The sequence below is a fragment of the Homo sapiens genome, chromosome 10 (genome assembly GCF_000001405.40).
Source record: "Homo sapiens chromosome 10, GRCh38.p14 Primary Assembly".
NCBI lineage: Eukaryota > Metazoa > Chordata > Mammalia > Primates > Hominidae > Homo > Homo sapiens.
The window spans coordinates 14989050-15495774 of record NC_000010.11 but is presented as its reverse complement, the minus strand read 5'-3'; the positions used below and the strand labels follow the sequence as shown (position 1 = coordinate 15495774).

General features: G+C 44.1%; 5 protein-coding genes, 7 long non-coding RNA genes and 6 pseudogenes across 40 annotated transcripts, besides 32 other annotated features; 13 read left to right on the top strand and 5 right to left on the bottom strand.

The window, feature by feature from the left end:
* Positions 22125 to 22846: an enhancer, noted in NCBI's record as "OCT4-NANOG-H3K27ac hESC enhancer chr10:15514928-15515649 (GRCh37/hg19 assembly coordinates)". NCBI's record gives its function as "activates a minimal SCP1, AML or CMV promoter by ChIP-STARR-seq in naive H9 embryonic stem cells {active_cell/tissue: H9 hESC(naive)}" and the evidence as "EXISTENCE:reporter gene assay evidence [ECO:0000049][PMID:30033119]".
* Positions 61371 to 61665: an enhancer, noted in NCBI's record as "tiled region #6046; HepG2 Activating non-DNase unmatched - State 4:PromP, and K562 Activating DNase unmatched - State 5:Enh". NCBI's record gives its function as "activates a minimal TATA promoter and a strong SV40 promoter by Sharpr-MPRA in HepG2 and K562 cells {active_cell/tissue: HepG2 | K562}" and the evidence as "EXISTENCE:reporter gene assay evidence [ECO:0000049][PMID:27701403]".
* Positions 113999 to 114199: a silencer, noted in NCBI's record as "peak874 fragment used in MPRA reporter construct". NCBI's record gives its function as "represses an SCP1 promoter by STARR-seq MPRAs in K562 erythroleukemia cells {active_cell/tissue: K562}" and the evidence as "EXISTENCE:reporter gene assay evidence [ECO:0000049][PMID:32103011]".
* Positions 116911 to 117205: a silencer, noted in NCBI's record as "tiled region #1502; K562 Repressive non-DNase unmatched - State 13:Ctcf". NCBI's record gives its function as "represses a minimal TATA promoter and a strong SV40 promoter by Sharpr-MPRA in K562 cells {active_cell/tissue: K562}" and the evidence as "EXISTENCE:reporter gene assay evidence [ECO:0000049][PMID:27701403]".
* FAM171A1 (family with sequence similarity 171 member A1) lies at positions 121221 to 284132 on the top strand. 4 transcript variants are annotated; one of them, XM_017015904.2, is made up of 8 exons: positions 121221 to 121267; positions 211670 to 211897; positions 219828 to 219920; positions 240896 to 241054; positions 246960 to 247136; positions 274715 to 274831; positions 279665 to 279779; positions 281174 to 284132. In XM_017015904.2, exons 1-8 carry the CDS (start codon positions 121258 to 121260, stop codon positions 282858 to 282860), a joined length of 2586 nt encoding a protein of 861 aa, XP_016871393.1. In that variant the 5' UTR covers positions 121221 to 121257; the 3' UTR covers positions 282861 to 284132. The 4 variants fall into 4 exon arrangements, with proteins under 4 accessions (XP_016871393.1, NP_001010924.1, XP_011517680.1 ...); NM_001010924.2 differs by lacking the exon at positions 121221 to 121267 and adding an exon at positions 124486 to 124819; XM_011519378.3 differs by lacking the exon at positions 121221 to 121267 and adding an exon at positions 160752 to 161518.
* Positions 121360 to 121459: a silencer, noted in NCBI's record as "silent region_2173". NCBI's record gives its function as "represses an Ori minimal core promoter by ATAC-STARR-seq in GM12878 lymphoblastoid cells {active_cell/tissue: GM12878}" and the evidence as "EXISTENCE:reporter gene assay evidence [ECO:0000049][PMID:35858748]".
* Positions 124440 to 124489: a silencer, noted in NCBI's record as "silent region_2172". NCBI's record gives its function as "represses an Ori minimal core promoter by ATAC-STARR-seq in GM12878 lymphoblastoid cells {active_cell/tissue: GM12878}" and the evidence as "EXISTENCE:reporter gene assay evidence [ECO:0000049][PMID:35858748]".
* Positions 124500 to 124729: a silencer, noted in NCBI's record as "silent region_2171". NCBI's record gives its function as "represses an Ori minimal core promoter by ATAC-STARR-seq in GM12878 lymphoblastoid cells {active_cell/tissue: GM12878}" and the evidence as "EXISTENCE:reporter gene assay evidence [ECO:0000049][PMID:35858748]".
* Positions 169578 to 170777: an enhancer, noted in NCBI's record as "MED14-independent group 3 enhancer chr10:15366997-15368196 (GRCh37/hg19 assembly coordinates)". NCBI's record gives its function as "activates an origin of replication core promoter dependent on BRD2, BRD4, P300/CBP and CDK7 cofactors, and independent of MED14, by STARR-seq in HCT116 cells {active_cell/tissue: HCT116}" and the evidence as "EXISTENCE:reporter gene assay evidence [ECO:0000049][PMID:35650434]".
* Positions 214623 to 214702: an enhancer, noted in NCBI's record as "active region_3094". NCBI's record gives its function as "activates an Ori minimal core promoter by ATAC-STARR-seq in GM12878 lymphoblastoid cells {active_cell/tissue: GM12878}" and the evidence as "EXISTENCE:reporter gene assay evidence [ECO:0000049][PMID:35858748]".
* Positions 227195 to 227695: an enhancer, noted in NCBI's record as "H3K4me1 hESC enhancer chr10:15310079-15310579 (GRCh37/hg19 assembly coordinates)". NCBI's record gives its function as "activates a minimal SCP1, AML or CMV promoter by ChIP-STARR-seq in primed H9 embryonic stem cells {active_cell/tissue: H9 hESC(primed)}" and the evidence as "EXISTENCE:reporter gene assay evidence [ECO:0000049][PMID:30033119]".
* Positions 239418 to 240061: an enhancer, noted in NCBI's record as "NANOG-H3K27ac hESC enhancer chr10:15297713-15298356 (GRCh37/hg19 assembly coordinates)". NCBI's record gives its function as "activates a minimal SCP1, AML or CMV promoter by ChIP-STARR-seq in naive H9 embryonic stem cells {active_cell/tissue: H9 hESC(naive)}" and the evidence as "EXISTENCE:reporter gene assay evidence [ECO:0000049][PMID:30033119]".
* Positions 247044 to 247545: an enhancer, noted in NCBI's record as "H3K4me1 hESC enhancer chr10:15290229-15290730 (GRCh37/hg19 assembly coordinates)". NCBI's record gives its function as "activates a minimal SCP1, AML or CMV promoter by ChIP-STARR-seq in naive H9 embryonic stem cells {active_cell/tissue: H9 hESC(naive)}" and the evidence as "EXISTENCE:reporter gene assay evidence [ECO:0000049][PMID:30033119]".
* Positions 254536 to 287188, bottom strand: FAM171A1-AS1 (FAM171A1 antisense RNA 1). 2 transcript variants are annotated; one of them, XR_007062068.1, is made up of 3 exons: positions 287104 to 287188; positions 258111 to 258256; positions 254536 to 254628 (listed from the first exon to the last, which is right to left on the bottom strand). It is a non-coding gene; the product is annotated as an FAM171A1 antisense RNA 1 (long non-coding RNA). The 2 variants fall into 2 exon arrangements; XR_930696.3 differs by lacking the exon at positions 254536 to 254628 and adding an exon at positions 257953 to 258006.
* On the top strand, positions 284438 to 287518 carry LOC107984211 (uncharacterized). Its single transcript, XR_001747379.2, has 3 exons — positions 284438 to 285482; positions 285577 to 285759; positions 286576 to 287518. It is a non-coding gene; the product is annotated as an uncharacterized LOC107984211 (long non-coding RNA).
* Positions 285660 to 285709: a silencer, noted in NCBI's record as "silent region_2170". NCBI's record gives its function as "represses an Ori minimal core promoter by ATAC-STARR-seq in GM12878 lymphoblastoid cells {active_cell/tissue: GM12878}" and the evidence as "EXISTENCE:reporter gene assay evidence [ECO:0000049][PMID:35858748]".
* Positions 287519 to 288374: 856 nt separating the features above from the next.
* On the top strand, positions 288375 to 322931 carry LOC105376434 (uncharacterized). Of its 2 annotated transcripts, XR_930699.2 has the most exons (4): positions 288375 to 288399; positions 305821 to 306013; positions 308936 to 309049; positions 322180 to 322931. It is a non-coding gene; the product is annotated as an uncharacterized LOC105376434 (long non-coding RNA). The 2 variants fall into 2 exon arrangements; XR_001747378.2 differs by lacking the exon at positions 322180 to 322931 and having other exon boundaries at positions 308936 to 312236.
* Positions 294206 to 295405: an enhancer, noted in NCBI's record as "P300/CBP strongly-dependent group 1 enhancer chr10:15242369-15243568 (GRCh37/hg19 assembly coordinates)". NCBI's record gives its function as "activates an origin of replication core promoter dependent on BRD2, BRD4, P300/CBP, MED14 and CDK7 cofactors, with strong dependence on P300/CBP, by STARR-seq in HCT116 cells {active_cell/tissue: HCT116}" and the evidence as "EXISTENCE:reporter gene assay evidence [ECO:0000049][PMID:35650434]".
* A 389-nt stretch (positions 322932 to 323320) lies between the features above and the next one.
* LOC124902566 (cytochrome c oxidase subunit NDUFA4-like) lies at positions 323321 to 324911 on the top strand (annotated as a pseudogene).
* Positions 326883 to 327712: a silencer, noted in NCBI's record as "silent region_2169". NCBI's record gives its function as "represses an Ori minimal core promoter by ATAC-STARR-seq in GM12878 lymphoblastoid cells {active_cell/tissue: GM12878}" and the evidence as "EXISTENCE:reporter gene assay evidence [ECO:0000049][PMID:35858748]".
* Positions 327082 to 390075, top strand: NMT2 (N-myristoyltransferase 2). Of its 8 annotated transcripts, XM_024448262.2 has the most exons (14): positions 327082 to 327272; positions 335739 to 335942; positions 354218 to 354353; positions 354746 to 354788; positions 360357 to 360501; positions 362412 to 362530; positions 362631 to 362722; positions 362842 to 362958; positions 365463 to 365633; positions 367317 to 367425; positions 376262 to 376432; positions 382812 to 382979; positions 385936 to 386073; positions 386560 to 390005. In XM_024448262.2, the coding sequence occupies exons 5-14, from the start codon at positions 360372 to 360374 to the stop codon at positions 386578 to 386580; spliced, it is 1236 nt and encodes a 411-aa protein (XP_024304030.1). In that variant the 5' UTR covers positions 327082 to 327272; positions 335739 to 335942; positions 354218 to 354353; positions 354746 to 354788; positions 360357 to 360371; the 3' UTR covers positions 386581 to 390005. The 8 variants fall into 8 exon arrangements, with proteins under 8 accessions (XP_024304030.1, XP_016872438.1, NP_001295224.1 ...); XM_017016949.3 differs by lacking the exon at positions 335739 to 335942 and having other exon boundaries at positions 389077 to 390075; NM_001308295.2 differs by lacking the exon at positions 335739 to 335942.
* Positions 329239 to 329439: a silencer, noted in NCBI's record as "peak871 fragment used in MPRA reporter construct". NCBI's record gives its function as "represses an SCP1 promoter by STARR-seq MPRAs in K562 erythroleukemia cells {active_cell/tissue: K562}" and the evidence as "EXISTENCE:reporter gene assay evidence [ECO:0000049][PMID:32103011]".
* Positions 340428 to 341053, top strand: PPIAP30 (peptidylprolyl isomerase A pseudogene 30; annotated as a pseudogene). The gene has a single exon (NR_036506.1). The product of NR_036506.1 is annotated as a peptidylprolyl isomerase A pseudogene 30 (transcript).
* LOC107984210 (uncharacterized) lies at positions 354646 to 360357 on the bottom strand. Of its 2 annotated transcripts, XR_002957064.2 has the most exons (3): positions 360174 to 360357; positions 355923 to 359135; positions 355206 to 355236 (listed from the first exon to the last, which is right to left on the bottom strand). It is a non-coding gene; the product is annotated as an uncharacterized LOC107984210 (long non-coding RNA). The 2 variants fall into 2 exon arrangements; XR_007062067.1 differs by having other exon boundaries at positions 354646 to 355236; positions 355923 to 360357.
* Positions 371674 to 371813: an enhancer, noted in NCBI's record as "active region_3093". NCBI's record gives its function as "activates an Ori minimal core promoter by ATAC-STARR-seq in GM12878 lymphoblastoid cells {active_cell/tissue: GM12878}" and the evidence as "EXISTENCE:reporter gene assay evidence [ECO:0000049][PMID:35858748]".
* Positions 372720 to 372899: an enhancer, noted in NCBI's record as "active region_3092". NCBI's record gives its function as "activates an Ori minimal core promoter by ATAC-STARR-seq in GM12878 lymphoblastoid cells {active_cell/tissue: GM12878}" and the evidence as "EXISTENCE:reporter gene assay evidence [ECO:0000049][PMID:35858748]".
* On the bottom strand, positions 376206 to 384247 carry LOC105376431 (uncharacterized). Its single transcript, XR_930693.4, has 2 exons — positions 383989 to 384247; positions 376206 to 376552 (listed from the first exon to the last, which is right to left on the bottom strand). It is a non-coding gene; the product is annotated as an uncharacterized LOC105376431 (long non-coding RNA).
* Positions 390076 to 391517: 1442 nt separating the features above from the next.
* RPP38 (ribonuclease P/MRP subunit p38) lies at positions 391518 to 398420 on the bottom strand. 10 transcript variants are annotated; one of them, XM_017015479.3, is made up of 3 exons: positions 397642 to 398420; positions 393439 to 393557; positions 391518 to 392470 (listed from the first exon to the last, which is right to left on the bottom strand). In XM_017015479.3, the coding sequence occupies exon 3, from the start codon at positions 392458 to 392460 to the stop codon at positions 391609 to 391611; it is 852 nt and encodes a 283-aa protein (XP_016870968.1). In that variant the 5' UTR covers positions 392461 to 392470; positions 393439 to 393557; positions 397642 to 398420; the 3' UTR covers positions 391518 to 391608. The 10 variants fall into 10 exon arrangements, with proteins under 10 accessions (XP_016870968.1, XP_006717426.1, NP_892117.1 ...); XM_006717363.3 differs by having other exon boundaries at positions 397976 to 398420; NM_183005.5 differs by having other exon boundaries at positions 398009 to 398420.
* Positions 397713 to 397852: an enhancer, noted in NCBI's record as "active region_3091". NCBI's record gives its function as "activates an Ori minimal core promoter by ATAC-STARR-seq in GM12878 lymphoblastoid cells {active_cell/tissue: GM12878}" and the evidence as "EXISTENCE:reporter gene assay evidence [ECO:0000049][PMID:35858748]".
* Positions 397913 to 398002: an enhancer, noted in NCBI's record as "active region_3090". NCBI's record gives its function as "activates an Ori minimal core promoter by ATAC-STARR-seq in GM12878 lymphoblastoid cells {active_cell/tissue: GM12878}" and the evidence as "EXISTENCE:reporter gene assay evidence [ECO:0000049][PMID:35858748]".
* Positions 398143 to 398502: a silencer, noted in NCBI's record as "silent region_2168". NCBI's record gives its function as "represses an Ori minimal core promoter by ATAC-STARR-seq in GM12878 lymphoblastoid cells {active_cell/tissue: GM12878}" and the evidence as "EXISTENCE:reporter gene assay evidence [ECO:0000049][PMID:35858748]".
* Positions 398143 to 398875: a biological region, named in NCBI's record as "H3K27ac hESC enhancer GRCh37_chr10:15138899-15139470".
* Positions 398304 to 398875: an enhancer, noted in NCBI's record as "H3K27ac hESC enhancer chr10:15138899-15139470 (GRCh37/hg19 assembly coordinates)". NCBI's record gives its function as "activates a minimal SCP1, AML or CMV promoter by ChIP-STARR-seq in naive H9 embryonic stem cells {active_cell/tissue: H9 hESC(naive)}" and the evidence as "EXISTENCE:reporter gene assay evidence [ECO:0000049][PMID:30033119]".
* On the top strand, positions 398456 to 400390 carry RPP38-DT (RPP38 divergent transcript). The gene is made up of 2 exons (NR_160789.1): positions 398456 to 398688; positions 398910 to 400390. It is a non-coding gene; the product is annotated as an RPP38 divergent transcript (long non-coding RNA).
* Positions 402162 to 402717, top strand: GAPDHP45 (glyceraldehyde 3 phosphate dehydrogenase pseudogene 45; annotated as a pseudogene).
* Positions 406825 to 407214: a silencer, noted in NCBI's record as "silent region_2167". NCBI's record gives its function as "represses an Ori minimal core promoter by ATAC-STARR-seq in GM12878 lymphoblastoid cells {active_cell/tissue: GM12878}" and the evidence as "EXISTENCE:reporter gene assay evidence [ECO:0000049][PMID:35858748]".
* ACBD7 (acyl-CoA binding domain containing 7) lies at positions 406999 to 420300 on the top strand. Its single transcript, NM_001039844.3, has 4 exons — positions 406999 to 407058; positions 416735 to 416852; positions 417022 to 417084; positions 417172 to 420300. Exons 1-4 carry the CDS (start codon positions 407047 to 407049, stop codon positions 417243 to 417245), a joined length of 267 nt encoding a protein of 88 aa, NP_001034933.1. The 5' UTR covers positions 406999 to 407046; the 3' UTR covers positions 417246 to 420300.
* Positions 406999 to 480703, top strand: ACBD7-DCLRE1CP1 (ACBD7-DCLRE1CP1 readthrough). The gene is made up of 8 exons (NR_144471.1): positions 406999 to 407058; positions 416735 to 416852; positions 424192 to 424242; positions 473912 to 473971; positions 477623 to 477724; positions 478484 to 478548; positions 478731 to 478871; positions 480304 to 480703. It is a non-coding gene; the product is annotated as an ACBD7-DCLRE1CP1 readthrough (long non-coding RNA).
* Positions 411274 to 411796: an enhancer, noted in NCBI's record as "H3K27ac-H3K4me1 hESC enhancer chr10:15125978-15126500 (GRCh37/hg19 assembly coordinates)". NCBI's record gives its function as "activates a minimal SCP1, AML or CMV promoter by ChIP-STARR-seq in naive and primed H9 embryonic stem cells {active_cell/tissue: H9 hESC(naive and primed)}" and the evidence as "EXISTENCE:reporter gene assay evidence [ECO:0000049][PMID:30033119]".
* Positions 411797 to 412320: an enhancer, noted in NCBI's record as "H3K27ac-H3K4me1 hESC enhancer chr10:15125454-15125977 (GRCh37/hg19 assembly coordinates)". NCBI's record gives its function as "activates a minimal SCP1, AML or CMV promoter by ChIP-STARR-seq in naive H9 embryonic stem cells {active_cell/tissue: H9 hESC(naive)}" and the evidence as "EXISTENCE:reporter gene assay evidence [ECO:0000049][PMID:30033119]".
* On the bottom strand, positions 421922 to 463580 carry OLAH (oleoyl-ACP hydrolase). Of its 5 annotated transcripts, none has more exons than XM_047425423.1 (9): positions 463425 to 463580; positions 448455 to 448649; positions 446010 to 446140; positions 438793 to 438951; positions 433913 to 434051; positions 431273 to 431372; positions 430022 to 430191; positions 423898 to 423980; positions 421922 to 422688 (listed from the first exon to the last, which is right to left on the bottom strand). In XM_047425423.1, exons 2-9 carry the CDS (start codon positions 448484 to 448486, stop codon positions 422546 to 422548), a joined length of 957 nt encoding a protein of 318 aa, XP_047281379.1. In that variant the 5' UTR covers positions 448487 to 448649; positions 463425 to 463580; the 3' UTR covers positions 421922 to 422545. The 5 variants fall into 5 exon arrangements, with proteins under 5 accessions (XP_047281379.1, NP_060794.1, XP_016871865.1 ...); NM_018324.3 differs by lacking the exon at positions 463425 to 463580 and adding an exon at positions 451789 to 451832; XM_017016376.3 differs by lacking the exon at positions 463425 to 463580 and adding an exon at positions 448851 to 448907.
* Positions 423198 to 423398: a silencer, noted in NCBI's record as "peak869 fragment used in MPRA reporter construct". NCBI's record gives its function as "represses an SCP1 promoter by STARR-seq MPRAs in K562 erythroleukemia cells {active_cell/tissue: K562}" and the evidence as "EXISTENCE:reporter gene assay evidence [ECO:0000049][PMID:32103011]".
* Positions 447921 to 448729: an enhancer, noted in NCBI's record as "H3K27ac hESC enhancer chr10:15089045-15089853 (GRCh37/hg19 assembly coordinates)". NCBI's record gives its function as "activates a minimal SCP1, AML or CMV promoter by ChIP-STARR-seq in primed H9 embryonic stem cells {active_cell/tissue: H9 hESC(primed)}" and the evidence as "EXISTENCE:reporter gene assay evidence [ECO:0000049][PMID:30033119]".
* Positions 450001 to 450190: an enhancer, noted in NCBI's record as "active region_3089". NCBI's record gives its function as "activates an Ori minimal core promoter by ATAC-STARR-seq in GM12878 lymphoblastoid cells {active_cell/tissue: GM12878}" and the evidence as "EXISTENCE:reporter gene assay evidence [ECO:0000049][PMID:35858748]".
* On the top strand, positions 460350 to 480703 carry DCLRE1CP1 (DNA cross-link repair 1C pseudogene 1; annotated as a pseudogene). Its single transcript, NR_144469.1, has 6 exons — positions 460350 to 460423; positions 473912 to 473971; positions 477623 to 477724; positions 478484 to 478548; positions 478731 to 478871; positions 480304 to 480703. The product of NR_144469.1 is annotated as a DNA cross-link repair 1C pseudogene 1 (transcript).
* Positions 481807 to 481866: an enhancer, noted in NCBI's record as "active region_3088". NCBI's record gives its function as "activates an Ori minimal core promoter by ATAC-STARR-seq in GM12878 lymphoblastoid cells {active_cell/tissue: GM12878}" and the evidence as "EXISTENCE:reporter gene assay evidence [ECO:0000049][PMID:35858748]".
* Positions 487049 to 487987, top strand: OR7E115P (olfactory receptor family 7 subfamily E member 115 pseudogene; annotated as a pseudogene).
* On the top strand, positions 495923 to 496576 carry OR7E26P (olfactory receptor family 7 subfamily E member 26 pseudogene; annotated as a pseudogene).
* Positions 503057 to 503587: an enhancer, noted in NCBI's record as "NANOG-H3K27ac hESC enhancer chr10:15034187-15034717 (GRCh37/hg19 assembly coordinates)". NCBI's record gives its function as "activates a minimal SCP1, AML or CMV promoter by ChIP-STARR-seq in naive H9 embryonic stem cells {active_cell/tissue: H9 hESC(naive)}" and the evidence as "EXISTENCE:reporter gene assay evidence [ECO:0000049][PMID:30033119]".
* Positions 503588 to 504119: an enhancer, noted in NCBI's record as "H3K27ac hESC enhancer chr10:15033655-15034186 (GRCh37/hg19 assembly coordinates)". NCBI's record gives its function as "activates a minimal SCP1, AML or CMV promoter by ChIP-STARR-seq in naive H9 embryonic stem cells {active_cell/tissue: H9 hESC(naive)}" and the evidence as "EXISTENCE:reporter gene assay evidence [ECO:0000049][PMID:30033119]".

Here is a 506725-nt window from a genome sequence, read left to right as displayed (position 1 = left end):
GAAGAGAAAATTTAAATGACCAACAAACATACGAAACCTCACTAGTAATTAAGGATATGCAAATTTTTTTAATGAGACATCATTTTTTTACTCACTACATTAGCAAAAATTAAAAGAATGTTATCGCGCATTGGCAAAGAAATAGTCACTCTCATAGACTGTGGGTTGGAATACAAATTGGTAGAGCTTTCGTGGTAGTATATAATAAAATGTTAAATATCTATTAGCTGGTGACTTAGCAGAGCCCATTGCCTAATATCTAATCTACATAAATATGGGCGTGTGTATACCAAGATATCTCTGTCATCTTACTTGTAATAATAAGATTTTTGAGCCACCTAAAGTCAATTAGTATTGACAGTTTTTTTAAAACGTGGTACAGTTTTTAAAGAGGGGATTACTTAGCAAAGTTTCCACACCCACACATCCACAGCTTTGCTTGCTCAATACAGCCTTGAGATGTGTTTTGTTTGACCGTGGCATTTAACACAATTTTGAATTTGGAAGCCTTTACTGGGACACAATCTCCATTTTCTCATGGGTCCCATCCTTTCTAATTGTCTTTTATTTATGATGCCTCCCTAGCCTCTGAGTGCATTTGAGCTTGCAGTGCCCAATTAAACCCTAAGTACATAACCAAAAAGGAGCTTAAAACTCTTCAAGAGTCTTGGATTCAATATAAACACTCTGCAATAGTTCAGAAGCCTGAGAGGCAGTACCACATGGTACTCATAGACTCTTAACCTCATAGACGCTGAAACTCATAGACTCTTGAGCTCATAGACTCTGAAGTCAGACTGGCAGTCCTCAAATCCCAACTGCACCATTTACTATCTGTGTCACTGGAAACCCCTGAATCTCTCTGTGCCTCAGTGTCATCTGAAAGGCAGAATTAACAACACCCCCTTTGTTGTGAGAATTAAATAAGTAGTACACGTGAAGTTCTCAGAACAGTGCTGTACACATACAAAGTGTTCAATAAATGTTAGCTGTGGCTACTATGGCTGTTATAAGTAACAACATGGAAAGATCTCCGAAACACATATTTAAAAAAAAATGCATACAAACACTGTCGTGAGCATACACAATATGATTGCTATTATAAGTACACCTAGGCCAGGTGCGGTGGCTCACGCCTGTAATCCCAGCACTTTCAGAGGCCGAGGCGGGTGGATCGCCTGAGGTCAGAAGTTCAAGACCAGCCTAGCCAACATGGTGAAACTTCGTCTCTAGTAAAAAATACAAAAATTACAGGGGCATGGTGGCGCATGCCTGTAGTCCCAGCTACTCGGGAGGCTGAGGCAGGAGAATCGCTTGAACCCAGGAAGCAGAGGTTGCAGTGAGCTGAGACTGTGCCACTGCACTGCAGCCTGGGCGACAGAGCGAGACTTCATCTCAAAAAAAAAAAAAAAAAAAGATACACGTACATGTACGTATACACTTATGCATAAATATACGGGAACATAATGGATCACTTTGTCTTTAATAATAGTCTTTAATCCTTTTTGGAATGAGGTATAGTTAGAAAAATAAGTTATGGGCTAGGCACGGTGCCTCACACCTATAATCCCAGCACTTTGGGCAGCTAAGATGGGTAGATCACTCGAGCCCAGGAGTTCAAGACCAGCCTGTGCAACATGAGCAAGCCTCATCTCTAGTAAAAATACAAAATATTAGCTGGGCATGGCGGCACACACCTGTGGTTCCAGCTACTTGGGAGGCTGAGGTGGAAGGATCACCTGAACCTGGGAAGTCAAGGCTGCAGTGAACCATGATTGCACCATTGCATTCCAGCCTGGGTGATGGGATTGAGACCCTCTCTAAAAAAAACAAAATAAAAATAAATTATGTTCAAACTTTATATAGAAAAAAAGAACCGGAAAAAATACATCAAAACATTCACCAAAGGATGAGTTAATTTTGCTTATTTTTTTCTTTTTCTTTTCCAATTATTCTTTTAGACGTGTGTTAATATATTAGCTTCACAACAAAAAAATTAAATACCATTTTTTAAGCAAACACACTGATAACATATAGTAATAATGACATTTGAAAACAAAGAACTTTTCTCAGCCCTGATAGTTTTCATGCTATAAAATTAACTTTTGCAGACCTTCCTCCTTTACCTCTTTAAAAACGAGGCAGAAAGATCTAAAAACAATAACAAAAATGCCTGCTCATGAATAAAGATTAAAGAACTTAGAATCGTTTTGTTTGGAAGGAGGCAGAAATTACTTAGCAAAGGTCCTAAACCCACAGCTTTACTTGCTCATTACAGCTTTGAGACATATGTTTTGTTTGACCATGGTATGTAACATGATTTCAAATTTGGAAGCCTTTACTGGGGCACACAATCTCCATTTTCTCATGGGTCCCATCATTTCTAATTGTCTTTTATTTATGATGCCAGCCTAGCCTCTGAATACATTTGAGCTTGCAATATCCAATTAAACCCTAAGTACATAACCAAAAAGAAGCTTTGAGTTCTTCAAGAGTCTTGGATTCAATATAAAGAAATAGTATACAGTTCTAAAGCAATGAAAGCCTTCAAAGTCCCATTCTTGGCAACTTTTGTTTTTTTTTGAGACAAAGTCTCACTCTGTTGCCCAGGCTGGAGTACAGTGGTAAGATCTCAGCTCACTGAAATCTCCACCTCCCGAATTCGAGTGATTCTCCTGCCTCACCCTCCCAAGTAGCTGGGATTACAGGCACCTGCCACCAAGCCTGGCTAATTTTTGTATTTTTAGTAGAGAAGGGATTTCACGCTGTTGGCCAGGCTGGTCTTGAACTCCTAACCTCAAGTGATCCACCTGCCTCAGCCTCCCAAAGTGCTGGGATTACACACATGAGCCACCGTGCCCAGCCCTCTGGCAACTTTTAATAGTAGGATTTTTAACTTTCTGTCTCAGATGATTTTTTTGTTGTTTTTTTGACAGAGTCTTGCTCTGTCACCAGGCTGGAGTGCAGTGGCGCAATCTTGGCTCACTGGAACCTCTGCCTCCCGGGTTCAAGGGATTCCCAAGAAGCTGGCACTACAGGCATGTGCCACCATGCCCAGCTAATTTTTTGTATTTTAGTAGAGACGGGGTTTCACCATGTTGGCCAGGATGGTCTCAATCTCCTGACCTTGTGATCTGCCCACCTCGGCCTCCCAAAGTGCTGAGATTACAGGCATGAGCCACCACGCTCAGCCCTCAGATCATTTTTGTATAAACTTTCATAAACATCCGGCCAAATAGGGCTCTCAACAAATATTGAGAGCCCTATAAGATAGTTGTTCTCAATTTCCGTGTGGACAGAATGGGCAGTACCTGGAGTGCTTGTAAAAATGCAGAATTCTGCAGCCACACCCACCCCACTCCCAGGACCCTGGTTCCCTTAGGTGATGACAAATCACAGAAACCTTAGACCACATTGCAAGAAGCAATATTGTAGTAGAGACTTCCAGGGGTGCCCTTTAGGTCCCCAACTCTCCCACCATGGGATGGGCTCACAATTGAAAGCTAATGAAGTACTTGTTTTTACACCGCCCTGGCCTTGCTTCTACATGGGAGTAATTCTGTTTACATATCCAGAAAGAAATCTGGGTTTCATTTTGCAAACTCAGGGCAGAAATCAGCTGCCTGAAGATGTCCTTAAACACAATCACAGCATTTTAGGGAAATTCTATGTATTACATATTTTGATGACACCACCATGCAAAAATGTGTTGTTTCCCAACAAAGGAAGGAGAAACTGTACCCTGACCATAATTTGAGAAGTCACCTATGAAAGCTGAGTTTAGGGCCGATTTGGTCCTAATTCCTAGAAGAACAAAGTCATGCAAGTTCTATTTATAGGTTAAATCTGGTCACCACAAAAATGTACAATAATGAAAGATGGCTGCAGCCTAAAGAGAAAACCTACGTAAGGAAAACTATTGATCAGAAGGAAAACTATTGATCAGTAGGAAAATGCAGACCATTGTAGATTTTGCCCAAGTCTTGCCTCAGTGGAATTTGACCTGTGTAACCATTTCCCCCTCCTCAGAGGCTTAATCTAAACCTTGCTTCTTGTTGTTTTTCCTGATCTGTTTCTGGTGAGTGGTATTTAGAGGGACTGGATTGAGTTAAAATAGTTAGACGGTTTCAGTGGCTGGAAACACGAACGTATGAATGAAGGCATGGTGAACTCACGTGCACTCTCCTCCAAAAAGGGTAGGAACGAGACCCATATAAGGTACTAGGGTAAAGTCCCTTTTCTCTTGGCCCTAGAAATGTTCAAAGAATTTCATGGTGTGCACCAACAATGCCTCATTCCTTCTGAAAATGAACATTTCACACCGTGTCCTAGTCACCAGCATTCACATTTGCAATCAGTGATTTCTCACATTCTTATTTTTAAGAGTAATTGAACAGCTTAGGTATACCAATTTTATGAATGTAGTAATTTTCCTTTTCTAGGAAGCGGGCTGGTACTGAGTATAAATCAGAATGAAACAGAAGTCAAAAGCCCATCACTCTTTCTCTGGCCCTCTCTCACCACTATTTTTGCCCTCAGCAAGGCATGGCAATCAATCCTCAGAAAGGACATACCTAATCCCTAGAATATTCCCTGCTACAGAACAGTCCAGACCTGCACAGAGATCCCCAGAGGTTGGAACCAGCACTAGACCCAGGGTCTCTGCGAGTTTCCTCAAATCTGAGGCCATCCTCCAAAGCCTGAGGATTTCTAAAAGAACACATGAATCCAGGCCATTCGGTCTGTTCAGGTCACCAGCATCCCCAGAATCCCAAGCATCTCCTGGGCCTGCAGATGGATGAGTCTTTATCTCAATCCCAGTAACAAGGCAGGGGTATAAGAACATTTGAGAAAATGAGACTGTGGAGGACTAGCTTGCCACATATCAAAATATACTATCATGCCACATTTAACTAGGTTGGTGCAAAAGTAATTGAGGTTTTTGCCACTAAAACCACAATTACTCTTGCACCAACCTAATGGTATAAAACTCATGTAGGGCCGGGTGCGGTGGCTCACGCCTGTAATCCCAGCACTTTGGGAGGCCGAGGCGGGCGGATCACGAGGTCAGGAGATCGAGACCATCCCGGCTAAAACGGTGAAACCCCGTCTCTACTAAAAATACAAAAAATTAGCCGGGCGTAGTGGCGGGCACCTGTAGTCCCAGCTACTTGGGAGGCTGAGGCAGGAGAATGGCGTGAACCTGGGAGGCGGAGCTTGCAGTGAGCCGAGATCCCGCCACTGCACTCCAGCCTGGGTGACAAAGCGAGACTCCGTCTCAAAAAAAAAAAAAAAAAAAACTCATGTAGAAATAGAAAAATAGGCCAATAGGCCGGGCTCAGTGGCTCATACCTGTAATCCCAGCACTTTGGGAGGCCGAGGTGGGAGGATCACTTGATGCCAGGAGTTCGAGACCAGCCTGGCCAAAATGGCAAACCCCATCTCTACTAAAAATACAAAAATTAGCCAGGCGTAGTGGCGGGCACCTGTAATCCCAGCTACTCAGAGGCTGAGGCACGAGAATTACTTGAACCTGGGAGGTGGAGGTTGCAGTGAGCTGAGATCGCGCCACTGCACTCCAGCCTGGGTAACAGAGCGAGACTCTCTCTCAAAAAAGAAAAAAAAAGAAAGAAAAGAAAAGAGAGCAATGGAAAGAAATGAAGAGTCCAGGAACTAGAGGGAAACAGCACATGTGCACACACAAAAATTTATCGTATGATTCAAATATATTCATGGAAAAGAACTGCTCTTCAACACTATTGAAACAATGGACTACCAGTTTGGGGGAGAAATGAAGACTGATCCTTACCTTACATCCTATATCCAAATAAGTTCTAAATAGATTGAGGTTTAAATATTTTTAAAATAATATTTAGAAGGCTAAGACTGAAAGATTGCTTGAGGCCAAGAGCTCAACACCAGCCTGGGCAACATAGCCGGACCTCATCTCTACGAAACAATTAAAAAATTAGCCAGGTCTGGTGGCATGTGCTGGTAGTCCCAGCTACCTCAGAGGCTGAGATGGGAAGATTGTTTAAGCCCAGGAGTTCAAGGCTGCAGTGATCTATGGTGGTGCCACTGCACTCCAGCACTGCAGCCTGGGTGACAGAGCGAGCCTCCATTTCTAAAATATAATCATGCCATCATCATCATCATCATCATCATCATCATCATCATTATCATCATCATCTCTTAAAAGTATTTGAAGAAAAATGAGTAGAGTATTATAATTCTACTATTCTTATTAAGTAAGAAAAAATACTCTGATTTTGAAAAGAAAAAATATAAATAAGTTCAGCAACGTAAAAGTTTTAAACTTCCCTACCACAAAAATTAATAAAAGACCTATGATATACTGTAAGTTTAAAGGTAAATAATAAGATAGGAGAAATATTTGCAATGCACCTTTTTAAAGGCGAATATAGAAGAGCATCTTACAAATCAAACCGCACTAGAAAAATGGGCAAAACACAGAGGCAATTCACAAAGGTGGAAATAAACGTACCATGAAACGCTGTTAAAGATCAAAGAAAATCATCTAAAACAACAATGATGGATCATATTTCACCCATCAGATTGGCAAAGACTAAAAAATAGTGACCCTACCGAGCGTTAGCATGGTGTGAGAAAATGAGATCCTTTTATCCACTGCTTGTGGGAGTGGAAATTTACACTCCCTTTTAGAGGGTGATATGGCACTGGGTGTCCAAACTCAAAATACACCTATCCTTTGACCAGCAATTTCACTTCTGGGAATTTATCCTAGAGAAATAGTTAGCCAGGTATGGAAAGATGAAGGCATGCAACATTGCAAGGGAGGTACCAGGTGGGATGGGATCACCGATACTCAATAAGTCCTGGGGACAGGAGTGCAGAGAAGAGGATACCAGCAGATTTCCAAGAGGCAGGGATGCTGGAGGCCCGTTTCAGAGGCAGGTGGGAGGAGTAACAGAAAAAGATGAGAGGATAAAGGCCAAGAGAGAACGTTCTGCAGTTGCCAACAAAAACTGGGGCCGGGATCATATAAGAATGAGTGAGGGGAAATGCTGGAGAGAAAACAGTGATAAGAATATTAGTGGCCGGGCAAGGTGGCTCACGCCTGTAATCCCAACACTTTGGGAGGCCGAGGCGGGCCAATCACTTGAGGTCAGTTCAAGACCAGCCTGGTCAACATGGTGAAACCCCGTCTCTACTAAAAATACAAAAATTAGCCAGGCATGATGGCGGGCGCCTGTAATCCCAGCTACTTGGGAGGCTGAGGCAGGAGAATCGTTTGAACCCGGGAGGCAGAGGTTGCAGTGAGCTGAGTTTGGGCCACTGCACTCCAGCCTGGGTGACAGAGCTAGACTGTCTCAAAGAAAAAAAAGCAAAAGGAAAGTAAGTAAAAAGAAAAGTGATGGCTACTAATAATGATGCCCACCTTACAGATGACAAAACTGAGGTCTGCCCTCACAGGTTAACACAGCTGGTCACATAACTTATAGCAACAGAGATGGAATTTGAGCGCAGCCCCATCTAACTGCAGAACCCAGGCCACGGTAAGGAATCTGGACTCGCTCCTGGTGGCCATGGGCTGCCGTGTGACTACTTAGGTTTGCCTTAGGGGAGTTTTCTCTGGTGGTAGTGTAGCGAGTCTACCAGAGGCCGCGCAGGCAGAGAAAAGGAGAAATCAGTAGGAGTCAATCACAGCAAAGTGAGCTAGAAAAGATGAACTGGGGCCGAGTGTGGTGGCTCATGCCTGTAATCTCAAAAGTTTGGGAGGCTGAGGTGGGCGATCACGAGGTCAGGAGTTCAAGACCAGCCTGGCCAACATGGTGAAATCCTGTCTCCAATAAAAATACAAAAATTAGCCAGACATGGTGGTGCGCACCTGTAGTCCCAGCTACTCAGGACGCTGAGGCGGGAGAATGGCCTGAGCCTAGGAGGTGGAGGTTGCAGTCAGCCGAGATGGCACCACTGCACTCCAGCCTGGGTGACAGAGTGAGACTCCATCTCAAAAAAATAAAAAATAAAAGAAAACAAAAGATGAAATGGGAATGGATCTGCGATGGGTTTGAAAGCTACTAGGAGAGCAAATCCACTGGCCTGAGGGAGCTGTTGAGTAAAGGATGCTGGAGGTCGGGGAGGAATGAGAAAGACTCCTGATTCTAGCGTATGTCACAGGCTGGATGAATGCCAATATCTAAAAACCTGCTGCGTGCTTCTTGAATACACCTTCTCTTCACACTTTTGCTCCCATTCTTCCCTCCCCATGAAACAGCTTCCCCAATTGTCTTCAAGGTGAAATCTTATCCAACCTTCAAAGCCTATCTCAAGGGCCACCTCTCTCATGAAGTGTTTTTTTGTCTGTTTGTTTTTGTTTTTGTTTTGAGATGGAGTCAGGCTGGAGTGCAGTGGTGTGATCTTGGCTCACTGCAACCTCCACCTCCCAGGTTCAAGCAATTCTCCTGCCTCAGCCTCCCGAGAAGCTTTGGGACTACAGGCATGCGCCACCATGCCCAGCTAATATTTGTATTTTTAGTAGAGATGGAGTTTCACCATGTTGGCCAAGCCGGTCTTGCACTCCTGGTCTCAGATGATCCACCTGCCTCTGCCTCCCAAAGTGCTGGGATTACAGGCATGAGCCACCATGCCCGGCCTCTCATGAAGTCTTTACAGAAAATTCTCCCTCCTCCCAGAGTGTGAATCATGGGGCATTTTGATGTTATCTCGTATTTGCCTTTATCTGCCTGATAGTTAATCAATTATGCAGATATCTTGTTTTCCTCCCTTGTCATCCTCCTAATGGAGGCTGGACCTAATGGCAAGGACCACATGGCCACATCATACCCCTTTCCACATTTTTTGCAGTCCCCACCAGAGTCTCCTGTGCACAGTAGATATCTAAATAGTTGAAATAAAGAAAACAAATAGTTTTCCCCCTCTTTCCTCTCTTAGATTTTTGCCTTCCCATCTTTTATAAATATTTCTTGCTCCAGAAGAAACCAAAAGAGTTGGAAGGAATGCCTTCCAACTTCCAACAAAAGAGTTTTGGAATGCCTGCAGGAGATTTTCTTAATCTTCAAACTGGCTGATAACACCACAGGAAACTATCTTAAGGAAAACATAGTGATGAAACAGTAGGGTCCTATTACCACTTCCCTGCTATACTGGCAAAGCAGTACGAGAATAATTTCCAGTGGAATGTCTTCCAAGTGTATATAAATAGTCATGGTCAGCTTGGTGAAAGTGTGTTTCCAAGATGAACTGATAAACTAAGCGAGATAAACGAGGTCAAGTGGACAAGATGGATTGCCTGGTACTTTTATAGAAGGAGTTTGCACATTTGGCCAGAAAGCAATTGCATGAGAGCTCAGATTCTCTGCGGATCTACCTCATTTTAGGGAGCATAATGGAAAATCTTTAATCTTGAAATAATAATAAATCACAAAAAATAAATAAATTGGGGGGAGGATTGTTTACAGAACTAACATATTCTTAAATCCACACTAGGTTATGGAAGGGCATAAACATATATTCAAGCAAGAAATCAGGCTGATCTTGGGTACAAATGAGTCAACCCAACACTCTCCACCATGTAGTGCTTTGGCCATTGCAGTGACACAGTGGGGCCCTTCCAGGAGTTATTCATCCTCTCAACTACTCCATAGACCAAACCAAAATTGCACAACGTGTGTTGGCTGAAACACTAATTCCTTTCCAAAAAAAGAGAGATTCTGAGGTCAAATACATTTAGAAAATGATTAATGTTATAACATTTCTTGAAGAGTCACGTTGCACTTTGGCATAATGAAAGCTCCAAAAATGCCTACTATAAATAAACTTTCACTTCCTTTAAACATATGTTTTCCCAACTTATTTTAGCATGGGACCTTTTGAGGGGAGTAAATGTCAGACCTAGTAACACCAGGTTGAAATAGAGTTCCCGAAAACCACCGAGTAAACTCAGCACCTTACCATCTCTGTTTTTCCTTCCTTCCTCTGAACTTCACTTCTTCCTTTTGAAATTCATGGCTGGGGATGGTAGCTCATGCCTGCAATCCTAGCACTTTGGGATGCCGAGGTGGGAGGATCACCTGAGGTCCAGAGATCATGACCAGCCTGGCCAACTTGGTGAAATGCTGTCTCTACTAAAAATACAAAAATTAGCCAGGTATGGTGGCACATGCCTGTAATCCCAGCTACTTGGGAGGCTGAGGCAGGAGAATCACTTGCTACTATACTTTTACCTGGGAGGCAGACGTTGTAGTGAGCCAAGATCGCACCACTGCCCTCCAGCCTGGGCAACAAGAGTGACACTTTGTCTCAAAAGAAATAAGTAAATAAAATAAATCCAATAGCCACATTGCTCATTTCATCAGAACCCAGAGAAGTAACTAGAAAACGTCAAGGAATAATTTAAGTCATCTGAAATTGCTAATGGGTAATTTGTATTACCTCCCTGGGTAATTTCTGTTTTTACTGAAGCCTTCTGAAACAGAATGGCTTAATTCAAAGGAATGGTGCATATACCAAGAAACTTATGCCTAAAAGTAGCAGAAGAGTCACTTCCTCTTTCCACGCCTAGGGTCATGACTAGGAAAATGAAGGGAAATCACTCCTTTTCCCCCTCCCATCCAAACAACTGCAACGACAATGAAATGTCCTGCTCAACTTTTGTGTAAACTTTGTGCCAAGAGTCACCCCTCATCTTTACCCAGCTCATTTCTCATGGTTCAAGAATCAAAATAAATGTTGCTTCCTCCTCCCAACTCCTAAACTAATATTAAAAAATCAGCTCTCCCCTTTCAGAAAACCCAGGACTGGCGAGGCACGGTGGCTCACGCCTGTAATCCCAGCACTCTGGGAGGCCAAGGTGGGTGGATCACGAGGTCAGGAGATCGAGACCATCCTGGCTAACACGGTGAAACCCCATCTCTACTACAAATACAAAAAATTAGCCGGGCGTGGTAGCAGGTGCCTGTAGTCCCAGCTACTCGGGAGGCTGAGGCAGGAGAATGGCGTGAACCCAGGAGGCAGAGGTTGCAGTGAGCTGAGATCATACCACTGCACTGCAGCCTGGGCAACAGAGCGAGACTCTGTCTTAAAAAGAAAGAAAAGAAAAAAAGAAAACCCGGGACTTCTCCCTCCCTGATCCTATAATTTTATCCCTCTGTGAGTAACAGCTGTTTACTTCTCTGCCTCAACCACCAGACCTTAAAGTTTGTGGAGCCAAAAGTGCTGTCTGTCTTATCTCCTGTTCACCCACGATGGTGCACATAGTTGGAAACAAACAACCTAAAGAATATAGAAATGTGTTTGTTTATTTTTCACCCTGCAGAACTAAGAACCTCCTTTACAAGGAGAAGATGAATGTATGAAAATGGATAAGTTGGTGAGAGCCCAATGATCCAGTTAGGCCATGTATATTAATTGAACATTGCCATATATGACATCATAGGGGAAATCATAGGAAGATAAATGACATCTTACATTCAAGCCCTACCTTCAAGGAACTTAAAATAACGAAGTGACAATAATAGCTCTTCCATGGGTCCTCAGACATGGCTGACCCAGGAGAGCATTTCAGGGACCCGAATGTGTCCTAGACACTGGGTGGGTTGATCAATTTCCCCTCATTTCTCTAATTAAGGACACAAATGTTTTCTCGATTGAAAGTTTCACCCTGGACCTCAGTGCCAGTGGCTTCCAACAGGACAGTTTCCTGTTGCAAGTAGGGTGGCCCAGAGAGTCCTAACTGAATAAGTGCATTTCTGCTACTAAATACTGTCCAGGAACTAGCATAGCAAGCCCAAGTGCAAGGGACGAGGCATAAGGGAGACTGAGGAAGGTGGGGGTGGGAGTTCTGCAGCCGTTGCTGGTGTGTGTGATATCAGCCGAATGGAGAACATCTGGGGCCTGTCAGGGTTTCCCAGAGATCTTCCCTGTCTAATGACAGTGAGAGCAAATTAAGATTGATAAATTGTATAGCTCTTTCTGGCTTTAAAGATCCCAGATGCTCTGCTAAATTAATGGCCGCTCTATCTCCACTCAATCTGACACCAAAACAGAACCTTGAAAATGTACCAGACCCCCACTCCCCCAACCATCTGAGCGCATCCAGGACACTGCAACTTTTTTCAGCCTGGATTCCAATGTGCAAACTCATGTATTTAGTTGGTCGTCTGTGTGTGTGTGTGTGTGTTTGTATGTGTATGGTATGTGTGCGTGTGTGTACATATGCACACACATGCATTTCCAGACCACAGCGTATCTTTACCGCAGGGCATGTGCTTGCAAAGTCATCATCAACAAATGAATCTCTGGAAAGACACATTTCTTAATTCGCCCCAAGTTCGTTAAACACCAAACTGCCCGCTACGGGATAATTCCAAGAAAGATGAGATCATTTGTGTCATTTGGAAACTGTCGTTTTACACAAAGATAATACATTGCTAATAATATTACCTAAGATTGTTCTGTTCTTATTCTCTGGCACTCAGTTCAATAACCCAGTTCTCTATGTGAAGGGAATCATGTTTTGTTTATATCAGTAGAATATAATCAAATTTCTCTTGAGGAAAAGTATTTGGGGGCAATTAGCTAAAGTTATTCTGTTTCTAGGAGATTCTAGAGATTAAATACGATTGGAGAATGACCTCTTGTTGTTTGCCCAAGTGCCCCTAAGCATGGAACTCCTAATGAGGTGTCTCTTATAATGGTGGCTCCTTTAGAACGGAACTGACTAGAAGGAAATATCCTTAATGAAGGATAAGCATCCCGGGAAGACATCGAAGCCAAAAAAGAAACATTCTGTAAACTCCAACCACTGAGTCCAAATTGACACAGACCAAGGCCACACCCTCACAGTGTACATTCTAGTGGAAGAGGTAGACAATAAGTAAATAAGAAATGTGTGAAAAATAGAAAGAAAAATAGGCCAATAGGTCGGGCACGGTGGCTCATGCCTGTAATCCCAGCACTTCGGGAGGCTGAGGCGGGTAGATCACCTGAGTTCAGGAGTTCGAGACCAGCCTGGCCACCCTGGCCAACACGGCGAAACCCCACCTCCACTAAAAATACAAAAAATTAGCTGGGTGTGGTGGTGGGCGCCTGTAATCCCAGGTACTCAGGAGGCTGAGGCAGGAAAATTGCTTGAACCCGTGAGGTGGAAGTTGCAGTGAGCCGAGATCGTATCACTGCACTCCAGCCTGGGCGACAGAGCGAAACTCCATCTCTGAAAAAAACCCCCCCAAAAAACAAAAACAAAAACAAAAGTTGGGGGACAGGCATCAGGCTGTGTGGCTCAGCATCAGAGTACCTTGTGCTGTTTCCCTGCAGAGTTTCCAGATAAATATCAGACCACACTGGAGAGAAATCTCTCCTACCAGCCATTCCAGAATGCCCATGGGAACATGAATCCTGAAGAAAAGTCGAAATCTAACACACTCTGCAAACCACCCTGTTATGAAATCAGAAGAGACCAAAATAGCTGAGAGCTAAACGAGTTCCTTTACCATTTGAAATAGGCAGAAGAAAGAACTTCTTGACTGTAAAGATGATGAAAATTCAGAATAGGCTGCCAGGGAAGATGGGAGACTTTTTTCTTGAAGGAAAGATTACTCTGCAACACTCATGGTTCAAATGTGATTCAGGTGGGAGGCAACCCTGAGCAAGATCAGTTCATACTTGTCCCCAAGATCAGAAACATCTGCTATATCACTTTTTAAAATGTTTTTATGGAGATTCTCAAGCATATAGAAGAATAAAATGATAATAACACATAGACCCATCATCAAGAACCAAAATTTTTAACACTCCACCATATTGGAGTGTTCTGTTTTGTTTTTTGAGACAGAATCTCACTCTGCAAACTTGACCTCCTGGACTCAAGTGATATTCCTATCTCAGCCTCCCCGAGTAGTTGGGACTCCAGGTGCATGCCCCATGCCTGGCTAATTTTTGTATTTTTTGTAGAGACGAAATTTTGCTATGTTGCCCGGTCTGGTCTCGAACTCCTGGGCTCAAGCAATACACTTGTCTCAGCCTCCCAAAGTGCCGGGATTATAGGCGTGAGCCACTGTGCCCGACTGTATTTGTTTTATCTAGATAATGGGTAGACAGATAATAAATAGGTATTGCAAGTCACTTGAAAGACACCATGACACTCACTTCTAAATATTATAATTATCCATCTCCTTAAAATAAAGACATTCTCTACATAATCACAGTTATTACTACTAAGAAAATTATCGATAATTTTCTGATAGCTACTCCATTTCCAAGTCTCACCAATTGTTTCAAAAGTATCTGTCAATGACCTATTTAGATGATAGCTGCAATATGTTTGCCTTGTTTGGGTAGAGACTTTAAATTCCATTTAGTTTTAGATTTACATATAGATGCCAGCATTGAAAATATACCAAAATGTAATATAGTCATGATTACAAATGCAATAGTTAGGACTAATAAACTATTCATCAACTGAGAGAGACACATAGAAATGTAAGAAAATGAAATAGAAAAAAAAAAAAGACTGAGCCTGAAGACGTTGATTCATTTATTCAGCAAGTAGACTTGCCCTTGGGCATGTGGTGATGTGCAAGACAGACATGGTCCCTGGGTTCTGGGGTCAGCAGAGCCAGGAGAGGAGGAGTCAAAATGAAAGAGAAACAGCTACCAAGGAATGAGAATCTTCATTGTCTCTGAATGTATTTAGTTTGGTGCAGAAGTAACGCACAATTACTTTTGAACGAACCTAAATACATGCAGAGCCTAGGAAGATTCATAGTAAAGTGACTGTGGAATGCATTTAGGTAAAAGTATAGTAACTATTTACTACAGTAGTAAGGTAAGTATAGTTGTATTTAAGTAAGTATCTACGTTAGTATTTAGGTAAGTATAAACTAATTGCAGTATTTAGGTTGGTGCAAAAGTTATTGCGGTGTTTGCCATTACTTTTAATTCTCCCCTTCTTGAAAAAGTATTGAAAAAGACATTCTTGGAAAAGTCTTCTGGGCCGGGCGTGGTGACTCACGCCTGTAATCCCAGCACTTTGGGAGGCTGAGGCGGGCAGCGGATCACGAGGTCAGGAGATAGAGACCATCCTGGCTACCGCGGTGAAACCCCGTCTCTACTAAAAATACAAAAAATTAGCCGGGCATGGTGGTGGGTGCCTGTAGTCCCAGCTACTCAGGAGGCTGAGGCAGGAGAATGGCGTGAACCCGGGAGGCGGAGCTTGCAGTGAGCCGAGATCGCGCCACTGCACTCCAGCCTGGGCAGCACAGCGAGACTCCATCTCAAAAAAAAAAAAGAAAGAAAAAGTCTTCTGGATATAAGATTTTAAAGTTGACTTAGTCATTGTTTACAGGGACATTTGCAGGGAGGTAACCTGCATACTGGGATTAACAGCATCAAGGAGATGGCTGCTGGATGTCCCTAGTCAGTAGACAGATAAGAAGAGTTACTGGACGACCAGTGAAATTCATCTTGGATAGAAGCCCTGTGGCCCAAATAGAAGAGATAGGGGAATACCCGTTCAAAGAGTGAATGGCTTTTTTCATATGTGTGTGGAGCAGGGAAGGAAGGACATCTCTCCCGCATTCCTTTTCTGAGGGATTTATCTAAAACCTGGCATGTCAGAGATGGAGAGCTTGACTCTCCATGGCAAAAGTAATCTGCCATGGGGATTGAATAGGATGATAGAAATGTCAGAGAATATGAGGTCTGTTCATTCACCAAACATTTATTGAACATCTGTGAGGCATAGGAATCTGTTAGGCAATTTAGGGGACCTAGGCAAGTCAGATGCTGGCCCCGCCCTTTAGAAGATTTAGGGCAGTGGAGTGAAAACTACCAGGCACTTTCCTGAGAACACATAGCTCTTTCGGCGGCACCGCTTTGGTTTAAAGCCTAGGTTTCTTCATTTACCAACCAGGGCTGTCAATCACCAAGCCATATTGGCCATGGTGAAATTTCATATTACATAAGTTCTTTGTTAGTACCAGGAGGGAAGAACCTTGGATTCGTTCCCCCATTGTACCCCTATACAGTAATGAACACATGTCTTCAATGCCTGGCACATAATAGCTGCAGAATAAATTTTTTAGCTGAATGAACATGCACAACTGAGGCAAAGCAATATGTTATAATGTCTTCTCGCATTTTGTACTAAACACTTTTATTTTGCTTTTAGCTTCCTTGACCTTTCACGCTTTACAAGACAAAGACATCAAAGGGGTGAAGATGATGATTTCAATAGCTAAGAATACTTTGGTTTTGTCAGATCTAATCTTTCTTTTCAGAAGTGACTTTATTCTAATTTTAGCCTTAAATAATGAAAACCATATAGGCAGAAGCTATTTGATCCTACTGTTTGGCAGGGGAAAAAAATCTACACCATTGGAATTGCTGTAACTTCTATACTAATTCATTGACACTCTTCCCGCTTAAGAAAGCAGAAAGAGCCACTTTGTAAAGTCTCTGTGGCTTGACAAGAAACTGAAGCTATGTGTAGATAATTTAAATAGTTCATGTGTCACTTGGGCAGTTAGCCTTATTGGCATTTAAAACAAAGTAGTATTTTCAGTAGCAAATACAATTTAGAGACATAATTTCCATTGTTGCTGAAAGACTTAGGCAACTTCCTTGTCCCTCAACAGTGAGCTTAATTTTTAACTCTGATTGAATTTCCCAAGACACTGAATGGCTTTTCAGTCTTCTCTCAGTTAGAAATAAGCCAGCTATTTGGGATAAGCGGTCAATAATTATTGAGATTTTGGAGTTGCTCACGATCTGTGACATAAGTTTTAGACATCTAATCATCATGCAGACAGCTCCCATCAATGCTTTTAGCGCTTTGCAGAAATTGGAAACATTCTCCAAGGCCCACCATCTGCTTTTAAAAAAAATTCTATTTGCAAATACCAAACCCTCTTTTAGCTGAATGAACATGCACAAATGAGGCAAAGCAATATGTCATAATATCTTCTCGCATAAGAGGTTATGGCATCTTTCTGTAGAGGTGAAATATCTACCGACAATGGCCAAAATCCTATACCTGATGTTCCCAGGCTCAGTTAGACTCCAGCTGAGCTCCTGCCCCCGGCCAGGATCTGGAGAGCCGCCTCCCGTGGTGCCATTTTATTAACTCACTCCAGGAAACAGTGAGGGGAACAAGGAAACTGCCTGTGTGTCCCATGATCAGCTGTGGCGTGAAGGGAATGATTCCTTGCCTTTTGTTTCACTGGGTCTCATCCTTTCTCAACCTTTTGCCACAGGTTATCACAAACAACATTCCCTAGTTCTGAAGAGTGTGAATGGACTGGGAGGTGTTGCTGAGAGCCCAGACTCTCAATTGCTTGAGTGGGTCCACGAAGACCTCATTCTCTTTAACACTCTACTCCTAATCTGCCAACAGGAGCCACTGACTTTCCTGCCTCAGCATCAAAGTTCCCCAAATCAGCTACTTCTCAGTGTCACATGGTCTTTAAGAAGCAGTAAAGCAGGGGACAGGATTTAGAAAAAGACACATCTGAAAGGTGCAGGAGATTCTCACTTTCCATTCCTTTCCCAATCACACCAGGCTTGCCTCCAACTCAGCCCCTCCTGGCCTCTAAGGCATTTTTACCCAAATTCCAGACCCCAGCTTCTCCTTCTTCTGAAATAGCTCCAAAGGCTATTTCATGCCCAAGCAAGGCTAAGGGTCCCTCGTCAGGGGAAGAGTGGCCAGCTTGCCTTCCCATCCCTCTAAAGCCCTGCATTGAATGCCACTGATGCCCACAGCCTTCAGTTCATTCAAGAGGAAGCAGCAGATCTGCTCTCCCCTAGACATGCACAGACGGGACCAGGCACTGGGCTGGCTAGAGTTGCTGGAGCCAGTAAAGAGGGGAGTTACAGAGAAGAAAATTCTCTACTCTCAAGATAGTGCACCTTGCCATGTGCTCTATAGCAATGCCTCCAGTGGGCGTTCCTCTCTCTCTCACACACACGCACACGCACACACACACACACACACACACACACAGCTACCTCTCATTTTCACTCTATGACTACTTCATTCAAATTTCTCTGCAAACTGGCTTCTCTGCTTATTTACTTGTTTATACATGGTTGACAATGGCTGCACCCAAAGGAAACGTCACCACTTGAGCCTACACTATCTGAATTCAACTTCCTGCAGGTAGCACGCTCAGTCTAATTCCCCAGTTACAGATTCCTGGATAAGATGATTAATAGTCCAGCTCTGGACAGTTATCCATCTATGGCCCATTATCTGTGCCCAAAAGAGGAGGGTCATACAGTGATTAGAGCTGTCCCATAGGGCTGAGGATAAAGCAAGTTCTCCATGAAGGGTTAGGCAATAGGAAGAAATTATTAAAATCTCTAGCTCATAGGACTTTTTAACAATTCTTTAAGCACCCAGGCAAGAATAATATTTCTCAACAGTGGTATGAAAACTACAGTAGTGCTCAATGCTACTGCCATATTCAATACCTTAAGATGAAGAAGCATTGTCTATTGAAGGTTTTCTTTTTTTCTTTCTTTCTTTCTTTTTTTTTTTTTTTTTTTTTTTTTGAGACAGAGTTTCGCTCTTGTTGCCCAGGCTAGAGTGCAATGGTGCAATCTCAGCTCACTGCAACTTCTGCCTCCTGGGTTCAATCAATTCTTCTGCCTCAGCCTCCTGAGCAGCTGGGATTACAGGTGCCCACCACCACACCCAGCTAATTTTTTGTATTTTTAGTAGAGACAGGGTTTCACCATGTTGGCCAGGCTGGCTCAAACTTCTGACCTCAGATGATCCCGGCCTCGGCCTCCCAAAGTGCTGGGATTACAGGCATGAGTCACCGAGCCCAGCCTGTCTATTGACTTTTGAGCAGGGTAAGGTTGTAATCCAAGATTTTTAAATACAACCAAGTTGTTCTTTATACTCTTTGCAACTGAAAGATATTCTCATATCTGCATGATATTTTTAAAAATATCATAACAAGACACAGTCTAGCTAACCAAGTGGAGAGAAGGACCCTCACAACAGGGGTTTTGCTACTACAGCAGCCTCGTGCAATATGGAAAATCCTGAAGGAAGCAATGGAAGAGTTTCGTGGTGAAGTTCCGCCAGTTTGGATGGAAGTAATTTTCACCAGATATATTAATAAAGATTGCCACTCACCTCTGAAGAATCACTACAGCTGGGACAAGATGCCTCACTCACAGCCACTAGAGGTACTCAAGCAACTGGAATTTGTCCCAGCTACTACACGGGAGCGTAGGCCACAGCCAGCTTACACCTGTAGCCAGGGCCAACCTGACACCAAGCTAGGACAGCTTGGTGGGACAGGATACCAAGGGACAGGACAGCTCACTCCATCACTAGAATCTGGGGAACATATGGGATCCCTGTGTATGTCAGAAAGCTGTGGGTTAAGTCCTTGAATTAGGTTAAACCAGACTTTCTGCCATTACCTGTGCTAGGAGCTTAGGATTCAACCATTTAGACCAAGGAATATTATTTTGCACACAAATCTATAAATAGCTATTAGTGTCTACTTATAGAAGACACTAATCACAATTAATAGCTCAAGCGTAAATAAGGCGTAGACTGAATACTCAGTACGTTCCTCTAAAATTGTTGTATATTTGCAGTAATAACCTTCATCTGATTGATTGATAATGGGGATATCGAGTAGAGATAAATGTTAACAAAAGGACTTCGTCCCTGTCATTGACAAAGCAAGGAAACGTGTGGGTTTACACACAAGATATATCATTCAGGTTAAAACAGACTAAAAAATTAATAATAAACAAAATATTAACAGACTAAAGCTTGAGACAGTAATAATGATAATTTTATTTGGTACCCAACTGGATACCACATCCACGTGAAGTACTTTCTTTGCATTCTATCCTTTTGATCTTTACATAAGACAACTGAGATTTATGTTCCATTTCCTATGAAATGGGAATAAAATTAAAGTAAGAATAAAAATTTCAAAAAATTATAATTGTTTTGTTTTAATTTTTAGCTCTCACAAATAAGTGAGAACATGCAAAGTTTGTCTTTCTGTGCCTGGTTTATTTCACTTAACATAATGACCTCTGGTTCCATCCATGTTATTGCAAATGACAGGAGTTCATTCTTTTTTATGGCTGAATAGTACTCCACTGTGTGTATGTACCACATTTTCTTTATCCATTCATGTGTTGATGGACACAGGTTGCTTCCAAATCTTGGCTATTGTGAACAGAGCTGCAGTAAACATAGGAGTGCAGATATCTCTTCAGTACACTGATTTCCTTTCTTTGGAGGATACTCCTGGGATAAGTAATAAATGAAGCTCTCAGAGAATGAAGAACTGATCTGCTGTCATTCAAGGACCACTGAACAAGGACCAAGCTGAGGTTCACACTCACATCTCGCTGATTCCAAAGCTCATGCTTTTAACCACTTTTATCCCATCATTTCCTGAAATTCAGAGTTACTAGGAAAGTCTGACCTGGAAGAATTCTCTTTCACCAAGTCAATTAGTCTGAAAACTGCAAACCAGTTTTCAACTTCCAAAGAGCTAACAAAACAAAAACTCTAAACACAAACAGGTGGAAACAGAAAACAGGTATATTGAAACAGTTGAGAATGTATAAGTGTTCCGTCAAAAAGTACTATGAAGTTTAAAACGTCAGACTGAAGATTTTTCTTTAAAAGTTAGAGGAAGGATATTCCAAAGTACAAACTAGAAGCATTGTTACAAATTTTGCCCATGATAAATATCCCAAGTTGAAGCAATAAGTTTCAGAAACTTTTCCATAGAAGAGTATACTCAATTTAAATGACCTCAAATTTTCCTTTGTTTTCCCAGATATTTCACAGTGACTGAATCAAAAGATCAATAAGTTGTACAGTCATCCATATTAAGTTTCTGAAATTTTTACAACATGAGAAACGTTGAGGTCATGATGCCAAGTGAAAAAAATCAGGATTCAAGTTCTATGCTGTATAAACTTCGATGTGTAAAAAAGGTATGGGGAAAATAACTGTAAGAAAACATACCAAATGGCTAAGAACTTGAAGGGTTGGCTGGGTATGTTCTGAATAATATTTTCCCCTTCTTGTTACTTCTCTTTATTTCCCAAATTTTCTTGAATGTATACATTCTTATCATCAGAAATATAATCCGTATTTTAAAAATAAAAATTGTGACCAGCACACAACTTTGTTAGTATAGTTGGCGCAATGGAAGGAGTAGTTCTGGAGTTCTATAAAAACCTGGATGTTTAGAAAATATTAATTCCCCCACTCCAGGGTCTCCCAGTCCTGGAAATCATCTAGCCCCATCTACGCAAGTCTTTTCATTTACACAATGAGAGAGTTGGAACAATGGTCTTCAAGGTTGCTTCCAATTGCACAGAGGATAATCCTGCTACTGAGAATGCTCCGTGGAAGAACTGCAGTGACCATGAGAAGGGATCTTGCAAACCTCCAACTACACGAAGTGTAATTGACCAAGGGGGTCAGCAGCATCCCCTGAAATCCACAGTTACATTCACGTCAAGGTGGCCCTTCTTATGAGCTGAATCCAGCCAATGGCTGAGCACAGCGGGGCAACCCTGAGAAACATGGCACTTCTCTGACACGTGGGACCTGACTTTGGCTGAAGGCCTCCCCAGTGGCCTTACTGAACTTTCCTTCAACTGCACAGCGCTTTTGGATATTTGAACCCAGCCTTCTTCTTGGCGGCCTCCTTTGCTCTGGGTAGTATTCTTATGGGGGTCTCATGGCTCTCTTAGCCTTTCTTGGCTCCAGCTCCACCTTCTCTCACAAAGGTACCCCTCTGTACACATCTTCCCACACTGATCTCATCCTGGCGTTTTTTTCCCAGAGAACCCAGATTAGCCCAGCATGTCAGTGGCTCCACAAAGTACACCTTCGCTTAGAAAGATTGTGAGGGGGAGTCCCAGGGGTCACAGCTCCTCAGAGGGCCTGGATACCTGGTTTGTACTTCCTTTCTTGTTGTGGTTTTCTTTCTTTGTAAAACAAATGTCAATTACAGTCCAAATTGGGGAGGATTCAGTTGCTTTGAAACCAATTAAATAAAGAAAAATAAGCCTTCCCTGGGCTTCTTTTAAACTTGCTCTTTTTCCTTCCTCCCCACCAGCCATATGTATCGCCTCAGCAACTTCCGACTCCACTTCTGATCAGATAATAAAGTTCATTCTTCATTTCTGTCAACTACAGCATGAGAGGAATCTTCCTCTGAGATTTAAAGTGTAATTAACTCCAGTGTGACTCCCCCTGCCCCCACACTTTCGGATGGTTAGGGGACCGCTTCTTGTTAAAATTCTCTATTTTTAATGCAGTTGCTCGAGCCTTTCATGGTTATTTGTCCATCTTTGTCCACCTTAATCATTCCTTTGAAAGTGTCAGTAGTTTAGCCGTTCCCTGACTCTCCGTCACTACCCCTTCCTTGTTAAGGATATTAGAATCCAAGGTGCTTCCTGCTGGGCTGTTTAGAATCTAACTCTTCTGCAAGCTACAATGAAAGCAGCCTCACAAACATCAGTTCAGAACCTCTGAATCAACATTTCAGAAAAGATACCTTCATGCATTTTAATGAGAAAGAAAAACAAACAACTCTCCAGGGAAGTAGACTCCTTTCTTTGATGAGCTCTGAGTAGTTCAGGGACTCCTCGGGAGACATTTCCTCCTCTAGGTAAGGGGTAGAGGTCCTGGGGAGGGCCACCCCCTAGGATGCAGTCAGCATGCCTTTCTCTCCCCTGAGCAATGGACTCTGCGGCTGCAGGTCTTGCATGGGGAATGTTTCATCTTCCCCGTGATGTAAGATTTGGCTCTGGCTTGTGGATTCTTGTGGCAGTGGTTGTGCATGGGCCAAAACCCTTACAGAGCAACGCTCAAAGAGATTAGGGATGACAGAGCCCCCTGCATGTGGACAAACAAGAACATGCCATGGTGAGAGGGAGGTAATCGGATTTTCCCCCTTCCTCCCTCTTAGTCACGGCTGCAAAACTGTCTCCAAACTCTATACCAGGTATTTTCAGATGGTGGCAGATGAGACAAGCCAGAGACCTAATCAATGAAGGACGGCCTTGCCAAGTCCCTCAAAGAGCTGGCGCAGTTGTGGTGCGAGAGTGGGTCGCGCCCCACCGGATATAACCATCTAACTCCTGGGTGTTCAGCGGATCTGATGGTGCATCTCAGGGCACTGACTCAACTCAAGATCAAGTGTCCTTATTCCCTGGTTTAACCGAAATGACTAAAATAGAAGGCTTTACTAGGCAAACAAACAGATTTTTTTTATACTGCTTGTTCCTGTTTCTATTGTATTGTCCTCAGGGAATATAGAAAAAGCAAATATTATCTATAGTGATTTCCTCTTATCAGAGGCCACATGCATGAGGCTTTATGTCCCCAAAGAATTCGTAGCCTTTCCCAAGGAGGTCTCCTCTAATATCCTCTCTGCGGTTATTTATTGTTGCATTTCCAAAATAAACAACCATACAACCGAAACACAGTCTTGGACAGAGATTCCTAGGAACACAAGGCTATTGATTTTAGGCAGCAGCAGGACGTCTGCATGTGGAATGAAGGAGTTTATCTCTTTAGCCTGCTGAACTCTGTGCAGTTTATCCAGTCACCCATGAATGCTTCAATGATACACACTGTCCTCCTTCCCACACTACCAAGGGGAGGCCACTGTGCACCAGAGAAACTCCCATTTCGAAACCTAAATCTCTTGCTAATACCCACGTTCCTCACACACCATTCAAGCAAGATTTGGTAATTTAGTCTCACTAAGAAGTAAAGGATTCTATCCCCATTAAGATGGGTGCAATTTCTTCCTTCCAAAAGTATTATTTCTAAATCTAATCTCTATTACAAATCCTCTGAAATGGAAGAGTCAAGTGGTGGCTGTTGGGGAAGGGGAAATTCTAGAGTTGGTGATTAAAAAGAGAATGAAACCCACTTTGCGAGGCCGAGGCGGGCAGATCACTTGAGGTCAGGAGCTCAAGATCAGCCTGGCCAACATGGTGAAACCCCGTCTCCACTAAAAATACAAAAATTAGCCAGGCATGGTGGCAGGCGCCTGTAATCCCAGCTACTCAGGAGGCTGAGACAGGAGAATCACTTGAACCCGGGAGGTGGAGGCTGCAGTGAGCTGAGATCGCTTCACGGCATTCCAGCCTGGGCGACAGAGCAAGACTCCATCTCAAGAAAAAAAGAAGAAGAAGAAGAGAATGAAATAGAACAAGGCTTTTGGGACTATGAAATTTCCTGAATTTTACAAAGAAATGGTGAAGAAGAAACAGGACGCTCCTAACCAAGTTTGAAGATTTGAGGTGCATTACATATTCTATATTATGGATGATTTCCCCAAAAGGTAACCTCTTAAATCCTTTTATCACACTCATTTACATCTCCAGAAAATCTTCCAGAAATGGTTTGTTGCTTTGCAGGTGAACTAAAAGCAATAATCATCACTGAGGAATCAATGTTAAAGATAATTTCTTTAACTTGGATAGTACAATGAAATCCAGTAGCCCAATGGTATGAAATTAGTGTGAAATTACTGTCTCAATAGTTCAATCTTTTTAAAAATTGTTAACTGAAGATTAAATGAATGAGAAAATACATTATGTAGTTCTCTTGAGAAATTGGGTTGGTGGCAAATTAACAGTAAACTCCTGAGAAAGGTGTTAGAGGTGACCATTAGGCATCTTTGTTAATGACCTGGCAGATGAAAAGCAAAGAAAGGAAACAAAATTTAAAGAAACCCCAGAGAGAAACAAAATCGAATTAGAAGTGTGACGTTTTAACGCAACAAGAGTTCTACCTCTGATTGAAAATAACACAAAACACAGACCACTAAAAGCATGAGCAAGACTGGAACAGAGTCAAGAAACCTGAGCAGAGTGTGGGAAATTCATGAGTGAATTCTTGCTGTAAAATAGAGAAATCAAATATTGGGGATTCTTGGGGATTCATGAACTGCTTCTCCTAACAAAATGTGATTTTCTTACTCCCTACCAGTCAATTAATTTTCACCTCCTATTCAGTAGAACGAAAAAACTAAATTCCAGCGACCTGAGAACAATATAGGTTTGGGCTTTGTTTAGTAAAACAGGCACTGGGACATAAACCTTCACTTGACGATGGGATGATAACACCGTGAACCCCAAATGCTATCGTTATGTTTCAGAGTTTTTGGTGTTCGTGAATCGACATGGTGTACATGAATCTGTGCATAATGACATGGATTCAAGGGAAATTTATTTTTAAACTTAATGTACATGTTTTGACTGAAATAACCATGGGGAAGAAGGGAATGAAGGCAGCACCATACTTAGGTGGAAATTCCTGCCTGAGAGGCCTTAGCACTCAGTAGACAAGAGAGAAGGGGAGGGGTATTCAGAGGAAATGAGAGAACACTGGTCACAAGAGTCATTGTATCATGAAAAACAATTTCCAAATGAATAGCTCAAGCCGCTTTATCCTGCCCCTATCATGCCAAAATGCGCAATCCTCTATAGAAGTTAAAAGCGATGGCTCACGCCTGTAATCCCAGCACTTTGGGAGGCCGTGGCAGGTGGACCACAAGGTCAAGAGATCGAGATCATCCTGGCCAACATGGTGAAACGTTGTCTCTACTAAAAATACAAAAATTAGCTGGGTGTGGTGGTACGCACTTGTAGTCCCAGCTACTCGGGAGGCTGAAGCAGGAGAATCACTTGAACCCGGGAGGTGGAGGTTGCAGTGAGCCAAGATCCTGCCACTGCAGTCCAGCTTGGGCAACAGAGGGAGACTCCGTCTCAAAAGATAAATAAATAAATAAATAAAGTATCTTAGAGTAACCATGAAGAAGGAAACAAGTGATCTATTTGTGAAACTGACTACAATCTCCCTTAGTGCTGAAAGTACAGAGTTCATCAAGCAGCAAGCATTTGTTGAGAATTATTACGGGCCCAGGACCACTGGGGACACTTTTAACACACCAAGTGTGTACTAGAATCTTCGTCATTAACAACATTTTAAAATTGAAAAGCCAAGCTCCAAAAACTCATAGAGGGCAGTAGAAGTCAATGCAAAACTGCATGGAGTTGCTGGTATCGTCACAAAGCCCCAGAGAAATCTGCAGGTGAATGGAAGCAGGGATATCCACAGAGCTTCCTGGAAGATGGGATCTCGAAGGCCAAGGAAGATGTGACTATGCAGAAGGGAAGGAAAAAGACATCCCCCCCCAAAAAAAATAAGACACCAAGCAAGGCTTTGAGAGAAAGGCCTGGCAGTGAGTGAGGCCATCAGTCCAGTTAGAGCACAGGGCCTGTGATGAAGTGTTCTGGCACTAACATCCTTGGAGGGGTAGTGTGGGGTCAGACAAGGAAGGACATGAAAGCTAGGAAGGAAGAAATGATGAGAAAATAAGAAGCCACTTCTCATTTCTAAGCAGGGAGTCAGGCCAGCTAGCTGGTCAGATTAGTGCCAAAATCCAGGCGTGGATAATGAGAGTCAAGATGAAAAAGGGGTGGTTATGGCAACAGAGAGAGGGGAAGAGAAGAGAAACATTCCAAAGAAAAGATGAGCGAGTCCTTTGAAAGGCGCAGTACATAGGACGTGGTGAGTCACATTTTACCCGGATCTCCCAGGGGTCTGCCTGCCACCAGGAGTCCATGGGCCCAACTGAGCAGATGCCATGTGCAATTCATTTTCCCAAAATACTCTTTGCAGGAGGCAGATGGAGGGAAGAATCTGTACACTGGCAAGTCAAAAAGCAACGTCTGGATACATGGTCTTAAGACCACTGTATGTTTTCCATAGAAGAAAACAACCGTAGGTTAAACGTGAAGACCACATATTGAAAAGGAGATGGAATTAGGTGAAATGGGGCTTATTTGACAAGGCTGAAGCCCAGCAGTTCCCATCCTGAGGTCTCCCTGTCAGCAACATTGCTGGTTCCTAAGGAGAAAGCAGTGAGACAAATTAGTGCTCAGGGTTCCTTCCTGCAGGAAAAAGAAAAGAAAATTGCACAGGGAAGAAAAATGGCTGATACCATCCTATTTCCACCATTCCCCAATCCAGCTCCACATGGAGATTCACTAGAGTTGCAGTAGTCCCTGTCTGTACCACTCCTAAGCCTCTCTAGACAAGACCCTTTTCAGGCTCTAACTCTCTAGCTCATGCTGTAACTCCAATGGCACACTTCAGGGCAGGCATGAGGCAGCTTGATATGCTATCTCCTCTGCCTTTAACCAATTACAGCAAGTCAGGAGAATACTGGTTAGGACATTGTACTGATTTTAGAAGTACCATTGTCTCTGCTTTCATGGCTTCCTGATCATCTGTTCTAGAACATTAAGCAGAAAGCAATAAATGTTATTTTAACTGCAGTCAGATGACTAACAGAGATGGAGAAGAAGACATTACTGAAAGGCACAGTGCTGAACTTTCCTAACGCTCAACCTTTGCTTGAGGCCAGGCTGGTTTTGCAATGACTCGGGGGTCTCTTGGAGTAGCGTTCCTCATGTATTATTTATTTTTTTAGGAGACAGAGTCTTGCTCTGTCGCCCAGGCTGCCGGAGTGCAGTGACATGATCACAGCTCACTGCAGCCTTGAACTCCTGGCCTCAGACAATCTTCCCACCTTGGCTTCCAGAGTAGCTGGGACTTCAGGTGTGCACTACTACTCCCAGCTTAATTTCTCATTTAATCAAAGTTCACCAGACTGCTCTGAACACACTTCCTTATTTTTATTAATTATTTTAATGGTCAAGTGCCTCAGTAAAGTCTCATCTAAATGAATAGACAAAATACATAACAATTCATTGGGGCAAACAAAACAAAACAAAAACTTTGTATATGTCCTTCCTGTAGGAAATGGTAGAGTAATCATCTCCGCAAATGTGAGTGTAATACAGATTTCATAATAAAATGTCAATGCAAGCATCATTCAAATATCTCTGTGAACTGTCCTTTCAGAATATTACCTGTGGACATTTTAAACTTAGGCTGACTTCCTTCACCATGTAGCCTGTCTGGGGGCCTTGTTCTCTCATGTTCAGCAGCTGGGTGCTCAGAGCTAAGATACCAATCGCATTGAACTAAACAAACATAATTCTGAAGACCAATGTTGAAAAGCAATTATGTAGGGGATTGTTTCTTCCTTGCTGTTTGCTGCCTACTCATTCTGCCTGGAGTATCCTACCCCTTGCTCCCCATCAAACCTAGCTAACCCCCAGCCAATCCTCCAGAATTCACACCAGGCTCGACTTTCTTGGAAGCACCTGTCTTGCTCCTAGCCCACCTTCTTCCACCAAGAAGAACACATCAGGACCCCCTCCAGTGGGCCATTGACACGGTTTGTCTCTGTGTCCCCACCCAAATCTCATCTCAAATTGTAATTTCCATGTATCCAGGGAGGGACCTGTAATCCCCATGTGTTGCGGGAGGGAGGTGATTGGATCATGGGAACGGTTTCCCCCATGCTATTCTCATGATAGTGAGTGAGTTCTCACGATAGCTGATGATTTTATAAGTGTTTGGAAGTTCCTCCATCCCTCTTCTCTCCCCTGCCACACTGTAAAGAAAGTGCCTGCTTCCCCTTCGCCTTCCGCCGGGATTGTAAGTTTCCTGAAGCATCCCCAGCCATGTAGAACTGCAAGTCAATTAAATCGCTTTCCTTTGTAAATTGCCCGGTCTTGGGTATTTCTGTATAGCAGTGTGAAAACAGATTAAGCCAGCCACCACAGAATTTTCTGCCCACTGTCATAACAGCACCTTTCCCTGCATCCTCCTATTCCGACCTCGCCTTCCCCATTTAGAAAACAGGTAAATTCCTACCCTTTGCAAAGAATCTGGACCATCATCCAAGTGCCCTTTCTCTTAACTGTGCTTCTTCTACTTCTCTTTCCTCTCTCTGATTGTTCTATAAATCTTTCTATTAGTGTATCCACATCATTTTATCTGTCTTTATAGCATACCTCCATTGCAACCTAGATTGGTGAGATGTGGATTTGTTTATATGCCAGAGTTGGGGTGGGGAAGGAAAAGGAGAAGAAACAGAACAGTAAGTTCTGGAAGAAGGTGGGTTTTCTACCACTTTTGCAAAGAAACATCACACCTAAGGATGCTCAAGTGAATGGTCTCCTGCATCTTCCTATCAATCAATGCAGCACAAGTTTTCTGTTCCTTAGTGCATCCACTCTTGCCTTATACTTGAGAAAAAAACTCCCATTGTCTATGAAGACACTTGTGGTGTCCTGAAGGAGCTCCAATTTTAAGACTGGAGATAAGTGAACATTTTCAGAACAAGAAAAAGGAAAATGACTTTTGAGCATGCGTAGAACTTTGTCCTCTACGTATGAGTTTCTTCTCATACGTAGAGGACAAAGTTCAACTTCGTTGTCAACTCACTCTTTCAACAAATGCTTGTTGAGAGGTACTATATGCTGGGAACTGTTCTGGGTGCTGGGGATACAGCTGCAAATGTGACAAAATTCCTACTTTTTGAAGCTTGAGAGAAAAGATAACTAAAAAATAAATAATAACGTAATATTGATGCTTCCTATGAGGAAAATAAAGCAAGATAAAGAGATGGATCTGAAGAGAGAGCGAAGTGCTGTTTTAAAGAAGATGGTCAAGGAAGGCCTTTCTGAGAAGGTGACATTTGAACAGAAATCTGAATAATGAGAAAGAGAAAGAAATAATCAAGTAAGACATGGAGAAAGAACATTCCAAGAAATTTAGAATATAAAAGTTGTATTACTCAGGTTTCTCCAGAGAAAAAGAACCAGCAGGATAGACAGAGAGACCTAAGAGGAGGTTTCTTATTTTGGTTTTGGTTTTTGTTTTTGTTTGTTTGTTTGTTTGTTTTTTGAGATAGTGTCTGACTCTATCATCCAGGCTGGAGTGCAGTGTCATGATCATGGTTCACTGCAGCCTTTACTTCCTGGGCTCAGGTGATCCTCCCACTTCAGTCTCCCGAGTGGCTGGGACTACAGGTGCGTGCCACCATGCCCAGCTAATTTTTTGTAGAGATGGGATTTCGCCATGCTGCCTAGGCTGGTCTCAAATTCCTGGGCTCAGGCAATCTGCCTGCCTTGGCCTCTCAAAGTGCTGGGATTGCAGGCATGAGCCACAACACCCGGCCAAGAGGAGATTTATTATAGGAATTGGCTCATGAGGTTATGATGACCAAATCTCACAATATGCCACCTGCAAACTGGAGAACCAGGAATACCAGTTACATAGTTCAGTCCAAGTCTAAAGGTCTGAGAGCCAGGGGAGTCCCTGATGTAACTCTTAGTCTGAGGTCAAAGGCCTGAGAACTGGGAAGAAGCAGGGAGGCAGGGACGCCTGTCTAAGCCCCAGAATCTGAAGGTTCAGGATTGGATGCTTTGATATCCAAGGGCAGGAGAAGATGGGTGGCCCAACTTAACAAAGGAGAGGCAAAATGTGTCCTTTCTCTACTTTTTTGTTCTATTTGTTGCCCTCAACCAATTGGATGATCCTCCCAACCCCCCAGCTCCACCATGTTGGTGAGAGGGGATCTTCTGTACTCAGTCTACAGATACAAATGCTAATCTTTCCTGGAAACACTCTTACAGACACATCTAAAAATCATGTTTTACAAGCTCTTAGGTTGTAAGGGCAGCTCTTAGCTCAGACAAGCTGACACATAAAATTAACCATCACAAAGACATGCAGGAGAAATTGACTTAGTTTGTTCAACATATACAAGAACGTCAGTGGGACCAGAGAACAGTGAATGAGGGGAAAGTGGTAAACATGAAGCCAGAGACAGGCATCTGATGTCCATCATGACAGAGTGACAGGTCAACAAATCCTTACCCCCAAAAGCAACTATGAAACTGGGCAAAACTGGCAACACCCTCCAACCCCCACATTCTGAAATTTAATCAAAGATGTACAGGATATTGAAAAGCATTTATTTGTGAATACTACTAACTTTTGGATAAGAGCAGTGGCTTTCTTGGCCAGGGCTGCTCCCATCTCTCCCCACCCCCCAAACTCTTCAGGTGCCATGGAAACCAGCAGCTTTGCAGTTGCCTTCAGAGTGAGTTTCCTTGACCTGAAGCATTGCTGGTTAACGGGATCTTTGTTCACATTGACAAGTGAAAGGAAGAGCCAGTGATTCCAGTAGTCTGAGGTTGATTATGGCTTGGAAACAACAACAGATAGGCAGATTACTTGGGGATTTAACAGGGATTTCCAAGAGATGACACAGCCCTAGGAAACTTGGCAAGCATTCCATACATCCCAGGTTGACAAGAAGTGATTTGAACGTACAGCAGAGACCAGAACCTAAGCCATCCACACATCTCCAGCCAATATATAGACCCTGTTCCCGTGCACAGAGGAGACATAAAAGAGCATGCAGGAATGAAAGTCCAGGCAGATGTAATAGCCTGAAGTTTGAATTTGCTTTTTTATATTTATTTATTTATTTATTTATTTACTTATTTATTTATTTTGAGACAGACTCTCACTTTGTCGCTCAGGCTGGAGTGCAGTGGCACAATCTCAGCTCACTGCAACCTCTGCTGCCCAGGTTCAAATGATTCTCCTGCTTCAGCCTTCCAAGTAGCTGGGATTACAGGTGTGCACCACCACACCCTGCTAATCTTTGTATTTTTAGTAGAGACGGCATTTCACCATGTTGGCCAGGCTGGTCTCAATCTCCTGACCTCAAGTGATCTACCGGCCTCAGCCTCCCAAAGTGCTGGGACCATAGGCGTGAGCCACTGCACCCGGCCTGAATTTGCTTCTTATAGGCTTGAGGTGTTGGAGCACAACCACTGGTGAATCTTCAGCTGGACCGTAAGCTGTGCAAACAAAGGAGCAACTCCTCAAAAACCAGACTTGGAAATAAAAGCAAGAAAAGCAGTGTCTGCACAATGCTGGGGGAACAGAATTTACAGATTCCTTCAAGGCAAGTTACTAAAGAAAAACCAGAAACACCACCACCACAACAACCCTCAGAAAGAAGAAAAGTCAGAACTTCAATGAGACTTGCAAAGAAACAAGAAGACATGACTTACACTCAGGAAAAAAAAAGGGCTGTCAAGAGAAACTATCTCTGAGCACCCCAAGATATTGGAATTAGCAGGGAAAGATTTCAAAGTAGCTGTCATAAATATACTTAAAGAACTAAAGAAAATCATGTTTAAAATAATTAAAGGGAAGTATGATGACAATGACTCAGGGCATAGGAAATCTCAATGAAGAGATTTAAGCAATTATAAGACAGAACCAAATGGAAATTGTGAAGTTGAAAAGTGTAACTGAAACGAAAAATTTAATAAAGGGCTTTAGCAGAATATTTGAAATGTCAGAAGAATCAATAGTCTTAAAAATAGAATAACAGAAATTATTCTATCTGAAGAACAGTGAGAAATGAGGTCGAAAAAAAAATATTCAGCGGCCCAGAGACTTGGGTGACAATATCAAGTATCAGCATACATTTATTGGGGGTCCAAGAAGAAAAAAGGGAGAAAAAAGTCAGAGAGGAGGCTGGAAAAAATATTTGAAGAACTGATGGCAACCAACTTCATAAATTTGATTAAAAACATTAATCTACAGCTCCAAAAAGCTTAACAAATCCAAGTAGCATAAATACAAACACATCCACATGTATACCTATCATAGCCAAACTATTGAAAGACAAAATCAAAGAGAGAGTCTTAAAAATATGAAGAGAAAAACAACTTATATTCAGGTGGGCTGTTATGAAAACTCTTACACATTTGGGCAAGAAATAATGATTGCTTGAATGAAGCCAAGATGCCCCTAAGGAATTTAAGCTCAAAATAATGAAATCATTGCCATTGAGTTCAGATCAATGAACTGGGAGACAGAGGATGAACAATACCAAATTTTTCCACCTCTGGAAACACACATTAAATTAAAAAAAAAAAAAAAGGAAAAGAATCACATAAATGACTCCCAAAGAGAAGGCTAAAAGAGTAGATAACTTACTCTGCATCTCCACGTTCAGTGGTTTCTAAGCAATGAACTTGGAATAAACAAGAAAACAGAATGAGTTTTAATCATTGCAGCAGCCAGACTGGTATGCAAAATGTTATTTACATTCTAAGAACATTTTTTTCCACCAAGCATTTTATGTTTGTTTGTCCTACCTAAAGAAATCATCATCATCAAAAATCTGGGGATCTGTGTATAGTTAGCAGTTGCATGCCGGCCTGTTGGTTGTGCAGACGCGTGTAGCCATCGATGGAGTCAATAAAGCTGGGAAAACAGAACAGAGGCATTGCTGATGAGAAACGCCAACTTTATATTCCAGCACTGGCATTCAGAAGTCTTGATATTCCTGCATGTATTTGAATCTCCTGCTTGTTTTAATTATGTTCATCCAATTCTAAGTGATGCATCATCTCAAGCATGACCAAGAATGGAAATATTTCTTTGTGGAATTTTTTAAAATCTTGATTGCTGCAAGGAAAATACCTTAAAGAAAACACAGTATCTTTCCAAACACAAAAGATTCCTGTAACTTAGACCATTCCTGAAATGGAATAGTATTAGTGTTGTGGCCTATTTGCTCTATTCCTAGTAGTCATGATGATACACCCCAAAAGGACAGAAATCAGAGGGAATGTATGAACAGAGCACAGGAAACAGGACCAGGAAAGCAGCGAACTGGACCCCAAAAATATTTTTCATGTCTTCGTTTGTGAGAGGAAAGAGCTGTTTACTCAAAATGCTGCTTCAGGGGACAAGAAAACAGAAGAGAACAATGACCTGGTGACCTCCATGAATTGCTGGCTGTGGCTGAGCCTCTCAGCTCTGTCTGCAGGAAGCCAGCTATCCAGACTCCAAACTTCCAGCCCTGATCGGTACGGGTGATGGGGCAAGCCTCGAGCAAGAAAGTCATGAGAATGCTATTAGCCACATCCAAAGTTCAGGCTGACTGTTTCCTCCCTGAGCATTTGGAGAGCACACGCAGAAGCTCTGAGGCCAAGAGGCCAGACCTGCTGCTTGTAGGATTGGGAGACAGAGAACGTTGCTTCCCTTCCCAAGGGAGTTGATGACAGTGGGTGGTCAGCTTTGGCTCAGAGTCCTGGTTTCATGGGAAATCCTTGTTTTTTCTGGGTCACTGAGTTAGTGTGCCTTGGAATTACGAGACAGACAGGAACCTGACACAATCTCTGAGTGCATCCTTCTGCCCTCAGGTTAAGATCACCTTGACTGGTCTGTGATGTTCGGGTGACATTATAGCCTTCTTGAACTGTGCTGTATTGCCCCCTGCTGAGCAGCCTGGTGATCCACCCAGGAAAATGGCTTTTAACTACACCCAAGCTGTCCAGGACTTAGTGTGATGAGACGCTGAGTCACTATGAATAGGACATCTGTTTCTTTACTGTTTCTTTAGACTGTTCCTGTGATTGAGATGGCTTTGCCCTTATCCATTGACACTCTTTTTTAATACCCATGGTGACCTGCCCATGAGAACATGGCTTGGGACATATCTCATCCAAGCATGTCTCTGGCTATAGCAAAAATCACAGATCCTGGCTGGGTGCAGTGGCTCACACCTGTAATCCCAGCACTTTGGGAGGCCAAGGCAAGAGGATCACTTGAGCCCAGGAGTTCAAGACCAGGCTGAGCAAAATAGCAAGACCCTGTCTCTACAAAACAGTTTAAAAATTATCCAGGCATGGTGGTGCGCACCTGTAGTCCTGGCTGCTCAGGAGGCTGAAGCAGGAGAATTGCTTGAGCCCAGGTGTCCAAGGCTGCAGTGAAGCCAGCCTGGGCAACAGAGTAAGATCCCATGTCAAAAAAAAAAATCATATATCCTAAGGATTCCAAAAAAAAAGGTCATTGGATTCTAATATGTATCCAGTACTCACATCCCCTTTAAGCCTCCCTGAACAAGTATTAGTCAACCTGCATTTAATTATCTCCAAGGATAGCGGCGGTTTTTTTTTCCCCTCTGGGAGCAGTTGCTTCTGCACGAAGATTCTTGTTTGTTGTTGTTGATGTTGTTGTTGTTGTTTTTGAGACAGATTCTCACTCTGTCACTCAGGCTGGAGTGCAGTGGCACATTCTTGGCTCACTGCAACCTCTGCCTCCCAGGTTAAAGAGCTTCTCCTGCCTCAGCCTCCCAAGTAGCTGGGATTACAGCTGCCCACCACCGTGTCTGACTAATTTTTGTATTTTTTGGTAGAGATGGGGTTTCACCATGTTGGCCAGGCTGGTCTCCAACTCCTGACCTCAGATGATCCTCCCACCTCAGCCTCCCAAAGTGCTGGGATTACAGGCATGAGCCACCAAACCTGGCCTTGCACTAAGAGTCTTAATGTTAAGTGAAAACAGGTTTCCCTAAGACTTCTGCTCAAGTTTAAGTTCTAGAGTGTAAAAATCACATCCTTCTAATCCTTCTTATTAGGGTTGTATTTCACTATGTTCCTCCATTTCACCCATGAGTTTACCATGAGTAGTCTTGTCAAATCCCTTGTTTAAATCCAGAAACACTATACCATTCCCTACAAACTCTGCCACCAAAAGAAGTTAGTATGACCAACTTGTTCTTAGGGAACAGCTGCTGGTGAGCTCTGCTTTCTTTTTGACAACTCACAAGTCATTCCTTTAATAATCCACTTCTCCAATCTTACCCCGGGGTTTATGTGAAGTTCTGTGGCTACAGTCTCAGAATATTTGAGAATGATGACTACTCTCTAATATACACCTCAAACACATCATTCTATTGAGGATCCAAACGTTCCCACGATTTCCTTTGGTGTCATTTGGTGTAAAATCCCTGGAAAGCAATCTAGAAATACCAAGTAAGAATTTGTTGCATACCGTCCTTGGACCAGGACAGGCCACAATGACATTCCCTTGAGTCTTCCTTACTAGGACTGTAGCTCATCTCAGGGAAGATATCAGACTGAGGAAAGGCTTACATATAATGATGGTGATATTTATGATTGCATTTTTAGGACCAGGAAACTTTGGAAACAATCTAAAAACCCTCAACATTGAGTTTATGACTTAAATTAAGGAAATATTATGATCACCAAAAAAAATTCTGGAAAAAAAATTTTAACGACATGATTCAAATTGCACATATCTCAAATTGTGTATGTATCAAAGTATATATAATCTCAATTTTGTTAAAAAAGAAGAAAACACACCATTATATGTAGAAAAATTTATTCCTGGTTAATAGAATTACTGTTTGTTTTTACTTTTCTACATCTTTCATTTTGTCTGCTTTTAGTATCAAATATAAAATTATCTTTTAAGTCATTGCTTAGGGTTACAGTACTTTAGGATTACATACAGAAGGCAATATCAAAGGGGACTAAAGTCCAATAGCACCTCTTCTCAGAAACCACATGAAAGCGCTCAAAAGTTGAAAGTGATTGCTTCTGTGAAGCAGTATGGGGAGGGAAAAATGGAGGTGGGATCACCAGCCCACTGTTTTTGTTGTAAGTCTTTTAACACTATCCCAACTTTCAAACTATGTGCATGTATTACATCTATAAACAATAGATTTAATGTTAAATTTAAATTACTTGTAAAAATAAAATATTTTATAGAAATCATAAGAAAACAGAAAGAACATAGAAAGGAAGAAAGGATATTGTTATTTTAATAAAGTATAAAAATAGCAGGAAGAATTTCATTTAAGAAATCATTCATGAGAGCTTTTTGGGTGCCAGGCACTCTATCCGACTCTTCCTAGGATGGAAATAGGAGAAAAGCACTGATCATGTTCTTACAGACCTTACATATACAGACCAGGGGGCTGGCATGGCCAGGTTCTGGGGAGGGCCCCCTTCCTGGCTTACATATGGCTGCCTTCTCACTATATCCTCATGGAGTGGAGCGTGCAAGCTCCTTGTGTCCATTCCTCTTATAATAAGGAACTAATCCCATCATGGTGGCCCTACCCTTACAATCTCAACTAAACTAATTACCTCCCAAAGGTCCCACCTCCAAATAACCTCACATTGGCAGTTAGGATTTCAGCATGTGAATTTGGCTGAAGGAGAAACACAAACATTCAGTCCAGTTACCCAAAAAGCATGATTTGCAATTCTTCCTTGAGCTTTGAATGAAGGCTCACAGGCCCTTATGTTCTACCCAAATTACCTGATGGGCTCAGATATGCTGGGGCTGTGACAGGTGAAAGTCAATGCTTTCACTTATCATTTCTTAAAAGGATGGGTTATAGATATGATCTGAGCCATAAGGTAAAAAGCAGATTTTTTTTAAAGGAAATGCTAACCACAGTGCCAACACCTGCTACAATTAACAGGGCTCATTTCCTATTCATCTCCGTAGCCCCCACACCTGGCAGAAAACCTGGCATATAGTGGGTACTCAATAAAAGATATGTATAAAAGTAAGGAGCAGGATTTTAAGATCTTAGTTTTCTTTTTTCACTCAGAAAATTTAGAATTTATTACTAAATATTTTTATCATCCCAAATAGCACCCTCTTTTATTTATGTATTTTTTTCCATTAAGCCTTCTGTGCTCCTATAACACCCTCTTTTATTGTTTAAATAATAACCTCTGGTGTCTGCTTTTCTTGTATTAACCAAGAATAAAACAATTAGCCTTGAAAAAATTGTTTTATTATTATTATGAATAATATATTTACTACATAATAGATACATTTAATATCATTTCAAATGGAAAAAATGATGATTGAGGTGCTTTGAAACATAATCAAGCACTGTTCATTCTTCTATATCATAAAATTATTTCACTGTTTTTGTATTCCTCGACAGCTTACTGCATAACAAGTTCAGAGAGAAATATACTCTGGAAGATTTTCCACATCCTTCCCAGACCCAATCCATGTCTTTGTTTCCCTTCTATTTATTCTTGTGTAACAAACCACTCAAAAACCTAGTGGAGCAAAGCCACCATTTTATCATGCTCATAAATTCTAGGGGTCAGGAATTCACAAAGGGCACAGTGGCTGGTTTCTGTCCCAAGATGCCTGTGGCCTCAACTGTGAAGATTCAAGCACTGGGGATGACTGGATGGCTGGAGGTTAGAAACAAGTGGGGTGTCTGTCTTTGGTCACCCCAAGGGGGTTGAAGCGGGTGGTCTATTGGGCCGCAGCTGGGGATGTTGATCGGACCAACAGCCAAGGCCTCCCCGAGTGGCTTGGGCTTCCTTACAACATGGAGGCTACTGGGTGGTCACATTTTCCACATGGCAGCTCAGAACTCCAAAAGCAAATGTCCCAGTAGATAAGATAAAGCTGCACTTCCTCTTAAGACCAAACCTCAGAAGTTAAAAGTGCCACCTCCATTGCGTTCTATTGATTACAAGCAAGTCACAGAATCTGCCTGGATTCTAAGGGAAGGGGACAAAGACACTCCCCATCCAATGGAAGGGGTGTTAAAGAATTTATACACATATTTAATAACTACCACAACTTCTTTCTGTTTAGTTTCTCCTTTCTATTATTTCTTTCTTTCTTTGATTCTCTGTTCATTTATACCTTTTTTCCTTTCCTCCAGGGCAGAAGATGCCCTCACCTTCTGTAAGCCAAACAAGCTATTCAGTCATGCCATACACATTCCTTGAGCTCCTATGATAATAGAGGTATTAGACAGGGCCCTTCTTGAAAGAGCTTAAACAGGATCTTGGAGCCCTAGTAGAGGTCTTCCCTCAACCAGGAGACAATCTGGCTGGCAGGATTTTGGCCAGCCCATCTTGTGTGAACTTCAGACATCAATGAATTATTGCTTCAACCTCATTTCGAAAAGTATACTTTTCAAAACAGGAACAATGAATTCATATGACTTCAGTGGATGTCTTAAGAATTTCAAGTTCAAAGGTTATGTTAAGTGACTTTTAGGAAAAAAACAATAAAATCACGGAGAAGACACTGGATCGCCATATAACTATTATTTGATTAAGGAAATTACAGCAGCCGGGCACAGTGACTCATGTAATCCCAGCACTTTGGGAGGCTGAAGCAGGCAGATCACAAGGTCAAGAGATTGAGACCATCCTGGCCAACATGGTGAAACCCCGTCTCTACTAAAAATACAAAAATTAGCGAGGCTTGGTGGCGTGCACCTGTAGTCCCAGCTACTCGAGAGACTGAGGCAGGAGAATCGCTTGAACCTGGGAGGCAGAGGTTGCAGTGAGCCGAGATCGTGCCACTGCAGTCTAGCCTGGTGACAGAGCAAGACTCCATCTCAAAAAAAAAAAAAAATAAAAATAAAAAAAGGAAATTACAGTAAAGAAGGTTTCCTTCACAAAACACAGAATCACAAACTTTATTAACTTAAATATAAATTGAATGGCCTGAGAGACTCCAGATAATTTCCAAAAGTTTTCTTGGAAATTAAATGTTAATAATTTAAAAGCACTATAAGATTATTATGAAAGAATAGAACACAAAATTATATATAAAATATGGTCTAAATTTTGTAATTATTTATGTGTATATAAAAACACTGAAAGGAAGCATACCAAAATTTTAGTAGTGTTTACTTTTTAGAAATTCAGATTGCTGGTAGTATTTATTATTTTCTTTATGTTTTCTGAATTTCTTAAATGTTCTAGGGTAAGTACATGTCATTACAATAAGTACATGCCAGTAACATTATAAAAATAAAAAGTATTGTGAGTTCTTACTATTTAATTAAATCTCACAATTAATAAACTTAAAAAGCAAACAATCTTTTCTGCAAAGCATATCAAACTTTCTAGTGCTTTTGTGTACCAAGTTTAGACTTTGACATCATATCCAGTTTCTTCTACTTAGAGCACAGAAATTGTCTACAATGAAGACACAGTGAGTACCGGGATCGTAACATCTTTTCTTCATAGTGACTGTTGACAAAAAAAAAGTCAAACTCCATGAAATATTTGAAAAGATTTATTCTGAGCCAAAGGTAAGGACCCTGACCCATGGCACAGCCTCAGGAAGTCCTGAGAATGTGTCCAAAGTGGCTGAGTTAAGCTTGGTTTTATACATTTTAGGGAGATGTAAGACATCAATCAATACTAAAGTATACATTGGTTCAGTCTGGAAAGGTGGAACAACTCTAAGTAGTGGGGCAGGGGAGGAGATTACATGTCACAGATGGATTCAAAGATGTTCTGACTGGCAATTCATTGAAAGAATTAAGTTATTATCTAAAGACCTGGAGGAGTGTGTGGGTTAAGATAAGGGGTTGTGGAGACTGAAGTTCTTATTTTGTAGATGAAGTCTCACAGGTGGCCACTCTTAGAGGCAATACATGGCAAATGTTTTCTATTTGGACTTTTCAAAGGTGCTAGACTCTCAGCTAATTTCTTCAGGATCAGGAAAAGACCTAGAAAGGGGAAGCAATTCTTTACAGAATGTAAGTTTCCCTTACTTTGCAGGGCCATTTCAAAATATGTCAAATATATTTTGGGGTAAAAATACTTTGATTTCTTTCAGGGCCTGATATCTGTCATGTGATGCTACACTGGAGTCAGGTTTGAATTTGGTATCTTATTGCTACAAAAGTCTGTTCTGTCCATCTTAAAATCTGTTTTAATGTTAATGCTAGTCAGTTGTGCCTGAATACCAAAGGGAGGAGGGTAGAATGAAGCATGCCTGATCCTCCCTTCCCATCATGGCCAGAACTAGTATTTTCTGTAGAAAATGCTTGTTGAAAGAAGGGGTCTACTCAGTCAGATGAGGGGCTGAGGATTTTATTTTTGGTTTATATTACCAAGAATTGAGAAGGAGGAACACCTAAACAAAACACTTCACCCAAATATTACTCATTCATTAAACTCAAACGTATTGATGTAGAAATGTTTCTATATGTCTGTTGCTCAAAAGGCAATGTTAGAAGGATTAAAATAATAGGACCTATTTTTCAGTATTTAACAAAATGACAGAATTTCATCAATAGTCCTCCAGAATCTCTTGAAGGAATTTTACTTGTAGGAATTATTTGTTTAATAATTAAAGGGTCCTTTTAATTCCTCAAGCCCAGTTTACTCTAGGTTCGGCAATTCACATTTTCATCATTCAAGACAGAGAACCAAGGTGGGCATAGTGCCTCACACCTATAATCTCAGCTACTTGGAAGGCTGAGGAGGAAGGATCACTTGAGACCAGAAGTTCAAGGCCAGCCTGGGTAATATAGCAAGACCCTATCTCAAAAAAATAAAATAAAAAAGACAGAGAGCCATTTGGGAGGAAAATTATTTCCCTATATTTGCAGCAAGTCAACCTGTCCAGACACAGAAAATGGAACACCCAACCAAATAAAAAATCTCTGAAGGATCTCTAAATTCTAAATCAGAGGTGAGCGATGAGATGCATGCAAGCTACACAGCATCTTCCCATGATAGCAAATATTTTCTAAATAAAAAGTTCTTTAACCAGAGTCAGGCATGAGTTATTTGATTACAGTCATAGAGGAAACAAGCTTAGTGACCTGACCTGGCCTAAAAGCCAAATGCCCACCCATCTGTGTCTCCCTAAGCAAAGGCCATCTCATCCTCTAACGAACAGATGGCTCCCTGAGGGCCCACAGCAGGGTCCTACAGCGCACCTGCAATGACTTCAGTTCCACTTCATGGAAAGGAGGTTACAGGGCTACTCTTTGCTCCAGGAGACAGGCAGAGGGATTTTCCTATTGATTTACATAAGGTTATGCTTTCAAAACAAGACAAGAGACAGCTGTTTGGGAGAAAGCCTATCTATAGTATTTCCCTAATGCACAGTGTGTGTTAGTGTTGGCATTGCAAGGAATTAAACAAGAATCCAGTTATCATAATGCACAGGGAATTCAGGACTGGGAAACTGTGCTAGTGAGGGAAGTGAATCCTTTGATTTCTGGCCACCCTTACCCTGGCCGTCACAAAATCTCACAAAAACGTGTGCATCCGTCCTGGTGGTGTTTCTGGTCCTTATGAACGGTGACACTTTGGGATGATCGAGTCTTTCAATCCTGTCTTTCTGTTTTATGTTTTCCAGGCTTCTACCTCATTCTGCCCCATGACATATACACGTTCATCTGCTGAAGGTTCTCCCCACCCTTTTTGTTTCCTCTAAAATAAATATGACCTGCCCTAACTCTATCCTGTTTCTTCCTTCTGGGATGTGGCCAGCCGCCATCAAGTCAAGGGTTGCGATCAAAGTGAGGCTGCTCCCACACAAGAGAAAACACAGATTGTCAGCTGTACTCTCTCCCTCTACCAGACAAAGTAATTCAGGAGAAGGGGGGCAGAGAAAATTGGGGGATGCTTCCCACCTCTTAATGGTGTGAGTAAATGAGGCTGAGGGAAGGAGACTATTTTCTTCGGAGATCTGTGACCAGAATCTAGTGTTGCCTGCTGAAAAATGACTTAACACTGGATGTGAATCTCCAACTCAGAGATTTCTCTGCTCCCTTTGGATACAAAAAATTCAGAAATTCACCCACAGAGAATCCCCTCATCACACCTCTGTCAACAAAATAACAAGAAATAAAGTCATTCCAAAATAATCTTTACCAAAGCCACTGAGATTCCCAGTCCTGTGTTTGTGGATCTACAGCAGTTCTACGACTCCATAAAAATATCTTACCCCAAGGTCTCTTCTAAATCACAGCACCTTAATTTTATGAGCTGGCAGGGCAAGCCCATTACAGGCAAATTTGCATCAGAATAGTTTCCTCTGCCCCACATCTAAGGCACAACATTTTGTATCAGACCTCCACTTCCATCATACCTTCAAAGGTAGAAGTTTCTTTTCACTTGCTCCTCTGTCATCCTCAGCTTGCCGGAACCCGCCCCCCACCATGCCCCACCCTCCCCCAGCCCCATTCTTCTTCCTCCACCAATGGTAGCAAAAAGGCTACGGCAGCTTCCAAACTCACAGACTTGTCCAGAGGCAGAAACGGACCATTGTTCCTCCTATATCTATTTATTTTAGAGACAGAGTCTTGCTGTGTTGCCCAGGCTGGAGTGCAGTGGTGCAATCATAGATCACTGCAGCCTCCATCTCCTGGGCTCAAGCAATCTTCCCACCTCAGCCTCCCCGGTAGCTGGAACCACAGGTGTGCATCACTACATTCGGCCAACTTTTAAACTTTTTTTTTTTTTAGAGATGGGGTCTCACTGTATTGCCCAGGCTGCTTTTGTATCCGTTTTTATTAGGGCAGAAAGACATTCTCAAAATGTTTCCAGCAGATTCCCTCTCATGTCTCATTGACTACAGTTATGCACCAAGCCCATACCTCAACCTGGTGTAAGAAGGGACGCAAAATTGTCATGCCAGCTTTCACTCCTGGGATAGTGGAAGATCCACGAAGCACATTGCAACCACATGCCACAACATCTTGGAGTTCTGTTTGTAAAGGAGGCTAGAGAAATGATAAGTTAATAGGCTACCTACAGTGTCTGCCATGGCATTTGTGTTGGGTTTTAAGTCAATTACTCTTCCAACCTAATGGATCCTCAGGTTGGATAGTCTATGATATAAGGCCCAGTGAACATGGCTTACTAGGTACTCATTAAAAGGGGTTAGGACTAAGTTCTCAGATCTCATATTTAACTGTGTCTGAAAGCTGGTTCACAAAAAATAGTGGATAGTTACAAGCATATTTGACTTGGCAGAAAGAAGACTAGAATTGCTATGCCACAGGGGTGTATGAGAGGAAGGTACCCTGTTAAGGAGAGATTTTGAAAAGTTTCCAGATGTCCTTTCCATAACACTGCAGTAGCATGTTCCTTGGGTTATGTGCTCACAGTTCAGGGGCTACTCTGACAAATTCTATTCAATCAATCAACAATTGAATCAATGTTTTCTCCACCGAATTAATTACTTTTTTCAAGGACTAAACCAAATGCCCCAGTTGGTGTCATGTTGATAGAGTCTTCATTGAACCAATATATCTAGAAGCCCATCAATTATGGTGACAACTGAAGAGGAGGAAGAGCATAGATCACTCACAATTCAAAGAAAAAAGTAAACCACATCTCCGAATGGGAGTTGTCCTCTTCCTACTCATCCTGTTGGAAGAGAAAGACCTTAGGAAATTTGAGGAATCCTTTAGCAAGAGAGTAATAAGGCATAAATCTTGGTGACAGTGAAAAGGCTGGCTCAGGAAGTAACACCGTCCATGAAAAACTCCTCCAGTGTAAGGGAGAGTGATGAATGGTCTAAACATGACACTCCTATGTAGCTTGGAAGGGGTTTGCACAGTTGATTTTAGCTCTTAGAGAGAGTGATTTGCAGAAACTGGAGACGGTTTGTCATTGTTTTTGCCAGTTCCCCCTGCACAGCAGGGAGCTCAGGAAGAAAGAAGGGAGTGTGTTCATAACAATTTCTTTCCTTCTTGAAAACCTGTTATCTGTGCAATTGGTGTAAGCTGACTTCCCTCTAAAACTGGAGGATGGGTTGTTCATGTTATAATTTATGGGGTGCTTATCAACAGACTTCAGTTTGCAGATGGCTGCAGGCAGAGAAATGAACTCTTATCAGGGACCATTCTCTTCGGCTGTCCTGTTGGTCTTGGATATCAATATGGGTACAGCACCAATGTCACACACTTGGAATGAGAATAACATAAGTCTTGTACTCTGCCCTTTGGAAACTGAGTGTAACATGTCTTCTGATGTCTGTCATGTCTCTTTATCACTAGATTTTAAATCTCCCATATTTCCCAGAACATAGGAGAATTAAACAGGAAGACCAGTAACTCTTCAGGAGTCACAAAATGAAACATGCTGAATTTTTTTAAGTCTAAAATAGTGAAGTAGGGAAAGTGGAGGAGGACTTCTTCTGGCTATTCAAGGACCAATATAGAAGCAAATAGATAAGCAATTTGGTTACTGGAAGACTTTTAGCCAGAGAGGAAGCTGTCAGTTTCTACAATTACACTGTCTGTGAATTCATTTTCTGCATTTTGTTACTTTTTTAAGATAAGCAGCCCAAAAGTCCATTTATCCCAATGTTCCTTTAAAGTTGTTATCAGAAAACTACAATTATTTCAATATTACTCTCATGCTTAAAGTATTTCCAGAACTGTATCCTCAGAGACACTCACAACCTAAGAAAATGAGTCTCATTACTTTACACCGAGGTTTCATTTAAAGAATCAGATAGAATTCTCTAGCTTGTACCCTCACTTTATTCACTAGTCTTATTTCTAAATGACATTTTGCCAAAAAATGTCCCTTCAAAGGGCCAATACAGCATTTGATCCATAAAGAAAATTTGATTGGCATGAACTTTGTCTCTCATTTTTGTTTTTTTGAGACAGGGTCTTGCTCTGTTGCGCAGGCTGGAGCGTAGCAGCGCAATCACAATCACAGCTCACTGCAGCCTCCAACTCCTGGACTCAGGTGATTCTTCTGCCTCAGTCTCCCAAGTAGCTGGGACTATGTGCGTACACCACCACACCCGACTAATTTTTGTATTTTTTTGGTAGAGATTGGGTTTCGTCATCTTGCCCAGGCTGGTCTCGAATGCCTGGGCTCAAGGGATCTGCCCACCTCAGCCTCCCAAAGTGCTGGGAATACAGATGTGAGCCACTGTGCCAAGCCTGGCATGGACTTTGAAGACTTTATTTTTTTAGAGACAGAGTCTCACTCTAATGTCTAGGCTGAAGTGCAGTCGCTTGTTCACAGCTCCCTGCAGCCTCCAACTCCAAGCTCAAGCGATCATCCAGCCTCAGCGTCCCAAAGTACTAGCATTACAAGCATGAGCCACCATGCTCAGTCTGAAGGCTCTTTTAAAATGAGTCCTAAAGGTTTTCTGATCAATAGAAGGCCAACAGGAATAAAGATACAACATTCATTTGTGAATATATTTGTTTAGAAAAAAATGACATCATTGCTGTATTATGATGTCGTTTAGTTCTATTAAGAGGCTAATTGCTATTAAAATATTCCTATCACTACTACCAACTACCCTCCACTGTCAAAAACAAACCAAAGTCAAATATTTCTATGTGCTGACAATATTGATGTAATCCTTTTATTCTTTGCATTTTTTCCCAGCTTCTCGCCTGTGAATGTCTTTACATTAACACCAAGACACTTACAAGTGCTGGGTAAAAATAATGTAACGATAACTGGACCAGAGAAAGAAGCTATTAGGAACACCGCAGAAAAAGTTCATTGGTTTTAAGCATTTGCGTCAATATGCATTACAGCATTGGATTCAGAGTCTAGAAGTCAGGCTAAGATTCCAGTCATGACTGTGCCACTACTAGAGGTGTAAACTTTGCCAATCATGTCAATTTCCTCATGTGCAAAATGTAGATAATAGTGGTACTACCTCTCTTGTATGGTGAGGATTACATGACATAATGCATATGAAGTCCCTAGTGATATAGGAGTTAAGAAGAAATTACTGGCCAGGTGCGGTGGCTTACGCCTGTAATCCCAGCACTTTGGGAGGCAAAGGTGGGTGGATCACGAGGTCAGGAGATCGAGACCATCCTGGCTAACATGGCGAAACCACGTCTCTACTAAAAATACAAAAAAAAAAAAAAAAAAAAAAAAAAAAAATTAGCCGGGCATGGTGGTGGGCGCCTGTAGTCCCAGCTACTCGGGAGGCTGAGACAGGAGAACGGCGTGAACCCGGGAGGTGGAGCTTGCAGTGAGCCGAGATTGCGCCACTGCACTCCAGCCTGGGTGACTAAGCAAGACTCTGTCTAAAAAAAAAAATAAATAAATAAATAAATAAAAAAGAAGAAATTACTTAGGCAGATAGTGAAGGTAAGGGAGTCCTCGGTAAGGTTTTCCTTTTAATGAAAAGCAGCCCCAGAATCATTTTCTTTTCTAGCAAACCGCAGCCTGGAAAATCGAGCTGCAGACATAGACAAGCAAGCTGGAAGCTTGCGCGGGTGAATGCCGGCTGCTGTGCCAATAGAAGAAGGCTACCTGGGACTAGGCATGGTCAAAATGGTGGCTCCATCTTCCCTTCTCTTTGCCAGCTGCGTGTACAGTGAGGAGCAGGCAACATGGCACCAGCCAAGTGGAAAGCCCATTTGCATAATCAGATTAGGGTGGGGTGGCCAGCCTTTTCCGTGCACTATGTAAATGTCACTCCTGATCCAACAACCTGTGGGCCCTATGTAAATCAGACACTGCCTCCTCAATGCTGTCTGTAAAATCCGATGCACTCCCATTCTGGCCGGAATTCCCGGTTCAGGAGCCCCTCTCTCTCAAGAGAAAAAGCTGTTCTCTTTTCTCTTTCCTTAGCCTATTAAACCTCCGCTCCAAAATTCACTCCTTGTGTGTGTCCATGTCCTTAATCTTCTTGATTCAAGAGGACGATCCCTGGTTATTTACCCCAGACAATGACGCCCCTTCACTAGCATCACTCTGGGCAAATAAATTTCAGGGAATCTTAGCTCTTTGTCTAATGCTCACCTAAAGCTGAAATTCTGGGTGGAATATCCTTCAGATAAATGACTATTTTTCTACCTTGCCTATACTACAGTAAGCTGGGTTAGAAAATCAAAATTTAAGAAAATTGGAAAGTGATTTTTTAAAGTCTGACTTAAAACTCTATCTTTTCCTCCTAGAAATTCCCTTTCGACAAACTAAAGTAGTTGCCAGCACACAATAGCATGCTTTTTGCTCGTGATACATTTTGTTTTGTCATGTTCATTAAATACAAGAATCAGTCTAGTTTGGAACATGGACTTGTCAACTTCCAAAGATGAATCCACAGGGCTGTCTAATTCATCACAGAGGAATATAGACATCTCTTACTACTGGCGACTGGCTGCCTCGATACTACAGAAATCTAATTACACCAAAGGAGCGAAACATCAAAATCCACCATTTTTGTTTAAAATTGGTACAACCAGACCAATTGGTTTATAAATCAATTGCTTTTCCAACCAAATAGTCCCTCGGGTTGGATAGTCTATGATGTGTGTTGCAAAGGAAAAGCAAGAAAGTCCACTGTCTTCTCTTGAGCAAAAGGAATAGCCACAGTTTCCATCCACAAGAAATCTAACATGTGAGTGTATGGGTTGGGATATAGTTTGGCCTCTGAAAATGACAGATCCAAACTCACTGTGACTTTACAAAGCTGGTAGGTTATTTCTCACTCACATCAAAATCCAGGAAGGCAATCCAGGGCTGGAATAGAGGCTGCACAATCATCAAGAATCCAGATTTTTCTTTCTGGTGTTCTGCCAGCCTCAAAACACAGCTTCCATCCCCTGGTTTAAGTTGGCTGCCCCATCAGGTCTACACTCTAGCTTGCAGGAAAGGCAGTGAGGGCAAGAGAAGGTCATGCCTTTGCCCATTGGGTACCAAAAACAAATTAACCAGGCATGGTGATGCACATCTGCGGTCCCAGCTACTCAGGAGGCTGAGGCAGGAAGACTGCTTGAGCCCAGGCGTTCAAGGTTGCAGTGAGCCAAGATCATGCCACTGCACTCCAGCCTGGGTGACAGAGTAAGACCTTGTCTCTAAATACATAAATAAGAAAAGTATCAGGAATCTCTCTTTTTTCTTTTTTTTTTTTTTTTGAGACAGGGTTTTGCTTTGTCGCCCAGAGAGGATTGCAGTGGCATGATCTTAGCTCACTGCAACCTCGAACTCCCAGATTCAAGCAATTCTCTTGCCTCAGTAACCCCAGTACAGGCACACCCAGCTAATTTTCTTGTTGTTGTATTTTTAGTAGAGACGAGGTTTCACCATGTTAGACAGGCTGGTCTCGAACTCCTGGCCTCAAGCGATCCACCCATCTCAGCCTCCCAAAATGCTAGGATTATAGGCGTGAGCTACCGTGCCCGATCACATCACTGTTTGCATGCATCCCATAGTTTACTAAGTAGGCAGTAAAGCATAAGTCAACTCTTATTCTAGAATAGTCTGATTGCTGCATCTCTAGGTTGTCCCTATACTTTCAGATGCTCTCTCTGCAAGTACTTTAACTGCAGCTTAATTTCCTCTGTCTTCGAAGTACTGAATGTTTCCCAAAGGTCTTACAGGCAAGTTGGCCTTGCCTGGGACAGTCCTCTGCAGCTCCTCTTCATTTTGCAGAGCAATCACAGGGTTCTTAGTAAACGTGTTTTCATCACAACATCATCCAAACATGCAAACACAGTAGCCTTTGAAATCAATATTGAAAATTAAATCAATTTGGGTAAAAGGAAAAGAACTCATGGAGTTTAGCACTCATTTTAATATATATATATATATTCTTATTTCATTTTACATTAAAATCCCTTTATCTTTTAAAACTTTGACACCCACGTCCCCAAACCATACTGAAGCCTCAGGTGCCCTAGCAAAATTCTCCTGTGAGGCCTTCTATGGTCTTTACCCATTTTGCTGTCATGCATGTTATGGCTACAGGTCACCCTGTTTCTCATTTAATTTACCATGCCATCCGCAGTTCACCTCCAGAGCTTGGAAATCTGTGGTCCTGAATTTTGAAAGAAAGGAAAGTTATTTCTGCAAGCTGAGCATGGAGCCAGTTGCTACTCTCATGCCTGGAAGCGACCCCACCTTTGCTACAGGTTCTGAATGGTGTCAAGCCAGGAGTATGCATAGTGATGTCGAGCTGAAATGGGCCATGAGACAAAAGCACATTGGTCTTTTCTTCCTCAGGTGGAAAAAACTGAAATCATTCCAATAATCTTTATCTGTGCCAATCTCTTAAGAAAAAAAGATTCGGCCAGGCGCGGTGGCTCATGCCTGTAATCCCAGCACTTTGGGAGGCCGAGGCGGGCGGATCAGCAGGTCAGGAGATCCAGACGATCCTGGCCAACACGGTGAAACCCCGTCTCTACTAAAAATACAAAAAATTAGCCAGGCGCGGTGGCGGGTGCCTGTAGGCCCAGCTACTCAGGAGGCTGAGGCAGGAGAATGGCGTGAACCTGGGAAGTGGAGTTTGCAGTGAGCTGAGATTGCGCCACTGCACTCCAGCCTGGGCGATAGAGAGAGACTCCGTCTCAAAAAAAAAAAAAGAAAAGAAAAAAGAAAAAAAGATTCATAGGCGGAGTGCAGTGGCTCACACCTTAATCCCAGCACTTTGGGAGGCAGAGGCGGGCAGATCACCTGAGATTAGGGGTTCGAGACCAGCCTGACGAACACGGAGAAACCCCATCTCTACTAAAAATACAAAAAATTAGCTGGGCATGGTGGCATGCACCTGTAATTCCAGCTGCTTGGGAGGCAGAGGCAGGAGAATTGCTTGAACCCTGGACATGGAGGTTGTGGTGAGCCGAGATCATGCCTTTGCACTCCAGCCTGGGCAACAAAAGGGAAACTGTCTCAAAAAAAAAAAAAAAAGAAAAAGAAAGAAGAAAGAGAGAAAGAAAGAAAGAAAGAGAACGAAAGAGAGAAAGAAAGAAAAGAAAAGAAAAAAGAGAAAATATTTATAGCTAAATAGCAGAGGTAAGGAAGAGTCTAATGGCTTTGGGGGGTGGGGATGTGTAAGGATGGGGAGAGAGGCTAGACAGGTCATACAGCCTTGAGGGTGTGCAGCCTAGCATCCAACAATGACTGCCTTTTCTCATAGTTATTTAGTTAAGGTGGGTTTCAAATATAGAAACACATTTCCAGGGAGAATTGACCCCAAGTTGACCTCCATTTTTCACACCTTGTGTCTCCACTTTGATCACCCAAGGAGATCCAGAACTCTCATAACTGCAGTAGAGGGTCCCTCCTGCATTCACATTGAATCAAGGACAGTGGCAGTAATAACAACATGCCTGACACACTACCTCTCTGCAGTGCTGGAGAGAGGGGAACTGTGTTGCATGAGCCCAAATGCACACCCTCAAATAGTGCACAGGAAAATGCGTGAAGTGTGGTCCTCTAGCTTACATTTAAAGTGCATTTTAATCTATTACATGGTCCACATGGGGAGGGGAGAGATCTAGGAATAGCTTTTGGACTCTGTCACAAAAGTTGTCTCTCCCCCAGATTTTATCAGGGGTGTGTGGGAGTGTGTGTGTGTGTGGGGGGGGGGGGGGGGCGCGCACACACAGATGTAATCTTGCATGCTAACATGTGTGCCTGCATGCCAGCTATGTTGGGGGCAAACATGGCTAACCACCAAATGCAGGAAGAAAAACCTCTTTCTCCCTAGACTTCCAGGCTCTTCTGACCCTCCCCTTCCCTCCTCACCTCCAGATCCCACTTTTCCACGTGGGTCCTTCAGCTCTGTGATCTCCCTGCTAAACAGCTGTCAATCTCAGGCCAGTGACAGAGGAAGCACGGAGAGGAGACTTCACAGCAGTCTGCCCTCAGGAAATGCTATGTGCAAATACACACTCCCAGAGTAGCAATCCGGGGGGCAGCTCCTATAAGCTATTATGTTCAAAGAGTATCTGTACCACTATTTTTATTACTAATATTACTGCTGCTGCTACTACTGTAGTAGTACTACTACTGACTGCTGCCGTTATAATTTACCTTTAGATTCTGTTCTAGTCACATGTTAGTACTGTACTTATCTCTTTTAAATCTCACAAATCCCTATAAAGTTGGTTTTGTTGTTATTCCTGTTAATCATACCAGGATATTGATGTTTGCAGATCCTAACTAACTTGCATAAGGTCAACCCATTGGAAAAAGGGCAGAGCTGGGCTGTGACAAATCCAGATGAGTCTGAAAACTTGGAGGATTTTCCATACCTGGTGGGAAAAGAGGCTAATTAGCGTTGGAATCTACAGATGGGGTGTGCGTAATTGTTTTGTCATGGTTAGTTTTAAGGATGGCCAATTTCCCTCCCTGACAGCTCTTCCTTGTCTTCTCATTGTCCTGCAATGACATCAAACTCTTTCAAGTTGCTCACCATGGCCTCATAATTGGATCCTAGCTTACTTCTCATCTCACAACACTCTCTACACTGTCTTCTAGGGACTAGCTAAATTTGGGCAAGATCTTTACAGAAAATCACTCCCTGGAGGAACTCACTGAGCTACCTGCTTTACAGTTCTATTTGTTCTGTGTCATTTTAAGCTATTGCCTCAAACAGATTCTAAACTAATAGAAAGCAAAGAACATGCCTTCAGTCAAATTCATCGAGCTGCAGAGAAAAGGGAATGCTGATACACTGTTGGTGGGAATGAAAATTAGTACAACCTCTATGAAAAAGAGTGTGGAGATTTCTTAAAGAACTAAAAATAGAGCTAGCCTTTGATCCAGCAATCGCAGTACTGGATATCTACCCAAAGAAAAAGAAATCAATATATCAAAAAGAGACCTGCACTGGGCCAGGCGCAGTGGTTCACACCTGTAATCCCAGCATTTTGGGAGGCCAAGGTGGGCAGATCGCCTGAGGTCAGGAGTCCGAGACCAGCCTGGCCAACATGGTGAAACCCCGAAATTAGCCACGTGTGGTGGCAGGCGCCTATAATCCCAGCTACTCAGGAGTCTGAGGCAGAAGAATCCCTTTAACCTGGGAGGCGGAGGTTGCAGTGAGCCGAGATTGTGACATTGCACTCCAGCCTGGGCAACAAGAGTAAGACTTCAACTCAAAAAAAAAAAAGATTAAAAAAAAATACCTGCACTAGTCTGTTGATTGCAGCACAATTCACAGTAGCGAAGATAGGGAATACACTTAAGTGTCCATCACCAGATGACTGGATAAAGGAAATGTGTTATATATACACCATGGGATACTATTTAGCCATAAAAAAGAATGAAATTATCCCTTTTGCAACAACATGGATGGAACTGGAGGTCATCATGTTAACTGAAACAGGCTAGATACAGAAAAACAAATATTGCATGTTCTCACTCATAAGAAGATGCTAAAAAAATCATGTGTACCCATGGACACAGAGCATGGAATAACAGATAGTGGAGACTCAAAGGATGAGGGAGTGGGAGGGGTGAATGATGAGACATTACTCTAGGGGGTACAATCTATGTCATTTGGGTAATGGACACCCTAAAAGCCCTGACTTAACCACTATGCATGTAAAATAAATTGCACTTGTACCCCACAAATTTATATATATTTTTAAAACAGGTGGAGCATGGTGGCTCATGCCTGTAATCCTAGCACTTTGGGAGGCCAAGGTGGGCGGATCACCTGAGGTTGGGAGTTCAAGACCAGCCTGGCCAACATGGTGAAACCCCGTCTCTATTAAATATACAAATATTAGCCAGTGTGGTGGTGGGCACCTGTAATCCCAGCTACTTGGGAGGCTGAGGCAGGACAATTGCTTGAACCTGGGAGGCAGGGGTTGCAGTGAGCTGAGATCGCACCACTGCACTCCAGACGGGGCGACAGAACAAGACTCCATCTCAAAAAACTAAATAAATAATAAATAATAAATAAACTCACTGGTTGCTACTCTGGTTGCTTCTGAGGGTGGAGCGAGAAGGGACACATACAATGGGGTGCTCAGGCCTCCCCTAGGAACAGGGAGACACCCTCTGCAGTGGAGAAGGCGATGGTTGCTGAGACAGTCCTCGGAGGAGAACCCAGGACGGCTTCCCTGCAGAAGGAAGTGACTCAGCCGCGGAGGACTGCAGGATCAATCGGAGCAGATCAGGTAAAGGAGTGCAGGGGCTGGGGACAGAGCAAATCGCCAGGCTGGAGAAACAGCACACAGCAAAGCCGGAGGCCAGAAAGAGCGTGGCTGGCTGCAGAAGCTGAAAGTTCAGTAAGGCTGGGATTCCCAGATAAGGAAACGCAGTGTGGAGCCATGACGCTAGAAAGGTAAGTAGAGGCCGAGCTGGAAAGTTCCCAAGCCAGAATTTTGTTTTGTTTCGTTTTATTTTTGAGACGGGATCTTGCTCTGTCACCCAGGCTAGAGTGCAGCGGCACGATCATGGCTCTGTGCAGCCTTGACTTCCCCGGCTCAAGCGATCCTCCCACCCCAGCCTCCTGAGTAGCTGGGACCACAGTCAGGTACCACCATACCTGGCTGATGTTTGTGTTTTTTGTAGAGATGGGATTTCACTATGTTGCCCAGGCTGGTCTTGAACTTCTGGGCTCAACGATCCTCCCACCTCCGGCTCCCAAAGTGCTGGGATTACAGGCAGGACCCACTGCACCTGGCCTCAAGCCAGAGTTTGAACTTGATATAGTGGGCAATGGACCACTTGTGATGGTAAAATGCCTTATGCAGAGGAGTATCATGACCAGATCAATGTTTTTAAACAATCGCTATGTTCTCCATTTCTTTGGTTTTTATTTCTGATTTTTGAAATAAGTTTGTTTTTTATTTATACATAATAGATGTACATATTTGGGGGTACATGTAATCATTTAATTCATTCATATAATTTTTAGAGATCAAATAGGTATGATTGGATTATCCATCACCTTAAATATTGTTTTTTCCTCATAACACCTGAATTATTCTCTTTTAGCTGTTTTAAAATATAAAATAGATTATTATAAACTACAGCCACCCTACTGATCTTTCAAACACTAGGTCTTATTTCTATCAAACACTAGGTCTTATCCCTTAGATCAAGCTGTATCTTCACTTCTTTTGCATTTTCCTACGTGCTCTTGACTGCAGTTCTCCACGTAAGGATTTAAAGGCACAGGTTTTTAACGTTGCTAGATTTCCCAAGGAAATTTAAATTTGAATTTTTTTTTCTTTAGCTCTAGGTAGAAAGAGGCCAGAAAGGTGCATCCAACTCTAGAAAAGAAATTATCCCAAGAGTCAGGAAAGGCTGCCAGGAGGCACTGCAGGATCTACCCTTAGGATACTGTGTGGTCGGGTTGGTGAAAACCACGGCCCTTTGTGTTTAGGTTCAAAGCCACGGCCCTTTGTGCAGGACTCTGTGGAGGCCCTGAAGAAGTGGCTTCCAGGGGGGACAAGAATGGCTGTATTATAAGGAGACTAATCAGCCTATTGAGGAGTAGGTGTAGGGGTGTGGGAGAGTGGGGAGAGCTCAGGGTCCCTATAGTGTGGCACGTGTTAATAACAGCCAAAGCTTATGTAGAATTGATTCTATGCCGGGCAGTCTCCTGAGGACCCTCTACATGTATATCAGCTCAGTTAGTCCAATGACTCTGTGGCAGAGGGACCTTTATGAACCCCATTCTCCAAAGAAACTAACACCCAGAGTGGTTAAATAATGTGCCCAGGGCACCAAGCTGATGAGTAGCTGTGCTGGAGTCAAAACTGCACTTGCAGAGCCAACTACACCCGTTCCATCCCCAGCCAAGTCTGTATCCTGGGCGGCAGCCCTGTGACAATCAGAGGCTGTACCGTTCCCTCCACCCTCACGTCACTGCATCTCAGATCCAACCCTCCCAGTCCAGCCGCAGCTCTGATATTGGTCACCCAACTCTACTGCGGTGGAAGATGCCTCTCTCTAACTCCCCGGTCTCTCTATGATTCAAGAAGTGGGGCTGTGGTCCCATCCTGGGGAGAAATTGCACACAAGTGCACGCTGCTAAGGAAGAGGAAAGCACTCCTCAGTTGTACAGATAAATTGTTCACATGGCTTGTTCTCCGCCTCATTCCAGAGCCTCTGTTCAAAGGTCACCTCTTCCTAGAAGCCTTCCCTGACTGCTTGTCTGAAATTCACACACACACATACACACACAAACACACACTACTTATTCCCTAACCCTGCCTGGCTTTTCTTCAAGCACTTTTCATTAGCTAAAATTGCATGGACCATCTGTTTACTTGGATATTATCTTCCTTCCCGGGATATGACAGATATTCTATATAATATAACTGAAATTCCAGGATAGCAGGGCCTTGACCTTCCGCTGCTGTAACCCTAGCTCCTAGAACGTTGTCTGCCAATAAGAGGGCCGCTCAAGAAATTTTTTTTCAATTAATTAATTGAAAACATTGAAGAGCGAATGAAAGCGTTGTTGATTACCTCGCAGCCCCACCTCTGCCAGGGTTGCTTTAGCCCTGGAAGCATAGATCCTCTTCCTTCTCATCTCTTTCTCTCTTTTTTTCTTTTTCTCCTACCTCTGCTTCTACAAGCTCAATCGTGCAAAAAAAGGAAACAAAACAGTGCTTGGAGCTCTTCCTCACCCTCTGTTTCTGAGTCTACGCTGGCTGGCTGAGACTTGCTTCTTACTGTGTACGGGAGGAGAGCAGGGTGTGGATTCTGTCATGACCTGGTTCCCGCTGATATCCTGCCTGTCACCGTGAAACTGACTAAACACTTCCCAGATTTCCGTCCTGTGAAAAAGTGAGCTGCGTCATTCCCCAGCACGACGTGGGCCCGCGAACTCTTTCCTTTGGAGTTGTGTCCAGAGGGTTGTTGGGAGTCTGTCTAAAGATAAGTGGGGAGATTTGGAGAGCACACAAAATGAGTGTAAACCCCAAGGGATAGGAATTCCTCTGCCATCAGTGAGAAAAAAAACAAACCGGTGTGGGCTTTGCCTGCATTTCCCGTGGTGAAGGGAAGGGGAGCTCTCTCTCCCAGCTTGCCCTGCTGCTGGCCTCAAAGTCAGCTCTCTGTCAACTGTCTCCTCTGATCCTTCATCCCAAACAAAATCACAGAAGGCAGTGCAGGGTAAGAGAGGTTGGCCAGCTGGACTTTGGCCATAAAATGAAATCCAGGGCAAAGTTCTAAAATAAGGGAGGTCTGCTTTTGAAATTGTCATTGTTTTTCTCATTCTGGACTCCCCTACCACAAATTTTGCTCAACTAAAATGGAAAAACAGCAAGGCATCATCTTCATGTAAATATTGGAACACAAGGATGCTACCTAGAAGAAAAGAATACCCATGGAAGAAACCAACTTTGAGAGGCTTTTGTGTGTGTGTATGAGACAGGGTCTTGCTGTGTCACCCAGGCTAGAGTGCAGTGGTGCGATCATAGCTCACTGCACCCCCAAACTCCTGAGTTCATGCGATCCTCCCATCTCAGCCTCCTGCCTAGCTGATAGGCACATACCACCATGCCTGGCTAATTTTTAAATTCTTTTTATGGAGATCAGCTCTCGCTATTTTGCCCAGGTTGGTCTCAAATTCCTGGGCTCAAGTGATCCTCCTGCCTCAGCCTCCTGAGTATCTGGGACTGCAGGTGCACACCACCATACCTGGCTAATTTTTAAATTTCCTTCATAGAGATGGGGTCTTGCTAGTTTGCCCAAGCTGGTCTTGAACTCCTGGCTTCAAGTGATCCTCCCACTGTGGCCTCCCAAAGTGCTGGGATTACAGGTGTGAGCCTCCATGCCCAGCTGAAGTATTCTTCAAGAATACTCAACATGTGAGACATGTGAGCATTCAGAAGACATGGTAAATATTCAGTACCAAGTCTGAATAATAATAATTGTCATTAATATTATTTTAGAGACAGGGTTTTGTTCTATCACCCAGGCTTCAGTGCAGTCAGAATCATAGCTAACTGCAGCCTCAAACTCCTGGGCTCAGGTGATCCTCCTGCCTCAGCCTCCATGGTAGCTAGAACTACAGGTGCACACCACCATGTCCAGATGACTTTATTATTTTTATGTTGTAGAGACAGGGGTCTCTGTGTTGCCCAGGCAGGTCTCAAACTCCTGGGCTCAAGTGATCCTCCCACCTCAGCCCAAGTCTGAATGATAATAATTATTATTATTATTATTTTTCTTTTTTTGGATGGAGTCTCACTCTGTTTCCAGGCTGGAGTGCAGTGGCATCATCTCGGCTCACTGCAACCTCTGCTTCCTGAGGTCAAGTGATTCTCCTGCCTCAGCCTCCCGAGTAGCTGGGATGACAGGCACGCACCACCACGCCCAGCCAATTTTTGCATTTTTAGTAGAGACGGGGTTTTACCATGTTGGCCAAGATGGTCTCGATCTCTTGACCTCCTGATCCTCCTGCCTCGGCCTCCCAAAGTGCTGGGATTACAGGCGTGAGCAACCATATCCAGCCTGAATAATTATTAATAACACATATCTTTACCAGGTTTATGTGAATCACTGAACAGTTTATGTCAGTAAATTTTTAATTAGTATAAATTGTTATTTCTGTTTGGAATGTTTTAGGCAAAAGTTAACTAAATTGTTTGTCATTATATAATTATAATTATATATTACATATAATTATATAAATTATATATTACATATAATTATATAAATTATATAATATAAATTATTTTATATCACTCCAAATTCTTATTGTATACTTGGAGAAAATAGTTTACTCTTTATCTACATTTCAAAAATTTTTCGCAGCCCTTCAAGATCTCTGGACATGTTGCCTCACAATTTTCTTTGTCTTCATCCACAAAATTCCCTTTTTCTCCATAATAAACTTTTCATCACCAACAATAATATTTACTGAACAGTGTACTAAACACTTTCATCTTGGACCATAACTGTTCAGATTAACATGCTGTAGGAGCTTCAGATGGCCATAAAAATCCTCTTCTCCGTTAGGTTCTTTGGTTTTTGTCTCCAAATATTTCCTTCCCATTCATTTTATCACACGCCTTTGAACACTGGATTTTTCTCTAGATCTTCGACGTGTCTCCAGTCTGGACTCCTTTTTCCATTTCAACAGCTTTTTAAATAATGCAATTGAGACCACATTAAGAAATGTTTACATTGTCAACACCCTTTAAGAATGTATATCCTTAAAATGGAGTAAATATGAAGAGACCATACTCATTCAAATCCAAAATATAAAAGCCTCCTCACATTACATCTTTGAAGTATCAACATGCCATGAAAATTTTTTGTCTTGAGATCTTTCCCAACTGGGACTTATTTAGATCTAGCAATAACTTTCACCTTTTCTTCTAAACTCAAAGGAGTCTAGGGCAGAATTTCCACATCTAGACAAAACAGAATAATCATTTTTGTTCTCTCCCAGATCTTTTTCACCCTGAATAGCACTTGCCAGCAAGATGTGAAAAGGAAAAGTTTGCAAGCTCGGACCAACCATTCTGAGGGCTTTGATCTGTCTTTGATTTTGCAGCAATTGGTGCGAATGGTAGACATCTGATTCACCTGCCTTACTCATTCCTGACGCGCACCCTATACCAGCTGCTCTCCACTGACTTTGGTAAGTGCTCTGATGAGTTTTGTTTACCCAGACTTGAGAAGGAGATGTATAAATACAAATGACTGCATAACCACATTTTAGATAAGACATCCTTAAAACGCTCATCAGTAATGTTTTAGAAACTCTTATGGCTGTAGACCAATCTTTTGGAAACAAAATTGTTTCAAGCTTTGGGAAGGCATTTAAAATAAAGAAAAAGAAAAACTAAGCAAGATGAAATAGACAAATTAAAGCAAGAGATATTTTGCCTGCCCTTTTTATTTTTTAATTTGAGATGGAGTCTTACTCTGTTGCCCAGGCTGGAGTGCAGTGGTGAGATCTCGGCTCACTGCAACCTCCACCCCCTGGGTTTAAGTGATCCTCCCAAGCAGCTGTGCGTACACGTGTGTGCCACAACGCCGAGATAATTTTTGTATTTTTAGTAGAGACAAGGTTTCGCCATGTTGGCCAGACTGGTCTCGAACTCCTGACCTCAGGTGATCCACCTACCTCGGCCTCCCAAAGTGCTGGGATTATAGGCGTGCCACTGCACCCAGCCTCGCTTGCCATTTTTAAAACAACTTTTATTCTACCCCCTTTGTACTGTTTGGACTTCTGTTTACCATGTGCGTGTGTTGCCAGGTAAAAAAGAACTATGCCTTTTGGTTTTGTTTTTTTTTTTTTTTTTTTTTTTTTTTTTTTGTGTGTGTGTGTGTGTGTGTGTGTGTGTGTTTGAGACGGAGTCTCGCTTGGCCGCCCAGGTTGGAGTGCAATGGCATGATCTCTGCTCACTGCAACCTCCACCTCCCAGGTTCAAGCGATTCTCCCGCCTCAGCCTCCTGAGTAGCTGGGTGCCATCATGCCCCGCTAATTTTTGTATTTTTGTAGAGATGGAGTTTCACCGTGTTGGTCAGGCTGGTCTCGAACTTCTGACCTCGTGATCCACCCGCCTTGGCCTCCCAAAGTGCTGGGATTACAGGTGTGAGCCACCATGCCCAGCCCCAGAACTATGCCTTTTAAAGCCAAACCATATATCTTAATTTTCTTGCTCAAAGTAAAACAGAGCACATGTTACAAAAATGGAGAAGGAGAGGCTGCTAGTGGTGAAACCAAGTCCAGCACTGCCTTGTTGGTGAACGTTAAAGATTTCGCTGGAAACCTTGTTTGGGATACTTTGTCCTCCTGCCCCCAGCCCCAGCCTCTCCCAGGCACACCCCAACCTTCCCAGTCTCTAGCCCAGATCTCCTTCCTGCTCTCAGCTGTCAACTAATCTCTGCTAAGGTGGTCCATTTTTATTTATGTTTATATTTTATTAATTATATATTTTTATTTTTTATTCTTTTTTTTAAAGACAAAGTCTTGCTCTGTTGCTCAGGCTGGGATGCAGTGGCAAGATCTTAGCTCACTGCAGCCTTGATCTCCTGAGCTCAAGTGATCCTCCCACTTCAGCCTCCTGAGTAGCTGGGACTACAGGTATGCACCACCATGCTCAGCTAATTTTTAAGTTTTTATTAGAGATGGGGGTCTCACTATTTTGCTCAGGCTGGTCTCAAACTCCTGGCATCAAGTGATCCTCTCACCTTGGCCTCCCAAGGTGCTGGCATCACAGGTGTGAACCACCACATTTGGCCTAATTTTTAAAATCTATAAATGTATGTTTAAAGCAATGGTTAACCCTCGAGCCCTCTTTAAATGGATATAACAAGGGGAAGCCCCGGTTGATGCAAGGATTCAAACCCCTCCTTAGCTTCCTCTGGTGTGAATCGGAGGCTGGCAGAGAGGGCGAGTCAACGCATACATATTTGACAAAATGCAACAGTGTCAGTATATAGAGTTCCTCAGCTATGACTGGTTAATCACTGAGGCCACAGCGTGCTATGTGTCTGGCATCCTGCTAGGAATTGAGGCTACCAAAAACAATATCTGCTGCCAGGTCTCCATCCTAGAGGAGTTCCTATGCCAGTGTGGAAGATGGGCACATAAATCAATCATGACAGTTCCATGGGGTAAGTGGCTAAGACAGAGACGTGTCCAAATGTCCCTGAATCCCAGAGAGACGCTGTCCTTGAAGGATCTTAAACAGGAAAGATATGTGGTCAAAATACCACTCCTGGCAGCACCCTGGAAGATTAGAATCCAGGAGACCAGAGTGAATGCTCTGAGGACAGCCCGGACCAGAGCACATGGTGCAAGAAAGTGAGGGAGGGGCGCTGGGAGCAGGCAGAACTAGGTCAGTCCCCCATGGGATAAGTTATCTCCATGAAGTATGCAGTGTGTGTGTGTGTGTGTGTGTGTGTGTGTGTGTGTGTGTGAGAGAGAGAGAGACAGAGAGAGAGAGAGAGATGAGGAGTGAAAGCGATGTATGGAGGAGAGAAGGATGGGGGAGAGAGACAGGGAAAGAGGGAGAAATAGGTAGAGAGAGAAAGCGTGCGCGATAGAAAGGGAAATGGAGGAAGAGAAAGAAGAGAAAGAGACGCAGAGAGGGAGGGAAGAAAGGAGGGAAATGGAGAGAGAGAAGAGAGAGAGAGAGAGAGAAAGAGAAGGGGGGGAAGGAAGGAAATGGAGAGAAAAAGAAGAGAGACGGAGAGAAAGAAAGACGGGGGAGGGAGAGGGAGAAAGAGAAAGAGAGAAAATACTGCCCTCTGGTGGCTGACGGACAAAACTGAAGAATTATTAATAGTATTGTATGTGTTAAGTTGCTCATCTCCATTCTAAAAGGTGATCCCGCTGATAATGTCAGTCTTAAAGCATATAATTGAAAAACCTGGGGGAAAAATTGTTTTAACACATTCTTATATCTGAAGTCTGTGTGCTGATCAGCGGTGATAAACACACCACAGCCTTTACTCCTTATCTCCTCACATCTTCCAGCTGTGTGAAATATAGATTGCTTGCCTGCTAGTGAACTGTCTGTATTCAAGGATGGTTTCATAATTTCTATCAATGAAACCCTTCAATAATTTAGCTAACATAACTTTGGAAAGCTCAACAATGAGTCATAAAGAAAGTTAATATTGCCATCCATCCTGCAAAATACTTTCTTTATATGTTTGTGTATATGCTTATTGGTCTCAAAGTTAAAAACAATTTTAATAAATGTTATCCCATTATTTGCTATTAAATATTTAGATTCTGTTTTTTAAAAATATTTCACTGAACTGAATTTAAACAAGAAGAGCCTGGCTTGGTGCATGCCTGTATTCCCAGCTACTCGGGAGGCTGAGGCAGGAGGATCACTTGAGTCCAGGAGTTGGAGGCTGTGGTGAACTATGATTGCACCACTGGACTCTGGCCTGGGAGACAGAGGAAGGCCCTGTCTCTAAAAAATTAAAACAGATAAATAAAGATAATTGAAAATGATTATTTTTTTAAAAAACGATACCAAGCAACCACTCAAATAATGCTCACCAGCCCCCAAAACTGTATTTGCATGTGTGAAAATGCCCAGCTTTGTAAAGGGAGTCTGTAGTCTGTGTGTGTTAATATTCCCCAGAAACCAACCCAAGGCTTAGGAAAGAATAGAGAAATTTCCCCCTATTCTATGTATATTTGTAGCCATCATTTGAAATGTCTTAGGCACCTAAACCAAGCATGAAAAGCACAGTTTCATTCCAGCTTTATGAACTTTACGTCACATTAAACCAGAAGGCTCCCTTTTCTCCTTTATGTTTCTTCCATTTCTCAAATCAATTGTCAATTCTCAATCCAGAATTTAAGGGAGAAATTTAAAGAAAAAAGGGAGATAGATAAATTTAAAGAAAAAAATGAGATAAACTTCAACAATATTACAGACTTCAATTTTTTTTGTAACAAATTGTTCGCTGAGACTGAATTTTAACCAAGAATGGAGTGAGAAAATACTATATAACTTCTTTCTGGGTTTGAGTTTTGTTTCTTGTTTTTTTGAGCAACTAGCTTTCACTGTATTTATTCTGCCTTCTCTTAACCCAGCCAAATAGCCTGGAAACTTGGAAGGATGTCTGGTTTATTTTTTATTAATTAAAGAGAACGATAAAAGATAATACAAAAGATAATTTTTCAGTTTCCTGGACTCCAATCCCGTATATACTGGATGGAATCAAAGGTAAAATTAGATTACCATTGGAGAAGGAGCAGGATCCAGAGTGCACGGGAAGTTGGCTTTGGCTTAGAAATTATTATTTTGATGCTGTAAATGTTTCAATCTGACAACTCCCCCCACTTCCCAAGATTGTCATCAAATGTAGGAAAAGAAAGAAGTGAAAAATTACCTAGAACATGTATATGTATAACTGGGAATGTTGCCTCTCATTGTTTGAAAACATGACCTTTGTCCTTGCAGGGAATTCCAAATTCCTTGCCTGGAAACACGTTCTGAAAGGAGGTACAAGAGCACTTTGCAAACTATGGGATCAAAAAAAAACTGAACATAAATCTGATCGAACTCTGACACCAGTTTTCAGAACACACAGAGAGAGAGGAGCATGTTCCACACCATGTACTCACTAAGATCCATGCTGTGAGAACCTCTGCAGCAGCGGTCCCCAACCTTTTTGGCACCAGAGACCAGTTTCATGGAAGATAATTTTTCCACAGACCGGTGGGCGGTTGGAGCGGGGCTGGGAGGAATGGTTTTGGGACGAGTCAAGTGCATTACATTTATTGTGCCCTTTATTTCTATTATTACACTGTAATGTATAATAATTTTTTTTTTCTTTTTTTGAGACGGAGTCTCGCTCTGTCGCCCAGGCTGGAGGGCAGTGGTGTCATCTCGGTTCACTGCAACCTCCGCCTTCTGGTTCAAGCAATTCTCCTGCCTCAGCCTCCCGAGTAGCTGGGATTACAGGCCCGCACCAGAACGCCAGGCTAATTTTTGTATTTTTAGTAGAGATGGGGTTTCACTATATTGGCCAGGCTGGTCTTGAACTCCTGACCTCAGGTGATGGTGAAATAATTATAAAACTCACCATAATGTAGAATCAATGGGAGCCCTGAGCTTGTTTTCCTACAACTAGATGGTCCCATTTTGGGGTGACGGGAGACAGTGACAGATCATCAAGCATTAGATTCTCATAAGGAGCACGCAACGTAGATGCATCACACACACAGTTGACAACAGGGTTCCCGCTCCTATTAGATCTAATGCCACACTGATCTGACAGGAGGCAGAGTTCAGGCAGTAATGTGAGCAATGGGGAGCAGCTGTAAATACAGAGGAGGCTTTGCTCACTCCCCCGCCACTCACCTCCTGCTGTGCCAGCCCAGTTCTTAACAGGCCATGGACTAGTACCAGTCTGTGGCCTGGGGTTTGGGACCTCCGCTCTATAGAACAAACAATCCTGTTTTTATTTTTCAATAAATAAATACCAACCAAAAAAAAAGAGAGATGGGGAGGGAACCCACCAATTGAAATATATTGAAGAAACATATCAACAATTGTGATTTATGGATCTTATTTTGGATGTGAGTCAAGCCAACCATAAAATGTTATGAGACAGTTGTGAAATTTGAACCGTGGCTGGTTATTTTATTTCAACAAGGAAAGATTGATGATTATTTTTTCAGTGTAATCATGGTGTTTTGGTTATGTTTAAAATAAGGAGTCCTCGCTGGGTGCAGTAGCTCATGCCTATAATCCCACCACTTTTGGGAGGGTGAGGGAGGATCATTTGAGCTCAGGAGTTTCAGACCAACCTGAGCAACGTAGTGAGACCCTATCTCTACAAAAATTTTAAAAATTAGCTGGGTATGGTGGCACGTGCCTATAGCCCCAACTACTCAGGAGGCTGAAGTGGGAGGATCGCTGGAGCCTGAGAGGTTGAGGTTGCAGTGAGGTGTGATCACACCACTGCACAGCAGCCTGGGTGACAGAGTGAAACCTTGTCTCAAAAAATAAAAATAAAAAATGAAGAGTTCTTATCTTTCAGAGTGTTATCCTGGAACTGAAATTTGCTTCAAATAACCTGCAGGAGTGTGATCGGTATATATGATTCAAGACTGGCTGTGAATTAGTAACTATTAAAATCGAATGACAGGACCTTAAAGGTTCATTAATCTCCCTATTTTTGTATATATTCAAAATTTTCAATATCAAAGTGTTTAAAAGCAGGGGTTTGGGGAGGATGATGAACACCTGGAGCTCTCAAACACCACAGGTAGGAGTAGGAGTAGAGGTTGTTGCCACTACTTCAAAGAGCTATTTGGCATTTTGAAGTAGAATATGTGAATGCGTAATGCTGCCATTCCACTTCTAAGTCTTATTTATTTATTACTTATGTATTTACTGAAACAGAGTCTCACTGTGTCAGCCAGACTGGAGTGCAGTGGCACGATCTTGACTCACTGCAAACTCCACCTCCTGAGTTCAAGCAATTCTCCTGCTTCAGCCTCTCGAGTAGCTGGGATTACAGGTGTGCACCACCACCCCTGGCTAATTTTTGTATTTTTAGCAGAGAAGGGGTTTTACCATGTTGGCCAGGCTGATCTCAAACTCCTGACCTCAAGTGATCCACCTTCCTGGACCTCCCAAATTGTTGGAAGTACAGGCGTGAGCCACCGCGCCTGGCCCCGACTTACAGGGTTTTAGAAGACTGAAGCTCTAAGAGGCTGAATTACCATCAAATGGCTTTTTAAGCTTCCAGTCTATTGCCTTCTAATATTTTAAAATAATTGATTCCTATAAGAAATAACACAAGCGGCCGGGTGCGGTGGCTCACGCCTGTAATCCCAGCACTTTGGGAGGCCAAGGTGGGTGGATCACGAGGTCAGGAGATCGAGAACATCCTGGCTAACACAGTGAAACCCCGTCTCTAATAAAAATACAAAAAATTAGCCGGGTGTGGTGGCAGGTGCCTGTAGTCCCAGCTACTCGGGAGGCTGAGGCTGGAGAATGGCGCCAACCCGGGAGGCGGAGCTTGCAGTGAGCCGAGATGGCGCCACTGCACTCCAGCCTGGGCAACAGAGCGAGACTCTGCCTCAAAAAGAAAGAAAGAAAAGAAAGAAAGGAAAGAAAAGAAAGAAAGAAAGAAAGAAAGAGAGAGAGAGAGAGAGAGAGAGAAAGAAAGAAAGAAAGAAAGAAAGAAAGAAAGAAAGAAAGAAAGAAAGAAAGAAAGAAAGAAAGAAAGAAAACAAGCTACAGGCCAGGGGCGGTGGCTCACACCTGTAATCCCAGCACTTTGGGAGGCTGAGGCAGGTGGATCAACTGAGGTCAGGAGTTCGACACCAGCCTGGCCAATATGGTGAAACCCCATCTCTACTAAAAATACAAAAAATAGCCGGGCTGTGGGCATGGTAGCAGGCACCTGTAATCCCAGCTACTCAGGAGGCTGAGGTGGGAGAATCGCTTGAACTCGGGAGGCGGAGATTGCAGTTAGTCAACATTGCACCACTGCATTCCAGCCTGGGTGACAGAGGGAGACCCTATCTCAAAAACAAACAAACAAAAACAACAATAAAAATAACGCAAACTACATTTAATGAGGCAACGTGATGATAAACTGTCTGCAAGGACTATAAATGTTATTTTTTTTTTTTTTTTTTTTTTTTTTTTGAGACGGAGTCTCGCTCTGTCGCCCAGGCTGGAGTGCAGTGGCGGGATCTCGGCTCACTGCAAGCTCCGCCTCCCGGGTTCACGCCATTCTCCTGCCTCAGCCTCCCAAGTAGCTGGGACTACAGGCGCCCGCCACTACGCCCGGCTAATTTTTTGTATTTTTAGTAGAGACGGGGTTTCACCGTTTTAGCCGGGATGGTCTCGATCTCCTGACCTCGTGATCCGCCCGCCTCGGCCTCCCAAAGTGCTGGGATTACAGGCGTGAGCCACCGCGCCCGGCCTATAAATGTTATTTTTATGTTTTGTTATTATGAGATATTTAGGGTACATAAAGTATATAGGTTTACAGGAATATCTTACATAAACAAGAATGCATGTTGTATGTAATAATGGAAAATTGGATGCAATATAAATATATATCAATGGAAGAATAGCTTAAATGAAGTGCAAAACGCTCACTCAGTGGAATACTGTGCAAATATAAACATGAATAAAATAAATATTAACATGGGTAATTTCCCAAAACACAGTGTTGAATGAAGAAAAGTAGTTGCAAAAAAGACAAATTAAGTATGATAGATAACAAAGACACAAATGGAAAAAAGCAAACTCTACTAGGGAGGAAGGACAGGGAATGTACATGATACTAATCCACGGGGTGTTACAATATATGCACCATTTTTTCTTTCTTAAGCTCAATGGTAAGTGCATATATATTTGTTATGTTTTTTCTACCCTATTTTGTACTCCTCAAATATTTCATAACAAACAAAATAAGAGAAAAAAAAATGAACAAGATGATGACTACTAGCCAGCTTCAGTGACGGGCCAAGGAGTAGCAAGAAAGAGACAGCAGCCAGTCAGCTTGTCACATGCTCACTCATCAAAAAGAGTTTATCTTTCTTATAACATCAGTTGTTGTTGTTTTTCATCGAAAGGCAGCTTTCCGGGTGTAAAAACTCAATTTGCAGAGAAACAGGACCTCTCTGGACTTTATTACTTTGTGTGTAAAAAGAGCAGTGGAGGATTTGTGGGAGGATTCATCTACCCATCTAAACTACAAGACCTGGAGAGAATATATTGGCAGAGCACCTTCAGATGCTCAGATGACAGATGTCAAACGTAAATGTCCATCGACAGATGCTTTCACAATGTATCTCTATACTACAGGCACAGAATGTTAGAGTTGGAAAAAAACTGAGACTTAGAGTTCTAGTTGTAACCAGCCTAGAACTGTTAAGAGACTGGGTTTCCCTCCCCACTCCTGTTCTGTATCTGTTAAGTTTCCCATTAGTATCCCAGAGAGCAACAATTCTGAAATGACTAAAAACAGTGTAGTAGCGCCATCTACTGAACCTTAACTAATTCTACACAGAAACTTGGAAATGTCCTGAAGTCTGGAAAAAGTAGGCTGAAGTAAAGCATAAAACATAAGCACAATATAAGCCTCGAAAGAACTTTTATAATTAACTTATTTACTTTATTCCTTAACACTAATTAAAATATTAAAGTGGAACGTGTAACATAGCAATAATGTAAAAGCTGTATTTCAATTCATGAGTTTTTTTTTAACAAACTACTAAACTTTTACAAACTGCCACACTATTATAATTTGACTCAGAGAGGCACTCTTAAAATGTCTTTACTTCAAAATGGTGTGGATGCTTAGCAAGTCGCTTTCAGGGAGAGAGAACCCGAGTTTGTAGCATTTGTCTGTTTCTGTGGTGTGAATAGCCTAACCATTGTCAATTTCAACATGGCGTCACTACTCCCACAGATGCAGGAATGACATCTGTTGCCCACAGATGTCAATTTCCTCATGGAGTCACCGACCATGGCACTGATTGGCTCCAGAATATCTTTGCAAGTGCTTGGGCACACTGCTTGGTTCTAACTTAACAGTGGAATGCGTACTGAAACAGCAGATCACTTTGCATTTCCAAACGTTAATTTTTCCATCTGCGAAAAGGATGATATGTTTGGTGCAGAAGTGATTGCGGTTTTTGTCATTATTTTCAAAGGCAAAAACTGCAATTACTTTTGCACTAGCCTACTAAATAATCACTAAGATGTTTTCGAATTATACGATTCGAATTACGTAAACAAAAATGTTCCTTGGTAAATGAAGACTGGGAAAGCAGCACCAGACCTTCTTAAGGTCTGTCTGTGTTGAAGGACAAAGGATATTTTAAAAGTATCTTTCTCTGAGTAAAATTATAGTAGTTGGCAAAAGATTAGTAGTTTGTTTAAACAAACAAACAAAAAATCCCATTGGTCCCTCCCTTGCTGGGCCTAAACAGGGATTGGAAATACTTCCTCCCGCTCTGTTAGGGGAGGGTACAAAAAGACGCGGTGCTGCTGATTTTGTTACTAATATCTGTGAGGGAAGGAGCCAGCAGGGTTCAAAGTCGCAAAGAGAATTAATTGCACTCATTTGAGGAAAATTTAAGTTATTCCTTGCAAGTCTGCCCTAAACCTTCCTAAAGAATAAGGGCCTTAGAATGATAAAAGCTTATTCCCAGCCCTCAAAGAGCTGAGGCGCAATCTGACCTGGCCCGTGTGTCTCATTGCAAAACTGCACCGCTAGTAGCAGGATCCGAAAAGGACCAGCGAAGAGAAGGGAAACCACAGAAATGATTGACAGGGTAAGGCTGTGTCTGGCTTCACTCTGCGCGGTTTTGCTGAAGAGGATACTGAGGAGGAGAGGCGCGGGCTCCAGGGTTCTAGTAATGAGAGGTGACAGCATGCTGGCAGCCCTCACAGCCCTCGCTCGCTCTGGGCGCCTCCTCGGCCTTGGCGCCCACTCTGGCCGCGCTTGAGGAGCCCTTCAGCCCGCCGCTGCACTGTGGGAGCCCGTTTCTGGGCTGGCCAAGGGCAGAGCCGGCTCCCTCAGCTTGCGGGGAGGTGTGGAGGGAGAGGCGCCCGCGGGAACCGGGGCTGCACGTAGTGCTTGCAGGCCAGCACGAGTTCCGGGTGGGCGTGGGCTCGGTGGGCCCCGCACTTGGAGCGGCCGGCCCGCCCGCCAGCCCCGCCAACCCCGGGCAGTGAGGGTCTTAGCACCTGGGCCAGCAGCTGCTGTGCTCGACTTCTCGCCGGGCCTTAGCTGCCTCCCAGTAGGGCAGGGCTCGGGACATGCAGCCCGCCATGCCTGAGCTTCCCCCCTCTTCCCCCCGCCCCCACCATGGGCTCTTGCGCCACCCGAGCCTCCCTGATGAGCACGCCCCCTGCTCCACGGTGCCCCATCCCCTCGACCACCCAAGGGCTGAGGAGTGCGGGCGCAGGGTGGGGACTGGCAGGCAGCTCCACCTGCGCCCTCGGTGAGGGATCCACTGGGTGAAGCCAGCTGGGCTCCTGAGTCTGGTGGGGACTTGGAGAACCTTTATGTCTAGCTAAGGGATTATACATACACCAATTGGCACTCTGTATCTAGCTCAAGGTTTGTAAACACACCAATCAGCACCCTGTGTCTAGCTCAGGGTTTGTGAATGCACCAATCGGCACTCTGTATCTAACTACTCTGGTGGGGACTTGGAGAACCTTTGTGTCCACACTCTGTATCTAGCTAATCTAGTGGGGACGTGGAGAACCTTTGTGTCTAGCTCAGGGATTGTAAACGCACTAATCAGCACCCTGTCAAAACAGACCACTCGGCTGTCTGTAAAATGGACCAATCGGCTCTCTGTAAAATGGACCAATCAGCAGGATGTGAGTGGGGCCAGAAAAGAGAATAAAAGCAGGCTGCCCCAGACAGTAATGGCAACCCGCTCGGGTCCCCTTCCACACTGTGGTAGCTTTGTTCTTTCGCTCTTTGCAGTAAATCTTGCTGCTGCTCACTCTTTGGGTCCACACTGCCTTTATGAGCTGTCACGCTCACCGGGAAGGTCTGCAGCTTCACTCCTGAAGCCAGCGAGACCACGAACCCACCGGGAGGAACGAACAACTCCAGACGCGCCGCCTTAAGAGCTGTAACACTCACCGCGAAGGTCCGCAGCTTCACTCCTGAGCCAGCGAGACCATGAACCCCACCAGAAGGAAGAAACTCCGAACACATCCGAACATCAGAAGGAACAAACTCCGTACACGCCGCCTTTAAGAACTGTAACACTCACCGCGAGGGTCCGCGGCTTCATTCTTAAAGTCAGTGAGACCAAGAACCCACTAATGCCGGACACAGTAACTTCCGAAGTGTAGTGTTAGCAGTGTGTCTCCAAGGCTGAGGGAGGAAGCCTGCCAGCTGATTCTAATGTGCAGCCACAGGTGAGACCATAATCTCCTTACCCATTGTCTTTTTTGATGATTATTTGCTTGTTTTCAGTTTACAGCTATTAGAAATAATCTCCTATGAACATTCTTAGGCACGTCTTCTGTTGCTTGCGTGTGGTCATTTTAGCTGGGCCTATACCCAGCTAAAATAGAATTGCTGGGTCATAGTTAAAGTGAGCATATATTTAAGTCAGCCAAACTGGGACACTCTTGAAAGGGTGCTTTGGGAGGCCGAGGCGGGCAGATCACAAGGTCAGGAGTTCAAGACCATCCTGGCCAATATGGTGAAAGCCCATCTCTACTAAAACTACAAAAACTATCCGGCGGTGGTGGCGGGCGGCCTGTATGTAGTCCCAGCTACTCGGGAGGCTGAGGCAGGAGAATCGCTTGAACCGGGGTGGTGAAGGTTGCAGTGAGCCGAGATCACACCACTGCACTCCAGCCTGGGAGACAGAGCAAAACTCTGTCAAAAAGAAAAATAGAGAAAGAGATGATTTATAAAATAATTAACATTTATTTTTTGGCCATCAAATTGATTTAATACATCGGTAGACCTATGAAAAGATTTTGATTCAAAACTAGTTTTCAAAATTAAAATCCCTTCTAAAGTACTAAAACAGCCTAAATCCATGTAGATTAAAGAAAAATTTAAAAAACTATTTATGTTGAAAATCTGATTTAAAAAAAAAAGACTCTTTTTTTTTTTTTTTAAGACAGAGTCTTGCTCTGTCACCCATTCTGGAGTATAGTAGCGTGATCTTGGCTCACTGCCACCTCCATGATTCTTCTTAATACACATTCACATATATAAATTAGTTTTAGCCACATCTAGTATTTTTTTCTGAAGATATATATTTTTTAATATGGTTTTATTAATATTTTTTGTAAAATTACTCGCAAAATTTTATCAAAGTTGCATCTTATGCTTACTAATTTGGTTGTTGATGCCTTCAACTGACTTCTCCATCGAATGTATTTTTAATTCAGAAATTGCTCTCTCTGTGGGTGCTGCAGTATCTTGTAAACTGAGAACAACATCTATGAAATGATGGATAATCTCAATTTTAGTCTTTGTCATATTGAAACGTACAAATATTTATGCCCAGTATTTCCTACAGATTCTTTTTTCTCTGTTCAGAGTACTTTTCCTCAACAAATACTTTTATAAGCAAAACTCAGAAGATAAGTTGTCTCTATTTATAATTTTTATTTTGCCATATATATTTGCAACAAAATTATAGGCCTTCTCAATTCCCATTCCTTCCTTCCTTTTTTTCCTTCTGCCCTTCCCCTCTTCCCCCGCTTTTCTTGACAGGGTCTTACACTCTCATCCAGGCTGGAGTGTGCAGTCGTGATCTCAGCTTATTGCAACCTCTGCCTCCTGGGCTCAAGCGATCTTTCCACCTCAGTCTCCTGTGTAGTTGGAACCACAAGCGTGTGCCACCACACCCGACTAATTTTTGTATATTTAGTAGAGACGGGGTTTCACCATGTTGTTCAGGCTGATCTCAAACTCCCAGACTCAAGCGATCCACCCACCTTGGCCTCCCACAGTGCTGGGATTATAGGCATGAGCCAACACGCCTGGCCAATTCCATTTATTTCTGATATAAAATACAAACATATCCAGTTAAAATAGAAAATTCTGTCAAACATGTCAATGTATCCAAAGTAATATTTTAGAATTTCAAAATTAAGTCTTACTCAACATTTGAATTTGTTCAATTCCCCTCCCTCCCACTGTTTTTACAGGGATGAATTTCAGTGCCTTTCTGGGTACAAGCTTGATTTTGTTTTTCTTTTTTCAATAGCAGGGTCTCACTATGTTGCCCAGGCTGGACTCCTGGGATCAAGCCATCCTTCCACCTGAGCCTTCCAAGTAGCTGGGGCTACAGGAATGAGCCTGATTTTCAATAATTGCAATTTGCTAAGCTTTTAAAAGCTCCAGGTTTTGGTGACCAATTTTTGAACCTTTTCATTAAGATTTCCAACAGATTCTGAACAGAATGCAACAAAAATTCAGAGATTATCTTCCAAAATGTCTAATAGTATTGCAGGACAGTTTAGGTTCATTAACAATTATTCAAATGCACAAACATTTCTAAAACTTGAACATGATGGACAGCAAATAGAGAAAGATCATGCGTATGTCTGTAAAATTTTGACAAGTTTATCTTCCATTTAGATTGGTAGAAAACCATTTCTTTATTCTAGTAAAATATACATAGCAAAAAAAATACCATTTTAACCATACCAATTCAGTGGTGTTAAGTACATTCATAGTGTTGTTCAACCATCACTACTATCTACTTCCAGAACTTGTCACCCTCCCAAACAGAAATTCTGTACCCATTAAACACTAACTCTATTTCCCCCTCCAACCAGTGCCTGGTAACCTCTATTCTATTGGTTATAAATTTGCCTGTTGTAGATACCTCATAAACGTGGTCAAACAAGATTTGGTGGTTTTTGTATCCAGCTTTTTCACTTAACATAATGTTTTCAAGATTCATCCAATTTGTAGCATGTATCTGAATTTCATTCCTTTTGAAGACAATAATATTCCATCGTATGGATAGACCACATTGTGTTTACCAATTCATCTGTCGAAGGACATCATATGGTTTCCATGTTTTGGCAGTTGTAAATAAGCAACTATGAACATTTGTACACAAGTATCTGTTTAAGTTCCCGCTTTCAATTTTTGGGGGTATATACTTAGAAGTAGAATGGCTGGATCATAGGGTAATGTTTAACTTTTGTTTAAAGTTAAGCAAAAAGTTTAACTTTTTGAGGAACCCACATACTGGTTTCCACAGTGGCTGCACCATTTTACAGTCCCACCAGCAGCGTATGAGGGTTTTAATCTCTCCACATCCTTGCTAACACTTATTCTTTTCCATTTTAAAAGTAATAGCCATACTACTATTCACAAGAGCAAAGACTTGGAACCAACCCAAATGCCCATCAATGGTAGACTGGATAAAGAAAATGTGGCACATATATGCCGTGGAATACTATGCAGCCATAAAAAAGGAGGCGCTCATGTCCTTTGCAGGGACATGGATGAAGCTGGAAACCATCATCCTCAGCAAACTAATACAAGAACAGAAAACCAAACACCGCATGTTTTCACTCATAAGTGAGAGCTGAACAATGAGAACACATGGACACTGGGAGGGGAACATCACACACCAGGGCATGTTGGGGGGTGGGGGGCTAGTGGAGGGATAGCATTAGGAGAAATACCTAACGTAGATGATGGGTTGATGGATGCAGCAAACCACCATGGCACGTGTATACCTGTGTAACAAAACTGCACGTTCTGCACGTGTACCCCAGAACTTAAGGTATAATAATAAAAAAAAGCCATACTAATGAGTGTTAAATGGCACTTCACCGTGGCTGTTATTTAGATTTCCCTGATAACTACTGATATTTCATGTGCTTAATGGTCATTTGGATATCTTCTTTGAAGAAATGCCTACCCAAGTCCTTTGCACATTTTTGAATTGGGTTATTTAGTTGTTGTTCTTGAGTTGTAGGAGTTATTTATATCTTCTGGATATTAATCCTTTTTCAGATGTATGACTTAACAAATATTTTCACCCATTCTGTTGCTTGTCTTTTCACTCTCAATAGTTTCCTTTCATGCATAAAAGAATAGCACATTTTTGACACATTAACAAACCATGTGTACACTGCAAACAATTCCAGCTACATTTTTACTCTATAGGCTTTTTAATAGGAATATTGTTTTCACCCCAATGCAATCAAAATTTGTATCTGTCATCACTATGAAAATACTACCTTTGATGCTGAATATTTTGAAGGAATTTATAATAGCATTAATCATCATATCATATCATTTCCCTTTGATAGAATGAATTCTAAAAGCTTTACTTTGATTCTGTGAATTAGAGATAAAATTCAGCCATTATTAAAATCATTCTCTGTTTGAGATACTGATGACATTGCTATAAAACAAGCATCATTTAATTGTTTGCAAAGTTCCTGTTCTGCTAATGAAGCCAACTCCCTGACAGCTATCACTTCCCTTTTTGTGCTTGCATAAGAACATTTGAAGTTTAAAAATGGGTGAAGGCCAGGTACGGTGGCTCACGCCTGTAATCTCAGCATTTGGGGGGGCTAAAGTGGGCAGATGACTTGAGACCAGGAGTTTGAGAGCAGCCTGGACAACACCGTGAGACCCTGTCCCTACAAAAAATAGGAAAATTAGTCGGTAATATTAGCGCATGCCTGTAGTCTCAGCTACTGGGGAGGCTGAGGTGGGAGGATCACCTGAGCCCAAGGAGGTTGGGGAGGTTGAGGCTGCAGTGAACCATGATAGTGCCACTGCACTCCATCCAGGACAAAGGTAGTAAAACTAATTTGCAATGGACATTTCATCTTCATGAAAAGTCATGCTTTGTGAGTGCCATGTAAACTGCCCTTTTGTGACTTTTTGTGTCTGTCCTTCCTAAGATGGCTACCACTTCAATATATTAATATACAGAATAGTTCTTCAGACCATTTGTTTCTTCAGGTTGTTGTGTGATCAGTGATACCACTATGCCCTGTGATGGATAGTTGAAGTCAACAAATATGTTGTGAAAATACAGTAAATCATCACTTAACATCATCAATAAGTTCTTGGACACAGCAACTTTAAGCAAAACAACATGGAATGAAACCAGTTTGACCATAGGCTAATTGATATGAACAAGAGTTAAGTTCCTATGACATATTTCTGGTTACAAAAACATCACCAAACTTCTAAACAAAGACCCCAAAATGCTAATATTAAACATTGAAATAAGTGTGAGCTATACATACATTTGAGAAAGATTAATAAAACCAAGCAGGATGATTATTTACTCCAGTATTCCAGGTTAGGGTCACAGGTGGTACGAGCTTATCCCAGCAGCTCAGGATGCAAGGTGGAAACTACTGCTGGGCAAGATGGCAACCTGTCTCAGGACAGACTCAAACAAATACCTACACTCACTCGGACTGGGACCATATAGACAAGCCAATGACCCCATTGTGCACCTCTTTGGGATGTGGGAGGAAATCAGAATATCTAGAGAAGACCCACACAAACATAGGGATAACATGCAGACTCTACACAGACAATGGCCCCAGCTGGGAGTCCAGTTTGTTTCCTCATCAATGTTACGATGATGATGAACAAAATGGCCTTATTTCAGGACCCACTGTAATACATTCGTCGTCAACTTCCTTCAGAAACTGAAATATAGTACTTAATTTTTTATTAAATATGCATTTCCACTCATTTGAGCTCATTGCTTCCAAGAGAATTTATTGTGGAATAAAAAAGTATTACCAAATAATGACATAAATAAATGAACAGTTGTAGATTTACATCGTGTAATACATAACAAAGTCACCATAGCAAAATCATTTCGACTACTCTTCATTTATTCTTTAACAGGATGGCTCAGCCTCTACTTTCTGCTCATATTTCAAGTACATCTAACCTCTAGTTTCTCAGCTTTCCTACTGTCTATGCCAACTGGCAGTTTAATGATTTCCAGTTTCTTTCAGGCTAACACCTAAGGGCTATGGCACAGTTGACTGTTGTTACATCAAATGGCCAGCAGGGGCAGCATTTCAAGAACTTCTTTCACTATAATTCAAGGCTGGAAGAAGAAAGTTATTCCTACACTTCTGTGCCCCAGAATTTTTTTTTCTTTTTTTGTCAGTGAGCACTCTTCATGCTATTCATCAAAGAGAAATTTTAGTTATGCGGCATCAGCAGAGAGATAGGGAAAGAAAGACATGTTATCTCTGATTGCCTTTAAGAGAAAACAATGTGTTAAGTACCAACTCTATGTAAACTGCATGTGTGTTCCATGCTACTAAACAAGATCATGGTTAAAGTTAGAAGAATCAACTCAAAGTCCACCAAACCTATCCTGGATTATTTTAATGCAACCATTAATGACAAAATTTTATTTAAAAATGAAGAAGTCCAGGACAAATACTGAACTGAACAGCGTTTTGAGAAAGTATGCCTAAATCAAAACTGTTCAGGAAAAACCAGGTCACAGTCACCTAGTCACAGAGAATGCACATGTTCATCTTCAGAGAATACTGATGGTTTGCCTAAGGGATTGTCGGAATTTCCAATCCCACCAACAGCATACAAGGGATACAATTGCTTTATGCTTTTGCCAACATTTGATAAATGATATCATATTTGTCATTTTAATTTTGACCATTCCGGTAGCTATACAGTCAAACCACACTGTGGTTTTATTTTTTTAACCTGGTTAAAAATGAGATGGTTAATGAGATGAACACATATTGATATTTTCACTGACCTAGTAGACGTGCTCTTGTTTGAGGTGCCTACTCAAGCCCATTTTTTCTATCGGGTTGTGTGTATATATGCATATTTTTGTTATTGATTTGTAGGAGTTTTTTCTATATTTAATAAGTCACTCATTAGTTATGAGTTGTAAATTACATGTTAAATTTATATGTTAAATAATCGTTAGGGTCAGGTGCTGTAGTTCAGGCCTGTAATCCTAACACTTTGGGAGGCTGAGGTGGGAGGATAGCTTGAGCCCAGGAGTTCAAAACCAGCTTGACCAGCATAGCGGAACCCTGTCTCTACAAAAAAAAAAAAAAAAAAATTTAGCTGGGCATGGCATCGGGTGCCTGTAGTCCCAGCTACTCAAGAGGCTGAGGTGGGAGGATCGCTTGAGCTCGGGGGGGTCAAGGCTTCAGTGAGCTGTGATCACACCACTTGTATTAGTCCATTTTACAATGCGGATAAAGACACACCTGAGACTGGGTAATTTGTAAAGAAAAAGAGGTTTAATAGACTCACAGTTCCACATGGCTGGGGAGGCCTCACAAACATGGCAAAAGGTACATCTTACATGGTGGCAGACAAGAGAGAATGAGAGCCAAGCAAAAGGGGTTTCCCCTTATAGAACCGTGAGATCTCGTGAGACTTATTTACTACAATGAGAACAGTATGGGGGAAACTGCCCCCATTATTCAGTTATCTCCCACCAGGTCCCTCCCACAACACGTGGGAATTATGGGAGCTACAATTCAAGATGAGATTTGGGTGGGGACACAGCCAAACCATATCACCACTACACTCCAGCCTGGATGACAATGAAATCTCATCTCAAAAAAAAAATTGTTAAATTCACATATTATGTCCAATAATTTGTATAACAAATGAATTTTGTTATACAAAATGAATTTTTGATGAATTGCTCTATTCATCAAAGAGCAATTCATCAAAAATTCATTTATGCTCTTTGATGAATAGCATGAAGAGTGCTCAGTGACATTCTTTTAGATTGTTTTATACATATAACCATGTAATACGTGAAGATGATAATTTCTTTATGATCTTTATACTTTTCTTGTTTTATGCCTTATACATACCTTATTGCACTGACTATGACCTTATTGCATTGACTATGACCTCCAGTACAATGCTGGATAGAAACAATGTTAGTGGAGAAATCCCCCTACAAGGAGAAAACAGTCATGATTTCACCACTAAGTCTAATGTTACCTGTAGGGTTTTTTGTAGATGCCTGTAACCAGATTAAGAAAGTCCCATTCTACTCCTATTTTACTGAGATTTTCTTTAATCAGAAATTTTATCAAATGATTTTTCTGTATGTATTAAGATTATCATGTTTTCTTTATTAGTTAATTTAGTGGATTACATAGGCTGATTTTAAAATTTTCAGCTAATTTTGCATTCTAGGAATAAACCTCACTTGGTCAAGATTCATTATCCTTCTTTATATAATTGGACTAAATTTGCTGTAATATTGTTTTGGATTTTTGCTTCTCTGTTCATGAAAAGTATAGGCCTACAATTGTCTTTTCTTCTAATGTACTTGTCAGACTTTGTATTAAAGTTATACCAAACTCATTTAAAAACTTGAAAAACATTCCCTTTTTTGTCCTCTGGTAGAGTTTGTTTAAGATTGGTATTGCCTTTTTCTTAAATGTTTGGAATAATTTATTAGTAAAACCATATGGTATATATTTTTCTATGTTGGAAGTTTTTTTTTTTTTTTTATTTGAGATGGAGTCTCACTCTGTCACCCAGGCTGGAGTGCAGTGGCGTGATCTTGGCTCACTACAAGCTCCACCTCCCGGGTTCATGCCATTCTCCTGCCTCAGCCTCCCAAGTAGCTGGGACCGCAGGTGCTGCCACCACGCCCCGCTAATATTTTTGTATTTTTAGTAGAGATGGGGTTTCACCGTGTTAGCCAGGATGTTCTGGATCTCCCGACCTCGTGACCCGCCAATCTCGGCCTCCCAAAGTGCTGGGATTACTGGCGTGAGCCACCACGCCTGGCCTGTTGGAAGGTTTTAAATGATAGATTCTAAGTAGTTGATATACATAATACTATTTTTTTTCTACTACTTATTCTGTCAGTTTGGGTAAGCTATCTTTTTTGAGGTATTTACATACTTTTCCAATTTATTGCAAAAAAAGCTGTCCATAAGGTCTGTCAACATATTTTTTAATAACTGTAAGATCTACGGTGATGTTCCCTTTTTATTCTTGATCCTGGTTGTACCTTCTCCTTACCTCTTTTTCTCTCTTCCTTCCTTCCATCTTTTCCTTGATCTGTCCTGCCAGAGGTGTATTCATTTTATTAGTCTTTTTTCTTTTAGTACATATGTGCTGGTAATACATTCTCTCTAAAAATATCTTTATTTTATAATAATTTTAAAGGATATTTTTACTGACTGTAGAATTCTAGGTTTCCAGTTAATTTTTTTCGTCACTAGGAAAATAACATTGCATTGAATTCTGGCTTTCATTGTTTCTGTTTTGAGGTCAGCTGTCAATCTTATTGTTGTTTCTTTGGGGGTCATATGTTTTATTATCCTCAGGCTGCTTTTAGGGCTTTCTTACTGGCTTTCTGTTTTCTTTAGCAGTTTTATTATGTGTCCCTTTTATTATGTTGTTCCTTTGTGTTGACCTTAATAGGGGATTATAATGCCTCTTGAGTCTGATGTCTTTTTTCAATAGAAACATAGAAATTTATTTTGCTTCCTTTTACATTGTTCTGACTTTGAGTATATTTAATGAAACATTTCTTCCCACATATGAGTGCAGGGGGAAAATGAGAATGTAACTAAAGAAATAGAGATTAAAATAATAATTTCAATAATGTTAGCTGGCTCACACTGTTAAAACTGACTGATATTTTATCTTAGTCCCAGAAAAGTTCCCAGGAGTAGAAGCAAATACAGTATATGCTTTTCTTCAACTGACCATTAAAATCCAAAACATTTACTACAAACATGTTTGTAAATATGTATATGAAAATCAAATTTGGACATGTTTTGGTCTCATTTGAACTATGACCTCTGTGTATTATAAATCTTACTTTGAAAATTCATTGTTATGGTTACTTATTATTGGCTGCTTTGATTAACACAATTCTTCACTTCGATAAGATAAATTCCTGCCAGAATGTCAAGATTCACAAGTTACCCAAAATACTATAATTTCACTGAAATAAAGCAAAATGTTTCAGAGTAGAAATCTGGAAGAAATCCAGAATTTAAGAAGATATTACCTTCGATGAGCATAATTTCTATGCAATAAGGTTCTGTTCCATTGTATTCATAGATTTCACAGATGCCTTGAAATAGCTTCTTTTCCTCTAAGAGAACATGAAGAAAGCTAAATATCTGTAGAAATTCCTGAGAAAGTGTGTTTAAATGAAACTGTGTAAAAATAAAATGAACAGAAAAAATATAATAACTTCATTTCTGATAAGGCTGAGTTTGAGAAAAATATCTAATCCATTTCCCATTTGTCCTGAAAATACTCTCCGGCGGCTCTCGTTTATCCCAAGATAACTCTGCCATGAAATATCACACTTATTATTATTTTCACATAGCTCTAGTATATCAATCTTGGAAACAAAAGACATCATTCTATTTATAGCATTCTGGCTTTAGTAGTGGTATTTCCATTTACGAAACATAGTAATTCTCGATCGCTGAAAATGTCAAATCCTAGAAAGTGTAGCATTCCTATGCATGATGTTAACATTGTTCTAGAACAGTTGTTGGTCACGGATTCATTTAATGAATCCCATTTTTCTAAAATAGACAATCTGACGATTCAGAATTGAATTTTTTTTCGTTAGTTTTTATGTTAGTTCTGTTTAGAAATAATTCCAAGAACAGTTTTTTGTTTTGGGGTTGTTTTTTTTTGAGACAGAGTTTTGCTGTTGTTGCCCAGGCTAGAGTGCAGTGGTGCCATCTTGGCTCACTGCAACCTCCGCCTCCCGGGTTCAAGCGATTCTCCTGCCTCAGCCTCCTGAGTAGCTGGGATTATAGGTGCTCGCCACCACGCCTGGCTAATTTTTGTATTTTTAGTAGAGACGAGGTTTCACCATGTTGGCCAGGCTGGCCCCAAACTCCTGACCTCATGATCTGCCTGCCTCGGCCTCCCAAAGTGTTGGGATTACAGGCATGCGCCACTGTGCCCGGCCCAAGAACAGTTTTTATATTTTGTTTTCACATTGAAAATCAGTCAGATTGGCTTCAGCCTCAAAGAATGTGTTTATATAAAATCAAATGAGGCTGGGTGCAGTGACTCATGCCTGTAATCCCAGCACTTTGGTAGGACAAGGCAGACAGATCACTTGAGTTCAGGAGTTCGAGACCAGCCTGGCCAATATGGTGAAACCCTGTCTCTACTAAAAATACAAAATTAGCCAGGTGTGGTGGCAGGCATCTGTAGTCCTAGCTACTCAGGAGGCTGAGACAGGAGAATCGCTTGAATCCAGGAGATGGAGGTTGCACTGAGCCAAGATTGTGCCACTGCACTCCAGCTTGGGCGATAGAGTGAGATCCTGTCTTAAAAAAAAAAAAATTATATATATATATATATATAATAAAAATATAAAAATAAAATCAGTGCTGGCAGTGAGCTGCACTTTTTTCTAAATGGGAAAAGGGTTAAAAAGAGCTTTCTAATATTCCACCTGAAATCTAAACCTTGGGACAACTTTCCCGAGGGAGAATTTTCATCTGCAGAGCAGGCACTGTTCCTCCAAAGTGCTGCCTAACACATATTCGACCACAGGAGTGAGGAAAGAAGGAAACAATTCCATAATTTACAAGGTAGACTGTGTGTGCTTGCCTCATGGAAAACTGAGGCAGAAACCAATACACTTTTGGGCAGGTAAGCCAGAGGCAAAGGGAAAGAGTTAAGTTATTCCTACTTAGTTCCTTTTTCCAGTCTCACTGATTAAATAAGTCACTTCCTCCCTCAGATAAAAGAGCAGACAGTAGTTCCTCCTATATGAGATAAGCATTCTCCCTAAATAAGTAATATAGACACTAAGGAGCATTTTTTTCTACCTGATCCCCAAGTGGAAAGCTCAGTGAGGTTTTTTAGTGCATGCCTTAGGTTGTCTAGAAATTCCTGAAGACTTTATCCAAAATTCTTCAGGTTGTGAAAAACCTACACAAAAGCAAATATATTCAAATTTTGATTTAAAAAAAAAAAACATGTTTGGAGAGAGAGCACAAAGAAAAACTAAGCAAATTGGTCAGAAAAGGAATTATAGAAAGTAATAATGACTGAGCTGAATTATGAAGAATAAAATAAGTATTCAAAATCCCACTGGGGAAAACAGAAGTGTAGCTGGTAAACTTGGGCAATTCATGACTTTTTACTGCTTTATACTTCTTAGCGACACAGTGAGAGTGGATTAGATGTTCTCCAAGATTTCTTCTAACTCTAGTAATCCCTGTTCCTGAATTGGTTAGTAAATCCCCTAGATTTGTATGAACTATATGTTTCTTTTTTTTTTTTTTGGTGGGGGATGGAGTCCTGCTCTGTTGCCCAAGCTGGAGTGTAATGGTGCGATCTCAGCTTACTGCAACCTCCACCTCCCGGGTTCAAGTGATTCTCCTGCCTCAGCCTCCCAAGTAGCTGGGATTACAGGCATTTGCCACCATGCCCGGCTAATTTTTGTATTTTTAATAGAGATGGGGTTTCACCATGTTGGCCAGGCTGGTCTCGAACTCCTGACCTCAGGTGATCTGCCTGCCTCAGCCTCCCAAAGTGCTGGGATTACAGGCTTGAGCCACCACGCCCAGCCTGAGGACCACGTTATGGACTGAATTATGTTCCCCCACAATTCATATGTTGGAGCCCTAATCCCCATTACCTCAAAACATGACTTAGTTGGGGATAGGGCCTTGAAAGAGATAACTGAGTTGAAATGAGGCTGTTAGGCTGAGCCCTAGACTAATCTGACTGGTGTCCTTATAAGAAAAGGAGATAAGGACTCAGAGACACCAGGGGTGCATGTGTAACCTTGTGAAGAGGCAGAAAGAAGGTTGTCATTTGACATGCCAGAGAGAGGGGCCTCAAAGGACCCAAACCCTGTAGGCACCTTGATCTTGGACTTCCAGCCTCCAGAAATGTGAGAAAATCAATTTCTGCTGTTTAAGTCACCCAGTCTGCCACATTTTGTTTACACAACTCTAGCAAACTAATATGATGAGAAATCTGAAATTAAACCTAATTAAACCAGGCCACCTTGATGCTGGTCTTAGCAGAGTGGCACAAAGAAAAGGAACATATATAACTTCGAAGAGATTAGAAAAGTAAGATGAGTGTTTACTAAACATCCCAATAGGAGGCAGCAAAGGAGAAATTGCATTATACCACAAAAAGTCTTCCTCTAAAAATCTCTTAATTCATTTCTTACCCAAAAGTCCCACTTCTCATGGCACCTGCTTACAATTTCTCCTGGTCTTTTCCTTCTTCCCTCAAAATACAAAATGAAAAGCCCCTTGAAACTCTTCTTCTAAGAGATTTTTTATCCCTTCTGAATGTCTATGCACTTTCTTTTTTTTTTTTTTCTTCTTTTTTTTTTTTTTTTTTGTTTGAGATGGAGTCTTGCTTTGTCACCAGGCTGGAGTGCAGTGGCATGATCTTGGCTTGAGTGATTCTCGTGCCTCAGCCTCCAGAGTAGCTGGGACTACAGGCACATGCCACCACGCCCAACTAATTTTTTTGTATTTTTAGTAGAGACGGGGTTTCGCTGTGTTGGCCAGGGTGGTCTTGAACTCCTGACCTCAAGCGATCCTCCCGCCTTGGCTTCCCACAGTGCTGGGATTTCAGGCGTGAGCCACCACACGTGGGCTCTATGCACTTTCTTATACATCTAAATTCAAAATTCTCTAGACATCTTCCAATCCTCTATGCCCATCTTCCATCAGTACTGCAAAAACCCACTAGTAAACCCAAGTTGCCCTTAAGTCCTTTCTCCTTAAAAGCCAAGAAAGAGTGGAGAATTTCCAATACATTTTGACAAAATCAAAGCTATTATCTTAGCTTTAACTGTCTCATTTAGAACAATTCAATATTGTTTGGAAAGTGAAAAATTTAAGAAATCAGGTTTGGAGGGATGGTTGTGTAAATTGCCAAAACAACAATTTTATATTTTTGCTGTGTTATTTAATCTGCTTTTTTTAAAATTCACAAATTGCCACTTGTTTGAGTGAATCGAAATATCGAAATAGCTGTTTTTATTTCACATTGAGTTTAAAGTAAATATTGAATCATTCAACAGCAAAATTGAGGCAACATTATGTTTTGTAATTAAATGATTCAATGAAATAAGTAAGTTTATTGGTTTAAGAAGACAACCTATAAATTATTGGTTTAAGAAGAAAACTAATTTAGGGAATAACAGGAGATTCCTGTAATGAAAATGATGTTTTGAGGAGTGTGAAGCGTTCTCATGAGTCACTAGAGATGTTAAATGCTTTACAGTTTTCCAAACACGAAGTCCACAATTCTAGGTCAGGGCGTGTACACTTCCTTAGCACTTAGATGCCAAAAACAAGAGAATCAGCAGTTAGTTCTCTGCCAGCTGGAATAAGAAATTATTCTAATATTAACAGGTAATTGTACTTATAATAGACTCTCCAATGAAAATAAAGACGGTTTACATAAGGAGAGCTGGCAAAAGAAAAGGATCTATTCAAGAGTAATCAGCAAGAATTTGAGCAGCTATGGAAACTACCAGCCAATTCCAGTAGAAAGTATAAATGATACTTTCCATTTCAGGGAAATATATATATATCTCAATGATTATTCATCAAAACATGAAGCCAGGCAACTGTTAAATATTCTGTTTTATAGAGAATCACGTGAGCGGAATTCCAGTTAGAAACCTAGCCAAGAGACAAGTAATACCTGGTCTTAGCTGTTCAAGTGTTTTATGCCATCACAAGAGTAATAGGGGATAAAAGAAAGAGGAAGATTTTGCACCTATAAAAGGCAAAGTAAAACCTGGAGAGCTTAGTGATCCTGTGTATAGCATTCTAAACTCTTTAAACTTTGTTTAAGCAAGAATTCTGCCAATTACCAATGAAGTAGGGGTTTGGGTGGGCCTAAAGGGAAATCTAAATCCACATCACCAGTCCTCCAGACGACTTAAGAACAGGGATGTCATGTTATTTGTCCTCAAAGATTTACCCTAGTAGGCCTTCAAAATGTATTTGTTTAATTAAATTACATTAAATCCAATGGTATGTACCAAGCCTAAGATTTCGTATAGGAAAAGACAGAAGTTTTTTTGTTGTTGTTGTTTTTGAGATGAAGTCTCGCTCTGTCGCCCAGGCTGGAGTGCAGTGGCGTGATCTTGGCTCACTGCAACCTCCACCTCCCAGGTTCAAGTGATTCTCCTGCCTCAGCCTCCTGAGTAGCTGGAATTACAGGCGCCCACCACCATGCCCAGCTAATTTTTTTATTTTTTGTAGAGATGGGGTTTCACCATGTTGGTCAGGCTAGTCTCAAACTCCTGACCTCAGGTGATCTGCCCACCACAGCCTCCCAAAGTGCTGGGATTACAGGCATGAGCCACCACACCTGACAGAACTTAAATACATAAATAAATAAATAACAGACACTGGGGACTCCAAAATGGGAGAAGTCAGGAAGAGGGTGAGGGTTACAGAAATTACCGGTTGGGTACAAGATTCACTTTTTGGGTGATGGGTATGCTAGAAGCCCAAACCTCAGCATTATGCAGTATACCTATATGACAAACATACACATGTACACCCTGAATCTAAAATAAATAAATAAATAAATAAAACCCAATACCAGTGATGGAATAACAATAAGCACACAAAGTAAACTAAGTATATGCGCCATGTCTCTGCCCAACAGAAACTTTAAAACAGTTATTCTGGGATCAACAAAAATGTGAAGCACAAATAGAAGAATATCAAGAACCATGCTGATTTGTTTGAGTTTGTTGTAGATTCTGGATATCAGTCCTTTGTCAGATGTATAGATTGTGAAGATTTTCTCCCACTCCTTGGGTTGTCTGTTCATTCTGCTGACTATTCCTTTTGCCATGCAAAAGCTCTTTAGTTTAATTAGGCCCCAGCGATTTATCTTTGTTTTTATTGCATTTGTTTCTGGGTTTTTGGTCACGAAATCCTTGCATAAGCCAATGTCTAGAAGGGTTTTTCCAATGTTATCTTCTAGAGTTTTTATAGTTTCAGGTCTTAGGTTTAAGCCTTTAATCCATCTTGAGTTGATTTTTTATAAGGTGAGAGTTTCATTCTCCTATATGTGGCTTGCCAATTATCCCAGCATCATTTGTTGAAAAGAACTTCCTTTCCCCACTTTATGTTTTTGTTCACTTTGTCAAAGATCAGTTGGCTGTAAACTGATAACCCCAAATGGATTTATTTCTGGGTTATATATTCCGTTCCATTGGTCTGTGTGCCTAGTATATACATCAACATAGGATCCAAGCATTGCAAGTTTTAGCATTGTGGATAAATCATAGACCAGATCAGAGAAAGCAGTTTAACTTCTGAATGCAGAGCAAAGGGCAAGAATGCAAAATGACAAAGGGAACTTCTAATCAAAGTGATGATCATCTTGAATCCAGCTGCCACTCTACCCCCAGTGCTTCTCATTCTCATCATTGACTCCTGAATTTCCATCAAGATAGGAAAAATAATAGTAAGCCCTTTTGTTGAGTTGTTAACCATTTGGCAGTTGTAGTGCAAATCCTCACAATACCGTCGGAGGGGGACACCATTAACCGCACTTTGTAGATGAGGAGGTCAGCTCAGGAATTAACTTGAACCCAGATCTGTCTTGACTCCAAAACCTGTGCTCTTAATCGCCATCCTAGACTGCCCCATAGCCTAGGTTGCTTGTTGACATCTCAAGTTGAAGGTGGCCAATCTCATAAAACTCACACTGTCCAAAGAGTTAAGACATAGGTCCTTCATCTCATGCTAACCTGCCCCTTATCTCTGCCTCACGGCTGGAAGTAAAGACCGGGATGCTGACAGTTGTCCTTCTTCACCAAGTAGTTGTGAGATAAAAATGAAATCATGTATATATTTCCACCAGCCTGATTTTTTACAGTCACTAGTATCTTACACCACGGTCCACAGAACGTGATGGTCAGAAGTATAAACCATGGCCCCTAATTTTAAGATGCTTTCAGTCTAGCTAAGGAGGCCAGAGAGGGAGGACATCATGTGAATAATTGCTAAACAATTTGACATGGCCTGTGAAGGCTGTGCCCGCCACTAGAAACCAGGGCTTGTTTACGGTTCACCCTCAGCAGCTAGAATGGGGCGAGGCACGTAATCAAACCTCTGTGCATATTTATTGAGTAAATAATAATAATGAAGACCAGACGTAGAGGCTCACTTTGAGAGGCCAAGGTAGGAGGATTGTCTGAGGCCAGGAGTTTGAGACCAGCCTGGGTATCATAGTGATACTATGATACCCAGTGAGATTCTATCTCTACCAAAAAAAAAAAAAAATTAGGCAGACATGGTGGTGCACCCCTGTAGTCCCAGCTACTCAGGAGACTGAGGCAGGAGAATCACCTGAGCCCATGAGGTCGAGGCTATGGTGAGCCATGATCGCACCACTGCACTCCCACCTGGGCAACAGAGCAAGACCCTGTCTCAAATAATAATAATCATAATCATAAATTAGTCAATTCAGACGAGTTAATGCACTTCGGGAGCACAATACTATTAACAATTGATTTTTGGCTGGGCGTGGTGGCTCACGCCTGTAATCCCAGCACTTTGGGAGGCCGAGGTGGGTGGATCATGAGGTCAGGAGTTCAAGACCAGCCTGGCCAAGATGGTGAAACCCCGTCTCTACTAAAAATACAAAACAGTTAGCCAGGCGTGGTGGCAGGTGCCTGTAGCCCTAGCTACTTGGGAGGCTAAGGCAGGGGAATCGCTTGAACCCGGGAGACGGAGGTTGCAGTGAGCCGAGGTCACGTCACTGCACTCCAGCCTGGCAATACAGCAAGACTCCATCTCAAAAAAAAAAGATTTTTGAACCTAAAAAAGATTTTTTTTGTCATATTCTATGTCATTTCCCACATATACCCCCAAAGCCTACATGTATAAATAGTATAAGATGGAAATGGCATCCTCTCACACACTGAAAAAACAACTACCGCCACCTCTTCTTTGTCCTTTTCATATCTAATGACAGATTGGTAAAATTGAAGCTGGAAGGGACCCCACAGATATTTGATTAAACCTCCATTGGACAGATGAGGAAGTTGTCATCCTAAGAGATCAAGCAGCTTCCCAGAGGGCTCACTGGCCCCAGATCCAAGATTTGGAGCCATGCATTCTAATGTCCATGTCAGGACCATTTCCACTCCCTGGCCTCTCATTCCTAGCTTGCTGCCTTGTTCCTTCCCAAGCACTCTCCTACATCTCCTTCTAAGGTGGCTTCATCCTGGCCCTTGTCATCATCTGAGGTCATAGCAGATCCTACCTTTCTGCCTCCTAAGCACCGATGCCATTTCACTCAAGCAATTTCAACAAGCCTTGTTGCTGTTTGTATAGAACAGCAACAATTGCCAGGCTCTCTAGCACTGCCTGCCGTCCAGCATCCACTCTTCTGCTGTAGACATCAGTATTCACCTACATCACACACGTGCAGACACACACATGCACGCAGCCACTCTATCCATGGCTTCCACCCAGCCATCCTCACCACCTGGGGACTCCGGGTGAGTCTACCAGCTCTTCCTCACTTCCCCCTTTGCCTGACACTTTCTAACCCAGCTTCCTCCCTCATTTATTTCCCCATTTCTTAGGGCAGTATGCTAAAAAGTCCATGGTTCCCATAATTGTGCAAACATCAGAACTTTTAAAAACAATCCAAGAAATAGGACTTCAGTTTTTGGAAATACAGTGTAGATAAGATAGCCCGAAACCTTCACACTAAAAGTACCAGATAAAATATAAAAATCACCCCTTTTTACATGCATGCCTACATGAACTTAAAAAATAGTGAAGTTGTAAGTTTTCTGAGGCCAGAACACAAGTTCATTTAGGGTAAGTGGAACACAGAAGCCAAGTGTTACCTTGGGGCACCTACTGATGCCAGGTGACCCAGAGCAGAGAAGATGAGCAGCAAAACCAGGAGCTTGTGAGGGCAGAAGTCGGATTACAGGGCACACAGGGCTGCAGCTTCAGAGAAAGCATCAAGGAGAAAAATCCCTGTCCTCGTGGGAGAAATAGCAGGGAAATGACTGTGACTGCGAGCGGTGAGAGTCGCACCCATCATCATTGTGTCCCCAGGAAGCCCTGGGCCATAGATTCACTCTGGAAGACCACAAGCCAGGAATTTTCTGCTAAAAGGACATCAGCAGAAGCAGGTATAATTGCTCTCTGGAGGACCGAACCCTCAACCCATTTTGACACTCAGGAAACCACAATCTGAGATTTTATTTTAAAAACAGGTTACCTCACTAGAATGGATTGGGTCTTCCATGTGGCCTGAACTGTGGTAGGCCTCCTTTGGCCAAAATTGACCACCCTAGATATCCTGGGAAAACACAGAAACCAGAGACAACTAGGCTCCCAACTGGAGTGGATTTTCTTAATTCCTTGATTTCTAGACTTGCCGGTGGCAACTGTCATTTTACATGTAAGTGGCTGTCTATTGGAGACCCCACAATTCTGACATCCACACAGTGATCCATTTACAATCAGCATTTAAAAAATCACATTACATCATTAGCATGCCTTTCTTTTTTTTAATTTTTGTGGGTACATAGTAGGTGTATGTATCTATGGGGTGCATAAGATATTTTGGTACAAGCATATAAGTGTAATAATCACACCATGGAAAATGGGTTATCTAACCCCCCAAGCATTTATGCTTTGTGTTACAAACAACCCAGCACTCTTAGTTATTTTTAAATGTACAATTATCATTGACTATATCTCCCCCATTGTGCTATCAAATACCAGGTCTTATTCATTCTTTCTAACTAGATATTTTTTGTACCCATTAACCATCCCCACCTCATCCCCAACCCTGCATTACCCTTCCCAGCCTCTGGTAACCATCCCTCTATTCTCTATCTCCGTGAGTTCAACTGTTTTGCTTTTAGATCCCACAAGTAAGTGGGAACATGTCATGTTTGTCTTTCGGTACCTGGTTTATTTTACTTAACATGATCACCTCCAGTTCCACCCATGTTGTTGCAGATGACAAAAACTCAATCTTTTTTATGGCTGAATAGTACTCCGTTGTGTATATGCACCATGTTTTCTTTATCCATTCATCTGTTGATGGACACTAAGATTGCTTGCAAATCTTTGCTATTGTGTGCAGTGCTGTAACAAATATGGGAGTGCAGCTATCTCTTCAATACACTGATTTACTTTTTTTTCAGTATATACCCAGTAGGCAGTGGCATGGCTACATCATATGGTATCTGTATTTTCAGTTTTTTGAGGCACCTCCAAACTATTCTCCATAATGGTTGTACTAATTTATACTCCCACCAATAGTGTATGAGAGTTCCTTTTTCTCCATATCTTCACCAGCATTTGTTATTGCCTGACTTTTGGATAAAAGCCATTTTAACTGGGTTGAGATGATATCTCATTGTAGTTTTGACATGCATTTCTCTGATAATCAATGATGTTGAGCACCTTTTCATATGCCTGATTGCCATTTGGATCTCTTCTTTTGAGAAATATCTATTAAGATCTTTCACCCATTTTTAATGGCATTATTAGATTCTTTTCTATGTCATTGTTTGAGCTCTCCATATATTCTGGTTATTAATCCTTTGTCAGAGGGGTAGTCTGCAAATATTTTCTCCCATTCTGTGGGTTGTATCTTCACTTTGCTGATTGTTTCTTTCACTGTGTCGGAGCTTTTTAACTCGATGTGATCCCATTTGTTCATTTTTCACTTTGGTTGCCTGAACTTGTCGTGTATTACTCAAGAAATTTTTGCCCAAGCCAATGGCCTAGAGGGTTTTTCCAACGTTTTCTTATAGGTGTTTCATAGATTGAGGTCTTAGAGTTAAGTCTTTAATCCATTTTTTTTTATTTTTTTGTACAGTGAGAGGTAGGGGTCTAGTTTCATTCTTCTGCATGTGGATATTCAGTTTTCCCAGCACCGTTTATTGAAGAAACTGTCTTTTCCCCAATGTATGTTCTTGGCACCTTTGTCAAAAATGAATTCACTGTAGGTGTATGGATTTGTTTCTGGGTTCTCTATTCTGTTCCATTGGTCTGTGTGTCTGTTTTTATGTCAATACTATGCTGTTTTGGTTACTGTAGCTCTGTAGCATAATTCAAAGTCAGGTAATTGTGATTCTTTGAGTTTTGTTCTTTTTGCTCAGGATAGCTTTGGCTATTCTGGGTCTTTTGTGGTTCCAAATAAATTTTAGGATTGTTTTTCCTATTTCTATGAAGAATGTCATAGGTATATTGAGAGGAATCACATTGAATCTGTAGATTGCTTTGGGTAGTATGCACATTTTAACAATATTCATTCTTCCAATTCATGTACATGGAATATCTTTCCATTTTTTGTGTCCTTTTCAATTTTTTTCATTGGTGTTTTGTAGTTTTCATTGTAGAGATCTTTCACTTCATTTGTTAATTCCTAGATACTTAATTGTATTGTGGGTAGTGTAAATGGGATTACTTTTTAAATTTTTCACATTGTTCACTGTTGGCATATAGAAATGCTACTGGTTTTTCAATGTTGATTTTGTATACTGCAACTCTACTGAGTGTTTTTCAGTTCTAATAGTTTTCTGGTGGAGTCTTTAGTTTTTTCCAAGCATATAGTCATATCATCTACAAACAAGGATAATTTGACTTCTTCTTTTCCAGTTTGGATGCCCTTTGTTTCTTTTTCTTGTCTGATTGCTCTAGCTAGGACTTCCAGAGCTCTGTTGAGTAACAGTGGTGAATGTGGGCATCCTTATCTTGTTCCAGATATTAGAGGAAAGGCTTTCAGTTCTCCCCCATTCAGTATGATACTAGCTAAGGGTCTGTTGTATATGGCCTTTATTGCGTTGAGGCATGTTCCTTCTCTTCCCAGTGTTTTGAGGGGTTTTATCATCATGAGATGTTGAACTTTGTCAGATGTTTTTTTGGCATCAGTTGAAATGATCATATGGTTTTGGCCTTCATTCCACTGATATGATGTATCACATTGATTTGCGTATGTTGAACCATTCTTGCATCCCAGCGATATATCCCACTTGGTCTCAAGAACGATCTTTTCAATGTATTGTTGAATTCAGTTTGCTAGTATTTTGTGAAGGATTTTTGCATTAATATTCATCAGAGATATTTACCTGTATTTTTTTTATGTGTCTTTGTATGGTTTTGGTATTAGGGTAATACAGGCCTTGTAGAAAGAGTTTGGAAATATTCCCTCTTCCTGTATTTTTTTATAACAGTTTGAGTAGGATTGGTATTAGTTCTTTAAATGTTTGGTAAAATTCAGCAGTGAGGCTGGGCACGGTGGCTCACGCCTGTAATCCCAGCACTTTGGGAGGCCGAGGCAGGTGGATCACAAGGTCAGTAGATCGAGACCATCCTGGCTAACACGGTGAAACCCCATCTCTACTAAAAATACAAAAAATTAGCGGGGCATGGTATCAGGCACCTGTAGTCCCAGCTACTCGGGAGGCTGAGGCAGGAGTATGGCATGAACCTGGGAGGCGGAGCTTGCAGTGAGCCGAGATCGCGCCACTGCACTCCAGCCTGGGCGATAGAGCGAGACTGCGTCTCAAAAGAAAAACAAACAAAAAAAATTCAGCAGTGAAGCCATCAGGTTCTGGCCTTTTCTTTACTGGGATACTTTTTATTATGGCTTCAATCTCGTTACTTATCATTGGTCTGTTCAGGGTTTGGATTTCTTTATGGTTCAATCTTAATAGGTTGTATGTGACTAGGAATTTATCCATTTCTTCTAGATTGTTGAATTTATTGGCATATAGCTGTTCATATTAACCACTAATGATCCTTTGAATTTCTGTGGTGTTAGTTGTCGCATATCCTTTTTCATTTTTTATTTTATTTATTTGAGTCTTGTCTCTTTTTTCCTAGTCTGGCTAAAGGTTTGTCAGTTTTATTTATCTTTTCAAAAAACCAACTCATTTCATTGATGTTTTGTATTGTTTTCTTCATTTCAAATTCATTTGTTTCTGCTCTGATCTTTACTATTTCTTATCTTCTATTAGTTTTGAGTTTGGTTTCCTCTTGCTTTTCTAATTCTTTAAGATGCAGCATGAGGTTATTTATTTGAAGTTTTTCTTCTTTTTTGCTGTAGGCACTTCTAGCTACAAATTTCCCTCTCAGTACTGATTTTGCCCTATCCCATAGGTTTTGGTCTGTTGTGTTTCCATTATCATTTGTTTCAAGAAATTTTTCAATTTTCTTCTTAACCTCTTCATTGGCCCACTAGTCATTCATTGGCATATTGTTTAACTTCTATGCATTTTTATAGTTTCCAAAAACTCCTCTTGTTATTGATTTCTAGTTTTATCTCATTTTGGTCAGAGTAGATGCTTGATATTATTTCAATTTTTTTGAATGTTTTAAGACTTGTTTTGTAACCTAACGTATGGTCTATCCTTGAGAATGATCTATGTGCTAAGGAGAAAAATGTGTAATCTGACGCCATTGGATAAAACATTCTGTAAATATCTATTAGGTCCATTTGTTCTACAGTGCAGATTAAGCCCAATGTTTCTTTGTTGATTTTCTGTCTGGGAGATCTGTCGAATGCTGAAAGTGGGGTGTTGAAGTCTCCAGTTATTATTGTATCAGGGCCTATCTCTCTCTTTAGCTCTAATAATATGTGCTTTATACACCTGGGTGCTCCAGTGTTATGTATATATGTGTTTACATTTGTTATATCCTCTTGCTGAATTGACTCCTTTGTCATTACATGATGACCTTCTTTGTCTCTTCTTACAGTTTTTGCCTTGAAATCTGTTTTGTCTATCTTAGTATAGCCACTACTGAACTTTTTTGGTTTCCATTGGCATGGAATATCTTTTTCCATCCCTTTATTTTCAGTCTATGTGTATCTTCAAAGGTGAAATGTATTTCTCATAGGCAACAGATCATTGGATCTTACTTTTTTGTCCATTCAGCTACTCTGTGTCTTTTGATTGGAGAGGTTAGTCCATTTACATTCATTGTTATTATGATAAACAGGAACTTATTGCTGCCTTTTTTGTTGTTGTTTTCTGGTTGTTTTGCAATCTCCTTTTCCTTCTTTCCTTTCTTCATGTCTTCCTTTTAGTGAAGCTGATTTTCTCTGGTGGTATGCTTTAATATCTTCCTTTTTATTTTGTGTGTATCCATTGTACGTTTTTCAGTTTGAGGTTACCATGAGGCTTGCTAGTAGTTTCTTATAACCCAATATTTTGAATTGATAACAACTTAACACTGATTGCATAAACAAACGTGCAAAAAGAAATCTAAAAAAACTATACTTTGTCTCTTCACTTTTTAACTCTTTGTTGTTTCTCATCATATCTTATTGTACTGTCTGTGTCTTGAAAAGTTGTTGTAGTATTTTTTTTATTGGTTCATCATTTAGTCTTTCTACTTAAGTCATAAGTAGTTTACACACCACAATTACAATATTATACTATTCTGTGTTTTTCTGTGTGCTTACTATTACAGTGAGTTTTGTAGCTTCAGGTGATTTCTTTTTGCTCATTAACATCATTTTCTTTTTTTAACTTGTATTTTAGGTTCACAGTTACATGTGCAGGTTTGTTGTATAGGTAGACTGGTGTCATAGGGGTTTTTTTTACAGATTATTTCATCACCCAGGTACTAAGTGTAGTACCCAATAGTTACTTTTTCTGATCCTCTCTCTCCTCCCATCCTTTATTCTCAAGTGGACTCCAGTGTCTGTTGTTCTCCTCTTTGTGTCCATATGTTCTCATCATTTAGCTCCTACTTATAAGTGAGAACATGCAGTATTTGGTTTTCTATTCCTGCATTATCTTGCTAGGGATGAGGGCCTCCAGCTCCATCTATGTTCCTGCAAAAGACATGATCTTGTTCTTTTTTATGGCTGCATAGTATTCCATGCTGTCTATGTATGTCTGTGTACTTTTTCTTTATCCAGTCTAACTAATTTTCTTTCAGACTGAAGAAATCCCTTTAGCACTTCTGGTAGGAAAGGCCTGGTGTTGATGAAATCCTTCAGCTTTTGTTTGTCTGGGAAGGTCTTTATTTCTCCTTCAGGCTTAAAGGATATTTTCACCAGACATACTATTCTAGGGTAAAGGTTTATTCCTTCAGCGCTTTAAATATGTCATGCCACTGTGTCCTGACCTGTAAGATTTTCACCAAAAAGTCTGCTGCCAGACATATTGGAGCTCCATTGTATGTTATTTTTTCTTTTCTGGTGCTGCTTTTAGGATCCTTTCTTTATCCTTGACCTTTGGGAGTTTGATTATTAAATGCCTTAAGGTAGTCTTCTTTGGGTTAAATCTGCTTGGTGTTCTATAACCTTCTTGTACTTGAATCCTGATATCTTTTTCTAGGTTTGAGAAGTTCTCTGTTATTGTCCCTTTGAATAAAATTTCTGCCCCTATCTCTTTCTTTACCTCCTCTTTAAGGCCAATAACTCTTAGATTTGCCCTTTTGAGGCTATTTTCTAGATCCTGTAGGTGTGCCTCATAAGTTTTTGTTCTTTTTTCTTTTGTCTCCCCTGACTATGTATTTTCAAATAACCTGTCTTCAAGCTAACCAATTCTTTTGTCTGCTTGCTCCATTCTGCTATTAAGAGACTCTGATGCATTTTTGAACTCTAGAATAGCTACTTGATTCTTTATTTCAATCTCTTTTATCTGATAGAATTCTGAATTCCTTCTCTTTCTTATCTTGTTTTTCTTTGAGTTTTCTCAAAACAGCTATTTTGAATTCTCTGTCTGAAAGGTCATATATCTCTGCTTTTCCAGGTTTGGTCCCTGGTGCCTTGTTTAGTTCATTTGGTGAGGTCTTGTTTTCTTGTATGGTGTTGATGTTTTTAGATGTTCATCAGTGTCTGGGCATTGAAGACTTAGGTATTTATTGTAGTCTTCACAGTCTGAGCCTGTTTGTGCCTGTCCTTCTTGGGAAGGCTTTCCAGATATTTGAAGGGACTTCAATATCAGGGATTGCAGTCAGAAACCTTAGCAATTTACCTGATGTTCTATTCTGCTGTGGCTAAGCTGGCACTCAAGCCACAGTACAAAGTCCTTCCTGCACTTTCCTCTCCCTTCCACAGGCAGAGGAGCCTCTCCTGCAGCCACCACCACCACCAGTCCACAAGGGGTTCTTCCAGGCCACTGTTAATGCTCACTTAAAGCCAAGGGCTCTTCTATCAGCTTGTGGTGAATGCTGCCAGGCCTGGGACTCACTCTTCAGGGAAGGGGGCTCCCTTCTGGCCCAGGGGACGTGCAGAAATGCTGTCCAAGAGCCTAGGCCTGGTCTGGGCCTGAAGCCCTTGAAGGCCTGAAGCAAGCTTCAAGAGCCTGCTTCTTGCTCTACTCCACTGTGGCTGAGCTGGTACCTAGGATGCAAGACAAAGTCCCCTTTACTTTTGCCTCTGCTTTTCTCAAACAGAAGGAGTTTTTCAACATAGCCATCATGGCTAGTGATATGCTGGGTCTCACCTGAAGCCAGCAAGTCTCAGAGGCTCACCAAGGCCCTCGATGCAGTGCCTGGGTATCACTGCTGGCTATTAAGGGCCCAAGGTCTCATTCATCAGCAGATAATGAATGCTGCCAAGACTGAGTCCTTCCCTTCATGGCAACTGGTTCCTTTTTGGCCTAGGGTGTGTCTGGAAATGTTGTCTGGGAGCTAGGGCCCAGAATGGGGGCCTCACAACTCTGGCCAGTGCCCTGGTCCTACTGTGGCTGAGCTGGTATCCAAAATGCAAGGCAAAGTCCTCTTCACTCTTCACTCTCCTCTCCTTAAGCAGAAGAAAGGGGTCACTTTAGTTGCTGTGAGCTGTACTGCCTGGGGATCGGGGAGGGATAGCACAAGCACTCCCTTAGCTATGCCAACTGGTGTCTCCCTAGGACATGTACTACCCTAGTTCACTGGCTCTAGGCCTAGCCTAGCACTAGGGGTTGCCTAAGAATTGCAGTCCTTGCATCGTAGACTGCCATTCAAGTTTACCTAGGACCCCAGAGCACTTCAGCCCAGGGCAGCAAAGCTTGCGGAGAAACTCAAGTTCCAATCACTGGGATGGGCAATTCCCTTCTAGCTAGGGCTGGTCCAAATGCTCCTTCTGTGCGCAGGTGCTGGCTGAGCCTAGCATGGCTTTATTCTCCACTGTGTCAGGACAGCACTGGGTTCACTGTAAAGTCCTCCAATTGCTTCACTCTCCCTCCCCAAAGTACACAGATTCTCTGTGCAGTGTGGCCACTGCCAGGGGATGAGGGAGCGGGGGCACTGGTGATTCAAGACTGCCTCTCCTGCCCTCCTCAATGCCTCTTTTAGCAATATGAAGTTAAAACCAGGTACTGTGATTGCTCACCTGATTTTTTGTTCTTGAGATGGTGCTTTTCTGTGTGCAGATAATTGTCAAAATTTGGTGTTCCAGCGTGGTTGGTCTGCAGGGATGGACAGTGTAAGCTTCTATTCCTCCATCTTGATCCTCCCCTCAGTATGTTTCTCATTTTAAATGTGTACTCGTGTGTGTGTGTGTGTATGTGTGTGTGTGTGACAGAGAGAGAGAGAGAGAGAGAGACTCACTTTTGCTAAAAAGAGAGAAGCCAAGGAAAACAGGTGGCATACTCTGTCCCTATTTCTTTTATATTTTTCATGGAAACCTGAAGTGGGAAAAAAAATTATTTTTTACTACATGGTTATGATTTTGTTATTTTAGACTAGTGATTTTGTACTTTTCTTTCTATTTTTTTTTTTTTTGAGTTTGAGTCTTCCTCTGTCACCCAGGCTAGAGTGCAGTGGCAGGATCTTGGCTCACTGCAACCTCTGCCTCCCGGGTTTTCCTGCCTCCTCCTCCTGAGTAGCTGGGACTACAGGTGCATGCTACCACACCCAGCTAATTTTTTGTATTTTTAGTAGAGATGGGGTTTGACCATGTTAGCCAGGATGGTCTCAATCTCCTGACCCCGTGATCTGCCCACCTCAACTTCCCAAAGTGCTGGGATTACAGGTGTGAGCCACCACGCCGGGCCTCTTTCTATCTTTTTCTCCTCTCACTCTGTAAACTATTATAAGCAGATCTAGGATAGTGATTTGGAATTCAGTGGCATGTCTCCACAAAAGGCCTTGACAGGGACACTTATGATGAGTTTATTGGGCTCCATATGAGTTGATGACAATGATGGGTACTTGGTGACAGCCCATTTGTTGATGCTTGTGGGTTGGGGAGGGTCATTATGTTAGCGAAATGGAACAAGAGGACAAGAGAGACCGAGCTCAACTGCTCGTTCCACACTGGGTCAAGTTTCAACTGATCCAGTATCAAGTGTCAGCTGTACTTTCATGAACAAGAAAACAAAGTGCATAATCTCGAATACCAAATTATAGATAATTAGCTGATGAACATTCCCTATATAGCACAGGATTTTTAAAAGAACAACATATTACTGTGTCTTCTGACTACAAGAGATACATGCTCACTGTAGAAATTTTAGGAAATGTAGAAAAAATATAAAGGAAAAAATCAGTGACTTCAGTTGCATAGAATGGGCTTGATTAATCCTTGCTTCCTGACAGACATGCTCATCATTGGTCTAGCATGGCCTGCTTATATTTATTTTATTATTATTATTATTATTATTATTATTATTATTATTATTATTTTGAGATAGTCTCATTCTGTCACCCAGGCTAGAGTACAGGGGCACGATCTTGGCTCACTGCAATCTTTGCCTCCCAGGTTCAAGCGATTCTCCTGCCTCAGCCACCCAAGTAGCTGGGGTTACAGGCCCCTGCCACCACGCCTGGCTAATTATTTAGTGGAGACGGGGTTCCACCATGTTAGCCAGGATGGTTTCTATCTCCTGACCTCGTGATCTGCCCGCCTCGGCCTCCCAAAGTGCTGGGATTACAGGCCTGAGCCACCGCGCCTGGCTCTATTGTATAATTTTTAATAATGTAATAATCACTTGGGAACACACCACCCAAAGCAAGAGCCAGGACCCCAACCATAGCCTATGTGGTCCTCTCCCATCTCATTTTTCTGCCTCCTCTCAGCTGAGATGACTATCATCCTTAATTCAGGAACTATCATTACTTTGTTTTTCTTTGTATTTTTTGCCTTTACATATATATATATTTGGCTACACACACACACACACACACACACACACATATGTGTGTATATATACATCTGTACATATATATGTATTTATACACACACACTGTGATGGTTAGTTTTATGTGTCAACGTGGCTAGGCCACAGGGTGCCCAGATACTTGATGAAATGTTTTTCCAGGTGCTTTTGTGAAGGTGTTTTTCGATGAGATTAACATTTAAACTGATGGACTTTGAGTAAAGCGGATTGCCTCCATAATGTGGGTGGACCTCATCCAATTGGCTGAAGGCCTGAATAGAACAAAAAGATGGGCCTCCTCTGAGCTAGAGGGAATTCTCCAGCAGACAGCCTTTGGACTTCCTCTACAGCATGAGCTCTTCCTGGCTCTACAGCAGCCTGCTACTGAACTTGAACTACAGCATTGGCTGTCCTGAGTCTCCAACCCTGCAGATTTGGGACTTGCCAGCCTTCATGATCATCTTGCCAGCCTTCATGATCATGTGAGCTAATTCCTTGTAATAAATATCTTTCTATATTTATATAAAATATAAGTTATTTTATATTATTATATTTATACACACATTTTATTAGTTCTTTTTCTCTAGAGAACTCTAACACAAACATCTACTTGTTTTTTAATGTTCAATGTGAAAAACGAATTCATACTAAACACAATCTTTTTAAACTTAGTTTTTCTCTTAATATATTACTAAAATGTAGCCGTAGTGTTACATGTCATTATAGTAGTTCATTTTGACTACTTTGTGATATTCCACTGTGTGGATATTCATCCATTCTCCTGTCATTGGGCACTTGGGTTGATTCCAGTTTTTTGCTATGAAAATAATTTTTTAATTAAAAAGAATATTAAAATATCTTAACTGCTACCTCTCAGAGATGGTTTCTACTAGAATTTTGGAAGGTATTTTTAAAGACTTTGCTATATTAATTTTTTATACAGTTAGGATTCTATTTTGTAAATATTGATATGTAATATCAAATTGCTTACCCAAAAAGTTGACCTAAGTTTTATGCCTGAGGTCATGGAATAAAAGTGTGTATTTGCTGAGGCCCCACCCATAAAGGGCTGTCTTTATTTTAAATCTATGACAAGTTGATAAGTAAACAAAGGTAATCATTGTTTTTTAATCTGCATTACGTTGATTACCTGTTAAGTAAACATTGTTCCCAAGCAACTTTAATTTCTCCTAAACAACAGGAACTATAAAGAAAAAGCTGTCAATTTTCTTACATCATTATCAATGTTTGTGAGGTGTTTATATACCCTCCGATTACGTTTAAAATTGGGTTGGTTTGTTTGAATCAATTTCGTGAACATCTTAGGTCAGCTCAGCATTTTAATGTCAACGATCAGAAATAATTAGCCTAATTATGGAATCCCAAATCACCATCAAGTTTGTGAAAAGAATTAGCTGTGGAAACACTTTGGTTTTATTTATTTATTTATTTATTTATTTTTAATAGGTTTTTTCCAACAGGCTCTATCTCTTTCTTCCAGGCTGGAGTACAGTGGCACGATCACAACTCACTGCAGCCTCAACCTCCAGGGTTCACGTGATACTCCTGCCTCAGCCTCCCAAGTTGCTGGGACCACAGGCATGTGCCACCATACCCAGCTAATTTTTTTATGTTTTGTAGAGATGGGGTCTCACCATGTTGCCCAGGCTGGTCTTGAACTCCTGGCCTCTCGCCTCAGCCTCCCAAAATGCTAGGATCATAAGCACGGGCCACCATGTCTGGCCCGCTTTGTTTTTAAACATATGTCAACCAAACTTATCTAGAAACTCAAAATTTTATTTCGCCGTTAATGCAAACATTACAGAAATTTTGCTAAATAGAGGGTAAATATAAACTAACCAAAAATTACTTATCCTCACCATCAAGAGGTAGCCACATGAACTTATTTTCATATTTCCTTCTATTCTTTTCTAAGCATTTTTACATAGTCAAAATATTACATAGTCAAAATGTCTGGGACTTGAAGGCGACAAAGGCACAGAAACCAGCTCTCACAGTAGGAGATTGTAAAGTGGCCCTATTTTCATCACATTAAAATTATAACACGAGCATTTTCTCAAGTTATTAAAAGTTCCTAAGAAAGATTGTTTTAATAGGCACAAAATAATCCATGGTATGGATGTGCATCTTTCTTTTGGTCATTTCCATTTTGTTGACGTTCATTTTATTTCAAGTTGGTTGATTTGTTTGGACCATTAAATATGAAGAATGCTTGAGCTCACGAGTTTGAGACCAACCTGGCATGGTGGCACGTGTCTGTAGTCCCAGCTCCCTGGGAGGCTTAGGTAGGAGGGTGGTTTGAGCCCAGGAGGTAGAACTTGCAGTGAACCAAGATTGTGCTACTGCACTCAAGCCTGGGTGAAAGAGCGAGACTGTCTCAAAAAAATTTTTTTTAAAAAGAGAAAGTCTACCCACTAGCTCTTCTCTAAGTTTGATGCTATTTGCAAACATGCAAACATGTTTGGTGAGGCAATGACAGTCTAAAGCATTGTTCCATGTTTCTCTTCAGGACTGGTAAATTCACTAAAAGTTATGCTCGTCAGCAGCACATCTCTTTGGCTCTGTCTTAGGCACTGCTGCCCTTCAAGCTGCATGAAATAACTGACAATTATAAGAGCCAGAAAGCAATAGACTGTACTATGAATAGAAGAAAAGGCAGAGCATGGGGGAGGAGAGCCGGGCATGAATCCACCTTCTTCCCCTGCATTGTCCGTGCAGAATGCACATCCGAGTAGACCTGCCCTGTGGGAGCAGCCTGCAGTCATCCCAAACCCTGCCTGGGATCCAGCGAGTTTGCTCAATGTATGAAGTAAACAGTAAGAAGCCCACTCAGACCACAGGCCCAAACACAGAAGAAAAGCTTACAAATTTATCCCATTTGAGTCCTGTGTGTATTCTTAATTTCAGAACCAACAGGAGAGAATGAAGAGAATTGTATGATTAGTTGAGTTCTTCATCCTCATTCTTGGAAATAACTCAGAACTATAAGCACCAGAGAGCAATAGACTGTACTATGAACAGAAGAAAAGGCAGAGCATGAGGGAGGAGAGCCAGTGAGTTAGTTAGTCCTTCAGGAAGATTGTCTTTTGGCACATTCTTCTGGCTTTCCTGGACACAGCAAAAAGAAATTGCTTCATGGCAATTCTGTCCCTTTCCCCTTCTCTCCTCCTCCCCCAGATGCACAGAGAACTTCTCAAAATTCTGCCTTGATCATTTCTCCCTGGGAGAACAAATGTCAGTTTTCCCAATGTATTTATATATTATGATTTTTTTTTAATGAATAAAATTTAACCAAACTGTTCTGGCCATTGCTGACCTGCTGCAAAAGTGTTTTAGTTCTTGAAATCATTACAGTTTATCTCATAATCAAGATAAAGCAGTTTATTTTTATTATCAATATTGCTATTAGAAGAAGAGGATGTATACGCCATGTAATACTATGCGGCCATAAAAAAGAATGAGTTCATGTCCTTTGCAGGGACATGGATGAAGCTGGAAGCCATTATTCTCAGCAAATTGGAACAAAATTCTATGCTTTGGGTCTGTTAATAGAAAAGTTAGGAACCACACACACAAAAAAAGCAGAAGAAGAGGATGAAGAAAAAGAAGAAAGCAGAAATTAAGTGCGCCCTTGCTTCTAATACTGGAGACTAACTGGTGGCAAACAGACCCCTACTTTGTATGTCAGGGGTACAATGCACTTAGGAGTTTGAGCCTGTTCACAGGCAGGGGCCATAGTGGAGGACACATGGCAAATTCTGGGACCTTGGTTTTTCACTGCAGGACGAGGATGGCACTAGGCCACCCTGGCTGCTACTCTGTTCTTACCACTCATTAAGATGAGGTGCTGGCCAGGCACGGTGGCTCATGCCTGTAATCCCAACACTTTGGGAGGCCGAGGCAGACAGATTGCTTGAGGTCAGGAGTTCAAGACCAGCCTGTCCAACATGGCGAAACCCCATCTCTACTAAAAATACAAAAATTAGCAGGGCATGGTGGCGTGTGCCTGTAATCCCAGCTACTCAGGAGGCTGAGGCGGGAGAATCACTTGAACCTAGGAGGCGAGGTTGCAGTGAGCCAAGATCGTGCCACTGAACTCCAGCCTGGGGAACAGATCGAGACTCCGTCTCAAAAAGAAAAAAAAAGATGAGGTGCTTACCTGCGTCCCAATGGCTACGTGCTGCCACTTGACCTGTATAATCTCTATTGGAGAATCCCATTCTTCACCAGCGTCTCCTATCAGTGTGATCTTTAAGAAGACAGCCAACCACTGAGCTTCACAGAAATGCCAAGACCACCCTCAGCACTACGTTCCTTGCTGTTTTGTTGAGTAGGGTGTCCTTCAGGCTCTCTCATGCAACATAGTTCTCTGGTGCAGTTTCCATGAAGAAACACCAGCCTTTGCTAGAGAGGAGCAGGCCACTTCTGCGAAGTCGGAGGGTTCAGGGACATATGGGGACCCAAGATTTTCAGAGACATCAATCCAGATGCTCATATCCTATACTTCAGGGTTCCATTCTTCCACTAGGTGACACAACAACGATTCCACTCAACTAGAATTTGAGACTGCCACCAGGTCACTTTGGGTTTCTCATGTCTCTGAATCATCCAGAAGAGAAGGGGGTTACTATTCTGGCTGGGGTGATCCATTCTGATTTCCAAGGATAATAGGGTTGCTGTTACACAATAGAGGGAAGGAAGGGACTGTCTGGAACACAGGCGATCCCTTAGGGTGTGTCTCAGTGCCAACACATCCTGTGATCAAAGTCTATTGAAAATTTTAACGAGTCAATTCAGGTAGGACTGCTAATGGGTCAGACCTTTTAGAAATGAAGGCTTGGGTTATTCTACCAGGCAAAGAACCATGACCGGCTGAGGTGTTTGCTGAGAGTAAAGGGAACGTGGAATGGGTAGTGGGAGAAGGTAGCTATCAATATCAGCTATGACCAGTTGCAGAAATGATGTCTATAATTGTTATGAGCATTTATTCCTTATTTTGGCATGCATATTTTTTGTTTGTTTGTTTTTGGTTTTGTTTTTTGAGACAGTTTCACTCTTGTCGCCCGGGCTGCAGTACAATGGCGTGACCTCAGCTTGCTGCAACCTCCGCCTTCCAGGTTCAAGCGATTCTCCTGCCTCAGCTGGGATTACAGGCATGCGCCACCATGCCCAACTAATTTTGTAGTTTTAGTAGACACAGGGTTTCACCACATTGGCTAGGCTGGTCTCAAACTCCTGACCTCAGGTGATCAACCTGCATCAGCCTCACGATGTGCTGAGATTACAGGCATTAGCCACCATGCCCAGCCGCATATGGTTATATTCCAATATTTCATGTTCTGCCTTCTCTCTTCTCTTATCATCTAACATAAGGTGTATTAATAATAGTTAACTTTATATCATAGTGTTTAAGATGCAAGATATCAAAGCAGAAGAGTGAACATCACTCAAGAACTTGGCATTGTCTTCCGGGGAAAGGGTTCGTATGTTTTTGGTTCTATGCAGGATGGTTGTATCATGTGAGGCAGAAGTATGAGCTTGTCATTATTTTTGTTTAGAGATTAAGTATGGCTTAAGGAAATGTTTATGGGTGTCAAGCTGACAAAGGGTGGATAGTGAGTTTCAGGGGTCAGTTTGGCCAGGTTACAGTCCCGTTACTCAGTCAATCACTGAGCGAGGTATTGCTGTGAAGGTATTTTGCAGATGGGATTATAAGTCCATAATCAGTTAACTCTAACTTAGGGATATTATCCTTGATAATATGGGGGGCCTGATTCACTCGGTTAAAAGGCCATAAGAGCAGAACTGAGGTTTGCCTAAAGAACAAGAAAGTCTGGGCTGGGCGTGGTGGCTCACGCCTGTAATCCCAGCACTTTGGGAGGCCGAGGCGGGCAGATCATGAGGTCAGGGGATGGAGACCATCCTGGCTAACACGGTAAAACCCTGTCTCTACTAAAAATACAAAAAATTAGCCAGGCGTGGTGGCGGTGCCTGTAGTCCCAGCTACTCAGGAGGCTGAGGCAGGAGAATGGCATGAACCCAGGAGACGGAGCTTGCAGTGAGCCGAGATAGCACCACTGCACTCCAGCCTGGGCAACAGAGTGAGACTCTGTCTCAAAAAAAAAAAAAAAAAAAAAAAATTAAGTCTGCCTCTGGACAGGCTGCTCCACATGGTGGCCTGCATTGTGGATTCAGCACTCTCTGGATGGCAGACTGAGGTGGAGATAAGAATACAGACAATGCACTGGGGAGTGTTGTAGGGCTTAACAACTACTCAGAAGGGCAAGGCTGGGCAGGAAGTGTGAATCTACCAGACTCATGTTATACTCCTCAGCCTCTCAAAAGAAGTGAGTTGTTGAAGAGAATTTATCTATCTATCTATCTATCTATCTATCTATCTATCTATCTATCTATCTAATCTATCTATCTATCTATCTATCTATCTATCTATCTATCTATCTATCTATCTATAGAGACAGGGTCTTGCTGTGTCACCCAGGCTGGAGTGCAGTGGCACAATTGATCTTGACTCACTACAGCCTCGACCTCCCAGGCTCAAGCGATCCTCCCACTCCAGCCTCCCAAGTAGCTGGAACTACAGGCATGCATCACCACACCTGGCTAATTTTTGTTTGTTTAGTTTTTGTTGTTGTTGTTGTTGTATTATAGAAACGAGATCTAACCATGTTTCCCAGGCTTGTGCTGAACTCCTGAGCTCAAGCGATCCTCCCACCTAGGCCTCCCAAAGTGCTGGGATTACAGGCGTAAGCCGCCACACCTGGCACTGTTGCAGAGAATTTATTTTGAGGTTTTGGCAAGTAGGTGCTTGCAAAGAATCAAATAAATCAGGCAAAAGAAGAAATGAAATAGGATACCTAAATAAGTTTGAGATGATTTAGGATGACTACGTTTCTGTACACAGACTCCTATTCTCCCTTTAGAACATAATTCTTGGGGACAGTATTACCTCCAAGAGGGGTAAAGTGGTTCCTGAGGAGCAAAAAATCATACTGTTTTTATGCATAAAGCAGATGTACACATAGTACATAAGCAGATATACAGTACATCTGTGAGGCCAGGCGCTGTGGCTCACGCCTAAAATCCCAGCACTTTGGGAGACAGAGGCGGGTGGATCACCTGAGGTCCGGAGTTCAAGACCAGCCTGACCAACTCCGTTGGTGAAACCCTGTCTCTACTAAAAATACAAAAAATTAGCCAGGCGTAGTGGCACATGCCTATAATGCCAGCTACTCCAGAGGCTGAGGCATGAGAATCACTTGAACCCGGGAGGCAGAGGTTGCAGTGAGCTGAGGTGGCCCTACTGCACTCCAGCCTGAACAACAGAGCAAGACTCTGTCTCAAAAAATAAATAAATTTTTAAAGAAATGGGGTCTTGCTCTTTTGCCCAGGCTGGAGTGCAGTGGTTATTCACCGGTGCAATCATGGTGCACAGTAGACCTAAATTGCTAGGCTCAAACGATCCTCCTGTCTCAGCCTCCTGGGTAGCTGGGACTATAGCCATGTGCTATGGCACCTGGCTTCCCATTTTCCAGAAATGAGGAAACTGAGTCTGAAGGAGAAAGGAAGCTTGCAAAAGTCATACAAAGGAGGCAGGGCCTCTGGCTCCAGTTCTCCCAAAGAAGCTGGGAAGAGAGAACCTCTTGAAGTAGTAGAACAACCCAATTTGGTAGTGTCATCACCTCCTTGAAAAATAATTCTCCATAGGCCGGGTGCGGTGGCTCACGCCTATAATCCCAGCAGTTTGGGGAGGCCAAGGCAGGTGGATCACTTGAGGTCAGGAGTTTGAGACCAGCCTGGCCAACATGGTGAAACCCCATCTCTACTAAAAATATAAAAAAAAATTAGCCAGGCATGATGGTGGGCACCTGTCATCGCAGTTACTCCGAAGGCTGAGGTAGGAGAATTGCTTGAACCTGGGAGGCGGAGGTTGCAGTGAGCTGAGATTGTGCCACTGCACTCCAGCCTGGGCGACAAGAGAGAAACTCCATCTCAAAATAAATAAATAAATAAATAAATAAATAAATAAATAAGTAATTCACGTACAACCAGTTCCACTTTGGCTACTATGCTGCTTTGGATGGGGAGGGTTTAAACTTAATTTTCTCATTTCAATTTTATTTACGTAGTTATTTGAATTACTGCAACCGTAAAACTTTCTCAAATATTCTTATTTTTTCTTTTATTGTTTTCATTCTCTCTCTGTATCTGATACTGGGTAACCCAGGCTCAAGTGCAGTGGTGCCATCTCAGCTCGCTGCAGCCTCAACCTCCTGGACTCAAGTGATCCTCTGGCCTCAGCCTCCCGAGTAGCTGAGACTACAGGCACATGCCACCATGCCCAGCCAATGTTGTTTATTTTTTGTAGAGATGAGGTCTCATTATGTTTCTTAGGCTGGCCTCAAACCCCTGGGTTCAAATGATCCTCCCGCCTCAGCCTCCCAAATTGCTGGGATTACAGGAATGAGCCACTGTGCCTGGCCGTTCTCTTATCATAACTCAGTATCTATCTGCATCTTTACTTTTATGAATAAATGTAGCTGCTTCTTGGTCGACCATAGAACACTAGATTTCTTTTTCCTCCTAAATGGGTGCAGTTCCTGTCAGATTCTTACCAGCTAACACGCATCTTTCTACTCTTTTTTTTTAGAGATAGGATCTCATTCTGTTGCCCAGGCTGGAATACAGTGGTGCAATCATAGCTTGCTGCAGTCTCAAACTCTTGGGCTCAAGGGATCCTCCCCCTGAGCCTCCCATAGTGCTGGGATTACAGGCGTGAGCCACTGTGCCTTGTCTCTTTCCAAATTTCTGATGCAGCAATAGATAAATGCACCATGTGTTATGGTGGTAAAATCTCATTCTGCCCTTCTCTCTCTTCAGATTTTCCTTAAGCCTCCTTGTCTTTATAATTACCTGCCTTCCAGCTCTCAGGACCTCAGCACAAAGGGTTACTTTAGAGACAAGTTTGAAAATTACAGGAAAGATTTTGTTTTTATCCCTTTCCCTCGCTTAACATCGACCAACTTAGCATGAGGCATTTTCCCACGGTTTATTCCTCAGAAGCGGGACCCCATAGTCCCTTGTGGGGCTCTGTCTGTGGCTGTTCCTCTCTGCCTTCCTCTCTGGCTTCTCTTCTCCTGTCAAAGGGACAGATGGTGCACTCAGTGGGGGAGGAATGGAGCAGATGTGAGCAGCTATCTTCAGGTTGTGGAGGAGAGGCACAAGGCCTGTCCCCAGGGAAGGCAGGATGTGCCCTGCTCCTGCCTCCCAGCAGCTTCACTTTTAGCACAGGGCAGTCTTGGTCTTCCTGCAAATGTCATTCCACGTGTGGAATTTTCCAGACTTGTGGAAAGATGATTCCCTTCTTGTTTCACGCTCGTCTTGCCTGCCTTGACCTTCGTGAGATTCTGTGTCTGGGAGAAGGGCATTGGATCTTTGTAAAATCATGTCAAAATCTTCTGTCCACTTTTTCTATTTTGAGACAGTCTTGCTCTGGTCACCCAGGCTGGAGTGAAGTGGCACAATCACAGCTCACCTTGCTGCAGCCTCATCTTCCCAGGCTTAAGAGATCCTCCCACCTCACCCTCCCGAGTAGCTGGGACCACAGACATGTGCCACCACTCCCAGCTAATGTTAGTATTTTTTGTAGAGACGTGGTCTCGCTATGTTGCCCAGGTTGGTTTTGAACTCCTGGGCTCAAGCTATCCACCTGCCTCAGCCTCTCAAACTGCTGGGATTACAGGCCTGAGCCACTGCAGCTTCTGTCCACTCTTATACTGAGTCTTTTTAAGCAAATCCAAATCCCAGGACTATTTAAATCATTGGAGTGAAGCACATTTTCTTTTTGGTTTCTTAATGAGTTCTTTCACTCAACTTCAACACTAAGAAGACTTCACTTTCTAATCCTTCATCCATATTCCCCTCTCCTCCCTCCACCCATCTTCTTTCTCCATATAATATCCTTCCCTGCATTTATTTTTTTCAGTCTTCAAAGCTCTTTGAAATGTGTGATCTAGTCACCAAAAGCTATCTGGGGACACCTACCCACAAATCTCGGTGTCACGTTGTAACCATAAACTTTGTCGTTTCACATGATAAACTCTGTAGCTAACTGATCCGCACAAACATGATTTTCTATTCCCTTCCCCTCCCACCAGGTGGGGGGCTGAAACCCCCCACCACCACCACCACCTGCCACTGGGGATTAAATCTGTGACTCTGCTTTTTCTTCTCTGCCAAACACTCAGTCCTTGCTATCGAGCCTCCTATTCTTCTCAAGTTCCTAGTTCTTTACAGATTAGCCCTTCCTTCCTCCGTAATAGAAGCTTTGGAGACAGGAAAAATAGCAGCTTCCTGTTCTGCCTGTTTATTATGTTTAATTAACTCCTCTATGGCGATCTCTATTTTTATTGGCCAGGATTAACGTTCATAGTTGAAAACTTAGTTTTCAGCGAAGGCTGGATTCTAGAATATTTACCATATTAGGTCTGGCTTTTGTGATTTACCCCACAAAATAAAGACTCATTTCTGTAACTCACAAGGCAGCTCACAAGTGGCAGTGTATCGTGAAGTCGGGTGCAAAAAACATTAAGGTTCCCACTATGGGAGTGAAAGGGCAGATCGGTCACTGACGGGGTCTGTGACGGATGTGTGTATGTGTGAGAAGCAAAAAGAGAAAACTATGCTAGGCAGGTTAAGTTTTACACCATGTAAAAATGTAGACTCCAGGCTGGGCGTGGTGGTTCACGCCTGTAATTCTAGGCGAGAAGAATTTGGGAAGCCAAGGCCAGAGGATTACTTGAGCCCAGGAGTTCAAGACCAGCCTAGGCAACATGGTGAAAGCCTGTCTCTATTTTTTTTTAAATACAAAAATTAGCTGGACGTGGTGGTGCACACCTGTAGTCCCAGCTACTCGGGAGGCTGAGGCGGGAGGATCACTTGACAGCAGTGATCGTGGCACTGCACTCCAGCCTGGGTGACAGACTGAGACCCTGACTCAAAAAAAAAAAATGTAGAGTCTAATGCACAAGAATCTTTAGGCTTTTGGGACTTTCTTCACCTGGTGGGCGGTAAGAGTGAAAGAAGTGAGCGGCCACCACATTCGGAGTTGCTGGTTTTCCTGCTGTGTGTCTTTCATGAGCTTATTTACATGGGAAGTATGCTCAAAGTGCCTCACAGAAAGTCTAGTCTTCTGGAAAGTTCTTCTTTACTACATGATCTCAGCTAACTACAGCCTCAACTTCCTGGACTCGAGGGATCCTCTCACCTCAGCCTCCTGAGTAGCTGAGTCTACGGGCATGTACCATCATGCCCAGCTAATTTTGTTTATTTTCTGTAGAGACGAGGTCTCATTATGTTGCCCAGGCTGGTCTCAAACTCCTGGGTTCAAGCGATCCTCCCACCTCAGCCTCCCAGAGTGCTGGGAGTACAGGAATGAGCCAGGGCGCCTGGCTGTTCTCTTATCATAACTCAATATCTATCTGCATCTTCACTTTTATGCATGAATGCAGATGCTCCTTGCCTGTGGCAATGATAACAGCCACAGTGGGCAATGGGAAGTTCAGTAGATGCCACCTCATCCTGCAAGCCTCATCGAGAACTAGCAAGCTGTGGGCGCCCCCACCTCTGTTCTCCAACTGCATGACCACATTCTGTTGTAAATAGGAAAAGCCCAATTCCAAATTGCTTAAGGAAAAACAAAGTTGTTTATTGGCTCACAACATGAACATCCAAGGGAGAACTAGCTTCAGATCCTGGCTGGGTTCAGGGGCTCATCTCCCTTTCACCATCTCCTCCTCCTGCTTTCCTCTATTTGCAGTCCATTGCTTATATTCTTACCTCATGGTGGCAAGAGGGCTGCCAGCACCTGGCCAGCTTTTATCCTCTCCTCATCAATTCCAGTTGGAAAAGCCTGCCTCCCTCTTAAGAGTTTCCAAAAAAAAAAAAAGACTCTGGAATTGAGTCTGACTTTGACTGAGTCATACTCCCATGCCTAAAATGTGCCTGGAGACAGAGGTGTGCATGCTAATTGGCCAGACCTGGATCACATGCCCACCCTTAGAGCCAGCCCTAAGCCACCTGGGCTGGGAGGAAAGCGAAGGTGGATCCTTTAGGGAAATACGGGTTCCATTACCAAATCAAAAGGAATTGGATGCTGTGCAAGCAAAACAGTAAATGTACACCATACCCAAACCACAACTGCAGCTGCCCTATAGAGTAGAAGTTGAACAGTTTGTTCTGACGTATGCACATTTGTTTCAGAACTTCCAAGACAGATTTGAAATTCAATTCACCCAGTTAGTTTCTCCCATCCTCCCTCCTGGGTGGCTAGCCCCATTTCTGCCTGTTTGTGACTCATGTATAACTTCTCCTCTCCAAGTACTATTTCCATCTCTCCCAGATTTTAAAATATTTTATACTTATGCAAACTTTAGGGGAAAAAAGCTAGGCCATAAATGTATTTGTGGCATGGGTGTGAATGTTTCGAGAGCAAAGGTTAATGGTAATGCTTGGAAGTTCATAGTTAAGACACCCTGTAGTTGGGTCAGGTGCGGTGGCTCACGCCGTAATCCCAGCATTTTGGGAGGCCAGTGCGGGTGGATCACGAGGTCAGGAGATCGAGGCCATCCTGGCAAACACGGTGAAACCCCGTCTCTACTAAAAATACAAAAAATTAGCCGGGCGTGGTGGCAGGTGCCTGTAGTCCCAGCTACTCGGGAGGCTGAGGCAGGAGAATGGCGTGAACCCAGGAGGCGGAGCTTGCAGTGAGCCGGGATCATGCCACTGCACTCCAGCCTGGGCAACAGAGTGAGACTCTGTCTCAAAAAAATAAAAAAATAAAAAATAAAAAATAAAGCCTGGCTATTCTCTCAGCCCTGGTCTTACCTGGGGCTCCCCCTTCACAAGCCCAGGAAAAGAGCTCAGAGACTACTGATTTCCACCCTCCTGCAGTCAAGGAGGCATCAATTGCCTTCCTTCTTGGCACCCAGGAGTATCAGGAATAATAGCTTAGAAATCGTACTTTTTTTTTTTTTTTTTGAGACAGAGTCTCACTCTGTCACCCCGGCTGGAGTGCAGTGGTGCAATCTCTGCTCACTGCAAGCTCCGCCACCTGGGTTCAAACAATTCTCCTGCCTCAGCCTCTAGAGTAGCTGGGACTACAGGCACGAGCCACCACATCTGGATAAATTTTTTGTATTTTCAGTAGAGACAGGGTTTCATCATTTTGGTCAGGCTGGTCTCAAACTCCTGACCTCAACTGATCTGCCCACCTCAGCCTCCCAAAATGCTGGGATTACAGGTGTGAGCCACCATGCCCGGCCAGGAATGATACATTTTTATGCTCCTGTTTGATGCTCTCCCATCGAGTTCCTGAGAGTCAGCTGTTAGTTAGTGGAAAGTGAGAACCCGAGCTTTTCCATCTGACTTATACCCCATTCCCTTCTTTTTCAGGGACCTGTGTTCAGACTACATTCCCCTAGGTCCCTCTCTTCCATCATCCTTGCCAGGACAAACCATTGTCTTCAGGGAAATATACCCTGGACCACTTCCCATAGATCTGCCAACACCCTCAGCCCAGGGAAGGTCAGACTCTTGAGAGGAGGGGCTGGGTAGATGGAGTGAAGGAGGCATTGCCTATGACTTACAGAGTGGTGAATCAAAAATATTTATTTGAAAGAAAATACCTTTAATTGCACAAAATGTTGCTGTTATATAATACTTTTCTTTAAATAGAGTAGAATGAATAAGATCATATATGTACCAACATCTACTTTTCCACGTGACAATTAACATTTGGTCTGAATTGTTACTTATCAATGAAGTCTATTTATGCCAGCCAATAGGTATGTCAGTGGCATTACTGAAAGTCAACTTCGGACCAGGCACAGTGGCTCACACCTGTAATCCCAGTACTTTGGGAGGCCAAGCCGGGTGGATGACTTGAGTTCAGGAGTTTGAGATCAGCCTGGCCAACAGGGTGAAACCCTGTCTCTACTAAAAATACAAAAAATTAGCCAGGCCCCTGGTGGCACGTGCCTGTAATCCCAGCTACTTGGGAGGTCGAGGAGGGAGAATCGCTGGAACCCAGGAGGCAGAGGTTGCAGTGAGCCAAAATCGCACCAGTGCAATGCAGCCTGGGAGACAGAGCAAAACTCCATCAAGAAAAAAAAAAAAAAAAGAAAAAGACAGTAAACTTTGGGCAGGGCATTGTTGAGATGTTGAGGAAGCCATAGAGATGGAGTAAAAGATGGTCCCTTTATGAGGTTGGCAGTAGGGAAGAAAGGACCTTGATGTGTAAAAGATACCAAAGTCATATTTTCAGATACACTGTTTTGAGTTTATTATTATTTAAAATTGTGGTTTCACTCTGTCACCCAGGCTGGAGTGCAGTGGTACGATCATAGCTTACTGCAGCCTTGAACTCCTGGGCTCCAGCGATCCTCCTGCCTCAGCCTCCTGGGTAGCTGGGAATACAGGCACACACCACCACATCTGGCTAAGTTTTTAAATTTTTCATGGAGACACATCTCGCTATGTTGCCTAGGCTGGTCTCAAACTCTGATCTCAAGGGATCCTCCTGCCTTGGCCTCCCAAAGTGCCGGGATTACAGGAATGAACACGTGGTTCTTTTGAGTTTATTTTAAATGACTGAGGGATGCCCACTTTTAAGGAGAAGGTTCTAGAGAGTTACTGCATACACAAACCTTTACACTAAATACTGATGTCAGAACCCAAGAATAGTGTACTTTCAGAGGTCAAAAGTTTATGCAAACATTCCTAGATAGCAGTGCTGGACGTTATGGTTTTTGAGCATTAGAGACAGACCGCCTGCATTTTAGGCAATGTGGACCCCACCTCAGTTTAGAATCTGGCTAGATATCTTTTCTATACATGGTCTAACCTGAATGTATAAAGCAGTTATTTCCAACAAGTGGCAACCTGTCATGACACTAACTGTACAAGCAGTTAATGCACAGAATGAGCCTTACCTGCCAGAGATCACAGAGATCTATGGAGGTCACAGCACAGGTGTGACTTGAAGGACGAGAAGGAATGGGGAAGGCAGACCAGGAAGAAGGGGGACATCGGCAAAGACCCCAAAGTGGGAAAACTCAAGGTCAATTCAGGGCTCAAGATGTGCTGCCTGCTTATCTGAAGTAGCGTCTCTGCGATGAGCTCAGACTAAAGAGGGTCTTTGGTTACCTTTTTAAACTTTGGGCCCATAATGAGGACTCAAGAAATACTTGCTGGGTTGTTAATTAATCCAGTGTAGCAGAGATTTGTTTTTTAGAAGAGTCTCACTCTCTCACCCAGGCTCGAGTGCAGTGGCACAATCTCCACTCAGTGAAACCTCGATCTCCGAGGCTCAAGTGATCCTCCCGCCTCAGCCTCCTGAGTGGCTGGGACCACAGACATGCACCACCATGCCCAGGTAATTTTTGTAATTTTTGTAGAGATGGGGTCTGTCTGTGTTGCCCAGGCTGGTCTTGAGCTCAGAGGCATGTGCAGATTAACTGGAAGGAAATATTTCTTCAAGGTTAGGCATAATTTTCCACTTTGGCTGAAGCTATTGAGCATCTACTCTGTGCCAAACGTTTTTTCTGGGTGTTGGGAATATGGCAGAGAGTGAGGCAAAAGCCCTGCCCTCATGGAGCTGATGTTTTAGTACAGGTCAGGGAAGCAGACTGCAAGAAGCTGAATAAACAAGTGAACAATGAAGAGCATCTTAGACAGTGAGATTGTTAGGAAGACCATAGAGTGATATCACATAACCGGGAGGAGGAGGGTTACTTTAGATAGGGTGGCCAGGAGGATTTCTTTTTTTTTTTTTTTTTTTTTTGAGACAGAATCACACTCTGTCATCCATGCTAGAGTGCAGTGGTGCAATCATAGCTTACTGCAGCGTTAAACTCCTGGGCTCAAGGGATCCTCCCACCTTAGCCTCCCAAGTAACTGGGACCACAGGTGCAAGATACTGTGTCTGGCTAATTAAAACAATTTTTTTTTTTTTTTTTTTTTTTTTTTTTTTTGGAGAGAGGAGGTCTCACTTTGTTTCCTAGGCTGTTCTTGAACTCCTGGGATCAAGTGATCCTCCTTCCTCTGTCTCCCAAATTTTACAAAAGTGACATCATCAAACTAAAGGTCTGAAGGAATATTGGACTCATAAGTACCCCTACCACACTACACACAAGGGCCCAAGAGGACCTTTAGTGCCAGAGCACACCTTTGTTGTCAGGTCTGGAGGTACCTCCTTTAGGGCAGATGCTAAAAGAGCCTGTTCCTCCCTTCTGCAAAGGTAGCCAGTATCACCCAGACTAGCTGAGCGATCTTTGGCGCTCCATCATCCTGCTCTAATTTTCCACTTTCTTACCTGAGAAATGGTGGGAATGGGCCAGTTCCTTCAAATTCTTTTGAGTTCTAGCATCCTGGGATTCCATGATCCCTATCATTGCTTATCATGTTCAGAAATGCGGGAAAGGCCAGGCTCGGTGGCTCACACCTGTAATCCCAGCACTTTTGGAGGCTGAGGTGGGCGGATCACCTGAGGTCAGAAGTTTGGGACAAGCCTGGCCAGCATTGTGAAACCCTGTCTCTACTAAAAATACAAAAATTAGCTGGGCGTGGTGGCGCATGCCTGTTGTAATCCCACATGCTCAGGAGGCTGAGGCAGGAAAATTGCTTAAACCCAGGAGGTAGAGGTTTCAGTGAGCCGAGATCGTGCCATTGCACTCCAGCCTGGGTGACAAGCGTAAGACTCTGTTTCAAAAAAAAAAAAAAAAAAAAAAAACAGGAAGAAAAGAAAAGAAAAGCAAGAAAGATACTAGAGCCATCATAAAGGGACCACGGGGTATTTGCAGTTGTCTTGGTACCTAGAACTGGGGTGATAGACAAGATGCAGTATGCAACCACTAGACTCGGAGGCTCTGGGGAGATAGGAGCTGGCGTTCAGAATCGGTGCCTGCTTCTTCCCTGTGCCATCTTGTGCTCCAGACGTTGGATTTTTTCCCCCTTCTTAATGACATTTCCAGACTTCCTCACAGCTAGGCTTCTGGGTGGGAGTCAGGTTCTGCCAAGTGGATGCTCTTGGTAGAGATTTGGAAAGCAAAGAGAGACAAGACTGTCTCCCTGCTGCAGGATGTGCTGGGCTTTTCTGCAGGGTTAGCTTCCCTGTGTCTAATCACTAGCAGGGAGGGTGGCAGGAGCCTGGCTTCCTGATCCCTGGCCTCAGCAAGAGTGCAGGCTCCTAAGTGAAACCTCTGCAGGCCAGGTGCCCTGGCTCACGCCTGTAATACCAGCACTTTGGGAGGCCAAGGCGGGTGGATCGCTTGAGGCCAGGAGTTCGAGACCAGTTGGGAAACATAGTGAAACCCCATCTCTACTAAAAATGCCAAAAAATTAGCCAGCCATTGTGGCATTCGCCTGTAGTCCCAGCTACTCAGGAAGCTGAAGAAGGAGAATCGCTTGAATCGGGGAGGCAGAGGCTGCAGTGAGCCAAGATCACACCACTGGACTCCAGCTTGGGTAACAGAGTGAGACTCCGTCTCGAAAAAAAAAAAGTAAAACCTCTGAAGCACAACCCAGCTTCCCAGCCTTCCTGACTGGGGCACAGGAGCAGCACCCCAGGATCCCAGGAGAGGGGGCTGTTCTGGAAGATTTTCCTAGAGCCCCTCCTCTGTCCCCTTCGCAGATTTTTGTAAGCACCTAATTCCCTGTAGAATGTGTAAGAAGCTAGAGAGGTTTCTCTTTCCATCACATGAGCCCTTACTGATGGAGGTGCTAACCTATGTTCAGAAAAAGCAAAATCTCTTTCAGACTGTGGTGATTAAGTTTTAAATGTACTACCCAGGCATGGTAGCTCACATCTGTAATCCAAGAACTTTTGAAGGCTGAGGCAGGAGGATCACTTGAGCCCAGAAGTTTGAGACCAGCCCGGGCTACATAGTAAGACCCCGCTCTACGAAAAATTTAAAAAATTTAGCCAGGCATGGTGGAGTAGTCCCAGCAACTGCAGAGGCTAAGGTGGGAGGATTGCTTAAGCCCAGGAGTTCAAGGCTGCGGCGAGCTATGATTGCACCACCGCACCCCAACGTGGGCAACAAAACAAGACCCCATCTCGAAAAAAAAAAAAAGAGGTACTACTTACATCTTTATTTCCAAATCAGTAGAAGACTCACAGTTCCCAGGAATGCAGCTCCATACATAAAGGACCTCTGCTTACCCCAAGACTCTCAGGAATACAATTGTCCTTCAGCAAAAGTATAAATAGGCTTCAGGTATATTTAGATTGGTACTATTTGCCCTACATTCAAACACATTACTGGGCAGAGGAGTTAACAACCAGTATTTATAACATTAAATGAGAAATGCCACTGACTTACAAATAAACATTCGAGACAGAAAATCCATTTGTAAAACCAAGGACTCAAATTTGTGCATAAGGCCAGATGTTTCAAGGATTATGAGGGACTGATTATTTTTTTCTCCTCTTTCTTTTTTGAGGAAAACCATTGGTTTTCACCTCGTGCTTCCCAACAGGAAAGCAGGAAATCTGGGCCAATTTTTATTATTTTTTTTTTTTGTTGTCGTTTTGTCTCCTTTTTGGCTTACTTTCTGAAGATTTTATTAATAGAAGAATACAGTTATAAAATACTAACTGACATTTTTATGAAACTTTAAAATATGTACCAATGAAGTTCCTCTTGTCCACTAAAGTCTCAGGCTAAAGAAAAGATAGTAGGCCAGGTCTGGCAGTTCACATCTCTAATCCCAGCATTTTGGGAGGCCAAGGAAGGAGGATTGCTTGAGGCCACTAGTTCAAGTCCAGCCTAGGCAAAATAGCAAGACTCTCATGTCTACAAATTTTGTTTTCAGTTAGCTGGGTGTGGTGGTGCACACCTGTAGTCCCAGTTACTTGGGAGGCTGAAGTGGGAGGATCACTTGAGCCCAGGAGTTTGAGGTTATAGTGAGCTATGATTATACCACTGTACTCCAGCCTGGGTGACAGAGTGAGACCCTGTCTCAAAAAACAGGCAAGGGGGAAGCTAGTAGAAAATGACACCAGCAGCCAAAGCACTCCTGGTTAAGACTCATTTTTACACAAATGGCTCTCCTAGGGCCGTATGTATTCAAAGTAAATGCATCTAAACGTATTGTATAATATGCCCAGAAAAATCATCTGTTCACCCCCATTTCCATTTTTATGGGGACTCCAATGAAGGATTCTCTTTGTTTAGTAATTAAACAGGACTAGGATATTAAGAGAAAGGTTCTGACAGTAGGCAGCTTTGAGTCAAAAGTATTATAATTAAACAGAAGAAATGAAAGGAAAAGAAAATAAAGTACCATGCAAAGATCGAACTTGAAAATTAATCGGAGATCAGCGGAATTTCTGAAACTTTCCCCCTGGTTGAGGTATAGTCAGCCACACAACAAAAGTTCAACTGATGCTAATTACCTTCTCCATTTTCTCCATTGTCTTCCTCTCTTTTCCCTAACTCTTTTAAGTTTTCTATGAAAAAAAAAAAAAAAAACAGAAACAAAAACAAAAAAAAACCCTGTCTTTTCTCTACCTTGCTTCATGTCCCTTTGTGCATTTCTGAAGGTAGACGCAGTAGTCACAGATAGACATTTTCCAGCAAGAACATGGACGCTTACGTCTTGCCTTGCACTTTTTGTCTATATGACAGTAAATTCAGTGGGTTAACTGGCTGGGCATGGTGGCTCACACCTGTAATCCCAGCACTTTGGGAGGCCGAAGTGGGTGGATCACTTGAGGTCAGGAGTTCAAGACCAGCCTGACCAACATGGTGAAACCCTAGCTCTACTAAAATTACAAAAAATTAGCCAGGCATGGTGGCACGTGCCTGTAATCCCAGTTACTTAGGAGACTGAGGCAGGAGAATCGCTTGAGCCCAGGAAACAGAGGTTGCGATGAGCCGAGATTGCGCCACTGTACTCCAGCCTGGGCGACAGAACAAGACGTTGTCTCAAAAAATAAAATAAAAAATAAATAAAAAATTCAATGGATCAGCAAAGAATAGAGCTGGAAACTTCTGCTTGCTCTAATGGAATGGGCTTGCCAAAAGAGCATATTGGCTTAAAATGAATTGCTGAGCAACTCAATTCTCCATTAGCCACTAGCCTCTGAATACTCTTTCCAAAAGCCAAACCTATTGATCAAGTGCCTGGGATGTGTCCCAGACTCCTTGAGTTACCAGAGGATGCACAAAGTAGAACTCTAAGACAGGGGATCTGAAATCACAGGACCAAATGGCGTAATCTGAAATTCAATCCTGCAGGCCGATGTACACTCTCAGCATCTCCCAAATAATTCAGAATTATTTCCTGAATAAGATGCCTCTCCTGGGACGGGCAAGGTGGCTCACGCCTGTAATCCTAGCACTTTGGGAGGCTGAGGCGGGTGGATCACTTGAAGTCAGGAGTTCGAGACCAGCCTGGCCAATATGGGGAAATCCCGTCTCTACTAAAAATACATAAAAATTAGCTGGGTGTGGTGGTACACGCCTGTAATCCCAGCTACTAGAAAGGCTGAGGCAGGAGAATCTCTTGAACCTGGGAGGTGGAGGTTGCAGTGAGCCGAAATCACGACACTGCACTTCAGCCTGGGTGACAGCGAGACTCCGCCTCAAAAAAAAAAAAAAAAAAAAAAAAAAAAGAAAAGCCTCTCCTGGCTGAAAACCTGTACGCGAGAAGTGAGGTTGTAGGAAAAAAACCGAAAGATGCTGTTGAAAGAAAGAGCTTGTTGGAAAGTCACAGAGATTGAAATATGAGGGCTGAACCACACAGAGGAAAAAGAGGAGGGTTGGGGATCACTTAAACACATCAGTCCCTTGACAGTAATTTTGTTACCTTATGTTTTGGTTTGTTTTTTCTTTTTTATATAGATGCGGATAGCTTCAAAAAAAATGCTGGGCTGTTAACAATTTCTATCTGTGGCTACATTCTATCTAACTTAAATAAAAGTGCCAGCAAACAGAAGTAGCAATGACCATGACATACTTCCTGACCTGTACAATCTCATAAAATTCTGTTGTTTACTGGAAGCTTCTTACTCAGGGGCAGACTGGGGGGCAGGGGCTAGGGGAAGAAAGGGAAGAAGGAAGAACAATACCTCTCCAAGCAAACCCAGACCATTAAAATTCCACCACGGGGTCGGACGCAGTGGCTTACGTCTGTAATCCCAGCACTTTGGGAGGCCAAGGCGGGCAGATCACCTGAGGTTGGGAGTTCAAGACCAGCCTGACTAACATGAAGAAACCTCATCTCTACTAAAAATACAAAATTAGCTGGGCGTGGTGGGGCATGCCTGTAATCCCAGCTACTCAGGAGGCTGATGCAGGAGAATCGCTTGAACCCAGGAGGCGAAGGTTGCAGTGAGCTGAGATTGCGCCATTGTACTCCAGCCTGGGCAAAAAGAGTGAAACTCTGTCTCAAAAAAAAAAAAAAAAAAATCCACCACGTGGGACCAACATCAGGAAATATTTCAATAGAATAAGTAATCTTGGGCTAAGAAACCTTGACACAGAGCCCCTGAAATCAAGGTCTCTGGAAAATTCAGACAGGAAAAGTTCTGTATGTGGCATGACTTTTTTTCTTTTTTTCTTTCTTTTTTTTTGGCACAGGCCTGGAAAATTGAAATCAAATGCTGCACAGTCAAGCAACTTCTAAGCAATTTCAAATAAGTACAGTCATAATTCATCTCTAGTCAAACAATGTGAGATTTTAGTAAGAGCAACAGGAAAAGTTCTACAGGGAAAGAACACTTCTAACTTCCATTGTTCTGCAAATACTCCTCCACAAGTAATTTTCTTCCCTTAGTTACTGAGTGGGTGTCTGATGATCATGATCGGAACATGAGAAAAGGTAAATCATATTTTTTATTCCTGTAAAGGATAAGTGTGATTATTTAATTCTTACATAATTCTGGCTACATGATATGCAAGTATGTTAATTTGAGTGATGTAGCAGAATCTGTGTTCCTTACAGCCTCCCACCCAGGTAACTGGAAAATACCCGGGTGATGAGATAATACTCTTTGGGGCCCCAGCCCTGTTTTTGGCTTTGAGACTGGCCTGCAGAATGTACTATGCAAATTGTTTAACCTCTTTCTCTTTCACAAGGGCATCTGCAAAATGGGATGGCAGCGGTGTTTCTGAAACTATTTAGACAAGACTCAGTGTTGCTATGAGGGTACATAAACTTCTCCTAAAGTTCCAATTCGTCCTGGAAAGTATTGTTATACACGATAATAACAACCACCTCCATCAGACCTGAGCGTCTCGCAGGGGTGTCCAAGGGAGAGAATACAGTCATGGGTTCTTCATTTCTATTTTTGGTTGAGCCAGTAAAGCCCCTTCCTCATCCCTCTTTTCCACTTATCACTAGAGATGGAAACTGAAAACGATGGCTTTAGGCTGCTAAAAGTCTAAAAACACAACAGCAACAACAACAACAAAATAAGGCAGGTTGGACAAGCTTGATACAGTTAAGATTGTGAACCCAACTTGATTCAGTTTATTAAGATTTCTTCCACCCTGAAACATTCTGGAACTCTATACTAAGATCACAAACACCAGTGTTTTGAGTGAACAATAAGACTTAGAAAAATGGCATAGAATGGGATTTTTTTTCTATTTTAAATATTTCCATCTGAAATAATTATAGACTCATAAAAAGTTACAAAAATAGTACAGAGAGGTCACATCTATCCTTCTCCCAGCTTCCCCCAATTGTAACATCTTATATAACTGTAGTACACTGTCAATGCCAGGAAATGAACATTGGCACCATAGTATTCACTAGATTTGCACTTCACTGGGATTAGAGCAGGTTCAAACAATTTGGACACTCCTGGAGGTAATTTGAATCATTTGCATAAAATTTATTCTCAGAAGTAACATGGTATAGGGAATTTACACTTATCAGATCTTTGTATTGTGGGCAAGTTGTTTAATGGCACCAAGCCTCGGTTTGTTCATCTGTGAAATGGAAACAATGATACCTACCAAATAAGTTGTTATGAGGAAATAGCTCCAGTTCAGTGAGTGCCATATATTAGGAACTTTGATGCCATATATTAGGCTTAGATGCAGGAATCAGAAGAAGGAGGGAATCCAGCAGTCCCTATTTCTTTCTGCCTTCCTGACTACCTGCCACCCTGTGCAGGTGCGTGATTTGCGCAAATTGCAGCATTGGTCCTAAGGGTGACTATAAAACCCATATGGGCTTCTGTACGTCCTAGTTTTTCTCATGTCTCACAGTCATTTGTCTTTTATAAGCCAACTGGGCAAGTGCCATCCTTCATTCTTTTTTTGGTACGGTGCCTGCCATGTCTAAATGCTCAATTAATGAAATTACAGTAATAACCCTCCTTCTGGCCTGGTGTTCTGGAAGCAGTGTGGGGTGGATGATGGGTCTGGAGTGGATTTTCCTAGGTCCCCAGTGGAAGTCGGAAGGTCACCGCAGTGCTAGTTGGAAGAGAAGGTGGAGAGGGACAAGTGGAGGTGAAGGTTGTGTGGAAGGCATACCGACAGGAGTGGGTTGAGAGAAAGAAAAGTTGAGGTTGGAATGGAGGGGGTCCCTAGGCTCAAGGAAAGTCTAGAGGTTTGGTTTTGTTTTGTGTGTGGTTTTTTTGGTGGTTTTATTTTTTGATTTTTTTTTTTTTTTTTTTTTGAGACGGGGTCTCAGTCTGTCATCCAGGCTGGAGTGCAGTGGCACGATCTTGGCTCACTGCAACCTCCCCACTCCCAGGTTCAAGCGATCCTCCCACCTCAGCCTCCTGAGTAGTTGGGACCACAGGCATGGGCCACTATGCCTGGTTAATTTTTTTGTATTTTTGGTAGAGACAGGGTTTCACCATGTTGGCCCAGCTGGTCTCTTAACTCCTGAACTCAGGCCATCCACCTACCTCAGCCTCCCAAAGTGTTGGGATTATAGGCATGAACCATCACACCCAGCCAAGTCTGGAGGTTTTTGTGAAGAGTTTCAATTTTGGGGTCAGACTGACTGTTTTATTAGAATTTTGGCTCTGCCACTGACCAGGTATGCACTTTTGGACAAATTCCTTAACCCTCTTTAGCCTCTTTTCTCATCTGTGAATGGGGGGGATAATGCTAACTACCTCTTAGATCATGTATTGTGAAGATGGACAAAGAGTCTCTGCTTGACCGAACTACAGTCAGGCTCCGGAACCTTCTTCTAGGCTCAGTTGTGCCCTTCCTTGTAAAATCTGCTTTCAGGAAGAACCCTGCTAAGTCAGTTTACCAAGAACCCTCCACCCTGGATATCTGATCAGCTTCCCCATCCGCCCTGTCCTGCCCAGCCCTGCCAGGGGATGTCTGACTTTCAAGAATCCCCCTTCCCCCTGATGTTTCCTCTTATAATTTTTCATTCCCTGCATCCCACCCTGGTCCTCGGTTATAAATCCCCACTTGTTCCTGCTGTATTCAGAGTTGAACCCAACCTTTCTCCCCGACTGCAGAATCCCATGGTAGGGCTTATACCTATTGCGATGGTTCCAAAGAGGGTCTTCTTTGCTGTGCTTTCACACGTGTCATGGAATAGTCTTTTTTCTTTAATAGGACAGAAAGTTTTAAAGCACCTAGGGCCTCAAAAGATGTGGATTTCCTCCCCACCCTAACCCCTAGAACCATCCAAGTACCATTCCTCCTGAAGCTGTCCACCCGCCAACACGTAGGTACTGCAGGCCTACTGCAGTCTATACTGGCTTGGGGAGTGTTTTTGCGGATCTTTAACACTGGGTGTGAAATCTACGTTGGGGGACACAACTACATTAGGATGGCACCTGGTGGGGGGGTCACACCCAGATACAATGTCTCCTGCGGCCCCTTGGGTGACCTGGTGTGATGAAAAGGGCTCCGCCCTGAAAGGCAGGTCTGGCTCTTCTGCGGGGCTGCGGGGATGGGGCGCGCCGGGGCAGTGTCGCCGGGGGTCGGGCTGGGGGCGCGACGCAGCGGCGCCGGGCGGGGGCGCCCTCGGCGCCGCAGCCGCCAGGTGGCACCACGGGCCCGGGGCCTGGGCGCGGGCAGCGGCGGCGGCGGCGGGCGAGGCAGGAAGGGGTTAAGGAGCTGGCGGAGCAGCAGCAGCCGCCGCCGCCGCCGCCGCCGCGGCTCTTCGGGGAAACCCGGCGCGGGGCGCGGGAGGGAGCGGCCGGGGCGGCGGGGCCGGGCCAATCGGGCGGCGGGCCCGGCGCGCGGAGCCAGCGACATGGAGGGGGGCGCGGCGCCCGGCCGCCCGTGACGCGCCGCCGCCCGGCCCGCTCTCGGCGAGCCCGAGCCGCCGCCGGCCCCGCGGCGGAGATGAGCAGGTCCGCGACGCTGCTGCTGTGCCTGCTGGGCTGCCACGTCTGGAAGGCGGTGACCAAGACGCTGCGGGAGCCCGGCGCCGGAGCCCAAGGTCAGTGGGCGGCGGCGGGGCCGGGGGCTTTGTGTCGCGCCGGGCCTGGCGCGGAGGCGGCGGCGGCGGCGGCGGCGGCGGGAGGGTCCCGGGCCGCGTGGTGGCGACGCAGCCCGAGCCGCATCGGGAGCCTCCGGGCCTGCAGCACCCGCAACGCGCTCCCGAGGGGGCGGCGCGGGCCGGCGACGCGGGGTGACCCGGGCGGAGGCTTCGGGGGCCGGGGATCGGGGGCTGGGTCGGGCGGGGGCGCGGGCAGCTCCAGCTGCTGTCGCCGCTGCGGCGGGGGCTCGTCTGGATGCGCCCGGGGGTCCCCTTTATGCCGCGCCTCGGACACGCGGCTCTGTCTCCCATGTCGCCGCGGACAGAGGGGCCGCCCAGGGCGCGCCGCCCGATCGCGCTCCCGGCTCCCCACGCCGGGCTCGGGTCTGGGAAGTCCCAGCTCCTGGGCTGCGCTGGGGCCTTTTGTTGTGGCGGGAGGGGGTGGCTGACGCCCCGGGGTGCCCCCTGTGTCCCGGGGCCCCGAGGTCCGCTGCCGCCACTAGCCACTAGCCTGCCGCAGTTTGGGAAAGTTTGGGGGGTTCTCTCCCCCTGCCTATCTGACGTCTCTTCCAGACCATAAGGGATTTGCTCAGCGGCCCATGAGTCTTCTCTGTAAGGGAAGAAAGAATTGAACTGGGAGGCCCTCATCGCTCACCAAAAAAAAAAAAAAAAAAAAGAAAAATCCTTTCCAGATCAGTTTGTCGCCAGCTCGTGCCTTTTGTCTCGTCTTTGGCCTCCACAAATCTGCTTTCCAGCCCTGGGAGTAACGTGGTCGCCTCTGAGAATGGCCACGAGCCTGTCTTTTGTTTTTAAAATCAGCGTTTTTTGAGGGGAGTCCCCCACACCCACCCTGAGGCTTGCTTGGCACATTTTTGTGGGGACAGCGTCGAGGACTCCTCTGTTGCTGGCGTTTTCAAAAGGGCCACTGAGGCCCGCAGATGAGCCTCTGCATTCACCCAGGGCACCGCTGCCTGGACTCTTGCCGGGGGCTCAGGTCTCTGCGAGGGAGCTCCCTGCAGCCCTGCAGAACCCCGGGATTCCGAGCCCGAGGCCTGTCCCCTCAGAAGGGTGTGTGTCCTGCAAAGTTGGCCCTGCAGGCCAAAGAAACGAGGAGTGCTGCATCCGAGGGTCTCCTTGCTGGAACCCCCTTTCCTCGGCTAACATGCTCAGGGTGCCTGGGAGCAGAGACGCCCGGGCTTCCACCACGATGTTGCTACGGGGAGGAAAGGCTCTGCCAACACTCTGTTGGGTTGAGTTTGTTGCCTACATGTTGAGTTGAAGGTTTTCATATTCTGGCACTTGCAGTATCATTTCCTGGTATATCTTAAATGCATTGCTGCTTCTATGGCCATGGTAGAATATGACCGTTATGAATTGTGTATAATTTTAGTAATGCATATCATGGAAGAGCGGACAGCTACAAAATACAAAAAGACCTATATGTCTCTTCGTGTAGGAAACGAATGTTTAGGACATTAGATCATCAGTGTTGCATTGCAGCTTCTTTTATTAATACCCTACTGCTTTTTTGAATCAGCTATTTTAGAGAATGATATTTGCACTTCAGCGAGGCCGTTAATTTTAAAGAGCAAGTTGAATTTTTCCTTTTGCACTTGAAATACCAATATATGGAAATATTAAATTCATGCACTTCTGAATTAGAGAAAGGAAGGCATGTCTTCAATATATATATATATATATATTCAATATATATATAACAGGTTTAGGTCTAAGACCACGTTTTACCCAGCTCTTGCTGCTAAAAATCCGCCTCTCAGGAATGGAATATTATGCGAAATGGGAGGGAAATGGTCAACATGAGAAGAGGTTTCTGCCATGGCTAGCAGTGGCTTAGTTTAGGGTATGGTTGGAGTGGGAGATCAAGTATCTTGGCATAGTTTACCCCTTGGATTACTTCCTTTGTTGTTATCTACTGTAAGGATGGCTTTTTAAAGCCTTGAGCCCAGGAACTCTTTCAGAAATCAGGTCTCACTACCTGGCATTTGGATTTTGAGCTAGCAGCATTTTTAAGGGAATGGACAATTTCTCCTTTGACATTAGAAGGTCAGTCCCAACTCACTGAGTTCTTCAAAGCATCTTAATGTTCACTTGCTGTAGTATGACGTAGTTTTAAAATTCATGTGTTCTCTGCTTTCCTGGATCATGTACACGATGAAGACAAATGCTGCATCTGATTTCACTTTGCATTTCCCACAGTGGGTTGTAGGTTGTTATGCATACAGTTGGTGCTCAGATGGTGCTGAGTAGGTAAGCATCAACCATAGCTAATACCTACACCATAACGCAACCTTTAGTGATCATCATTGGCTTGCATTTTAAGAAGAAAAGTTCAATGTTTACCTTCCCCAAAAGCTAATTTGTAAGAATCTTGCTTTTATGTAGAATCTGTTGTTTGAATCATTCTTTGAACAAGCATTGCACATACATATTATGCACCAACAGGATTTGGCAATTACTTTGGTAAAACTGCTTAGAGACCTCAAACAGACGGAAATCATATACTGTAGTAGTCCAACTAGATTGCTAGAACTAAATGACACCTTTTTGATTAAATGAGTCTTTATGTCATCTGATGAAACTAGCATCTGCAGAATTTCTTGGCATTACTTTGCTTTTTATATATTCAAGATAAAATTGGAGGCTTGGCTTCAGACTCTCTTCCCGTAGCTGCTTCGAATTGGCAAAGTGATTTCCAATGCCACAGTCAGTTGTCACGGTAAGGGTTGGCTTTGTTTATCATGAATTTGAACTAGCTCTAGACTATGACTATTTTTATTAAGTGTTTCCTCTCAGTTGCTCTGGAGCATTTATAGTATCGAATCTATTTTCTGGGAATTTTTCAAAATTGTTGTTCAAAAGTATTGACCCATTTTGATTTTCTTCACCTCTTTTGCAAAACTGTAATGAGGCTGGGTTCAATAGAGAGAGCTGTCCTGGAGGAGCAGTAAGCTGTGCAGATGTACTCTTTAGGGATGTGTTTTTGAAGCCCAGCACTCTTATTTATGTGCCAAAAGGAAGGTCAGAGCTAGGTTAAGAACTTCATGCTCAGACATCTTATTGGATGATGTTTATTTTGTCGCTGGATATCTAGCAGGTGTTTGAGGCAAACCCAGTGCTGAAAAGTGCAAGGTGTTTTGCGATGATGCGCTAGCTTTTTGCTCATCTCAGAAAAGCTGCAATCTGTTATAACATTTGAAGACAATGATTGGCTTTGTCTCTTCTCTAAGAGGTCTATTCTTTGCCAAACTCAAACTTCAGTTATTAGAACACTGGGATCTGTTGAAAGACCACGAAGCCATGTAAGGTATCAGGAGGATCATCCAACAAGCCTAACTTACGGTGACATTGTATTAAGAGCATGACTTCTAAATAAAACTCATGGGCTCACATCCTGGGAAACCGCAGGAGCTGGACTCACAGAGGCCGCTGGGCTTCCTTGCAAGCCAGGTGTGAGGGCTTTATGCAGGAGCAACAGTAACATCTAGGGAATTTCTGGAAAAGTCTTTGAAATGACTTCATGAATTATTTTTATATCTTATTTGTACTTGTCTATAATACTTTGTAACTTATAGGTTGTTACCTTAACATCCAAACCAAAAGAAGGAAAATAGTGCATGCATTTCTAAACAAATAGCTTTCAAGTATTAATACTTTCTCAGTTTTTGTGTGTGTGTTTGTTTGTTTGTTTGTTTGTTTTGAGATGGAGTCTCGCTCTGTCGCCCAGGCTGGAGTGCAGTGGCGTGATCTCAACTCACTGCAAGCTCCGCCTCCCAGGTTCACGCCATTCTCCTGCCTCAGTCTCCTGAGTAGCTGGGACTACAGGTGCCCGCCACCACGCCTGGCTATTTTTTTTGTATTTTTAGTAGATAAGGGGTTTCATCGTGTTAGCCAGAATGATCTCGATCTCCTGACCTTGTGATCCGCCTGCCTCAGCCTCCCAAAGTGCTGGGATTACAGGCATGAGCCACTGCACCCAGCCACTTTCTCAGTTTTAATCAATTCTTTATTTTAACCAAATTACTGACATCTCAGTAAATCTAACTGTGCATCTTTATTATTGCTGGGAAATACTAATTTGGAATTTTTAATAAATATTAATTTCCTACTTTTAGTAAACACTGCTTACCAAGAAAACATATGGAAATAAACTGGATAGACAGCAGGTATGTATAATGCTGTATCATGAAGAAAAAATTGAATAAAGCATATTTCAGAGATCTAGAGAGAGGAGTTTGTCCTGTGATGACAAATACCTTGTGTACTTTTTGTGAAACATGTTTAGTGGAAATTATACATACCAGTAATGCTGTTATAGTTTGATCAAGTTATAGAGAAGATTTTACACAAATCATTTTCACTTAATATCACCAAATATGACTTTAGGACTCATAAAGACGGCAGTTTTAGCTAAATTATTCAACTCCAGGAAACACAGAACTGAATATATTTTAAATGTATTTTAGAAATTAAGTTTCAGGCCAGGCACAGTGGCTTATGCCTGTAATCCCAGCACTTTGGGAAGCTGAGGTGGGTGGATCGCTTGAGGTCAGAAGTTCAAGACCAGCCTGGCCAACGTGGTGAAACCTCATCTCTATTAAAAATACAAAACGTAGCCAAGCATGGTGGCGGGCGCCTGTAATCCCAGCTACTCGGGAGGCTAAGGCAGGACAATTGCTTGAACTCGGGAGGCAGAGGTTGTAGTGAGTAGAGATCGCACCACTGCACTCCAGCCTGGGCAACAGAATGAAACTCCATCTCAAATAAATAAATACATGAAACTACATTTCAGTACTCGACCAAAGAATTGTATGAAATAACTGTTTCTTAAAAAAGAAATTCTACAGTGTAACCCAATAGCATACCCTGAATTAAGAAAACCATTATTTAAAAAATAAATCTAACTTGTAAATAGGCAAAATTTGAGGCAACTAACCATTTTAGAAAGGGCTTCAGGTTAAGTTCCCCTAAACAGCTGAGTCAGCATATGTAAGATGACTCCACCTTCTCTGATCAAGCCTCTGTTTCATTCGCCAGCTCCTCTTACTTTTAGATTCAAGTCTGTCTGCAAACATTTGCTCATCTTTCTTTCTTTCTGTCTGTCTGCATTTCTCTCTCTTTTTTTTTTTTTAACAGAGTCTCACTGTGTCCCCCAGGCTGGAGTGCAGTGGTGCAATCTCAGCTCACTGCAACCTCTGCCTCCCAGGTTGAAAAGATTCTCCTGCCTCGGCCTCCCTAGTAGCTGGGATTACAGGTGCATGCTACCACACCTGGCTAATTTTTGTGTTTTAGTAGAGATGGGGTTTCACCATGTTGGCCAAGCTGGTCTTGAACTTCTGACCTCAGACAGTCCTCCCACCTAGGCCTCCCAAAGTACTGGGATTACAGGTGGGAGCCACCATGCCCAGTCCTTTTCTTCCTTTCATTTACCATTTTCAGAACTTATTAATCTTTGCAAATTCTGGGAATTAAGCCCCTCTGGATGGACGACTCAGGCTCTCGCATCTTTAGTTGATGTCATAGCTCCATCTCTTTATGTCCAGCAAACTGGTAGACATCTCCGTTTCAGCACTCCAGGTTTACCTCAAACTCTTTGTCCTTCCTTCTGCAGCCCGGCATTCCTGCTTCTCTGTTAACCAGACTCAAAATCTAAGTGTCTGCTTACGTCCCTTCCCTCCCTTAAAATCCATGCAGTAGGAATCTCATAGATAAATTTACGTAGCAAATGTTAGTGCCCGAAGAGTCTTGGGGATAAAGTTGATGTTCCTTGTTCTGGAGATGAGGAAACCCAGGCCAGGTGACCTAAGGTAATTGTGCTCTCTGGCCATGCAGACGTTGTGGTAGTAGAATAATGGCCCCCAGAATGTCCATATTCTGATCCCTGGAACCGTATGTGACTTTACATGGCTAAAGACTGTGGCCAAGTGATTCTGTTAAGGATCTTGAGATGGGAAGATTAGTCTGAATTATCATCCAGCTGGGCCCATTGTAATCAATCACAAGAGGGAAGCAGGAAGGTCAAAGTCAGAGGAGATGTGCTAATAGAAGCAAGGGGTCCAAGTCAGGGAGAGAATGAAGACGCTACACAGATACCTTTGCAGATAGAGAAAGGGGCCAGGAGCCAAGGAATGCAGGTGGCTTCTAGAAGCCAGAAAAGGCAAGGAAACCAATTTTACCCTAGAGCCTCCAGAAGGAATGCAGGCTTGCTGACATCTTGGCTTTAGCCCAGTGAAACTGATTTTGGACTTCCGACCTCCAGAACTGTAAGATTATAAGTGTGTGTTGTTTCCAACCACTGAGTTGTTTGATAATTTGTTATGGCAGCAATAGGGAACTAACACAGACCCTAACCCCTAAGAACTGTGAATAGAGATTCGCCCACACAGGATGGTGGTGCAGCATGGACTGCTTTTTGGAACTGAGCTACTGAAGTTACATTTGGAAAAACGCATGGAGTTTTTGCATCGGTTTACCAGAATTCCACCAAACTGGAGCCATGACAGGGATCCTTGGGGACCACCTCAAGGACACCCACCATCACCAGAATAACTGTTTTCCTTCCAGATGAGGAAGGAAAAGTGGGCTGTGGCTTTTCTTATGTTCGGGTCCATTGAGTGTGCTGTGTTCCTTCCAGAGCTGGGATTCACACCTGCAGGGAGAACATGTAGCCTCTGAAACCCCTGCCAAAAGCCACTTTCAGAAGTCTTGCTGGCTTTTTGACTGTGCTCTAATTTTTGTTGAAACATATCTGTTAGTAACCAAATGAAGTAAAAGAAAGCTGGGATGGGATGTCGCCATAGTCCCTTCTGCCTTTATGTAATGAAATGTTAGGGACCGCCCCCCCACCCTCCACCCACCCGACTTGAATGGCCTCCCAGTTGTCCTCCCCAGGGCTCAGCATGGCCCCTCTGAGATTTCTCTGCCTCTCTCAGGCAAATGCACCCCACCAGCTCCAGGGCCCAGGGCCATTTGAACAATCCAAGAAGCCCCCATGCTGATGAGGGAGGAGCGCTGTGGAAACACCTCGACAAGCCTTGCCACTGCATCTGTTGGGGAATAGAGGGAGGGAGGAGTTGCTTGCTTTCCTGCAATTTCCATCTCATTTGGGAGCAAAAGAATCCAGTTCAGTGGGCCCCAAAGAGGGGAGACAGGTGACATTTGGGCAGGGTCTCAAACAGAAGCTGAAGGGGTCACTGATGGCTTGGTGGAGTCATATGGGACTCCATCCAACCTCATGTCTAGGGGAAGGAGAAGGGTGATGAAGTGTCCTGCCATCAGTCTCCTGCCAAGGAACTGAACTTAAAGCTGCAGAGAAGCTTGAACCTTCTCGATTTCTGGGCTTTGGCCAAAAGGTAGATAAATAATGGAGGAAGGGAGTGAATCATTCAGTTATTTTAAGGCCGATGACCTTGCCACAGGTTAAGGTAGCATCTTTGTCTCTCTCTCATAGCTTAGACATAGTATTCATTCATTTCTGCTGATTTCCACTCCATGTCTACCTTAGCCCTCTTGGGTCCTTGCTAAAGACAGCATCGTCTTCATCTCAGTTTTAATTTGTCCTTTCAACTCAAAACCCTCTTCCATGTTGTCTGTCTTCAAGCACCATTTAATTCACATTCCTGTCCTGCAGAATAATGCGAAGTATGTCCCTTTTGCCCGAAGTGTGAAGCCTGGATGACTAAGCCCGGCCTTTACGACCTCCATGCCTGTCTTTGAATGCCTTTCCCACTGTCTCCTGCTCTTCCCAGTTCAAATCGTCTCCTCTAAAGCGTTTCCTTTATCCTCCTTTCCATAGTTGCTCTACACCCTCACTTCCTTCATCTGTAGCTGACCTGTTTTCTGCTCTTGAAATCAAGTTCCTAAATCTTAGCATCTGCTGTATGAAGACAGTGTGCTAAATACTTATTGGACAAAAAGAGGTGGTCTGTCGGGGAGGGGCATTATATTTTTTGCATAAGCTTGATTATTTTGCAATTCTCACCTCGGAAAGTTTACAATCCTATTGGAAAATAAGTGGAAAAATAAATGCCTAAAGTGAGAAGGACATCTAGATGGTAGTTTTTATGTAATTAGGCATGAGTCTCTTGATTCAGATGAAACCCACTAACTCTCGTATGACTAAAAACAAGTTCAGCTACTGGTTGTTGGTAATGTTTTGTTTTTGTTTTTGTTTTTGAGACAGAGTCTCGCTCTGTCGCCTAGGCTGGAGTGCAGTGGCACCCTCTCAGCTCACTGCAACCTCTGCCTCCTGGGTTCAAGAGATTCCCCTGCCTCAGCCTCCCCAGTAGCTGGGATTATAGGCACATGCCACCACTCCTGGCTAATTTTTGTATTTTTAGTAGAGATGGGGTTTCACCCCATCTCAGATTTAGTAGAGACGGGCCAGCCTGGTCTCAAACTCCTGACCTCAGGTGACCCACCCACCTCAGCCTCCCAAAGTGCTGGGATTATAGGTGTGAGCCACCATGGCGGCCAGTAATGTTGATTTCTAGATATTTCAAGGAGTTATGCACGGTGGGACACAGAAGTCTTATTTCAAGGAGCATAAGTGTGTATTCCATCACTCAGGATTCCTAAAAGTTGCAAATTAAGTAGAAGAGGCCCTAGTTGATCAAATATTTAAAGTAGCTACAGCACAGCCTGGACAATACTGGTGCTTTAGTGATTTTCATCGTCACTGGGAATCTCTGAATAATAACGATGGAAGAATTAGGTCAAGCTGTCTTATATTCCTTAAACTGGATGGGTAGATAAGATGATCAAATGTGGATTTCATCTGTTCATCCATATTTTGAACTCCTACTTTTATATGAAATATATAAGGACACTCAAATGTGAGAACTAGCAAGATCTTTTGGAATTTTGGGAAGTAGCAGTTAGCTTAGGAAAAGATACCTTGGAAGTGAAAATTGAGTTTACCAGAGATTGTTTTATAATTTTGTTTGCCTTGTTTTAATCTGTACTCCCACAAGGATAGAGAGGCATACACTTAATGAGAAAAGGCCCAGGTAGTTCCAAGTCAGATGAACATTTTTATTTTCTTAGATGTACTATCTTGAGCTCAGAATTTGAATAGGAAAATGATTGAATTTGTATTGGGAGAAAGAGTTTTAATGTCATTTTGGCAGAGCTGAATGAAGAGCACTGAACACTTTTATTAAAGTTGTCCCCAATCCATAAAGTGAGTCCTATCAGTAAGATTTATGATTTTTTTTTGAGACAGAGTCTTGCTCTGTCACCCAGGCTGGAGTGCCATGGCATAATCTCGGCTCACTGCAGCCTCTGCCTCCTGAGTTCAAGCGATTCTCTTGCCTCACCCTCCCGAGTAGCTGGGACTACAGGTGCACACCACCTCACCTGGCTAGTTTTTGTATTTTTTGTAGAGACAGGGTTTTACCATGTTGGCCAGGCTGGTCTCGAACTTCTGACCTCAGGTGATCCACCCACCTCAGCCTCCCAAAATGCTGGGATTACAGGCATGAGTTGCTACCCTTGGCAAGACTTCTGATTTCAAGAACAGCCATTAGTAGCCCAGTCTCAATGAATGACGTTCACTCTCTTCCTCTTTATTCTGACATTATTTGAGTGTGGTTGTGGTGTGGTTTCCTTGCACCACAATTATGGCTTAAATCTCTTCCCTCACAGAGGAGTCAATAAGAAGTGTATTCTAAGGGAAATGTATATTAACAGAGAGAATTAAAGCACGTGTACTTTGTATCTTAACATTTTATTATAAGTAACATTTGCTATTATCTTAGTTGTTTAATTATTAATAATTTATCCTTTATAATTAATCATATTTTATTAATGATTAGGTGACGACATTGATTATAGTTTCTTATAAAGGTAAGACGAGGGCTTGCAAAAGTTAGGTCCAAATTTAGATCGAAAAAATAATAACCCTCTGTAGCCAGTAACTATGGCAGTTACAAAGTTGCAGCATAGAATGGGTTAATTTTATTTTAATCCATGGGAAAAATACTTAGATCTTTTAGGTGACTGTAACATTAATCAAGTAAAAAGTCGAAAGTGTGGCTTGGCTACCAGAACCGCCAGGGTGATGTTGGGCTGCCTTGATGAAGGCGTGGTTTCTAGAAAGCAGATTGGGGCATAATCTTACTGTATCATGAGCTGATCTGACTATACTCAGATGATTGTGGTTGACCCTAGATGCCAGACACATTCAAAGGACAGCTTGAAATCAGGTCTCCTGGCATTGTATGCTCTGCTTATCCGTGTGATAACTGTTACCCATTCATGATGTTTGCTGGTGTTGGGCTGGACTGGCACTCCTCTGTGCCCACCCATCCCTGTGACAGAAACCTCATTGTCCCTGGTCATGACAAGCTCAGCCCTAGAATAGCTAAACTGAACTAATCAGAAGGAGGAAATCCTAAAGGGGTAGCCTCAAAGTCTTGTTTGTGAAAGATGGTTCAATTCCAGAGAGTATTTGATCTAGAGGGAAAAAAGGGAAGCATGTTAAGGAACTTCTGATATTTTCATTGCATTAGTTTTCCATTTCTACCTTAACGAACTGCCACAAATGGAGCAATTTAGCCACCCATTATTGTCTCACCATTTACATGGGTCAGAAGCTTGGGTATAGACAGCATGGTTCAGTCAAGTCTCTGGTTGGGGTCTCACAAGGTCAAAAGCAAAGCATCGGGCCCAGGTGTGGTGGCTCACACCTACAATCTCAAAACTTTGGGAAGCCAAGGTGGGGAGATTGCTTGAGCCCAGGCATTTAAGACTACCCTGTGCAACATAGCAGGACTTCATCTCTACAAATAATAAAAAAAATTAGCCAGGCATGGTGGTACACTGTGGTCCCAGCTGCTTAAGAGGCTGAGGTGGAAGGATCGCTTGAGCCTGGGAGGTTGAAGCTGCAGTGAGCCGTGATCACATAACCGCACTCCAACCGGAGCAACAGAACAAGACCCTGTCTCAAAACAAACAAACAAACAAACAAACAGCTGGGCCATGTTCCTTTTTGGAATTCAGTTCCTTGCCAATTCAGGATGGAGTCCCTGTTGTTTTGTTGTCCTGGCCAGAAGCCTTTCTGACCTCCGTGAGGCCACCTGCATTCCTTGTCACCTTGCCCCTTCCATTGCCAAGTCAGCAAGAGTGCATCCAGGCCTCCTGCATGTCCAGTTGCTCTGACTTACCCTTCTGCGACGTCTCTCTGGCTACAGCTGGAGAAAGTTCCCTGCTTCTAGGGGCTCATTCAGGATAATCTCTTTATCTTGAAATCCATAGCCCTAATGACCTCTGCAGTCCCTTTTTAACACAATGTATTGACAGGTTCCGGGGATGAGGGCTTGGATGTCTTTGGAGGACTCATTCCGCCTGCCCAGCTAAAATGTCGAGGATGGATCATGACCCTCTGTCCAATGGCCAGAGGGTACCGGGAGGCCCATTTCTCTGCCCTTGAGGATGTTGAGAAGGAGGAAAAAGACTGCTGAGGGTGTCCTCTCAGGTTCTGGACAAGTGACTTCCCTGTCCCTTCCCTCCCTGAGACTTTAGAACCCACCATGGACACACATTGCAAGGAAAAAAGGCAGCTTCTGCAATCCTGAAAGCTGTATCTAAAGTGGTGCTGTTTTTGTATGCTGACTTTAGGACCCCAGGAGTGAAGTTTGTTTAGATAACTGTGATTTATTAAATTCTTGGAATTGTCAATATTGATTTGTCTGCTCTACTTAATGTTAAATTGATGTAATAGAGACAGGCACTCTCAGCTTCATTCACCTGGACACGTAAAACTAACAATGACGATTAGGAAACATGTGCTCGGTGCTTCTTACATGCCAGACAGTATGCAAAGGAGCTTGACAGATCATCTTATTTAATCTTCACATCAATCGCATGCAGCGTAAATATCATTCTCCCTCTATAGAAGAGGACTGTGAGGTGCAAAGAAGTTAAACGACTTTCCCAAATTTGCACATTAATTGGAAGACTCTACTGTTATGTAGGAGACAGCCTGGACTTCACCCCCCAACTGTGCTGCTTTATGACTTAGAGGATTATATTATAATTTCACACAATGTTGATCCTCATAGCATTTTACCAATGTAAATAAGGGGCTTTTCATGGGCCTGGTAATTTTCATGAACAAAGATGAAAACACCCCATGTGTGGTTCCTGTTTGCCCTTGAACCATGAAAAGCAACCTTGAGCATCTTTTATGAGGGAGGCTTGGTACTTGATACTGCATGGGATCCAGATGTGTGGAAGAGATAAGAAGCTCCCACAAATAACTCTCATGAGCTCTTAGGGAGGTCCAATAGAACAGAGTGGGATTTGGGTTTACACCTAGCTGGGATTGAGGGAATCTTCTGGCTTCTGTGTTCAGAGCTCATTAATATTTGGCAAACTGTTTATATAAAAAGAGAAACATGTTTGAACCCAGCGACTGGTGAGTTGGGGAAAGGAAAGATGAGGTTACGTGTAAAACATTCAGGTATGATTGGATTCATATAGCATAATGAGATGCCTTTTTTCTCCTTTTGGCATAGAGTGAGGGCTTTCTTTGCTCTGAAATAAGTGTGAAATACCAGTATTTATTTGGTATTTGAACTTGTAAAAGTTTAATATTTTTCTTTCTTTTTAAAAAAGCTTCTAGACAGGCACAGTGGCTCACAGCTGTAATCCCAACACTTTGGGAGGCTGAGGCAGGAGGATCGCTTGAGCCCAGGAGTTCAAGACCAGCCTGGAAAACATAGGGAGACCTCGTCTCTACACAAAATTTAAAAATTAGCTGGGCATGGTGGCAGGCACCTGTGGTCCCAGCTTCTTGGGAGGCTGAGGCGACAATATCACTCAAGCCCAGGTGTTGGAGACTGCAGTGAGCCATGATCCTGTCAGTGCACTCCAGCCTGGGTGACAGAGCAAGACCTTGTCTCAAAAAATAAAAAGCTTTCTACTTCCAATCTTTGCTTATACAAAGACTCAGAAAACTAATTTTGAACTGATAGATGGTATTATGGGACCGTAATAGGTTTTTATTTTTCCAGTTTATCTCATGAAAATGTCAGTCATACAAAGAAACGGAAAAAATTTTGCAGTGAATACCCATACACATCACTTAGGCTCTGTAATTAACATTTTATTATGCTTGCCTTATTACTTACCTGCTCATTTATTCATCCTTCTATCCATCCATTAATCATATTCTGTGCCTTTTAAAGTGTGTCTCAGGCATCAGTGCCCTTTCCCCTAAATAAATACTTCAGCATGTATCTCATTAATTAGTGTTCCATATTTACTTAATGCTTATTTTTCCTCTTAGGGAAATTTACATACCAGGAAATTCACAAATATTAAGTGCTAACCTAGGCATACACATGTGCAGCTCAAAACCCTATCAAGGTGCCAAATATTTCCATCATTCCAGAAAGGTCCCTCATTCCCTTCCTAGTAAATCCCTGCCTCTACTCTTCAGGGCAACCACTGTTCTGATTATTTTCTACTACAGATTAGTTTTCTGTCTTTTTTAGAACTTCATATAAATCGACATTATGTACTCTGGTACTCTGGTTTATTTTATTCACCATGGATTTTTTGAGATACATCCATTTATTTTTGGTTTGTTTATTTATTTATTTATTTATTTTGAGACGGAGTCTCGCTCTGTCACCCAGGCTGGAGTGCAATGGTGTGGTCTCGGCCCACTGCAAGCTCCACCTCCCGGGTTCACGCCATTCTCCTGCCTCAGCCTCCCGAGTAGCTGGGATTACAGGCGCCCGCCACCATGCCTGGCTAATATGTTTTGTATTTTTTAGTAGAGACAGGGTTTCCCCACGCTGGCCAGACTGGCCTCGAACTCCTGACTTCAGGTGATCCACCCGCCTCAGCTTCCCAAAGTGCTGGGATTACAGGCATGAGCCACTGTGCCCGGCCTTTTTTTGTTTGTTTGTTTTTGTTTTTTGAGACAGCCTCACTCTGTTGCCCAGGCTGGAGGGCAGTGGCATGATCTCTGCTCACTGCAATCTCTGCCTCCCAGGTTCAAGCGATTCTCCTGCCTCAGCCTCCCGAGTAGTTGGGATTACAGGTACCCACCACCACACCTGGCCAATTTTTGTATTTTCAGTAGAGACAGGGTTTCACCATGTTTGCCAGGCTGGTCTCGAGCTCCTGATCTCAGGGGATCCACCCGCCTCGGCCCCCCAGAGTGCTGGGATTACATACGTGAGCCACCACGAAAGGCCCAGATTCATCCATTTATCCCATATCATTCAGTACTGATACTACTGTATCAGTAGTAGTTTGTTTCTTTTTATTGCTGCATAACGTTCTTCTGTATTAATATTTCACAGTTTACCCTTTCTTCCATTGCTGGGCGCTCAAGTTATTTCTAGTGTTTGGCTGTTCTATCTGTAGTTGCTGTAAACAGTTTCGACAATTCTTCCATGGACAATATTTTTCATTTCTCTCCAGAACATACCTAGGAGTGCCATTGCTAGATCATAGGGTAGGTGAGTGTTCCCTTTCATAAGAAACTGCTAGACTTTTTCCCAAATTGGTTGTATCTTTCTATACTCCCCTTGAAAATATATGAGAAATTTTCTCTTGCTTCTCTTTCTCATAAACATAAGGTATTGTTAGTTCTTTAAATTTTAGCCATTTTGAGGGCAGATTTATATATATATATGTATGTATGTATTTATATATATATATGTATGTATGTATTTATATATATGAATTGATTTTTAAAATATAGCACATTCATTTTACTTTCCAGCTATAAATGGCTTGACTTTTTTAATGTGGAAGCATTGTTAGAAACCAAAGTTGAGGTTTCACTACGATGTTTATGTTTATTTTCAATAATGTCTTAATCCAAACTTATATTTTTCTTTATTCTATTAGCCCATCAAATGATCAAATGATCTCAATGAATATCCTATCTGATTATGTAGAACCACTTTATCACACACCTACCAGATAAGGTATGGTGTGGATAGGTGTGTGTGCATGTGTATTTATATATGGATGCATGTGTATACATGCATGTGTGTGTGTGTGTCTGGGTAAAGAAGGAATGGGAGAGAGAGGAAGTAAAAACGCTTTTGGAGTTTAATATTTGCATGCCACAGGTATGGAACTGGAGGTGATATGGGACTGTTTTGATGCCTGTTCCCTCTTTACTTATTTATTTATTTTATTATTATTATTATTTTTTGAGATGGAGTCTTGCTCTGTCGCCCAGGCTGAAGTGCAGTGGCACAATCTTGGCTCACTGCAACCTCCACTTCCTGGATTCAAGCGATTCAGGAATCCAGTCTCAAGTAGCTGGGACTACAGGTGCACACCACCATGCCTAGCTAATTTTTGTATTTTTAGTAGAGAGAGGGTTTCACCAAGTTGGCCAGGCTGGTATCAAACTCCTGACCTCAGGTGATCTACCTGCCTCGGCCTCCCAAAGTGCTGGGATTACAGGCGTGAACCACCATGCCTGGAAGGAAACCCAAGTACATTTGCCGTTTGGAAGGTGCAACTGTTGATATACAAACAAGAGCCAGGGCTGGCCTTGGTGGCTGATGCCTGTAGTCCCAATACCTTGGGAGGCTGAAGTGGGCGAATCACTTGAGCCCAGGAGTTCAAGACCAGCCTGGGCAACATATTGAGACCCCGTCTCTACAAAAAATACAAAAATTAGCTGGGCGTGGTGGCACGCACCTGTACTCAGGAGGCTGAGGCAGGAGAATTGCTTGAGCCTGGAAGGTCTAGGCTGCAGTGAACCATGATTCTGCCACTGCACTTGCCTGGATGTCAGAGCAAGACCCTGTTGCAAACAAACAAACAAAACTAGCATATCTTAATCCCTAAGCAGCTTCTAGATGTTACTTGAGACGCTTCATTAACTCTTTTGAGTCATTAATGTATTGACTCATTTCTTCAAAGTATTCTCATAACTTTTAAAGGTTAAGTTCTAAGCATATCTATTCCAGAAGTCAGATAATTTGAATCAGCATTGAGCATAACAGGAGATGGTCTACTGGAAAAACTGAAATGCCTCCAGATTGAACAAGCTGCTCCTACAGGTCTCTCATTTATAAAGTTAGACAGGATAGGATTATTTCCTTATTTCCTCTGCTTGTACCATTCACCTATCGTCTGTTGACAAGTCTTAGTGAAAGTATCGTTATTCCAGGAGCAGTACCTGTTGTAGAATGGAAGTTCATGATGTCAAAGCAATTCTGAGGCCCACGGTGCTGGGTCAGCGGGAGCTGCAGCCCAGCCTGTTTCTTCTCTTTATGTGAAGTGCTGTTGGAGAAAGGACTTACAGATCGGACTCGGTGCTTCCCCGGGCCTGGCTCCCCAGGCGTCTTCCTGAGACTTGAAGGGAGACATTGCCAAGTTCATTGCCTTGAAAGTTCCACCGTCCACCACTTTTTTTTGAGACAGGGTCTCGCTCTGTCACCCAGGCTGGAGTGTAGTGGCGTGATCTCGGTGCGCTGCAACCTCTGCTTCCCGGGTTCAAGCAGTTCTCCTGGCTCAGCCTTCTGAATAGCTGAGACTACAGGCAAGTGCCACAACACTTGGCTAATTTTTATATTTTTAGTGGAGGCGGGGTTTCACCATGTTGGCCAGGCTGGTTTCAAACTCCCAACCTCAGGTGATCCGCCCACCTCAGCCTCCCTAACTGCTGGGATTACAAGTGTGAGCCACCATGCCCAGCCTGCCCACCACTTTTTATGCAGAGCTCCAGGAGCCACTTCAGAGGTGGGGAGGGATCTGGAGTGCAAGCATGGCGAGAGTTTTGGGCCACCAGATGTGACTTGGTTGCACTCTAATCACTAGCTCAGCAGGCACACACCTGGGCTGTCCATGTCCCAGAAGGGACTTTGGAAGGACAATGCCTGGCGTTGATGACATTCATTCTGAGTTGCCGTGTGATTGTGTTAAAGCTTACTTTGCATTTGGCATTTCAGATGAGCGTGCATGCCCACGGCCTGATTGAATGGAGCTGAGCTGTTTTCAGGGTCCATGTTTGGGATTAGGGCAGAATGGAGTGTTGGAGTCAGGTCCCTCCCTTTACTTCAGGTTCCTCCCTTTCTTCCCTCTTGTTTTTTCTCCCCTGGGGCCTTTCCTGACTTTTACTGTGTTTCTGAGCCGCCTGCATTGTAGGAGCTGTACCATGTAGAGAACAGTGGCACCTGGTACTCTTCCCCTGCTGTCTACACTGCTGCCTTTTTCCTGGAGGTATTTTCCCATGCCCTTTGTCCGGCTTCTTTGGACTCTGCATGGAGACAGAATTAGTGGTGTAAATAGCCCTTCTGTTGTTTATCTTCAAATACAGATTTTATAAAAAGAGACGATGTTTTCTGAACTTAGGACGTTTTCTTGCTTCAATGCTCATGAGATAATGTTCCTTTGGTCTGATTCCTCAGTGTAGAGCCATACGTCTATTTAGGGTTTCATGTGACAGGAAGTCATATTCTGGGAATTGCCAATCTATCATTATGTCAATATTTATGGTATTATGAAAATCTGTGATTATTCTGAGTTAGGAAAACACAACAGTGTTAGAAAAATGTATGCGTGTTATTCCAAGTATTGTGATACAAAAAGTCAATATCTGCTTCCAAAGGGCGGCGTCAAACTATTGGTGTTTAATGGCATTTGATGATTCACAATATTCCCTTCTCATCAGAGGTTGGAGGTGATTGGTTTTTAGATGCCTCCTTTAGAACAGGGTTTTTCACTTCTCACCCTCTTCTCTTTGTTACCTACCATCTGCTGGACATGTTTTTGAATGTGCGATAAGGCATATGGCTAAGGAATAGAAAAGTTAATGCATGCAACTGGTGTAAGTGGAAGACACAGTGGCTGCAGTCTGGTCAAGTTTGTAGCCCATCTGCCGGAGCACAGAGCGCCCTTTTAAAATGCGGCTTTGCTATCCAGGCCCTGCATCTACCGATTGTCCAAATGTTGCTGGTAGCAAAATTAAGTGTCTCCTCCCTCAGTGACTTCATGTGCACACAGCGCATATGCTCAGTGCATAGTTTTATGGATACGTTTGCTTCCCTTTACTCTAAACCTAAAGATTACATGGTGAAAGTAAACTCCAAGAGTGAGCCTTTTAGCCCATTCACCTCTTGGCAGAGCGAACCATTCAAGTGGCTTTTAACACACACTTTGTATTCTCTTTAGAATTGATTCTTGTGCTGTAACTTGTGTTTTTAGTTGGATTTGAAATAGACAAAAGACTTTCGTTGTGTACTTTCCCCACAACTTTTTGAAACAATTTTCTTCACCTACTTGAACCTCATTTGCCTTTATTTAAAACTTAAAATCACTGCCTGTACTGTTAGAATGTTTCTTTCTGCGTCTTGATGGAAATCTGTTAGATGCCGCATTAAATATTAAACTTAGGCATTCTAAATCAATACATGTTAAAGTGCTTCATAAATGCCAAGTAAACATGAGGGAGGAGCTACTAGCTTTTGGACCCTTGGTATTTTTTATGTGCACTCATTAGACAACGTTTTATTAATTGGGTGAGGCCCATTCCTGTTTCACATTCTTATTTCTGAACTTTGACTTCTTAGAGTCCATGAGAGAATGGACTAACAATACTTGAAGTTAGATACTTGTCAACCCTTTCCTTCTGTTTTTTAATTTTTATTTTAATTTAATTAGTATATTTATTTTGAGTCAGGGTCCTGTTCTGTTGCCCAGGCTGGAGTGCAGTGGCGTGATTTCGGCTCATTGCAACCTCCACCTCCCAGGTTCAAACAATTCTCCTGCCTCAGCCTCCCAAGTAGATGGGACTACAGGTGTGCACACCACACCCAGCTAATTTTTTTTTTTTGTATTTTTACAAAAAAAAATTGTATTTTTTTTGTATTTTGTATTTTTGTATTTAATAGAGACAGGGTTTCACCATGTTGCCCATTATGGTCTTGAACTCCTAAGCTCAGGTGGTCCATCCAGCTTGGCCTCCCAAAGTGCTGGGATTACAGGCATGAGCCACCGCACCTGGCCAATTTTTGTATTTTTTGTAGAGACGAAGTTTTGCCGTGTTGTTCAGGCTGGTCTTGAACTCCCAGGCTCAAGGGATCCACCTGCCTTGGCCCTAGAAGTGTTGAGATTACAAGCATCAGCCACCACACCTGGCCTTAAATTTATTTTTAGTTTTTGTGGGAACATAGCTGTTTTGTGGCTGATGAGCCACTCTCCATCCATCCATCCATCCACCCATCCATCCGTCCATGCATCCATGCATCCGTGCATGCATCCATCCATCCATGCATCCATCTATCCATGCATCCATCCATGCATCCATCCATCCATGCATCCATCCATCCATCCATCCATCCATCGTCCCTACTTTCCTTACCTTTCACCACCAAAATGCTGTCATTATATATTTGCATGGTCGTTTATAGATTTTCAAGTGCTTTCAGATCCATTCTCTATTTTGTTCCTCATCATCCTGAGAGGTATTCAGGAGAGATATGATTCCTTTTTTAGACCAAGAAAAGGTGCTCAAAGTCATTTGGCTGCTGCAGCGTGGAGGTGTTCATCCCACACGCGACCTCTTCCTCTCTCCTCTCAGCTCATCTCTCTTGGGGGCTTACGCACCCACACTCGGGTTCAGTCATGATTCCTGCGCAGGGACTCTTCAGTCCGGGGCCACCCAGTTCCTGGGCTCACAAAGCATAGTTCACATACTCATAATGAACTGAGCACAGACAGTCATTCTTCTGATCTGAGCAAAGATAAAAAGAATTAAGACTCAGTCCTTGCTTTTCAGGGCCTCGAGTTCCTATGGAGGAAGCAAAGATAAATAAAGAAAAAGAGAACGAGTGAAGCAGTCTAGGTGTGAGAAAAGCATGTTAGGGAACAGAGGAGGCAATGAGAAAGGGGCATTCAAGGGGGGCTTCCCAGGGCAGTGACTTTTGAGCTGGAGTCTGAGGGCTAAGAATTAATCATGTAGAGAAGGGTGGCCAGGCATGGTGGCTCACACCTGTAATCTCAGCACTTTAGGAGGCTGAAGCAGGCAGATCACTCGAGGTCAGGAGTTTGAGACCAGCCTGCTTAACATGGCGAAACCCTGTCTCTATTAAAAATACAAAAATCAGCCAGGCGTGGTGGTACACACCTGTAATTCCAGCTACTGGGGAGGCTGAGGCAGGAGTATCGATCGCTCGAACCTGGGAGGCAGATGTTGCAGTGAGCCAAGATGGCACCACTGCACTCCAGCCTGGGCGACAGAGACTGTCTCAAAAAAAAAAAAAGAGAGAATTGGCTGGGCGCAGTGGCTCACGCCTGTAATCCCAGCACTTTGGGAAGCTGAGGCAGGCGGATCATGAGGTCAAGAGATCGAGACCATCCTGGCTAACACAGTGAAACCCCGTCTCTACTAAAAATACAAAAAATTAGCTGGGCGTGGTGGCACGTGCCTATAGTCCCAGCTACTGGGGAGGCTGAGGCAGGAGAATTGCATGAACCAAGGAGGCAGGCGCAGGTTGCAGTGAGCCGAGATCACGCCACTGCACTCCAGCCTGGGCAACACAGTGAGATTCCATCTCAAAAAAAAAGTAAAAATAAAAATAAAATTAATGATATAGAGCAGGAGATGAGGTGCTTTCAAGACCACATGGCCATCCCTGTGGATTGTAGCTTTTGGATGGGACAAGGGAGTAAAGACATCAGCCACAACTAAGATGTCTAAGTTTATGAAGTATTCGAAAAAGAGCATCCTCTTTTTTTATTTGTTTGTTTGTTTTCAAAATTATCAGTGGGTTGCTGAGCTTTTGCTAGTGAACTCAGGTCTCATACCACGGGGGCATCACGTGTAGGGGTGTTACTCTAATTCTGTGAACCGGGTGCCGTGTCTGATCTATCTCCCTCTCACAGATTATTATCATTCGTCTTCACCCATTTATTCTGCTTGGTTGGTTCATCTTCAACCAGATATTCCAACATCAAAGCGCCTGGCTTTTCCAGCATGAATTTTCCTCCAGCCCACCTGTTCTGCTAATCTCATGTGATTTGTTTAGAACACCCTTAGTTGTCTTTGTGGCTGATCTCTTTTACTTTCTTTCCTCGTTCTTGTTGTTGCCTTTTCAGTTAACTAAAGAGTGTCCACATCACAGCAACCAAAAGGGTACAGAAAGTTCCACCTCTTTCAAGAGAATTTTAGCAGGGGCAGAAAGAGATTATGAACATTGTTGAGTGAAGCCATTTACACCCAGATCGGTGCCACGTTTACCTTTCCAAGTCCTAAAAGTGTTCAGGATAGGGAAGCTGATGCCGAACATCCTTCTGATGGCATAGGAGTGATTTACTTCCTGGTGGGAAAAGCCCTTTAGTGGTCCTCATGAGGGCCACCCTGGAGGAGCCATCTCAGTGTGGCTAGTGGCCTCTTAGCAATCAAGAATGACTTGGAGGTTCCTTTAATATTCTGGCCTTTACAGGAATTGAAAGGGAAGGAGCAGAGTGTTGTGGGAAGAGCCTGTTTTAAGTGATATTCATCGATTCACTGATTCATGGATATTTATTGAACCCCTCCTACTCGAGTTACATGCATGGCCCTCGCCCTTCCTGAGTTCACAGTTTATTGCATGCAGTTAACTACTCAGTAAGCAAGATTGCTGTTCCAGGTGGACAGATGTGCACTTAGCCTTGTTGTAGAACACCTGTCTGCAGGTGTGTACCTCTAGCCCTGTTCTGTATTTTCTAGGGCGCCTTTCTGTGTAGTCCTAATTACATGCCGTTTTTCTGGATAATGATCTAAGGGACTTCCTAGCTTGCTGTGAAAACACAGGTTTGCTAACAACTTAACAACTGTTGTGAAAAAAGAAAAAACTCTGATTGGATATAAATCGAATGTGAAAAATGGTTTCCATTTCCTCCCTCCCGATTCATGTAAATAATTTAAAGTTGATACAATTTGAGATGGTAGCATGAAGTCAGACTACTTTTAAAAATTAAGAGTTATGAATAAAACAAAGGAAAACAGCTCCGTTGCTTTAGAGAAAAGGTCAATAAAATGAAAGTGTGATAAAATGAAATGGAGTACAGTGAAAGTCACTTCCTGCAGCTGCTGCCCGTTCTCCCGATGGCTTTTTGGAATGGGGCAGCAATTCACTCAGCCAGCTTTTCTCACTGCTCAACTGCGTCACGAAGCATGGATGGGAATCAGCTGGGGATCTTGTTAAATGCAGATTCAAATTCAGGGTCCCGTGTGGCCCCTGAGAGGCTGTACTGTTAACAAGCTCTTCCGTGAGGCTGATGCTGCTGGTTGGAGGACCACACTCGAAGTAGCAGGGCTGCACATCCAGGCTTGATGGTTAGGAACAGAGAGGGGCAGAGCCAGGACGCCGTCATAGACCCTGGTGACTGCAAGGGGTCCTAGTTACACTGCAGTCAGTTCTGCCTACAGGTAAACAAGCCACTCCTTTTCCCTTAGACTTTTAACATCTCAATTTAAGAAAGCTACCTAGAGGCCGGGCATGGGGGCTCACGCCTGTAATCCCAGCACTTTGGGAGGCTGAGGCGGGAGGATCACTTGAGCCCAGGAGTTCAAGACCAGCCTGGGCAGCATGGTGACACCCTGTCTATACATTAAACCAAAAAAAAGGCTACCTAGAAAATGTCATTCTTGGCCAGGCACAGTGGCTCACGCCTGTAATCCCAGCACTTTGGGAGGCTGAGGCAGGCGGAACACCTCAGGTCAGGAGTTTGAGATGAGCCTGGCCAACATGGTGAAACCCCATCTCTACTAAAAATACAAAAAATTAGCCGGGAATGGTGGCAGGCGCTTGTAATCCCAGCTACTCGGGAGGCTGAGCCAGGAGACTCGCTTGAACCCAGAAAGTGGTGATTGCAGTGAACCGAGTTGGTGCCATTGCACTCCAGCCTGGGTGACAGAACAAGACCCCGTCTCAAAAGAAAGAAAGAAAATGTCATTCTCATTTTATTCAAAACCTAGCTTCAAGAGAGGTGGTGGATTTAGTATGTCAAGCATTGGGGTAGAACGCAAATCATGTGGAAGGAATTCTGCAGCTTTTTCTTTTCTTAATTTTTTTTTTTTTTTTTTTTTTTTTTGAGATGGAGTCTCGCTCTGTTGCCCAGGCTGGAGTGCAGTGGTGCGATCTCGGCTTACTGCAACATCTGCCTCCTGGGTTCAAGTGATTCTCCTGCCTCAGCCTCCAAGTAGCTGAGACTACAGGTGCGCACCACCACGCCCAGCTAATTTTTGTATTTTTAGTAGAGACAGGATTTCACCATGTTGGCCAGGATGGTCTCCATCTCTTGACTTTGTCATCCACTCGCCTCGGCCTCCCAAAGTGCTGGCATTACAGGCATGAGCCACTGCACCCGGCCGAATTCTGCAGCTTTTTCTAGGTAAATACTTGGTGACTCCGTTCATAACAATAAAAATATTGTATTGCATACTTATTATATGCATAAGAAACTCTCAGTAGGTCTTACCGATGCTGTTTGTGGACTTTGGGCCTGGCTGTCTTTCATCTGCTTTTAGGTCACCTCCAGTCAGACTGCATCGATTTCCGACCCAATGAAAACTGCTTCAGGGAGCAACAGAAATACTGCTGTTGTCCTAGGTCCAGTTTGTACTTCATGTTGAACCACCCTTTTATGCTTTTTCTTTTTAAATGGAGTTCGACTGTTATCAACTATAAAGCTTGCACATTTTTATGAGTTCTGTTCGTGTGATCTTTTAGTATTGTGCAAATGGCATCTTGAATAAGTCTTTTATGAGTGCTCTTTGGGGTTCATTTAAAGAAATAATAGTTGGCTATTGTTGCTCAGAGATGCAGAATGCCTGATTTTCCCATTCTTTTAAAAAAAATTGTTTAATTTTAACAAATGTCTAGGTCTTCCTGAGATCTCTTTTACTACAGTTGACGTAGCAAAAAGCCGTGTTTTTTGCACCATGTCCAGATAGCACAGCAGCCAGCTCTGCCAGCTACCCCTCCCTCTGTGTCTTTTGTCCCTCTGTAGAAAGTGGCTCGGGCACTGCTAAAGCGGTGGAATTCTCCAGTGGCTTTTTAGTAATTTACCTCCCTGGAGATTCTCAGCTGCTTGCAGAATCTCAGAAGACTCTGGAGGATCACTTAAATGGCTATCCTTGTGAGCACTTGCCTTCCTAGTTCACAGGGCTTTGATTTTTGTTCTGTGTCTTTAAATGAATTCAGTGGAGTTGGGTGTGCTGGACCCATACCTCTTGAAACACTCATTTCCACGCCTTCTGTATTAGAAGAGTCACTCAGCCAGATAAGAGCCTGGACATCAGGAGTGGGCTGTAGTCCAGATGGACCTCGGCTTGTTTCTGCTACGGGGCATCTGGATCTCCTGGATGGAATAGCAGGGAAAGGAAGTTGAGAAAAAGGATCTGTGAGTTCTTGCTCAGAGCATTTGAGCTTTCATTCGGGAGCTGTATAATCATTTTCCTGCCTGTGGCTCCATCTCTTCATTTCATACAGATCTTGAGGCCTCTTCCCACCATAAGAACATGCCTGTGGGCTGGGCGTAGTGGCTCACACCTGTAATTCCAGTACTTCAGGAGGCCAGGCGGGAGGATTGCTTAAAGCCAGGAGTTCAAGACCAGCCTGGGCAACATAGGAAGACTCAGTGTCTACAAAAATTAAAAATAAATTAACCAGGCATGGTGATGCGCACCAGTAGTCCCAACTCCTTGGGAAGCTGAGGCAGGAGAATCACTTGAGCCAAGGAGTTGGAGGCTGCAGTGAGCTGAGATCACTGCATTCCAGCCTAGGTGACAAGACAACCCTGTCTCTAAACAAACAAAAAATACCTGTGAAGCAGCCCCGCTTTGATGGGAGAGCCCCTCCACCTGTTCCTTCATTCCATTCATAGACAGAAGCTGCTGTCTATACAATCTTTCCCTTTGCTTAAGGGGAACTCATGCCTTAGCTGTCTGCTGTCTGTCCCTTCCCTATCACATCACAGTAACCCGTTTCTCCAGATCCAGCGGACATTTCTGGGTCTGCTCTCCTTGTACACTGGAGCCTCCGTCACCCCAGGAGTCTGTCCTGCTGTCCACGGCAGGGGCCTCTCTAGGCTTTCCTTATGTGGCTGATCTGTCCTTTCGTAGTCTTCTTTGCACCTTTGCTCTCCTCAGCTTTCTAGAGCCCAGGAACCTGTATGTTTTTTGATGGGCACCCTGCTCTTTGCTTGAGGAAGACGTGGCCTAGGATCCCAGGCCTGACCTCTCTAGAGCATCTCCTTTGCACCAGGGCTTCACTTCCCAGCCCCCTCCTGGATGGATGCCCAAGGCTATCCCCCGTCCAGACCTCCCTCCTGACCACCGGCCTGTGCAGTGGCTGTTGTCTGGATATCCTCACTGATGACATATATCCTCACTCCCCGGCCACCCTGCCTTTATACAGGTCACTCTTCTAGGGTGTTTTTGCTTAATGGAGTCATTTTCACTCTTCCTAAAGCATCAGGTGTTGTCCCCTTTGGGTGTCATCCCCTCTCGTTCTGCCATCCCAGGTCTGTGTGCTTAGCTTTGCTATTTAATCAGAAAATATTTATGGAACGGCACAGTGATCCAAGCCCTGTTCTAGGCACTGAGGGTCCGGACACTTCCCGCCCCAGATTGCAATTGCTGGTGCACATCTTCATGTCTGTCTCTCCTTAGGGCCAGAACTGCCACTCACTCATCTGGTCCTGCGCAGTGTTTTCTGAAAAAGTCAATGTGATCGTACCAATTTCCTTCGTTCTCTTCTCTCCTTAAGTTCTACTGTGTGTCTTCCCCTCACCTCCCACAGAAGCAAAAAATAGGAAGTGGAACTTCATAGTTACAAGATTAAACAGATCAAATTTCATCATCATTTCTGGCTTCTACAGATAGCTGAAGTTTTGTGCGTGTATGACGCAAGGTGTGAGTTGAATGCTTCCTTTGTTCCATCGATTTGCTCAGCTGTGTTTCCTTTCTGCTGTGTCCTTTGTTCAGGGCTGAAGAACTCCGCTCTGAAAAGTAACTGTGAGACGAATATTCTGCCTATTCTTAGGTGGCCCCTATGCCTATGAATATCAAAGCATTTTGTTGGGAAACAAACATGAGATTCGCAAATGTTTTTATCCAGTAATACTGTCATCCTTTTCCACTGAGACAAAGTAACAAAGTCTGAAACACAGGACAACATAGCTAGACAATTTATTTTGGGGCTGTTATCCCTAGGGTTGCCAGTTATAATACAGGACACCAATTGTATTTGCATTTCAGATAAGCAACAAATAAAATTTTAATATAAAGATATTCCAAATTTTGCATGAGACATATTTACACAAAATTATTTGTTTGTCATCTGAAATTTGAATGTACCTGGGCATCCTTTTTTTGTTGTTGGAAACAGTGTTGCTCTGTCACCTAGGCTGGAGTGCAATGGTGCAGTTTTGGTCACTGCAGCCTTGACCTGGGCTCAAGCGATCCTCCCACCTCGTCCTCCCAAGTAGCTGGGACTGGGACTCTAGGAGTGAGCCACCATGTCTGGATAATTTTGTTTATTTTTTGTAGAGACTAAGTCTTGCTATGTTGCCCAGGTTGGTCTCAAACTCCTGGGCTCAAATATAGCCACCCTTATAACTGGTAGAAGACAGTTGCTGGGATTAACAGTTTTTCGCTCTCAATTTTCAATCCTGGTGATGTTTCAGACAGAGAGCCTACTCTTTGGTGGAAGCTCCTGTTTTTGCCAATTTAAATCTCAGCACTTTTAGCAAACTTCTCAACCCTAAACTTTTTAGTAGGATCAGTGAGAAGGCAGTGCTTTTTCATTGCACCTCTTTAAAGATGAAGGTCTGACACTAATTGTCACAAAGTCATACAGTTGCAGAGATGAGATCACAAATGACAACCCAGTCTTCCATCCCTGAGGTTTCTTGCCTGTTATAGAAATGGAAGTTGTCTGATCTTTAAATGTGTTCAGTGTAGTTCAGCAATAATTTATTGAACTTTCCATTTGTTAGGCAGAGCAGGGGAAACAGTGCCCACTTTTGAGACTGTCTTAGGAACAAAAACATTCCTTTTGGGGCCCAAGCCTGGGACATTATCATTACCTGGGAGCATTTTATTTTATTTTGAGAGATGGATCTTGCTCTCTCGTCCAGGCTGGAGGGCCCAGGTTCAGTTCCCAGCCCCCCTCCTGGACGGATGCCCAAGGCTGTCCCCCGTCCAGACCTCTCTCCTGACCACCGGCCTGTGCAGTGGCTGTTGTCTGGATGTCCTCACGGATGACATATATCCTCACTCCTTCGCCACCCTGCCTTTATACAGGTCACTCCTCTAGGGTGCTTTTGCTTAATGGAGTCATTTTCACTCTTCCTAAAGCATCAGGTGTTGTCCCCTTCAGATGTCGTCCTCTCTGGTTCTCCTGTCCCAGGTCTGTGTGCTTAGCTTTGCTATTTAATCAGAAAATATTTATGGAATGGCACAGTGATCCAAGCACTGTTCTAGGCGCTGAGGGTCCAGACACTTCCCGCCCTGGATTGCAATAGCTGGTGCACGTCTTCATGTCTGTCTCTCCTTAGGGCCAGAACTGCCACTCACTCATCTGGTCCTGCAGTGGTGCAATCATAGCTCACTATAGCCTCGAACTCCTGGGCTCAAGCGATCCTCCCACCTCAGCCCCCTGTGTAACTGGAACTACAGGCACATGCTACTGCACTCAGCTAGTTTTTAAATTTTTATTTTTTTTAAGTGATGGGGTCTTGCTGTGTTGTCCAGGCTCTGGGGAGCATTTTAAAGCAACATGATGCCCAGGACTCACCCAAGATTCTAAGCACTTGGTCTGGTGGGCCCTGCCCACAGGTAATTATATCAGGTCTCTTCCAGTGATTGTAGTATTCAGCCAGGCTGGGGACCCACTCGGCTGCAGCCTCTTGTGCTGTCTTGAAATGTTCTCCCAGTGCCAATGTGGGGTGTGCATGGTAAGGACAGAACCTTTGCTCACGGGTTAAACACAGGGCAGGTTTCACCCTGGGCCATGACTCCAAGGTCGGTCTTCCAGATACTTTCAGTAGGGTTCCAAATGATCAAAAATCCATGTAGGCACTGACTGCGTTGTAAAATCACTGATAAATGTGCCTGGAGAGGGTCTGACTTGCCTTCTAGAGTGTCTCAAATCTGAATTAAAATTCATGTCTATTTTCTCTTTGTCACTAGTCTTTTGTGCTGTGCAGTTTGTTGATGTAACTTTGGTGGTGGTGACCTGGGCTAGTGAAAATGATGCATGTGAAATTGAATCCAATTAGGTATAAGCACCGGCTGACAGAAGCCTGTTGCAGCAACACCCGTTATGTGTTTTTTTGAGACAGAGCCTCTGTTTGAGACAGAGGCTCGCTCTGTCGCCCAGGCTGGAGTGCAGTGGTGCAATCTTGGCTCATTTCAACCTCTGCCTCCCAGGTTCAAGCAATCCTTCCTCCTCAGCCTCCCAAGTAGCTGAGACTACAGGAGCGCTACCACACCCAGCTAATTTTTTTATTTTTAGTAGAGACAGGGTTTCGCCATATTGGCCAGGCTGGTCTCGAACTCCTGACTGCAAGCGATCTGCCTGCCTTGGCTTCCCAAAGTGCTGGGATTACAGGCGTGAGCCACCACACCTGGCCAGCAACACCTGTTAACAGTTACACAACAACTGGTAGCACTAGGCTGCTAATGAGACCCTCTCCCAGTGAAGGTGTGCCACCCAATTAGGTTAACAAATCCGTCCTGTTGATAAAAGTTGAGAAACGACTCTCAGGATGGCTTGCCCGTAGATTGCTTAGGGTTTGTAGCCCCAATTTCATGATGTCAATCAAAGTAGCATAAAGACCTTCTGCATCCAGGTCCTGGGTTGCTAGTTAAAGATGTGGATTCCTGGGTCCTGCTGCAGAACTAGTGGATCAGGAGCTCTGGAATCCAGTAATAAACTCTGGGATTCTGATGCTGGGATCAAGGGTTATCTGAGCAGCATTCAGGCCATGGCAGACTGCCGTCGTAGCCCTGTGTTTGCCCGGGGTCAGATAGGGAAGGAAGTCGACCTTCATGAGCAAATGAACATGCAAGCTGCGAGTCTCCCTCTGTCTAGGCAGTGATGTCCCACCTCTTTGTCTTTTCAGAAGGGTCCCTTTTCTGTCGTGATGTGTCAGGGTATATTAAGAGCATCCTCAGAAGTCCCAGGTTTCCCTGCAGGCTTATCTCCAGCTCTGCATACTCTCTGATAACTTTGGCACAGCTGGTCTTGTTCCTGTGCTGGGATGGTATCACTTTTCCCTCTCTGATACTTTCTTCCTGTTGCTTTGAAGGCAGATTGAATTAATTAATTTGTTTTTACCATGAGCAAAGTCTTCCACATTAAACTCTTAAATAATTCCATGGATCCGATCAGAAATCTTCTTTAATGCATAGTAGAGCTAAGCATACAACAGTGGCTATTGCCAGCAATTGCGGGGAGGAAAAAAACTCTCGAATAACGTTTTAAAGATGTATATTACGAAACCTCTATTTTATACTTTGCTCATTTGGATTTTGTAGTGATTTAGACAGAGAGCGGCTTCTAAAGCATACCCTTCAGTCCATTGAAAATAAGATTTGTTGTACAAATTAGTATAAACCAGCAGTTCTCAAATATGACTTTTTGTAAGCTAAGCAGAGGTGTTTTGTTACTAAAAATGGAATTTAGGGGGAGCTGTCCCAATTTGTCCTGGGAAACATTACAGTTTAAAGCTTTTGTCTCCTATACAGGTTTCTAGTCCATGGTGCGTGTCCTACTAGACCGTCCAAATAAATTCTATCCAACCCTAAATTGTAAACGTCTTTATGTTTGATGTCAGTGCACGTCTCACTATCACTTGTAGGTGTGCTGCCACTTAAAAAGCTTGAGACGTACTGGCATAGACAAGATTGCAAATTTGAAAGCATTAGACTATTCTGGGAGGGGCCTTTTTGACCATGAAATGTTGATGTCGTCCTGCATTAAAGCCCATGCCCTCCCCACCCTCCATCTCACACCCTTGTTGGTGTAGCCCATCATCTCAATTGTCAAACTCCTGAGTGACATTCTTTCCCCTGGGCTCACAGAGCACACTGGATAGCTTCTGCATGTCACCTCTCTCATGTTATTGGGAGGTGCCCTTTGCTGCTGTGCTCTCAGTATCCAAATACACTCACTATCAAGACCTGCAGAATTGTTTACTCCAAACCACTCCTCAGACTGAAAACCCATTTATTGCATGCGTCCAAGTATGCACAACTCCAGGAGGGAGGTTGTGGAGTGGGCTGCGAATAGCCACCTTCCTCCTAACAGGATGCCAGCTCACAGTGCGTGAAGGTGTCACACATGGGATCCATGGCTGCATGGAGGTGGGGATTTAGGATGAAGGAGAGGCACTAATACAGACAGTTGGGCCTTTGACATAGTGAGTTCAGCATTTGCAGTTTGAACTCAAAGTTCCACAATGCACTGTACTTTATAAGTTTATTGAGGCAGAAATTTCAATATAGTGGGACATGATACCAGTGTGTGAGCAAAGCCTTTTAGGCAGAGGGAGGCCTGTGACTCTCCTGCATCCCATCAACAGGCCCATGTCATCCCCAGCCTTGGTGTATCTGCCACGCACATGTACAAGCAACAACAAAATCCCTTCATCCCTCTTCCTAAAAATTAACTGTGGATAGCCATGAGTCCATACACATAGAAATAAATGACTCATATCCCCATTTACTGATGGGGAGCAGAGACAGTCTCCTACACAGAAGAATTCCAAGTAATGTATGTCTGTACTCTGCCCTTAAGAAGGGGAGTGTTGTGGTTTGGCTGTGCCCCCGCCTACCCAATTCTCATCTTGAATTGTAGCTTCCATAATTCCCACATGTTGTGGGAGGGACCCAGTGGGAGATAATTGAATGATGGGGGCTTTTCCCCCATGCTGTTCTCATGATAGTGCATAAGTCTCACGAGATCTGATGGTTTTATAAGGAGAAACCCCTTTTGCTCAGCTCTCATTCTCTCTTGTCTGCCACCATGTAAGACGTGACTTTCATCTTCTGCTATGATTGTGAGGCCTCCCGAGCCACACGGAACTGTGAGTCCATTAAGCCTCTTTTTCTTTATAAATTACCCAGTCTCGGGTATGTCTTTATCAGCAGCGTGAAGGCAGACGAATACAGGGAGCATAAGTCTTCCCCCATTAAGTGTAGCCTTCCTGACAAAGGTGGGAAGGGAAAGGGGTTGGGTGTAGGAGGAGTAACTAAGCCTGATGAACACTGCCCCAGCCAGATGATCAAGCTCAAGAGCAGCAGCAGTGAATACTGTGGATAGTAGGACCCTAGATATGATGTCATGAGAATGACACTTCACTGCCATGGTCTTCCATTCTGTCATGATGTCAAATCATAAACAAAACATCAGAAAAAGGCCCACATTGAGGGAATCCTGCAAACTACCTGAGCAGCGCTCTTCAGGACTACCATGGTCATCAAAAGCAAGGACAGTCTGAGAAACTGTCATAGCCAAGAGGAGCTAAGGCGCTGTAATGACTAAATGTGATGCGGTACTCAGAAAGGACCCTGGAACAGAAAATGAAAATTAGGGGAAAAAAGCTAAGGAAATCTGAATGAAGTATAGCTCGAGTTAATAATAATACATCCATATTGGTTCACTAATTGCAACTAATATTAATAACCAGAAACTGGGTGAGAGATACATAGGAATTCTCAGTGTTGTCTCTGCAGTTTTTTTGTAAATCAAAAATTATTCTATATTTGAAAGTTTATTAAAAAATAAAATATCTGCCAGGTGTGGATATTTTAAAATTGAGTCATTTACGAGCTTAAAAAACTTAACCTTAGCAGCTGCCCTCAAAACTGTAATCCAGGGCTGGGTGCGGTGGCTCATGCCTATAATCCCAACACTTCGGGAGGCCAAGGCGGGTGGATCACTTGAGGTCAGGAGTTCAAGACCAGCCTGGCCAACATGGCGAAACCCCAGAGTACTAAAAACAAAAAATTAGCTAGGCGTGGTGGCGCATGCCTGTGATCCCAGCTACTTGGGAGGCTGAGGCAGGAGAATCACTTGAACCTGGGAGGTGGAGGTTGCAGGATGCCAAGATCACGCTACTGCATTCCAGCCTGGGTGACAGAGAGACTGTCTCAAAAAATAAAATAAAATATCCCATTGCAGAGACATCACTACACACAAACAAAAAAATCCCAAGAAGAAAGCTAACTGTCGGTGCTGGGGTGGAAATGAAGAGGTTTTAAATGTGTTGCTTGTTAGCTAAAAATACAAGTTTAATAGGATTGAATTTTGGGTCTCTTAATACTATGAGACTATATTCCTCACAAATGTCCTGGGTCTCCTTTTATTTCAGGTAAAATTGATATAAAATACTAGGTCTGTATCATGAATTTATTTATCAGCATTAAGTAAAATACAGGTAAAAGTTGTCAAAACAAATCATTAGCCACAACTGCAGAAGCAAAAGAAGGAATGTAAACTAATGACTTTGCTAATTGCTGTTTCCTTTATTAATTGGTATTCATTTTTTAGTTTGATAGGCACATAATGTATATTGTTTATTTTTATACTGTTGGGAAAGAGCATACAAATAAGTGACTTTTCTCAACTCTTCCCGGTTTGATTTAGAACAAGATTAAATTCTGCTAGTGTTTTGAGAGACACCAGTGTTAAGATTATAGAACTATTAAATTTCCCCTGTACTAAATTTATGTTTGAATATGTAAAATCCTGGTGAAAACTTTGTTTCTGTAGCTCTAAAACTTTGAGCAGATCATCCTTGTCTGGATCAGACCTCAGGTTTCCAAAGTGAAAGGCGTTTAATTGGGCCATTTGTAGTATGCTTGCTAAGAAGAATTCTTTGTTTTTTAAATAGGAATTTATTTATTTGGCACTGTGATTATTGAGCCATAACAGTCTTGATAAAGGGTTTTTTTTGTTTTTTTTAAGATGGAGTCTCGCTCTGTCACCCAGGCTGGAGTACAGTGGCACGATCTTGGCTCACTGCAGCCTCTGCCTCCCAGGTTCAAGTGATTCTCCTGCCTCAGCCTCCCTAGTAGCTGGGACTACAGGCATGCACCACCACGCCCAGCTAACTTTTGTATTTTTTTAGTAGAGTCGGGGTTTTACCGCGTTGGCCAGGCTGTTCTCAAATTCCCGATCTCAAGTGATCCGCTCGCCTCTGCCTCTCAAAGTGCTGGGATTGCAGGCGTAAGCCACCGCGCCAACCCCTACTGCTTATTAAAGCGCTGGGATTGCAGGCGTGAGCCACCGCGCCCAGCCCCTACTGCTTATTAAAGCGCTGGGATTACACGTGTGAGCCACCACACCCGGCCCCTACTGCTTATTAAAGTGCTGGGATTACAGGCGTGAGTCACGGCACCCGGCCCCTACTGCTTATTAAAGTGCTGGGATTACAGGCGGGAGCCACCGCACCCGGCCCCTACTGCTTATTAAAGTGCTGGTTTTGCCCCCTATTTCCAACGGCCTTTGATGTATTGAAACTAAAGATACTCTTTCTATCTTTTCAGCTTAAGCCACCAAAAAGATGAAATGAACTATAATTTAGGAATACCAGGACAATTTCAGGTTCTAATATTAAAGTATAGATCAAAGACCATTTGCATATATTTCTTTTTTAGGGATTTATCCTCTAATTGTTCCAACTCTGGCTCTTTGAAACACAGACCTGAATTATTTTGTATAAAGGTGATAGCAGCCAGGTTCGGTGGCTCACACATGTAATCCTGACACTTTGGGAGGCCACGGCAGGAGGATTGCTTGTGTCCAGGAGTTCAAGGCCATTCTGGGCAACATAGTGAGATACCACCTCTACCAAAAAAAAAAAAAAAATAGCCAACTGTAGTCCTAGCTACTTGGGAGGCTGAGGTGGGAGGATCACTTGAGCCCAAGAGATCGAGGCTGCAGTAAGTTGTGATCACACCACTGTACTCAGCCGGGCAGCAGGGCAAGAGCCTGTCTCAAAAAAAAAAGAAAGAAAGAAAATTCATGGTACACAGTGATCCTGAGTCCTTGAGTTTAAGAACTTATTATCAAAACAGTTGTAGGTGGCCCCATATTCATTTAGTCACTGCAATCATTGTATCCTTGGGGAGGGAAGTCTCTTATGTTAGTTCTGTGAGAAAACATGTTAGTTCTGTCAGTGTACTAATACTTTACACTTAATTGACATTTTATTAACTAAAACCATATTTCCATGGAACTGAAAATAATAGTTGGCATGTACAGTATTTCCTTGGTTCTAAGGAAGCATTTCTGGCCAGACACAACCACATCATAAGTCCGTGTGGATTATAAAACATATCCCCATTTCAGAAATATTAATATGAAATAGAAAAGTTACATCTTAAAATTGAAAAAGTACATGGGACACAGATTTTTGCAGCCCCGAGAAAATGTTACTGTGTGTGGTTTTGTGCTCTTACAAACACCACAGCCCCGTATGTTGACAACCACTGGTTTTAGAGTATGACATCACAGCTTTTTCCATTTCACATGTAGAGGGCAAATATATTGTATATGATAAAACTGCCCTATTTGGTCCTTTTAAAAAAAAAAAAATCTGGGTCTTTTTCAGCCCAGTTATGCCTTAGGAGGAACGTGTGCATAATACCACAAGCCCCATCAACCTGGGGGTGGCAGATGCCATACAGATGGTGGCTTTCCATCCTGGTATGACTCTAGGTTTCTCTGTCCCTAAACTCTATTTCTGAGGGTACCATGCTCTGAGGAACATCTTTTTCATTATTATTCTCTTCTCTCTCAGAATACAACATTGTTGACTTGTGTATAAATCAAACATTTCACAGTTGTCACTCATAAGGACCTCTGACACCACATGCTGTATTAAGTTCCTGATTATTGGGTTAAAAAAAAATCTGAGGTCACTTGCAGGGATTAAAAGAATTCTTTGCAAGGTAAATAATGAAAGCTTAGACAAGTCAGAAACTTGACTCTAGGTAGAAGATAAAAATGAGCCTCATCTTTATTATCAATCTTAAGGATGTATTCCTACTTCCTCTTTCCCTTTTTAATCTGTATTAGAAAAAAAGCAGGGCATCAGTATACACACATTTTTACTCCATTTTCATGGAAACAAAGATAAAGTGTGATTGTACACACTGTTTGCCTCTGCTGAAAAGTGAACCTAACGCACAAAGAATGTGTTCTGGAGTCTAGCCTGAAAATGAAGAAGGCTGAAAGTCCCCTGTCACTTTCAGGCTGTGAATCAAACAAGTTCAGCATCTTTATTTGTCAAATCTCGACATTATTGCTAAATAGAAGCACACTATTTGTAAAATGTTTCATTGCTGTTTAAAATTTAATAATCTCCCTTGGCCCATGTTTTGTTTTTCTTCTATTTGAAAATCCTGATAAGGCAGTTTCGGATTGTGGTTATTTAATACCAGAAAACCTTTTCTTTTGTGCACACTTATTAAACAGATTTTTGAAAGCAGCATTTGTTCATGTAAGTTTATTAAATTATATTTCTTCTTACAAAGTAATGAGAACACTGTTAAAATGAGGTAACTTGTTTGAGTGTGTGTGTTGACTTCTTATCACAGTGTTTAAATCTGTTTTTGTGAATTTTTTTGGGTTTGTTTGTTTGTTTGTCGTTTGTTTTGTTTTGTTTGAGACAGGGTCTCACTCTGTCGCCCAGGCTGGAATGCAGTGGCATGATCTCTGCTCACTGCAAATTCCACCTCCTGGGCTCAAGCAATCCTCCTGCCTCAGCCTCCCAAGTAGCTGAGACTACATAGGTAAGCGCCACCATGCATGGCTGATTTTTGTATATTTTGTAGAGATGGGGTTTCACCCTGTTGCCCAGGCTGGTCTCAAACTCCTGGACCCAAGTGATCTGCCCACTTTGGCCTCCCAAAGTGCTAGGATTGCAGGCGTGAGCCACTGCACTGGGCCTTTATGTGTATCTTGAATCGGGATTTTGTAGAATTTCTGTTGCAACTTGGAAGGCACTTTGGGAAGCCACGCTCATGAACTGCATGTTCTGAACTCATACAACCTTCAAGAAACATTTCTGTAGCATAAAGTGTATTCAGCTACTGTCTCCAGTGGCAGGCAGTACATTCCAAACCATTTTGGAGACTCAAGATAGTATAGTAGAAACAGCTTTGAACCTGCCTTAGAAGATCTGGGGTTTCACAGTTCCCATCGGTGTATTGAAATCTCTGAGAGGTGCCACCTCCAAGAAAAGGATCTTTGTTTAACTCAGGGTCCCTCAGATGTGTTTGTACACCCTTTCCCCCTGCTCTAGGAGCTATTGATGTCCTATGAAGGCAGTTTGGGAAACCCATGTTGAGGATTGGAAATCTTTCTTTTGTTTGGCTTCTTTCAATATAGCGTGAATGTTCTGCAAGCACATGTTGAGTTGGGTTAATTTTAGTTAACCATTCCTGCAGATTATAAACAAAAGTAAGGTTAATAACTTTAGCGGTTAACCACCAAATGTTTCATTCATTGAAGTTTTTGTAAATCATTTACCCTCAGATCTCCTGATTCCCAGAGCAGCAGTGATGCTGGAGTATTTCCCAGCCAGTAAATGGCATGCAAGGAGATGATGGTATCTCCTCTTTCATCCCAGAGCCAAGGTCAAAAACCCAAGGTTAGAGGATGTTTTCTGTTTTTCTATTTCTCATTTGAAAGGGGAATGGGGGCTAGAGAAAAGGGTAATGGCAGTTAAATCACTCCTCAAGGGGATATGTAAAGAGAAGTCCTAGTCTTAGGCCAGAATAATGAAGCCATGACATCTGGGCGAGTTCATTTGCATGTCCATGTTTAGGGCTGGGAATACGCTGGAGAGTCAGGCGCTGTGGATCTGGGAGGAGGCACTCCCCAAGGGAAGGGGCTTTGGAGATTCAGGAGGTAACAGTGAAAGCCTGGCCTAGTGATTCTGGAAGGAAGGCTGATATTGAGACCATGAGCTCTGAAACGACCCCAAAAGGAGCAGGGAAAAGACGGCCAGTATAGGTGGAGGAGCCAATGGAAATAGTTTTTTTTTTTAGTATTCTTTTCTTTTTTTCTCTTTGAGACACGGTCTCACTCTGTCACCCAGGCTAGAGTGCAGTGGCACAATCACTACACTGCAACCTCTGCCTCCCAGCCTCAAGCAATCTTCCCATGACAGTCCCCTGAGTAGCTGGGACTGATGACAGGCCTATGCCACCACACCCAGCTATATTTTTTAGATTTTTTTGTAAAGTTGGGGGTCTCATTATGTTGGCCAGGCTGGTCTTGAACTCCTGGCCTCAAGCAACCTCCCGACTCAGCCTCCCAAAGTGCTGGGATTACAGGTGTGAGCCACCATGTCCAGCCAGAAAGAGTTGTTTTTGGTTGATTGGTTGTCTATTTGTTTGTTTTTTGAGATGGAATCTCACTCTGTCACCCAGGCTGGAGTGCAATGGCGTGATCTCAGCTCACTGCACCCTCCGCCTCCTGGGTTCAGGCAATTCTCCTGTCCTAGCCTCCCAGGTAACTGGGATTACAGGCACACGCCACCACGCCCAGCTAATTTTTGCATTTTTAGTAGAGATGGGGTTTCACCATCACCATATTGGTCAGGCTGGTCTCGAACTCCTGACCTCAGGTGATCCACCCGCCTCGGCCTCCCAAAGTACTGGGATTACAGGCGTGAGCCACAGCACCCAGCCCAGAAAGAGTTTTTAAAGCAGCCCCAGTTCCCAGGACCCAAACGCTAGAAGCCCAGAAGGAAAATGTTGAGTGGACTCTGAAGGGAGCTGAGAATGGGGTCTCAGGACTGTAAGGAGAGTAGCTGTGGACTTCCAGGAGGAGGTTTAAAGGGCAAGCCATTCCTCCTGTCTCATGGGGTTGATGGGGCTGGTGATGGTAAAGGGAAGAGTTGCACTATAGGAGGTATTTGGTGTGCAGGCTCTCTGGTGGGCTCTGTGTTGAGGATGTCTGGGGGAATGACATCGCTTTGCTTGAACACCCTTTAATAGATTATATTCACTCTTCATTATCATAAATACCATTAGATTGCCCAGGGATTCCGAGCTCTTCCTTCCTCGCCATTCTCAGACAGATTCACTGAAATGCTTTCCTCATAGAATACCCATTTCTCAGTTCAATTCTGGAAGAGGATCTGGATGAGAGAAAAAAGGGAGATCACTGTAGGTAATGGAACAGAACAGTTGCATTGCCTGAGGCCCACTGTAGTCAGTGCAATGAGTCTCTGCAACCTGCTTTCTAAGAGAAATGCTACATGTATGCATAAATTCATGACACTCATCATTACAGGTTGGCAAACTCTATCATATGAAGGCCTTTTATTTCTATCGTTGCTTCCATGTATTGATTGGAAAAGCATTGATGGATATGACAAGAGAAAGCATTGCCAAGCAGCGCCCCAGAACCTGTCCCTTTATGGAAGAATGTAGCCCCCATACTGTTGGTGCCCATGCAGCATTGAGAAGTATAGAAAGTCACTGGCTTAAAAAAATAAAACAGAACCATTGGGCATTTCTCAAAGTCCAAGTAAACCAAATGTTCCGTCTCATGTTCTAGAAAGGAAAATACTGGATTGCTTCTTGGTTAATGTTGCTTAAAAGGTGAGCATAAAATACAAGTGCTTTAAAATGCAAGTCCTGGCCTGGCGTGGTGGCTCACTCCTGTAATCCTAGCACTCTGGGAGGCAGAGGCAGGCAGATTGTCTGAGTTCAGGAGTTCGAGACCAACCTGGGCAACATGTTGCAAAACCCCATCTCTACTAAAAATACAAAAAATTAGCTGGGCATGGTGGTGCCCACCTGTAATCCCAGCTACTACCTGGGAGGCTGAGGCACGAGAATTGCCTGAACCTGGGAGGCAGAGGTTGCAGTGAGCCAAGATCGCGCCATTGCACTCCAGCCTGGGTAACAGAGCAAGACTCTGTCTAAAAAACGAAATGCAAGGCCTAAATTTCAGGTGCTCTAGATAATACCTCAGGTCTTGAATCTTAATTGTTTCATATATATATATATATGTATACACACACATATATATACACACATATATATACACACATATATATACACACATATATATACCCACATATATACATATATACACACACACATCTATACATATATATACCCACATATATATATACATACACACACACACACACATATATATAAAACATCAGTCCTGTAATTGGCCTGTGTTTGTCTTTTGGGTGTGCAGTATTCCAGGCACTCCCTAAAGCTTTGGACCCTCAGGGATAAGGAGTGGCTGCTGGAACCAGGAGTATGATGAAAGAGTATTTCTAGAGCTAAGTTTTAATGTTCTGATATTGGTGGTTACATTTTTTAGATTGTCCAGAATGCCTGTTTCTCAATCTTCTGCCCTTGTATAAGGTCTCAGAAACACGCCTTTGGTGTCCAGCACAAGCCTGCTGTGCCCATCTGTGTTCATAGGTGGGAGATACTTCCAGAACTGTCCAGGAGAGGCCAGGTAGTATGGTAAAACGTCTTTTGAAATTCAGTTAGAAGACCGGGGTCTTCCAACTTCTGACTCCTCTAACTTTTGAGTCCTGTGACTTTGAGGAAAGTATTCAACTTTTCTAGGCCGCAGCTTCTTCGTTTGCAGTTGCCTGGTGACGCCTCCCCTCCACAGGGATGTTGCTAGGTTTCAGGGGAGTCATATATGCATGCATGTGTGTGAAAACATGCTGTAGGCCGGGTGCGGTGGCTCACACCTGTAATCCCAGCGCTTTGGGAGGCCAAGGCAGTGGATCACTTGAGGTCAGGAGTTTGAGACCAGCCTGGCCAACATAGTGAAACCCTGTTTCTACCAAAAATACAAAAATTAGCCAGGCGTGGTGGCGTGCGCCTGTAATCCCAGCTACTTGGGAGACTGAGGCAGGAGAATTGCTTGAACCCAGGAGGCAGAGGTTGCAGTGAGCCGAGATCATGCCACTACACTCCAGCCTGGGCAATGCAGTGAGGACTCCATCTCAAAAAAAAAATAAAATAAAAAATTAGCCAGGTGTGGTGGCACATGACTTTAATCCCAGCTACTCGGGAGGCTGAGGCAGGAGAATTGCTCAAACCTGGGAGGTGGAGGTTACAGTGAGCCAAGATTGTGCCACTGCACTCCAGCCTGGGTGACAGAGTGAGGCTCCATCTCAAAAAAAAAAAAAAAAAAAAAAGAAGAAGAAGAAAAAAATATGCTTCAGAGGCTTCAAAACTGCCTGGGTGTTCAGGAGTGCTTTTTAGGCCATAGTAGAAAAGGTGAGTAAGAGGCTGCCTGTGGGTAACATTTACGTTTGTGTCAGAAATAAACTGAACAGCTTTCAATTGGTTGCACAACACTTATTATTAGGGCAATCTTATTAATAAAGGCCGAAAGAAGTTCTGTGCTAATCTATGAAATCTGAGTATCTGTCATCTCTCTGCCCTTGACTGTCACATCTGCTTTTTCTCTTCTACTTGCATTTACCTATTCCATGACTCCCAAAGAAATGCATTTGTTTACCTTTAAAAATATGAGAGGATCATGATTTTGACACTGTGGTAAAATAATTCAGAAAAAGTCTTGGTCTGTTGCCCAGGCTGGGGTGCAGTGGTGCAATCTTGGCTCACTGCAACCTCCACCTGCCGGGTTCAGGCGATTCTCCTGCTTCTTCCCTAGTAGCTGGGATTACAGGCGTGCACCACCATGCCAGGCTAATTTTTGTATTTTTAGTAGAGATGGAGTTTCACTATGTAGGCCAGGCTGATCTCGAACTCCTGACTTCAAGTGATCCACCTGCCTCAGTCTCCCAAAGTGCTGGGATTACAGGTGTGAGCCACCACGCCCAGCCCTCACAGGGAAAATGTTTACCAGGAGAATTAAACTTATAATATTCAGTGATTTGCAGTGCCATACTATGCAAGAAAGTGCTTATCTTAAATGCATTCCACAAAAGTCCTCTTTAAGTTTACCAGAAACAACTTAAAAGTGGCTTAAACAGTAAAGGGAGCATTGCTTTATGAGACTAAAAAGCCAAAGGTAGTGTGCGGGCCTGAGACAAAGCTTGGCAGGGCTTAGCAGTGTCACTGAAGGTTCCAGTTTCTTTCTGTCTACTTAGTTCTCAAATGGTATCAATTTTATTCTAAGGCAGACTCCCCTTGTGATCTGAAAATGACTTCCCGTAGCTTCTTAGGGCCATATGTATCCCTGTCCCCAGCATTCCCTGAAAAGCTGTGTTACTTGTTCTTATTGAGTCAGCTCATCCTTTTTTTTTTTTTTTTTTAAGTGAGATGGTATTGCCCTGCTGTCCAGGCTGGAGTGCAGTGGCATGATCACGTTTCACTGCAGCTTCAACTTCCTGGGCTCATGGGATCCTCCTACCTCATTCTCCTGAGTAGCTGGGACTCCAGATGTGCACAGGTGTGCCTGGCTAATTTTCACCATGTTACCCAGGCTGGTCTCAAACTCCTGGGCACTCAAGCAGTCCTCCTGCCTTGGCCTCACAAAGTGCTGGGATTACAATTGTGCGCCACCAAGCCTGGCGTGGCCCAGCTCATTCTGAATTGAATTTCACCTCTGGAGCCGATAGAACCACAAGTGGAAATTGGTGACTAGGCCAACAGTGGTTTCCCTGCAGCCTACATCTGTTGCATCCGGCTGGTTGGTCAGCACTCTTATTTATAAGCTCTCAGTTTGTAGTTCAAGTTAGTATACCTCCTTTAAACATACACATGAATATCTACTAAAAATATGCAGTACTTGGCTGTTCACATAGTTCTTTAATATTTTGATTCTCAACCTTCTTCCCGACATCACCACATCTGAGGGCGTCCTCCCACCTGTCACCGTGTCAGCAGCAGTGACCCACTGCCCGGTGGCTTCAGCAGTGCTGTTTATGTGCGGCGTGACTGAAAGTGGATTACTTAACCGCTGAGCCACAGGTTCTTGGTGTAACTTTCCCTCTTTACAGAGTTGTTTTGCATGTTTGCCAGGATGACATATCTGTCAAAAGAAGCCCAATGAGGGACCCGAGGTTTCTGATGTCCATACTGATAGTGAGAGGCAGGATGAAGGCTGGCCAAATCTGGTGGTGCCCTGGGGATACCTGTATTTGGTGGGGCCTAAAACTTGAGGTAAGGATGGTTGCCAGGGCCTGGGCTGTGTGAACATGAGGTTGCCAGATCCCCAAGGCTAGACAATTGGACCCAAAAATAGGTGAGGAAATCAAGGAAGCTGATGAAAGAAGAGTAGTGATGTCAACCAAGTAGAAGCAGCCAGATGCCTGCACTACTGCAGCTCAGGAAAACCCGAGCTTGAGCTAATGCTGTTGCCTGAGCAGAGCAAGTTACCGAAACAGCATATTGCCCCCACAGTTCTCCAGGTATCCGCGTCGCTCTGTATCCAGGGTTAAACTACAAGGCATCTTGTTCAAAATAGCTCAGTTCCTGATTTAAAACAACAACAGGCCAGGCGCCGTGGTTCATGCCTGTAATCCCAGCACCTTTGGGAGGCCGAGGCGGGTGGATCACCTGACGTCAGGAGTCCAAGACCAGCCTTCCCAACATGGTGAAACCCCGTCTCTACTAAAAATACAAAAAATTAGCTGGGCTTGGTGGTGGGCGCCTGTGATCCCAGCTACTGGAGAGGCTGAGGCAGGAGAATCTCTTGAACCCAGGAGGTGGAGGTTGCAGTGAGCTGAGATCGCACCATTGCACTCCAGCCTGGGCGACAAGAGCGAAACTCCATCTCGGAAAAAATTTTAAAAAACAGTCATTTAATATTTATCTTTAGAAAGGTTTTTTTTTTTTTTGGTTTGTTTTTTGGGTTTTTTTGAAGGCTGCAAAAGTACCTGGTGGATTTAAGCAATGGCAACATCATTATTTCTGTCTACAGTGTTCTGAGGCAAGTTTTCGGACTGAGAGTTTTAGACCGAGATTACTAATTAGGTAATCTCTGATTTTTTTTTTTTTTTACTTTTATTTTAGGTGCAGGGGATACATGTACAGGTTTGTGATATGGGTAAATTGTGTGTCACGGGGGTGGTAGGGTTTAGTGTGCAGATAATTTTGTCACCCAGGTAATAGGCATAGTACCAAATACATAGTTTTTCCATTCTCTCCTTCCTGCCAACCTGCACCCTCAAGTAGGCCCATGTGTCTGTTATTTCCTTCTTTATGTCCATGTGTTCTCAATGTTTAGCTTATATTTATGAGTGAGAACATGTGGCATTTATCATATTCCTTATTTATTTATTTATTTAGAGACAGAGTCTTGTTTTGTCTCCCAGGCTAGACTGCAGTGGTGCAATCACGGCTCACTGCAGCCTTGACCTCCTGGTCTCAGGTGATCCTCCTGCCTCAGCCTCCTGAGTAGCTGGGATTATAGGCACGTGCTAGCACGCCCAGCTAATTTCTATGTTTTTTTGTAGAGATGGGGTTTCACCCTGTTGCCCACACTGGTCTTGAACTACTGGGCTCAAGCGATCTGCCTGCCTTGGCCTCCCAAAGTGCTGAGATAACGGACGTGAGCCACCGTGCCCAGTCATATTTGTGACATTCTTATAGAAATAATAATAGTCAGTAGCATCTAGTGAGCGCTGAGCACATGCCAGGCACAGTTTTCAGCATTGACTGGTTTATTCCCCTAATAATCTATGAGGTGAGTGGCCTAGGGGGTAGGCAGCTTGCTCTTGCTCAAGCTTACACAGCTGATAATGGGTAGAGCTGGGATTGGATTTGAACCCAGGTAGTCTGACTCCAGAGCTGTTGGCCACCATACTATCATGCCTCCTAGGGATTTCATCTTGGTTAATTTTTTTAAGGGAATGCTTGATCTAAAACTTACAGCTCACATTAATTTTTGATCAGTACTTGAGGGAGGAAAGAGATGGTTGGCTATTTGTGTACATTCATTGCCACATTTTGGTGATGAAAAACCACAACATGTGGCTGTGTCCTCCTGACCAACAAAAACAAGAATTGTAGCCGGAGTGTCGTGGGCCACGCCTGTAATCCCAGCCCTTTAGGAAGCCAGGGTGGGTGGATCACTTGAGGTCAGGAGTTCAAAACCAGCCTGGCTAACATGCCAAAACCCTGTCTCTACTAAAAATACAAAAATTAGCTGGGTATGATGGCAGGCACCTGTAATCCCAGCTACCTGGGAGGCTGAGGGAGCAGAATCGCTTGAACCTGGGGGACAGAGGCTGCAGTGAGCCAAGATCATGCCACTGCACTCCATCCTGGGTAACAGAGTGAGACTCCATCTTAAAAAACAAACAACAAGAATTGTAAGAAACCTAGCTGGGTGTGGTGGCTCACACTTGTAATCCCAGCACTTTGGGAGGCCGAGGCAGGTGGATCACCTGAGGTCAGGAGTTCGAGACCGCCTGACCAACATGGCAAAACCCCATCTCTACTAAAAATACAGAAATTAGCCGGGAGTAGTGGCTCACACCTGTATTCCCAGCTACCTGGGAGGCTGAGACAGGAGAATCGCTTGAACCCAGGAGGTGGAGGTTGCAGTAAGCCAGGAGCATGCCACTGCACTCCAGCCTGGATGACAGAGCGAGATGCCGTCTCAAAACAAAAAAAAAAGAATTGTGGGATTGTGGGAAACTCTTCCTCTCACCAAAGGCAGCCGTTTGAGACTAATTTTTAATTACTTCCTGAGCCTACTTCACCAAACGATCTATGAGTGAAATGACTGAGTGAAATGATGGGTTACAGGGGAGGCAGAGAACATAAGTCCTCTGGTGACTCTTGAGTTATTAATGGAACATAAAATAGAAGAATCTAAACTTTCCCAACAGATAAATTAGGGAGTAATTAGCTGCAGAGGAAAATGATTATATTTCTTTTGCTGAACAGTTCGTGATGGATTTCCTAATCTTGAACCTCCTTGGGGTATTTACAATGTGATTTGATGTAGCGATGTTTAATCTGTACTGGGTTGAAGTCAGTCAGAAATGTGGTTTACAAGTAAGAGTCTGAATTGTTTAAAATGAATGCGAGAGGACAGGATGATGGACTTGGCAGAGCCCTTTCTTTTTACTTCCTATGACTCATCTTCACCCAGGTCGGAGTGAAACAGCACTTCCCTACCGCATTCACACTCAATGTCCCGTCATTCACTTCCTGGTCCAATTGGACGTGGAAGCCAAGCACGACCGTGGGCGAAGATGAGCGTGTAACATGGAGATAAGACAAATGGGATGTCCATGCCAGGATTTAGCCAATATCAAAGCTTGATTCTACTCCGTGGGGCCCATGGAACGCAGTAAGCTTTCAGGAAGTGAGTTCCAGCATAATGGAAAGCCCCTGACATAAGCTAGAAGTATCTGGGGTCCACAGAAAGGCCTGGAAAAGAAGCAAAGAAAAGATGGAGTTTTTTTGTTTTGTTTTTTAGAGATGGAGTATCACTCTGTCGCTCAAGCTGGAGTACGGTGGCTCCATCGTAGCTCACCGCAGACTCAGCTGCCTGGACTCAAGTGATCCTCCCACCTCAGCCTCCCAAGCAGCTGGGACTACAGACTAGGGCTACCACACCTGGCTAATTTTTGTATTTTTCGTAGAGACGAGGTTTTGCCTTGTTGCCTAGGCTGATCTCGAGCTTGGTCTCGAACTCCTGGGCTCAAGTGTTCTGCCCACCTCGGCCTGCCAAAGTGCTGGAATTACAGGTGTGAGCCCCGGGCCTTCAACTGTCCTTAAAAGTTCTCTGTCTGCTTCAGAAAGAACAGCTGGAACAGCTGGAAATTGTAGAGTGTTTTCTGCATACATTTTGCACCAAAGAGGACATAGAACTCCCCTGGCTGTCAGGGAAGGAGGAAAGGAGTGGGGAGCTCATCTCATTATTAGCCAGTTTATTCCCATTAGATATTTATCATTAGACACACGTGATGTGCCTCTAGCTTTTCGCAAGTCTTGTCACTCACCTTGCCTTTTCCATTTTGTTGGGAATCCTCAGATGCGGAGTGCAAGTGCTGGCTGTAACGAGTCACTGCACATGTTTCTACTCAGTGATTGGAAGTGTAAAAGTCCTTATTTAGTACAAGTTGGTCTGCCTGTGATATGTTACTGAATCCGTGACTAAGTTGTGGTTTCTATCATGACAACAAAGATATTGATGGTGGAGTTGGTTTGGTTTTTTTGTCCTTTTTTTTGTGGACTTTTTTTTTTCCCCCTCACTCTTGAAACTAAGGCTGTTTAATCCACGCTGGTGGTTAAGATGATTTTAAGATTGTCAGTAGGAAACCTCTAAACATTCCTTGGTTAGACGTGTGCAGTGTGAGTGAAGCCACCACTGAAAACCAACAGTAAATCTCAGCCGACTGTGCAGGATGGCCAGCTAGCGCACGGGGCTGCAGGTTGGCTGGAGCTGATGCCACAAAAAAATACTTTAGTATAGTCTAAAGGTAGCTGATTGCCTGGAGAAGATGATAAAAATTTGGAATATTCACGATACGTTATGGGGATAGAATATATTTGGTTACAGTACATAAAGAATGTTTCCTCCAAAGAAAGAACGGGAGGGAGCTCCTGAAGAGTGTGTCATTTGAGGATGGGGGAAGGACCTGCATTGCCTGGGGCATCTACCCCAAGCAAACCCTGCTGAGCGTGGACTTCTCTGCTTGAATCACCCCGTCTTCCTTTAGGAAAAGACGGAGAAAGGAAGGAAGTTGGGTCTCAGTTGCGCATGCAGCAAGTAGATGTCTTGGTGTTAAATTCTCCATTAATCAGAACCAGGCATTCTGAATGTTAATTTCCATCCTAAATTTTACACGTGCTGGGGTGGAGGTTAAGGCTCAGATTTATCTTGCTAAGAGCCACTTTGCTTGCCAACTATTTATGAATTTCAGGAATTAGAGCTAAAAGTTGCGTGATTGCAGGGCTGGCAAATGGGCTAACCAGCATCGTTTCCATTTTTGATGCTCCATTTTGAAATGGTTTATGCTCTATGTGGACTTTTTCACTGTTATATTTTTAGTGGCACTGAAAGTGGAAGTCTTTCCTGGCAAGTAGGTGCTATGGCTTTTAAACTGCACTGTGTTTAAGGATTTTTTTTTTTTAATTGTTGAAAGTAGACTAGGCACTGTATGGCACTGCAATCCTAATACCGTGTTCCTTCCTTCCAACTCTTATTGCTTCTCACTTTAAGTAAAATCCTAACATAGAGGGTATAAAATACCACGTCCTTTTCACAAAACTGTTCTGATTGTGGAAGTGTATGCATTGGGCTGTTTTAGCCTGATGCCATTAAAATGTTTTGAATCCTATAATTAGCTCCCCTTTTTCTAATTCTATATGCCCACCAAGTCCATTTCTGATTATAAATTGGCTTGTTGAATAGATCTGCCTGCAGGGGAGAGAACGTACTGATCGTATGATGATACCATTGCCATCTTAAAAAGAGGTGTACTTTATTTTGTTTTTTTATTTTATTTATGTATGTATTTATTTTTGAGACAGAGTCTTGCTCTTGTCGCCCAGGCTGGAGTGCAATGGCGTGATCTCTGCTCACTGCAACCCCTGCCTCCCGGGTTCAAGCAATTCTCCTGTCTCAGCTTCCCAAGTAGCTGGGATTACAGATGCGTGCCACCACACCAAGCTAATTTTTGTATTTTTAGTAGAGGCGGGGTTTCACCATGCTGGCCAGGCTGGTCTCGAACTCCTGACCTACTGATCCACCTGCCTCAACCTCCCAAAGTGCTGGGATTACAGGCATGAGCCACCACACCCGGCCCTGTAATTTAAGTTTTAATTTTTTTTTTTTTTTTTGAGACAGTCTTGCTCTGTTGCCCAGACTGGAGTGCAGCGGTGTGATGTCAGCCCACCACAACCTCCCCTTCCCAAATTCAAGCAATTCTCATGCCTCAGCCTCCCTAGTAGCTGGGATTATAGGCGTGCACCACCACGCCCGTCTAATTTTTGTATATTTAGTAGAGACAGGGTTTCGCCATGTTGGCCAGGCTGGTCTCGAACTCCTGGCCTCAAGGGATCCACCCACCTGGGCCTCCCAAAGTGCTGGGATTACAGACATGAGTCACTGCCCCCAGCCAAAAAAAAGGTGTACTTTTTATTGCAAATGAAGACCTTGGTCATTTGTTTGCATCGATCAGTCTCTGATGCCTGATGAAGATAAGTCCATTCTGGGGGCAAGATCTCCATCAGGGCTAAGGACCAGACCCCAAACACTGAGGTGAATTTACCAAAATGACCCCACTCTGGAGGGCTACTTGGTGGACAGCTTCCTTGCTATGTCTGGAAGAACCCTGTCTTCCTTCGGGCTGTCGGCTTGAAACATGAACAGTTACTATTAAATGGGTTTGGGAACAATGACTGATAGTACCAGCTGGAGATCAGTGCAGCTGAATGCATGCAGTGTCCTTTTGGGGGTACCTTAGAGATAATCAGCCCTAACTCCACCTAGCTGCTGCTACAGTTCAGGTGAGGGAAATGCTAACCCTTAAGACAATTCCTTTAAATCTGCAGACTATTTTATGTAACATGGATGGAGCAGGATGGAAAATAATTAAAATAAATTCCTCTTTTAAAAATACACTTAACATAAATAAGACTAGTTCGAGTGTTGGAAAGCATTCTGGAAAAGAAAACCTGGTCATGAACCAAGTAGAAATCCCTTGGCAGCCGACGGCCCCTCCAGCTGTATTCAGTTATTGAACAGCTGTCAAAGAAAGCAACGCATTATTTGTCCATTTAGAACAATTTCAGAAAGCTGTTTTCAACCCCCAATGGTATTTTTCTGCAGCCTTCTAATCTCTGCAAAGGGTTTAAAAGATATAATAACCCATGCTTGTATCGGGCCTGAGGTTACCACCAGAGCATGGAGACACAGTGAGCAAGTTCATGTGAAAGGAATTAGAACCATTAGAATTTTATTTCCTGCAGAATGTAGCACCATGGCACATAATCATATGTGGCTGTCTTGGCTCAAAGTCAGCAACAGTATCTACTATTTGTTTCTCAACTACATGACAAATATTATAAGATAAAAACCAGTGCTGTGTGTGTTCCTTGCTTAACTAAAGAGTTGGAAACCACTATTAGGTGAATTTCTATCTTAAGCATTTTATCTTACAGAGCGGCTGAGACTGGCTAGTTTTATGAGCTTGTAATGATATGAAATACAGGCAACACAGTCTTTCTTTTTGACTTAATGCTCAAACCATTTTGGTTTGGAAGCCTCAGCTTTCTTTTCTGTTTTCATTAAAGGGTTCAGGCTTCTGACCAGGAATGCCAGTATTTGCATATATCAAAATTCTAGACTCAGAAAAACTCAAAGTTTGTCTTTTGGTTTTTCTTTGTGGTTGGTGTTTGCCAAAAAAGTTTTTATTTTAGTGAAAGTGTTACAAAATTGGAAATCCACTATTTGACTGTGAAACCAGGGCATAGTTTTAGTTGTAAAAAAAAGCTTTTAAAAAATCTGTTTTGTGGCTTCTGAGACATGAAGTGTTTTGACACTGTGGACTTCTCATTGTTAAGTGTTTGTAAGTATTTCAGAGAGGTATCCTTCTAGGAATGGGAGAGGGCAGACAGCCCACACGAGAACACAGCTTGTTTCTCAAGACCCCTGAACATAAATTGGGGTTCACTTTCAGGAAATCAAGGCCCAGGGTCTACTGGACTTTCCAGTTAACTTGCGCTTACCTAAACAGAAATTCTCCTGCAGGGAATTCATATGCACCATCTTCTCTCTTATTTAAAGCATCTAGTATTTGTGCTTTGAATATTCCAAAAAACATATGCCGTATTATCTTGACTACCTTTCCCCAGTAGCAAACTTGAACATATAAGGATATTCTTCTAGGTGGCTCTCTTCAATCAGGCCCCAAATGACCAGATGTCAAATAAGCCAACATAAACTTGACAGTGATCCTGGCTTTGAATGCCAAGGTCAACACAGCATTCACCCGTGTTACATCCCCATTAAACTCTCTTCAGTTACAGTACCCAGGCAGAATTTGTGTTAGACAGAGTGAAAGTTGTCTGCATTGCTTAAAACCTTTCATACTTTTCATTGATAATTTTTCAGTCTTTCTACTACACAATGTTAGTACGATTGTTAAGTTAGAATTAGATGAAAGTTATTATGTGCAAACTTACTGTGTGGTCTAAAATGGCCAATCTCACTTCTCAAAAGAAGACATACACATGGCCAACAAACAGGAAGAAAATGCTTATCATTAGAGAAATGCAGATCAAAACCACAATGAGATACCATCTCATACCAGTCAGAATGGCTATTATTAAAAAGTCAAAAAATAACATGCTGGTGAGGTTGTGGAGAAAAAGGAACACTTATACACTGCTGGTGGGAATGTAAGTTAGTTCAGCCACTATTGGAAAGCAATTTGGAAATTTCTCAAAGAACTTAAAACAGAACTGCCATTCGACCTGGCAATCCCATTACATTTATACCTAAAGGAATATAAATCGTTCTGCCATAAAGAGACATGTACGCATATGTTTATCGCAGCACTATTCACAATAGCAAAAATGTGAAATCAACCTAGAAGCCCATCAAATGGTGGACTGGAAGAAGACAGTGTGGTACATATATGCCATGGAATACTATGCAGCCGTTAAAAAGAATGAAATCATGTGCTTTGCAGCAACATGGATCAACTGGAGGCCATTATCCTAAGTGAATTAATGCAGGAACAGGAAACTGAATACCACGTTCTCACTTATAAGTGGGAGCTAAACACTGAGTATACATGGACACAAAGAAGGGAAGAGACACCGGGGCCTACTTGAGAGTGGAGGGTGGGAGGAGGGTGAGGATAGAAATACTACCTCTTGGGGACTATGTTCATTACCTGGGTGACAAAATAACCTGCATACTAAATTCTCAGGACATGCAGTTTACTCATGTAACATGCAGTTTACTCATGTCACAAACCCCTGAAGCTAAAATAACAATTGGAAAGAAATAAAAGTTTAAAAAGTCAATCTAATTTTTGAATATTTTATATTATAGATAAATGTTTTTACCTGATGTTCTCATTAAAAGAGTTACAGATGGAGGAGAGTTTTACAAAACCTTTTATATGGGTTCTGTCCCTTCCTTGAGTTCTTGGATGAAGGGATTATGTCTGTTTTTGTTGGTTCCTCTACCTCCACCCGACTTTTGAGAAGGTCTAGGTTCAAAATCCCTGGACAGACCAGGCGGGGTGGCTCATGCCTGTAATCCCAGCACTTTGGGAGGCCAAGGTGGGCAGACCACCTGAGGTCAGGAGTTCGAGACCAGCCTGGCCAACATGGTGAAACCCCGTCTCTACAAAATAGACAAAAATTAGCTGGCTGTGGTTGTGCATGCCTATAATTCTAGCTACTCAGGAGGTTGAGACATGAGAATCACTTGAACCTGGGATGTGGAGGTTGCAGTGAGCCAAGATCGTGCCACTGCACTCCAGCCTGCACAATAGGGTGAGACTCCATGTCAAAAAATAAAAATAAAAAAAATCCCTGGACTATTGTTCTTTCTTTTATCCCTCACCCCCATCCCATCCTTCCCTCTGAGTCCCCAAAGTCCATTGTATCTTTTTTATGCCTTTGTGTCCTCATAGCTTAGCTCCCACCTGGGCACTTAGTAATTGGGGGAGGGGAAGGAGACGTATCATTTTTCTTCTCTGGTGAACGTGGACTTTTCTGCTGGAATGAACAACTGATGGAAAAAGAGGTAGACATCCCATGAGTCAGTTGAAAGACCGTCACCTCCACAGGCATGCTGTAGAAATGGACATATGTGCCATGTCTCCTTTCCACCCTGTGGAGTCAGCCTTTATCCCTCCAGACGTGTCACCTGCAACTCAACATTCCTGGTTATTCTCTGAGCACATTGATGGCCTCCTGTAGACCAAAGTATGGAAGGCAGTGGATGTCACACTGGTGACTTTGTGGTCTTCTTGATGTTCTTCTCCTCCTTTGGTCCCCTCTCAAGTGTTTATAAACCCTCTTGGAACTATGAGCAGGCCTGAGTTTCCCTCTTGTGACTCTAAGGATCAGGATGTCACACCTTTGCCAGTAACAGCATGGAACTGCCTCATCTTCTGCTGTAGTGAGAGAGGCACAGGTATGATCCCAAAATAGTGAGGGTCTCCCCATCTCCAGTATCCAGGCTAGGGTGCTGTGCTCCATTGACAGCCCCACATCTAGACTCCTATAAGGTCTTAAAGGGAGGGGATGAGAATTAAAATATTAAACACACTTGAAAGGGAGGAAATAGAATTAAACACACTCTAACAGAGAAAGCATGAGATGACACACACCTCCAACTCTTAAAAACAACTGACCTACGTACTGATGGGAACCAGCTCCGGCATTTGGTAGGGGATTTGGCCCAAGATTTCTGTCACCCGGGATCCAAAAGGGAGCATCTTAGAGGACACAGACTACTTGGAGGAAGGCAAATGCATTTCTCTGCAAGAGGCCAAAGTTGATTGCCTTTTTCTGTATAGACTTACCGCACGCAGATAAGTAACCAGCTTCGTGACCCCTTCTTGGTGCAGCACTGGGACTGATCACTGAGCTCAGTAGCTTTTCCCTTCCGGGAAGGACCAAGCAGAACTTCAGCTCCACCTGGGAGGATTCCCGAATCTCTTTCTCCGGATTCACTGGCTCTGGGAATTGAGGAAGAATCTCTGGCTCCTGAAAAATTTCCGGCTCCTGCTATTCTTCCTTACACCGTATCTCATCACACCCCTCTCCTGCTGGTCACATTTCAGCTCTCTTTATTGCCAAGACCATGTGTCTCCAGAATTTTGTGATTGCATACCTCTAGTGATAAAACTGAGTGTGAGGCCAGGTGCTATGGGTCACCCCTGTAATCCTAGCACTTTGGGAAGCCAGGCGGGAGGATCACTTGAGCCCAAGAGTTCAAGACCAACCTGGGCAACATAGTGAGACCCCATCTCTGCAAAAGAATGTTTTAAAAATTAGCCAGGTGTGGTAGCACATGCCTGTAGTCCCAGCTACTCAGGAGGCTGAGGCAGGAGAATTGGTTGAGCCCAGGAGATGGAGGCTGCAGTAAGCCATGATCGTGCCACTGCACTCCAGCCTGGGCAACAGAGCAAGACCCTGTCTCAAAAAGTAAATTAGTGCCTGAATAAATAATAATAAATAAAATTGAGCATGGACCCTAGTGGGTATATATTTATGAATTACATGATGCCAGATGTATCTGTATAAAATATCAGTGCAGGCTGGGCATGGTGGCTCACGCCTGTAATCCCAGCATTTTGGGAGGCTGAGGCAGGCAGATCACAAGGTCAGGAGTTTGAGACCAGCCTGGCCAATATGGTGAAACCACGTCTCTACTAAACATACAAAAATTAGCCAGGCGTGGTGGCGCATGCCTGTAATCCCAGCTAGTAGGGAGGCTGAGGCAGGAGAGTCGCTTGAACCTGGGAAGTGGAGGTCGTAGAAGCTGAGATCGTACCACTACACTCCAGTCTGGGCAACAGAGCAAGTCTCCATCTTGAATAAATAAAATTAAAATTAAAAAAAATAAAATATGAGCGCAACCAGACTTCATTTTTAGATAGCACTGTTTATAAGTAGTTTTATGCTTCGTGTTAGTGACCCCTGGCCTGCAGGATAAACCCAGCCCTTATCTGTGGCATTCAAGTTTCTAAAGCTGAATGCGACCCCTGTCTCTCTCCCGTCATGACTTCCTGGCCTTGCCTTTCCTCAGTGTCTGCACATCCCACTCCCAACATACGCCTTTCTTTCTGCATCTCTTTTCTTTGTCTGGTGGCCCCTCCCTGTGTCCTGTTTCCGTGACTGGGAAAGGCCTATATTTTTTTCCTATACAACTGTTGCCACCTTGTGATTTTTTTTTTTTTTCTCCCAGAGGAGATCTGTCTGGGAGCTCTCCTGCTAGACAGAGCAGGGGCAGCTCCAGTGCTGGTGAACTCTTCAGTCCTTGCATCACCCGGACCCACTGTGGGGCTGCAGATGGGCAGAACTGTCTTCTCTTTTACATTGTGCTGGAGAATGCGTGAGTCTGTCTTGGAATAAATCTTTTAAAGTAAAACTGCTTGTCAAAGCACATGTGCGTTGGAGACTTTGGTGATGGTTGTTGCCAGATATCCCTGCGGAGGGGCCATTCACACTTGTATTCCTACCGGGAGTGAACGTTGAATGCCTGTTTTGCCATAGTTATGCCAACACAGTAAATTATCCAACGTTTGGATTTCTGCCAGTCAGGTAAGAACCTGGCATCTCACCTTTGAGATCAGAAACAGCTGCTTTCTGGGATTCCACCTGGGCTTCCCTGCTTATTGAAAGGCAAGCACAAAAGTTATTGGTTGGAGGTGTCCTGTCCATTCTATCATCACTAAGTCAGCATCTTGGAAGGTCTGGAGCCTGCAGACTGGAATGGTTTCTTAGAACCAGGGTAGCCAGACACATGGACTCACCCCGAGGAATGCTCTCCTACAAGCAGGGTCTCACGAAGCCCGTCACCTGACAGTTGTTGACTTTACCTTGCGGGACGCCCCAGAACAAACACACGCAGCAGGAATGGCCTGGTGAGGGAAGGAGGCCACGCGCTGCCCTCCTGGGGCACCACCCCTGGTGCTTCTCAAGCATTCCAGAGGCAGCCTGACACTCTAAACAGAAAATACAGCTGCTCAGCAAACCCAGAAATCCCAGTCATTCAAATAAGATAAACCATCGTGCACAAGGGTGCTTGTTGTAAACTTAGAGTAATGAAAACCTAGAAACAACCTGTGAGTTCAAAATAAGGAATAATTATATGACCTATCTGTAAGATGAAAGGGTAAGTTATCCGTAACGTGAGGTTTAGTGACGAAGGAAAATAATTATGTGCTAAAGTGAAGTTAAAACTGTAAAAATGTACATGTAACATAACCTTCCTGCTGTGTAAAGAAAAATTGCAGAAAAAAACACACCTGGGGGAAATATACTAAGATGTTAGGTTTAGTGGCTTCTGGGAGCTGGGGTTGTGTATGTGGGATTATATTTTTCTTTCTGTTTCTTTATATTTTTTCTGTATTTTCTACCTTATATTGATAGTCAGGGGGCGAGGGCAAGGGGAAAGAGGTAAAAATCAAACACCTCTCCAGCCGCTCCTTGTCTCCAATAAAAAGGACATCAGAGCTTCTTAAGGCCTGAGCTTGGGACTAGGGAGTTGGGGGGACACCAGGTGAATCCCAGGGAGGTAAGGCGATGGCTTTCTAGCATGATCAAGGTCTCTGTGATCTCGATTAGTGAGAATAGAGTAAATTCTTTGGGTTGAAGAGATTTGCTGAGACCTTTGTGAACAAATATTTGCCCAGATACAAGTGCTAAGTCTGTTAGAATAAGGGGATAATGTGGTATTAAAAGGTGATTTCTCCAGGGTGCTGTCACAGGCACGCTCTGCAGTAGAGACATTGTCATTGAGAAGGAAGCTTAGCCATTTCTCATAATAATAGTGATGATAACAAAGCCCACACCGTGAAAGGCTAGCCACGGGCCTGCACAGATGTGAATGTTCTACACATATCAAACCACACAACTAACACTCAAAGTACGGTGTTTTCGATGTTAATACTTGACCCGTTTTGCAGATGGGAGAAACCGAGACAAAGGAAGATGAGACAGCTTGCGCCCATCACAGCCAGGACATGACAGAGCAGCTTGGCTCCAGAGTGGAACCACTCTCTGCCTTCCTATATTAGATGGATCCAAGGACAGGCGGAAATGTTGTCTGTCTGTCCTCATTGTGGTAGGAATTACACAGGTGTATACGTGTGTCCAACTTCATTAAACTGTACACTTCATTAAAATGGATGGACTTTATTATATCTAAATTATACCTCAACCAGGTTGGTTTTAAAAAATAATAAAAAGGCCTGAGGGTGACCTCTTCTCGAATTCCAAACTGGAGTCTGAGATCGTACCATTCTGATATGAGGAAAGGCTAGGCTCAGCTGAAACTCAGCCACCCATCCCGGAGGAACCGGAGAGACAGGGCCCAGACAGCGCCAACCAGCCTCCTCCCCGCGGCTGCAGGCCAGGCCGAGGTGGCAGGGGTGCTGGCTTGGAAGTCATTCCTGGGCTCGTGAGAAGTGACAGGAATGTGGCAGCGGATACTCCCCAACTTCCCACCTGGGCACGCCAGGAACCTGTGCCATTTCGTGGTTGGCGTCTTTGGAGTTGGGATGAAATGCCTTGATCTGCACCAGCAAAGCAGAAGAGTGCTGGGGCCCTTGAACTCTTTCCCCCGAAATAATAGGATGCAGAAAACTGCAGCATTCCATTATTTGTTCCTGTCACACAGGGAAATGCAGAGCCCAGGCCAAAATGGAAATCAGGTCTGATTGCTTCAACGAGAACACCTCGGTCCCAATTTTAGGTCAAGCCAGGGGTATTGGACAGTTGGCCAGATGGACCCGGTAACCCATGTTCCTTATACAATGGACTTGATTCACACCCTAGGCAAATGACAGTCTTCCCCGTATGGCCAGCCTCAAAAAGACATAGAAATAGATAAAACAGCCAAAGTTAAACTCTGCAAGTGCCTGGGGTCTACTGTGTTTGAGAATTGGATATTTGGTCAGTCCACTTAAATAAGAGCTCTAAAACATGCCACATGGAGATTTCTTTCTTTTTTTTTTCTTTTTTGCTAGGAATGTTAAGATCTCAGTGGCAATGGTGATGTGCATTCAGCCCTTTGTTATAATAACACACGACGTGCCTCCTGTTTTGAAATCCTTCCCCAGTTGTAGGGTGACGGTTTATCCTACCAGATACCGCATGACCAGACGCTTGGCGTGTCACGCTTCACATTATGGGGTTCTGGCAGTGGAAACTGATTGGGGAGGCACAGTGTCAACAGGAAATATCTGCCAGCGACACAGAAAAGGCTTCAGGAAAGATAACAGGAGGAGAGGCCAGATCCCGTCGTTGCCTTGCACTATGCAGATCGAGGAAGTGGGGAGTGATTCTGCCTTGTACAGAGCGTGTGGATTCACACAAAGTTCTCTTCTGTCCTGGCAGGAAACAGATCAACCCTCGGTTGGGGAAGGTGGAGGCTTGCTTTTCTCTGATCACACACTCTTGCAAACCTTAAAGCAGTTTCCATTAAACATATTTTATTTCTTCCAAATTAAGGATGACAATGTGAACCGTGAATGGCATTATTCACCGTGGGAAGCTGTTTTCCTTCACCCTCGGGATGTTTATGTATGCACCTTCATTTTCCTTGGCGTTTGGATGTGATTTCTTATGAAAGACTTGGAAATCTGCAAAAACTCACGAGTTACAAACCTACCGGTACTCAGAACTCTCCTGCATTTTCTAAGTGGTCAGTTCCTTTATTGTAAGAAAGCTGACTTGTTACAGTATCTCTTTAAAGGCAGTCCACGGTTTATATATTTTCATCTTCAATTTCTTTCTAGGCTGGTTCTTTAGGAGGAAGATTAAGTGTTAATCTTGGACCCTTGGTGCCAGAGTTAAGACCACGAGGACAGAGAAGTTCCAAGAGGGAAAATTTTAGCTCAAGGAAAGAAAGGATTTTCTAATATCCAGAACCACACAGGCATGGAATGGGCTGGCTGCCCAGGGCTGGAAAGTGAGTGGCAAACCCTGAAAGCATTTCAGCCACCAGTGCTGGAGTTTTTCCTCCTGAGGCTGCTGGGTCCTGGAACAGGAGGTTTACTGCTGCAAAGCAGTGGGTCAGAGTAGGAATTCCCAGTGTGTTTCCACGGAGGAGGAACCGTGCTCCCATCCAGTGCCCTGGGACTCTACGTGTCTCTGGAGCTGGTTTCTGGGCCAGTGCTTTGTTCCTGGCACACAGGGAGATGCAGAGCCCAGGCCAGAATGGAAATCAGGGGTCTGCTTGCTTCATCAAGAACATCTCGCTCAAAAGTAGAGAATAAAAAAGTGCAAGGCCGGGCACGGTGGCTCACCCCTGTAATCCCAGCACTTTGGGAGGCCGAGGAGGGTGGATCACCTGAGGTCAGGAGTTCGAGACCAGCCAGGCCAACATTGTGAAACCCATCTCTACTAAAAATACAAAAATTAACCGGGCGTGGTGGTGGGCCTGTAATCCCAGCTACTCAGGAGGCTGAGGCAGGAGAATCGCTTAGACCTCGGAGGCGGAGTTTGCAGTGAGCCGAGATTGCACCACTGCACTCCAGCCTGGGCAACAAGAGCAAAATATCGTCTCAAAAAAAAAAAAAAAAAAAAAAAAAAAAAAAAAAAAAAAAACACACAGTGCTGAACTCATTCCAGTAGTTGATTTACATTCCGGTGACAGATTTTTAAAAAGAGTAACAAACAGTTCAGTTTGCAGCCGGGCACCTCTGTGAGCCACAATCTGAGCTGCACAGCCCTGGGGGTATGGAGGGACAGGAGAGGGTCCCTGAGAAGGTGGAGCCCCCCGAGACTCGTGCATACCCCCAGTGTTGCCCCACTGGCTTTAACCAGAGCAAGCTCTAATTTTACTTAGTGTCAGCATAGCATTTTATCTTTAAAGGGTTCAGAGGCTTTAAAAATATTCGAAAGCTCCCCACCATAGCAGCAGACTCCTTTTGGAGTTCAGCAGCGAGTAAGCAACAGGGCTTTAGACTTAGAGTGACAGTTGGAGTGAGCGTCTCTCCATTTCTAACCTTGCTGCTTTGTTTATGAAGCATATTTTCTTTCCTATTCTTCTTTCAAGCTCACTTTTATAAGCAGGGGGCTTTTGATCCTCTCTTTCGATGACCCGATCTGGTCCGATTCAAAAGGCCATGCCTGGAACTTGAATGGGAGGCAGCTTTGGTATAATAGGAAGTGCACGAGATTTAGAAGATGCACGCTTGAATCTCAGCTCTGCTGGGTGGCAGCTGTGTGCCCTGGGCAGGTCACTCACCTTCTCCGAGTCAGCTTCCTTGTCTTTAAAAATGGGGCTGATCTCACATACCTCACTGTAACAGTAAATAATCACGTAATGTACGTGAGGAACATTCACATGTAGGATGAGGCCTTCAGTTTCACTGGCACCTTGGACTAGCACTGTCTAGGCATCATTTTTCTTGGAGCTGTTATCAAAGCCATATTGACTGTGAATGAGAGAAAATACCCTGTCACATGCACAGAAAAGGCTAGGCAGAGGAGAATTCTCCTTTACTCTCCTGGACCTCAGGTGCTTCTGTTCTTCCAGGGGGAAAACGTGATGCCGCCTTCTTTATCTTGAGAGCAATCACCTCCTACTCTATGCCTCCCAGGTGGGGTGGGGCGGCTTACTAGGGGGCTGTGGGGCGGGAAGAAACCAGGGACTGCATTTCATACTAAGCCACCCAGAAGAATGCTTTAGAGCTTATTTAAGGGGAATCCCAGGATATATGGAGATGAAGCTAAATTTATTTCTCATTTTTAATGCCAGGAGAGCAATGCAATCTGTTTGAAGGAGGAAACAAAAGCATTTACCCAGGGAAGGCGAAGGTTACTTCCTACAGAGTGGAGCCTTCCAGTGCCATTCCCTATTTTTGCAGCAAGTGGGTCAAAAATAACTAAAAGGGAATATAGGCTTAATTTTTTTCTCCAATCTTCTTCCTCCCCCTCTAAGTCATTGAAATGTCAAATGCAAAAATAGACAATCCTGCAACAAATACATTGAGAATATACCCATGCTGCAGAAAGCATGTGCTTGTAAAGATACAGAAGCCTGCCCAGTCTCTGCAAACAGAAATGCTTAGACCCTGAGTGTAAAATAAGTGGCCTGTTTTTTCTTTTTAAAGGCAACAACTGTAAATGTGTATTGTTTGAGGAACAGGGGGCAGTAGCCTGTGGGTGGGCCTATCAGGCTGTAACTGCATGAAGAGCAGGGATAAGGCTTGGAACAGAGATACGCCCCAGCAGCCCATCCTTCCAGCAGCCCTAGGTCCCCTGTATCTCATGCTGGCCTGGACTCAGCCCCTCCTGGAGGGCTCTGTCTTCCCAGCCCTGCTCCAAGACCCACGTGCTTGGGGTCCATCCTGCCACAGAGCTGCCTTCCAGGTACAGAGAGATGGAAAGGGAAGGAGACCCTCTGGAGGCTTCAGGCTTAAACCCAATGGGTCTTTTTTTTTTTTAAGACAGAGTCTCGCTCTGTCATGCACTGCGACTTCTGCCTTCCTGGTTCAAACGGTTCTCCTGCCTCAACCCCTGAGTAGCTGGGACTACAGGCACGCGCCACCACGCCTGGCTAATTTTTTTGTATTTGTAGTAGACGGGGTTTCACCATGTTGGCCAGGCTGGTCTCGAACTCCAGACCTCAAGTGATCCTCCTGCCTTGGCCTCGCAAAGTGCTGAGATTACAAGTGTGAGCCACCATGCCCAGCCCCAATGGGTCTTTATACTAGAAGGAGTTTTCGTTTTAAAGACGGGTCAGTTGGAGAGAACATTTGGTATTGGGTTGCAGAACAGGTTAGGCTGTGGGAGAGGGGCCAGGTTGGTCACGGTACTCTGCATTCAAGGCAGTGGGTCACAAGACCAGACCAGTTTGCATCTCAGCTCTGCCATTTGTAGGACATGTTTAACCTTCTTAGGTCACCCTTTCCTTTACAACAACCCAAGGGTATTACCTGCTCTAACCTGTGTCACAACATTAAGATCAAATAAGAGAAACCGTGTGATGATTTATTGGAAACTAGATTATCCCATACATAAAAAAGATGCTGTTTAGGGATTTTAAAAAATTTTTCGTTCCTCTTACCCACCAAATTCCTGCTCACCAAACACTTTCCCCCAGTCTGCACCTGCCCCCACACAGGCATTGCAACAGAAACTGGAAACTGGCCATTCTTTTATATATTTGGTTTTTGAAGGCCAGAAAGAAAATTTGACTATCAAGTATCATCGGATTCTTAAGCCCAACTTTTTTAGTTTTAGGCTAGTGCGTCCTACACCCAAAGACAACTTGTATTTGTTGCTCAACAAAAATACCAGAGACTACAAACGTTAGAGATTAGAGGTTAGAAATTAAACATATCTTTTGTGTTCTTTCCTCCTAACTGAACATTTACCCAGTCACTAAGCAAAAATAATTTAATGATCACTGAAAGTTTGCTGTGTTTAAATATTAGCAGCACAGGTAAATATTACCTGCAATTTTAATTCATTTGTTTTTCACATTGGAGAAAAGAAGGCATAGAAAATGCAGATTTCCTGCAAGTCCTGAGGAAAGTCTTTAGAAGTTAGGTGGGATTAGCTTCTTCCCCTCCAAATACTTTGTTTTGTTTGTAGATTCAAGTTCACATGCTATTGAGTATTTCATTTTAAATATGGGCAATTGTCGGCCAAGACTTTGAATGCTGTGGTTTGCTTTACATAGCTTTTAAATCATGAGTTGTGAGCCAGTGTTCAGCTCATTGGTTATTTCAGTAAATATGTGCATTAGAAAAATAAGATAAACTTGCCCAGGCACAGTGGCTTACGCTTGTAATCCCAACACTGGGACGCCAAGGCGGGAGGATTGCGTGAGACCAGGAGTTCAAGACCAGCCTGGGCAACATAGTGAGACCCCATCTCTACGAAAAATAAAAATAACAACCAGACATGGTGGTGTGTGCCTATAGTCCCAGCTACTCGGGAGGCTGAGGTGGGAGAATCGCTTGAGCCTGGGAGGCCGAGGCTGCGTGAGCCATGATCGTGCCCCTGCACTCCAGCCTGGGCAACAGAACAAGGCCCTGTCTCAAAAATAGTAGTAAGTTAAATTTGGTTTCTGCTTGTTCCTAATTTGTATTACATTTAAGTTCATGTTTATGTTATGTACATCCATTAATTTATTGCTTACAGATTACATAGTAAGAAATGAGCAAGAAAGCTGAATATTCAAAATACAAAGTAGGACCAGGTTTGCAATAAGGAATAGTTGTTCATGCTAAGATTTTATTTGGTTTTTTTAAGTTGTAAAAATAACAATTTATGGAAATACTGATTAAAATAGGCTTTGTCAGCCGGCTGCAGTGGCTCACGTCTGTAATCCCAGCATACTGGGAGGCTGAGGCGGGTGGATCACTTGAGGTCAGGAGTTCGAGACCAGCCTGGCCAACATGGTGAAACCCCATCTCTACTAAAAATGCAAAAATTAGTTGGGTGTGATGTCTGCTCCTTGATTACTGCTTGTGATGACCTTAATGTGGCTTTGCAACCCTTCAGGTTTAAAAAGGAACTAAAATGGTCAGTGCTGTAAAAACAAACAAAATACCCACTAATGCTTGGAGTGGAAAACCTGTTTTTTGGGGTTTGTTTGTTTGTTTGTTTGTTTGTTTTTTGAGACAGAGTTTTGCCCTTGTTGCCCAGGCTGGAGTGCAATGGCGCAATCTGCACTCGGGAGGCTGAGGCAGGAGAATTGTTTGAACCCGGTAGGCGGAGGTTTCAGTAAGCCAAAATCGTGCCACTGCACTCCAGCCTGGGCAATGGAGCAAGACTCCATCTCAAAAAATAATAGAAATAAAATAGAGTTTGTCAAGATAAGATGTCCGAGCTGTTCGGTATCTTTAAAAACTTTCTGCTTTTGAAAACTCAGTGTTAGCAGATGTTTGTCTATTTACAAGATTTCCTTTTATAACCTCCCCCTAGCATTTATTAATTTTCACAATGAGGTAGCAATTTTGCTTTGCTTTCTGACATGAGAGTATATGCCCTTCCTAAGTAAATCCTATGTACTCTGATTGTATACTTGCAAGTAGAGTATAATGTGTTGCAGTTAGATTGTGTGCCTGACAACCACTGATTTTGAAAGACAAATGTTAGTGTGGACAGCATGAGAGTGACAACATTGTTTAACACTTCCTAATGAAAGTAAAATTTTTCTGGGCCTGGTAGCTCATGCCTGTAATCCCAACACTTTGAGAGGCCGAGGTGGATTACTTGAGGCCAGGAGGTTAAGACCAGCATGGGCAACATAGCTAGACCTCATCTCTACAAAAAAATTAAAAAATAAAAAATGAGCCCAGTATGGTGGCATGTGCCTTTGGTCCCAGTTACCTGGGAGGCTGAGGTAGGAGGATCGCTTGAGCCCAAGGATTCGAGGCTGCAGTGAGCTGTAGCCACTGCACTGCAGCCTGGGCAACAGAACAAAATGCTGTCTCAAAAAAAAAAAAAGGCATTAATTCCCCCACATTGCCTCTGTGCTCCTAAATAAGACTTATTGGTTGGTTGATTAGGAAGGAAACATCACAGTATTGGAAGAATATACCCATGGTTTTGTGGTGGTAGAACTGTTTTGAGATCTTCTTCAAGTCGCATTTTTTTTTTTTTTTTTTTTTTTTGAAATGGAGTTTCACTCTTGTTGCCCAGGCTGGAGTGCAGTGGTGCAATCTCGGCTCACTGCAACCTCTGCCTCCCGAATACAAGCGATTCTCCTGCCTCAGCCTCCTGAGTAGTTGGGATTACAGAAGCCTGCCACCATGCCTGGCTAATTTGCTGTGTTTTTAGTAGAGACGATGTTTCACCATGTTGGCCAGGCTGGTCTCGAACTCCTGACCTCAGGTGATCCACCCGCCTCAACCTTCCAAAATGCAGTGATTACAGGTGTGAGCCACTGCACCCGGCCTCAAGTCGCTTTCTACTTTAAGATGGAATCTTCACTATTTGATCCTGTGTATGGCCTGTTAGCTCAGCCTGTTAGAATCACGTCTGTGTCGTGTCAGGGTTGCAGGTTCAGCCCCCATATGGCCTGTGTATATGACATGCATTTGCACCCTGCAAGCAAATGGGAATTTGCAGGGTTTGTGCAGATTCCAACTTTCTGAAAAACAAATCAAGGTATGTGCCCTCTTGCGGGTGGGCTGATGGTGTCATCCTCATGCTCCTGGGTCAGCACATAGAAGCAGGAAATAAGGTCACCCAACAGAGAGCCTTTCCACAGTACCCTGGATGTAAGTGGATATCCGCACCTGTGAACTGCAGTGACCGAAAGCCCTGGAGAGGGTTCCGTGTCTTCAGAATCACTGAGTGTTTTTGAAGGGCACATGGCGTGATGGAAAGCCGTGCTCTAGGAGGCTTGGTCTGGCAGGAGTGTTAGTCATGATGGATGTCAGCTGGACTTAGTTCCGGTGAGAAGGTGGATAGGACCTAATTGAGTAGAAGAAAAGGATTCTGGATGGAACTGCTGCTTCTCTGGCTGCAGATAGTTGTACTTAAGATGTGGCTTTCAGTCACTGCCCTCATTTATATTTTTGGGTGGTCATCCTTGAGATTCTTCACCTTAAATCTGATGGTCGTGACAGTCCATTGAAAAAGAATGGCTATGCCAGGCTCAGTGGCTCACGCCTATAATCCCAGCACTTTGGGAGGCTGAGGCGGGTGGATCACCTGAGGTCAGCAGTTTGAGACCAGCCTGGCCAACATGGTGAAACCCCGTCTATACTAAAAATACACAAAATTAGCCAGGCATGGTGGGGCATGCCTGTAGTCCCAGCTACTCGAGAGACTGAGTCAGGAGAATCGCTTGAACCCAGGAGGCAGAGGTGGCAGTGAGTCAAGATTGTGCCACTGCACTACAGCCTGGGTGACAGAGCAAGACTGTCTCTCAAAAAAAAAAAAAGAATGGCTAATCCTAAAAGGGTTAAATAAATTACATTGATATTGATGACAATGATGTAAGCATTTTTTCCTCTGCACAATTTAAATATTTTAATTTGACTTTTTCAAAGAAGAACCCCAAACAGTTTACCTGTCATAGCCTCAGTGAAACACCTGAATTGAAATCTGTAACTTAAAATCTTCTCAATCACATTATTCAGGTAAATGCACATCTGAATGTGAAGATAGGGGCTTGCCCCAGCAAGAAACATACGGTCGAGTTGCACACGAGACCCATGCCCGTGATACATTTATCATGTTATCCATGGATCATGCTCTATTTGTGCGATTCCTTTGCATGATCTTGTCCATGCTGTCAGACCCCGTTCTGATGATATTTTGAGAGCAGTTCCACTAAGAGCTCTGTCCAGGCCACCCTCCTCGCCTGTGTTGAGAGAGGATCTGAAGTTTGGCGTTAGTCTTCCTCCTATGTCTGTCCCCGTGTTCGTGCACAGGCACATAGGCACCAGCAAGCCTTTCTCCGATTTTAGGGCTGGACTTTCACCATGGGTTCACCCCACAGTGTCCTTCTGTGGCAGTCCAATTTGCATATTGGATGTACAATTAACCACTTCCCTGCTCAAAAATCTTCAGTGATTTTTTGCTGTCCAAAGTCTGAAATTTTTCATTCACTCTTCTGATCTTTTTTTTTTTTTTTTTTTTTTTTAGCCAGATCTCACTCTGTCACCCAGGCTGGAGTACAGTGGTATGATCACTTCTCACTGCAGCCTCAAACTCCTGACCTCAAGCCATTTTCCCACCTAAGCCCCCTGAGTAACTGGGACTACAGGCATGCACACCACACCAGGCTAAGCTTTTAATTTTATGTAAAGATGGGTCTCACCCAGGCTGGTCTTGAACTCCTGGCCTCAAGCAATCCTCCCACCTCAGCCTCCTGAGTTACTGGGATTATAGGCATGAGCCATGGCACCCAGCCCTCCATTCAGTTCTTTTATAGACATTATAGAGTCGGGAAGGTGACGTGAGAGGTTCATCAGGTCTGATACTGAGTCTTTTATTGTGCTTACCTAACCAGACATTTCCTCTCTCCAGATTAATATTTTCTGTGATCTAGAATTTACTGTTTATTCATGCAGCCTAAACTGTTACAAAGATCTTCCTTGCAGCAAGTATAAATAAAACTAGTTCTGCACCAGTACCTTGTTCATGGCGTATCTTCACCGGGAAAACCTTGAGTCATCTACTATTTTAAATTATAAGTTTTATTATTATTCAGGTGTGGTGAGGCCAACAGACCAGTAGAGGATGGGCAGCTACAGGGAAGATAGTTACTTGGCCGGGTGCTGTGGCTCATGCCTGTAATCCCAGCACTTTGGAAGGAGGCTGAGGCAGGCGTATCACTTGAGGTCAGGAGTTTGAGACCAGCATGACCAACATGGGAAACTCCATCTCTGTTAAATACAAAAATTAGCCAGACGTGGTGGCGCATGCCTGGAATCCCAGCTACTTGGGAGGCTGAGGCAGGAGAATTGCTTGAACCTGGAAGGCAGAGGTTGCAGTGAGCCAAGATTGCGCCAGTGCACTCTAGCCTGGGCAACAGAGCGAGACTCTGAAGAGAGAAAAAGACAGAGAGAGAGGGAGAGAGGGAGGGAAGTTAAAAGAAAAGAAGAGTTGCTCACAGTTCCCAAGAGGAGGGCTACACCATAACAGGCAGGGCCACACAGAGAAACACCAGGGCCAGCCAGGAGGCTGAGGGAGCAGGAGAAAATGTGGGCAGGACCCTTTATTGAGGTTTTTTCAGGAAGGAATGGACAAGGCAGGGTATGCGGCCGCAGCAGGTTTAGGGTTGGCTAATTTGACTAATTTTGATGGGTTCTGGGGCAGAGGAGCTCACCCCAGTTGACTGGTACCTGGCCCTGGCGTCATCAGGGCAGGGAAGGGTGGCCTGGAATATAAGAGCCCCTAGGGGATGTGGCTGGGGAGTGGGCTCTGGATTGACAGGCTGCAGGTGAAAGTCATGCTCACCGAGCAGTAGTTTATGATCTCCAGGAGTAATTGCTGGGAGGGGCAGTCCCTACATGCCCAGCAAAGCTCCAAGATGTCAAAGCATCAAAATTAGAGAACACAAAGACACAATTAATATACCTACTCACCATGACGGTCCCTTCTCAGTTATGAGTAGCTACATAACCTTGAATGAAAACCTCAAGTTCCTCATCTGCAGAATGAAGGGTTGAGGATTATAGCACATCCAAAAGCCCATTGTTTCATCCTTTGGGGAGGAAGCTTCTGACACTTTCTGCAACTTTTTCTCCATTGCCAGTCTCTTTGGGTTTGTTCCATTGGGAAGATGCACCATCAGCCCCGGGAAATCGTCCTGTCCCTGCATGCCTGTGGCACAAACGACACTTTCTCCATGTGGCTCCCGCACAAGGAGGGCAGGTCAGCAATGGGCCATCCTAGGACTTGACTTAATCTCTTTCATACGTGAACTTTTCTGCCCACGCTTGTATTCCTAACTCCTTTAACTGATGGGTGTTCTTGGGCACGTCGTCACTGATCCTGCAACTCTCCTAACTTCAGTTCTTGGTCTGAGCCAAGTGATTATTTGGTACAGTATATACGTCTGTGACCCATTGGGCAGGTGACATTTAGGAACACCAATGTGAAGGATAATTTAAAATAGCATCAACTTGTAAATGTAAGACAAAATAATGGCGGAGCCTCTGTTCTGCTACTTGAAAAAACAACTTCCCATTGTCTGTTGTAGCATTATGAATTGAGATGGCAGTGAAGGGGTGGCTGGAACTCTTATTTCTCCAGGCGAGAGAGGGAAGTCAAGCCCCCTGTATTGACATTGCTGCCAGGACATGAGCTATAAAGATTAAAAGATGAAAGTTTCCTCCATTTGACACGAACTAAGAACCATTCTAGAAACTTAAACTGTGTGGAAAATACCGTATGCTGATGTTCACTACGGAAAAAAATCACCAGGAACGGTGCTGCGCTGTTCAAAGTAGTTATTTATTCCCCCATAGATGAAGCAGGAAATTTCAATCGTGTGTGATTTTAAAGTTCTTAGAAAACTCCTATAAATTTTAAAAATAATTATAAAAACTATAAATTATAAAAATATTTCATAAATTTCATAAATATTGAGGTAAATCAGGACTTTTTTTTTGAGATGGAGCTTTGCTTTTGTCGCCCAGGCTGGAGTGCAGTGGCACGATCTTGGCTCACTGCAACCTCCGCCTCCTGGATTCAATCGATTCTCTTGCCTCAGCCTCCGAAGTAGCTGGGATTACAGGTACCCGCCACCAAGCCTGGCTAATTTTTGTATTTTTAGTAGAGACGGGGTTTCACCATATTGGCCAGGCTTGTCTCAAACTCCTGACCTCAGGTAATCCGCCTACCTCGGCCTCCCAAAGTGCTGGGATTATAGGTGTGAGCCACCGCGCCCGGCCTTAATCAAGACATTTTAAGGTTTCATGACTTGTAGGCGTCAGCATAGTTTACCATGCTGTTCCATTAATACAGAATTTATTCAGTCAAATGTAGAAAGCAGAAATAGTATTTCACTAAACACATGCACATTTTTGAATGTTAAATGAGTGGCAACTGGCAACCTAATTAGCATATCACTTTAATTCTGCTCCTTGGGTTACTGCTTGTGATGACCTAAATGTGGCTTTGCAACCCTTCAGGTTTAAAAGGGAACTAAGATGATCAGTGCTATAAAAACAAACAAAACACTCACTAATGCTTGGAGAGGAAAACCTTCAGATTCTGCTTCTTGAAAGGCTGGACCCATGTGGCACAGTCTAGAATGACATGGGGTTTCTTTTGGTTTTTTTTTTTTTTTTTTGGTTTTGGGTTTTTTTGTTTTGTTTTGTTTTGTTTTTTTTGAGATGGAGTTTCGCTCTTGTTGCCCAGGCTGCAGTGCAGTGGCGCAATTTCGGCGCACTGCGACCTCCGCCTCCTGTGTTCAAGCAATTCTGCTGCCTCAGCATCCCAAGTAGATGGGATTACAGGCGCCTGCCACCACACCCAGCTAATTGTTTTGTATTTTTAGTAGAGACGGGTTTCACCATGTTGACCAGGCTGGTCTCAAACCCCTGACCTCAGGTGATCCACCCACGTTGGCCTCCCAAAGTGCAGGGATTACAGGCATGAGCCACCGCACCTGGCCAAGAACAACATGTTAAACTAATGGAGCAGAGTGGCTGGCAGGTGGGGGTCTAAGTGTGGTGTAAAGAGCAGGAATAGTTAGAATTTACTAAGGGAAAAGGGCAATCTTGGCCATCCCCAGCAAAGGGTGATTTAAGAATTTGAAAACCCACTTCATTAAACCAAAAGACATTACCCAAAAATTGGGACTGTCTTATGTCTTCTTTATCTCTGACTCCCCTATTTCTTCTCTAGGACCGTAGTCCACTCCTTTCCTGCCTAAATGTCTTCATAATGCATATAGTTCCTTGGGTTCTTTAGTGACCTAAGAACTATGAAAAAGGTCTAAGATTCTGTTGAGCTTGGAAGCTAATGAGCCAGCCTGGCATGGTTTGATAGAAGTTGGTGGAGACACGATACTTCCCGGTCAGAGATAAGGGATGTTTATTACTCAGAGCAGCAGTAGTAGCCAGAGTGTCTGCATTCTTGCTCCAGTTCCCTGAACCCCATTTCCCACAGGGCAATGCAAAGAGGGCCAGAGGATACCTGCACATGCAACAGCTTACTTTATAGGAGAGAAACCCTGAGCTTCAGGGACCCTTATCTTTTCCGAGAGGCACCAAGCATGCCTGCTCTTTGCTCTAGAGGGAGACACTTCTCTGTCTTGCATAGCTATTCACTAAAGAAACATCCTTGAAGAGGGCCCGGCAAGGTGGCTCATGCCTGTAATCCCAGCACTTTGGGAGGCCAAGGCGGGTGGATTACCTGAGGTCAGGAGTTCAAGACCAGGCTGGCCAACGTGGTGAAACTCTGTCTCTACTAAAAATACAAAAAAAAAAAATATATATATATATATATAGCTGGGCGTGTGGGCATGTTGGCGTGTGCCTGTAATCCCAGCTACTCGAGAGGCTGAGGCTCGAAAATTGCTTGAACCCAGAAGACAGAGGTTGTAGTGAGCCGAGATCGCGCCACTGCCCTCCAGCCTGGGCGATAGAGCCAGACTGTCTCTCAAAAACAGAAACATCCTTAAAGAGATAGCTCAGAACAGACAGCACAGTCAGTATCTTGCCCACAATATGTGCAGAAGTACTTAAGAGACCCATGGAGAATTGTCTTGCCAATGGCTTCTGCTGTTCCTCCAGCTCTCCATGTCCTTGGGAATTTTCCACAGTGGGTATGAGAGAGAGAAAAAAGGAATCTTCCAAGAACCATAGCCAGGCATGGTCAGCTCCTTCCGTGAACTTTCTCAGGAGGTCTTTTGTAAACTTTCTGTAGACGCTTCGTGATCCTCATTCAAGAGTCAAATGTTGGGAAACAATCGGCTAATTATAAAAATGGCTAGCAGTGATTAAGCTCTCACTGTGCACAGCTGCAGTGTGTGGGAAGCACTGTACCCTTGAGATCTCACTAGAGCTCCATGAGATTATTATGGGCAGGGCCACTACCCCATTTCTTACAGATGAGAAAACTCTGCTTCAGAGCAGTAAGCCAGAAAGGGCAAAGATGACCATCAACTCTAGGTTGTCAGTCCAAAGCCCGGCACTCTGAATAGCATACTATCTTTTTCTAGTTTTTTTTTTGTTTATTTTTTTTGGGGGGTGGGAGGGGGTTCTTAACTGAGAAGCTTTTAGGGGGAAAGGGTGCTTTGGAGATTTTGTTTCACCAAATAAAGTTAGTGGAATGCTTGCAGGTGGGGAAAGATCAGGAATACTTTTGTTGCTAGCAGGCACCTCACAAAGTCACCAGGCAGTCCACCCACCAATCTTACAGTGTTTTCAAGAAGTTGGTATCCATATTTTCTGGACACAGAAATGACAGGTCAAGGAGGCTGTGAACTTGGCCAAGACCACGTGACTGGTTAAGTGAGGAGCCTAGAAACCAGCCCCAGACCATGTGGTCGTGAAATGTGCATTCTGTGCCCACTCCTCAGGAGGAATATTTGTAATGTAAATGCTAAAGTGCCCTAAAATATTTCAGCTTCATCTGAAACAGAAAAGAAAACTTTAATAATAGCTTCACTGTAGCTTGTTGAATATCTTTCTTGGAAAAGATAAGCCCATATGTATATGATTTAAGCACCGCACTGACTAAACTTCAGCTGCTCCAGGGACCTTTGTCTTGTTTTGTAATACTTCAAGTGTCAGAGAGCTTCACACACTTAGGCCATCCATAGTTTTCCAGCAAGCCCCTTCAGCTTGCCTTTTTGCCCTTTTTTGTTTGTTTGTTTGTTTGTTTGTTTGAGATGGAGTCTCACTCTGTTGCCCAGGCTAGCTCGGTTCACTGCAAGCTCTGCCTCCCGGGTTCACACCATTCTCCTGCCTCAGCCTCCCAAGTAGCTGGGACTACAGGCACCCACCACCACGCCCGTCTAATTTTCTGTATTTTTAGGAGAGACAGGGTTTCATCGTGTTAGCCAGGATGGTCTCAATCTCCTGACCTCATGATCCGCCCACCTCGCCTCCCAAAGTGCTGGGATTAGAGGCATGAGCCACCGCACCCGGCCCATTTTTTTTTAATTCTAAAATAATTAATGAGTCAGTTTCTTCACTACTGGCTCCCACGTAGCACTTTCTAACTGGTCTCTTCCCAGAGAGAGTAATGACTTGCTAAAAGTCATCATCATCATCGTCATCTTAAAGCTGCTTTTTCAAAACAGGTATGTAATTTTGCTCTTGTCCCAGCCCTAAGCCCTAGACAAAAAAACAAAAAAAACAAAAACAAAAACTGTAAATGCATATCTATAGATAAAGACAGACCTGGAAACACCCAAGACACACAGAATCTTTCCCCCACCAGTTTAGGTTGCCTTGGCAACCGTTCCACTGGTGCCTTCCAACAGATCTTTGAAGCTGGCAAAGGTGTGTACATTAATTTCATAGACATGCTTAATACTGCTCATTAACTAAGCAGTTCCCAGATTCTTCCAGATTCTCATAAGGGGACTTTGTGCCTTCATGAAAAATTTAAAATATCAACAAAACTGGCCTGGCGCGGTGGCTCACACCTGTAATCCCAGCACTTTGGAAGGCTGAAGCAGGCGGATCACCTGAGGTCGGGAGTTTGAGACCAGCCTGGCCAACGTGGCGAAACCCTGTCTACTAAAAATACAAAAATTCACCGGGCGTGGTGGTGCGTGCCTGTAATCCCAGCTACCCAGGAGTCTGAGGCAGGAGCATCACTTGAACCTGGGAGGTAGAGGTTGCAGTGAGCCGAGATCATGCCACTGCACTCCAGCCTGGGTAACAGAGTGAGACTCTGTCCCAACACAAATAAGTAAATAAAATACCAATGAAACAGAAGCATGTTGGGGTGGCTTGTTGTGGGGATTTCTTTAGAAATCCTTGTGGGTCCTCTGGTCACCACAGTGTTGCATCACCATCATTTTCTTGTTCAGTGGAGCAGGGTATTGTATGAAGCTCAGTAAATGCATTTTCCATATTTACATTTCCGTGGTATAGTCACTAGATACTTTACCATATCTGAGAAAAGTGAAGATATTAGCTTTATGGATATACATTGCTTCTTATGGAAAAGTTCTTAAAAGTTGGAACTATGGCTTTTGCTTTTGTTTTTTGGAGCCATATGTAGCATCGTTTTGGTGCTTCGATTCTTATTTCTTTCGAACAGTTACATTCTTTTATTTTAAATTAGTTTAAATATTTTGGAGAAGTTTCCCGAGATAAGTACAGTAATCCTATTTTCATATAGACCTTTAAAGCTACATCTAAGTATTTCTGATACTACATCAAGAAGACTGGTTGATTCATGGCCGGGTGTGGTGGCTCACGCCTGTAATCCCAGCACTTTGGGAGGCCGAGGCAGGCGGATCACCTGAGGTCAGGAGTTTGAAACCAGCCTGGCCAACACAGTGAAACCCTGTCCCTACTAAAAATACAAAATTAGCCGGGTGTGGTGGCAGGTACTTGGAAGCCCAGCTACTGGGGAGGCTGAGACAGGAGAATCGCTTCAACCTGGAAGGCGAAGGTTGCAGGTTGCAGAGGGCCAAGATTGTGCCATTGAACTCCAGCATGGGTGACAAGAGTGAAACTCCATCTCAAAAAAGAAAAAGAAAAAAAAAAAGAAGATTGGGAGTTTTGCTGTCAAATGTATATCTCATGAGATAACTTTTTTAGATGAGATTGTAGGAAGATTCTGTTAATTTTGCTTGTGAACATTAATTTTGCTTTTGAACACTTGGTTGTATGTGTAAGTTGTACAGTTGGAGCAGGTAAGTCCAGCAACAGTTTTCAAATTATCCTGGTATATTTCCCTAAATAACCCTTGATTAGTTACAAGAACATAGCTATTTTATAGTAGCTCTTCTAGCATTATATGCATATGGAACCAGCCCTAGAAAACCTCATTTTGTACCGGGTCCAGTAATAGAGAATGAACTTCTGCTGTTTAACTTATTAGGGTAACAGGATTCTTAGCCACAAAGCTGTGGGAGATAGTTCGTATTTTCGATTTCCATTACAGAGTGTTTAAATTGAGGGAAAGATGTCCCATCACTCAAATAAAGTAGAAAATCAGAGTATGTCTATATGTATCTAACATGATCTCTTTAATTGCTGAACTTCTATGAATATTTGTTATTGTATATTTCACCATTCTTGGCAACATGGTGCTGTTGGTTGTTAAGTGTTGTTAATGGGAGGATCATCAATTTGATCCTCATACAAATTTCTTATGGGAAGCAGCAGAAATCCACTGATTGTTTGCCCAGAGATATCCTGGTAGCACTGCCAAGACAGAAGTTTATGCATTAGAGGGATAGAGAGATGCAGGGATTGGGGTGAGAAAGAGTACGTTATGTGTAAGTTCTATCAAGACTGTGATGGCAGCCAGGTGCGGTGGTTCATGCCTGTAATCCCAGCATTTTGGGAATCCGAGGTGGGTGGACCACTTGAGGTCAGGAGTTTGAGACCAGCCTGGGCAACATGGCAAAATCCCGTCTCTACTAAAAATACCAAAATTAACCAGGCGTGGTGGTGTGCTCCTGTAATCCCAGCTACTTGGGAGGCTGAGGTAGGGAGAATTTCTTGAACCTGGGAGGCAGAGGTTGCAGTGAGCCAAGGTCGTGTCTCTGCACTCCAGCCTGGGTGACACAACAAGACTCCATCTCAAAAAAAAAAAAGAAAAAAAGCTCTAATACACGCCCTTCAGAGGATGAGCAGCCGGTAGGAGCCACCAGTGTAAATAGCACTGTACTGTGGTCTCTTCTCATCCTATTTCAAACTGAAGCTGTAGCTGTCGAGTCTACCACATGGCTGCCTTTTCACGAGGTTTAACATAAGCATCAGTTGCCTGAGATGATAGAACACAGAAAGGCACACAGTGGTACTCTAAGTTCCAGCAGATTTTTCTCTTCCATGCGTCTCCAATGAGGTCATTCAAATGGATGTCTAGAGACTGTAAACTTCCACTGAAATCTAAGGAACATGTTTCAAAAAAAGAACCCCACATAGGTGGGGATTCTGTATCAGACACTGGGGCCGCAGATCCATAGTGAGGTTCAGGGCACCTCTTGGTACAATCAAGAGTGAAAGGTGCCTACGTGGAGAGGGGACCCAGGAAGCTAGGGGGGGTTCTAGTGCCCAGCGTATTCGTCTCTCTGAAGTATGCCTGCACAGTCCTTTCTCTTCTGGATGACAGTAGTCTTGGTCTTTGCGGAGGAACATCAAACTGAATGTTGTTTTCAGAATTAAACACACACAAGGATTGCCAAATGCTTTAGTGCAGCTAGAAATTGCATATAAGGGAGTCCTCAAATGTACAAGTTGTAACAGATTCTTATTGAGATGTATTCTATATAGATTAATAAAGTATATGATATATTATGAGATACATATTAAATAATCTGTTATATGTTACATAACATATAGATTATACTTTAAAATATATAAATATAATTTCCTTGGATGACATGATTGGCTAAATTTTGGGTAGAAAATAAAATAGAATAATACAAGGTGCATGTGCACTATGTGAGTCTGGAAAAAATTACATGAAAACTCCAGTGTAACAGAGTGCATCCTAATTTCATCAGATTACACAGGAAAACCTCTATGTTTATAAAAGAAGTATAAATAGAAAGCCACCCCTTCACGCATTAGGCATCCTGGAACATGCTTTATAAAGACATGGAAATTCAATGCACATGCTGATATTGTAAAATTCTAACACCAAGTAACATGGGGCAAAACCTCGTAGAGCAAAGGTCAGGTAACATTTTTACAATAACCTCCTATTTGGAAAATGTTTTTAAGTGATCAAGCAGTTTTCTGGTGTTCTATTTAAGAGATGAAAAGCCGTCGTAACTCCCCTAAATTGGGGTTAAATGTAGCTAATCATGGTGCTAAGGAGAGAGGCTCCTTTTCAGCTGGCCTCCCTGGCCCAGGCAGCCACAGGAGTGCTGGGCTACTTGGGGTGAGAGCATTTGCATGGCCTGCTTGGTGGGAATGGGCCTTTCTTCTACCCAGACCCAGTGGCCAGCCCATAAAATGCTGGGTTCCCCACTACTAGGGTGAGTTGCTGTGGAAACCAACAGCTCTAAAAACCAAAAGGAAAGAAAAAATGAAAATCCCAGAACAAAGGCCAATTTGAGGAAATAGAAAAGGGAATGAAAAGCGGTTAAGAGGAAGCCAAAAACTTCACAGAAACAAACAAATGAAACAAATTTAAAAAATGGAGCCCACAAACTTTACTTTCCCTTTTAAGATAGGGCCAGAGTTTGTTAGAATAAATATGAGAAATGAGAAGGGCAGACTGTGCAGAAAGCAGGTGGAAGCTGTACTCCCAGCTCTGGTGCCAGAAAAACCATAAAAGATTTTATGTTTTGGAATAGTACATGTTTTGGAATTTGGAGGCAAAGTTATAAACTAAATGCATCCTATCGTTTATAGAAAAATAACAAAAGGTATGCATTATTTGACAAAGTGGGGATTAAAAACAAGGCATGCTGGCCGGGCGTGGTGGCTCACGCCTATAATCCTAGCACTTTGGGAGGCCGAGGCAGGTGGATCACCTGAGGTCAGGAGTTCAAGACCAGTCTGGCCAACATGGTGAAACCCCCGCCTCTACTAAAAATAAAAAAATAAAAATAAATAAAAAATAAGTTAGCTGGGCATGGTGGCAGGTGCCTGTAATCCCAGTTACTTAGGAGGCTGAGGCAAGAGAATTGCTTGAACCCTGGAGGTGGAGGTTGCAGTGAGCCGAGATCGCGCCACTGCACTCCAGCCTGGGCAACAAGAGCAAAACTCTGTCTCAAAAAACAAAACAAAACAAAAACAAAAAACAAGGCATGCCTTCAGATGGTCCCTCAAAGTTTGTCGGCAGTTTTGTCAAATACCGACAGGGAGCTTCTTCCATGTGCCTGTAAATTATGCACCCTAATTCCTTCCTCTTGTTCACTCTTAACTCGCTACTTAGAGGAGCCTCCTCCCAAGCCAACAATTGGAAACAGCCTTGTCGCATTTAGTTCTAAATCTGTGGCAGTTAGAAAGGAAATGACTAAAAGATAATGCTGGACTGAAAGATGATGTTTAGTTTTCTACCCACAAAGCAGATGCTCTTTGTACTACTTAAAATGGACCAGTTTGTGCCCACAGAGCCACACTCTTCATGTTTGCCAAGAGCAGAGGAGCTCTGAATCGTGGTAGGGGAAGAATTCCTGAGCGCTCGTTTCTTCCTCCTTGGCTCTGCAATTGGCTGATAAAAATTGAAGAATATGCTAGAGGCGATGGCTGAATTCCTGATGGTGAAATAAATTCATGGATGAGAGTGTGTAGCAAGAAGAGGTGTGAGCACACACTCCCGGGGTCCACGACCTTGGGCAGGCAGACAGAACTGGAGCCCATGGTGGGTACTGAGAAGGAAGGTGCACGGTGGAAGGAGAGCCATGAGGTGCAGTTTCAAAGAGATGGTCCCCAGCTAGATAGAATCATGCCAGGATAGCACAGAACCCGAGCAGGGCAAGCAGCACTGCCCATCTAGCTGGTTTAATGAGAAAAGACATTTATTACAGCTTTTGGGTAGCACACAGAACTTGTGGGAGGAGGAGGCTCACAGCCAGAACAGTGTCTGAGCTGTGTGGTGTGACTCTTCCGGGAGCACCCCTGCTGCTCCCAACCAGATGCCTCCTCTGCGGTCCCTTTGGCCAGAAAAAGGCCCTGCTTCTTCATGCTGCTGACTTCCACATCAAATTCTGCCAACCAGAATGAGCAGAGCCACAGCTTAGCAGAACCGCAGCCCATTTTTTCTCCTTCTTAGCTACAGGGGAGGCTGGGAAAATGAGCATCTGGTATTCCTCAAAGGGAGGAAGACTATTTCAGAAGGTGCCACAAAGACTCATCTGCCCGTGGTACCCACCCTTCCAGCACCAGCTTCAATTTCATCTCTTCCAAGAAGCATTATTCCTCCCTGACCTCCGTAAACCACAATCAGGGCCAGTTTGCATGCAGTGAGTACCCAGATAGCCACGACCCTTCATAGTATCAGTGTTCACACCATACCCTTCCTTAAATCTTTTGATGATCCCCCCCACCTCTATGAATGCATTCAGATCTTGTTTGCATCTTTGATTCTGTTTTTGCATGGAAACTCCAAATCAGATTAACCTCATCTTTGCTATATATATATATATTTTTTTTTTACAGGTTCCTAGCCAGTTTCATTCTTTTTGCTTTCTGGCACATTTGTTGGTCTTTCCTCCCCGCAAAACCGTAAACTCCTTAAAAACAGGAGGCATGTCTTTTTTTCTCCTTCTTTTTTAATCTCCCTGCAGTACCTTGTATCATGCTAAGCATATAGCAGCTGGTCAATAAATATTTTCTGATTATTTACAGTTAGTTACATGGATTGATTAATACTTTTCAAATAGATCTCTATATTATCTATTTTTAAAGTAGTTATAAGAAATAAATGGAACAACAACAAAATACCAGGAATACTTAGGCCATGGATCAGAAGATACCCAGAAATGCCTACTCGTTTTAGAGATTAATTCAGCATCTACATTAGGTGACTACTGTGTGCCAGACATTATTCTATATGCTTAGGATGTGTGAATGAAGAAGAAAACAGAAACACAAAATAACTGTCTCAAAGTTTCCATCTGGTAGAGTTTAATAATAAACATATGAGTTATGAGCATGTTATAATTAATCAATGTCACGCATAAAAAGCAGAAGCAGAGCAGGAGAATATCAGAAATTTGGGGTGAGGCTGGGATCGACGTTTTAGACAGAATAGTAAGAATTATTTTTAAAAATGTTTTTAGGTAATCAAAAAAAATTGAATAAGTGCTGGGTATTAGATGATATAAGGAGATTATTACTTTAGTTAGGCATGATAATTGTGTTTTGGTGGTGGTTTAAAAGAAATCCTTATCTGTTTTAAGTGGGAATATTTATGGTGGTCGGTGCAGTGGCTCACCCCTGTAATCCCAGCATGTTGGGAGGACGAGACGGGTGGATTGCTTGAGTCCGGGAGTTCAAGACCAGCCCGGGCAATGTGGCAAAACCCGCATCTCTGCTAAAAATATAAAAAGTTAGCCTGGCATGGTGGTGGCATGTCCCTGTAATCCCACCTACATGGGAGGCTGAGGTGGGAGGATCACTTGAGCCCGGGTTGGGGAAGTTACAGTGAGCCAAGATCGTGCCACTGCACTCTAGCCTGGGTAATAGAGCCAGATCCTGTCTCAAAAAACAACAGCAAAAAATTTCCAGGGAAATAATATAACCTAATATGATATCTGGAATTTGCTTCAAAATGTTTCAGCAAAAAAGTGGGGATGGTGGGAGCAATGCATGAAAGAAAGAATGGCAGAAAGATGACACTATTTGAAACTTCCTATCAGGACAGGTTTGGGAGGAAGGTCCTTGTACTGTTCTTTCTACTTTTATGTTTCTGTGTTCTGAAAGTTTGTTTTCCCCTCAAGTTCACATATGGAAATCTTAACCCCCAAGGTGAAGGTATTAGGAGGTGGGGTCTTTTGGGAGGACATCAGGTCATGAGGGGGGAGCCATTGTGCATGGGATTAGTGTGCTTGAGAGACCCCAGAGAGCCCCCTCATCCCTTCCACCACGTGAGGATGCAGTGAAAAGGTGAGCCCTCACCAGATACCTAATCTGCCCTAACCTTGGACTAACCAGCTACCTGAACTTAAGAAATACATTCCTGTTGTTTTTTAGCTTCCCAGTTTATGGGGTTTTGTTATAGCAGGCTAAACAGACTAAAATATATGCATTCTAGAATTTCCATGTTGAAAATTTTTAAAAAAGAGTGACAGTGATAGGATAGCCTCATCAAGGAGGTGGTACTGAAACAAAGACAGGGAGGTGTGGGTCTCAGCCGCATGGCTGGGTATCTGGGGGAGAGTGCGCCAGGCCAGGGCACAATTGGAGCAGAGCACGTTCACCGTACCTGGCCTCCCTGCAAGTCCCTGAATGGGGAAAGTTTAGCAAGTGAGGGCAGGAGGTGATACAGCTGGGGAGGAGGGGTGGGAAGAGATCAAACAGGGCCTTTTAAGCCACTGAAGGACTTGAGTGAAGGCCTGATCCACAAGGGCTGTGAAGACACCACTTCAGAGTCACGCTCAGGTAGATTTTCCTTGGGAGTTCATTGAGCCATTTGGATACCATGGATTTCTTGACTCAGATTCGGAGATCAGAATTGTCCAAAGGAACTTTCTGCAATGATAGAAATATCCAGTCTGCACTCTCCGACGCAGGAACCGCTAGCCAGTCACGGCTGTTGAGCGCTTACAATGAGCCTAGTGTTACCAAGGAGCTCGATTTTTAAATTAATTTAATTTTAATTAATTTAAACAAGTGTATATGCTCACATGTGGCTGATGGCCCCTATATCAGGTAGTGTTGTGTTAAGAGATGGTTAGTTTCACCCCAGCATTCATTTTGCAAACTTTTATTGACCACCTGCTGGCTCTAGGTACCAGCTAGGCCTCACAGTTATAAATTGAATTTTTTAAAAATAAGCCCCTATTCTTGAGGGGCTCATGGGCCACCCCAGACCCTCTAAAATAGTGGTATGGCCGGACGTGGTGGCTCATGCCTATAATCCCATCACTTTGGGAGGTTGAGGCAGGAGGATCGCCTGAGCCCAGAAGTCTGAGACCAGCCTGGGCAACAGGGCAAAACCCTGTCTCTACAAAAATACAAAAATTAGCTGGATGTGGTGGTGCATGCGTGTGGTCCCAGCTACTTGGGATGCTGAGGTGAGAGGATCGCTTGAGCCTGGGAGGTCAAGCCTGTAGTAAGCTAAGACTCTAAACAAAACAAAACGGCGGTACATGGGTGGCCCAGACCCCTCATCTTCAGTCACAAGGGCCCCTGCACAAAGCTCTCTCCGTGGGAGTTTTAATTCAGTGGTAAACAACCTGGTCGTTCTCATCTCAGGACACCCCTTTGCCTGGCTGGTCCCTGTGTCTCCTCCAGGCCTAAGCTAAAATGACACCTCCTCAAGAAGGCCTCCCCTGACCACCCAGTTGAAAATAGGTTCCCCGTTCTGCCTTGTGTCACCCAGTTTTCCTTGGGGCACTTCTTCCAGTTCAGAATGACACTTCAGTATGTATTTAATCAATAAAGCTAAAGCTCCTGAGGGTCAGGGGTCTGGTCTCTGTTGTACACCCCCACAGTTGGCCCAAGGTGAAACAGACAGAAATGGAAATGGACAAGAAACAGAGACCATGTGTCTGGAGAGCTTCAGGGAAATGCAGGGTTGCTGAGTCCGGCCAGAGTACTTTCTTGAATCCACCTTACTGCAGCCTTTTAAAGGAAAAAGAGGAATTAGCAACATGGAAGGGAAGTGTAGAAAAACATTGCCTTCAAAGGCAATAAGCTGTGGCAGGAAGGAACAGGAAGGAGGAGCCGAGGGCAGGGGATGGGGTCAGGTGGGGTGGCTGGTGCAGGACAGGAGGCTTCTGGGATGGATCCTGTCCCTTGAGTGTGGTGGCTTTTTTTTTTTCACTCTGTCATCCAGGCTGGAGTGCAATGGCGTGGTCTCGGTTCACTGCAACCTCTGCCTCCTGGGTTCAAGCAATTCTCCGGCCTCAGCCTCCCAAGTAGCTGAGACTACAAGCGTGTACTACCACACCCAGCTAATTTTTGTATTTTTAGTAGAGACGGGGTTTCACTATGTTGGCCGCACTGGTCTCAAACTCCTGACCTCGTGACCCGCCCGCCTCGGCCTCCCAAAGTGCTGGGATTACAGGCGTGAGCCACATGGCCTTCCTTTTTCTCTAAAGGGCCAAAAGTAGTGAGTTCAGGCTTTGCAGCCCTTATGGTCTCCGTGGCAACTTCTAAAGTCTGCTGTTGTAATGCAAAACCAGCCCATGCAAATGATGGGGCGTGGCTGTGTTCCAATAAAACTTTATAGACACTGAAATTTAAATTGCAGATAATTTTCATGGACTGTATACAAAAGCAGGCAGCAGGCCACATTTGGCCTGAGGGCAGGCCGAAGTTGCTGCACCTGGTACAGGTGACAGTGGGGACGCATCGAAGGGTTTGAGGGAGACAGGGAGAGGTCAGCTGAGTGTATTGGATAGCTCCCTCCAGCCTCAGTGGGATCTCAGGGCTCAGGTCTGAAGAGGGTGACTGTTTTGGTAAAGTTGCTGAGCAGCAGTGTGGGTGATGGATGGTGAAGGCCTGGAAATAGGGCAGTGTTCACGAGGGTACAAAAGAAAGGCCTGCTTTGAGATGCAGAGTTTGCAGTCAAAATGAGCAGACTTTGGTGATGGATGTGCAGGGTATGGAGTGAGAAAAGGATGTCCCAGTCTGGGTTTTGTGCAGTCTTCAGGTGACCAACTCAGCGGGGTCCTCAGTACTCACTGAGCAGCAAAGAGTGCACCCTAGGGCATATTTAGGTCTGGGACCGTTTATGGGGTCTTCCTATAAATGAGAGTCATGTAGTAACTAATGCCTTGCCTAGTCAGATGACAGCTGCCCTGGTTGTCATTTAGTTAGGGATAGTTTTGTTTGCGGTTGAATGGAGAGTCCCATTCTCAGTGTTATTCTATAACGATGATGCCCCTGTGGGCTGTAAGAATTACCGAATCAGGCCGGGTGTGATGGCTCACACCTGTAATCCCAGTGCTTTGGGAGGCCAAGGCAGGCAGATCACCTGAGGTCAGGAGTTTGAGACCAGCCTGACCAACATGGAGAAACCCTGTCTCCACTAAAAATACAAAAGTAGCCACGCGTGATGGCGCAAGCCTGTAATCTCAGCTACTTGGGAGGCTGAGGCAGGAGAATCGCTTGAACCCGGGAAGTGGAGGTTGCAGTGAGCCGAGACTGTGCCATTGCACTCCAGCCTGGGCAACAAGAATGAGACTCTGTCTCAAAAAAAAAAAAAAAAAAAAAAAAAAGAATTACCGAATCATACTGACATTTTGTTCTCTCTGATCATACCAAGCGAAGAACTAAACAATCTCTTTTAACGTATATAATTGTAGAACTTAAACTATCCTTCCCATATTAGAAGAAATTCAAGTGGTAGAATCTAGGGTGTTGATTAGAGTGGAACTCCGCCTTTCTCTGTTTATTCATAAATCTTCTTTTCCCTCAAATCTCAGCAGTTTTTGCCTTCTTAGCAAACAGTGAAGACCTTGTAATCCCAATTGTTAGTAAATGTTGCATTTCCATAAAATTGCATAAATCATCAATGCAGGATTTCTGCTATGTGGTTATTAATGCACCATGAGTTAATTTATGTTATAATTTAGTATACTACTTAGGTAAAGACTACACACTGGATTCAGTGTATACTGCTCGGGTGATGGGTACACCAAAATCTCACAAATCACCACTAAAAAACTTACTCATGTAACCAAATACCACCTGCTCCCCAAAAACCTATGAAAAAAAAAAGGACTACCATTTTATCCATCAATCCCACTACCGGTATCTACCCAGAACAAAAAAAGTTATTATGTGAAAAAGATGCTTGCATATGCATGTTTATAGCAGCACCATTTGCAATTGCAAAAAATATGAAACCAGCCCAAATGCCCGTCAGTCAATGAGTGGATAAAGAAAATGTGGTATATATATACTATGGAATACTTATCAGCCATGAAAGGAATGAAATAATTACATTTGCAGCAACCTGGAAGGAATTGGAGACCATTATTCTAAGTGAAGTAACTCAGGAATGGAAAACCAAACATCGTTTGTTCTCACTCCTGAGTGGGAGCTAAGCTATGAGGATGCAAAGACATAAAGAATGATACAGTGGATTTGGAGGACTCAGGGAAAAGGGTGGGAGAGGGTGAGGGATAAAAGACTACCCATTGGGTACAGTGTACACTACTTGGGTGATGGGCGCACCAGAATCTCAGAAATCACCGCTAAAGAACTTACTCATGTAACCAAACACCACCTGTTCCCCTAAAACCTACGGAAATAAATAAATAAAAATTTAAAATTTATAAGAGGAATAGTATACTACTTGGGGACACAGAGGACCAAGTTAAATAAGAAAATGTGTGTGGGGGAACCAGGCACGGTGGCTCACGCCTGTAATCCCAGCACTTTGGGAGGCCAAGGCGGGCAGATCACCAGGTCAAGAGATCAAGACCATCCCGGCCAACGTGGTGAAAGCCCGTCTCTACTAAAAATACAAAAATTAGGTGGGCGTGGTGGCAGGCGCCTGTAGTCCCAGCTACTCTGGTGGCTGAGGCAGGAGAATCGCTTGAACCTGGGAGGCAAAGGTTGCAGTGAGCCAAGATCGCGCCACTGCACTCCAGCCTGGGGACAGAGCGAAACTCTGTCTAAAAAAAAAAAAAAAGAGGCCGGCGCGGTGGGTCACACCTGTAATCACAGCACTTTGGGAGGCTGAGGTGGGCAGATCACGTGGTCAGGAGATGGAGACCATCCTGGCTAACACGGTGAAACCCTGTCTCTATTAAAAAATACAAAAAATTAGCCGGATGTGGTGGCGGGTGCCTGTATTCCCAGCTACTCGGGAGGCTGAGGCAGGAGAATGGCGTGAACCCGGGAGGCGAAGCTTACGGTGAGCCGAGATCGCACCACTGCACTCTAGCCTGGGCAACAGAGTGAGACTCCATCTCAAAAAAAAAAAAAAAAAAGAAGAAGAAAATGTGTGTGTATGTGTCGTGCACATCCTGATTGGATTGAAGTGAATTGACTAAATGTATTCTGTAATATCATATCCTTGATTTTCATGATGCTGATTTGTCCCTTTTTGGATGTTAGTTTTCTCCTATAGTATGAAGTAGCCAAGATTGGTTTCTGTAGCATTTATTTGTTCTTGCTAAAACATTTTAAGAGATTTATTTGGTACACACCCATAGCTCAGAGCTCCTCAAAGGCAGGTGAATGATTTAGCTAGGTCTAGGATTCTTTAGCTCTTGTCTATGGTTATCTACTCAAGAAATGTATTAAATCAGCATGTGGAAAAAATGGGTGAAAGATGATTGACTAACTGAAATTTGCAGTATTGAAAAGACTGCTTTAGTATCATGAGACAGCTAGTTGGCAAGTTACCAAGGTGGAGATTCTCAAACCAAAAGAAGTTCTTCTCTATATGGTTGCCCCAGTGTAGGATAGAGCTCTGGATATAAAGATGTTAATACTCAGGCCAGGCGCGGTGGATCATGCCTGTAATCCCAGCACTTTGGGAGCCCGAGGTGGGTGGATCACCTGACATCAGGAGTTCAAGAGCAACCTGGCCAACATGGTGAAACCCTGTCTCTACTAAAAGTGCAAAAAATTAGTGGGGCATCGTGGCGGGCACCTGTAATCCCAGCTACTCGGGAGGCTGAGGCAGGAGAATTGCTTGAACCCAGCAGGCAGAGGTTACAGTGAGCTGAGATCATGCCATTGCACTCCACCCTGGGTGGCAAGAATGAAACTCCATCTAAACAAACAAACAAACAAAGGTATTAATACTCTCTGAGAGGGTTGTCTCACCTGTCCCTTTTGTTTTATATATTTCTTCTTTCTAACTCTCCTCTCTGAGCCCCAAATCTGGTATCCCCAAGCACCATGTTGGAATGTTTACAAGCATCATGATTGGAATGACACAATTGCAGTAGCTTGTGTCGGTGCTTACTGCACCAGGCATTACACTAAATGTTTCTACCTATATGTTGAGCTATGCATGTTTATCATTCCCAGTTAGCAAATGGGGAAACTGGGGCCTAGAGATGATAAATAAACTGCCCAAGGCTACATGGCTAGCACATGGTGGAGCTGAGATTCGAACCTCCAGTGAGAATTGCAGAACCCCAGGGTGTGTGCCACTGGGCAATACCTGCAAGGCTGACCCAGCACTCCTTCCTCATCCTCGCTGTCAGGCTGCTCTGTACCCAGCCAGCCTGCAGCCGGCTCATTGATGGTCACTCCACTGAGCCCCACTCTGGAAGGTGCTATGAACACAAGCCTCCTTGGCCACCTCCTCGCTTTTTGCTAGTCCTTTCCCCACCTTCCTATCCCAAGTCTTTCAGATCAGAGGCAGCTCAAAAAGCATGGCATGTGGTGCCTGCAAGTGACCAGGTGGACATACATCACACCAGCTGCTTGCTTCCTACTTAAGAAAATAGGGTTTCTGGGAGCAGGATGCACTTCTGAGTTGCTCCCCCACATAGTTCTGGAATCAGCACCCTTGACGTGATAGTTCTGCTGGAGTCTGGTCTACCACCATCTCAGTTCTGGGTTATCACAGAGTCCTCTTAATTGAATGCTTATTCTCCAGCCTTGCCTCTTCCTCAGCCCATTCTTCACCCAGAGCCACATGTTTCTGTAACATAAATTTGATCTCCACTCCCCTCTTAAAACCTTTGTGACTTCCCATTGCCTTTAGAATAAAGAATAATCCTTTTACGGAGCTCATAAAGCCATGTGTGATCTGGCCTTACTTGCCTCTCCAGCCTCCTACGCCTCTCACGCTCTCCATCCAGCTTTCAGAACCTGCCATTGTTTCTCCAGGAAACATGGCGTCTTCCTGCCTCTAAGCCTCCACACATGCTGTTCCCCCTCAGCCATGGTACTTTCCTGTTTACTCACGCATCCTCTCCTTCACTGTAGCTGTGTAGTTACAATTCTAGGCACAGAGTAAAAGTTCGGTAACTATCCCTTGCCTGAGTAAATGTAAATTAGCCATTCTATTTTAATTTTTTAGCAATTTGTAACATTCTGTTTGTTTCCCAGATTCATGATCTGTTTTTGCCAATATTCCTAACTTGACTTCATCTGTCTTTTCAAACGTTTGCTTTTTTTTTTTTTTATTCTTTTTCTAACCTTCTCTTGTTCTACTCTTTGGGTCCTCCCTTTTAACAATAGTTTTCACTTCTTTTCAGTCTAGCCTTTGTGATTACCAGTGCACAATCCTGGGTTACTTCTGCCACATTTCCCAGGACTAGAGAAGGATACGGCAGCTTGCAAATACCATGGCCCACTGTGCCCTTACTGTGGTAGCCCAAACACCATTGAAAGAGTATTGTTGTCTGGGCACGGTGGGGCACACCTGTAACCTCAGCACTCTGGGAGCCTGAGGCGGGCAGATCGCTTGAGCCTCAGGAGTTTGAAACCAGCCTTTGCAACATGGCAAAACCCCATCTCTACAAAAATTAGCTCAGTGTGGTGGCACACACCTGTAGTCCCAGCTACTCAGGAGGCTGAGGTGGGAGGATCAGTTGAGCCCAGGAGATCGAGACTGCAGTGAGCCATCATCACGCACCTGTACTCCAGCCTGTGCAACAGAGTGAGACTGTTTCAAAACACACACACACACACACACACGAAGTATTGCATTGGTTGCCCAATGTTTAAAAGTATAGAATTTTTCTCTTGATCATTTGTTGATTTGAGCAGGCAGTAGTAAAGAAGAAAGCAGTTTGGGTCAGGCTGTGGTTTTGAAGAAAATGGGAAATTGTGTGAAGTAAAAAGTAGACCTGTAAGGAGAAAATGTCTCTGGTAAAAACTGCATATTTTGAGTGTCAACCTTGATGTCCTTACAGAGCCCTCCTTCCACTTCCCATCACAGTCATACCAGAGTTGCTATGAATGTTTCCCATTGACAGTAGCTGTTCTTTGTGCTTTCTCTACCTCCAGAGGTGACGTTAAAGGTGCACATCAGCGACGCCAGCACCCACCAGCCCGTAGCAGATGCGCTCATCGAGATCTTCACCAACCAGGCCTCCATAGCCTCTGGCACCTCGGGGACTGATGGCGTCGCCTTTATCAAGTTCCAGTATAAGCTGGGCAGTCAGTTGATTGTCACCGCCTCGAAGCATGCCTACGTGCCAAACTCTGCCCCATGGAAGCCAATCCGGTTACCTGGTAAGGCGTTCCTCATCTTTCTTTAACACAGAGGGCATTGGCTGGTGGGAGGATCGCATAAGGCCAGGAGTCTGAAACCAGCTTGGGCAACATAGTGAGACTGCATCTCTACAAAAAAATTTAAAATTAGCCAGGCATCATAGTGTGCACCTGTAGTCCCAGCTACTCAAGAGGTTGAGGTGGGAGGATTGCTTGATTCTGGGAGTTCGAGACTGCAGTGAGCCATGGTGACACCACTGCAGTCTAGCCTGGGCAACAGAACAAGACCCTGCTTCAAGAATAAAATGAAATAAAATAAATAAAAACATACAGATTCCAGAACTCCACCATTCAATATGGGGAGGGGAATTTGCATTTTAACGAGCAAACGCCTCTCCCCCTCCACCAGATACTGTGAATAAAAATATTTAGCAAAGCTTGAGGCCACTGCTTTTTGATCTATGGAAAGTGGATTTGATACAGATACAATGGAGATCATCTAGGAGAGTTCATAAGAAAAGGGGATAAACCTGAGAGATATTAAGCAGGTCTTGGAGAATGGACAGGAGAGAGGGAAGGAAAAGGATGAAATAGAAGGAATGTGAGTTGGACTTCGGGTTTTCAGCTGGTGACAGAGCAGTTGGTCCCAGCAGGGGCAAGCTGTGGAGGTGGGTATCTGGCCACACCACGTTTTCCTAAAGTTGATTGCACTGATGGTGTGAATTAAAGAAGTCTCCTCCCTCACTCCCTCCCTCCCTCTGTAACTCCCTCTCCCTAGGCTTAGGCAAAGATGGACAGAGCTTTGGGGAAATGGGAGGAGAGGAATGGGTGTCGCAGTCATTGATTATAAGCTAAGTTTAGGGTATATTTAGTTCAAATTGCTGCTGGGACACCAAGTGAGCATATTCGGCCTTTAGTTTGAAATGAACTTGGGGTTCAAGAGAGAGATCTGGGCTAGAGGTTTAGTTTGGCTTATCAGCAGTGTTAACTATTATCTCCAGCAGAGGGTGGAGGACAGTGGGCCTGAGACAGGACCCCAGGAGAGCCCACACAACAGGACAGGTGGCCTTTACTAAGTTATATCCAAGGGAACATTAGAGTCGAGTCTGCAGTGAGCTGAGATGGTGCCACTGCACTCCAGCCTGGGTGACAGAGGAAGACCCTGTCTCAAAAAATAATAAAATAAATTAAAATAAAGGAAGCATTTGACACTCCCATGGTCCATGCTGAGAAGTCACTGGAAATCACTGAGGGACGTTTAGGCTGTCTCTGCCTGTTTCAGGAGAACAGCTACACAAAGCCCATCAGTCAATTGTCGTTGTTCACAGTAGTTATGGTCCATAGCCACCTCAAACATGGACTGAGCAAATACTGAACCACTGCTACAAGGGAAACGCAGGGCTGAGTTCCTGCAAGCCTCTGGTCACAACATTTTCATGAACCGATCAATAGTACGTGCCTTTGTTTTGTGTTGTCTTTGTTTAAAGAAATCTTATTTGATATATAGATTGTTGATTCATTAACATTGAACTGACAGCCCATAGCACCATAACTCATGCCCGAACAAAGCTGATCGAACACACATGTTTTCTCCATAAGGCACAGTCACAACCTCCTCCTGCTTAGGAACATTAGACAGCACTACACTAGGGGTCATTTGAAACGGTAGAATCATGCCTGTAATCCCAGCGACTCTGGAGGCTGAGGCAAGAGGAGCTGGAACCCAGGATGTGGAGGCTGCAGTGAGCTGGGATGGAGCCACTGCACTCCAGCCGGGATGACACAGCGAGACTCCATCTCTAAAAATAAATAAGTAAATAGCAAAATCACCAACAGAATGCTTAAAGACATGAAAAGCTTGGCCCTGAATACATCTAGGGGTTACAAATAAGCTTTAGCAAGTAGGGAGGTTTACAAATACAGAATTGGTGAATAATGAGCAGCTACTACACTTTGATCACATTCATTTTGACTCTGTTAACATGGTCATTTGAGAAAAACCATTCCCATCATATCTGTTTTTTTATTTTTTTATTTTTGGAGACAGTCTCATTCTGTGGCCAAGGCTAGAATGCAGTGGCGTGATCTTGGCTCACTGCAATCTCCACCTCCCAGGTTCAAGCAATTCTCCTGCTTCAGCCTCCTGAGTAGCTGGGATTACAGGAGCACACCACCACACCTGGTTAATTTTGTATTTTTAATGGAGATGGGGTTTTGCCATGTTGGCCAGGCTGGTCTTGAGCTCCTGACCTCAGGTGATCCACTTGCCTCGGCCTCCCAAAGTTCTGGGATTACAGGCGTGAGCCACTGTGCCCGGCTGATATCTGTACTATTACAAATGAGTCAAGTCATAGGAATAATGAAGTTTAATTGAGTTTTGGACAAGGCATGAAGACACCTGGGTCCCAGGCCTGCCCACCCCTGGCTGGCCCCACACATATCGGCCCATCAGCACTTTCTGAGCTTGTGTTTGTTTCTGAAATCAAGTTAATTAGTCTAAATAATTTCTAAAAATCTTCCCATGTCTGTGATTATTTTTCTGCGCTTTGCCTTTTCAATATAATAAAGATACTCTGTATTAGTCCACTATAAAGAAATAGCTGAGACTGGATAATTTATAAAGAAAAGAAGTGTAACTGGCCCACAGTTCTGGAGGAGATACAGGAGGCATGGCATCTTCTGCTTCTGGGGAAGCCTCAGGAAGCTTCCGATCATGGCAAAAGGCAAAAGGGAAGTGAGACATTTCACATGGCCAGAACAGGAGGAAGAGAGAGAGGGTAGAGGTGCTACACACCTTGAAACAACCAGGTCTCGTGAGAACTCACTCATGATCACAAGAATAGCACCAGGAGATGGTGCTAAACCATTCATGAGAAACTGCCCCCGTGATCCAATCACCTCCCATCAGGCCCTACCTCCAACACTGGGGGTTACAATTCGACGTGAGATTTGGGCAGGGACGCAGATCCAAACCATGTTATGCTCTTAACTAGAACTTAACAGGAAACATCTCCAAAATTTAGACAAAAAAATTTAGCCTATTGTGAAAAGCAGAGTCAATTTGCTTTTGTGCATATTTTTGGAGATGAACACTAACACTTCTGGTATTGCAGATAACTGGGCAAGGAAGTGAGAAGAGCTGGGAGCCTCTTCTAAAATATGTTGAAAATTTGAAACTAAAAAATGCCTTCTTTCCCACACGTGTGCAGCACACTGCTTGTGTGTGCATGAGCATTCTTACGAAACCCAGAAACGGATTTCCTTTTTCATCCTTAACAATAGTTCCTGGAGGATGTGTTGAGGTTTTTTTCACTTTCAAGGAAGGGAGGAGAGGGAGGAACCCAGCATAAGGAAAACACCCTCCACCCGTGGCAGGCAGGTAAGAATAAACTTAGCCATAGGAGATGCAGTCCATCCACTAAAGGCTGTCATTCTACGTCTTAATTATTGCTGTCTCTGCAGCGATCACCCTGGCCCAGGTCCTTAGCGATGGTCCAGGACCATGGCAATGGCCTCCAGTCCAGTTGTTCTACCCCACAGACCACCCACAATATGACTGAGCATTTGTGTATGAAAATATATATGTGCAGTTCATGTATTAAAATATGTACCTGCCTAAAATTCTTCAGTGGCCTCAGGATGAAGTAAACGTGACACGGAGCCTCCTCCCCTGGCCACCTCTCCCTTCCATATCTCATGGTCGGCCGCCCTGGGCAACATGTCATTCTGTGAAGGAGTCTGCCATTTCTACCCTGTCTGTGTTTGTCTGCATTGTTCTCTTGGCAAATTTTTTGGGTTTTTTTCTTCTTTTTGAGATGAAGTCTCACTCTGTCACCCAGGCTGGAGTGCAGTGGTGCAATCTCAGCTCACTACACCCTCCACCTCCAAGGTTCAAGCAATTCTCCTGCCTCAGCATCCCAAGTAGCTGGGATTACAGGTGCACGCCACCACACTCAGCTAATTTGTGGTTTTGTTTTTGTTTTGTTTTGTTTTGTTTTATTTTTCAAGACAGAGTCTCAGTGGTGCAATCTCGGTTCACTGCAACCTCCGTCTCCTGGGTTGAAGCGATTGTCTTGCCTCAGCCTCCCGAGTAGCTGGAACTGCAGGTGCACGCCACCATGCCTGGCTAATTTTTGTATCTTTAGTAGAGATGGGGTTTCACCATGTTGGCCAGGATAATCTTGATCTCTTAACCTTGTGATCCGCCTGCCTTGGACTCCCAAAGTGCTGAGATTACAGACATGAGCCACCAAGCCTGGCCGGCAAACTTCTTTTATCCCATAAAGCCCAGCTGGACTGTTTTCTGCGTCAAAAAATCTTCCTGCCTTTCCTGGGTAGAATGAGATGTTCCTTTCCCTCTAGGTATCAAAAAAAAAAAATCTACTTGGTATGAACAGCACCTCCAGACATCAATCAGCCTCCCCTCTGTGATGGGAAAAAAGCAGCACTACCCACGGATCTCCGTCTCTCTGCTGCCTTCACCCACCTGGGCACTGCTTGATTGCATCCCTAGTCCCTGTCCTCTGCCCCGGGAAGTCCCTGCTGGTGCCAAGCTTGTTACAAGAAATCATGTGTTTTAGAATTCAAAGAAAGGCCTAAAAAAGTAAAACAAGGAATCATTTTTCTCTCCTTTAGGAAATAAAGTTTGAGAAACAATTTGCCAGAGCAGCTGCCTTATATATGAAAGTACCAAATATTTTAGGTGAGAAACATTTTCAAAACACACTGCGATGGTCACACACCTCTCAGGGGATGATCACAGGTGATTTCGGAGCTCCGAGCCCCCCAAACCGGTCAGCTCAGAGGTGGTCAGGGCCTTGTAAATGTCTGCAGTCGCCACGGGAGCTCTGCAATGGAGCAGGAAGACCCAGGCATCCTCGTTTAGGAGGGCATGGAGTGTAACCCTAGCCCGGGTTTTGAGGTGTGCTGCTTCCTACCAGCAGCATCTGCTAGGACAATCCTGCCCATTCCTCCTCGCCAGGAGGTGCCCTGTGCCTTAGGTGAAAGGATCGCTGATAATAGTTTACCTACGAAGTGGTCATGCGGGATTTACCCAAGTTGGGGTTCCTCCCAACAGTGACTAATTGCAGAATGTTTCCTCACCCCCAAAACCCCATACCTATTAGCACCAACTCACTCTTTCCCACACCTCCCAGCCCCTGGCAACCACTAATCTACCCTCTGTCTCTCTAGATTTGCCTATTCTGCACATCCCATAGAACTGGAATCTTGGAATACGTGGCTTTTTGTGTCTGGCGTCTTTCGCTCAGCCTGATGTTTCCAAGATTCATCCACGTTGTAGCACATGTCAGTAGCACCTTCCCTTTCATGAGTGAATAATATTCCCTCATATAGACAATACCACACTTTATCCATTCATCAGCCGATAGACATTTACGTGTGTTGTCTCCGCTTTTCGGCTGTTACGGATAATGCTGCTGCAAACATCGATGTGTGAGTTTCTGTATGAACGTAGGTTTTCGGTTCTCTTGGGTTTATACGTAGGAGTGGAATTGCTGCATCCTGGGGTCACTCTGTGTTTAATATTTGAGGAACTCCCAGGCTGTTTCTGCAGCACCAAGCTGCTATTCTTGTCTTTCTCCTGGTACCTGGCCCATTCTGCGTGTCGTACAGCTACTTGTTTCAAGTCTAGTACCCTTGCAATGCATAACTCTTGAAGGCACAGGCTGCTTCTAACACTGATCTGTTCCACCCAGGGTGTAGATCTGAGCCTCGTATATGATGACAGCTAAATAAATTGACTGTGTGGAGGCTGAGTGAAAAGAGGTCACATCCACGGCCAACTCACTGGTGCCCTATGGCACTAAGAGCCAGCACTGCTTACCCGGGCACGGTGGCTCATGCCTGTAATCCCAGCACTTTGGGAGGCCGAGGAGGGCAGATCACTTGAGGCCAGGAATTTGAGACCAGCCTGGCCAATGTGACGAAACCCCATCACTACTAAAAATACACAATTAGCCAGGCATGGTGATGCACACCTGTAATTCCAGCTACTCAGGAGGCTGTGGCAGGAGGATAGCTTGAACGTGGGAGGCAGAGGCTGGAGTGAGCCAAGATTGCACCACTGCACTCCAGCCTGGGTAGCAAGAGCGAAACTGCATCTCAAAAAAAAAGAGCCAGCACTGTGAAGTGACTGATCTTCTTAGCACTTATCTTCTAGATCCTGATGTTTTCCCAGAATGTCATTTACCTCTCTAGGCCAACTTTTCCATGTCTCATAGTGGTTGAGAACTCCAGAGTTCAAATCGTAGCCCTGGCATTTATTAGCTGTGGGATATTGGGTGAGTTACTTCCTCATCTGTAAACCTGTTTCCTTACCTGTGAAATGGGCATGTTAATAATGCCTACTTCAGATGCCAGGTACGTTGGCTGATGCCTGTAATCCTAGCAGTTTGGGAGGCCAAGGCAGATGGATCACTTGAGGTCAGGAGTTTGAAACCAGCCTGGCCAACATGGTGAAACCCTGTCTCTACTAAAAATATTTTTTAAAACATTAGCTGGGCATGGTGGCAGGTGCCTGTAATCCCAGCTATTCGGGAGGCTGAGGCAGGAGAATCACTTGAACCTGCGAGGCGGAGGTTGCAGTGAGCCAAGATCACGCGATTGCACTCCAGCCTGGGCAACAAGAGTGAAACTCTGTCTCAAAAATAATAATAATAATGCCTAAGTGATAGAGCTGTTTTGAAGCTTAAATAAATTACTAAAATTAAAGCACTTAGAATACTGTTTGTCCTGTTAGTAAAGGTTCAGTAATGTGAGTGATGATTATTATTCTATAATGCATTTATTTGTTTTTCTCTTAAATTCATGTTTTACCCAGAAATTTGTGGGGTTTCTAAAATTTTTTAGAAATCCAGGTACTTAAGCAAGAGTTTGAAAATAGCATAACTTGGCTAGGTGCAGTGGCTCTAGCCTATAATCCCAGGACTTTGGAAGGCAAAGGTGGGAAGGATTGCTTGAGCCCAGGAGTTTGAGAGTAACCTGGGCAACATATGGAGACCCTGTCTCTACAAAAAATTTTGAAAATTAGCTGGGTGCAGTGGTGCACACCCATGGTCCCAACTATTTGAGAGACTAAGGCAGCAGGGATACTTGAGCCTGGGAGGTCGAGGCTACAGTGAGTTCTAACCGTGCCACTGCACTCCAGCCTGAGTGACAGAGTGAGACCGTGTCTCAAAAAAATAAAAATGAAAAGCACAATTTCTATCATGTTATTAGTTCCCAGGATTGGGGGAATATTCTTTTACCATGAGGTACACATTAACCTAGACACGTATTTTTAAAGCCATTCTTAATGTTAACATCTAACATTATGTATTCTACATTCATGTAGTGTATACATGATAACTTTCATATACTCCTAATGTGAAGAGGCTTAGTTACTTTACTGAAAACTTCTGGCTGGGCGCAGTGGCTCACGCCTGTAATCCCAACACTTTGGGAGGCCAAGGCAGGTGGATCACGAAGTCAGGAGTTCGAGACCAGCTTCGCCAACACAGTAAAACCCTGTATCTACCAAAAATGCAAAAATTATCTGGGCATGGTGGCAGGTGCCTGTAATCTCAGCTACTCGGGAGTCTGAGGCAGGAGAATCGCTTGAACCTGGGAGGCGGAGGTTAGAGTGAGCTGAGATTGCGCCACTGCATTCCAGCCTGGTGACAAGCGAGAGTCCGTCTCAGAAAAAAGAAAAAAAAAAGAAAACTTCTAACAAATGAAAAAAGATGACCATTGTAAGGCAAGTAATTGTTATATGAGATACTGCAATACACTTGTAGCATTTTGAAGGTCTTTTGCTAATCTAACTAAAAATTAATTGTATTAATTGATTTGAAATCAGAAAATACAAAAACTGCAGAGTATCCCAAAAATTAGAGTAGGCACTTAAATATGACTATTAAAATCCCCTTCTATCCATTTCTTTTTCCTGCAGTATTTTCCTCTCTGAGCCTTGGCCTGCTTCCAGAACGCTCTGCCACTCTAATGGTATATGAAGATGTCGTCCAAATAGTATCAGGATTCCAAGGTATATTTAATATTTTTTTCAGTTTTTATTGTTATTTTTGATGGATACATTATTGTATACATTTATGGTGTACAATGTGATGTGATGTTTGTATACAAGGTGGATTGATTAAATCAAACACATTAACCCATCATTAACTTGTCTATCACCTCACTTGCCTAACATTTTTTATAGTGAGACATTTGAAATTTACTCTTTTCATTATTTTGGTATGTACAATAATTAAAAAGAGAAACAACAGTCAGTTTTGGGCCACCTACTAAAATCTTATGGCTCATGCCTATAATCCCAGCACTTTGGGAAGCCTAGGTGGGTTGATCATTTGAGGTCAGGGATTGGAGACCAGCCTGGCCAACATGATGAAACCCCATCTCTACTAAAAATACAAAAAAAAAAAATATTTAGCCAGGCATGGTGGCACATGCCTGTAATCCCATCTACTTGGGAGGCTGAGGCAGGAGAATCGCTTAAACCTGGGAGGTGGAGGTTGCAGTAATCCAAGATTGTGCCACTGCACTCCAGCCTGGGTGACAGAGTGAGACTTCATCTCAAAAAAAAAAAAAAAACTTAAATGGAATCCACTTATTATTTTTTAAATTATACATCATACTTTAAGTTCTAGGGTGCATGTGCACAACATGCAGGTTTGTTACATCTGTATACATGTGCCATGTTGGTGTACTGCACCCATTAACTCGTCATTTACATTAGGTATATCTCCTAATGCTATCCCTCCCCACTCCCCCAACCCCACGACAGGCCCCGGTGTGTAATGTTTCCCACCCTGTGTCCAAATGTTCTCATTGTTCATTTCCCACCTATGAGTGAGAACATGTGGTGTTTGGTTTTCTGTCCTTGCGATAGTTTGCTCAGAATGGTGGTTTCCAGCTTCATCCATGTCCCTACAAAGGACATGAACTCATCATTTTTTATGGCTGCATAGTATTCCATGGTGTACATGTGCCACATTTTCTTAATCCAGTCTATCATTGATGGACATTTGGGTTGGTTCCAAGTCTTTGCTATTGTGAATAGTGCTGCAGCACTATTTATTAAATAGGGAATCATTTCCCCATTTCTTGTTTTTGTCAAGTTTGTCAAAGATCAGACGGTTGTAGATGTGTGGTATTATTTCTAAGGGCTCTGTTCTGTTCCATTGGTCTATATGTCTGTTTTGGTACCAGTACCATGCTGTTTTGGTTACTGTAACCTTGTAGTATAGTTTGAAGTCAGGTAGCGTGATGCCTCCAGCTTTGTTCTTTTGGCTTAAGATTGTCTTGGCAATGCAGGCTCTTTTTTGGTTCCATATGAACTTTAAAGTAGTTTTTTCCAATTCTGTGAAGAAAGTCATTGGGAGCTTGATGGGGATGGCACTGAATCTATAAATTACCTTGGGCAGTATGGCCATTTTCACGATATTGATTTTTCCTATCCATGAGCATGGAGTGTTCTTCCATTTGTTTGTGTCCTCTTTTATTTCGTTGAGCAGTGGTTTGTAGTTCTCCCTGAGGAGGTCCTTCACATCCCTTGTAAGTTGGATTCCTAGGTATTTTATTCTCTTTGTAGCAATTGTGAATGGGAGTTCACTCATGATTTGGCTCTCTGTTTGTCTGTTATTGGTGTATAGGAATGCTTGTGATTTTTGCACATTGATTTTGTGTCCTGAGACTTTACTGAAGTTGCTTATCAGCTTAAGGAGATTTTGGGCTGAGACGATGGGGTTTTCTAAGTATACAATCATGTCATCTGCAAACAGGGACAATTTGACTTCCTTTTTTCCTAATTGAATACCCTTTATTTCTTTCTCCTGCCTGATTGCCCTGGCCAGAACTTCCAACACTATGTTGAACAGGAGTGGTGAGAGAGGGCATCCCTGTCTTATGCCAGTTTTCAAAGGGAGTGCTTCCAGTTTTTGCCCGTTCACTGTGATATTCGCTGTGGATTTGTCATAAATAGCTCTTATTATTTTGAGATACATCCCATCAATACCTAGTTTATTGAGAGTTTTTAGCATGAAGGGCTGTTGAATTTTGTCAAAGGCCTTTTCTGCATCTGTTGAGATAATCATGTGGTTTTTGTCTTTGGTTCTGTTTATGTGATGGATTACATTTATTGATTTGCGTATGTTGAACCAGTCTTGCATCCCAGAGATGAAGCCAACTTGATCATGGTGGATAAGCTATTTGATGTGCTGCTGGATTCGGTTTGCCAGTATTTTATTGAGGATTTTTGCATTGATATTGGTCTAAAATTCTCTTTTTTGTTGTTGTTGTGTCTCTGCCAGGCTTTGGCATCAGGATGATGCTGGCCTCATAAAATGAGTTAGGGAAGATTCCCTCTTTTTCTATTGATTGGAATAGTTTTACAAGGAATGGTACCAGCTCCTCTTTGTAGCTCTTGTAGAATTCGTCTGTGAATTCGTCTGGTCCTGGACTTTCTTTGGTTGGTAGGCTGTTAATTATTGCCTCAGTTTCAGAGCCTGTTATTTGTCTATTCAGGGATTCAACTTCTTCGTGGTTTAGTCTTGAGATGGTGTGTGTGTCCAGGAATTTATCCGTTTCTTCTAGATTTTCTAGTTTATTTGCATAGAGCTGTTTATAGTATTCTCTGATGGTAGTTTGTATTTCTGTGGAATTGGCGGTGATACCTCCTTTATCATTTTTTATTGCTTCTATTTGATTCTTCTCTCTTTTCTTCTTTATTAGTCTTGCTAGTGGTCTATCAATTTTGTTGATCTTTTCAAAAAACCAGCTCCTGGATTCATTGATTTTTTGAAGGGTTTTTTGTGTCTCTATCTCCTTCAGTTCTGCTCTGATCTTAGTTATTTCTTGCCTTCTGCTAGCTTTTGAATTTGTTTGCTCTTGCTTCTCTAGTTCTTTTAATTGTGATGTTAGGGTGTCAATTTTAGATCTTTCCTGTTTTCTCTTGTGGACTTTTAGTGCTATAAATTTCTCTCTACACATTGCTTTAAATGTGTCCCAGAGATTCTGATATGTTGTGTCTTTGTTCTCATTGGTTTCAAAGAAATCTTTATTTCTGCCTTCATTTCGTTATGTACCCAGTAGTCATTCAGGAGCAGGTTGTTGAGATTCCATGTAGTTGAGCAGTTTTGAGTGAGTTTCTTAATCCTGAGTTCTAGTTTGATTGCACTGTGGTCTGAGAGACAATTTGTTATAATTTCTGTTCTTTTACATTTGCTGAGGAGTGTTTTACTCCCAACTATGTGGTCAATTTTGGAATAAGTGTGATGTGATGCTGAGAAGAATGTATATTCTGTTGATTTGGGGTGGAGAGTTCTCTAGATGTCTATTAGGTCTGCTTGGTGCAGAGCTGAGTTCAAGTCCTGGATATCCTTTTTAACTTTCTGTCTCGTTGATCTGTCTAATGTTGACAGTGGGGTGTTAAAGTCTCCCAATATTATTGTGTGGGAGTCTAAGACTCTTTGTAAGTCTCTAAGGCTTGCTTTATGAATCTGGATGCTCCTGTGTTGGGTGCATATATATTTAGGACAGTTAGCTCTTCTTGTTGAATTGATCCCTTTACCATTATGTAATGGCCTTCTTTGTCTCTTTTGATCTTTGTTGGTTTAAAGTCTGTTTTATCAGAGACTAGGATTGCAACCCCTGCTTTTTTTGTTTGTTTGTTTTCTGTTTGCTTGGTAGATCTTCCTCCATCCCTTTATTTTGAGCCTATGTGTGTCTCTGCACATGAGATGGGTCTCCTGAATACAGCACACTGATGGGTCTTGACTGTTTATCCAATGTGCCTGTCTGTGTCTTTTAATTGGAGCATTTATCCCATTTACATTTAAGGTTAATATTCTTATGTGTGAATTTGATCCTGTCATTATGATGTTAGCTGGTTATTTTGCTCATTAGTTGATGCAGTTTCTTCCTAGCATCAGTGGTCTTTAGAATTTGGCATGTTTTTGCAGTGGCTGGTTACTGGTTGTTCCTTTCCATGTTTAGTGCTTCCTTCAGGAGCTCTTGTAAGGCAGGCCTGATGGTGACAAAATCTCTCAGCATTTGCTTGTCTGTAAAGGATTTTATTTCTCCTTCACTTATGAAGCTTAGTTTGGCTGGATATGAAATTCTGGGTTGAAAATTCTTTTCTTTAAGAATGTTGAATATTGGCCCCCACTCTGTCTTCTGGCTTGTAAAGTTTCTGCCGAGAGACCTGCTGTTAGTCTGATGGGCTTCCCTTTGTGGGTAATCCGACCTTTGTCTCTGGCTGCCCTTAACATTTTTTCCTTCATTTCAACTTTGGTGAATCTGACAATTATGTGTCTTGGAGTTGCTCTTCTCGAGGAGTATCTTTGTGGCATTCTGTTTTTCCTGAATTTGAATGTTGGCCTGCCTTGCTAGGTTGGGGAAGTTCTCCTGTATAATATCCTGCAGAGTGTTTTCCAACTTGGTTCCATTCTCCCCGTCGCTTTCAGGTACACCAATCAGACGTAAATTTGGTCTTTTCACATAGTCCCATATTTCTTGGAGGCTTTGTTCATTTCTTTTTACTTTATTTCTCTAAACTTCTCTTCTCGCTTTATTTCATTCATTTGATCTTCAGTCGCTGATACCCTTTCTTCTACTTGATTGAATCTGCTACTGAAGCTTGTGCATGTGTCACGTAGTTCTTGTGCCATGGTTTTCAGCTCCATCAGGTCATTTAAGGTCTTCTCTACGCTGTTTATTCTAGTTAGCCATTTGTCTAATCTTTTTTCAAGGTTTTTAGCTTCTTTGCAATGGGTTCGAACATCTTCCTTTAGCTCAGAGAAGTTTGTTATTACCGATCGTCTGAAGCATTCTTCTGTCAGCTCATCAAAGTCATTCTCTGTCCAGCTTTGTTCCATTGCTGGCGAGGAGCTGCATTCCTTTTGAGGAGAATAGGCGCTCTGATTTTTAGAATTTTCAGCTTTTCTGCTCTGGTTTCTCCCCATCTTTGTGGTTTTATCTACCTTTGGTCTTTGATGATGGTGACGTACAGATGGGGTTTTGGTGTGGATGTCCTTTCTGTTTGTTAGTTTTCCTTCTAACAGTCAGGACCCTCAGCTGCAGGTCTGTTGGAGTTTGCTAAAGGTCCACTACAGACTCTGTTTGCCTGGGTATCACCAGCGGAGGCTGCAGAACAGCAAATATTGCAGAACAGCAAATGTTGCTGCCTGATCCTTCCTCTGGAAGCTTTGTCTCAAAGGGGCACCCAGCCGTATGAGGTGTCAGTCGGCCCCTACTGGGAGGTGTCTCCCAGTTAGGCTACTCGGGGGTCAGGGACCTACTTGAGAGGGCAGTCTGTCCGTTCTCAGATCTCAAACTCTGTGCTGGAGAACCACTACTCTGTTCAGAGCTGTCAAACAGGGACGTTTAAGTCTGCAGAAGTTTCTGCTGCCTTTCGTTCAGCTATGCCCTGCCCCCAGAGGTGGAGTCTACAGAGGCAGGCAGGCCTCCTTGAGCTGTGGTGAGCTCCACCCAGTTCGAGCTTCCCAGCCATTTTGTTTGGCTACTCAAGCCTCAGCAATGGCAGATGCTCCTCCCCCAGCCTTGCTACCACCTTGCAGTTCAATCTCAGACTGCTGTGCTAGCAGTGAGCGAGGCTCCATGGGCGTGGGACCCTCTGAGCCAGGCACAGGATATAATCTCCTGGTGTGCCGTTTGCTAAGACTGTTAGAAAAGTGCAGTATTAGGGTGGGAGTGTCCCGATTTTCCAGGTACCATCTGTCACAGCTTCCCTTGGCTAGGAAAGGGAATTCCCCGACCCGTTGCGCTTCCTAGGTGAGGCGATGCTCCGCCATGCTCCGTGGGCTGCACCTACTGTCCGACAAGCCCCAGTGAGATGAACCTGGTACCTCAGTTGGAAATGCAGAAATCACCCGTCTTCTGCATCGCTCACCTTGGGAGCTGTAGACTGGAGCTGTTCCTATTCGGCCATCTTGGAACCTGATCTGGAATCCACTTATTGTTGGATGGTGATAGCAGTGAATTTATCCACAGCTGGGACATAGCATCTATTTTCCCTGTGAGGCACACCACATTTGAATTTGATTAAACTATCAGTTCACTGTAAGTGTGTGAGAGAAAAGGAGGGGCTGTCCCACTCTGTGTGCCACCATCCCTTTCCTCTCCAATGGAGAGCATGTTCATCTTGTTTGGGCCACAGTCCAGGGCACTGCCTCTGCCTCACTTACAAGTGGACAGGGTCACTCCTAAAGACTAATAAGCAGGCCAGTGTGGCTTTATCCTCTCTCTTGCCCTCTTATTTTTTCAACCTGTCTCACAGGTTGTGATGTCTGTAAACATGATCTTGCCCCTCCTGCTCTCACAGAAAAGCTCACAAAGAAGGTTTGAGGGACTGTGCTTTCCTTGATATGGGGTTAGAATTGACAATGCTTGTGTAAAATGCATTTCTGTGCTAAGAGCATACTATTCCATCTAAATCATGGCCTGGCCAGGCACAATGGCTCACACCTGTAATCCCAGCACTTTGGGAGGCCAAGGCAGGAGGATCACTTGAGACCAGGCATTCAAGATCAGCCAGGGCAGTTAAGCAAGACTCCATCTCTACTAAAAATAAAAATGAAAAAAAATCTGTGTATGCTACTGCACGCCTGTAGTCCCAGCTACTCAGGAGACTGAGACAGGAGGATTACTTGAGCCCAGGAGGTCGAGGCTGCAGTGAACCGTGATCGTATCACTGCACTCCAGCCTGAGGGACAGAGTAAGTCCCTGTCTCAAAAAAGTGAATAAATAAATAAATAAAAAATCATGGGCCTGAGAATCATGTTTCCTGGCTTTGTTTGTTTGTTTGTTTGTTTGTTTGTTTGTTTGAGACAGAGTCTCTGTTGCCCAGGCTGGAGTGCAGTGGCGTGATCTTGGCTCACTGCAATATCCGCCTCCCAGGTCCAAGTGATTTTCATGCATCAGCCTCCCCAGTAGCTGGGATTACAGGCAAGCACCACCACACCTGGCTGATTTTTGTATTTTTAGTAGAGATGGGGTTTCACTATGTTGGCCAGGCTTGTCTCAAACTCCTGACCTCAGGTGATGCATCCACCTCGGCCTCCCAAAGTGTTGGGATTACAGGCACCATGCCTGGCCCAACTTTCTTTCTTTCTATCTCTTGGTCCCTTCTTCTTGGGAGGCTCCAGTGCCTGTGCTGGGCCCACATTTCTTCTTTCTGGTCCTAAACATCTCATCTAGGCCTCTGGCTTCCAATGCTCTAATTACTCCTGATTCCGTCTCTCCAGCCCAGACCCTCCCCACTGAAATGGGGCCTTGGATGACGCCTCTGCTTGGAGGCCTGTCAGGCACCTCCAACTCAGTATGGACACATAGAGCTTGATATTTTTGGCCTTCCCGTGATCAATGGTATAAACGTCTACCTAAGTTGATACCACTATAAACTCAGGCCAAAACTCGAGGAATTGTCCTTGATTCTTCTCTCCTCGAATCTCATTCTTTTGATGAGGTTGGTGTCTCCATCTGCATTGCCACCTCACAAATCCAGGATACCACCATGTCCCCTCAGGCACTGCAGTAGGTTTTTAACGGGTTATCCCATTTCACTCTTGCCAAACCAGTAATCAAGTGTTTACAAAGTGAGGGTGACCAAATCACCTTGCTTGGATCTTCAATGGTTTTCCCATTGTACTTGGAATAAAATCCAACCCCTTCCACTCAGGGCTGGACAATCCCCTGGCCCTGGGCCTCTGGTGGCTTCTGTGGTTGTCCAGGTCCTCCCTGGTAAGGAAGGGACGAGGCTACAGCATTTATACACACAGGGCTTCCCACACAGCCGGCTGCCTGCACCCCTTCTTCTGCCAGACGTGGCTTTTAGGCCCACGTGCTCACTGTCGGCCTCTTGTCTTCTCCTTCACAGCCACCTTCAACATCCACTGTCCCCACCTTTCCCTTTACTAAGATGCTGAAGGAGGCAATGTGTGGTTTTACTGTCCCTCACTCTTGGGGAGCAGCACTGTGAGGTGTTTGTGGTAAAAGCTTGAACTGCAGGGTCTGCAGTGACACCACACTTCGTCCGTCGTGGCTGTCCAGCCTCCTCACCGCTCCGTGTTCTGCTCCTCATGGCCACCCTGCTGGCCCTGACAGCTGGACACTTCACTGTCTCCTCTCAAGTCTCTACAGGGTTCCTCCAGGACCCAGCACCTGAGTGGGGTGCCCCCTGCAGTCTCCTTCTGCCTAAGCAGCAGTCACACACAACCTTCTTCTCCCCTTCTTTTTTTTTTTTTTTTTTTTTTTTTTTTTTGCGATGGTGTCTCGCTCTGTTGCCAGGCTGGAGTACAGTGGCGCGATCTCGGCTCATTGCAACCTCTGCCTCCTGGGTTCAAGTGATTCTCCTGCCTTAGCCTGCTGAGTAGCTGGGACTACACACACGTGCCACTGCACCCAGCTAATTTTGGTATTTTTAGTAGAGACGTGGTTTCACCATGTTGGCCAGGATGGCCTCAATCTACTGACCTCGTGATCTGCCCCCCTCAGCTTCCCAAAGTGCTGGGATTACAGGCATGAGCCACCGCACCTGGCCTCTTCTCCCCTTCTTATATCTCCATGAGTGGAATATGGCTGCAGCGAGCCTGATGTCACAGTCATCGGTTCTGTGCCCATGCACGCTGGCATTCCTTCCCCCTGCCCATGCGTGCCCACAGCATTGCCATGCCCATGCCCTGACACAGGCCCTGTTGATCTCTACCAAGACCACTGCAGTAGCCCCCCTGTGGGGTACACGTCTTTAGCCTTTGACTTAGGATTGGAGCCAGATTTCGGAAGGAGAAGCTAGACTTTCTAACTCGAGTCTCTGCTCTCCAACACACCGTGCGCTAAACTGCCCGTTGGGTCTACCTGAGGTGGAGCTCCAGTTCTTTCTGTCCCTTCCTGGCTCGCCTTGGCCTACAGAGTAAAATCCATTCTGCCAACTCACACTCCCTGGCCTCCGGGATATGGCCTCAACTTTTCTCTCTCTCTTTTTTTTTTTTTTTTTTTTGAAACAGTCTCACTCTGTCACCCAGGCTGAACTGCAGTGGTGCAATCACAGCTCACTGCAGCCTTGACCTCCCAGACTCAAGCAATCCTTTCACCTCAGCCTCCTGAGTAGCTGTTACCACAGGCACATACCACAATGCCCAAATGATTTATTTTTATTTTTAGTAGAGACGGGGGTCTCGCTATGTTGCCCAAGCTGGTCTCGAACTCCTGACCTCAAGTGATCCGCCCACCTCAGCCTTCCACAGTGCTGGGGTTACAGGTGTGAGCCACCATGCCTGGCCTCACCTCCCTTCTGAGTGTTTTTCTTTTTGCTGTGTTCTGGTCTACCTCAGTTTCTGTTTTCCACCTGGGGCTTTCCACCTCCTCTGCCAATCTGTCTGGAAACCCTTCCTGGACAGGAAGGGCAGCCTGGATGCCACATGGTTGGAAGGTCTTTCCTGAACATCCACTGGAGATGAGAGTCACACCGCCTGCCCCTGGCAGCCGAGGGGCTTGTGTCCTGTGGCCCTATCCCTCCCAGCCATGGCTGTTGGATCTGGAGTGGGCACCCAGCTTGGGGGTAACCAGTCCATAGTGTGGCCGCAGGTGGGACCCAGCAGCTCTCGTCCCCTTTCTTTTCCTGGGATTGAACTAAGAACCCAGCAGGGGTTGAGAATAGCGGCTGAATGGTCCTGAGATGCAGGCTGAGCTGTGCCAGGCCTTCTGTGAGCCAGGTAGAAGAACAGAAAGGATGCAGAAGCAGAAGAAGACACTCGGAGCAGGTCAGAAAGGAGCAGACGGCGTCCGTGGGTCCCACTCATGGCCCAGTGTTACAGGGAAACCCACTCACTCCTGCCAAGTGGCCTGAGAGCTGCCTGAGCCCAGAGCTGGTCGTTCTACCTCTTGTGCCTTCTACCACCTCTGGCTCCTGTTCTTGGAGCCACAGGTCCTCACCTCCCTTATTGTCCCTCACGTCCTTATCAGTAACCAAATGCAGCAGATTAAACAACCCACCAGCTGGGAGTTCTGGATCTTTCCATGATACCCCCCTTTCCTACCATATTTGGGAGTACACCTTATCTAACTGACTAAAGGTGAAAACCAGAAGGCCAAGAACTGTGTCTTCATCATCTCGGTCCTGCCAGGTCTGTGCCCTATGCCTGCCAATGGTAGACACCCAATGAGTAATTCATTGAATAATTGAGTTAAACAAATACAAAAAAAAAAATCAAAATCCAGCTGCTTTTTGTACTTCCTACATAGACTACTTACTCCATGGTCTTTTTTTTTTTTTTTTTTTTTTTTTTCAGAGGCACCATCTCAGCTCATTGTTGCCTCAACTTCCCAGGCTTAGGTGATTTTCCCATCTCAGCCTCCTGAGTAGTTGGGACTATAGGCATGCACCACTAAGTCTGGCCAATTTTTTTGTATTTTTTGTAGAGATGGAGTTTCACCATGTTGCCCAGGCTCGTCTCAAACTCCTGCGCTCAAAGATCCTCCTACCCTGGACTCCAAAAGTACTGGGATTACAGGCATAGGCAGCCACACCCAACCCACTTATTTTCTTTGTTCTGAAAGCTAAGAAAAGTACAGTACAGTACACACACAAACACACACGCACACACACACACACGCACACACACGAGTACTTGAGCAGCTCTTTCTCTCTCTGAGGAGCAAGAAGCATGAGCATATTATAAATCGGCCCGAGGAGTAAGACATTCAGGTAGTTTTCATTATAGTTAATTTTATCACTGCTTCCTGTACATAACCAGAAACTGGCTGCACCTTTTTATAATCTCATTTCCATGCCAGCTTTTTAAAATTACAAAATTTTGTTAATGTTTAAATGTGCCCTGCTTCCTGAGCTTAATCATGTTTAATTGTATGATTCCTTGTCTCGGTCGTATTGAGGCATGGCAATGATAATAATGGATCATTTTGTTTCCTGTTTTCCCACTAGTTGGAAGAAAGCCATATGTAGCTAAATAAAGGTGGTCCTTACTACCATGTAGATAAATAAATGGTAGTCTTTACTACCATGTAGATAAATAAATAGTGGTCTTTACTACTATTTGCTTAATACAGTTTATTTATTTTTTTTAAGAGACAGGGTCCCACTGTCACCCAGCTGGAATGCAGTGACTGGATCTCAGCTCACTGCACCCTCTGCCTCCCCAGCTCAAGTGATCCTCCCACCTTAGCCTCCCAAGTGGCTGGGACTACAGTATACACCACCACACCTGGCTAATTTTTTTTTTTTTGTAGAAACAGGGTTTCACCATGTTGCCCAGGTTAGTCTCAAGTTCCTAGGCTCAAGCTATCTGCCCACCTTGCCCTCCCAAAGTGCTGAGATGCCCGATGTATTTGTATTGTCTACAAAACTAATACAATACTGAATTTATAAATGACATATTAAAATTATGTTCTCAAACTGGTCACATTTAGTTGCATTTTTTTTTAATTGATTCAGGAGAAAAAAATAAATTCTTGCCTGCTCAGACATGCAAGCCACTATGCCCGGCCAGTTTTGTTGCGTTTTAAAAGTGAGGAAAGTAATGGTGTAACATGTTATTTTCGACACTGTTTTATAAAGAAAGCCTGGGCCAGGCACAGTGGCTCACACCTGTAATCCCAGCGCTTTAGGAGGCCAAGGTCAAGGCACTTTGGTAAGATCACTTGAGCCCAGGAGTTCAAGCCAGACTGGGCAACATAGCAAGACCCGAAAAATATTTAAAAATTAGCCAGGTGTGGTGTTGTGTGCCTACAGTCCCAGCTACTCTGGAGGCTGAAGTGGGAGAATCTCTTGAGCCCAGGAGTTCAAGGTTGCAGTGAGCCATGATTGTGCCAGTGTACCCCAGCCTGGGCAACAGAGCAAGACTCTGTCTCAAATAAATAGGTAGTTTTGTTGGTAGGTAGGTAGGTAGATGGATGGTTGGATGGATGGATGGACGGACGGACGGACGGAAGGATGGACGGATAGATAGATAGATAGATAGATAGATAGATAGATAGATAGATAGATAGATAGATAGATGAGATAAATGTATAGATAGATGATAGATTAGATAGATGATTAATAGATTAGATGGATAGATGATAGATAGATAGATAGATAGATAGATAGATAGATAGATAGATAGACAGACAGATAGATAGATAGATTGATAGGATAGATGGATAGATGATTGATAGATGCATAGATAGATAGGCAAGCAGCCAGCCAGGACTGTCTTAGGATAACAGGATGGTGAGGGGAAGGGTCAGAAGACTCACACGTATTCTCTGCAGTGTTAGGTGATGCCTCAGTAATTGGTCAACAAGAGGGATATTCCCCCACGTAGACTATATCTGAAAATGCGCTCAGTGTCACAAAACGCTGGCAAATTGTTTCCAAACTTGTCTGTGAGATGATAAGAGTATGGAAAGAGAGAACACTCGTAAATTATACGAATCATTTTCTTGGAGAGTGTTTTGTCCTTTGCTGAAGATCACATTTCCATCAAAATCTTGTGGGGAGGGGTTTGGTAGTAAATCCATAAATTAAATCCCAGATTATTTCTGGTAAGGGATGAATGGGGAGGCTGGCATTGTATGAATGCCGGAGATGAGACTGGGGGAGCCAGCCTGCAGCTCTGGCTCCCGGAGCCTCTAGGAGGCCCTCACGCTGTCTCAGAAACAACGACTCAGAGTGTGATGAGAGTAAATAAGAAGATACAGACAAGATGCCCCCAGCTGCCCATGGGCACTGTCATCGGGCCGACTGGCACCACCCAGGTCAGTGGTCTCCATCCTCTGCTTGGCTCCTCATGTTTCCCAGATGGTCCTTTTCCTGTTCCCCGGGCAGCTGCTGTGGGAAGCTTTTCCCAGCACACTCCATATGCCCCTCGCCCCACCTGCATGCCGTCCTCCCAGGAGGGCCCTGGTGGCTGGTTTCACAGGGAAAGCAGGCCGTCAGGGAAGCACGCCTTCCCGAGTGGTCTTCCTCCTGCCGCCTTTCCGAAGAGGACATGGCAGTGTCCTCCTGCAGCTTCTCTGCCCCACCATGAACCCCTTCACATTCTCATTGGAGCCCATTTGTTATCACCTCCTCTCACACCTCCCTGGATTTATGCTGAGCCTTTCATCTCTTCTAGTTCTTTCTCAGCTCTCAAAATCACTGAAGGCTTTGCCATTCAAAGCAAAACTCTTCTTAAGCCCTATTTCTCCTTCAAGTCACAATCTTCTCCCGAACCTTGGAGATACCTCCCCTTGCCAGGCACATGTCTTTAAACTCCCTTTTGTGCTGCCTCACACGATTCCTTAGAAATCCCTCTTGCTGAGCTCAGCAGAGCTACAGTTACGTGACCTAGTGGCCACTTCTTCCTAACTTCCCCGCAGCTTCACCACCCTACCCGGTTCTGCCTTCCTGGATGTCTTCATCCTTTCTCTGGCCCTCTCTCTGTTCATTGCTTCTCAATCTCCTTCATGGGTTCTTCCTGCTCTGCCTATCTCTTATTTCAAAAATAGCTTTCCACTCCAGCTGCCTTTTCTGTGAGGACCCCCAGAGCTGCTGTCTTTATTTGGAACTTTATCATTTCTCACTTGAATAATTTCATAGCAGCCTCCTGCCTGATCGCTCTGACATCAGACTCTGCACCCATGGCCATACTCCACCTGCTGTCAGAATTGGGCAAAAACAAATCGGAATCTTTCACTTCCCTACCGGTAACTCCCACACGCTCTCCCCTGCAGGCCCACACAAATCCAAACTCATTGATTGATTGATTCATTGGCAGGGTCTTACTCTGTTGCATGGACTGGAGTGCAGTAGTGCAATCATAACTCACCGTAGCCTCAGACTCCCAGGCTCAAATGATTCTCTTGCCTGTGTCTCTGGAGTAGCTCAGACTTCAGGCATGCGCCACCACACCCATCTAATTTTTCAGATTTTTTGTAGAGATGGGGTCTATGTTGCCCAGGCTATTCTCAGACTCCTGGCCTCAAGCGTTCCTCCTGCCTCAGCCTCCTAAAGCACTGGGATGACAAGGATGAGCCACCACACCCGGCCCCAAACTCTTGATTGGGACTTACCAAGTCCTTCCTAAGTCTCTCCCTCTGCCCCTGGACCCCACGTAGCTCACAGAGAGTTCCTTCACTTCCCCACACATGGTAGATTTTCTTTATCTGTGCCCCTTCATAGATGCTGTTACTTCTCCTCTGCCTCTCAACCTTCAAGACACAGTTCACAAATACCAGCCCGGGAACTGCTTTTCTCCTGGACAGCTGGCCACTCTCTCTCTTGAAGTTTATCTTGTACTTTCATCATTACCCTCTTATTCTAGCACTTAAAACACTATGATAATCAAGCCGTTTCCATGACTGCCTTCTCGACCCTTTTCTGTATTAGAGTAATGAATGTTATTGATGTTTTAGGGAGTTAAACATGTAAGAAAAGAAGGATGATGTGATAAACTCATCAAGAGGTGATGAAAGCTCTAAGAAGAGATTTCCTTGACTCTGATTCAGGGCAGAAGAGAAAGTACCATTATCCCCAAGATTACTGGCTCAATTCTTCACTGATCCATTTAAGGAGGCTAAATGGCATCTCAGAAAAGAGCCCCAGGGCAGAAAACAGAAAACCTCTGCAACCCTCCGGCTTTAGTTTTCCTTCAGGTGGCAACCCTTGGTTTTGTTTAAACTTCATCTTCTGAAATTGACTCGGAAATCTTCATCCCACCCTCCAAAAGGTTACTATTGGCATTCTTTTTAAGCTTCTTTGTTCATATGATAGTTCGGGAGAGGAACAGAGATTCAGATAGAGAGACAGCGGAAGACACAGAAAGAGACAAAGAGAGAAATGCCTTCTCCTCTCTTGAGTTCCGTGAATACAAACACTTTCCCTACTCCTCTTTGCAGTCGTAGACCCGTTGCAGGGAGATTCTCAGTGCCAGTTGTCTGGATTTTGTGAAGGTGCTCAGGGTATATAGTGCAGTGGTTCAGAATTGGGGGTGACTTTGCCCCCCCTCCCCAGAGACATTTAGTGAGGTCTGGAGAAATTTTGGGGGCTGCTACAGACATCTAGTGGGTAGAGGTCAGGGGTGCTATTAAACATGCTGCAATGCATGGGACACCCCCAAACAAAGAACTACCTGGCCCAAAATGTAAATGGTGCTGAAATGGAGGACCCCTGATCTAGTTGGAATGGAGACAGAGCATTACTGGAACATAGTGAGTTGCCAGGTTTAACTCATCTTCACATAAGTACCATTGAGCACCAACTGTATACAGAACATAGTGCCATGCATTTCACAGAACGCCTGGTTTAAGGAGCTTCAGTCTATAATGGGAAGAGGAAATGGGAAAGCAGTGCTTATCCAGGAGACACTGTTGGACACCATCCATATGTGTTCTGAACCAACATCACAACAGCCATATTATGAGACAGGCATGATTCATACCCATTTTAAAGATAACCTGAAGCCCAAATCACTCAACTATAAGGTGGTAGAGGAAAGATTTAAACCTGGAGCTAAGTGATTCCACCACCCATGTTCTCATGATGCTCTTGATTAGGCAGATGAACAAATATACAAATAATTATGATACAGGACATAGTAAGAGCAGTGCTACAAGAGAGATGCAAATAGAGCTTAGAGCTTAGGGTGGGATTAACAGACTACATAGAAGAGGTGGCTTTTGACATGCATTTTGGGTGAGCTGTAGGATGAGGGGAAGAAGTTTCAGACATGGAGATGCATGAATGTATATACACAGAGAGGCCAGGCGTGGTGGTTCACACCTGTAACCCCAGCACTTTGGAAGGTTGTGGAGGGCAGATGACTTGAGCCCAGGAGTTTGAGACCAGACTGGGCAACATGGCGAAACCTCATCTCTACAAAAAAATATAAAAATTAGCCAGGTGTTGTGGCATGTGCCTGTAGTCCCAGCTACCCAGTAGGCTGAGGTGGGAAGATCACTTGAGCCCAGGAGGTCAAGGCTGCAGTGAACTGTGATGGCATCATTGTACTCCAGCCTGGGTGACAGAGCAAGTGAAGACCCTGTCTCAAAAAAAAAAAGGAAAGAAACAATCAGACTTAGTCATGCAGTCCTATTTGGCCAGAGGATGAGAACTGGTTGGCAGTCAGCAGGGCATCTATTTTGAGGTAGGCATGGTGTGATAGGAAAGGATACAGAGTTAGAATTAAAATAATTCCTTTCTACCTCTTACAAGCAGAATGACTTTGGGCAAGTCACTTACCTCTTTGAGCTGTAGTTCATCATCCATAAAGAGGAAAGGGTTCCTTCTTCACAGGGTTGTTGTAAATATTAAATAACATATTTTTATTTATGCACTTTGTAAATTCTAAAGCACTGATCTATGCCTCTCATTTAGAGAAGAGGTGCAGTTGTAGTCTGGGTCTATATTGGTCTATTCATTTTTGTTGTTTTTTTTGTCATCATTGTTAATTTGGTAAGTGGGAGAGATCCGTTGATGGTTTCTGGGCAGGGAAAGGACATGATTAGAGTAGTATCTTTGAACAGTCACAGTGTCAGTAGATGAAAAGGGAGTGAGGCTGAAGCAGATGGCCCAGATAGGAGGCTTTCACAATAGTTGAGGTGAGAGGCAGTATAAGGTAACATACGCTGTTGGATGCAAAAAGGGAGAGAAATATGGTGCAAGAAATTTGTTAAGGGAAGATTGGCCAGTCTTGGCACTTGAGTGAATGCCAAGGATGATAGATAGGGAGAATGATGGCACTTGAGGATGATAGATAGGGAGAATGATGATGGTGACCTAGAATCAAAACTGGGTGTTGGGGAGACTGGAATATTGTTAGGTGAAAGAGAAGGTAGATGATGATTTTAGAGTGACAGATGGGCATCTGGGTAGAAGTGTCTAGAAGGCAAGGGAAAATCCAGGCATGGAGCTTAGAAAAGAATCCAATGCTGGAGTGGATGGTACCAGCCAAGGCAGTGGCAGTGAAAGGGAACCCACAGGGAGCGAGCAGAGCACAGAAATGGCACAGGCGATGGGTGGTAGCCCTCTGGGAGCTGTTTCATCCAGAGGTAGGACAAGAAAGGAAGGACTTGCAAAGGAAACAGCAGGCAGACACTGGAGAGAACCAGAGTGCAGGACCATGAATCCCAAGGAGGAAGGGGATTGTGGGCAGGAGGGGCAAACAGTGTCAACCATTGTGAAGAGGTCGACGAGGATGGAGGCTGAGCTGTGGTCATGGGGTTTGCGGATCACACAGTCGACGTCTCCAAGGGCAGCATGCATTGTGGGTAGAAGCCACATCACTGGAGCTTGGTGGAAGGACAGAAGGCATTCGCTTATGGGGATAACAGAGTTAGAGTAATGTTTGCTTGTTATTGTTCTAGACTGGGGAAAAAATGAGTATTTTTGTTGGTTGGGGAGGAAAAGCCTATAGAGAAAGAGATTGCTGACGAAGGCAAAAACAGGTGGTTGAGCCAAGTCTTACAATGAATAAGCAAAAGTTAAATTAGAGGCTTGGATTGACCTTGGAGGTGGTTAGGGGCAGAAGAGAAGAGGGAAGAACAGATTTTTGAAAGCAGAGAGTTGGGAGGCTGAGGCAGGCGGATCACCTGAGGTCAGGAGATCGAGACCAGCCTGGCCAATGTGATGAAACCTCATATCTACTAAAAATACAAAAATTAGCCAGGTGTGGTGGTGGGCACTTGTAATCGCAGCTACTTGGGAGGCTGAGGCAGGAGAATTGCTTGAACCCAGGAGGCAGAGGTTGCAGTAAGCCGAGATCACGCCACTGCACTCCAGCCTGGGCAACAGAGCAAGACTCTCTCTGAGAAAAAAAAGAAAAAGAAAAAGAGAAAAGAAAGAAATGCAGCGAGAGGAAGCGGGGACCCCCGTATTTTCAGGAGAGCAGGGTCTGAGTATTTTGGGGATGGGGATGGAGCCCTACAGGCTTATCCACTGCCTACCCTGCCACCCCCTCCCAATCATATTCCTTTCTGTAGTGTGGAACTATTTAGCGGCTTTAGTACACGGAGGCAGGCTTAAGAATATAACCGCTCCCCCAACCCCATGCATACCATCTTTCGATTTTATTTGTGCTGTGGCTCAGAATAGCTTGCACCCTTAAATTCCTCACGTGCTGCTTCAGTCATTTTCATCACCATAGGTGTTGCCTGTGCTTTGTGGTGGGGTGTTTAGTCCCTCATGGATGGTACCCGTGTCGTGCCAGTCCCAGGGTGTGTCAGATAAGCTGCACCGGCCATATCCTTTCCATGAGGATCTGCCCCCACATAGCCTGCTACATACCCCCAGCCCCCAGCCCCAGCAGATAGACCCTGGATGTCTGGCCAGGGACCAAATTCTCCTGCACAAGTGGGGAGAGAGATGTGTTGCCCACCCAAATGCATGTAACACTTGATCTGCTCGAGAAGGCACGAGAAGCAGAGGATCAGGGGGAGACACCAGGGCCCTGAGAGCTGGGGAGAGCAGCCTGGGTTTCTGGTTCTCTGGGTCCCAGGCCAGTCCCCGTAAGTCCTGGCTAGGCTGCGTATCCTGGGCCCATTCCCCGGCTCCCCCTTGTCTTTCAGCAACCCTCAGTCCAGTCGGAGAAGGTTTCTGTGCCCCACTGCCCTCACACAGGTCTCTGCCAGCCCATCTCACAGGGGCTCCTCCTAAGGCCTGGAGGGGTGCACTTTTCCTTCCCTGCTCTGGGATCACCAACCCAGCTTCTGCCTCTGCCCGGACCCTCATGAGGACAGGCTCCCTCTTTGCTCCATCACATGTAGACTCACCATTCTTGTTCTCTTCCTATTAGCAGAGTGCTTTACTTTTCCACCATGTGAGACCCAGGCTTCTACACAGGGGCTTGTTCATTGAATACTATCAGCAGCATTATTTAGCCGGAAAACCAGTAGATAACATATATTTCCTGATCATTGAAAAAAATACCAGAAGCAATGAATGTTGTTATATCATCCGGAGTGAGGAGATGAGAAAGAATGCTGGCTTTGACCTTCCATCCTGGAGGGCAGCGTGGAAAGGGAGAAGAAAAGCAAGCTGTGCGCCATGTGTGTGGGCAAGGGGGAGAAGGGATGAGAAACAGACTGCCCCTGGCAGGACACAGAGCGTTTGTGGGACCCCCGAGGAATTTGAACTCTCCACAGACCAAGGAGGTGGCAGGAGTAAGACATCGGTATTCTGTAACATCGAGGGAAAATAAGACCAGACTAAGAAGAATACAATAATGTTAAAATACCCAGATCCCCAGAGGCTGGTGTGTCGCTGTGGGTTTGTTTTAGGGATGAAGAAGGGGAATCGATGGTCTGGAGCTAGACTAATGTCTGTGTCTGTTTAGTTTCAGCAGAGATGACCGGAGTTAGATAGGACTCTCATGATTTTGGGCACCTGCTCGCTGGGCTCTAAACCTGGGCCTGGATTTCACAGAGTGGAGAACCAGCCCCTGGAGAAGTCTACCTGCTAGTTTTTAAAAGGAAGAGGGAGCATTGTGACTCCCTGCCAGTTAGGCAGTGTGTAGCCAAGACAGGCTGCCCCCGACATAAGTCCTTTGGACCTCAGTGACTTCACCTTTAAGAAGAGAGACTTGGGCTAGTGGATTCTTGGAGCTCTAAAACTCCCTTTTTCTAGAACACGTCTAGACAGGCTTCTTCACTCCTTACAAGTTCTTTGATCCAGAGTTAAAAGGAACCCTGGAGTGGAGATAAAGCCCACCAGCTCCGTGCAGAGCTGTTGAAGCAGGACAGCAGGGGGCCGGGAGAAGGAACCCTCAGCAAAGCACAGGTGGAATGTGGTCTGCCTCAAGCCTGGGGTTGGATCTACAGTTTTTCTCTTAACAATGCTTTTGCCAGGTTTGCACAAAATTACCTAGCACCTTTACGTCTGGTGAATATCACCGCAGCATTAGGTAAAAACCAGTTCAGGTTTTATGATCAAAACAACATCTGGGCCAGGCGCGGTGGCTCACACCTGTAATCCCAACACTTTGGGAGGCTGAGGCGGGTGGATCACCTGAGGTCAGGAGTTCAAGACCAGCCTGGCCAACATGGTGAAACCCTGCCTCTACTAAAAATACAAAAATTAGCTGGGTGTGGTGGCGGGCACCTGTAATCCCAGCTACTTGGGAGACTGAGGCAGGGGAATCGCTTGAACGGGAGGCAGAGGTTGCAGGGAGTTGAGATCACACCGCTGCACTCCAGCCTGGGCGACAAGAGCAAAACTCCATCTCAAAAAAAAAAAAGAAGAAGAAAAGAAAAAGAAAATTTGGAGCAAAGTTAAGCTGCAGAGGACGGCACAACCAACTGTCTAGGGCCTGTCAGCCCAACCTGTCCTCCTACACAAAGGAGTTGAGTTTGGTGAAGAAGCATCATTTTGCATCATTTCAAAAGTCTCATCCTAAATTCTGTGACATAATCCATCACAAGTAGGAAGCACGCCTCCAGAATAGACTGGATGATGACAAATGGCAGCTCCCACAGAAAGAGAAGATTCATTGCCGCTGGGGTATTGTTTGCAATTCTTTTCAAGGTTGCACTGTTAATTCCCTTGCCCTCCTTCAATTTGGTTCATGGCATTAAACCAGATTTTTCCAGGGAGATTAAAGACGGGTTTGCAGCGGTATCAAAGAGTATCTCTTACATTGTTTGAGTAAAGAGATTAATAGTCATCTACTTGTTTCATTTACATGGAGTTTCCCAAAATGCTACCCAGATCCACAGGCAAATGCTGGGCAGTGACAAGACTGCTTGCACATGGAACTTGGAAAAAGCTTTTTGTTAAAAACCTAAATAACATCCTGTGTCAAAACAAATGTGACAATGGGCTATTATTTCTCTCCCCATAATAGCATGTTGTCACATCTCTGTGTCCTGCATGAATGGGGGAAGGGAGGCCTTGTGAGAGGGAGCAGGGTGGGGGAGGCGTGCTGAAACCTTAGAGAGGCACTTCCTGGTTTTGCATTTTCTAAAAACAGAAACTGCTCCTGGGGGAGATAACTCGGAGGTTAATCTCTGCAGGTGCCCGGCCACAGCCTCGCGTTCATTTCCAGAGAAGGGCTCTGAGGTTGCCTGAGAACACCAGCTACAGTGACCTGACCGCGTTTCTCACGGCCGCCAGCTCCCCTTCGGAGGTGGACAGTTTTCCTTATTTGCGAGGATTAGACGGAAATGGAACAGGTAATTGGAGTCTTTTCTCTTTTCAGTGGGAGTTACTGTGTTTTAGTCTTTACATGTGGATTTTAGGTATGATTGGGAGTTTTAGCACTATGTGGGAGAAAGGCACTGAAGGTGCAGAAGGGGAATTCTTGGTACAAGTTCAAGTGCTTTGAAACTGTGTTACGTCGGTACGAGCCCTGCAGAATTACATGTTAGCACATTGGTCTCCTTGAGCTTTTCTTCTGTTACCAGTTGCCTTAAGCACCTTCTCTGAGCTCTCCTTTGGTGGACTAAATATATTCAATTCAGAGAAATTCTTATTGAAATTGCAATTTTTTTAAGTATAAGATTAGACTTAGGGTTTTTGGCCCAGCTGCCCTCTGCCTCGTCCCACGAGCCCCCATTTGAGAGGGTAGCCTGTGGGTGGGTGGGGCTGGTAGAGACTTACCACCCCACCCACCTATGCTGCAGCCAGGAGGGGAAGAGGTGGTGCTTGGTCCAACTCAGAGACAGGCATACCTTGGCTCCATGCCCCACCGGCATGGGGACCACTTAGGATGGGGAGCCTCCGCCCTCTGCCATCTGTGTCCACCCAGCTCTTTCCCACATCGTTTCTTTCTCTGCACTTGCTCTCTCTGTCCTCAACTGGGCATAGAGTGGCCAGGCTTTGAATTTGCTTTAGAATCCGCCCTCTCCTGGCAGGTCTCTAAGTCAGCTGGGTCAGTACCACTATTCTGGCATGCCACAGCTAAAAGATCAGAGAAACTAAAAGCCATCCACCAGAAAATAAGTGATAATTCCTTATCAGAGAAAGACCCAAGACGGGTACCTTCCACCTCTGTTTGTGTCCAACTGCACCATTCTCTGGACCCCTTTGCACTGGAATGGTCCCCACTCCTCCTGGTGGAAGAGGTGTCAGGATTCTGGAGTCCTGAATTATTTTCTTGTCTACCCCACTTTCCTTTCCCCCACACTTTAAACTAATCACAGCATTAAAATTTTAAATCAAAGGCTGTTCTGAGTTGCATTCTGCTAGGAGAGTAACTCACTGCATTTCCCAGGGATACTTGGCTTGAATTTCACTTAATTTTCCAGTGCTTTACATAAACTGATTATTCTGAAAAAGCTTTTAAACCTGAAACATTTGATCCATTTTGTAGCATATTAATAAGTTTCTGGTTATACATAAAGGCAACATGGTGATTTGTTACTCATTTTTCTTCTCTCTGTTTTCCAAAACGTTTCTTCTTTAATTTTTGTGTGCTGATGAGGATGTGATTAACTTGTCAGTAAATATGTCAGTACTTGGTCATCAGAAAGATGGCATAGCAGTCATCTTAAGTAAACATTATTAGGAAAAAAAAATGTTGACTATTACTTGAAATGTGCCGGTCTGGGAGAAAAGTCTTGTTTTGGGGAGCATGAAGAAGTGGTTTAAGGCTGGGTGCGGTGGCTCATGCCTGTAATCCCAGCACTTTGGGAGGCCGAGGTGGGTGGATCATTTGAGGTCAGAAGTTTGAGACCAGCCTGGCCAACATGATGAAATGCTGCGTCTACTAAAAATACAAAAATTAGCTGGGTGTGGTGGCAGGTGCCTGTAGTTCTAGCTACTCAGGAAGCTGAGGCAGGAGAATCGCTTGAACCCAGAAGGTGGAGGTTGCAGTGAGCCAAGATCGTGCCACTGCACTCCAGCCTGAGCAACAGATCTAAACTCTGTCTCAAAAAAAAACAAAAAAACAAAGTTTTAAAATATCATAGCCAGCATCCAGCCTCCCGGACAAAATGGTGCACGATCCACAAAACCCTAACTTGGAGGGACAGCCTCCGTGCTCGGGACTCATTAAATTTTTCTGTGCCCCACTTCCAGTAGCTCTTGAATAAATTATGCAGTCTGAGAAAATGGGGGAAAACGAACACTAAGACACAGAACTATTGATTTTAGAGGAGTTTGTCCTATTTTAAGATCATTCCGTGATTTCAAAGGGAAGAGAGGTCTTTGCAATGTGACATGAAATTTCTCTTCCACGGAAAGAATGGATGACTTGACCTAGAAATGACTAGGCTTTCTTGGAGACCTAGCAGCGAAGGCATCCACCCATAGTGAATTCACACGCGCCCTCGGGGACTTGGAACCTGGGCTCCCTTGAGCACAGACACCTCAGTAACTCACCAGCTCCATGGCGGCCCCTGGGGTCAGTTTGCACACAGCTTGTCTTTTGCCCACAGTCACTCATCTCCTGTTTTACTAAAGGCATCTAAGAGCTCACAGCCTAAAGAGAGCACGCCTGGACCAGACGTGTCTTTGGAAGATGACACAAGTTCATCTCCCGAAGACGCAGAAAATGACTAGCGTCATAACCAGAGTTCAGTGAAGGTGGATGGAAACAGAGAGGCTGCGGAAGAGACTGGAAAGGGCTCCGAAAGGCTGTTTTCTGGGGGTACCATGAAGGTTGTGTTGTTTGGTTTAGAGGGTGGATCCAGAGTTGTAAGTAAGTGGAGAAGCATCTTCTCTTTCTAGCTCTTGGGGGCCCCCTCCTCTCACCGGAGAGCATCGCACTCTTCCCCCAGCTGCTGAGAAAGCACAGAATGTTCCGTGGTGTTCCCAAGGGGTTTTTACAAAAATTGCTTTCACTAATAACTCCAGGAAGACAGAGAAGAGTCAATAAAATGACAGGTGCAGACTTTTCCTGCAATTCCAAAAAGTTGGTAGAATACAGAGCCCAACAGAACCTTAGATGTCAGCTGAGCAGAACCTGTCACGTGACGAGTGACCAGGTAGATGGCCCAAGGTGATACAGCTCCTCTCCTCGCTTGGGCCAGTGGTGTTCTGCCCCGCAACACGATCCTGCTGCATTTGCCTGACACCTGCTTGTCTTTGTGCAGACTTAAAGGGAGCCAGGCAACATCCAGATGGAACGGGAAGGATGACCACTTTCTATATAAAACTCAGTATTTTGTGTAAAATTGGAGTTTCATAACAAAGAGAAGGAAAATAGTTTAGCCCTTCAAAATGTGAATTGTTGCAGAATAGGCCAGGCGCGATGGCTCACACCTGTAATCCCAGCACTTTGGGAGGCCGAGGCGGGTGGATCACTGGGAGGGAGGTCAGGAGTTCAAGACCAGCCTGACCAACCTCATCTCTACTAAAAATACAAAAACAAAGAAAAAAAAATTAGCAAGGAGTGGTGGTGTGTGCCTGTTGTCCCAGCTACTCAGGAGGCTGAGGCAGGAAAATTGCTTGAACTGAGAAGGCAGAGGCTGCAGTGAGCCAAGATTGCACCATTGCACTCCACTCTGGGTGACAGAGCAAGACTCTGTCTAAAAAAAAAAAAAAAAAAATCGTTGCAGAATAAACAACATGGGGACATAGAGGGAGAGTCATTGGGAAGGCATAGAGAAGCAGGCATTTAATGAAGCCCTGAGGGAGGAAAGAGGCCTCAAGAAGGCAGATATAATTCCCCACAATGTCTTAAGACAGCTAGAGGACACTAAAGGGACATGAAATCCCATGAACCTAATGCACATTGCTGTCCATTAATATGCTCGTTTCTGCAATGCTCTACTTACTTCTGAATGTTTCAAGCTGAGTGTACTTATTTCCATAGATGCAGGAAGGCATCTAGTCTACCCTCCTTAGTTTTGAAGGTAAGAAAAACAGACCCCAGAGGAATGAAGTCACTTTCAGAGGTGACATAGGCAGTGAGTGGCAGATCTGGTACTGGGACTCCATCTTCCTGGGCTGGGAATGTGCAGGAAGGGAGAGTTGAAAGGTGACAAGGGAGGAGAAGGGAGACACCATTTCTAGGGCTTTTCTCCTCTATCTACCAAGTACCTGCTACCTACGTACTTGGACATCTTGACTAGAGTTTGATGAAAGAAAACAGCACTCCCTGATGGAAAACATTATCTCTCAGTTGTTTATACAGTCTAGTAAATTATTTAATGTCTCTGTAGTTTCTCTTTTTTTGTTTTGTTTTGTTTTGAGACAGGGTGTCACTCTGTCACCCAGGATGGATTGCAGTGGTGTGATCATAGCTCACTGCAGCCTTCACTTCCCAGGCTCAAGTGATCCTCCCACATCAGCCTCCTGAGTAGCTGGAACTGTAGGCATGCACCACCATGCCCAGCTAATTTTTTGTATTTTTTTGTGCAAACGGGGTTTCACTATGTTGCCCAAGCTGTTCTTGAACTCCTGGGCTCAAGCAACCTGCCTCGGCCTCCCAAAGTGCCAGTATTACAGGCATGCGCCACTGCGCCTGGCCAGCTTTTCTGTAGTTGTAAGTTCCATCTTCCTGAGAGGGCCTAACAGAATCTAGAGCAGTAGATTGTAGACCTGGCTTTGCTTCTCTATCAACTTTGAGCTGCTGGCACATTTGTGTTTCAAGACACAAAATCTTTGGACCAGAAACATGGTAAATTCTGAGTTTTGTTGGTTGGTTGTTTTTTTACCATAAAATGACATAACCAGACTAAGAGATTTCAAAACTTGGATCTGTGATTCCAACTTCGATCTTTCCACGAAATCTCCATTCCCACACCTTTGCCTTCATTAAAAAACAGACGGGTATGAATGATAAAAGGTAGGGTGGCATTAGCTGTGTAGAAATTGCTGTATGAAGGATTTAGCTGTAATTCATTGTTGAGACTCTAAAATTCACTAGGTTTTCTTTAAATGTTTAAATGTAGACCAGATTGGAGGTTTACATCAGCTCAGTTTGGTAGGTAGGTAAGTATATAAGTAGCTGAATAAAAAGTCCTATAGATTGTATTTTAATGCAGCTTAAATTTTTTATCGCTGTGTTTTTGTCATTGTGCTCAAAGAAATATGTAAAATTATGACAACACAGTTTGTGCGATATTGTATTTCACTAGAGGAAAATGTAAAATGGATTGCTTGAGTGCATAAATATATCGGTCTCATAAGCATTCTCTAATTTATCTGTAGGCAGTCATTAAAGCTTTGGCTTGGACCAAAGGCCTTTAATGGAAAATAATTGGTATACTGAGGTCCTTTTAAACAGATCAAAATAACAATGGCAATTAAAATAACTCATAAATATTTCAAGTCCAGTCCTCAATAGCATACTTTTTAGCAGAAGTTAATATTTTTGAAGCAATCCTTGAAGAAATTTGCTATGTTAAAAAAAAAGCAGCCTCTGCTCTAAAACATTTGGTTTTATTAAGGTTATCTGCCAAGTAATTAACATGTGCATGGGGCTCACTTTGTGTAAAAGTTATTTCCGGTGATTTCCACTTACACCTTTGTCTCACATTATAGAAAAATCCTTCTCTTTTGAGATCGTTTTTGAAAGCAAAACACAATAATGAAAAATAGCAAGCCTGACCGGGCACAGTGGCTTAAGTCTATAATCCCAGCACAGGCCTGGGATTGCCAAGGCAGGCAGATCACCTGAGGTCAGGAGTTTGAGACCAGCCTGGCCAATATGGCAAAACCCCATCTTCACTAAAAATACAAAAATTATCCATCAGGGTAGTGGAAGCCTGTAATACCGGCTACTTGGGAGGCTGAGGCAGGAGGATCGCTTGAACCCAGGAGGTGGAGGTTACAGTGAGCTGAGATTGTGCCATCGCACTCCAGCCTGGGCAACGGAATGAGACTTCATCTCAAAAAAAAAAAAAAAAGAAAAAAGAAAACCTGAGCCTAGATTCCAGCTCAGCCCATACTGAGTGTATGCCCTTAGGCCACCTACCATTACTACTCTCTCTGAGCCTGTTTCTTTGTGTGTAAAAATGACGATTTTACCTGCCTTACTGGGTTGTGGTGAGGATTATGTATGTAAAGTGCTTCATGCAGTCCCTGGCATATAGGAGGTAATGGTAGCTGCGACTATTTTTTTGCAAAGGTTTCCACAGCCCCACATGGGTACTTTGCATGCAAATGATGGAAAATGCCTCTTCCTTCTAGGAAACAGCACCAGGCATGACCTGACCCCAGTCACAGCCGTCAGCGTCCACTTGCTGAGCAGTAATGGAACGCCGGTGCTGGTGGATGGTCCCATCTATGTCACTGTGCCCCTGGCCACGCAGAGCAGCCTGAGGCACAATGCCTATGTCGCGGCGTGGCGGTTTGACCAGAAGCTGGGTAAGCAAGAGTTCTGTGCCGACAATCGGCTACCAGATGGCTTCGTTACTGTTTGGTTTTCCTTCTAAGAAGCTCATGGAAGTCTCCTTTCCTTGAAGTCAGTGAATGCTGCTGCTCACATTGCATTGTGTGGTTTCTCATGGGGACGGCACCCTTCCCCGTGCCATTCAGACCCTCTCTTGGGAACTCATTTTTTGTTAGTTTTCATATTTGTTTTTGTTTTGCACATTTAACCTAATTTACTTGAAAAGAATCTGTAAAGGTTATTAGAGCTAAAACTGGCTCTCCTAATCTTCATCCTTTTATTCATCAGAAGGTCATATGGTTGCTCTTGGTCATGTGTGGTATTTTTTTTTTCTGTTTTCTGAAAAAGGACAAACATTTGCCAAAACTGTACAAAACAAAGAAAATAAAAATTACCCATAAGTCTCACCACCTAGAGAAAACCACTAATATATCTTGAATTCTGTCCTTCTAGGGCTTTCACAGTGCACGTAGGTATTAGTTATCAACTGCTGTGTAACACCACCCTAAAAGTTAGCTGCTTAAAACAACAGTGAGCTCCAGTATCTCAGAGTTTCTGGGGGTCAGGAATCCAGGTACAGCCGAGCTGGGTGGTAGGGCTCAGAGTCTCTTACAAGGCGGCTGTCAAGCTGTGAGTCAAGGCTGTGGTCCTCTCCAGCAGTGTTCAGCTGGGGCTAATGAGTGTGACTCACAGGGCTGAAGGCAGACCTCACTTCCTTGCCGGCTGTTGACCAGAGGCCTTACCTCCTTACCACGTGGGACCCTCCATAGAGCTGCTTACTACACGGTAGTTTGCTTTCCCCTGAGCAAATGATCCAAGAGTAAATAAAAATGATATAGTAGGCTGGGTGTGGTGGCTGACACCTGTAATCCCAGCACTTTGGGAGGCTGAGGCGGGTGGTTCACTTGAGGCCAAGAGTCTGAGACCAGCCTTTTAAAAGCCCAAGTGCCCAGATTGAGGTCATGGTCTTTTGTAACCTAATCCCAAAAGCAGCATACCATCATTTCTTTCCATTAGGCTGTTGGTCACACAGACCCACACTGGTATAGACCAGCACTGAGAGTAGACTATACAGGGGAGTGAATACCAGGAGGCAGGGGTCACTTGGGGCTGGCTATCTGAGAGGTTGCCTTCTACAAAGCATATTTAGCAGAAATGAGATCATGTGCTGGGTACTGTTTGGGTGCAGTGGCTCACACCTGAAATCCCAACACTTTGGGAGGCTGAGGCGGGAGGATTGCTTGAGCCCAGGAATTCAAAGTCACAGTGAGTGATGTCGCTATGATCGAGCCACTGCACCTCCTAGGCAACAGAACGAGACCACTCACTCACTCAATCAACCAATAATATATACATAAAAATACATTTGTACAGCATGAACATCTTTCCATAGCATCATTATTCTGCCATGTCAATTTTAATAAGTCCATAGTATTCCACCCTGTGGATATATCATACTTCACTTTGGTTCATCAATCCCCTGCAATTAGAAAAAAATGTTACTATTCTAACCAATGCTGTAGAAAATATCTTTCTAGCTAAATCTTTATGCACAGCCTTGGTTATTTCCTTAGGATGACATTTTAGAAGAATTGCTGAGTTACAAAATGTACAAAATTCTAAAACTTTTAAAACATATTTCCAGATTTCCCTCCAGACAGTTGTATTGGTTTGCACTCATGATACCAGCCCACGAGCATGTGCTCGGGCTGAGGGTCTTGGCAGCGTGGGGCCTCTTACCCCCCTTTGCTTCCTAGTGCCCTGAAAGTCAAGCTTGAAAATATCAATTTGCTGCTGGGCACGGTGGCTCACACCTATAATCCCAGCACTTTGGGAGGCAAGGCGGGCAGATCACTTGTGGTCAGGAGTTTGAGACCAACCTGGCCAACATGGTGAAACCCTATCTCTACTAAAAATACAAAAAATTAGCCAGCTGTGGTGGTACATGTCCATAGTCCCAGCTACTTGGGAGGCTAAGTTGGGAGGATCCCTTGAACCTGGGAGGCAGAGGTTGCAGTGAGCCAAGATCGCATCACTGCACTCCAGCCTGGATGACAGAGCAAGACTGTCTCGAAAAAAGAAAATACCAGTTTTCAAATAAGCCAGTTCAGAATTTAAAACTGTTAGACCATGCATGAAGATAATTGGGAGATTTTTGATATCAGTATATTTTCAAAGATATCTAATTCCTCGAATCAGTTAAAACAGAGTTCTAGGAATTATATTTTAAAAGAAACGCCTGTTGGGCTTTTGGAGGGGATTTTTGTTTTGTCTTATTTTTACTTTCCAAATAATTAATAGAGACACTGTAATTATTTGTGTGGAATGCATTGATTTTACCAGCCACAGTAAACTTGATATTGTTAAGTGGATTGTGATGCTGTCTGTTCACATATCCTGCAGTAAGCAAGACGGGCACTTCATTGATGGTGTGTGTTCTCTGAGAGCCTGATAATCTGTTCACATATCCTGCAGTAAGCGAGACGGGCACTTTATTGATGGTGTGTGTTCTCTGTGAGCCTGATAATTTGGGGGGCATCAAGGTCATGGTGGGGACCTGAGGTACACTGTGCCTCCAGGAGGGAGTAGCCTGAGGGATGTGTGACCAAGAGTCTCTGAAGAATGCCGGAATTCTAAAGGGAGGAAGAAAATGGATAAAGAAAAACACAGAGGAAGTGGGCAAGAGAATGGAAAGAGCTTTGAGTTTGTGTTTTGTTTCCTGAAAACCTGGGTTCTGCTACTTATAAAACTGTGAGTCCCACCTTGGGCAAATTACTTACCTCTATTTGCATTTGTAAGAGATATGAATATACACCCCCTTGTATGGTCTGCCTGTCCCCTGTAGCCCTCCCAGGGGGCGCTGAAGCGCACCCAGGTCAATGCACTGAGAAGCAGCGGAGAGTGTGGTTAAGAGCAGGGAGTCTGGGGGGCACAGTGGTGTGGAATGCCAGCTCTGCCACCCACTGGCTGTGTGGCCCTGGCCAAGTTACTTAGCCTTTCTGATCTAGTTTCTTCCACTGTGAAATGGCAATAATAATAGTACCCACTGTTGTTATAATGAGTGTATTAGGATTCTCTAAAGAAACAGAGCCAATAGGAGATATATGTATATTTGGAGAGATTGATTTTAAGGAATGGCTCACACAATTGGGAAGGCTGGCAAGTCCAAAATTGCAAGGCAGGCTGATGAGATGAGGCCCTCCCTCACTGTGGAGAGTGATCTGCTTCACTCAAAGTCAACAGATTGGGCCGGGCACCATGGCTCATGCCTGTAATACCAGCACTTTGGGAGGCCAAGACAGGCAGATCACCTGAGGTCAAGAGTTTGAGACCAGCCTAGCCAATATGGTGAAACCCCATCTTTACTAAAAATACAAAAAATTAGCTGGGCGTGGTGGTGCATGCCTATAATCCCAGCTACGCCAGAGGCTGAGGCAGGAGAATCACTTAAACCCAGGATGTGGAGGTTGAGGTGGGCCAAGATAGCGTCCCCACACTCCAGCTTGGATGACAGAGTGAGACACCGTCTCAAAAAATAAATAAATAAATAAGAAAAAAAAAAGCAAAGTCAACTGGCTGAACAGTTTATCTCTTCTAAACAAAATACCTCCCCAGTCACATCTGGACATATTTAACCACATTTCTGGGGACTGTGGCCTAGCCATGTTGTCAGACAAAATTAGTCATCACAAAAGTAAATGACAGCTTGTCACTTTCACGAGCACAGCCGATCCTTTCCAGTCTCCTCCCCGGCCTCATCCTGAGCACATTGTGCACGTTGCAATGGTCCTATCAGCTTGAACGGCACGGTATGCGGGTGCCAGTTACTCCCTGTGCCCTCCCTGAGTCTGTGCGGGGACCTGTTACTCCCTGCACCCTCACCGAGTCTGTGCAGGTACCAGCCACTCCCTGCACCTTCACCAAGTCTGTGTGGGTACCAGTTACTCCCTATGCCCTCACCAAGTCTATTTATTCTGAATGCTTGTGATCAATAACAGTTTCTGGCATAATGCTAGGTACCCAACTAAAATGTCTGTTGAATGGTTGAATCACATGAGAATAATTTTAGGGTTTTTTGTTTTCTTTTGTTTTTAAGAGACAGGGTCTCCCTCTGTCACCCAGGCTAGAGTGCAATGGTGTGATCATAGCTCACTACAGTCTCTATCTCAAGAGCTGAAGCAATCCTCCCACCTCAGCCCCCTGAAGAACTGGGAGTACAAGGGTGGTCACCAGGCCTAGCTAATTTGGGGGGCTTTTTTGAGACGGAGTCTCACTCTGTCGCCCAAGCTGGCGTGCTGTGGCAAGATCTCAGCTCACTACAACCTCCGCCTCCCAGGTTCAAGTGATTCTAGTGCCTCAGCCTCCCAAGTAGCTGGGATTACAGGTGCCCACCACCACCCCAGGCTAATTTTTGTATTTTTTTAGTAAAGATGGGGTTTCACTATGTTGCCTAGGTGGTCTCGAACTCCTGAGCTCAAGTGATCCACCCACCTCAGCTTCCCACAGTCGTGGGATGACAGGCGTGAGCTACCATGTCTAGCCAATTTAGATATCTTTAAAAGGCAATTTAAGATACTCTGATATGCCTGTAATCCCAGCACTTTGGGAGGCCAAGGTGGGCAGATCACGAGGTTAGGAGATCAAGACCATCCTGGCTAACACGGTGAAACCTCGTCTCTACTAAAAATACAAAAAATTAGCCGGGTGTGGTGGCGGGCGCCTGTAGTCCCAGCTACTCAGGAGGCTGAGACAGGAGAATGGCGTAAGTAAACCCGGGAGGCAGAGCTTGCGGTGAGCTGCTCAGTCAATGTATACATTGACTGTATACATAGAATTTACCTTTATGTATATATGTATATGTACACGTTATAAAAGGATGATGTTTAAGCTCTTGTTTAGAGGGAGGACAGTTCTATTGGATTTTTTTTCTATCTTGGAGCCTCCATCCCTGCTGTTTATTTTTTGCTTCTCATTTTTGCCTTCTCTTTTTTAATGAGTATATTTGAATATGGAGGAATAAGGCTGGGGCTCCTAATATAAGGAAGCCTTCCCTAGGGATTCCTGTATGGGTTGTGTGCACTGTAACTATATGGCACAGGTGTATGAAAGCAGCATCCTTGCTTTCCTCGGTGGACTTTATATACAGTTCACAAATAACAAACTTAAAGAAGTTTTTGATGTCCATGGCAGATGGAACTATCTCTGCATCCTAATCTCCAGGCCCTGTGGATATTACCTTATACGGTCAAGGGACTTGGTGGAAGTGATGAAGAATCTGGAGATGGGGTGATTCTCATGGACTTTCTGGGTGGGCCCACGGCCATCACAAGGGCCCTTATGAGCAGGATGCAAGAGGAGCCAGAATCAGATTAGGAGACGGCAGTGTGAGGATGGGAGCGCAGGCCGGAGCCATGCACTTTGGAAATGCGAGAAGGGGACCCAAGCCAAGGAATACAGGCACCCACTGGAAGCCAAAATCAGCAAGCAAGGGATTCTCCCTTCTGAGCCTCCAGGAGAAACCGGCCCTGTGGACTCCTTGACTTGAGACCAGAGAAACTGGTTTTGGACCTCTGACCTCCAGGAGTATAAGAAAGTAAATCTGTGCTGTTTTAAGACCCTATTATTTGTGGTAATGTTTTTTATAGCAGCAATAGGAAATGAATACAATACAGAAATTGGTGAAAACAGAGGTGTGTGCATTGTTAGGAAGCCTCTGAAATATAAGTTAGCCCATTCTCTGTTTCCTCTCTGAAAAAATAACCATGACAGTACATTGGGAATCTTCATTGTGAAGTTGACCTATTTCCGCTTCCTTTTTTTTTTGAGACGGAGTCCTGCACTGTCAGCCAGACTGGCATGCAGTGGTGCAGTCACAGATCACTGCAGCCTCGACCTCCCAAGCTCAAGCAATCCTCCCACCTCAGCCCCCTGAGTAGCTGGGACGACAGGCACACACCACCACACCTGGCTAATTTGTTTTATTGTTTATTTTCCGTAGACACAAGGTCTCACCATGTTGCCCGGGCTGGTCTCAAATTCCTGGCCTCAAGTGATCCATCTCAGCCTCCCAAAGAGCTGGGATTATAGGCGTGAGCCAACGCGCCCGGCCGAAATGGTCTTTTTAACTTCACATTTACTATGAAAAATGTAACTGCCAAATTCCTGGTTGTAACAGATTGCATGTATGCAGAAAAAAGCCAACGTTTGTGGATAGTCATTCAAAAATAACCAAATGAATTAAAATGTTTTCTGAAAACTTTAAGATGGACATTTCAAAGAAACCATATGTTTTTTCACTTATTATACTCAATAGAAGCCTGCATATTTCATAAGACTTTTGTTGCTATTACATTAATTGTAATATTATCTAAGTAGAAATTAAAATATTTTAGTTAAATAAAAAATCTAAAGACGGTATTAGATCAGGAAAAAAATGGGGAATGGGCCAACACATCTTAAGCACATAAAACAATTTAATAATTAGCTGCTATTTATGATTACAGTAATCGATCATCTCAAATAGTTTAATACTTTAAATTATCTATTTTTGAGGTAAATCAAAATAACTGCCAATTCCAAATTGTTTAACAGCCAGAAATGGCACAGATAGCAACTTGTGAATCTATTAATAATTTTTCATCTAAATTGGGTTTGGCCAACTGTGGCCTGAAAGCTAAGAATCATTTTTACATTTTTAAATGATTAAAGAAAAAAATCAAATGGGGGAATGTTGATCAAGGGGTACAAAGTTTTAGTTCTTCAGGATGATTAAGCTCCAGAGACTTAATGCAAAGCCTGCTAACTGTTGTTAATAGGACTGTACTGTATACTTAAAATTTACTAAGAGGGTGGATTCAAAGTGTTCTCACCACCAAGAGAAAGAAGATGAAAAAACAATGGTAACTGTAAAGTGATGGATATGTTAATTAGCTTGATGTATATATCAAAACATCAGGTCAGACATCTTAAGTACATAAAATTTTTGTTTTTCAACTGTACGTCAATAAATATGGGGGAAATGAATCAAAAGGAGAATATCTCATGGGTCGAAAATTACATGAAATTTATACGTAAGCATCCCTAAATAAAGTTTCACTGGAACCTTGCCAGGCCCATCTGCTGGCATATTGTCTGTGAGTGCTTTTGCACTACAACGCAGGGTTGAATCATTGCAACAGAAACTTATATCCCCACAAACCAAAAATATTTACTATCTGTCCTCTTACAGAAAAAAATAAAAAAATTTAAAAAAAATTGTGACCTCTGGTCTAAATGCCTTCCAGAAGTTCTTTCCATTCTAATATTACAGTGCCAGTGTATTCCACACTCTACAGGAGCAAACTGGGGTGCCCAGACAGCCCCAATGTCCATATTTCCTGTTAGCTGACAGCTCCCCTGTATTTTGCCAGAGTTGACAACTGATACTCAGAGTGACAGCACCTTCATTGTAGGGCCAGACCTCAAACTCTGTAAAGAAAGATGAAATTATTTTATGGTTTGATGGGACTTCTGTTCAAATGATACAATCACATGGTAGTTTTTGTTTGTTTGTGTTTGTTTGTTTGTTTGTTTGTTTGTTTAAAGAAGGGGTCCTGCTCTGTCACCCAGGCTGCAGTGCAATGGTACAATCGGAGCTAGAACTCCTGGGCTCAGGAGATCCTCCTACCTCAGCTTCCTGAGTAGCTGGTACGACAGGTGTGTGCCAGCATGCCCAGCTAATTTGTAAATTTTTTTTTTGTAGAGATAGGGTCTTGCTGTGTTGCCCAGACTGGTCTCAGACTCCTGCCCTCAAGTGATCCTCCCAACTCAGCCTCCCAAGTCACTGGGATTACAACGACTGTGAGCCACCACCCTGCCTCAAAATCACGTTTTAACACTAACTCAGTATATCCATGTTTTAACTCTAACTCACACACTTTAATCCTTGACTGCCAGGAAATTGAAAGTTTACTCTTAGGAGAGAGAACTAGAGATGCTCTCTTTCAAACCCCGTGAGAGTGGGATCAATTTTTGATGCTGCCGTTTTTCACAGTTGTCTTTTAATTTTTTTCTTTTGGAACAAGCAAAGAATTTCCCATTCTTGAAATTGGCATCTTCATATTTCAACCTATATATTCATTAGAAGGTGATCAACTAGATTAACACCATCTTAGAATACAAATAACATTGAATTTGTTTAGCATGTTACAACAGCATGAGTTGGCTAATTGCTATATGGACCCTCAATAAAAATAATTTTATGTGTGTGTGTGTGAGATGGTGTCTCGCTCTGTCACCCAGGCTGGAGTACAGTAGCACAATCTCAGCTCACCGCAACCTCTGCCTCCTGGGTTCAAGTGATTCTCTGGCCTCAGCCTCCCAGCTAGCTGGGACTACAGGTGTGTGCCACCACACCAGGCTAATTTTTGTATTTTTAGTAGAGATGGGGTTTCACCATGTTGACCAGGCTGGTCTCGAACTCCCGACCTCAAGTGATCCGCCTCTGCCTCGGCCTCCCAAAGTGCTGGGATTACAGGCATGAGCTACCACGCCCAGCCTAAAATAAATTTTTTAAGAAGCACGACTTGCATATATAAGTTGAGCATCTCAAATCCAAAAATCCAAGGTTTGAAATGCCCCAAAATCCAAAACTTTTTAAGGTCCATCATGATACTCAAAGGTCATGCCCAAAGGCAATGCTCACTGGAGCATTTTGGATTTTGGATTTTCAGATTAAGTATGTTCAGCAGGTAAGTATAATGCAAATATTCCAAAATCCAAAACACTTCTGGTCCCAAGCATCTTGGATAAAGGATATTCCACCCATACTGGAATCGAGACTTTTGTCACATTGACATGTTTTGTTAAAGCTATTTTGTTAAAATGCTGTGATTCGTAGAGCGAAGGAGCACTCTATTTAGTGGATCTCTTTTCCTTAAAGAATCAGCGGAATATGTAATGATCCAATTGTGCCCTCTCTGTGTCCCGGGTGTCAAGATGTATGTGAGGGGAATGGGTTAAAATGAATTTGTAGCCAGGCACAGTGGCTTACACCTGTAATCCCAGCACTTTGGGAGGCCAAGGTGGGCAGATCACTTGAGGTCAAGAGTTTGAGGCCAGCCTGGTCAACATAGTGAAACCCCATCTCTACTAAAAATACAAAAATTAGCTGGAGCCGGGTGTGGTGGTGGGTGCCTCTAATCCCAGCTTCTTGGGAGGCTGAGAATCCCTTGAACCTGGGAAGTGGAGGTTGCAGTGAGCCAGGATTGTACCATTGCACTCCAGCCTGGGCGACAGAGTGAGACTGTCTCAAAAAAAAATAAAAATAAAAATAAATAAATAAATAAAGTGAATATTTATTGTGCAGTGGCCAATTTGACCTTTGAAAGAAGCAGTTTTCCTTCCCATGTCTGTCAAAGGAAGTTTTGTTAGTCATAGCGAATGCCTCTTAGCTGAGCCTTTCTGGACAGTAAGAGATGATTATGTCAGCTCTATTTTACAGACGTTTACCCTTTCTTTATCCTGTAACTGGGGCAGCAGATGGCTGTCTGATGTACAGGTTGTCAGACGGACATCTGACTTGTTGCCCTGGGGAATGGTCACAGGCAAACCAGGTCAGTGGTTTGAATTTAAAGCGATGGACATCAAGTGGCAAAAAGAATAAATAAAGATTTACGGATCCTGTATTTGATAAGTTTCTCCTGTTTAATGGCAACCTGGATTATATGATTTGGATACTCTCATTCTAATGAGATGATAGAAATAAAAGCATATTCTAAGAGTGAAGCTACATTGTAGAATCCAGTTTTCACTGCCTCTTCAAAACACAGCCTGAGAGTGTGTGGGGGTTGCTATAGAAATGGTGGTTACTGAACCAGCCTCTTACCACGTACGATGCATTCGTGTCAGGCTCTCAGGAATACCCACTCACAATTGGCCTGTAGTAGATTCGTCTGCACTTCAGACGGTGAATGTTACGGCTATGACAAGCTCATTTAATTAGTCCTTTTACCTAAGTGACGGACAACTTGCCCTTGAAGGTGGAGACTCATTTAAAACACAGATCTAAGATTGTTTTTCAGGTTCATTGGGTTTTTAATTGGGGGTGGGGGGGAAGGGCGGCAAAGAGTGGGAGTTCTTAAAGCACAAAATTATGTTTACAACGTAAAGAAAATGAAACTATTATTGAACATGGAAATGATGAGCTTTGGGTGATAATGTCATGTGAATGCAGGCTCATCAATTGTAGCGAAGGCACCTCTCTGGTAGGGGATATTGATCAAGAGGGAGTCTGGGCTGTATGTGGGATATCTGCACCTTCCTTTCAGTTTTGCCGCGAACCTAAATCTGCTCTTTAAAAAATAGTCTTCAGTGAAATCATTATTACAATATTAGCTTATCTTTGTCTCTATATATCACAAGCCACATGACTAGGTGAAGTAACCCAGATTGGAATACTGAGGTGGGTGATTGGATTATAGGGATAAACAGTACTACACTGTGCCCCCAAACATTAGAATGAAAGAAGGGAGTTCATTTCTTTACCAAGTCTGTGCGTAGATGTGTGACGTGATTTTAGAACCTTGGGCATCATCTTTTATTTTTTGAAAAAGAATAGATGCCGTAGTTCAGGGCATTCAGCAAAGGAGGAATTCAACTTACCTAAGGTAATATCAACATATCCCTAAGAAAGCTGTTATTGGAAATAGGCCTTTTTACAGTGGAAATATTCAGAGTCAAGGCTATGGCTTAGAAATAAAGAAATAACTCTCAGGAAAAGTGTCTGTACTTTCCCAGATGTCAAAATCACTCTTAGGGGTGAATGGGGCTTTAATGAGACCGGTAGGGGAAAAGGGGGTAATGTACCTGCAAAAAAAAAAAGCGATTGAAGTGATCACAGATAGCAAAGAACCCGGAGAGCATGGGACTTGTTTGGGTGTGATGACAGTTCAGTGAAAACTTTGTCTCACCAAAGATCTTGGCAGCCAGGCGGTCAGTTGTGACTTTTCATGGAGATGCCAGTTGGTGTCTGTTGCCACTGTGGACTCAGCATCGCAGTGGCTCTGTACCACTCCTGTTCTCCAATGGAGTGCAGGAAGGCCGGGTAGCACTGGTCCTGCCCATGGGAGAACAACCAAGCTGTGATCTCAGAACATCGACATTTGTTTTTCAGTGTTGCCTAGCAACTCAAAAAACAATCTTGTATTATCAATCCATTCCTAGGAATCATTAAGCCTTTTGTGTTTGTCTCCCCCCAAAATGAGAACTTTCATAAAATAATAGCATCACATTTGTTCTAGTATGATCGGGTTCAGGGGGCACTTTTGTTTAAAAACCCCATTCTTAGGGACTTAGGTCTCTTAACGTATCATTTTATGTAGAACTAGAATTTCCCGTCTTGGTATAGCCTGCTTTTGTGATCTTGGAGTTGTAGAGGTTTTATTTTACACTTCATTCTTAGTTACCACTTATGGAGTATTCACTTTGTGGATTATCTGTGGCAAATTTGTGTCTTCCTGCGGGCTTTCCCCATCACCCAGGAGCCTCAAGGCCCTCTTAGTTTGCTGCTATTTGGCCTGGATTTTCTTTTTCAAGTCAGAGTCTCACTCTGCCTCCCAGGTTCAAGCGGTTCTCCTGCCTCAGCCTCCCAAGTAGCTAGGACTACAGGCAAGTGCCACCACACCCAGCATATTTTTGTATTTTTAGTGGAGATGGGGGTATCACCATGTTGGCCAGCGTGGTCTCAAACTTCTGGCCTCAAGTGATCCTCCTGCCTCAGCCTCCCAAAGTGCTGGGATTACAGGCAGTGAGCCACCACGCCCAGTCTGGCCTGGATTTTAAGGACAGCATCTAACACAATCATTCTAATATTAACCTGGGTGAAAAAGAACTAGGAAAGTAAAGCCACTATATTTCAGAATTCAGTACTTTTAAGTATCACCTGGTTTCAGTTGCCTCCACTTGAGTGGGTAATTAGAAGGTAGAATATTATTGATAGATGTGAATATTGCACTGGATGAGACACAGCTGATAGCATTCGTGAACAGGATAGAGGCAGTGTGCAGCCCAGCCACCGAGACGGCTTGGTCTTGAATGCCGGCTCCTCCTCTGGTGACTCGTTGTGTGGTCTTGAGCAAGTCCTTTTTCGTCTCTGGGCTTCAGTTTTCTCCTCTATAAAATGGGGATCATAATAGCCCCAGCCCCTCCCTCATAGAATTGCTGTGAGTGGAGAGTGCCTACCACAGAGCCTGGCGCTTGGAAAACCCTCCGTATGTGTTTGCCGCTCTTATCATCATCATCGCTGCTATTATTTAGCCCATATGCAGTGTGTGATTTTTTTTTTTTTTTTGGAAGCATGATATAAAAGGACAGGTACAGGAAAGCCTTACTGTTTTTAAATTTAACATCCCAGTCTCACCCAAGGTTGCTATTTAGCTGGAATGGCCCTGCCATCCAGTCTGATTGGTCGGGGCCCATACCTGACCAGCTGTTCCATATTTGGAAACATCATTGTTTGGGATTGAACTTCCAAATAACTTTAAAGTTCACAATAAGTGGTGCCTTTTAATTTGGGTACAGCAGGAACGTAAGTCTCTGATGTCCAAAGCGAGTGTTCGTCTAGTGTGTGAGCCTAATGTGCTCCCTGGCTCTGCTCACTCCTATCTCCTGGCTGAACACCGTGGCTCTTTCCAGCAACCTGTGTTATCCTCACCTTGTAGGTGAGGACCCCGAGGATGGGTACTGGGGAGAGATGAAGGTTCCAGGTATCCAAGGTTTCCCCAGTGAGATTCAGCGTTTCCCACTGAAGCCTGTAGATCCAGACCGCTTCTTTGAGGCCTGGGAATCATCTGCAAGGATTTTCAAATTTGGAGTTTGGGGTTTGATCATGATCTTTTACAACTTAACATGAAAATATTCTGCATCATCTGAATTCAATACAGAATTTAAAACGATCACATAATGTTATTGCCTGAGTCTGCATTTATGAACACACTGTTGGATAGAATAGGACAAATGAGAATGAACCATGGTAAATGTAATATACAAATGATACAACACCAGCATAATAAGGACAGGTGGAATTAAAGTATGTTGAGAGATGGGAAGTTTTACAGTTCAGTTTGAGAAAGGTAGTGGAAGAATTGAATCATAGTCATGCCAAGCTCGAAAGAAGCCCCACCTAGCCATGGATGTCATGTGTATGTATGTTGCAAGTGACAAGTTCAGTTCAGTAATATTGAGGCAGGAGAATTGGGTCTGAAGGTAGAGAACCTAAGGCCGACTCAGCTGACTGGATATCAGAGGTTTTTTTTTTTTTTTTTTTTTTTTTTTTGAGACAGAGTCTCGCTCTGTCTCCCAGGCTGGAGTGCAGTGGCGCAATCTCGGCCCACTGCAACCTCTGCCTCCCAGGTTCAAGCGATTCTCCTGTCTCAGCCTCCCAAGTAGCTGGTATTGTAGGCGCCTGCCCAGCTAATTTTTGTATTTTTAGTAGAGACGAGGTTTGGCCATATTGGCCAGGCCGATCTCAAACTCCTGTCCTCAGGTAATCGGCCCTCCTGGACCTCCCAAAGTGCAGAGATTACAGGCGTGAGACACCACGCCCGGCATAGGGGCTACTTTTTAACCCCTCCTTTTTCTGCCTGGCAGTTGGAAAATGAAAAGTACCTCTGATCGGCCCGGCACGGTGGCTCACGCCTGTAATCCCAGCACTCTGGGGGGCCGAGGCAGGCGGATCACGAGGTCAGGAGATCGAGACCATCCTGGCTAACACAGTGAAACCCCGTCTCTACTAAAAATACAAAAAATAAATAAAAATTAGCCGGGCGTGGTGGTGGGTGCCTGTAGTCCCAGCTACTCGGGAGGCAGAGGCAAGAGAATGGCGTGAACCCCAGAGGCAGAGCTTGCAGTGAGCCAAGATCGCGCCACTGCACTTCAGCCTGGGCGACAGAGCAAGACTCCGTCTCAAAAAAAAAAAAAGAAAAGTACATCTGATCGGTCCCCTCCTGCAGCCAATCAGACTGGTCGCTAGGCTACTTTTCCCCTCCCGTAACCAAAGAGACTGCTCATGGGCTACTAGAGTGAGCCAATACGAAACTGCTATAGGGTATTTAAACCTCAGAACATTCTGTAACCAATGTTCCCGAGCCTCTTGCTGTAGCCTCTGCCAGTCTGTGGAGTGTACTCTCGTTTAAAATAAATTTCTGCTTTGGCTGCTTTGCTTGTGCGTTTTGTCCAATTCTTTGTTCAAAACGCCAAGAACCTGGGCAGCTACCCTCAACGGGTAACAATATGTCATCAGGTACACCATTAAGTTGATGTTTTTAATTCGAAATTTATTTTGAAACTGTAGCTTTGTTTCTTGTTTCTTTCGTAAGTTTGTTTTGGTTTTATACTTTTGTATGAGCTATAATCTCTTTTATGTTAGCACTCACTTAACACATGATTTTTTAAAAGAAGATCAACACTTTGTATGTTTTTTTTTTCCTTTCGAATGTAGTTTTGTGCCTTCATCACGCCTGAAACTTCTCAAGTTCTGTAAATGTTAGGAGAGGGCCCGTCCTTGGGCAAATTACTAATGTCTCTGGACCTAATGCTTCTGGCCTCAAATATGAGATCTGTAAAATCTCCCTTCCAAGGTTGCATAAGACCTAAGTGTGATCATTTACGTAAAGCACCTAGTACACTCCAGCCATGTATCACATTTTTGATGTCGTGGTTCTTTTTTTTTTTTGGTGAGACGGAGTCTTGCTCTGTCACCAGGCTGGAGTGCAGTGGCACTATCTCAGCTCACTGCAACCTCTGACTCCCTGGTTCAAGCGATTCTCCTGCCTCAGCCTCCCGAATAGCTGGGATTATAGGCATGTGCCACCATGCCCAGCTACTTTTTGTATTTTTAGTAGAGATGGGGTTTCACCACATTGGCCACGATGGTCTCCATCTCCTGACCTCATGATCCACCCACCTCGGCCTCCCAAAGTGCTGGGATTACAGGCGTGAGCCACCACACCAGGCCATCGTGGTTCTTTTTGCCCCTTCCTTTGAATCACCCCTTTAAAATTATTTTTACGCACACACATGCACACACACACACACACACACACACACACACACACCCTGAATACACCCGGCATGTGCAGAATGTCCTTCACTAGAAGCTTCCACAGAAGTGTCTGGCTTGTCCCTGCAGTACGCCATGTACACGTATTTGTATCTGGCAGCCCAGCCATTTCCAGTATGCAGTTTGAAGTTTTCCTAAACTGAAGGGGAAGAAAAATGGGATCACAACTTAGATCCTTTAGGGAAAAAAAATGTTTTTTTGTTTTTGTTTTTGTTTTTTTTTGAGACGGAGTCTTGCTCTGTCACCCAGGCTGGAGTGTAGTGGTGTGATCTCCACTCACTGCAAGCTCCGCCTCCCGGGTTCACACCATTTTCCTGCCTCAGCCTCCTGAGTAGCTGGGACTACAGGCACCGGCCACCACGCCAAGCTAATTTTTTGTATTTTTTAGTAGAAACGGGGTTTCACCGTGTTAGCCAGGATGGTCTCGATCTCCTGACCTCGTGATCTGCCTGCCTCAGCCTCCCAAAGTGCTGGGATTACAGGCGTGAGCCACTGCCCCTGGCCTGAAAAAACAATGTTTTTATCTATTCATTCTTAGCTGAGCTTATCCATTAGAAAAACAGGTATTCCTATAAACCAACATTTTACACCATTATTCCCAAAGCAACCCTGGAGGTGGGGGACTCCCGTCTTTATCAGAAAGGAACTTTAGCTCAGTAGAGTTGAGTGTTTCCCACACTCATGGGACATCCTAGGGAAGGGGGAGACACAAAACGTGATTTCTTCAGACTCCAAATCCCCTTTCCCAGTTTATCAGATTTTTGTGGATTCCCGCTTCAATGCCAAGACTTAATGTGGCTGAATAGAATGATGGGCTGATCTGGGAATGCAGAACAACCACCTGTTTCCAGATGTATTTTGTTTGGTCCATACAGTTCGTTTGGGGATATTTGTTTGCTGTGTTTGAATTTACCGCCAACATTAAAAAATGGGAAGATTTCCCATGGAATTCTATTCCTGGCTTCACTTAGGGAAAAAAAAATCAAACAGTTCGTTCGGTCAGCAAATATTTATTGAACATCTTCTTTGTGCCAGACATGACTCTGTTGTAGGCTCTTGCGATAAAACAATGGCGAAACAAGCTGGGGAAGGGCCCTATAATTACAAAGCTGTTGTTCTAGAAGAAGGAGACCGAGAATGAGCTAGTTTATTTCAGATGGCGGAGAAACAATTAAGCAGAGTGATGGTGGAGAGAGTCATTAGCTGGTCAGAGCCTTTGGAGAAGTGACATTTGAGCTGAGATCCTAACAACACCCAGAATCCTAACGTGGGCTTATCTCGGGGACAGGACATCCCTGGCAGCAACAGTGGTCAGTGCAGAGGTCTCAAGCTTGGAACCAGCCAGGTCACTAAGCAACACATCCCTCTAGGCAAGGACACAATGGCATCTGTAGGCATTTGAAATTTTTGTTGCTGTTGTTGTTTTGACATGATCTCACTTTGTCACCTAGGCTAGAGTGTAGTGGCATGACCGTGGCTCACTGCAGCCTCAAGCCCCTGGGCTCAAGCAAACCTCCTGCCTCAGCCTCCTAAGTAGCTGGGACTACAGGCACCTGCCACCACGGCCCAGCTAATTTTTTTGTTTTTTATTTTTTGTAGAGATGTGGTCTTGCTGTGTTGCCAGGGCTGATCTTAAACTCCTAGGCACAGGAGACCCTTCCACCTAGGCTTCCCAAAGTGCTGAGATTGCTGGCATGAGCCACCACACCCAGCCATCTGTAGGCATTTGAGTGCGCTGACTCCTGGCCTATAGTCTGACAATTGACCAGATTCCTTCTTGAATATATCAGAAATATTTCAGAAGTTGCTTCAAGCACTGGCCACCTAGTGAACCCGCTACAGCCACATGGTAGGAAATGGCATTAGGGCATTTTGCGGGTGTGGCAACTCTGCCTGACAGAGTTGCCACACCCACAAAAGGGCAAATAATTTAGAGAGGCGTTGCTACTCGGAGTGAGATCTGCTGATGAACGGCACCTGCATCACCCGGAGCTCGTTAGAACCGCGTTCTCAGGGCTGTGCACGGTGGCTCACACCTGTAGTCCCAGCATTTTGAGAAGGCAAGGGGAGAAGATCACTAGAACTCAAGAGTTTGAGACCTGCTCAGGTAACATAGCAAGACCCCATCTCTATAAAAAATAAAAATTTAGCCAGGCATGGTGGCATGTGTCTGTGGTCCTAGCTACTCGGGAGGCTGAGGTGGGAAGATCACTTGAGCCAGGAGGTCGAAGCTGCAGTGAGCTGTGATTGCACCACTGCACTCCAGCCTGGGTGATAGAGAGAGAACCTGCCTCAAAAAAAAAAATAAAATAAGAATTGCCTTCTCAGGCTTTCCTCCAGACCTCTGGATCAGAACCTGCACTTAGCAAGATCTCTGTGTCAACAAGCTCTTTAGCAAGCATCCTACCACATGTCTCCAGATTTGTAATTTCTCTGTTATGAGAACGCTCAGTTATTCTCTGCAAATTATCTGTTATGCTGTCTTTCATCCTGAGGATTTTTCCAATGCAGGGGACTAATGGCTGTGCCACCCACAATCCTTGTGTGCTCCCCACCCAGTCCCTTCTGACATGTAATTGCAAGATGGGTATTGGCCTCAGTGGGTAATGAACAAAATTTCTCTCCAGATGGGGCTAATTAGCTTGTATTCTGACCTACTTTCAGGAAATGTATATATATCTATTGTAAATTCAGAAGTCTCTCATTAAATTTTATTAATGCTATTATGTATCCTAATACGTCTAGCTATCTATTTAAGGAATAAAGTTTCTATAAGTCTGCCAGTATTTTGTGGTTTCCCATAACTGCTTCTTTCCTAAAACTTGTTTCAGTAAGTCTTACGATAGCTCAGCTAAAGCTTAAAGAAAAAAAAATCAGTTGCTTAAATTTAAGAATCTTTCTCAAAAACTACCCTAAAAATACCCAGGGAATGTGTTGCAGCTGAATACAGTCATCGTGTTAATTTCTAATATTCAACACATTCATGATTTCATGCTTCAAACAGAAGGTCGTTGGTTACAATGAGTTGCCCTTAATTTTATTCTTGTTTAAACCAGTCCTGAAATGTACTTGCCTACAGCTATGAGAATCCAACCATCTGCACATAACTTTTGCTCTTCAGTTTGATTGCTTTCAACAAGAATGATTAGATAATTGACCACCGGGCAAATACTTTGCTATATAATTAACAAGGAATGTTTACTTCTGACATATTTCATGGAAAAACAATTCCAAAGAAGGAAACCTAGCTACTCAAAGCCGTAGACTTTAATTTGGAAAAAAAGAGGACTATCCCACAGTGTCATAAATGTAGAAATTGTCACTGTTTCTGCCATACTGAAGAATGTGGTTTAAGGGCTGATGGCTTTTTATTTGATTTTAATGTGATTCTATGCTGATTTTGTTAAAGTATACAATAACATAGACTTAAGTATTGATAATTCTATATATACAGTTGGTAGGAACTTATGGAGATTATTGCTTAATGCAGATGAAAGCTCTAGGAAGCAAGTCATCTGTTTTCTAGAGAAATCTAGCATATTCAGGGATCTGGAAACGCCTGATGGTGATGATGGTGATGGTGATGATGATGATGTTGGTGATGGTGGTGATGGTGATGATGGTGATGGTGGTGATGGTGATGATGGTGATGGGGGTGATGGTGATGATGGTGATGGTGGTGATGATGATGATGGTGATGGTGGTGGTGATGGTGATGATGGTGATGGTGGTGATGGTGATGATGGTGATGGTGGTGATGGTGATGATGGTGATGGGGGTGATGGTGATGATGGTGATGGTGGTGATGATGATGATGGTGATGGTGGTGATGGTGATGATGGTGATGGGGGTGACAATGGTGATGATGGTGATGGTGATGATGGTGATGGGGGTGACAATGGTGATGATGGTGATGGTGATGATGGTGATGATGATGACGTTGGTGATGGTGATGGGGGTGACAATGGTGATGATGGTGATGATGGTGAGGGGGGTGACAATGGTGATGATGGTGTTGGTGATTATGGTGATGGGGTGACAATGGTGATGATGGTGACAATGATGGTGGTGACGATGGTGATGATGGTGGTGATGACGATGATGATGATGATGAGTGTTTGCCATGGATCTGAGAGGTGCATACCTCTTAAGAAGATTATTCCTCAAACGAGCTAGTGCTCACTCCATGCTAATTATTCATCCAGAGCCATGACAGCCCAAGAAAGCTAGTGATTAGGCAGAGCCCACAGCTGAAAAATGAAACAACAGCAGGTTCCCCAATCCAAGGCCATGCCTGCACCAGCACAAGTGACCTTGCCCCCCACCCTAAATGTTCCCAAATCTCTCACAGTGTGAATGTAGCTGTAGGAGTAGAAATGGCTATGTTTCACAGTGTGGACAATCACGTCTTCATTGATAGAACTTTTGGCAATGGGATTTCTGAGTGGCTGTGGCATTTCTTTCCGAGTCCCAGCTTATAGACCTAGTAGAATTCACCGCAGCCTCTTTCTGGAAAAATACATCTATTAGAATACATTAGCTGCAAGAAGTAAAGTACCCAGCTACAAGCGCTTAAATGACGAGGCCATTTAGTGTTTACGTGACAAAGAAACATGAGGCAGGTGGCTCTAGGATTGCACCAGTGGTTCAGTGATGTCACAGGGACGTTCAGCTCCTCTTCTGTGTCATCCTCAGCATGTCCTCAGCGCACACGACTAGGAAGTGGCAGACTTGGGTATCACATTTAGGATCATGTCAATCCAGGGAAGTCATCTGTATGGTCCATTGACCCTTTATGCTGCTGGGTGTTTATCTGCCCAGTGTTCTGAGGTCTGACATGCTAACAAATCTCAGCATAGTAACAGTCACTTGGGCTGGCGCGGGGCGCACGCCTGCAACCCCAGCACCTTGGGAGGAAGAGGCAGGAGGAGGATCACTTGAGCCCAGGAGTTTGCGACCAGCCTGAGAAGCATGGTGAAACCCCATCTCTACTAAAAAATACAAAAATCAGCCAGATGTGGTGGTGCATGCCTGTAGTCCCAGCTACTCAGGAGGCTGAAGTGGGAGGATCGCTTGAGCCCAGGAACCAGAGGTTGCAGTGAGCCAAGATAGCAACACTGCACTCCAGCCTGAATGACAAAGCAAGACCCAGTCTCTTAAAAAAAAAAAAAAAAAAAAAATACTCCCACTTTGTTCTTGTACTTTGGCTAATCTCTTTCTCAAAAAGAGATTTTAAGAATCTCTTAACATGTGAGATTCAGGTCCGATCTTTTCAAAGTCAATAGTGCTTGTAATATCAGGTCTGTCTGCTTCTTACCCAATGGTGAGAAGGTAATTGGCTGCTACGGGGGAGTTTCCAGGCAGAGTAAATGTGCCAGGCAGGAAAAGCCAGGTAACTGTGATCTCCTTAGGCCATATTCAAATTAGACATTGTTTTGGGCCGTTTTTCATACTTTAGAGTTCTTTTCTCTTTTGATGGCCATTTGTTAAATCTTTGAACTCACTTTTCTTTATACTTTGCAAATAAAAGTAGATTTCATTACTGGTTGGTAACCAAGCAGGAAAGCAGCACACTTGGCGATTGCTGGGAGACAGCATCAGATCTTGCAGGACACATCTTTCCCTGCCTGTCAGTTGTTATGTGTAATAATCATTGTAGTTAAATGTAGCTTCCAAATTAAGAATGCATGATGCTTTACACCCAGTGAACCTTGCCAGCTGGATGCATTACTCATTTTCAAAAAATTAGTAAGATAGTTCAACAAATTGTTTATACTTGAAAATATCTCCGAGTCTTTCCATTGTGTAAGGTCTAACTCTAAAGAATGATACTTCAAGGTGGGCATGGTGACTGATGCCTATAATCCCAATGCTTTGGGAGGCCAAGGCAGGAGGATCACTTGGGTCCAGAAGTTCAAGACCATCCTGGGCAATATATTGAGACTGTCTCTACAAAAAATACCAAAGTTAGTTGGGCATGGTAGCACGTGCCTGTAGTCTGAGCTATTTGGGAGGCTGAGATGGGAGGATCCCTTGAGCACAGGAGGTTGAGGCTACAGTGAGCCATGATTGCACCACTGCCCTCCAGCTGGGTGACAGAACAAGACCCTGTCTCAAAAGAACAAAAAAGAAAATGACAGTTCAGACAAAAACTGACCTGAGAGTGTGGTGTGGAAGAAAACAATACTGAACTTGGATTTCAAATATCACTGTTCCGGCCGGGTGCAGTGGCTCACACCTATAATCCCTACACTTTGGGAGGCCAAGGGGGATGGATCACTTGAGGTAAGGAGTTCGAGACCAGCCTGGCCAACATGGTGAAACTCCATTTCCATTAAAAATACAAAAAATTAGCTGGTTGTGGTGGCAGGTGCCTGTAATCCCAGCTACTCAGGAGGCTGAGGCAGGAGAATCACTTGAACCCAGGAGGCAGAGGTTGCAGTGAGCTGAGATTGCACCACTGCACTCCAGCCTGGGCAAAAGAATGAGACTCTGTCTAAAAAGAAATATATGTATCACTGTTCCGTATCTGATTTTGTCCTCCTGTCCCTCACACTGCCTGTGTATCTTATTTCAGACAGAACTGTAATAAGGTTGTGTGTTTCCCAATAGCATACAGCTCCAGGTGGGAAGCTGGGGGGTGGTTGTGGTGGGGGAGCAGAGTTGATAACAGAACACTGATAACACGTTATAAGGAAGAAAGAAAAGGGAAATAAACATGAGGGTAGGGGGGAGTATTCAGCGCAAGAGCAAACAACTTATAATCCCCACCTCTGTATTCTTAAGGACATTCATATGTCAGAACCTAGCATTGTAGTTGATCATAATTATGACCCTGAGGGATGAAGAAAAGTCAAAATTGTATTCACATTCACAGAGCAGGAGGAAATGATGCTTTTTAGAATTTTTATAAATGGCCTTTTCAAGTTTTGGCAAAGAGTCAGGTTACGTAGAAGAGTAGCTCCCAGATGGTTCAGGAGGTGTCCTGGGGATGGCTGTGGTGGGGATTGGGGGGACGTCTCTTTGCCCTCATGCAGGGAAGCTTACCTTTTATCTGTTTCATGTATTAGTTTCTGCCTAAGAATCCATTAAAGAGGGGGTTCAAATGCTTTAAAAACTATGTAACAATCAATGATGTAGAAATTTCAGTAACGCAGAATTTCATCCCTTGATGATGCCAGAGAGATCACCCCGTAACCTTCACACACATGCAGTCCCGGTAACAGGCCCAGCCATAGGCGTTGATTGGAACAGAGAGGCACATGTCATTGTCCAGCCACCTCCTAAAATGCCGGCTGCACGACCAGGTTGGCGCAGCTGCAGTGGTGCGGCTTCTGCAGGAAGAAGCCTGGGTTTCTGGGGTGAGGCAGGAGGAGGCTGTAGGGTCCTGCTTGCCTTCACCACATGACCTTGCCTTGAGTCTGCAAGTCCCAGCGGCCACCTCAGCTGCTTGCTTGTGCAGAGGACACTAAGAGGCAGTGGTAAGCCCCTGGAAGAGGCTGGGAAGGGCAGAAAGAGAAGCTCAGGGTGAAGGGGGCTTGAGCAGGTAGCCCAGCTGGGCTGCTGTCACATTAGGGACTGTTGTCTGTCAGACCCCAAGGAGACAGGCTTAAGAAGGAGAGCCCTCTGGGCAGATGTCCTCACCCAGGAGCATCCCAAGGCCTCCATGCTTAGGGGCAGGTGGGCCGACTTGAGAGGCCTTGCAGTGGAGCTTTCTTTGGTTCGTGCAGCAGGAACAACCTGGTTCCTCCCTTGCTCTGTCTCAGCAGTGCCCGAGGCTCTCACCGCATGATGAAAGGGCGCCCTTCCTGGTTGCAACACCCAGCGGTCCCATATTCAGCAGAAGAGACTTTGCAGAGGCCTGTGTGCTCTGCCATCCGGTACCACCAGTAAAGAATCCTGGCCCTGGTGCCCGCTGCTCCGGTGGTGAAACTGTCTGCATCCCACAGTGGCATCAGGATTCCGCCATGAGAAGCATGTGTTTCTAGTACACAATTTGCTAATTCCCATACTCCCTGGAGCTTATTTCCTCCCACAAAACACGGAAAGCATGAAATGCTTTTGCCAGTAACAGCATGATTGTTGAATCCCCAAAGAGTGTCACGCTTTAGCCATAGTAGGCTCTTCCCCAGCTGGTTCTGTTCCCTTTAGTTTGAAAGGGCAGCATCCCAGGCATGATCAGACTGCCATGGGGATATCCTTCCCTGCCTACTGCACCCAGCCTTTCACAGGTTACCAGATATTATTTTTTGATTGCACCTGTAGCTTCCACTCATTCTGAAGGTCTCTGGAGTTCCTACTCTATGCATATCTCTAGGTGCTGAGAAGAAAACAAAAGGAACGCAAGACACAGGCCACACCCATGGAGTTTACGATCTAAGAAAGGAGATAAGACTGAGGGCCACAGGCTAGCCACGGAAGGCAACGTGTGTTTTTGGCAAATGGGTGATGCAGTAACACTTGCCCAGGATGTGCCAAGACACGGAAGACCCATGTGTCCTAGAAAGGCCTCTGGAAAAACACTGGGCTTGATTTGAATCTTGAAAGACTGGGTAGATTTTTGGAAGAGAGAAAAACTATATGAGGTTGGAGCTACATTTGCAGGCAAAGTCACAGAATGGGTAGAGGTGTGCATTGTGAAGACTGCCTGGCAGGAACTAAAGAGGGGGTTGGGGACTGTATTAGTCTGTTTTCACGCTGCTGATAAAGACATACCTGAGACTGGGAAATTTATAAAGAAAAAGAGGTTTAATAGACTCACAGTTCCACATGGCTGGGGAGGCCTCACAATCATGGCAGAAGGCAAAAGGCACATCTTACATGGTGGCAGGCAAGAGAGAAAACTTGTAAAGGGAAACTCCCCCTTATAAAACCATTAGATCTCCTGAGACTTATTCACTATCACAAGAACAGCACAGGAAAGACCTGCCGCCATGATTCAGTTATCTCCCACCAGGTGCCTCCCACAACACACAGGAATTGTGGGAGCTACAATTCAAGATGAGATCTGGGTGGGGACATAGCCAAACCCTATCAGGGGTAGAAGAGAGGAAGGAAGTGGGAGAAGCTCCAACCATGTGTGCCTCCGTTTCCAGGTCCCCCATGTCCTCCTGCAGCAAATGGGGTGTGAAGATCGTCCCAGAAGGATGCCTAACTCCTTTCCAGCCCGGGCACAGCTGCTCCGTCCTGTTCACCCGGGGCCTCTGTGCTCCCATCCCCACTTCCATCTTCACATGTCATCCAGGCCCACCACACCAGGCCTTTGTACACACTGATCCCTGGGTAGAATGTCCTCCTTCTCTTTCTCCTGGCTCCCGCCCTGCCCCATCTCTCCCCATCACTGACAACCCCTGCCTGTTCATCAAAACTAAACTCATCCCAATCCTTCTACACCCACCCCAGGTGGGTGTTTCCTAGCTGACCCTCCAAGCAGCTATGTCTTCTTCAGCCAATGGACTTTCTGGCCTCCACCAGCACCACTGCTGGACTGCAGGCCCTCCAGAGTGAACTTGGGGACTCATTAGTCTGGTGGGGTCTATATATGTGGTCACCCACTAGGCTTGTCCCAAATGTAATGTGGAGGGGTTTTTTTTGTTTTGTTTTGTTTTATTTTTAATTGAGATAGAATCTTGCTCTGTCGCCCAGGCTGGAGTGCAGTGGCTCAATCTCAGCTCACCGCAACCTCCGCCTCACAGGTTCAAGTGATTCTCCTGCCTCAGCCACCCCAGTTGCTGGAATTACAGATGGGAGCCACCACACCCAGCTAATTTTCATAGTTTTAGTAGAGACGGGGTTTTGCTGTGTTGCTCAGACTGGTCTCAAACTCCTGACCTCAAGTGATCCACCAGCCTCAGCCTCCCAAAGTGCTGGGATTACAGGCATGAGCCACCACCCCCAGCCAATGTGGAGCTATTTTTTAAAGTCTGTTTCAATTGGTTATCGTGTGTTTTAGAAGGGAAAGGCAACTTAGGGAGAAAGGCAGGAGAAAGGCAGGTGTGCATTCATGAATGAGCAGGACTTACTCTGCTTCCAGCTCTCACCCTCTGGGTCCCGTTTAGCCTAACCCAGAATCTGCTGTTTGACAAGCAGTGACTCAACAATCTAATGTGGGGAAAACAGCAAACCAAAGAATGCACAGCCCTTTCCTGGCTGATGCAGAGAGGCTGAGAGCATCACTGTAGTGGGCCAGCTTTGGGGAGGGGATACGACGTGTAAGTCATGAGCTGAACGGGTGCCAAGCCTGGAGCGGGAGTAGGAGCAGTCGCAAACATTCTCTACCTTTGAGGAAGCTTTCTTACCATCAGAGAAAACCTTTTTCTTACTTTTTAAAATTATTTTTTGTAGAGATGGCATCTCACTCTGTTGCCCAGGCTGGTCTCGAACTCCTGGCTTCAAGTGATCCTCCCACCTTGACCTCCCAAAGTGCTGGGACTATAGGCGTGAGCCACCATGCCCAGCCCTTTTTCCTCAATATGTCAAACATCTTACGTTGTCGCTCCCCTTGTACAATAGTCCTGTAGAACAGGGTGATTTCTAGGAGGGTGCGCTTCAGGAAATGGACCAGAACCGGGCATCCCTGCCCTCATACCCATTTGCAAAACCTTGCTTACAGTCTGCTCTTTCTGGAGCCCAAACCCTTTGGTGCAGTGATCCAGCCTGTGGCGTGGGAAGGGGGAGATGCCGAGCCCTCGCTGGTGCCCGACTTGTCCCACGTGCCCACTGTGTGCCGCTGCCATGTGAGCAGAGGAGCGGCTGCCAGGGGAGGCATCACCAAGGGCATCTTTCCACCCACTGCATTTGAATGTTGCTATGGCAACTGATAAGGCCTCGAAGCAACCCAAGTGTTGTTTCTTTCTTCAGGGGGAATAAAAATCCATTACCACCACCTCTGCATGAGGCGTGTAGCTAAGCAAGGCAAGCATTTGGGTAGAATACAGGCATGAGTCACAGGATGATGATTGGGTCAACGATGAACTACATGTACAATGATGATCCCATAAGACTATAATTCTGTATTTTTACTGTACCTTTTCTATGTTTAGATACACAGATACTTCCCATTGTGTGACGGTGGCCTATGGTATTCAGCGCAGTCACACGATGTACGGGTTTGTAGCCTAGGAGCAATGGGTTAGACCGTGTGGCCCAGGTGTGTAGGAGGCAGTACCATCTAGGTTTGCATAAGGACGCTCTATGATGTTTGCACAGCGATGAACAATGCATTTTCAGAATGTATCCCTGTTAAATGATGCATGCCTGCATTTGGTGCACAGCTGGTCTATTTAGGCCTTAGAGCCACAGGGTCGCCCACGTAGCCATTTCAGGTGAGGATGATTATAGGAGAGAGGTGAGCTGCACAGGAGGCCTGTGTATGCCGGGACATCTCCATGCTGATAGGTCGGAGTGGGTGCGCGGGCTGTCTAGAGGTTCGCCCAGCCTCTCCCTGGCCTTCTGCCCACAGCTGCCATCGCAGGCCTCAGAGCAAGGCTCTCTGCAGGTGAGCCCAGGAAAAGGCATCCATTTTTGGCTGGGAAATAGCCCAACAACCTTGGGCAAGTTCATCCTCTTCAATGAGTTTGCTCCTAGAAACTTCACAAAGTAAAAATGCAATCAAATGCTGGGAAGGTTTCTAGGAAATGCAGCCTGGCAGAGCAGAAGAAATAGCACAGCCTTGAGGTCAGGCAGCCCCAGGTTCTATTCCCACTCTGCTCTCAGCCACCGAGAGGCCTTGGAAAAGTTTTGTAACTCCCCAGTCTTCATTGTTGTGGTGAGAATTATAGATGGTGTATTATAAGACACGTATGCTGTGAATAGCTAGTGCATAGCAGGTGCTTGTTACTTTCAAATGCTAGCTAAAGTAATAACTGGAAGATACAGCAGGGACCTTGATGTATTTGGTGTTTCCCAGCATTGGAACAAACTGGAAGCTTTTAAAAATGCTCACTGAAGCCAGGGTTACTGGATGAGAGTTTGCAAAGATGGGATGAAGGGATCTATTTTTTCAAAACACCCCTAGGTAATTCTGATATAGCCAGTCTGCAGCTCTGGATAGAAAATTTGCTCAAGGACAAAGAGCTTGAATAGAGCCGGATTTCCCCCTCTCTTTTCACTCCCACCAGCCCCCATCATGCTGCCTGTATTCTGCTTCTGAGTTCCAAAGGCTTCTGCTAAAATCATCTGTGTTTGGAAGGAGGGTTGTTTGATAAAGTGGCTGAAAGTAATTTAATTGAGAAGGCAAAGGAACACTAAAGTTGCTTATCTTTCCCTGAAAGGAAATTGAAAAGAATTTCTCCAGAAAGCTGCCTGGGGTCCCTAGATGACACTTTGGCCATCTTGGTTATCTTATAGGTCATAAACATGACATTTAAGATATTTAAGATGACTTTTACAATATGCTCAAGCCTTACAAAGGAGCGTGGTGTGCTTGTAGCTAACATCTCTTTCTCAATTCCACAGGAACGTGGCTGAAGAGCGGTCTGGGTCTTGTGCACCAGGAAGGCAGCCAGCTGACGTGGACATACATTGCCCCCCAGTTGGGGTACTGGGTGGCCGCCATGTCCCCTCCCATCCCAGGTAACACGGAGCCAACACTTGCGATGATGCGGATCAGTTGCTTTGGTCTTTGAGGGTTCAGGCTAAGTATGCTCTTGAAAATAACTTCAGCAGGGCGATCACATCTTATTCAAAAATGGTTAAAAGTCTGAAAATGAGATGATGTAAAGAAGGTATTTTGCGGGGGTGGGGGACTTCTGGTTGGAAATCTTCCATCTAGGGTAAGAATAATGCATAGAAAATAGTCTTGAGTGGCTGTTTTGTTCAGACAGCTGCCATAGGGAATTCTTCATCAAAAGCCCACAGAGACCAGCAAGACCTCCTCCCTAATTCCTGAAACAGCTGTGGCCTGGTATAGGCACACATGTAGGGAAAAGCACTCCACAGAGATGCTAGTGGGAAGTCACCACTGGGGGCAAAAAGCCTGGTGGGGCATTTCCAAAATGGCTTAAACGTAAACCAGTTGCTTTGTATCTACGAGAATCTTCCCCTCCATTTAGGATATGTGCATTAATGCATATCTTTCAGAACGTGACCAATAGTTTATTTTTTTTAACCTATGTTACCCCCAAAAATATTCTAGAATTGTTGAGTTTTGTTTTGTTTTGTTTTGTTTTCAAAATGGTCATCTCAGGAGAATTATTTCCAGTGATAGCTTCTGTTGCTCAAGCTGCCTTTAGAATCTATATTACTTGGACTGCCTTCTGCCTTCATTAGTAAATCTCTTTCTTGGTGGCAAATCTTTATGCTCAAATGGCAAATCTTTATGATTTTTCTTTTTAAAGACATCTAAAAGTCATGCACATTCAAGACTGGTGAATAAAGTAGGTGACTTAGCTAGGTCGAAATGTGCTGTGATTAAAAGGTGTCTCTTGTAAATGAACCATGAAGGCAGTTCTAAAATGCAAGTTCAAATATTTTAGCAATGGAATTATCACTGGAATTAGCACTTAGACTCACAAAGTAACTGATTTGATGGAGGTCTTTCCTAAACAGGTGTGGAAAAATGTGTTACAATGACTTTATATCACCATACTAAGAAAATTTACACTTCACATCTGTTTTAAGAGTAATGTGTTTCCCTTAGCCGGGCGCGGTGGCTCACGCCTGTAATCCCAGCACTTTGGGAAGCCGAGGAGGGCGGATCACGAGGTCAGGAGATCAAGACCATCCTGGCTAACATGGTGAAACCCCGTCTCTACTCAAAATACAAAAATTAGCTGGGCGTGGTGGCACACGCCTGTAGTCCCAGCTACTTGGGAGGCTGAGGCAGGAGAATCGCTTGAACCCAGGAGGCAGAGGTTGCAGTGAGCCGAGATTGTGCCACTGCACTCCAGCCTGGGCGACAGAGCGAGACACCCTCTCAAAAAAAGAAAAAAAAGATTAATGTGTTTCCCTTGATGCTATTGTTTTTGTAGTGATATAAGCATGAACCACACGTAGAAATGCCCCATTCTCTGAATCTGAAATACCTAGATTATGACTGAAGAGAAACAAAGGAAGGAAAAGAATTGTCTTAAGCACTAAAATAAATGCCATAAAGCCCACGCATTAAAATGAACTTTAATTTTAGATGTATTTCAATCTCAGCTATTAGTTTTCCCATCATGCAGTAGATCAGTACATGCTTTTTGTGTGTGTGTGTTTTGGTTTTGTTGTTGTTGTTGTTCGTTTGTTTTTTTGAGACAGAGTTTTGTTCTTGTTGCCCAGGCTGGAGTACCATGGCATGATCTCAGCTCATGGCCACCTCCGCCTCCTGGGTTCAAGCAATTATCCTGCCTCAGACTCCAGAGTAGCTGAGATTACAGGTCTCCGCCGCCACACCTGGCTAATTTTTGTATTTTAGTGGAGACAGGGTTTCACCATGTTAGTCAGGCTGGTCTTGAACTTCTGACCTCCGGTGATCCCCCCGCCTCAGCCTCCCAAAGTGCTGAAATTACAGGCATGAGCCACTGCGCCTGTCCAGTATATGCTTTTGTAAGGCAGCATGAAGGAACTGCCAGACGTAGCTCCCCTGAGAGCTTCCTAGCAGTGAAGGAAGAGACTCAAGGCTATAAAAAGCATACACAGGCCAGGGCATGGTAGCTCACACCTGTAATCCCAGCACTTTGGGAGGCAAGGCAGGATGATCTCTTGAGCCCAGGAGTTCAAGACCAGCCTGGGCAACACAGCAAGACCCCACTTCTAAAAAAATTTTTTTTAATTAGCCAGTGATGGTAGCATTCACCTGTAATCCCGGTTACTTGAGAGGTTGAGGCAGGAGGATCCCGTGAGCTCAGGAGTTCAAGGCTGCAGTGAGCTATGATCATGTCACTGCACTCCAGCGTAGGTGACAGAGTGAGACCCCATCTCAAAAATAACACAAAGCATACCCACTACAGCCTCTGATGGTATTTAATGTAGGGATACATATGTCAGTCATCTCACAACCCACCTTTATTACAAAAAATTATACTAATATTGGGCTTTCATGAACTCAAAAGCAACAACAAAATAATTTGGGTTATGTTCCTTAACTCCTTGAAGTGAAGTATAGCTGTGAATTTTATAAAGAATCGTACTGGCAGAGATTAAAACAATAATGCTGGCCAGGCACGGTGGTTCATGCCTGTAATCCCAGGACTTTGGGAGGCCAAAGTGGGCGAATCATGAGGTCAGGAGATCAAGACCATCCTGGCTAACACGTTGAAACCCTGTCTCTACTAAAAATACAAAAAATTTGCCAGGCACAGTAGCACACACCTGTAGTCCCAGGTACTCAGGAGGCTGAGGCAGGAGAATTATCCGAACCTGGGAGGCAGAGGTTGCAGTGAGCCCAGATCGTGCCACTGCACTCCAGCCTGAATGATAGAGTGAGACTCCATCTCAAAACAAAACAAAACAAAACAATAATGCTTTGAGTACTTAAAGGACGAAGCATCAGTATTTGGAAATACTTTTATGTGTACCCTAAGTTTCTTGGTGACTCCTGACAAAGCTTTGCTACATCCGTGGGAATTGTCTATTGTCTTTGCATGAAAAAATTGTTTCTCTGGGCCGGGTGCGGTGGCTCATGCCTGTAATCCCAGCACTTTAGGAGGACGAGGCAGGTGGATGATGAGGTCAGGAGTTCAAGACCAGCCTGGCCAAGATGGTGAAACCCCATCTCTACTTAAAAAAATTAGCCAGGCATGGTGGCGGGCGCCTATAATCCCAGCTACTCAGGAGGCTGAGGCAGGAGAATCACTTAAACCCAGGAGGCAGAGGTTACAATGAGCTGAGATCACACCACTGCACTCTAGCCTGGGTGACAGAGCAAAGACTCCGTCTCAAAAAAAAAAAAAAATTGTTTCTCTGAACAAGTAAGCCAGTATCTAATTGTCAGTTATTTTTCCAATTTTTGTAAACTTTAACCCCCTCCTCGCACTCCATTGAAGTAATTATATCTGAAAGAGAATGGTGTTTCTTGTGAATTTAAGTAACATCACTGTTTTCAAAAACTGGTAAATCTTGGGTTTATCTAGGTCTTAAATTAGGAGATTTGTCCCCTTAAGAAGATTTTTTAAAAAGTCTATGTCTTAGAATGTCAAAAATCAAAAATAAGCAAATGGGTGTCTGTGGTGTTTAATAATCATAGCCATGCTACCCTGAAATAATATGAGGCCAGTTCATTTCGACCCATGTATTCATACACTGCCAGGAAACTCGGACACCAATAAATACCTAAATATTGGAATGTTGGGAGGTTTTTGTTGTCGCTGATCTGTTGTTAGTAACATTAAGATAGATTTGTACTACTACGGAACATAAAATGTGAGTTAAGCTACCTCTTGGGATTTTTTACAACATAAACTTAAAATATTTTTATCTTTGATAACCTTATGTATAAGTTCTAAAGAGATCTCTGGCCACGTAAGGTTAGCTATTTTGAAAAGCCATTGTAGAGAAAGATCTTGTTTTTAAAGATGGATATCATTTTAGTCATATTTGATACCTGTATTAAGTGTTAAAAGTTGCTGACTTTTTTAAGTCACAGGAAATGTATGTCATACATTTAAACTGATTCATTTGGGCTAGGGGCTCTCCAGACGGTAATGATTGACTGCCCGGGAAAAGCGAAAATAAAACTTTGTAGGGTTTTTTTTTTTTTTTTCACTGCAATATAAAATTCCCAGATAGGCCATCTTTCTGAAGGTGAGAGTCCCAGTCATTATATCGTCATGCGTTCATTTTCTTGTATGAAAAGATCATATGGCTGGGCACAGTGGCTCATGCCTATAATCCCAGCACTTTGGTAGGCCGAGGCAGTGGATTGCTCGAACTCAGGAGTTCAAGACCCACCTAGGCAACATAGTGAGAACATTGCCTCTAAAAAAAATTTATAAAAATTAGCCAGGTGTGGTGGTGCGTGCCTGTAGTCCCAGCTATGCTGGAGGCTGAGGCAGGAGGATTGATGCAGCCCAGGAGGTCAAGGCTACAGTAAGCCATGATTGTATCACTGCGCTCCAGCCTGGGTGACAGAATGAGACCCTGTCTCAAAAAAAAAAAAAATTAAAAAGATCATGTATTTCAAATGCGGCACATGCTACCAAGTGAGGCGCACTTCTCCGCTTAGGAGGGGCCCTTGACGTAACCACATCTTGTCTTTGAGTATTCAAAGTTCTCCTGGCTGTGGGAGCTTCCATAATAGTCATGCTAATCACTAATGCAATGCTGGTGGTACCCCAAGTGCATGATCCAAGGGCGTTTTCCTCTGGCCACTGCTCTATGCCCCAGCTAAGAAGAGTAAGCACAAGACACTGCGTTCTCAATGAATGATCCCTCTTTTGAGTTAAAGGTGTTCAAAACTCTAAATGCCATTTTCTGACCTTCTAGGTCCCGTTGTAACACAGGACATTACCACGTATCACACGGTGTTTCTTTTGGCCATTTTAGGAGGAATGGCTTTCATACTTTTGGTTTTGCTGTGTCTCCTTTTATATTATTGCAGGTAAAGTGTTACCATTTTGGCAATATCTTTTTTAATTCACAGTTTCTTGGGCAATTGATACTTAGAAGCATTAATATGGAGGTGGGTTTTTTTTTTAATTTTTCTAAATTGAAGTACTTTTTCTTCCCATGAAAAAGTAAGAACTCACATTTGTGATCTAAGTTGCAACTTAACAAATAGTATGTGTAAAGCATGCTGCGTGGATAACATTGCTTAGAAGGGGAGTTATGAAAAAGAGTTTAACAATAGTCATCTGATTTATTCAGAGTATTCCTGAACGCTGATTAAGAGATGATACTCTGAAGGGCAAAGCAGAACTCTTCTTATTTGGGCCAGGGACGTTGGCTCACACCTGTAATCCCAGCACTTTAGGAGGCCGAGGTGGGCGGATCACTTGAGGTCAGAAGTTCGAGACCAGCCTAGCCAACGTGGTGAAACTCCGTTTCTACCAAAAATACAAAAATTAGCTGGGCATGGTGGCACACGCCTATAATCCCAGCTACTTGGGAGGCTGAGGCAGGAGAATTGCTTGGACCCAGAAGGTGGAGGTTGCAGTGAGCCAAGATTGCACCACTGTACTCCAGCCTGGGCAACAGAGCAAGACTCCATCTCAAAAAAAAAAATTATTCTTATTTAGATGCCGTGTCTGTTTAGTTTGCAAGAATATTTATTGTCAACTCTTGAGTAACCCCTTTGAAATAAGTAACTTGGCTTATAAAAGCCTTTAAGTTTAGCTGTTTTAAAAAGGCATTATAGAGGAAAAATTTTATTTTTAAAAATGCAAAGCATTTTAGTCACGTTTGAGACTCTTTAATAAGTTGTTGACTTTTTTAAGTCATAGAAAAATGAATGTCATACATTTAATTCATTTAGGCAAAGGGCTCTCCAGACAGTAAAAGATGAAATCTCTCGATTATCCTACTCTAATAAGGATAAAATAAGGATAAGGGCCAGGCATGGAGGCCTAGCACTTTGGGAGGCTGAAGGGGGAGGATTGCTTGAGGCCAGGAGTTTAAGACCAGCCTGGGCAACACAGGCCATCTCTACAAAAAAACTAAAAGTCAAAAATTAGCTGGGCATGGTGGCATGTGCCTGCGGTGCCAGCTGCTCGGGAGGCTGAGGTGGGAGGATCACTTGAGCCCATGAGGTCAAGCCTGCAGTGAGCTATGATCATAGCACTGCACTCCAACGTGGGCGACAGAGCAAGCAAGATGCTGTCTCAAAAAAAAAAAAAAAAGACAGGGCGTGGGGTGAGAAGGCTTTTGGCTGCTCCTGACTTGTTTTGTTTTGTCTCTCCCCATGGAAATTGAGAATTAGGATTTTACCTGAAACTTGAAACTTTTTCATTGTGAGAATCACTAATCTTTGGCTTTGGATTGTGTCTTTGGGCGCAGGAGGAAGTGCTTGAAACCTCGTCAGCACCACAGAAAACTGCAGCTCCCTGCAGGACTGGAGAGTTCCAAAAGAGACCAGTCCACGTCCATGTCACACATTAACTTGCTGTTTTCACGCCGAGCGTCAGAATTCCCTGGCCCGCTGTCCGTCACCAGCCACGGCCGCCCCGAGGCCCCCGGCACGAAGGAACTGATGAGTGGAGTCCATTTGGAAATGATGTCTCCGGGCGGCGAAGGGGACCTGCACACCCCCATGCTCAAGCTCTCCTACAGCACCTCCCAGGAATTTAGCTCCCGGGAGGAGCTCCTCTCTTGCAAGGAAGAGGATAAAAGCCAGATCTCCTTTGATAACCTCACTCCAAGTGGGACGCTGGGGAAAGACTACCATAAGTCAGTGGAGGTTTTTCCCTTAAAGGCAAGAAAATCTATGGAAAGAGAAGGCTACGAGTCCTCGGGCAATGATGACTACAGGGGTAGTTACAACACCGTGCTCTCACAGCCTTTATTTGAAAAGCAGGACAGAGAAGGTCCAGCCTCCACGGGAAGCAAACTCACCATTCAGGAACATCTGTACCCCGCGCCTTCATCACCTGAGAAAGAACAGCTGCTGGACCGCAGACCCACTGAATGTATGATGTCGCGATCAGTAGATCACCTCGAGAGACCTACGTCCTTCCCACGGCCCGGCCAGTTAATCTGCTGCAGTTCTGTCGACCAGGTCAATGACAGCGTTTACAGGAAAGTACTGCCTGCCTTGGTCATCCCGGCTCATTATATGAAACTCCCCGGGGACCACTCCTATGTCAGCCAGCCCCTCGTCGTCCCGGCTGATCAGCAGCTTGAGATAGAAAGACTACAGGCTGAGCTGTCCAATCCCCATGCCGGGATCTTCCCACACCCGTCCTCACAGATCCAGCCCCAGCCCCTGTCTTCCCAGGCCATCTCTCAGCAGCACCTGCAGGATGCGGGCACCCGGGAGTGGAGCCCTCAGAACGCATCCATGTCGGAGTCTCTCTCCATCCCAGCTTCCCTGAACGACGCGGCTTTGGCTCAGATGAACAGTGAGGTGCAGCTCCTGACTGAAAAGGCCCTGATGGAGCTTGGGGGTGGGAAGCCGCTTCCGCACCCCCGGGCGTGGTTCGTCTCCTTGGATGGCAGGTCCAACGCTCACGTTAGACATTCATACATTGATCTCCAAAGAGCTGGAAGGAACGGAAGTAATGATGCCAGTTTGGACTCTGGCGTAGATATGAATGAACCAAAATCAGCCCGGAAGGGAAGGGGAGATGCTTTGTCTCTGCAGCAGAACTACCCGCCCGTCCAAGAGCACCAGCAGAAAGAGCCTCGAGCCCCAGACAGCACGGCCTACACGCAGCTCGTGTACCTGGATGACGTGGAACAGAGTGGTAGCGAATGTGGGACCACGGTCTGTACCCCCGAGGACAGTGCCCTGCGATGCTTGTTGGAGGGGTCGAGTCGGAGAAGTGGTGGCCAGCTGCCCAGCCTGCAGGAGGAGACGACCAGACGGACTGCGGATGCCCCCTCGGAGCCAGCAGCCAGCCCCCACCAGAGAAGATCTGCCCACGAGGAAGAGGAAGACGATGATGATGATGACCAAGGAGAAGACAAGAAAAGCCCCTGGCAGAAACGGGAGGAGAGGCCCCTGATGGCGTTTAACATTAAATGAGCTATCGCAGACCCACCTGACTGTGGAATATAAAATTGCCAAATATCCTTTCTCATGGAAGCGCGTACCCGTTCGTGGAGGAAACGGAACGGCAGCCCAGCCGTGGGACGGACGTGGACGTTTACTGCATTCCTGTTTGCCGTGTAAATGTTAGAAAGGAATTAAAGTTATTACTCGGAATAAAGGATGACTTTGGCGGATGTCGCCCCTGCAAGGAGGTGGCTGAAAGTGGTGTCCAGATGTCCTTCCGAGGACTCGGCGTATCCGCCACCAGGGACATTAAGAAACCGCACGTGATGTCGCTATGCTCTAACGATCACCTCAGTTCTCCCTCGGATTCTGGGAACAGATGAAACTTTTTGCATCGCTTGAGTCATTTTTATCACAATAATCCTACTGTGAAGCTGTCGTTGAGAACTTAGGTTGGCACGTAGCGTCTCAAGGTATGCGTTCTCTCAAAGGAAAGCTATGCATCGCTGCTTCGTTGTCTGATTTTGCTTAGATTTTGCTTTGGTTAGGTTGCGTTTTGGGGTTTGCCTTTTTTTGTTGTCGCTTAAATGCAATTTGGTTGTAAAGATTTGATTCCTTTGTGTTCATCTGTTCCGCTTCTCAGCGGTCCATCTCAGCGTCTCCCTTCAGGAACCGCTGAGTGTCCTCTCTTAACATCCAAGCCTTTTAATGAAATCGTACTGAAATCTGTATCAGCTAAGAGTCCTCCAATCCTGGTCCCATTAACTCCAAGTGCCTTTTTGACAGTGACAACAGACAGTCCCTCGCTTTTTGTTGTTGTTGGTTTTCTTAACCCCTTTAATGGAACTGCCTGGATTTTATACAGTTATTAAAGGATGTCTCTTTTGCTTTAAACTGCATGCTGCCAAGTGCCATTTGGGGTCAGCATCCTCGTTTCAACACAGTGTGCTCTCTAGTTATCATGTGTAACGTGGGTTCTGTTTAGCGAAGATAGACTAGAGGACACGTTAGAGATGCCCTTCCCTGCTCCATCCCTGTGGCACCATTATGGTTTTTTGGCTGTTTGTATATACGGTTACGTATTAACTCTGGAATCCTATGGGCTCATCTTGCTCACCCAATGTGGGAGTCTGGTTTGAGCAAGCGAGCTGAATGTGACTATTAAAAAAAATTTAAAAAAAAAAAAGAAAATCTTATGTACTATCCAAAAGTGCCAGAATGACTCTTCTGTGCATTCTTCTTAAAGAGCTGCTTGGTTATCCAAAAATGAAAATTCAAAATAAACTCTGAAGAAAAGGAAAACTGTCTTTGTGGTCATTTGAATTCATTCTGAGTCATTATCTGTTTCAAAGTTGTTATTAAGACTTTGTCAGGCCAAGCATGGTGACTCACACCTGTAATCCCAGCACTTTGGGAGGCCAAAGGAGGAGGATCACTTGAGCTCAGGATCACTTCAGCCCATCTCTGTGAAAAAAATTTTTTTAATTACCTGGTTATAGTGGCTCATGCCTGTAGTCCCCACTACTTGAGAGGCTGAGGTGGGAGGATGGTACTGCTGCACTCCAACCTGGGTAAGAGAGCAGATCCTGTCTCAAAAAAAAAAAAAAAAAAAAAAAAAAAAAAAAAAAAAGTCTTTGTCATTGTTTCCTTGGTGGCAGTCTGCAACGCAGTTGTCAGACTTGTATTTGGAGACCCACCACCTAGACACCTAGGAATTTCCTCTAGGGTTAAAATCTATAAAAATCCACCTTTGTCTGTAGTTTTGTTCAAGAACACCAAATAACATTTTGATGTGTTTCAGGTAAAGAGGGATGTCTGCACTTAACAAGAATCTGATGTTTTATGGTCAGTATTGATCCATCTTGGAAGAGCTTCAAGAAGATATCATTAGAATGACCAGAATCCTCCCAGATGTATAAAACTATTCATCAAAATAAAATCATTAATGGAGGTGTTGGGACATAACTGGCAGAAATAAATTAAGCCAGCTATGTTTACAGTCAACAAAATCAGTATTTGTGAATTCCATGCAGGCAAAGAACTAATCACAGTGGTTTTGATGATTTTCATTCTCAAGTGGTGGTGTTGCCTGTTTGGCTTTTAAGGGGGAAAATAGTTGAGCAAGTCCTTGACAGTGGGACAGCTAGCCAGATGGGAGCCTGGGGGCCTAAGGAGTGAGACGCCCTTTGCGCGGGAGTGGACATCTCACCAGTAAGTGGCAGGGGCATCCTTGCAGACCTGGCTAAGACTCCAGGGAGAAGGCGTTGGTCAGCTCCCCTGAAAAGAATAAGGAAGTTGCTCCTCCAGGAAAATCCAGGGCCAGACCTAGATGAGGAGGGACGAGGGAGGAAGTCCCGGAAGACCTCTCTGCTGTCATTGACCCCAGTCCTTTGCGGCTCTAAGGTTGCCGCCAATGGAATCACCTCCTTAAAACGTCAGTTTCTAGAAGAGCCTCATTTAATGCATGTTACCTGGGAAAGTCGGGTAGCACATTAACTGTAAGCGCTGATCCTGAGAGATCTGGCAGGAAGATGGGGGTGGAGAAGACTGCTTTGCTGACTCCTCCTTAGGTGAGACTCACCTGGATGGGCCCCGATGTATTAAGCAGCCAGCAGCAGTCACAGCATGCCGTGTGCCGAGGACAACAAGCAGGTGGGTTTGCAGAAGGGCAACTGGGTCGGCTGAAGATTTTTATCACATTTTAACAGTTGTCCTAACTGGGGCTCAGTGGTTCTCATTTTCTCAGGATGCCAACGCTGATCACTAGAGTGGGATTCTCTGAATGCAGCACCGTGGCCACAGACTTTACACATTTATCCTCTCTCTCCCCACGGAGGGTGGAAGGGTGAATATGTCACAGTATTCCAAATCAGTTACGTGGTCTGAAGGACGACAGCCATCAAAGGCATCTTGCTCCCGCCCCCTAGTGGTGAGTTTTCCCCACCTGTAACGGTTTAGTCCAGACACACAGGGCCACTCTGGGAAAGTAGGGGTGGGCGTGCACAGGGGTGAATCTGCCACTGGGTCTCTCCCCAAGGTGAGGTGGGTGGAGAGAAGGGGACTGAGGTTCCTGGAGTCTCTACCTGGAAACAATGTATTGGAAACAATCATTGCATTCAATCCTCAAAATCTTTCAAGGAAGGAATGTTTATTCTTCTTTGTTTTGCACTGAAGTTGAGGCTTAGTGGTTAAGTAATTGAGGTCACCCAGCTAGAAACAGTGGTGCACGGCTTAAACAGCCAGCTCTCTGGAAATGAATGCACTTAAATTATAAATGTCCCTGATAAAGGATGCATAGGACAGAACTTACAAATGGAATACATAATAATCTGTATAATGAAATACATAAGGCTGGGCGTGGCAGCTCAGGCCTGTAATCCCAGCACTTTGGGAGGCTGAGGTGAGTGGATCTCTTAAGGTCAGGAGTTCAAGACCAGCCTGGGCAACATGGTGAAACCCTGTCTCCACTAAAAATACAAAAATTAGCTGGGTGTGGTGGTGGGTGCCTGTAATCCTAGCTACTCGGGAGGCTGAGGCAGGAGAATTGCTTGAGCCCGGGAGGCAGAGGTTGCGGTGAGCCGAGATCACGCCACTGCACTCCAGCCTGGGCAACAAGAGCGAAGCTCCGTCTCAAAAAAAAAAAAAAGAAAAGAAAAGAAAAGAAAGTGTGTGCCCTAAGCTCTGCCAGGGGATACACAACATCATTTAAGTGATAGTGACCCTGTGCATTTGGAACTTTATTTAGGATAAACTAGCACAGACAAATGCAAAAACAAAGAGGCATCGCACCCAAGAAAATGAAACCAAAACCAAAAAGGAAGGAAACCAGAAAGCCACAGAATGGTACGTAGGCCACAAGCATGACAAACTCAGTGTGATTTCTTGTGTTCACCCTCTCACAGACATCGCTTATGCAGGTGTTTAGACCTAGAGGACCTCATAAAAATGAGTAAAGTTAGAAATGGGGGGTGATTTTTCAACCATATTGATATTCCACGATTTCTTGTTTGCTGCATTGACACCATAGTTAAAGCAAGTTGCAATTATGTCTTGGGGACTTTTATGACATCACAGAGAACTTGAAAAGGGCATGATGGTTGTCATGGTCCTTCAAACAGGAGAAGGCAGTGACAAGGAGAAAGGCAGTTGCTCTCATAGATCAGGGAGAAAGCCAGCTAAACTCCAGGCGAAATAGAAATTGCAAGTCTTCTCCTCCCCGCCAAAAAAAAAAAATGATTTTCAAAGCTGTAATTGTAAATATACACTAAAATACCTGGCAAATGTTTTTTCCATTCTTCGCAGCCATTGTGAGTTGTTTCAGGTTGGTATTTTGGTACCTTCAAAGTGGCTCATAATTCTCGCATTGCTAGGCTTTTGCACCTTAACAGGATGGGCAGGAATAGAAGAACCTGAAAGAGGCTTGGTGGTCTCACAGCAGAGGAAATTGAAGGCTGAAGTCACAAGTGTTGTGTTGACCTTTCCACATATGCAATGGGTGACCACACAGAGGTGGGCCTCATCTCCTGACACTCGGCCCAGTGTGCAGCCACCTCTGCATGCTGCTGCCCCATCTCACCTCACTGGCACCCTCTGCTATCTGTCTACAGTATGCATTCAGCACTCCATAATGAGGGTCTAAGGCATAAGTAAACCATGCTAATTATTAAAATCTAGGATTTGGAGAAGAAGCTCTGGGTGTCAGGCCTGGCTCTGACCAACAGACAGGTGACTCACTTCTGATGCTTTAGCAAGAGGTTGGGGGTATTTGCTCTCCTCACCTCTGGGTGAGTTGAATTCAAGTGAGACAATACATATCAAAGTTTTTGTAAGTTGTAAATTACAAAAACAGTTTATTTCTCTGAACTATTACTAGTATCTTACAGTTCCCTAATCTTGTTGCTCTAGTGTGACAATGGTCATTTTGGGGCTATATCAGCTGCTTCTCAGCTACTTTTTAAGGAAAATGGTAGACAAAACAGTGGCATCTCTTTTTCCCCATTCTATTACTTTTGTTTGTTTGTTTTTTTGAGACAGAGTCTTACTCTTTCACCCAGGCTGGAGTGCAGTGGCGCTACCTTGGCTCACTGAAACCTCTGCCTCCTGGGTTCAAGAAGTTCTCCTGCCTCTGCCTCCCTAGTAACTGGGACTACAGGCATGTACTACCATGGCTAACTTTTGTGTTTTTAGTAGAGATGGGGTTTCACCATTTTGATAGTTACTACTGAATGTCAATTTGATTGGATTGAAGGATACAAAGTATTGATCCTGGGCGTGTCTGTGAGGGTGTTGCCAAAGGAGATTAACATTTGAGTCAGTGGGCTGGGAGAGGCAGACCCACTCTTAATCTGGGTGGTCACCACCTAATCAGCTGCCAGCACAGCTAGAATACAAAGCAGGCAGAAAAATGTGAAAACAGAGACTGTCCTAGCCTCCCAGCCTCCATCTTTCTCCCGTGCTGGATGCTTCCTGCCCTCGAACATCAGGCTCCAAGTTCTTCAGTTTTGGAACTCGGACTGGCTCTCCTTGCTCCTCAGACTGCAGACGGCCTATTGTGGGACCTTATGATCATGTGAGTTAATAATAAACTCCCCTTTATATATACATATGTGTGTATATATGTATGTGCATGTGTGTGTGTGTATATATATATATTATTATATATAATATATATATTCCATTAGTTATATCCCTCTAGAGAACCCTAATACAACCATGTTGGCCAGGCAAGTCTCGAACTCCTGGCCTCAAGTAATCTGCCCACCTCGGTCTCCCAAAGTGCTGGGATTACAGGCGTGAGCCATGGTGCCCGGCCCCATCGTACTGCTTTCTGCAAGCTTCAGCTGAGTAATATCTCCTTTGCTCAAAGGGGATGTTTTGCCTGGTGTCTGAAGATAGCCAGTGAGCTCTGTGAAGGTGCAGCCTTCTTAAAGATTTGTCTGGAAACATGTGTTAGGACACTGTCTACAAGGCAATAATGTTAGGGTAAGTCCCCAATCACCATAATTTGCTACTGAAAGCAATACCTCTGTAAAACATGGCAGCCGTTCTTGAATTCTTGAATTGAGTTGCTCTATGGTAATAAGATAATGTGCATGTAACTATAGAACAGTGTTGCTCAAACCTGGGGTGTTAGGCCATTCCTGTGTTGCTGTAAAGGAATACCTGAGGCTGGGTGATTTATAAAGAAAACAGGTTTAACTGGCTATGGTTCTGCAGGCTGTACAGGAAGCATGGCACCAGCATCTACTTGGGGAGGCCTCAGGGAGTTTACAATCATGGCAGAAGGCAGAGCAGGAGCAGGCATCACACATGGCCAGAGTGGGAGCAAGAGAGGTGCCATAGTTTTAAACCAGATCTCACGTGGACTCACTCATCAGCAAGGGAACAGCACCAAGCCATTCATGAGAGGTACCCCTGTGATCCAAGCCCCTCCCACCAGGCCCACCTCCAACACTGGGGATCACATTTCAACATGAGATTTGGCGGGGACATGGATCCAAACCATGGATACATGTTAGCATCCCCTGGGAGCTGGAAAAAAAATATTAAAGCATTTGGGCCCCACCACAGACTGATTGAATTAGGATCTCTGTAGGTGAAACTGGTTTAAAAACAAAACAAACAAACAAAAACTCTCCCTAGCTGATTCTCATACACAGGCTTGTAGACCACTGCTTTAGAAACATTGAAGCTACTTTACAGCCTGGTAGCACCTTCCATTGGGTACCTCAGGGAATTATTCACTTTTCTCTTTGTTTCTGGGGTCGATTAACAGCTATACCCCAGATTTGCAGTTGGGGAAGCATTTATGTGAAATAGCATGTCAAGTTGGGCAGCAGTGCCTAACAGATTTCTCTCTTCCTGTTCACAATGGCCTGTTGAAAAACCGAAGGTGGACACACTGTGTCAACATGTCTTGGCTCTACCGTCCGTCCTCTTCCCAAGGTCCAGGTTATTCCTGCCATCTTGCCCGAGCAATTTCACATCACTGCCTGTTTGGGACTCCCACGTCCGTATCTGCATCCCAGGCCTGCCACTGAGTTCAAACTGCAGACTGAGCATCCTCAAGCACCTAAAACTCTATTTATTATCTTCATGTTGTCCCGTGAATTCCCTACTCCTCCGCAAATCAGGGAAACCAGTTCTCCTAGTTTTTGCCTATGTACTATCCCAATAAATGGCCTCACCATATAGTTTCCTTGGCCAGAAACCTCAGGGTCACCCTACAAACATCTGTCAACCTCACCCCCAAATCCAGGCAAGTTCTTTTGACTCCACTTGCTGTCAGGAAACAATATGAATTTTTTTTTTTTTTTTTTTGAGACGCAGTCTCGCTCTGTCGCCAGGCTGGAGTACAGTGGCGCGCTCCTGGCTCACTGCATCCTCCGCCTCCTGGGTTCAAGAGGTTCTTCTGCCTCAGCCTCCCAAGTAGCTGGGATTACAGGCACACGCCACCATGCCCGTCTAATTTTTGTATTTTTAGTAGAGATGGGGTTTCACCATGTTGGCCAGGCTGGTCTTGAACTCCTGACCTCGTGATCCGCCCGCCTCGGCCTCCCAAAGTGCTGGGATTACAGGTGTGAGCCACCGCGCCTGGCCAACAACATGAATGTTTTCATGTTTCTGTGTAGCTCAGTTTCCTGAGCAAAAGTTACTGGCAACCTAGTATTAAAAACTCTAGACAAATGTAACAGTTTAATTGAGCAAAGAACAATTCTCGAATCGGGCAGCCCCCTTTGTCATGCCAGACCCCTATTAATCTCAGTAGGGATGGCACCAGGTACAAGAGGCCAAAGACGAGATCCCGCACCAGCGAAGGAGACGTGGGTTTTATTGGGGGCTTACATACAGGGGAGAGAGTCCAGTGGCAGTGGGCCAAGCAGGAAAACTGCAAATCCTTGCAAAATGCATGCAGTTTAGATAGCATTTTCATTTTACACCCTCCCTCTAACAAATTCCACCTGGCAACCTTCATTTAACCCAAAACAAAGGGTCTCAATCCCCTGTACGACCTGTGTTCCATGGGCCAGGGTGGGGGATCAAATGTTTTTCATAGAAAAGGAATGGATCTCGGGGTGGGCTACTCCCAGATTCCCTAGCATGGAACTCTGAATACACATTCAGGTGTGCCCGCCCTACAGGGTCATTCTCAGAGTACGGTCAAGTTATCAGTGCCAGGTGCTCCTACCCTACTGCCTGAACCAGAATAGGCTGAGGGAGACTCCGGCACTGCCACCATGTCAGAGGCAAAGGAAAGTGACGTGAGGTCCAGAGATAGCCAAATTGCCTACTGCTTACCATTTCTCTCACTTGAAGGCAGTTTAAACAGTTGGCCCCTTTGATTGGCCAGAACTCGGTGATTGGTAAGGGCAGTTACCAGTCTGTTTGTACATCCCGTTATAGTTCCCTATGTGGGAGAAACCTTTAGGCCAAATTTACAAGGAGGCCGCTTTAGGCTAAACTTAATTTAACACTGGATTAAAGGATGAGGGAATATTAATCATTTTGGAAAACAGATCGTGAATTACTCTGGAGAGATTTGCGGGTTTATCTCTCTTGGAGCTGTGCCTTTGCATTCATTGATCTGCACTGGCATTTGCTGTAACACATAGGGCCTTCCCATTCTCTTCCCTATGACAATTTGTTTCCATTAGAAAGTTAGGATTTCTGGCTGGGCGCAGTGGCTCATGCCTGTAATCCCAACACTTTCGGAGGCCAAGGCGGGTTGATCACCTGAGGTCAGGAGTTTGAGACCAGCCTGGCCAACATGGTGAAACCCCGTTCTCTACTAAAAATACAAAAAAGGTTAGCCAGATGTTGTGGCACATGCCTGTAATCCCATCTACTCGGGAGACTGAGGCAGGAGAATCACTTGAACCTGGGAGGCAGAGGTTGCAGTGAGCTGAGATCGTGCCATTGCACTCCAGCCTGGGTGACAGAGCAAGACTGCATCTCAAAAAAAAAAAAAAAAAAAAAAACGTTAAGGTTTAGGGTTTCTCTCCAAGTCTCTAGAAGGGATGGGGGCAGCTATGATGTAGTTCCTATATAATCTCTGAAATTCATAATTTAGGGGTTTCTGTCTTTTAAATGCTATCCATTGAGGGCCCGAATGGAACAAAACAGAGAGACAGGAGTTCGCCTCCTTTTGTTTTTCTGCCTCACTGTTGAGCTGGGTGATCTCATCTCATCTTTTTTTGCCCTTGGACTGGGACTTAGCCCCATTGGCCCCCTGGTTCTCAGGCCTTCAGCCTGAGTTACACCACCAGCTTTCTTGGGTCTCAGTTTGCAAATGGCAGATCGTGGGACTTCACAAACACCATCATCTTGTAAGCCCATTCCTCCTAATCTTCTTTTATATACACACCAATTGGTTCTGTTTCTCTGGAAAACCTGATTAATAGACCTGAGGAATGAAACTGTAACCTCTCAGTGGGTTCTTCTTGCCTGCTGCCCAGATGCAGCCAATTTATCAAGGCAGGGGAATTGTAATGGAGGAAGAGTTTTACCCACATAGAGCTGGCTGAATGGGAAACCAGGGTTTTATCATTATTCATATCAGCCTCCCTGAAAATTTGGAGGCTAGGATTTTTCAAGGATAGTTTGGCAATCAAGGGAACGGGTGCTGCTGATTGGTTGGGGGTGCAATCATAGGGGTGTGGGGAATGGTCATTGTGAGCACTGAGTCTGCTTCTGGGTGTGGCCCCAGGACTGGTTGGTGGGTCCAGGTGAAGCCATTGGTCAGTCATCAGAAATGCAAAAACCTGAAAAAGGCATCTCAAAAGGGCAATCTTAAATTCTATGATACGATGCTATTTGCAGGAGTGATTGGGGAAGTTGTACATCTTGTGGCCTCCGGAACAATGGCTGGTAACCATTTCTGTCTACACCCTAGCAGAACTCAGCTTCCTATCAGTCTCCTAACCTGATTGTCTTTCATTAGCTTTACAAAGGTGCTTTAGTTTGGGGAAAGGGCTGTTATCATTGAAACTGTAAACTAAGTCTCTCCCAAAGTTAGCTTGGCCCAAACCCAGGAATAACTATGGGCAGCTTGGAAGCTAAAAGCAAAATGGGGGTTGGTTGGATCAGATCTCTTTCACTGTCATCATTTCCTGTTATAGTTTTTGCCAAGGCAGGTTCAAAACCAGGGAACCAACTGTAAAAGACAAAGTATAATAATAACTCCCTAAAGAGTTTCATTTTACACACCACTTTCATAATACATTCCTTTTTTGTTGAGACACAGTCTTGCTCTGTCACCCAGGCTGGTGGGCAGTGGCACAATCTCGGCTCACTGCAACCTCCCACGTTCAAGTGATTCTCCTGCCTCAGCCTCCCAAGTAGCTGAGACTACAGGCGTGTGCCACCATGCCTGGCTAATTTTTGTATTTTTAGTAGAGACAGAGTTTCACCACGTTGGCCGGGCTGGTCTCAATCTCCTGGCCCCAGGTGATCTGCCAGCCTCGGCCTCCCAAAGTGCTGGGATTACAGCCCCAGCGTAAGCCACCACGTGAGCCACCACGCCCGGCCTCATATTACATTATTGTGTTATGATTCTCACAGCTACCCTGCTGTATAGCTAAGGCAGGTGATGTTAATCCACACTTGCATTCAAAGACACTGAAATAAATTCTTACCAAAACAGTGGCGAAGACCCAGGATTTGCACTGAAACTCACATGCTGTGTTCAGAAGTGCAGTATTCTCTCTACCCCACACAGCTGCCTTAGAGAGATGAATTCCAGGGCTGGGAACCACGGCTAACACTTAGTACCTCCCACATTTCCAGAAGGGCTCTAAACGTGTCCTGTGGTCCTTACAGTCAACTGGTGAGGTTATTTCTTCTGTCATTTCACAGACAAATAAAGAAGCAGAGTAACTTCATTTATGAACGGTGCTCTCTGCCACTTTGCAATGCTTATTCAATAGAGCTGCTTTCATTATGGAAAGCTAAAAGCTTTGTTTCCCAGAATGCTAACCATTTTATAAACAGTATAACATAATTATAAATGTCTTCCAGAAACACAGTAATAGTAATGTTAAATGATCCTGCGAGCCTCAGAAAAATAACTTGATAGCTACTCTCCGAGGTTGGTTATTTTGGAGTCCTAGTACATTAGTCACTCTTCAAAGGCCAGAGAAGGTAAGAGAGAAGGTTAAAATGAGATCAGATGCCCAGCAGTGGGAAATTTCACATTTGAGATGATGAGACCCATAAATGGGGCATAATGATGGCAAATAAAAAATATCTACTTGGAAACAGAGAAAAGCTCAAATTGCATTGAAGATCAGTTACATTTTTCCTGGACAGAGGACAGAAAAATTTTCTTCTTTTTCTTGAGTAAGTGAAAAGGAATATAAGGTCTTTCTCAGGGATGAGGTTTGCCTTTTCTGGATTAAAGGGTAAAAGCTGAAGAGGCACATCTTCAGACAAGTAGCAATAGAGAACAGAGACAATTCTTGGCCATAGAGCATTTTTGAGGATCTCATATGAAAGATAGTCATTTTTTAAAGATGTCATTTTTCTATAATACTGCAGCTAGCTCCCCTCAGATCATCACCGGGATAAGACAGCATCAATGGATATGTTGCCCAGGCTGGTCTCAAAATCCTGGCCTCAAGCAACCTCCCACCTCAGCCTCCCAAATTGCTGGAATGACAGGTGTGAGCCACCACACCTGGCTGCAAGTTGAATTTCTTTGGATGTCTATTCTTTGTGCCTGAAACTTCAGATTGACGTACTTAGAAAATATAGGGCTGAACTGACCCCCATATAACATCTTGACTTTTTCAACCAAACTTTAATTATTTCAACTGAATAATTTAAAAAAAAATTTTACCCTTGGTGACAGCTGTCAAATGATGGAATATCTTGTGTGAATTAGAATCTCTTGATTTTCAGGAATACCATCATAATAACAATGATGTTGTGATTTTTTTAACTTGAGAATGACCTTTGGAATAATTAAAAAATGCCTTGGTATGACTCAATCCTTTTCCTCCCTCTGTCCTCTGAGGCTTTACCACTGACCTGGAATTCAGGATTCCAGAAATCCTTGGTGAATGAAGTCACCACATTCTTTGTGAAATTATTCACAAGTGTGATCATTATCAGTTATCTGTTTCCTTTGATAAGGTTACTCCCAATTGTTTCAATGTGTGACTCTATAGATAAAATCGTATTATAGTTTTGTTATGATTCATATCGCTAGTATGCTGATAGTCTAGATAATAACAGAGTGATGATATTGTTGTGGCTTCTTTATTCCAAGTAATATCAAGCCCCAATAAAAAAGTTTGGTTTTTCTTTTCTGAGACAGGGTCTGGCTCTGTCACCCAGGCTGGAGGGCAGGGGAGTGATCACAGCTCACTGCACCCTCAAACTCCTGGGCTCAGGTAATCCTCCTGCATCAACCCCCCAAGTATCTGAGACCACAGATGCATGCCATACCAGTCGGCTAATTTTTATTTTATTTTTATTTTTCGTAGAGATGGAGCTTCACATGGTTGCCCAGGCTGCTGTAGAACTTCTGGCCTCAAAAGATCTTCCTGCCTCAGTCTCCCAAAGTGCTAGGATTAAAGGTGTGAGCCACTGCACTTGGCCAATAAAAGTTTTGAAGATGTGAATAGGAAATTCACCAGGAGCTTCCTGTTCACCTCCTTGCTTCAAGTTTATGGAAGTCTTGACTTATCCTTGTCCTTGTCACCAACAAGCCTTGTAGCCGCAGCCTCTGCTCAGGGGGACAGTGTTCCCACCCTCTTCACCAGTGAAGCTGCTGAGATCCCAGGGCAGCTGGCTCCTTCCCATGGAAAGATGAACTATGATTCCTCATTTCCCCAATAAATTTACGATTTTGCTGAGAAAACAAATATACATATTTGAGAAATTTAACAGTGCAAGCAGATAGAATATCAGACATCAAAATCTGTATGAAATTTCTCCACCTCGGAGAATGACTGAGTTTTGGCTTCACTCACACTAAATAATGAAAAAAGGGAACAAGCAGTGTAGGTTTCACTCAGGATGAAAGCCCTGGAACCCTAGAAGATTGTGGGGATAGGTAATGGATGGATTCAACATGCCTTTCTCTTAGGACTGTCTGAGATCTTACAGCTGAGATTAGCATAAACATCTTTGAAAGACAAATTCTGGTTGTTAGAGAAAACTATGTCATTATTCAGAGGGGACTGTCAGGCACCTCTTTGCTGAAGAGGCCACACAACACAGAGTGGGGGATGCCTCTTGCTAAATAATGTTTCAGCCACATGTGGCAAAGAGTTCAGAGACCTGAGGGAGGTCCAGTGCAGACTGAACTACAAACTTCAGCCTTCACTGTCTTAAGAATAAGTTAGTCTGGGCTGGGCACAGTGGCTCACACCTGTAATCCCAGCATTTAGGGAGACCAAGGTGGACGGATCACCTGAGGTCAGGAGTTCGAGGCCAGCCTGGGCAACATGGTGAAACCCTGTCTCTACTAAAAATACAAAAATTAGCCAGGTGTGGTGGCACACCCCTGTAATCCCAGCTACTTGGGAGGCTGAGGCAGGAGAATCACTTGAACCTGGGAGATGGAGGTTGCAGTGAGCCGAGATCCCGCCACTGCACTCCAGCCTGTGCCATGGAGCAAGACTTCGTCTCAGAAAAAAAAAAAAGAATAAGTTAGCCTTGGCCGGGCTCGGTGACTCTTGCCTGTAATCCCAGAACTTTGGGAGGCCAAGATGGGTGGATTGCTTGAGCTCAGGATCTTGAGACCAGCCTGAGCAATATGGGGAGACTCCGCCTCTACCAAAAAAAAAAAAAAAAAAAAAAATTAGCTGGGCATGGTGACACATGCCTGTAGTCCCAGTTACTCAGGAGGCTGAGGTAGGAGGATCACTTGAGCCCAGGAGGTCAAGCCTGCAGTGAGTTGTGTTCATGCCACTGCGCTCCCGCCTAAGTGACAGACTGAGACTCTGTCTCAGAAACAAAACCAAAAAAAAGGTGGGGGACACTTGCATGGCAGCTCATGCCTGTAATCCCAGCACTTTGGGAGGCCAAGGTGGGCAGATCACTTGAGCTCATGAGTTTAAGACCAGCCTGGGCAATACAGGGAAACCCTATCTCCAAAAAAAAAAATGCAAAAATGACTTGGGTGTGGTGACCCACAGCTGCAGTCCCAGCAACTCAGGAGGCTAAGGTGGGAGGATCGCTTCAGCCTGGGAGGTGGAGGCTGCAGTGAGCTGAGATCGCACCACTGCACTCCAGCCTGGGTGACAGAGTGAGATCCTGTCTCAGAAGGTTAGTCTTAAGAATCCTTTGAATGGATCAGAAAGGGAGAGCCCTTCTCCAGAATTGGATACCGGTGTAACAGGGTGTCAGTGTGCGGAATTTACAAAGAGAATGCCTGGAAACCGGCCCCACAATGCTTAGTCCACTTTAAAAAGGGTCATGAGAGACAGTGAGAGCATTTTGGAGGATTTCTTTGGACAAAGCAGTGCTGATAACTCCAGGCACCCTCCCACCCTCTGACCCTATCCCTGCTTTACTCCCAAGCCCAGGGTTAGGGGAGGGGGCAGAAACTTCTGCGAGCAAAGAGGCTAAAGCTACAGGAGGGAGAGAGAAGTGCTGACCACAACTCTCCCTCTGACCACATGTTCTCCATTATTGCCATCCCCTCCCACCCCAGCAAAGTAAAGATTGAATGCCAAAGCAAACTAATTCAATACATTAATTCAAATGTTCAGTCCTCTGCACCACAACTGCAGCTCAGGAGCATGGCTTCACAATGCGCCTTCCAAGTTGCAGCAGGGATTCTGCAGGATCCTGACTCAAGGTACACATGAAAGCCAGGTGCGGAGGCTCATGCCTCTAATCCCAGCACTCTGGAAGGCTGAGGTGGGTGTATGGCTCCAGCCCAGGAGTTTGAAACCAGCCTGGGCGTTATGGCGAAACCCTGTCTCTACCAAAAATACAAAAATTATCCAGGTGTGTTGGTGCATGCCCATAGTCCTAACTATGGAGGACTGAGGTAAGAGGATGGCTTGAGCCTTGGGAGGCAGAGGTTGCAGTGAGCTGCCACCATGCCCAGCTAATTTTTTGTATTTTTAGTAGAGACGGGGTTTTACCATGTTGGGCAGGATGGTCTCAGTCTCCTGACCTTGTGATCCACCCACCTCGACCTCCTAAAGTTCTGGGATTACAGGCATGAGCCACCGCGCCCGGCCCCCTAAATCACCATTTTTAATCTCCCTAAGGCAGAAGCCGAGATGGAAGCCTGGCCATTAAATGAAGGGCTGGAATGGATAAAACCCAGCTAGCAAAAAGATAGTTCCAGATTAAAAGACTATGCTAAGCATGCTATCTGGCTTTGGTTACAGCCGAGATGAAAATGATGCTATTCTTGGTACCCTTAAATAGAGTTTGTTTCTTTAACTTCAGCCTCATACTATGATGTTTGACACATCCTGTTTATCATTCTTTTAGGTGGATCTAGTTCTGTTAAAGATATAATTCTGTATGACTCAATCTTTGGCTTCCTGCTCCACTTTATTTTTCTATTTTTTGGTTGACCCAGGTCATAATGCATCCATAAATATAAAAGGGAGAATGAAAGAACCAGAGAGAGCTCTCTTCAAAGCAGGCCCAAGTTGGTCTTATTTTTTTTTCACCACACATTTGTGATATCTACGGGTGCAGACAGATGGTTTCCAATGATGCTTATTTTTCTCATACTCTTCGTTTCTTCAGTATCCAGAGCAATTGATTTTAAAATTATTCTGAAGTGCATCAGGGTTCTGGGGGTGGGAAGATAACCCGGGCAGGTGACATCTTCCGATCTTTATTGAGTCATGTATTCGGGTCTTAGGCAATTACTGTTTCAAAAACGATTCCACCTTTTTTTAGAAAAAAAATAACGTTGGCTGGTCATGGTGGCTCACAGCTATAACCCCAGCACTTTGGGAAGCTGAGGCAAGAGGATCACCTGAGCCCAGGAGTTGGAGACTAGCCTGGGCAACACAGTGAGACAGCTCCACTAAAAAAAAAAAAAAAAAAAAAAAAAAAAAACGTCACATGTGGTAACGTGCACCTGTAGTCCCAGCTACTCAGGAGACTGAGGCAGGAGTATCACTTGAGACTGGGAGGTGAAGCCATGATCACACCAGTGCACTCCAGCCTGGGTGACATAGTGAGATGGAGGGAGGGAGGGAGGAAGCAAGGAAAGGAGGGAGGGAGGGAGGGAGATGGGGGAAGGGGAAAGGAAGAGAGGAAAGAAGGAAGGAGGAAAAGAAAGAAAAAGAAGAAAGAAAGAAGAAAAGAAGGAAAGAGAAAAAGAGTGTTAAAAGAAAATCATAATGTTTGAAAACCATTTTCCTAGGCAGTGGCAAGAGGGATTTATTTGTAGCTAGTTGTGTGATTGTGTTTTAGAAAAAAAAAAAAAAGATGTAGCAGAGAGCACTGGGCAGAGGAAGAGGATGACAGCCGCACTCCTAGAACAGAGCCATTTCCCAGCGCCGGGAGTGTGGGCTCACACCAGAGGGAGAAAACGGATAGGAAGCTGAGTCCACTCAGCATCTTCCGGGGTGGCAGCAAAATCCTACACTGGTTTCAAGGTAAGGCTTAGGGAGAGCGAATGTTCCTAAAACTGAGTTATTCGAGGGATTAAAAAAATTAGCAGCTGCCCTCAAAACTGTAACTCAGAGAAAAAAGAGAAACTCATGCAAAGAGAGAGGGTCACTGCTTCCAGATCTACGTCTGACGGTTTGACGTCATCACAGAAGGTGGAGCCAGAAGGCCGTCAGAGGTCACCTGGTCCAATCTCCTCCTTTGCAGATTTAATGCAAGGTTAAAACTGAGGTTGGCTTCATTGTCCACACAGAGGTGACCTACTTTGGTGATATGCAGTAGCGTCCAGCCCAGCCCAAGTGGAGCCCTTTCAAAATGGATTTTCTACTCTAAAAAAAGGATAATTTTGAGGACCTTCAGAGATAATACATCAGGAGCATGATCTAACTGGGGAATCTTTTCCCATGCTTTTTGCCCTACATATGGATTTCCTGGCGCCATCTATCCAAAGCATTCCACACCGAAGATATGTGGGGGCGTGATGGCTGAAAAATATCTATGCATAAATTACAAGTTGCTATTTTTAATCTGAATCTGCCTTAACTATTTCCCCTTCCCTTCTTTATTGGAGAACATGGGCAAATTCTGTTAAGTAATAATTTCCTGTTGAGTAAGAGTTAGGTTTAGTCCATTGTTCTCTTTTTTTTTTTTTTTTTTTTTTTTTTGAGACGGAGTCTCGCTCTGTCGCCCAGGCTGGAGTGCAGTGGCGCGATCTCGGCTCACTGCAAGCTCCACCTCCTTGGTTCATGACATTCTCCTGCCTCAGTCTCCTGAGTAGCTGGGACTATAGGTGCCTGCCACCACGCCCGGCTAATTCTTTTGTATTTTTTAGTAGAGACGGGCTTTCACCGTGTTAGCCAGGATGGTCTCAATCTCCTGACCTCGTGATCCGCCTGCCTCGGCCTCCCAAAGTGCTGGGATTACAGGCGTGAGCCACTGCGCCCGGCCGTCCACTGTTCTCTTGCCGGTGTTTCCATTGACTCCCGTTGCTCATATCCAGGTCTTTAAAGGCTGATGTCAGAGAGGATCAAGTCTCTAATGATAGTGCGTGCTGTTTTAGTTTATTCAGTGTCATGCCCTATTTAGCAGTTATGTCTCAAGTACTATGCAATAAGCACTGATATAGTCCGGATATTTGTCCCACTCAGTTCTCGTTGCAATGTAATCCCAATGTTAGAGATGAGGCCTGGTGGGAGGTGTTTGGGTCATGGGGACAGATCCCTTGTGGCTTGGTGCCATCCTTGCAATAGTGAGTTCTTTCATGTGAAATCTGGTTGTTTGAAGGTGCATGGACCAGGCACAGCGGCTCGCGCCTATAATCCCAACACTTTGAGAGGCCAAGGCAGGTGGATCACTTGAGCTCAGGAGTTTGAGACCAGCCTGGGCAACATAGCAAGACCTCATCTCTACTAAAAATTTGAAAAAATCAGCCAGGCGCAGTGGCTCACGCTTGTAATCCCAGCATTTTGGGAGGCCAAGGTGGATCACGAGGTCAGGAGTTTGAGACCAGCATGGCCATCACAGTGAAATCCCATCTGCACTAAAAATACAAAAATTAGCTGGGCGCGGAGGCGGGCGCCTGTAATCCCAGCTACTTGGGAGGCTGAGGCAGGAGAATTGCTTGAACCTGGGAGGCAGAGGTTGCACTGAGTTGAGTTTGCGCCACTGCACTCCAGCCTGGGCGACAGAGCTAGACTCCGTCTCAAAAATAAATAAATAAATAAATAAATAAATAAATAAATAAAAATTAGCTGGGCATGGTGACATGTGCCCATAGTCCCAGTTACTCAGGAGGCTGAGGCAAGAGGATTGCTTCAGCCTGGAAGATCAAGACTGCAATGAGCCATGATTGCACCACTGCACTCCAGCCCAGGTGACAGAGCCAGACTCTGTCTCAATCAATCAATAAGTGTGGCACATGCCCGTCCTGTCTCTCTTGCTTCCACTCTCGCTATGTGATGTGACTGCTACCACGTCACCTTCCACTGAGAAATAAAAGCTCCCTGAGGCCTCCCCAGAAGCCAAGCAGATGCCAGTGCCATGCCTATACAGCCTGCAGAACCGTGAGCCAATTAAGCCTCTTTTCTGTATAAATCACCCAGTCTTAGGTATGTCCTTATAGCAACACAAGAACAGCCTAACACAAGCACAAAACAAAGTCCTGGAGATGCAGAGATAAGTACAACAGGGTTCTGTCCTCACAGCTCACTCGTGCAAGGAGTCCTAGCAATAAGTGTGGTGGATAATTTTCAAGTTTGGTTTGGGATTATCTCACGTTGTTCGAACCAAAAAAGGTGAAGCAATTTCAGATTGTAAGTTGTTATGGTCATGCTGATGGTCAGGGTGCAAATAGAAAAGTTCAAGCCATTCCAAGGACTGTGCTGGTCAGCGCAAGATATACAGGGATACACTGAGGCCTGGCATGGATAAATAAAGATTGTATGCCTATGTAAAAATGTATGGGGTCATAAGAGACAAGCCATCTTTCCCCATCTGCTGTAACAGCCTTAGGGAAAAAAGTCCAGTGGAATCCTGTACTGGTCCGTTTTCACACTGCTGATAAAGACATACCCAAGACTGGGTAATTTACACAGAAAAAGAGGTTTAATAGACTCACAGTTCCACGTGGCTGGGGAGGCCTCACAATCATGGCAGAAGGCAAAAGCCACGTCTTACATGGTGGCAGACAAGAGAGAATCCAAATCAAGCAAAAGGGGAAACCCCTTATAAAATCATAAGATGTGGTCCAGCATGGTGGCTCATGCCTGTAATCCCAGCACTTTGAGATGCCGAAGTGGGTGGATCACCTGAGGTCAGGAGTTGGAGACCAGCCTGGGCAACATGAAGAAACCCCATCTCTACTAAAAATACAAAAAATTAGCCGGGCATGCTGGCGGGCACCTGTAATCCCAGCTATTGGGAGACTGAGGCAGGAGAATTGCTTGAACCTTGGAGGCGGAGGTTGCAGTGAGCCGAGATAGTGTCACTGCAGTCCAGCCTGAGTGACAGAGTGAGACTGTCTCAAAAAAAAAAAAATTCATCAGATTTCTTGAGATTTATTCACTACCATGAGAACAGTATGGAGGAAACTGCCTTCATGATTTAATTATCTCCCACCTGAGGAATTATGGGAGCTACAATTCAAGATGAAATTTGGGTGGGGACACAGCCAAACCATATCAGATTCTTAAGGACTTGGGCAGGGAGAGGAGGTCTATGAGAGAGCTGAGCACCAACTCAGCTGCCACAGCTGACACCTTATTCAGATATCTTGAAGTTGACCTTGACCCTTCTGGGTCTTTTCATAAGAACAAAAGAGCTACTGAGAGTGCAGCCACCAGGCCAGCCAAGTCCTGGCTTAAGAAAGTTATCAGCATTATTGCATCCTTCTCCCTCCAAATCTTTCCTACAGAGAAATGCCTGGCCTTTGAGAATCTTCTACGGGGGGACCAGGGGTATGAAGTTAGTATTGATCAATGTTCTAACCTGCAGTTTTTCTCTTTTCTTTTTGTTCATGTGCTCCATCAGTAGATGTTTTCTTTCCTTCTTTTTTTTTTTTTTTAAGCCCGGGATTAAAGAGTGCTTCATTTGATTCAGCCACTTGGGTATATGAGGGAGAACTGAAACTGAATGGAAATTATTCACATGAGCCCCCAGGAGCTACCCAAATGTGTGGCAACTCAGGAATACCATAATGGAGGTGTGCAGAAAGTGCTCTGTGACAGCTCACCCTGCCCTGGTTATTTAAAAAGAAAGTTAGGTGTGATTTGAGCTATCAGTACAACAGGTAATTGGCAAAGTGTTGATGAAATAAACCTTCTCTCCTCATCTCTAATTACCCATAGCTCAAAGGAATTATTCTTTTCACAGCCAGACACAAAGAGCACTCTCTTCCTTGTAAAAGAGAGAGGGGCTGGGTACAGTGGCTCACACCTGTAATCCCAGCACTATGACCAAGGCAGGAGAATTACTTGAGCCCAGGATTTCAAGACCAGCCTGGGCAACATAGTGAGACCCCCATCTCTACAACAAAATTTTTAAATTAGCTGGACATGGTGGCATGCCTCTGTGGTCCCAGTTACTGGGAGGCTGAGGTGGGAGGATGGCTTGAACCCAGGAGGTTGAGGCTGCAGTGAGCCATGATTGCACCACTGTATTCCAACATGGGCAACGAGTGAAAGGCTATCTCAAAAAAGAAAAAAAGAGAGAGAGAGAGATTGAGGATTTGAAAATAAGACTTAGGAATATAGAGCTCACAAATGCTGGGATGAGACTCAGATCTCTGTCTCTGGTAATCAGTAGAGGGAAACGCATTCTGTGGATGTATAGATGTGATTGATGGAGCAGAACCCAAACTTACGTACATTTCCTACTTACTGTAATGACTACAGGTGGAGATCTAATTTAGACCTAGAGTTCTTCAATTCTTGGAAGAACCATTTAAGTTGCAAAAATGTAAGTCATGTAGCATCTACTGTCCTAAGAGAAAGGTCTACTATGACCTATTATCTTTGGCTTGACAAAATTGTCTTCCCAGGGAAAGGTGTAATCTACTTAAGGTTCTGGCCCATTGAAAGAATGGAGACCCATACCCCAGTCTTTCTCTGCAGTATTTAAAGTTAGGGAAACGGGCTGGGTGCAGTGTCTCATGCATGTAATCCCAGCACACTAGAAGGCATAGGCAGAAGGATGGCTTCAGCCCAGGAGTTTGAGACCAGCCTGGGGAAAATGGAATACTTTTTTTTTTTTTAATTAGCTGGGCATGGTGGCATGCACCTGTACTCCTAGCTACTCAGGAGGCTGAAGCAGGAGGATCACTTAAGCTCAGGCGTTCAAGGCTGCAGTGAACTTTGATGGCACCACTGCACTCCAGCCTGAGTAACAGAGCAAGACCTTGTCTCAAAATAAATAAATAAAAATAAAGTGAGTGAAACCTATGGATGGGGCCTGTTAGCTATGAAAAAAAAAAAAAACCCCACAAAACAAAACAACCACATAGCAATAAAGGGCTACAAGATCCATGAAGCAAAGTGACCATGAGCATTGAGAGAAACGAGACCAGCGAGGAGGCCACTGCTGTGAGTCAGAAGGGGAGACGTAGGCAGGAGTGGTCCTGTCCATGAAATGGCAGAACCTCATCTTGGGGCAGGAGCTGTCTGCCTGCGAGCATCCTAAGTGTAGCCACTGCCAGACAACAACAGTAGCGAAAAACAGAAGTCCCCATGGCAGCTGCAATGCTAGATCCCTGCCCTGGGAGCACAGAGGCCTGTTCTGAAGTAACCAACTCCAGGGAGATACTAAAATATTCTCCAGCCTCCACGTCCAAACCACCCATTAAGCATGGTGGGCTGGGAGCAGGAAATTCCAGGCCAAAGATTCCTGGCCACAGTGGGCACCATGGGACTGAGAGAGAGGAGAAGGTTAGAACCGCTCCAGCTTTTTTTTTTTTTTTTTTTTGAGACGGAGTTTTGCTTTTGTTGCCCAGGCTAGAGTGCAATGGCACGATCTTGGCTCACTGCAGCCTCTGCCTCCCAGGTTCAAGCGATTCTCCTGCCTCAGCCTCCCAAGTAGCTGGGATTACAGGCATGTGCCACCATGCCTGGCTAATTTTTGTTTTTTTTAGTTCAGACGGTCTGTCTGAAACCAAGGCTGAGAATCTGGAAGAGCAAGGGAAAATTCTAGGCTAGAAGTTCAGGAGAAAGGAACCATTGTCAGGTTGTGAAATACAGAATCAAAGCCAAACACAAGATGTCACACAGGAATAAACTGAAGAGCAAGCAGTGCAGAGCCAGGAATGAAATGGCCCTGACTTAATGGTCCAAATTCAAGGTGGCAAGTCAGAGCTAGGGCCCATTTAGGAAGTGTGAATGCCCGGGCAGGATGTAAAACAACAAGGCAGGCTGACCTGCGGGTGGTCATTCCAAGCCAGCATTTTTTATCCACACTCATCAGCTCAGTATTCTCTCCTTTACTCATCCAAAAATTAAGAAATTTTTGGCCAGGCATGGTGGCTCATGCCTGTAATCCGAGCACTTTGGGAGGCTGAAGCTGGTGGATCACTGGAGGTCAGGAGTTCCAGGCCAGCTTGACCAACATGGCAAAACCCCGTCTCTACTAAAAATACAAAAATTAGCCAGACGTGGTGGCAGGTACCTGTAATCCCAGCTAGGGGAATTGGTTGAACCCGGGAGGCAGAGGTTGCAGTGAGCTGAGATCATACCACTGTACTCCAGCCTGGGCGACAGAGCAAGACTCTGAAAAAATAAAATAAAAATAAAAATAAAATTCCAGTAATTGGAAAGTGGAACTAGAATTTTAGCTTCCTTGAAAACCCTGAACATTTAGCTTCCTATGAAACTCAAGCATGCTCAATCTCTTTCTCTTCCATTAGGCAAAAGGACTTGTAAGTATCATGCTCTTTCTCTTCGAAGAGCTGGAGAAATCAGAGGCTCTGAACCTCATGGAAGAACGCACAGGCAAACCAGGCAAAAGCTGGAGTTTCAACTGCAGTCAGCCGGCCTTCACTTTATCTTATGCTGCCTTTGCCCTCCAGAGAGGTTTTGTTCCCAAAAAATCTCCGAAAGGTAAAGCCATACACACATCATTTATTTTAACATTACCCAAATGGAGAGAAAGAGGAAGTGCAGAAGGCTAGCCGGGCCACCCTATGCTGATTTGAATGAGGGGGAAGTGTGGAAGCAAGAAAGCATCTGATGAAAAATGAGCGTGCAAAGCATTCGATCCAAAATCGCTTGCTAAACTCAAGTCTGAGGGGAGTTTTAGTTTGACTATTAGAGTCCTAGTAGCTGCTTTCCTATCCCCTATATATGCCAAAAGTTGGGGTGATGGCTGAGCCCAGTGCCTCCTTTGCCCAGCGACTCCCTCGCCCAGCACTTTGGGAGGTTGAAGTGAGCCCAGGAGTGGGAGGATTGCTTGAGCCCAGGAGTTCAAGACAAGCCTGGGCAACATAGTGAGACCCCATCTCTACAAAAACTAAAAAAATTAGCCAGGTGTGGTGGTGCGCACCTGTGGTCCTAGCTACTTGGGAGGCTGAGGTGAGAGGATTGCTTCAGCCCAGGAGGCTGAGGCTGCAGTGAGCTATGATCATGTCCCTGTACTCCAGCCTGGGCAACATAGTGAGACATTGCCTCAAAATAAATTAAAAACAATACAAATTAAAATGTAAAAAACCGAAGTTGGGGTGATGATATGCACTCCAATGTTGAAAGAATAAATAAAAGAATGACGGTACCAACCAATCAACAAAATTTGGAAAGTTGTGTAACATCATCAAAAGGATTATCTTAAGGTACAAGTTAAAAAGTGGCCTCCTGTCATATCATTTCAGGAAGTCAGAGACTACACACACACTCAGGAGGAGGAGCTGGAGAATGGCTTTCTAAAATGCCCATGCTGCCTAAGCTACTGGCTTACTAAAATTTCCATTACAAACTCTAAATGTCTCAGAGGTAGTTTTCCAACACCACCATCTTCATGGGCAGACCCATGGCGGCGATGCTGGAGGGGCGGATATGGTGACACATTGTAGACAGTGGAGGATGGGAGGATAGTGGCCTTTAAGTTTTGCATTTCTTAACATTTAAAGAGCAGTTCATTTTTGCACACTCTGAATATTTTCTCAAGAGCGGGTGTGGTTTCCCACAGTTTTGCTAAGGAGTTGCACACAGTCAAACACGCTATCTTTCATGTTACTTGTTTTTGAAAAATACAGTATTCTAAGAGTTTTCTCCTGAAATATATGTGAAAATCCTGGAGTCGTGTTTGATCTTTAAAAAGCAAACTTTAAACTTCTCCGAGTTTGCTTGTTCCAAACAATAAATAATTATGGAAAAACTAAGTGCAAGTTGAAACATGAAGCATAATTGTAGATGTTAAACAATCCAGTATACTCATTGAGAAAATAGGAAAAGATATACTTAGTTGTATGAAGAATTCACTTACAATTTCATCATGAATATTGGAAGCAATTTTAATTTTGAAATGGCAGTATTTCTGCACAACCGCATCCATAATCCATATGGTTAAAAAAACAAAAATATTTCCTAAGTTGTTCATTAATTATCATAGCCTTAAAACAATCTTTTTACTGAGGAAGGATTACATTTTTTATTAACTCTTTTTCTTTTTTTAGAGACAGAGTCTCACTCTGTCACCCAGGCTGGAGTATAGTGGTATGATCATAGCTCACTGCAGCCTCTAACTCCTGGGCTCAAGTAATCCTCCTGCCTCAGCCTTCCAAGTAGCTGAGATGACAGGCAAGTGCCATCAAGCCTGGCTAATTTTTTTTTTTTTTGAGGAGTCTCGCTCTGTTGCCCAGGCTGGAGTGCAGTGGCATGATCTTGGCTCACAGCAACCTCAGCCTCCCGGGTTCAAGTGATTCTGCTGCCTCAACCTCCTGAGTAGCTAAAATTACAGGCATGAGCCACCACACCAGGCTAATTTTTTTGTATTTTTAGTAGAGACGGGGTTTCATCATGTTAGCCAGTCTGGTCTCGAACTCCTGACCTCAAGTGATCCACCTGCCTCGGACTCCGAGAGTGTTGGGGTTACAGGTGTGAGCCACAGCGCCGGGTCCTGGCTAATTTTTTTAAGTTTTATTTTTGTAGAGACAAGGTCTTACTATGTTGCCCAGGCTGGTCTCAAACCCTGAGCTCAAGTGACCCTCCCACCTCAGCCTCCCAAAGCACTGGGATGACAGGCATGAGCCACCATGCCCAGTCTCTATTAACTTTTAAATGGTTGGTTAAAAGATCAGAACTATTGTTTGATTGATGTTATATGTTACAGGTTGGCAAGGTTATTTTCTTTTTTTTGTTTTTGTTTTTGTTTTTTTTTGAGACGGACTCTAACTCTGTCACCCAGGCTGGAGTGCAGTGGTGCGATCTCTGCTCACCGCAAGCTCCACCTCCCAGGTTCACGCCATTCTCCTGCCTCAGCCTCCGGAGTAGCTGTGACTACAGGCGCCCGCCATCACCCCCGGCTAATTTTTTTGTATTTTTAGTAGAGACGGGGTTTCACTCTGTTAGCCAGGATGGTCTCAATCTCCTGACCTCGTGATCCGCCCACCTCGGCCTCCCAATGTGCTGGGTTTACAGGCATAAGCCACCGCACCCACCCTGCAAGGTTATTTTCAATGCCATCTTTTGGTTCAGACCTTCCAAAGCTCTGTCAAAGCCCCAATTTTTCTTGAACTTTCATCCCATCCTAGACCACCATGCTGAAACTCAGACCTCAATCTCAGATCCTGGGTTTTCTGGCTGGAGTTGCCCTTCCTGCCTCTCCTTGCTACTCCTGGAACCCCAAAGCAAACCAGCCTCTTAGGGCTAGCTCACTTCCCATCCTTTCTGGACCCCCTTCCTCACCTCCTCACCAGCCCACTCCACATGGTGTGATATAATTTGTATCAATTGTATGTCCTGCCACTGGAACAAGGTTATCCTCCCAGTGGGCAAACCATGGTGTATTCTTTCTTTAATTCCCTGTAGGTGCCCAGCTATGACATCCAGCACTTCATTTGTTGATTCGAAGACCTGGGTTAAAATACCAGCTCTGCCATTTCATTCAAGATTCCCCTGAATTCACATTTATTGGACACTATGGTATGTCGAAACTGTGCTCTGATGAGGGAATGAAAAGCTGAATCAGGTGTGACTACTGCTTTCAAGGTGCTGCAGACTTTATTGTGTTTCCCCAAGTTCATATGTTGAAGCCATAACCTCCAGTGTGGCTGCATTGGCAGATAGGGCCTCTAAGTGGGTAGTGGAGGTTACATGTGTCATCGGGGTGCGGCCCTGAACCAAAAGGATTAGTGTTCTTATAAGAAGAGATGCCAGAAAGAAAACAAAAAGAAAAAGAAAAGAAGAAAAGACAGGCCAGGTGCAGTGGCTCTCACCTATAATCCCAGCACTTTGAGAAACTGAGGCAGGAGGATTGTTCAAACCCAGGAGTTTGAGACCAGCCTGGGCAATATAGTAAGACCCCATCTCTACAAAAACTTTTTAAGAAAGAAAGAAACTGGCTGGGCATGGTGGCTCATGCCTGTAATCCCAGCACTTTGGGAGGCCAAGGAGGGCAGATCACAACGTCAGGAGATCGAGACCATCCTGGCTAACACAGTGAAACCCCGTCTTTACTAAAAATACAAAAACAAAATTAGCCAAGCGTGGTGGTGCATGCCTGTAGTCCCAGCTACTCGGGAGGCTAAGGTGGGAGAATGGCGTGAACCCGGGAGGTGGAGCTTGCAGTGAGCTGAGATGGTGCCACTGCACTCCACCCTGGGTGACAGAGCAAGACTCTGTCAAAAAAAAAAAAAGAAAGAGAGAGAAAGAAAGAAGAAAGAGAAAGAGAAAGAAAAAGAAAGAGAGAAAGAGAAAGAAGAAAGAAAGAAGAAAGAAAAAGAAAGAAAGAAAGAAAAAAAAAAAGAAAGAAACAAAGAAAGACAAAGAAAGAAAGACAAAAGACACCAAAGCTAATTATTTCTCTCCAAGAACACATACAAAGGAAAGGTCTTGCAAGGCCATAGCGAGAAGGTGGCAGTCTGCAAGTCAGGAAGAGAGCCCTCATCAGAAACTGAATCCCTGCCTACAGAATGTGAGATATAAATGTCTATTGTTTAAGCTCCCTATCTGTGGTACCTCATCATGGCAGTCTAAGCTGACTGAGACACATGAAGATCAGAGCTTAGAAGTAGGAACAGGCGAGTTGGGTGGGGCAGGCTGTTTTGTTTGCAGGACGTGTCTCAGCTCACATCGGGTTGGTAGGTCTTCCTCTGCAGCTGTTGTGACCATGAAGCAAGCAGGCCCTCAGGAACCTGGCCTTACTGCCAGGCCTCACAGGGGGAGTCGAGGGACAGGATGGCCACTCTGTGTCCAGAACATGGGTAACAACTAGTGAACAGGTCGATGGGAGACTAGGGTGACAAGTGACTGGGAAGTCTGAAACTACTGAAGCCTGTGTGGGTCTACTGAAGGGATTTGACAGGGAGACGATATGGTCCCAGCCATGGAGAGGCCAGCCTGGGCTGCTCTGTGGTCCCCGAGACCCTGGCCTGAGGGTGCACCAGCCCCAGCATCAATCAGATCTCATGGTGTTTCTAGGATTCAAGGCCCTCATGGAGCCCCTGAAAGCAAGGCTCACTTTCCTAAGCTCTTCAAAGCTCAAGGAGCCAACGGCAGACCTGACACATCCTGCAATGCTCTCAGCATGGGCCTGCTTAGCCTGCTCCCTCCTCAGCCAGTTTGCCCCAGAAACTAAAAATAAAATTGACAACAGAGGAGCATTAAACAGCAAAATCTAGCTGAGGGAGGAGCAGAGGCTTTGAACAAGGACAACTGGCACACACCGTGGTCACCTCTGGTTGTCCCGTCCTCCCTGGGCGTTGGGAGTTTATGGATGGATATTCACTGGAGCGCCTGCTCTGCCAAGAGATAACTCAGCTTTCCTCTAAACCTCTGTGGTTTTATCTCTTTTGTTTGTTTACTATTTCTTCCTCCTCCCCTACATGAGAAACATCTCCCTGTATCTCCAGTTCAAATTCCCCAAAGCGAGAATCTAATTTGGTCTTCAGACCCTCTTTGAAGGGCTGCTGTCGTACAGGGCCATTGGATGGTCCTGCCAGCCTGCAAGCTGGCTGTCCTGGCTCCCAGGTAGTGACCTGTGGGCAGAGACCTTTTCCTGCAAGGGGGTGGTGAGAATCCAGGCACACTGGGGCAAGCCTGCCCTGCCTGTATTGGGCAGAATGTACTCAGCTGCTCGCAAGAGAATAGCCACATACAAGCCGTCTCTATTGCTGTGAGCTCATTTTCCATAGCAAGAAGCCTGCAGGTGGTTGGTCCTAGAACTCAGTGGCTCTGTGACCCCACAGAGGATATTTTTCCATCTGCCAAGTGGCTGGACAGTAGTTGCAGCAGTTCAATGAATACATCAAATCCAAAGATTTCCTTGATGCTCCCCTACCCCCACCCTCAGGAGATGTGTTGATGTCTCTTTGACAAAAGAGAGCCACAGTCCCACCTCTAGCTGCAAGAGAAGCTGGTGGAGTGAGAAGCTGGTGTATACAATGTCTACAGGGGTAAGTGGATTCTAATGACAAGGGAGATGATGGAACATTGTGTAGGCAAACGTCTGCCCTACGAAGTAAACAGTTAACTATAGCGTGGTACTGCAAGCGCTATAATAATTTGCTAAGACACTGATATGGTTTGGCTATGTCCCCAACCAAATCTCACCTTGAAGTGTAATAATCCCCATGTGTCAAGGGCAGGGCCAGGTGGAGATAATTGAATCATAGGGGGCGGTTTCCCCATACTGTTCTCATGGTAGTGAATAACTCTCACGAGATCTGATGCTTTTATAAAGGGGAGTTCCCCTGCCCAAGCTCTCTTGCCTGCCTTCATGTAAGACGTGACTTTGCTCCTCATTCGCCTTCAGCCATGAACGTGAGGCCTCCCCAGCCATGTGGATGTGAGTTCATTAAACCTTTTTCCTTTATAAATTATGCAGTCTCGGGTATGTCTTTATTAACAGTGTGAGAACAGACTGATACAGACACTTTTTGGGATAAGTCACATAACCTCTTCGAGGCTCAGATTCCTAAAATGAAAAATGAAAATGATAGTACTTACATCACAGAGGTGTTGTACAGATTAATATGAAATAATGTATAAGAAAGTCTCTATTTCAATACTTAATAGGTAATAAACGCACCTTGGCTCCTTCCTCCCCATCAACTACAGGGTAAATGTGCAATAAATACTTGCTAACCAAATAAACATTGCTTATCTGGAACATTATCCTCTTGAATTTTGTTGGCGATTTGTAAAAAGAAAGAAAATCAAGTCGGCATGCAAAGTAAAAGTAAACATGAAAAATTCAAAGGCTGGCAGGCTAGGAATTAATTTAAAATGCAATCATGCTTCATTGTATTTCAAAGAAAGCTAAATAACTACATTGAAGCCTCTAACACATTTTCCCTTGATAGACTGATTATCCATTGTTTCCCTCCCTCAGATAGAACCCTTGGAATAATTTGCCATTTCTTCCTGCAACTGGCTCAGCTACACTCTTGATTTTCGGTTTGGTTTTGATTTAGTTTTTTTCCTCCACTGGAAAGTCCCCAGGATAATCTGGATTTATTTCTCATCTGAAATAAAACACATTAACTGGCAGTATTCCCTTCGTACTCCCTTCCTTACGAATGGTTCAAAACACTGTCATTAAAATCCATTGCTCTCACCTGCATCTTTGACAACATAATCAATGGATGCTTCCACGGTAGAGTCAATGTAGTCACATTTGATTTCGAGACTCTTTATCAAATTAGCCCTGATTATATCACCTCCCAGTTCCATTTAGGGATCCTTTCCCTGCCAATTATGCAAAAAGACATTTGGTTTCCTTCTTTCTCCTGCAAGTTGTCATCAGAGGCGCCTGCGACTCTATCCAAGATCCAAGAATTCTTCCTTTAATTCAGAATTCATCTCACAGCCCACTTCCTCCAGAAAACTTGCACCAGCAATGGTGTGAAGTCCTATCTGTCCCACAAAACAAGACCATCTGAACACTTGGCCTTCAATAGTCTGAAAAACCAAGAGACAGCGATAAACCTTTTTCTCTGGAATGTAAACTCTTTCATGCTTGGTGTGATGCAAGAGTGTAGTAATTTTACACATCTACCATAGCCGGTACTAAAAATTCACTCCAGTCATAAATCTTCAATCTGCCACCCAGTGCCAAGCCCACACCCACCTTCAGTTCTGGAGTTTCCAATGGCTTATGGGACCTCCCCATACTCTAGGGCTTCTGGTTCCTCCAGAGTCAAGATGGTTAGGGAAGAGGGATTCATGAAAATGATATAACTGTTTTGTCTCTCTCTCTCTCTTTTTTTTTTTTTAAACAAGCTCTGACTCTTTCATCTAGGCTGGAGTGTAGTGACACATGGCTCACTGCAGCCTTAACCTCCTGGGTTGAAGCAATCCTCCTGCCTCAGCCTCCTGAGTAGCTGAAACTATAGCTGCATGCCACCATGCCCAACTAATATCTTAATTTTTTTTTGTAGAGCCAGAGTTTTGCCATGTTGCCCAGGCTGGTCTTGAACTCCTGGGCGCGAACAATCCACCTACCTCAGCCTCCTAAAGTGCTGGGATTACAGGCATGAGCTGCCATACCCAGCCACTTTTTTTTTTATTTAGAGACAGAGCCTTGCTCTGTCACCCCTCATCCCCCAGGCTGGAGTGCAGTGGCATGATCATGGTTCACTGCAGCCTTCAACTCCTGGCCTCAAGAGATCCTTCTGCCTTAGCCTCCCAAGTAGCTGGAACTACAGGCACATGCCACCATACCCACTAATTTTTTTTATTTTTTTTATTTTTTGTAGAGACAATGTCTTGCTATGTTGCCCTGGCTGGTCTTGAACTCCTAGCCTCCCGAAGTGCTAGGATTATAGGCATGAGCCACTGCACCTGACCAGTATAACTTGTTTTACTGAGTCAGTGCAGATGTAATCTTCGCTGTTATCCATGCCTTGCTGTATGGCAGGCATCCAAATATTGGTTCTCTGATGGAGCTTTTGCACAAGTCTTTGGATGGCCCAAAAGTTCCCTGGCTGAATGATGTGCTCTGACTTGTAATCTTTTCTGCAAGTCCCTACACCTGGTCATAGACTCTACACTTCTTCCTACTGGACTTCCTCCTGCCTTCTTGAGGAGGATACCAGCAAGACAACTCAAGCTCAGCCACCTTTCCTGGTCTCTGCTTGCCTCTTGGGACACTCACACAACTCTGATTGCTCCAGCAAGCCTTTCATTCCAAAATTACCCAGGCAAGAAGCAAGGACCAGTCTCTATTTGCTCATCTATTCCCAGGCTTCTGAAGAAATAGATCTGGCTTTCTCAGGAACTCTTTCACTGAGTTCTGCAACAACATGGGAGCTCGTGTGGACCCATGAGTTTCTGCATCTTAGCAAGTGTCTAGATCAGGACTAAGATGTCAGTCCTTTCCCTTCTCGCCAGCATCTTGAGTCTCTAAGGTTCTCTTGAAGCTCCACACATGTGGCTTCAAGGGAAGGAAAGGAGTAGCTCTCACCTTGAACCTGAGTGATTTTCTAATGCCTGGACTTCTATTATTGTAAGATGGGGAGAAGGAGAGGGGACTATTGGTCAATGAACTGCTCCTGCCAGCTCATAGGTGGTCCTTTAAATATGGGGATTTAGCACCTCTTATTCTCAGCTTTAGGGCTGCAGCCTCATTTTGGAGACAACATGAAATGTCCCATTGACATTCTGTTAAACAATGTTGTAATGAGTGTCCTTGCACGTCTATCTTTGTGAGCCTTTGAGAGTATGGCCAAAGGGTGACTTACTCATAGACGTTGCTAAATTGTTTTCCAGGAAGGTTGCACCAGTTTGCACTTCCAGAACACTGCAGGAGCACATCCATTTCCCGACATTCTCCCCAAGCCCAGCTAGACATTCCTCAACCTAGAGCTCTGGTTGGAAAGACCAACTCACTCGGTCAAAAGGCCAGATGAATGCACCATTCTAGACATTTAAAAGTGTCAAATACCAAGCTTTTCTGGCGACAGGGTGGAGGAAGGAGGGAGGATGGAAGAGAGAAGACAAGGAAAGGGAAAGGGAGGGAAGAGAAGAATTATTTTCAGAATCCATTGCCGGCTATTGTACTTTATCTCGAATTGCCTCATGGGGGCCAGGCCCGGTGGCTCACACCTGTAATCCCAGCACTTTGGGAGGCTGAGGTAGGCGGATCACTTGAGGTCACGAGTTCAAGAACAGGCTGGCCAATAAGATGAAACCCCATCTCTACTAAAAATACAAAAGCTGACATGGTGGTGGGCGCCTGTAATCCCGGCTGCTGGGGAGGCTGAGACAGAAGAATCACTTGAACCCGGGAGGCAGAGGCTGTAGTGAGCCGAGATCATGCCACTGCACTCTAGTCTGGGGGACAGAACGAGACTACATCTCAAAAAAAAAAAAAGAAAAGAAAATTGCTTTGAATTGTCTCGTGGCCAGGATGAGACGGAGGCAGGAGGTGAAGGTTTGTGCAGTTGGGCTCGTAGAAGTGAGCTCGTGCCGTGCTGTTAACTATGGTGAAACTGAGCCTCCTAATCTTTTTTTTTTTTTTTTTTTTTGACACAGAGTCTTGCTCTGTCACCCAGGCTGGAGTGCAGTGGTGCGATCTCGGCTCACTGCAAGCTCTGCCTCCTGGGTTCGCGCCATCTTCCTGCCTCAGCCTCCCAAATAGCTGGGACTACAGATGCACGCCACCACGCCCGGCTAATTTTTTGTATTTTTTTAGTAGAGACGGGGTTTCACCGTGTTAGCCAGGATGGTCTCGATTTCCTGACCTTGTGATCCTCCTGCCTCGGCCTCCCAAAGTGCTGGGATTACAGGCAAGAGCCACTGCGCCCGGCCAAGCCTCCTAATCTTACCTCCAGTGATGCTACTTAGCAGCAGAGGTGTTGCTGACACACCGGCAAGCAGCAGAGGGTTGTCTCTACACAACACTCTCATCCTACACAACACTGTTGTCCACCCAGAGAAAGGCCCTCTTTTTTTTTTTTTTTTTTTTTTCAGTTGAGAGAGAGTCTCTCTCACCGAGGCTGGAGTGCAGTGGTGTGATCTCTGCTCACTGCAACCTCCGCCTCCCAGGTTCAAGCGATTCTCCTGCCTCAGCCTCCCAAGTAGCTGGGATTACAGGCACCTGCCACCACACCTGGCTAATTTTTGTATTTTCAGTAGAGACGGGGTTTCACCATGTTGGCGAGGCTGCTCTCGAACTCCTGACCTCAGGTGATCTGCCCACCTCGGCTTCCCAAAGTGCTGGGATTACAGGCGTGAGCCACTGTGCCCAGCTGAAAGGCCCTCTTTGAACAGAATATGTGTCCAGAATTAGTCAACGTGGGATCTCTGACATCCTCCAAGACCCCCAGGGCATTGCCCTGACTCCATAACTGCTCATTCACAGTGTCGTGTGTCCTCATCCGCTGACCAGGTTCCGGTTCTCCAGAAGCACTTCTTCTCCAAACCAGCAGCAGCAGTATCTGTGAGGGAAATTTGTGTCTATCTTTTATTTTTCTTTCTGTTTTTTTCCCCCTTTTAAAACTCAAGTCACTCAAAGGGACTGTGACAACTCAGTATATTTGAACTTCTCCAGATAGTCAGACTAAACACTATGAAATTCACTGTGTATTCAAGATTAAGAGCCACTGGACTTGGGGGACACTTTTTCTGTCACTGCCTTTGTTAGCCAATGCCACTCCCGTAGATCCACAGGCCCCAGATAACAAACGTGGGGGCTGCAGACAGGACGTGGGGCTGGTGGAGACAGCGAGGTGCTGGCAGTCAGGATCCCAGGGTCTGGATCTGACTCCCCAAAGATGTGTCTGTTTTTATCTTAGGAAAGGGGCGTAACTCCCCGCAAGCTTAACAGCATAATTATATACAATTTAATTATTAAAGTAATAATATGAAATTATTTATCGTATTGTTACAGAATATATGTAACATACAATAATGTAATATATAATTTATATATAATTTTTTTTTGAGATGGAGTTTTGCTCTTGTCACCCAGGCTGGAGCACAATGGCATGATCTCGGCTCACTGTAACCTCTATCTCCCAGGTTCAAGCAATTCTTCTGCCTCAGCCTCCCAAGTAGCTGGGATTATGGACGCGTACTGCCATGCCCAGCTACTTTTTGTATTTTTAGTAGAGATGGGGTTTTGCCATGTTGGCCAGGCTAGCCTCGAACTCCTAAGCTCAGGTGATCCACCTGCCTCAGCCTCCCAAAGTGCTGGGATTACAGGTGTGAGCCACTGCGCCCAGCTATAATATAATAATTATATATACTGTACAAAATAATAATCTTATTGGCAAGGAGTTCTTAATAACATCAAAAAGAATATTTTCTTTCTTTTTTTAAAAAAAAAATTTTTTTTTTTTTGAGACAGAGTCTCACTCTGTCTCCCAGTCTGGAGTGCAGTGGCGCGATCTCGGCTCACTGCAACCTCCGCCTCCTTGGTTCAAGCAATTCTTCTGCCTTAGCCTCCCGAGTAGCTGGGATTACAGGCGTGCACGACCACAGCTGCTAATTTTTGAATTTTTGGTAGAGATGGGGTTTTACCATCTTGGCCAGGCTGGTCTTGAACTCCTCACCTCGTGATCCACCTGCCTCAGCCTCCCAAAGTGCTGGGATTACAGGTGTGAGCCACCGCACCTGGCCTCAAAAAGAACATTTTCTTAGAACACTTTAGACAGTAGTGAGCAAGGCCGAATGCAGTGGCTCATGCCTATAACCCCAGCACTTTGGGAGGCCAAGGCTGGAGGATTGCTTGAGGCCAGGAGTCTTTGACCAGCCTGGGCAACACAGCGAGACCCCATGCCTACAAAGAAATTTTTTTGTTTAATTAGCTGCTTACCTGTAGTCCTAGCTACTGGGAAGGCTAAGGTGGGAGGATGGCTTAAGCCCAGGAGTTCAAGGTTACAGTGAGCTATTATTACACCACTGCACTCCAGCCTGGGCAACAGAGCAAGAACCTATCTCAAAAAAAAAAAAAAAAGTACTGAGCAAAATAAGAGAAGCCTGTAGGCTTTAGGGATACACAGACCTGGGTTTCTATTTTGTTTAAGGCATTTGTTTAGTAAGTTTGGATAAATTATTTAACCTCTCTCGCGCTGTTTTCGCCTTGAAAAATGAGAAGAGTAAACTTTTCAGACCATTTAGGGATGAAAAATCAAGGTTTAAGGTTTCTGTTATGCAAGATGAGTAAGTGCTAAAGACCTGCTGTACAAGACTGTGCTTATAGTTAATAACACTGTAATGTGTATGCACTTTAAAATCTATTAAGATGCCAGGTGTGGTGGCTCATGCCTGTAATCCCAACACTTTGGGAGACCAAGATGGGAGGATTGCTTGAGCCCAGGAGTTTGAGACCAGCCTGGGCAACGTAGTAAGACCCCCATTTACAAAAAATTAAAAATAAAAAAATTAGCCAGGCATGGTGGTGCATGCCTGTAGTCCCAGCTACTGGGGAGTTGAGGTGGGAGGATCACTTGAGCCTGGGAGGTCAAGGCTGCAGTGGGCCGTAATCATGCCACTATGCTCTAGACTGTGCAGCAAGTGAGACGCTGTCTTAAAAAAAAATTAATTAAAATAATAAACAAGGCCAGGCACGGTGGCCCACACCTGTAATCCCAATATTTTGGGAAGCTGAGGCGGGCAGATCATTTGAGGTTAGGAATTCGAGACCAACCTGGCCAACATGGCGAAACCCTGTCTCCACTAAAAATACAAAAATTAGCTGGGCGTAGTGGTGTGCGCCTGTGATTCAGCTGCTTGGGAGGCTGAGGCAGGAGAATCGCTTGAAGCTGGGAGGGAGAGGTTGCAGTGAGTCGAAATCCTGCCACTGCACTCCAGCCTGAGCTACAGAGTGAGACTCTGTCTCAAAAATAATAATAATAATAATAATTAAATAATATATATTAAGAGGGAGAATTTTTAAAATAATATGTGTAAAACAGATGTCTAATATACCAGGGGACTTTATTAAACAGTAGTTATTATTGTTAAAAATGGAAAAACTAGATATAAAAATCACCTTTTTTTTGTTTGTTTCACTTACCTTTCAGTGAGAGCAATGCCAAGTTTAGCAAATAGTTCCAATTTTGCAAGGATTTTTTGCTGTGACCTGAGACCAGAGAACTGCCGCTTGTTCTAGATTTTGCGAGTGGCTGGTTTGGCTGTAGATCAGATGGAACTACCCTTCCCAAATTACAGTTTCCCTTCTTCTGGCTTTTTATTCCTGAAGCTTGGTTTCTAGGGAGAGCTTCCTGCTGGAACTTTGACCTTTAGGAAGCTGAACCTAGTGAAGTGTGGATTTGCAGCTCAGCACTCCTGAACATTTGTTAACCTGAATTGATCAAGTTCAGGCAAAGTAGTAGTTTATTTTTTCATTAATGAGTTTAGGGTTTGCGTGGTTGATTTTTTACATTTTTTGGATTTTTCCCTTAATATTTTATGAGGAAAATTTTCTTTATTTCCTTTAATTTTTAATTTCTGTGGGCACATAGTAGGTACATATATTTATGGGTTACATGAGATATTTTGATACAGACATACAACGTGTAATAATCACATCAGCCTAAAAGGGGTACCCATCTCCTCAAGCATTTATCCTTTAGGTTACAATCGAATTATACTCTTTTAGGTATTTTTAAATGTACAATTAAATTATTGACTATAGTCACCTGTTGTGCTAGTAAATACTAGTCTTATTCCTTCTGACTATATTTTGTATCCATTAACCATCCCCTCTTTCCCCCCACTCCTCCCACCCTTCCCAGTCTCTGGTAACCATCCTTCTACTCTCTGTCTCTATGAGTCCAATTGTTTTGATTTTTAGATCCCACAAATAGATGAGAACATGCGAAGTTTGTCTTTCTGTGCCTGGCATATTTCACTTAACATAATGACCTCTAGTTCCATCCACGTTATTGCAAATGACTGGATCTCATTCTTTTTTCTGGCTGAATAGTACTCCATCATGTATATACACCACATTTTCTTTATCCATTCATCGGTTGATGGGCACTTAGTTTACTTCGAAATCTTGGCTATTGTGTTGCAATAAACATGGGAGTGCCGCTATCTCTTTGATATACTGATTTCCTTTCTTTGGGGTATATACTCAGCAGTGGAATTGCTGGATCGCATAGTGGGTCTATTTTTAGTTTTTTGAGGAACTTCCAAACTGTTCTCCATAGTGGCTATACTAATTTACATTTCCACCAACAGTGTACAAGTGTTCCCTTTTCTCCACATCCTCACCAGCATTTCTTATTGCCTGACTTTTGGATAAAAGCCTTTTTTTTTTTTGGAGACGGAGTCTCACTCTGTTGCCCAGGCTGCAGTGCAGTGGCGCGATATCGGCTCACTGCAACCTGCGCCTCCCGGGTTCAAGTGATTCTCCTGTCCTCATCCTCCCTAGTAGCTGGGACTACAGGCATGCACCACCACACCCAGCAAATTTTTTATTTTTATTTTTTGTAGAGGTGAGGTCTCACCACATTGCCCAAGCTGGTCTCAAACACCTGGGTTCAAGCAATCCTCCTGCCTCAGCCTCCCAGTGTGCTGGGATGACAGGCATGAGCCACTGCACCTGGCTTTTTTTGCTTTTTAGTCAGGTTTGCTTCTCTCTTTAACTGCCACATATTTTGTTGTTGAAGGAGTGTGAACAACTGTGTGCTCACATATAATTCCTGGAAGAAATCTCTGTTTTCAGAAGAAACAAGTAAAACTATCTCTCCATCCTATCGCTTTACTTTGAGTTTTTATGAAAATCTATGGTAAGGAGAAATTGTGTCTGAATACTTCTGCAACTAGACTATTAAAAGGTCCTGAGCCAGGTGCAGTGGCTCACACCTATAATTCTAGCACTTTGGGAGCCAAGGTGGGAGGATTGCTTGAACCCAGGAGTTTCAGACCAGCCTGAGCAACATAGACCCTGTCTCTATAAAGTATTAATAATTTTTAAAATTAGCTGGATGTGGTGGTGCATGCCTGTAGTTTCAGCTGCTCCGGAGGAGGCTGAGGCAGAAGGATCGCTCGAGCACAGGAGGTAGAGACTGCAGTGAGCCATGATCACGCCACTGCATGCCAGCCTGGGTGACAGAGTGAGACCCTGTCTCAAAAAAAAAAAAAAAAATGGCCTGGAGGATATCATGTTAAGTGAAATAAAGCAGGCACAGGAGGATAAATTCTTCATGTTCTTACTCATGTGGAAGCTAAAAAAATTGATCTCATAAAGGTCAAGAGTAGAGCAGTGGTTACTAGAGCTAGGAAGGGAAGTGGGGAGGGGGACTAGAGAGGCTGGTTAATGAATACACAATCGTAGTTGGATAGGGGGAATAAATTCTGGTGTTCTATAGCACTATAGGCAGATAATAGTTAACAATTTATTGTATATTTTCAAATAGCTAGAAGAGAAGGTTTTGAATGTTTCCAATGCAAAGAAAGGACAAATGTTTGCGGTGATTTTTTTGGCTAATTACTCTGATTTGATCATTATACATTGTATGTATATATGGAAATATCACACCACAGCCCATACATTCCATGGGCTATATTATTAGGTGCCCACTAAAAGCAACTTTAGGTTGAGGCGGAAAGATTTCTTGGGCCCAGGAGTTCGAGGCTGCAGTAAGCTGTGATTCTGCCACTAAACTCTAGCCTGGGCAACAGAGCAAGACCCTGTCTCAAAAGAGATATAATTTTAATTTAAAAAAAAAAAAAAACAGCTAAGGCTGGGCTCCATGGCTCATGCCTGTAATCCCAGCACTTTGGGAGGCCGAGGCAGGCAGATCACTTGAGGTCAGGAGTTTGAGACCAGCCTGGTCAACATGGTAAAACCCTGTCTCTACCAAAAAATACAAAAATTAGCCAGGTGTGGTGGCACATGCCTGTAGTCCCACATACTCAGGAGGGTAAGGTGGGAGAACTGCTTGAACCTGGGACCAGAGATTGCAGTGAGCTGAGATCGCGCCACTGCACTCCAGCCTGGGTAACAGAGTGAGACCCCATCTCAAATAATAAAAATAAAATTAAATTTAAAAACAGCTTTAGAAAGATATTGGGCTGGCAAACAGGGAAAAAAGGGGTGTCATAGATTCATTCATTCGTTCTATAGCTCTTATGAAGTGTCCTCTTTGTTACAGGCACTGTTTGGGTGATGGAGATACAGAGAGAAGCACATGACGTATGATTCTTCAGGAGCTGCTGGGCTAGTGCTGGGATGATGGCAAACATATAAACCCTCGGCAGGGGAGGCAACATGGGAGCTGTGTCCTTGGTGATGGCAGGTAGTAAGGAAAGGGCATTCAAGGGCCTGGTGCCTCCAGAGACGAGGAAGGGAGCCCGGGGCATATGGAGGGCCTGGAGAGGCTCAGGTCAGAGCTAAGACCAGAGGTACAGTGAGGCTATGGTGTGGAAGGGACTTGAACACCAACCTAGGGGGATTTGACTTGATGCAGAAGGCAACTGGGAGCCACATTGTTTCTAAGTCAGGGGATGAACATGCTCCGATTGCTATGGAAGAATTTTCCAAGCAGCGCTATTGAAAAGAGTGATGGAGCCTGGATGCAGGGAGACATGGCATCTGGAGGCTGCTGCAGCCCTTGGTGTGTATACAGCTGGCGCTCACCTCTTCCCCTTCTTTGTTTCCTCCTCCCTTTCCTGATTTTCCTCTATCTCTTTCCTCTTCTTTACCTACTGCCCTCACTTTCTTCATCAGTTACTTTCTCCTCCATCCTTTCTTCCTGAAAGGGCCAGAAGCTCTAATTGTGGACAGGCTAGAACAGATCCTTTTGCCTCCTTTAGTATTTCTACTTCGAGTAAAAATGTCTGATGAGACAGTGTACTTCTGTAATATATCATCCTTATCAATAAAATAACTAATGAAGTTTGGCAATAAACTATCCAGTGATATACTCGTGGGGAAAACCTGAACACATTTAAGGAGTTTGGCAAGCAGTGCAGTTTCAAGGTGACCCTATTTATAGAATGGAGGCACCTTCCACCTCCTAAATGAACACATACTTCCATCTGCTGTGGCATTGTTCGGCTTCCTCTAGAATTTTCCTTGGCATCACCCGCAAGCCCCAACTTGTCCTACAGGGACAAGACACAGACTCACCAACTGTGAAGTTCTGAAATGCAGCTGATCTGCAATACTCACTGTGGCACCAACCTGCTGGTTTGAACAAGTATGAAAACCTTTTAGCAGAATACCAAGCAATAGGAGGTGCAAATTACCCTCACAGTGACCACGAGAAAAGCTTCTCCAACGCACAGTTGCAAATGGTGCAGGGTAGTTACCGGGTTCCTCAAAAATTAAAAAGAAACGGAGTCACTTAAAAAATAAAATAAAATCCAGCCAGACTCTAAAGCAAACCAGCTAGCAAGAATAGCTAGTGTATTGCAAAAGTAATGGGCTTTGCTTTTGTGAACCCAGAATGGAAAGTGCAAACTAATGGTTTGGCATAAGTCTTTTTCAGACATACCCAGATATACAGATAGTGATCGTGATAGTAAAAAAAGGAGTGTCTTTAAGATTTTTTTTCTTTTTTTCTTTTTTTTTTTTTTTTTTGAGACAGAGTCTTGCTCTGTCACCCAGGCTGGGGTGCAGTGGCGCCATCTCGGCTCACTGCAAGCTCCACCTCCTGAGTTCACGCCATTCTGCCTCAGCCTCCTGAGTAGCTGGGACTACAGGCACCCGCCACCACACCCGGCTAATTTTTTGTGTTTTTAGTAGAGACAGGGTTTCACCGTGTTAGCCAGGATGGTCTCAATCTCCTGACCTCCTTATGCGCCCGCCTCGGCCTCCCAAAGTGCTGGGATTACAGGCGTGAGCCACCGCGCCCGGCCTAAGGATTTCTTTTGGTCTTTGTTTTTCTGTAAGTTGGTTAGTTATTACTGCATAATAAAGCACTCCAGGCCGGGCGCAGTGGCTCACGCCTGTAATCCCAGCACTTTGGGAGGCTGAGGCGGGCGAATCACTTGAGGTCAGGAGTTTAAGACCAGCCTGGCCAATATGGCAAAACCCCGTCTCTACTAAAAATACAAAAATTAGCCCAGCATGGTGGCGGGCGCCTGTAATCCCAGCTACTTGGGGGGCTGAGACAGGAGAATCGCTTGAACCCAGGAGGCGGAGGTTGCAGTGAGCTGAGATTGTGCCATTGCACTCCAGCCTGGGCAACAAGAGTGAAGCTCCGTCTCAAAAAAAAAAAAATGGTTAGGATAGTACGTTTTATGTTGTATGTATTTTTCCAAAATTAAAAAAGAAGTTAAAACAATTTAAATGAAACAAGACCAATTGTACAACTATAATCTTACATCTGTAGTAGGAGTGGGCCAGGCAGAATAGAAAATTCCCAAAGGCCTTTTAAAATACACTGGCAAGATACTACTTAGCCCAGGGCCTGGTGGCTAGGCTGGTTCTCTCCTTTCCAATTGGAGGCCTCTGCCGCAGACACGCTCCACCAGATCATCGGTCAGGCCAAGAAGCATCCAAACTTGATCTCCCTCTTAGTATTTATTGGAGCTAGAGGTACTGGAGCAGGACTGTATCTCTTGCGTCTGGCATTTTTCAATCCAGATGTTAGTTGGGACTGAAAGAATCACCCAGATCCCTGGAACAAACTGGGTCCCGATGATCAATTCAAGTTCTACTCAATTAATGTGGATCACAGCAAACTGAAGAAAGAAGGTCCAGATTTCTAAATGAAATGTTTCACTATAAAGCTGCTTTAGACTGAAGGTCTTCCAGAATCCGTCCGCACAATTTTCCACTTCACCAGGAAATAGTTCTCCTCTAAATGAATGAAATCATGTTGATGTAATCTATTGGAGATTACACTGATTAATAAATAACTGAAACTTGAAAAAATAATACACTGGCAGCCATTTCACAGTGCTCCCATCCACCAAATAAACTTTAGATCTAAGATGCTGGAAGTTGCCACTTGGTTCCAATTCTCCAAATTCTGAAATTAAGCCAGGGAAATAAGTAAAAATATTTAGAAACATAGTGTTTCTATACGGGACAGTAGGATTTAGGAAGCCCCAGGGTCATCTGTAAACTTTTCCTTCCTTCCAAAGATTAATGCTGTAAAACATTTGTATTATATAATACTTCAATCCAGTACTGTACCGATGTACTTCAATCCAGTACTGTACCAACTTGTTTCCATTCTGGGGAACAGATGTTCCCTGTTTGTCATTGTTTTCTAGTGTTTCACTGGTTTTTGATGCCCTCATTTTATTTTTCCAGGATTATTTGTTTTCTTATTCTTTTTTAGAGCAGTTCTTAGTCAAAACTTCTTGAAAATTCAGATAAATATATGACTGCTGAGTTTCCTTTGCCTTAAGTTTTAAAAACTCTTTTAGAGAACCCTTCTGGCAGGTTAGAGTGGATGATTTGATTGATAGGCTTGCTCCTGGCCAGTTTCCTGTTGGTTACCCGAGCGGGCTGCGGGTTCTCCAACAATCCATGTTCACAGAGATGAGCTGCAGGAACCTCACTCATCTGTATTTGCTTCTATCCTAAAGTTTCACAGAGGTGACATGTGACATTTTGCCTCAGAAATAGTTGCCGTTGTTAAAGGCAATATTGTATTTCCTTTTGTGTTTTGACCCCATTTGCCCTTCTTACAGAATTTTAGTTGTCTCAATGCCAAACAGCTGACGGGCTTTGAAATCGCTCTGCAGTTTTCATCTTTTGATACTTCTAGCTCATTGCGTTTTAAAAACATAGTCTCCCTTGGGGAAAAAAGCCATAAAATGCTCCTAGTATCTTCTGCAAAAAAAGGACCCACACCAAAAAATTCAGGTGGCTCTTTAAAGTCTCATTTTCCTCACTGAGCGGGTTCTGATGATTATCTTTGCAAAACCACTGCGGAGACTTCCGGTGGCCTAGCAGCACATTTGAACAAGATCATCTCAGCAAAGCAAAGGACAGGACTGCTCTGTACAGAATGCAGTAGCAAATAAGAGAGGCTGAACTTCACCGGTCTTCTATTTGGCAGTACTACAGAATGCCTCCCTTCCCTCTTCTGAGAGAGACAGCGGACAATTTCAGCACAGAAGGCCGTGCACGTTTGCTTGGAAATCTAGGTCATGACCTTGACTTTGGGAAAGCCAGGGTAGCCTACCTGAAACTGTCCAATCCCCCAGCATCGTGGACACGTCCCCAAGTCCCTCAAGATGTCTGTTCTGGTCTGAGCCGTCCGTAGTAGTGTCCAGGGAAAGCAGGGGTAGCTCAAAAATTTCTGTCAAGAGTTTTAGTGCTGCAAGCCTGGTTGGGACAGGGCGGTGGAGGGCTGGAAATACTGTTTTTGACTTTGAATTTGATTTTATAATGTATTAGATGGATAGATAGATGCGAAATGGAATTGTTAACATGTATGTGGAGGGGCGGGAAGAGTTTCTGGAAAGCCCCATCCCTGAGTGCCTACTCCTGAGTGGGAAAAACCCCTGCACGGGCTGGGAGCGCTCCCTAATTCGTCCAGAAGTAAAATCGCATGGCCTGTGTTCCAAAAATGCCGCCACTCAGGATGTCAAGTCTGCACGTTTGCAGCTTTGAGAGCCGAGCCCCAGGCAGAGGCACCGCGCAGGCCTGGATGTACAGGACTCGGCCCTGTGCAGGGCTGGCCAGGGTGAGCAGGGTTGGAGCTGGCGGGGCGGGGAGGGGCGGGGCCATCTGGGAGGGGCTGCGGCGGTGGGCGGGGTTAGAGGGCGGGTTTGAAGCCGGCAGGGTGGGGAAAGGCGGGGCTGGAGGGGAGGGGTCTCAGAGGCGGGCGGGGTTAGAGAGCTGGATTGAAGCCGGCGGGACGGGGAGAGGCGGGGCTTGGTGGGGAGGGACGAAGAGGTGGGCGGGGTTCAAGCCCGTGGGGCAGGGCGGGGCCGGCGGGCAGGGCGGGGCCGGCGGGCTGGGCGCGGACGGTGAGGGGCGGGGATGGAGGGCGGGGCGGGACGGAGGGCGGGGAGGGGGCGGGACGGAGGGCGGGACGGGGCGCGGGCGGGGCGGGGCGGGGCGTAGCGCCCGGGCTCCGACTCCAAGCAGTACGGCGGGAGGCACTAGAGGGAGCTGCGGCCGCTCCGGCCCGGCCCCGAGCACCGCCTCCCCAGCCAGCGCCGCCGCGATGGCGGAGGACAGCGAGTCTGCGGCCAGCCAGCAGAGCCTGGAACTGGACGACCAGGACACGTGCGGGATAGACGGGGACAATGAGGAGGAGACGGAGCACGCCAAAGGGTAGGGGCGGCGCGCTGGCGCACCGGGCGCGACAGGGCGGGGACCGCGCGCGCCACGGTCTCCCGTTCGGGGGTGGCTCCCAGGACTGGGGGTTCTTCGGCCGCTCCGCCCCGCGATGGCTTCTCCGTGGCGCGGAGCCCATGGTGAGGTCCGGGGCGCGCGGCTCGCGGGAGAGTGCAGTGCGCGGGGAGGCGAGGCCCGGGGTGGGCGGGGAGGCTGGGGCCCGGGCGGGGAGACGCTACTGTCACTTGCCGCGCGCCCCCGGCCAGCCTCGCCCATCCCCGCCGGCGGCCTGGCCCAGGAGGCGCCTGTTGCCCTCGCCCGCGGGTGGCTCCGGTGGGCGCCGAGGAGAGGCGCTACGCCCTTCCCTTTGTGGCGGCCGCAGCCTGGGGTAGGAGGTCGCCCTCCTCTGCTCCCTGCCATCCTTGTTAAGTCCCTTCAGACTCCCTCTCCGCAGCCGCCACCCGAAAAGAATGGGCAAAGACGTGGGTGGAGCGGCGTGGAGGTGCCCCGATGGTGTCGGGGCCGCAGGCGGCGAACTGCGCAAAGTTCTGGCGCCGAGGGGGTCCCGGGCCCGGCCCCTGCTGGGGATACTGGGCTTTGCACCGCCTCGCCTGTCCCTAGAGCTCTTCAGAGCAGGGCCGATCCCCTGAACCGGGCTCCCGCTGACCTGGCCGTATCCTGTTTGCAAAGCTGGTATTTGATCTCCAAAACTCGATGCACCACGCATTTTCACACTTGATCGGATTTCTTAATCCTTTCCCTTTGCCCCCGAACCCTGCAGACTTGATTTGCTCTTCTGTTGGAGAAAAGGATTGCTTCAGGTGAAGGCCGGTGTTGATGCTCTCTTTTTAGAGGCAGTGGGTCATTTTAAATAAAAACTGGTGTCCTTTTAAAGTGCTGTTTACATTACCCTTTTACCCTATTGGATTCAAACTATGCGCTGGCACAGAGCGGTTCTTGCTACACCCTTAGAAGTGAGATTTTTCGAACCATGGTGAGTGATGGAGAAGTGGGTCAGCTTAAAAAACATGATAGGGAGGCCTGAGTCACAGATGGTTTACTCAGTTCGTAGAGAGATTCTTGAAATGATTGATCATTGAAAGTGTAAATCATTTGCATTCTACTTGTCTACTTTAAGATTTATTATAGAAAGGGACTTTTGACTGACCTCTAATTCATTATAAAATATTAACAAATGAAGAAAAAGAAAAGCTGACTATGTGCATCTCCCATTTGCAAGTTGTTTTTATCTTTGCCGTGAATACTTCAGTGGCGGCTGCAAGTATCGAATGTTCGAGTCTAGAATATTTTTTTTTTTAAAGAGAGGAAAGGAAATTGCATAGGAATCTGAACCTGAGCCCTGTTTATGCAGGGATAGAAACGTGTTTGTGATAGATAGCTAAATACAAATATGTTTTTGAAACGGTAGTTCTATTGCCAGAAATGGGCCCAGGTGCAGATGCAAGCTGATGGATTAGCTTCAGTACCTGTGTTTTCTTTCTGGAGAGACCCTGGACTTTTATCTTCTCTGCTGTAATTTCTGTTTATTGTTCCTCCTTTGATTGATATTCTAGGTTGGGGGCTTGATTAGGACTTCTTTGCTTACACTGTTGAGAATGCCCCTGGTACAAAGAATTCCTCATCTGTGTGCGCATTGATCTGAGCCTGTCCCCCGACACCTTTCAAGAAGCTAAAGTTCCCAGAGTAGCACCCAGAGGCATCTGTGCTGCCTTCGGAAGTTTTCAGTTTTGTATATCAGCACATTTTATATATTAGAAAGGTTAATCAAAATTTAGAGATGCCCCATGGACTGAAATGTTTTCACCAAGAGCAGATACCATGTTAATAGCTTCTAGTGGGAAAAGATTAACATAATGGATGTATTGTACTCTATTTAAATGTAAGGAGATTAGGAAAACTCCAAATGACTGCTCTCCTTGGATTGCCTGTTTGGATTTGAATTTAGACAATGTGTGCCAAATTTGGGGGAGTAAATGTGTTTTATTTGGCTCATGTACTGATGATATCGCAGTAGAAACCTAGGTTTTCTTTAAGTAGCTCAAGTTTGTAAATGTTAAAATTTGAAAGACTCTTTTTCTATACTCGGCCTCTTCATTCCCATCAGTTTAAATAAATAACAAATAATGAGCCTTTGGATGAATCAGTAAGAACATGTTTCACCTCTTAAAGGCAGTTTGTCAATTTGAGGCCACCAGGCAGCGGCCAGTGCAGAGAGGTAATTTACTGAATAGTGCCCTTGTGGCCTGAAAGAATTCATTTACCCCACCACTCAGTATAATGTATTTACTAGTCCTTTTAGACATATTAAGTTGAAACTAAAGCCTCAAATAAAAGGAAAATACCCAATTAGAGTCTTGTTTTGCACCAAAATGTAAGTATTTAAATATGTAAAACTGCATATGCTGTTCTTTTATTTTCATGGAATTTTCTTCATGGACTAAAAAGGGTATTTCGTTTTATAGATAATGCTAAGAGTCCATGAATGAAATATCAGATGTTTTATGTTTAATTAAAAGCAATGGCGTAAGTATTATAAAATACTTGAGTCTCACTGTCTTTATATCTTGTTTTTCATGGAAAATGTACCTTTTTTTTTTTTTTTTGAGACAGTCTTTCTCTGTCACCCAGGCTGGAGTGCGGTGGTGCAATCTCGGCTCACTGCAACCTCCGCCTCCTGGATTCAAGCAATTCTCCTGTCTCAGCCTCCTAAGTAGCTGGGATTACAGGCGCGTGGCACCACACCCAGCTAATTTTTGTATTTTTAGTAGAGATGGGGTTTCACCATGTTTGCCAGGCTGGTCTCGAACTTCTGACCTTAGGTGATATGCTTGCCTCGGCCTCCCAAAGTGCTGGGATTACAGGTGTAAGCCAGTGTAAAGAGTTAAATGTACTCTTTAACTTTTTGGTCCACCCAAGCGTGGAAGTGGCAAACCACTATAAAACTTTCATGAATTACAAAAAACATGGGGGAAGAAGGGATTGTCAGTTTTAATTAGTGAGACTATATTCAGACAAGTATAATTTTATTATTTTCAAACAATGTTTGGCAATTAGAACCAGGCTAATAGAGGATTGCCTAAAGACATCTTTATATAACTTACTTTAACACACGATTTGCAATTAGAATTAGGGAGTAGGTCTTTATAAAGAGCTTGAAGGAGCCTGGAAAGACTTTCTACATAGATAAAAATTAACCTCAGTCCAGCTTCCTATATGAATTATTAGAAATAGTCCAGATTACTGAAGATTTCTGTTCTGCTATGGGTGGCAGTGGTACAAAAAGGTGACCTGGAGGATGATTTTTTTTTTTTTTTTGAGATGGAGTTTTGCTCTTGTCACCCAGGCTGGAGTGCAATAGTACGATCTTGGCGCACTGCAACCTCCACCTCCCGGGTTCAAGCAATTCTCCTGCCTCAGCCTCCCAAGTAGCTGGGATTACAGGCGTGCATCACCACGCCCAGCTAATTTTGTATTTTTAATAGAGACAGGATTTTACCGTGTTGGTTAGGCTGGTCTCAAACTCCTGACCTGAGGTGATCCCCACCTCTGCATCCCAAAGTGCTGGGATTACAGGCGTGTGCCACCATACCTGGCTAATTTTGTATTTTTAGTAGAGATGGGGTTTTACCATGTTGGTCAGGCTGGTCTTGAACTCCTGACCTCAGGTGATCCCCTGGCCTCGGCCTCCCAAAGTGCTGGGATTACAGGCCATGGTGCCCGGCCTGGAGGATGAATTTCCTAGGAGCTTTCACCGTTGGATCTGAGGTTAAGATGCTCAAGGATCTTTAATACTTCCCTCATTTTGCTGTGTTTTTGCCTTCTGTTACTTTCTTCTGAAGGGCTTTGGGGACATTGAGGACAGGCCAAATTGTTGAAGAATTATTTAGAACCCACTGTCTTCTCGCTGTCCTTTTGATGTCCGGCTTCTCCAGTTATGAAATACATTTGGTATTGGTCATGATCTCTTACTGAGCTAATGTTATGGTCCATTGTTGGAGACAGAGTCAAATAAAATTCGTGTTGAACTTTGGTAACAAAACCAAATCTGTCCCCTTGCTTAACCAACATTGACTTACAGAGAGCATATACTTCCTAGAAAAATAGATGTTTCTCATAGCTTTCCGTTAAGAGAGCTTTTCCCTCAATATTCACTGGAAGCAGCTACTAAGAAGATTTATATAGGAACCAAAATAAACATAGGTGAGTATGTTTTTGTTGGCAGATACATGACTAAATTAGTCCCTGGGGTAGACATGAAATAGGGTTAAGACCTTTTTTTTTTTTTTTTTTTTTTTTGAGACCAATTCTCGCTCTGTCCCCCAGGCTGAAGTGCAGTGGCGCGATCTCGGCTCACTGCAAGCTCTGCCTCCCAGGTTCACGCCATTCTCTTGCCTCAGCTTCCGGAGTAGCTGGGACTACAGTAGGCGCCCGCCACCACGCCTGGCTAATTTTTTTGTATTTTTAGTAGAGACGGGGTTTCACCATGTTAGCCAGGATGGTCTCCATCTCCTGACCTTGTGATCCGCCCGCCTCGGCCTCCCAAAGTGCTGGGATTACAGGCGTGAGCCACCGTCCCCGGCCTAAGACGTTTTTAAGAGTTCTTTTTCTTAGAAAGATTGAAGATCTGGTATTGGACAAAGATGAAAACTTTGGAATTCTTTTAACAAAGAACATAATCTGTCTTCTACCATCCCCAATTTAGGGGGTAAAAAAAGGAAGTTCTTCTTTGGGCACTATGTTGTTGTATCTGACTTCATATGTCTGTTGTTGAAATTGAGTTGGGAACTTCCCCTTTGTCAGCTGTGTGGTATCAGTGGGAAAATGCAGAAACATTATGACTTGCAATAAGTTTTTCTTATGGAAAATTTAGGGATAACTCAAAGCTGCCCTTTCTGAAATTTGATCTGTTATCAACTGTATAAATCTAAATGGAAAAATAGATTAACGACAGTCTTTGCCTGAGGGACCTCCTCAAATCAAGAACTACTGTTTGAAATGATCAAGTGTCTGCTAAGACTTGCATCTGAATGGGTGATGTCACCCTTTGGCCCAGAACAAATTTTTTCCAGGGTTGTCTAAATATAGGACACATACTTTGCCATCTTTGTTTGTTAGTGCAAATGTACGTTATACATCTATACTAGTTAAAATCACTTTATTTTAACAGAACCAAGTTCTACTCCAAGTTCAAGAAATTGATTGTTGTTTTCTTTGAAAACATGTTAATGACGTTTTAAAAATACGCTTATTCAAAAATCAAACAATAGGGCCAGGTGTGGTGGCTCATGCCTGTCATCCCAGTGCTTTGGGAAGCCAAGGTGGAGGATCGCTTGAGGCCAAGAATTCAAGATCAACCTGGGGAACATAGCAAGACCCTATCTCGATGAAATAAAAAATGAGCTAGACATGGTGGTGCATGCGTATAGTTCCAGCTACTTGGGAGGCTGAGATGGGAGAATTGCTTCAGCCCAGAGAGCTGTGATCGCACTACTGTACTCCAGCCTGGGCAACAGAATGAGACTCTGTCTAAAAATATACATATATATATATCTCTCTCTTATATGTATATATTTATATATATCACATATATAAATATCAAAAGATATCAAATATATAGATATATAAATATCAAATATATAGAGATATATAAATATCAAATACAGATATATAATATCAAATACATAGAGATATATAAATCAAATATATATATAAATAAAATATATATATATATCAAACAATAAGGTATATAAGGTAGAGTGAAAGCCCCTGGTCACCTTATTTCCCAGAGCTGTCACCACTGATAGTTTAATGAACTCACTTTTTAATATGTGTGTGTGTTTAACATCGCTGGGATCTTACTGTACCTGGGTGCATTTGTTACCATGTATGTTTCGCTGACTCTTATTGTTGTGTGCTGGAACTTTCTGGGGTGATAGTAATCCAGTTGGGCAGTCATCAACACATGGAGCACTTGCATGTGACAAGTGTGACTGAGCTGAATGTTTTTATTTTATTTGAATTAATTTAAATTTAAATAGCTCCATGTGACTAGTGGCTATCATACTGGACAGCTCAGATCATATTCAGTCTTTGAATTTTGTTTATAAGCTTTCTTGGTACTCAAAAATTTCTGTATTTTATTTCCTGTCTTTGGTAGAATATGTCTAGTTTTCATTCTTTTTTTCTTCTGTGGATTATCTGTACACTTTTTTTTTTTTTTTTTTTTTGAGACAAGGTCTCACTCTGTCATCTGGGCTGGAGTGCAGTGGCACAATCTCAGCTCACTACAGCCTTGACCTCCTGGACTCAAGTGATCCTCCCACCTCAGCCTCTCAAGTAGCTAGGACTACAGGCACATGCCACCACACCTGGCTAATTTTTGTATTTTTGTAGAGACAGGGTCTCACTATGTTGTCTAGGCTGGTCTCGAACTCCTGAACTCAAGCAGTTCACCCACCTCCGTCTCCCAAAGTGTTGGGACTACAGGCGTGAGCCACCGTGCCCGGCGATCTGTACATTTTGAACAAGTATGTTTTCATCTATATTTCTTTATCCATATCAAAAAATTAACCACTATTTAAAATATTCTACCATCTCACAAGAAAAATCATGTAGGATATTTTGACTTCTTTTCATTTCCTAGGTTTAATTGAAATAACCTGGAATTGTAATTCTTTTATTTTTGCCCTTGTGTCACTAGAGACTTTTTTCTTAACTATTACATGTTTCACATTCCTGTTAACAAAAACATTTTAGACTTTCCTGACAGCTTTATTGTTTTTATGGGTTTCCATCGTTCTTTATAAAACACATCCTCCCGGCCAGGCGTGGTGGCTCGCACCTGTAATCCCAGCACTTTGGGAGGCCGGGGTGGGCGGATCACCTGAGGTCAGGAGTTCGAGACCAGCCTGGACAACATGGTGAAACCCCATCTCTACTAAAAATACAAAAAAACATTAGCCAGGTGTGGTGGCGGGCGTATGTAATCTCAGCTACTCGGGAGGCTGAGGCAGGCAGGAGAATCACTTGAACCCAGGAGGTGGAGGTTGCAGTGAGTCGAGATTGCACCATTGCACTCCAGCCTGGGCGACAGAGCAAGACTCTGTCTCAAAAAAATAAAAGTAAAAAATAAAACACATCCTGTCTTTTTCTTCTTTAACAGCATTCTCACATGATTTTTTTTCTTAGAGTGCGTGGATGATGTATTTTGAGTTCTTGCATGTCTGAAAATGCCATTCTTTTCCCCTCCCACATAATACATAGCCTGGGTGTGCATGTGACTCTATGATAACAATCGTTTTCCTTGAAACTCCATAAACGTTTTAATATCTTCCAGTATTTACTGGTACAGATGTTGTTTTCTTTGTGTTTTTTTTTTTTTTTTTTTTTTTTTTTTTGATTTTTGAGGCAGAGTCTCGCTCTGTCACCCAGGCCAGGCTGGTCTCGAACTCCTGACCTTGACCTCAGGTGATCCACCTGACTCGGTTCCCCAAAGTGCTGGGACTACAGGTGTGAGCCACTGTGCCTGGCCAGATGCTGTTTTCTCTGCTTCTCTGTCTTTTATAGGTAATCTTATTCTTTTTGTCTGTTTTAACTTGTTTTCAGTCTAGAAGCTTCTGGCATTTTTTCCCTGTTGTTCTATTACCAAAGGGTTTCCATGTCCTTTCACATGCTGGGATCGCCTGTCCTTTATTTTTTATTTTTTGCAATGGAGTCTTACTCTGTTGCCCAGGCTGGAGTGCAGTGTCGTCATCTTTGCTCACTGCAACGTCCACCTCCCAGGTTCAAGCGATTCTCCTGCCTCAGCCTCCCAAGTAGGCAGGATTATAGACGCACACTACCATGCCTAGCTAATTTTTGTATTTTTAGTAGAGACGGGGTTTCACCACGTTGGCCGGCTGGTCTCGAACTCCTGACCTCAAGGAATCTCCCCACCTCAGCCTCCCAAAGTGCTGGGATTACAGGTGTGAGCCACTGCACCTGGCACCTTTCCTTTACTATCTAAACAAAATGGCCTGAGCTGATACATGTTCATGGGGGTTTCTTGGGGTCTTAAGTTTTCATGGTCCTCAGGCACACCCACACTGCAGCCAACTTGCCCCATCACCGGGCTCCTTGTGCCTGTGTGTCCTTAGGGTGCTCTTTTTCTTCAACATTTGACCTTGGGTGGAACACGGTTATCTTCAGTTCTGTGTCTCTCACCACCCTCCTCCCAGGAATCACTAAAATCCAGCTATTGTGCACAGCATTTGCTGAAGCGTTTGTGGCTAATGGGGAGGGAGGGAGGTCTGATTACAGAGTAGCGCAGAAAACAACTTTGAATTCAGTGTCAGACATCATTGTTCACCAAGAGGAATTTGTTACTGCTCACGCCTTTCTGTGGGTCATGGCTTCCTCTGCTTCTGAGAGTGTCTCCTGATCTTTCTTCTCCTCTTCTCTAAGTTCAAGGTCAGCCCAAATGTCCTTTCTTTCATGAAGCCTTCCGCAGCCACTATGACCAAAGGCGCTGACCCCTGCCGGAAGCCCTGTAGCTCTTAGTGAGTGTATCTTTCCCGTGACATCTTTCCCAGTTGCTCTCACCTCATCTCCCCAGCCCTCTGCTCGGGAAGACCCTCATTCTCCTGCCCCAAGCTGTGGCTCCTAGAGGTGAGTTCCTTGTCCACAATCACAAATGGGAGATGTGGGTCTTTGCGTCTGTTGCTTAATGTGTGTGTAGCATCTACCAACCAGCTAGAGTAAAAGGTTTTATTTTGCTGGGCGCAGTGGCTCACGCCTGTAATCCCAGCACTTTGGGAGGCCGAGGCGGGTGGATCACCTGAGGTCAGTAGTTCGAGAGCAGCCTGGGCTACATGGTGAAACCCCATCTCTACTGAAAATACAAAAATCAGTCTGGCACGATGGCGGGCACCTGTAATCCCAGCTAATCGGGAGGCTGAGGCAGAATTGCTTGAACCCGAGAGATGGAGATCACTTTATAAGCACATACTGCAGTGAGCCGAGATTGTGCCACTGTACTCCAGTGAGCCTGGGCGACAGTGAGACTCTGTCTCAATAAATAAATAAATAAATAAATAAATAAATATTTTAAGGAGGTTTTATTTAAATATACAATAGGTTATCTGAAAATAAAGTATGGCTGGACTTTATTAGAATTAAACATTATAGAAAGTCAAGTACCCAAGGTCCATCTGTCTTTCTAACCTCTCTCCCTTTCTGTCTCAGTCTCTGTCAACTAGACTGCCCCAAGCATCTGTTCCTTAGTTCAGATTCTCCAGAAAGGATCTCACTGGTTTCTGGCCAAGAAAGGGATTATCCAGGCATGATCCAGTCCACTGTGATGGAGAAGGGAAAGGGAGGGGTAGAAGAGAATTGTGTGGTACAACATGGCCACTGAGGGCCACACCTTTGGTGAGACCTGTGGGCAAAGGGAGTTTTCAGGGAAGGACATAGTGAACAATGCTGGCACCTTGCTGGGACTGAATTGTATCTCCCTGCCAATTCATATGTTGAAGCCTAAATCCCCAACGTGATGGTGTCTGGAGGTGGCACCTTTGGGGGGTAAATAGCTTACAAGGGTGGAGTCCCCATGAATCGGATCAGTGTATGCTTATAAAGAGATAGAGTCCAGTGCTTTGTTGCTCTGCCAAGAATAAGGCCCTCACCAAAAACCTGACCCTGCTGGCACCCTGATCTTGGTGGACTTCCAGCCTCCAGAACTGTAAGAAATAAATGTCTTTTCTTTAAGTAATCAGTCTATCGTATTCTGTAATAGCAGGCTGAACTAAGACACACCTCAAAACATGTTTGCAGAACACAGCGTGTCTGCCTGTCTACTCACAGGTAGATTGTGTGCATGGAGACAGCACTTTCAGTCTCCAATCCTTGCAATACCTGGTACCTTGCATGTGTTTGTAACTTACTAAAGATTTGCAGAATGGATTCCAATAGCTCTTAATTCCCATTGACAAATTTATTTCAAATTGTCTTTATTTTATATGCATTAAGAATATGTGAAGGCTTTTCTTTTTCTACTTCTCATTGAGAGGACTTTGGCTGTAGAGTTTTTAGTTTTGGTCTGCTATATAGGGCCCAACATTTTTAAATGGTAACTAATTTTTTGACCTCTTGGCATATGCTTATGTATTTTTCTTTTTTTTTTTTTTGAGACAGAGTATCTCTCTGTTACCCAGGCTGGAGTGCAGTGGCGTGATCTTGGCTCACTGCAACCTCCACCTCCTGGGTTCAGGAGATTCTCCTGCCTCAGCCTCCCAAGTAGCTGGGATTACAGGCGCCTGCCACCATGCCCGGCTAATTTTTGTATTTTTAGTAGAAATGGATTTTTGCCATGTTGGCCAGGATGGTCTTGAACTCCTGACCTCAAGTGATCCGCCCTCCTTTGGCCTCCCAAAGTGCTGGGTCTACAAGCGTGAGCCACCGTGCCCAGCCTTATATATTTTCCCTGGTTGACTCATTACAATAACAAATGAAGAGATTGTGGCTTATCAGTTTTAATAAGTTATCCAGGCCATAACTCAAATTCAAACTTAGCTTTTAAGTCTATCTGACTGTAAATCTGTTGCTTTTCACTAAACTACAGTCTCTTGGACTCTCAATAAGAGTAATTTGATAATGTCTCAAGGTCTTTTTCTTTATAAGTCATAGATTGATTACCAACCTGAACACCTTTGGAGCCAAAATTCACCAGTGTAATGGGTCAATGAATTAATTTTTTTAAAATCATACATTTCTTTGCTTAAAGAATATTGCAAATCAATAATTAGGAACTCTTTTGTCTCTAGTTCCTTAAAGGACTCCTTTTATTTTATAGCATCAGTGTACTTAGTAACAAGTTTTTTTCTTTTTTGCTTCTTTCATGGCTTAATCATCTCTTTTCTGACTGCCTTACCTGTAGCCTTGTACATATCAGCACCCCTTTCTCTGGAGCCTCTGCCCCCTGCCCCCAGCATCACCATCATTCAGAGTTCCACGAAGCCAGGTTCCTGTGAGAAGTGACATGGCCCACGGAATCTGGTTTTTCATCTCCTGGGTGAAAGCGCTGCCGGGAGGTACCCACTTCAGCCCTCTTGTACCCCATTGCTGCAGCCTATGCCCAGTCTGCCCTGGATGGTGGCTCTTTGTGGATGCTTTGAGTAAGTTAGTGGCCTGTCATGCTTTCCCAGCCTTAGGAGAAAACCTGGTTGGAGTCGAGGACTGAATTTGGATGTCACCTTTACAGTTTCTGTTTTGTTTAGTGCGCTTCTGTTCCTGGCTTAAACTCACAGTGCCCCGGGGAAATAGGGACTTCTTTATTTCCGTAGCTGTGTTCTCTCAGTGTTCCAGCTCATATAGTACCTTCCCAGAGAAGGTTGGGGATTCAGTTAACATAAGAAATTCCCATAGTTTTTTCCTTTAGTGTTTCTTTTTTTGGGAGGGCAGGGGGATAGTTGTTCTTCACTACTTTAGGGGTATTTATTAACATTTTAAGAAAACTGAAGAAAGAACCAGTGAAAGCAGAGTGCTTATTTTGGTTTCCAAATGAAGTTTTTAAAAAGTTCTTTTTGCGAAACCTTTTTTTTTTTTGTTGAGACAGAGTCTAGCTCTGTCGCTCAGGCTGGAGTGCAGTGGCGCAATCTCGGCTCACTGCAACCTCCGCCTCCCGGGTTCACGCAATTCTCCTGCCTCAGCCTCCTGAGTAGCTGGGATTACAGGCATGTGCCACCACGTATGGCTAATTTTTGTATTTTTAGTAGAATGGGGTTTCACCATGTTGGTCAGGCTGGTCTCAAACTCCTGACCTTGTGATCCTCCCGCCTCGACCTCCCAAAGTGCTTAGATTACAGGCGTGAGCCACCGCGCCTGGCCTGAAACCACATTTTTAATGTAGAACATTCGAATGAATCACTAAGCAAAAACGCCATGCCTTGGTATATTCATATATACATTTTCCTATTTATAAATATTTACAAAAATGCAAATATGGTAGCCTCCGCCCCGTATTAGTCCGTTCTCATGCTGCTATAAGGATGTACGTTAGACCGGGTAATTTTTAAAGGAAGAGGTTTAATTGACTCACAGTTCTGCATAGTTGGAGAAGCCTTAGGAAACTTACACTCATGGCAGAAGGGGAAGCAAACACATCCTTCTTCACAGGGTGGCAGGAGAGAGAAGAATGAGAGTGAGGGGGGTGAAAGCCCTTTATAAAATCGTCAGATTTCATGAGAACTCATTCCCTGTCATGAGTACAGCATGAGGGTAACCGCCCCCATGATTCAGTTACTTCCCTCCAGGTCCCTCCCATAACACATGGGGATTATGGGAACTACAGTTCAATATGAGATTTGGATGGGGACACACCCAAACCACATCACCGCCTTATCTGTGATTTTGCTTTCTGCAGTTTCAGTTACCCTTGGTCAACGTTGGTTCAAAAATATTCAATGGAAAATTCCAGAAACAATTCCTAAGTTCTAAATTTCATGCCCTTCCAAGTAGCATGATGAAATCTGGGGCCATCCCACCCTGTCCCGCCCTGGATGCGACTTTTCTCTTTGCCAGCGTCCCCGCCTGCAGGTCACTTAGTAGCCATCTCTGTGATCAAATTCACTGTCTTGGAATCACAGTGCTTGTGGTCAAGTGACCCTTACTTTACTTCCATGGCCCTAAAGCACAAGAGGAGTGGCACTGGCAATTTGGATACACCATAGAGAAGCCATAAAGTGCTTTCTTAAGTGAAAAGGTGAAAGTTCTCAATAAGAAAAGAAGATCACATACTGTGGTTGTAAGAAGGAATCCTTGGGGCCAGGTGCAGTGGCTCATGTCTATAATCCCACCACTTTGGGAGGCCAAGGTGGGAGGATCACTTGAGCCCAGGAGTTCGAGATCAGTCTGGGTAATATAGCAAGATCCTGCCTCTACAAAAAAAAAAAAAAAAAAAAAAAAAAAACTAGCCCGGCATAGTGGCATACACCTGTACTCCTAGCTACTCAGGAGGCTGAGGCGGGAGGATCACTTGAGCCCGGAAGTTCAAGGCTGCAGTGAGCTATGATTGCATCACTGCACTTCAGCCTGGATGACAGAGTGAGACCCAATCTCTTAAAAAAACACAACAAAAAAGGCTTTGCAGACGCCACCGCCACCAGGAGCCCTGTACTACCAGCCATGGTCAACCCCACCATGTTCTTCAACATCGCCATCAACAGCGAGGCCTTGGGGCACGTCTCCTTCGAACTGTTTGCAGACAAGTTTCCAAAGACAGAAAACTTTCGTGCTCTGAGCACTGGAGAGAAAGGATTTGGTTATAAGGGTTCCTGCTTTCACAGAATTATTCTAGGGCTTTTGTGTCAGGGTGGTGACTTTACATGCCATAATGGCACTGGTGGCAAGTCTGTCTACAGGGAGAAATTTGATGATGAGAACTTCATTCTGAAGCATACAGGTCCTGGCATCTTGTCCATGAAGCATACAGGTCCTGGCATCTTGTCCATGGCAAATGCTGGACCCAACACAAACGATTCCCAGATTTTCATCTGCACTGCCAAGACCGAGTGGTTGGATGGCAAGCATGTGGTCTCTGGCAGGGTGAAAGAAGGCATCAAGATTGTGGAGGCCATGAAGCGCTATGGGTCCAAGAATGGCAAGAGCAGGAAGAAGATCACCACTGCTGACTGTGGACAACTCTAATAAGTTTGACTTGTGTTTTATCTTAACCACCAGACCATTCCTTTTGTAGCTCAGAAGAACACCCTCCACCCCATTTGCTCGCAGTATCCTAGAATCTTTGTGCTCTCACTGCATTTCCCTTTGGGTTCCATGTTTTCCTTGCCCCCTTCCATGCCTAGCTGGATTGCAGAGTTAAGTTTATGACTATGAAATAAAAACTAACAAAAAATAATAATAATCTACCCATAAAATTGTGAAAAAGGAAAAATACCTTTGTGCATAGGCTATGAAGTTTAGGAGTGGGTACTAGCCATGGTTTTAGGCATCTCCTGGGAGACTTGGAACGCCTTCTTGAGGATAAGGGGCACCTACTGTATACTGTTTGTATTCATCTGTTGTCATTTGAAAGGAACTGAATGTCTTTCCAGGTCACCACACAGCCTGCACCTGAGTCAGGTCAATTGGCTGGCCATCCCGTCATGTGGTTCTACACAGGGTACCATTATTTATTTAGTCCCCTATTGCTGGACCCTCATGGCCAAGGCTGCCAGTGGGCCCCTTCTTCCACAGTGACAGTTTGTTCTGGGCACCTGGAGGGCCCCACTCATCCCTCCTGCTGGCTGGGATATGTGTACCAGTGGTAGGAAGTCATCCCACAGCACCTGCACCAAGCCAGCATCCTGGGGGCAGGGGAGACAGGACAGAGGGAGCCAGCCCTGCTGTCATTTTAGGGCACAAATTCCCCACTGAGGGATGCAGAGACCTTTTCACGAAAGATAAATGTGCTTGTGTTGTGAGCGGCTGTTATTTTGGGACTGGAGCCCACGCAGCTCAACCTGTATACTAACTAATAAAACGTCTGTGTGTAAGCCAGGTGCGGCGGCTCACGCCTGTAATCCCAGCACTTTGGGGGGCGAGGCGGGTGGATCACGAGATCAGGAGATCGAGACCATCCTGGCTAACACAGTGAAACCCCGTCTCTACTAAAAATACAAAAAAAAAATTAGCCGGGCGTGGTGGCGGGCACCTGTAGTCCCAGCTACTCAGGAGGCTGAGGCAGGAGAATGGTGTGAACCTGGGAGGCGGAGCTTGCAGTGAGCCGAGATTGGCCACTGCACTCCAGCCTGGGCGACAGAACGAGACTCTGTCTCAAAAAAAAAATAAAATAAAATAAAATAAAACAAAACATCTGTGTGTAGCTTTGGCCTTAGAGACATTTTCGTGTTTTCATTATGTTACTTTTTGAATAAGTAGTGTGACGTATTCAGAGGTCAGCTGTGTGGTACAAAATTCAAAAGCCATCAATGGGAGGCAACGAAGTTAAGTCTCATTCTCCCTGCGCTGAACTTCTCCCCCATAGGCAGCTCCTGTTGTGGACTCTTGGTGTGTCCTTCCAGTGGTGGCAAGGATGGGAGCATGTGCACATGTGTGCCTCTGCAGGCCTTCAACACAAATGGCAGCATGCCTCTTGATTTTTCACTAACAGCATATCCTGGAGGTCTTTATATATCAAAATACGTAGATCAACCTCCTTTTAGTTTTATTGTATTTTTTTAGAGATGGCGGAGGGGAGGTCTCACTGTGTTACCCAGGCTGGCCTGGAACTCCTGACTTCAAGTGATCCTCTGGAGTTGCTGGGATTACAGGCGTGAGCCACCATGTTCAGCTCCAACCTCCTTTTTAAAAAGGCGGTGTGTGGGTCCTTTCCACTCAGAGACTCCTCTCTCTATATATAGAGAGAGCTGTTTCTCTTTCCCTTCTCTTCTATTAAACCTCCATTCCATAAAAAAAAGGGGGGCTGCTGTATATTGTAGCATTGAATGGATACACCATTACCTCTTCAATCCATCCCCTATTAGTAGACAGTAAGGTAGTTTTAAGTCTTTTGTGCTAGTACACAGGGCTGAAGTTAATATCCTTGTACATGTATCACCTCTCCAGACTATTTCCTGATGAATATTTAAAAATCTTTCTCAGTTAAGTTTTAGGAAGGCAGTGTGGTGTGTTGAGATGAGTTTTAAACCAGGAACCAAGAAGCTTCCTTCACTAACCCTCCCTTGGACTTTGGAAGTCAGTTAACCCCTCTGGGGATGAGTGTCTTTATTGGTAAATGAAAAAAACTGCTTAAAAGGAGCCATTTGTCTTTAAAACTCATGATTTGACAAGTACATACTTTGTCCTGGGCCTGGCCCCATCCTCAGGGATAACAGAAGGCTGGGGAAGGTTCTGAGAGGGAATAGCTCTGAGAAAACCACAGACTTTATGTATCAGGGACTCATCAGACCCCAGGGTTCTTCTTGAGTTCACTTTTTGCTGTCACTTCCTAAGGAAAAGGGGAAAAGATACGTTTTGGCAAAGGAGAGACCCCAGTCCTGCTTGTCCCAGCTTTAAGCCATCCCTTCTAGACACTGCCACTTGCTCCTTGTCTTGTAGACAACTTCTCAGAGCTCTGTGGTATTTCTCTGCTTTTAAAAAATTTATTTGTTTCTTTCCTCTACCATCCCAGAGTGGACCATGACCTCTGGCTCCCTTTTGAATCTGGGAGGTGCATTTCCTTTTGTGTTTGAGGACTCCACGTTCACCTTTGTGCTTCCTGGTGAAAAGCGCCATTTGTACAGCCTCACCAACTTGTCTTTGACCTTTGACTTTGCTCATAGAAATTGTTTTCTCCGTCTCTCATCTCTGGCCTTTGCCCTTGGACACATATCACAGGCTCATATCACAGCCTTGGATCAAGCTATCTCATTTCTACGTTTGAGTATTACAACTTCTGTTTTGTTTTGTTTTTGTTTTTGAGACAGAGTTTTACTCTGTCACCCAGGCTGGAGTGCAGTGGCACGATCTTGGCTCACTGCAACCTCTGCCTCCCAGGTTCAAGTAGTTCTCCTGCCTCAGCCTCCCGAGTAGCTGGGATTACAGGCGCGTGCCACCACACCCAGCTAGTTTTTTATATTTTTGGTAGAGACGGGGTTTCACCATGTTGGCCAGGCTGGTCTTGAACTCCTGACCTTAGGTGATCCACCTGCCTCAGCCTCCCAAAGTGCTGGGATTACCGGCATGAGCCACCACACCCAGCCAACTTTTTTTCTCTTTTTAAAACTGTCTAGAACTCAGCTCTTCTGAGCCACCAGCTCCCTCGAGGCTCATAAGCCACGGATCTGTCCCTGTTTGTCTGTCAAATGGCTGAACAATTTGAATTTCATCTTCAATTGTATATAATGATCTTAAAGATATGTAAATAACAAATTTTTAAAGCATTTAAAATATTTCTTCCTATATTCCGACCTTGCACTGTCTACAAAGCCAGGTCTTACTTCACAAACTAAACTTCATGTGAGACGTGTTTCTGGCCAATGAGTGTTATATGAAAGTTTATTATAGTTTAACATTATCTCTTATCAGAATTGGGCTTTTGTGTGATGTAGACACCAAAATTGTTTGATAATTATGAAAGGAGGAGGCTGGCCAGGCACTGTGGCTCACACCTACAATCCTAGCACTTTTGGGGGCCGAGGCGGGCAGATGACCTGAGGTCGGGAGTTCAAGACCAGCCTGACCAACATGGAGAAACCCCGTCTCTACTAAAAATACAAAATTAGCCAGCATGGTGGCGCATGCCTGTAATCCCAGCTACTTGGGAGGCTGAGGCAGGAGAATTGCCTGAACCCAGGAGGCGGAGATTGCAGTGATCCGAGATTGCACCATTGCACTCCAGCCTGGGCAGCAAGAGTGAAACTCCGTCTCCAAAAAAAAAAAAAAAGGAGGAAGCTAATGAGATAGAATATACATTCCCACATTTCAAATATGGTACAGGTTTAGGAGAACCAAAAACTTGGAGCAACCCAATATGTAAGAAGAGGGACTAGTTAGTAAACTAGACCAGAAGCTAGCGAAGAGGGACTAGTTAACAAACTGGACTAGAAGCTAGCAAGGGGGATCATCAAGATTCCTCTCTTCCAGCCACGCTTGTATTGATTCCCGGGCGTATTGTTCAGCCATTGTCTAGAGCTAGGCATCCTCTGCTGCTAACAGCCGTGTAAATATTTAAATTATTGGCTAGTCTCAGTCACCTTTGTCCAAAGCTGTAGCCTCAATAGCTGTAGCCACCTGCCTGCTTGATGGATCTTTGATGATGATCTTTGTCCCTCACTGGCCATACACTTTTGGGACGGCTCTGAGCTCTGAGCCTTCTAGGGCTTGTCCATGACTTACTGCTTTGCACAGAGACGATGTTGCTTTGTAGATACTTCCTACACCAATCCCAAGAGGAGAAGGGGCACACTAAGTATGGGTTGAAGCTACCAGACCCATGATGGAGCTGAAATCCTACTTTAGATGAGGCCGTAGTGCAGCCAGATGATGACAGCTAGAAGGGTGTCTTCCTGCTCTGGACTCTGCATTACACTTGGGAAAAAAAGAGTGAAGAAACTCATACTGGAATTACACAAATGAACCACTGACAAAAACTCATTTGTGTGACTTCTTCAAACCCTGAACTGCAGGTGAAATCCATTATCGAATTTGATGGTCACATGATCAACTTAGGTAAGATGGGTGCCCCTGATCCAGGATGAGGACCAACTTTGGCCAGTACACCCTGATAACCTGAGTTAACCTTAGCTAACTTCCCCAACGGTGGGTGTGAATTCTCTTCCAGCAGCAGGTAGTGTGATGAACCTCTGGGTTACCTTTGTTTTTTATCAACTGTACCAAAACCTCATATTTTTTTCCTAGTAGTGTTATTCCTTCTAGTGAAGTGTTTTGGGATTCCAACCAGAACACCAGGGCATGTGCACACACGTAGCACAAAGATCTATTACAATTCCATAAAATAGGTGAATAAAAAATGTCCAAAGATCGCAATTAGGCAGTTTACAAAAGACCTAAAAATTGCTGGTAATTATCTGAAAAGATGGTCAACCCAAGGAAGTACATAAATGAGAGACAACGTAGGGTAGTAATTATGTGGATTTTGGAGCCAGGCTGTCTGGATTCAAGTCCTGATTCTGCCATTATTAACCATGTGACCTTCAGCAAATTACTTAAGCTCTCTCTATTTCAGTTTCCTCATCTATAAAACGGGAATAATAATAATAATAATAGCACTTACCTCCGAGTGTGACAGTTTACAAAGTTGATATCTGTAGGGTGCTTGGTACAGTGCCTGACACATAGTAAGTGTTGCGAAGTGTTGCCTGCTGTGGTGATGATTATGATGGTGATGGTGATGATGGTGGTGATGATGGTGGTGATGATGTTGGTGATGATGGTGGTGATGGTGGTGATGATGGTGATGATGGTGGTGATAATGATGGTGGTGATGATGGTGATGATGATGGTGGTGATGATGGTGATGATGATGGTGATGATGGCGGTGGTGATGATGGTGATGGTGATGATGGTGGCAGTGATGGTGGTGATGGCAATGGTAGTGGCAATGGTGGTGATGATGGTGATGATAATGGTGATGATGGTGGTGATGATGATGTGATGGTGGTGATGATGGTGATGGTGATGATGGTGGCAGTGATGGTGGTGATGGCAATGGTAGTGGCGATGGTGATGGTGATGATGACAGTGGCAATGATGGTAGTAATGATATGATGGTGATGATGGTGGTGATGATGGTGGCAGTGGTGGTGGTGATGGCGGCAGTGATGGTGGTGATGGCGATCAATGGTAGTGGCGATGGTGGTGATGATGATAATGGTGACGATGTTAGTAATGATATGGTGATGGTGATGATGGTGGTGGTGGTGGCGGTGGTGGTGGCAGCAGCAATGCCAGACTGCTTTACAAAGTGGTTGTTTCAGTTTACATTTTACCAACAGCATGTGAGTGTTCCCTTTCCTCACGTTCTTCTGATATTCTTAGATTTTAAAATGTTTGCCAAATCAATGGGTGAAATTGAGCATGTTTTCTTAAGCTTATTGGTTGTTAAGTCTGCCTCTTTTGTCAAGTGCTTATTCATATTGTCAGCCCATTCTTCTGTCAGTCTTCTTTTTCTTAATTTTTTTTTATTGATTTCTCATTCATCTAGCAAATATTGAGGATCTTTTATATGTCAGACACTATTTTCGGTGCTAGGAATACAATAGAAAACACTGTTTTATGGATCTTATGTTCTAGTTAGAGAGAGACAATACTGTTCCAGCTAGCAATAAATTATATTTAAAAACTAAAGCAGTACAATCATAATAATAGCTGGCTTGTACCGAATGATTTCTGTGTGCCAGCTACTATACTAAATTCTTAGATGTATGAATTCATTTTATCCTCACATTTTTTCTAATACTATTTATTTATTTGAGACAGGGTCTCACTCTGTTGCCCAGGCTGACTGTAGTGGCACGATCACGGCTCACTGCAGCCTCAAACTCCTGGACTCAAGTGATCCTCCCACCTCAGCTTCCTGAGTAGCTGGGACCAGAGGCACACACACACCAACTTGCCCAGCTAATTTTTTATTTTTTGTAAAGACTAGGTTTTGGTATGTTGCTCAGGCTGGTCTCGAACTCCTGGACTCAAGCAGCCCTCCTGCCTTGTCCTCCGTCCCAAAGTGCTGGGATTACAGACATGAGCCACCACACCTGGCCTAATACTGTTTTTTGAAAACATCCTTTTACAGCTACAGAAACTGGAGCACAGAGAGGTTAAGTAATAAACTCAAAGTCACACAGCTGAGAACTTGTGGAGTCAGGATTCAAAGCCAGGTAGTCAAACTCTACTTAATGCCTGCAGTCCTGGCCAGAATATAATGTTGTCTTTCTATACCATCCTAGAGATAAAATGTGAAAGAGAAAAGACCTTTGTATATATTCTGGCTGGTAATACTTTCTCATTTGTGTTATAAATGTCTAACCTTATTCTGTAACATAAAAATTTTTTTATAATCACTTTACCATGAAATGTTTAACTTTGGTGTACTCAAAAGTTATTATCTCTTATGGTTTGTACTTTTGAGTCCTCGTTTGAGTAATTGTTTCCTTCACGGACATTATGAAGTTATCATTTAATTCTTTCACTTACTCATTTGACAGATGTTTACTTGAGCATCTACTAAATGCCAGACACTGTTCTAGGCACTAGAAACATGTGGAGTAAATGGACATCACCACCTTCACTTTTAAGGTTTTGTTTTCCAAGTTTGGGTCTTTCACCCATTTGGAATTTGTTTTTTTTTTCATGTTGTGGGATGCAGCAAACTAATTTTATATTTCTGCATATAGGAATTCAGTTTTTCTCATGCTATGTATTAAAAATTTTTTTTTCACTACTGATTTATGATGTGATCTTTATTATATATCAAGTTTCTTTACTATCATGGGTTGTTACTGATATGTCTGTTGCATTTCATGGACCTGTTTATCTGTTCTTCAGTTCCGTTGTAGTTTAATAATGTTTTCCTTACAAAGGTATTGTGATTATTATACACTAGTTCAAAAATGCATGAAAATACGAATGAGAAGATTACAATCAGCTATATTCCCACCATTTTCCATGCAGGAACTTGGAAATTCAGGGGGGAAATATTTGTAAAATAATTAGTCTCAAACCACTAATGTTTCTTGTATTTCACAGTAGAGAGGAGCTAAGTTATCCCTCTGGTGGTACCTGATAAAATTTAAAATTACTTTTTATCCTTGGAATTCACATACCAAAAATTGAGCTCCTTTGATGTCACTTTTTTTTTTTTTTTTTTTTTTTTTTTTTTTTTTTTTTTTGAGAGCGAGAGGATCTTTCGCTGTTGCCCAGCTGGAATGGAGTGGTGCAAACATAGCTTACTGCAACCTTGACCTCCTGGGCTCAGGTGATCCTCCCACCCCAGCCTCCCAGGTAGCTGGGACTACAGGCACATGTCACCACATCTGGCTAATTTTAATTTTTTTGTAGAGATGGGGGTCTTTCTGTGTTGATCAGCCTGGTCTTGAACTCCTGGGATCAAGCAATCCTCCCTCTTTGGCCTCCCAAAGTGCTGGGATTACAGGCGTGAGCCGCTGCACCCAGCCCGATGTCACTCTTAAGATTGATGTGTTAGTTGTATGAGACTGGGCTGCTGTAATCAACAGACCCTAACATGGGATTGAACAACACAGTGGAAGTTCCCTTCTCATTCATGGACCAGCCCTAGGCACATGTTCTGACGATGGTGAGGGAGTTCTCCTTCATTCTGTCATCCAGGGTCGAGACTGCGCCATCGTGTGGCTCTGCCATCCTTGGGGCTCTCACCTATGTCTGCATCCAGACAGCACAAAGGACAGGAAGGACATGGAGAAGCCACCCATAGGGGTTTCTGGGCAGCAGGAAGTGACACACATCACTTCCGCTGGCTGGAACTCAGTCAGTGGCCACACCTGGCTACAAGGCAGCTGGCAAGTGCTGTCCAGCTGTGAGTCCAGAGAGAGAAACGATGGGTTTTGTGGATGTCATCCTGGACCACCTGTAAAGCGTTTACATGGCTCTGTTACATTGGCCCTCCCATTAAGTCTTGTCTGTAGTTTCCATGAATACTTCTTTGAAGAGATTTGCTGGATGTGCTCATTAAATTTTTGCCATTTCCATGGCTGAGAAGGAATGTGTTCGTTTCTACTTGAGGTCTGAATGTGCCACTGATTCTCTCTGGATGGAAGCTGAAGTGTGCGGGCTTTCAGAGGTGGCAAAACTGAGAGCCTTTTCTTTGTGGACCTTTCAAGTGAAACCCTGGGGAAGAGGGAGGTGGGACTTGAGTTCTTGAAGACCGAGGAATCTTTTTAAAGGGCCACATGATATGCAGGGCTGAATTTCCATGACTTGGTAATCAGCCTTGAGTACTGGGAGTCTGAATTAGTCTTTCTTCATTGGATTTCCAGGGAGAGTCTTCTCTTGGGCCTGGATTTGCCTTCAGTATCTGGAAGCCCGCTTAGCACCTCTCCCACCCAGGCACGGGGGCATCTCTTTCTGTCATGCGTCTCCCTCCAGAGTACCTGGAGTCCTGTGGGACGCAGACCCCTGGCTAAGCAGCCACAGCTGACTCCTGATCTGCTCTGGCCATAACATCATCCTGTCACCCCCAGGGACAGGAGTGTCACCTGTCAACACTTCTGTTTCATTTGATATAATTCACATACCATACCATTCACTCATTTAAAGCATACCATTCAGGCCAGACTTGGTGGCTCACACCTCTAATCCCAGCACTTTGGGAGGCTGAGGCGGGTGGATCACTTGAGGTCAGGAGTTTGAGACTGTCCTGGCCAACGTAGCGAAACCCCGTCTTTACTAAAAATATAAAAATTAGCTGGACGTGGTGGCACGTGCCTGTAATCCCAGATACTTGGGAGACTGAGGCAGGAGAATCACTTGAACACAGGAGGCAGAGGTTGCAGTGAGCTAAGATGGCACCACTGCACTCCAGCCTGGGCGACAAAGTGAGACTCTGTCTCAAATACTAAAAACCAAAAATAAATAAAGTATACCATTCAGCAGCTTTTAGCTTATTCAGAGTTGTGCACCCATCAGTACAATCAATTTTAGAACATTTCCATCACTCCCAAAATAAACCCACATCCCTTAATCATGCCCAAGCCCTCCATCTTCCCAGCCCCTGACCACCACTAATCTAGTTCTGTTTCTGTGGATTTGCTTGTCAGGACGTTTTATAGACATGGAATTATACAATACATGGTCCTTGGCAACTAGTGTCTTTCACTTAGTGTAGCGTTTTCAAGATGCATCCATTCATGTTGCTGTTTTTATCGACTCTTTGTTTTTTTTATTGCTGAATAATCCATCCTATAGATGGACCACATTTCCTGTCTTCATTCATAAGAGGATGGTCATTTGGGTTGTTTCCAGTTTTGGGCTGTTATGAATGATGCTGCTATGAGTATTTGTGAACAAGTTCCTGTGTGGACATAAGTTTTCATTTCTCTTGGTTATGTACTTACGAGTGTAATGGCTAGGGTATACAGGGAATCTGTGTTTAGTGTTTTGAGGAACTGTCAGCTGTTTTTCAAAGCCGCTGCCCCATTTTACATTCCCATCAACAGTGTATGAGGGTTCCAGCGTCTCTCCATCCTCCCCAGCACTGGCTCTTTCTTTTTTTTTTTTGAGACGGAGTCTCGCTCTGTCGCCCAGGCTGGAGTGCAGTGGTGCAATCTCGGCTCACTGCAAGCTCCGCTTCCCGGGTTCACGCCATTCTCCTGCCTCAGCCTCCTGAGTAGCTGGGACTACAGGCGCCCGCCACCACGCCCAGCAAATTTTTTGTATTTTTAGTAGAGACGCAGTTTCACCATGTTAGTCAGGATGGTCTCGATCTCCTGATCTCATGATCTACCCGCCTCAGCCTCCCAAAGTGCTGGGATTACAGGCGTGAGCCACTGCACCTGGCCTGGCTTTTTCTTTTTGATTATAATTATCCTCATGGGTATCAAGCGGTGCACTGGTCAGCTCTTATTCTCAAAGTCTCGTTTCCTTCATGGCCTCAGGAAATGGAAAAGTAGCTCTTCCTCACTGAAGGGCTGGGAAGCTCTGCCTCTCATCATTGTATAAATGCTATCAGATATGTCTGGGAGTTTGGAGGCTGGGATGACCAACTTAGTGCCCATTTCTGTAGCTCCCTGTCAATTTAAAGTTGAGATGAAAGAGAGAAAAAGAAAAACTCTTGCTGAACTAGAGTAAACAAAAATGGTGACGCTTTCTCCATTATGCCAAAATAAGAATATAAATTTTAGCAACACCGTTTGGAAGAAAAAAAAGTTTTGATGTGTAGCATCAATTAACTCCCAAAATGGAGTTTTGGAAACCTCATTGAACAGGCATTGTAAGTTATAGAATAAGTGATATAAACTTACTTAAGGATTTTTTGGTGAAATAGTCTGGTATTTTAATTTTTTAAAATGTCTCCAGATCCCCTCAAGTTTCCATGAGTTTATCTGTTTTAGAGACTATTATTATTGTTGTTGTGTTGTTGTTGTAGTTGTTTTTGAGACAGGGTCTCACTCTGTTGCCCAGGCTGGAGTGCAGTGGCATGATCATGGCTCACTGCAGCCTCCCAGGCTCAAGTGATCCTCCCACCTTAGCCTCCCAAGTAGCTGGCACCACAGGTGCACACCACCATGCCCAGCTAATTTTTTACTTTTTATGGGGACAGGGTCTCACTATATTGCTCAGGCTGGTCTCAAGAGATCCTTCTAGGCTCAAGCGATCTTCCCGCCTTGGACCCCCAAAGTGCTGGGATTATAGGCGTGAGCCACCATGCCTGGCTGAGCAAATTACTAACTGACACTCAGGACAAATATATTTTCATCCAGTTGGATAGGCATCTACTTCAAAGCGTCCTTCCCAGTCACTGCCTTTTATTCTGTATCTCTCTGTAACCAAGCTTCTTGGAAATTTGGAGATATTTTAAAGTGGAAGTATTATACAGAAAAGCTGTGAGGTCCCAGGCTCCTAGTGGTTTCTGGAAAGCCATAACCAGTAGCAGTTAGAATACATGGTAGAAGTGGGAGAGGGATAATCCCCTAGGTTGTGAAGTCACAGGCATGTCCACCATGATTTTGGTCCCTCCCACCCAGCCTGTGGCCCCAAGATAATGCTGAACACATAGTAAATGTTCAATAATTACTTGATAGTAAGTTGCAGTAGGCTTTACCATTGAGGTTGAAACAATGGTAGCTTTCAGAAGTATTTTATGGCCTGGGAATATGTGATGGCACCACCTCTAGAGCCAGACTTATCCACTCATTCATTCCACAAGCATTTGTATTAGTATGTACTGGTGTGAGGCATTGGAGACCTTAGGGACGCAATTAAGAATAGACTTCTTAAGTAGCACATACAAATGCATACATAAATCACACTATAACAGTACAACGGATTCACCAATTCACAGGGTGCCAGCAATAGGAACACCGGGAGAGGAAAGCCTAAAATAGTCCTACTCCCAAACCAGAGAATATACAAAACTGAACGTATCTGCAGCATATTTCTAGCTCATGTACCTGGCTGTGATATGTTTGTTTAATCCCAATTGCTAGTCAGATATTGATGAGTGTCCTTGGCCACCAGGTGATTTTAAATATAAACATCATGATAGCACAAATTTGATTCTATTGATGAAAATAAACTGCTTGTTGTGAGGTGGCAAAACCTTACTATTTTTAAACCACTAGGGTACCATTTGACAAAGTCTTAATGTATCTTCCAAAATAAGCACTGTTTTCTATTTTAGAATTGGAGTGGAAATATGAATCTATAGCTCAAGTGCTCAGTTCTTTTTTCTTTTTCTCCAGCTCTGTTGCCCAGGCCAGAGTGCAGTGGCACAATCTTGGCTCACTGCAACCTCCGTCTCCCAGGCTGAAGCTATCTTCCCACCTCAGCCTCCTGAGTAGCTGGGACTACAAGTGCGTGCCACTGTACCTGGCTAATTTTTTTTTTTCCTTTTGGTAGAGGCTGGGTTTCCCCTTATTGCCCAGGCTGGTCTTGAACTCCTGGGCTCAAGCTATCCACCTGCCTCAGCCTCCCAAAGTGCTGGGATTACAGGCATGAGCCACTGTGCCCAACAGCGTGCTTAGTTCTTAAACAGTTTCTCTCACTATTGCACATGCCTTTCATATTTGGATGTCACAGAGGAATTATCCATTTTAAATGGAAAAGTTCATTACTTTAAAACATGAATAACCAGTGGAAAGAAAAGTTCCTTTATAACCTAGATGCTAGGTAACAAAACTAGCACTTTGTGTTTTGTTTGTGATTGTTTGTGACAGGGTCTCTCTCTGTAGTTAGACACTTAAAGCTTTTCATTGTTAGCCCCCCTAGTAAAAATCTTTATCAGGGAACATTTCCTCCTCTGCAAAAAAGTGGTTTGTTTAGTTCTGTTGCTTCAAGATTAGTGTTCTGTCGTACCCAAGAGATCTTGATAATGGAGTTTTTCATATCATGTATCTCTCCTCCCGAAAGCTGACTTAAACGTAGATTAGGAGAGTAGTGATAACCGTGGAAACTATTTTACTTCAGTTATAAAATGTGGTTTATCTCTGCAATCTTCCTGCTTCGTGACTTCTAAGCACCTGCAGGATGACTGAGCGGGGGCTGGTATTCTTCTGCATTGCCTGTTACCGTCTTCACTCCACTACCTTTTATTCCTCACCTACATCCTAACACAGTTATTTTCTACTGCATGTAACAGCTGTGTTTTTTGAAATGATTAATTGTATGCAATTCAATTTCATTTAATGATTTTTGTTTGTTGGTTGGTTTCACCATCTTTGCATTTCCTGCAGAAGTCCTGGAGGGTATTTGGGAGCCAAAAAGAAAAAGAAGAAACAGAAGAGAAAAAAGGAGAAACCAAATTCCGGAGGCACCAAGTCAGACTCGGCATCTGATTCCCAGGAGATTAAAATTCAGCAGCCTTCGAAAGTGAGAGCTCTGTTTTATTTTTTCCTCTGTGTGGTTTCTCGTGCATGAGTGGGTTTACGCAGTTTAGCGCGCTGCTGCATCAGATGTGTAGGGACTTTGTTGTGACTGTGTGTTGAATGCCACTAGTAACTGGAAGCTCTTGACAGCCTCCTTAAAATGGACTTTGGCACCCAAATAACGAAGGGGTACACTGTGCTTTTGTGTGTGTGTGGATACCTGCTGTGTTTTTCCCTTTTCTCAGTGAATTTGTATTTAGATTGTCGTTCTAGAAGAAAGTCTCAGTGTGAGCTTGTTAGGTTTTTTTGAAATTACACTTTAATATTTGATTACTTTTCGTTCAGAAGATATTCACATTGTAATTTTTCTGGGTGTCTGTCTAATTACCTGAATAGCACAACACCATCTGGCAGCAGATTTCAGCGGGAGCAGCCATGGGTAAGTCTCTCGTTGACTTTGAATTAAACCAGTTTGCAGCGGTCGTTCTTCATTCTAATGCCAAGGGTGGGAAATAGTTCCTGACATTCTCCTAGTTTAAACCAAACCAGAAGTTGTCCAGCTGGGCCCCGTGTTGGCAGATGGTGGCCAAGAAGAGGGTTGATTGTACTGCGTGGGTGTCTGGTGGCACAGATGGCAGCCATCCCTGTCTGTGGAGCCAACCCCCAGGCACCCTGTATGCTGGGCCTCTGGGAAACACAAAGCCCTCTTGATGCAAGAAACTCACAGTGAAAAGGGTAGAACCAGCCAGGCACGGTGGCTCACGCCTGTAGTCCCAGCACTTTGGGAGGCCGAGGTGGGAGGATCCATTGAGCCCAGGAGTTCAAGGCTGCAGTGAGTTATGATCACACCACTGCACTTCATCCTGGACAACAGTGAGAGACCCTGGCTGAAAAAAATAAAAAAAGAAAAAGAAAGAAAAGAAAGAAAAGGGGTAGAATTAGAAATATTACAAAATAGAGATGATTTTGATGATCGTACCTACAAATAAATTATTGTGAATAGGCTGGGCACGATGGCTCATGCCTGTAGTCCCAGCACTTTGGGAGGCCAAGGCAGGCGGATCCCTTGAGCCCAGGAGTTCAAGACCAGCCTGGGCAACATGGCAAAACCCTGTCTCTACTAAAAATACAAAAAGTTAGTTAGGCACGGTGGCATGCACCTGTAGTCCTAGCTACTTGGGAGGCTGAGGTGGGAGGATAGCTTGAGCCTGGGAGGTGGAGGTTGCAGTGAGCCAAGATCACGCCACTGCACTGCAGCCTGGCGACAGAGACCATGTCAATCAATCAATCAGTCAATCAATGTGAGTAGCATGTGGTATTGTGGAAACAGCTCAAGGGGTGATGTCTGAGACCTTGAGCTTGGTCTCTGCCCCCTTGCTCACTAGTTGTGTGCCTTTGCCTGGGTACTGCACTTCCTTCAGCCCAGTTCCTTCTCTTCTCTCTAACTCGCAGTTCGATCTTGAGGTTCCAGTTGGAGCATTTTTATTGAAGAGTTTTTACATCCTAAAACAGTGCATATATATATATATATATATATATATATATATATATATATATATATAGTAGTTGTTACCATTCTACAAGCTTTGTGGATTTCCTTTTTTCTTATGCAGAGTTTCTGTTGTGTTCCATGAAGTGAGACTTGCAGGTAGTTTTGATGTTGTCACCTGTTTTACACAAAAGAACCAGGAATCACTGAGAAGGAAAATTACTTGCCCCAATTTTTCCCTGACTGACTGCAGGGTGAGAAGAAAATGGAATCTTCTTCCCTAGCTTTTCAACTTGGTTCTCGGGTAATAAATATGCTACCCACTAGATACAGCTTTCCAAGGTAACTCATAGAGGATACCACCATAAGCTTGCAAAACACTCTTCCCGTTTCTAAATGTCGCTTCATCAGATAAACGTGGCATCCCTGACCTGCAGCGTGGACATCTCCTGTTGCTTTCAGCATCACCATTGGTCTCTGCCCATCCCTTCCACCTCTAGTGACTGTGAGCCTTTCCCCTCTCTCTGGTCACTTATGAGAAACTAGAGCCAAGCCAGGCAGTGGCGAACTCTTGGCATTATATGGTAGGTGTATTGGTCAGGGTTCTCTAGAGGGACAGAACTAATGGGATGGATGGATGGATAGATAGATAGATAGATAGATAGATAGATAGATAGATAGATAGAGGGGAGTTTATTAAGTATTAATTCACATGATCATAAGGTCCCACAATAGGCCATCTGCAGTCTGAGGAGCAAGGAGAGCCAGTCTGAGTTCCAAAACTGAAGAACTTGGAGCCTGATGTTCGAGGGCAGGAAGCATCCAGTATGGGAGAAAGATGGAGGCTGGGAGGCTAGGCCAGTCTCTCTTTTCACATTTTTCTGCCTGCTTGTATCCTAGCTGCACTGGCAGCTGATTAGATTGTGCCCACCCAGATTAAGGGTGGGTCTGCATTTCCCAGCCCACTGACTCAAACGTTAATCTCCTTTGGCAACACCCTCACAGACACACCCAGGACCAATACTTTGTATCCTTCAATCCAATCAAGTTGACACTCAGTAGTAACCATCACAGTAGGGAATTTCTTTTCTTAATTTGGAGGAAGTCAGTATTGTCTTAAGATGGGCTTTTTTCTGCTGCATTTTTAAAATCTGGGGCTCTTTCCCTTTAAGCTTATGCCAACTCTAGATAGCACTGTAAATTACAGTGGACTGCATTGCAGAATATTCTGGTCTACATACAAGAACCAAAATAAAAATGATATTTGGATTCTTATAAACTTCTTAGTGTTATAAAACTTGGACATTTTTTCCAAGGTACTATTAAATTTGGAAAACAATGGGTAAAGAGTATAGTTGCTGGTTAGTATGCCACAGAAAGCATGTGTGGAAGAAAAAGAGAATATACCTGCCTCTTATATAGGAGTGGAATCGTGGGAAGTTAATGTCGGGTAGATATTCATCTCACCTTGCCTGATGCACACTCATTCTTCCCAGGTAGTGCTACTATGGAAGGTGAATGGACAGGCATGAGAAATGATCATAGCTGAGTTTCCCTTACTGCTTTGTCCCTGTGGATTTGGAAATTGTGTTTATTTGAATCTACTTTCAGAAAGCATTTAAATAGAGCCGTATGTGGTTGTTCATGCCTGTAATCACCACATTTTGGGAGGCCAAGGCGGGCAGATCACTTGATGTCAGGAGTTCAAGACCAGGCTGGCCGACATGGTGAAACCCTGTCTCTACTAAAAATACAAAAATTAGCCAGGCGTGGTGGCACAAGCCTGTAATCCCAGCTACTCAGGAAACTGAGGCAGGAGAATCACTTGAACCCAGGAGGCGGAGGTCACAGTGAGCCATGATCATGCCATTGCATTCCAGCCTGGGCGACAGAGTGAGACTCTGCCTCAAAATGAAAAAAAAAAAAAAAAAAGAAGAAGAAGAAGAAAGAAAGCATTTAAATAGTGAACATTGGGATATCAATGTTTCGCAAAGGGACATTTCATGTAGAGGTGTGCTGGTCAACCCATGAGCTAATTAGGTAGGGAATAAATCACTCTGAAGTCTTCTTCATGGAGTTGGTCATTTTGGTCATTGGGTCATGTGGAACAAAGATGCTGATTCATGTCTGTTGCAAAATAGTTTGAGTTTGATATATTACTGTTAGAAGATTTAACTCAGAAACCAGGAAAGAAATCAAGGAACAAAAAATTAAATCAAGAAAGAAAAAGTACCATGACAAATTCATTATAGTCATTGTAGTTCTATTTTTATAAGACTGGGCTCTACTTTGCCATTTTAAGCTAAACTGATGCACAGTTAAGCATTATTAGTTGAAATATGCTGTGATCTCAATTCCTATTTAAATTGTAAGGTCTTCTAATAGATGGTGTTGTTGGAGTTCAGATACACATGAATTTCATTTTGCTAGAAATTTGCTCCTTTTAATGTTGGGGACTTAAAAGACACCCAAGGAAAAGAAGTCATCCAAAGATATAATAATGAGAACCGGAAAAGTATTTTGTTAAATTTGTATGTGTCATTAAGATAGGACCTTTATGATTTTGATGTTAAACAAATGTAAGATAAACAGCTTACAAAAACTGTGGCCATCTTGGATTGTGCTGTGAGACTTCCAAGCAGAGACAAAAAGACTTTCACCTGCCTCCAGCTGGACTTCAGAACTTCGTTTCCTTAGGGTTCTTGACAGTGTTTGTATGAAACAAACCCTGTTCTGTGCTGTGTACGATGAGTAAGCTTCCCAAGTTAAAATTATTGCTCCACACCACAGATTTCAGATTCCAAGTGGAACAGAAGTCCAAAGTTGCTGTTTATAAACTTCTAAGGGTCGATTGTACCTTTCAATGGTGTCCACCCTGTGTTGACATACAGCAAAACCGAAGGGCTCTTGAAACTTCTAACCACTTTCTGAATTACAGCGAAGAATATTCTTTGCATGGTATCAAAGTTCTACAATGTCTCAGTAATTTTACATATTGAAAAAAGTCATTGATTTCCATATTCAGTCCTCTGCGCTGTCTTCTCATTTCAAGTAGTCTCATGTTCCATGTATTATTACGTTATTTGAGGAATTAAAAAAAAAAAAAAAAGAACTGGGGAATCTCCAAGAGCTGGCGGGAATATTGGCTTTGAGAAAGGAACCTTAGAATTCAAACGTAATGTTTTACCTAAAAAGGAGTCCAGTTTCCAACACTTGGGCTGGGAACGACAGGCTATGGTTGCCCAGGATCTGAAGTACAGAGGAAATTGCTTGTCCTTCTGGTGGGAGAGTTTGTCTCTAGAGGATCAGGAGGATCAGGAGGGTCAGGAGAAGGGCAGGGTGTGGCCGGGAGGAAGGGGCATGGTTAGAGATTTCTTTTCTTGATCATTTTCATCCCAGTTCAGCACTGAGTTCAGATTTCCCTTCCTTCCTTCCTTCCTTCCATCTGTCCTTCCTTCCTCCTTTCCTCCCTCTCTCCCTCCCTCCTCCCCCTGTCCCTCTCCTTCCTCCTTCCTCCCTCTCCCTCTCTGTCTCTCCCCCCTACCTTCCTTCCTTCCTTCCTCCCTCGCTCCCTCCCTCCTTTTTTCTTTTCTTTTCTTTCTCTCTGTCTCTCTCCCTTTCTCTTTCTCTCTCCTTCTCTCTCTCTCCCTCCTTTCCCTTCCCTTCCCTTCCCTTTCCCTTCCCTTCCCTTCCTTTCCCTTTCCCTTTCCCTTTCCTGACAGAGTCTTGCTCTTGTCACCCAGGCTGGAGTGCAATGGCGCGATCTCAGCTCACTGCAACCTCCACCTCCCAGGTTCAAGCGATTCTCCCTCCTCAGCCTCCCGAGTAGCTGGGATTACCTGCCATCATGCCTGGCTAATTTTTGTATTGTTGTAAAGACAAGGTTTCACCGTGTTGGCCAGGCTGGTCTCTTAACTCCTGACCTCACGTGATCTGCCCACCTCGGCCTCCCAAAGTGCTGGGATTATAGGCGTGAGACACCACTGCCGATCCTCTCTCTTTCTTTCTCTCTCTCTTTCTCTTTCTTTGTTTTCTCTCTCTCTCTTCTTTCCCTCCCCTCCCCTTCCCTTCCCTTCTCTGCTGTGTTTCCATTCTAGAAGTTCTTTCCTTCATCCCCTCGTTGCTCCTGCAGAGCATTTACTCTGACAGTGCCCCCCACCCAAGGCTCGTGGCTGCCTGGCTGTTGGATGACAGTAATGCATGCACTGCACGTCTCCCCCAGAGGAGTAATGCCGGGGACCATTTGTAGATGGATGGGAAACTGAAGCAAAGCGTGCTTCAATTTAGATTCCCCAAACTGCCAGAGCCCCAATAAAACTAGACAACTGTTGTTACCTTTAACAGAGGGTTTGCTTCTATTTTCATGTGTAACACACAAGCCCATGGCCTTGACTGGGCTTGGAGGAGGATTGTTAGTGTTTAGGTATTGTAGTCTCTGAGGCAGATGCACGTGCGTCTGCTCAAGTTTAACATCAGCAGCCGCTCTCTCATATTCTGTGTCTGTCTTTGCTGTCGTAGAATCCCAGTGTTCCAATGCAGAAGTTGCAGGATATCCAGAGAGCAATGGAGCTGCTATCCGCATGCCAGGGCCCAGCCAGGAACATTGATGAGGCTGCAAAGCACAGATACCAGTTTTGGGACACACAACCGGTACCAAAACTAGGTAAGTTTTTCTGCTTTTCTCTTTTTTTCCCCACAAACAAAGCTGGATGAACAACAACAACAACAACAACAACAACAACAAAACACAAAGAGTGTTAACTTCACATGTATCATTTATTTCATACCACAGATTGGAAATCTATGCAAGACTAATATTTTTCTTCTGAAAATATAAATATTAGATAGTGACATTGGCTTTTGATAACCATTATTTTAGTCCAATTTCTATCCCAATAAAAACATCCAATTTCCCCACACTTGAAACATTACTAGTATTATTATTATTTTTGAGATAGGGTCTCACTCTATCACCCAGGCTGGAGTGCAGTGGCATGATCATAGCTCACTGCAGCCTCCACCTCCTGGGCTCAAGTGATCCATCCTCCCATGTCAGCCTCCCATGTATCTGGGACCACAAGTGCACACCACCACACCTGGCTAATTTTTGTATTTTTTTGTAAAGACGCTGTTTCAGTATGTTGCTTGGGCTGGTCTCGAACTCCTGGGCTCAAGTGATCCACCTGCCTTGGCCTCCCAAAGTGCTGGGTTACAGGTGTGAGCCACCGCACCTAGCCCATTAGAGTATTAAAAATGTATATAAGGTTCTGTGATGGAAGGACCAGGCCCTGAAGGTCCCTCATGGAGCAGGTGTCTGTTGAGTGTCTGTTATTAAATGCCAGGCATAGTCCAGGGCACACACCTGGAAACAGTGGTGGAAAAGTAGGACAAAAGGTGGCCAGGCTGGGGAGGAGCGGCCACACTGAGGTAGAGAAAGGCTTTAGTTAAGCAACAGATGCTGGGAGAAAGTGACGTGTGATGCGTAAGCTTCTGTCGGGAATTCCAAGGGGCCCGTCCCTTGAGGACCAGAGGGCCTCAAGCCTAAGGAAGGCACCAGGAAGGCCCTGAGCTGAGGCCTGCCCCGGTCATCATGGCCAGAGCACTGGGAGCAGGGGGCAGGGAGGGTGTGGAGAGGGGCCGAGGCAGGCAGCAGCCATGGGGAAGAGCCTGGGTTTTAGTCCTACCATGTTGGGAAGCTCTGCAGAGAAGGACTTGGAAAACTCTTCTTGGTGGAAATCACTAGAAATTGTGATGGCCTGAACTACGCTGCTAGCAGTTTAGATGGGGAGAAGTAACCAGCCTTGAAATTATTTTTAGGTTTTGCTGGGAGGGGCAGAGGTCACCGCAGCCCTTTCCTCTCCCAGTTTGTGGAAATGCAGTAAAAAGAACACACCTCCCAAGGCTGTTGAATGAAACCTACATTGCTTATGACAGTGTGTAAGATAAGGCTGCATTGTAGGCCTTGAGACTCGGAATCACTGTTGTTTTGTAATGTCATCTTTGTCACTGGATGACAAAGGATTTCTCCTTTCATTTAATTGGCAAAATAGGCCAGCTGTGGTGGCTCACACCTACAATCCCAGCACTTTGGGAGGCTGAGGTGGGAGGATCACTTGAACCCAGGAGTTTGAGATCAGCTTGGGCAACATAATGAGACTCCGTCTCTACAAAAAAAATTTACAATTAGCCGGGCACTGTGTTGTACAACTCTAGTCCCAGCTACCTGGGAGGCTGAGGAGAGAGGATCGCTTGAGCCCAGGAGTTGAAGGCTTCAGTGAGCCATGATTGCACCACTGCACTCCAGCCTTGGCGACAGAGTGAGACCCCGTCTCAAAAGAAAAAAGAAAAGAAAAATAATTGGTGAAACAGCAATGATTTCACACCACTGCCTAGCTTTCCTGTTTCAGTCCAGAGGCGCTTGATATAACAGCATCTTTTTAAAGATTATCTGAAACCCGAGGGCCCTAAGTCAGATTTTGCTTATGTCACTGACCACTTTGGATGGTTAGAATACTTTGTCATTTAATATTCTCGCTTTTTGCCTTTCTTTTTTCTCTTTCTCTCCCTGTTCAGATGAAGTCATAACATCTCATGGTGCAATTGAACCAGATAAAGACAACGTACGCCAAGAACCGTATTCTTTGCCACAGGGTTTTATGTGGGACACTTTAGACTTGAGTGATGCCGAAGTGGTGAGTGAGTAAAAACCTCTTAAATTCAACTCCTGCATTCACACATTGCTTCTAAGTTGATTCTGAGCACCATGGATAGGACACTTGTTTTATCTTATAGCTCAAGGAGTTATACACGTTGTTAAATGAGAATTACGTAGAAGATGATGACAATATGTTCCGATTTGACTATTCACCCGAGTTCCTGTTGTGGTAAGTCTCATCGATCACAGATGTCGTGGATAGGCGCTGCTGACTTGGGGACTCCTGCGTCTGTTCCTGTGTTCTTGGACAATAACTGGTGCCTGTTTTCTTGTCTACCGTGACCTCAGGGCTCTGCGTCCACCAGGCTGGCTCCTGCAGTGGCACTGTGGGGTCAGAGTGTCTTCAAATAAAAAACTGGTCGGGTTCATAAGTGCCATCCCAGCAAACATTCGGATTTATGACAGGTACATGTTTAAGCTCGTCCATGCGGTTTTTATATGTTTATTTTCTAAGAATTACAATTAGATTAGGCCTTTAAAAGTTACTGAATGCAGGCCAAGCGCAGTGGCTCACACCTCTAATCCCAGCACTTTGGGAGGCTGAGGCAGATAGATCACCTGAGCTCAGGAGTTTAAGACCAGCCTGGTCAACATGGGTGAAACCCCATCTCTACTAAAAATACAAAATTAGTTGGGCGTGGTGGTAGGCACCTGTAATCCCACCTACTCAGGAGGCTGAGGCAGGAGAATTGCTTGAACCCAGGAGGCGGAGGTTGCAGTGAGCCGAGATTGCGCCACTGCACTCCATCCTGGGCAACATGAGCGAAACTCCATCTCAAAAAAAATAAAAATAAAAATAAAAATGACTGAATGCAAGCTGTCCGGTGATCAGGGAGGTTGTGTATGTGTGGAGGCAGAGGCTTTATGGAAACTCTCTGATTGGTTTTGCTGTGAACCTAAAACTGTTTTAAAATATAAATTTATTAAGTAGTAAAGAAAAAAAAACGGACTGTGAATAAAAATAAAGGACAATGGTTTCTTTTTCTCTTTTTCTCTCTCTGCCTCTCAATCTCATACATGCTCACACATATATGTATCAGAAAAAACGAAGCCTTGGCCAGGCACAGTGGCTCACACCTGTAATTCCAGGACTTTGGTCGGGGCCGAGGCTGGCAGATCACTTGAGGTCAGGAGTTCGAGACCAGCCTGGCCAACATGGCGAAACCCCATCTCTACTAAAAATACAAAAATTAGCCAGCATAGTGGCACGTGCCTGTAATCCTAGCTATTTGGGAGGCTGAGGCACGAGAATCACTTGAACCCAGGAGGAAGAGATTGCAGTGAGCCAAGATTATACCACTGCACTCCAGCATGGGTGACAGAGCAAGACTTCATCTCAAAAAAAAAAAATTACTTAAAAATTTTTTAGGAGAGATAAAGCTTTCTCTCCATAGGATACATTGCACTTTTAGTTTGGATCTCCAGCCCGGAAAGTCAAAGATCCAGCTATGAAAGTCAAAGATGTCATATATAATTGGTCTCTTTACTTGTCAGTGTATTAGGTTAGCTTATTTACTGTGAAAAGCATTTGATCTCAAGGAATATTTTGTGCCAAATGAAGTGTGTACCTGGAAACAGAACCAGGAACAGGATTTGAAGATCTAGGAGGTTTACTGTAGTTCAGAGCGCACCAGCTCTGGTCTGCTCAAAGCCCCTCTCAGGGGTCCCAGGGGTTTGTATCACACTCCAAAGCAACATCTTATCAGATTCTGCACCAGGATGACTCAGTTATTACCATAATTTAGGAAAAACAGATCTAGAAACTTAAAGACGGGCAGGTCGTAGTGATTCATGCTTGTAATCCTAGCACTGGGAGGCTGAGATGGGAGGATTGCTTGAGGCCAGGAGGTCGAGACCAGCCTGGTCAACATAGCGAGACCTCATCTCAAAAAAGGAAAAAAAAAAAAAAGGAAAGAAACGTAAAGAGCCATAGCTGATCCATTTTCTAAACTGAAAACGTATAATGGACCAAAGTCCCAAAATGTATTTAGAACAAGAGGGTTGGAGCCTCCGTGCGTTTTACAATCATTTTGGCAGGGAGATATGGGGAATAGTGTTTCCGTCTGAATTTGTGAAATGTCTAAGTGATAGAATATTTTTGTTAAATATTGTGTTAAAGAATGGCTTTCAGGCCAGGTGCGGTGGGTGGTTCACGCCTATAATCCCAGCACTTTGGGAGATCGAGGCAGGTAGATCATGAGGTCAGGAATGCGAGACCAGCGTAGCCAACATGGTGAAACCCTGTCTTTACTAAAAATACAAAAATGAGCTGGGCATGGTGGCGTGCACCTGTAATTCCAGCTACTTAGGAGGCTGACGCAGGAGAATCGTTTGAACCCAGGAGTAAGAGGTTACAGTGAGCCAAGATTGCGCCATTGCACTCCAGCCTGGGTGACAGTGCGACAATCTGTCTCAAAAAAAAAAAAAAAAAAAAAGAAAGAAAGAAGAAAATAGAATGGCCTTTATGTTCTTTTTTTTCTTTTTCTTTCTTTTCTTTTTTTTTTTTTTTTTTTTTTTTGAGACAGGGCCTTGCTCTGTTGTCCAGGCTGGAGGGCAGTGATGCAATCATGGCTCACTGCACCCTCTGCCTCTCAGGCTCAAGTGATCCTTCCACCTCAGCCTCCCAAGTAGCTGGGACCACATGCATGCGGCAACATGACTGGCTGGTGTTTGTTTTTTGTAGAGATGAGAGTCTCAGTGTTGCCCAGGCTGGTCTGGAACTCCTGGTCTCAAGCAATCCACCTGCCTTGGCCTCCCAAAGTGCTGAGATTACAGGCGACAGCCAGTGTTCCCAGCCTGCATTCTTATTCTTGGATATTTCCTGGGTATCATCTTATTTTTTAAAATGTGTTGACTCTTCATTTTGAATCTCGTTTTGACTCTTAATCTTCACCATCTTTATTTCTTAGTGTGAAGAAGATGGTAGAAATCAACTTTCTTTGTGTTCATAAGAAGTTGAGATCGAAACGGGTAGCCCCAGTGCTAATCCGAGAGATCACTAGAAGAGTGAACCTGGAAGGGATCTTCCAGGCTGTGTACACCGCGGGAGTGGTTCTTCCTAAGCCCATAGCCACATGCAGGTACCAGTACCATATTTCTACCTCAGGTCCTCCCTTTATCAAAAATGTTGAGCCTCACCACTGTTCTGCTAGATGTAGTTTTTGCTGGTAGCAGAGATGGAGACTAGAACCTAGAATCACCAAGTCCAGTATTCTTTCTGGTATATCATTTGCCACTTGGTGATTAAAAAAAAGTTTTTGACATTTTCCTACTAATGATGCTGGATCTATACTTTTTTTTTTTTTTTTTTTTTTGAGGCAGACTCTTACTCTGTTGCCCAGGCTGGAATGCAGTGGCGTGATATTGGCTCACCGCAAACTCGCCTCCTGGGTTCAAGTGATTCTCCTGCCTCAGCTTCCCGAGTAGCTGGGATTACAGGCATGTGCCACCACACACAGCTAATTTTTGTATTTTTAGTAGAGACAGGGTTTCACCATGTTGGTCAGGCTGGTCTTGAACTCCTGACCTCGTGTGGATCTATACTTCTAAGTCTATTCCATGTGAAAGATGAATGCTGTCTCTACATGGGAAAACCTAGGACATGATGATCTTAAAATTCCAATGTCATACCATTTTCTTTCCACCCCAAAGATCAGTTTTCTGCCATGCTTTGCAGCACCACCAAAGTGTCCTGAAAGTCTAATAAGCATCCATTCAAAAGCCTCAGATGTATTTGTTTGTTCAGAGTAGGAAGACCTAAGCTATGTTTTTACAACTTCGTCTGCACTAGTCAAGCTTTCACAGGTTATTCCAGTGAGAAAATGATCAGATTCCCACAAGACTAACCTGTTTCTAAAACATCAGAGTTTATCTCCCCACCCCTCACCACTGTTTTTATTGACTCAAATAGGATGAAACTTAAAATTACTATATCCTGTTAAATTATTACATTCGTTAAGTAAATGGAATACTAGACTTCAGGGGTATATTTTAATATAAATCACTTATCCCAGAGCCTGGAATCACTGAAGAAATTTAAGCTAGTTTTCAAAAAGTTGTTTTCTTTGGTGTGTAGGCTGTAAAAGTGAAGGTGACTAATTTAGGGGATTTATTTTCATGTTTTTAAACTTTCTGATTGGCCTTTTGTAGAATCAGTGATGGTCCTTACACACTTGGAAACCTGGGTATGATTAATATTTCTTTTTTGTGTGTGTGTGAGACGGTCTTGCTCTGTTGCCCATGCTGGAGTGCAGTGGCATGATCTCGGCTTACTGCTGCAACCTCTGCCTCCCAGGTTCAAGTGATTCTCCTGCCTCAGCCTCCCGAGTAGCTGGGATTACAGGTGCACACCACCGTGCCTGGCTAATTTTTGTATTTTTAGTAGAGATGGGGTTTCACCATGTTGGCCAGGCTGGTCTTGAACTCCTGGCCTCAAGTGATCTGCCCACCTCAGCCTCCCAAAGTGCTGGGATTACAGGCATGAGCCACCGTGCCCAGCCAACTAATATTTCCTTTGCAGTTTTAAGATTCCACTTTAGTGAAAAAGATGAAAGGTCACAAACTCCTGAGGAACATAACTGGAGTATAAGATGTATTTTAGAGATTAAAACTGGACGGATAAAATGATGACATAGGATGAGGGCCTCTGTCTAGTACAACGTAAGTATTCAGTAAATGCTTATGTAACAGCCAAGCTGAGACAAAGAGTGAAAACTTGTAGAGTTAGAAATCAATTTGATTTTAAAACCTTTATTGTATTCCAGATACTGGCATCGATCACTAAACCCCAGAAAATTGGTAGAAGTGAAATTTTCTCACTTGAGTAGAAATATGACTTTACAGAGAACAATGAAGCTATACAGACTTCCAGATGTAAGTAAGAATGATTTGCAGTTTTTTGAAGCTGTAACAACTGACGCTTTTAATGCAGAAAAGAATTATTTGCAGGAGTCTAAAAACTGACTGGTGTGTCTGAGGAAGTGAATATGGAGCGAAAGAGATTTCATGGAACTCGGGAGCTAGGGAAGGTAGGGAGTTTGTTTGGAAATGCCAATCTTTCCTTTTTTCCCAAGGCTCTTAAAGTTGTTTCATTGGTAGTTGGATAAGACTGAACTCAAGGCAAGTAAGTTTTGAAATTTGGGAAATTTATGGTCTGTTAAGTAAGAAGGAAGAAAAGTCCAGGCTGCTGATCTCTTAATGCGTTGGAACTCAGGAATCAAGTGTAGAGGAGAGACCCAGCGAGTGGAAATAATGTCTCATTAAATTATCATCTTCTTAAACTATCTCGTTCTCAATGTGAAAAGTTGTCATTTTTTTTTTTTTTGGAGACAGTCTTGCTCTGTTGCCCCTTCAGCGCAATGGCACAATCTCAGCTCACTGCAACCTCTGCCTCCCGGGTTCAAGCGATTCTCCCACCTCAGCCTCCCAAGTAGCTGGGACTACAGGCACCCGCCACCACACCCGGCTAATTTTTGCATTTTTAATAGAGATGGGGTTTCACCATGTTGGCCAGGCTGGCCTCAGACTCCTGACCTCAAGTGAACCGCCTGCTTCAGCCTCCCAAGGTGCTGGGATTACAGGCATGAGCCACTGCACCCAGCGAAAAGTTATTTATTTATTTTATTTTATTTATTTATTTATTTATTTATTTATTTTTTTTTTTTTTTTTTTTTTTTGAGACGGAGTCTCACTCTGTCGCCCAGGCTGGAGTGCAGTGGCGGGATCTCGGCTCACTGCAAGCTCCACCTCCTGGGTTCACGCCATTCTCCTGCCTCAGCCTCCTGAGTAGCTGGGACTATAGGCGCCCGCCAGCATGCCCGGCTAATTTTTTGTATTTTTAGTAGAGACGGGGTTTCACCATGTTAGCCAGGATAGTCTTGATCTCCTGACCTTGTGATCCGCCTGCCTCGGCCTCCCATAATGCTGGGATTACAGGAGTGAGCCACCACGCCTGGCGAAAAGTTATTTTTTTTATTTTTTTATTTTTTGAGACAGAGTCTCGCTCTGTTACCCAGGCTGGAGTGCAGTGGCTGGATGTTGGCTCACTGCAACCTCCGCCTCCCGGGTTCAAACAGTTCTCCTGCCTCAGCCTCCCAAATAGCTGGAATTACAGGTGTGTGCCACCACACCCAACTGATTTTTGTATTTTTAGTAGAGATGGCGGGGGTTTCACCATGTTGGCCAGGCTGGTCTTGAACTCCTGACCTTGTGATCCGCCTGCCTTGGCCTCCCAAAGTCCTGGGATTACAGGTGTGAGCCACCACGCCCAGCCAAGTTATCATTTTTAATAGGGAAAAATATAAATGTGCTTTCTAGACTTGGCTTTATTTGGGGCTTGGCTATATTAGTTATCTATGGCCATGTAAAAAATGACCACAAACTGAGCTGCTTAAAACAACATTTATTATCACACAGCTTCTGTGGGCCAGAAATCCAGTCACAGCTTAGCTGAGTCCTGTGCTTTGTTCAGGGTCTCTCCTGAAGTTGCCACCCAGGTGTCAGCCAGGGCTGAGGTCTCATCTGAAACTTGACTAGGGAAGGATCCATTTCCATGCTCCTGTAGTTGTTGGCAGGATTGAGTTCCTCACTGGCTGTTGGACCAAGGGCCTCAGTTCTTTGCCATGTTGGATTCTCCATAGGGTAGCTCACAGCATGGCAGCTTATTCATCAAAGCCAGTGAGAGAGAGAGTCTATAGAGAGGATCTGCTGGCAAGATGGAAGTCAGAACCCTATGCAGGTGATTCATGAAAGTGACATCCAGTCGCCATTGCCATTTCTTTTTTTTTTTTTTTTTAAGATGGAGGCTCGCTCTGTTGTCCAGGCTGGAGTGCAATGGCACAATCTCAGCTCATTGCAATCTCCGCCTCCTGAGTTCAAGCAATTCTCCTGCCTCAGCCTCCCAAGTAGCTGGGATTACAGGTGTGCACCACCACGCCCAGCTAATTTTTGTATTTTTAGTAGAGATGGGGTTTCACCATATTAGTCAGGCTGGTCTCGAACTCCTGACCTCAGGTGATCCACCCGCCTCAGCCTCCCAAAGTGCTGGGATTACAGGTGTGAGCCACTGCGCCCAGCCGCCATTGCCATTTCTATTGGTTAGAACCAAATCACAGGTCCTGCCCACACGTAACAGGAGCAGATCACACCAGCTGTGAACCCCAGGAGGTGGGATCACTGGGGGCCATCTTAGAATCTGTGTGCCACTGATGGGATCTTTTGTTTGAAGTGTTGTGACGTGTGAATTGAAATAAAATCTTCGGCCAGGCGCGGTGGCTCACACCTGTAATCCCAGCACTTTGGGAGGCCAAGGCGGGCAGATCACAAGGTCAAGAGATCGAGGCCACCCTGGCCAACATGGTGAAACCCCATCTCTACTAAAAATTAAAAAATTAGCTGTGGATGGTGGCACATGGCTGTAGTCCCAGCTACTAGGGAGGCTGAGGCAGGAGAATCGCTTGAACCTAGGAGGCACAGGTTGCAGTGAGCTGAGATCACGCCATTGCACTCCAGCCTGGCCACAGAGCGAGACTCCATCTCATAAATAACTAAATAAATAACTAAATACATACGTACATACATACATACATACATACAAACTTCAAAAATGCCTCTTTTTTTCACTATGGGCAAATGCTGTTCCACTTTGGTCTCTCCAAATTTCAGTTTCTTGAACCTCAAGCAGCCTAGCTTATGTACAAGGAAAAGACACACTTACATGTAGGTTGCCTACAATGGAGTGAAGAATAAGGAGTTTTAGCACATACCATTGGTTTACTCACAATGATTTTCTTAAAGTGCTAAAGCTATTTTTGACTTGACTCCATTCATCAGCCTTAATATTTTTGTACAAGAGTCAATCTTCTCCTGGGTATAGGCGTGTATTATGAAACCAGACTGTGGCATCTTACTTCCAGTGAACCTGGGTTCCTGGTAGCAGTCCTGTTCCAGTCGTGCTGTGATAGTGACTGCCTTTCCCCCACCCATAAATTGAAGGTTATGAAGTGCTTTCAAATACATTATTCAATTTATTCTCACAGCAACCTTTTGAAGTTAGTACTTCTTATCCCCATTTTACAGATGAAGAAACTGAGGTATGTGACAGTTGGCACTTAGGCGAGGATGTGTTAATATCACCAAGTGGAGGGCTTGGGATGCAGGCCCCAGACCTCCATGTTTCCCTGTTAGCTCCCTCTGCCTCTGCCATCCCCTCTAACATTACCCACTATGGGGACACCATGGCTCAGCCCCACTGAATGTCTCACTGTGAGTACAGCATAAATCAAGGCAGAAAAGGACGATTGTCAAGATGCAAACAGTTCTCATTGGCTTGCCCCAGTCTCCTTTCCCCCTTTTAAGTCATAGGAAAGGAAAGGAAAATAAAGAGTAAATTAATAGAATAAAAGAGAGATTAAAGTACAGATATTATGAAATTGGAAGGTGCTGGCAGCAGTCCCTTGGGTGTCTGCCTCTTGAGTTAAACTGGACAGAACTGCATACACCGGATGCCCCTTCCTCTCCTATGGGCCCAGATGGGTGATACCACTGCTAGCAGTCAAGTTATTTAAGAACATTTTTGTACCATTCAGCGTAAAAGCAAACTTATGGAATACAGCTTTTGCTGTATAGATCAATCTCATTTTCTGCTTCATTGTTACTCTTTTTGCTTGTAGGAGTGCCAGCTTTCTGTCTTTTTCATGGACTTTTGAATATAGGAGCTAACATTTATTGTGGCCGGCGTTATGCTCGACATTTAACAGCCGTAGTCTCATTTACTAATCACAACAGCCACAGGAGGATGGGTCCTTATCCCCATAGCACAGAAGGGGCCATGAGAACACAGATTGACTTGCTCAGAGTCTGCTGGCCAGAAGCAGAGCTGTCGCAGGGCCTGCGCCATTCACAACTGTTACCTAAAATACTAAGGTTTCCCCAAGAAACACGCCTTACGATGCCTCCCTACCCTTTCAGTGTTTGGGGAGATTTTATTTTGTTTTGTTTTTTTGATCTGGTGTTGAGTATTTCCAAGTTCGATTTTGCGCATCTGTGTCAATGAGCTGAAAGGTAATTTGATGTTGATAAAAAGCAGAAGTCAGAGAATGATCCACTAAGGTCTTAGCACTGTGCTGCAAGGAGGGTGTGCTTGCTTAGACATGTCGAGGCATATAAGGTGTTCTATATTTAGTGGCATTAGATGGTTTTTTTAGTGGTTAGCATTCTGTTTGCTCCTTTTTGAATCATATAAATAACCATAATCATTGCTTACATCTCTTCTCTGGAATCTTGGCTCTCAAACGGTTTGTACCACAACTTGACAGATAACAACACTACTGTTTTTTAATAGAGCTCTGAGCTTCATTTCCTTATGTACTTATAAGCAGATTTTACACAGATTTCAATCTACGTAGAGGCCCATGAATCATGCATATTAGTTGGGCCATGGGAAAGGATATCTGATTCAGATACAGAGTTTGCTTATGAAACTGAGATTTTTCTTATTTACTGGAAATGATTCTCTGCATTTTATTGAACTCTCAGAAAACATGACCGCTTCACTATTCCATTATACGGAAGCTAGCCATTTTAATGTAAGCCCAATAGCCTTCCTGGTTCTTTCTGAGGACAATAGTTATAATTTGAGTGTTTGTTTTGCTTTTCAAAAGTTATTTCTTTTTTTTTTTTTTTTTTTTTTTTCTGTGAGACGAAGTCTCGCTTTGTCGCCAGGCTGGAGTGCAGTGATGCGATCTTGGCTCACTGCAACCCCCGCCTCCTGGATGCAAGCAATTCTCCTGCCTCAGCCTCCTGAGTAGCTGGGACTACAGCCACGTGCCACCACACCCAGCTAATTTTTGTATTTTAGTCCATGTTGGCCAGGATGGTCTCGATCTCTTGACCTTGTGATCCGCCTGCCTCAGCCTCCCAAAGTGCTGAGATTACAGGTGTGAGCCACCGTGCCTGGCAGTATTTCATTCTTACACAGATTATTTTAGCTATTAGTCAGCAAATGTAAATATTCTTACCCTGTTTTCTAGGACTTTCTGTTTTTTATAGCTGGTACATCCTGGTGTGCTCTTATGCTTTAATGCTTCTATAAAAATTTGTTCAAAATGCTTATAAGTTGCCAAACTTATGATACTTTTTACCTGAATTTAGGCAACATATTGCTTGTCTAAATTCTGCTACTTATTTTTCTAACCTTTAGAGACCTAAGATAGCAGTTCTCAAAGTGTGGCCCAGGGACCTCTGGAAGTCCCCCAAGATCTTTGAATCTATGCAGTCATTTTTTTTTTTTAACTATTTTCATAATAACACTAGTATGTAATTTTTTCACTTTCATTCTCGTCTGAGTATACTGTGAAGTCTTCCAGAGGCCATGTGGCATGTGTATTTCTGTAGTCTTTTGTTTAAAAATGTTCTCAGTTTTGATTTCTAATGCGATAAGTGTGGATATGCATAACCCACATAAGCAAAGCTCTTTGGAGGTACTCAATCATTATTAACAGCGTAGGCCAGGTGCAGTGGCCCATGCCTGTAATCCCAGCACTTTGGGAGACCGAGGTGGGCAGATCACAAGGTCAGGAGATCGAGACCATCCTGGCTAGTACGATAAAACTGCATCTCTACTAAAAATACAAAAAATTAGCTGGGCGTGGTGGCACGTGCTTGTAATCCTAGCTACTTGGGAAGCTGAGGCAGGATCAAATCACTTGAACCCGGGAAGCAGAGGTTGCAGTGAGCTGAGATCACACCACTGCACTCCAGCCTGGGCGACAGAGTAAGACTCCATCTCAAAAAAAAAAAAGAGTGTAAAAGGGTCCCAAGACCAAAATATTTGAGAACTGCTGCTTTAAGGCGATCTGCTGGGCAGTTCCTTTAGTGGTTTCACAGTTGGATATTCAATGAATGAGAATTGTGCTCCAGAAGAATGTTTTGCTCTAGAAGGAAGTTGGCAAATTTTTTTTTCATTTCTGAATGTTCTCTATTAACAGATATCATATATCCTGTGGCTTTCATTAATTCATCTAATTGCTTGATATTGTTGATTGTTACTGAACCAGTAACAAAAGAAAAAAAATTCTGATATTGAGAAAGGCTATTTGAAATTTATCAAGCTAAGTCTGCCTCATAGCAGAAACTAATTTTTTAAATGACTATGATATATATTTTATATGGTTTTGGTCTTCCCACTAGCATTTAGAAGTGCTTATTTATTTCCAGTGGAGATCTGGACATTTCTGACTCATTGGTTTTGAGAGGTACTAAAAGACTAAAGGTATGCATTGCCTGTTAAATGTGAAGGACTTAAATTCTCTAAATTTAGATTATTAAATGGCATTTTAGCTGAAGTGCTTTAGACATGACATCATCATAATAGAATGGCTTATAGTAAATATTCAGCTGAGGACTGTTGGTGTATAAATACAGAGCATGCACCTCCCATTCCCCTTTCCCCCAGCTAATCGATAATCAATCAGCACTGTGTGTCACTGAAGCTTAGAAACCCCAGCACAGCTAATAGTTGATGACAGCTGGCACTCAAGAGAAAACCTATTTTCCTTGGCCTAGTGTGGTGGCTCACACCTGTAATCCCAGCACTTTGGGAGGCCGAGGTGGGCAGATCACCTGAGGTCAGGCATTCGAGACCAGCCTGGCCAACGTGGTGAAACCCTGTCTCTACTAAAAACACAAAATTAGCCGGGCGTGGTGGCAGGTGCCTGTAATCCCAGTTACTCGGGAGCCTGAGGCAAGAGAATCGATTGAACCCAGGAGGCAGACGTTGCAGTGAACCGAGATCGCACCATTGCACTCCAGCCTGGGTGACAAGAGTGAGACTCCGTCTCAAAAAAAACACCTGTTTTCCCCCTTGGGCTTCCACCTGGGGGCATGCAGGAATTGTGATGACCTCATTCTACAGGAAGTTTTTCCTTTAACAATATTTCTTAAGAGTGGAACTGCTAGATTATATAAAATTTTTAAAAATAATCATTTAGGGCAGAAAAAGTAGAGTAGCAATATTTATATACAGATTATTCATCTCTTAAAATGTATCTAGTGTTTCTCCAAGGGGGGGAAAAATCAGGTTTACAGAAAAAAATAAACTGTATTTCTCAGTTTAAAATTGTCTGTTTGTTGGGCTTCCTGACTTTTAGTCTCAAGTCCCCTGGCCCCTGAACAGTTCTAGAGAGCAAAGTGATGTCAGGAGCTTTTACAAGGACAACAGCTGAACAAATTCAAATGGGGACCTGTCCTGACTTTTAGGTGTTTTATTCCTATGGCTTAATTTTTTAAATTCTAAAGCTCTGGAGTAGTGATAAGACACCTACCCTGATCACCTTTACCCAGAAGATGTGGCAGGAGAGGCCAGGCCGCGTCCCTGGCAGCCATTTGCCGTTAGACAAGATGGACACTTTCAGGCTGGTATGGCTGTAAACCCGTTTGCCTTTAGAAAATACTTGGCTATGAACAATGCTTGCCTTCCCATCCAGCCTGATATGATTCACTCCTATATCATTTTTGTTCAAGAGAACAAAATCACCACACGCTTTTAATGGGCTATTGCATAATAAAACAAGTTGCTCAGTTGTATTTTCAAAATGTCAGACTTGGCAGTTTTAAAGCATCCCTCAGAAACCATGAAGGATTGGTTCTAGGACCCCTCAGATACCAGAATCCTTGGGTGCTCAAGTCCCTTATATAAGATGGCGTAGCATTGTGTATTTGCATATAATGTATGCACATCCTCCTGTATACTTTATTTATTTATTTTTGAGACGAAGTCCCTCCCTGTCTCCCAGGCTTGAGTGCAGTGGCGTGATCATGGTTCACTGCAACCTTCGCCTCCCAGTTTCAAACGATTCTCCTGCCTCAGCCTCCCGAGTAGCTGGGATTACAGGTGCATGTCACCACGCCTGGCTAAGTTTTACATTTTTCGTAGAGACAGGGTTTCATCATGTTGGCCAGGCTGGTCTCGAACTTCTGACCTCAAATGATCCACCGGCATCAGCCTCCCAAAGTGCTGGGATTACAGGCATGAGCCACCATGCCCCCTGTCCTGTATACTTTAAATCATCTCTGGATTACTTATAAGGTCAAATACAATCTAAATGCTATGTAAGTAGTTGTTACACTGCATTTTTAAGAAATAATGACAAGAAAAAAAGTCCGTACATGATCAGCACAGATGCAACGATCCAGTTTTTTTTCCCCGAATATTTTTCGTCTAAGGTTGGTCGAACCCACAGATGCACAACCAGTGGATACGGAGGGCTGCCTGTACTCCAGAAGTCATGCTAAGTTGGCTATGTCCCATCATGTAGACTGTTAACATTCTTGGCATTGGTATATACATTGGTGTGTTTTGGGTATTGGCGTACATCATGAACTTGTACTGTTCCCTTTGATGTTTGTTTGGGTCATGGGCAGTAGTGACCAAAGACTTGCCGCACAGATAGGAAGATACAACACATTGTCTGTCTCGCCTATATTTTAACCCAGCTCTTCTCAAACCTTAATGTATGTACAAACCCAAGGAAATCTTGTTGAGTTGCAGATTCGGATTCATTAGATCTGGGGCAGGGCCAGGCTCTGCAGCTCTAACTAGCTCCCGCGTGCTGCTCATTCTGCTGGTCTGCAGACCACACTTTGAGTGCAAAGTCGTTTCACTCCTCTTCTACCTGAACTTCTGGATTTGTTTTGTTTCCCCTCCAACAAGGTTACAAAGACTTCAGGTTTGAGACCAATGGAACCAAAAGATATCAAATCAGTTCGAGAATTAATCAACACTTACCTGAAGCAGTTTCATCTGGCTCCAGTGATGGATGAAGAGGAAGTAGCCCACTGGTTCCTCCCCCGGGAGCACATTATTGACACGTTTGTAGTGGAGGTAAAGACAAGGTGATAAACATAAAGCTTCTCCTTGAAGCACCCTTTGTGTTCAGCGTGCAGCAGAATTATTTACACACACTTCCTTCTATTTCATCACAGAACATTACAAAGATGTGTACTAAAGGGTAGAGAGTTAATAAGATTAATAATTCTGAATACTCTATCAAGGACATGCTTAAGTGAAACTGCCATTTGTTGAACCATGAGGGTGTGGTGTTGAGGAATATGGTAACCATGAGTGTGGTCTGGTGCCATTGTCTTGTTTTGTGCTAAGGCACCAGCAGCTTTACCCACAGCACTGCTTTGCACCGTTGATGCTGATGGTAACTTGTCAACAAGGCAAACAACTTCTTAGTGTTATGAAAATCATTTTGACCTCACAGATTTCTGAAAGGGTCTCAGGTACCCACAGGGTTCACAGACCACATTTTGGGAACTGCTTTCCAGGGCATATCATTAGAGCTGCTGAGTCTGTGGTTGGACCCATCTTTCACATTTTTAGAAATTGCCAAATAGCTCACCACAATAAGGTCCTGAGCAGTGTAAGAGAGTTCCTGTTTCCTTGCATCCTCACAAGACGTGGGTATGGTCAGATTTTAAATTTATTTAGGCCCACCTGATGAGTATGGAACAGTATCTTGTTAATTTATATCCTCATTGTTGATGAATTTGAGTATCTCATCAATCTGTTAGCCATGTTTATTTCTTTTATAAACTTGCTATTTACATCACTTGCCTGTTTTTTTTTTTTGACCGTAGTTGTCTTACTGATTTATGAAAGGTTTTTTGTTTGTTTGTTTTGAGATGGAATTTTGCTCTTGTTGCCCAGGCTGGAGTGCAGTGGCACAATCTCGGCTCACTGCAAACTCCACCTCCCAGGTTCAAGCTATTCTCCTGCCTCCGCCTCCCGAGTAGCTGGGATTACAGGCGTGCGCCACCATGCCCGGCTAATTTTTGTATTTTTAGTAGAGTCGGGGTTTCACCATGTTGGTCAGGCTTGGTCTTGAACTCCTGACCTCAGGTGATTCACCTGCCTTGGCCTCCCAAAGTGCTGGAATTATAGGTGTGAGCCACTGTGCCCAGCCCGTGAAAGGTTTTTTATATGCTGAATACTAACACTTTGTATTGCGTTCCTTTCTGGGTCCTCTATATTCTATTTCGTTGATCTCCATGTCTGTCTTTTCACTAATACCACACTGACCTCGTTGCTATAGCGATATAGGAAGCCTTAGTATCAGGTAGAGTAATTCCTCCCACTTTATTCTTGTTTGTCAAGATCATTTTAATTAACCTATTTCCTTTGCCTTTTGCATATACATTTTAGAATAAGCTTATTTTTGCCTACAAAATACCTTGCTGGTAGTTTGATAGGGATTACATTACACTGATAGATTAATTTGAGGATAATTGAAAAGTCTTCCAGTCCATGAACATGGAATGTCTCTACATTTATTTCGGTCTTTTAAAATCTCTTTTATCAGCATTCTCTAAGAGCATCCAGATCCTGTACATGTTTTCTTAAGTGTATAGCTAGATATTTCACTTTCTTTGGGGCGATTATAATGGTGTTGTGTTTTTAATTTCAGTTTCTGCATGTTCATTGTTAGCCTGTAGAAATGCTTTCTTTTGTGTGTTTGTATCCTACCACAGTGCTGAAATCACTTACTGGTTCCAGGAGTTTGTGTGTAGATTCCTTGTGATTTCTACATAGACAATGTGTCATCTGCAAATAGGGACAGCTTTATTGCTTCCTTTCCAATCTCGATGCCTTTATTTATTGGTCTTGCATTAATGCAGGACCTAGATCTTCCAGTGCTTTGTTGAGAAAGAGTGGGGAAGGTTGTCATCCTCGTCGTGTTCTTGATGGTGGGAGAAAAGCATTTACTCTTTCACCATGAAGTATGATGTTAGCTGTAGGTTTTTCTGTGGGTGCTCCTAATCAATTTGAGGTCATTCTCCTCTATTTCTAACTTGCTGAGAGTTCTTATGAATGGGCATTGGATTTTTTCCAGTGCTGCTTCTGCTTCAATAGATGTAATCATATGATTTTTCTCCTTTAATCTGTTGATATGTTAGATTACATTGATTGGTTTTCAAATGTTGGGTCACTCTTACATTCCTAGAAAATATCCACTTGGTCAGGGTGTATAATTATTTTTATACATTGTTGTATTGATTGCTAATATTTTGCTGAGTATTTGTTGAGTTCATGAGAGATATCTCTCTGGAGTGCCTTTTTTGTAATGTCTGTCTGGTTTAGATATCAAGATAATACTGGTCTCATAATAGGAGTTGGGAAGTATTATTTCCTCTTCTATTTTCTAGAAGAAATTGAGAATTGGTGTTAATTCTTTAAATGTTTGTTAGAATTCTCCAGTTGAAATGATCTGAGCTTAGCTGTTTCTTTTTTGGGAGTTTTTAAATAATGGACTAAATGTCTTTAATGGTTATAGCACTATTCAGATGATCTGTTTCATCTTGGTTGAGTTTTAATAGTTTTTGAGGAGTTCATCCATTTCTTCTAAATTGTTGAATGTATGAGTGTAATTAATGTTCATTTTATTCCCTTGTTATCCTTTTAGTGGCTGTGGGATCTGTACTGATATCTCTTCTTTCATACCAGATATTGGTGATTCGTGTCTTCTCTTTCTTTGTTTTTGTCCATATTGGTAGACTTGTATCATTTTATTGATTTGTTTCCCAGAGAACCAGACTTTTGTTGGATATTCCCTGTTGTCTTCCTGTTTTCAGTGTCATTGATTTCTACCCTCGTGTTTATTGTTTCCTTCTGTCTGCTTGCTTTGGGTTTATTTTGCTCTTCTTTTCTAGTTCCTTGAGGGAAGAACTTACTGACTTGAGACCTTTCCCTGTTACTAGTAAGCATTTAGTTCTATCAGTTTCCCTCTCTGCACTGCTTTAGCTATTTCTGACGTATTTTGGTATGTTGTATCTTCGTTGTCATTCACGTCTATGTATTTTTTGGTTTCGTTTGAGGCTTCCTCTTTAGCCCACCCCTACTTAGAATTGTGCTGTTCAATTTTGCTGTGTTTAGAGATTTTCTGTTGTCTCCCTATTACAGATTTCTAGTTTGATTCAATTATGGTTAAAGAACACACACTGTATGGTTTTGATTATTTTAAGGCTCTTGAGGTTTGTTTTATTACTCGGGATATGGACTGTCTTGATGGATATTCCATGGGTGCATGAAACGTGTATACCACTACGGTTGTGTGGAGTGTTCTTTGTATGGCAATTGCATCATGTTGATTAATTGAGTTATTCAGCTCTTCTGTTTCCATGCTGATTTTCTGTCTAGCAGTTCTATCACTTGATGAGAGGGGCATGGAAGTCCCCAGCTGTAATTGTGGATTTGTCTATTTCTCCTTCCAACACTGTCAGTTTTTCTTGATTTCTTCTGGGCCTCTTGTTTGATACTCACATGTATATTAGGGTCTTTGTGTCTCCCTAGTGGATTGATCTTTTTATCATAATGTAATACCTCTCTTTCTAATAATTTTCCTTGCTCTGGAGTATACTTTATTGTATATTACTGTGACCAGACCTGCTTTTAAAAATTGTTTGGACTTTTTCCATCCTTTTACTTTCAAACTATTGATGTTATTGAATTTGAAGTGAGTTTCTTGGAAACAGCCTATAGCTGGGTCATGTTTCTTTACCCACACTACTGATGTTTCTTTTGATTGGTGTATTTAGACCACTTACATAAAAGGTGATTATTGGTATGGTAGAGCTTAAGTCTACCATTTGATTATTTGGTTTCTTTATGTTTCTTCTGGTTCTTGTTCCTCTGTTTCTTTTTTCTTGCCTTGCTGTGGATTACTTGAATATATTTTAGGATACTGTTTTATTTATAGTACCTTTGGGTGTATTTGTATAGTTTTTATGATGGTTGATGTGAGTATTACAATATATATATGTGACTTATAGTCGATTGGTAACAACATTTATTACTTTGAGTCACCTTACTTTTATTTAGGTCACTTTACCTTTTTCATTTTTAAATATTGTTGTCTTAAATATCAGACAGTATTATGATTTTTGTTTTAATCATCAAGTATGATTTGTAACACTGATTAATAATGATGCTTGAGGAGAAGCATAATTTATTATATGTAGCCCAAATTTCTACTCTATTATTCTTCCCTCCTTCCTGATGCTTCAAGATTCCTTCTTTTATTATTTCCTTTCTATTTGAAGAAATTCCTTTAGCCAGTCTCAGGGTATGTCTGCTAGTGACACATTCTTTTGGTTTCCATTTGTGTGAGACTACCTCTGTTTTTAGATTTAGTTTCCCAATTTTTTTTTTTAATTTTTTTTGGAGACAGTGTCTTGCTCTGTCACCCAGGCTGGAGTACAATGGTGCAATCTCTGCTCACTGCAACCTCCGCCTCTTGGGTTCAAGCAATTCTTGTGCTCAGCCTCCTGTGTAGCTGGAACTACAGGCGCATGCCACCACACCCTGCTAATGTTTTGTATTTTAGTAGAGACGGGGTTTCACCACGTTGGCCAGGCTGGTCTCGAACTTCTGAGCTCAGAAAATCCACCCACTTTGGCCTCCCCAAGTGCTGAGATTACAGGCATGAGCCACCATGCCCAGCCCTAGTTTGCTAATATTTTACTTAGGATCTTCTATACTCACTACTGAGGTTGGCCATTAATTTCCCCTTCTTACCCTGTCCTTGTCCTGTCTTGATACCAAAGTTAGAATGAGCTGAAGAGCTTGTCCTCTCTTTTCTCTGGAACAGTGTATGTAATAATAGGGATTACTTGTTCCTTGAAAGTTGTTAGAAGTTGCTTATAAGCCATCTAGACATGGTGCCATGGTGGGTTTTGTTGTGAGCGGGGTTTTTTTGTTTTGTTTTGTTTTGTTTTGTTTTTTATCAGTCTTTACAATTGATTGGGTGTGAGGGACAATGGAAAGATCATCCCACTCTTCCCCAACAGTTGGTGATTCTCTGGTCATTTTAACAGCAAGAGAGGAAACAGTAATTTTACCAGCAATATGAATGTGAAGAAGTAGTTTTCTGAAAGCAGATGATGAAAATGGGGTGGGGAACCTAATCAGGTTCTGCAGGTGCCTGCAGTAATTCAGCGTATGAGATGGATATGAGAAATTCTTAGAAGAATCTAAAATCCTTATTAAACCTGAAGGTTGAATTCATCTCCAATACTGAGCTGCTAATATAGAGCAGTAGGGAATCACTGTAGATTAACCCCTTTAGTTTCTTGCTGGCTGAAGAAAGGTCTAATGACTCGGAAGCCTTTGAAAACCAAAGCATACATCCTTCTGGAATTTCCTTTTCTGCTGAAAGAAATACTAGCAGTGGCATGTGTGTGGTCCAGCCTCTTCAGCCGCACGATTCAAACACATCATATTCTAAAAGTCAGCAAGGCCACCACAGCTAATTACAACAACCCGAACAATACTGGCTAATTTCTTGTATTGGAAGCTTTGCCAGTGATGATGAAATGAATGTCATCCATTGTATCCCTTATTTTTGATAGCTGCAAAATTCTCCAGTTGTTCACATGTGTATATTTTGGTGCAGTAGTAAGACCTTTCACAAGCTTGCGAACTCTTCCAAACAGCTTCCAGACTCTACCCAACCTTACTTAGGCCTGATATAATTCTTTCTGTGTGCTAAGACAGTGTGAGATAGTACACAGTATCTTTTAGTTGGAGAAGGCAGCCCTCTAATCCTTAAAGCTTTTATTTCTGCAAAAACAATGAATCTGCTTTTATCACTGTTCCCTTAGTCTAAAGAATTGACTCATTTGTCAGCCTGAGGGAAGCTTTCCTTTTAGGACATTCTGCTTCTATCTTTCTTTCTTTTTTTTTTTTTTTTTTTTTTTTTTGAGTCTCATCCTGTCGCCCAGGCTGGAGTGCAGTGACACAATCTTGGCTCACTGCAACCTCCGCCTCTGGGGTTCAAGCGATTCTCCAGCCTCAGCCTCCCAAGTAGCTGGGATTACAGGTGTGCGCCACCACACCTGGCTAAGTTTTCATATCTTTAGTAGAGATGGGGTTTCACCATGTTGGTCAGGCTGGTCTCGAACTCCTGACCTCATGATCCACACGCCTCATCCTCCCAAAGTGCTGGGATTACAGGCATGACATTCTGCTTCCTAAGAACTTTGTGCAAATCACCAATGGGCACTTAGGCTGAAGTCCCAACTCCAGGCCCTTCTTGGCCTCTACACAGCACAATATAAGGGGCCCCAAATTGGACTGCCGAGAAAGAAGTGTGACTTACTGCTTTTCGTTCTCTGGGGCAAGGGAGAGAACAGAGTTAGTGGAAATGCACGTATGCAGTTGGTTCAAGGAGATCTCTGTCTGACAGCACTTTTGCTCCTAGAGCCCCAACGGTAAACTGACTGATTTCCTGAGCTTCTATACGCTCCCCTCCACGGTGATGCACCACCCTGCTCACAAGAGCCTCAAAGCCGCCTACTCATTCTACAACATCCACACAGAGACGCCCCTGCTGGACCTCATGAGCGACGCGCTCATCCTGGCTAAATCGGTAAGCCACTCCTTCCTGTTCACGCCGTTTGGTTCTCCAAATGTCTGTGCCAAACTATAGAAGACATCTTACTGTGTTTTCTTCCACACAGGTGGAATTTATGCGAGACTTTAAAAAAACTATTGATCATCAGTCAAAGGAAGAATTTTGATAAGAGTTTCTTTTGAAACTTTAGAGGCTATTTTCATCATTAATTTTATGGCAGTTTAACAAAAAAGACAAAATGTACAAATTATAAATGTTTAATCCTTATATAAGAATATATAAGGCTGGGCATGGTGGCTCAGGCTTGTAATCCCAACACTTTGGGAGGCCGAGATGGGTGGATCACCTGAGGTTAGGAGTTTAAGACCAGCCTGGTTAATATGGTGAAACCTCGTCTCTACTAAAAATACAAAAGTTAGCCAGGCTTCGTGGTGTGTGCCTGTAATCCCAGCTACTCGGGAGGCTGAGGCAGGAGAATTGCTTGAACCTGGGAGGCAGAGGTTGCAATGGAGCTGAGATTGCACCACTGCACTCCAGCCTGGGTGACAGAAACTGTCTCAAAAAAAAAAAAAAAAAAAAAAAAAAAAAAAAAAATATATATATATATATATATATATATATATATATATATATATAAAGCCCATATCTTAGGAAGTAATATAAGGAAAATATTAATACATGAGTGAATATTTTTGTTGAGTGAATAACTAGCAGCAATTTTTTTATTCAACCAAATAGTCTCTGAATTTTAAAATTAAAGGAATGAAATTCAAAATTTAATTGTAGCCAGTCTACATGGTGAAACCCTGTCTCTACTAAAAATACAAAAATTAGCAGGGTGTGATAGCACACACCTGTAATCCCAGCTACTCGGGAGGCTGAGGCAAGAGGATTACTTGAACCTGGGAGTTGGCGGTTGCAGTGAGCCGAGATTGCACCATTGCATTCCAGCCTGGGCCACAGAGTGAGACCCTGTCTCAAATTAATTAATTAATTAAAATAAAATAAAATAAAAATCTCTTACCTGTGCCTTTGGATCCCCAAGTCAACATCATCCTCAGATTGTCTGCTTTTTTTCAACACTTCCCAAATATGGCCAGTAATTAGTTATTTAAGGTAAAAACCCTGAGAAATAAAAATAAAAAGTGCTTCTTCTATATCACATTTTGCATAGTATTATTGTCTGACATTTTAAAGAAATTTAATTTTTTACCATTAAAATTTTACATAAATATATTTCCCATTATCAGCCCAAAGCAAACATACTATTTTTTTATACTTTTTTTTTTTTTTTTTTTTTTGAGATGAGTCTTGCTGTGTTACCCAGGCTGGAGTGCAGTGGCACAGTCTCGGCTCACTGCAACCTCTGCTTCCCATGTTCAAGTGATTCTCTTGTCTCAGCCTCCAGAGTAGCTGGGACTATAGGTGTGTGCCACCACACCTGGCTAATTTTTGTATTTTTAGTAGAGACAGGGTTTCATCATATTGACCCGGCTGGTCTCGAACTCCTGACCTCAGGTGATCCACCTGCTGCGGCCTCCCAAAGTGCGGGGATTACAGGCGTGAGCCACCACGCCCGGCCTGCATACTATTTAAAGTCTTTACAACTTTGGTCCCTGGGCAATAGCTTCAGCCAAGGTAGGACTTAGAAAGGCTAATAATTAATAATCCTGGAGATGAAACCATCTTGACAACTGTTCCCTTCTAAAACAAGAACGAGGCTGGGTGCAGTGGCTCATGCCTGTAATCCCAGCACTTTGGAAGGCCAAGGCAGGTGGATCACTTGAGGTCGGAGTTCAAGACCAGCCTGGCCAACACGGTGAAACCCGGTCTCTACTAAAAATACAAAGAAATTAGCTGGGCATGGAGGTGCACACCTGTAATGCCAGCTACTAGGAAGTTTGAGGCAGGAGAATTGCTTAAATCTGGGAGGTGGAGGTTGCAGTGAGCCGACATCATGCCACTGTATTCCAGCCTGGATGACAGAGTGAGACTCCATCTCAAAAAAATTTAAAAATAAATAAATAAAACATAAATAAAATATTTTCTGAAATCTTCATAAGTAATTTTATGCCAGTGACAGCCATCATACTACATTTTTAACATTTTTGGGATTCAGCGTTTCTGAATTTTCATGCTGACTTCATTGGATTCACTATAGTTTGTTTGTTTTTTGAGACAGGCGCTCACTCTGTTGCTCAGGTTTAAGTGCACTGGCACAATCACAGCTCACTGCAGCCTCGACCTCTTCGGCTTATGCAATCCTGCCTCAGCCTCCTGTGTAGCTGGGTCCACAGGCACACACCACCATGCCGAGTCAATCTTTTTATTTTTGTAGAGACAATGTCCTGTACCTACACCTACACCTATACCTACAGCCTATGCCCAGGCTGGTTTCAAATTCCTGGGCTCCAGTGAGCCTCCCACCTTGGCCTCCCAAAGTGCTGGGATTACAGGCGTGAGCCACCACATCCAGCCACACTGCTAGTTTTATAAGACAATTTTCAACTGAATTCTTCCTCTTTTTAAAGAAAGAAAAAAAAAAAGTCTCACTCTGTCGCTCAGGCTGGAGTGCCGTGGCACAATCTCGGCTCACTGCCACCTCTACCTCCCAGGCTCAAGCAGTTCTCCTGCCTCAGCCTCCTGAGTAGCTGGGACTGCAGGTGTGCGCCACCACATCTGGCTTATTTTTGTTATTTTTAGTAGAGATGGGGTTTCGCCATGTTGGTCAGGCTGGTCTCGAACTCCTGACCTCAAGTGATCCACCCACCTCAGCCTACCAAAGTGCTGGGATTATAGGCATGAGCCACAGCATCCGGCCCTGAATTCTTAACCTATGCTATATATCACGGACGTTAAATCCTATTAGAAATGCATATTCGAGCTATTAGTAGAATTGTTAAACTGAGATATGTAATACAGAAAACACTAGTCCTTTGTTTTAAATTTTAAATCTTTTTTAAATTGGCAGAAAGGATTTGATGTATTCAATGCACTGGATTTGATGGAAAATAAGACATTCTTGGAAAAACTCAAGTTTGGTATAGGAGATGGCAATTTGCAGTATTACCTGTACAATTGGAGGTGTCCAGGTACAGATTCTGAAAAGGTAAGTGAAATGGATATAGCCCTTGTAAACTCAACAAATGTACCTAGACAATTTCATACTTGCTTCACTTAGACTTAAGACAGCTTTATTTTATTTTTGTTCATTTTATTTATTTATTTATTTATTTTTTTGAGATGAAGTCTCGCTCTGTCCCCCAGGCTGGAGTGCAATGGCATGATCTCAGCTCACTGCAACCTCCGCCTCCCAGGTTCAAGTGATTCTCCTGCCTCAGCCTCCCGAGTAGCTGGGATTACATCCACCACCATGCCTGGCTAATTTTTTCATTTTTAGTAGAGATGGGGTTTGACCATGTTGGCCAGGCTGGTCTCAAACTCCTGACCTCAGGTGATCCGCCTGCCTTGGCCTCCCAAAGTGCCGGGATTACAGGTGTGAGCTGAGCCTTAAGACAGCTTTTAGAAAGACAGATCTATTGTACTACATTGCAATCTAATTTTTCTTACTATTCCATTTCTTCCCTCCCTTCAGGTTGGACTAGTACTACAATAGATGGATATTTTTATTTCTAGAACTCTGACATCATCATTTGTTAATATTTAATGATTTCTGGAACTGCCATTCCAAAGAAGAATAAAAGCACAACTCAAGTGAAATTGAAGTAGTCGATAATCAGAAAAGATGACAAAAGTCCACATGTGACATTTGTACGTTTCTAGCTAGAATGTTAAACTTCATCCTTTTTTTACTGTTGACCTATTTGTGGGAGGGATGAAAGGCTACAAAGAGCACATTCTTGTAATTTTCAAATTTTTGCCTGTCTCTTGAAGAGGTATTTTTTCACCCTTAGAAAAGGGACTGTTTTTCTATGGACTAAGTAGAAGTTACAGAGTCATGTAAGAAAATCTTTGCTATTGTGTGGAGAGAAATTGCTGCATTTCTGTTTCTTAAGTGATGGTACATTTGTCCATGTAACAGAACAAAAGATCCATTTGGAAATTTTTTTTACTGGTATCACCTTACATGGTATCACTGGGAACATTTATGGAATCAACACTTCTGTAGCTCAGTGACAGGTGGTGGTTGTTTAAGTGCAGAGCAATATTAAAATGTACTGGTGACTAGTACATGTATTTCTCCATAAGCAGAGTTGCCGAATCAATAAACATGCAAGTTTGTACTTTGATCTTTACCAGGTCAGTGGATTGCTTCAAAAGCAGAGTTTTGTGCAAGCACTCACTGTGCTCTCTGAAAGAGCCTGAGGCCGGGCGTGGTGGCTCACGCCTGTAATCCCAGCACTTTGGGAGGCCAAGGTGGGCAGATCATGAGGTCAGGAGATCGAGACCATTCTGGCCAACATAGTGAAACCCCATCTCTACTAAAAATACAAAAATTAGCCGGGCGTGGTGGCGTGTGCCTGTAGTCCCAGCTGCTTGGGAGGCTGAGGCAGGAGAATCGCTTGAACCTGAGAGGTGAGGTTGCAGTGAGCCGAGATCGAGCCACTGCACTCCAGCCTGGGTGACAGAGCGTGAGACTCCGTCTCAAAAAAAAAAAAAAAGAAAGAGCCTGTACCCGCGACTAACTAGACTTTTCTGCTGTTGTGCAAAGTTCAGTTTCTTCTCAGCAACATCAAGGATATATGAAGAAAAGGAAATAAAAAACTGTAAAGTCAAAAGAGATGCCTGGTGGAACTTATTCGTGCTATCAGGGCATTGATAGTTTGAATGTTTTTATTACTTATGCAAAATTGCACATACTCCTCTATGCTGATTTTATCATGAAAACTGTCATGTGTCATGCTAATGGAAAATGTCTTATTTGTAAATAAGTATTCATAATTTTGTTACTGATGGTGTTTTTAATCTAGAATTTGAAAAACTTTCATGGCTTACAGATGTGTGTTTATATTGCCAATAATCTGCGGGAAAAATAAGATGCTAACCGAGGCCACGTAGCCTGGCCTCAACTCAGATACCACAAAGTAGATGCCTTGGCTGGGTGTGGTGGCTCACGCCTGTAATCCCAGCACTTTGGGAGGCCAAGGCGGGCGAAACATTTGAGGTCAGGGGTTCGAGACCAGCCTGGCCAACATGGTGAAACCCCATCTCTACTAAAAATTCAAAAAGAACTAGCTGGGTGTGGTGGCGGGTGCCTGTAATCCCAGCTGCTAGGAGGCTGAGGCAGGAGAATCACTTGAACCCAGGAGGCGGAAGTTGCAGTGAGCCAAGATCGTGCCACTGCACTCCAGCCTGGGTGACAGTGCAAGACTCCGTCTCAAAAAACAAAAGTAGATACTTTTCCCTGCTTTTACTGGGCCAGTGCCTAGGAAGTTCAGTGCAGAAGTTAATTGTTTTAGACATGATGGCATTTCCTTCAAGTTATGAGTCCAGTGAAACCAATCATATCTTATCCCAGGCAGGGGCCACCAAACTATGGCCTGTGGGCTAAATCCAGCCCATTGCTTATTTTTGTGTAGCCCACAGGCTAAGAATGTTTTTATTTTCTGGAATGGTTGAGGAGAAAAAGCCAAAAAATGACATCATTTTGTGACATGTGCAAATTACACAAAATTCAAATTCCGGTGTCCCTCAATAAGGTTTTATTGGAACATAGCCATACTTTTTTTTTTTTTTTTTTTAGGACAGGGTCTCACTCTATTGTCCAGGCTAGAATACAGTGGCACAGTCAACAGCTCACTGCAGCCCCAAACTCCTGGGTTAAAATGATCCTCCTGCTTCAGCGTCTTTTTGAAGAAAAAGAACTAGCTGGGCGTGCATACCACCACGCCTGGCTAAGTTTTTCATTTTTTGTAGAGACAAGGTCTTGCTATGTTTCCCGTGCTGGTCTTTAACTCCTGGCCTCAAGTGATCCTTCTGCCTTGGCCTCCCAAAGTACTGGGATTATAGACATGAGCCACCACTCTTGGCCACAGCCACTTTCATTTACATATTGCCTATGGCTGCTTCACACTACAAAGCTGAGTTGAGTTGTTGTGACAGATTGTGTGGCCTGCAAAGCCTAAGATATTCACTCTCTGGTCTTTTACAGAAAGTTTGTTGACCTTGGTCACTACGAAGGAGTTGGAACTCTCCTTTCTATAGGTTGCCGTGATTCTAAAGACCAACCCACAGCTGTGACATCCCTGAGACTACCACCAGAGGGCGACTGGGCCCCACAGTAGTACATAATATAGGACCTCTCTTGGAGATAATGGAAGACTTGGAATTTCAGATGGTTCCACCCTAATTGCATTAGCGTTCTTTCTTAACAGGAGAAAGGCTTCAAGAAACAAAACAGTCCTCATTCACTGGAACAGGGTTTGAGATACCAGCATTAAGTAAATGAGATTTTGACTTAACCTGGAGTCAAGGCTCTAATTTAGGACTTTACTTCCCACTCATTTTCATGCCACAAAGTCTATACAAAGTAGGTTTTCAAATAATTGCAGAATCAGCCAGGCACGGTGGCTCACACCTGTAATCCCTGCACTTTGGGAGGCCAAGGTGAGCAGATCACTTGAGGTCAGGAGTCTTGAGACCAGCCTGGCCAACATGGTGAAGCCCTATCTCTACTAAAATTACAAAAACTAGCCGGACATGGGGGTGTGCACCTGTAATCCCAGCTATTCAGGAGGCTGAGGCAGGAGAATCGCTTGAACCCAGGAGGCGGGGTTGCAGTGAGCCGGGATCACACCACTGCACTCCAGCCTGGGCAACAGAGTGAGACTCTATCTCGAAAGTAAAATAAATAACTGCAGCATTGCCAGTTGGAAACTTTGTCATGAGCTTACCTCACGGTGACAGTTACACTGCTCCTTTAAAGAGTCATTTACATAATTTGTTATCAAATTATTAACCACTTTTAAATAGAATAATAACTACATTTGCCTCCATAATTGAAGCAGATTACTAATTAACATTTTCGAGAATTAAACTGCTTGCTTATGAAGTAGCTATTAAAACTAAATTGAAATGCAATGGATAGTTTCTTGTAGATTTAAAACTGCATTGTACTGTACTTTGTCTATAATGAAAATGTTCTATTCAATAAGGTATCTTTTTTTCTTCTTTTTGGCCAAGATGGCACTAAGTAAAATTTAAATCGAGAGATGGCATAATCCATGAGTCAGCCAGACTTTCAGCTGGAAAAATCTTTAGTAAATACCTTCCTTCTAAATTACAGAAAGTAACTTTTCCATACACACTGTAAACAGCAGACACTCTAACAGAGCATCGGTTATGCTCCATCTCCTAACCTGAAGGACTCTTGTCACACACCCACCTCTGAGAACCCAAGCTCCTCAGTTTTTTTAATCTTTTGGCCACATTTCATCCAATTACCATCATACCTTTTATACGTTAGATTTCCAAGGAGGTAAGTGAATCACGTAATGGGGGTGAACTGTACCCAGTCAAAATAACCTTATCTGACTTTTTCTATATTTTTGATATTTTTTCTCTAAATATTAAGTCTTTCTCCCAAGCTCATGTCTATTCCTTCCTAAAAGTCAAATTGACATGAAGTGAAAAATGATGTGTTGCTTCTGAAGACAATGGATTGCTTGGCATTTGGGATCTTTCCTTTAAAACTGATAATGCTTCCCCAATTCAGTTCCATCTACCTGACTGACTAGAACATTTACTGTGGTACATTTTCCAGGTTTGATAGGAAAATGCTAAGCGTTGTATGACACAGATATTCTTGCTCACAGGCACTCTACCAGCCTTTGAAAAAGTCAATTTAGGCTGGACGCGGCTGCTCACGTCTGTCATCTCAGCACTTTGGGAGGACAAGGCAGGTGGATCACGAGGTCAGTTCGAGACCAGCCTGACCAACATGGTGAAACCCCATCTCTACTAAAAATACAAAAAAATGAGCTGGGTGTGGTGGTGGGCACCTGCAATCCCAGCTACTCAGGCGGCTGAGACAGGAGAATCGTTGAATCTGGGTGGTGGAGGGTGCAGTGAGCCGAGATTGCGCCGCTGCACTCCTGCCTTGGCGACAGAACGAAACTCTGTCTCAAAAAAAAAAAAAAAAAGGCCAGGCACGGTGGCTCGCAGCTGTAATCCTAGCACTTTGGGAGGCTGACGTGGGCAAATCACGAGGTCAAGAGACGGAAACCATCCTGGCCAACATGGTAAAACCCCGTGTCTACTAAAAATACAAAACTTAGCTAGGCATGGTGGTGCGCACCTGTAGTCCCAGATACTTGGGAAGCTGAGGCAGGAGAATTGCTTGAACCCGTGAGGAGGAGGTTGCAGTGAGCTGAGACCGCACCATTGCACTCCAGCCTGGACAACAAGAGTGAAACTGTCTCAAAAAAAAAAAAAAGAAAAAGAAAAAGTCAATTTACACACGCATGAACACTAGTTTCAATAAATGTCTGTTTGGCTATTCCTAATTTTGAATATTTCCTGCACTTAGTATATCTGTGCCATAGTTACAAAGAGTCTTACACATTTGAATATTACCAAACAGGACCCTATGAATCTATGTAAGTATAACTCATTTTATTAGTTTCAAGGCTTCTTTACAAGGTGTCCTTTCACAAACTGTATGACATGACAAGTTTATGCAAGATTACTTTGGAGTAGCTTTTTTACTTTTGGGTGGTTTCCTTATCTTATTAGGGTTTGGAATCAGTTTCTTTATTTTAAGGGGTTGTAATGTTACAGAAGCCTGCCGACCGTCAGCAAGCTTTCTCTTAGGTTTTGACAGATCTTCAAATGAAGTGTCCAAAAGCTCTCTGTCTTGGCTTTCCAGAGGTTCAGTCTCTAAATTTTCCCCAGAATCTTCAATTCTGTCTTGAAGCCATGGTACACTTAAACTGGGGACTCTGGGGATGATGGCTCTTACTTCGTCCACAAAGTCAGTGGTGTTCTTTTTGAACGCCAAGGCTAGAACACATTTTAAGCCAATGACGGGGGCGATTCTCTCACTGAGCCGGGGGACCTGACAGGCAGGGACACTTCTGCTTAGGCTTAACTGAATCAAGTGTGAGGTGATCATGGCAGGCTTGACTGATTTACACACCAGAACTAACAGCAGTTCCCTCCTTTCCAGGGCTCTGGTAACTTCGTTAACGCCAATGGCAAGCTGCTTCCTGACGTGTGCAGGCGTCCACCCTGACACTTGCTGCTTAGCATCTGTTTTCTTCTCCTTCAGATTCTCACTAATATCAACAGCAATGCTGCATTTCTCTCTGCTTTCTTTTTTCAGAAAAGGTGTTTTGTTCTTTTTCTTCTTATCTTCAATCTTCTGAAGTCCAATAGCTTTAAGCCTGTCCTCAAGCGTCTGTAGGATGAAGTGCATATCCTCGCTCTCCAGAGCGCTCCAGCGGATGATGTATGGGTTGTTCAACGACGTCTTCACAACCAGAGGTCTCGTCTTACGGAGAGATCCCCGCCCCGGTGCTTGAGGAGCTGCAGCCATTTTGAAAATCCTTCCAAGAAGCAAAATGACAACAGAAAAAATTCATGTTAGCGACAACTGCATGACTTAAGAATATCTTGACTGTACTCTCTGATTCTTATTTATTTATGTATTTATTTTTTGAGACAGAATTTCACTCTTGTTGCCCAGGCTGGAGTGCAGTGGCACAATCTCAGCTCACTGCAACCTCCACCTCCTGGGTTCAAGCGATTCTCCTGCCTCAGCCTCCCGAGTAGCTGGGATTACAGGCGCCCGCCACCAAGCCCAGCTAATGTTTCTATTTTTTTTTAGTAGAGACAGGGTTTCACCATGTTGCCCAGGCTGGTCTCAAACTCCTGACCTCAGGTGATCCACCCACCTCGGCCTCCCAAAGTGCTGGGATTACAGGCATGAGCCACTGCGCCCGGCCTGTACTCTGATTCTGGATAAGCTAGAGCAAGCCTGATTATATAAGTCCAATTAGGTGAGCATACGCTTGTCTTCCTTTTAAAGATTAAGTAATTTTATTTTTCCCCATTTTTCTTACCCGATTTTGAATGCTCTACGAAGGCTCTTTAAAATACTCAGGACTATGGGTGAGTAGTGTTTAATTTTCCCCATTTTTTTATATGACTTTGTCTTTATTCCTATACAAGCAATATGTGAAAGTTTTAATTATTGCAATCATAGTACAATTCCATTTGTCTATTTCATTTATTAAAAATATTCTGTTTCTACTTGTTCATAATTAACCTTCTAGTGACTGTATGGTATTAATCTTCTAACTTGTTACTGTTTTCCAAAATGCTATCTAGTTGGGCTTCCATGCATTCACTCAACAAATATTCTAGGCCTGGCACACTGGCTCATGCCTTCAGTCTCAGAATTTCGGGAGGCTGTGGTGGACAGATCACTTCAGCCCATGAGTTCGAGACCACTCTGAGCAAATGGAGAAACCCTCTACAAAAAATACATAAATTAGCTAAGTGTGAGGCGTACCTGTAGTCCCAGCTACTTGGGAGGCTGAGGTGGGAAGATCACTTGAGCCCAGGAGGTCAAGGATGCAGTGAGCGTGATTGTGCCACCACACTCCAGCCCAGTAACACATCTGACCCTGTCTGCAAAAAAAAAAAAAAAAAAATGATCTGAGCACCTCCAGTATGCAAGTGGTGTTCTAGGTCCTGGGGCTCACAGTAAGCAAGACCCGATGTCCACCCACGTAGAGCTCCCAATCTGCAAATACTCTGGTGGCCTCTGCCATTCACAACCAATCAGGTGTGATATTTTAAAGAACTGAACAGTCATCTCATGATTAAAACTTCAAATAACACTGTCACGTCCACTTTTGTAAGTCTCCCCACCTCCCAGGGCCCTAAATTTCTTGAATATCCTTCCTACAGCATTTGATACATATGCAGGCATACACTCCCTTTTTTTTGTTTTTTGAGACGGAGTTTTGCTCTTGTTGCCTAGGCTGGAGTGCAATGGCATGATCTCAGCTTATTGCAACCTCTGCCTCCCAGATTCAAGCGATTCTCCTGCCACAGCCTCCGGAGTAGCTGGGATTATAGGTGCCCAACACCACGCCTGGCTAATTTTTGTATTTTTAGTAGAGATGGGGTTCACCATGTTGGCCAGGCGGGTCTCGAACTCCTGACCTCAGGTGATTCACCCACCTCAGCTTCCCAGAGTGCTGGGATTACAGGAACGAGCCACCACTCCCGGCCAGTCCTCCTTTTTAGGGGGACCCCGAGCTGACTTCTCTGGCTGGCAATTCCATGAAGACTAGGGAAATGTAATGAAATTTAAAGATACTAATCCATTGAGGAAAAATGAGTAGAAGGATGCTTAATGGGGAAAATGTTATAAACTATTGGTCCAGAGGGCATATCCTTTTATCCTTCCCAGAGGCAACTACACACTCCCTTCTCTTCCCTCAGTTTTCTTCCCTTCCTTCCTGGGGCTCAGCTAGAATCACAGGGACCCACCTGGCAAAACTAAAGGAAGTTATATCCTTTGCATTTATACTACCACTTACTAGGCTGGCAGCTGATGTTGAAGGCAAGTGTGTCTGTGCAGTGTATCGCTGTATAAAGCACTCTCTCCATGTATTATTTGCTTCTTACAGCATTCCTATAGAATCCCCCAATGTGTGCATTAGGAAACTGACTCACTGCCTAAAGTCACAACTAGTTTTCCAAATCCAAGTTTTCTGTTCTTTCAATCCTTGCTACACCTCAAAAATAACCTGTGGCTTCTTAAAACATGCAGATGCTTGGTCCTCAACCCAGATCTACTGAATTGGAATCTTCAATAATAAGGCCTGGGCATCTGTGCTTATAAAAAGCTGCCCCAGGCCGGGTGCAGTGGCTCACGCCAGTAACCAAAGCACATTGGGAGCCCAAGGCGGGCGGATCATAAGGTCAGGAGTTCGAGACCAGCCTGGCCAATATGGCGAAATCCCGTCTCTACTAAAAAATACAAAAAAATTAGCCAGGCATGGTGGTGCCTGCCTGTAATCCCAGCTACTTGGAGGCTGAGGCAGGAGAATCTCTTGAATCCAGGAGACGGAGGTTGTAGTGAGTCAAGATCGCGCCACTGCATTCTAGCCTGGGCGACAGCAAGACTCCATATCAAAAAAAAAAAAAAAGTTGCCCTCGTGAATCTGATTCAGAGCCGGAATCAGGAACCACTGGTGTAGGACAGGGTGTTTCCACACTGGACAGCCCCGAGAAAGGGCCCCCTGAGCGCTATTGGTCTCTGATATTCTTCCCAGACACTTTCCCACAGAAAAGCCAAATTCAGCTCCTTAGGGTGAGAGATCACACCCTGGTCATCTCGGTACAGCAATCCTGGAGACTTCTGGGGCCTAAGCTGCTTCCTTCACGGTGGCCACACTGTGTCCCCTGACCCCATTATCTCTATGCTCCCCTAGAGCTCAGGAAATCAGGAAGAAAAGTGGCTCATCCAGATGCAATGCAGTGACTGTGAGGGGCTGGCATCAGGTTCAAAGTGGTCAGGAAGAGGGAAATAAGTGACAGGGGGTGAAACAAATAGGATGGGGCAGAGCTCTTGCCAACTGCAAGTCAGATGATGTCTCCACATCCAAACACCACAGAATAAATACTTAAAATCATGCTCCAGAGGGATCACAAAACAGGCTATAAACTTGTCCCACCTGCAGAATCTGCTGGGGCGATAAAGAGAGCCAAGTAGTCTGGATAAGCATAATCTCACGCAATATAATCCAGAAACAAAGTACTGACTGATAAGATTTTATAGCTTTAGAGAAAGAGAGAAAAATAGGCTTTGCTGAGGGCCCTTTAGAGCTGTCTCAAGAGGCCTCTGCTGCCTGTAGATCAAGGGCAAACTCTTTTTACTAGACAGTCTTGCCCTGTCACCTGGCAGTAGTGCAGTCGTTCGATCATGGCTCACTGCAGCCTTGAACTTCTGGGTTCAAGCAATCCTCCCACCTCAGCCTCATGCTGAATAGCTGGGATTATAGGCGCATACCACCAAGCCCAGAAAATTTTTTTAATTTTTAAATTTTCTGTATAGGCTGGGCACGGTGGCTCACACCTGTAATCCCAGCACTTTGGGAGGACAAGCTGGACAGATCACTTGAGGTCAGGAGTTCGAGACCAGCCTGGCAAATATGGTGAAACCCAGTCTCTACTAAAAATACAAAAATTAGCCAGGAGTGCTGGTGCACACCTGTAATCCCAGCTACTTAGGTGGGTGGCTGAGGTAGGGGAATTGCTTGAACCCAGAAGGCGGAGGCTGCAATGAGCCGTAATTGCACCACTGTGCTCCAGCCTGGGCAATGGAGTAAGACTCCGTCTTAAAAAAAAAAAAAAAAGAAATTCTATAGAGACAAGGTCTTGCTTTGTTGCCTGGGCTGGTCTTCAACTCCTAGGCTCAGGCAATCCCGTAGCCTCGGCCTCCCCAAAAGTACTGGGATTGAGGGCATGAGCTACCATGCCCCGCCTAAACTCTAATGTGACATAAAAGGCCCTCCACACTCCAGCTCAATCTCCCACTTAGGCCCTCTTTCTCCTTAGGCCCCACCAAGCACAAGTCCTCAACACCGAACAACATACTATTTAATGAGGCCAGCATTTTCCCACCTGCAAGTCTTTATACACATTAGTCCCTCTGCCTGGAATACCACTCCCACCCTCAGCCGCAGGCCCCTTCCTTTCTTCAACAAATATTTATCGATTATCCACGATGTGCCAGGCCATAAAGATTAAGTATTTTTTCTCACAGACCTCATGAGCTTAGAGTCCACGAGGAAAAAATATTAGCAAGTAATTATACAATAAAGCCTGATGCACATGAAGGTCAGGGAACAGTATGCTTAGGGAACATCCAGCAGAGGCCTAGCTTAGTTGAGGGGGGTGGGAAAAGGCAGTCCTCACAGAGGAACTTTTTTTTTTTTTTTTTTTTTTGAGACGGAGTCTCATTCTGTCGCCAGGCTGAAGTGCAGTGGCACAATCTCGGCTCACTGCATCCTCCGCCTCCAGGGTTCAAGCGATTCTCCTGCCTCAGACTCCCGAGTAGCTGGGACTACAGGCACGGGCCATCACGCCCGGCTAATTCTTGTATTTTTAGTAGAGACGGGGTTTCACCATGTTGGCCAGGATGGTCTCGATCTCCTGACTTTGTGATCCGCCCGCCTCGGCCTCCCAAAGTGCTGGGACTACAGGCGTGAGCCACCGCGCCGGGCCGGACCTCTTAACCTACATCTAAACAATGCCTACCAAAGGAAGTATGGAGTAAAGAAAGGTATCTCAGTATTAAAAGAAATAAGTTGGCTGGCGAGGTGGCTCACGCCTGTAATCCCAGCACTTTGGGAAGCCCAGGCGGGCGGATCACTTGAGGTCAGTAGATCGAGACTAGCCTGACCAACGTGGTGACCCGTCTCTACTAAAAATACGAAAATTAGCCGGGCGTGGTGGCAGGCGCCTGTAGTCCCAGCTACTCGGGAGGCTGAGGCAGGAGAATCGCTTGAACCCGGCAGGCGGAGGTTGCAGTGAGCCGGAATCGCGCCACTGCACTCCAGCCTGGGCGACTGCTATGTCTCAAAAAAAAAAAAAAAAAAAAAAACACGTTCAAATAAGTTCAATGTGGCTGGGGCAGAGATGCTAGAGAAAGCGGTGAGAAACTAGGAAAGGTGGGTAAGGACCAGATAATGAAGACCTTTGCAAGCGTTCCAGTGTGAAGCAACTTTAACATCTAAAGCAGAGGTGTCGTGATTAGAAAGACGTTATAGATCTTTGTGGATCTGGGCAAAGGAAGAGTCCCCGAGCAGCAAAGACGCTCCTGGAGTCGTCCAGGTTAGAAATGACGGTGGCCTGCACTAGAGACGCCGCAGAAAGGACTGGAGAAAAATACATGTTAGTCGGAAAAGAAGGTAGAATCTCCCGACACAGTAGTGACCAGCTGGAAGTAAAGTTGAGAACGGTATTGGTGGTGACTCCCGGTTTCTGGATCCCGCCGGTAGCCGAGGGGCGACGGCCGACCCAAAGCTCACCTCCCCACTGCACGCCGCCCCTGGATCGAGTACCTTGGTGCTTTACTATTTAGCACACGGAAGTGTTGTTCTGTTGTCCGTGTCTCCTTGGAGACCGTGGAGAACAGAAGGGCCGGCGGGGGTTTTCGCTTTGTACTCCTGGTGCCCAGCCGGCGCTGCAATCCAGCAGAGGAGCCGGACTAGAAACGCGGAAGCTCTGGGTGCACGCGCCCGGCCCGGGACTGGGCGGCCCAACCGGGAGGGCGGCGGGTCCTGCGGCCACGCAACAGGCGTTGGGGAAGCAGCAGAGACCCTGCGTGCGCGCGGGCTTCGGCCTCCAGATTCCGCAGAGTCCCGGGCCCGATCCCCCCGGGGCTGGCCTCCTGCCCTACGTGGGCCCCGCGCGCCCACCTGGAACTCACGATGGCGAATCCGTGGTCACCTGAAGGCAACAGCACCGGCGCCCAGTGCGCCTGCGCCGCGCGTGCGCAGAGCCCTCGCCTCCCGGCCTCGCCTCGCAGACGCGACGGGCCGGGGAGGAAGCGCTCGGAGCAGTGCAGGTTTCGTTATCCTGTGTTAGGTCACTCCGGAGAGGGGAAAGCGGCCCACAGCGTCGCGCGACCCGGAAACGACACAACGAGGCCCAATCTTTTAGACTCGAGTTTAGGCCCCGGGGTGGAGTCTCCGGACCGGGTCCCCCCACCCCCGCTACAGGGGCAGTGCGCAGGCGCGAGGTATGTATCGCGAGACCATGCGGTTGCCCGGGTAACCAGACGCTCAGGACTTGGACCGTCCAGTTGTTCGGAGGCCAGCCTATAGCCAATGGTATCCCGAGGGCTCGCTCTCTCCGGGCGTTTGTGCTCCCCTCTCTCTTCTAACCCAGTTTCTACCTTTCAGTGCTTTGGAATCTTAGCCCTCTGTCTCTATTCGCTTTTCTGTATTTGCCTTGCCTCAGGGACGCACAACCCCAGCCCCTGTCCCAGTGAGCCCGTCGCCATGGAATCCCTGCAGACTCCCCAGCACCGCGAAAATCAAGATAAAAGGGAGAAGGAGTATGGGGTAAAACACATGCCTATGGGCAATAATGCAGGGAATCTTGAGCCCGAAAAGAGAAAGGCAGTAAGAGTTGCCTTGAGTTCAGCAACAGCTGCACAGAATATCCCGTCCAGTGTCCACTGTGGCTGCTCCAAGCAATGGAGACTCAGGCTACCATCGGAGTCGCTGCAAAGTCGGGGACAAGTGATGAAGCGGCCGAATAACATTTTAAAGCTCAGGAATCTGGATCTGTTGATCTACCCTTGGCCAGAACTTAGAAGACGGCAGGTTGCTTCTGACCTAATGAGCCTCCTCCTTCTCCCCGCTTTTTCCGGCCTTACTTGGGCCCCCTTCCTTTTCCTCTTTACGTATCTGCCTCCTTTTCTCAATCTCCTCACTGTTGGTTTTGTATCCTATTTTCTGGTATAGTTTCTGTGATTTCTTTCTTTTATTTATTATTATTATTGTTGTTGAGACAGAGTTTTGCCCTTGTTGCCCAGGCTGGAGTGCAATGGCGCGAACCTGGCTCACTCCAGCCAGCGCCTCACAGGTTCAGGTGATTCTCCTGCCTCAGCCTCCGGAGTAGCTGGGGTTACAGGCACGGGCCACCAGCCCAGCTAATTTTTGTATTTTTAGTACAGACGGTGTTTCACCATGTTAGTCAGGCTGGTCTCGAACTCCTGACCTCAGGTGATCCGCCCACCTCGGCCTTCCAAAGTGCTGGGATTACAGGCATGAGCTACTGTGCCCAGCCTCTATGATTTCAATTTTCATGTTTAAGTACCTATGTAGAACCTAACTGTCCATAAGTAAACACAACAAAAAAAAGATTTGGCTTTTGGTCAAAGATCATTGGAGGTTACACAGGGTAAAGTGCAGTATGATTTTTATCACAATTAGAAAGATTAAAAAGAGATGACAGTGAGTTTGTGAGAACAGGTTTGTGTTTCATAAAATGAATTGTGTGAGTTAGCTATGATGAACTGCAAGCAGCTTGCATTTCCAAAGACAAATAGAGACACAGGAATCTAATTAAAATGCTAAAGTAATGGGAAGGAGACATCCATACGTTTTTGTCCCCCTAAGGTTCCAGATTTATAGTTTGAGCATCATCTCGGCTTACATTTTCTCTGTGGAAAACATCAGCCATTACATTACTTGGCTCTGGGTTGAAATCCTAACTTCATCAACTGAAGATCTTATGACCTAGGCAAGTTTATTAACCTCCTCTATGACGTGATAAAAATAGTATCTCTTGTGCGGATTAGAAGACATGTTCCTCTATGCTAAGATGATTATTATGTGCGGAACACATAGTTAAGTGCTTGATAAATTGAACTATGGCAAATCCAGTCTCAACCGTGGCAAAACTAAGTTAATAAAAATGAAACATAACCTTTATTATTTTAGTGCTTGTGTTTTATTTTAAAACTAGCAGTATAATTTCCACGAGGATTTTGCTAAAATTAACAAGTACATTTCGAAAGTAATTTCTGTCCCTCTTGTATCACACAAACATTACAACCAAAAAGTAAAAAACATTCTCCCATGACCCAATCACACCCATTTTTTTCTTTAGTGTTCCCTTCTACTTTGTTTCACATATGTGCATGCTTTTACATTAAACTAATACAGATTAAGTCTTCTGATTTTCTTTACACATAACGCTTTTTCATGTTTCTCAAATTATTACTTTACATATTTGATATCCTATTCTGAAGAAACGGTTTTTTTTTTTTGGAGACAGGGTCTTGCTCTGTTGCCCAGGCTAAAGTGCAGTGGCACCATCTCAGCTCACTGCAACCTCCTCCCAAGCTCAAGTGATCCTCCCACCTCAGCCTCCTGAGTAGCTGGGACTACAGGAGCATGCCACCATGCCTGGCTAATTTTTGTACTTTTTGTAGAGACGGGGTCTTGCCATGTTGCTCAGGCTGGTCTCAAACTCCTGGGCTCAAGTAATGCTCCTACCTTGGCCTCCCAGAGTGCTGGGATTACAGATGTGCACCACCACACCTGCCAGTTTTACTTTTTAATGACAGTTGTTTTATCCTGTAAAATCTGTTTGGTCTTTGTATATTAGAGCTTTCTTTTTATATTAATTCTAGAATTGGACTACTGTTTGATTTGTATGCTTTCCATTATTTGACAATGACTTAAGATTCTGAGTGATGGCCGGCTGTGGTGGCTCACACCTGTAATCCCAGCACTTTGGGAGGCTGAGGCAGGAGGATTGCTTGAGCCCGGGAGTTCAAGACCAGCCTAGGCAACATGACGAAACCCCGTCTCTACAGAAAAAAAAAAAAAAAAAATTAGCTGGGCATGGTGGTGTGTGCCTGTAGTCCCAGCCACTCCTGAGGCTGAGGCAGGAGGATTGCTTGAGCATAGAAGGTGGAGGCTACAGTGAGCTATGATCACACCACTGCACTCTAGCCTGGGCAACAGAGTGAGACCCTGTCTCCAAAACAAATAAATAAAAAGATTCTGAGTAATAAATTAGATCATTAGCCACAATCCTTTGATGAAATAAGTGAAGGTCCCAACAAGAAAATTTGTCAATAGAAGAATGTAAGGGAATTGACCACCAGATTCTTCTTTTCCTCCATGGTATTCTGACCTTAGCTGTGTGTGTGTGTTTGTGTGTGTGTGTGTGTGTGTGTGTGTGTGTGTGTTATGTAACAGTAGTTGTTATGTAAACAATTCATTATTTTAAATCAGTTACTAAGAATAAACTTTAATGATGAGATGCAAAATGAATACTGAAAGCTTTACTAATTGGAACGGTATAGTACTCCAAAGAATATCTGTGTCCATAGAGACAAGTGAAGGTGAGGAGTTTCAAGCAGTTGAGCAATTCGCAGGTCTCACAAAACAGCAAAATCAAGACCAACATGATGTCAGCTCCCTGCATCTCTAATCCCATGGGACAGCATTCCCAATCTCAGAGGTCAGATGACAGGTCTTATGAGTGGTGGGTCACTCTGTCGAGGAACAAACTAAACTTCAGCAAGCAGTTCTACAGATTTACACAGAAGCCTGCGGCTCCATCCTAAAGTGGAGCAGGTTGTAGGGGGTGCGGAGAAAGAAGGGGAAGATGGAAAGCCCTAGTCTCAACTAAACTAGGGACATGGATGAGAAACAGCCTTGTGAGACTCTCCCACAAGATAGGGAAGCCCTGTGGGCAAGGTCATCCCTGAGCTGAATGGGAACCTCCCTGGCATGGCCTTTTGTGTCCCCACTGCCAACGTGTCAGTTGTGGGCCTGAACTGCCATCTGGAAAAACCTGCCAAATAGGATGACATCAGGAAGGTGGTGAAGCAGGCTTCAGAGGGCTCTTCAAGGGCATCCCGGGCTACACCGAGCACCAGGTCATCTCCTCCAACTTCAACAGTGACACCCACTCTTTCACCTTCGATGCTGGAGCTGGCATTGCCCTCGACGACCACTTTGTCAAGCACATTTCCTGATATGACAGTGAGTTTGGCTACAGCAACAGGGTGGCGGAGCCCACATGGCCTCCAAGGAGTAAGACCCCCGGACCACCAGCCCCAGTGAGAGCACGAGAGGACGAGAGAGGCTCTCACTGCTGCGGAGTCCCTGCCCCACTCAGCCCCCGCCCCCACTGAGAATCTCCCCTCCTCACAGTTTCCACGCAGACGCCCTGAAGAGGGAGACACCATGGGAGCCTCACCTTGTCGTGTACCATCAATAAAGTTTCCTGCACTCAATCAAAAAAAAAAAAAAAAAAAAAAGGGAAGCCTTGCCTTGCTCCCAGGGAAATCACAGGCATTCGGCGAGGACTCAGGGTAGACCGCAGTCAGGCCTTGGCTCTGTGGCTATGTGGAGATGTCCAAGGTTGTCAGGGGTCTCAGCAGTGCTGTTTTATGAAAACGGGGAAATTTGAAAGACATTTAATCCTTCCTTTTTATCCCCCTCCTCCCTTTCTTCCCCCCCCCCCCGCCTTTTCCTACAGGTACAATATTCATTGAATTTTAAGTGTTGGGGATAAAGTGGTGAGCCAGAGTTCTAAAGGAGGAGAAACGGTAAACAAAGTAAACGATTTAAGTTGTCAGATGATTCAAAGTGCTACAGAAAAAAAGCAGGGAAGGCCAGGCGCGGTGGCTCATGCCTGTAATCCCAGCACTTTGGGAGGCCAAGGTGGGCAGATCACTTGAGGTCAGGAGTTCAAGACCAGCCTCGCCAACATGGTGAAACCTCGTCTCTACTAAAAATACAAAAATTAGTTGGGCATGGTGGCGCACACCTGTAATTCCAGCTACTCGGGAGGCTGAGGTAGGAGAATCACTTGAACCTGGGAGGCAGAAGTTGCAGTGAGTCCAGATCATGCCACTGCACCCCAGCCTGGGTGATAGAGTGAGACTGTATCTCAGAAAAAAACAAAAGCAACACGAAAAAGCAGGTAAGAGTGGAAGGGGGTGCTAGGATGGGTGATAAAAGGCCTCCTGAGATGACAGATGAGCAAAGACCTAGAGGAGTGGAAGCACTGAGCCAGGCCGACCCTGGGAAGATAATTCTGAGGTAGAGACGGGAGAGCAGCAGTGCGACAGGCCTGTTAGAACAGCCGGGAGGCCAAGTGGAGCGGAAGCCCTTTGAAGGCAGGTAAGAATGAGAACAGAAGAAAGACGGAGAGAGATGGCCAGAGGCTCATAGACGAGAAGACCAGGCTAAAGCTATTTCTTGTCTCAAAGTCTTCCTGGAGGTGTTGCCATGTCGGCTAAGTCTTGAAGGAGGAGTTGGCTGTTAAGAAAGTGGGAAAAGGAGCCAGGTATGGTGGCTCGCGCCTGTAGTCCCAGCACTTTGGGAGGCCAAGGCGGGTGGATCACTTGAGGTCAGGAGTTTGAAACCAGCCTGGCCAACATGGCGAAACCCCATCTCTACTAAAAATACAAAAATTAGCTGGGCATGGTGGCATACGCCTGTAATCCCAGCTACTAGGGAGGCTGAGGCAGGAGAACCACTTGAATCCGGGAGGTGGAGGTTCCAGTGAGCTGAGATGTCACCACTGCACTCCAGCCTGGGTGATAGATTGAGACTCCGTCTCAAAAACAAGAAAGAGAGAGAGAAGAAAGAGAAAGAGAAAAGAAAAAATCAAAGAGAGAAAGAGAGAGGGAGGGAGGGAAAAGAAAAGGAAAAGAAAATAAAAAGAAAAGAAGGAAAAGGGTGTGCCAGACAGTGGAGTGGCAACTATCTACCAACGTGGAGAAAGGGAACTTGAAGTCCTTCAGTTACCTGGGGTAGAGCATCCATGCCTGTGGGAAATAGCGAGAGATGTGGTTGAAGAGGTCAGCAGGACCTGGTCCATCCCGGAGGACCACATGTACTGTTCAGCCAAGGAGAGCTAAATTGTCATTGCAGAGAAGAGAGCAAAACCATGGATGCACCATTCGTGAGGCTTGGGTCCAACCCTACAGCCATTACATCAAAATGGTGGTGGGAATTAGGGATCAGACTGGGGTTTGTATCTTTTTTTCCCCAGGTAATTGAATGCACTGCCAGGGTTAAGAAATGTTCATCGTGACAGTACTAAAGATTCAATGCAATCCCTATCAGAATCCCAAAGGATTTTTTTTATAGAAAAAGAAAAACCTATTCTGAAACTCATGCTATGGTTTTTATTTTATTTTATTTTATTTTATCTTATTTATTTTTGAGACAGAGTCTCACTCTGTTGCCCAGGCTGGAGTGCAGTGGCAAGATCTTGGCGCACTGCAGCCTCCGGCTCCCAGGTTCAAGCAATTCTCCTTGCCTCAGCCTCTCAAGTAGCTGGGATTACAGGTGCCCACCAGCATGCCTAGCTAATTTTTGTATTTTTAGAAGAAGGGTTTTTGCCATGTTGGCCAGGCTGGTCTTGAACTCCTGACCTCAAGTGATCTGCCCACCTCGGCCTCCCAAAGTGCTGGGATTACAGGCGTGAGCCACCGCGCCTGGCCCCTTCTTGCATCTCAAGACAAGACACACATGGCTAGGCAATGAGATGGGGAATGGCAACCCAGGAGAAGAAAATACTTTCAAAAGAGGTCTTAAAAGAACATTCTGGATTTAGAGAAAAAAGCAGAGAACAATGTAGCGTCCATCCCTCTCCTCTTCTGGATTCTTACAGTGACGATAATTCCAGAATGTCTCAGCTGAAGATATGGACTGATACCTGAACTCAGTGCAGTATTTCCTGCTGAAACACCACAGACCGGGTTCTGCCCGCAGCCAGGACTAGGCTAACAGAGAAAGGCCTGGCTGTGCTGAAGCTGCCATGAGCCTCAGTACCCCCACGGGACCTTTCCCATCATCTAGGACTTCAAACACAAACAACTGCCCAGTAGGTTTTTCTAACATTTTGCTTTTGGTCCTTCACTTGGAAATGCACTGATTTCACCAGGAAAATATTTGTGAGGAGAAAAAAAAAGATTTTCATGAAAACGCAAATATTTTAAAAATGTAGCTTTATGCAAAAGCAAGCTGAAAGGTTTCTTGTTGCATTGTTGTACGTTGAAGCTCAGTCACTTTGCTGACATTGAGTTTCTTTTTTCTCCCAGTCACCCTTCTCCACCAATGCTACTATTTATGCGAAGTGTCGGAAATTAGCTTCTCATGTGACCACCCAATTCGGTTCCAGTCCTTTGGAAATGTAATCCTATTCGGTGTGTCTGCAGACTTGGAGTGACATTGGGTTTGTTCCCCTAGAAAACTGAGTCAAATTGAATAGGCGTTTAGTCCTGTGCCTTTACCATAATTAAAAACAAGTTAAGCTGATTATAGCATGTGTCCAGAATTTAGGTGGTTTTGCTTTATAAAGAGAAGAGGTGCAAACCACAGGCCACTTTCTCTCATGATAAACAGCGCCTGGAGGCAGCGTGGAGGAGACACATCCATCATCCACGTTTCTAGGAATAATGGACATGAGAGAAGTATGTATAAAGAAGGAATCCTGTGCTTCGGGAAGCCGAGGTGGGAGGATCGCTTGAGGTCAGGAGTTCGAGACCAGCCTGGGCAACCTAGTGAGACGCCCCCCCCACCACCTCTCTTAAAAAAAAAAAAAACACATATATATATATTTTTTAATTTGCACTTTTAATTTATAAAATTTTTAATTTTTAACATTTTAAATATATATAAATTTATATATAATTTTTAGAGAAAAAATATATAATATATATATACCTAGGAAGACCCCAACCTCTGAAAAAAATTTATATATATAAATTTTTAATTTATAAAATTTTAAATACATATTTACTTATTCTTTTTTTTTTTTGAGACGGAGTTTCACACTTGTTGCCCAGGCTGGAGTGCAATGGTGCAATCTTGGCTCACCACAGCCTCCACCTCCCGGGTTCAAGCGATTCTCCTGCCTCAGCCTCCCGAGTAACTGGGATTACAGGTATGCGCCACCACACCCGGCTAATTTTGTATTTTTAGTAGAGACAGGGTTTCTCCATGTTGGTCAGGCTGGTCTCGAACTCCCGACCTCAGGTGATCTGCCGGCCTCAGCCTCCCAAAGTGTTGGGATTACAGGCGTGAGGCACCGCGCCCGGCCAATACATATTTACATGTATAAATTTTTTTAAATTGAAAAAATTACATATGTATTTTAAGAGAGTTGGGGCGGGTCTCTCTAGATAAATATATATCTCTCTCTCTATATATATATATATTTTTTCTCTCTCTCTCTCTCTCTCTGTCTCTCTCCTTCTTTCTTTCTTTCGAAGGCATTCCAGGGGAGGCCTGTGCCCTACGGAGACCTCTCTGGGTTTCCTGCAAAGAACCGCTTGAGAAAGAATAGAAGAGAGAGCCAAGAGCGGAGAGAAACTCATTTAAATTCTCCTGTCTTCGCCTTTCCATTTGCAGCCTGGGGAACCCGGCGTGCAGTACCGCTCACCGCCCAGCCTCGCCCCCGCGCCCGCGACCAATGGGAGGCGGCCGGGCCGGGAGCGCGGCCAATGGCAGCGGCCGGAGGAGACGCGGCCGTTTAAGAAGCGGTGGGTGCGAGAGGGGGCAGAGCACCGGACGACAACAGCAGCAGCAACAACGCGGCAGCCGCCACCATGGCCCTGCAGGTACCCGGGGCGCGGGGAGGCCACGCGGGAGGGGCGCTCCGCGAGGGGAGTGCTTAAGTGGGGCTCCGGGTGGGCTTGGCGCCCCTGGGAGCGGTCGGCGGTGACCCGGGGGACACGCCCACTCCTTCCCCAGCGCCCCAGATGGCAGTGTAGACCGCACCTGTGCCTGCTGACGGCGAGCCAGGGCTCCCAGGGCAACCCTTCCGGACCCCAGGGGCCGGGTGAGCGGAAAAGCAGGCAAGGCAGGAGCGCCGGGGAGCACGGAGCGGGCCTCCTCCTCTCCGTCTCCGAGAGGGAGTCGAGATCCCCCGCTCCCGCCCCTTCGCTCGTTGGGACCTCCAGGACCTCTCTTAGTGTCATACTGAGCAGAAGAGATCTGTGAGGCTCCAATTTAAAAATACTGTTTTATAGGTATGTGAAAAAAATTGTTAAGGGTGGAAAACTTTGGAAAAGACAACAAATATAAAGTAATAATTACTGATAATAATCCAATGATAATTCCTTCACCCAGGTGATAATCACTGCTACATGCTAGGGTAATTCCTAGTATGTCCTAGTATGTTATTTTCCATGTGTGTATGTGTGTGGCATATATCTACACACATACCTATGATGTTATTGTGTATATAGTTTTATTCCTACACGTAAAACAGTAATATGAGCATTTTCTCATTATTAAATATTCTAAAATGTAATTTTATTTTTCTTTTTTGAGACAGAGTCTCATTCTGTTGCCCAGGTTGAGGCGCAGTTGGTGCGATCTCTGCTCACTGCAACCTCTGCTCACTGCAACCTCCACCTCCCAGGTGTAAGCGATTCTCATGTCTCAGCCTCCGCAGTAGCTGGGGTTACAGGTGCACGCCACCACGCCCGGCTGATTTTTGTAATTTTTTTTTTTTTTTTTTAAGATGGAGTCTCATTCTGTCACCCAGGCTGTTTGAGATGGAGTCTCACTCTGTCACCCAGGCTGGAGTGCAGTGGTGCAATCTCAGCTCACCGCAACCTCCGCCTCCCAAGTTCAAGTGATTCTCCTATCTCAGCCTCCCAAATAGCTGGGATTATAGGCGTGCGCCGCCACTCCTGGCTATTTTTCTCTATTTTTAGTGGAGATGGGGTTTCGCTGTGTTGGCCAGACTGGTCTCCAACTCCTGACCTCAAGTGATCCACCCGCCTTGGACACCCAAAGTGCTGGGATTTCAGGCGTGAGCCACCACGCCCGGCCTCTAAAATGTAATCTTTTACATGCACAAAATTTCATAGAACGTGGCTCACTTCTTTAACCATTTCAGTCAGGCAAGACGTTATCCTGCGTAAAGTTGTAATACATACTTCAGGGCCATCTGGGTTCAAATGTGTGCCTCACTTCTACTTAGCCTGTGACATAGTTAACCTCTCCGTGCCTCAGTTTCTTTATCTAAAAATGCAGGAGAGATACATTAAATGAGTTATATGTATAAAGCATTTAAAACAATGTTTGGCATGTGGTAGAAGTCCAATAAGGATAAGCTTGTGGTGGAACATTTAGTTTGTTTGTTTTGAGACAGGGTCTCACTCTGTCACCCAGGCTGGAGTGCAATGGCATGATCTCAGCTCACTGCAGCCTTGACCTCCTGGGCTCAAGTGATCCTGCCACTTCAGCCTCCCAAGTAGCTTGGACCACAGGCACCTGCCACCACACCTGGCTATTTTTTTTTTTTTTTTTTGAGATGGAGTTTCACTCTTGTTGCCCAGGCTGGAGTGCAATGGCGCAATCTTGGCTCACCGCAACCTCCACCTTCTGGGTTCAACCGATTCTCCTGCCTCAGCCTCCTGAGTAGCTGGGATTACAGGCATGTGCCACCACACCCAATTAATTTTGTATTTTTAGTAGAGATGGAGTTTCTCCATGTTGGTCAGGGTGGTCTCAAACTCCTGACCTCAGGTGATCTGCCCGCCTCAGCCTCCCAAAGTGCTTGGATTACAGGTGTGAGCCACCATGCCAGGCTTTCCTTTTTTGTATCTTTTGTAGACATTTGGTTTTGCTGTGTTGCCCAGGCTGATCTCCAACTCCTGAGCTCAAGCGATCCACCCGCCTTGGCCTCCCAAAGTGCTGGGATTACAGGCATGAGCCACCTTGCCTGGCTCAAATATTCTTGTGCGTGACTTATGTGTTTATACTGAACTCTCTCCAAAATGATCAAAATGTTCTTTCTAAAATTTCCTGAAAGATCTGAAAGTTTCCTTTTTAGCTTAGTACTTTGGTTTTCTGTTGTTGTTTGCTTTTAAAATACTTGCAACGAGGAATTAAGAGTTGAGGAACATCACAGAAAAGCAGTATGCTAAGAAGTATTAACATCGACCCATGATATTATCTACTAATAATGCATTTGCGTGTCAACAATATTGGGGGAAGGTAACTTTTTTTTTTTTTGAGATGGTGTCTTGCTCTGTTGCCCAGGCTGGAGTGCAATGGCGTGATCTTGACTCACTGCAACCTCCACCTCCCAGATTCAAGCAATTCTCCTGCCTTAGCCTCCTAGTAGCTGGAATTACAGGTGCCTGCCACCACGGCCGGCTAATTTTTGTATTTTTAGTAGAGACAGGGTTTCACCATGTTGGCCAGGCTGGTCTTGAACTCCTGACCTCAAGTGATCTGCCTGCCTCAGCCTCCCAAAGTGCTGGGATTACAGATGTGAGCTACCACGCCCAGCTGAAAGTAACTTTTAAAAATGACAACTAATAACTGGCTGACATATTGAAATCTCTTCTGTCTTTATTACCTCACTGGCATGTGCGGGGATCATATTGGTACTAGTGTTCTGCCAAGATGCTCACTGAGTGGAAATGAGAGGAAAGGTGACTAGTTCAGGGTCCCCAGTCTTCTATTTATTTACACAAGAATAAGTATACTGGCAGACTGTCATTGGAGTAGCAAAACAAATGGAATTTCTAATTCGGCTATAGCCTCCTGATTTTATCTGAAAATTACAATATGTTTCCATCCTCACCAAAGCATTTAGGAGAGCTGATGTTTATCCTAAATGGACAAATTTCTTTCCTAGATGATGAAGCTAAAAAACAGACTTCTTCCTCTAGAATATGTATCTTTTCAAGTCTAGGGTACTGATGATTTTAACAACTGGCAAAAAAAGACTAACCTCTTCCCCCAGCCCACATTTGTGTGACCTAAGAACCCTGCAGTTCCTTGAGTGTGAGAATTTTTTATCTTCTTAATTGGGTTGCTCAATGGGAAAGAATTGCTCAAGAAGACCTTGCCAACCCCCTATGTGGGATGACCATGTTCATTGCAGAAAGTAAAGTCAGGTGAGGTGAGAGCCACCCTCGGAGGCTGTCTTCAGCGGGGCTGAAATGTGAAAGGTAATTTACACAGCAGCCCGCCTAGTCAGCACGGAAGGATGCACCCAGGATGTACCCAGTGTGAGTGATGCTGGCGTAACTTCTACGCCAAAGGTGGGGTGAGGGAGCCTAGTGTCAAAAGTTGAACAGGAGAGAGTCCAGGGAGGGGCTGTAGTAGCCTTAAGGCAGTTTGTCTTGCAGAATCCCAAGCTCGGGTGACCGGGAGATAATGCACAAAACATTCAACCAGGATGCCGAGGACCCCTCGCTCAGGAGAAATCAGCTCAGCATTGGCTGCAGTTCCTGCCAAAGGCAGCAAGCCCAGCTCTGCAACAGGATACTGCAAAACTGTGATGCCTTTCTCTCAGGATGAGGCAGGAGAATAGGGTCTGGAGGCAGGGAACCTAAGGCCGATTCACACTGACTTTGTAGAACTAAATCAAAACCCCAACTTTCCACACCTATGTAATAAAAGGACCGGAGGCTACTCCCTTTGCAACCTCCTCCCCACTTTCTGTGTGGCAGATGGAAAATTGAAAGTATCTCTGACTGGTTGCTTTCTGCAACCAATCAGACATTTGCACAGGAATGTACCTTTGTAACTTCATTTCAGCCTCTGATTGGTTGCTTTCCCCAACCAGTCAGACTGATCGTGAGCCAAGTCTTTATTTGCATAGAAGTGTAACTTTGTAACTTCAGCCTCTGATTGCAGGCCGCTACTTCATTTACATAGGATGCACACCAAGTAACCAATGGGAAGCCTCTGGAGGGCGTTTAAGCACAGAAAATTCTGTAACAGGGATCTTGAGTCCCTGTGCTCGGCCTGCTCCCACCCTGTGGAATGTACTTTCGCTTTCAGTAAATCTCGGCTTTTGTTGCTTCATTGTTTCCTTGCTTTGTTTGTGCATTTTGTCCAATTTTTTGTTCAAAATGCCAAGAACTTGGGCACCCTCCACTGGTAACAAGAATGCTTTGGAATTCAATGTCCATGGCTCTATATTTAAAGCTGCATCTCACCTATGATAACTTTCTGATCCCCCTAAAGTCTGCTCGCTCGTTAACCATCCAACAAGGATGTACTTAATAGACTCAGACCAGGCTCACGCCACCCACCAGCAGTCCGTGAGGCCCCGTGGGTGCTGCCAAGGTGATTATTGATTGATTGTTTATTTATTGATTTGTGAGTATTTATGCAACCCCACATAGCCTTTATGTTGAGCTCTAGTAAGTTCTGTCCACACCGCTGGGAGCAGCTTTCCCTGCCCCTCTGCAGCCAACAATCGCAGACCCGATCCCATCTCATCTCAGGGATGGCTTTTTCCGTTCCGTACCTTCCCGTCTGTGCTACCTCCTGTGTTCCCAGAGCAACTGCTGCACCTTATTTGCAGCAAGTCCCCTGTGGTCACCGTTGCCCTGTTCATCTCCCACCAGGCTATGAGCGCCTTCAAGCACGCTGCCTTGTGCATGCCCATCTGCCTGGCAAAGGCCTGGCCTGTCGGAGGTGTTCAGTAAGTAGGTTTGTTAATTAGTATGAGCTGTGAGATGAACTCTGGGAGGGCAGACTCCATAGGATCAAATCAAGAATATTTTACATTCTTGGCCGGGCATCGTGGCTCACGCCTGTAATCCCAGCACTTTGGGAAGCAGAGGTAGGCAGGTCACTTGAGTTCAGGAGTTCAAGACCAGCTTGGCCAACATGGCAAAACCCTATCTTTATTAAAAATACAAAAAAATTAGCCAGGCGTGGTGGTGCATGCCTGTAATCCTAGCTACTTGGGAGGCTGAGGTGGGAGGATCGCTTGAACCAGGAGGTGGAGGTTGCAGTGAGCCGTGATTGTGCCGCTGTACTCTAGCTTGGACAACAGAGCGAGACTGTCTCAAAAAGAAAATTATATTCTTAATCATCCTTAACCCTAGCACAAAAAGAGGCTGATATTCTCTTTTTGTGGCCGAAGCTGCATCTTAGAGGAGCTTTGTTTGTTGCATCGAGTCCCAGGGCAGTGTGTCTCAAAGCTGGAAGTCAAACCTGAGTATCCTGGCCAAGGCCAATGTTGTTTGTACTCCAGCTCATCATGGCTGGGATGGGAAAGGCCTCCTGCAGGAAGGTGCATCAGAACAGCCCCTTAAGGCAGGAATGTATTGCACTGAGGTGCCAGAACCAGACAGGCTAGACAGAGAGAATGATGCTGGCCCCTGCTCTAGAACTGAGTTCCCTACCTAGGGAGGGAGAAAGAGCGGGGACCCCTGAAATGGCATGGGAAACTGTGTGAGGGCATAGCTCTTCTGTGCAGAGGGGTCCAGGACTTTCATTAGATCTTTTTTTCTTTTCTTTTTTCTTTTTTTTGAGACGGAGTCTTGCTCTGTCACCCAGGCTGGAGTGCAGTGGCAGGATCTTGGCTCACTGCAACCTCTGCTCCTGGGTTCAAACTATTTTCCTGCCTCAGTCTCCTGAGTAGCTGGGATCACAGGTGTGAGGCACCGTGCCCAGCTAATTTTTTGTATTTTTAGTAGAGACGGTGTTTCACCATTTTGGCCAGGCTGGTCTCGAACTCTTGACCTTAAGTGAGCCACCTCCCTCAGCCTCCCAAAATGCTGGGATTACAGACGTGAGCCACTGCACCCAGCCCTCATATGGGTTTTCAAGAAGGCTTAGAATTCTAATTAAGGCTTGGCACCTCAAAAGGAGTCGAGTTGCTGTCACTGGAAAATAATATGAGACTTTACAGCAAGCAGAACACCTGAGATGGCCTATAAACCTACAGAGGAAGGTCCTACACCCCTTCTGCATAGCCTTGCCCTCAAGCAGCTCAGCCACTCATGTAGCATTTCAATTTTGTTCTTATTATAAACACAATCCATGCACATTATAGAAGATTTGGAGAGTACAAAAATATTTTAAAACTACATAACTTGCCAGTAATCAGAGGCAATTACTGTTTACATATCTTTAGTATACATCTTTCTAGTTTTTATTTTTTCTATACTACTTACAAAGCTGAGTGTATAAAAAGAATTTGTGTTCTTTGCTAAACCATAAACTAAAAGTATTTCTTATGTCTTGCTTTATTGCAAGTACCTTTTTTTTTTTTTTTTTTTTGAGATAGTCTTGCTCTGTTGCCCAGGCTGGAGTGTAGTGGCATGATCTCGGCTCACTGCAACCTCTACCTCCAGGGTTCAAGCGATTCTCCTGCCTCAGCCTCCCGAGTAGCTGGGATTACAGGCATGTGCCACTATGCCCAGCTAATTTTGTATTTTCAGTAGAGACGGGTTTCTCCATGTTGGTCAGGCTGGTCTCAAACTCCCAACCTTAGGTGATCCACCTGCCTTGGCCTCCCAAAGTGCTGGGATTACAGGTGTGAGCCACTGCGCCCAGCCTGGTCACACAGCTCTTAAGAGATGGAGTTGAGATTCCAATCAAGGCAGTCTGGCTCCAGAGCCATGTTCTTAACCATGGCATTATGTATAAAGCAGCCAAGAGTTTCTTAGGAAGACACTCAGAAGACAAGGCACCCCTTGTTCCATGCCCCGTGCTTCTCAGTCCCCTGTGGGAACTGGGTAGGAGGATGGGCCACGTTCAAGGTTATTTAGGCTGAAGACCCTGATCTCCAACTTACAGGTGATTGTGCTCTTCACAAAACAACTGTTCTGGTTGTGCTACTGTTCGTGGACCAAGCTGAGAGCCCGGCTGCTTACTCTCTCAGCTCAATAACGAGATGCAGATAAACTGGGAGAGAAGAGATTTGATTTCTGTAGCTGGGTGCAAGGAGAAGGACTGCAAATTATTGCGAAGCCAACTCAAAATTACAGAGTTTTCCAGAGCTTATATGCCTGCTAAGTTATATGTCTGCATGTAAGTGTGCGTTCATCTAAAACCTTAAGTGATGAACTTCTTCTAATATATAACTAAGGGCTGAGATCTGAAGACCTTCCTCTGGAGCCTCAGTAAATTTACTTAATCTGGATGGGTCCAGGTGCTGCAGTGATTACCCTTATCTTATTTCCTGCTAAATCATGGAGGGTTGGGGAGTTCCTTCAGACCCCAATAAAACTTGTTTAATCCTAAATGGGTCCTGTTAAGAATTCCTTCATTATCTTGTCATGCCTCAAGCCCCAGGAAGGGCCTGGGCAAAACTCTTGGTGGGCTTTTGTTACCTTGGAGTCTTCGTATGAGGGCACTTGCTCTTTCTGCTTTTAGTATTTAACGTTAACCACTCAGTCAGTGCTGAAACGGTTGTTATGGAGGCCTGCCTGTTTAGCCATTAGGGAAACCTGGCCTGCCACAGTACTGCCTGTCTTTGGGGCTGGAAGGAAACTTGACCCTGCCACTCCGCTGAGCCCGCAGGGTACTGAGGTTACAGTGGGGCTATCCACTTTCTCTCCTAGGCCTTTGGATCCAAAGGGAGCTCTGGCATCAGAGAAGAAGTATGGGGGGCAGGGGGTGGCCAGCATATGTCCTTGAACTTCCCCTGTTTGACAGCCAGCCTACTGACAATTCCTGCTTATCCTGAGTTTTAAAAAATAAGGCAAGGTAAGACACAGTTTAGTTTAAAAATCTATAAAGGAAACTAATCACAAAGCTCTTTGTAGAGTATAAACTAAGAGGTTAGAAAGGGAAAAGGATAAAGATCCTGGGAACACTCAGGCTCTGGAGTAGACTGGACTTCCTTGTCTATTTCAGCCACTGGCTGAACCCTGGGCCAGCCTGAGGGTCTTGCGGGGTTAGGGAGGTCCCAGTTATCAGAGCTAACTCAGGACAAGGCTTAAACTACTTAAGTACATTTGGTTTTTTGTTTTTGTTTTTGAGACAGAGTCTCACTTTGTCGCCCAGGCTAGAGTGCAGTGGTGCTATTTCAGCTCACTGCAACCTCCGCCTCCCAGGTTCAAGCAATTCTTGTGCCACAGACTCCTGAGCAGCTGGGATTACAGGCACGCACCACCAAGCCCAGCTAATTTTTGTATTTTTAGTAGAGACAGGGTTTTGCTATGTTGGCCGGGCTGGTCTCGAACTCCTGACCTCAAGCGATCCCCCTGCCTCAGCATCCCAAAGTGCTAGGATTACAGGCATGAGCCACCACACCAGGCTTAAGTACATTGTATATAGAGTTTCCAGGAAGTCTAAAAACATACCACTCAAGCATATTGGTATACAAAGTTTTCCCTAATAAGCTCTAAATTGGCTAAACAACTCCTCTTTTCTAGAAATCAGTTGCAATAAATCTTATAATTTAGGTCTAGTGTGGAAAGGAATCTGTACAAGCAATTCAGCCAAATCAGGAATAGTGATTACCCTCAGAAACTGGCTAGGTCTAAATAATACTGATATTAAAGAATGTAGGCATGAGGGCACTGGAAGAGAAACGCCCTAGACGATGGTATTAACTGGTAGCGAAGCCCCTGCATGTAGTAAAGTTGGACTGAGGCAGAAGAGGAAGGGCGCATCTGCGAGGTGATTGAGAAACCTTCAATGAGTATAAATAATGCCAAAAAAAAAAAAAAAGAAAAGCAGCTGGGCACGGTGGCTCACACCTGTAATCCCAGCACTTCGGGAGGCCAAGGTGGGTGGATCACAGGGTCAGGAGTTCAAGACCAGCCTGGCCAAGATGGTTAAACCCCGTGTCTACTAAAAATACAAAACTTAGCCAGGCGCGGTGGCAGGTGCCTATAATCCCAGCTACTCGGGAGGCTGAGGCAGGAGAATGGCATGAACCCAGGAGGCGAAGGTTGCAGTGATCCGAGATCTTGCCACTGCACTTCAGCCTGGGCAACAGAGTGAGACTCAGTCTCAAAAAAAAAAAAGCAAACTCACCATCAGGTTCAGTGGCTCACGCCTGTAGTCACAGCACTTTGGGAGGCCGAGGCAGGGGGATCACTTGAGGTCAGGAGTTCAAGACAAGCCTGGCCAACATGACAAAACCCCATCTCTACAAAAAATACAAAAATTAGCCGAGTGTGGTGGTGCACCCCTGTAGTCCCAGCTACTTGGGAGGCTGAGGTAGGAGAATGGCTTGAGCCCCAGAAGTAGAGGTTGCAGTGAGTGGAGACGGTGCCACTGCACTGCACTCCAGCCTGGGCGAGAGAGCCAGACCTTGGCTCAAAAAAAAAAAAAAAAAAAGAAGTTAAACCGAACATTTTCTGTATTAAGAATTTTCTATAGTTCCTCATATTAGGTAAGTCCCAGGAGAGGTGAACTCCTAGGAATTCAAGTAAATTAAGATGATTCTGATAGAACCAGAGCAGCAGAAGTTCATTTCTACTTGGAACCTTCCTCTTCCTGCTCTTTGAGTTCCTATTCCTTGGTGGTAAAATGCTCCTTTTGTTTGTTTGTTTGTTCTTCCTTTAGGCTGATTTTGACAGGGCTGCAGAAGATGTGAGGAAGCTGAAAGCAAGACCAGATGATGGAGAACTGAAAGAACTCTATGGGCTTTACAAACAAGCAATAGTTGGAGACATTAATATTGGTATTATATATTATTAATATTAATATATTCATATGTTACAATTAATATATTAATTGCGATTATAATATATAATTACTTAAAATATAGTAATATACTCCGTTTGAACAATGTCTATAGAAGTGCACAGTAAAATGTTAACCTGCAAATGCATGTCTCCTTCTTTTGCCAGCGTGTCCAGGAATGCTAGATTTAAAAGGCAAAGCCAAATGGGAAGCATGGAACCTCAAAAAAGGTTTTTTAGTCTTTCACAAGTTTAAAGCAAACTTTCTTAATTTCCCAGTGCACCAATCAGGGAGATAACCTGTTTGTATCTTTCTAGGGTTGTCGACGGAAGATGCGACGAGTGCCTATATTTCTAAAGCAAAGGAGCTGATAGAAAAATACGGAATTTAGAATACAGCATATGAGGAATTTTTCCTTTTGAAGACTTCCAAATGCTATCATGACCTAACATTTAGAGGGAGAGGCATACTGTTAACTTGATGTATCATGTATATTTTTGCTATTAGCATGAGCTGTAGTACTTAGAAGTATACTGAAACTACATAGTTAACTCAATTGTACTTGCTTAAACCAGGTGTCTTTAAAAGTTCTTTTTAAGAAAATGTGGCACATATACACCATGGAATACTATGGAGCCATAAAAAGGGATGAGTTCATGTCCTTTGCAGGGACATGGATGAAGCTGGAAACCATCATTCTCAGCAAACTATCACAAGATCAGAAAACCAAGCATGTTCTCACTCATAAGTGGGAGTTGAACAATGAGAACACATGGACACAGGGAAGGGAACATCACACACTGGGGCCTGTCGGGGACTAGGGGGTTAGGGGAGGGATAACATTAGGAGACATACCTGATGTAGGTGACCGGTTGATGGGTACAGCAAACCACCATGGCACATGTATACCTATGTAACAAAACTGCACGTTCTGCATATGTATCCCAGAACTTAAAGTATAAAAAAAAAAATTCTTTTAGAAAAGTATTTTTTATTTTTATAGAGTTAGGGAGTACAGTTGCAGTTTTTGTTTGTTTGTTTGTTTTTTCTTGAGGAGTCTCACTCTGTCACCCAGGCTGGAGTGCAGTCGTGTGATCTCGGTTCACTGCAACCTCCGCCTCCTGGGTTCAAGTGATTCTCTTGCCTCAGCCTCCCGAGTAGCTGGGATTACAGGTGCTTGCCACCATGGCTGGCTAATTTTTGTATTTTTAGTAGAGACGGGGTTTTGCCATGTTGGCCAGGCTGGTCTCGAACTCCTGACCTCAGGTGATCTGCCCACCTTGGCGCTGGGGTTGCAGGTGTGAGCCACCACACCTGGTCACAGGTGCAGTTTTGTTACATGGATATATTGTGTAGTGGGGAAATCTGGGCTTTTAGTGTAACCATCACCAAAATACTGTACATTGTACCCAAAAGGTAATTGCTCATCCCTCACCCCCTCCCACCTTTCCAAGCCTCCAGTGTCTATTATTCCACACTCCATGACCCTGTATACACCCTGTTTAACTCCCACTTATAAGTGAAAACATGTGGTATTTTTTTTTGTTTCTGAGGGTTCTTTAAAAATCTTTATTTTCTTATTTTTTTCTGAGTTGTTTCACTTAAGATAATAGCCTCCAGTTCCACCCACGTTGCTGCAAAAGCCGTAATTTCATTCTCTTTATATGGCTGAGTAATATCCCCTGGTATACATATACAACGTTTTCTTTATCCCATCATCTGCTGATGGATACTTAGGTTGATTCCATATCTTTGCTCTTGTGAATTGTGCTGCAATAGATATACAAGTGCAGGTATCTTTTGGATAGAATGATTTATTTTCCTTTAAGAAGATACCCAGTAGTGGGATTGCTGGGTAGAATGGTAGTTCTATTTTTAGTTCCATGAGAAATTTCCGTGCTGTTTTTCATAGAGGTTGTACTAATTTACATTCCCACCAATAGTGTATAAGCATTCCCTTTTCTCCACATCTGTTGTTTTTTGACTTTTTAGAAAGTCTAGCCCTGGTAATATGTGTACAGATTTGAACAGCTGTTTGTTCTTTTGGCTCATCTGTTCTGTTACAATAAGTTAATGTTACTGGTGAAATAAAAACAGGTTATTAAGAATCAATGGCAAGGCTGAGCGTGGTGGCTCACGCCTCTAATCTCAGCACTTTGGGAGGCCGAGGTAGGTGGATTACTGAGGTCAGAAGTTCGAGACCAGCCTGACCAACATTGCAAAACCCCATCTCTACTAAAAATACAAAAATTAGCCAGCCATTGGTGGTGCACACCTGTAATTCCAGCTACTTGGGAGGCTGAGGCAGGAGAATTGCTTTTACCCAGGAGATGGAGGTTGCAGTGAGCCAAGATCACACCACTGCACTCCAGCCTGGGCGACAAAACAAGACTCCGTCTCAAAAAAAAAAAAAAAAATTACAAGTCTGTCCATAGCAGTTTAAAGAAATTTAAAAAGCCCCCATAGGAATATCTATTTTTCTTTAAATTTTTACATTTAAGACATTTAAGACAAAAAGGCAAACTAAAATGTATCTAGTGATAAACTGTACCACTACTGTACCCCATATGTTCAGTTCTATCTGAGTAAAAATAGAGTCTGGAATATAATATTGGCCCCCTACTCAGTCTTTCTGGATGGTACACAGGCTCTTTGAAAGAAGACAGTCTCATGTTAACAATTCAAAAAATTGTTTGAGATCCCTTAAGATAAATATCCCCCAAAACAGTGTACCTCTATTCCCTGCATAAAAATTTAGATTTGGAATGGTATGACCAGAGGAATAGATCCACTTCATGTTACTACAACAACAAAACTATCTAGGTCTGCTAGATGAATTTCCAGGGAATTATGCTGAGCAGAAAAAGCCAGTCCCCAAATGTGACATGTATAATTCCATTTATATAACATTCTTTTTCTTTTCTTTTTTTTTTTTTTTTTTTTTGTTGAGACAGGCTGTCACTCTGTTACCCAGGCTGGAGCGCAGTGGCACGCTCTCGGCTCACTGCAACCTCTGCCTCCCAGGGTCAAGCAATCCTCCCATCTCAGCCTCCAGAGTAGCTGGGACTACAGGTGCGTGCAACCATGCCCAGCTAATTTTTGTATTTTTCATAGAGACAGGGTTTCACCATGTTGCCCAGGCTGGTCTGGAACTCCTGATCTGAGGTGATCTACCCACCTTGGCCCCCCAAAGTGCTGAGACTATAGGCATGAGCCACCGCGTCCAGCCAGGATTCTTGAAAGGGAACATTTATAGACGCAAAGGATGGAATAGTGGTTGCCAGGGAGGAGGGAGGTGGGTGTGGCTTTAAAAGGGCAGCAGGAGGGATGATCCTGCAGTGATGGAATGTTCTGTCTTGATTGTAGCAACACCAATATGCTGATTGTGATATTATACTATAGTTTTGCATAACAGTTACCATTAAAGGAAATTGGGTAAAAGGCTACACAAATCTCTCTGTATTATTTCTTACAAATAAAAGGGAATCTGCAGTTACCTCAAAAAGTTTACTTTTAAAAATCGAGGTTGATTTCTCATCGGGAAAATTTTGGCAATCAAGATAATTCTCATCTTTCTAAATTTCGCCTAATGATAGACGTCTTCCACGATGATACCAAGGCCTAATTCCTTCAAAGAGAAGACATCATCAATGATAGACTTGGTGTCTTACAGTTGAGGGCTTGAAAACTCCTGAAAGTTGTTCCCATGTGGACTTTACCTCCACCAGGTAGAGATGCAGGGGAAAAAGCTTACCCCCAAAGCCTGGCATTTGTTCCATCATGAAACTTCAGTTTGCAGACTATACTGACTAAACATTTTTCAAATTAATAATCACGAATCCTAATTATTATTATTATTTTTGAGACAGAGTCTCATTCTGTCGCCAAGACTGGAGTGCAGTGGCATGGTCTTGGCTCACTGCAACCTCCACCTCCCGGGTTCAAGTGATTCTCTTGCCTCAGCTTCCCTAGTAGCTGGGATTACAGGCGTCCGCCACCACGCCTGGCTAATTTTTTTGTATTTTTAGTAGAGGTGGGGTTTCGCCATGTTGGCCAGGCTGGTCTTGAACTCCTGACCTCAGCTGATCCGCCCGTCTCAACCTCCCAAAATGCTGGGATTACAGGCGTGAGCCACCATGCCCGGCCTCCCAATTACTTTTATACCAATCTTTCAGTAAGGGAACCCTGGAAATAGTATCAAATTAAAGGATAAAGTACAACACATACTACAACATAATTTGCTTAAGACTATTTGTAGCCTAAACTCAAAGTGCCTCCCCCAAATAGTTAATTTTATATTTTTTGTACTTTGTTTAAAAAGAGTGATAAATTTAGGAAAATACCACCTGTATGCATTTTCCTTAATCTTATTTACTAAGACCTTATGTACTTTTTATTTTTGAGATAGGGTCTCACTCTGTCACTCAGGCTGGAATGCAATGACATGATCCTAGCTCACTGCAACCTTGACCTCCTGGGCTCAAGCGATCTTTCAGCCTCAGCCTTCCAAGTAGCTGGGACTACAGGTGCACGCCACCATGCCTGGTTGATTTTTAAAATCTTTTGTAGAGACAGGGGTCTCCCAAACTCCTGACCTGAAATGATCCTGCTACTCAGCCTCCCAAAGTGCTGGAATTACTGGTGTTGAGCCACTGAGCCTGGCTCCTATTTCTGCTTTTCTTTTTCTCTTGGTTCCTGTTTACTTCCAGCTGTTGTGCTTTCTCCCTAAGTCAAGTTCAAGTTATTGCTGAGTGAGGCTGAGGCAGCCTCTTAGGTGTGAGATTTGTGCTTGGCCACTCCCTTTGTCACAGGCAACACTCTAGATTGGTTGTCCACTGGGGGGACGATCCAGGTCCCAGCCAGACATGCCAGGGTGGCAGAGCCCCCCAGTAAGTGGTGTAGAATAAACTCCTTAGAGGGGTGGGGTATAGGCATTCTGACGACTTGCCTGCACAGGTGACAATAATTATTTTGGGATCTCTTTTAACAAAGCAGTAGGTTACATTTTCTTACTATGTGGGGCTATTCTACATTTGAAAAAATGAGATCAAGCTTTGAGACACGGTATGCCATTGAAACAATCATTTACTTCAAGCATTTCCCCTGTTAATCATCTTCACCATTAAACTAACTGAAGGAAAAAATGGATAATTTACTAATCATGAATTTTGTCGACAAACTTCCCATAAAGGAGAATCAAGTGAGATTTTAATAGGAAGATAAAAGACTCTGCCAGAAGTATTTTTTTTTTTTTTTTTTTTGAGACAGAGTCTGGATCTGTCACCCAGGCTGGAGTGCAGTGGAGCGATCTCGGTTCACTGCAAGCTCCACCTCCCAGGTTCACACCATTCTCCTGCCTCAGCCTCCCGAGTAGCTGGGACTACAGGTGCCCACCACCACGCCCGGCTAATTTTGTGTATTTTTAGTAGAGATGGGGTTTCACGGTGTTAGCCAGGACGGTCTCGATCTCCTGACCTCGTGATCCGCCCGCCTTGGCCTCCCAAAGTGCTGCCAGAAGTATTCTTTACTGGCTTGACCTTTGTCCCCAGATACGTAAATATATTTATGTAACGAATCTCCCTGACAGTAGAAAATGTGTAATTTCCAATCTGAATAAAACTGAGCTATATCTGAATAACTGAGAAGAGTATGATATTACTTTGATTATTTTAAAAGTGAAAGGGAAAATATCTAAAAATTGGATATCGATGATACTTCTAGACACTTGATTATGTAGTTCTTGATTAATTTCTCGTTCGCAGGATCCAGAAGATAAAAGTGACCCCCTGGAAGCTGGTAAATTTTAGCATTTCCACTGGTTACATCTTTCCAGGCTGAAAATAAACAAGATTGTATTCAATAACAACACCAACAGCAACTAAAGATTCACATCAAGACATCATTTCTTTAAGAGCTGACACCCTGAAGTACGGTTACTTTCAAGGCCTTATGTTCTAGGTGATGAAGCAGGAGCATTGCCATCTTGGACAAGCCCCTCATTCTAAAGTTTACCTTAATCAAAAACCACCTAAATCCAAAAGGCATCATCAGCCTAATGGCTAAGGTCACCATAACCATAAACCATAGATAACATCTCCAACCAGAAACGTTCCAAACTCCTCCCTGACCAGAGACATGTTAGCCCCAAGATAACCCCCCTCTGGCCAGGAAGATGACGGCCTCGAGATAACCTTGCTTCCGGCCGCCAGAAAGATGTCTGCCCCAAGAAAGCCTCCCCTCCTCCCAGAGACATTCCAACCCTACCATAAAACTTCTCGCTCACACAGAAACATTCCAAGCTTGTAATAAGCCCCTCACCCTAAAACCAATATATACTCTTCATCTGTAAGAGAAAGTGCTCCTGATGGAAGTCTGCCAGGAGCCCCTCTCAGGTTTTATCTAAAGAAAACCTGTCTTTGACTGTTAAGCTGCATTTTGTTTGTCTTTCCTCTTTCTTTAACTCTTACACTAGGTGTCCTGCATTTTTTATTTCTTTGAGACCTATCAGTATACAGCAGTTCTCTCATTTTACACAAGACCAACATCTCTCCTTTTACACTAAATACAACTTCAACTAATTTTTTACTCATTGCAGTAACTACTAGTTGACATTGGTCAAAAATCATCGAACGTAAATATATACACCTACTATGTACCCATAAAAATTAAAAAAAAAAATTTTAAAAGCTGGCCAGGCATGGTGGCTCATGCCTATAATCCCAGCACTTTGGGAGGCCGAGGCAGGCAGATCATGAGGTCAGGAGTTCGAGGCCAGCCTGGCCAACATGGTGAAACCCCATCTCTACTAAAAATACAAAAAATAGCCGGGTATGGTGGCCGGCACCTGTAATCCCAGCTACTCAGGAGGCTGAGGCAGGAGAATCGTTTGAACCTGGGAGGCGGAGGTTGCAATGAGCTGAGATTGCGCCATTGCACTCCAGCCTGGGTGACAGGGCGAGACTCTGTCTCAAAAGAAAAAAAAAAATTTTAAAGCCATCAAACATATATTTCAATACAATACTCGAGACTAAAAATAATTTCACCTTCCATGTCCTTTGCTATGTCTTCAGATCCAACAAAACATGTCAAGTCACAGGAAAGAACAGCCTTAGATGGTACGTTAGAGCTATAAACATAAAAGAGCTGGTTAGTAATTGTTTGAAATCAACATCCCAGAATCTTTTCCTGTTCCTAATGTCAATGAAACTTGGGGTGGGTTCACTTCTTTTCTTTGGCTACTCTAGCAGTGTAAAACATTTTTCACCAATGGCACTTCTACCTGTCAAAGCCTGCCTGAGACTCAGTGTGGAGACTAATTTCCAATATCTAACTTCTAGGATGTGACACGTGGCAGCAGGATGGCACTGGGGCACACAGTTCAACTCAAGGTAAGGCTGGTGGAACCAGTCCTTTAAACTGTCATCAGAAACGAAGACCTCTTTAGTAACTCTTAGCTCTCCTTGGCCCAGCAGAGGGTTGCTCTGCACAGAACCTCACAACAGCAGCAAACGTGTTTATTGAGTCAGAGGCTCAGTGCTGCACTAGACACTAGGGGCACGTGGAGAAACAAACACAGTCCCTGCCCTCTTGCAGCTGAGAGACTGGCTGGGAGAGAGACATTACAGAAACAATCATTCAACTAGAGAGAGATGGAAGGTGCTATCAAGTCCAGGGGGATGGAGAACTGTTGGCAGGAGGGAGGAGGTGGGGACAGGGTCAAGGCAAGTCTCCTGGGAAAGGGGAGAGGATCTGAAGCCTGAATGAATAGAGAAGAACCAGTCAAAGGGCATAGAGCCAGCAGGGAGAGAGGGAAGAGAAAGACAACAAATTAATGGCTAGGTCAGGTGTGATGGTTCACACCATAATACCAGCACTTTGGGAGGCCAAGGCAGGAGGATCACTTAAGGCCAGGAGTTTGAGACCAGCCTGGGCAACATAGCAAGACCCCATTTCTACTACATAAAAAAATTAGCCAGGTGTGGTGTCATGTACTTGTAGTTCCAGCTACTCGGGAGGCTGAGGTGGGAGGATCACTTGAGCCCAGGAGGTCAAGGCTGCAGTGAGCTGTGATTGCACCATTGCACTCCAGCCTGAGCAACAGAGTAAGATCCTGTCTCAAAAAAAAAAAAAAAAAAAAAAAGTTCAGGCGTGGTGGCTTACGCCTGTAATCCCAGCACTTTGGGGGGCCGAGGTGGGTGGATCACCTGAGGTTGGGAGTTCAAGACCAGCCTGACCAACACGGGAAACCCCGTCTCTACTAAAAATACAAAACTAGCAGGACATGGTGGTGCATGCCCGTAATGAGCTACTTGGGAGGCAGAGGCAGGAGAATCCCTTGAACCTGGAAGGCAGAGGTTGCGGTGAGCCAAGATCACACCACTGCACTCCAGCCTGGTCAACAAGAGCGAAACTCCATCTCAAAGAACAAAGCAAAACAAAACAACAACAACAAAAAAGGCTATTGTTCAGAGAACAAAGTGGAGTATTGGGACAAATTAAGGTATAAGAGGTATGCAGGTATAAGTCTAGTTGGTTGTCCTAAGAGTGAAAGGAAGTCACCAAAAAGATCAAACAAGGTACACCATGATCAAACTGGACTTCTATCCTCTGGATAGAGTGTGGATAACGGATCGGAGGGGGACCAAGTGTATGTGATAGGCCCAAGTGAGTGGGACTTGCAGTAATCCCAGCAAGGATTTGCTCCTGCCTGGAATGTAAAAAAGCAGCAGCACCCCACACTCCATCCTAACAATGAGAGGAAAAAAAAAAAAAACAGAGAAACTGCAGCATCATGACTTGTCGTGAACTCAACAGAGAGCTGTGTTTGCAAGGCAAGTTAGAAATCAAATTCCAAGGAAGACAGACTCCCACTACAGAGAGATGGGGCCAGTAGACAGGGTCAGATGGCACAATGTCCAGGCGGAAGAGGTATCTGCTGTACATGCGATAAGACTCAAATCAGCCGAAATTTTAAAGTGTTGGAGACACAGTGAGAACGGTGTGTTAGATGGAGTTCCCACTGACTCACAGCCTCTTTTGTCTTTTTTTGTTTTTTTAGATGGAGTCTCGCTCTATTGCCCGGGCTTGAGTGCAATGGCGTGATTTCAGCTCATTGCAACCTCTGTCTCCTGGGTTCAAGTGATTCTCCTGCCTCAGCCTGTCGAGTAGCTAGGATTACAGGTGTCTGCCACCACATCCAGCTATTTTTGTATTTTTAGTAGAGATGGGGTTTCGCCATGTTGGCCAGGCTGGTCTCGAACTCCTGACCTCAAGTGATCCGCCCGCCTTGGCCTCTGAAGGTGCTGGGATTCCAGGCATGAGCCACCGTGCCCAGCCATGCAGCCTCTTTTCCATGGGCCTCCACTAGGGGTTGACGAGAACAATTAGGAGTGAGGCGAGAGGCTAGAGAGACACCTCCACAGGGCAGTTAGTTAGCTGTGGCAATTGGACTGGCACTAGACTGCCACCTGACCAGGTCTGCTCTCATTGTAAGCAGAAGCCTTAAGCTGCTGGAAGAGGGGCATGAAACCCTCTCGCCACCAGGGTGCAGGTGAAGCCCTGTGGCTGCTGCAGGGAGGATAAAAGCATAAGCCCTCTACCCCTGAGGAAGGGATGAGAAACAATTCTACACCAAAACCAAGCAGAGTTCTGCTGCTTGCAGGAAGGGGCAGGAATCTTCCACCAAGGCAACCACAGATAGAAGGCAAAAATGTGTTTGCAAGAGAGAAGGAGCAGGCATGCTGAGAAAGCCCCACTCACAGAACCCAGGCACGGGGACGCTACCTAGAATTCATGCTTCAGACTATCTAGATGTCCAGGAACTCCCTGTGTTACCCACAGGCTAACATACATTGAGTAACAAGCAACAGCTGTCTACATTGGGGAGGGCAACAGGAGGAAGAGAGGCTGTTCTATGAGTCACAGGGAACATTGAACGCCAAGGGTAGGGCAGGACTGCTGAGAAAAGGTCTGGAACAACTGCATCCCACACCAGACACATAGCAGAGGATTATATACCAGAGGATTTGAGAGCTGGTGGTGCACTCAAGGTCATCACAGCAACAACAAAACCCTACCCAGCTCAAGCCCAGTCTAGACTAACTCAATTCCCCACACTAACGGCCTGTCAAAAAGCAGAGACGTGTTCAAATTCAGGTGTAAAACATTACCTTCAGTCTCTACTGTTTTTATGCATGATAACTGGCTTTTGATTTTATAAAATTATCACTGGGCACGGTGGCTCATGCCTGTAATGCCAGCACTTTGGGAGGCCGAGGTGGGGTGGATCACCTGAGGTCAGGAGTTCGAGACCAGGCTGGCCAACATGATGAAACCCCGTCTCTACTAAAAATACAAAAAAATTAGCTGGGTGTGGGGGCACGTGTCTGTAATCCCAGCTACTCGGGAGGCTGAGGCAGGAGAATTGCTTGAACCCAGGAGACGGAGGTTGCAGTGAGCTGAGATCGCGCCATTGCACTCGAGCCTGGGCAATAAGAGCAAAGCTCCATCTCAAATAATAATAGTAATAATGATTATCAGACACACAAGAAAGCAAGAAATAACCCATTGTTAAGAGGCAAAGCAGTCAAAAGAATCAGACACAGATAAGACCCAGATGTTGGAACTCTCAAACAGGGACTTTAAAATACATAGGATTAATTTATCAACAGATTTAGTGGAAAAGGTGGCTAACATTCATGAACACATGGGGAATTTCATTAGAAAGGTAAAAACCAGAAGAGAGTCAAATGGGATTTCTAGAAATAACAGAAATGAAGAAGTTCTTTGACAGGCTCATCAGTAGACTTGATACAGCTGAAGAAAGTCAGCGGCCTTGAAGACAGTCAGAGGAAATTATTCACACTGAAACACAAAGGAAACTTTAAAAAAAGAAACAAAACAGAACTTGCAAGAGATTTGGGATGATATCAATTATGAAACACCCTAGTGTATGTGGCATCAGGATCCCAGAGGAGGAACAGTAACAATAGTCCGAAGCAAGAGAGGAGGACAGATTATATGAGCTGAAGTAGTCACAGCTTCTGGCACTTCTCGGCTGACAATTTCCATTTTGGCCAGTAGCTCTGAGCTTTAGTGGTAGTGATGGGGAAAGAGAACTGGAAAAAACTCTGTAGGCCTGATTTCATTTGTATTGGAAAAAGCAGGGAGATAACGAGGACGTGGGAGAGATCAGATTGAAAAGGAGAAGGTGCAGGAGGGCAGGATTTGGAAGAGTTTTTGAAATTTGGAGAGAGGACGTTAAAATTTGTGAGTAACTACTGCAATTTGGCTCACTGGAGAAAGGGTGAGAATGTCAACATTTTCTACATTCTGTGAGTAGAATATCCCCATGAATGATTTATGTTAATGTGTTACTTCTGGTGTTTTGGAGGTTTCTTTGGAGTGAAAAAACTCATTGGTTGTGAGTTTTTTGGTTGTGTTTTGTTTTTTAAAAATAGCTCATGGTTTGTTGTGTGCCAGACGCTCCCCTCTACCAAGCAGTTAATTCTCACACAACACCTTGAAAGGTGCTATTCTTATCCCTTCTTTGATGAGATGAGACACAGACCGTTAAAGAAACTTGCTCAGAATCTCGCAGTGAGTAAGACACAGGGTTTCAGTCTGCTAAGCGGACTCTAAAGATGGCATGTTTCACCATTGTGCAAGGCTTAATTATTAAAAGCCAGCTTTTGCATCCATGATTGCATTGAATGTCCATGGTGATTTGGATTACTTCTCAGTTTTTTCAATTTTGTTTTAAATTCGCAAATAACAATTGTATAAATTGGTGAGGTACACTGTGATATTTTGATATAAGTATACATTATGGAAAGATTAAGTCAAGCGAATTAACATATCCATCACCTCATATACTTAACTTTTTAAAATGATGTGCACAGGTAAAATCTACTTTCTTAGCAATTTTGAAATACACATGTGTAGTCACAGTGCTGTGCAGTAGATCTCAAAAACTTAGTCCTTGCTGAGCACAGTGGCTCACGCCTATAATCCCAATACTTTGGGAGGCTGAGGTGGGTGGATCACCTCAGGTCAGGAGTTTGAGACCAGCCTGGCCAACAAGGTGAAAACCCGTCTCTACTAAAAATGCAAAAGTAGCTGGGTGTGGTGGCGGGTGCCTGTAATCCCAGCTACTCGGGAGGCTGAGGCAGGAGAATCGCTTGAACCTGGAAGACGGAGGTTGCAGTGAGCCAAGATCACACCACTGCACTCCAGCCTGGGCGACAAAGTGAGACTCCATCTCAAAAATAAATAAATAAATAAATAAATAAATAAATAAATAAATAAATAAATAAAATAAAAATAGGAAAGATTATTGGGGAAGGATTTACAGAGTATCAGGACTTCAGTTCTATCAGAAGAATCAAGTGTCTATACAGACATCCCATGAGACAAGGGAATGGAGAGATATTCATAGAACTTAATGAGTTCTGGAACAAAATGTACAAAAAAGCAAACCTAGCAAATTTCTCCACACTGGTTTGCCTCCACACTTACAATAAGTAACAATCTATTTCTGCTGACCCTTCTAAGAAGATGAAAATGCTTTGGCATTAATTTATTCAACAGATATTTACTATGTTATTATGAGATAAAATATACATGTCTAATCATATATTTTTTAAAGAAAAATACATGCTAGACTTTTTTTTTTTTTTTTTGAGATGGAGTCTCACTCTGTTGGCCAGGCTGGAGGGCAGTGGTATGATGTTAGCTCACTGCAACCTCCGCCTCCTGACTTCAAGTGATTCTCCTGCCTCAGCCTCCCAAGTAGCTGGGATTACAGGTGTGCACCATCACATCTGGCTTATTTTTGTATTTTTGGTAGAGATGGGGTTTTGCCATGTTGGCCAGCCTTGTCTTGAACTCCTGGCCTTAAATGATCCACTGGCCTTGGTCTCCCAAAGTGCTGGAATTATAGGCATGAGTCACTGTGCCTGGCCATGCTAGACATCTTTTACAGATACAATTTCTGTGCCTAGGCTCCATTCTAAACCAGTATACATACCATAGGTGGCCCCAAAGGAAATGAAACCAAACTCTTAGAATTTTGTCTTCCCACATAAGCAACCTCAGAGCACTGCCAATCTATGTTTTTCTACAAATAATTGTACCAAAAAAAGAAAAAACCTTGTTTCTGTTACTTACGTGCAACTTCTAACAATGTTCAGATCTGCCCTTATGATGGGACTACATTGTTTCACAAATTCCTTGGCTTCAGCAAAATGCTTGGGGGTGCCTCCAAATTCCATAAGGTAATGACTTATTTGTTCTTCTGACAATTCATCATCTTTGGGAATGCGATGCCAGGCCTTTGACTTGAAACATGAACAACAACACAGGCCTGATATTTCATATAACACACTTGGCTCATAAACTGAAAACTGTTGATCTAAGGGAAAAGTCATTAAACCAAGGCTGGGAAGTAGACTGCTTTATCTATAGGCTTCAGGAAAGAACTATGTCGTTTTGAAAGTAGGGAGAAGAAGGCTCATCAGTAATAACTACAGCATCATAATGCCACCAAAATGGCTTTGTAGATTTAGAATCCTGGGACAGGCAGGATCTTTCTCCAGATGAAGTGGGAAAGACCAAAGAGGTAGGAGGAAGAGCAGCAGGAGCAACAGCACCAGGTTTAAAAAGCCATGGTAGTCCTAAGAACTTGACATCACTGTCCCCTTTTAACATTTCAAGGAGTCTTTCCTGGTTCTGATCCAGTTACTTTGCTCAAAGTTGGTTAAGTTCCCAGCTGACCCACAATGAAGGAAAAAGCACTATGGTCAGCATTAGCTCAGAGACGCCAGGAATAGTACCAGTAGGAAACAGCTGAAGTGCATTTCAGGGAAACAGAGAATGATATTGAAAGAGATTTAAGGGACTTTTCAACAGCAAGTATTAGGTTGGTGCAAAATCAATTGTGGTTTTTGCCGTTGCAAGTAATGGCAGGCTGGGTGTGCTGGCTCACACCTGTAATCCCAGCACTTTGGGAGGCTGAGGTGGGTGGATCACCTGAGGTCAGGAGTTCAAGACCAGCCTGGCCAACATGGTGAAACCCCATCTCTACTAAAAATACAAAATTAGCTGGCTGTGGTGGTGCTCGCCTGTAGTCCCAGCTACTCAGGAGGCTGAGACAGGAGAATCTCTTGAACCCAGTAAGCAGAGGTTGCAGTGAGACAAGATCGTGCCACTGCACTCTAGCCTGGGCAGCAGAATGAGACTCCATCTCGGAAAAAGAAAGTAGTGGCAAAAACCTCAATGGCTTTTGCACCAACCTATTAGTATCCCCACCATCATCATCATACTGGACCAGAATTCACCAGATAGAGAAATAATGGCTTATTTTTATCCCCATTTCCCTGCTCTCCACTGCCCTTCCTAGGAAAAAGCTAAATTACTTACATGTACAGGAGTTGCACTTGACAAAAATAAATGCAATGGTTCTGGTTGATTGTTTTCTTTTAGACCTAGTGCAGTCCTAAAAGCAATGTAGGATCCCATACTAAATTCAGCAAAGAAAAACATGACAAGAACTGTTAAGCAAAACTCGTGATGATCCACCGAAAGTCAAAAGGAACAGTATCATAAACACAACAATGATCATGTAATAGATGAAAGGAAAGTGTGAGTTGATTAAGAAGTCTATCTTTTCAGTGATTTAAATCAGCATAAAAACTGTTTCAAAGACAGCCTAGATAATTCACTCTAAGATTTAGTACTGATTTGCACAGTGTCTTCAAATTAATTTAAATTTCCTTTTCTTCCTTAAAGGTGTGTATCACTGTGTCTTTAACAGTATATATCCGCAGTTCTCAAAATACGGTTTAGGGACCCCTGGAAATTTCTGAGATCCTAATGGATGGTCCATGAGGTCAAAGCTATTTTCAGGATAAATACTAAAATGTTATTTGCCTTTTTTACTCTAATGAATACACAGTGGAGTTTTCCAGAAGCTATATGACATGTGATACAGCAACAATTTGAATGCAGAGACAGAAATGAGAATCCATCTGCCTTCTATTATGTCAGACATTAAGCAGATTTGCAAAAGTATCAAATGATGCCACTCTTCTCACCTTCTCACATTTTTTTGGAAAATATAGTCTTTTTCATTAAAATATATTGTTTATGTCAATGTATAATAGGTTTGTTAATGTTATTTTTAGGTAAGTTAATAAACGTCTTTAAAATTTCTTAGTTTTTCCTTTCAGTATGATAAATATCGCCAGATATATCACATATAAACAAAAGCTCTTTGAGTTCCTCAATGCATCTTAAAAGTATAAAGGGGTACTGGGATTGAAAATGTTGATATTATGTAAATACATTTGGTTGACAAAACTGCCAGAGGTTGCTTATTTGTAAATTGCACATGTATATATTTTCTGAAAGAAAGGGAAACTCAGCACCATGTTCATTGCGCATGGAGTGTAAAGTGCAGGTAATTTGGAAATATATAGCAACAACTTCTACAGGCTGGATGCAGTGCCTCGTATCTGTGATCCCAACATTTTGAGAGGCGGAGGTGGGTGGATCACTTGGGCCCAGGAGTTGGAGACCAGCCTGGGCAACATGGCGAAACTCCATCTCTATAAAACATCAGTGACAAGAAATTAGCAGGGTGTGGTGGCATGCTCCTGTAGTCAGCTACTTGGGAGGCTGAGGTGGAAGAATCACTTGAGCCTGGCAGACAGAGGTTGCAGTGAGCCATGATTGCACCACTGCCCTGCAGCCTGGGTGACAGAGCAAGACCCTGTCTTGAAAAGAACTTTAACAATGTGCATATTGTTTAACATAAATTCTGAGAATTTATCCTAAAAAACTGATAGGAGATTTATACTAAATTTTCTATAAGAATGTTCATTGGGCTGGGTGCCACAGCTCACACCTGTAATCCCAGCACTTTAGCAGGCCAAGGCAAGTGGATCACTCGAGGTCAGCAGTTTGAGACCAGTCTGGCCAACATGGTGAAACCCCAACTCCATTAAAAATATAAAAATTAGCCAGGTATGGTCGTGTGTGCCTGTAATTCCAGCTATTTGAGAGGCTAAGGTGGGAGGATTGCTTGAACCCATGAGGTGTAGGTTGCAATGAGCTGAGATCGTGCCACTGCACTCCAGCGTGGGTGACACAGTGAGACTCTGTCTCAAAAAAAAAAAAAAAGAATGTTCACTGGACTATTGTTTATAACAGAAAAAGATAGAAATAGCTCATATCCACAAAAGGAGGTTAATCAAACAAATCATGAAGCAATGTATACTTACAGGATGTGAAAGATATTTATGGCAATAATATAAATATATTTAATTTAATATTACTATAATATAAATATTATAGCAATAAACATCTTTCACATCCTGTGAGTGTACATTGCTTTTAAGTGAAAAAGATCAAGTAAATATATAAAACCAGACCCCATTGTGTAAAAATACTAAGGAACTACATCAGAATTTTAAAGCATTGTTATCTGGGTAGTAGGATGATGGATACTTTTTATTTTTCAATTTCTGCTTGACCATATTTGTAAATCTTATATAATAGCCAAAATTTATTGATTCCTTACTATATACCAATTTATTTAAGATCACTATTCATTTAAGCCTCACAAATGGGAACTATTGTTATTGTACCCTTATAGAAAAAGGAACTAACTCAGAAGCCTAAGAAATTTTCCCAAGGTCATACAACTGATAAGAGATAGCCAGAACCCCAGGGTCTCTGACTTAACCTCAGAATTATACAACGTAGCTTAAGAAACATATACTCTTTGCATAATTTCTTATTTCAAAAATAAATAGAATGTAAGCTGCTGTTAAAGTCTTGGTTTTACAAGTGTTGACTTTATTTGCCTAAAAGGAAAAAAAATAGGTATACTTACCATACAAACTGGTGAATTGTAAAAGTTGTGATGGCCATAATTACCTAACATGCTGTCTAACCAATACAAAGGTATGCATCTTACAAAACACAAAGAATAACATTAACCTCAAACTTCAGATAGAAGAAACTCCCCTGAAGTCTTTTAAAACAGATATCAAATACCTGTGGCCAAAAAATGCAAATGGTTTATCCTGGATGACTGGCTGCAGAGCACAAACAACTTCATCAACTAACTGGGAGATGTCATTTTCAAGAGGTTCTTCAACTCTGCTTTCTCTTCCAGGAAGCCTTAAGGAGTGCACTGGAGATGGAGAAACACAAGTGAACACGCACAGACAGTGAATGAGATATTGTGATGTTATAAAAGGGCTCATATTTACCTGATGGAAAAAATTTCAAAGAAATGAATGATAACAGTTAAGTCCAGCAAGGTAAAAGTTTTAGAATTTGCTGATAATAAAAGCAAGAAGATAAAATATAGCAGACTAAGAATCTGCTCACAATAAGATAAAGGGAACACCTAGAAGAAAAAGAAAAAAAAAAACAAAGGAACTGAAAATTCCATTGATGATCATGTGCTGATGAAATGCTTACCCCAACAACCGTTACCTATATCAGGAAAATAAAACATCAGGTTTCAAGGGTGACCTAGAGGGTCAGGAGATAAGGCACTGGAATGCATTAAATTTGAGAGTTAGAACTGAGTCCTTTACACAAAGCTAAGAAACCCTAAATTCTAGACCCTCTGTGAAAAAGTAGACTACAAATAAAGTATTTATTCTCCAAATGGCAAAGGAGAAAAGAAGAACTTTCTGATTTTGCCTTGGCTCTGGATGGGGGAAAAAGTCTGCCCTTAGATTTTTTTAAACAAAGCCTTGTATTTATGCAAATTTGAAGTTTATTTATGTTATCTTGGTAGACTGGAGTGCAGGTAACATAAATAAACTTCAAATTTATAGAAAGTGAAGCAGAAAAATAACTTGAAATGACCCTGGGCTAGTAGCACTTCAGGATGCCTAACAGAAACAATGACAAGTCATCTCCTAATGAATAAATACACAATCTAAGCATCTCCAGAATCAAACATCAAGCTGATCCCAAATAACTTATTGGCTTGCTTGCTAGAGCAAAGTCTAACACACTGTACAGGAATACAACAAAATCCAGGACCCAACAATGTAAAACTCACAATGTCTAACTTCTAATCAAAACTCACCAGACATGCCAAAAAGCTGGAAGGTATGACCCATAACAACTCCAGGGAGAGCATCAAACGTAAGAAACAGAAGAGAAATAACAAAAGATGGAGTCAGCAGACAAGGACCTTAAACGGTTATTAAATACAAATGTGCTCACTAATGTGAATGAAAACATGAACATGATAAGAACAGAAACTAAAGATTTTTAAAAGACCCAAATGGAACTCGTAGAGATGTAAAATATCTGAAAAATTTTTAAAAACACCAGATGGGATTAACAGCAGACTAGATACCAAGAAGAAAAAGATCAGTGAACTTAAACATAGAAAAAGAAACTATCCACAATTAAGCATGTTGGCCAGGCATAGTGGCTCACACCTGTAATCCCAGCACTTTGGCAGGCCGAGGTGGGCCGATCACTTGAAGTCAGGAGTTCAAGACCAACCTGGCCAACAGGGTGAAACCCCATCTCTACTAAAAATACAAAAATTGGCTGGGCGTGGTGGCATGCACCTGTAGTCCCAGTTAGTTGGGAGGCGGAAGCAGGAAAATCACTTGAGCCTGGGAGGCAGAGGTTGCAGTGAGTCAAGATCATACCACTGCACTCCAGCCTGGACGACAGACTGAGACTCTGTCTTCAAAATAAAAAAAAAGAAAATTAAGTGTAGAAAGAACATGACAAAATAAATGCACAGCTGATGAGTACACTGTGGTACACTATAAATCGATCTAACATAGGTGTAATTGGAGTCCCAGAAGGAGAGAAGAGAAGAGGGAAACAGAAAAACATTTGAAAAAAAATAGTGGCTGAATATGTCAAAATTTGAAACTTACAAAGTCGTAGATCCAAGAAGTTCAAGGAAACTCAAACAGAATAAACAATGAAAACCACACCAAGGCTTGTCCATCAAATTGCTAAAAACACTTGATAAAAAGATGATGTTAAAAAGCAGCCACAGAAGAGAGACATAGATACAAAGGTAATGGCAAAACATTTCTTATTTATTTATTTATTTTTTTGAGAAGGAGTCTTGCACTCTTTCTCAGGCTGGATTGTAGTGGTGCCATCTTGGCTCACTACAACCTCTGCCTTCCAGATTCAAGTGATTCTCCTGCCTCACCCTCCCAAGTAGCTGGGAATACAGGCACATGCCACCACACCCGGGTAATTTTTGTATTTTTAGTAGAGACGGGGTTTCACCATGTTGGCCAGGCTGGTCTCAAACTCCTGACCTCAAGTGATCTGCCCACCCTGGCCTCCCAAAGTGCTAAGATTACAGACATGAACCACTGTGCCCAGGCCATGACAGCACATTTCTTATTAGAAATTGTTCAAGCCTGCCAGGTGCGGTGGCTCATGCCTGTAATCCCAGCACTTTGGGAGGCCGAGGCTGAAGGTGCTTGAGCCCAGGAGTTTGAGACAGCCTGGGCAATGAAGTGAGACCTTATCTCTATAAAAAAAATTAAAAATATCAGCTGAGTGTGGTGGTGCACATCTGTAGTCCCAGCTACTTGGGAGGCTGAGGCAGGAGGATTGCTTGAGCCTGGGAGGTTGAGGCTACAGTGAGCCGTGATTGTGCCACTGCACTGAAGCTGGGAGACAGGATGAGATGGACGGATGGATGGACAGATGGAGGGGAGGGAAGGGGAGGGGAGGAAAGGGAAGGGGAGAGGGAGGGAAGGGGAGAGGGAGGGAAGGGGGGAGGGAGGGAGGGAAGGAGAGAGGGAGGGAGGGAGGGAAGGAAGGGAAGGAGAGAGGGAAGGAAGGGAAGGGATGGAAGGAGAGAGGGAAGGAAGGGAAGGAGGGAAGGAGAGAGGGAAGGAGAGAGGGAAGGAGAGAGGGAAGGAGAGAGGGAGGGAGGGAAGGAGGGAGGGAAGGGAAGGAGAGAGGGAAGGAGGGAAGGAAGGGGAGAAATAGGGCAAGCCAGAGAACAATACTAGGGGGTAGGAAGGGAGGGAACAACTGTCACCCTGGCATTCCATATCCTGTGACAATATCTTTCAAAAGTGGAAGTTAAAGACTTTTTAGACACATAAAACCCACGAGAATTCAATGCCAGCAGACTTGCACTAAAATAAATATTAAAGGAACTTCTTCAGGCAGAATAAAAATAATGTCAGATGAAAATCTGGATCTACTTTAACAAAGGTAATCATGTAAATATATATAAAAGATTATTTTTTATCATTTTGTTTTTCCCCCCCACAAACTCAGAAGTTCTTACTAAACATTTTTTTTCACTTTAAAATCACTAAAAAAGACAGCTGACTGCTCTACACAAAATTGATAAGTAGAAAAGTGTTTTACAAAAGTAGCACAAAGGTCAAGAGAGAGGAATGGAATAACACTCTTATAAGATTCTTTCATTAAAAATGAACTGGTATAATAAAATTTGAAAGTAGACTGTGATCATTTAAAGATGTGTTTTGGAAGGCTAAGTGCAGTGGCTCATGCCTATAATTCCAGCACTTTGGGAGGCCAAGGTGGGAGGATTGCTTTGGCTCAGGAGTCCAAGACCAGCCTAGGCAACATAGGGAGACCCCATGTGCACGAAAAACTTAAAAAAAAAAATTAACCAAGCATGGTGGCACATTCCTATAGTCCCAGCTACTCAAGAAGCTGAAGCAGGCCAGAAACAAAAAATGACAAAATATTGCTAAATCAAAACAATACTTTTTAAACTGGAGAAACAGATCTCACTCATGGATCAATATTGTTATGATGTCAATTTTCCCAAAATGGATCTATAACTTCACGGCAACCCCAAACAAAATCTCAGGAAATTGATAAGCTGATTTTAAAAGCTGTATGGAAATGCAAAGGACTTAAAATATCCAAAACAACATTCAGAAAGAAGAACAAAGTTGGAGAACTTATGCTACTGGATATCTAAGGCTTATTATAAGGCCACAGTAATCAAGATAGTATACTTTTGGAGTAAACATAGACGTATAGATCGGTGGAGTAAGAGAATCCAGAAATAGACCTACACATGGACTCGCAGATACTCATTTTTTTCCATGAAGGCATCAAGGAAACATCCCAATTACCCTGAGACTTCCCTGCTGCTAGAATGAAGATGCTGTGTTTCTGGTATCATATGAGGCAAGTACACCAATGGGACAGAATAGAGAACCCGGCCCAGGCACGGTGGCTCATGCCCATAATTCCAGCACTTTGGGAGGCCGAGGCAGGTGGATCACCTGAAGTCAGGAGTTTGAGTCCAGCCTGACTAACATGGCAAAACCACATTTCTACTAAAAATATGAAAATTAACCAGGCATAGTGGCTCATGCCTGTTATCACAGCTACTCGGAAGGCTGTGGCAAGAGAATCGCTTGAACCCAGGAGGCAGAAGCTGCAGTGAGCTGAGATTGTGCCATTGCACTCCAGAGCGAGACTCCATCTCAAAAAAAAAAAAAAAAAAAAGCCCAGAAATAGACCCACATACATGTGAAAACTCAATTTACAATTCAACTGACACTTAAAACCAGTGGGGGAATGTATAGACCTCTCAGTAAGCGTTGCTAAGCCAACTGGCTATTCATGTGGTATAAGTAAACTTGGATATCTAGCTCACACTATATACAAAAGGCAGGCTCAAATATGACAAAATACTTTAGAATTGATAGAAGAAAAATAGGCAAATAACTGTGACTTGGGGTTAGGGTATAGGGTTAGGTTAGGCTTGCTTTTAAAGCAAGCCATAAAAAGCATAAAGTTTAAAAGAAGAGTAATAAGCTTGATTATATTAAAATTTAAAGCTTCTGTGAGTCAGAAGACACCACATTAAAAAGAAAGGTGGCACAAACTAGAAGACATTTTCAACACAAAAAACCTACTAAAAAAAATTAGAATCCAGAATAGACCAAGAATTTTGGCCAGGCACGGTGGCTCACGCCTACGGTGGCTCACGCCAGCACATGGGTAGGCTGAAGCAGGAGGATCACTTGAGCGCCGGAGTTTGAGACCAGCCTTGGCAACATGGTGAGATGCTGTCTCTACAAAAAAATAAAATAAAATAAAATTAGCCGAGCATAGTGGTGTATGCCTGTAGTCCCAGCTACTCAGGAGGCTGAGGTGGGAGGATCACTTGAGGCTGAAAAGTTAAGGCTGCAATGAGCCAAGATCATGCTATTGTACTCCAGCCTGGGCAACAGAGCAAGATCCTGTTAAAAGAAAAGAAAGAAAAAGGAAGGAAGGAAAGGAAGGAAGGAAAGAAAGAAAGGAAAGAATTTCTACATGTCAGTGAGAAAAAGACAAGCAATCAAAATGTGAAAAAAATGTCTAATCTTACTTGTAATAAGGGTTAATCAATGTAAAGTTAGAATAATTTCATGCACAGAGCAAAAAATTACAACGGTATTGTCAACAATATAGAGCAATAAGAATTTTCCTATACTGCTTGGTAGTATAAATTATTATAATTCCTTTGGAGAACAATTTGACAATATTTCTTGTAGTTGAAGATGTTCATACTCTACCACCCAGAAATTCCATTCCTAGATGTAGACTCTCTCGTACATGTATATAAGAAGACATGTATAAGATGCTCATAGAAGCCCTGTTTATACTAATAGCAAAGAATAAAAATGACCTTAATGCCTGAGAACAGAATAGATACATAAATTGTGTTATAGTCACACAATGGAATACTAAAAACTAGATTGTGGGAAAAGCAAGTTTCAGAGAAATGTCTGTAATCCCAGCACTTTGGGAAGCTGAGGCAGGTGGATCACCTAAGGTCAGGAGTTTGAGACCAGCCTAGCCAACATGGTGAAATCCTGTCTCTACTAAAAATACAAAAATTAGCTGGGCATAGTGGTACATGCCTATAATCCCAGATACTTGGGAAGCTGAGGCAGGAGAATCGCTTGAACCCAGGAGGTGGAGATTTCAGTGAGCAGAGATTGTGCCACTGCACTCCAGCCTGAGGGACAGAGTGAGACTCTGTCTCCAAAAAAAAAAAAAAAGTATATAAAGTTAGAAATATGAGAGATTATACTATATCTTGCTTAAGTCAGTGTTTGAGGAGGCCATAAATGGAGAGGGAGACTTCAATTATATTGGTACTGTTTTATTCTTTAAGGGGAGCAGTGGACACGGTTAAGTTTATGGTATACATTTTTATAGATCTACTATTTGAAAACTTGTTTAAAGTAGTGGCCTTTAATTGTATGTATTGAACCATCAGCTATTGATTAAAACCCTCATATAAAAGTATTTCTGATAATTTCTAAAAAGACCTTTAGGAATTACAGGGCTCTCTTCTTCCAATGAATGGATTATTTTCTTTGAGACTTGATATCAGAGTGTTGGCTACCAGCATGTAGAAAGGACGAGACTTGGAAAGTTTGAGGAATACACAGGTATAGTGTTGGGAATCCTGATAGCTAAAAATAAAGAAGGATGGGGCTGGAGATAGAAAAGAGTCCTACAGAAACATGAAAATATCAAAGAACCAGAATTACAGAACCCCCACCCACACAAACGAGGTGGTTTTTAAAACTGCACTTCACTAGTCAGCAACCAACCTTAGCTCCAGTGGAATGACGTATTCTTGCTCGTCAGGAAAATCTAACACACTTTGTCGTAAACAAAGATAAATGTATCATACAGAATATAGAAAGTATAAATCAAAGTTTTTCAGGCAATGAGAACACTTTCCCCATCTCTACTAAAAAATATAAAAATTAGCCGGGCGTGGTGGCATGTGCCTGTAATCCCACCTACTTGGGAGGCTGAGACATGAGAATCACTTGAACCCTGGAGGCAGAGGTTGCAGTGAGCCAAGATCACACCACTGCACTCTAGCCTGGGTGACAGAGTGAGACTCTGTCTCAATAATAAACAAAACAAAACAAAAAACACCTCACAAAGCAGAAAAAAACAGCACAACACTCCAACTTGGATGAAATTAAACCAGAAATAGTGGAAACGAAAGAACACTATAACTCAGAAATGTAAAATTCTTCATAGAAATAGACCAAAAAAATTGCACAAAGAGCTGACAGAATAGTGGACAGAAATGGATTAAAAAGACAAAAATTATTTCAAAAATGACTAAAAGTTGCCCACAACACAGTGGATGCAAAGTGCTGTATTGAATTAGATATGGAGTACAAGCAAAAGAGCTAGGAAACAAAAGCGGGACAGAGAAAACATTACAAAACAAAGTAGTAGTCATGGAAGGGAAAACATTACAAAACAAAGTAGTAGTCATAGAAGGCAGAAAAGGTTCCAGCATAGGGACACATGGAGAGCCTCAAGAAAACTAAACAAAATAAAACACTGGAAAATAATCAATATTTAATTCATGCAAACTCCTGTTAGCAGCAGCGAATCGTAATGGCTCTGTGACAACCTCAATTCTTGCAGAAGGAAGTAGAGTAGAAGGAAGAATTTGACCAAGGGGCATAAGGCAGACTGAGAGACTGAGGCAAGTTTCAGAGCAGGAGTGAAAGTTTATTAAAAATCTTAAAAAGGCCAGGCGGGGTGGCTCATGCCTGTAATCCCAGAACTTTGGGAGGCCAAGGCGGGTGGATCACTTGAGATCAGGAGTTTGAGTCCAGCCTGGCCAACATGGTGAAATCCTGTCTCTACTAAAAATACAAAAATCAACTGGGCATGGTGGCAGGCTCCTGTAAAATCCCAGTTACCCAGGAAGTTGAGGCAGGAGAATTGCTTGAACCTGGGAGACAGAGGTTGCAGTGAGCTGAGATTGCGCCACTGAACTTCAGCCTGGGTGACAGAGCGAGACTCCATCTCAAAAAAAAAAAAAAAAATGCTTAAGAGGATTGAGCACTGTGGCTCACGCCTATAATCCCAGCACTTTGGGAGGTTGAGGCGGGTGAATCCTTGACTGAGTACAATACCAGCCTAGACAACATGGCAAAAGCCCATCTCTACAAAAACAACAACAACAAAAATATGAAAAAAGAAATTAGCCAAGCGTGGTAGCTTATGCTTGTGTTCCCAGCTAGTTGGAAGGCTGGGGTGGGAGGATCGCTTGAGCCTGGGAGGTTGAGGCTGCAGTGAGCTGTGATTGCACCACCACACTCCAGCCTGGGCAACAGAGCAAGACCCTGTGTCAAGGGAAAAAAAAAAAGCTTAGAACAGAAACAAAAAAGGAAGTGAAGTGTGAAGTACACTTGGAAGAGGGCTAAGTGGATGACTTGAGAGATCAAGTGCCCTGTTTGACCTTTGACTTGGGGTTTTATACATTGGCATGCTTCGGGGGGTTGCATCCCTTCTACCTTGATTCTTCCCTTGGGGTGGGCTCTCTGCATGCACAGTGGCCTGCCAGAACTTGGGAGGGGCTGCATGCCCAGTGTGTTTACTGGAGTTGTATGCATGCTCACTGAAAGTGTTTTTCCCTTACTAGTTTTTCTGGAAGAAGGACCAGTTAAACACCACCATTTTGCCTCTTAGTGCGCATGTGTGAATCCACTTGACCAGTTTCTGAAATCCTATCAGGAAGCTGCTGATTGCCAACTTTCAGTGTGTTGTAGCTATTGGGGGACTGCCTTTCCCTGGAACCGGCGGTGACTAATTATTATTTTAGATAGATGGTTTAACAACTGCCTGACCATCACCTGATAGTCACTTGACATTCCTGGCTGGGGGTGGAGGGGCCTCTCCTGCCTTGTTTATGTCTAACTACCTACTGTAACATTCCCTGAAATAAAATAAGAAAGAAAATGACATATTAAAAGAGCCTATCATATGCTTGAGAAACTTGACCCATAGTAGTTGCATTAAAATGTTAGAATTTGAGGATTTGTGGCCAGACACAGTGGCTCACACCTGTAATCCCAGCACTTTAGGAGGCCGAGGCAGGTGGATCACTTGAGGTCAGGAGTTCGAGACCAGCCTGGCCAACATGGTGAACCCCCGTCTCTACTAAAATACAAAATTAGCCAGCCATGGTGGTGCATGCCTGTATTCCCAACTACTCAGGAGGCTGAGGCAGGAGGATCACTTGAACCCGGGAGGCAGAGGCTGCAGTGAGCCGAGATCACGCCACTGCACTCCGGCCTGGGGCCTGGGGCCTGGGTGACAGAGTGAGACTCTGTCACCAAAAAAAAAAAAAAAAGAAAAGCCCTCCAAACAAATTACCAAGTCATTTATAAAAGAAGCAAATCAGGATGATATCAGACTCTTTGATAACAAAATCTGAAGCAAGACAACAAACAGTAAAACAAGTTGTTAAAGAAACTCAAAGAAGTATACACATCAGTAATTTATCTCCTGGCCAGATACTGTAGTTTACACCTGTAATCCCAGCACTTTGGGAGGCCAAGGTGGAGGGATTGCTTCAGGCTAGGAGTTTGAGACCAGCCTGGGCAACAAAGCAAGACTCTGTCTCTACAAAAAAAATTTTCTTAAAAAGAAAGTATTGCCAGTATCAAAGCAGTCTTAGAGATGGAGGAACTTAGCATATATTGGAATCATGAGTCTGCCTGAAGAATCTACTAAAACAGCAAACAACTATAACCCATGGGTCAAAGCCAGCAGCCACATTGTTTTTATTTATTTTTTTTAGGCAGAGTCTCACTCTGTGGCCCAGGCTGGAGTGCAGTGGCATGATCTCGGCTCGCAGCAATCTCCGCCTCCCAGGTTCAAGCGGTTCTTCTGCCTCAGCCTCCCGAGTAGCTGGGATTATAGGCGTGCACTACTACGCTCAGTTAATTTTCTGTATTTTTAGTAGAGACAGGGTTCACCATGTTGGTCAAGCTAGTCTTGAACTCCTGACCTCAAATAATCTGCCCACCTCAGCCTCCCAAAGTGCCAGGATTACAGGCGTGAGCCACCATGCCCAGCCTGCAGCCACATATTCTGGTACATAAAGTTTTACTGGGACACAGCCATGCTCATTTTGTATGCATTGTCTGTGCTTGCTTTTGTGAGACAATGGCAAAGCTGAAGAGTTGCAACAAGCACTGTATATCCCACAAATGTGCAAATATTTACTATTGGGCCGTTTACAGAAAAAGCTCACCATCCTTGTACTAGAAGACAAACTTCATCCAAAGAATACATGATTAGGGAAAGTTTGGCAAAACGACTGGCGGTGAGTTTTGAAGACTTTATTGTGGTTCTAAGACTAAAAAAAAAAAATTAGGGATGATGTTATATGCTCTGATAGAGTAAAAATAATACAACCGTTTTTTTAGAGGAGAAGGAAGAAAAAAATACAGTAAGTTCATTGATTTCATACAGATAATAGGTGTGTCTCTAAGGATACTGTCAGAAGAGGGAAAATCTGAAAGAAAAATCTTCAAAAATTGCCCAAGATGTCGACAGGTTGGACAGATGTGTAATAAAAACAAGCTTCTGAATTAAAGCTGAACACTCACCTGCAAGGCTTGCAGCCATTAGATCAGATGGCTAATCCCTCTCAGATGAAGCACAGAGACGGGATTAAATCAGTCATGGCTCTCCAGACCTTAAGATGCCTACATACTTGTTAACTTTTTATGCTATATACTTTAACCAATCAGAATTGTTAAGAATTCTGATTGTTAACAATGTGAATTTAGTAAAGACTATGAAACCTCGTCTCTACTAAAAATACGAAAATTAGCTGGGCCTGGTGGCGTGTGCCTGTAATCCCAGATACTTGGGAGGCTGAGGCAGGAGAATCGCTTGAACCTGGGAGGCAGAGGTTGCAGTGAGCCAAGATCATGCCACCGCACTCCAGCCTGGGAGACAGAGCAAGACTCCATCTCAAAAAAAAAAAAAAATAATAATAATAATAATAAACAGTCTTGAAATCAGCCAGATTTACAATTGCACATAACATTAAATAAAAAAGTGCATATTGTAAATCTGACAGCATCCACAAAAACAAGAAAACAAAAAACTATGGCTAATAAGGCAATAGAGACATACAGAATAGTTAATACTTTTATTTTTGACTTTAAATATTATTATTATAGAGGCCGGCTGCAGTGGCTCACATCTGTAATCCTAGCACTTTGGGGCCAGGCGCGGTGGCTCACGCCTGTAATCCGAGCACTTTGGGAGGCCGAGGCGGGCGGATCACAAGGTCAGGAGATTGAGACCATCCTGGCTAACACAGTGAAACCCTGTCTCTACTAAAAATACAAAAAAATTAGCTGGGCGCTGTGGCAGGCGCCTGTAGTTCCAGCTACTTGGGAGGCTGAGGCAGGAGAATGGTGTGAACCCGGAAGCGGAGCTTGGAGTGAGCCAACATCAAGCTACTGCACTCCAGCCTGGGCGACAGAGCCAGACTCCGTCTCAAAAAAAAAAAAAAAAAAAATCCTAGCACTTTGGGAGGCCAAGGTGGGTGGATCACCTGAGGTCAGGAGTTTGAGACCAGCCTGGCCAACATGGTGAAACACTGTCTCTACTAAAAATGCAAAAATTAGCTGGGCATGGTGGCACATGCCTGTAAGTGCAGCTACTTCGGAGGCTGAGGCACAAGCGTCACCTGAACCCGGGAGGTGGAGATTGCAGTGAGCCGAGATTGCACCACTGCACTCCAGCCTGGGTGACAGAGCAAGACTCTGACTCAAAAACAATAAATAAATAAATAATTATTATTATAGAGATGGGGTCTCACTGTGTTGCCCAGACTGGTCTTGAACTCCTGGCCTCAAGCAATCCTCCTGCCTCAGCCTCCCAAAGTGCTGGTATTACAAGCGTGCGCCACTGCGCCTGGATTTATAGCAGTCTTTTAGACTCTGTATTAATTCGAAAGAAAAGCAGAAAAGGGAAAATAGAACACATCATGGGACAAATTGGAAACAATTGCAAGATGGTAGATTCAGTTCAACCATATCAATAATTATACCAAAGACAAATGCAGTATTAGAACGTCATCTCCTAAAAGGTCCTTCTAGCTCTAACGATAAAAACAAAGTAAAGAGAAAGTTACTTTAGAAACATAAAAGTCACCCTATTGAAGCATAATCTTGAAAGTTTATTATCAATTACCTACCAGGAAGGAAAGTCTTGACCAAACTTCAAATTCTAATACATTTATGTCATCTGCCCTTTTAAATTGCTTAAATGATGTTAAAAATTAACATACCTTCCAGCAAATCATGAGTATCTTGGCCCCATTTGGCAAAATGAGTGGAGCCACCTCCCATCCAGGGAAAGCAAATCAGCTTAAAAGTTGCCTCAGGGTTTTTGTATAAGCAGTTGAAAATGTTTTCATTCCTAGGGAGAAAATTCAAATATATTTAACATTATGTATATCAATTAAGTTCCCTATACTGAATTACCTGTGTTTTAATGGAAATCTTTATTAATTATAAGAAACATATGTTCATATATAAAGTGATTGCAAATTTTTCCAATAAGAAAGGGCAAAAAAGATTTTTACAGTCTGTGTTGACAATTTGAATACATAGATTTTTAGGACTAGGCATGGTAGCTCATGCCTGTAATCCTAGCAATTTGGGAGGCCAAGGAGGAGGATCACTTGCAACCAGGAGTTTGAAGCTAGTCTGGACAACATAGTGAGACCTCATGTCAACAAAAAATTTAAAAGTTAGGTTGGCATAGTGGTACACACCTATGATCCTAGCTACTTGGGAGGCAGAGGCAGGAGGATCTCTGGAGCCTAAGAGTTTGAGGGTGCAGAGAGCTATGACTGCACCACTGAATTCCAGTCTCAGTGACAGAGTGACATCTTGCCTCTAATTTTTTTTTTTTTGGAGACATAGTCTCCAAAAAAAAAAAAAAAAAAAAGACATAGTCTCACTTTGTTGCCCAGGCTGGAATGTAGCGGCGTAATGTCGGCTCACAGCAACCTCCACCTTCCAGGTTCAAGTGATTCTCCTGCGTCAGCCTCCCATGTAGTTGAGATTACAGGCAAGTGCCACCATGTCAAGCTAATTTTTTTATGTTTTAGTAGAGACGGGGTTTCTCCATGTTGGTCAGGCTGGTCTCAACCTCCCAACCTCAGGTGATCCGCCCGCCTCGGCCTCCCAAAGTGCTGGGATTACAAAAATAAGCCACACCCAGCCCTTGTCTCTAATTTTTAAATTAAATAAACTTTCAGGGATGTAGGTGAAATAGTCAAATACCTATATATAACATTCAGTAAGTGCATTTTATATGCACACTTAAAGTGACATAAATGTTAATTCAGAAATTGCCTTTTTCACAATTTGGAGAATAATTTTATCCAAACCGTTCATGGGCAGCTTCAATCTTGGTATCTTCATGATCTCCAGAGCCACTTTTCAAGTTATATGTAAGTTTTATAGAGCATATAATTTTGACTTCCTTCTGAATGTTTGATAAACAGTGCTTTTTAAATTTACTTATAGACTGGGCTCAGTGGCTCATGCCTGTAAGCCCAGCACTTTGGGAAGCCAAGGGAGGCAGATCACTAGAGGTGAGGAGTTCGAGACCAGCCTGGCCAACATGGCGAAGCCCTGTCTCTACTAATAATACAAAAATTAGCTGGGTGTGGTGGTGGGCACCTGTAATCCCAGCTACTCGGGAGGCTGAGGCAGGAGGATTACTTGAACCCAGGAGGGGGGGGTTGCAGTGAGCCGAGATCGCACCACCGCTCTCCAGCCTGGGTGACAGAGTGAGACTCTGTCTCAAAACAAGCAAACAAACAAATCTACTTATAATGTCACCGGAATTTTATCCCAAGATCCAAGTACCCAATCAGGTGATATTAGGAAAAGTTCTTTTTGAAAAAGTCATCCTATCTGTACACATTTGTGACCACAATTTAAACAATTTCTATAAAGTTTCCAAATTGATCCTTAAATTCCTTACAAAGATATATAATATTCCCAAATATGAGGTTCTAAACCCTAGTATAATGATGCAATCTGTTATACCCCTCTCGTTTTTTCAGTTGATCTCTACAAACATCCAAAACTAACACCAACTGATATCTTTTCAGGTTAACTTGTGTTCTGTAAAGGGTACTTTGTTCTTCATAACAAAATAATTCAGAACACTCATAAAATGAGAGATTTTCTATGAACCTAGGCACAAACGAAAACTTTTTTTGGGGGGGTGGATAATTTCTGGAGAAAAACTCACTGCTTTTTACTTGGGCACTTATGTTAATAATTACTAGTTTAAAGATAAAGGCAAAAAAGACTAATTTTTATTTTTTTTGAGATGGATTCTTGCTGTCAACCAGGCTGGAGTGCAGTGGCGCGATCTCGTCTCACTGCAACCTGCACCTCCCAGGTTTCAGCAATTCTCCTGCCTCACCCTCCCGAGTGGCTGGGATTACCACCACCCTGAGGGTGCACCACCATACCCGGTGAATTTTTGGTATTTTTAGTAGAGACAGGGTTTTGCCATGTCGGCCAGGCTGGTCTTGAACTCCTGACCTCAGGTAATTCACCTGCCTCAGGCTCCCAAAGTGCTGGGATTACAAGTGTGAGCACCTGGCTGAGAAACCTCTTTCAAACTAAAAAGGGAGCCGTACAAAGGCAGGGTATCGGAGCCCCTGGGATGGAGGAAGAGCCTGGTGGCACAAGGGGTGGCCTGCCTGGTTCTCTTAGGTTGGTCTCCTCTCTCCATGCTGTGAGGTGAGGTTGCAAGATGGCTGGTCTCTGTGGCGTGTTGAGTGCTCAACAGAAGTCAGTTCCTCTTGAGACGAAGAACCTCTGCTCGGCCTTATGCACACAGAAGAGTGAGTAGATTTCTTTTTAAAGGCGCTGACTCTTATTGACCTCTCCAATCCCTGTTAAAAATAAAGAAGGTCAGAGGAAAAGGAAGGAGAAGACAGAGAAGAGAAAAAAATGACAGTGGTGATGACAAAGGAGAAGAAGAAATGGGTTAGAACCAACACAACTGATGTTATTCAGATAAGGAGTCACCACCCCCATCCCACCCCATTCATATCCAATTAGCAGTAAGTGCTTCCATTAACAGGACTGCTCACGTATATACAGACAGACAAAGATGCAACATTTCCAGACTCTAGCCATGAAACAAGCCTGCTCCTAAAAGAACAGAAAACATTCCATACATACTAGAAAATTAGGGTAAGGGTGAGGGATGTTTGTTTTGGCAACAGAGATGTCTTAGCTTTCTAAGTGTTTGTAAAGTTGTGCTCTTTTAAATCTCAAGAAAGTGGCTGGGCGTGGCGGCTCATCCCAGTACTTGAGGTCAGGAGTTCAAGACCAGCCTGGCCAACACGGTGAAACCCCCATCTCTACTAAAAATATAAAAATTAGCCGGATATGTGGCCCATGGCTGTAATCCCAGCTAGTTGGGAGGCTGAGGCAGGAGAATCGCTTGAACCCGGGAGATGAAGTCTGCAGTGAGCTGAGATCGCGCCACTGCACTCCAGCCTGGGTGACAGAGTGAGACTCCATCTCAAAAAGTAAAATAAAATAAATCTCAAGAAAGAGGGATTCTAAAAAAAGGCTTCACTGCTGTGCCAAACTTCCCATTTTGCAATCTTCAAGTATTCAGAAAAGAGAAGAAAAATAACTACTGAAAGAACTGTCATTTATTTATTTATTTATTTATTTATTTATATTTTTTTGAGACGGAGTCTCACTCTGTTGCCCAGGCTGGAGTGCAGTGGCTCAAGTTCAAATGATTGTCCTGCCTCAGCCTCCCAAGTAGCTGGGATTATAGGTGCCCACCACTGCGCCCAGATAACTTTTGTATTTTTAGTAAAGACAGGGTTTCGCCATGTTGCCCAGGCTGGTCTCAAACTCCTGACCTCAAGTGATCCACCCACGTCAGCCTCCCAAAGTGCTGGGATTATAGGCGTGAGCCACCACACCCGGCCAGATCTGACATTTATTTATTTATTCATTTCTTTGAGACTGAATCTCGCTCTATCGCCCAGGCTGGAGTGTGGTGGCACGACCTTGGCTCACTGCAACCTCTACCTCCCAGGTTCAGGCAATTCCTGTGCCTTAGCCTCCCAAGTAGCTGGAATTACAGGCACCCGCCACCAGGCTTGGCTAATTTTTGTATTTTTAGTAGAGACGGGGGTTTCACCATGTTGGCCAGGCTGGTCTTGAACTCCTGACCTCAAGTACAGATCTGTCATTTATAAAGGTCTTTATCTTCTGACTTCCTAGGAGCTCCTTGGATCCCAAGTATTCATTTTAAGGCCACGGTTAACTTGTCAAGCTCAGTTGTGACTTTCAACACAGTTCCAGGGAGCTCAGGTGAATCCCTCAGCTTAAAGCTTTTGTCATGCAGTGGAGGGCATTTTTAGGAACAGAAAGATGTGCCTAAATAGAGGAAGAAAGTTTACAGAGGGTGGGGAGCCCATCTGTTTGTTTCTTAGAGCCTTTTCTTAGTAATTCTGGGCCAGAGCCACCATCAACTCTCAGAAAAAAATCACCTGAATGACTCATGAGGATTTCTCTGACTTTACCTGGAAATAGTTCCTTCTTAGGTAATGATATGAAAGGCAGAAAAAGAGAGCAAGTTCTTCCAAGAAAAATAGGCAGTCAGAGCTGGGATACAAATTTTTTTGGTGTTGACAATTAAAAGTTGTTATGGAGCATTACAAAGTTTTCATAAAATTAGGTTGAATTACTCCAACTCCTTCTAATTGAAGTACATAAAAACCTTGTTTTGTATTATTTTTTGACTTAGCACGGTCTGTGATCAATCATACCTGGGAAGATTAAACATTTAACCACTGTCCAAGTTTACTCAAGAAATATTTTCCAAGTTGAGTAAAATGTCCTGGGTTTTGTTTTCAACACTGGAGGCATCCTCCGGTAAGAATAACAGTGACTCTCTCCTCAAGATGCTTTCATTTGATTGAAACCTCTAGATGCTTTCATTTGATTGAAGTACCAGACGAGAGAAGAGGGAGAGTGGGACAGAGACAATACTCCAGAGATAATGGCTTAGATTTTTGTGGAACTGATGCATAGTACTAGTCCAAAGATAAAACATGCCCAGCAAATGTCCAGCAGAATAGATTACAAAAAAAGCAATCTTTATAGAGATGCATTACAATGAAACTGCAAAACCAAGAAACACAGAAGAAAACTATTAAAAGGAGCCAGGAGGTGAGGAGAGGTGGGGATGGACTCACAGCAATGCAAAAACATGGAAGAGAATAGAATGATATCTTCAAGTACTAAGAGACAAGAACTGCCAAATTAGAATTCTATACCCAGTAAAAACAGCTTTTAGGAAACAGGGCAACATAAAGACATTTTCAGACAAGTAAAAACTAAGTTTGTCACCAGGAGACAATTTTTAAAGAAACGTTAAAGGATATACTTTGAGCAGAAAGTAAATGATCCCAGATGGAAGATAGGAGATGCAAGGAGGAATGAAAAAGACAGTAGTGAGCCGAGATTGCACCATTGTACTCCAGCCTGGGTGACAGGGAAAAACTCTATCTCAAAATTTAAAAAAAAAGAAAGAAAAAAATATATATATATAAAATTAAAATACAAGGCAAAAATAATGTCAAAGCCAGGCACAGGCAAACAAAGTTCCTTACATTATCTGTGAGGTTTTACTAAATTTAGACTGTATAAATATGCATGCCTTAATTTCTCAGGCTAGCCCTTAGAAGAATAGAAACAGACTGTAAATCATCCAAACTGGAAGAGAAAAATGTTTATTTAATCAAAAAGAGAACTGAGAAAAGGCAAGGGAAAGAAACATAGAACAGGTAAAACAAATAAAAATTGAATACAAGATGACAGATTAAGCCCCAGATACCAGTGATTATATTATATATAAACAGACTAAATTCTCTAGTTACAAAGCAATATTCGCAGATTAGATTAAAAGATAATCCAACTATAGGCTGTGCATATGAGACATATCTGAGAAGGTATTACTCTATGATTTTTAGATAATTTAAAATATAAGATACTCACTTGCCAGGCTTTGAGATGAACTCTGAGCAGACAATCTGAAAGATGACTTTCTTTGGATTGCCAAAGAAAGAGAGGACACAGGAAATGAGGTAATCTCAGAACATTATGAAAGAACAATGAAAACAACAAAGCAGGAAGAATGACATGGGCTGTGGCCCAGAGGAGACACAATGTACCATCTATTAGGAAAATAAAAGAAGTTAACTAAACTGGAAGGCAAGGCTGGTGCAGTGGCTCACACCAGTAATCCCAGCACTTTGGGAGGCTAAAGTGGGCGGATCACCTGAGGTCTAGAGTTTGAGATGGGCCTGGCCAACATGGTGAAACTCCACCTCTACTAAAAAATACAAAAAATTAGCTGGGCATGGTGGTAGGCACCTGCTACTGAGGAGGCTGAGGCAGGAGAATCACTTGAACCCAGGAGGCAGAGGTTGCAGTGAGCCTGAGATCACGCCACTGCACTCCAGGGCAACAAAAGCAAAACTCTGTCTGAAAAAAAAAAAAAAAAAGAAGAAGAGAATCCACTGGAAGGTGGAAAAAGGTGAATTGACTTTCAGAATTACTGACTAGACAGTAAAATCAAGTTAAGAGGCTGTTTTAGACATCTAGATGATAAAGAGTGATACCTGGCCTTATAATATTAGCAAACACATAACACTAAGGACCAAGCACCCTTCTAAGCTTTCAATACCTATTAAGACTTTTCGTGTTTTCAATCATGTAGGCATTATTCACAAGAATAATTAAGGTATTATGTCCCCTATTTTGAAGATTAAAAAAAGCTAAGGCACAGAGAGGTTAAGTAACTGACTAAAAGACACGTGGATGGCTGGACGCGGTGGCTCACACCTGTAATCCCAGCACTTTGGGAGGCCAAGGCGGGTGGATCACAAGGTCAGGAGACTGAGACCACCCTGGCTAACATGGTGAAACCCCATCTCTACTAAAAATACAAAAAATTAGCTGGGTGTGGTGGCGGGCGCCTGTAGTCCCAGCTACTCGGGAGGCTGAGCCAGGAGAATGGTGTGAACCCGGGAGGCGGAGCTTGCAGTGAGCGGAGATCACGCCACTGCACTCCAGCCTGGGCGACAGAGCGAGACTCCTCCATCTCAAAAAAAAAAAAAAAAAAAAAAAAAAGACACGTGGGTAGGAAACAGACCAGAGGGCAAATCCAAGTAGTCTGGTTCCAGAAACTATGCTTTTCACCCCTAATGCATTCTGCCTTTGTGCTAATGTGGAGGAGCTAAGGATGAAAAGAAGGCTTGGGTTCTTCAGCCACTTTGACCATGAAACCAGTAGGAATTGATAATTTCTTAGATATGGAGACTGTGGGAGAGGGAGGAAGCAAGTATGATGTCCAACTATTTTATAGCACAACAGAGTGACTGTAGTCAATAATAACTTAATTGTACATTCTAAAATGACTAGAAGAGTATAATTGGATTGTCTGTAACACAAAGGATAAATGTTTGAGAGGGTGGATACCCCATTCTCCGTGACATTACATTGCATGCCTGTATTAAAACATCTCATGGGCTGGGCACGCTGGCTCACACCTATAATCCTAGCACTTCAGGAGGCCAAGACAGGTGGATTGCCTGAGGTCAGGAGTTCCAGACCAGCCTGGCTAACATAGTGAAACCCTGTCTCTACTAAAAATACAAAAAATTAGCTGGGCGTGATGGCGGGTGCCTGTAATCCCAGCTACTTGGGAGGCTGAGGCAGGAGAATCGCTTGAACCGGGGAGGTGAAGGTTGCAGTGAGCCGAGATCACGTCATTGCACTCCAGCCTGGGCAAAAAGAGCAAAACTCTGTCTCAAAAGAAAAAAGAAAAATACCATGTGTATTTGTTGTATTTGTGCCTGGTACCATTCAGGGGTTGGGAGTTGTGCATACTCTCCTCAAACTCAATTACCGATGCACTGAAAGTCAGTGGTTTGCAGGTGAAGAGTGTAGGATAGAGTCCTGAGAATCACTAGCATTTAAACACCAAGCAGAAAAAGAGAAGCTGACAGAAAAGTTAGATGGAGATGCCAGGGAAATAGGAGGACAAAGACGTAACTGGGCCTCTCAGGAAGAGCCCAGAGGATGCCAACGGGTCAAAGGTGTGGGCCAGTTGCGGTAGCTCACACCTGGAATCCCAGCACTTTGGTAGGCCGAGGTGGGTTGGACCACCTGAGGTCAGGAGTTTGAGATCAGCCTGGCCAACATGGTGAAACCCCGTCTCTACTAAAAATACAGAAATCAGCCAGATGTCATGGTGCACGCCTGTAATCCCAGCTACACAGGAGGCTGAGGCAAGAGAATCACTTGAACCAAGGAGGTGGAGTTTGCAGTGAGCCGAGATCAAGCCACTGCACTCCAGCCTGGGCAACAGAGTGAAACTCCGTCCCAAAAGAAAAAAAAAATGGCTGGGTATGGTGGCTCACGCCTGTAATCCTAGCACTTTGGGAGGCCGAGGCAGGCGGATCACCTGAGGTCAGGAGTTTGAGACCAGCCTGACCAACATGGAGAAACCCCGTCTCTACTAAAAATATGAAATTAGGCAGGCGTGGAGGCACATGCCTGTAATCCCAGTTACTCAGGAGGCTGAGGCAGGAGAATCGCTTGGACCTGGGAGGCAGAGGTTGCAGTGAGCCAAGATCGCACCATTGCACTCCAGCCTGGGCCACAAGAGCGAAAACTCTGTCTCAAAAAAAATAAAAATAAAAATAAAAATAAAAAAAGGTGTGGAATGCCTCTAAGAGATCAAAGAAGACAAGAACTGAAAGTATCCTATCGTGCTGGTGATAATGGGATAATTCTAATCCAGGAAAGAGAAGCTTCGGGTACTTCTCTTTGCCTGTGGGAAAAGCACAGTAGCCTGGGAGCCCCTCTGGGGTTTGCTGCTGAAATTGGGCTGCACCCACTCTAGTCAATAGGGCATTTGGACTGAGCACCAACATTGTTCACTGTCTTCAAGAGAGAAGCCTTAGGAGCCTCATGGGAGTAGAGTGAGATGGCCAGGTAAACTGATCAGATGAGTAATCTGATGGTTGAGGTAGGGAGACAGTGCTTAAGAGGGAGGCAGGATTGAGGAAAATTAAAAAGAGAGAAAGGGATGGTTTGAGACCATCCCTTTGAGATGGAGCAAAGTCCTAGAGTAGAAAGAGGATTCTTGTAATCATCACTGATTTTCTGTACTGCTAGACAGTAAGCTCTTTGAGTATGGAGGCTTTGGTGGTTTTGTTCACAGTTGCATCCTCCTTGCTTCCTACCATGCAAGAATGAACAAGGAATTCCTATCATGTGGAATGAACAATAAATGAATGAATAGGAGTAGAAAACGGGGTAGCGGTTATTGCTAAAAAGGCATGATGAAACTTGTTCATCTAGGACGGGGGAAAGGGAAGTGGGGAAGGGAAGGAAGGAAGGGGTGATGCTGCAGAGATATTTTGAGGCTGAAGCAGAGGAGGTTAGAGTTTAGACAGATGGCCTCTTTTCCCAGGAATGTAGGAGAGATCATTGGACAATTATGGGATGACTGGTGATTAGGATAAAGTTGGAATGGTCAATAGTGGGAGCAACTGGAAAGGCTAAATCCACAGTTGCCAATAGCTGTGACTGAAATCTGTATCTTTCACCACTGGTGTCAGCCAGCTTTCTTGATCTTCTGTGGCAATGAGGATAGGCTCAGAAACAAAGATGGTGAACAGATGGGTTGACCCAAGCATGAGACTGGCAGGTTGGAAGGACAGAAACCAAAGGGGAAAGAGAATTGAGGGTGCCCCATAAAGAGAAAGGGTGTAATGGGATTATGACTGGGGAGTGACAAAGGGACAGCAGGAGAGGGCTCCACTTTCTGGGGAAAAAGAGGCCCCAGGACTGGAAGTTGTCATGGGGACAAAGAGTAAGTCCATAGGAGAGAAGGAATGGGGCATGGGGAAAGTGTGTGATGGCTGCAATGGAAAGGTGAAATTTCAAAGTCTGAGACTTAGGAGGTGAGACCACTCTAAAAGACCACCCAAGCACAGGCTTTTGTGGGAACTGTGAGGTTCAGGGGTTCAGAAGCAAAGTGAGCTAAAGATGGCAGAAAGGGTACCTACCTTGGCACAGGGGACCTTTTTGATTCCTCATAAGATGAGGATCAGTTTTGCTTAACAAATCATCGTAAGTGATGCCCTTCTTAGGGGATACAGACTTCTCCCTGTGGGGCCTTGTCTTCCAAACTGACGACTGCACAGTCTTGCTGTTGGCCACCTCCTGAAATGTTGCCTTCTTCTGGGGGACTCTTAGCTAAAATACAGACAGGCCTCTTTCCAGCAGCAGCTGTCCGTATGCTTACAATGAGTAAAGATACAATCATGGAGAAAGGGTGCTAGTTCAGCATCTCAAAAGTCGCCTACAAATGCAATCTTCTCTTTTTTTTTGAGGCAAAGTTTTCCTCTTATTGTCCAGGCTGGAGTGCAGTGGCACAATCTCGGCTCACTGCAACCTCCGCCTCCCAGGTTGAAGTGATTCTCCTGCCTCAGCCTCCCAAGTAGCTGGAATTACAGGCATGCATCACCACACTCAGCTAATTTTGTATTTTTAGTAGAGATGGGGTTTCAGGGTGTTGGCCAGGCTGGTCTCGAACTCCTGACCTCAGGTGATCTACCTGCCTTGGCCTCCCAAAGTGCTGGGATTACAGGCATGAGCCATGGCACCCAGCCACACATGCAGTCTTCTAGGGAGATTTTTAAACTAGCTTTTCTTTGAGTTGCAATTCCCTTTTTTTTTAGAGAGACATAGTCTTCCTCTGTCACTCAGACTGGCGTGCAGGGGTGCTATCATAGCTCACTGCAGCTTCAACTTCCCAGGCTCAAGCAATCTTCCCACCTCAGCCTCCCGAGTAACTAGGACTAGAGGTGCACACCACCACACCTGCCTAATTCTAAAAATTTCTTTTTGGAGATGGGGGTCTCTCTATGTTGCCCAGGCTGGTCTCGAATTCCTGACTTCAAGCAGTTCTCCTGCTTTAGCTTCCCAAAGCGCTGGTATTACAAGCGTGAACCACTGCACCCAGCCTGAGGTGCAATTCCCAGTCAAGATGCTGAATATATTTGCAAGAATTCAGGGCAGTACTGGTACTAACAGCCCAAATGACTGATCCATGCTCTTGGAACCTATATTTCATCAATTCTCCCACATGCCCTCCCAGTGAGTTTTAACACGTCCCTGCTGTTTCCCCTGCAATGTCTCTGCGTTAGTCCGTTTTCATGCTGCTAATAAAAACATACCCGAGACTGGGTAATTTATACTGGAAAAGGGTTTCACAGACTTACAGTGCCACATAGCTGGGGAGGCCTCACAATCATGGTGGAAGGCAAGGAGAAGCAAGTCACATCTTACACGGATGGCAGCAGGCAAAGAGAGAGTTTGCACAGGGGAACTCCCGTTTTTAAAACTGTCAGATCTCATGAGACTCATTCACTAACACAAAAATAGCACAGGAAAGACCCATCCCCCTGATTCAACCACCTCTCACTGGGTTTCTCGCATAACACGTGGGAATTGTGGGAGTTACAATTCGAGATGAAATTTCGGTGGGGATACAGTATTATTCCACCCTGGACCCCTCCCAAATCTTATGTCCTCACATTTCAAAACCAATCATGCCTTCCTAACAGTCCCCCAAAGTCTTAACTCATTTCAGCATTAACTCAGAAGTCCACAGTCCAACATCTTATCTGAGACAAGGTGAGTCCCTTCCGCCTATCAGCCTGTAAAATCAAAAGCAAGTTAGTTACTTCCTAGATACAATGGGGTACAGGCATTGGGTAAATACAGCAGTTCCAAATGGGAGAAATTGGCCAAAACAAAGGGGCTACAGGCCCCATGCCAGTCCAAAATCCAACAGGGCGGTCAAATCTTAAAACTCCAAAGTGATCTCCTTTGATTCCATGTCTTGCATCTGGGTCACACTAATGCAAGAAGTGGGTTCCCAGGGTGTTGGGCAGCCTCCAACCCCAAGCCCAAGATTCGCAAGCACCTGCAGTCTGCCCTGAGGGCTGGAGCAGGGTTTTTCCTGGTTCATCCAGGCAGCGTTCCTGGCCTGTGGCTCTTTGTGTTGGCAGTATAGAGAACACTTGGCTATTCTTATTCCTGGCTGAAGTCGCTGCCAGTTACATAAAGAACAGAGCTTACATTGATAAGGCTGTAAAAGTTTAATGCCTCCCATCCCCATACGTAGAGAATTCAGGCAAGTTCTACCAGCAATATGAGATTTCCTATACTATTCCTTCATCTCAGACACTCTGCTGCCTGTGGATAGCTCACAAGAAATGGGTCGTGTTTCATCTAGGAAGCCATCTAGCTATCGGTTAGGCCTCTGATGTGATGTGCCCAGCCTCCACAGTTACAACTAGTGACTTACACTTTTTTTTTTGATACGGAGTCTCGCTCTGTCACCCAGCCTGGCGTGCAGTGGTGCAATCTTGGCTCACCGCAACCTCCGCCTTCCAGGTTCAAGAGATTCTCCTGCCTTAGCCTGCTGAGTAGCTGGGATTACAGGCGCTCGCCACCATGCCTGGCTAATTTTTGTATTTTTAGTAGAGACGGGGTTTCACCATGTTGGCCAGGCTGGTCTCAAACTCCTGACCTCAGGTGATCCGCCTGCCTTAGCCTCCCAAAGAGCCAGGATTATAGGCGTGAGCCACTGCAGCCGGCTTCTATGATAATAATTCTTTAAAGTTAAAAATAAAAGTATTAAAAACTGTTCTGTATGTCTCTATTGCCTTATTAGCCATAGCTCTTTGTTTTCTTGTTTTAGTGGTTACTGTCGGATTTACAATACGCACCTTTTTTTTTTTAATGTTATGTGCAATTGTAGTTTTGCTCCAGCCGATTTCAAGACTGTTTGTTTGTTTGTTTGTTGATTTATTTATTTTGAGACACAGTCTCGCTCTGTCTCCCAGGCTGGAGTGCTGTGGCACGATCTTGGCTCACTGCAACCTCTGCCTCCCAGGTTCAAGCGATTCTCCTGCCTCAGCCTCCGGAGTATCTGGGATTACAGACATGCACCACCATGCTTGGCTAATTTTCGTATTTTTAGTAGAGACGAGGTTTCACCATGTTGGTCAGGCTGCTCTCAAACTCTTGACCTCGTGATCTGCCTGCCTCAGCCTCCCAGAATATTGTGATTACAGGTGTGAGCCACTGCGTCTGGCCTACAATTCTTGCTTTAAAAAATTCTGAGAGGCTGTAATCCTAGAACTTTGGGAGGCTGAGGAGGGAGGATTGCTTGATCCCAGGAGTTCGAGACCAGCCTGGGCAACATAGCAAGGCCCCCCAATCCCTACAAAAATTTTTAAAAATTAGGCACAGTGGTATGCACCTGTAGTCCCAGCTACTCAGGAGGCCAAGGAGGGGAGGATGTCTTGAGCCCAGGAGTTTGAGGCTGCAGTGAGCTGTGGTTGTGGCACTGCACTCCAGCATGGGCAAGAGTGAGATCCCATCTCTCTTTTTTGGGGGGATAGAGTCTCGCTTTTGTTGCCCAGGTTGGAGTGCAATGGCGCAATCTCAGCTCACTGCAACCTCCACCTCCCAGGTTCGGCGATTCTCCTGCCTCAGCTTCCCAAATCGCTGGGATTACAGGCACTCACCACCAGGCCCAGCTAATTTCTGTATTTTTAGTAGAGATGGGGTTTCGCCATTTTGCCCAGGCTGGTCTTGAACTCCTGACCTCAAGCGATCCACCCACCTTGGAATCCCAAAGTGCTAGGATTACAGGCATGAGTCACCACGCCTGGCTCCATCTTTAAAAAATAAATAAATAAAAATTCTTAGAGGATTTGACCTCCAGGAAATAGCTATAACCACAGTTAAATGTAAAGACAATAATGTGACTTAAACGTACAGTTAATCAGCGTCTGGGCCAGGACCTTCTTAGCAGGTCGTGTGCAGTTTCCTTTGCTGGTTTCTCATTGCAGGCATATACAGCTGTGGGGTGCTGGGCTAACATCTAGAATCACTCAGCCCCTGGGAGGCCATGGGTAAACCACACACCATTCTGGGCCTGGGTTTCTTCAGCTGCCTCGCGAGATTGGTGTGAGATTCAATGAGAACATGAGCAATGAAAGGAGACAGTGGAGAGTGTCAGGCTACAAAACCTCAGGCTCTTTTTGTTTGACGCTCTGTGATTTGATCTTTTTCTAAGGTGGAAATGGCACACCATTTGCCCATGCTCCCCTTTCTCCCCAAGAGCCAGATCTACCTCTGTGCTTCCCCATGGCGTCCCAATGCAGAGCCCCGAGAAGATAGCGTAAAATGCTTTTGACTGGGAAGAAAACTTGGAGCACAGGAGATGGCGCTTGATATAGTTTGGGTAAATGTCATCCCCCCTGCTGGAGGTGGGGCCTGGTGGGAGGTGTTTTGGTCAAGGGGGCGGATCCCACGTGGCTTGGTGCTGTCTCAGAGATAGTGAGTTCTCATGAGATCCGGTCCTTCGAAAGCTATGGCACTTCCCCATCCAGCTTTCTCTTTTGCTCCTGCTTTCGCTGTGTGACCCGTGCCTTTTCCTACTTCCCCTTCCCCCATGAGTCAAGGCTTCTGGAGGCCTCCCTAGAAGCAGATGCCAGAGCTACCCTTTCTGTATAGACTGCAGAACCAGGAGCCAGTAAGTCTCTTTTCTCATAAATTACCCGGTCACAGGTATTTCTTTATAGCAAAGCAAGAACAGCCGAATACAGTGCTGTTTGGCACCAGCCTCGGGATTTGGAAGTCACACTCCGACTATACCGGGCTTTCTCTGGTCCGTGGCTTCCTTTTCTCTAACTTTGCTTCTCTATGCTCCTAGAATGCCTCTCCCCAACTCACCACTGCCTTCTCTGCTAGCAAACTCCTACTTCTGGGAGTTCAATGAACAACCCCAGCCTTTTAACTCTCAGCGCCTGTAATCCCAGCACTTTGGGAGGCCGAGGTGGGCGGATCACGACGTCAGGAGTTCGTGACCAGCCTGGCCAACATGGCGAAACCCTGTCTCTACTAAAAATACAAAAATCAGTGGGGCGTGGTGGTGCGCACCTGTAATCCCAGCTACTCGGGAAGCTGAGGCAGGAGAATCGCTTGAACCCGGGAGGTGAAGGTTGCAGTGAGCCGAGATCGTGCCACTGCATGCCAGCCTGGGCAACAAGAGCAAGACCCGTCTCAAAAAAAAAAAAAAAGAAAGAAAGAAAAGAAAAAATGAAAACTGTCTGCAGTACAGTCTTATGCTTCTTTATGGGCTGTTGAAGATACTCTCTGGTTTTGGCATAGGCCACAGTGGAACCCACCGTGAGCTCCCAAGACCATAACTGATTAGTCCATCACAGAGCACACCTGCAAGAACAAAGTGGCTGGGCCATAGACCACTTCCAGCCTCAGCTCACCCTGCAAAGGGACAGTCTTCTCTCATCATCATGTGGGTCCTGCTGTGAAGGCCTCAGATCCCAGTAGGGCCTTATCCTTCCTTCTTCATTGTATTTCCTTTCGGAGTTCCTTAGTATCCTTTCTTGCCCATCAAAGAAGTTCTAATAATGTTCAAAAAGGGTAGAGTCGGCTGGGTGCAGTGGCTTACTCCTGTAATCCCAGTACTCTGGGAGGCCGAGGTGGGCAGATCACCTGAGGTCAGGAGTTCAAGGTCAGACTGGGCAACATGGCGAAACCCCGTCTCTACTAAAAATACAAAAATTAGCCAGGCATGGTGGTGGGAGCCTGTAATCCCAGCTACTTGGAAGGCTGAGGCAGGAGAATCTCTTGAACCCAGGAGAATTGCTTGAACCTGGGAGGCGGAGGTTGCAGTGAGCCAAGATCTTGCCATTGCACTCCAGCCTGGGTGACAGAGCGAGACTCCGTCTCAAAAAAAAAAAAAAAAGAAAAAAAAAAAATGGTGGAGTCTGCCCTTTCCTCTAGGAGGTTCCTTCCCCCACCTCTTTCTCTCCTGGTAGTTTCCCTTTCCACCTGGCAGAGCTGATTCTTTTGCTAAAGTTCCTCCTAACCCATCAGTCTCTTTTCCCTCCCCCTCCTTCTTCCTTCCTTTCTCCCTACCTGCTATAGTTTGAACATTTGTCTCCTTCAAAACTCATGTTGAAATTTAATTGCCTTTGTAATATTAAGAGATAGGACCCTTGGGAAAACTATTAGATGGTGAGGGCTCTGCCTTCATGGGTGGGATTAATGCCCTTATAAAAGGGTCAGTTCAGCCCCTTCCTGCCCTCTCTCTTTTTGCCCTTTCCTCTTCCACCCTATGAAGACAAAGACAAAGCCTTCTTCCCATCTGGAGGACGCACGTTCAAAGTACCATCTTGCAATGAGAATGCCCAAACTGCAGGTGCCTTCATACTGGACTTCCCAGCCTTCAAAACTGTGAGCCAATAGACTTCCGTTCGTTATAAATTACCCGGTCTTGGGTAACCTGTTATAGCAGCATAGACTAAGACATCACCTCTTCTCTCTGCCTTCTCTTCCTCTTCTTTTTTCTTCTCCTCCCCCTCTTTCTTCTCCTTTTTCTTCTTCCTCTCTCCTCCTTCTCTTCTTCTTTCTGTTTCTCTGCCTATCCAATCCCTCCCTTGCACTCTCTTACTATATATATTGTAAATAATGATAAGAAAGGAAATGATCTTGCTGATATGCCTAGATTTGAAGTCATCAAAGGATTTGCCCTTTACAGTCACCCTTTATCTCAATTCAGTCAGTCCAGAAATTCAAATATGTGCCTTAAAAATTAGGGAACCATGGATTTCTAGTCATTTTTCCTACTAGTTATAAAATCCACAATAAGTAAAATTGCTACATGAGTTAAATACTTTTCACTGGTAGGCTGCAGCGGTTCAGGCCTGTAATTCTAGCACTTTGGGAGGCCGAGGCAGGTGGATCGCTTTAGGTCAGGAGTTCAAGACCAGCCTGGCCAACATGGTGAAACCCCATCTCTACTTTAAAAAAAAAAAAAAATTAGCCCACTGTGGTGGTGGGCACCTGTAATCCCAGCTTCTTGGGATGCTGAGGCATGAGAATCATTTGAACCTGGGAGGTGGAGGTTGCAGTGAGCCAAGATTGCACCACTGCACTCCAGCCTGGGCTACAAAGTAAGACTGTCTAAAAAAAAGAAAACAAAAAACTTTTCTTTATTGATAGGTGTCAGAATTAAGGAAGTTGTTTTTTGCTGGAGGCAGAAATATGGGGCCAGATTTCATTACCACACTTCTCAGAATTTAAGAACTTTCTGATTTTGTTGCCTTTTGAGAAGCATTTCGGAAATCACCTCCTGGCCAAGAATAAACCGCTAGTGAGAAACTTAATGCATGTAGCACTTTGAAAAACAAGTTATAGAATTCCCTGTGCGATGTTTTTCTTTTTTTTTTTTTTTTTTTGAAACTGAGTCTCACTCTGTCGCCCAGGCTGGAGTGCAGTGGTGTGATCTCAGTTTACTGGAACCTTTGCCTCCCGGGTTCAAGTGATTTTCCTGCCTCTCTCCTGAGTGGCTGGGACTACAGGCGCCCTCCACGATGCATAGCTCATTTTTTTTTTTTTTTTGTATTTTTAGTAGTGATGGGGTGTATTAGTCAGGGTTCTCTAGAGGGACAGAACTAATAGGATAGATGTATGTATAAAGGGGAGTTTATTAAGGAGAATTGACTTACATATGACAACGTGAGGTCTCACAATAGGCCATCTGCAGGCTGAGGAGCAAGGAAGCCAGTCAGAGTCCCAGAACTGAAGAAATTGGAGTCTGATGTTCAAGGGCGGGAAGCATCCAGCATGGGAGAAAGATGGAGTCTGGGAGGCTAGGCTAGTCCAGCCTTTTCACATTTTTCTGCCTGTTTATATTCTAGCCACGCTGGCAGCCGATTAGATGGTGCTCACCCAGATTGAGGGTGGGTCTGCCTTTCCCAGTTCACTGACTTCCCTGTTAATCTCCTTTGTCAACACCCTCACAGACACAGCCAGGAACAATACTTTGCATCCTTCAATCCAGTCAAGTTGACACTTAGTACTAGTAATCACATGAGGTTTAACGGTGTTGCCCAGTCTGGTCTCAAATTCCTGACCTCAGGTGATCCGCCTGCCTCGGCCTCCCAAAGTGCTGGGATTAGAGGCGTGAGCCACCGCACCCAGCCTGAATGTTCTTTTGAGCATTTGTCACTTCCAAATGAAAAAAAAAAAAAGTATCTAATTTTTTCCAGTTCTTTCTGGTAATAAATTCATCTTCCCTTTAATAGGGCTCTATTAAAGTTTTAATAACAGAATTGTCTTTTGTTAGTAATGAGTAGAATGGATGATCTATTCATTTGCTTATTTACCCATCCACACTAGAAGTAGAGCACTAAGAGGTACAAAGACATGGTAGGTTTTTGCCTCTGTGAGCTCTTAATCTGGTGGAAGGTATAAGAAAACAGACTTTTGCCGGGCGTGGTGGCTCACGCCTGTAATCCCAGCACTTTGGGAGGCCGAGGCGGATGGATCACTTGAGGTCAGGAGTTTGAGACCAGCCTGGCCAACATGGTGAAACTCCATCTCTACTAAAAATACAAAAATTAGCTCAGTTTAGTGGCATACACCTGTAATCCCAGCTACTCGGGAGGCTGAGGCAGGAGAATCACTTGACTCTGGGCGGCAGAGGTTGCAGTGGCCAAGATTGCGCCACTGTACTCCAGCCTGGGCAACAGAGCGAGACTCTCAAAAAAAAAAAATTCTTTTGAGAGAGTAGAGTTGGGACATTTTTATATATTGCATGTAATATGGATGCGGCCTCTGAGAACAGGGGTGCCAATAGCTACAAAGGTGAAATTGGCCCTGAACTTTCCACTTTCCATGTACACAGGTGTTGTCTAGATTTGCAAGGCTGAGGAACTGATATCATGGACAAAAAACTGTTCAGAACTTTCTTATTGGCAGTCCTTCTGCAATCAAGGACCCAGCCAACTATTTGCACTGGACTGGGTACCCTGGGACCAGTGGGAAGCCACGTTGCGGATGCTGGAAAAGATACCAGATTAAAAAACTGCACTAAGCCTTGATAGATAAGAGCTTATTGGGGACTTTTAGGAGCTGACACAGCAGCAGCGCTTCAAGGGGCTGAGTCTTATTTTTTTTCCTTTTTTAAGACACAGGGTCTTTTTCTGCCACCTAGACTGGAGTGTAGTAGGGCAGTCATAGTTCACTGCAGCCTCCAACTCCTTGGCTCAGGGGATCCTCCTGCCTCAGCCTTCTGAGTAGCTAGGACTACAGGTGTACACCACCATGCCCAGTTAATTTTTATATTTTTTGTAGAGAGAGTCTCACTATGTTGCCCAGGCTGGCCTTGAACACCTGGCCTCAAACTCCTGTCTTCAAGCAATCCTCTCTCCTTGGCCTCCCAAAATGCTGGGATTATAGGCGTGAGCCACCGCACATGGTCCCCAAGGGATTAAGTCTTAAACTCATGTTTCCTGATTTAAAAAAAATATACATCGTCGGGCATGTTGGCTCATGCCTGTAATCTCCACACTTTGGGAGGCTGAGGCGGGTGGATCATTTGAGGTCAGGAGTTCATGACCAGCCTGGCCAACATGGAGCAACCCTGTCTCTACTAAAAATACAAAAATTAGCCGGGCGTGGTGGTGCCTGCCTGTAGTTCCAGCTACTCAGGAGGCTGAGGCATGAAATCACTTGAATCCAGGAGGTGGAGTTTGCAGTGAGCAGAGATTGTGCCACTGCACTCAAGCCTGCGTGACACAGTGAGACTCTGTCTCAAAAAAATAAATGAATAAAGCTAAACATAAAAAATATACACCATCTTCCCCTTGCACCAGACATCCATTTCCTGTAGGAGATCTGCAGACAGTAGAGGAGAGTTGACCTGAGTCCCTTGCATTGAGCCAAGGCCTGCTAGTGGCAGATTGCTTCTGCCTGTGAGCCCTAGCTGACCTCAGCTTTCCTTTGCTCTGATACTAATCTTGCTTATGATTGTACTTTGATGCACTCTAGTGAACAACTCATTATGCTCTGCACATCTGGGGTCCCCAACATGAGCCCCAGATTTGATGGTTTAAGAGGAGGGCTCACTGGACTTGTGGCTATGATGTATTACAGTGAAAAGATCCAAAGCAAATGAGCAAAAGGAGAAGGAGCATAGCGTGAGCTCCAGAGGAAACAACGCTCAAGGTTCCAAGAGTCCTGTCCCAGTGGAATCACACAGGCCATGCTCAGTTCCTCCTGAACCAAGTTGTGACAACACGTGAAATGGTGTCCACCAAGAAAGCTTGTTAGAGACTCAGTGGCCAGGGTTTTTATTTGGGGCTGGTTACATAGGTACCCGCTGCCTAGCATGTACCAAAATTTCAGGCTCTCAGGAGAGTGACATAAATCAGATTGTTTGTACACATGTGTTAAGCAGTGTGAGCCACTCTTATCAGGAATGGTGAGAACACCCCTGAGATCTCAGTTGCCCAGTGCCAGTGGAGGGCCAGCCCTGGCAGCCTGCCTTTCTAAAGACAGCAATCTCAGCTCTACCCTGTTAATTCTTTCCTTTACCCTTGATATGATTTGGCTTTGTCCCCACCCAAATCTCATCTTGAATTGTAGCTCCCATAATTCCCACGTGTTGTGGGAGGGACCCGGTGGGAAATAACTGAATCATGGGGGCAGTTTCCCCCATACTGTTCTCATGGTAGTGAATAAGTCGCACAAGATCTGATGGTTTTATAAAGGGCTTCCACTTTTGCTTGGCTGTCATTCTGTCTTGTCTGCTGCCATGTAAGATGTGCCTTTTGCCTTCCACCATGATTGTGAGGCCTCCCCAGCCATATGAAACTGAGTCCATTAAATCTTTATTAGCAGTGTGAAAATGGACTAATGAAACCCTCCTTTTGCTTTTGACAACCCATGTCTGCTTCTGCCACTTGAGAAAGAACAAAACTACCTTCTGCTTGTTCTAAGACTATCTATTGCTAGTGCTCTAAATTTAACTAAGTAGGCTGGGCAGGGTGGCTCACACCTGTAATCCCACCATTTTGGGAGGCCAAGGCAGGTGGATCAACTGAGGTTAGGAGTTTGAGACCAGCCTGGCCAACATGGTGAAACCCCATCTCTACTAAAAATACAAAATTAGCTGGGTGTGGTGGTACACACCTGTAATCCCAGCTACCCTGGAGGCTGAGGCAGGAGAATGGCTTCAACCTGGGAGGCAGAGGTTGCAGTAAGCCAAGATTGTGCCATTGAACTCCAGCCTGGGTGACAAGAGTGAAACTCCATCTCAAAAATAAATAAATAAAATAAATAAATAAATGAATGAATGTAACTGATTAGTGGAGCTACTATTACTTACCCGGTGCTGCCAATAAAAATTTGATAGTTGTTTTAAATAGGTCAGAAAATAGATTTCTTTCTACAGGTCTCTTCTGGCCCTGACATTTCTTGCACATCATTAATCTCAATATTTGATCTTGTAAAAACTGGACTTTGATCTCAGGTTCACAGAATTTTTCTACTGAGGATGTTCTAATCCTATTAGCAAAAGCCAGCCTATCACGGGTGGCACTAAAATCAGGGTTGTCTTTACTGCAATAAAATAATCAGTTTGGGTGGGGTGTGGTGGCTCATGCCTGTAATCCCAGCACTTTGGGAGGCCAGGGTGAGTGGATCACTTGAGTTCATAGCAGAAACCCATATCTACAAAAAAGACAAAAAAATTTAGCCAGGCATGGTGGCATGTGCCTGTAGTCCCAGCTCCTTGGGAGGCTGAGGTGGGAGTGTAGCGGGACAATCAAAGACGGGAGAGACCGAACAGAGTTCAGGAGAGCCCTTTATTATTAAGGTGATCACTGGCTCAGTAGGACTAGGGTCCAGAAAGTCTGAGCACCAGACAAAGAAAGAAGCCACCTTTTAAGCAGTCAGTGGCTGGGAGCTATGTGATGCAGGAAGCGTACTTACAGAAGCGAGAACAAAGACAGTTGATCAGTCTTTTACATTTATCTATACTACATGTTCTACAGCCCTGGGAAACCATGTTTCTTTATCAACTTTGTAACTTTGCAGCTGCCCTAGGGAGGTGAAGCAGGAACTCACTGAGCCTCAAGGAATGTGAAAGTAGTGAGAACAGATAAGTCTCTCAGAGCACAGAAGGAAAAACAGGCAGTTAGTATTCTTCTCTAACTTAGACTATGGCGGTGCTACATTATACTAAGCCCAGAGGGGAAAGTTAATTTTCTGGCTTTACATATTGTAAAATTCATTAATTTCCTCTTCAGGAGGATTGCTTGAGCCCAGGAGGTTGAGGCTGCAGTGAGCCATGAAAGTGCCACTGCACTCCAGTCTGGGTGACAGAGTGAGATCCTGTCTCAAAAAAAAACAAAAACCAAAAAAGACAAAAATCTATTTAAAGGTCAGAACTTGGAAATGATGCCAAAACAAACTTATCAGTGAAGAAGCAGTTAAAATAAAAATGATCTGTTATCTAGTTGATCTCAAAGCACTCAAGACTCACTGATGTCAAACAACTCAAAGAAGGGGACTTCTTAAATCTTAAAGGTTAGTACTGCCTTCCTCACTCATCAACATTTAGGCTGTTTCTGCAGAGATTCCTGGCAGCATTGGGATTATGTTGTCTTAGGTGGGGGAACCTAGAGGCCAATCCTGGGATAAGGCTTCGGAGTACAAGGAGGTTATTCAGGAGGAAAAGAACCATAGGTAAGGGGTGGAAGAAGCAGCAAGGCAGGGAGGAACCCAACAGAGTACGTTATCCAGTCGGATACTGTGGCAGGTAATGGAAGCTTAACTCCTACTGGAGAAGTTGCTGGAGCCAGTGTAAAACATACGCCTCAGACTTATTCCTCCTGAGCTATGAGGTTGCTGGGGGATTGATTGATTGATTGATTGATTTCGAGAGAGGGTCTCACTCTGTTGCCCAGACTGGAGTGCAGTGGTGCAATCTCGGCTCACTGCAATCTCTACCTCCCAGGCTCAAGCGATTCTCATGCCTCAACCTCCTGAGTAGCTGGGATTACAGGCATGTACCACCACACCCGGCTAATTTTTTTTTTTTTTTTTTGTTACGGAGTCTTACTCTGTCGCCCAGGCTGGAGTGCAATGGATCTATCTAGGTCTTTAGTTTTGTTTGTTTAATCTCATTGACCCTCTTGCTAAGATGCATTTTAGTATTTTTCTTTTCTTTTCTTTTCTTCTCTTTTTTTTTTTTTTTTTTGAGGAGGAGTCTCACTCTGTCGCCCAGGCCGGAGTGCAGTGGCTCAAACTCAGCTCACTGCAACATCTGACTCCTGGGTTCAAACGATTCTCCTGCCTCAGCCTCCCAAGTAGCTGGGACTACAGAATCCCGCCACCATGCCCAGCTAATATTTGTGTTTTTAGTAGGGACGGGGTTTCACCATGTTGGCCAGGCTGGTCTCAAACTCCTGACTTCAGGTGATCCACCCACCTTGGCCTCCCAAAGTGTTGGAATTACAGGTGTGAGCCACCATGCCTGGCCACATTTTAATATATTTAACAAGAATATAAAGTGTTCATTAACATAATTGCTAAATCCTTTTATTTAAATTGTGGGATAGAGTAAGAAAAATAAACATAAATTACAGTCTGTCATAAGGAAGGGATGACAGCTAGAAGAATACAGATAGAATGGGTAACTTTCGGTCTGGCAGAATAAAATGCATCTGTCCAATGTGAGGTAGTCAAGGGGAGAAAAACGTCTGGTGCATAGAAAATGCAAAGAAGGCAGAAAAAGTCCAATTATATATTACTATATATAAGAAAGGATCTAATTGTACCTTTGGTCAAAAGACAAATTCTCGGCCGGGCGCGGTGGCTCACGCCTGTAATCCCAGCACTTTGGGAGGCCGAGGCGGGTGGATCATGAGGTCAGGAGATCGAGACCATCCTGGCTAACAAGGTGAAACCCCGTCTCTACTAAAAATACAAAAAATTAGCCGGGCGCGGTGGCGGGCGCCTGTAGTCCCAGCTACTCGGGAGGCTGAGGCAGGAGAATGGCGTGAACCCGGGAAGCGGAGCTTGCAGTGAGCCGAGATTGCGCCACTGCAGTCCGAAGTCCGGCCTGGGCGACAGAGCGAGACTCCGTCTCAAAAAAAAAAAGACAAATTCTCAGTTTAAGTTAAAAAAATCAGACAAATCTGGCTGGGCCCAGTGGCTCACGCTTGTAATCCCAGCACTTTGGGAGGCCGAGGCGGGCAGCTCCCCTGAGGTCAGATAGAGAACAGCCTGGCCAACAGGGTGAAACCCCGTGTCTACTAAAAATGCAAAAAATTGGGTGTGGTGGCGGTGCCTGTAGTCCCAGCTCCTTGGGATGCTGAGGCAGGAGAATCGCTTGAACCTGGGAGGCGGAGGTTGCAGTGAGCTGAGATCGTGCCACTGCACTCCAGCCTGGGTGACAGAGAGAGACTCCATCTTCAAAAACAAACAAAACAGTTAGACAAATTCATGAGTATTAGTCTATAAGAGACATAGATAAAACAGAAGGATAAATATAGGTTGAAATTTGAAATTTTGGGGGAAGAAGAAAAAATTACTAACCAATTAGAAGGCCAAAATGTCAGAGTGGCAGTTTTTAATATCAGAAAGTAGACTAGAAGGCAAAGAAAGACAAGGTTTGAAGAGGGTGTCACTGTTAAAAGGAGCCATGGGTCATATGGATGTATGTGCAACTGACAAAATAGCGTCCAGCTGAAGTAGAAACTGCGAGAACCTGTCACCCAGTGCTTGATCTGAGGAGAACCACAATGACTTAACAGAATGTGGGTTCATTACATGGATTAGTTCTTAAATCATTGTGGGAGTTGGCAGAGCAGTTTGTCCCAGTGTCACAAAGAGTCTGTTTCTATTTTTTTTTTTCCTTTTTTTGAGATAGTCTCACTTTGTCACAGGCTGGAGCGCAGAGGCGTGATCTCAGCTCACCGCAACCTCCATCTAACCGGTTCAAGCAATTCTCCCTGCCTCCCCCTCCCTAGTAGCGGGGATTACAGGCCTGAACCACCATACCTGGCTAATTTTTGTATTTTTTAGTAGAGATGGGGTTTTGCCATGTTGGCGAGGCTGGTCTTGTACTCCTGCCCTCAGGTGATCCTCCCGCCTCGGCCACCCAAGTGCTGGGATTACAGGTGTGAACCACTGTGCCAGGCTTCTGTTTGCTCTTAAGCTGCTTACAGCCAGTGCCTCCCTCCTACCCACATTTGGGCAAGCTGACAAAAAGGCCCATGCCTGCCTTAGCACTAAAGCGAAGTTCAAACCAGGCATGTCCAGGCCCAACCCGCACCAAAGTGGAAACCAGGGCTACTTGCTCCTACTCTCTCTTAAGCCACAGGAAACACTTCTGTCCTCAGCTCAGGGACTGCACTGCCCTCCCCGAAAATCCTGTGATGTGACTGAAGTTTTCTTCTCATTCTCTGTCGTGTGTGTGCTCGCGTGTGTGTGTATGTGCATGCGTGTGTGAGTATGCACACATAGTGTGTGCACGTGTGTTTGTGTGCATGATATCATCCACCTCCACATCTGACCTTTGATTGGGAAGGGGATTTGTCCTCCCTCTGCAGAGCAGTCACAACAGCAGGGTTGTTCCTGTTGTCTCTGACATTCAGCTTGAAGTTACTACAGGTCAGCCCGGCCAGCAGTCAGGAAGGAAAGCTGGAAGAGAAGTGGAGGGGAACAGAGACAAACTGGAAGGCAGAGTGGCTCACTAGAGCCCAGCAGGACAGACCGAAACCCACTTCTGTCTCTCACTTCTTCTGGCCTCAATAGTGCTGGTCTCCCGCTTTGGCTCTGAAGCACATGCACCTGCCCCAGGACTCGGAGGAGCTGCACACAGGCACCCAGCAGAAGCTGATGTTGCTGCGGCCCTGCCCCAGACTCTGAGTTAAGCCAGAAGGTCAGCAATGTTCACGAGCTGTTACCATTTCTGGCACCCTTCAGAGCATTAAAAAAACCCTACTAGTTCACATCTGCCTTCTGAATGTTTACTGTGGGCAACAACATGGAAAGGGGTTCTAGGAAACAGTTCCAGCTTAGGTGAGTTGACATAGTACAAACAAGGCCACCGCAGAATCAGGGCAAGAAATAGGAAATCAACAATTGTCACTGAAGAGCTTAACATGCCCCTCCCAGATGCTGAAAGAAGGAGGCAGGAAACAGGATGCAGAAAATGTGTGAATGTGGACTAATGAACAGAACTTTAAACCCAAGGAAGAAAATAGTATTTTGGGGGGTGCTCATGACACTTACAAAAACTAACCATGTACTGTGTCACAAAAGAAGGCAATGATGTTGGAGATCAGAAACAAAGGGACAGCTAAAATCTTCCCATACACGTGGAAACTAAGTGCATACAATAACTGACCCTTTGGTTAAAAAGGAAATTGTACGATAAAGAAAACATACAATATGTAGAACTGATATGGCTAGGCTTGGGGGCTCACATGTGTAGTCCTAGCACTTCGGGAGGCCAAGGTGGGACAATTGTGTGAGTCCAGCAGTTCGAAAGCAGCCTGGGCAATACCGCAAAACCCCATGTCTACAAAAAAACCTTAAAAATTAGCCTGGTATAGTAGAGTGTGCCTGTAGTCCCAGCCACTCAGAAGGCTGAGGCAGAAAAATCACTTGAGCCCCGAAGTTTGAGGCTATAGTGAGCCGTGATTGCGCCACTGCACTCCAGGCTGGCCAACACAGCAAGAGCCTGTCTCTAAATAAATAAATAAATAAATAAATAAATAAATAAATAAATAAATAAAGGAGCTGATGGACAATGGAAACGTGGCATGTCAGAATGTGTGGAACATAGCTAAATTTGTCCTTGAAGGGAAATTGAGAGCATTAAATAGATATATTAGAAAAGAGGACGGGCTCAGTGGCTCACACCTGTAATCGCAGCACTTTGGGAGGCTGAGGTGGAGGGATCACCTGAGGTCAGGAGTTCGAGACCAGTCTGGCCAATATGGTGAAACCCGATCTCTGCTACAAAACATTAGCCAGGCATGGTGGCGGGTGCCTGTAGTCCCAGCTGCTCAGGAGGGTGAGGCAGGAGAATTGCTTGAACCTGGGAGGCAGAGGTTGCAGCAAGCTGAGATCGTGCCACTGCGCCCCAGCCTGGGCGACAGAGTGAGACCCTATCTCAAAAATAATAAATGGGGAAAAACTCATTTCATACATGAAAATGTAAGAATCCTCATAAAGACAGTAACTGAATCTAGCAGTGTTAAATAGTACATCATGAATAAGATGTTTCATTCCAGAAATGCAAAAATACTTTAACACCCAAACCTTAGACACTGTAAGTTTTAGGACATTAGTGGACTAAAAAGATGAAAAATCACACTGATCTATTCATCAGATACTTACTGAATGCCTCTTATGTGCTAGTCTCTGTTTTGATGGCAGGGGGAAATGTACCAGGGAGCGTTCTGCAGCACTTAGAACCAGTGCATGAGGCTGGGTGTGGTGGCTCACGCCTGTAATCCCAGCACTTTGGAAAGCTGAGGCAGTTGATCCTGAGGTTAGGAGTTGGAGACCAGCCTGGCCAACATGTCAAAACCCTGTCTCTACTAAAAGTACAAAAAACTCAGCCTTGCGTAGTAGCGGGCGCCTGTCATCCCAGCTACTTGGGAGGCTGAGGCAGGAGAATCGCGTGAACCCAGGAGGCGGTGGTTGCAGTGAGCCAATACCACACCACTGCGCTCCAGCCTGGGAGAGCGAGAATCCATCTGAGAAAAAAAAAAAAAGAACCAGTGTATGAAGCATCCATGTCACAGACCCATCCAGACTGTGTTCTGAGGCACAAAAGTTAGGACACATGACCACGTTTTTACAAAGACTCAAAATTCAGAGAGAGAGGGGAACGGGAGTGGTAGGGATGGGGAGATGAAGGAGGAAAAATGAATTCATGGAAACAGAATTGTGTCAGAGGATTATATGCATTTACAAGGCATTTACTCCGTATTGCCAAATCTGCCTCAAGACAGGTATTATTTTCTTTACAATTCTTTCTGTTAAAATATTTATTACAATGTAATCGGAATTGTTTATATAGAGAGTCTGAAACTTCTCTTTGCCCCGTTTCTGTGTTTCAGACAGCAAAGGCATATAAAGCCATGAAAAACTGCTACATACATGGTCTCTTATTTTATTTTTACAGATATCTATTGAAATCGAGGCTCCTACCCAGATATCTTTAGTGGATGAAGCATCAGGAGAGGTAACTAAATATTAAATATTGATTTTTTTAAAAAAATGCGGTGCTAAAATGATTGTTTATATTTCTCTTTGATTTTGTAGTCAGATGCTCCACCCATCAGCTATACCCTCAATCTTTCTCTTTGATTTTGAATGCTCATTTAACCATAAATAAAAATCTAGTAATTGAGTGGGGTTTTAGGGGCAAAAAATCCCTTTGTGATTGTGTAAGTCCATTTGGGCTGGACTCACAAAACTACCGTAGACTGAGTGGCTTATACAATAGACACTTGTTGCTTAGGTTTCTAGAGACTGGAAATCCAAGATCCAGTCTCCAGCAGATTTCGTGTCTGGTGAGGGCCCACTTCCTGGTTCTTTTTTTTTTTGAGACGGAGTCTCACTCCGTCACCCAGGCTGGAGTGCAGTGGTGTGATCTTGGCTCACTGCAACCTCCACCTCCTGGGTTCAAGCGATTCTCCTGCCTCAGCCTCTCTAGTAGCTGGGATTACAGGCGCCTGCCACCACGACCAGAGCCCAGCTAATTATTGTATTTTTAGTAGAGAGGGGGTTTCACCATGTTGGTCAGACTCATCTTGAACTCCTGACCTCAAGTGATCTGCCTGCCTTGGCCTCCCAAAGTGCTGGGGTGACCGGTGTGAGTCACTGTGCCTGGCCACTTCCTGGTTCTTAGATGCTGTCTTTTTCCCTGTGTCCTCCCATAGTAAAGGAGCAAACAAGCTCCCCTGGGCATCTTTTATAAAGGCACTGATGTCACTCACAAGGCTTCTATGCCCAACAACTAATCACCTCCCAAAGGCCTCCTAATAAAACCACTTTGGGGGTTAGGATTTCAACATACGGATTTTGGGAAGGGACACGAACATTTAGTCCTTAACAGTGATGTATTTATTTCCCATGTTGTAAAGGATTGGGCATGGCTTATTTTTTGTTCCTTATTACATGCTAATGATGGGAACCCTGGTGTTGATATTACTACCTGATGTTATTGTCACATTTACTGAGTTTTATAATATTCAGAATTTAAAATGGTGATTAATATTTTTGCAGCAAATTCATGGATATTGTACTTTTTTTCTGAACCCTTATTCAGAAAAGGGGCACTGCCAAGTGGAAAAATTTATTTTTCATCATTAAATTTTGAGTAGTACTTTTGTGAATGTATGGTTTTAATAAGTAGGACTATAGACATACACCCCCCGTTTTTTTAACCTTTTCCTATTTTGGTTAATATTGGTTTTGTAGCTTGATTATAGCACACTGCTTTGCCATGTTTAACTGTGAGGGTGTCTTGTGTTGTTTGAATGTGATCTGAACAGAAACTGACCTTTTCAGATGTTTCTTCTTTGGAGATCAGACAGTTGAAGTTGAAGTATTCTTCCCATCAAATTATCCTGAGGGAGGACTACAGAGCCAGTTTAGGGAGAATTAAAAAGGAAAAAAAAAAATAGGTGAACCTTTGTAAATGCCATCCTGGACTCTGCCAACTGCTTTTCCGGGGAATAGTGTGATAGTGTGTGGCCTTGTCACATCAGGGATATTGGTGAAAGGCATTCCCTGAGCTGGGGGCTGACAGCAGGCTGACTTTTGAGCAGTCTTGCCTCCACTTTGATTTTTTATGTTTCTTCCTGTGTGCCATGACTTTTGTGCATTGTTTATCCAGCTCCAACCAGGGGGAGACCCATTCGAAAGGGTCCTCCAGAATGAATGGAGACTTCCATGAGGAGTCACTGTCACTGAGCAGTGACCTGGTGTGTGCAGAGCTCTCCCCACTTACTGATGGCTGGAGAGGCAGTAGTGCCCGCAGGTCTTGCCCTTGCCGAACAGTATGATGTGCAGTGTGTATCGGGACCAGGCCTCATCCAGGCTTTAATCTTTTTTTTTTTTTTTTTGAGACTGAGCCTCACTGTGTCGCCCAGGCTGGAGTGCAGTAGGGCGATCTTGGTTCACTGCAATCTCCACCTCCTGGGTTCAAGCGATTCTCTTGCCTCAGCCTCCTGAGTAGCTGGGATTACAGGTGCCCACCACCACGCCTGGCTAATTTTTGTATTTTTAGTAGACACAGGGTTTCACCATGTTGGCCAGACTGGTCTCTAACTCCTGACCTCAAGGGGTTCACTCACCTCAGCCTCCCAAAGTGCTGGAATTACAGGCGTGAGCCACCGCACCTGGCTAAGGCTTTAAAAATTGTTAAATAGTGGCCGGGCTTGGTGGCTCTCACCTGTAATCCCAGCACTTTGGGAGGCCGAGGCAGACGTATCACTTGAGGTCAAGAGTTCAAGACTAGCCTGGCGAACATGGTGAAACCCCATCTCTACTAAAAATACAAAAAATTAGCCAGGCGTGATGGCAGGCGCCTGTAATCCCAGCTGGGGAGGCTGGGGCAGGAGAATTGCTTGAACCCAGGAGGCAGAGGTTGCAGTGAGCCAAGATCACGCCATTGCACTCCAGCCTGGGCGACAGAGTGAGACTCCGTCTCAAAAAAAAAAAAAAAAGTAAATAGCTTTATTGACATAGAAATCAAGTCACACACTTGTGTATCCATCACCACAATCAATTTCAGAATATTTTCAGCACCCCAAGGGAAGAAGCCTTTAGCGATCGCAATGCCTCCCTATTCTCTCCTTCCCCAACCCCCGGCAACCACTACTGTATTGGACTCTCTGTCTCCATGGGTTCACCTATTCCGGATATTTCCTATGAGTGGAATCATACAACATGTGCTCATTTCATATCCGGCTTCTTTCACTGAGGATGTTTTCAAGGATCATCCATGTTGCAGCACGTGTCACTTCTTTTTATGGCCAAATAATATTTCATTGTATGGCTAGACCACATTTTCCTGATTCGTGCATCAGTTGATAGACATTTGAACTGGTTCCACCTTTTGGCTAGTATGAAGAATGCCGCTGTGCCAGCTGGGCGTGGCAGTGCCCGCCTGTAGTCCCAGCTATTTGGGAGGCTGAGGTAGGAGAATGGCTTGAACCCAGGAATCTTGATCGCACCACTGCACTCCAGAGTAGGCGACAGAGCCAGACTCCGTCTCCCAAAAAAAAAAAAAAAAGAATGCTGCTGTGAACAGTCAGGCACACATTTTTTGTGGCCATCGGTTTTCACTTATCTTGGTGGCACACTCCTGTAGTCCCAGCTACTGGGGAGGCTGAGGCAGAGAATTGCTTGATCCCAGGTGGCGGAGGTTACAGTGAGCCAAGATTGCACCACCGCATTCCAGCCTGGGGGACAGAGCAAGACTCTTGTCTCAAAATAAAAATAAATAAATAAATAAATAAATAAATAAATAAATAAATAAATGGAAGTCTTCAGCAGCTGTTTCCCCAGCGACCTTGTATTTTATCATCACTTGTATTTCTCTCTCCATGAGCAAGAATGATCTCAACATATAATTGAAAGTGCTAACATATCACAAGGAACATCTATTAGAAATTGGGTAGCATCTCCATTCTGTTATTTTCTACCCGAGGGAAGAGGTAACAGCTGAGTGCCTGGTGTGGTTCAAATTACTGTGGGATTCCATTACCATTGTATTTTAATGGATATATTTGCAGGAAGCATTTACTATGCAGCTCACATGTATTTGCTTTATTTGGGATTTTATATGAGACTCAGAAGTCACTGGGATATATTTCTTTTTCAGGTTTTTATTTCAGGGCAATAATGGAACTATCTTGTACACAGGGGACTTCAGATTGGTGCAAGGAGAAGCTGCTAGAATGGAGCTTTTGCACTCCGGGGGCAGGTACTGGGCCTCGTATAGGTGGTTTTTTGTTTGTTTGTTTGTTTTGTGAAACGGAGTGTTGCTCTGTCGCCCAGGCTGGAGGGCAGTGATGTAATCTTGGCTCACTGCAACCTCTGCCTCCAGAGTTCAAGTGATTCTCCTGCCTCAGCCTCCCAAGTAGCTGGGATAACAGGTGTGTGCCACCACACTCAACTAATTTTGTATTTTTAGTAGAGATGGGGTTTTGCCATGTTGGCCAGGCTGGTCTTGAACTCCTGACCTCAGGTGATCTGCCAGCCCTGGCCTCTCAAATTGCTGAGATTACAGGCATGAGCCACTGTGCCTGGCCCCTTGTACAGTTCTTATGTGTATGACTGAATAAAGTATTATTGTTCTGGCCATAAACAGAACAATATTGTTCTGGCCATAAACAGGTGTGGTGGCTCATGCCAGTAATCCCAGCAGTTTGGGAGGCCGAGGTGGGTGGATCATTTGAGGCCAGGAGTTCGAGACCAGACTGGTCAACATGGTGAAACCCTGTCTCTACTAAAAAATACAAAAATTAGCAAGGAGTGGTGATGCACACCCGTGATCCCAGATACTTGGGAGGCTGAGGCAGGAGAATTGCTTGAACCCGGGAGATGGAGGAGGTGGCAGTGAGCAGACATTGCACTTCAGCCTGGGCAACAGAGCGAAACTCCATCTCAAAAAACAAAAAAAGTTACACATAATTTATATCACATTGGATGGCTAACATCAATTTTTTTCTTCTTTTCAAAGACATCCAAAGTGTATATTTAGATACTATGTTGTGTGATCCAAGATTTTACCAAATTCCAAGTCAGGTAAGTCTGCCTGGAGGAAAAGGGTTATCATCTGGGTGTGCCCGTGTTTTTAGTAGGAAGTTTGTAGGGTGACAGGTCATATCCTAACTGTCCCCGTAGGTGTGAGTACCTGGGACTGTTGGGAAGGAAAAGGCTATGTGCGGCTCTCCACCTGTTAAATGTCTCTTTAAAATCCTGTCTAGGAGGAGTGTTTATGTGGAGTCTTAGAGCTGGTTCAAAGCTGGATCACTCAGAGCCTGTACCATGTTGTGTGGCTGAACTGCAAAGCGGCTTATGGCTATGAATATTTGTTCACCAACCTTAGTGAAGAATTAGGAGTCCAGGTATGGTGACTGTTCATTCTTTTTTTTTTTTTTTTTTTTTCTTTTTTTGAGAGGGAGTCTTGCTATGTCACCCAGGCTGGAGTGCAGTGATGCGATCTCGGCTCACTGCAGCCTCCACCTCCCGGGTTCAAGCAATTCTCCTGCCTCAGCCTCCTGAGTAGCTGGGATTACAGGTGTGAGCCACCATGCCCGGCTAATTTTTGTATTTTTATTAGAGACAAGGTTTCACCATGTTGGCCAGGCTAATCTTGAACTCCTGACCTCAAGCTATCTGCCTGCCTCGGCCTCCCAAAGTGCTGGGATTATAGGCGTGAGCCAGTGCTCCCAGCATATTCATTCTTTTCTCTTGCTCCCTTCCATCCTCCCAGCTCACCTTTCCTCCCCCTCCTTGCCTGCTAAATAACTGCAAACAGGGACAGATGGAAGCACCCTATCAAGACGTGTCTGCAGCAGAGGTTCGCGGGCCCTCTGAAGGAATATATCATCTTAGTTCAGTCACATCCTCCTGGGAGAAAATTGACAGAAGCCCAAATGGCTTACAAGAGCCTTCAGTGAAATGCCCCATAGACAAAGTATTTTTCCCAAACTTTGGGTCATGAAATAAATTTAGCGATTGTGACCAGCATTGAAAATAAATTTGAACAAGGAGATATGGGAGTGGATTTTTTGCAGTACATGCTCCTCTGTTGCATGTCATGTATATGCCTTAAAGATGATTCTTGATTTTTTATTTTATTTTATTTTATTTTTGAGACTGTCTTGCTCTGTCACCCAGGCTGGAGTGCAGCAGTGGCATGGTCTCGGTTCACTGCAACCTCCGCCTCCTGGGTTCAAGTGATTCTCTTGCCTCAGCCTCTGAAGTAGCTCAGATTACAGGCCTGAGCCACCACACCTGGCTAATTTTTGTATTTTTAGTAGAGATGGGGCTTCAGCATGTTTGTCAGGCTGGTCTCGAACTCCTGACCTCAAGTGATCCACTGGCCTCCGCCTCCCAAAGTGCTGGAATTACAGGCATGAGCCATGGCGCCTGGCCGAGGGTAGATGATTCTTGATTGTTTTTGTCTGTGTGGATTACTGCTTTATTCCTCGCATTTAGAATAAAGCTCGACACACAGTAGGTGTACAAGAACATTAATTGAATTTCCCTTGAAGGACTGAAGGACAATATTAACATCATTAAATGACATCCCTGAGCCGAGTCTCTGTAATTTTTCGCTTCCGTCAGTGATGGCAGCGATCCTGACCAGTCAGCCTTGTGCCTGTTGACATGCTGGCAGGATACCAGAGTGCACTGAAATAGCCAAAAACTGCTTTTCAAGAAAGAAGAGAGGGTGAATTCACTAACTGGGTGTTTTGCCCTGAGTAATTAACCTTGAACAATTTATAGGAAATACAGTTCAAATAATTTGCCCGTACATATTATTTTCCTTAGATTCATGTCAATAAGCTAGACATGTTTAGGAACATGCCTGAGATCCTTCATCATCTCACAACAGACCGCAACACTCAGATCCATGCATGGTGGCACCCCAAGGTACATGTGTGAGTGGCTCGAGACCTCCAAAAGTTTCCCACCAGAGACCTAGGCTGCGTGTTGCTCTGGTAGGTTGATGAGCTTTGGCTGGGACACCCCACGGCAGTCGGGTGCACCAAGGGAACGGATTGCCCTACGCCCACACCTGGAGGACTGTGGGTATAAGGTGTCCAAGAAAAAAGCTCAGATCTGCTGACAGCAGGTATGTTCCTTGGGATATACTATCTGACAGGGGGAATGCAGCCTCGTATCAGAAACAAAGCAGGTCATTTGCCATCTAGCAGAGCCTAAGAGCAGAAGGCAGGTGAGAGAATTCTTAGGAGCTGTGAGGTTTTGTAGACTGTGGATCCCAAACTTTGCAGTATTAGCTAAGCCTTTGTTTGAGGTCACAAAGGAGGCGGGGACCGGGAACCTTTTGAATGGGGATCCCAACAACAGCAAGTCTTTCACGAGTTAAAGGAGAAACTTATGTCAGCCCCAGCCCTGGGGCTACCTGATCTGACAAAGCCTTTTACATCGTATGTGTCAGAGAGAGAAAAGATGGCAGCCGGACTTTGAACCCAAACTGTGGGGCCCTGGCCGAGGCTGGTGGCCTACGTCTCTAAACAAGTAGACGGGGTCTCTAAAGGATGGCCCCCATGTTTGAGGGCCTTGGCAGCAACTGCCCTGCTAGTACAAGAAGCAAATAAGCTGACTCTTGGGTAGAACCTGAACAGAAAAGGCCCCCCATGCTGTGGTGACTTTAATGAATACTAAAGGACATGATTGGCTAACGAATGCGAGACTCACCAAGTACCAAAGTGAAAATCCCCATATAACCATTGAAGTTTGTAACATCCTACACCCTGCAACCTTGCTCCCACTATCAGAGAGCCCTGTCAAGCATGATTGTGTAGAAATGTTGGACTCGGTTGACTCTAGCAGACCTGACCTCCGGGTCCAGCCTTGGGCATCAGTAGACTGGGAACTATAGGTGGACGGGAGCAGCTTCATCATCCCGCAAGGAGAGAGAGGTGCAGGGTATGCAGTGGTAACCCTGGACACTGTTGTTGAAGCCAGATCGATGCCCCAGGCCACTTCACCCAGAAAGCTGAACTCATTGCTTTCATTCAGGCCTTAGAACTCAGTGAGGGTGAGACTGTCAACATTTACACTGATTCTCGGTATGTCTTTTTAACCCTTCAAGTGCATGGAGCGTGATAGAAGGAAAAGGGCCTATTGAACTCTGGGGGAAAAGGCAGAAAATAACAACCAGAAATCTTGCATTTATTAGAAGCAGTATGGAAACCCCACAAGGTGGCAGTTATGCATTGCAGAGGACACCAGCGAGCTTCCACCTTGGTGGGCTTGGGGAATTCCCGCGCTGACTCAGAGGCTGCAAAAGCAGCATCTGTCCCCTTCCGGGCATCAGTCATAGCCCCTCTGCTCCCTCAAGCACCTGATCTTGGACCTGCTTATTCTAAAGAATAAAAGGACTTTCTCCAGGTAGAGGGAAGGACAAGTGATGGAGGAAGGATGGAGTCAGTTACCAGATGGGAGCGTAGCTGTGCCACAGCTGTGAGGAACTGCAGTTGTACTGGCACCCATCTATGTCAGGAGTCACTTGAAAAGTTGTTAGGCTGGTATTTCTACATCTCACATTTGTCAGCTCTTGCCAAAACGGTGAGGCAGTGGTGTGTCACCTGCCTACAGCCTAATGCGAGGCAAGGTCCAGCCGTTCAGCCCAGTGTACAAGCTTATGGAGCAGTCCCCTTTGAAGATCTCCAGGTAGACTTCACAGAGATGCCAAAGTGTGGAGGTAACAAGTATTTACTTGTTCTTGGGCGTACCTACTCTGGGTGGGTGGAGGCTTATCCAACACGAACTGGGAAACCTCGTGAAGAAACCCGTGTGCTTCTTCGAGGTCTGATTCCTAGATTGGGACTGCCCTTCCGGATCGGCTCAGATAACGGGCCTGCATTTGTAGCTGACTTGCTACAGAAGACAGCAAAGGTATTGGGGATCACACGGAAACTGCATGCCGCCTCCCAGCCTCAGAGTTCTGGAAAGGTGGAGCGGATGAATTGGACTATCAAAAATAGTACTATTGTCTTCCCCTCTGGATATGTAAAACACCACCACGAGGGGCGTCAAACCACCTGCTAAATTTGAGGGAATGTTATCCTCTTCCCCGCTCCCCCGGCCCCAGATATTAGAGACAATAACACACGGGTAATGTACAACCACTGCTTTATTGGGAGTAATATCATCTCCTCCCTTCTTGGATATTAGGAACAATATCACACTGTGCGTGTACGCCTGTCGCGAAATTCAATGGAATGTCATCCTGTGCTTCCCTGGATATGATGAACAGTAAGTATCACGGGGGATGTACAACTTCTGAGATATTGGGAGTGACCTCATCCTCTCCCATCTGGAACTTAGGGACAGTATCACAAGGGTAGTGTACACCCTCTGTGACATTAGGATGAATATCATCCTCCCGCCCACTGGATATTAAAAACCGTATCACAAGGGGCGTGCACACACACTTCGATATTGGTATGAATACCATCCTCTCCCTCTTTGGATATTCAGTGCAGTATTTCAGGTGGGGAATACACTACCTACAATATTGGAAGTAATATGATTTTCTCCCACCCAGGATATTGGAAAGAATATCACGGGGGGTGTGAACAACCCCTGCGATATTTGGAGTTATATCATCGTCTCCCCTCAAGAATATTAAGAACAATATCTTAGGGGTGGGGGTTGTACACTCCTTTTCATATTCGATATCATCCTCTTCCCCCTTGGATATTAGGAACAATATCAGGAAGGGATGTACAGACCCTGCGACCTTTGCTGTCATATAATTGTCTCTCCCCTAGATATTAAGGAAAATGTCACGGGGGATGTGAACACCCCTGCGATATTCGGAGTAGTATCATCCTGTCCAACCTTGCGTATTGGGAACAACATCACAGGTGGGTTGTACTGCCTCTGCGATATTGGGAGTAAAATTTTCCTCTCTTCCCCTGGATACTAGGAAGGGTATCAGAGGGGGAGGGTACACATTCCCTGCGATATTCAATGTCACCTTATCCTCTCCCTCCCAGGGTATTCAGAACAATAGGACAGGAGGGGTGTACACACCCTGCGATATTGCGAGTCATATCATCCTCTTTCACTCTGGATGTTAGGAACAATCTCACAGGGTTGTGTACGCCCCCTGCGATATTGGGAGTAATATCATCCTCTCTCCCTGTGGATATTAGGAAGAGTATCACAGGGCTGTGTAAACGCCCTGCGGTACTGGGAGTAATATCATCCCCTCTTCCTCTGGAGATGAGGAAGATTTTCACAGGGGTGTGTACACCCCCTGCGATATTGGGAGGAACATCATCCTCTCCACCTGGGAAATGAGTAAGAAGGACACAGGGGCAGGGTGGACTCCTCCTGCGATATTGGCAGTAATGTCATCCTCCCCAAACCTGGATGTTAGCAACGAGATCACAGAGGGGGTGTACACACCCTGCGATATTGGAAGTAATATGATCCTCTCCCCAACTGGATATTGGGAAAGATATCACAGCACGGGTATACATTTCCTACACTGTTGGAAGTAATATCATTCATTTCCTTTCTGGATATGAGGAAGAATATCACAGGGGTGCTGTACAATTATTTCCATATTGGGAGTACTCTCATCCTCTATTTTCCTGGATATTGGGCCCAATAACACAAAAAGGTGTACAACCCCTGCAATATTGGGAGTAATAGCATACTCTCCTTCCCTGGATGTTAGAAAACAATATCATCAGGGCTGAACACCCCCTGCGATAATGGGAGTCATATTGACTCTTTCACAGGCCATTTGGAACAATATCACAGGGGTGATACACCCCTGTTTACAAACAGGGGTGGTTTACACCCCCTGGGATATTGGGAGTAACATCATTCTCTCCACTACAGATATTAAGAACAATATCCCTGTGGGAGGTGGTACACCCCCAGTGATATTGGGAATAATGTCATCCTCTCCTTCCCTGGATATTCGGAACAATATCACAAGGGGGTGTACACCTTCCGTGATATTGGAAGCAGTATCATCCTCTCCCTCACTGGATATTAGAAAAACATATCACTCATGGTGTACAGCCACTGTGATATTAGGAAGAATATTACAGGGTGTACACCCACTCTGACTTTAGGAGAAATAGCTCCCTCAAATGTCACAAATAATACCACAGGGTATACAGTGATATCTCCCTAGGATATTACAAATACTATCACAGGGTGTATACCCACTGTGATAACAGGAGTAATATGTCCCAAGGATACTACCAAGAATATCACAGGGCTGTAAACCCACTATGACATCAGGAGTGATATCTCCCTAGGATATTATGAGTAACATCACAGAATGTACACCTATGGTGTGCACCCATGGTGATATTAGGTGTAATATCAACCCAGGGCATAACCAATAAGACCACAGGGAGTACATACATGAGGTACACCCACAGTGATGTTATGAGAACTATCTCCCTAGGATAATACGAATAACATCGCAGAGTGGACACACATGGTATACACCCACTGTGGCACTAGGACTAATAACTTTCTAAGATATTACGAATAGCATCACAGAATAGAAACACATGGTGTACCCCCACTGTAACGCTAGGTGTAATTTCTCCCCAGGATATTACAAGTAACATCTCAGTGCGTGCACACATGGTGAACACCCGCTGTGACATTAAGTGTAATATCCCCCTAGGATATTACCAATAACATCACAGGGTGTCCACCCATGGTGTACACGCACTGTGATGTTAGGGATAATATCTCCCTGGGATATGATGAATAATACCACAGGGTGTAGAGAAACTGTGATATTAGAGGTAATATCTCTCTAGGAGATTATGAATAATATCACAGGGTGTACACCCACTGTGATACTGGGAGCAATATCTCTCTAGGATAGTACAAAGAATATCACAGAGTGTACACCCACTGTGATATTAGGAGAAATATCTCTCTGGGATAATATGAATTATATCACAGAGTGTACACTCATGGTGTACATCCACTTTGATATTAGGAGTAATATCTTCCTAGGACATTACAAATAACATCACGGAGTGTACACCCACTGTAATATTAGGAATCGTATCTCCCTAGGTGATTACAAATAATATCAAAGGGTATACACCCACTGTGATATTAGGAGTAATATCTTCCTAGGGTATTATGAATAATTTCACAGTCTGTACACACATGGTGTACACTCACTGTGATATTAGGAGTAATTTCTACCTAGTGGATAACAAATAACATTGCAGAGTGTATGCCCACTTTGATATTAGCTGTAATATTTTTCAAAGTTGTTACAAATAAGATCACAGGGTGTACAAACATGGTGTACACTCACTGTGATATCAGGAGTCATATCTCTGTAATATATTATGAATAATATCACAGGGTGTACACCCACTGAATTATTCAGAGTAATATCTCTGTAGGATATTACTATTAATATCACAGGGTGTACAGTCACTGTGATATTAGGAGCAATATCTTTCTAGGATATTACAAATAATATCACAGGGTGTACGCCCACTCTGCTGTCAGGAGCAATATCTCCCTAGGATATCAAAAATCCTATCACAGGGTGTCCAATCTCTGCCTTCCAGGTTCTAAGGGATTCTCCTGCTTCAGCCTCCCGAGTAGCTAGGGTTACCCCCCACCACGCCCAGCTAATTTTTTTTTTTTTATTTTCACTGGAGACGGGGTTTCACCACCTTGGCCAGGCTGGTCTGGAACTCCTGACCTCAGGTGATCCATCAGCCTTGGCCGCCCAAAGTGCTGGGATTACAGGTGTGATCCATGGCACTCGGCCAAGAGTTATATATTCAATTCATTTGGAAACACAGCTCCCATATTTGAGTGTGCATGTACTTTTTTGAAGAAATGATGTCAGAAAACCTCAGGATGATAATAAATATGAAAAGTAACTGGCATGTGAAAAGGTGTTCCGATTAAGAACTCTAAGTTTCGATTTCGTTTTTAGATAATGTGGTCCTAGCTCTTGTATCGTCCTTTTACATATTCTACATCAAAGGAATTTGTAGCACGGTGTCAGAATAAAACAGAGTGTATTTCACAGCTTCTTAATTTCTTTCAATTAGACTGAGATCTTTTTCTTCAAGAGAGAAGGACATTTTCATTGCATTGTATTTTTTCTGAAAAGAGTAGGCCGTATTTTACTGAGATCACGGATTTGTTATATATGACGTTTTGGTCTCCTAACATTCTCTAGTGGATTTTCTCTAAAGTAGTATGTACAGAAAGAGTTCAATAGCAAAAAAGTAAATCATGTAATAATTCTGAGATTTTTGGATTTGTCACAACTGAGAAACATCGCTGGCAGTGTACGGTCCGCAAGTGTGAAAATGTTCCTTTTCATTTGCTTGCATCCAAAATATACACACAGCATTAAGGGCTGGTTTTTATCTTTTCTTTTTCCAATCCTCTTTTCTTCCCAAGGTGTCCAAGTCACACAGAGCCACAGAATCTCACAGGTATCTGAGAATTCCTCCTCCTGGGACTCTCAGAGGATCCAGAACTGCAGCCGGTCCTCGCTGGGCTGTCCCTGTCCATGTATCTGGTCACGGTGCTGAGGAACCTGCTCAGCACCCTGGCTGTCAGCTCTGACTCCCCCCTCCACACCCCCATGTACTTCTTCCTCTCCAACCTGTGCTGGGCTGACATCGGTTTCACCTTGGCCATAGTTCCCAAGATGACTGTGGACATGCAGTCTCATAGCAGAGTCATCTCTCATGCGGGCTGCCTGACACAGATGTCTTTCTTGGTCCTTTTTGCATGTATAGAAGACATGTTCCTGACTGTGATGGCCTATGACAGATTTGTAGCCATCTGTCGCCCTCTTTACTACCCAGTCATCATAAATCCTCACCTCTGTGTCTTCTTCGTTTTGGTGTCCTTTTTCCTTAGCCTGTTGGATTCCCAGCTGCACAGTTGGATTGTGTGACAATTCACCTTCTCCAAGAATGTGGAAATCTCTAATTTTGTCTGTGAGCCATCTCAACTTCTCTACCTTGCCTGTTCTGACAGCATCATCAATAGCATATTCATATATTTTGATAGTACTATGTTTGGTTTTCTTCCCATTTCAAGGATCCTTTTGTCTTACTATAAAATTGTCCCCTCCATTCTAAGGATTTCATCGTCAGATGGGAAGTATAAAGCCTTCACCACCTGTGGCTCTCACCTAGCAGTTGTTTGCTTATTTGATGGAACAGGCATTGGCATGTACCTGACTTCAGCTGTGGCACCACCCCCCAGGAATGGTGTGGTGGCGTCAGTGATGTACGCTGTGGTCACCCCCATGCTGAACCCTTTCATCTACAGCCTGAGAAACAGGGACATTCAAAACACCCTGTGGAGGCTGCGCAGCAGAAGAGTGGAATCTCATGATCTGTTCCATCCTTTTTTTGTGTGGGTGAGAAAGGGCAACCACATTAAATCCCTACATCTGCAAATGCTGCCCCTTAGTCACATTATTTTTGTGGCTTGATGGCTTTTATTCCTTTCCGCATTTCCTATGTGAATATTGTTTTCTTCGTTATGCCTTTAACTGGAATGGGTGAGTATTCTGGGCTCCTTTGTTTAGCAGAAACCTCATGACAGAATCCTCTATACCTAGGCGGCCTCCTTTAGTTTCTGAGCAATAACCCTGTCATCCAGGTGGAATCACAACCATCTTTTTATATACATGAAGTCCTCACTTCATTTTGGAATTCCCTGAAAATTGACTTGATGGAAACAATGTACAGCAAGTCTTCCAACACAATTGGTGCGTTCAAAGTTGTGTAGTTATAATGTTGGTGAGGAATAAGTGGTTTCACTATACCTAATTTTGCTTAAAGGTGAAGTTTCCAAGAGACTTTCAAAGATATTAAGTGAGGACATACTGTACATCAAATTCATATCCTCTTCCAGAGTTCATGTGGAATTTCTTTATAAACTGCTTCTAGAGAATCTATTTAGGCAGGTTATGTGTAGAGATCCATGTCGCCGTTCCTCAATCTTGGCTTTGAGTCAAATCACCTGGGGAGCTTACAGATGATGAGGCCTGGGTCTCAATACCTGAGATTCTGATTTCCCTGCACCTGTGTGAGTATGTGGATTTTTTTTTTTTTTAAAGCACCAGAGGTGGTTCCAATGACGAAGTTTTTAGAGGCATCAAGCTCCAATGAGTAAGAGCAGAAGTTAATTGTAATATGATTTCTTCAAATATTATCTTCAAATGCATTGTCCATCAACACCATACAAATGTTTATTATGCTGTTGTTTCTTACCATTTAGCATTTTCCATTTTTTTCTTTTTCTTTTTTTTTCTTTTTTTCTTTTTGAGGCAGAGTTTCATTCTTGTTGCCCAGGCTGGAGTGCAATGGCACGATCTCGGCTCACTGCAACCTCTGCCTCCCCTATTCAAGCGATTCTCCTGTCTCAGCCTTGCAAGTAGCTGGGATTACAGGCATGCACTACCATGCCTGGCTAATTTTTTTTTTTTTTTTTTTTTTTTTGGTATTTTTAGTAGAGACAGTGTTTCTCCATATTGGTCAGGCTGGTCTTGAACTCCCGACCTCAAGTGATCTGCCCGCTTCCGCCTCCCAATGTTCTGGGATTACAGGCATGAGCGATCGTGCCCAGCCACCACTTAGCATTTTCATTTTACATTTGTTGAAATTATAGATTTATACACACTTGGATTGCTGCTTTGTTATACACTTGCATATACATAAGATGGGAAATAGAAAAGAATAAAATGGGCATGGTATCCCTGAAGTTTCACATTCCGAGACATGTTAAAAATATTTGCTTTTTAGAAATTTGTTTCAATTGAGGAACTGTGGTATACACACCCAATGAAGTATTATTCAGCCTAAAAAGGAAGAAAATCGTCTCCATTGCAGACAAAATGGATGAGATTGCAGGTCTGTATATTAAGTGAAATAAGCCAGGCACAGAATGACAAATATTTCACATCCTCACTTCTATGTAGGAACAAAAAAGAAAATCTTGGCCAGGTGTGGTGGCTCAGGCCTGTAATCCCAGCACTGTGGGAGGCCGAGTCACACGGATCACTTGAGGCCAGGAGTTGGAGAACTGCCTGGCCAACATGGTGAAACCCGTCTCTACTGAAAACACAAACAATTAGCTGGGCGTGGTGACACGTGCCTGTAGTCTCAGCTACTTGGAGGGCTGAGGCCCAAGAAGCGCTTGAACTCAGGAGGCGGGGGTTGCAGTGAGCCCGGATTGTGCCTGTATACTCCAACCTGGGCAACAGAAAGAGACTCCATCACACACCTACACACAAAAGGAATCTCAGGAAGGTGGAAAGTATAAAGGTGGTTAGCAGATGCTAGGAAGAAAAGGGGTGGGATGGGGAATGAAGAGAAGTGGATAATTGGGTCCCAAAATACAGAAAGATGGAATAAGTGAGTTCTAGTGTTTGACAGCACAGTATGAAAATTTTAGTTCACAGGAATTTCTTGCATATTTCCAGATGCTTTGATAAGAAGCTTCCTAACTTTCTCATTATGCTGGATTTTCAGCTATTATCTTTCTGCTCTCGAAATCATGCTGGATTTTTTGTTTTTGGTGTTTTGTTTTGAGACAGAGTTTCACTCTTGTTGCCCAGGCTGGAGTGTAATGGTGCAATCTTGGCTCACCGCAACCTCTGCCTCCTGGGTTCAAGCGATTCTCCTGGCTCCATATCCCGAGCAGCTGGGATTACAGGCATGCCCCAGCACGCCCAGCTAATGTTGTATTTGTAGTAGAGAGGGGGGTTTCTTCGTGTCTGTGAGGCTGGTCTTGAACTCCTGACCTCACGTGATCTGCCCGCCTCGGCCTCCCAAAGTGCTGGGATTACAGGCGTGAGCAACCGCGCCCGGTCCATGCTGCATCCTTATCTGTTGTCTGTTGTTGTTTGTTTGTTTTTGAGCCCAGAAATAACTTCTCCCCTATATGTTCAAATGATTTCTAACATGAGTGCTAAGAAAGTCCATTGGTGGAAAAGCAGCCTTTTCAAGAAATGGTGTTGGAGAAACTTGATTTCCACATGCAGAAGAATGAAGGTGGACCCTATGTCACAGAGGGTGCAAAAATGAATACAAACTGGATCAAAGACCTCACCCCAAGTGCTGAAAGAATAATATGCCTCAAAGAAAACATTGGCCACACTTTCATGACATCAGATTGGGCAGTGCTTTCTGGGATATGACACCAAAAGCATAGGCAACAAAAGAAAATTAGATTCCTTGGATGACATCTAAATGACAGACACTTTTGCGCATCAGCAAACACTGTGAACTGAGTGAAAAGATAACCCATGGATTAGGAAAAAGGTTTGCAAATCATATCTCTGAAAAGAGGCTAATATCCATCATATATAAAGAAGAGCCAGAACTAAACAACAAGAAACCCAAAGCACCCCATTAACAATGGTCAGAAGACTCGAGTAGACGTGTCCCGAAAGAAGATATAGCAATGGCCAATAAGCGCCTAAAATGATGTTCAAAATCACTAATCATAGGGAAGCGCAAATCAAAGCAAGAATGTGATACCACATATTAGGATGGATATGATAAACGAACAAGACTTGGTGAAACTAGAGAGAAGTAGGAATGCTCGAATCTGATTGGAGGGAGTGTAAAACCATGAAGGAATGGGGAAGATAGTATGGCCTGTCCTGGAAAATTAGAAACAGAATGATCAGATGTTCCCGCAGTTGCACTTGTGGGTACCCACCAAAAGGAATTAGAAGCCAGGAGTGGAAGAGAGATTTGTACACCCATATTCATAGCAGAGTTACTCAAAACAGCCAAAATGTGGAAGCAACCCAAGGGTTCGTGGGCAGATGAATGAAAAAGCACAGTGCAGTTCATTCATACAACGGAAGACTATTTAGCCATAAAAATGCAGGCACTTCTGGCTGGTGCGGTGGCTCACGCCTGTAATCCCAGCATCTTGGAAGACCGAGGTGGGCGGATCACCCGAGGTCAGGAATTCAAGACCAGCCTGGCCATCTTGGTGAAACCCTGTCTCTACTGAATATGCACAAAATTAGACGAGCGTGGTGGCGCGTGCCTATACTCCCAGCTACTCGGGAGGCTGAGGCACAAGAATCGCTGGAACCCGGGAGGCGGAGGTTGCAGTGAGCCCAGATTGTGCCACTGCACTCCAGCCTGTGTGACAGAGTGAGACTCCGTGTAAACACAAAACAAAACACAACCAAAAAAATAAATAAATAATAAAAAACCGAAAAAGCCAGGCAGGCACTTCTGACACAGGCTGCAACATGGATGAACCTTGAAGACATTATCGCTAGTGAAATAAATAAATCCCAAAAGGATAAACATGACCAGCCTCCGTGGCTCGCACCTGTAAACCCAGCACTTTGAGAGGCCGAGGCAGGCGTATCACTTCAGGTCAGGAGTTCGAGACCAGCCTGGCCATATTGTGAAACCTCGTTTCTATTAAAAATACAAAAATTAGCTGGGCGTGGTGGCGCACGCCTGTAACCCCAGCTACATGGGAGACTGAGACACAAGAATCGCTTGGACCCACGATGTGGAGGTTGCAGTCAGCCGAGACCATGCCACTGCACTCCAGCCTGGGTGACAGAGAAAGACTGTCTCCAAAACAAAGAAACAAAGAAAATGAAACACGGTATCATTCCCCTTCTGTCAAGTGTCTAGAGTAGTTAAACTCATAGAGTTGCAAAATAGAATGGTGGCCCCCAGGGGTGGGTGAGAGAGAGGAATGGAGAGTTTGCTTAATGGGTGCAATTTCCATTTTGAAAGCTAAAACTGTTCTGGAGATGATGGCAGTGATGGTTGCTAAACAATGTGAATGTACCTAATGTGATTAAACTCTAAACTGAAAACTAGTGGAAATTGTGAATGTTCATACTGGCCATTCTATATGCAATAATCTATATTTATAATTTTTAGGATTTATACGTGGTATATTTTCCCATAATAAAATATGAAAATTAAAGCACTTGGATCTTGAAAAAGAAAAGAAAGAGGCGAAGAATTTTACACAAGCTCTCTCCTGATTAGAGGAAGAGCCCCAAAACTTCTATGGACACTCACTTTTCCCTTCTTCTTCTTGCATGATTATGAGGAAATCTTTAGAGGTTGGGGAACTTGGGCGACTTCGGCTAATAAGGAGCTCTATGCCTTGAGCCCCCCAGGCCATAGAATAGTAAATACTCAGTCTGTGCCTCCAGCCCTGCAGTGTGAGGCTGCAGTCCTGTGGGCTCCACACCCATCACCTGTATCCTGAGGCTCATGTCTTGGCCTGTCTTCTTGTCATCCTTGAGGATGGAGTCTGAGCCTCCCCTGTGTACCACGCAGGGAAGACAGTGGACCTGTTCTCCGTGGTCATGGCCCAGCACAGGAGAAGGGCAGTTCAGTGAGTGCTGAGGGACGGTCGGGAGCCTTGTTTGTTTCCTCATCCTCAGGACAAACGGGAGAGTGCCATGGCCAGATGGGAGGAGACCAATGTGCAAACTGTCAGCTCAGCAGACTGTGGAGTTTCTGTTCTTGGTTGTGGTGGGGGGTCTCTCTCAGGAATCTTCTTCAAAATTGTGCTTCCCTCCCCCACTGGTTGTCCTTTTCATAGACATCTCACCCATGCAAGCAGGGAATGAGTCCCTCTCTAAACTGTTCCCTGAGAACAACAAAAAGATGATGAAGGTGATGATGAGGATAAAGAGGATGATGACAGACACCACGGCATCATGAACCCTTACTGAGGGCTTCCTAAAGGCAGGCTCTGAGCTCTGTGGTCTATGCTACTTGTTTCATTTCATCTGTGTAGTCTCCCAGTTATTAGTGCACATTTCATGATTATTTTACAGACTAGAAAAGGAGCAACACATTTTCATATAACTTGTACCAGATCATGAAGTCAAAAAGGGTGAAGCCCAATCTGAACCAGGCAGTCTAAGGCCAGACACATGACATTTGGCCATTCCTCACCCTGCATCCAACCTGCCCCCTCCAATCCTTGTCAGTCAGGCCGATGCCCCTGCTCACTGTGCCCTTCCCTTTGGGGGTTCCTTGTAGACCACAGCTAGACCAGTGGGTGCCGCAATCACTGTGTCAAGTATGGAAAGGGCAGCTGAGATCACATCAAAGATTCCAGAAAGAATTGGCACAGGATCATTTGGGATGCATCGCTCCCTTGCCCCTGTTCCTGGCTTTCCTTACAGCTCTCGACTTCCTCCAAGGAGTCATCAATTCAGGGTTTGGCTTCCATTCCTATTGAGGAAGCTGGAAACCATTTCAGAAATGCTCCTCAGATGTGCCTGTGGTTAAGACCTCTGAGCTCTGTTGAAAACTTTTGGAAGCTGGGCGCGGTGGCTCACGCCTGTAATCCCAGCACTTTGGGAGTCTGAGGTAGGTGAATCACAAGATCAGGTGTTCGAGACCAGCCTGGCCAACATGGTGAAACCCCGTCTCTCCTAAAAAGAGAACAAAATGAGCTGGGTGTAGTGGTGGGTGCCTGTAATCTCAGCTATTCGGCAGGCTGAGGCAAGAGAATAGCTTGAACCTGGGATGCGGAGGTTGCAGTGAGCCAAGATCACTCCACTGGACTCCAGCCTGGGCAAGAGAAAGAGACTGCGTCTCAAAAAAAAAAAAAAAAAAAAAAAAACAAGAACAAAAACAAAAAAACCCCACAACTTTTTGAGAGTTTGGAGACCATCAAGTATGGTATGCAGGAGTTAGAGTCTGGCCATTAATTTTCAATACCGCCCTTTCTACTTATCTGTATGGCAAGGGGTGAGACGTCCATCTTCTGAGACTCAGCACTCTCATCTGAGTTGATTTCTAGTTGATCCAATGGAAGTGAGCGACGATGAAACCGATCGTGGGTGCCCGCTGCGTGATCTCTGTGTGATGGATGCGTAAAGTCAAGGCAAAGTGAATTTTAGATACATTCGTTAATATTTTCAGCTTAAACTCCATACGGTTCAACGGAAATATCCCCTGACCTGAAGTTCTGGTTTCCCTGCATTCCAGACAGGACATTTTCTTTTGTCCTTATCTCAGTAAGTCCTGAGTATTGTGAGAGGAACAAGTGAGTCTCTTTTGTTTCTGATTCCCCAGAGCCTATATCTCGCTTGGCACATAGGAGATAGCCAAAGTCAACATCTATGTGAATTATTGAATTGACACTTCCTTGGTTCACAAAAATTGGCTGTCATCAGTGTGACGTCAGTGTGACAGAGCGTGTACTTTTTTTAAATTGTTTTTCGAGACAGAGTTTTGCTCTTTTTGCCCAGGCTGGAGTGCAGTGGTGTGATCTGGGCTCACTGTAGCCTCTGCCTCCCAGGTTCAAGCCATTCTCCTGCCTCAGCCTCCCGAGAAGCTGGGACTACAGGCACGCACCGCCATGCTGGGCGAAGTTTTTGTATTTTCAGTAGAGGCGGGGTTTCACCATGTTGGCCCGGATGGTCTTGATCTCCTGACCTCGTGATCCGCCCTCCTCGGCCTCCCAAAGTGCTGGGATCACAGGCGTGAGCCACCGCGTCCGGCCAAACGTTCTGATGAAAACGCTAAGTCCACCAAAGCTAAGGACAGGAGTTACAGCTTCCATGAATTTTAAAACAAGACCCACAGATTTGAGGAAGCAATTCCTCTCTTGAAGGTGAAAAGTCAGAAAACAGAATGATGAAATCAATAGGATCCAACCGGCCTGTGGAACTATTCTCTGCTTATGAACTATCAACTTTAATTTCATTTCCAGATGGCATGGTCTCAGCAGTTATACGGTGTTTACAGATGTTCTAAATCAAGGGAATTTGTATCAGTCTATTCGAATAAAATAAAATATTTGAGTTCTTAATTTCCTTTAATTAGGATAACCTTTTTCTTAAAGTGAAGAGAATGGTTTGATTACATAGTTTCCGTCGGTAAAGATAGGCTGTATTTTCTAGCAATGACGAATTTGTTATATAGGATGATCTCGTTCTTGGAACATTCTTGAATCTAGTGTCTCTGAGGCAGGTGTGTACAACAAGAAGTGAATCACACAGAAATCAATGATGAAAGCATTAGAAGACAATTGAGATTGTCAGAAGTGCAAACTATTGCTGAGTGTGGATTGCTCTGAAATCTGAAAACATGACTTGTGAATTGCTTCTATCCAAAATGCAGACACGATGCTGGGTGTCGGTTTACTTGTTTCCGATTTCTCAACCCTCTTTTCTAGGCAAAAGTTGTCCAATCTCTACAGACCCACAGAATCTAACAGATGTCTCTATATTCCTCCTCCTAGAAGCTCAGAGGATCCAGAATGGCAGCCGGTCCTCACTGGGCTGTGCCTGTCCATGTGCCTGGTCACGGTGCTGGGGAACCTGCTCATCATCCTGGCCGTCAGCCCTGACTCCCACCTCCACATCCCCATGTACTTCTTCCTCTCCAACCTGTCCCTGCCTGACATCGGTTTCACCTCCACCACGGTCCCCAAGATGATTGTGGACATCCAGTCTCACAGCAGAGTCATCTCCTACGCAGGCTGCCTGACTCAGATGTCTCTCTTTGCCATTTTTGGAGGCATGGAAGAGAGACATGCTCCTGAGTGTGATAGCCTATGAGCGGTTTGTAGCCATCTGTCACCCTCTATATCATTCAGCCATCATGAACCCATGTTTCTGTGGCTTTCTAGTTTTGTTGTCTTTTTTTTTTCTCAGTCTTTTAGACGCCCAGCTGCACAACTTGATTGCCTTACAAAGGACCTGCTTCAAGGATGTGGAAATTCCTAATTTCTTCTGTGACCCTTCTCAACTCCCCATCTTGCATATTGTGGCACCTTCACCAATAACATAATCATGTATTTCCCTGCCGCCATATTTGGTTTTCTTCCCATCTCGGGGACCCTTTTCTCTTACAATAAAATTGTTTTCTCCATTCTAAGGGTTTCATCATCAGGTGGGAAGTATAAGGCCTTCTCCACCTGTGGGTCTCACCTGTCAGTTGTTTGCTGATTTTATGGAACAGGCATTGGAGGCTACCTCGGTTCAGATGTGTCATCTTCCCCGAGAAAGGCTGCAGTGGCCTCAGTGATGTACACGGTGGTCATCCCCATGCCGAACCCCTTCATCTACAGCCTGAGAAACAGGGATATGAAAAGTGTCCTGCAGCGGCCACATGGCAGCACGATCTCATCTCAATATCTTCTTATTTGTTCCATTCCTTTTGTAGTGTGGGTTAAAAAAGGCAGCAAGGTCAAATAAGAATGAAGTCACAGGGTGAACACCCACTGTGATATTAGGAGTAATACCTCCCTAGGATATAGAATATACTGTCACAGAGTATACACACATGGGGTACACCCACTGTGATATTAGAAGCAATATCTCCCTAAAGTACGATGAAAAATATCACAGGGTGTGCACACTGTGTGATATGAGGAGTAATATTTACCCTGGATATTACGACTAACATCAAGGGTGTACACACCAGGGGTACACGCACTGTGATATCAGGAGTTGTATCTCCCTAGGATATTATGAATACTGTCACAGGGTATACACTATGTGTGTACATCCACTGTGATATTTGAAGTAATATCTCTCTATGAGATTATAAATAACATCAAAGCTTGTACAAGCCTGTGACTTATTAGGAGTAACATTCTTCTAGGGTATTGCAGATCACGCCACAACGTGTACACCTCCTGTGACGTTTTGTACACTCTTTGTGACATTAAAAGAAACATCCCCCTAGGATATTATGAATAATAAAACAGGAGGGGTACACACAAGGTGTACACCACCTGTGTCATCAGGAGTAACAATTCCCTAGGATATTACGAATAATATCACAGCAGGTGTACACACATGGTGTACACCCCATGTGACATTCGGAAGAGCATGCCCCTAGGATATTAGGAATAGTATCACTGGGGTTGAATACGCATTTTTAATGCGTAATGTCACCCCCGGTGACATTAAAAATAACATCCCCCTTGGATATTACGAATAATATGACAGGGAGTACACCCCATGTGACATGAGGAGTAACACCCCCAAAGGATATAACGAATAATATCAGAGGGTGTACATGCACTGTGACCTTAGTAGTAACATCTCTTTAGGATATTACAAATAGTATCACAGGGTGTACAGGCATTGTGACATTAGTAGTAACATCCCGCTGGGATGACGAGTCACATCACAGGGTGTACACCTCCGTGACAATAGTATCAACATTCCCCTAGAATACTATGAATAATATCAAAGGAGGTACAGCCCCTGTGATTTACGAGTAACATGTCTATAGAATGTTACAACTCATATCACTGTGTGACTCTGTGTACACCCCATGTGACTTTAGGAGTAACATCCCACAAAGCTATGATGAAAAATATCACAGGGTGAACACCCCCTGTGACCTGAGGAATAACATAGTTTTAGGATATTGTGAATGATTTGACAAGATGTACACACCCTGTGACGTTAGGAGCAACATCCGTCTAGGATGTTAGGAAGAATATCACACAGAACACACCTCCTGTGACATTAGGATATGACAAATAATATAACAAAGTGTACATGCATCGTGACATGAGTGCTAATATCCCTCTGGTACACTATGAGTAATATCACAGGGTGTACCTCCCTGTGATGTTAGGAGTAACATCCCCCTAGAATAGTAAGAATACTAACACGGGGTGTACACCACCTGTGACATGAGGAGTATCATCTCGCTAGAATATTACAAATAATGTCACAGGGTGTTATCGTCTGTGCCAATAGGAGTATAGACCCCTGGGAAATTATGAATACTATCACAGGCTGTACAGCCCTGTGACATTAGGAGTAATATCTTTCTAGAATATCACAAATAATATCACAATGTGTACACCCCATGTGTCATTAAAAGTCAAATTGCCCTAGGATATTATGAAATAGAACACAGGGAGTACACCCCGTGTGACATTAGAAGTAACATCCCCCGAGGATATAACGAATAAGATCAGAGAATGTACCCGCATTGGGACATCAGTAGTAACATCTCTTCAAGACAATATGAATAATATCAAAGGGTGTACACGCATTGAGAAATGAGTAGTGAACTCCCGCTAGGATATTAGGAATTTGATAACAGGATCTACACGCCCTGTGACATTAGCAGTAACGTTTTCCTAGATTACGAAGAATATGAAAGGGTGTACAGGACCTGTGAATTACGAGCAGCATTTCCATAGCATATTGCACGTAGCATCACTGTGTGAACACGCCGTGTGACGTTAGGGGTAACACCCCACAAAATTATAAAGAATAGTTTCACAAGGTGTGCACCCTCTGTGACATTAAAAGTAACATTTCCCTAGAATATGACAAAAATATCACAGAGTGTACACCCTCTGTGATATGAGGAGTGACATCTTATGAGGATAATAAGAGTAATTGGACAAGGCGTACAAACCCTGTGACATAAGGGGTGACATCCCTCTAGGACATTATGGATAATATCAAAAGGAACATACCCCGTGTGACAATAAATGCAACCTCCCTTTAGGAGAATAAGAATAACACCACAAGGTGTACACACAATGTGACATTATGATTAAGGTAAAGCTAGAATATTGGGAATAACATCACAGTGTACAGAGTCCTGTGACATCAGGTCTAACATTCCCCTACAAAATTACGAATAATATTGAAGGGTGTATACCCCTGCGACTTTATCAGCCGCATCTTGCTAGAATATGGAAGATAATGTCCCAGGGAGTGAACCGAGGGTGGCAGCATAGAAAGGATCCCAGGAAAAATCAGGGAGTAATATCACCCCGCTCTCCCCGCTGGATATTACGATCCACATCGCAGGAGGGCGGTGGGCCACCGAGATGCGGGGAGTAATATCGCACCCCACTCTCCGCCTAGATATTCCGAGCCACATCGCAGGGGCGCGGGCGACCAGCGATGCGGGGAGTAATATCACCCGCCCATCCCCCGTGGATATTACGATCCACGACTCATGGGGGCGGGAGCCCACGCGATTCGGGGAGTAAAATCATCCCCCACTCCAACCCTGGATATGAAGATCCACATCGCCGAGGGGCGGGCGCCCGCCCACATAAGGGGAGTAATATCAACCCCCACTCCCCACCGGATATGACGAACCACATCGCAGGGGGGCCGACGCCCCCCTCCTTGCGGGGAGTAATATCACCCCAATCTCCCACCCTGGATATGACGATCCACATTGCAGGGGGGCGGGCGCACTCCGCGATACGAGGAGTCATATCACCACCCTCTCGACTCCGGGGTATGACGACCCCCATCGCAGGGGGGCGAGGCGCCCCCCGCGATGCGGGGAGTAAAGAGCCAGCCCCTCTTGCCCCCCTGGCTCTTAGGATCCGCGGTGGACTCACAGCCTGTTTATCATATTGTGAGTAATATCATCTTCCCCTCTGCACATTATGAACTGTTTCACAGACCTGTGTACACCGAGGGTGTACAGAAGTTGTACACTCGTGTGCATTGGGAGTCATATCATCCTCTTCCTCCCTGAATATTTGGAACAGTATCACAGGGGTGTTTCTACTCCCTTGGATATCGGGTGTCATGTCCTCCTCTCCCACGTTGAAATTAGAAACAATATCATTGGGGGCTTGTCCACCTTCTGTGATATTGAAAGTAATATTATCCTCTTCCCTCCGGGATCATGCGAACAATATCCTTGGGGGTGTCCACTCTTTGCCATATATGTAGTCATATCACCCCCTCTACCTTGGAATATTTTTAAGGACCATCTCACACGGGGGTGTACACTTCCTGCGATGTTGGGAGTAATAGCATTCTCTTCTTCCGTGAATATTAGGAGCAAAGTCACCTGGTGGATGCACACACAGTGCTATATTGAATGTAACGTCATACTCCACCCCCGCAGATTATATTCAGATCAATATCACCGGCTGGGTGTACACCTACTGCGATTTTGAACGTAATATCATGCTCTCTCCCTCTCTGGACATTAGGAGCAATATCGCAGGTGGGTGTACACCCACTGAGGTATTAGGGCGTAATATTAGTATGAATTATTCCTCATTTATTATTAACATGAATATGAATGACCGATATTAATATTAATATTAAGAAATAATTGCTAATAAAATGTTTTCAGATTATTAATATTAATATCAATTATTAGGAGCTAATATTACCGTTTTCTAATGAATAAGATCAATATCAGTTATTAGTAGCAGGCGTCATTAATCATTAATATTAATCATGTATTGTTATCGTTAGTATAACTATTTAATATTAGTTATGATTATTATCGGTATTGATTTTAAAAATTATATTATGGGTTTTTAATATTGATAATTATCAGTGTCAATTAATAATTGAGATTATTAATTGCGGTAAGTCGCATTGCTTCATTGCACCCCTCCCTCGGCAGCTCGTTTAGGACCCTAAACGGGGACACAAATGCCCCTGAGAGAGCAGCGGTAGACTGGGATAGATGAGGATGGTCACGTGGTGGAGAGGCGTGTTTTTGGGTACCAGCCCTTCACCTGCGTCGACCTTCTCAACTGGAAAAACAATACACCGCCCTCTACCCAAAAGCCACAAGCCCTAATTGATTTGCTCCAAGCTGTTATCCAGACCCAAAACCACACCTGGGCTGATTGGCACCAGTTGCTCATGTTCCTCTTTAACAGCGAAGAAAGGCGGAGAGTCCTCCAAGCAGCAACTAAGTGGCTAGAGGAACATGCACCAGCTGATTATCAAAATCCCCAAGAGTATGGAAGGACCCAGTTGCCAGGAACCGACCCCCAGTTGGACCCACATGGAAGAGAGGATATGCAAAGGCTAAACCGACACAAGGAAGCTCTCTTGGAAGGATTAATGAGGGGAGCTCAGAAGGCCACAAACGTTAACAAGCTCTCTGAGGTCATTCAGGGAAAAGAAGAAAGTCCAGCACAATTCTACGAGAGACTGTGGGAGGCCTATCGTAGGTATACTCCCTTTGATCCCGATAGCCCTGAAATCAGCGCGTGATTCACATGGCTTTAGTCCGTCAAAGTGCAGAAGACATGAAAAGAAAACTAGACAAACAGGCTGGGCTTGAAGGGATGAATCCATCCCAATTACTAGAAATATCTAGCCAGGTGTTTGTAAACAGGGATGCAGTAAGCCGTAAGGAAAACGGCAAAGAGAATGGAGGTCAGGCCCGGCGACACGCCTACCTGTTTGTCAGCTGCAGCAATCAGAGGGGCCCCCGCAAAGAGGCAAGGGAAGGGGGGCCCTGGGAAAGAAACTCAGCTTGGCTGTCAGAGTTTGCAGCGTAACCAGTGTGCTCATTGTAAAGAAATAGGACAGTGGAAGAAAAAATGCCCTGAGCTCAAAAGAAAACAAGGTGACTCAGAGCAGGAGGCCCCGGAAAAGGAGGAAGGGGCCCTGCTCAACCTGGCAGAAGGGTTATTGGACTGAGGGAGACCGGGCTCAAGCGTCCCCAAAGAGCCTCTGGTCAGAATGACAATCGGGGGTGGAGACATTGACTTTCTTGTAGATAGCGGTGCTGAACATTCGCTAGTAACTGCCCCGGTCGCCCCCTTATCCAAAAAGACTGTTGACGTCATCGGAGCCACGGGGGTTTCCGCAAAGCAAGCTTTCTGCTCGCCTCGGACTTGTACTGTAGGAGGACATAAAGTCATTCATCAGTTTTGGTACATGCCTGACTGTCCCTTGACCTTTTCGCGAAGGGACTTGCTCAGCAAGCTGAGAACCACTATCTGTTTGACAGAGCATGGCTCTTCGTTGCTAAGATTACCCAGAACGGGAGTCATTATGACCCTTATGGTCCCCCAAGAGGAGGAATGGAGACTTTTCTGAACGGAGCCGAGCCAAGAGAGAAGACCAGCACTGGCTAAGCGGTGGCCAAGAGTACGGGCAGAAGACAACCCTCCGGGATTTGCCAGTTAATACTGGGGCCCAGCCGGTGAGGCAAAAACAGGAGCCGGTCCCCAGAGAAGCCCTTCAAGGTATCCAGGTCCGTCTCAAGCACCTAAGAACTTTTGGAATGATTGTTCCTTGTCAGTCTCCATGGAACACTCCCCTCCTGCCTGTTCCCAAGCCACGGACCAAGGACTACCAGCTGGTACAGGATTTGCGCTTGCTTCATCAAGCTACACTGACTTTCCATCCAACAGTACCTAACCCGTCCACATTGTTGGGGTTGCCGCCAGCTGAGGACAGCTGGTTCACCTGCTTGGACCTGAAAGACGTTTTCTTTGCTATCAGATTAGCCCCTGAGAGGCAGAAGCTGTTTGCCTTTCAGTGGGCAGATCCGGAGTCAGGTGTCACTACTCAGTACACTTGGACCGGTCTCCCCCATGAGTTCAAGAACTTCCCCACCATCCTCGGGGACGCGTGGGCTCGAGACCTCCAGAAGTTTCCCAGCAGAGACCTAGGCTGCGTGTTGCTCCAGTAGGTTGATGACCTTCTGCTGGGACACCCCACGGCAGTCGGGTGTGCCAAGGGAATAGATGCCCTACACCGGCACCTGGAGGACTGTGGGTAAAAGGTGTCCAAGAAGAAAGCTCAGATCTGCCGACAGCAGGTAGGTTACTTGGGATTGACTATCCGACAGGGGTCGGAACGCAACCTGGGATCAGAAAGAAAGCAGATCATTTGCCATCTAGCGGAGCCTAAGGGCAGAAGGTAGGTAAGAGAATTCTTAGGAGCTGTGGGCTTTTGTAGACTGTGGATCCCAAAGTTTGCAGAATTAGCCAGCCTTTGTATGAGGTTACCAAGGGGGCGGGGACCGGGAACTTTTGGAATGCGGATCCCAACAACAGCAAGTCTTTCATGAGTTAAAGGAAAAACTTCTGGCTGCCCCAGCCCTGGGGCTACCCGATCTGACAAAGCCTTTTCCATTGTATGCATCAGAGAGAGAAAAGATGGCAGCTGGACTTTGATCCTAAACTGTGGGTCCCTGGCCGAGGCCGGTGGCCTACCTCTCTCAACAACTAGACGGGGTTTCTAAAGGATGGCCCCCCTGTTGGAAGGCCTTGGCAGCAACTGCCCTGCCAGTACAAGAAGCAAATAAGCTGACTCTTGGGCAAAACTTGAACATAAAGGCCTCCCGTGCTGTGGTGACTTTAATGAACACTAAAGGACATCATTGGCTAACGAAAGCCAGACTCACCAAGGACGAAACTTTGCTCTGTGAAAGTCCCCATATAACCATTGAAGTTTGTAACACCCTACACCCCGCCACCTTGCTGCAGGTATCAGAGAGCCCTGTCGAGCCTGATTGTGTAGAAGTGTTGGACTCAATTGACTCTAGCAGACCTGACTTCCGGGACCAGCCTTGGGCATCAGTAGACTGGGAACGATATGTGGATGGGAGCAGCTTCTTCAACCCCCAAGGAGAGAGAGGTGCAGGGTATGCAGTGATAACCCTGGGCACTGTTGTTGAAGCCAGATCATTGCCCCAGGCCACTTCAGCCCAGAAAGCTGAACTCATTGCTTTCATTCGGGCCTTAGAACTCAGTGAGGGTGAGACTGTCAACATTTACACTGATTCTCGGTATGTCTTTTTAACCCTTCAAGTGCATGTAGCGTGATAGAAAGAAAAGGGCCTATTGAACTCTGGGGGAAAAGACAGAAAATATCAACAAGAAATCTTCCAATGATTAGAAGCAGTATGGAGACCCCACAAGGTGGCAGTTAAGCATTGCAGAGGACACCAGCGAGCTTCCACCTTGCTGGGTTTGGGGAATTCCGGCGCTGACTCAGAGGCTCGAAAAGCAGCATCTGCCCCCTTCTGGGCATCAGTGCTCCCTCAAGCACCTGATCTTGGACCTGCTTCTTCTAAAGAAGAAAAGGACTGTCTCCAGGTAGAGGGAAGGACAAGTGATGGAGGAAGGATGGATTCGGTTACCACATGGGAGAGAAGCTGTGCCACAGCTGCTAGGAGCTGCAGTTGTACTGGCTGTGCAAGAAACCACCCATCGAGGTCAGGAGTCACTGGAAAAGTTGTTAGGCCGGTATTTCTACATCTCGCCTTTGTCAGCCCTTGCCAAAACTGTGAGGCAGCGGTGTGTTACCTGCCGACAGCATGATGCGGGGCAAGGTGCAGCCGTTCCGCCCGGCATACGAGCTTATGGAGCAGCCCCCTTTGAAGGTCTCCAGGTGGACTTCACAGAGACGCCCAAGTGTGGAGGTAACAAGTATGTACTAGTTCTTGGGCGTACCTGCTCTGGGTGGGTGGAGGCCTATCCAACATGAACTGAGAAAGCTCATGAAGTAACCCCTGTGCTTCTTCGAGATGTGATTCCTAGATTTCGACCGCCCTTACGGATCGGCTCAGACAACGGGCCTGTGTTTTTGGCTGCCTTGGTACAGAAGACGGCAAAGGTATTGGGGATCACATGGAAACTGCATGCCGCCTACCGGCCTCAGAGTTCCGGAAAGGTGGAGCGGATGAATCGGACTTTCAAAAACAGTACTATTGTCTTTCCCGCTGGATATGTAAAACAACACCACAAGGGGCGTCAAACCACCTGCTAAATTTGAGGGAATATTATCCTCTGCCCCCCTCCCCCGGCCCCGGACATTAGAGACAATAACACAGGGGTGATGTACACCCACTGCTTTATTGGGAGTAATATCATCCTCTCCCTTCTTGGATATTAGGAACAATATCACACTGTGCGTGTACGCCTGTCGCGAAATTCAATGGAATGTCATCCTGCGCCTGCCTGGATATGACGAACAATATCACGGGGGATGTACAACTTCTGAGATACTGGGAGTGATACCACCCTCTCCCCTCTGGAAGTTAGGGACAATATCACAGGGGTAGTGTACAGCCTCTGGGATGTTGGGACTAATATCATCCTCCCGCCCACTGGATATTAAAAACCATATCACAAGGGGCGTGTACACACACTTCGATATTGGTATGAATACCATCCTCTCCCTCTTTGGATATTCGGTGCCATATTTCAGGTGGGGTATACACCACCTACAATATTGGCAGTAATATGATTTTCTCCCCCCCCTGGATATCAGAAACAATATCACAGGGGGTTGTGAACAATCCCTGCGATATTTGGAGTAATATCATCGTCTCCCCTCATGATTATTAAGAACAACATCGTAGGGGTGGGGGATGTACACCCCCTTTCATATTTGATATCATCCTCTTCCCCCCTGGATATTAGGAACAATATCAGGAAGGGATGTACAGACTCTGCAACCTTTGCGGTCATAGAATTGTCTGTCCCCTAGATATTAGGAAAAAATGTCACTGGGGATGTGAACAGCCCTGTGATATTGAGAGTAGTATCATCCTGTCCCCCCTTGCATATTGGGAACAACATCACAGGTGGGGTGTACTGCCTCTGTGATATTGGGAGTGAAGTTTTCCTCTCTTCCCCTGGACATTAGGAAGGGTATCAGAGGGGGAGTGTGTACATTCCCTGCGTTATTCAACGTAACCTTATCCCCTCCCTCCCAGGGTATTCAGAACAATATTACAGGAGGGGTGTACACCCTCTGCGATATTGAGAGTCATATCATCCTCTTTCACTCTGGATGTTAGGAACAATATCACAGAGTTGCGTACACCCCCTGCGATATTGGGAGTCATATCATCCTCTCTCCCTGTGGATATTAGGAAGAGTATCACAGAGCTGTGGAAACCCCCTGCGGTACTGGGAGTAATATCATCCTCTCTCCCTCTGAATATAGGAAGATTTTCACAAGGGTGTGTACACCCCCTGCGATATTGGGAGTAAGATCATCCTCTCCACCCAGGAAATGACTAACAAGGTCACGGGGGAGTGTGCTTCCCCTGCGATATTGGCAGTAATGTCATCCTCCCCAAACCTGGATGTTAGCAACGAGATCACAGAGGGGGTGTACACACCCTGCGACATTGGAAGTAATATGATCCTCTCCCCACCTGGATACTGGGAAAGATAGCACAGCGCGGGTATACGTTTCCTACGCTGTTGGGAGTAACATCATTCTTTTCCTTTCTGGATATTAGGAAGAATATCACAGGGGTACTGTACAATTACTTCGATATTGGGAGTAATATCATCCTCTATTTTCCCGGATATTGGGCACAAAAACACAAAAGGTTGTACAACCCCTGTGATATTGAGAGTAATAACATACTCTCCTTCCCTGGATGTTAGAAAACAATATCATCAGGGCTGAACACCCCCCGCGATAATGGGAGTCATGTTTACTCTTTCACAGGCC

Excerpts from the sequence above, each read along its gene's own strand:
- RPP38 (XM_017015479.3), bottom strand. The coding sequence starts at position 392,460 with ATGGCTGCAGCTCCTCAAGCACCGGGGCGGGGATCTCTCCGTAAGACG.
- ACBD7 (NM_001039844.3), top strand. Across the intron at positions 416,853-417,021 it reads AGTTGGAGACATTAATATTG|CGTGTCCAGGAATGCTAGAT; the intron begins GTATTATATATT and ends TTCTTTTGCCAG. Across the intron at positions 417,085-417,171 it reads AGCATGGAACCTCAAAAAAG|GGTTGTCGACGGAAGATGCG; the intron begins GTTTTTTAGTCT and ends GTATCTTTCTAG.
- FAM171A1 (NM_001010924.2), top strand. The coding sequence starts at position 124,723 with ATGAGCAGGTCCGCGACGCTGCTGCTGTGCCTGCTGGGCTGCCACGTC. Across the intron at positions 124,820-211,669 it reads GCCCGGCGCCGGAGCCCAAG|AGGTGACGTTAAAGGTGCAC; the intron begins GTCAGTGGGCGG and ends CTCTACCTCCAG. Across the intron at positions 279,780-281,173 it reads CTCCTTTTATATTATTGCAG|GAGGAAGTGCTTGAAACCTC; the intron begins GTAAAGTGTTAC and ends CTTTGGGCGCAG.
- NMT2 (NM_004808.3), top strand. The coding sequence starts at position 327,163 with ATGGCGGAGGACAGCGAGTCTGCGGCCAGCCAGCAGAGCCTGGAACTG. Across the intron at positions 362,723-362,841 it reads TCACCCGAGTTCCTGTTGTG|GGCTCTGCGTCCACCAGGCT; the intron begins GTAAGTCTCATC and ends CCGTGACCTCAG. Across the intron at positions 386,074-386,559 it reads CAGGTACAGATTCTGAAAAG|GTTGGACTAGTACTACAATA; the intron begins GTAAGTGAAATG and ends CCCTCCCTTCAG.
- OLAH (XM_047425423.1), bottom strand. The coding sequence starts at position 448,486 with ATGGAGAGAGGAGACCAACCTAAGAGAACCAG. Across the intron at positions 438,952-446,009 it reads TACTCATGATTTGCTGGAAG|AGACAGCATCTCACCATGTT; the intron begins GTATGTTAATTT and ends ATTTTTTTGTAG. Across the intron at positions 423,981-430,021 it reads AACATTGTTAGAAGTTGCAC|CTCTAACGTACCATCTAAGG; the intron begins GTAAGTAACAGA and ends TTATGTTTATAG.